This window comes from Camelus bactrianus, chromosome 11, assembly GCF_048773025.1.
Source record: "Camelus bactrianus isolate YW-2024 breed Bactrian camel chromosome 11, ASM4877302v1, whole genome shotgun sequence".
NCBI lineage: Eukaryota > Metazoa > Chordata > Mammalia > Artiodactyla > Camelidae > Camelus > Camelus bactrianus.
Window position 1 is genome coordinate 21,499,918 of NC_133549.1, and position 576,716 is coordinate 22,076,633.

The 576,716-nt window shown below is 45.8% G+C and overlaps 7 protein-coding genes and 1 long non-coding RNA gene across 23 annotated transcripts in view; 4 read left to right on the forward strand and 4 right to left on the reverse strand.

Annotated features, from left to right (window-relative positions):
* Positions 1-26,817: 26,817 nt before the first annotated feature.
* ADAM12 (ADAM metallopeptidase domain 12) lies at positions 26,818-352,277 on the forward strand. The gene is made up of 23 exons (XM_074373406.1): positions 26,818-27,467; positions 68,523-68,659; positions 114,377-114,450; positions 232,040-232,118; positions 245,803-245,879; positions 257,315-257,501; positions 264,823-264,888; positions 266,139-266,210; positions 272,572-272,741; positions 275,021-275,105; positions 278,835-278,983; positions 297,993-298,170; positions 302,575-302,664; positions 304,127-304,322; positions 320,932-321,040; positions 321,135-321,333; positions 323,439-323,516; positions 326,199-326,307; positions 328,921-329,056; positions 329,664-329,772; positions 331,550-331,729; positions 347,842-347,972; positions 350,115-352,277. The coding sequence occupies exons 1-23, from the start codon at positions 27,380-27,382 to the stop codon at positions 350,170-350,172; spliced, it is 2,757 nt and encodes a 918-aa protein (XP_074229507.1). The 5' UTR covers positions 26,818-27,379; the 3' UTR covers positions 350,173-352,277.
* A 5,582-nt stretch (positions 352,278-357,859) lies between these two features.
* On the reverse strand, positions 357,860-449,336 carry FANK1 (fibronectin type III and ankyrin repeat domains 1). Of its 3 annotated transcripts, XM_074373409.1 has the most exons (11): positions 449,184-449,336; positions 381,853-382,030; positions 374,553-374,677; positions 367,533-367,614; positions 366,395-366,469; positions 365,502-365,567; positions 363,558-363,723; positions 360,316-360,459; positions 358,322-358,399; positions 358,188-358,232; positions 357,860-358,080 (listed from the first exon to the last, which is right to left on the reverse strand). In XM_074373409.1, the coding sequence occupies exons 1-11, from the start codon at positions 449,194-449,196 to the stop codon at positions 358,015-358,017; spliced, it is 1,038 nt and encodes a 345-aa protein (XP_074229510.1). In that variant the 5' UTR covers positions 449,197-449,336; the 3' UTR covers positions 357,860-358,014. The 3 variants fall into 3 exon arrangements, with proteins under 3 accessions (XP_074229510.1, XP_074229511.1, XP_074229512.1); XM_074373410.1 differs by lacking the exon at positions 358,188-358,232; XM_074373411.1 differs by lacking the exons at positions 357,860-358,080; positions 358,188-358,232; positions 358,322-358,399; positions 360,316-360,459 and adding an exon at positions 360,468-361,771.
* LOC141579063 (uncharacterized) lies at positions 440,913-449,130 on the reverse strand. Its single transcript, XR_012510054.1, has 3 exons — positions 448,999-449,130; positions 441,936-442,040; positions 440,913-441,231 (listed from the first exon to the last, which is right to left on the reverse strand). It is a non-coding gene; the product is annotated as an uncharacterized LOC141579063 (long non-coding RNA).
* A 14,360-nt stretch (positions 449,337-463,696) lies between the features above and the next one.
* DHX32 (DEAH-box helicase 32 (putative)) lies at positions 463,697-499,479 on the forward strand. Of its 2 annotated transcripts, XM_074373407.1 has the most exons (11): positions 463,697-464,204; positions 472,574-472,767; positions 478,122-478,494; positions 484,038-484,283; positions 485,547-485,646; positions 485,736-485,894; positions 493,856-494,047; positions 494,648-494,797; positions 496,468-496,655; positions 497,736-497,917; positions 498,940-499,479. In XM_074373407.1, the coding sequence occupies exons 1-11, from the start codon at positions 463,926-463,928 to the stop codon at positions 499,109-499,111; spliced, it is 2,235 nt and encodes a 744-aa protein (XP_074229508.1). In that variant the 5' UTR covers positions 463,697-463,925; the 3' UTR covers positions 499,112-499,479. The 2 variants fall into 2 exon arrangements, with proteins under 2 accessions (XP_074229508.1, XP_074229509.1); XM_074373408.1 differs by lacking the exon at positions 472,574-472,767 and having other exon boundaries at positions 464,035-464,204.
* BCCIP (BRCA2 and CDKN1A interacting protein) lies at positions 499,263-509,851 on the reverse strand. Its single transcript, XM_010952706.3, has 7 exons — positions 509,667-509,851; positions 506,241-506,315; positions 505,453-505,533; positions 503,576-503,665; positions 502,629-502,816; positions 500,972-501,146; positions 499,263-499,711 (listed from the first exon to the last, which is right to left on the reverse strand). The coding sequence occupies exons 1-7, from the start codon at positions 509,811-509,813 to the stop codon at positions 499,541-499,543; spliced, it is 927 nt and encodes a 308-aa protein (XP_010951008.2). The 5' UTR covers positions 509,814-509,851; the 3' UTR covers positions 499,263-499,540.
* A 222-nt stretch (positions 509,852-510,073) lies between these two features.
* Positions 510,074-536,721, forward strand: UROS (uroporphyrinogen III synthase). 10 transcript variants are annotated; one of them, XM_045515047.2, is made up of 14 exons: positions 510,077-510,371; positions 513,384-513,556; positions 513,663-513,764; positions 519,065-519,153; positions 519,296-519,379; positions 520,992-521,088; positions 523,891-523,965; positions 526,873-526,947; positions 527,364-527,420; positions 529,318-529,447; positions 530,420-530,500; positions 532,403-532,488; positions 533,217-533,315; positions 536,215-536,351. In XM_045515047.2, the coding sequence occupies exons 4-13, from the start codon at positions 519,091-519,093 to the stop codon at positions 533,294-533,296; spliced, it is 828 nt and encodes a 275-aa protein (XP_045371003.2). In that variant the 5' UTR covers positions 510,077-510,371; positions 513,384-513,556; positions 513,663-513,764; positions 519,065-519,090; the 3' UTR covers positions 533,297-533,315; positions 536,215-536,351. The 10 variants fall into 10 exon arrangements, 9 of the variants coding, with proteins under 9 accessions (XP_045371017.2, XP_045371013.2, XP_045371003.2 ...); XR_006724126.2 differs by lacking the exon at positions 527,364-527,420 and having other exon boundaries at positions 510,076-510,371; positions 529,377-529,447; positions 536,215-536,251; XM_074373412.1 differs by lacking the exon at positions 513,384-513,556.
* A 9,363-nt stretch (positions 536,722-546,084) lies between these two features.
* MMP21 (matrix metallopeptidase 21) lies at positions 546,085-553,510 on the forward strand. The gene is given in 16 exon segments (XM_074374457.1): positions 546,085-546,097; positions 547,147-547,247; positions 547,340-547,583; positions 547,586-547,621; positions 548,818-548,837; positions 548,904-549,044; positions 549,729-549,768; positions 549,975-550,028; positions 550,031-550,112; positions 550,114-550,169; positions 552,476-552,529; positions 552,532-552,575; positions 552,577-552,652; positions 552,919-553,012; positions 553,014-553,037; positions 553,039-553,510. Coding segments are annotated over 16 exon segments (1,425 nt in total). The 3' UTR covers positions 553,385-553,510.
* A 1,564-nt stretch (positions 553,511-555,074) lies between these two features.
* The window catches only part of EDRF1 (erythroid differentiation regulatory factor 1), a 35,672-nt gene continuing 14,030 nt past the window's right edge, over positions 555,075-576,716 (reverse strand). For 2 of the 4 annotated variants that reach the window (XM_010952752.3, XM_010952735.3), the window contains 12 exons: positions 574,833-574,904; positions 574,378-574,528; positions 572,128-572,316; positions 571,601-571,801; positions 570,026-570,244; positions 568,165-568,388; positions 566,629-566,787; positions 566,300-566,449; positions 564,862-565,015; positions 563,388-563,503; positions 562,366-562,517; positions 555,075-555,906 (listed from right to left, as the gene is read on the reverse strand). In XM_010952752.3, the coding sequence (XP_010951054.2) occupies positions 555,744-555,906; positions 562,366-562,517; positions 563,388-563,503; positions 564,862-565,015; positions 566,300-566,449; positions 566,629-566,787; positions 568,165-568,388; positions 570,026-570,244; positions 571,601-571,801; positions 572,128-572,316; positions 574,378-574,528; positions 574,833-574,904 (1,950 nt within the window). In that variant the 3' untranslated portion in view covers positions 555,075-555,743. The remainder of the gene's footprint in view (positions 555,907-562,365; positions 562,518-563,387; positions 563,504-564,861; positions 565,016-566,299; positions 566,450-566,628; positions 566,788-568,164; positions 568,389-570,025; positions 570,245-571,600; positions 571,802-572,127; positions 572,317-574,377; positions 574,529-574,832; positions 574,905-576,716) is intronic. The other 2 variants (XM_010952744.3, XM_045515073.2) reach the window with 2 other exon arrangements.

Sequence of the window (576,716 nt, forward strand, 5' to 3'; positions counted from 1 at the left end):
CACAGGAAGAGTGTCCTGTGGTGCCTTTCAGAGCGGCCTTCCTCTGCTCACGCAGCTTCACTCTGCCGCCACGCCTGAGATGGGCAACAGCTGTAAGCGACATCAGGGACAAGGCGCTACAGCCGCTCCCTGCGTTCGCGGGGACGGCGCGCACTGCCCCTTCGTCCAAGCCTGCGGAGCGGCCCGCTTGGCTTGCCCACTGATGTCAGGGAGAGGGAAATTGTGAATCTTCTCACTGCTGCCGATGTATGAAAAACAAACCCACACGGTGTGTCATAGCCACCGTGGTGCCTCGTGACTGACGCTATTACGCGGAAACCGAAGGAATTAAAGTTGATGGTCTGCTTAGCGGTTACATGTTGCCAAATATGTGCTTAACGTTAAAACCTACTGAGCGCACGTGCAGAATTTTTGTGTTTGTTTTTGTTTAAAAATATACCTGGAGGCTGGTTAGGCCGGATTTAATTATTATATGCAGACATAATTCTAATTAATCTTGCTCTCTCAGCTGAAACGTTTTTTGAATCAAAATGACAAAATAATCCAGGATATTTTTCTGGGTTTTTGGTAGCCACGACATTTCATTAGCAAGGCTAAGCCTGCGTCTCTGCAATGGATAGCAAGTAGTTTCGCATGGATTAAACTCAGGTGTGTGGCCATCCGTACTTCTAGAGGGTTGGAATTGATTCTGATGGGCGATGCGTGTTTTTGCCGAAATGTTTGTTTCGGATTGGGGTGTTTTGACCCTAATTTCCAGTGAGCAGTTGAGTTAGATTCCTCCACCTCCCAGCCCTACTCCAAAAGAAGAGAGCCCTAAGCTAAAAAAAAACAAAAACAAAAACAAAAAAAACGAACCCAGGACCCTGTCAAGTGTTTCTAAAAATGATAGCTTAGAACATTTTTCTCTTGCGTGTTAACCACATGCCACACAGGGAGACGTTTTTCCTCTGCTCGTCTTAGGTTCCCAGATAGGGCTCTGTAACAAAAGACAGACTCACACGGCAAAGACAAGCAAGTTTATTAACATGAATCCTCATATGCACATGGGAGAAACTCAGGGATGAGTCAGACAGCTTCTGGGTCCTCTGACAGCAGTGGGCCTGACGTGGACTGAGCGTTTGTGCCCCCCACACTTCACCTCGTGAAGCCTGAGCTCCCTGTGTGACTGTATTTGGAGGCAGGGCATCTACAGAAATAATGAAGGCTAAATGAGGTCAGGCGGGTGGGGCCCTGATCCGGCAAGATTAGTGTCCTTGTAAGGAGAGACAGCAGAGAGCTGGGGCTCTCTTTCTCCCGGGGCACGCGGTCACGTGAGCACACAGAGGGCGGCCGCCTACCAGCCAAAAGAGACCTCAGGATGAAGTATACCTTGCTGGCTGGTACCTTGATCTTGAACTTCTTAGCCTCTAGAAGTTTGAGGAGTTTTTTTGTGTGAGACACCCAGTGTGTGGCATTTCGTACAGCAGCCCACGTAGACTAAGGCAGGACCTTTGCTGTCCTCTGTAGCCACACTGTTCTTTGCCTGTTCTGCTGGCATCTGCCACCCATGTCTACAGCAGGTGAGCTCTCTGAGCTTGAGCGGCTGGTCCCCCTTGCTGACTGGGCTCTGCTTTTACACTCTCAGGCACAGTGTATCCCCCTGAGGTCTGCCGTGACTCCCCTGGACCCCTGGTCCCTGTGCTCTGCAGCCCTTTGTTCTCGCCTGTATAAACTCCCTGAGGAGTTTCCCAACCAGTACCATTAGCTTCCCTGTCTACCCATGGGGCACACGGCTGTTGCAGGCAAATGGGGTGCTAGAGGATGGTCATGTCCCAGGTCTTGAGTGAGTTCCTGGGACATGCCCTGCCAAGTGAGGGTCCTTGGCTTCTTGCAGGAAAGACTTCAAGAGCGAGCCATAGTAAAGTGAAAGCAAGTTTATTCAGAGAGATGCACACTCCATGGACAGGGTGCTGTCTGTCTCAGAAGGGAGAGCAGCCCCCTGGTACGAGGGTGGTTAGTTTTTATGGGCTGGGTAATTTCACACGCTAACAAGTGGAAGGATTACTCCAGCTATTTGGGGGAAGAGGCGGGGATTTCCAGGAACTGGGCCACTGCCCACTTTTTGGCCTTTCATGGTCGGCCTGGGAACTGCCATGGCGCCTGTGGGACTGTCCTTTAGCAGCTAATGGATTACGATGAGTGTCTAACGAGGCTCAAGGTCTGCTGGGAGTTGAATCTTCCACCATCTTGGGCCTAGTTGGTTCTAACCAGTTTAAGTCATATCCACAATGGCTAGGTCATTCTTTTAAAGGTTTTGCCCTGCCCCCTTTCCGCCTGTCTCACGAGAATATGCTGACAGCTTCCTACATGCCCCTGGAAAGGCCTGGAAACACACTGGAAAAACAAATCCCTCCCTCTGTCCGGCCGCAAGGACATGGGTTTCTTGTCCAGGTCACTTCCTGGATCCTCGCTGCCTCTGGCATGTAGACAGAGAATCGCCATCATCTGGTCCCTCAGGTGGAGCCCGTAACATCCTAATGAAACTTGAGTTTTGAAAATGACTCCCCCTCCCCCACGAAGCTTGGCTTCCAAGACTGTTCTCGTGAAAGATGACGAGAGAGGGGGCTTTAGGGTGCAAAGCTGCTCAATGGTCTCTTCTTGTGTTCTGAGATCTCTCCATTCCTTTCTTTTCTGAGGCAAAAAAAACCCCATGGCTAGTGAGCAGGTGCTCCCCACACATTTACAACGCACGCCCAATTCACAGGCATTATTCTCGGAAGAGCCCTCGGAGGCGGCAGGTAACTAAGCTCTGTGTGGCCTGGGCCGGCTTCCTCTCAAGGAGAGCCCGGGGGCGGTGCGCACGTTGGGGTGGGGGGTTGCTTCTAGGTCAGGTAAGGACGGAATGGTACAACGCCTGAATCCCTCTTAAAAATCCCTAGGTGCTCTCTGGAAGGCAGGTTAACTTCTCTGAGTGCAGGCCTGCAACCCGTCAGTGTTTCCTCCAGCTCTGAAACAGATCGATTGAACATCAGATAAAGAAACTGGTATGTAGAGGGCTGTGATGCACACAGCTTCCTTTAAAATACTAGAATCCCACTCAGCATGGTGAGACGGTCAGACTTTGAGAAACAAGGGACCATAGATTCCCAGCTCCCACGTGGTCCTCCCTCGGGACAGGGGTCTGAGGTGGGAAGATGAGCATCATTCAGTGCTGGTTACGTTGTTCCCCCTCCCTCCCCTGAGCTGGTGTCTGAATTAAGAGAAGCATGTGAGTGTGCCGGGACCCACAGAACCATCTCCATTTTCCATGAGCAAACAGAGTAAACAAGAGGATGAGTGTCACTGGCCCAGGTAACGTTGCCGGGGTGGGACTGAGATCTGAAGCACGCCTGCCTCCCTGCAGGATGGTGAGCCCCTCCGCTGACACCGCGCTGCACGTGTGTGCATGTGCCTAAGAACTGGAGCCGCAGACATACTTTGGCATTTCACCAGCATTTTAAGTAGTTTTACTGACACCGAAGAGACTGAGACTGGAAAACGGTCAAGGAAGACCGTTTTCCAGTCCCTGGCTGGGGCTGAAAATTAAACTGACAAAGATTAGCAGGAGAAGGCAGACAAATTTATTTAATAAAGGCGACATGTGAGCCTTCATTAAGGAATGAACTCTCCAATGGTTAACCGTGAGTGGTTTTATACTAGCTTTGATGGAGAGTGGAACGTCGTGGGAGAACGTGGTGCAACAGAGGGTCTGAGCTAGGGGTGGTAAACTGTGGGAAACTTGGCAAGACCTGCTTGTTCGAATTTCTCTCTGTATCCCTCCATCTCCTGAGCCAATGATGCTCCTCCCTTCCTCTGGGTACAGGTAGGGCACCTCTCACAGGAGGGTCTTATGACGGCCTCAGGGAGGAGGAGGAGGAGGAGGAGGTCAGAGAGCCTTTCCTGCACCTGCCATTTCTCAAATTCCTATTATCTTATGTGCCGAGGCGCCATATTGTGGGGTTGCATGTTCTGAGCTCCATCAGATGTAAATTATGGAATAGGATCCCTCACAGCTTCAAGGGAAGAAAATGAGAAAATATTTGACTTGGAAATTGGCATCCGTAGCAGTGAGATGTCCGGTGTGACAGAAGAAGGAAGAATTCAGTGGGTTTCTCACAACATGGGAATAATGGCGTAATGTGAAGTTTCCAAGCAGACTGGGAGCACCCGGTGCAGGGGCGGGGGGTGCTGTCATGCTTCTCCTCCCCAGCACCGGGCACCCATGGGTGTTAGGATGTTCTCATTTCAGTGTCATCAGCCCTCAGTGCTTAGTTTTTTTTGCTACATCTGGACCTTGCCAGCTGTTCCTCACTTTTCTTCCTTCTGTGTCTCGCTCCATCTGGGAAAGTGAATGTGGCACCAAGTCTCTCTTCAAAGTCAAAGAGAATGGGACAGACAGACCTTTTTCAAATTCTGAGCAGAAACTGCCAAGTTGAAATCACATTTTGAGATCTGAGGAAGACTTCCTGTGTCTGCATGTAGATAAGTGACAGTCACCTGCCCCAGCTGGATTCTTCATAGCCACCGTTTTGCCTTTGACGATGCTCAGAGCTGTGCCTGATGTGGGGAGAAGGGACCATCAGAACAATCTCGGCCAGAGGTGGAAACTTCTGGGTTCTGAAACTTCCAGCTTCCATCAGTGAAGGGACTGAATTCTAGATAAAAAATAACAGTCAGGTTTCATCAAATACAGGTCATAACTGCACTGTGATACAAAGACGTGAGCTTCAAGGCTTATAACTTTCTCTTCCTTCTAGAGAAGTCGGCATTTCCCTAAACCCATGTATTATTAATAACCCATAAAATATTAACTTTATCTAAAAATGCATTATTAACAATGCAATCTGTGCGATCCACATGTTGGTTTTCTCCAGGTACTTTATTTAGAAAACCCAAGCTCCCTCTTCCTTGATGTTGGTGAAAGAGACAAGTCTACAAGTGTTGCTGTGTAAAGCCCAGGAGAAGTCACGATCTTGGAGACAAGCAGTCAAGACAGAATCAATAATTCTGTCAAAAAAAGCAAGATTTCAAACCAAAGATTGCTCCCGCGAGTTAAGAAAGCACAGAGGGGCTGAGGGAGGAGTAGGTCTTTAGAATGCACTACATGGTTTTTGCTTTTGTTTTTGTTTCCTGTGGGCACTTTCGGAAGTAGGATCTAAAGCCCGGGAACCATCACAAGGCCCACCACAGCGATGCCCCGCTGTCTCCAACGTACATGCTCACAGGCATCGTAGAAAGAGCAGCAGTAAGATCGCCTCATTGCCTCCTGCTTGTGGACCGTTTTCTGCTTGAAAACGATGCACGGGCTTTGCTCTTTGCCGACAGCCCCATGTGTTACCACTCGGTGTGAATTTCAGAAACAGTTACCGTTAGCAGGCACACATCATAATCGAAGTCTCTGAAGGGGAAGAAGGAAACTGTTGCCTTCAATCTTTATTTACTCCTGTTGTGGGACTCCCAGGATCCGGCCAAAGCTCGTCTCCGCTGCCTCTGAGCACGCTGTCCTGGGAAGGGCAGCTCCCACATATGGTTTGAATTCAATTAGCCAGATCCTCTGAGAGGCACTCAGGTACCGTTTAGGACATTGCTTCTTGAATTCTCATTTGCAGCCTCGCGAATAATGTTCCAAAGTCATTGGACCATAAAGAGTTTTCATCACCCTTCATTCGAGTCAACGGCCATCACTCACTGGTGGACTGCCTGCCTGGGGCGCTGTGCTGGGCACCGCGGGAGTGAGCCAGAGGGGATGCGGTGCGGGAAACCAAAGTGCCAGAAGAAAACAGGTAGATACATAATGTATAGCACGTGGAAGGCAAAACCCTTCCGATGAAAGCAGAGGAAGGAGCATTTCCATTAATGCTGAGCTGCCGTTCAAACGAAACAAAACTTAAATTGGGTTGTCCATAAATGAGAAGCTATTGAATGTCAAAAGATATTACGAGCAAAATAAAAGAGCTGAAGAGCAAGGGGGACACACCTGTGAACGACATGCTAGAGAACAGCAACTTTATAAAGGCCTCGTTCACATCGCCGCAGGAGAAACACTCCAGGGGGGCAAAGCGCGTGAACGGGCCCTTCACGGAAGGAAGGGAAGTACTCCACAACCTTGCACGAACGCCAAACGTCACGGGTATTTGAAGAAATGCAATTGAAACTGTTACCCCAAACCAGAGTTCGCTTGGTGGGTGTTGAACCCAAAGCCACAACCAAGCCAGAGGGCGGGAGCAGGAAGGGTTTATTACTGGTGCCAGGTAAGGGGACTACCTGGGGGATCTTTCCAAAGCAGCGTCTCCCCAAACAGCAAAATTGGGGGTTTTAAGCTCAGGGGGCATGAGTATTCATGAAGGGGCTGGAGCAGGCGAGTTCAGCATAGAAGTGGGGCCAAGGTCGACGGAGTCCAAGCTTTAGTTGACTGAAGTCGGGAGGGTCAGCATCATCCTTCCTCCTCCACCTGGGTGGGGGCCTTAGTTCCTGCAGAACCCAGACACTTACCAGATGTCACGTGCATCCCTCAGGGAGGAGCGAGGGCTGAGCTTAATCGCTGCGCTCTGGTTTCCTGACTGCTTTCCCCTTGTCCCTGCACGCCCTCGCTTCCCTTAGGATCATTAATGACTGAGACCCATGCACGGGCCAGGCTTAGACCACAGAATGGCTCAAGCCAAAAATGGCTCCATGTACGTGAAGAAAGCCATGCCTGGTTCCGCTTCTCAGGGAACCCCCTCTCCTCTCTGCTTATAAAATGACGAGACAGTTAAACCTATCAACATTTCCTTTTTTCCTTTTTTCTCAAGATTGCACAAAAGCTGTAGTGAGCCCACAGGGCACAATGTGACCCCGAGGGGTGGGTCTCCATCTATCTGTTCCTCCCCAGATCTAAGACATCCGTCCCCTGCCCCGCCCCCACCTGTGCTCACCTGGAGAGCAGCTCTGCTGCTAGGGATGCGGGAAGGAGAGGACACCCCGGGAACCAATGCCTCCTATGAGCGGAGGTGGAGGGACTCAGAACTCGGAGCTTTGCAGGGAAGCCGCCAGGCTGCCAAGAGGCAGATGGGGAGGGGAGATGGCTGCAGAGAGGACAGGCTCAGGTGGCAGGTCGGAAATGCCAGGCTGCACTCCTTGCAGCCGGAGCCCCTGACAACCCCAGGAGCCCACAAGGGCCCCCGCTTCCCACCTGAGCTGCTTGGAGTGGCTTCTGTTTCTGGCAGTTGACCAAGAAATTCTTCTGCGTGTCGAGTGGTGGAGTGATTTAGCAGGACCTGTCCAGGGGCATTTGACAGTTTGTCACCAGCCCTTCCCAGTAAGGGGATTTACCAAAGAGATTCTGTCCAGAGACAGTTGATGAAATATTTTTATTAGTGAAAAACTGGAAACGACTTAGAAGTTCCACAGGAAGGAAACTGCTTATCTGTAAGATGGTATGTAAATGTCAGGGCAACATAGTGATGGTAGATGTGGTGTTAGAAAGCTGCTACTAAAAAAGCTAAACCATGTGAACCCTAAATTGGCGTTTTTATGCATAGGGGAAAAAAAACCCAGAAACTATATTACCCCAAATCTATTAATGTTTTATTTTGAAATAGCATCACATTTATAGGTCAGTTGCAAGTTGTAAGTACAAAGATTTCTCAAAAACCGTCACCTAAGCTCATGAGCTATTCACATTTTGCCACATTTGCTTTCGTATTCTCTCTCCCTCTACACGTGCACACACACAAGTAACACTGTGACTCGCTCCATAAAATGTGTATCATGATATATGTGTGTATAGTAGGTGCATTATGTAATTTGCAGGTAACTTTATATGATATGCATGTAAAGATGTGTATTGTTTATATTTTACATGTATGACATGTGCATGTAACATGCATATTCTTATGTATGTAATATTACACGTTATTTAAAATGATATATATTCTTTCTTCTGAACTATTTGATAGTAAGTTACAGAAGTCGTGCCCTTCTCCCCCTGAATAGTGACTTATATGTTGTTTTTATTTTCTCCTTTTTTCTTCCATGTTTGCCAAATTTTCTACTTTTGTAATTAGATGAAAATAGTAACATTGTTATGTCTTAAGACATAAATTTCAAATGTTTCCCTCTCGAATTTTTAAAGTACTTTCAAAGTTACTGGCGAGGCAATGTTGATATAACGCTTTTTGAAAACTTAGAAATACATAGTTAAGCTTTAAAATGTGCATTTCTTTTGAACTAATAACCTTACTTCTGGGATCCTATTCTAAGAAACTCTCAAGTTTTAAAAGGGCATCATGTAAAAAATTTAATTACAGTTTTCTTTTTAAGAGAAAAAAAAAATGTGAATAAGCCAAACATTCAACAACAGGGAAGCGGTTGTGAAAACCGGTCTATCCATTTGAAGAAATCTTACGCGTGCATTAAAATGACGTGCGCTGAAGCGTGAAGAACTTGTCACCCCTGGGAAATAAATGGCGATGTTATGACTGATGGTTTGGCTGGGTGGGGTGTGTGTTTGGGGGGGTCACACTGAAAATGCTCTGGTGGAGCTGCCAAGAAAGATGCCCTGCTAACTGGGGAGGCCATCTGGTCTGCGGGCCAGGCTCACCTCTCCTTTCAGGAAGGGAGAGCCCTTGAGACCCAAACCACGCTCGCCTGGGGGCCCTCCACCAGGGACAGTGGGCACGAGGGACTCCCCAGCAGCACAGCAGAGAGGACTGACCTTTCTCCCCATTCCCTGCCCAAGGTCATTCCATGACCGCTGGCTGCCTTCCCTCCCACTAAGCCCACGTGCGGCTCAAAGTCTTTCTCCGTACAGCATTCGGGGCGCCCCCATGCCGACCGGAAGCGACCCTGTGAGGTCGACCTACCTGCCCGCCGAGCCAAGCCTTGGAGGTAACAGTGCCAGTGGGATTCACGGGCCATTCATCCTGGGAGGGGGATGCGGGTGGAGGGGCATCTCGGCCAAGACTGGCCTGGTGCTTGGCCAAGCACCCTGGTAGGGAAGACCCACCCCCCAAAAGTCAATTTGCAGAAACAGTGGTCACCAGCCTGGGGAAAATGTTTATTTTAAATTATGTGAATGGTGATGGTTTCCTTTCCATTTCGCCCGAGGCTACATAGCCTCATTGATTGCCCCCACTCGTCTTCTCAGGGCTACTTTAATGACCTGATTTGGTGCCCCGGGAAGGAGGAGGAGGGCGCTGTTTCCCAAAGTCCTGAGTACCGCCCTTCCGTTTGCTCAGTGGACATTCAGCGGTGTGTGAACATGGCCCGACGCAGCCCTGGCTTTGAAATCAGGATGCTGTTCTTTGCGACCTTCTTGCTGGGGTCCAGGATGAACACAGGGATGCAGGCTCTCCCTCCCGAGCAGACCACAGACGGCCGGTGGCCCCACTGAGCAGAAGGACTTGCTGACACCACGCCAGTGGCTGCCAGCCCAGGACGTGAAGGAATTGGTCACTCTTAATATGATTCATCCAATCTTACGGAAAACAATCATTTCTGAAATGAACACAAGCATGACTGTTGCTTGAAGAGAAAAGAAAATCATTGAACATAGCGATATTATCAACGTCAGACGCACGACTGCAGCGGCGGCTCGTCCGCAGCGATGCCTCTCCAAGTTCAGATAGGGAGGATTTAGAAACTGCACGAGTCTCAAGGATTTGCAAGAGAGCCCCATACAGGGAGCCAGCTGAAAGGCACCCAAACCCAAACCAAACCAAACCAAAAGCCTCCACAATCCCCAGGAATAAACTTCCAAGTGCAAGTTTTAACTTTAAAATCAGTTTCATTTATACCAAACGAGATCTGCAAGGAAGTGACATTTTAAAAGTTCGAGTCATTCGGGAGTAACAAAGACAACCATTATGTCGGCCAGAGCAGCTGTTCTTTGATGTTTTAAAGGGCAGCAGACAGAGCGCCCAGGTGGAATTGAGGCTGGATCAGGAGGCAGGATCATTGAGGGGAGAGGCTGGGAGGAAGCACTTTCAGACTTGGTCTGCGTGCAGTGTGACACGTGGACACAGAAAACACACCCGGGCCCCGGAGAAAGTGAGGACCACGGGCAGCCGTCTGCTGTCTCCCCTGCTGGGACGGTGCGGGACTGGGCGGGGAAACAGTGATGCTCAGCGTGACTCCCGCCCTCTGGTCTGGAGACCGGAGTGGGGATTGTTTCATTATTCCAGGATAGAAAATCTTTGAGGGGAGGAGAGACAGACTGGGAATTTGGGATGAACAGATACACACTATTATATATAAAGTAGACAAACAACAAGTTTCTACTCTACAGAACAGGGAACTCTATTCAATATCTTGCAATAACCTATAATGAAAAGAATCTGGAAAATATATATAATATATAAAGAAATATTTATATATTTTAAAGAAACATATATATACACATATATATACATACATACATATACATATATATATACACACACACACACACATATATATAGAAAGTCTTCAAATTATGGTGAGCAAAGACCCTGTTGTTTCCATTTTCTGCTGGGCAAAGAGCGAGAAAAAGTTGCCTCCATTTCTGGTCTCTTGGCAAAGATAAGCTAACCTGGCCAAGAAGGGAGCTCTGGCAGAGAGTCCCCGACGAGCCTCCTATGGCCCAGAGGAGGAAAATGAACTCCCCATCCAACCGTCTACTGCCCACGTAAGTGGCTGCCTGGAAGTCAAGTTATTACAAGAAAACACAGACCAGAAGACACTCTGGCTCACCGCTCCAGAACCTGGAAGGGTGGCACATCCTACCTGATGAAGGCTGTCTTTCTGCCAAGCCGGGACTGTAAGTGGGTAGTAATTAAATGTGCTTATTTGTGTCAGCGAATTTCAGTTCGGCAGCAGGTTGTTGTCAAAAGATTAGAATGATGTCCATTTTTCAAAAAAGGCTTCCGGGTAATGACTGTTTGGGGAACGATGTCCCTGGAAGGTGGTTCTTGGGTGTCAGAGAAAATCTGGTTGGTGCGGTTCTTTGCTGGAGTAGCGATCCGGGCTCCTTTTCAGGGGGAAGTCATCACTCAGTTTTCCTGAAGGAAGCCGTAATCAGACCCAGATAAGAGCATGGTCTTTCGGAGGTGCTTTCCCAGCCCTGAGGGCAGCAGTGTCTACTTGGCTAAATAGATAAAAATTCCCCTGGGCTGAGGGTATGGCTCAGTGGTAGAGTGTGTGCTTAGCATGCATGAGGTCCTGGGTTCAATCCCCAGTACCTCCGATTAAATGAATAGCCTGATCCCACCTCCCCCCCGGCCACGCAGCAGAAACAGCTCTGAACTAGAATGTGATTGTCTAGAGATAACAGGAGGAGAGGTGGTTTTGCTTTTTTCTTTGCACTTTTGTTTAGTTTAAGAGTTTTTATCATGAACATTGTATTTGTTTTCACTTGCTGCTGTAAGTGATTAGCACAAAGCTAAAACAACCCAAATGTGTGACTTTACAGTTCTGCAGGTCACACGTCCGGTAGGGGTCTCAACCGGGGAAAACCAAGGTGTCACAGGACTACACTCTTTTCTAGGGGCCTGGGGATGAATCCACTTTTGAGCTCATTCAGGTTGTTGGCAGAGTTCAGATCCTTGTGTTGGGGGTTCTCCTGGGACCCCCTGTTACCTTGCTGGCTCAGCTGAGGGCCATTCTCAGCTTCTAGAAGCCACTCACACTCCTTGGCTGCTGGCCCCCTTCCTTCATCTTCAAAGTCGCTTCAAAGCCCTCCTGCCCTTTTTTATCCCTCGCATCTCTCAGACCGACTCCTCTGCCCTCACAGACCCTGGGCCCGCCAGAAAATCCAGAATAATCTCCCTGTTTTAAGGTCTGTTGATTTGCAAACAATTCCACCTGCAAGCTTAATTCCCTTCTGCTTTGTAACAGTGTGTTCACAGGCAGCGAAGAACATAGGGGCCAAGTCCTGCCTCCTGCAAACATTTATTTTTAGTTAATAAAAGTCCTTGAAAAGGGAGCCAAGTTCAGCGAGGTGAAGGAAGGTTCACCATCTCAGACTTTTCAAGGCGGCAGCAGTCAGTCTTGGCTGCAAAGGGCTCACCACTTCTGTGAGCGTCTGATTTTCTCAGGGACCTCTGGCTCTTGAGCTCTCACCCAAAATTCCAGGTCTCTTGGCGAGACTTTCCTCTACCTTTTCCTGTAAGCGTGAACATCTCTTTCCTGATCTCAGGGTCATGTGTGTTTGCCTGAACAGCCACACTTGTCCTCCCTGCGTGCCAGTCCTTCAGGGAAGTCTCACCCCGCCATCCTGGTTTGGTGTGTGACATGCTTTGGCCAAAGAATAGAAGCAGGCGCGATGCAGGTAGAGACTCGAGAGGAGCGTGCAGGGTAGGAGGCCTCTCCTCCTGCTCTTTGGACCCCCGAGGCCCCCACGTGATGAGCCTGGGCGGGCACATGAGCGAATGAGGTGTCTCCGTGGGGAAGCCCAGCTCAGCTCAAGCCCTGAGACCAAGCGGTCTGCCACCTGCCGGAGATTCCCATTGGCCACTAGGGCACCCTCACCCACCCTAACTCTCAGCTGACCACAGAGACCCCCCAAGCCAGGCTGGACCCGGCAAACACCCTCCTGACCCACCAGAATCATGAGAAATAATATTTCCTGAGTCTTGTTTCAAGCAACTAAGCTTTGGAATACTTGTCACCAAGCAAAGGCTAATTGAATGCAGTTTAAGAAAAATTTGAAATTGTAAAAAAACAGTTTAATAAAGAAATAAAAAGTCACCTACAACTGCATTAACCAGAAATAACCAGTGTGCATATTTGGTGTATTTTCTATCAATTTTTTTTCTTTTTTAAAAAAAATTTCATACAATTTGTAAAGGGTACTTTCCATTTACAATTATTACAAAATACTGGCTTTATCCCCCTTGTTGTACAATGCATCTATCAGTTCTTATAGTTAGTTACATAGCTAGAAAGTGAGAGGCAGAATGATGAACAGAAGGATGACAGAAACACAGAATTTATATGATATGTTATGTAATTTAAATCTTGCTTTTCCCCCATCACTACTAATTAGCATTATTTCATGTCATTAACTGTCTCTGGAAAGTAGGAAGTTCACTGACTTGGAAACATCTTTCAAACAACCAAAAGTTCCCTCATAATCAGTAATATATACAGTTCCTTTCTCAATGTGTGCATCTCTGAACCCAAACAGCATAAATATTCAGTCTAATTAGCTTAAAATGGAACTAATAGAGCTTTACCGGCCATCTGATGTCATCCAAGCTTATTTGAATAATTGGCTATAGCTTGAGCCTTGATTGGTCAAAGTTGTCCTTGGAGGCAGGACACGGTTCTCACGATCTTGGCCTTCCCGCCGTGTGTGCACACCCCCTTGCTGCAGGACCCAGCCGGGTGGACAGAGCTGCCGGGAGGAAGCCCTTCTTGGAAGTTTACTCCGGCGTCAGCTTATCCCCTGGCCTCCCCTACTGCGGGGACACTGACCTGGGCAGGCGGACAGGTGGGCAGCCTCCTGCATGGGACCCCCTCTGGGGGCATGAGACAGCCCTTCTGCTCACAGGTCCACTCAGAGGCTGGGTCTGGGTTTTAGATTTGTTTACGTCTGAGTGCTAGGAGGAGGACCTTGAACGTGACCTACTCAGGCCACGCTGGGGTCTCTTTCAAGAAACTTGGTTCAAAAGCCACAAACAAACTCATAGGCAGTCCCGTCCTTTTTGGGGGCTCCATATCATACTGATGAGTTTTAGGGTGGCGTCTTAACCTCTTTCGCTGGCCTTTCTCCCGCCTGCCACTGCTCATCCTCTCCTCCTGAAACACAAAACCCAGGAGTCTGCTGGCGGAAGCAAGCTGTCCCCAGCAGGCTGGAGACACGTGGGCCATCCACACAGGATTTTCTCTCCATGGGATGCAGGGAGGGGAAGTATGAGAACACTCCCACGAGAGTAGGTTTTTTTTCAGTCTGAACTGGCAGGCACTCTCTTCATTGAAATTTCCGGGAGACATCTGGAGACCAGGCAGCCTGCTTGGGGTCATGCGCCACAGCACGTGCAGCTGGAGCCCAGCGCTGGTCACTGGGTCCTTCCGGTGCTTCTTCCCGCCGCAGAGCTTCAGGGCGATGGGGCTGCAGGCAGTGCCAGGGTGGGGGTGGGGGACAGTGGACGCCAAGGGCTTTGGCTCAAAAGCACACGTGGGACAGTCCCAGGGGCCACCTGGAAGTGAAGAGCAGGGTCTTGTGCCGTTGTGTGGGCATAGAAAATGCACCCGAGACCCAGACAAGTGCGGGGCAAGGCAGTAGAGAATGCCGCCTGTTTCTCACCCCCCGGGCTAGCGTGACGTGGAGAAACACCCGTGAGACTGCGGTTCCCTCAGTCTCTCCCCCAGCTCTGTCTTCTCGGCGTTCAAGCCCTGTGAGTGTGTTTTCATTCTGCAGCGTGCTCTGCACAGAGAGATGCTCGTGAAATGCTCACAACCGAAGTCGCAGCTGTCAGTCCACTGGGGTCATCATTTTGCTGAAGTTCAGTGAAAGCTAAATTTTTGCCTGAAAGATGGGCCTTTCAGTTTAATTGCTGGTGGTTACAAGGATCTCTATAGGCACCCAGGTGATTTTAACGCTGCAGTGAATTCTCACTCCCTCATTATGCACATGGCAGCCTTTATGCGGACGTGTCTGCCAGAGAGGACCACAGTCACATCTCCGTGATCATTCTCCTCTTGGCATGCGCTTTTGGACCATGAGGTCACTGCTGGGAATTCCTGAACTCAGAGAGCAGTCCGGGCAGGCAGAGTGTTCACATCCCAGCAAGCCTCTACACAGAGAAGATTGCTGGTCTTGGCCAGTGTTGGAAACATAAGAGGGTGTATGTGCTGCTTTCTGTGATCGTGGCAATATGGTGGCCAGACACATCTACGCGATCGAAGCTCTGCCAACCAGGGCAGCTTCCTCCTGGGACCTGGCTCTGCTCTTTTGTGCCTCCAGGCCTGGTGCAAATGCAGCCTTGGAGACGGAAAATGTTTCCCGATCCCTGAGAGCTCTGCGAATTTCAGGCCAAATCTTCCCATGTGTTCCAGCTATGGAAATAGGTTCACAAGGTCCAAAGAATTTAGTTGTTTGTATAAAATGTGTACTGGAGGGGAGGATTAATAGCTCAATGGTAGAGTGTGCTTAGCATGCATGAGGTCCTGGGTTCAATTCCTAGGGCCACCACTTAAAAAAAGAAATATTTTAAGAGAATAATAATAATAATAATAAATTCTCTTATCTTTAAAAAAAATGTGTATGAAATCCTACCAGATAAGTAGATTTTAGGCTCTTAAGGACATTGATTGATAGCATCATCTCATGCACAAATATTTAAGTACATTTTGCTAAAAGAAAGGACTATTTTAAAATAATCAAGACCACTATCACGCCTTAAAAACCCGCCAGTATCTTCTTAGTATTAAGTGCCAAGTCAGTGTTCAAATGTCTCCGTTTCTCTCACAAAAGATTTTTACAGGTTGTTCAAATCGGGAGCCAGTCAGAGTTCACCTACTGCATATTGTTGGTCTTTTAAAAAATTCTTCTTAAATCTGTAAGTTTCCCTTTTCCTTGCAGTTCATTTGTGGAAGCATCCAGGTTGCTTGTCCTGCATAAGTGTTTCTCACACTTCTCACATTAAAGAATCACCTGCAGGGCTTGTTAAAATACAGATTCCCGGGCCCCAGCCCAGGTTAAGTAGCTCTGGGGTAGGGCCTGGGAACTTGCATTTAACAAGCTCCGAAATGCTGCTGCTGCCGGTCTGTGAGGCCACGTTGACTAGCGCTTCTCTACTTTCCCCTAGTCCAGATTTAGCTAGCTGCATCCCCAGGGTGTCTTTGAATATATTTCTCTGCTCCTTATATTTTAAAAAGTTGTCTTGGCTAGATTCGGACATAGCATTTGAATACTTTCATCAGGAGGCACAATGTCTGGTCCTCTCTCCTTGAGACATTAGTAGCCACCAATGATTATTCTTAGATCTGTTATTTCCTTAGGGGTTGCAAAATGGTGACACCCTAATTCTGTTTCTTCTTCATTTATTACTTGGTCTACTTCTGGGAAGAAAGACTTTTCCTCATCAAATATTTGAATGCCTCAAGGTAGAGTTTATGCAGAAATCAGAAGTACTGCTTCAATATTTCTCTGCATTAACCCATTTTCAAAATAGTGCGTTAACTTCCCTAGCATTCTGAGCCACCAAAAGGATGTTTTTTGTTTTTATCTATCCTAGTGAATTCATAAACATGTTTTGGTTAGTTTCAATTCACTAATTTATCATTTTTGATGCTCAAATTGCCCCATGTTTGGCTGATGGGTGCCTAGTCAGATTAACTCCTGGGTCCTTGTGACATGACTCCAGTGATATTTGATAGCTTCCTTTCTTTCGACATGACAAGATTTCCCAGGCTCACCTTATACCTTTCCTGTCCCAGAGCTGGAATTGGCCATGTGTCCAAGGAGCCCTGATTGCATTTGATGTGAAATGGTACTTAGAGGCTACGATCTAGACACTTGAAACGTTCATTAGTGAGGGGTTGGTCATTGTTCCCAGACTTTTTCAGGGCATAAAACTAGAAAATATTTTTTTTTAAATAAAACATATAATGAGTTTATAAGAATACATTCAGTTAGAATTTAGGGAGTATTTTACTTGATCCCATCAATCTTAAATCTCAGAATAACAACCTTAATCTTACAGTCAGTAACATGATTGTTAAAAAGCCTTTAAGTTGTTTTTTATTTTGTGCATTCCTTTTCTTCTAGGGCATGTCTTACTAAGGATATGCAGTCAAATTAATGTTTTAAAGTCACATGAAATAATTTCTGCCTTTGAGGTCATGCCAAAAATCAATATATAGCTGGGTTATTTGTTTCATTTTGCATTTGACTTTTAGGGACTCCTTTTTTGAATATTTCAATTTGTTTTATAATTGTGTAAAAACATTTTTATAGTTTTAAAATAGAATCTACAAACCACAGTACATTCAGAGAAGTCTCACCTACACCTTCCTCTCTGCCATGGTCCATTCTTCCACTTATATGAAATAATTATTCAATACTTATGTCTTTTTTTGTTCATTTAAAAAACTGTAAGAGTATAATATTATACACACACACACATTCATATCACATCTTCTTGGATAAATGGTAGCACACTAAACCCACTTTCCTCGACTTAGCTCTTGAGATCACTTTATGATGTCAAAAATGCTTATATTGGATAGTAGTTCCACTTTTGGCATTCATCAACTAAGACAATAAACAAAGACAAAAAACTCCAATGGCTTCAGTGGCACTTTTAAATGAATGTATTAACCCGAACGCACTGATGTATAATTGGAGGGCGTTAGCCTACTCATGTCTGTTCTCAACAATCAGAAACCACAAGAGAACAACTGATTTTTAATTTTTTTTTTCTTTTTATTTGTTTAGATGTCCTCTTTTTTAAAAAATAAACTTTTAAATTTTGGAATAATTTTAGATTTATGGAAGATTTGCCAAGGTAGAGTTCTTGAATACCGTTCACCAGTTTCCCCTGTTGTCAACATCTGAAATAACATGGTAAATTTGTCAAGGCCAGGAAACCAACACTGGTACATTACTATTAACTAAACTCTAGACTTTATTCAAATTTCTAATATCCTTTTTCTGTTTCAGGATCGGACCCAGGATACCACATTGCATTTACTATCTTTCCATGTTTAATTGACCTAAAAACCAATCAAAGCTAAAGAGTGCTCCCATTTTATAGGTGGTAAGGGACAAGAACCAAATGTTTTACTGGCAGTGGGCTGATCACAGGATTTAAGTCCAAATCTTGGCAGAATCTGCTTTTATAAGAGGCAGTCTGGTTTAGATGAAGAAGGTGCAGACTGTGGGCTTCGGCAGACCTGGGTTTGAGGCCTTGTTTGGGTTTGCTGCTTCTTAGTTGTGAGGTCTTGAATGATTTGTTTAAAATTACTGAGTATTAGTTTTTCATCTGGAAAATGGAAAGCTGAAATAAACCTCATAGGGTAATGTGAAAGTTTAGAAATGTTATATGTGAGGTGTTTGGACCATAAGAAGTGCTTAATGAATGATAATTACCACCATAGCATCATTGTTGCGCAGACCTCTAATTAGCACTTGGGAACTGGACGTCTGCTCACCTGCTATTCAGGATGTAATTCTCTCTTACAGAAAGAAATATGTAATTTTTATCCCACCAGCTCACCACTTAGGAGATATACAGCTAAGCAGGGGCAATTTTAGGGGGGTATCTGCATCTCAGCCTCTCGGACTCGCCCATCAGTCACTGGCGTCTGTAAGATGAGGCTTTCCATCCATAGGCATTACGGTTACTGCGCAGGTATTTTTATCAGAAAATCAGCATCTAATAAATTAACTTGTATACCTTTACTGCCAAAAGGACTGTTGACGCTTTTTAAAAGTGCTTTCTGACAAGTTTTTTGGTGAGAGAAAACAAATGCTCTTCTGTGGAAAATTACCGCAGCCTTGATCTCAGTGGGGGGGTGCGGGGTGTATGTGGGCACTTGTGTGTGTGTTTCTTCCTCCTCTTTTTTTGCAGGGATCTGAGAGACTTTTGTGTCACTTTCCAAAATAGAACTCAAAAGTAGGTCAGTAAAAGGGTTGTAAAATAGGTCAATGGCCACAAATGTAAGCAGAAGAAGGAAGTGGGGCTGAGCTCCAGAAAGACTTCACGTTTAGACCTCTGGTGCCTGCTCTGTTGAGGCCGAAAGGACCATCTGGCCGTGGAGGAGCAACACCAGACACTCTGTTGTACGTTGCTGACCCCGTGACTTTTCTTTTCCAAGATGGCCGCCTCGAGGACGGAGATCACGGTCGCTGGTCACCAGCACCAAGATGGCAGATTTAAGGGTTGGGGACGACAGGCTGCCTGGGGATGACTAAGCCGGGTCCTTTTTTCTCCCTCTATGGATAGGTAGAGGAGTGGCTGGCTTTGAATAGCAAAACCACACTTCTGGTAATGCTTCTGGTATTCCAATGCAATGCAGTTGGACGTGGAATCCAATCCCACATCACCCCCACCCAGAGTGATGCTACAGTTAGTTCCCTCTGTGCTGCTGGAAAGCTGCCTAAAAGGATTAGGCTGCAGGAATGGCTTTTACCTTACTTTAACGGTCTCCTCTGTAATGATACGTTGCTTCCTCACCACGCTGGCTCATTTTTCCATATGGCACTCGAGACTGTCTACATCCTGCCCCAAGAGAGACAGCATTTTCCTGATGGTGCAGGATTTTGATTTCCCAAGACTAGCTTTTGTAAGGTTTTTTTGGCACTCTACCAGGTGCAAGGGGCTCTCTCATCTCGGAGATTATGATTTTTTAAAAAACCATCAGATTTGATGTTGTGACCAAGGATCTTCCATGTGACTTTCTGAGTTATTACCAACACACATTTCTGGTTTTAAATTATTCTGACTCATGCTCTTATTTGTGTTTTTCCAGTGTTGGCAATATCTCCAAGTAACCACAATCCTTATCCATTGTCTGATTACCAGAACAAAACACAGTTTGGCATTGTTTTAGAGTTTTAAAGGAGTTTTATTTTGTTTCTATTAAATTTAAAATAGGACCAGAAGTAACAGACTTAGGTAAAAACCGATGATTTTTAGGAAAAAAAAAAAAAAAAAAACACGTCCTGGTGCAGATTGCAAGCTCTGTGGAAGTCAGCTCTAACTTGATTTGCAATGGTAATGAGCCTTTAACTGGAATAATTATAGAGGTTATTGGGAGAACGGATTGGGAAAGAAATGAAATATTGCCTGCTTATCTTGTTGGACCTCAGCAATAAATACACTTACATGGAATCACTGTGTTTGAGCCTGGACGGGACAGCTGTATAGAGAGGAAAAGTCGTAAGGCCCCAAGTGGAACAGGGTCACACAATGGTTCATTTATCCACTCAACCAGAGATTGCTGTCCCTTCTCTTTGCCAGGCTCTGGGCTGGGCACAGGCGTAGCAGGTGGAATAGTGAGCAAGTGAAGGAAGTCTGCCTGCAAGGGGCTCCCTGTCTAGTAAGGCAGACCTGCTCCCACAACAATTATTCTAGTACAGAGTGGGAAGCCTGACGCTAGCAGGGGACACACAGAACTGTGCAAGCAAAGAAAACACAGAGGAAATGGCACCTCTCTGGGCCTTGAGCCATGGATCAGTTGATGGAAAGGGGGAGGACATTCTGACATGGAGAGAAGCTTATGGAAAACCATGCAGTGTCCAACACTTTTCAAATCTTGAGTGGTTCCACGTGGCTAAAGGCTGGGGCCGTGCACCTGGGCAGGGAGAAAGATGAGGCTGGACACACTGGTTGTGGGCAAATCCCAAATCGCCTTTGGTGTTCCGTCAGGGAGACTCAACACATTACTGAAGGCGAGGAGGCTCCAGTGACATTTGTCTGATTTTCACTTGAGAAGTGCTCTTGCAGTGGGTAGAATGACAGCACACCAGCTCCAGGAGCCTGTGACTGTCACTAAGGGGATGTCCTGTGGTTCCCTAGCCCTGGGGCTCCAGGGGGCAAGGGGCGGAGGGCTCAGACTCAGGAGGGAGTTCTGAGGTCTACCATACAGGACTTGATGACTGATTAGAAAGGCGTGGTTGAGGAAGAGAGAAAGGAAGGGGTCAGATGTGACTTGAGTTTGGGGCCAGAATCAGCAGGGAGGAAATGAAACAGAAGACCCCTGGAGTCAGAGAGACCCAGCGTGTCCCATCTAAGCTGTACCACCTTTGCATCTGTGGGCAAGTCCTTTTCCCAAGTCTCTGTTTCTTCAACAGAAGAGTAATTAGTAGGATTTGATGAAGGTTGATGAGCTCCTGGAGGCCTGGGGCAGAGTGGACACAGGACAGATGCTGTCTGTTGTGGTCATTTTAGGTCTCCTGTGCATCACAAGACTAGGAGGTCATGAGAATGGGGGCTGTTGTCTGTGTCCCTAACCTCCAGTGCAGGACACAGAAGGAGCTCTGGGGATGTTTGCTCAACTTCTTTTCTTTATTTTTCAGCCCAGCCTAGGACAAAGGGAGCTGAAGAGTTGCTTGTGAGGATTGTTTAAACATGCTGGAGTGAAAGGAATGCTGGCCATGTTTAAACCCCGGGAGGCAGCAGTGTGCTTTCCCCACTGAGGTGCCGTAGGCTTACAGTGATGGGGGAGCTGCTGAGTCAGGATGTGGTGCTGGTGAGAAACGTCCAATGCTTGGTAACTGCTCAAAAACGAAAGTGACATCAGGTCCTAGACCAGAGCGTGGGGTGGGAGGAAACCCATCCGACCCCCTGCCCTAGAGACTGGAGTTGGCTTTTCTGCCTGAGTCCATCAGGGCGTTAACGGGAGACAGGAGCCCTGCCTTAAAGTGTCCGTCACAGAGGCATGGGGAGCTGGGGTCCAGGAAGTGGACTTAAATAGCTGCAGTGAAGATGCAGGACCCTGCAGCAGACGGGTAGACGGGCTGGGGACAAATACACCCACATCAGAGTAGCCAGCCCACCCAGAGCCACCCAGAATTGCTCCTTCACCCAAAGTAGAAACCAGTCCAGGCCTCCGAAGAGGAGTTAAAAGTCTCAGCTACAGAGACATTTCCACCCCCTACCCCTCACTCCACCCTCACCAATAAATCAGATGCAGCAAACCCGCCCCCCTGCTTCCCTCGGCCACATGCAGACCCTTCTTGGAGCTTCGTGGCCACATTTGGCCTCCACAGTTTAAGAGAAATCAAGAAACTGGAGAGGATCCAAAAGAGAGCAAAAAGCATGATTAAAGAGAGTGAGAATAGGACCCAAGAGGCAAGTTAAAGAAATTGGGGTTGATTTGCCTAAAACAGTAAAGACAAAATGGGAACTGCACTCTATACATGAAGAGGGACCGCTGTCCAGTTATTTCTCAAGTTCAAGAGCACAGAATGAGAGGCAAACGGCCTAATTTGCCACAGGAGAGATCAGGTGAAGAAGAGTTTCATGCCCGTGTGTGCATGTCTCAGAACGGCCTCCCGTGGAGTTATTATAAAATAAGGCTGGCCCCTGGGGGGTGGGGGAAGAAGGGGAGGAGATGTGCTGGAGACCAGGAGTTGTGGAGGCCCTGGCCTGCCTCCAAAGCCTCCTCCAATCCCAGCTGTCCTGGCTTCTGGGGCCCATGCATCTTTTCAGTTGACAAGTGAGTGGCCAGCCTGGATGGGTGGGGACATCTTTGCTTTCTCTAGGGGCAGTCTCTTCATCCAAGAGCAAGCATGACCTTTATCACATGTTCTTGTTGATGTGCTCACAATACAGTCAACAGCACAAGCCTGCAGGTTCTTCGGCACCTGGTAAGAAGTGTGTCACAACTTCCGCAAGTGGCCGTTTAGATCAGGTCACTGCGTGACTGGCTAACCGTGTGGTGAAAATACTCAGAAAACCGTGTGAAATTCTAGTCTCCTGGAGAATTGGCTCTGGTTGTCACAGCTGTTGCCATGTTTACGGGTACTATGCGTCACCGTGAGTTCAGTCACTCATTCAATCATCATTCACAAAAGGAACAGAGGCAGGATGTAAAACCAAGCTTATGTGCCGGTCTCCCTCTTCTGCTACCAAAACACCATGCAAAAGACGTACTCATCTATAGATGGGCTAACAGGGTGATTTGTTAGTAAACCAGGACACTTGTGAAAGTGATTGGGCGGGGGGTACTGTTATAATTATGCTAGGACAAACCTGGGACCGATGGCCACCCTGTCTGTAACTCATATTCAAAGTTCAAAAACAAGAAAGGAGGTGCCCTTGATAATTGAAATGATTGGGGATCCTTGGAAGCTAGAAAAAATACAGAAATGGAATGCTTGCTTTATTAAATATGGATTAGTCATCTGTTGCTGTGTAACAAATTACCCCCCCCCCAAATGTGTGGCTCAAGTCAACAAAAATTCATTATTTCATGCAGTTTCTGTGGCTCAGGAGTTCAGGAGCAGTGCAGCTGGATGGGCCCACCTCAGAGACTGGAAGTTGCAGTCAGAAACTTCCCTGGGCTGCCATCGTCTGAAAACTTGTCTGGGGCTGGAAGATCCACTTCCAAGATGGTGCACTGATGTGGCTGATGGCATGAGACCTCAGGTTCTCACTTCGGTCCTTCCCCATTGGGCTGCCTGAGATTTCTCACCACGTGGCAGCCAGTGTCCCACAGAGTGAGTGACCTGGGTCACTCATGCTTTTCATGACTTGTCTCAGAACTTACACACCAGTCACTTTGGCCCTATTTGATTTATTAGAATGAGTCCCTAAGCCCAGCCCACATGAGAAGGGAAGATTAACCTTTACTTCTTAAATGAAGGAGGAGCTTTATATATTTGATCATTCTTGTTGTGAGTTCATGTTTGTTTTTGAGAGTCCCCATTTGCCTTTCTCTGAGGACTGTCATTTCATTCAGGCTTCTTGACTGGTGGTGGAAGAGAACGGACAGGTGCAGCCAGGGGTCTGTCTCAGCAGCTGGTGATTTGCCCGTGGTGGCTCTGCTCCTCCTGGGTGTTGTCAATCACTTGGGGTACTTACAATGGGCTCTCTTGGCGGGTAAGTTCCCCACCACCGTAGGCATATAATGGGGAGTTGGATGGTCCATTGACAGGGTGACACAGAGAAGTATAGATGGGGGTATGGAGCTAGTCTAAGTGACCTTCCATGTGCCTTCTGGCTTGAGCATCCATGAGTTCCCGATATCCCCAAGAGCATTCTTTCTTTGGTGTTTGGACGGGCTACTTAAGTACCAATTCTGTGCAACACTGGAAGTATCAGACCCAAAAGGGGTTAATCTGCCCAGAGGAGGCTCTTTGGGAGCAAGTTTCTAGAGGTGAAGGCATGGACTCTTGAAGTGAGAAGGTCTAAGAAAACAAAATGGATTTCATATTATTATAGGCTGAGAGGATCATGAGTTTCAATCTCCCCATGAGATGGAATTATAAAGATTTCCAAGAATCCTAATCATGGGGCGATTGTGTTTGTTTACTTTTGCAGCAAGCCTTGGGAACTGTGCTTGGATAGATCAAAGCTGTTTTGTGAGCCTGTGTCTGAAGCTCCATCAATAAGTCGAGTGGCAAGGACGCTGACCCTTTACTTATCGCAGAAATCAGGAGTGGCTGGCTGTAAAGTCCTGGCTTAAGAAAGTTTGCCTCCATTTTTCATCTGCTGGTACTCAAAGCAGATTCAACTAAATGTGAGCACGGGTTAAGAAATGAGTGCCCGGTTCATTGTGAATGCCAGACTGTGGAGCAAAAATAGGATACAGGAAACGGTATTGCAAAGGTCAATTCTTCTGGAAAGGAAGGGACAACAAGCCATCTATCTGAAATTTTAATGAGCAGATCCTGGCCTCTGACCCCATACCATTACCTAACAATCTAGTATTGAATGCCATGTCGGCTTCCATTTCCTGTGAACCAGGGGGCAGAGTTTCCATCCAGAGGCTGACCATCTGCCGGACGTACAAGTCACTCTCTGCCTAGCTGGCTGTCACCAAGGAGCATGAAGTCTTTATGGATAAGCGTCAGCCCAGGCTCCTTGCTTCACAAGAGGTGGTGAATCACAGGACTGAGAAACTAGGGCTAGTGGACAGGGTTTTCTTTTTTATCTTTCTTTTTGCCCCCTGCGTTGGCTGTGGGTTTTTTTTTTTTTCCCTCCCTTCAATCAGAAACAAACCAAGGACAGCCCTGGGGGCACATTTAGCCCTTTGGAGAGAGCTTTGCAACTTTCACGTTTAAAAAAAAAGGACATCTATAGTCAAGAGCTGAATATTAAAGGACAAAAAGAAATGGATCATTAGGAGACAAAGGCTAAAAAGACCCTCTGCCCAGCGCCCAGCCACAGTGAATAAACAATTTAACTAGTCATGAAGGTTCAAGAGGCCAGCAGCTGGGCTCGTTCTAAAACGAATCTTCCCCACTGACCTTAAAGGAAACAATTTTAAACTCTCTTGTGCAGTGTTTCTGAGGGCTCAGTGGAACACAAGCAGCAGGACCACCTGAGCACTTGCTAAAACTGTCCTTCCCAGACCCCCCTCATGAGAACCCCAGGGCAAACGTCAGGGACGTGGATTTTTAGCAAACACTAGGAATCCCGTGGGTTGGGGAGGCACTGGATTAGCTCACTGAATGCTCGCTCCCACGCAGGAGGTTTGTATTTTACTTTCACTTAACAGACGATGAACTGAAGGTTGGGAATTGGAAGTAAGGACAGAGGCCGCGTTTGCAAGGACCTGGTGTGAGCTCTGACCCACTTCTCAGTCCTGTGACCACGGGAAAACTACTTAACCTTTAGACTCTGCCATTTCCTCATCCGTATCTTCAGGATTTCAAAATGAAATAGTGCAGGTTTAGCACAATACTCCGATTATATGAAGTGTGTAATAAATAATGTAGTTCACAAGCAACCGAATGATTACAAAGGGGCTAAGTAACCAGCTCACGCCCGTCAATAGCTGTGATTTATCAGTTTGTCCTACGAGACAGAAAAGCCTTTGAAGGCAAGAGGCATTTCTCATTAGTTTGGTTTCCCAAGTCTCCAATGTAGTGTTGCTAATTGCTGATTGAGTGAATGAATGAACAAAGGACAGGCAGAGGGGTGCGTAGTAGGGCTGGATTCAAACTGGGACTTGGACCCAGGCCTGGCTCCCAGTGGAGCTCTGAGATGTCCTGGCGCTGAGAAGGGGGCCCTGGGGCCAGTGCCTCTGGCTTTTGGTTTTTTTAAAAAAGGCCTGCACTTTGTTGAGAAAGGTTGACCTGGTTCTCGGGAACACTGCAGAAACCTGGGAGTAAGGGGGAGAAAGGAGAAAAGCTACTTTCCAGTAAAAAGAGATGGCTTGAGAGGGAGTGTCCTCAGATGCTGGCTGAATGCCTCTTGGACGGGGGCTTGGGTCTCAAATTCGTGGGAGGTCACAGGACAGAGTTCTGCAGGGCACTCTCCCTCCCTGCGGCACAGTAGGGTCACCTGGGGCTTTGGAAACGATTCAGGCTCCATCCATGGGTGGAGATTCTGAGTTAATCTGGGTGGGGGTGTTATTTTCTGGTTAGCCCTTAGCGTTCTAATAGGTGGCCAAGGGTGGGGATCACAGTGGTTCCACAAGGTGGGGCGCAAAGCCATCCTTGATCTGTCCAGCTCCTGTAGTCTGTGTGACCCCTTCCTTGCTGCTACCGATGGTCTCGGAGAGGGCAAGTTCTGTTATAAGAACTGATACTGTGTCTCTGCGAGGCTGTGGGGCAGAAGAGGGAGAGACCACCAAGAACTCGGATTCGTAGGCGACGCCCTCCATCCACTTCACTGATACTTCCCAAACACTCGGTGCTCCCTGGGCTCCGCGGCCTGGAGAGGCTCATTTAAAGGCGTGGGAGGGAGCCTAGGAATCTGTATTTTTAACAGACACACCCAGATGTTTCTCATGATCAGAAAAGTTTGGGAAACATCGCCGTGCACCCCGTTTCGGGTCCATGCCATGGAAGAGAGAAACTCTTCTACTAACGTAAAACCTAAAGCCGATCTACTAACGTAAAATCTAAAGCAATGAGTCAAAAGCAGAATGCCCGGACGTCGCGTGCCAGCGAGTCCAAGCTCATTCTCTGGCACCGAGATACCCGTTCAGGGGCTTAGGGAAGCGCGTCCGGGTGGTGGACAGCCTTTCAAACCTGCTACCCGCGTTCCGCGGGTTCCCGGCGAGCCGGGAGCGAGCAGCCGAGTCATCGTTTCCAGCCTCAGACTGGAAAGCTGGACCGTGCAGCCGCGTGTGCTCTTGGCAGCCGGGCGCCCGGGGCCCCGCGGCCACATCATCCCGGGGCGGGGATGTGTGCGCTCCGGGCGCCCGCGCCGCCACCGCGCCACGTCTGTGCCGCCGGGGCGCGCGGCCCAGGAGGCGCCCGGCCCGAGCCGCCCCGGGGGTGGGCGAGCGCCGGCTCTGGGCGGGACCCTGGCGGGGGACCCTGAGCGGTCTCTAGGACCCGCGGGACGCCGCCGGCAGGCGGGGGTGCGGGGGAGACGATAATTTGTTCCGTGGTAATGAGACCGGTGACTGTTGGCCGTGGATCCATTTCACAGGCCTGCCTTCTCTCACTAACGATCTTCCTCGTCCCCGGGCCAACTCGGACAGTTTGCTCATTTATTGCAACGGTCAAGGCCGGCTCGTGCCAGAACGGCGCGCGCGCGCGCACGCACGCACACACACATACACACACACGCCGGGGAAAACTTTCTTTTAAAAAAATGAAAGCCTAAACTAGCTCTTCAGCGGCCGGGCACTGCGCGAGGGGCTCGCAGTTGACTCCCTGCAGCAGGAAATCCCTCGGGTCGCGCCGCCCGGCCCCCGCCCGGCGCCCGCGTGGGATGGTGCAGCGCTCGCCGCCCGGCCCCGAGAGCTGCTGCACTGAAGGCCGGCGACGATGGCAGCGCGCCCGCCGCCCGCGCCCCCCGCCCGCGCCCTCCTGCTCGCCCTGGCCGGGGCTCTGCTCGCGCCACGCACGGCCCGAGGTAAGTCTCCAGAGCCCAGGCGGCTCCTTTGCCGGTCCCTGGCTCTCCCCTCCCGCCTGCCGCTCAGGGGCATCCTCCGGCTGGGGACTCGCCCTCCGGGGGCACCTCGCGCCGCACCCGGGGGACACCGAGTGGCAGGATTGCCCCGCCAGGCGGCGCGCGGGGGCGCTGCCACCGAGCCCGGGGGCCTCGGGCTCCCAGCTCAAGAGAGGACCCCCCTCTCCCTCCGGCCCCCACCAGGTGCCAATTCCCTGGGGGAGGAGGGAACACTTGGCTCGGGGCCCGGAAGCCGCCTGCGCTTAGTCCGAGTTGCACAGACTTGGGGCTTCTCCCGCGTGTCCTCCCCTCTCGGGGATCATTTGCGACGGTGTCTCTCTGCCTTGACAGTTACACGTGTCGCCCGGGATGATGCGCGTCGGGTCATCTCACCCAGTCCCTTAGTGAATCCCCTCACCCCAGGCCCCGGGTCAACCCTCCACGAGGTTTCCTTTCCACCCCTGCCTCCCCCGCGGATACACTTGGGGGACGCACAGGAACCACGCAGGTGAGCCAGCCCCTTCTCCGCAGGTGTGTCTGCTGCGTCGCACAGCGCTCTCCATTTTTAAAATTGACTCTTTCGCCTACTTTTCTCGTTTTCTTTGGATCGCTCCCCAGTTGTCCGTGGAGGCCAAACCTGAGCAGCATTTTTCTGTCTCCCGCCACTCTGTCAGTCATTTTCTCGGCTAAATAATCTCGCTTGTGTAAAGTGACGGCTCATTCCGAAGTTAAACTGAAGTGTGGCTATTACAGCAGTTTTAGAGATCTAGATTTCCCCACGTTGCATCCTCTTAAAATCGGGCACCCGTGGCTCCTTCGTTTTTGCATAATGAGAACTCAAACAGCAGGTGCCTTTGTAAAAAATCCGGAGTTTCCTCCGGTCGCCGCAGCCGCCGCCGCCGCCGCCGCCGCCGCCGTCTTTCTGCCGCTAGAGGCGCTGTCGGCCTATCAATGAAAGTCTTGCCTTGGCTTCCAGTTCTAAATTTCTATGATTCTATTTAACAGGCATTTACTTTTCAACAACTGGCCTCAATCACGAACCATTACCACCTTATGGTATGTTTTATTTGCAATTGCCACTGCCCTCCTTCATCCCCACCGCATCTGCTGTAATGTGGCCACCCCCACCCACCCCGTGAAAATCCACGCGGCAATGAAGACCAACTTGGCAATGAATGATTAAATAAAAGGATTGCTCAAAGCAAGGAGGAAACAGTGAAAAAAAACAAGAAAGAATACTGCTGTTTAGCTAAGTAACTCTATGACCTGCAAGTGAAAATAATAGTAGTCAAAAGTATTTTGAAAGACTTTTGTACAAATTGGTCCTTTTGAATATTTATTGAGAAAGAACTTTTTAAAAACTGAAACAGAATCTCAAAGTGTGCCCGAGGTGATCTTTCGCTTGGCACATGGTCTGCACACATAAACAGAAGTCCACTGAGCATGGACAGTAATTTTTTAGAGGAAAATGTTTACAGAATCAAGCTAATAATGAGAAATTATTTCATAGAGGAAAGGCTTTTATTAGTTTATGACTGCAGCTTTGGTAGAGAGGGTTTTTCCTTAGGATAGATGTGACTCAAAATAGAAAACCGGTTAGGCCTATACATTTAGAGTGGGTTACATGCTGCCATATCCCAGGATTCACTGCTTGTTTATCCTTGGATTCTCAGTATCAAGTCTTAAATCCATCAGTGCACCAAATCATAGCACTGAGGTTGCTTAAAAATCCAAACATATAATGAAACATTTCTTTGTGTTGGCAAGAGAAAGGGAGGGATTACTACTTGTTGAAGGCAAAGCATATTTGGGGGTTTATCTCTGTGCGTTACAGTGAGTCCCAGAGCAGTTGCCTCCTTGGTACCCTCCCGTAGCTTCTCAGCCCTGGTGGATCCAGAACAGAACCTGACCTCCCAAACCCTCTGTTCCTGAATCCATTCTGTCCCCAGATGCCTCATTCAAACACTTAGAAAAATCATCCCTGAGTCTCCCCTTCCCCTCCCTAAGCCACCGACCTCCAAAATGTGTTCCCATCTCCCCACGTCCCCCCATTTTCAAAGTGTGCCTTCTTCAACCTAGGCCTCTTTTTCCTCCTTCTTTTTATCTCTTCTGCAGAAGCCTCTTATTCCCAGGGCAGTAGCCTCCTAACTCGTCCGCTGGCTTCCCCGCTTGTCCCTGCACAATGTACTCTTCCTAGCACCACAGCCAAGGTCATCAATTTCAATCATGAGTTGGATCATGCTGGTTTCCTGTTTAAAACTCTCCAGTGGCTTTCTATGGGTCTTAAGAAAAATCCAAACCTCTGGATAACCTAATGCCTGTTTTCCTCTGTTATCTCCCTTATTCTTCCCCCGCTCACTCTACTCCAGCCACATGAGCTTCTCTTCTTTCCTGCTTTCCAATGTAATATTGTCATAATTATTTTAAAAAACCCAATTTTTAGTGTTTGCACCTTGAAGCAACTATTATTTATGACTGAGCCATAGGATGTTCTATAATTCCATTTCATCCCTCTTTCAACTTTTTGTTTTTCCTAGAGTTAATATCTGCTTTGTTTTTGTTTTTTACTGTTTTGCTTTGTCTCCTGTGTACCAATCTCTACTTTACCTCCAAACTCTCTGGGACAGTTAGTAAACTCCTTTCGACATGATCAAACACATTGGGTAATCTATCCATTATTTTTCTTGCTTTCTCTCTTGGAACCCTTTTCTTTTTGTTCTAGTATAAACTGCTTACTTTTACGCAGGCATTTGAGCTGTTGTCTCAGGATTACCATATTACCAAGATGCTAGAAACATCCTTCCTGTGTTGGGCCACCTGTTTTCTGAACACCGTAACTTTCTGTTTTTCAGTTTATTTCTTATTTTTGTGGGGCACATGTTTTAGTAACTTCCTGAGAAGGGCATGTGGGAGATAAAACTTTGATAACTTGTAAGGAATGTTTAAATACTTTCCATAGCAGATAACAGAAAACCTGACTACAGCAGGTTTTTTTTAACCTCTTCCTAACAAGCATTTGTGAAGTAAGCAGTGTAGCAGCTGGTATATTGGGTCATTGATACTATCAGGGACCCCCAGCTCTTACTTTTGCTTGTTTCTGCCATAATTACATGTTGACTCTTACTTTTGCTTGTTTCTGCCATAATTACATGTTGACTTTTGCATTTATGCCTACTGACTCATGGTCTCATGATGGCTGCTGCACATCTTGGCATTATATCTGCATTCTAGGCAGTGATAAGGCAGAAGAGGCAAAAGGCAGAGTCAGCCCCATCTATTTCTTGGGAAATTAAGAATTTCCAGAAAATTCTGTAGCAGACTTTCTCCTGGCTAGACTGTGACACAGGGCCACTGCTCATTGCACGGGAAGATAGACAAGTGAATATTTTTCATTGTACACATTGGTGTTTCAAACAAAACAGAGTTCTATGAGTAAGAAAGAAGGTTGGAACATGTGTCTGCCATATCTTGCATGCATATATATATATATATGCAAACCAGCAATATAATATATGCCACCTTTGATATATATATATATTCAAAGTGGTAGTATATATCATCTTTGATTGCTAGGTTTTTTAGGAATAAAATTTCAAGGTGGAAATCATACTTCCTCAGCATTTAATGAGGCATTTCTTCATTGTCTCTATGCCCATTGCTGCTTGGGAAGTTGCTGGCATAGTGACTGTAAATCCTTTAAATGTAGCCTTGTTTTCTTTCTCAAAGCTTTATCATCGTCTCTTAATCCTCAGTATTTCCCCATTTTGTGATGACAAGCCTTAGCTAAATTCTTATCAGTAGTCCTGCTAGCAACTCCATGGACCCTTTCTGTTTGAAAACTCACACTGTAAAGTTCCAGTGTACTTTCTTTTATCATTTCTTCAATGATTTTTTCCTCACTGTTTTTCTCACACTTTTTCTGAAACTGCGATTAGCTGAATGTCCCCACTTTCTGAAAACATCCCCTAATTGTCTTCACTATTGTTCGTCTCTTTTATTTTGTTCTGCTTTCTGGGTGAGTTGGTTTAATTTCATTTTCCAACCCTGCCACTCAAGTTGTTTATTTCTGCTACTATATATTTAATTTCCAAGAAATGTTTCTTATTCTATGAATGTTCCTTTCCCCCATAAGATTCTATTCTTTTAAAATAATGGATACAAGATTTCTCTGAACTCTTGGCATGTATTAATTTTATTTTTTAAACATTGTTTCACTCACTTTATTCTCATTGTTAGTTCTCAGACCCTGCCCCCACCCCCATTTGTTGTAGTCTCTGACTTTCTTCAAATGTCTGTATTTTGGCTGTCTGTCTGTATTTAATCACAAGGCATTTGCTGGTTGAAACTTCTGTCTGCTTCAAGGATGGCTTTAGTACTTGGTTGGCCTTCACGTTGCTAGGGGGAACCTCCATACATCACTGAGTGTCTTTTTTCTTGGGTTGGTCAGTTTCCCCAAAGAAGAATCTCGCCACCTCCTGCTGAGGAGTTAAGCCTCACTATGGGGTTTGTGAATTGAGTAGGGAACAGGGTTAAGGTGGATGTCTCACCTATGAAAATGCTTTGTTTATTTTTCTTTTTAAAAATCCTTTTGCTGTCAGTTTGGCCCTTTGCTAGCACTTCCTCATTCTCAGCTCTGCATGGAGGGCCTGCATACAGAACTTCTCTGTTTCAGTGTCTCCAGAACATATAGCTCCTCTCTGATGAAGTGGAAGGGACGGTCACCCACCTGTGCTGGCTTTGCAACCTTCCTATAGCTCTAACTGTTCCTTGGATGGTCCTTCAGCCCAGGCTGTACTGACTGTCAGAGGTGCCTAGTGCCTCCCATTCCCGAGCCTTGCCAAGCTTCTCCTCTTGCATCTCACTTTTTGATGGATTCCCTCCTCTCTAGGCGACAGGGTTCCAGCTCTCTTTCCTCTGTTAAGAAGGTAACCACTCGTCTTTCATCTTCCAAAGCTTTGTTGCTTTCTCTTACCTGTTGTTATTTTTTTCTCCTATTTTTTTATTATTATTGTGATTATTATTTGTACTGTAGGGTTTCAGGAGGGAGTGCTGACCTACGGGTCTGCCATGTGCCTTTAAAAGTCGCCCCACGCTTTTATGACCACACTCCACATACAGACGTGTTTTCTTTCTTTCACTTGTCATTTGGCCATTTCTATTTCTTCCTTATGGAAACAAAAATTACATCCATTTTTAAATGTTTCAAAACTTTCTTTAAAAAATCTATAAATACTCAAAATCAGCTTATACCTAATGAGATAGATGTTGCAGCTGTGGAAACTGTAAAGGATTTTTTTTTTTTTAAGGAATCCAACTACATCATCTAGAGAAGCTAACATATTTTTTCCTGGTGTAGAAGATGCTGTAATGAACTCATTACAGTTGCAAAAAAAAAAAAAAAAAAAAGAATTTTTTGTTGTTGTTGTTTTTGTATCAGAGTATGTTCCAGAAGCCTTTCTAAGCTAAATGGTTCCTGCAGTATCTCTGATTTATAAAGACAGGTGTGAGAAACATCTTCAGATGTTGCTTCTGTTCGGAACAGCTAGCCCTATAGCTCCCTGGCCGTGTGCCCACGGAGAGCTGTTTGGAACAGCTCTGTAGTGTGTACTGTTCTTTAATTATCAGCTCTCCGGGTCTGAGAGCGTGAACTTGATATAATCTATACTGAGTGTTTTGGGAAATAGTTTATCTGCATTTGTAGTAGCTGCTTCTTTATATGTGTTTGTTTAGTATTTTATTAAACCTAAAGTTTTCATACCAGCACACAGTTACTTAAAACGGCATTTGTTGAGTGTGTTGGTGCCAGGAGCTGTGGCAGGATTTTTGCATGCGCTGTCTCACTCGGTCCTCGTGGGAGAAGCTTGCAGTTGGCCCTGGTATTGACCTCAGGCTACAGAGGAAGAAACCGCAGCTTCAGGCTGTTGAGTGTCTGCTAAGCAGCAGATGCCGGCCATCTCTAGGCTGTGTCGTGATGGAGACCAGGTCTTTGCCTAGCTGTGGTTCACATTTTGTGATCTATATACTCTATTTCTGAAGTAATTACAACATCTATAGCAATGAGATTGTAATTTAGTTTCTTTTAAACAATACGGTAATACAGTTCGAATAAACTTTATTTGCCTGTAGAAATGAGGGCCTGGAGTATCATGCAAACTGCAGGCTCCCACTGCAATCCTCCAGCTCACTCTGCATGCACCCTGCTTCCTGGTGCCTTACTTAATGTCCAGTGTACCTCGCCTGCATCTGATTTATGAGATGGAGAAGCAGATAATTCAGTATCATATTGATATTTTGTATCCTTTAAACTTTGATGTCATCCCAAGGTGACATTAAGAGCTCATTTGCTAGGCAGCTGCTTAAAAAATTGGGCAGCCTCCTTGGACTCACTCCGGACCTTCCATCTGTTGACCTGCTCCTGGAAGCGCTGGCCTCCCCAATCCCTTTGGATGATCCGTTCTTAGAACTGTTGATACACACTGACTCGTCTTCCCTTGGCAGGGCGTGGGGTACACTGGCCTTCAGTTTGATGGAAAGACTCCTTGTTTTGTGTTTTGCTATATTTGTGATTAAAGCCAGGATAGGATTGAAGCGTTTCTCATGAGTCTGAATGTCATCTGAGAACCTGGTTTTGCTTTCTTAAATCCTGGGGGTTTTCGGTACTTTTCTTGGGAGCCTGCCTCAGGACTTAGAGTCTGTGTTATATTTATCTTTTATTAAGTAGTTTTTATTTTTATTTTTTAAACCATTTTTAATTTAACCATTTTTACCATTACCAATGGTTTCCCAATATTTAAACCATTTTTATTGAAGTATAGTTAATTTACAATGTTGCGTTAATTTCAGATGTACAGCAAAGTGATTCAGTTTTATTCTTTTTCAGATTCTTTTCCATTATAGGTTATTACAAGATACTGAATATAGTTCCCTGTGCTGTACAGTAGGTCCTTGTTGTTTATCATTTTATATATAGTAGTGTGTATATGTTAAGCCCAGTCTCCTAATTTATCCCTCCCTCCCACCCCACTTACCCTTTGGTAACCATAGGTTTGTTTGCTGTGTCTGTGAATCTATTTCTGTTTTGTAAATAAATTCATTTGTATCATTGTATTTAGATTCCACATATAAGTGATATTTTATGACATTTGTCATTCTCTTTCTGGTTTACTTCACTTAGAATGACGATCTCCAGTTCTATCCACATTGTAGATGGCATTATTTATTCTTTTTTATGGCTGAGTTAATATTCCATTGTGTGTGTGTGTGCGTGTGTGTGTGTGTGCATGCATGCCACATCTTCTTTATCTAGTTATTTGTTGATGGACATTGAGTTTGCTTCCATGTCTTGGCTATTGTATACAGTGCTCCTATGAACATTGGGGTACACGTATCTTTTTGAATTAGAGTTTTCTCTGGATTTATGCTCAGAAGTGGGATTGCTGGATCATATGGTAACTCTATTCTTAGTATTTTAATGAGCTTCCACAGTGTTCTCCATAGTGGCTGCACACATTTACATTCCCACCAGCAGTGTAGGAGGGTTCCCTTTCTCTACACCCTCTCCAGCATTTATTATTATAGACTTTTTAATGATGGACATTCTGACTGGTGTGAGGTGATACCTCATTGTAGTTTTGATTTGCATTTCTCTAATAATTTGCAATATTGAGTGTCTTTTCATGTGCCTGTTGGCCATCTGGATGTCTTCTTTGGAGAAATGTCTATTTAGGTCTTCTGCCCAGTTTTTGATTGGGTTGGTTACCTTTTTTCGTATTAGGCTGCATGAACTGTTTGTGTATTTTGGGAGACTTGACATTCTCATGACATCAAAGCTTCCTGCCATAAATATGGTCATTTATGTATATATTTAGTATTATTCAATACGTTAAATATTTTTTCTCTCTGAAGTTCTTGCACATCTTATCAAGATACATTTCAAGTTGCTCTAAGTACCTACTAAATTTGTTGTTATTCTGAATGGAATGGCTTTTTTTTAATTAAAAAATATTAATGTCGCTAATTTTATACATATGCAAAAGTAGACAGACTCACATAATGAACACCCATGTGTCTATAACTCAGCTTCAACAAGTACCAGCTCATGAGTATCCTTGTTTTATCTGTGGAATTGTATCTTTTTAAAAAGTCCTAATCGATGTTTCCTTTTTCAGTATAAATGGATGATTTTTGTACTTTTATTTTGAATTCGGCAACCACGCTCGATTTTTATTAGTTCTAATCGTTTGTGAGCCAACTTCATAGAAATTCTGAGAATTATCACCTGAAAAATGATGGTAATTTTTGTTTTTTCCTTTATAGTTCTTATGCATTCTCTTTCATTTTCAATCGTCCTTCTGTTATATTCACAAAAGTTGAAGATTTTCCTCCAGTTACTGCTTTCATTGTTTCACACAAGGTTTGCTTTTAGTTTTGTGTTATCGTCATCCAGGCCAAAATAGTCTACTACATGCATTATGATTTTTTGAGTGCTTAGTTCTTTAGACACATGTTTTGATTGGTGTGTATGTGAGTGTGTTTGTTTTTCACTTTCCAAGTGCTTGAGTAAGGTTAGTAACTCTTGGTTCTTGATGCCTGATTTTGTTGCACTGGTGTCCGAGAAGGTGATCTGTGGCTTATTAACTCTCATACATTTGAACTTTTCTCTATGAGCTAATACATGGTTCATTGTTGTAAAAGTTACATTTGTGTTTAAAAATAATGTATATCTTCTAAGTATTGTGTATGTATGTTTCTAAATATGTCAATTAGATTATGCTTGTTAACTGATGTCATAGTTTATATTATGACTAATATTTCTTGTTCAGTATTTTTCTGAGAGGTTATAAGAATCTAATACAATCATGGATTTTTTATTTTTCCTTATAATTCTGTCAGTTTTTGCAGCATACATTTTGAGGGTAGTTTGTTGGGTCCATTCAACTGTGTACAACTTCAGGTGTGTCTAAGGCAAATATTACTATTGATATATTTTCTCTTGGTTAGTATTTTTCTTGTATATCTTTTCTTATCTCTTTACTTGCAAATTTTCCATGTCACTATATTTCACGTGTCTATTATAAACAAAGTATGCCGAAATTTAAAAACTTTGTAATTGCTTCCTATTAACTGACTCCACTCCTTCACATGCATCATAACCTTTGATGTTTTTGAACTCTTCTTCCATTTTGTTCTCTATGTTCTTCCCAGCTCTATAAATTTAGAGGTTCTATATTCGATTCCCACAATTTTAGCGGCACTGCTAAATTTTTAACATTGCACTTCCGGTTAATAAGGTGTACATGTAGCCAATGACTCTGGCCTCCTAAACGCCACCACCGGCTGAGAATGCTTCCATGCCTTTCATCACGCCTCCCATTTGTTGTTATTGTTGCCTCGCATTTTAGTTCTTCCATTCTGAAGCACATCTCTCATCAAAAAAAAAAAAAAAACATCGGGAGGTAGTGGTAGATTTTGCTTTTGTTTTTAGTAGAACAAGCTTATTTTGATTTATCCAATGTAATCAGTGCCCCCCCCCCTTTTTTTTTATCATCGCTTCTTGCAAACCTCTTCCACCTCCCGGATTCAATTTGCCTCTTATCCAAGTAGTGTTGCATTGAAGATCTTTAAATAGTGAATCCTCTGTATTCGTCTGCCTGAAAAATGCTTGTTTTCTCTTTTTCTTACCTGTTAGCTTAGCTGTACATAGAATTCTAGGCTGAGAGTTACTGTCCTTTAACAGGCGTGCTGGCCTCTGCTGTCATTGTTGAGAGTCCTTTAGTTTAATGATTGTTCCCGTGCACTAAACGTGCCCTTTTTCTCTGGTTGCTTTTAAGGTTGCTCTCTGTTTGTGGTTCTGTACTTTAATTGCCATGTTTGTTGACATGGATTCATTTTCAATTTACGTATGTCTGGCCTTGCCGTGCTCCTTGAGGCCAACCAGTTACAGAAAGTTCCCAGTCATTATTGCCTCAATTACTGTCTTGTCCTTATTTTCTCTGTGATCTCCTTTGGAACTTTTTAATCTGTGGTTGGACCTTATCATTCAGCCGTCCTGTTTCTAACTGCTCTTCATCCCTTTATCATCCTGCTTGACATTCCGGGCGATGCCTCCAAATCTAAATTCCATTTCGTAATTCTCTCCTGAACTGTGTCTAGTTCCGGATTCCTATTTAAATGGCCTGTGGACTTACTTTGCAATTTCCAATGCCTGTTTCATTTATAGAAGCTTTATTTCATTCTTTTTTAAACCTAATAGATCTTTAAGAATAATGTCCCTTTACCATCTTGCATCATGGTTTCTATGTATTCTTCTAGTCTTCAAAATGTTTGGATTCATATGTTATTACCCCTTTTAGATTATTCTATTAACTCTATCTCCTAGGGCACTGAACCTGTATTATCATAAATTAACTCTCCTAATGCCTTGCAGGTTTGAATAGTGAACTCATTTTCAGCTTTTTCCCTTCCACCACTATGCCCTCCATGAGAGTGCTGTGCACCCTGGATTGAGAAAGGTCCAGGATAACAGGGTTTTAGTTATGACAGGTGTTTCAAGGGTTTTACTCAGCAGAGTATGTTCATTTCTCATCTTAGGAATTTTACACCACATGGCTATTGTAAATTTGGTCTCCACACCCACGTGGCAAAGGCTTGAAGTTTTGATTTCTCTTGGGAGACTGCCTGTCACAGGCCGTCTGGATAAACATAGCCACTTTGCAGTTTCTCTGGGACATTTGGTATAGTATTTCTAGCCCCTTGAACTTGGGAAGGACAGTCCTGCAGAATCTTGGCTTTCTGAAAGGATCTCATCTCCATTCTTGCATCTCTTGTGCTCCAGGTCATACCTCCTGTCATTAAAATTACAGCTCCTAGACTGAAGGCCGGTATCTGCTGGGTCTACTGGATTTCCATGGCATTGGCAGTGTTTGAATGCACTGGCTATGAATTCCCTTTTTATTTATGGATCCTGGTAATTTCCTTTCCTTTCTTTCTAGTTTAGTTATGTATGTGCCATAAAAGTGTCACATTTTATTTAACATTTTTATGTGTTTGTAGTGGGAAGGTTTTCTATCTGCATCAGTTCAGTTCTGCACATTTTCAGGACTGGAAGTCTCCAGCGTGGATTCTTTGATTCTCTAAGTCAGTATATTTGCCTGTCAATGTATCTATCCGTTTAATCCTGGATTTGTGCCAGGGGCTAAGGATGTGATGGTGAGAAAAACAGACACAGACGCTCCCCTCCTGGCATGTAGAGGGAGTGGATCCCAAAGATGCACAGAAAGGCGTCGAACCCACCTGGTACCCTGATTCTCGGCTTCTATTACTACTCCACAAACTGGGTCAGAAAAGCGAGTCAGCTGCTTTCCCGCTGGCATGTTAGTCTTTGCCTTGGCAGCTGCAGGGGTGAGACGTGCTGGTGATGGGGCCAAGCTGGGCTTTGGGGGTGAAGCCATCAGCTGTTCCCATCTCCCTCTGGCTGAGGCAAAATGAGAACAGCTGGGAAACGAGACCGGCCCACACTCCCAGAAGCTGCTCCTCTGCCAGCAGAGGTGTCAACAGAATTCCATTCATATGAGCCTTCCAGGAGCGTATGTTGAATTTGTTCCATACTTTAAAATTCCAATATAGAGAGTGGAGTGTATAATGAGGAGAGCCGATGATTGAAACACTCATCTTTGTAACTCTTGGCAGGGATAATATGATCCCATAGAGATCAGTGACTCCACTGAATTATCTAGAAAAATCGAATGCCTGGTTTGCCGCTAAAATCTGGACATGTCCGATTTTGTCTACTCAGTTCGTTAAGTTTTGCTTCCAGTTGCTTCGTGGGGAAAGTGTGCTCCTTGGAGCATAAGTTATTCAGCTGTAATAGATGGTCCTCCTAAAACTTCCTCTCCAAGTTGACACATGTTTCCGTCTCTTTTTCTTGTCTCTGCTCACCCTTCAAGTGCTTTTCAACCCCCGTTCTGACTCAACACAGCTGAGGGCCAAGTCGTTGGTTACGGAGGCCCAGTAAGAAAGAGATCCCGGAAAGGGTGGCAGAAGGGACTGGCTCGGGTCTAGTCTGAACAGCCAAGTCGAGACAACTGCCTGAAGCATAAAAAAAAAAAAAAAAAAAAAAAAAAAAAAAAAAAAAATCCCTAAGAGCAGCTTCTGCGTCTCTTATGGGCAGAAATGACATCAAATAGCGAGATGTCTTTAACTTGTTCCCGCTGATGTGACTTTCACGCGGATTTAGTGGGCTACGAGTGCTGTGTGTTCTCATGCTGTAGTAATGACTTTGAGAGGAGGCTGGGACCATGGCCAGAGTTCCAGACCTGGATGAGAAGGCCTGACTCTGAGTTCTGGCTCGGCCTCTTTGTAGCTGTGTGACCTTGAGGAACCTACTAAATCGTTCTGAACCTCAGTTTCCTTGTTTGTCCAAGAAGAATCAGGTTATAGCCTGTCTCACTGGGTTGCAGAGGTCATCGAATGAGGGAAATGTTGGAAAATGCGTTTTATAATTTAAAGTCTTCCCTTTAGGGAAAGAGATGTGGGGGAGGGGTAAATTAGGAGTTTGGGATTAACATATAACACTGCTACATGTAAAACAGATAAACAACAAGGACCCACTGTACAGCACCGGGAACTATAGTCACTATCTTGTATAGCATATAATGGAAAAGAATCTGAAAGAGAAGATACATATGTATGTATAATTGAATCATTATTCTGTACACCTAAACTACCATTGTAAAGCACCATTGTAAATCAACTATAGTTCAATAAGACAAATAAAGTCTTCCCTGTAGATTGTGGGGCACGTGGGACCCCTGTTCCTTCGGTGACATCGATTTGCCCTCCTGTGTTGGGAGGCACAGATTTCTCAACATCCATGAGTCACCCTCCCGTCCTGCCCTGATGGGCGTACAAGTTAATCCCCAAGGTCAACAGAGGTTTGGGAGAGCTGGACATTTCTGCTCCTTTCTCCCTCCCACCTTAAGTCTCATTCTTTGCTCTTACTGATCTTGGACTGGGGCACCTCTGTTAACAAGGATCGTTTGAGATTGTCTTCGTAATGTCAGCTCTTGCAAATACCGTTTTGTTACAGCAAAACAAAACGCGTAATTGTTTCCTCCCTCTCCCTGGTATGGGACGTGTTGTGGGCACGGCATTAGGGCTGGAGAAGGAGGACAGGATGGCAGAGACCCAGGCCAGGGGCATTTTCCCAGCCCCTGGCTTCCGCTGGCTTCTTGAGAAAGGGGTTTGGGAGGATGACTAAGAGTAGGATTGCAAGGAAAATAACATTTAACATGTTTATCAGGGTTCTCTGTAGGTGTTAATAAGAATTACTGTGACGAATGGGAATCTTCCACGTTTTATGGGGGAAGCATAGATGTACACTCTTAACTTTGGTGTGAGGTACCACTTAGAGTGTGTGACTACAGCATGGTTACAGGCCCTGCATCCTTGTGGTCCCAATCAATGCAAGTGTAGAACATTCTGGAATCTGACAGAAATGTTCCACTAAGACTAAATGGTGTTATTTTCCCAATTTATAGAAAAAAATAATAAGTAAGTGGGAAGTTATTTTTTTCCCCACTGCCAAGATCGTTTATCTCCTGAATTTTTCTTAAACTATTGGTTCCGGCCACAATTGCCCCTGAGTGGCAAAGAAGCAAATGAATTTTCAGTAATGTCCACTCCACCTTAGTTCAGCACATCATCAGACAAAAGCCAAGGGCCCCAGTGTTACAGTTTTACCTGCGTCCCTGAGTAACAGTCACATTTCCCGATGGCAATTGCTCAGACTTTGAGGGCAGAATTGAGGAATTCCATAAAGGTGTTTTGGCTTTTGTGATTTCTGTGTGCCGGCACTGTTCCAAGAGCTTTACCTATGTTTTCTGTCCATCCTCACTACTCACCTGGGAGGTGGATACACGCGCACTCTCTTTTCCAGAGAGGAAAGCTGAGGTTAGAAAGTTAAACTTGCACAAGTTCATGCAGCTAGCAGGCGGCACCACTGGGGTTTTGCCCGTGAATTACTGTACAGACAGGAAATGCAGAAGCGGAATGTAGGCTGATCGCAGTGATAGTGATGACTCGGCAGGTGCCCTCTCTTTCAAGTCTCACTACAGCTCTGGGAGGTGTGTGCCAGTTTTATTTCCGTTTTACAGAAGCAGGGACAAGGCATGGAGAACTTGTGCCTTGCTTTAGCCCCTGCTTCTGATAAGAGGTTGAGCCAGGACCAAACTAGATGGAGGATTTCAGAGTCTACGTGATAAACCACTGGGCTCCCTTGGGAAGAACCAGGACTTCCAAGTGCCCGTCCAGGCTCAGAACCCCTCACAGCTGTCCCAGCTTGTGCTGATTTGGGGGTGTCGGGGTTTAAGGAGGAAGCAACTCATCTTTCTGGGAAGGCACTAAGTAGAGCAGTGCTTGAGATTTGCATTGCGTGGATCCAAGGAACTTCTCCTGCGGGTGGGTCCTGACCTCTAGGGAGTCACAGGAAAGATAGGACTAGTGACCCGTTTTCAAGGTCCAATATCTTTGACCCTTGTTTTTTCATTAAAGGACCATGTGGACTTGGCTAACATATGTTTTCTCTGCCGGGGAAACTTACTGTTTGATGATGAAGCATACTGTCCTCTGTTCCTTTTTTTTTTTTTTTTTTAATGTTACAGATATTTGTAATTCAGAGGAGCACAAATGTGACCAAGCATCTCAAAAGCATTTAGGACAAGGTAATTACCCTTTAGATACCTAATCCAGGCTAAGTCAGCGAATATCCTTGTTTACACAGTAAACATGTATGTTATTGGCTCACATGTAGAGGAATTCTATTTCACCTTTTACAAAAAGATATTTTTGAAAAGTTGTATATAAATTTTTTTGTAAATAATTTTTCCGTTACACTGTCCTCTATTCCATTCTCACAAATGAAACACAGGACTCACCCTAGTCACTTTCATCTGTGACAGCTATAGAGAATTTTAAAATTATAAACGCACATTCATGAATGTGTTGCTACCAATTGTTGTGTAACAAATTACACAGCTTAGTGATTTAAAATGATACGCATTTGTGATTTCACAGTCTTGTGGGTCAGGGACGTGGGCACAGCTTAGCAGGATCTTTGCTTTGGCTTTTGACACAGGCTGTAATCCAGGTGTCAGCCAGGTCTGGGCTCTCTTGTGGAGGCTGGACAGGGAAACGATCTGCTTCCACACTCACATGTTATTGGCAGAATTCAGTTCCCCAAGAGCTGCTGACCGAGGGTCTCAGCGCCCCACTGACCGTCATCTGGAGGCTTCTCGCAGGGCCCTTACGTGCCCTCTCCAGCTGTGCAGCTGGGAAGGCAACAGAGAGCGTCTGCCAGAAAGGAAAAGGTCACAAGTCTTTGTAACCTATTGCCCTATTCCGCTGGGCAGAAGCACGTCCCCGGGCCAGCCCCTCGCTACGGGAGGAGATCACACAAGGGTGTGAACACCAGGCGGCAGAGTCGTTGGGGACCGTCGTACCCGTCTGTCTACCGCAGTGAGTGTCGTTAATATCAGCTGTCAAAGCTAGGAGCTCTGGTTTGCCGAGTTACCCGCCGACTCTATAGAGGCACCAGAATTAATAGCTGTGTCCCTTAGTCAGGTGGTTCTGTGTTTCTGCCTTTTTCCCCTTATCTGTTCAACTGTTGCATGTCCTTTTGTGCTGCAGTGAATTCTTTGCCTCTGCCACACAGTTCTTGCCCCGCCTTAAGCTCCAGCATTTGGCCTGACTCCTACTTGGCCTGGACATCACCGCTTCAAGGTATCCCGTTCTTGGTCCTTGCCGGCCCACTCCAGGGGAGGATGGAGGAGAGGTCCCCTTGCCAAGCACGCTCAGAGCGCCATTTCTCTATCAGAGTCTCTGTCTTCCTGGTTAGAATTTAAGCTCCGTGGTGACGGAGAACATATCCATCTCTCTCTCTGCTGTCCCCAGTGCATAGCGCGTCCCGGCTGCTCGGTGAATATCGGCACAATGAGCGAACAGCCCCACTTCCTTGGCTTCTCTTTCTTTTCAGCAAATGTGGTTCACTAAAGCTCTATTCTTCACCGAAATGTTTTGTTTTTGTACAACTTCTCATGTAAACGAATGAGCATATTTGGGAAATCTTTTTCAAAAAGACCAGGCGTCCTAATATTTGGTAGAGAAATGGCAGTGAGTTTCTGAGTGACCCCCAAAGAAACATCTCTGGGGAATACTAGGGAACTCTTCTTCGAACGTTACTTTTATTGGGTAGAAAATAATTAATCATTTAATAAGAATTGAAAGAGTCTCTACCTTTTAGCTCGTTCCCGTGATCTCACTGAGGAACACACGGTGTGAGTAGCTCTGTGCTGGCTCGGGTTTGAGTTCCCTCTAACTAGTACCTAATGACCTGGTGAAGACAAACCTAACTGTGCTGTGCGTTCACTCTTTTCCTTTTCAGCTGCACTCCTCCCCCGTTTTAAACTTTTGAAATGATTTTGACCCAGATGAGTCAAAATTCAACTGGAGGATTAAATGTCTCTTTCTCAAACCAACTCAACTTCAGCAACTGGAAAAGCAACAAAAAAACAAACCACAAAACCTCTCATCAGGCTAATTTGCAAATCACAAATTTTACTTTGTTTTATATTGTTTCCTTACGTTGGCCTTGGTTATCCTTTCATTTATGTCCACGTTGGATGATTTCAGTGGTTTGGGGAGAAACATCTCTATATACAAATGTCTGAAAAACATCAGAATTCCTTGTTGGTGAACTCAACAGTAATTGTGGAAGTACAGTTCTGAAGGTTGTGCCCTATTTATTTTTATTTTTATAATACATTTTTCTCTTGGCGGTTTACCATCAGTCCTTTGCCTACGTAGCTTAAACACTAAGCTTGGCTCACAAAATACGGAAGTAGGTTATCAAAGGAAGAGTGAAATTCATGTTGCTGAGGAGTTTTAATACAAATAAGGCACAGTCCTGGGAGTGTGGACTATTTAGGTCCACAAATTAGCACACCTATTCATTTCCTCTGGGTGGGTGCATGTGTGTGGAGAGAGAGAAAGAGGAAGAGACAGAGAGCGAGCGAACGCTGCGCTTGATTTCCTAATATTTCATTAAAGATTTTTGTCTAAGAAAATAAGAGATACTGCTTTGTAATTTTTTTTGTTGCATTCTTTTCTGGTTTGGCATCAGGGTTATACTGGCCTCATAATGACAGTCAGGGAGGCGCTCCTTCCTCCTGTATTCTGTGAAAGAGTTAGCATAGAAATGTTATTATTTCTCTCTTAAGTGTCTGGTAGAATTCATCAGTGTAGTTGTCTGGGCCGGGAGAGGGGTGTGTCTGTGTGTGTGCGTCAGGGGAGAGAATTAGTCATCAATTCAGTTTCTTTAACAGATAGAAGGCCGTGAAGACAGTCCTCATTCTGTGCCAGTCTTGGTGATTTGTGTCTTTCAAACTACCTGTCCATGTCACCTGAGTAAACAATTTATGGCATAACAGTTTTCCTAGTTTTTTTTTTTTTAACCATTTTAAAGCCCATGTTACCTGTAATGATGTCCTCTTTTTAACTCCTGAAACTCATAAGTTGTGATTTCTCTCACTGTCTTTCATCTTGCCAGGAATCTAATAACCTTATCAGTGCTTTCCAACAACCCACTTACGGTTTCAAGGATTTTCTTTTTCGTTTGTTTTCTATTTCAGTGATTTCTGTGCTTTAGTATTTCTTTCCTTTTTCTTTGTCTGAGTTGCTTCTCTTATGGGGGGGGGCTTAGGTTATTGACATAAATAATCTTTCTGCTTTTCCTGTGTTAACACTTGAAAAGATAAACCATCCTGTAAAAGCACATCTTGAGTTACGCATCGCAGATTTTCACAGGCGGCATTTTCATTATCATCCAGCTCAAAGTATTTACACATTTCCCTTGCAACTGAATTCTTTGACCCATAGCTTATGTAAAAGTGCATTGCTTAATGTTTACTGTTTTGAAGATTTCAAAGTGTATCTTTCTGTTTTTAATTTTTCATTTCATTTTCTTGCAGTCAGAGAAGACATCTTTTATGATTTTGATCCTTACACCTGTTGAGGCTTGTTTTATGCTCCAGCTTGTGGTCTGTATTGCTGCCCATTCCTGAGCATTTGGACGGAACACGTGTCTGAAGCTGCTGGATGGGGCAGTGGTCTATAAATAACAAAGTGGCTGGATGGTGTTGTCAGATCTCAGTGCTTACTGATACATTTGTTTGCCGTTCCTGTCAATTACAGGGAACGTATATCACCTTTAACCAGAGTTGGCAATTTATTTTCAGTTCTGTCAGTTTGCTTCATGTATTTTGAAACCCTTATTAGGTTTATACACGTAATTGTTACGTCCGTTTGCTGCATTGACCCGTTCATCACTATGAAGTTTCCTCTTTATCTTGGTGGTAATTCTTACCTTTGTCTACTTTGACTGATACTAATATCGCCACCTCCACTCTCTTCCGCTCAGTGTATGTATATGCGTGCGTGGAGTGTCTTTTTCCATTTTTATGTATTTATTTCTTTGTACTTTCAACCTGTGTATTTATGCTTGAAGTGCATTTCCTACAGATAGTAAATAGTTGGCCTTACATTGTTATCCATTCTGAGGGTCTCTTCCTTTAAAATGGAATAGTTAATCCAATTACGTCTAATCTAATTATTCATATGAGGAGTTAGGTTCATTCTCTTGCTATTTCTTTCATATTTGCCCAATATGTTTCTCTTTTTCTTTGTTGCCTGTTTTCTTCTTGATGGTGTCGTTTTGGTGTGCCATTATTTTCAGCTGCATTTCCTAATTTGATTATGATTCTTTTTGACTGGCTGCTACAGGGATTAGAACGTATATGTTTAGCTCAGTGTCCTGCTGGACGGTAGCAGATCTTGCCCCCTGGGGTGGCTCCCCTGCGCTATCACAGGAGCCCCAGGAAGGAGCACGCATCCTGCTGTGGGACCCAGAAAGGCTCTGTGAAGTTAGTGTGGTCCCAGGGTTTTCATCCGGTAGTTTTCTTCTTCTTACAGTAAATCACCAGTCACCTAAGCATTTATTTTCCTACGAAGAGTGAGAATCAGAATCCATTTTCTCTTCAGATGTGACCACTATTTTACTTCAATTGATTGGAAATTCGATCATATACTGAATTTTCCTTTGTATTTGATTCAGTTTCCTCACGTTCATTCATTTCTATTGATCTGCCTAGCCATAGGCTAGGACTGAGCTTAAGTATTGCTGCTTAATAGTGCTCATATCTGGTCGATCTAAATCCCTTATACAATTCTCTTAGTATTTTTTCTGTTCCATCTCACCTATTGTCCATATAAACTTTAGAATCTAGAAAGAAATCACAATAAATGGGAACGAGGTTGCATTCAAACTGCAGATGGACCAGCGAGGAGTAAGCACCTTCTAAAATGTGTGCTGTGTGTTAAGGGTTTGCCTTCCAGAAGGCGATCTTTGCTTAAGGTCCTCCTGCCTGCTTTTCTGAAGCCTCTTCATCACCAGCTGTGGCATTATGGTTGTCAGTTATCATCACATTTTCTTTGCCAATTTTCTGGGTTAAAATATTTAAATTCACAGTTTAAATTTATTGCTGAGGGTTTGGAAGTCTAATAAGTAACACCACTGTTCCCCTCTTGTACCCAGAGTTCATTGATTACTCACGAGGCTAAACGGTACAGATCAAACTATCAGTTATTACTAGGAACCTGGTTGGAGAATTTGCTTTCAGTCTGTAGCTGAGTGGGTTTGCTGCTATTTCAATTCCAGATTTGAAAGTCATCAGTCCTGCTGGCCAGTACCAGATCTTGCCTCATGGGGTTTCTCCCCTTAATGTATGGCAGAGGGACGAGCAGGATAGATGTGCTGCAGACAGATCCAGAAAGGGAGGGAGAACCCAGAGGAAACCGAGCCATAAAGCCTAGATTCTCCTCCCAGTCACTTCTATCACACATTCACTTTTCTTTCCCCGGAGGAGCTGGGAGTTGGGGGAGGCCGGGAGTACTACTCAGATGGAAACTCATGTGCACAGAAATAAGGATGGGGTGGCTGGAGGATTTGGGGAAAGAGAGTCTCCTTAAATACTTAATAATGTGGTTGAACTTCCCCTTCATGTTTATCAGCTATTTATGATTTTCTTTTTTTGACTCATCAGTTCACATCCTTCTCTTATTGACTTGTCAAGAGCTATTTACATATTATGGCACTACTCTGTTGTGAGCCAAAATTTTGGATGAACAGCATTATCATCCATTTCTTACTAAGCATTTGTAGGTGTTTGGTTTTTTCCTTAGTTATTTTTCTTTTCTTGTCATTATAAATAGGATTCAATTTTCAATTTTATTTTAGTAATGGTATTTTCTTGTGTTGATTTTATATATAAATTTTGGGACTGATGTGTTTATTAAAATATCTTACTGGTTTTAGTAGATGTTCAGTTGATTTTTTTGGGTTTCCTAGGTAACTAGTCAAATCACCTATAAATAATTTCTCTTTTCTAACACTTGTTTCTCTGAATTCCTTCTTACTGCTTTATTAAGTCTCTCAAACATACAGAACAGTTTTAAAAATGTGTGCAAACAGGAAGAATCCCCCTTATGTTTTGGTCTTTAACGTGAAGACCCCTGTTGTTTCACCATTGAGTGTGACATTCACTGTAGATTTAAGATGTACATTCATTATTTTAAGGAAGAATCAATTTCTAGTTTTCAAATGGGAATTCTTTTTTAAATCAGCATCAGATATTGAGTTTATTAACTGCCTTTTAGACTCTTAATGAGCCACCACATCTTCCCCCCCAATTTTAATCTTTTGATCTAGTGATACAAATACTCATTGGCTTATTGCTATAATTAGTCATTGATGGATTTCCCAATAGCAAAATATCCATACATTTTGGGGACATAAATTCTTTCAAGGTGTATTATATTTTTAATGTGCTGCTGAATTTAACTTCCTAATGTTCTAAGTAAGATTTTTCACATCTCTAGTAAGTAGGCAAAACGGTTGTATATAAGTTGTGTATTGACATCCACTGCTTCATAAACTGGCCCAAACTCAGTGGCTTCAAACAATAAAACATTTCTTTGGCTCATGAGTCTGCAAGTCAGGGGTTGACGCTGAGCGGTTCTGGTCTCTGCAAGGTTTGCCGGTATGTTTGTGGGTCCACTGTCCAGGGAGTGACTGGGCTCCGCTCCGCATGTCTCTCCCTCCGCCCCCAGCAGGCCAGCCCAGGCCCCTTCTCATGGGAAGGTGGAGGAACACGATCAAATAAGCCCTAAAGTGAAAGCCGATGTCAAGCCTCTGCTTGGGTCGCACCTGCTAACGTTCCATCGCGTTAGGTAGTCAAACCCAGAGTCAGGGGATGGGGAAACAGACAAAGCTGTGAGCTCCCTGGGGTGCAGATGGAGGGGCAGTGAATTATCAGGGCCATTCTAGCAACCAGCCACAATCCTAAAGTTTCTTTTGACCTATCTGTGTGTGTGTGTATGTCTGTGTTTGAGGATAGTAAAAATAACTTGAGAATTACCTGTTTGGGGAGCTATAAAACCTCTCTCTTAATATTGCCTGGGCCCAGCATCTTGATGGAACCTAAATCTCCTACAGATTTTTCAAATTCTTACATGGTCGTTGGTTTTGCCATTTGTCATTGGGCCAATTTTGCTAACTTAAGTCTTTCCTAGAAAATATTTATTTTATCCATGTTTCCACATTTATTAGTATAAACAATGTGTAATACTTGATTATAATTTAAATTTTGTACCTATAATTATACCCATTTGCAATTCATTTTCCTCTTTGTTTGGACTTAGAGTTTGAGCTATGTATTTGGTCTGCCTGAAGAATTAAGTCTTGGATTTATTCATGGTCTATTGCTTTTATTTATGGCTTATAATTTAATAATTTCTGCTTTTATTTCATAACTCCTTCCTCTTAATTATCATTGTTTTGGTTTTGATTTTTTCTAGCTTCATGCATAGTTCATTTATATTCTTATCTCTTGATAATAAAAGCATTTAAAACTACACATTTTCCTGCTAGTAAATTTTTGGCTCTCTTCATATATTTTGATGTGTAGCATTCTTTAGACAGAATATAAGACATTTTCTACCTTTTTTCTTTACATTGTTTCTCTTTTTCCTTTGGAGAATTGCTGTTTGAAGATTGAGATCAATTTCTTGTGGGGCAGATTTTCTGTGAACTACTAAATTCCAAGACTGATGCAAGTTTTAACATAAATACGTGAAAAACCTCCATCTCCTTATTTTGCCACCACTCCAAAAAAAAAAGTTAGCATAGATTTTGAATTTCATCCGTCAAGTATCTCTTTTGGGTATTCCTTTTCCCAAAAAGATTAGCAGTGGTTATCTGAAATCACAGCGCGGCCAATTTCTGGCGTTCACTTTGCAAATGGATGCATTAGAAGATTTAGATGTTCATGAATACTCTTTTTCTCCAAAGACTCCTTCCACGGAGCTTTTGTTTTCAATAGCCAGTTTGTTCTCAGCATTCAAGATGATTTTCACGTTAAAATCCTACTCTTAAAAAATTAATGGTGAAAATTTTAATTGAATTTAAATGTCATTTGCAGGTATCACTGCCAGTAAGCCATAGGGAATATAAAAAATGTTGGGATTTTAGAGATACGTCAGAAAGTAGAAGAGGCTCCCCAGTCCTTCGGTCACCGTTCCCTCACCTGTGTCCTCCCGGACACCACCTGCGGTTACTTCCGAATCCCCCCTCGCCCTTCCTCCCAGAACATAGGGTCGTTAATGATTTGAAAGCCAAGGCAGTAGTTGCACTAGATAAGCCAGCATCAATGTGGGACACATTCTGGGGCTTTTACTTTAAGAAAAAATGACTCCCAGGACTCCAGTACTACATCCTTGAAGTCCAAGAAGCGGGGTGACGGCCCATCAGTCTGCTGTTTTTCAGATAAGGAAGGTAAAGCTGGGAAGGTCAGATGAGCGTGCAAGGACCAAAGCCAAACTAGTAAAGAGGAAAGATTTGGTGGAGGTGGAGGTGGCGTCTCCATGGGAAAGTTAGCAGTAAAACAAATGCAAATACCTTTCTTTCCCTTTGAAAAAAGTTTTGTTGTCAGTATAAAAGATATTTAAATATGTCATCCAATTTAAATGGCTACCTTCCTCTGCTATTAAATTTAGGCATGTGGAAGTCACTGTCAACATGACTCCCCTGGCCAAGGTTAAGGCATGATCTGGAAGATTTGGGAAGGGGCGTTATTGCTGGGGAATGAGTCTCCACAAGTAGGGGGCAACCGGAAGCCTGCGGTTGGCTGTTTGTGCCAGAGCAGTCAACTGGTTAAAGAAGGCAGTTTCCCCTTCTTTTTAGGGACGCTGGAGGGTTCGTGATGACATCTTCCAGAAGGTATATGGGCAGGTCCAGGCTAGACCTGGATTGCATTAGCTTTGTCTACTCACAAACAGTGGTCAGCTTTAGGACAGTCATAAACCTCTTCTTTATTTTGCTACTAGAGGCCCACGTATAACTCAGGTCTTTAATAAACAGGCTGAGTTCTCTGCACATCAAATGGAAAACGACGACAAACAAATGTAACCACGGTCTCTGCCGTGTTTTATCATCGTGTGCCTGCTTACGCGTGTTGCCTTCTCCCCCTGCGTGTTGGTCCTGCCCTCCGCCCCCTGCTGCCTGCTAACCTCTGTCCCTCGGAAGCCTCCCAACCACGTCCTCCCACCTCCTCCGCGGGCTCCTTTCTCCAGGCTGTGGTGCACAGTCTCTCTGGGTGATCCACTGTCTTGGTTTCACACCATTGTCTTTCCTGCTTAGACTGGAATCTTTCAAAGCTGGTCTTGTGACCTATGACTCTCGACCCCAAGACTCCAACAGAGCAGGTGCTCAGTTAAGGCCGGCAGGTTAAATAATGGCCTCATGATGTTGTGAGCTCCTTGACGCCAGTGTACATGTCTCACCTATCGCCTCTCATAAGGTGTTGCATCCGTTTGAGGATGCGGAGCATGTGGTAATTCCCTCTCAGTCTGTGGGCTGTTTTCGGTACGTAGGAGATGCTCAAGTGTCCCGTGGATGATGGTTGGGTATTCTGGAGTGGCAGAGAGAAGCCTGCTTGGTTGTGGTAGGAGTCACCAAACAGGGCAGTGCCCACAGCAAACGCAGCCTTTGTGACTCTGTTTTCAGGTGGAGGTCAGGGGCTGTTGGTTCAAAGGCCAGGGTCTCTGAGACCGTCGGTTTACCAGATGGCCTGCATTGGAATCCCTGTGGGAGCCTGTTAGGCCTGCAGATTCACACCCCACCTGGTACCCACCCTGAATCAGTCTCATCACTGCTGCGGCGCTGGGTGGGGGGTGCTTGTTCATCAAACTCTTCAAGTAACTCAACGCACAGCAGTGCCGACCAGTGCGTGCACGGCCACGTTTCCCAGCTTGGCGTTGCGTTCTCCGTGACTTTTTCAGGTATGTCTATCACCTGTGCAATTTTTTACTTACATAATTTTTTCTTAATTTATCCTAAATTTTCCTTTAAGTCAATATACATGTTTTACTTAAGTTTATTTAAGAAGGAAATTGTATTTCCCTGTTATAAACAGAAGGCCAGTGGCACTTGTTATAGATACTGTACAAATCGATCGAAAGAAAACAAAACAATGTTATTAAACTCCAGACACTGGTGCCTGTTGATGTCCCTGAGCCAGACACCTGCTCCCTTTACGAGAAGGGCATTTAGCCAGGGGCTGGGGGGCTGGAGGCACATTATACTCAACAGCCTTGGTCCTAATGTGAAGACTTGGAAGGAAAGTGAGGAGGGAGTAACCAGTCCCCCCACTGACCTAATGTCATGCCTGAGAGCGCCTTGGGCCCAGCCCGCCGGGCGGGTCTGGCCCTTCGAGGGGCGCTGATACGTGCTGGGTCATGAGAGACTGGAGGCCTGAGTTCCTTCAGTGACAGCCGCAGGAAGCTTTGGTAAAGTGGAGGGGAGAGGGCTTCCTACAGTGAGGGGAGGGGCGGTCCTCAGCTCTCCTGTGACCTGTGAGTGCCTTCAGTGGCCCACTCTGGGGCTGTGAGTCCCACGGCTGGGTGAAAGCTCACAGCTGGGATGAGGGGACACGGAGACGACACCTGAAGCCACCTGGAGCCCGGCTGCGCAAGCCGCGCGCAGATGGAGGTGCTGCCTCGTTAACGAGGAGGCTGGCGTTTTCTGGACCCAGACCAGCGGTCACGGAGCACTTTCATGCACATCACTTGACGCCGTCTGGAGTTCATCCCACTCGGTCACATCCCTGCAACACGCTTACGTAGCACGTGGTAGGACCCCAGTGCTGTGCCGGGGCTGCAGTCACAGAGGAGAATAAGACCCCGTCCCTCTCTCCAGGATCCAGCTCCCAGGTGGCCGGGTGGTGACCACCTGCCGTGGCACAGGCTCCGTGTCAGGAAGAGCAGACACAGAGCTCAGAGGGCCCCGAGCAGGCTGGAGTTGCTCCTTGCAGAAGGATGCAGGCAGCTCTGCGGGGTGGGGGCAGGGGTCTGCTGTACCTCGCGCATGCAGGGTGACTTCCAGCAAGGCAGAGAACCGGCCTGTCCATCCAGCTGGAGACCCCACTGATCTGGGTGGGGCCTGTGGGGGGCAGAGGTGGCAGGAGCACCAGTCACAACCAGGCCACATCGGTGAAGTCCAGGTGGCTGCCGGGAATCTGAGGTTGGAGGGAAAAGCCAGGGGACAGAAGTGACAAGCCAGGGGCTGAGGTTGCTGGTGCCAGCTTTCTGCTAGGGGGTGGACCCTGGCCCTCGAGGACCCGAGAGCCACCTTCTTTGGGCGTCTCTGCCACAGCCCAGCTTCCCTTGAAAGCCTGGCCCTCACCAAGCCCTGTTTCCTGTGACTTAAGAGCTGATTTGGACTCGCTGAGGGGGAGGTGGTGTCCCTGACAGGTGGGAGGCCAGCACAAAGGCACAGAAGGTGAAGGGGAGAGGGCGCTGGGGACTGACTGACAGACAGCTCAGACACAGAGACTCTGGGGCTCAGATGACCGTGGCGGGGTGAAGGCGCTGGCTTTGAGCTTCTCCCCAGACAGCTGCCAGGGGTGTGAGCTCCAGCAAGACATTCGGCTTCCCCACGGCTCTCCCACCCGCCCTCTCCCCGTCCTCACCGCTCGGTAGAATGGGGCATTTATGGCCTACTGTGGCATTTCTGAGTTGGGTGAGATAATGGCGAGGGAAGGCATGTTGTAAACTGTAAAGTGCCTGACAACTGGGAGATGCCACTTATGACCACACACGCTCGTCCCCAGAGCTTCCTGTACAAAGTCTTTCAAGAAATGAGCCAAGTCCGGCTCTGGGGCAGGAGCCTCCCTTCATGCTGCCAACGGTGTAGCACAGGGAGACCCCGCTGTGGTAGCAACACTGTGGGCAGCTGTCACCGTCCCTGACCTGAATCCCAACTCCCCCCCACCAAGTCTGCCCTCCAGAGCCCTAGAGGGTCTGCCGACTGCGTGTGTGCTGTGTGTGAGATTTCAGGAGCAGAGTTTCTCTCCATCTGGCTCTGATTTACGCTGATACTGTCAAGTTAAAAAAAATATATAAATTATATTATTTCCACAGAAAATCAATGTGACAATTTCTTTGCTCCCCACCCAGCCCTTCTCACGAAAAGCAATCTTGCGCGCACACTGGGAAAGTGAGTGGAACTGCCGTGTGTGCCAGCGCGTGGACCCTGCTGTCTTTGAGTTGTTGCAGTTTTTCCATTTTCTTCTTGGGAACAGGGAGGCTATTAAAATATTTACAAGAATGTCATAGGGCAGCCAGGGGTAAATACGTCTGTTCTCTAACAGACTGAGGCTGGGTCTACCTGCCATCAGATTGTTGGGGAGGTAACGAAAAAGATGGAGAAAAAAGGGAAGTTGGCAAATACATGGCTCTTTGACAGTGGAAACTAAATATCTATTTAAAAAAAAAATATTTTGGGGGCTTTATCTAGAAACTTGTCTAGTGGGGAAAATCACTTAGAAGAACAGGTCAGTATACCTGAGCATGCTTGCATATAAAACAAAAAACGGCACGAGGCTAGCTTTTTTTACTTGTAAGTAACAAGAAGTGAACATATGTGCGTTGCTATAGATTTGATGTTCAAGCGATTTTCCTAGATGAAGAGATATTTGGAACTTGTGACGTTTATTAAAATATGAGTTACCACCCTTGGTAATTTCATTCTAAAGTTGGTGCTTTAGAGAGGCGCATTCTCATTGTTTAAGGAATTATGCAAATATTTGACTTACTGTGGATCCATGTGGGCTCTTACCTCTTTTAACAATTGCTCGCTCAAGTAGGCATCTCTGGGCAGCGGCCCCCTCCTAAACTTAGATTTCTTTCACATACTTAAAAAGCAAATAATTTTGGTATTGTGGTCTGCTGCAGACGTCATTGTACCTTAGCCAGGATATTATTTGAGAACTGCAAATCTCTCTAGGTATTACATCCGTATATAAACCATGTGTTAGAGAGATATAAATTCAGTTTTGAAGTATTTGTTCGACTGCTTTTAGCTTTCAATCCGTGCCAAACATGTGCTTCAGTGACGGATGGAGTCATGTGGACCCTTGAATGAAACTTTTTATTGTGTATAGACTTCATCTTCCAGCAGTTGGGTTAGACAAGCTGTGAGATTAAGAGGATCCAGTTACGTAAGAGGTGTGTCCTCGAGTGAGCTTAAAAATCTCTTTTCCTCCTTCAAAATATGTCACTAGGTTATTCTGGTCTCAAATGCTGTACCACAGAATATTGTCATGCACCCTGGGTTGACTGAGAGTAATTACGTTTCAGGCATTCTCGTGTTAACTTCAAATTTTGAAACCAGAACATGTTCCTAAGAATCGATTGAAAATTTTTGACTTTGTGGGCCAGTGAACTATTCATGGAAGCCTGTACCTAGCATGGATGGATAAATCAGGGGACTCCTGGTTCAGTCTGAATTTCAGGTAAACCATGAATGAGTTTTTGGTATAAGTATGACCCATGAAGTATGAGGGACATACTCATACTGAAAAATTATTCCACGTTTATCTGAAATTCAGACTGAGCTGGGAGTCATATTTTTGTTTGCTCCATCTGGCAACCCCACATAAACCCCAATTTATTTTTCTGCATCGTAAACAGTGACTATCAAAGGAAATTCCTCCGTGATGAAGGTTTTGTGAGTTTGCAAGTCCACGTGGGATGGGATGGGGGAGATCTCAGTCTAGCCCTTCCATGTACTGAAAACGAATGTCCTATTTGAACAAAGTCTAAAAGTAGACCAGTAATAGCTCACATCTATTGCACTTCTGATTGGACTCAGGCCAGTACTATTTTTTCCCTCATTTCCTCACATTTCCCTTCCTTGCTGTTTGTTTCTGTGTCATGGAGTTGGACCTGGGGTATCAGTCTAAGGACCCTTTTCCCCCCCTCCCTTCTCCTCCTAGACCCCTTCCCCCCAACACGTGAACACCCAAATCCTGCCTCTTCAAAGCCTGACGCACTTGGCGCCCCTTCTGTGAAGACTTCCTGGACCATCTAAATTGCTTTCCATTTTCTATTTCAACTCTACTTGCTCTTAAAAGGCTCTTGTCCATTTCTTCACTAGACTTCATGTTCCTTGAGGGCAGAGTCACGTTTAATTTGAGGAAAGAACCACGCCGTGAAATCTGCTAGGAAATCGACACTCAGAAAAGGTTTCTTTCCTTCCTTTCTTCCCTCTGTCATGGCTGCTTCTAAGTGAGCACTGCCACATAGCAGGTCATTCCACAAGCCGCCACCTTGGGTTTCTCAGCTATTCCAAGGGTGACGCACTGTGTGTTCCGCTGTATAATTAGAAAGGTCCCACCTTTGGTGAAAAGCAGAGCTTGAACCTGCCCTTGACTCACACGGAACCCTGATGTGCTGTTAGCCGTTCTCTGACACCGTGTCCCCGCACGCCGCTCTGAACAGCAGAAGACAGTCCCCGCTGGCTGTATGACGGCTGGCTTCCGCTCCGCAGGGAGGATTCGGGTTGACTCAGCGGTGGTTTGTGTGCTTGTTTGTTCTAGAAATAAGCCTGTTTGATATTCTTAACCCATAAACTTTCACGTACGTAAACTAGAACAAATGAGACCAATTAAAGATGGGCGACAGATATGATCAAATAATCCTCAAATTAGGAAAAGAAAACAACTGATAAAAATATGAAAAAGTTCAGCCTCAGTGACAAATTCACATTGAAACAACTAATAATTTTTTTCCTCACCAATGTCATATATATATATATATATATATACATATATATATATATTTTTTTTATAGGGATTTTTCTTTATAATAATTGTCTACTGGGTTGTCAACCTGCCAGGGCCTGGTCATTGCTGAATGGATGGAAAACAGTCATACTTCAGATCCAGCAAAGGCAGGAGGGAACCCTGCCCACTCCCCACCCCCTCACCCGCCGCCATAAGTGCAGGGAGGCCATGGGGCGTAGTACCTTCTCTTGGTGACTTTACTGTGTGACTAGAAGCTGCAACAGGAGAAGACGGGTCGAGCTCCTGGTTCTGCCAGGAGCCTTCTCACGACGGTGGCCCTTGGATGACCTATCATTGCTAATTTCAGAGAGTTGAAAGTCCATTTTAGAAGAATGAATGCATCACTAGTGTGAGTTTTAAACCAGGGCAAGGATACTCCATCTACCGAGTGCACCTGCTCCGATGAGATACTTGTTGGCCCGGATGGGAGTGGCTAGTTCTCGTGTCTGTGGGAACAGATCAGAATAAAGCTGTGTATCACTGAGAAGAAATAGATTCAAAGTGCCTATTCTGAACAGCTTCCTTTCTTTTTTTGGCTTTATCTGTTTGAGGTGAAGCAAGACTTAAAGCCACTTAAGCACCTTGTTCAGTATCAAAAACTGAGAACAAAAGTATTTCTAATCATAATGACTAAACCGGATCCGAGCTCATTCTGTAAACCTAGTAAATAGTTGTCAAATCACATAGAACTAAAACTTCTCTGAACTCAGGACTCTAGCCCCGTGGCATAATCATCTGGGGTATCCTGTTGGACTGTTTAAATTAGAGTCCCCCAAATCCATGGACGAAGTCAACAACTAGTTGAAATGAAAGTTGCAAAAATCAGATCAGCACCTGCCTCCAGGTGGCCACAATTTCCCCTTGGTCCCTAGGACTTAGGCGGGTGTCCCCTAACTTAGAAGCCCCCATCCTCACTGTGCTTCAAGTCCAAAAGTCCCTGTCTTGCCTGTTTCCACTACCATCCTGCCCAAGCCACAGGCTCCCTACAATTGAGTTCCTAGCAAGCGGGGAAGTGAAAGTTCCCGCAGGAAGGGCATGAGCTGTAGGGCATGGCCCCGGTGTGGTGTTTTGGAATTCTGAATGTATTTTCTCATAAACACACGTGGGGTTTAGGTCTATAAACTATTACGTAAGTTAAAACTCAGGATTGTTTTTCTCACAAAGGAAATGAAATGTGTCTAAATGGCAGTATGAGAGGCAAACACATGATGCGTCCCTAGGCGTTGGAGAGCTAGCCTCCGAGAACCCGCCGAGTCTGTAGAAAACGCATTCAAGTTCGAATAAGCAGCTTGTGCTCGCTGACTCTTGGTGCACAGCTGGGATTTAGGGCGCCCTTGGTTAGCGTGCCAGGTACACAGTCTTGTAGAGAAGAAAAGGGGAGGCTTCCATGATGACAATTTCTGTTCTGGTCCCTTAGTTCTCTGTTCTGATCTTAATTGGGCTTCTCGAGGAAGGCTTCCTGCTGGGAAGATAATGAGCAAGATGCCTTAGATGAAGATTCTGCTTGGCTTGCTCGTTCTTTTGCATTAAAAATAAATAAATTGGAATTCTGGCTTACCTAAATAAGGCTCACGTGGGTTTGGTGCTGGGCACCTACCTGCAAGAAGCCAGACATTGCTGGGTGAGCTAAAAATCAATCACCTGTCAGAAGTCTCTGTGGCAAGGACCGAGCCGCGGGGACCTCCCCCGCCTCCCCACGTCATTATGATCTCAAGGTCATGGCAACTTTTTGTTTGTTTAATTCATGAAATAAATACTCATCTGCACACGAGTTTGACAAACGGTGCCCCTACTGCTTGCCATTTTAGATTTTGTGGGTCGGGTGGTGGAGCCCAAAGGATAAAGAAAGAAAACAACTTTAGATGCTGAAAAGTGCTTTGAAAGGAACCAAATAGGATGACGGGCTGGAGAGAAACTTGGAATGGAAGGAAGGGTATTAACTAGGGCAGCCCCTCTGAGGTGCTAACATTTGAGCTGAGCCATAAATACTGAGCTCTGAGGGCGTGCAGAGGTTTGCGAGCAGAATCTTCTCAGCAGAGGGAAGAGCAAACACAAAGGACATGAGGTAGGACGTAGCCGGACACATGGATGGTCCGAAGGGTGGTCAGTGCAGTCACAGGAGAGGGGGCAAGATGGAGCTGTCAAGGGATGAAGTTCCAGAACTCGCAGGACTCAGGAAGGAATTTGAATTTGATTCCAAGTGTTTCCTGGCCAGAGCGATTGTTTATCATGTGGTGTGGCTGGTGGACAGATCCTAGAATTTGGCTGTCTGGGTTGGCTTCCTGGCTTCCTGGTTCTCTGGACCGTGGGCAAGTTTCTAATGACTTCTCTGTGTCTCAGTTTCTTCATCTGCTCAATGGGGATGAACATCATAGGGTTGTTGTGAAATTTAAACAATTTAAATTTATAAAGGCAGGAGGGTACAGCTCAGTGGTAGAGAACCTGCCCAACGTGCATGATGTCCTGGGTTCAATCCCGAGTATCTCCATTAAAAATAGACACATAAACCTAATTACCTCCCCCTCCAAAAAAAAAACAACAACTAAGCAAGCAAACAAATAAAAGCTTATAAAAAGATTAGGATGGGGTTTGGTGCATAGCACTTGTTTAATTAGTGTTCCCCATTGTAATCTATATGTAATCTATGCTGAACTTTGCATTTTTGCCCTATAAATAGTTCTTGTTTATCCATTCTTCTATGGTCTTCACACACTGCATTCTCAAGCAGAGAATTTTTCCAAAATGAATCAAAGTTACTCTGCAAAAAGCCCTACAGTGCCTTCCCATTGCATTCACTCAGAATCCAAGCCCTGCCTTCGAAGACTGGTCTGCCTCCTGTGCTTCCGCTCCCACCTGTCCCAATCCCATTTCTCAGTCCACTTTGGCCACCCTGACTGCCTTTCTGTCTCTACGGAGCCCACCAAGCTCTCTACCCCATTAGGGCACTCGTGTTCACGTTCTCGTGATGGAAAACTCTGCCGTAGATTTTTGCTCTTACCACATGTCCCTCTCCTTCAAGAATGGAGGTGGGGGAGACTGCAGGTGATGAAACTGTCTAGAAGGATTCAGTTAGGAAGTAGGAGAGTTTGTAGAAAACAGAAGAAAACAAAAACAATGCACAAAATACCCGATCGTAGTTGTTGAATGTGGGCATTAGAAAGAGTGTGTCAAAGATGTCGCCCAGCCATGTGACTTACAGAGTGAGTGGTGGTGGTGATGGCAAGATGTTAATGGTGGAAAATGTTTTGTTTTCTGACTGCGGGGGGAGTGAGACCTCTGGTTGTTGAATGTGCTGAATCAGAGGTGATGACAGTGACAAGGTATTGAGATTAAAATGTCCAGTAGATATTGTAATACAGATTGTGCTTGGGTCAATGGTCAGATGGAAAAATACTGATTTGGGCAACATCAGTTAAAAACATTGAGTTTTCTAGGGGACGGTAAGATAGGGAGGGAAGATGGCCAAGAGCTGGGACTTGACGGATGTTCAAGTCCCCAGGGAGGAAAGGAGGCCAGAGGAAGGAGTCTAAGTGGAGAAGGCTAGATTTGGCTGGAGAAGTGGAGAAAACCAGAACCACCAGGTTCTGCCAGGCTGAGGGTGCATTTCAGCAGAAGGTGGTCGAAGATGACAGTGGTGCAGCGAGGATGTTAGACCTTAGGTGGCACGGGGACTTTAGTGGAGATGCTAAATGACTGCTCTGTCGTTGTTTAAGTCCATCTAATACATTTACAGTGGTGAATGGAATCAACTAGCTTCTCTTCTTGACCTTCTGCTGTTTACTTCCAAAAACTGCTGGTGTGGTAAGATTTTAGTAATTGGTTCCATTTTCCTCTTATATCATTTCTTGCAAAGTCAATTTTGGAAAATTCTGACTGCTATCCTCCACCATTGAAAGTATTGCAGATGAATTCCTGCAGCATGTCTTTGTCTCTGTTCTGAAGGACAAAGTGTGTGGACACATTTGAAATGCAAAGGGCTTGGGTTTTGCCATTAATTCTGCCATTTGTTATGGGAAACATTAGGAATAACCCGTGTAACTCTGGAGTGCCGTCTCACTGTTTATAAAATAGGACTCACACTAGCTTCCACTGACCAGCAGAGGAGTATAAAAATATAAGCCAATGTTGTAAATGATTTTGCTCCCTACAGATAGGAGACACTTTAGGCAAGAAAAGTCATCTTTATGTGTAGTAGAGACGACTTGCGCTTGGGGTGTGAATCCACCTGAAACATTTATGGGAAGCTATAAGTAGCTTTCTTTGAATTTTGAAATGACATACAAAACATCTTTTCAAAATTGTAATTGTTCCATAGGACTTGATCGCTTTTATTTCCAAATGGGCCATGTCCTCTGGCCTGCCCAAGGCTGAGTGTCTGTGATGCCAGGAAAGCCAGTAGGAAAGTGAAACATTATAAATCAGTTGGTTTGTTATCAAGAGTCCCAATGATTGAGGTTTAAAATTTTTCATCCATTGTAAAAGTGATATGGCTGATTACAGTACCATCAGGGATACACACAAACATGAAGAAACCAATAAATCCACAGCCCCGTTGGCCCTCCACAAAAGCCGTGCAAGAGCGTTTTCACGTGTTTCTTTCCGAAGACTGATTTAAAAAAAAAACAAAAACAAAAACAAAAAAACTAAGCTAAATGACATCCACATACACTTTGCATCCAAGATGTCACTCGGTTCCCTTGCCAGCCCTCTGCAGTGGACAACGGTCCATAGCCTTCCTGGACACGTAAAGGGTTTGTGTGTCAAGAGTGCGAGAGACCAGCCCGGGGGCGTCCACGCAGAGCCTGCGGCGGGCGCACGCCGTGTCTCCCGGCTCACAGCCCTGTAGCTGCCATCCCCACACCAGGCTGTGTCTTGGTAAGTCAGCCTTCTGCTGCGGAGAGCTCCGATCTGAGACTCGGTGCGAATCTGGTTCAGTGTCAGCACCGTTTTATCGGAGTATTCATGTGACTGTCACTTGGTGTCACCTTCCTAAGCCAACTTTTCACTTCTGTACTACTTCAGAGCTTTGTAGCCAATAACCAAAAATGTCAAGTTTTTATAGCGGCTTATTTCTGTGTTCTGTAGAGTTCCCTGGGGGTACTCAGAGGGGCCTTTCCGCTGCTTAAGGATCAACTACTTTTGCTTACCTCCGCCTTTTTATACTCTAGGAAACCTTGTCAGTTAATTAGTTTACGCACTTCACTTGGCTGTCGTTACCACTTCTTTCCTCCTTCTGAACGAGGAGCAGTTAGAGGAGAGATGAAGGGTAAAGACTCCAATTTGCTGGTCTTTGGAGCCATCACTGAGCCTTTTGACACTGAATTGCCCTAGAATGACATTCTTCTGGCAAGATACAGATTAAATTTTAAATGATGATTGACGGACTTCATTTTAAAGGACAGTTTTATATTTACAGGAAAACTGAGAAGGTAATATGCTTCCCCTATACCCCATAACCAGTTTCCCCCATTATTAACATATTACCTTAGTATTGTACAATTGTTACAATTAATGAACCAATATTGACATAATATTTTTAACTACAGTTCATTCATACTTTATCCCAATTGCCTTGCTTTTTACCTAATGTCCTTTTTCTCTTCCCCAGTCTGTGCAGGATTCCACAATGCATTTAGTCCTAGTGTCTCCTTGGGCTCCTCTTGGCTGTGACAGTTTCTCAGATTGTCCTTGTTTTTGATGACATGGACAGTTCTGAGGTGTGCTGGTCAGATATATTGTAGGAAGCGCCTCTACTGGCATTTGTGTCAGGACTGACTGAGGTGGTGGTTTTGAGGGAGTAAGATCACAGAGTAGAGCGTCGTTTTCATCATGTCCTACGAAAAGTACATGCCAACAGCAGGATGGTGGATGTTGCTGTTGACTTTGGTTATCTGGCTGGTGCAGCGTTTTTCAGGGTTTCTACTGCAGAGTGACTCTCTTAGGATTGACTTTTACCATGGTTCTTTGGAACATCCTTGAGCTATACCATTTTAAACATCACGTCCCTAATTGTCACCTACAGAGTGTGCAGATGAGATGAGAGAATGACACTGTTATTTGCTGAAGACTGTGGATACAGATCCGAACCAAGGAAACACATTTGTCCCTTATGGGAGCATTGCCACCGTGGTTCCCTGAACCAAGGCACTGCTCAGCCAATTCTATGAAATTTTCTTTAGCTCTCAGAGATTTGGGGCTAAGAAAAATGCCTTATGTGTTTCCAGGACCTTGGCTCCAGATTCTTTTGCAACTCATAACAGTTGTCTCAGTGTTTCCCACCAGCCAGACTTTCTAAAGGATATTTATCTTAATCCTACTTGTGACACATCAGATTGCTTCTCCTCGCTTAGATTTATATGGGTGTTGATAATGATTTCCCTTTAAAGCCAGAACTCCAGGTGTGATGTTTAAGTTTCATCTTGACCAGTAGCCTCATCAGAGGCTGCTTCCCCAGCGGCCCACTGGGCAGCTTGAATGGATGACCACCAGCAGCTAAAACCCTGGCACTGTCTAGTGATGGGTATCGGGTTGTTGTCTTCACACCAGTCGTGTGGTTTGGTTGGACAAACACCACCGAGGAGTCTGGAAATTTGCGTTTCAACATCCTAGACTGATTTTGTGCATTGAGCTTTTCAGAAGCCCTTTGACTGTACTGACATGTTTGAGTTTCCTTAACCCTATGGGTATTAGGAAGGGAGAGAATGTGGTTCCCATTTTGTAGAAGGCAGAACCTCAGATGAAGAGTTGGATGCAGGGCAATAAATTGAAGAAGGGTCAAGAACAGAACCAGGTCTTGTGGCTCCAAGATGTTTGTTGTCCACTATCTCAGAACTCCATGTCAATCTCCACCTCTAATGAGCTGAAGCCCTTAGGTGGGCATCAGGGTAGTCTGGACCTCCCTTAGTAAGCTGCAGTGGGAACGAGGCAGAACTTCCATGGGCAGCCATGCTCTGGGTGATTTACATGGAGGGGTGGAATCTGAAGTCACTTTTGGGGGTAACTTCATTGCTGGCTTTTCTAAAACCTTAAAAGCCATTGCTGCAAAGATTCTTGCCTGAGGAACTGGTCTGTCACTTCCCTCCTCACCAGCTGTAATCAGGTCTTAAGATGACAAACTCACACAAAGAGACAAGCAATTTAGGCACACTTACCTCGTGGGAAAGCAGAACTGACTGTACAGAAGATAACTGTATTAGAAGCCAAAATATCTAATATGCTTTTTTTTCCCCATTATGAGACTGAAGCGAATTGGCAATTTTATCAAGGTGGCAAGCTGTGCATCTGGTTCCTCAACACAAAAAAAAAAAACCTGGAAGTTCTTCCCCAATATAAGCTCTTCGCATTTTTTATGCAGTCGACCGAGTTTTGTTGATGCACAAATATTTGGAAAAACAAAATGTATGCAAACTGTCTATTTTCTTAGGTCATGTTCTTTTCCCCTGGGTTTCCAGGGCTTGAATGTGTGTCCTCCTTTTATGGTTTGTCAACAAGATCACTCCATAAAATACACTCTGATATCTCACAGCTGTGTATAATTTATTCTGTCTATCCATGCAGCACAAATAAAAATTTTATTTGCATCATCTGAAAGAAATAGCAGTGTATAAATACATAAGCAAAGCTCATAAGAAGCCATCCTCTGGCTACACATACTGCTGGGGGGACATTGTGCAACCAATTAAAAGGCTGAGGGATGGCTTCATTATCCATGTGTATAGATAAGAAATACTGTACTCAGCAAATAGTGCCGTTACTCAATTTCTTTAAAAGATTACACAACATTCTACAAGTGCTGGCAGAGTCTGCCTCTGAATTCTCCTTGGAATGTTTGGAAATAAAGCCTCTTAGCAGGAGGAAAAAAAAAAAAAACCAGCCCCACAGGACTTCTTTTGGATTAAGAGGTTGGAATATGTAGGTGAAAAGGGAAATGTTCAGGGCTTGTGATATTCTGCCTTCAGGAGAATAAATAACTTTTTCTCTGCTACTAAAAGTCTTGGAGGAAAAGGTCCAGGGAACTCTTTATATTTGGTTTGTGCAGTTGCAAATGGGAAGCCCTACAAAGGCCTCCCCAGCCTCCCCAAAGCCAAGGAGGTGGACTTGCTGCCTCTCCAATTTCCCTTGCTTGCAGAAACAAGCTAATGATTCAACCCAGAGATCTGGATCATAATGACACCTCCTTTCTTCTAAGACATACAGCACTGGATACAACAGCTAAGACACGGAAGCCACCTAAATGTCCATCCACAGATGACTGGATAAAGAAGCTGTGGTATATTTATACAATGGAATACTACTCAGTGATAAAAAAGAATAAAATAATGCCATTTGCAGCAACATGGATGGACCTGGAGATTGTGATTCTAAGTGAAGTAAGCCAGAAAGAGAAAGAAAAATACCACATGATACCGCTTATATGTGGAACCAAAAAAGAAAAAAAAAAGAACACTATGAATTCATCTACAAAACAGAAACAGACTCACAGACATAGTAAACAATCTTATGGTGACTGGGGAAAGGGGGTAAGAAAGGGATAAATTTGGGAGTTGAGATTTTCAAATGTTATTCAGTATCTATAAAAATAGATAAAAAAACAAGTTTCTTCTGTATAGCACAGGGAACTATATTCAATATCTTGTCATAACCTTTAATGAAAAAGAATATGAAAACCAATATATGCATGTATATGCAGGACTGGGACATTGTGCTGTGCACAAGAAATTGACACATTGTAGCTCGTATACATCAATTAAAAAAAAGAGAGAGAGAGAGACATAACAGCTTCTCAACAGGTTCTAGTAAATGGGAAAACTCTTTCCCTAAGTATCTGAGGCCTGGGGCGAAAGTATCGAGGCTGGAATATGTCTGGAAACCATCCCGTCTTCCCCACTGTGTCTTGGGTGGCAGGTGACAGAGGACTCCAGTGTTGGATTTAACAAGCCTTGGACAATTGAATTTGCGATTAACTCCTCAATTTAACAATTCACTTGTGTGGGAAACAGAACTGATAAAGCCGCCAGGAGGAGCCTGTCATCAAATTGCTTTGTTTATGTAGAGGAAGTTTAAAAATGCTCGCAGTCGCTTTTTTTAACAGTTTTACCTGACTTTTCAGAAGATTAACATATTGGCCGGGGTAACTCTTGGCACATGCTTGGTTTTCATTGGTGGAGGGGAGAGTTCAGACGGATCTCCAGCTTTCACTCCGTAACTGCTGGTATTTTTCAAAGCCTTTCTAATCCAATTCAAACAACACACCAGCACTCCTTCAAGATAAGTTCAGATCATTGCACTTTTAGTCCGGCTCTGCAGGAGCCGGGTAACTGGATTGAAACTCACTTTATCTCAGTAAATTCCAACCTGGGAATCCCACTGAGGTTCCAGAGCAAGAGGCCTGGGTCTTGGCAAAGCTTAGAGAATGATGCCAAAGCAGCCCGCTGGTGTTCTTCGTGCTCCATGTGCTTCATCTGCCTTGGGCCACCCCGCGCTCTGCCTCATTTTATGGGATAGGAAAGTATTTGCTGACCCTCTGCTGACACGGTTTTCCCTTGGCTCTGGGTGGGGCTCGAAGGTTCTCATCTTCACTCTCAGCTTCGGTGCTTCCCATCCTAGCAAATAAAGGTCCCTCCTGATGCTCCATCAAGAGGGGCCCTCCCCGCCACTTTGCCATCACCCTGTTTTTCTCATTAAATTTTATTTTGAAATCATCTTGGATTTACATAGGAGTTACAAGGACAGACCCGTGGCCCTGCTGTTTCATAGCCCTGGTTGCTCTCTGAAGTGGTCCAGTCATTTCTATCCCGACACGAAAACATGAGCCACGAGAGCAGCTTTATCTGTGACCCTCTTTTAGCTGTGTGGGATGGAGGGAGCCAAGTCTTCTGGGCTGAAGCTGTCTTTAAGAGATGAGGGTCCCAGCAGTGTCAGCAGAGGGGGCTGGCTCCAGGTGACACGAGAGCTTACTGGCCTGGAGCAGAAAGAATGGGCTTTTTGAATAGGAGACATCAGGTCTGGAGGGTCTGTCACAAGGCAGGGATTTAAGAAACAGTTGGTGAACGAGTGAGTGAGTGGATGAGTGAACGAACAAACAGGTAGGCCAACAGCTGGACGGGGACCCGCAGCTGAGGCGCGGTAGAGCTGGTGCTGACGCTGGCGTATGCCTGACTCCGTAGCCCTGCTGCTAGCGACTCGGCACTGCCTTGGAGCACGTTGAAGGGCATGAAATCAAGGCACTGGACAAGGTTCATTATTTAAGATTTCTATGCCTCCAGTGGCTGCCCCCTCTACAGCCAAGAGAAGGACTTCTGATGTCTTCCATGCAGCTAGCTCATTCTTCCCTCCATCCAGCCTTCCACCAGTGTCTGCCGCCACCACCCGGAGCCAGTCCCCTCTGCTCGCATGGCTGGAACCCTCAGCTCTAGAACGCAAGTCAAGTTCATCCCTGAAAATTCAGCTCATCCTAGCCCTGAGACCACATGCTCTCCCCCCCACCCCGCTGCCCTGGCCCATGGTCTTCTCTCTCCCACTGCCCTCCCCACTTGGCCGAGAAGCCCAGCTCACACCCCACCTCCCCACTCCAGCCACTGGCCATACTCCCAAATTTTGGTTCATCCTCGTTCCTTGGGCGCTCCACAACTGGGTGTTTTAAATACTTTGTGACCAGCTTGAGAATTTTCCAGCGGGGCTGTCAGACAGTTAATACTCAAGTAGTAATCCTTTTGTAACCTGACTATAACTGCAGACTTCCACATTGAGAATGATAAAATGGTGTGGATTTAAAAGTATTTGGAGAACTGTAAAATGTCTAGGATTAAAATTTCAATACCATTTGTGCCCAATAAATGTGAACTCTTTAGTAACTTAAAACTGTGCTATTATGACTCAGGTCTGAAAATTATGAGTCCTGGTTGAAGAAATGGGAATAACATGTGAAGGGAACCCATTCCCATCCTTACCTTGAGGGTACACTGTGGTCTCGCTGAATAGCAGAGGCGTGACCTCATAGGAGAGCAAGCCTGGAGAAATTACCGTATTTGTTAAGAAAGCGATACACTCTCCAGAAGAGAAAAATGTTATACTTTCCATGAGGATTGTTTATGGAAATGGTGCTAAATTGAACCGGGGTCAGTATATTAACTGGTTTCACAGACAGGACCCCAAGAAACAAGATCATATAATAGTTTATTGAATGACTTAATTTTTTTGTTTTTACATGAACCAGTCTAGTCAGTCTGAAATGACAAATTAATTTTGTCTATAGAATCGCTCCCTGAAGCACATAAAATTAGCCTCCGTAAGGACAGAAAGGAGAATTGGCATTGTGCTTAACTGATTCATGGGGACTTAAGTAAATGGATTTAGCCTTAATACAGCTAAATCCCTGAGACTTTTAATAGAGAGCTGATCTTCAGCAAAGCATTAATTCATCATTTAAAAAGTCACGGCTTGTGGGTTTTTGTGGCTCGTTGCAGGACAGCATTATATATACTTTGACCGTGATAATCACCCTGCACATGCCACAGGGCTTGGAGGAAAAAATTAGCTTGTGTTTTCTTTAAGTTACAAACCTTTTTGGTTCAATCGACAGAGAAGTAATCAGTTTGAACACTTACCATGATTTAATAGATGATGCTGTTTCCCTGGCTTTGTTCAACTTCCAAATGTTTTCGTTGAGTCCCTTATGTCCAACTCTTCCTGACCACAATAAGCAGGGGGGTTTTTCTTTTCGTTGCAGGGCTGAACCTGGGAAGCAGGTTCGGACCTTCGGTGCAACCGGCTGGAGCGGGCGACGGGGGAGGAGCTTATGAAGTGGTCGCTGCGTCTCTTCTGAGCGGAGACCCGTGGAACCCAACCAAGGACGTGGACTCGGAGGTCAGTGTTTTGGTCTGTTTTTCTTCTTGACTTTTTGATGGCTGACGTTTGAAGATCACATCAGCTGCGTTCAAATTCCTTTATTTAAGTTTTGTCTTTATTTTAATCCCAATTTGATCCTTCCTTGTAATGTGAAATCTTCATTATCAGGAAGATAAAATACAAACTGATGTTGACCCGACATTTCTGATGAGTGCCCCAGAACTCTTTGCATTTGTTGAAAGTTATTTTTTCAAATATGCACCAGGGATAGTATTTCCAGATTTACAAATTCCAGTTCATTTGACTTGAGTGCTGGGTATTTTCCTGTATTTATATCTGTTTCATCAACAGTTTGGTTTTATCGGTCGATTATTGATAGGAACATATTAATGCAACATTTTTTAAAGTTCATAATGAGTTTTAATGCAGTTTTATGCTTTGTTTACTCTGACAAATATTTGATTTAAAGTATTCTATGATGTAAAACAATAATATAAAATAATTGAAATATTAGTGATTAAATTTAATATTTCGATGAGTTTTATCTGACAAATCTACATAACTTTCTTAAATTTCAGAACTTGTTGGAACAGTTGGAAAGTGATAAAATCTATAGAAATATGAGCTCTCTGGAGAGATCATACAGATGGCTTTGTCATTGTGTTCTGTGGAGCTATTTTTAGATTATTTTTGATTATGGAAAACAGATTTTTTTTTATAAAAGAGCAGTTGAGATTGTGAAAATCCTCTGTAGTTTTCTGGAAGGGCTGCTTTGGGCCACCTTTATGTACATAATGATAATATGATTTACATCATTATTTTATTTTCTAAAAAAGCTTTAGAGGCAAAAGTGAGCCTTCAGAAAGGTTGGAAATTTGGTTAAAGGATCCAAATGTCAAATCTAAAGTTTTTCACTATTTCTACTTCATGGAGACTGTTGCAAACTGAATATATTAAGCACAAGTCAATTATGGTGACACTGATGATATTTCCTGGAAGAAAAACTTAAGACATTACAGAGAACTTCATCATGCTATTAATTTGCAAAATTAGAACCTACACAATAGATTCGGAAAAAGAGAAATATACTATTTTACAAAGAAGGTGTATCTTTGAAATATTTACAGGCACTAATTATAATACAAAAATGTGGAGCAATCTAAACTTTCTTGGATGGTAAAAGCCTTTATGAGAGCTTTCCCTGATGATAGGGTTGCAAGATTTAGCAAATAAAAGTAGAATGTCCCGCTACACTTGTACTTAGATAAACAATATACATTTTTTTGGTATAAGTATATCCCATGCAATATTTGGGATATTGTTGTTTATCAAAATCCACATGTAACCGATGTGGAGGGTATCAAAGAACAAGCTGATGAAGGCTCTCCATGTGCCACGGGAATGGACCAGAATGGCTCTCGTTTCTGACCTCCCACTGCGTCCTTCCTGCCAGCCAGCCATCTCCCAGATGTCAGGAGGCATGGCAGGGAAAAGCTGGCACACCTGCCCCTGGCCAGGCTTCCAACCTGATGACTAGGGGCCACCAGCACCATCTTTGTAGAGAATTAGGAAAACCCACTATTGTTTGATAGCTGTCCCGACTCCTCTAGGGTTCTCCCTCCAGGATTAGAACCATGAGGGGAGTAGGCACATACCTCTTGACTCAAATAACTCCAGGTTACTGCCATTGTTTGAGGGAACAGGGACTTCGGTGACTTGGGGAACAGCATTTAAGTTGTCATAATGCTGTGGGCCTCATCTCAACATGTGACGCGTGGGGTCAGCATCACGGCTCTGTAACCGCAGGGAGCACCCTTGTTTGGTGGGTGCGTGGAAATGTCCGTTCAGGTGCATTACATGCGTGTACATGTGTGCAGTAATTCTCCACGGGGTAGATGTGTGTATTTGCTGTAGGAACAGAGGTTCTGGCTGATGTTTTGGATGTGTATGTCATTCCTAGTTATCAAACATAACAGTCAACGTTGTCATTTTAAACTGCATTAACAGAGTGTATCTTCAAGTATGCAAAACACACTCAATGAATGTCTGGCGGCACAACGATGCCTGCTGTATGTTAGAATAATAGGCGTTTAGATTTGCCTTCTTTCCTGCTCCCCTAGTTTATTCCTTGACCCCCCTGTTTCTTTCAATTCAGCCAATCTTTGACAGTTTGATTTAATGGCTTTATGGGAAGGCCCAGGCATCTCCCTTTTTAGAATGTGACCCCAGGTGATTCTGATGAGCACATGGGTTTAGAAGCTCGGTACTCGGTACTCGGGGAAACCACTGAGTCCAGCGCTGGGGGGCTGGTCGACTTGATTCATCTGATTTCAAGTTGATTCTGCTTGATTCAGGCAAAAGTCCTCAGATCCTTCCTCCCTCCCTCCCTCCCTCCCTCCCTTCCTTCCTCCCTTCCTCCCTTCCTCCCTTCCTTCCTCTCTCTCTCTTATCTGTGATTGAGACATATCTGGATGAGATACTGTTATGTCCCTTACAGATCAAGATTCAGGCCACCATCGCCCCTAACCGTGTGGCTCAAAGAGCAGAGGAACGGGAAAGAATGTGCCCTTGTCCGCGTTAGACAGCGTCCATCATGCTGTTTGCTTGTTTGCTGTTGGTTTGCTCAATAACATGAGTATGAGCTGCTCTGCTTTTCCTCCCTCTCAGGGTCCTTGTAAGAATGTGATGAAATAATGGCTGTGAAAATACTTGGAAACGAAAAACTCCCGCCCCAATGTAAGGTGATACTGAAACTTTAAACTGTCCTTAGGGACCCATCTCCAATTTCATGTCTTGAAAAAAATTAACCCTGGATCCAGGGAAGACAGATCAAGATGTGGTTGATCGTGAAATGAACTCAGTTGAGCTCAGCCTTTGAGTGCTCCGGGAAATTTCCAATTTCCAGCTCTCTTGCATGAGAATGAAATTATGGAAATAATACATGAAATGGAAAATAAGGAGGCAAAAGCATTAGAACATGAAACCAAAGCTTCCCTTAGCATATTGAGGCTCTTAAATACCAAGTAGCAGCTAATTAAAATGGCAGAGGTAGAGTCTGCTCCAGACAGTCCCATTCGCTTTGTTTCACGGCTGAGAAAACGAGCTGTTTTCCCCTCAAATAACGATCCCTCTACCCCTTTGCAATCAGACGTCTTGGAGCGGAGGTCACATTCCCCTCCCTGCGTCCTCCCGCGGGCCCTCTGCGACCCTTGGTAGCAGCTTCCACTCCCGACACTTCATCGCCACTGCTCTTGCCAAGGTCACAGGTGGCCTTCCAACCCCTGAGGCCAGGGCACGCCTCCCGCTCTTTATCTCCCTTCTCTGGACACTGATTCACTCTCCTCTGAAACATCACTTCCTTTGGCTCCCGAGACCCTGTTGTCTCTTAATTCCTCTCATCTGTTTTTAACTTACTTTCTTACTTTTTATTACTCTTTTTGGCTTTGTCCCTTCACTGTTGGTTTCCCCTGAGTTTCCTCCTCCGTCCGTTTCTGACAAAGGGCTCCCACTGGCCGTGACCTTCCCTCCTGGGGCCTCACTGTCCCCCTGTCGCAGGGAGGGGTGGGGCTCCTGTGAGTGACCACACTTGAGCTCCTACTGTGTGTGAAGTGGGTGGATCTGATCACCTTCCCATCATCCTCTGACACACGGTGACTTACAATCCAAACTGCCCACCCTGCTCTGACCCCTGAGATCTGGGCATTGACTTCCAATGGATTTTAGGTGCTTCCAGCAGGAAGTTCCCATTTGCCTTCATGCGCTATGTCCAGAAGTGGACAGTGTCCCCCATCCGTGTTCCCCACTTTATGTTTAATAGCCTCTAGAAGATAAGGTTGTCATCCTCCAGTTCCCCTCAAATCGTGAGAGTGGAGACATCTGATCCTTCAGAAGCTTCTCATGACATCCAACTTCAAAGTCAGGTTCCTTAGCTTGGTAACCAAGAAGCTGTGCTGGCTGGACCGCCCTGATTTTGGAGGCTCTGCTCCCACACCTCAGCCATCCTGCGTGTCCTTGGCAGCCTCTTGCCTAAATATGCCATGTTCTTGACCGCCATGCTGAGCGATGCTGTGTCCCTGACACCTGTGTCCTGCTCGTTCCTGAAGCCCCAGCTTAACTAGCACCTCCTCTATGAAGCCCGTTCAGACCTCCCCAGCCTCATGTGTCCTTCCTGTACCTTGGTCCTCATCAGTCACATCATGACACACTTAACTCATGCACATTGAGCCTGAGGACATGGCAGAAACAGATGCTGCGGACACATGACTAAAATCACACGTACACCCTCTGATGTCCTCAAGGAGCGTGTGGCCGGGGTGGGCACGAGGGCAGAGCTGCGTCTGCTGGTTCCTCAGTTCGGCTGCCTGTCACAGGGCGGGTCCCCTTCTCTCTGAGAGCGAGTCTGCTTTTTTCAGTTGGATATCATTGTACAGCAGGGTCCCTAGAATAATACGGCTTGACTGTGCTCAACCCAACAACCCTGTCCTGGAGAGAAGAAATGGCCTCACTGAATTTGTATAAAAGCACAGAAACTGTAAGGTATTTGGTAGATTGACGTGGACTCTGCCTTCTGCACTGGCTGTGGACCCTGAGCCGAGCCACGTGGGACTCAGCTCTTCGGCACAATCATACTGCGCCGCATCACCAGCGTGTGTTTCTACCTCTCCCACCAGCCCACACCCTCCTGGGGCGGGGCCTCAGCCTTCTGCTGTCCTGGTCCCTTAGTGTGGTGTTTGGCATCTAGTGAGGATACAAAACGTTTTTTGACGGGCTCTGAGCCTTCCTCTGTGCCCCAGGCCGGGTCACTCGCTGGTGTGGCGGTGCCTTGGGTGCTCCAGGAGACAGAGGAGGCAAAAGTCAATGTTTGCATTTTATTCAAATTCCAGCGGGTGCCTGGGGAGCCTCCCCGTTTCTGCAGAGAGTTTGCAAACCACTCTGGGACCACCTGGACTTTTTAGACACTGCTGACCCCATTTTATCCTAGTGTAGGTGCCTTTAAGTCATCTGGAGGTCTTTTATTACTTGGGAGAACGCGGCATTTGTCACTGCTGTGGCTGCTGACGTCTCATCTGGAATAACTCTTCCCCTCTCCGTTCCAGGGCTTTCCGTGGCCTGCCCTGCAGAGAGCAGGTCTCCTCTTCTCTAAGGAGACGTGCTGGTAATTGCGGGAGTGGCCGCGGGCCGGCGGTGGGGAGGTGGCCGAGGAAGCTCACTGGGGAGCCTCTGGACCCGGGGAACATTGAGCTTTCATTTGTTTATAAGCCGGCCAGTAGTGCTTCCTCTTAGGAATATAATTTTATTAAAATACCTACTGGGAAGCTCCTCATAAGAAATGTGGAGGGGCTGTGAGGTTGGAACATGATTTCCGGACAGGGTGGTCTCCTAGGACAGTCTCTCCCCCTCGCTGGTCTCTCAACTCCCGTCCGAGTCTCCGACCCCGCCCCGCGCCTGACAGCCCCCACAGGCCTGCCTCTGACACTGCGGCAGGCGCTGCAGGCCTTGACTCCCTCAGCCTGCCCAGCCGTGGCTGTGCGCGCCCTCCCGGGAGGGGGGTATCGAGGTGAAAACTGGCATCCTCGCCTCTCTGGGAACTCAGGTGCTGTTAAGAATTGGTACTACGCCGAGGGGAAGGAGAAGAGGCTTTGGAACGTGCAGAAATGCATTCAGGACTCCTGCGCAGCCTCTGCCTTGCTGTGTGATATTGGGCCAGTGACTTACCCTTGCTGAGGCTCTGTTTCTTTATTTGTCAAGGAGCTGGGAATGGTTACCTTCCTGCCTGACACAGAGCCCTGGGCAGGCTCAGTAAAATGAATGCCCTTCATTCATTCTGGCCTTTCCACGTTCACTGCGCAGGGCTTCTCAGCCTCAACGCTACTGCTGCTGAGGCTGGAGAGTTCCCGGCTGTGTGCGCACCGGGAGGGGCCGTTCTGTGCGTTGTGGGATGTTTAGCAGCACCCTGGTCTTTATCCATTAGGTGCCAGTGGCATCCTCCTCCCCAGCCGAGTCAACTCAGGACACCCTGGACTGGGTGGGGGTGGGGTCTGCACGGTTGCCCCAGGTCGGGAACCCCTGCACTGGGAAAAGACTGGGGACTGTAGAAAGGCAGTTAGTGAGAACCCTCCCTTTGGATGGCGCTAGACCACAGGTTGGCAGACTGTTTTTATGAAGGGCTAGACAGTAAGTACACTCAGCTCTGTGGGTCCTACGCTCTCTGTCACAGCCCCTCAGCGTTGCCACCGCAGCATCCAAGGCAGAAGCAACCAGAGATGATACGTGAACCGGGGGGCGTGGCTGTGTTCCGATAAAACTTATTTGTGGACACTGTGATTTGAATTTTATAATCTTCATGTGTCATGAAGTATTTTCCTTTTATTTTTTTTAACCATTAAAAAATGTGAAACCATTCTTGGCTCACAGACAAGGGGCTGGACTTGGCCCTCAGACTGTGGTTTGCGACCCCCGGGCCGGACGCACTCTAGATGTTAGCGCTGACATCGTCACCCCGGTGCCCCCGCCGCCCGCACGGCGGGCCTTGCGAGTGCTTTGCAGGTGACGGTGCAGAGGCTCCCAGGGTTAGAGCAGGAAGTGACAGGGCTGACAGCTAGATTCTGACGTCTGGTCTTCCCACAGGGCCCGACTGCCTCCCGGAAAACCTTTCGCTTCCCTTCCCTCGTGCGTTGCATCAGGACTGGTTCATAAATCTGGACTCCCGGGGCGAGGTCTCGGCTCAGGGCTGGCATGGCGAGCCCTGGCCATCCTGCCCCCTGGCTGTCTCTGGCTTTCCTCAAGCACACGTGAGGGCTCCATCCCCGCTCCCCGCCCTGCCTGCCCCGTCCACTCCTCCTCCCGGTCGGTGGAGCACAAAGGGGAGAGCCCGCCAAGGCGCTGCGCTTGCTTCCACTGTGTCCCCCCACTGGGCGCGCGTCACTCTACTGAGGAGGGCTCTGGGCTTCGTTTCCACCAAGCTCTCCGCTAACGCATTCATTTCTTGTGACCTCTTAGCCGGGTCTTAATAGCACGTTCCAAAAAGTTGTCTCCTGAACCAGGTCTCCCTATGGTTTCTGCAACTATTTTCCTTCTTCAGAATTGTAGCGTCATCACAGAACTAGGTCTTTTTAAAAAATTGTATTTTAAAACAACACATTTGGATCATGCTAGCAGGGAGAGTGGTTTACATTGTTCAGAGGTTATAAAATATATATCTTTTTATAATCCTTGGGTAAGACTCTGTGTTGGACTGACATGCAGGGCGTATTTGACTGGGGGAGAAAAGGAGTTGGATGAATTCTGTTTTCAGGTTTTCATCCATTCATCCAAGGCTCTGTGAGTGCCTGCTGTGTCCTGGGTCAAGTTCCCATGACACAGGATGGCTCAGAGCTGAGTGAACTAACGGTTGTTATTAATTATAAAGTACTTAATAAAAGATATGTAAGTTTTTAAATAAGCGATTTTAGAATGGCTTTAGATTTGCTGAAAAATTGCAAAGATAGTACAGAACGTTCCCACATACCCCACACCCAGCTTTCCCTGTTACTCGCATTGACACTTGCGTGGCCCGTTTGTAACAGTTAATGACATGTGTTTTTTTATATTTTAACTTGAACCCTTTTACTACAAGGGAAAGTTTCTGAGGAGTGGGGACATTTGGAAGAACATATATTTCCTGGGAAGGATTATAATTTTAAAATCACAGTTTACATGAAAGAACATCGCTTCCCAAGAGAGATGTAACGTGTGTCAACGTTGCATTTAGCAGTTTCGTATTGGGGTCAGTTTCATTAACATGAAGAGCTGCTGGTTGCCTCATCTTTCCTCTAGAATTTCTCTAAAGTAAAAACGTAACCAACAGAGACCTGCTCCTTTACTGTTGCTCCGTGAACAGTCCTGATGGTGATGAAGATGTTTTGTTCAACAAAAATTTAAAGCTCAGATTAAAAAAAAAAAAGGAAATCCTCCTAGTCTTTTCTTAAAAAGTGTGGAATATTTTTAAACTTACCATGCGAGTGCCTACAACCAAGTAGGTACAATCTTATTAAAAATAACTGAATAGAGTGCTCTTACGTGGCTGTGACACAAGGTCTGGGTAGAGCGCTTGTGTGAAGATTCTCCTTTGGTGCCGATTTAAAGTGCTCCTGACCGCTCCCCACCCCCCGCCCCGGCCCCATTTCTTCCATGCATCCTTGGGAGGAACAGGTACATGCTTCTGAGCAGCATCCATCAGTATCTTACAGCCATGTTCTCATTATTGCCCACCTCAAGAGAAACATGACTTTAATTAAAATTAAAATTTAATTTCTCCCTAGTGGGGGAAATTAAGTGCTAAGGTATAAGATTTTGTTGGGTAGTTTTAAACTTTGGGGTGACATGAACTAAGGTAATAACCTAAGAATTTTCATCCCCTCCCCAAGTACCAATTTTTGCCCCTTTGAGGGCAAATATCCACCCACTGAGGATGCATGATGGTCACCACGTATGGAAATGCATGTCTCCCAGGACTCGATGTATTTACAGAAATCTGCCCATTGGAGATTTGGGGCAGGTAAGAATAAAGGTCGATTTCTCTCTCCCTCAAAGGCTGCTCTTACTAGCCTTTTAAAAATAAGTGTTTTCTATAAGGACAGTTTTAGATGTACAGGGAGGTTGTAAAGATAACACAGAGACCCCGTATATCTCACACCCAGTTCCCCCTAGTGTTACATTTTACATTATTATAAGTGCATTTGTCATAACCAGTATTAACACATTATTATTAACCAAAGTCCGTACCTTATTCAGATTTCCCTAGTTTTTACCTACTGTCCTTGTTGTGTTCTCAGATTTTCCGTCCGGGACCCCACATGACATTTAGTCATCTGCTTCCTCAGGCTCTGCTTGGTTGTGGCGATTTCCCACACTTTCTGGTTTTGATAATATTGAGGTTTTTAAGAAGCATGAGTCAAGGATTTTGTAGAATGTCCCACGACCGGAATTTGTCTGCTGTTTTTCCCATGACTGAACGGGGCTTGTCTGCTTTGAGGAGAAGACCACAGAGATAAAGGACTGCTCGTGTCACACCAGAGGGAAGGCACAGACCAAAAACGGGGTTGTCCCTGTTGCCATTAACCCTGATCAGCTGACGGAGGTCACGTGTGTCAGACATCTCCACTGTCAAGTTCCTCTGTCTTCCTTCCTTTCTAGACTGAGTTCTTTGGAAGGAAGTCATCGTGCACATCCCACACTTGAGGAATTATGCTCCACCTCTTTGGAGGTGAAGTGGCGACAAAAATTATTTTGAATTTTTCTGCGTGTGAGATTTGTCTACTCTGTTTATTTACGGACTCAATCGTTTATTCAGATCAGCATGGACTCAGCGATTTTTTATTTTATATTTCAGGTTGTACTCTAGCAATGTTGTTGTTTAATTGTTTCTGCTTTGGCCGCTGGAGATTCTTTCAATCAGCTCCTGTGTCCTTTTGATAAATACCCATTATTGTGTGTGTGTGTGTGTGTGAGCCCTTTTTTACTTTCAGTCACTACAAGACGCACCAGGTTCATCTGATACGCCTCCTGTCTCTGTTCTAAAGTCAGCCATTTCTCCATGGAGCCCTGGTTCATTGGGAAATGGTATTAGACACCAAGACCTGGGTGCTGGGTGTGCTCACTGCTACTGCAGGGTTATTGCTTCTTGGTTTTCCCAGCAGACAGAGCAAGGAAATATATGTATGTGCTCTTGCTAGGTTAAAAAAAAAAAATCTCAAATGCTGAATCATGGCACCATTCCTTTTCACACAATATATTTAATTTAAAAAAATTGCATAATTGGGAACATAGCAGGGATCTGGCTTTCTTATACCTGTGCCTGTACAGGTCAGAAAAGAAGGATGGTCATTCTCAGAAAACCACATTCATTCTTGAAATCAAACCCAATCATTAAGTTCTTGTCCCTAAAATGCTATTTTTAAAATTTAATTCCCAACTCTCTAGCATTTGACCTCACTCTGGCTTTTCACACTCCCTGAATTGGTCCCTGCCTCCAGGCTGCCTTTCTTCTGATTACTAAAGTTAATTTGACCTTTTCCTAAATGTGGCAACAGAAAGATTTTATTCAGCTGACATAACCATTCTCATATGCAATTTTTACTCAGCAAAGGTACTAAAGGTCTTCCTTTTGCATGGACCTATTAATTTTCCAAGCATATGATTTAAAGACATGGTCATAAATCCAGAAAAGAGTTGATGAGAGCACAGAATTAATGAGACCAGGACCAGGTTATGGGTTGTGTCTGCATTAGGATTCCCAGTTCCTTGGCCATCCCTGGCATGGCTTACCCCAGCAGCATCCCACAAAGGACTCCCCTGAAGAGTTGCATACTCCACTGCCCATCCTTGATGGGTTAATGAAGCTATATTTGTGTATGTAGGTGACATATTTTATATGCTTTTCCCAAGCTTTGGTCACCCATGGCCCACATGCAAGATTTTAGCCTAATTACAGAAGCAGCCACATTTCATAGTTTGTATATGCTTGCTCTATGTATTGTTTTTTTTCTCAAACACAGAAAAATGATTGAAAAGGTTGAAATGAAGTCTATCATTAGGGAAACACATTATGGTATTTGAAAACGGTGCCTTACATCTTTAACAAATTCGCTGTTTTTTTCCCATCCAGTAAATGCTTCCGGGTGCCATGTGCAGCTATGTAAATTAAGTCCTGTATAGCTTGGGGGGCGGAGCCCATTTGGTCCCTAGAGTTGAGGGTGGTGGCCCTGCCTGGGAACCAGGCACCATTCAATGGAATTCTATCTAAGAGTTTTAAGGGGGAAAAATGTGCTGAATAAAGAGTATCCCACTTTTCTATTGAGTTCTTCCTGGATATTCACTTAATCAGCACATAGTTATTACGACCTCAATATGTCCCAGGCCCTGTGCTAGGCACTGGACGGATGTTCGCCCTTTCAAAACATGCGCAAAAGCTGGCAGTTTCACTTCGGAACTACTCTGAAGCTTGCTCAAACAGAACTCGTTGAAATGTCAACTCCTCCTGCAGCACAAACATCAGGAAGAGTTAAAAGCCCACCAGGGGTAGAGAATTTTATCATAGCTCCTTTGAAATCTAGCCTCTTCTTTTATAGTTCAAAACAAGACCACTGGGGCATATAATCTTTGGTCGTGCCTATTCAGCTAATAGGAATGTGTTTGCATTGCCAAAAGTTATTGCTGGTTTTAGCATCTTAAGCAGAATACGTGGGAAAGCATCAGATCCCCAGGAGCTCAGGGCTGGCCCGCACTGGCCTCCCACGTGTGTGTCTCTCGCGTCAGGAGTGCTCAGCGCAGTGACCGCTGTCTTCCCGTCTGCATGTCTGGGTTGTCTGGGAAGAGTAAGAATTCCAGTTCCGGAGAACCCCTGGCTTCACGGCCTAAGAAAGGGGAGAAGGGAGCTTTTTAAGGTTCATCCCCAGAACAGTCTCGGTGGAGTCCCAGTGCTGAGTTTTTCCAGCCTGCTGTTTCATTGGCAGGTAGCGAGCCCCGTCTGGTTCAGTCTGGAAGCGTTTCTGGGGATGCAGCTGCCACGGGAGACGCCTGTAAAGGCATCACACGAGCGGGTCGGCCTCCGGGTTCTGAGGGCTGAACTGAGACTCTGATCTTCGCACCACATACCGCAGCTGCCCAGACAGGGTTAGAAGGAGCTGTCAGTGGAGAAGGACAGAAACAGTGATCTGAAGTCAAATACAGAACATCGAGCGCATTTTTGTTGGTTATAACAGACAGGCGCGTGGAGACATGCTTTTGGCACCAGCAGGCATTGCGAGGAAGGGCTGGCAGGCACAGCTGGCAGGTGGGGAAACGAGCTGGAGACGCTTTAAAGATCTTTTCCCATCAAATAAATGTCCAGAAGCCGTGGAAATGTACGTCTTTAGTTAAGTAAATACTCTCAAAGACAACACATACACATTTTTCAGTGAAACTTTACCAGTTGCAACTGCCCACGTTTTCAGATTCCAAGAATTTCAGCACACACAGGACTGGCCTTCTGCTCATTAACCTCAAAGGCAACTTCTTTCAAGAAATTCCTGCGGCCATGACGGCAAATTAATTTAACTATTTTATTTGAAGCAGCTGAGACTGGAACAGCCTCCCTTAGAATTTCCTTGCTTATATTTCTGGATCAAATGAGAGGAAACATTAGTTAAGTGACAAGTCCTAGCTTCTATACAAGCCAAGGCAGCTTTTTGTTTGTTTAAGTCCTGTGGCATGGACTTGTATTCATTCGTGCTGCATCACCTGCCATGGTATTTGTTGCATTTAAATGCTCACTGATGTAAATGGCTGAACAAATCCGTTTCAGTGGATACTCAGTCCATTAAAAAAACCCAAAAACTCAATATCCCACCTCATTAAGTCACTTCAACACAGCCTCATGACGACTCCCACACCGAAGTGGTACTTTATTTTGTAAATTTTGACCCATTATTACTCCCATGTTGTGGTCTTTTCAGCTGTCAAGTGTATAAGGTGAAGAAAATAATTTATTTAGATGGGGGTTGCACCTGCAAAATACATTTCTTAAACTGCAACCCTGCCTCCTCTCGTCATGGAAAAAAGGGTCAGAGTGGAGATTTGGAAGCAGGATCTGAATTCCCTGTGCTCTGAGTGGCAGTTTGCAGCTTTCTCTGTATATTTTCATAAATGACTCTTAAGCACCTGTTAGATAAGATACTCTCAGAGCTGGGGTTTGGGGTGAGGCGTTTTCAGACTAGGCAGGACCTTGACTGTCCTGCTGGGAGGTTAGAACTCCATTCTGAAGGCAGTGGAGAGGGACGGAAGGGTTTTGAGTAGTCATGTGGCATTGGCAGCGGTAGTTTTCAGAGGTTTGAAGTAGAGCATCTGTCTTGGGAGGGAGAGTGGTGGCCGGGGCTGGGGAGGGAGGCTGTGCTGGAGACAGAAAGCAGGGTCCAAGCCCGTGAGAAGGCCAGAGCCAGGACACAGTGGAGGGGCCCCTGTTCTCTCAGACCCCATGCAAACCCCAAGCATTGCCTCAGTGAAGATAAACCCAGGATGGAAGTGTGACCTGAGGGCTCGATTCCCCTGCTGGAGGAGGACGAGAGGCAAAGGCTTGCTGTCATTGATCTTTGGGCGTGGCCTTCCCCAGAGCCTCGGGCTCCTGGCCGAGACGTTTCCACTGCTGGATAAATACGCCGTGAGCAAAATGTCAGCGTCAGTGCTCCCTGCATCCATCTGGGGAGAGGAGGTGCCTTTTTAAACAAAATGTACTACGTCCATATCACTCCCCAAATCACTGCACCCCGACCATACATGAAAAGTCATAGCCCTGCAGTGGTTTGAGGAGTCAGGGGACAGCTCTCAAGAGGCCACTCCCTTGCAGTTTCTCTTTGGCTCGGGCTGGGGAGTTGTCACCAGCCTGCAGAGCGGCAGGCCCGTGGTGGCGTGGACCCCTCCTCCCCGGCCCACGCCGCCGCAGCACCGAGGCCGTCAAAGCTGACTGTTTGCAGAGTGGCGTGGTCGTGAGGAGCAGGTCCTCAGGTCACCCCCAACACTGCCACTTCCTTGCTCTGTGACCTTTGGTAAGTTACATGCCCTCCCTGAACCTCTACTTCCTCATTAAAGACAGGAATGCTGCAAAAAGTACCAATTTCAGAGGGCTGTTGCTGAGATTGGTAAGATGATGTTTAAGGGTCCGGCACAGGCCGGGATTCCCCCTGCTTTATCATTATTGTTCTTGTTGTGCTTACTTCCTGTGCCATGGAGCGTTCTTGGAGAATCTGGTTTTTAGTGACACAGCCTGGTTTTTAGTAGCATCTTAGAGGAATCTTCACTCTCTGGCAAGTCCATCCTTATTGTTTGCAATGAATCTTTCTTCAGCACAATTTTGACTGTGTCTTAGAACTGCTTAACATCCATCAGTGACTCCCTGCTTCTTTCAGAGTAAGACCCAAACCTTTAACGTGGGGCCTGCACCCCATCGGTGACCTGAGCCTGCTCTGTGCTTCACCGACAACAACTTACAGCCCCCAGAGGCTCATTCCTGCCTCTGTGCTCTGCACGAAGTTTTCTTCTATGCCCTAATGTCTTCTTCATTTTTTCTGGACTCATTTCAGAAGTTACCTTTTCTGGTTGGTGTTATGGACCAAATGTTCATGTCATCCCAGAATTTATATGTGGAAGCCCTTCCCCCGAAAGTGATGATATTTAGAGACTGGGGCCTTTGGGAGGTATTCAGATTTAGATAGGTCACGAGGGTGGGGCCCTCATGATGGGATTAGTGCCCTTATAAGAAGAGAATGTGACCAGAGCCTTCTCTCCACCACATGAGGATACAGTGATGAGGTGGCCATCTGCAAGCCAGGAAGAGGGCCCTCGCTGAGACCCCACCATGCTGGCACCCTGACCTTGTGTTTCCAGCCTCCAGAACTCAGAAACAGAGGTTTGCAGTAAAAGCCCCCCAGCTGATGGTACTTGATCATAGCGGCCCAAGCAGACTGGTTTGCCTGAACTCCTCACATCCACACCCTTTGTCAGCATCTGGTTGGCTGCCAGGAACCCAGTCAGTGCCTCCACCATGAATCAGGTTCCCCAGTCCCCCATCGGTCCCCCTACCATGGTGCACGCCATACACACATAACAGTTGGTTTTCTTATGGTTTCCCAGGGAAACTGTGAAACCTTTAAAGGCAGACACTGTGTCTTGCTCATTTCAGCATCCTCAGGGTCTATCAGTGCTGGACACGTAGTAGGTCCTCAAAGACATTTGTGTTAATATTTATGTTTACTTTGAGAGTCCCTTGTTTTTCACTTACTTTTGCCTTGATTTTTTTTTTTTTGATCTAGTGCTTTTCTATTTAGGTTTGATGAATGCTGCAAAAAAATTTTTTTAAAAATCACTTTCATAAGTAGTTTAGCAATCAAGCATTTCCCTTAGGCACTTGCATTTTCAAATTATTATAAATGCTACTATAAACAAGGGGCTCTGAGGCAAATCTTTTTTCCTAGAAATAGACATGTCTTATCTTCTGATTGATTCAGGTGCATCCCAATGTGTCAGTGGATGGTGCTTCCAAGGTTTGTCTAAAATGAGAAGCAGAACTCGTTAATGGGTGGCCCTGATGAGATGATGCTCTAAACAGCAGTCAGACTTCGGCCGGCAGCCCCAAAGCGCACCCCTGCTGCACTCTCTCTGTGTTAAAGCTGCCTTTAGAGCACCTACCTCTCGCCATCTCCCACCACCACACCACTTTCCACTGGTTTCTGCTTTGCCTCACCTGGGACATCCGGTCTCCCCTCTGGCAATCACACTGGCTTCTTTTCCCAGATTCTTGGGACCTCTGCTCACACTCTTCTCTCCAGGTTTGACTCCCTATCTGCCCACAGCTCCTCTGCTGCCCCATGGCTGTGCCATAAATGATAAGCCCCCCGTATTTGAAGCTGTTCAGGACAGAGTCAGGGGTCTCACCTTCCACACCTGGCTTCCCCTCCTGTCCCTGACGTGGCTTCTCCTCTGGGCTTCTATCCAGAAGAGGCCTAGAAACCCTCCTGTGAACTAACATCTCTTCTGACCTCAGCCCCGGAGTCCCTCCACCTCCCATCTCATCACACGATGGGTGAGCCTCTCCTCTCTTCTGCCTTAAATCCACCTTTTCGGGGGCGACTTCGGTCGTCTCACTTAAGCGGATGCCCGCTCTGATGGTTGCCGTCACTCCTCTCTGTGTCTTTCACCGTGTTCCTCACCATTTTGTTTGCTCATATCCTGGTTTAATGTCTGCCTCCCCCATTGGCCTGTCTGTTCCAAGAGGATGGCGATATCTCTCTCTGGCTCACCACTATTTGCCAGAGTCCACCACAGACGTTCTTGTGATAAGTACCAGTGATACCTGGGTGGGTGGGAGGCTGATGGATGGATGGGACCATCACCTTGAAGCAGATGGTGTGAATGAGGCCTTTCTGTTCTCTGCCTCCCCCTTTATATGGTTTCTTTGGGCCTCTGGCCATTCCTTATAAGATCTCAAAATGTCATTCATCTATATCCAGGGTGGGAGACTGCCCTCAAAGAGCATATTTTGAATTTTCTAAGTCAAATTTTCTGAACTGGCTTTGTGATAGCCAGCCTCTCAGATGATCCCCGCCCTTCTGATTGCCTCTTCCACGTTGAGTCAGGATTGGTCTCTGTCACCAGGAGACTAAGACAGAAGTGACACTGTGGGACCTTACACTTTCATCCTGGTCTCTTGGATTTCTCCCTTTGGGGGAAGCTGTCTGCCAAGCCACAAAGATACCTAAGTAGCCCTGTGGGAAGGCCCGGGTGGATTGCCAAGGCCTCCAGCCGACAGGCAGCACCATCACCAGGCATGTGAGTGCGCCATCTTGCCGCAAATCCTCCAGTCTCAGCCAAGCCCTCGGGTGACTGCAGCCACCACGGACACCTGGCCACACCCCATGAGAGACCCCAGGATAGAACCTCTCAGCAGCTAAGATATTCCAAGTTTCCACCCCCCAGAAACTGTAAGCAAAGTAGCAAGTTAAATGCTCTCCTGGTTTGAACCAAAGTAGTGGCCTCCCATGTAAGAAGGAGGCAAGAAAGTAAGAAGGGGTCAATTAAAACGGAAGGAAAGAGGGAAATACAAAGTCTGAAGACCTACCTGTAAATGCTGTCAGCCTGGCGGTGCTTCTCCATAAGGTGCATGTGTGTCTGTGCACATGGCCTGCAGCGAGAAGGCACAGGTCCCAGCTTGTAGAAACAAAGCTGTGCTGATCCTGGCAGGGACTGTTATCTGCCGGGAGAAGAGAAGAGAAAAGAATTGCTGATCTCTGAAGCAGGGAAAAAGCTAAAACAGTCAACACACTGAGTTTTGAGGAAGCCAGCCACAATGTTGATCTCATGTTTGGCCTGTTTTTTAGGTTTAATTACAAAGAACTCAGAGTTAGAACCCAAGAAGAGGTTTCTGCCTGTTTCTGTTTTCCTCCTCCTTGAAGGCCCTACCACCAACGCACCTCTTCCTTGAAGCCTTCCCTGACCACCCAGGCTCCACTGACCCCATGATGTCTGGATCCCTCCCCGGCGTGGTCAGGACCACCCAGCTGCACACAGCGTTCCTCCTCTTGTATCTGTGTGTTTAGGAAAGAGACCACCTCAGTTCAGCCACATTCATCCAGAGGTACAGCCAGATTCTGACCCCAGGAGCTGTGATCCTGGGGGTGAGAGGGGAGCAGGACCCAGCTGCTGGAGAGAGAGGGCTACCCCCTTCACTCATCTTGTGGATCCCTGACTGGTATTCCTCTTACAGACTTTTCTCAACTTTTCTGATCTCTTCTTCTTATGATCTTAACTGCACAGCCAGTGTATTACCTTTAGATTTGTGCTATTTTTACCAATTACTGTTCTTGGAGAATACATTCAGAAGGAGTAACTGTCCTCCCCCTCACCTCCCCTTCCCCACTCCACCCACGTACCCTTCTGCATTCGCTCAGCAGACGTGGATGGGATGAGGATTGCCAGAGAAAACACAGGATGCCCAGGGGAATTTGAGTTTCAGAGAAACAATAGCTTTTGTATAAAAGTATGTCCCTGTACAGTGTTTGAATTCCAAATTTAACTAGATGTCATTTATTTTTTTCCTAAATCTGGTAATCTTCATTGACTGTCTATTCTCTGAAATGAAGATTAATAAAATATAGTCCCTGCCTTCTTGGCATTTTCAGCCCAGTAAAAGTGACAGACACCTAAGAAGAGAAAACACCGCTCAAGAGCTTACGCTTGATCAAAACTACCGTGAGGTGTCACCTCACATCAGTCAGAATGGCCATCCCTCAAAAGTCCACAAACAATAAATGCTGGAGAGGCTGTGGAGATAAGGGAACCCTCCTACACTGTTGATGGGAATGGAAAACAGTATGGAGGTTCCTTTAAAAACTGAAAATAGACTGACCCTATGATCCAGCAGTCCCACTCCTGGGCATATATCCAGAGGGAACCTTACTTCAAAAAGACACATGCACCCCAATGTTCATAGCAGCACTATTTACAACAGCCAAGACATGGAAGCAACCTAAATGTCCATCAACAGATGACTGGGTAAAGAAGCTGTGGTATATTTATACAATAGAATATTACTGAGCCATAAAAAATAATAAAATAATGCCATTTGCAGCAACATGGATGGACCTGGAGAATGCCATTCTAAGTGAAGTAAGCCAGAAAGATGAAAGAAAGAAAGAAAGAAAGAAAGAAAGAAAGAAAGAAAGAAAGAAAGAAAGAAAGAAAGAAAGAAAGAAAGAAAGAAAGAAAGAAAGAAAGAAAGAAAGAGAGAGAGAGAGAGAGAGAGAGGGAGGGAGGGAGGGAGGGAGGGAGGGAGGAAGGAAGGAAGGAAGGAAGGAAGGAAGGAAGAAGACAAACGAACTTATTTACAAAACAGAAACAGACTCACAGACATAGAAAACAAACTTATGGTTACCAGGGCGGGAAGGGGGTAGGAAGGGATAAATTGGGAGTTGGAGATTTGCAGATACTAACTAATATACATAAAACAGATAAACAACAAGTTTATACTGTACAGCACAGGGAACCGTATGCAATATCTTGCAGTAGCCTGTGGTGGAGAATATGAGCATGAGTGTATGTATGTTCCTATGTGACTGAAGTATTGGGCTGTACACCAGGAACTGACACAACATTGTAACGTGAGTGTACTTCAATAAAAATAAATATATTTTAAAAAAAAGAGCTTGTGCTTGAACCAGGCCTGGCATCCAGGAGAACCAGGGGGGCCCAAGACCCAGTAACGGCACAGCTCGGACCTCCTGGTGGTTTTTTCTCACACTGAACCTCAGTGTAGACTGGCAGCCACCAAAGGCAGAACCCTCGTCTTCTGCCTTCTGGGATCCACGTGTCACCTACACAGTAGATGCTGGCCAAAACCTTACTCTTCCTTTCTTAGTACATAGTTTCATATTTTGGTCCTTTCTCACTGAACAGACATAATTCAGCTCTTGGTAATTTTCCTGAATGTGTTCTACTCTGCATTTTAGCCTCACACCTGTATTTACTAAGTTTTTTATCCCATCCCATTGAAAATGAAACTGGCATCCTAGACTGTGATTTGCAGTCAGAGACAATGTCATGGCATCTACCTATCTATTTATCTATCTATCTGTCTTTCTATCTGCCTGTCTGTCTTCGTGTCAACCTTCTGGTTTCTCTATGCCTGCCTTTCTGGCCATGCCTCAGCCCCCAGGAATCTCAGAGGCTGCTGACTGCTCGTGAGATCTGCTTTTTCACCACAGATTTGCGCTGTAGCTGTTGCAGCCTGGCTCTACCCTACCACTTGCCTGGAATACCTTTTGTAAAGGTCAGCAGTGACCTTGGTAGGTCCCGTGCCCTCCTCTCAGGCTCAGGGGTCTTCATCTTTTTGGTCTTTGTAGTTGGTGATCTCTTTCTCTTCCTTCCAGTTGCTGTCCCTGGATTTCTTGGTCCCAGGTTTTTTCTTATTCTCCTCCTCTCTCCCTGACGGCTCCATGGGCTTCTTCCCTTATCCCATCCTCTTCCCCCAGCTTTCTGAAACCATGCAACCCCAAAAGTACTGTCTTCTGTCTGCTTCCTTTTCACTGCATTCTTTCCATGGGTCCCTTCAACACTCTGCAAGATTTCCACTGTCACCTCTGTCATCATGACAAAATCCTCATCTCCAGCCCTGATCTTTTGCAAGGTTCAGGTCCATAATTCCAACTACGTTAGGTCATCCCAATCTAGATATCGTGCCATTCTCTCCAGCTGCTGGTCCCCAAAAGTGAGTTTCTCTGCTTCCCCTTAAAAGCTGAATGAGTTACTGACATCCACATTTGGGTTGTGAGCCAGCCAGTTCAGAGCACTTTGATTATACTTCCACCCTCTGGACCCAGCTCCCCATTCTAACCTTTGCTTTGGAATGGACTCTGGCTGAGAATGATGATTCATTGTTGAGAATTGCCTGATGAATAAATCAACTTTTGATTGTGAGTGACAGAGAAGTAACTAAAGCCTGCTTGTGTTAAACATGGATTTGTTTTTCTATTCACAAAACTGAAAAGTCCCACGGTGGTTCCTGGCTTCAGACATGACAGGCTCCAGTGACTCAACCAATGTTCTCAAAACTGGTCTTTTTTCTCTCATCCCTTAGTCATCCTCTTGACTAGCTCTGTTATCAGAGAGGCCCTGTCTTCATAGTGGCAAGATGGCTGCCAACAGCTACTGTCTCATGTCTCTTCCCCTTTAACCCCAGCTGCAAATACTCTCTTCCTCAATAATGTAAACAAGAGTCCTCAAATTGAGTCTCTGAGAACTAGTCGGGGTCAAATTTCAGTATCTGAAATGTCAGTGTGCTCAGGGGCATGGAATTAGTGATTGACCAAGTCTGAGCCATATGTCTACCTTTGGCAGTGCGTGACAGTCAACTATAATCACAAGAACTGAGTGAGATAGTGGTGATTCCCCCAAAGAACCCTGGGTTCTAGGACTGTATAAGACAAAAAGGAAGGCAAGAAGGCAAAAATGGCCAATGTCTACTCAACTGTGTGAATGCATCTTTCCAGTTATCCCAGAAGAGGCTTCATGACAGCTGACCTATGCATCATTCTTGGACTAGTAATTGATAAGATCTGACTGTCAGCGATGGATATAACATTAAAAGGACTGCAACATTTCACAGCTGTTTTTTGCAGTCGCTAACTATGAAATGATAATGCTTCTTATCTGAGATGAGATGTTCAGATGTCCTTCACTACAAAGCACACCAAGCATGAGCCAATTTGCAGTGAATATTTTTAACTTCTAGGATACACTTTGAGGGAATTTCCTCAAATAGAAAAGCAAGTTTTGAAAAAAAAATAGTTAAAACACCACTTACTTAAAACTTGAATTAATTTTAAACAGTGGCTAGATAGAAGTTCACTTTTATATTATCTATTATAAAGGCTGAGTAAACCATATTTTTAGGGGAATGTTTAAAGTAGTAAAGAACGGGTTTGTGTTGTTGAAAGTTTCCTTGGCTTCAGTGGTATAAATTTACATGTGAGCCCTGGTGTAGTTTAGGAGGCTGGGGTGCTGGGTGGTAAAGGCAACACGAAATCTTCTACAGTCTTGTGCTGGTTAAGGGGCAAGATCCAGCTAGAGAGACAGGGCTTGAAACCATCACATGACTGGTCTCCCCCTCATACCAGATTTTAAATTTTCTTGGGTAAGGAGCTAAAGAATAAGCTTCAAACCTCCAAAAGATAAAACTGAACCTCTTCTGTAGTTTTTCAGAGATGAGAAGACAGAGACCCTCCACATTCTCAGAAGCCTGACAGGGTCACCTTTAAGGCACAGGCACTAACCCAAAGCGGGCTGAGTCTTACTAAGAGTGCAACCCAGCCCTGACCCAGCCCAGATTCCTGACAGGTCTGCGACCTGTCACATTGGTTCCGTATGGCCACTGAGGAAAGGCTGCCTTCCCTCTGACAGGGAGTATCATCTGGAGCCTGTCTGGTACTTTCATGCACAGTGTCTTCCATGAAATAAAAAGTAACTAGACCTGCAAAAAAGGGCAGGAAATTGTGACTAACAATCAGGAGACAAAAACAAATAATAAAAGCAGAGTCAGAGACAATTCAGGTATTGGAATTAGTTGAGAAGGACTTAAAATTAATTAGGATTGGTATGGTTAAAAAAAAAAGTTAAAAGTAGAGAAAAATATGTAGACTTTCAACAGTAGCTTGGAATATACAACGTAAACCAAATGGACTTTTTATAACCAAAAAATATATCTAAAGTTAAGCACTCATTGGAAAGTTTAACAACAGAATATAAACAGAAGAAGTTAGAAATAGTGAACTTGAAGGCAGAGCAGTAGAAGAAAAATGAAACATACGTAGAAAAATAAATGGAAAGAGCACAACAGAGCATATAGAACAGTCAAAAACCTGACTTACATGCAATTGGAATCCCATAAGGAAAAGAAGAGAAAAATTGGGGCAGAAGCATTATCTAAAAAGGTAATGGCTGAAAATTGTTTTAAGTGATGAGAAGCAGTCAGCTCATATTTTCAAGAAGCTAAGTGAATCCCAATTAGGATAAATACAAAGAAAACCCCATCAAATCAAGTCAAGGTCCAAGAGAAAGTCTTTAAAACATCCAGGAGAAAAAAGACTTTGAAGGGAGGAAAATTAAAACTTACAGTTGACCTTTCAACAGAAATATGCTGACCAGAAGAAAAGATACCTTGAAAGGGCAGAAAGTAAGAAAAAATGCCAACCTCGAATTCAAACCCAGTAAAAATATTTTTCAAAAATGAATGATAAATAAAGATGTTTCAGGGTCAAAAAGAGGTGATAAAATTTATCCCCAACAGACTCAAAATATAAGAACTATATAAAAGGATGCTTTTCATGTTGAAGGAAAATTATACCAGTTGAAAACACAGATAATGCAGAAAGAGAAATTAAACTTGTTGGTAAATGTAAGAGAATCGACTGTTTAAAACAGCAATAACAAAGTGTTTAAGGATTTAGAACGTATGTAGAAGTGAAGTACGTGGCATTAGTATCACAAAGGGGGGGACAAATAGAGTTAAATGTTTGTAATATTTTTGCACTGTTCTAAAAGCAGTAAAGATAGTAATTTAAGATACACTGTAATAAGTAAGTCCAGGGTAAATATTTTAATCTCTAAAATAGTCACTAAAAGGATAATACAAAAAGATTTAAGAAGCTATTAGGGGAGAAAGATTAAATTAAAATGCAAGATTCATTTTTTTAAAGGGAAGGAAGAATAAAGGAGCAAAGTACTAATGAGACAAGAAAATAAATAGGATGGGAAGTTTAAACTCAGCTGTGTCAGTAATTATATTAAAATTAAATGGGTAAATTGAAAAACAAAGATTTTTCAGGGGGAATTAAGATACCATATGTGATTTATATTATTTATCAGAGATACACTTTAAATATCAACACATATAGAATATAGAAATAAAGACATTTCTATTGAAATAAAGGATGGGAAAATATATATGCCATGCAAATACAAATCAAAATAAAGCAGACCAGTGATAATATAAAATATAGTAGATTTAAGACAAGAGCATAATTAGAAATAAAGATAGATATGTCATACTGATATGGGATCAATTAACAGGCCATAATTCTATTCGGAATCATTTCCCTTCAGTCTGAAAAACTTATATTTTAGAGCTTATGCAAAATACATACTACAAAAATCAATAAACTAAAAGGAGAGACAGACAAAACATACTACAATGGAGATTTTTTAAAAGTAACCTTTGAAATAAAATAATAAAACACACCTATTTTCAGTGCACAGTTCAATTAATTTTGAAAAATATATGCACTCATGAAACCATCCCCAAAATTAAGATATTGAATATTTCCATCACCCTCAAAAATTTTTTTTACAGTCAGCCCCTCCCATTAACCCTGGTCCCAAGTGTTATCACTAAAGATTTCTCTTTTCTAGAAATTCATATACACAGAATCATACAATGTGTTCTTTTCTTGTCTCTCACTTCTTATTGGTATAGTCTTTGAGACTCATTCATACTGTTATTGGTATCAGTCCATTCCTTTCTACTGATGAATTGTAACTCGTTGTTAGATATACGATAGTTTGTTTTCATATATTTACCTGTTGATGGACATTTGAGCCACTGAATTTTGAGCTATTAAGAATAAAGCTGTTATTTTTATCCCTGTGTAAACTGATGTGTGGACATATGTATTTTATATCTTGGAAAATATTTAGGAGTGGGATTTCTATTACAAATGCCAAGTACGTTTTCCTGAGAAGCTGTCACATTGTCTTTCAAAGTGGTTATATCATTTTACTTTCCCACCAGCAAAGTATATGCATTCTAGGTGCTCCAACTCTCAGCACTTGTATTCTCAGTCTTTTTAATCTTGGTCATTCTAATAGATGAGTGTTGGTATCTCATTGTGGTTTTAGTTCCCATTTCCTTAGTATCTAATGAGATGGCTCACATTTACATGCACTTATTGGCCATTCAAATATCTTTTTTTGATATGAGGAAAAATATTTGTTCAAAAAATTTTGCCCACTTTTAAATGGGTTATTTAAACTCTTTTTAAATGGTAAAAGTTCTTTATATATTCTGGATACAAATCCTTTGTATTGCAAATATTTTTTCCCATGCAGTGGTTAAACTTCACATTTTCTTGATGATGTCTTTTAATAAAAGGAATTTTCAAAATGTGAAGTCCAATTTATCAAATAGTATTTAATTTTCCATAATTTATTATTTTTCATCCTTTTACTTTTAACCTATCTGCTTCTTTATATTTAAAGTTGGTTTCTTGTTGACAGCATATAATTAAAATCTTGCTTTTTCAGTCTGATCATCTCTGCCTTTTATTTTAGAGTGTTTAGAACATTTATATTTAATGTAATTATTAATAGGGTTAACTATACTGAAGTTGTTGCCCTTTATTTTCTACTTCTCCACCTGTTTTTATGTTCATTTTTCTTACCTTGTTTTGGATTAATGTAGAGTTGTTACTGGATTTTTAGTATTCTAGTTTTCTACACTGTTCTTTGTCTTCATCAATTGATTGACTAATTGATGGTATTTGTGTGAAGCATAGCCTTTCTCAGTCAGGGTTTCTCATCTGAAACACAGAAGACAAAAAAAATGATTTGTGTCTATTTTATCAGTTCTCCCAAGAATGATACATAATCAACAGCACTTGAATGCATAGGAAAGAAGTGAATTCATCATGTATAATACATGTCTTAAGGCATTACAGCTTAATCTCTGGAGGAAGTTGGGTGGAGAAAGGCGGTGGCATTTACAATATGCTTCTCTAACTTATTCATAGTCTATTGTCAAATAATACTATGCCATGGTGGGAGAATTTAAAAATAGCTTTGGCCTAGGATCTTCACTCTTCTATGAATCAGCCAATGTGAGGTATAATGTAATGGTGCTCTTGCAATTAGGAGAAGCAAGGTGAAGCACTGCCTTGCAGTGAATTAAGGAGCCCAGGTCATCATGGGTTAAAGAGAATCTGCTATGCGCCCTCGGTCTGTCTCAAAGCACGTGTGTACCGAGGCTAGGTTTCAAACACGTTGCTTGTTCCCCTGTCCTGCTGTGCAGAAGTAATATCCCTTTACCCTATTCCCTGGTTTTATTCAAAGCATAATACCTCACCTCCAGAAATTCTCAAGAGCTCGGACTAGGGTAAGACCTTCTTAATTGCCCTAAATGAGTATTTGAGGGAAAATTGCTATATGTGAATCTTCTCCTCTTAGGAAGTAATTTAGCGACCTGTCTTGGGAAATGGCCTGGGACCCCTGGAGAGGCTGTTACATTACTCTTTCTAATAGTATTTCTACAGCTATTTAGCTGTTCCCACTAATCATGGAAGACCAATTTAATAAAAGGGGAAACGACAGTTTTGCTTAGAAAAGCCGTACAAACATGTTTGTACTTTTCCAGCATCATGACAGCAGGAATAAAAACAGCTGTTGTTCTGTTAGTGACATGCATAGGTTAGTGAGAGCAACTGGAAATACCAAAAGGATGAAAAGCGCACTGTGATGAATGGGGGATTTTAACAACCAGCACGTGGAAAGAAATATCTGTTTTCTGAAACAGCAATGGGTTACATTGTCCTTAAGAGAAACATTAATTTCACACATATAAAAATGTTTAAGATGTCCCGGAGAAAAGTTATCAAAGCAGCCCTCTCTCCCCATTTCCTTATTTCGGTCCCGCCCTCAGTGTCCTCACAGACACCCGGATTTCCACTTTGTAGCTTCCGTGGCTGTTCTTCTTTTATCCTTAATGTCCAGCCAGTTCCAAAGCTGCGTCACCTCCCTCTCTCCTTTGCTCCCCGTTTGTGTGGGTCACTTCTTTTCTGAAGTCACAGTGATTGTGCTCAACGAATAGAAATCGGAAGGAATGAGGATTTTACCGTATTAAGACTGGAATATACCCTTGGTTCGGATGTTTACAGTTCTGGAAAGACGCATCCTTTGGTGATGGTATGGATAGCCTGTTTGAAAATCCCTTCTGCTTTCTTTCTAAAATATTAATTTTCAGTGGTGATTTCTAATTTAGCATCACAGGGTCCTCCCTATTAGAGATTTTCTTTTTTAAAAACTGGCTTTAGACAGGAGACAACTGTGCTTTTATTTTAAATTTATAGAGATTATTTCCAGCTCTTAAGACCCCTTCCCCCCTCCTGTACCTTGGGCCTCTATTCATTATCCAATGTCCTCATGCATGGGGTGAATTCTTCCAACTATCTGTGTTCTTTCTTATCATAATCATTTCTGGTTTTGCTAAAACTCATTTATCATGTTCAAAATATCGTAAAAGACCAATTACTTTCTTTAAAAAAATGCTGACTTTCCAGTCTCAGCCTTAACTCCATGAGATCGCACGCGAAAGGAGCACCGATCCAGAAGCACATCTGTGATCACAGTAACAAGGCAGTGAAGACGGAGTCTGAGCCCCCCTCTTGCAGAAGGACAGTGCGAGGCTGGAGGCTGAACTTGGCACAGAAACAAACACGGACAGAGTGGACGGTTGGGAAAGATGGAAGCATGGGGGCGGCGGTGGGAGGGAGGGCTTGAGGAACAATAAGAGAATTAAGCCAAATGATTATTTGATTTAAGCATCAGAATTGGATGACCCTGAGGATCCCTCCGGAGAACACACTAGAGATTGTTGCTTCTCCAGAGAATGTTGAAATTTTAGATAAAGCCAGGATGTTTTTGTTCATTATTTGGATTTGAAATTTTTCTTAAGTGGCTCAAGCTGTCCCATGGTTATGATACATGCTGCCCATATATGTTCCTTAAATTTGAAAAAGATTAAGTGATTAGTCCCCGGTCACAGAGCATAAACTAGGATTAAGGGGGCAGAGTATTAACTATGCCTTAAAATTAGGAAAGAGTGTTTGCAAAAGGCCGCGTCATCTACTTGGATGAGAGCAGAGTGGACTGGTGTGTTTTTATCTTTGATTTCTCAGTGGGCTTGTAATGGTCCCTGCCTTTCCATTGCTCAGGATTAAATGCAAACTTTTGTTGATTGTCCTCAAATCTTCCTGCCAAGTGGTCACACCCTATAAGCCTTGATCTCAAGTAAATATATGTCCCTCCCCAAACCCACTGTTCCAGCCGTATTGACCAGCACTCCCACCCCCATGTGCCTTTTGCCTGACTCCAAGTTTTTGCACATTTGACTCAGAAACATGAAAGTTCTCCTGTCCTCCCACCAGCATGTCCTGATCTTCCTTTAAACAAGAACCAAAGACCTATCTCTTCCAGAAGACCTCCCCAGTTTAAATACACATTAATCTATTTTCCAATGTTCCATCATTTCTGGGGCTGAGTGAAACTACCTTCACACTGACATGGGTTGAATGTAGTTATGTTTTGGCACATTTTCTCCCATTCAAAGGTGGTCTTAAAAATACATAATCCATCTGTTTGCATATATAAATAAAATAATGAGAAAGAGTGCTACATAAAGCAGGGAATGGTTAGTACTTATTAAGTTATAGACCATCTGGCTAAATACAGCTATTCATAAAGAAAGATGTTAAACCAAGGCTTCTTAACTGTGGTGCTGTTAACATTTGGGACCAGACACTTCTTTGCTGGAGGAGCTGGGGACAGCCTGGTCATCCTGTGCGCTGTGGCATGTTTAGCAGCATCTCTGGTCCCTACCAACTAGATGCCAGTAGCATCCTCGCACAGTCACAACAACCGGGAACATCTCCAAACATTGCCACGTGTGCCCTGGGGGCAAAATCACCCCCGGCTGATAACCACTAATGGCAACCTACCTATTGAAATGGTGGGTTGTTTTGCATATTTGCCTTTATTCAGCAGACAAACTAAAAAGACCTGTTGACAGAAACCTTGGGGGTCCCCTCAGAAGTTGGTCTTTTCCATCATAATGTGGTTGCGGGATCTCAGGGACTATGGGAGCCGTGTCTGTGGGCGAGACACTTCATCTGTGGACGTGTGAGAAGAAGTAAACACCCAGCCTGTACAAACGGTGTATCGCAGGCTTTTAAGGCTTACTTTTATTTTTCTGCTTGGAATTTTATTCTTCAGTCAGGTCAGTTTTTGTGTTTCTTATTCATAAAAAATGTGAGGCCCTGTGTTAATAAGCTCTCCAGCAAATAAAACCAGGGTCTTGTGTTAACAGCAGAAATGCTGAAGCAGTATTTCAGTGTTCTAAAAATGTGTCTTGACCGTGCATTAGATGGAGACACGTGATTGATCGTTGCTTTGTAGAAGTAATTCTTCCCTCTGCGTTGTTAAACTGTAATGCAGGAATATGCAGGAGTTATTGCCAGAGTTAAGGGGGCTGACTCTGGGCTTGGAGGCTGTGAATTCAGTAATGAGAAGCCGAAACGAGCCCCATTGGTAGCATGAGTACTGACTTCCCCCGCTCCGCTCAGCACCGGGGCCCCAAGCCCAGGTCTCAGCAGGTGGGATGGGGTCAGGCAGGTGGAGGGACATAGCAGCCTTCTTCCTTCTTTCCTGGGCCACCACGGAGCTTCCCCTTTGACCCTGACCCCAGCTCTTGACCAGGGTGAGTGGACAGCAGCTGTGCATGATTTGAGCAGTGACCTCAAAGGGTTGAAAATCCCAGTGAGATTCTTTCAAGTGCAGGATGCTGAAGCCTTGACATCTTAAGAAACAGAAGGTTGCACATTTCATAAACAAGTTCAAGATATTTTTTGCTACAGAGGCATCAAGAGTAGGAAAGAGAGTTAAAGGGAATAAGTTGAAGATTGTGAAGAGAGTGACATGATGTCAGGATGTGAGAGGAAAAAAACGCTGAATGTTAATGGCAACAAAACATCATAGAGAAAGAGAATAATATAGATAAATTCCAGCTGAGCGTTCATATACACATTGTTTTTTCTTGGGAGCAACAGTTGCTTAGTAAAAGATCTATGACAAGGAAATAGACCTGGAGTTCAGCTCTGCCAGTCATGAGCCTGGTGATCTTGAGCAAGTTGTTCAATCTCCCCGAGTTTTTCTTTGTCACCTTTAAAGTGGGCTTCTTCCTCTCTGTGGCCCCAGTGCCCTGCATAGTGTGCACATAATAGATGCTCAGCAGATTTGCTGAAGAAATGAGCGTGGCCAGAAGAAATATGGGCTGCATCTCTAGTGACAGAACTTCTAAGTAGGAATGGATTCTATTTACTTCCTCTTCCATAGTATGGTTGTATCCTGCCTTTAATATTCATTTCGAGGTTCCCACGTGTCAGTCGCACCTCTTCGTGCCTTCCTGCATCGCCGAGCAGCTGTCAAGGGTTCCGTTTCCTCTTGCCTGAAGACGAGCCCTTAGTGTTCCTTAATGCAGCCTGTTGCTTATGAGTTGTTTTGGTTTTTTTCTGCCTGAAAATATCTTCATTGCATCTTCAGTTTTGAAGGGTATTTCGTGGGATACAGAACTCCCAGGTGGAAATTACTTTCCCTCCGCGCTGTAATAGAGTCCATTGCTTTCTGTGATGTCATCTGCCAGTTACTGCTGCTGCTTTGAAGATTTGTATTTTTTTCCTCATCTCTATTTTTCAGGAATTTTACTGTGTCAAGTCTATGTGTGGTTTTTATTTTTATTTATAGTGCTTGGGGTTCATAGTGTTTTACTTTTATTTATTTATTTTTTAATTGAAGTGTAGTTGATTTACAATGTTAGTTTCAGGTGTACGGCAAAGTGATTCTGTTATATGTAGACATACATATATATTTTTTCTTTTCAGATTCTTTTCCATTATATGTTATCACAAGAAATCGAATATAGTTCCCTGTGCGGTACTGTAGGTCCCCGTTGTTTATTTTATATTTAATAATGTGTATTTGTTAATCCCAAACTCCTAATTTATCCCTCCCTCACCCCTTCCCCCTTTGGTAACCATAGTTTCTTTTCTATGTCTGTAAATCTATTTTAAGAGAATTCCTTTTTTTTTTTTTTTTTTTTTTGATGGCAGTACTGGGGACTGAACCTGGGACCTTGTGCATGTTCAGCATGCCATCTACCACTGAGCTATTACCCCGTCCTCAGAGTGTTTTAAAAATGTGGGCCTTGATGACTTTTGCCAATTTTGGAAAACTTCTAGCTATTTTCTCTTCAAATATGGTTTCTGCTGTGTTTTCTCTTGTGTCCTTTTCTGTATCTCTGATTGCACACGCGTAGACCTTTCGCCACATCCCTTATGTCTCTTGAGCTCTTTTCTAAATTTTCCATCCTTCTGTCTCTTTATGCCTTAGCCCTGCAAATTTCCGCAGACCTGTCTTCCACTCACTCTTCCTCTCTTCGGCTGCGTTTAAACTGCTGTTGAACCTATTCAGTCAGCTATGTTTTCCAGTTCTAGAACATCCATGTCATTCCAGTTCTCTGGTGAAACTTTTTGTTTTTTTTTAACTCCTTGAACATAGTAAGCCTAGTCATTTTTGAAGTCTGTTTCTCTTAGCTCCATTAACTAGATCTCCTGCAGATCAGTGTCTATGGTTTCTCCTGCATTTCAGCCTCTTCTTCTTGGCATCCACTTCTGCCTGGTTAAATTCTGAGTATCAGATATTGTGTATGTAAAGCTTAAAGATAGTTTGAGATACTGATGTTCTCTGGTTGGTGCCTCAGGTAGGAGCACTCGTGATCGGGTGCTGGGATGGCTGCAGTCTCCCTGAGGACTGCTCTATCTCTCATTCACCCTTTCTCCCAAGACTCAGCATTTAGGCATTCCAACCCAAAGCCCAGAGTTGGGGGTTATCAGTAACACCTCTTAACAGTCCCTTATATTCAGTTTTTGCCCCTTCAGCCCTGTGAGTCTGTTGAAAGTTATGCTGAAGTCTTCAGCCTCTAAACTGCCTCTTCAAACATCCTCAGATGCCTCGGGTGGGAACGTTAATCTCACACCTTGGGTTTCCTCCTCTCCCTGGGTCATGGCCCCATGAATCTTCATTACTTTGGAAACTCTACGTTATCTTCAAATAGAATTTTTGTATACTTTGCCCAGCTTTTATAGTTATTTTCTGTGGGAGAATGAATCCAAATTAATCAGACTGTCATCAGCAGAAGCAGAACTTCTCCATTCTTGGACCGTCAGCTTAACGACTGTGTAATATCGTATCACCTGGTTCCTGTGGCTTTTTTTCAGCCGTTCCCTTGGGGTGGATATACAGGCATTTTTAAACTTTTCAATATAAGCTGTGCTAAATATCTTTCTACTTATATCTGTACTTATTTTTCTGGTTATTCCCCTTAGATGAGTTCTTAAAAGTGGAATTGTTGAATCAAAGATGTGTAGATTTTAAGGAGTATTATAACTATTTCCAGATTTCTTTATGGAAGGCTGCACCGATTTATTCTTGTACCAGCTGTGCATGAACGTGCCCATTTCTTGGCATCTCACCAACACTGCAGTATTGTACTTCGTAAGCCTGGCACGGCACTGAGTAGCTACTAGGTTGGCCAAAAGAGTCATGGCTTTAAAAGTTCTCAATAAGTTGGAACTACAGGCCCAAACTCATAAAACAAATCAATAAACTAGATGATGATGCCTGTGGTTCAATTTAAAAAATAGCTAAGCTGCCCTAGGAGAGGGGGAATCTGAGACAATAGCATTTCATAGGATAAAGAGCTGGGATCATAGCAGATGACAAACTGATGCAGTCCTGGACCGAATCATAGACCTGGAAGGTACAGATCTTGGAGGATAAGGAGTGGCACTGAAATCTAAATTAGGTGATTCATATCTGAAATGCTACAACCGTGGCTGCACTGTAAGAACACTCTCTGAGCAAGAGGAAGTCAAAATTTATTTAACACCTAAGGCCTTCTTCTAGACTCTTTTCTATCTTAGATGGTGTGGGCTCACCACAGCGAATTTTTCATTGTTGAAACTTTTCTCTGTTTTCACATTTGAACAACTTTGTGGGTTTCGGGGATTTTCTTGTCGCTCTTATATGTCTGTTACATCTATATTGTGAGATTTTGACTGTCAGCTACCTGTTGGTAAGACACAAGCTAAGTCTTACTGTAAGTAATTTTTAAAGTTGATATATTTTTACATGCAGTTGGCTTTATATTTCAGAGTCCACACTTTGTAGATATTACATCGAATGTGGTCATGTGACTTGTTTCCATGGGGGTTCCATTATAAGCTGTGTATGTGTATGTTTGGAGAAGTGTAGCCATGCTTCGCTTTTTTCCCCCTTCATCTGGCATCATACTTTTCACAGCAGCCAGCGATGGATTGTAAAGGGTAGAGGCACCGGCCGAGATGCTCCTGCAGACTGCGGGCTACACCACATAATGTTATTTGGAGATAGAGGTACTTCCATACAGTTCATGTGCGCATTACGTACGTACTTTATACAGCACAATGAGTGTAAATGATAACGTTTTTAAAAAGATGTGGTTTCAGAGCAGAGTCCCCTGGTGGTGACTACATGATAACCATGCCTGATGGAAACCAGTGGGAGGACCAGGGCTGTGTGGCTCCTCCAGAGGATGTGTTTGAGGAGGGAACAATGCTTTTGCATGACTTTGAAAATGTAGTTCTTTTCAACGGTATATTTAAAAAGAAAGAATAGGTGGTTACCTACCAGGCATTTTAATGTAAACCGTGTCCTGGCACACACATCCTGGTGGCCCCCACGCACAGGGACGGCTATGAGCCTGCTGCTTCTCCAGCCACTGCCTTTCATGAAATCTACCTGCCAGCAGGTTGCACTGTTCACAGCGCACACCGTGTGCAGGTGCGTGGTTTGCCCGTGGAGCGCATGTGTTTCCCTGCTGCTCAGTGCTTCATCACAGTGGTTTATTTCTAGCTTTTCTTGTCAGATGAAGAGAGATTGGCTTTGCCTTTTGTCCACTCTGCATCCCATGGTTTTGTTTATTTTGTCTTTCTTTACAAACAGCACCTTCTAGAATAGGCAAAAAAAAAAAAAAAAAGTATACATGGAACAGGGGAAGGAATGTGTGTATATTGGCGGTGAGGGACAGAGTCCCCTGGAATTATTGAGAAGGGGTTTATTAACCTTTCTTTTCTTATTCAGAAAACCATGATTGACAGTTTGGATAAGGGTCTTATGATTAATTCTTTTTGTTTCCCCCAACAATTCCTGTAGAACAGAAATAAATGTGTGTATATGTATTTTTTGCTGTCAGATGTTATGGTTTACAACAAAGTGGAAACTAGATTGTAAGAATGGGAATATTTTGCTGGATGGGGAGGCAAAAATATATTCTTAGGAAAAGGAACGGAGGTGTGATCTGTACACCGACGCGAGCAGCCTTGTGCTGCGACCCCTCCTGCCAGTCACGTTAAGAGCCTCCCGCCTGCCAGCCCCGTCCAAGGCTTGGTACAAACCGTGTCATCTAATCCTCGCAGTCGGTATTATTATGATTTACAGGTGAAGAAACGGGCGCAGAGAGGCTAACAATGACTAAGTCGCAGAGGTGGTGATTCATGGCACTTGAATTTGACTGCAAGTCTGTCGTGATCCTGTTTATTTTAGGGGAGAGGAAGGTGTCTATAATGAAAAGAAAAAAAAAATTTGGTTTAGGGTAAAGCTACTGATGCGCTTTGCTGACCGCTTCCTTTGATCTTTGTGTCGCCCCTTACTTCGGTGCACCTTTAGGTAAGATCCTATCTTCTGTTTAAGAAAAATCCACAAACACACGCACAATTTTCTTTATACAAAATGTCACCTAGCTGGTAACTCATATCTTTACTGAACTACTCTCTTTGCAATTGTTACAAATAAAAGATTTTTTTTCAGCAGGACTTCAGGTATCCCTGTATGACATTTTCTTTAGAACATGATGGAATTTGGGGTTTCGGTGGTTAAACATCTTGTAGGTCAGCTATGAATTATTCATACCCACGTGCTGCAGCTCTTAGCCATCTTGACTCTTCTTTCTCTGTTTTGCCTTTTGTCAAGTCAACGTTACTTTGTTGCAAAGTCCAATTAAATTGATTATTTGTCCAGTTTTGCACAGATGTTTTTAAGGTCACTTATAGGAATGGAGCTGCTCTTTTTCCTTCCCAGCAGAACTTAAGGGAGCCCTGAGCCCTTGCGGCCATCCTTTTACAAAGTTAAAGCCATGGCCAGCCCTGTTTTGTCTGTGGCTGGTTTTGCCCTGCAAGGGCAAAGTTGAGTAATCCTGGAAAAGACCAAATGGCCCACAAAGCTTAAAATATTTTTTATCTGGCCCTTTACAGAAAATTTTGTCAACTCTGCCCTTGTACGTTAAGTGGGGGCGGAGGGAGGGGGGCAGGCTGAGGAGCATGAGATGCCAAGGAACGTCTGCTTCAGACCAAGTGGAAGGGGAGAAGTGTAATGTGAGCCCTGCGTTTGTGAAACAGCTCAGGGAACCACGTCGAGGGCTGGGAGGTGAGACAGTGGCCAGGAGAGCTGGAATGAGGACCATGCTGCAGAGACATTCCAGAAGTTGCATCCACAGAGCTTGCCCATAATTCACCATGGGATGGGGAGAAGCACAAGAGTCAGAAGATGGCACGAATGAGGCACAAAGGGATGATGATGATGAGAACAGGGAGCAGAAGGGGGTCTGGGCTTGGGGATGTTGTGTAGAGGATGTGAAACACGGGGAGTGAGCTTTAAACCCGGTGGCGTTTGAGTTGCTGGTGAGACATCTGTTGGACTTGTCTCGTGGGGCATTCGCATCACAAGATAGAGGCTGGAGCTGGAGATTTGGACTTGGAGGCCCTCTACATAGGGGACAAAGTTCTCCATAAGTGTTACTGGATTTTTGATTGGTTGACTTTACTAATATTTTAATAGAAAAAAAAGTTGAATTCGGGTTTGCATTCAGCGAGGTACATGGATTCAGGGCCTCTCTGTCTCAGAGCCAAGGTAGGGTGAAGGCGGGGAACTGTATCTTCAAGAGGCACAGAGTCCCCCGAACCCAGCGGAGTGAGGGTCCGCGCGTGGCTCTGAGGCACTTGAGCCCTCCTTTGCCCTTCTCGCGCCCCCCGTCTCAGGCCCGCATCCGTGCACGCCCGCAGCCCCGTCCTCTCCGGCTCCGGCTCCTCACTCGGAGTCCCCCTTCCAGCTCTTTCTGTCTCCTGATTTTGAAGCCCAAACATCCCAATAAACAGCGTGACAGGCAAGCAATGGGAAAAGCTGGTGACAGTCATACTGCACTTCCTGTCTGACGTTGTGAAATGTGGATTCTCTGAGATCTCTGCAAGGCTTTTAGCGTCAGTTTTTATGGAGCCATTAGGGTGTGTTTTATAAAAAGTTGGCAATTAGCTGTAATTCTGTTTGCAGTAGAAAAGCTTGTTTGCACTAAGCTTCGGTTAGGACACAAGGACTTGGCAGCGCCTCCGTGATCGATAGCAGGGTTACTCTTTAAAGAGTTTGTTATATTTGCTCATGTTTATTTGAAAGAGATTACCATGATGCTTTATAAATGGCCCTTAGTCAACATTTAAATGGGATATTCACTCTAGAAGACAGCTCGCATGCAAACAAACTAGCAACTTGAGCAATTAACTTTCTCTGACTGACAGTTTTGAAATAATGTTGTAGGGGGGAAAATGGTGCGTAAATGTTTCCAGACATCAAATTAGTTAGATAAATGAACTTTGAATAGGAAACCAAGCCTTCTAGTTAATAAACACAGAGCGTGTTGCTCTACGGCCGTGTCTTGAAACACAAGGCAATCATTCCGTAAGGCGATGCTCTGTGCTGTTTTCTCATAGTGTAATGCCCCTGATTATATCAGTAGGCAGACCTTAGAAAGTATTATCTTGAGAATATTTCACATCAAAATGAAATGCCTTCACGTATTTTGTACTGTGTCCACCTGGGTCTTTCAGGACCTTCTATCCTCTTTCGTAGCCCTGGTCATAGAGGTACAAGATCTTTCCATCTGAAACCAGTGTGACCAAACTCAGGTTCGACTGCTTGCTGCTTGAAAGCCAATACTTGAGAGAAAAGTGTTGGTTGGAAAAGGAAAATTTGCTTTATTCAGGAGGCTGGCAACCTGGCGAGAAGGCAGACTCATGTCCGAGAACCAACTCCAAAGATTCTATTTGACCATGAAAGTTTTTAAAGGGAAAAAGGGGAAGCTAGTTGCAGTTAATCATTTGGGAAGGGATAGGAGTCTCCATCATCTTTCACCGTGTGCAGACTTGCTGACGCCTTGTGATCCTTCTTTAGATACTGCCTGGTTCACGCAGTTTGCTCCTGGGATAACGGAAGGGGAAGCTGGGGGAAAGATCTAGCCATCCATGAATTACTTATTCATTTCTACTTCTTTAATCTAAGAAAAGAAGCAACAGGTTAGGCAAGGCATTGTATGATCAAAAGATTTGAAAGGTGTGCTTCGGCCAGAGGTGAATGAAGCATGGGTGTTAAGTTAAAGTTAAAATGTAGCTGCTAAAGTGGCAGGACAGAGGGTCTCCTGCAATGTGCTGCTTATCCAAGGGAAGAGAGAAGTTGCTTTCAGCCACCTCCCCAGGAACTGGCCTGGTGCTTGCCTTACAAACATGCCCCAGTTAATGAATATATAATATTTCTCTTTGAAAACTTGTTAGCTTTTTAAAAAATACTTAATTTATTCTGCCCTTTAGATCTAAATACAAAAAGCATGAAAAGGTTGCAATTTGGGTAAATAGCAATAAATGATAAGTGCAATGGTGTTTTGTCACCGTCGTGCTGTGAAGTAGCAGTTCCACGTGTGACTGGATTTCTGCAATCAACCTGCATTTCCATTTTCTCATGCTTGATGGTTTCCAAACAGACGTTTTACCGTTTGAACCTCACAGCAATCTCCCTGACTGTCTCAGCTTTCTGTTGCTGCTGTAACAAGCCACCGCAACTTACGTGGCATGAGCAGTACCCATTTTTGACCTCTCAGTTCTGAAGGTCACAGGACGGCCTGGTTGGGTCCTCTGCTTTGCATCTCATGAGGTTAAGGTCCAGGTACATGCAGAGCTGCCCCTTTTGATGCCCCTGCTCATCTGAGATGCTGGCAGGATTCAGCTCTTTGAGGTTGTGGGGCCCAGGGCCCTGGGTTCTCGCTGGCTGTAGACTGAGGGCCATTCCCAGCTTCTGGAGGCTGCTGCTTCCTTGGCTGATGGCTCCCTTGCTTCATCTTCAAAGGGAGCAAAGGGGTCAAATTCGCCTCGTGGTGACCCCCCGGCAATGAAGGGTTCTCTGCATTTAAGGACCCTCATGAGTACACTGGGCCCATCTGAATAAACCAGGAGATCGCCCTGCCCCTCCTTAATCACATATGCGAGGTAACTTTCTCCAAATAAGGTAACGTATTCACAGGTTCCTTGGGTTCTTACAAGAACATCTTTAGGGGCCCATTATTCTGCCGACCACACCGGTAGTCAGGCAGAGTGCTGTTAGCCCTGGTGTCCCGGGGAGGAAACTGAGGCCTTGCAGAGTTAAATGACTGACCAGCGGTCCCTGAGCCCAAGTGGCAGAATCCAGTCCATCTGTGGACACATCCCTGGCCTGAGCCCTCCTAGGTACAGCCTCCTAAATGGAGAAACACTGCATTTCCAAGATGAAATGGAAGAAGGTCTTTCTTAGGTAAGGTTCTTGCTCCTTTACAATCAGGGAATGAGGAATTGTTACATATTTGCTCCCTCAACTTCCCACTTAAGATGACCCTAGACGTCACTCAGAGGCTCAGTGGCCTTCTGCTCAGCTGCTGGAGAAAGTCTGAGGATGCTAATGTGAACCTGGGCCCCGGCACCCAGCCAAGCCTTCTTCATTCCTCAACCACATTCCTCATCACAAGCCCTGTCTTCGGTGGTGCAGCCTCACTGACACGGCAGGTCCAGGTTCCTTGTGTACATGGGGTGATGGGCATATGCGCTAGGCCTCCGGGTGGTCTTATGAGTGATTGGGTGTCTGGCTGATGGGAAAGTCCATCTTCGCCGTTGGCGTCCTGCCCTGGGCGTCCTGATGTTCCCAGCCATTGGCAGGCAGCCGGTGGAGGGCGACTTTGTCTCTCCTTCCTGCTAATCAAGGTGTCTGAGCCAGGCAGAAGGGTGCAGGAGGACCACAGAGGGCCAAGGACGAGTGCATACCTCCTGGTCTCTGGGATCAGAGGCTCATTTCAGCAACATGATCTTACCACAGGGTCCAGCTCCCCAGCCACCAGGTCACCACTCGACGGTCCAGGGTCCAGTCCCCAAGCCCTGGGCAGTTAAGAACCATTAAGCAGCAGACTAGGACATCCTCAGATCCCTCCTACTCTGATTTCCCTCTGCACCCTCCCGCCCCGCATGGCTCTGATTTCTAACTCTGTAGCCCCCACGCCCACCATCTTGTATTTTACATTGATTCATATCCATCTCATCCCCTCCTTTGGCAGCACGCTCTCCACCCCTCTGCTCTGGTTTGGATTCTTTATTGCTAAGGTCCCAAGAGCAGGAGTGTGCCAGGAGCCAGGCTGGGGACACACACTCCCTGGGCTTCTCATCCAGCCCCAAGTGTCAGTGTAAGAGCCTGCCCAGTTCAGCCACGTGTCGGGAGCTTAGTGAGCAGGTGGGGAAGAGCTCATGCCAGGCCAGGGGTGAGAGGCCAGACCCTTTGTGGTGTGAGGACCACAGTTTTTCTAGGAACAGAGGGTCACCACTGGAGGGTTTGAAAGACGAGCATTGTTACTAAGCTGGAGAGTTCCAGTGGAGAGCTGGTGTGGACTTTCCCCAAGTTCCCCTTTGCGTTGGATTGGGGAGGGTTGGTAAACTAAGGATTGGATTTTAGATGTGCTAAGTTTGAGGAAACTGCATTGTGATGCTTCCTAGATTGCTTTCTGTTAAGTCGTGCTATCAGTCGCCTCTTACAACCCAGCGGTAGGCTCCAGGAGGGAACAGGTGACCATTGTCTGCTCAGAATCAGCCGTTGTCCTCAGCTGGACACAGAGCAGGAGGAACTGTAATCCTATAGCACACATATGCATTGGGGGAGAACGGCAGTATTTCAGTGAATGAATGAAGCTTTAAGATGCTCTGGCTAAAGACACAGAAGCAACCTAAATGTCCATCCACAGACTGGATATCCACATGACTGGATAAAAATTGTGATATAGATAGATAGATAGATAGATAGATAGATAGATAGATAGATAGATAGATACAATGGAATACTATTCAGCCATAAAAAAGAATAAAATAATGCCATTTGCAGCAACATAGGTGGACCTGGAGATCGTCATTCTAAATGAAGTAAGCCAGAAAGAGAAAGGAAAATACCGTGTGTTATCACTTATATGTGGAATCCAAAAAAAAAAAAAGAAGAAAAAAGAGGACATTAATGAATTCATCTATAAAAGAAACAGACTCGCAGACGTAGTAAACAGTCTTATGGCTATCAGGGAAAGGGGATGGGAAGGGATAATTTGGGAGTTTGAGATTTGCAAATGTTAACCACTATATATAAAAAGAGATTAAAAAAAACAAATTTCTTCTGTACAGCAGAACTTCTGCACAGGGAACTAAATTCAATATCTTGTAATAACCTTAGTGCAAAAGAATATGAAAATGAATATATGTATATATATATGCATGATTGGGACATTATGCTGTACACCAGAAACTGTCACATTGTAACTGACTATACTTCAGTAAATAAACAATATATCTTAAAAAAAAGAGTAGCTAATTCTAGTTAAAATAAAAATTAAAAACTAAAAGATGCTCTGGCTATAGCTGAAGTACTCTAGAATGAAAATCTGAAATGTTTTCTGCTAATGCAAGCATTAGCAAGCCTACCAGTAGCAACAGCATAAAGAACTTGAACTAACAGCATCACACGTGCCCAAGGTGGTGGGAAGGGAGAAGTGGGCTGGAAATCTGTAAACTCGTCCTGCAAAGAAATACAGTAAGAAGAGTCCATACAAAAAAATAACCTAACATTTTAACACAAAAACAACTTAAAACTACATGCTGTGTCTTTCAAAAGCCGTTTTTACCTGAGGGTGATGTGTGCCACATTAACTAGTGCTTTGCTCATGTCAATTTCCCATCAAAAAAAAAGATCAATGACTCATGAATAAACATTACCATCATTTACATGATAACTGAAAGGCTCCAAGCCAGAGACACCCATTAGGGAGCTGCAGTGCCCTCTTCCCTTACTGTGCTGTTCTGCAGCTAATCCAGTTTTGTCCTCTCTCAGCTCCACGGTGCACGTATCTTCCCGGCTGTGGAACCAGTGCACTAATATTAAAGTGGTAATCAAGCCTCTAAATATTCATAGCAATAAATGACTCCCTCGTGCCCCACGAGCGCCAAGGCTGCAGCCTGAAGCATTTATTTAGTGCTGGAGAGGGATCGAGTTATAGCTGAGTCCCTTGAACGCAGTATTTTAATATTGTTCTGTTTGAAAAATCAGATCCCTCTGAGCTTGCAGTATCGACAGTTGAGATGAATGGCTGGCTCAGAACTGACCATCATCTTTGAAAGGGTAGCCTGGAAGTCGTTATGGAAGTGGGCTTGGCTATTGACCCCATATCTGATTTGTTAGTGCCTTTCCCTTCCTTCTGCCAGCTCAGTGCCACCTTATTTCAACTTCACGGTCAGGTTCAGCTTTTTCTATGTCATTGAAAATTGGCTATTCTTTAAGGGCATAAGGACACTAGGGAGATGACGCTGTGTATCATTCCATGCGTCAGAGGGGCAAAACGGTCATAAGCTTTCCTGCATCCATGAAAACCTGTATTTATTGACTTTTAGCGCCCATCATGGGTAAGGTAATTTAAATTCAAGTTTGAGTGAGCTCCCAATTACACAGATTAAAGAAAGGCAGCACAAGGGATAATGCTGAAAAGAAACAAACCGTAGCTAATCAATAAATCACGTTTTAAACATGTGTGTATACTACCAGTTAAGTGGGATGTGCTGGACAAGCGCATCGTGGGAGACCTCCGAAAGCGTACAGGGCAGCTGAGGGTCCAAGTGACAGGCAGTGGGGTCCGGCCAGAGCCTTACTTTGCAGACCTACCTGGGCAAACCATTGCCTGGGGGAACCTGGCCAAACTCATTTCCATGAAGAACTTACAAGGAGAGGGGCCGCGGAAGAAACTAAACCTGCTTTGACCGTGGACTTCTAGCTTCCAGAACTGTGCGAAAATAAATTTCTGTTAGTTAAGCTACCCAGTCTATGATATTTTGTTATGACAGCCTTAGCAAACTAATGCAGGGGGCTTTGAAGATTCTGGTAATATTTTGATTTTTCAGCTGAGTGGTAGGTACCCTGATGATCATTATACTGCTGTTTATACATTTTATATACTCTTTTGGATATGCTTTTCCCAATTTAAAAATAGAATTATAATGACTGTTAAAACATTTCTAGCATATTGATAAGCTTTGAATTGATTTCTTCAGCAAATGCAGTTCTTTAAGCATTCAATAAAAGACAGTTTCATTAGGGCAATCAGTATGTCATTTTTAAGAAAAGGAATGCTGTATTTAACCAGCACTAGTCCATCATCTCCAATGGCTGAAAATCAAAAGAAAATGGAGTGAATGCATGCTTTTAAACTAAGAAATCTAATGCAATTAGTGGTTTTGAGTTAAAATAGCTCTCTGTTCTCCATCTCCATTGATTTCTCCTGTACCATTCAGATCTCAACTAAAATATACAGATAAAGCTCTGCCTTCCTGGGGGAAAATCTATTCATTTGAAATATGTTGACATTACAACGTTATAACAGCTCCCGTAGGGACTTTATGTGGAATTAGTACAAATGTTAATGTTTAAACTAGCTGATTTTTTTCAGGGGGATAAAAAGGTGCTGCAAGTATTTTATTTTTACTCACAAGTATTAATTGTCAGGACTTATCTTTAAAACAGTGGTATGTATGTAAATATCTTAGGCAGACACAATTTGGAATTCAAGTAACTGTTATTCACACACACACATGCAAACAGACGTATTCACACATACACTGGATACATCTCGACAGAACGGAGATGTGTTTTTGTTCTAATATTTTATTGTAAGTGTAATTAATAGTGTTGTCTTACTAAGATATAAAGAGTGAGTAAAAAATGCAGACCATTCTATATGTGTTTGTAATTAAATCCAAGTGTCAGAAAGTTTGAGTAAATTTGGGTAAAAGTCCTTGTGACAGCCTCAAAAGCAAATCTAGGGCTGAGAAACACTTTTGTACGCTATAAATCTAAAGAAATGATGTGTGTTTAATGTTATATGGGAGAGGAATAGTGATATTGAATTTAAAAGTTCAGCAAATACTCAGAAATCCGTACAATTCTTATAAACACCAGGCAGGAGCAAAATACACCGAGGTAAGAAGCATGGTTTTCACTAGATCTCTAGATGTTTGTGTAGTCATTTGCTAGAATGAATCCATAATAAACAAAATCTATTTAAGCCCAGAAAGTATACTGAAGCATTTCATGTAAATGGAATTTACCGGTTTAACTCTCAAGCTTAAGTAACTACTTAAAAAATAAGACCACCCATTGATTAAAATTGAGAAGAGCTTTCTTAAAGCACATTAAAAAAAAATCAACTTCGGTTTGCACCTAATTTTATCTCCTGAAGGCACCAGTATTTAAAACAGTCTAATACGTGGGCAGCTGTTGGATGGTGCATATTTTAGGTCTTTATTGATGACTAAGGAATGTCCAATGAAGTTGGAAATGTCTGTGAACTTGCTGTGAAAATTGGAATGTTCCACATCTAGGTTGTCCAGTAGTGGTAGCCACCAATCACATGTTGCCTTTTTTTTTTTTGAAGTATAGTAGATTTACAATGTTGTGCTAATTCCTGGTATATAGCGTAGTGATTCAGTTATATATATATATATATATATACATATATATATATATATACATATATATATATATAAATATTCTTTTCATATTCTTTTTTGTCATCAGCTGTTACAAGCTATATAGTTCCCTGTGCTATACAGTAGGACCTTGCTGTTTATCTATTCTATATATACTAATTAGTACCTGCAAATCCCAAACTCCCAATTTATCCCTCATCCTTTTTCGCCCCTGGTAACCACAAGTTTGTTTTCTATGTCTGTGAGTCTGTTTCTGCTTTGATTTTTTTAAAATAAAGATTAAAAAATTTCAGTTCTCTTAGAAATGCCTGCTGGACATGTGAAACCTCCATCTGAAACATACTAGCCTGGGTGAGGGGAGCTGGACATGACTGCCAGTTCCGGAATCGTGAAGGATGCCCAGGAGGAGGGGAGGTATGGGAGGGGCTTCGTAGAATAGCTTTGGGGTGGCAAATCGATTTTGACTTGGGTAAGGATTCTGAATCACTGACTTGGGCTCAGCAAGAGAGAGAGAGTGGCGTGTTCGAACCACCCTGGTTTAGGTCAGGGAGAACCTGGGGTAGGGGTGAGGGTTAAGGGACCCTGCCACGTGAATATGTTCCCAGGCCAAGGCAAGAAACTGGGAATTTCTGGGCCAGAATAGAGAATATAGATGCCTACCCACCATTAACAGACAGGCACACCCAGACTAGGGTTTCCTGGGACATAGAGGAGGGGGAGGACGGTGTCTGTCTAGCCAGAGGGAGAAGAGGCCGGTAGAACAACTGGCCCTATTTATTGATTGATTCTTTCATTCACCAAATATTAACTGATCTTCTATTATTTGTCTGGCACTTTCATGAGCATAATAAACAAGTTGACCTACAAGTCAACGTACTGAATTGTAACGAGTAGGAAGGAAGTCTTCCCTACAAGGAGGGAAAGGACAGGGGACTGGGAGAAAGAATGCCTGGAGAGAGGTGGATGTCATTAGCCTGGGGAGAGAGGTAAGGCTTCTTTGAATTATTTGTATTTAAGCTGATACCGAGTACAAGAGTAGAGAAAATGCATTCCAGGTAGAGGGAACAGAACAGCCTGTGCAAAGACTCAGAGCTGCAAAGGGGCTTGGCGTGTGGCTAGAGCTGGGTGAGCAATGCATGTGGGTGTGGAGGGATATGAGGGTCAGGTCAGACGGGCACTAGAGGCCACGTTCAAGAGTTGACATTTTATCAGCAGTGCAGTGGGATGACACTCAGGCTTGACACAAGCAGGGGTTAAGTGGATGAGGTGTTTTTTTTTTAATTGAAATATATTGACTTACAATGTTGTGTTAGTTTCTGGTGTACAGCATAGTGATTCAGTTATACATATCTCTCTATATATATTCTTGTTCAATTTTTTTTCATTATTGGTTATTACAAGATATTGAATGTTCCCTGAACCACAAAGACCTTTTTGTTTATCTATTTTATATATAGCAGTGTGTATCTATTAATCCCAAACTCCTAATTTATCTCTCCTTTCCACCCCACTTTCTGTTCGGTAACCATAAGTTTATTTTCTGTGTCTGTGGGTCTGATTCTATTTTATAAATAGGTTCATTTGTATCATTTTTCTTTAGATTCCACATATAAGTGATATTACATGATATTTGTCTTTCTCTGTCTGACTTACTTCACTTAGTATGATCATCGCTAGTTGCTGCAAATGACATCATTTCATTCTTTTTTATGGCTGAGTAATATTTCATTATTTATATATAATGGATATTAAATATATATATATTTTTATATATACCACATTTTCTTTTTCCATTCATCTGTTCACGGACACTTAGGTTGCTTCCATATCTTGGCTACTGTAAATAGTGCTGCTATGAACATTGGGGTACATGTATCTTTTTAAATTAGAGTTTCCTCCAGGTATGTGCCCAGGAGTGGGATTGCTGGATTGTATGGTAACTAACTCTATTTTTAGTTTTTTAAGCAACCTCCATGCTGTTTTTCATAGTGGCTGCACCAATTTACATTCTCACCAACAGTGTAGGAGTGTTCCCTTTTCTCCATGCCCTCTCCAGTGTTTATTATTTGTAGACTTTTTGATGATAGCCATTCTGACTGGTGTGAGGTGGTCCCTCATTGTAGTTTTGATTTGCATTTCTCTAATAATTAGCAATGGTAAACATCTTTTCATGTGCCTGTTGGCCATCTGGATGTCTTCTTTGGAAAAATGTCTCTTTAGGTCTTCTGCCCATTTTTCAATTGGGTTGTTTGTTTTTTGGTTTTGGTTTTGGTTTTTTTATCTTAAGCTATGTGAGCTGTTTGTGGGCTGTGTTTTTTAAAATATCCTTCCGTAGCCATTGGAGAAGGAATGGGAGGAAAGCAGAGATGTGGAGGGACCCAGGTAGATGTGGAGGGACCCAGGTAGAAGGGTTTTGCAGCATCTAGGTGAGAGATGATTGTGGTTTGAACCAGAGCAGCGTGGAGAGATATCAGATCTGGACAATGGGAGATGTGCTGGGAGGGCAACTCAATAGGACCTTCCCATGGATCGGATGCAGTTGTTGAGGGAGAAGGACTTCACATTTCTGACATGAGCGGCTGGGGACTGAAGGTGCCCTTTCTAGAGACAAGGAATCTGAGGAAGAAGTTGATCATGGGAAACAGGGTTGAGTCAATAAGGATCCCAAGAGTGTGTGGCCAAAGGAAAGAAGTGCAAAGCCCAGAAGTGCGGGCATGTCACTTCCGTCTGGGAGGGTGATGTGTTTCCAGACCCTTGTCCTGGTTGTCCTGGCCTCACCTCAGGGTCTCAGAATGGTCCCAAGAAGAAAATGTTTTTTTCTCTCCCTCCATTGAATATGCCTACAGCGCATATTCGGATATTGGCAAGTCGGAGCAAAGTGGTTTTCAACTGACTTCCCTTATTTATCTTGCAGAATCATCCAGGAGTGTTGAATTTTCGAATACAACTGGAAAGCAAAGAACTGATCATAAATCTGGAAAGAAATGAGTAAGTCAAGTTAATTCCTGTTTATGGCATGATAGGAGAGAGTGAAGGCAGTGTGGACTGAAAAGTGCTGTGTAATTTACGTTGGCATTTAGAGACACAGAACTAAATGTGTGGATTCGTAATCCCAATTTGAATTTGAGGCTGGAATTAACTTCAAAAAAATGATCCAATGGATATATAAAGAATTTTATCACTCTAAAAAAGAACTTTCGGGCTCAGCAGGTTTTTCTCATAGTTCTGATGTTTCTTTTTTTCAGAGCCCAATTTTTTTCAAGGATAGAATTTAAGCATCCTCTGCTCTGTTCCAATAACAGTCTTTTATAATTAGTTGACTTTTGGCAATTCCTGGGTTATATAAGGAGAAACAGCTTCAAATGGGTAGAAACTCTTTTTTTCCTTGAGAAATAGCAAGAGTTTATTTTATCTTTCAGAGCTTGTCTCCAGTGGTATAAAGTATTTATTTTATCTTTTTATTGAAAAATTTGGCCCTGTTTTGCAAAATTATATAAATTTTCAGAAAATGGTATTATATTTTTTTCTGTGGCGCTTGGATGTTATTACATATTTTGTGTATGCTGTCCCAGGAGAAAAGTGTGCCTGCTTCAAGCCCTAAGTAAAACAACTCATATTCCTGTCATGTTTTTACCCTCTGTGGCTCTGCCCGTGGGTTCCTCAGATCGAAAGGACCACTTACTATTCCATTTGATTAGTCCCAGAAAAGAATCGAGCTTCCCTAAGAAGCAATCCGTATTTAAAGATATAAATCAAGCTCCCAAGTCATGCTTGATTCAAAATAGGAGTTTCTCTTTTCCACAATTATTGCGTCCTGTTCCTCACCCTTCAGTGAAATGCTGATTTTCTGCTGAGATGACAGTGTGGATAAGATAGCTTCCCTGGAATGAGTTCTGCAGAGATACCGAGTCATAAGCATCTGACTCAGCACCTCCGTGTAAATGAGTCAGATCTCTTACTTCCTTGTATCGGTGCTTGGATTTGAGGGTCCTGAGCAAATCGGGTGAACGAGATCGTGAATGGCCAATTCTCACATCCAGGGTCTGACGCCACGGCCAACAGCAATTATATATTTAAAAAAATAGATACAATTTTAAATGCATATGAATATGTATTAAAAAAATGAATGTGTTTTAAGTGAATATATGTAAAATAGCATGACCTGCGTCTTGGGCTCTGCATCTGCCTCTGCATTTCTTTCGTGTTTCCCCCCTTACCATTAGATGGGTTAACAGCCTTCGTGAGCAGTGAATAATGTGTTTTTAGCTTTTCTTGTGACTTGATGATCTTAAAATGGAGGTTCAGGCACAGATCGCGGATACCGAGGGCGCTGGGTGGAAGGTGTATATTGCTTTTGATGTGTCTCTTAGCAAAGTAAATATTTTCCTGCCCTTTTTTTTTTTTTCATGCAAAAGTACCATAGGACATCTTAATTTTTGCACGCTGCTGTCTGTACGTGGTTTTGAAAGTATCTCAGTGGATGAAACTAGGTATTCGCTGAAAGAACCAAAGAAGACAGGCTTCCGGTGGTGCTGTATTTCCTCGGTGGGGTTTTGGGACTGGCAGCTGGACTTGGGAAGTGTTTTTATCGTGACTGTTCCTGCTGTCAGCCTGTTGGAGGAATGTGGTGAATGTGTGAGTGAGACCGATCCTGGACCTTTAGATGCTGTGAGGGCTGCCGGTGGAGGGACGGAAGTGGACATAATAAAAACCTTATTTGTTTTCACTCTAAAAGGAATACATGTCCAGTGCAGAAAACTGAAAACCAAAGGGGTAAGAAAAACAGGAGCTGCCCCCGCTGCCCCCCCCCCCCCCCGCCAAAAAAGTACCCCTACCACCAAACACAGCTCTGGTTAATATTTTGGTGAACGTTCATATAGAGTTTTTTCTTATAAAAAAGGAGTTGCTTCTGTTGTCTTCCTAGTTTATATCGTGGTCTGTGTGTAATCTGATTTACTGCTTTTTTCATTTACCTTTTTAATGGACATACTTTTTCATTAAGAAATGCACTGCTTAGAGTCCATCTGGTTCTCTGAGTCGGTAAAGTGATTTACCAGCCTTATTCATGGCTCCCTTTGAAAATGATTTAGGCGGATGGCATGGTGCACGCTGACTACAAGACAGCAGCTAATTTGTATAAGAGATCATTTTAAAGGGTGCCTTCATTTGCTCACCTCCATTCCTGGGCCTTTCACAAAATAATCTCAGAACTAGAAAAGTGGAAAACATAAAACGACCTCTTTTTTATTTATTTCTCTCTTCCCAACTTTGCTGTCAACGTACATTTAGAAAAATACATGGAGATCATTTAATATGTTCCTGTGATATTTCATGGCTTTGTTTCAGTTCTGCTACTTACACTAACTGTGGCGATTTTGTTTTGTTAAAAATAAAACTTTCAAAACTAGAGCATGGCAATATTACTATTTTAATAATCCACCCCTCCAAATACTTCAGTATAACAAATTTTTTTAAAAGGTTACATGTGTTTTCCAGAAGAACTTCACTTTTGAGACAATGAATAACAAAAAAAAATGTACAATTTTATAGGTAGAATGAAATGTTTGCACCCTTCTGGCTCTTAAAGCTGTCAGGCACAGCAGGTAATCAACCATCCCAGTATAAAACAGAATTTTTAACTTGCCCAGTATATCCAATTAGAGAATTTCTCCAAATGAAGCTATAAGAACCCAAAGACGGATGTGCGAACAAGCAAGGTAAATGCAAATATTTAACAACCAGCAGAGCAGAGAGCCTGACCAATCAGATAGTGACCTGGTCAGTATCCGGCTTCAGGTGGGAATCAGCCCTGTGTTCAAGGATGCTCACTGCAGGATGTTTTACCTAAAAGGACGTCAATAGGAGACTGATTAACTAACGCACGACTCAGCTATTAAAGGACTGCACGGTAGTACATCTAAAGGCGATGATGGAGATCTTTGCAATGAGGAAAAGCACGGATGGTATAATCCGTGTAAACGGCATGTCAGATCATCGTTTACATGGCATTCAGTTTTTATCTCAAAATTACACTCATGTCCACATTTACTAGAAAAATTCGGAAGATATTTACCTTATTAATGTTTTACAACCGGAAAATATTATTATTAAAGTTAGGAAAACTTTTTATTCTGGGAAAAAGCTGCTGCGAAAACTTGAAGATGGTTGAAAAGAATGTTGAAGCATTTATTATTCATAGAAAGGGAAGGGTGGATGTTAGAAAGGCCTCCGGAAACTTCCACAGGGCGAAAGATCTCTACCCACTGACTATGTCCAGAAATCTATTTTCGTTAAAAACCTGCTTAATCATGACCAAAATGGAAGTGGCCTCAGTGCCTTAAATCCTAAAAGCCGTGATCTAAAGCTCATGGTGAAAGGCACGTAGGTCCCCTTAGTCAGAAACCCTCCGTATAAACCAACTCTTCATGAAGCAGGGCTGAATTCGTGTTGTGTGGTTGTTTCGGGGAACCTGTTTTATTTGCCTTTTAGCATCTTTAATTTGTGCAAAGATCTGGTGCTGTTCACTTAAGTCTGTGTTTGTGTAGCCATCATTGAATGTTTAAAGCAGTTCAAAGCTTCCCACGAGAAGCGTTTTTCACAGTGTTGCTGCCTGCCTGTGGACCTAACTGCAGGACCCGGCGTTACACCTTCCATAACTCTGCTGTGTCCCCACGGACTCCCAGGCCATTGCTCACACAGGTGCTCGGTGCAACTGCGTCTTTGATCAAAATGCTTTATTGGACAGGCTGGCCAGCTTAGACATCCATTTTTCCAGTTTAGGATAATGAAAACTGATGGCGGTAGATCTCACTCCCTGCAGTATCTCAAACCCACCGAGCTTTCGCCTTCCAAGCCCTGTCCGTCACTGATGGAGGCAGTTGCCGGGGGAAGTCCATGGCCCACTCGATTTCTATCTGGGGTGTCTCTGAGCTAGAAGAACTTTGGCACTGACTTTTCTCCCGTCTGGAATAATTCCAGACATCTCTTAAGGGGCCACTTGAATGAATATTCACTCTAACGCAGTTGCAGAAAGGAGTATTTTAAATTTGTCAAACATGGGCATCAATCTTTGAGCAGGCATTTATCAGACAATAGCTCAGAGTATCAGGATGCAGGATGGAGATTTTCAGCCAGGGCAGAGACAACACTGGGTGGATTAGCAGGTGGCTGAATAACTACGCAGAGGATATTCATCCATCGTTCAGGTTGAACCAAACGGTGCTGGACTGGTGGACCGAGATTGCTGGCAGTGGCGGTAGAGCTGTGCACACGGCCTCATCCTGGCCCACAATTTTGTCAGCTCGTCTCTATGAAGACATACAAGGTGCGTTGATCAGACTTCTTGGCAACACAAAGCTGGAGGGTGAAAACTGTTCGGCGTGGCAGAATCTGGATTATGGAGATTTTAGCAGTTTATATCAATGGGCCAAAACTAACAAGATGAGATTTAATGGGGATAAATGTAAAGTCCTATGCTTGGGTTAACAAAAAAATAAACCTTGTAAGTTCAGAAGGAAGTTGACTAGTAGTCCTTGTGATGAGACCTGCAAACTCAATGTGACCCCCTGAGGTGATGTGTTTGCTGAAAGATGGCTGCCACCCATGTGTGCTCAGGTGCCGGGGCTGGATCCCGACTGAAGAGGTGTCCTGCTGTGTGGTGACCCCGCTCAGGCCACACGCAGAGCCCTGACCTCTGCACTGTTTCAAGCACGATGTTTGAGAGCTGCCTACCACTGTTCTCATGGCACAGTTGGACTCTCATCACCTCTCCCACCAACCAGAAACGTCCTTTAGGTCAGGAGCAGGGTCCTGATGCCCCCCTCCACCCTCTTGCACATGGGCCGGCCTGTGGTGGGCACCTTCTGGCACTCAAAGATGTAAGTGATGGAACACGGACAGCCCGGACCCAGCCAGAAGTGACTCAGCAGGAGGTTAAAGGGCTGTCCTGGGTGGTGCGAGAAACTACCCAGTCAAGGGGAAAACTTATGGAAAAAACACAGGGTTTGGCATCGAGAAACCAGGTTCTGAAACCCAGCTTTGGTTCCAACTACAAGCTGCTTGTATCCTAATGTGCAAAATGGAATAAAAGCCTGTGTACGGTCAGTGCCGAGAGATTAGAGCTCGTTATTTTTAATGATCAGATTTGAATGATTCAGTGACATATTCTTGTGGATCCAGTGACATTAGTTATTTCACCCAATTATATCCTTGGCTTCATCATAACCATGTCCTGTTTCAAATGTCCTAAATTAACGGAGGTCAGGTTATGCCTAATCTTTGCCTATAAGTCTCGATGCTGGCCAAACATCTCGATTCTGACAAGAGCTGGAAAGGGTGAGTTTGCTAATCCTTTGGGTCCCTGTTGCTGTCATGGTCTTAATTTCACAATCTTGACAGCCTCAGGAATTAGAATTTTTAAATCTTTGTGCGGAGAGTACTGTTTCTTCCCATTTCTTCTCTTACAGAAGCCGCCTCACCTGCCTGTCAGAACCTCCAGCCTTACTTTGCTGGGGGGGGGGGGGTTCTCATTATTGACTAAACCAATGAGGGCAAAACCAAATCTCAGAAACTTTACTCTCTCATCTCATGTTTTACCTCTCAGCTTCCCTTCCGCCACTCACAAATCTTTGTCAGAGTCTTTATCCATTCAAATGATTCATCACAGTAATCAATAATAAATCAATGCAACCGTTTCTTTATTTATTGAGTCATTTATTCACAGACATTTATTTAATACCAGACACTATGGTTGGCACTGGCGAGAGAGTCGTCAGCAAGGTCAAGTCCTCGTCCTCTTGGAGGTCAGTCCAAGGAGCCCCACGCTAAACATCATCACAAAACAGTGCTGAGTGACAGCGGTGCTAAGGGCAGAGGAGGACAAGCAGGAGACCCAGCCTCATCTAGGGAAGGAGGTGTGTAACGAGGCCACATCTAAGCTATACGTGAACAGGGTGAGCCAGGCAAAGGGGGACAGAGTGCAGGGGGTTCTGCAGGGAAGGATGAGCGTGTGGAAAGTTCCTGAGGGCAGGGGAGGAAGCGTTGAAGTGTTTCAGAAATGAAGACCATCAGTGTGCTGGTGAGCAAGGGGGAGACAGGGAGAGAGAAATGGCAGCCAGTCCATGCGGGACTTGGGCTCCAAGGTAAGACCTCCTATGTTTCCCAAGGACCGTGGTGCCCGGTGGAAGCAGGGCCTGTGAGCAGGGCAGTGGGCCTCAGAGAAGGGGGCAGATGAGAAATGTTCTGGAGGGAGAATGGACAGCAGTTGAGCCAGAAGCCCCAGTCGTTATGGAAGTGGGCTTGGCTACTGACCCCATATTTGATTTGTTAGTGCCTTTCCCTTCCTTCTGCCAGCTCATTGCCACCTTATTTCAACTTCATGGTCAGGTTCAGCTTTTTTCTGAGTCATTGAAAATTGGCTCTTCTTTAAGGACATAGAGACAGCAGGGAGATGACGCTGTGTGTCGGTCCATGCATCAGAGGGGGAAAAAGTCATAAGCATTCCTGCATCCATGAAAACCATCCATTTATTGACTTTTAGCACCCATCGTGGGTAAGATAATTTAAATTCAAGTTTGTGTGGTGTGATGGGGAGGAAGGTGTCAAGGATCATTCTTAGACATGAAATGCTGGGAAAACAGTGATGATATCCAATCAGAACAGAGAACCCTAGGAAAGGACTGAGCACTTGCCCTCTGAGCAGTGGTCAGGGACACAAAGACATTGATTATAATAGACATGGTCCTCTGAGTCTTGGAGGAAGGTGGACATTTGGATCTAACAGAATCTGGTCTGGAGGTGACTTGTGGAGGATTATCATGTGGAACTGCACATGGCATTTCTTTAGGATCCATGAATACTTGAAGCTGACCAAAGAATATTAGTGGCGGAGGGCTGTGAACTGGAGTGCATGAGCCTGCGGTGGGTGGAACATCAGGAGACATTGGCCGTGGCCCTGAGAGCATCTGAATAGCTGTCACAGCCCCAGGCGGTGTCTATGCTTCATGTAATATCCAGGCAGGAGCCAGGTGGGGCGAGCCTGTGGCTCCAGCTCACTCCCAAGTCCTATTCCATGGCCTTCCTATCATCTGCCTCCATGCAGCAGGTGTGCCCCTCCACCGCGAGCACACGTGGACTCTCGCCCTCCTTCCAGTCTAGGGCATTTGGGGGGACCACCAGCATCAGGGCTACCTGGGGAGCTTATTCCAAAGGCCCCTCTTCTCTCTATTGGGCCAGAATCCCCAGTGATAGGACGTGGGGCTCTGTATTTTTAACATATTCCGCAAGGAGTTATATTCATACTTTAATTGGACAGCCATTGGCCACGTGAAGCCATTTAAATTAATTTTAGAAGATTGAAACTCTAGTTCCTCGGTCACACTTTCCACAGCTGAGGTGTTTGATAGTCACGTGTGGCTATAGGAACATTTCCATCGTGGCAGGAGGTTCCGACGGCCAGTGCTGGGACGGGCAGGGAAACACCAGCTGTCCAGCTCCTGCCGGTATGGGGTTTCTGTCTTGGCTGATGCATGGTCCCTGGTAATGTTCTTTCCTACAGCAAGTTAACGCACCTCTTCAGGTTGCCTAATTCCTGCTTAATAAGCTTCATCCCTTATTTTAGGGAACCAGGCAGCACCAGAGGGGTCACCTCTGCACTTTGATGAAGGGGAGAAAGTACGGTAGAAAATCAGACTCTAAGTATGACTATAGGCTCGTGGAATTGACGAGAGTTATATGGACTTCAGCAATCTTCTAACTAGACCAAGCTCCTTCTGATTTCTGTTAAAATCTCTTAGCATTAACATTTAAGATCTTTCTAACTGGGCGGTTTTCTTTCCCCCCTGAATAAGAACTAAATTCCCTTGCACTTCCCTCCTCTTGTCAGCCTTTGAAGTTATACAGACATTGGAAAAGGTCAGAACACCGTTTTTAGAGTGTTTGGTCTCCAACCTGACTTAACTTTAAAGTGCCTAAACCAGTTAAGATCAACCTTTTCAAAACGGCGCCCCGCTGGGTGCCAATTTGAGAGTGTGGCATCCTTGAAAGGACTTCTTTAAATTTAGAAGGATTTGAAAAGGCCATTTGACATGACAGTGTGTCTCCAGGTCTAACTGTGTCATGCGCCATCGTGTCCGTCTTGTGCTGTGGGCTTGGGACTTTCTGACGAAAGCTCTGCTGTGTCCTCGGGGTTCCTCTCCGGAACTACATTCCAGATGGAGAATGATGGTTGTCCCGGCCATTTCCAGATGGCCTCCGGGGGCCGAATGGAGAGCCAGTGCTGGCTTTGTGGTTGTCATTTCACCGTCCCCGTCCCTGCAGCATGGCCAGGGGTGGTTATGTGCAGATATGAGTGTATTTATGACAAGCCTCTTGCCTTTCCTAGTTGCCATGTCCTCGACAGAAAGGCCACGATGCCTCTGTTTGGGTGACATAATGACTCTTCATTAATCACATGGGACAATAAATAAAATTAACTATCCAGAGAGCTTGAAACACTTGTTGACAATTGGAGTGTTTGAATCAGGGTATACATACAGTCTCCAGGTTACGTTCGGTTGCTACATCGAAGTCTTTTTATATATATAGGTTCTGGTTCCCTCTTTTTAAGTCTTAATTTAATTTTTAATTTTGGGGAGGGTAGTTAGGTTGTTTTTTTTTTAAATTTACTTGTTTATTTTAATGGAGGGACTGGAACTCAGGACCTCATACATGCTAAGCATGTGCTCTACCACTTGCTACCCCCCGACCCTGCTCTTTTTAATTCTTAAATCCTGCAGTTCTTGTGAGTGACACCAGGTTGCTTGCCCGATAGAATTTTTCAGTCTCGATTTTGCTGATTTCATCCCCATGGTGCCGTCCAGCCCGTTCCTCTGTCCCCTGTGCTTTCTGTTAACCAGTAGCTAGATCTACAGCCTTGAGCAGATTTGGGTTCTGGTGTTTTAGCAGGACTACATCGTAGGTGGCACTGCGTCTTTCTCTTGTATCATGTCAGGCGTTCTCTGGCCTCTGCTTGTCTCATTTTTGTGATATTGGATGGATTGCTGCGTTCAGAGGTCATTCTGATGCTTTCATTATAAAGCCCCACACTAACCTTCACCTGCCAGAGTCAGTGGCCTTTACCAGTGAATGCCTAGATCAGTTCTCTCTTTAGCTCTAGCAAAGGGGTGATGTTCTAATTCTGTTGTTCTTCGTTTTGTTAGCTGGGATTCATTTAGAGAACCACTTTCCCTCGTCAACTACTGGTTTCCCCTGAGGCTTGAGGTAAAAGGCAGGATACACTCCTTAGGGAACTTCTCTCATCATTGCTCTGCCTTTGCTTATTGGTAACCACTGTATCCCCATATGTAGTATCTCACTCTTGGGGGTTCACTCCATGGCCCCTTGTTGGGCACCCCCATTTGTGACAGGCTCTTTGGGGGTGCAGAAGTGTGCCAGAGCTTGTCCTTGAGCAGCTGCTGCAGTGCGGGATATAAGTCTGACCCTGAAACCACTCCACAGAGCCCCTGATTTTCTTGTCCTTTTAAAATCAGATGCATCCCTGCATCCTGCTTGGAAGCACGTGCTCAGGGGTTAGAATAGAAAAGCAGGAACTGGTTCCAGCATTGCTGGCACGAAAACTGGTCTGAATTGGGGTCCAGACATCGCCTGTCCCTTCAAGGGCTGTTTCCATGCCAACAACAATGGCAAATTAAAGCAACTGTTTCATTGGCAAGCAGATTTAGTCACACTGAAGGAAAAGAGTGGTAGGTTCCTTAAAGACCTGTGACCTGGAAGGATGCAGAGGCTAGCCACACTTGTTCAGGTGCACCCAAGAAAAACAGAAAGAGCCTTTATCTAAAAATGTTATGAAATAGTCACTTTCCCCTCTCAGTGTGCTGGTGGATTTCACTGTGGGATGAAGTGGGTTTACTGTAAGGGGAAAATAAGAGTTTCTTTCTTTCTTTCTTTCTTTTTTTGTGGGTGATTTTCTTCCTTATGAAAAACATGTGGCAGATAGAAGGGGATATAAAGCCAAACCCCCACAGCAGGGAAATTATTTTGGGAGATGATTTATTTATGCATAGAGTTATTTTCACAGCCCTTCTGAGGCCATCTCTGCAGTCTTAACTGGCCTAGAGGATTTTGTTGGTCAGTTTCTTGGTTTTCTTTGAAAAGTCTGACAGGCTCCCAAGGAAGTTCCCTCTGTGTGGTGTTGGCAGCCAGGCAGCACCCATTTAACAAATCTCAATCCCACAAAAGTTCCCTTGGGAGTTCTGGGATGTGGTTTTTATGTGCAGTTTTTACAAAGTAAAGAAATTAATATTTTCAGTAAGTCCCAATGCTATTGTACATTCATACTGACAAAATATACAGAATGTTAGAAGGTTGGTTAAATGAAAAAAATATTTAGTGACATTAACTACTTACTTCAAGTACTGTGCTTACAATTTAATAAATACGTTTAAGATACATTTAAATTATGGATCAAATTTATTATCTTACCTAATAGAATGATGCTTATGACTTAATTCCATTACTCCTTTTAATCTAAAGATACTTCTTAATGCAAAAGCCTGTATTTTTTACATTGGACCATCAATTACTTATATAGACGTTACACAAATCTCTTTTTGTTTATAAAATTAATGCTTTTAAAAAAAAGAGCATTTTAACAAAAGGCAAAGGCTTAAAGTTGAATCATGTGTGGGAAAAAAAGAAAGGAATAAAGATTTCTGAGCAGGAAAAAAAAAAAAAGCTGATGCCTTTTCCCAGGTAATTTTTGCAAGTTAGAACCTAAGTATAATGACTGATGTAGATGGCAATGTGTTATTAATCAGTTAAATAATTAGTTGGTTTATGCCCTATCGTATCACAGAGAAAAACCAAGTTTGCTAAAAAGATACATAAACTAATTAATTGACCTTCTCCAGATGTATAGACTATCCCATCCCCCAGTACACTAATGCTTCTGTATTTCACTCCATTTTCAGAGAAACAATTGTAGTTCATACTGCTAGAAATGATGAAGATGACCATTTGGGGAAGAATAATGTTATGCCTGTCATTGCTTTACTTTTTATGTGTTCAAGTGCGAAGAAGATTTAGTGTGTTATAAAGGAGAAGCATTAGAACCGAGGAGACGGAAACATGAAATCTCTGGTGTATGTAAGCTTTGTGACTTTAGGCAAATTAATCAACCTCTCTGTACCTGGCTTCTTTCATCTGTAATCTGAGGATAATAATGCCTTATCAGTTTGGGGACCAGGTTGGACGGTTTTCAGGAGCACATTTCCACTCTAAGATCTATGGCCTCAGTAATTTCCCGAATTAGTTTATGTTCTTACTTCTCCCAGAGGAATTCTTGAACTAATCACACTGGAGAAAGCATACTTACGATATTTGATGTGGAGTCGTGTAGAGCAGATTGTATTTAAGCATCGAGACCGATTAAACAATTCCTACGAGAGCCAAGGTTTCTTCTTTAGTTGGACTTCAGTGAGCCAGGAAACCTTTATCAGTAACTCCTTCCACATGGCCCTGAGCTCCGCTCCCCTGAGACCTAAGAATTCCAGCGTGCATCTCTGTGCTCGGAGCAGCCTGTCGGGAGATTTAAACACGTGAGATTACATGTCAGAAGGAGATGTGTGCACTCGGGGAAGCGTGTGGCCAGCACCGTGAGACAAGCCTGGGATACCCACTCTCCAGGATAGAGACCCACTCTGGTGGGAGGTGCCCAGGGGAGGAGGCGACCCCACAGTCTGATGACCTTTGATGGAAGTCGGGGGCCTTCAAGATGTGCTGATATGTGATCGCGACCTTAATCTCCTTAAAGCCTTTGAAAGTTATTTTAAAAACAAATATGGTGATAGAAGAAAGGCAGCAAGGAGCCTCCAGATTCTAGTTATGCTGTTTCTCAAACCCAGTGATGGATATGTGAGTGTTCTCTTTAGAGCTCATTTTTTACATTCTTTTGTATGTGCTCCATAGCCACAAAATTAAGCACTTTTTTTTTTTTGTGGCAAAACCTACCCACTTCTCTTGTCCACACTCAAGAGTGACCAATACTGCTTTTTTGAACACATGTTTCTTCTTCCCTTCTGACCTCTTTGAATGGAAATCGTAATGGATTTGCAGAGGGCGCTGTCATTGGAATGAATTTAAGAAAAGTGATCATTTTCTGTTGCCAAGAACAAGAATGGGCTAAATATTTTGGTGAATTGACATCTTTTTTTTCTTTACTCATTGCCATGGGATTCCTATAAGTGGAGATAGTGAAAGCAAACACAAATATTATATGAAGAGTGGGGTTTCTCAGAATGTAGCTGTAATTAAATTTCTGTACTGACATAAATAAATACACTTATATATCCTCACACATTCTGTAACATATGATAATACATAAATATCGGTCATTATAGGATGCAGTGGTTCATTTTGGTAGGTTGAACCAGTAACCAATGTACTATGTTTAGAAAAATCTATTAGTTCATGCTGTACTTTCAGTGGCTTTTCAAAAAACTCTACAGCAGTGTAAATGTGACTCATGCCCTGGAAATAATCTGTATATTTTGTTTTAGAAACAGAAATTAGGGCTCCTTTGAAGGTAAGATTGAATGTTATTTCCTCCCAACCTTTATATGTAGAGTATTAAAAAGTATTATAATCCTTTTTTATTAATGGAGAAAAAGACTTCCAGTCTGGGATGTGTTCTGCCATTTTTACTTTTCACATTTTGGTATTGAGGTGCTTGATGCTCTCCGTAACGCACGGACTGTTTATTCTTGTGTGTTTGTGTATTGGTTCATCCATTCAACAAACAACACATCAGACGTTGCTCTGGGCACTGGGATACGGAAGATGGGCTTGTCTGAATTGATTTAAAACAGATACTCACCATGGGGCATTGGGAAATTACAGTTTCTGATTAATGTAACAGGGAAATTAGAGAAATAGTATATTTCTCTTCCTCTTCCAGTCTTTGTCCTGCCTTTTTCTCCAACTGATTGAGTAATGTTTGCCTCTTTCTAAGTATAATCTTAGTTGCTTTAAATTTACCAGTATCTGTAGCATGTGTGCATACATATTAGTAGACACGCATACACATATATTGTATATATGTGTACACAAATATATAACTATATATGACATACCACACAATTGTCTATTTCCTATGTGTGATCTGTGGATGGTCTGTTTCTGTCACAGTGCCTTTGGGGCGTCATGACAGGGGCAGATGTCATCGCTGTGGCTCTGCCAAAGCGAACCCCCCCTGTTTTAAGACCGATGATCTCGGGGTTTGAACACAACTCTCCTCTTTGGGACTGTGGCCGTAGTCCCCACCAGTTCATGTCAGGTTTTCATATTGCCTCCTTCACAGCCTGAAAGCCATCCGAACAACTAAATGGCCTGAAGGAAAGAGTCGAATTGCGAGTATAACCCTCTATGTGTTCAGAATGCGGGAATCTGCTCGCCTTTAAAGATTTTTTTTTTTTGCTTCCAATTTTTATTTTTACCCTTTTCCCCGGGAGTCCAGTTTCTCTAAACGAGAACCAGATGACAATCGGCGATTAGTCCCTCCAGTCTCCTGTCCTCACGTGAAGCTTTCTTGGTCCCCATAGAGAATTTTTAAGTGTTTGGGGCTGTCCCAACAGCTCTCCCTTTGGACTCTGCTGTGAGCACTCACCATTTTTGATTTATGAGAATTCCAGGCAGGAACGGAGATCAACTTTTCAAATGCAAAGTTGCATCCAGGTTTGCCTGTGAACACAGATAATTCAGCAGGCGGCTTTGAGAGGTGGCTCCAGGTAATCTGTTCTATTTTCCCAGAACAGACTGGACAGCAGAGAGGAGACCAGTTGGTGGTTCGGGAACATCTGTGGCAAAACGGCTGGTGTGCTTGTAGACGGTGACTCAGGTGTTACCTGGTCACCGGGGGTGGCTGCTAACCTCAAAGGCTGGATCGTGACCTCTGGAGTCATCCCAACTATGCACATCCAGAAATTATTCTTGACAGGACTTCTGAGGTCTGAGTCACTGCGATCAACCTCACATGTGGCAGACATCTAAACTGGAATTGTTCTCAGAAGCCCTGGGCAGTCGAGTCAATGATCAGGACTGGAAGAAGGGGCAAGGCTAAGCCATCCAGAGGAGCGTTGGGGAGACAGTCAGGTGGCAAAGCCACAGCCCTGGAGGGAGAGGTCAGACTCGGAGCTTCCACACTGTTTACTCTCTGTGGGACTCTGGTCAAATGCTTAACTTCTCTAAACCTCAGTTTCCTCATCTCTGAAATGGGAATAGTACGCCCTTGAGTTGAGGTGGATTCGGTCATGTGATCCTAGTATGGCATGTTGCCGAGTGCCCAGCCTATAATAATGCTTAATAAATTAGCTTTGTTTTATTTTTACTTAAAAAAATTTTTATACAATTTTGAAAGGTTAATTTCCATTTACAGGCATTACAAAATATTGGCTGTACTCCCTGTGTTGTGCATGCGCCCTGAGCCTGGCTCACACCCGGTGCTTTGCACCCCGCCCCTCCGGCCTCTGTGTCGCCCCTCCCCCCGTTGATAACCACTGATTTGTTCGCTGTGTCTGAGTCTGCTGCTTTTTTTGTTATATTCACTAGTTTGTTGTATTTCTGAGATTCCACATATAAGTGACATCATACAGTATTTGTCTTTCTGTGTCTGACTTGTTTCACTTAACATGATGCCCTCCCAGTCCATCCATGCTGCTGCCAACAGCAAAAGCCATTCTTTTCTATGGCTGAGTAATATTCCAATGTGTATATGTATGTGTACACGCCACATCTTCTTTATCCAGTCATCTTGTCTCCTTTGGACCCTTCAGTTGCTTCCAAATCTTGGCATTTGTAAATAATGCTAGTGAACACTGGGGTGCATGTATCTTTTCCAATTGTTAATTCAGGGCAGAGCAAGGCCCAGTGAGCCACTTCTGCTGACAACAGGCCCCTGTTCCAGGGACCAGAACCTCGGCGGCCCCCACGGTCAGCATCACTCCCTCCTCAACTGTGCTGGGTGAGCCCGCCTTGTTCCTGTCTCTGTGGCTGGACACCCCACTCTGGATTTCTCCAGAGCTGCCCTTTCTGTTCCCAAGACCCTCTTTTGGCCGTAGAGGTCGTACCTGTCGGACTGCTGCTGGCCCCCGAGGTCTCCAAACGCACCTTCCAGCCTCTGCCCTGGGAGGCCACTCGTTGCTCAAGGGGGACTTCCGTGGGTAAAGGGAGAACTCCCCCCTTTCCCCCAGTTTTGCTGAGATACAGCTGACATGCAGCACCGTGTAAGCGTCAGGTGTAGAGCGTGATGACCTGACTCACAGGCGTCACGAGCTGATCATCACAGCAAGTAGTGACTGTCCATCATGTCATAGAAAAAATAGAAAAAAATCTCCCTTGTGATGAGCACTCTTAGGATTTACTCTCCTAGCAGCTTGCACTTGTCATGTGCAGCAGTGTCAGTCATCTTTAGCACGTGGTACATGGCATCCCTAGAGCTTATCTGTCTTATACTGGACCTTTGTACCTTTTGACCATCTTCATCTAGTGCCCGCCCCTACACCCTGCCTCTAGTAACCACAGATCTGATGCCTTTTTCTATGAGTTTGTTTGTTTTTGAAGCGTCATGGTCGGAACTCCTCCCTTTCCTATTGATTTCCTGGTTTAACCCACAGAGAAAATGTTCATTCCCTTTATTTCTAAGTTCTTCAAGGAACCTGTCACCATTGCACCTCCCTGGCTTCCTCCTGCCACTAACGGGCCAACTCTATTTCCCTCAGTTTAGCTGAAAGACATTTTTTTTTTTTCAGTGTTAAGTTTTTGTCCCACCAAACCAGGCGATGAGGGTTTTGAAACTTTTTCAGGAAGAGATCCGCCAGCTAAGTCAGTTGTATCGCACCGGTTTAATCTTCAGAGGGTCCTTTATTCCTTCAGAGGTTGGCGGAGGGGTGCTCTCTCTAACCCATGTGTAGACAGTGACGAAGTGTCGTTCAAGGCCACGGAGGCGGAGGACGAGAGAACCCAGGGCGGCAAGCTCACATCTGCGCGTCAAGCACTGGAACTGCGTTTTCTCACGTGAAAGGTTTAGCTGTCTCAGACCCGATCGCAGGGCTGAGAACTTTGAAGTGAACAAACAAACAGACATGAGTGACGTCCTGTTTTCTGTTATTAAGGAAAACACGCCGTACCTCTTTGTAGTAAACAAACTTTGCAAACATCTTGAAAAGAGGGTTTTTGGAGCCACCAGGGCTCCTGCTCATTGTGTGAACTTATGATTCAACTGGACTGAGTCTTATTTGTCCTCTTAAATCTCCTTTTTTGAAAACATGTTTTTGTTCTGTGTCGCGTTCACTTGGATCTCCAAGAAATTTATTTATTTTATCAGAAAAATGGGAAGCAATCAGCTAGGAATCTGATCATCGTGATGAAACCCGGGCTGTGCTGTGTGAACATAGGAACTGACCTCTCTAAGCCTCAGTGTGGTGTCTGTAACACGGGGATCACCAAGATTATCCTTTTGTTGAAAGAATTAAATCAGAAGTCCATGAAAGGACTTAGCCTAGATCCCAAGGCATAATTAATGTCCCTTAAATGTTAGCTGGTATTAATTCAACCAATACTTTAGCTTCTCCACTATAGAGCAGGCATTGTGCAAACACAGGGGTACAGTGGGGAGCAAAGGAGGACCAGTCTTGTCCCCTGAGAGTTTGCAGATTATTGGGTCAAATGAGTAAGGCTGCAAAGAATGAATTAGGCTGCTATTGCTTCTGACAGTAGAAACGAGAGCAGGAAAGGTATCTTGGTCTTGGCAAACCAGGAAAGGCACCATCACCTGTGGGAGCAGCCAGGTGAGTTTCAGGCTGAGCACACAGAGGCGCGCAGGCCCAGGTGGGGAGGAGCTGGGGGCGTGGAGGTGCTGGCTGAGGGCCAGATGGCAGAAGCTCGGAGAATGACCTGGCAGCCAGCCAAGGGCTGACAAAAGACCAGACCCCACCAAGCTCCTCGACAGGGCTCTATCCTGTGTGCTGTGGGGGCCGCCGAAGGCTGTAAGTCGGGTAGCATTGCCATTTGCATTTTCAAAATGGTACCCTGACTGCTGTGCTGAGAGCGAAAGAGGGGTGCGTGCGTGGGCGTCAGAGGCCCATCAGCAAACGCCCTGAGGGCTGGTGAGACTGTCAAGCCCAGAGGCCGTGCAGCCTGAGTAACATGCAGGAGTTTAAGAAATGATCAGGGAAGATGACTGAATCCCAGACTCTTCAGATGCAGGTGAAGATGCTGCATCTAGAAGACTGTTAGATGGCTCGGAAAGACTCCAGTGATGACAAAGATTTCAAATAAAAGTGTTTAGTGAGATGTGAAAATGAGGGAAAGCAATGTGAATAATTAACTCACGCAATACATTTGAAATGTGTGACTGATTAGATTAGACATTGTAAGCAGAGTGTCAGCTCCATCGGTGATGGGTGCATTTCTCTATATAAATCGAATATAGAGACAAATGCCGTAGATGTATGATGGTCAACGATCCTTTTGGTGTCTTCTCAATGTGAAATCTGAGAAATCATCTTCGCTCTGGGGTTGCCCTTAACCTTGACCAACAGGCCAGGAACCGAGCTTCCTGGCTGTCCCCAGGCTCGGTGCTCACAAGAGCACCTCCCTTTGTCCAGAAATCCATGACCTCTGGTCAAAAGGTCACCTGCTTATAAATACCTGGCATCGTTTGTTCAGCTGAGTCTTTCCTGAATCCATGGGAGGGCTGATTCTTGCTTCATTCTAACCTATGCGTTTATATATTTTTATCTCTGTCTTGGTTGTTACCTCTGTAAAATGCGGACAGTTACATTGCCCTGCCATCTCCACGGCTGATGGATGAAAGTTATTTTATGAAGCAGCTGTAGTATTTTATGTGTGATGTAATTCTTACATGGTTGCCGTGACAGGTCATATTTCCCCATTTTTCTTTTATTATTGTGCATTGAATTTTATTTAAAGAGTCCATAAAATGTTTTTTTAAATACAGCATAGAAATAAAGTATCACACCTGTGCATTTGAGAAAGTTGGGGAAAATAATAGATTCTTATGTGCACAGAGAAGCCCTTCTTTGCTCTAAGTCTTATTTGGATCAGAAAGAGTTACTTTGCTAAAATCAGTGCAGCTCCTGCTCTCTCTAAGCAGCAAACAGTCCATTCCATACAAAGGGAGCATCTGACCCCAGAGCTGCAGACGACGCGGATGTTCCAAGGTTACTTATTTCAGCATTTTGTTGGTGAGAAGACTGGGGTGAGTACAGCTGACAGCCTGGCCTTGGGACGTCACTGTCTTACGTAATTCCTTCCTGGTCTGTCCTTGGAGTGCGCCGGTTGTTCGTCATTGTATTTTGCAGACATGTTAGGGTTAGGTGGTGGCTCTTAAATGAAAGACAGTCCAGCATGGCAACACCTAGGCAGAGGCGTAAATGTTCAGGGAATAAGGGACAGGAGTGGGAGCCGTGGGCTTTGGGCAGGGACGCAGCAGCGGATCGGGGAGCCTGGGGTTGGGGGGGGCAGTTGATGGGCAGCTGCTAAGAAGGGATGAGCGAGTGCCCAGCAAAACGTGGGAAGCTTAAAGCCACAGGCGTTCCTTGATCATCATCATCATTATTACTGTTACTCCCCCTTCAAAGCCAAAGGAACAGTACTTGTTAGGAATAAATATGATGAAATGGTAAAGAGCCAGCCTTTGCCATCTTGATATTAATATAAACGATTTCTGGATAAATCCACTATCGCCCCGTCCCCTTATGGCTCCTACTTAACCTCATCTCCACCCTGGTCGGGTCCTCCCATGACTCAGGGGAAATTTTCTTCCGGTTATTCTTGTTTTATTTGATCTAATCTGTGGGTCTCAGAGCTGGGCTACTGCCCAGATAAGTGAAGTAGACTCCTAGGCTCATCGACTAGGTTGTGCGTGCTCAGCACGTGCGAGGTCCTGGGTCCAGGGTGGAAGTAGATGGAAGTGAGAACGTCTGCTGGAAGGTAAGCTCCGGGAGGACAGGGGCTGGTCTGGTCCCCGGCTGAATCCCAGCACCCAGGACAGAGCCTTGCACACAGTGGGTGCTCATGGTGCCAGATGCTTGCGGGCACAGTGAATGCAGGGACCTCAAGGGTCATCTTGTCCATTCTACAGACGGAGACTCTAAGAGCAGGGAGGTTTGGGCACTTGCCCCAGTGCCCATGTTTCACGTATTGGTGAGGTTGGAAACTAAACCAAGAGTTCCAGGGGGTAGACTCAGGGCGGTGCATGTTTCCTCATACACTGGAGCTCCTCCTCTATGGTTATGGGGCTGTGGGGCTCTGGGCTTTTTGTGTATCCATTCATTCATTCAGAAAATATGGTTACTGTGGGTTAGACCAGTGGTTCTCCATCCTGCTTGCACAGTAGTCACTGGAGAGCTTAAAAAAAAAAAGCCCCCAGGAGGGGAGGCCAATTTGATTTGTTTTTACCCAGGCACTAGTGTTCTTCTTAAGTGTCCCAGGGTGAGCTGAGCAGGCAGCAGGCTGAGGGCCACTGCAGAGGGAGGGCCAGGCTGGTGTAAGTCCACAGCCCCCAGGGAGGACTGACACGAAGGGGCTACTCTGGGGCAGGTTAGTGCCCAACAGACCCTGCCCACCTCCTCCCCTGCACTGCTCCTGACTCGGGAAGCCCTTGGACAGTCCACACTGCCTGGATTTGGCTCCCGGTGGAGGTAGCGGAGGTAATGCCATCATTCTCCAGCCTGTGTGCCCCCCAGGCACCCGCCACCTCTGTGCAGACATCTCTAGCCTGGGCAGTTAGTCTCATCCCCTCTGCACCGTCACTCAGTGTCCCTGGACACAGCCCTCCTGGGGCTGGGCGCTTTGTTGGGGATCCAGAGGGCAGGAAAACGCAGCCTATGACCATGAGGGCTTCTCCCCGCACGAGGGAAGCGTGTTACGCAAAGCGGGGCACCACAGACAACTTTGTTTCATGCTGGGATTTCAAAAAGAGTTTTCCTGGAAACCTTTGCTGTTTGTTTTCTTAGACTTGAATAGCATGGCCATCAACACCTTATCAGTGTTCAGAGAGCCTTACTGGATGGCGTGGTGAGGACAGTGTGTGGGATCTGAGGGGCTGGAGCTGCGGGAGGCTGGGGCTGAAGTGCAGACGTGACCTTGACTCACTCAGGACGCAGTCTGAGGTTCTCAGTACCCAAGGTTACTTCCTGGGATAAAAAATGAGCACCCTCTGCTTTCCAAAGTCGGTCAGAGCCCGAGGACTGATTGTGTTGGGTTATCAAGCCTCACAGACCTCCGTGGAGTAATGAAGGGACACGCAGGAAGCCACACCAGGCACGTGACCTTGAAGGCGGGCAGTCGGTGGTGAGGTTGCTCTGAGCTGGGGCTCCTGATTGGGAGCCTCAAGGAGTGAAGCGTTGCAGGAGAAGCTGGCAGATAAGTTCAAAGAGGGGCACCCCCAGAACTGTCCACGATGACCCCCACTCCTGGCGCCCGGAGCGCAGCGCTTCTCCAAATGCCACGCTGACCAGGGCAGGTCGCGGCCAGAGTGCGTGTGCTCCATGCCTCAAGGGAGGGGGTGACGTCAGGGAGGGGAGGTGACGTCTAATTACAGTTTTGGGGGGCATAGTCAGTGGTAGAACACGTACTGAGCATGCATAAGGTCCTGGTTTCAATCCCCAGATCCTTCATAAAAAAATGAAATAAAAATTAATCAATGAATGAATGACAGTTTTACCCCACTGGGACATTTTTGAGGCCTCCTGTCTTGATATGATTTCGGCACATGTGAGAAAATGCCCACCAGGAAAGGGGGCTCCCCAGAGATGGCAACTTGCTGAGCAGCTCAGCTCAGGGGACCGGGGGGGACCTGGGAACGTGACCACAGAAGCACCAGTGGCCCTGTCCCCAGAAAGATGGAAGCTCCTGTGGGCCCCCCATTGAAATCCCAGGGCAGGGAGGACAGTCTGGGAGCACCAAGGAGGGGGCCTGGGTGAAGTCGACGCTGGGTAACAGGACCCTGTGAGCAAGGTGAGGAGGGCAGGGCAGGAGACAAGAAGAGTGTCCCCTGGGAAGGGACTGAGTCCCAAATTGAGAAGGAGCTTGTCTGCACTCTCAGGAGAGGGGGCCATCGCGGGGTCACACGGCTGCCAGGGCTACAGGTTGGCCCTGGAGCTGAATGGTTACTGAAACAGCTGAGGTGGCTGGATGGAGCACAAACCTGTGCTAAGCCTTTTTATCCACGTTACTGTGTTTATTCCTGACGTCACCCCTGGGAGCTGCCTGCTGTGACTGTCCCTGTTTCACAGATGTGGAAGGCGAGGCACCGCCCCGATCAGTGAGAGAGCTGGGACGCAGAGCCAGGCGGGTTCCTGCCCTCCCCTGGCTAACACCGCACGCAGCATCCTCCGGAGTCTCCGAGGGGAGGGGTGGGCCTGGGGTGGGGGGGGTTGTGGTGACTAGTGTTGCTGCCCAGGAGGGGTGTGGGGAGCCTTGGGGAAGCAACTGAACGGCTCCGCCCGAGAGAGCAGAGCCAGGTGAAGGGACATGATGTCCCTGCCCGGCGTGCTGGCCCTCAGTGTCTGGCTGCGCCTGGTAATTGCTTGACTCCAGAGGCAGGACTGGGGGCTGGTGGAGAAAAATGGGGACCCACCTCACTGGTGCCTGTGGCTCCTTTGACCAAATCTGTGCAAGCTCAGACCAGGCAGGAACTGCGGCTTGTTTGTGGCTGGCCCCAGCCCCACCCCCGCACTGTGCTCTGGGCCCCAGGAGTCCCCAGACAAGGATGAGCTGGGTGGTGCCTGAAGACCCCCTAATGGAAAGTGAGTCCAAGAGCTGTCAGAGGTCCCAGAGTTTCCTCCTGGGGGTGGGAGTCCCCACATCCTGTCCAGCCTCTGCCGTCCAACAGTAAGCAGATGTCTCCGGGTCTCCCAGCGGGCTCGTTTGCGGACAGCGCCCTTAGCTGGCTTCCTTAACAGGCAGAGCCGGCTGGCTAGTGGCGATGCCGACAGCTCCCCCCGACCCATCCTCCGGGAGAACGAGGAAATGATAAGCCAGCATAAATCACACTGAAAGGAACGGGTCCTCATCGGGGGTCATTAGGACAGATGACACATTGGCGAGCGGATGAAACCCTTTGATGAAGACCAGTTGTGAAAGCACAAGCTAATGCCCGAGAAATGCGTCGTGGTGACTCCAAACTGCAATGTGTGCGTCTCCCCGCTTCCCTCTCTTTTTCATTTAAAAAAAAAAAATGCAGTAAATGTCAAGAATGGTAAAACAACATTTCCTGTGTGGGACCCTGGGGGGAGAGGTTCAGGGAAGGGCAGGTTGGAAAGGATCCTTTTAATCAGTGAGTGCTAAATGTAGTTTGGGGCAGTAATTCTGGAATGGCAGCGGAACTATGAATCACAGTCCTAAACAGGCATGTCTGGCCAGGAGAAAGGAGCTGTAACAGAACGTCTGCTTTGAGGCTTAAGAGCACATATCAGAGCGTGGCTTAACCTACCACCCAGAGATGTCCCAGAGAAAGGAGCCCAGAGCAGCACATGCCCCCGTGTCCGGTGTCTGTTCCTAGGAGCGGCAGGAGGCAGCTGGCTCCTTGCCTTGAGCATCAGCTCTGCAGACAGGCAAGCTGCCCCTTCGCGGCCACATGACCTGGGGCAGCTCCCTGACTTCTGTAGTCCCGCTTCCTCATCCACAGAGAACCTCATAATCACAGCACCCACTCAATTGACAGGTTTCTTTGATTGCAGGCAACGGAAACTGGCTCTGTTGACTTCAGCAGAAAGGGGACCCCAAGGAAGGACGTGGAGTAGCTGGCAGAACCAGCAGAAAGTACAAAGAACCAGCTCTCAGACCGGACAGGGACCAGGGCCACTCAGATCTTGTTGGGAGGGCCAGTGAACAGGCTCGTCGGGTGCGATGAGTACGTGCTTGTGTACTTATTCCAGAAAGAGTGTCTGATGGGCTCACGAGGCCACCTCCCCACCTCTTGGCCGGGAGGAAACAAGTTTCTTTCTTTGGCCATTTGGGGAGGCAGAGTTTCTGCTACCAGAGGAAGCCAGAAGGTTATGGGGATTCGTTTACATGATGCACATGAAGTTCTTGGCACCATGACCACCCCATCGTTGTAAGAGCTGAAACCGCAGAGGTTGGGTCTGACCAATTATAAATCGGAAGGGCTGATAGCAGATCAATAATATAAGCTGTTCTCAATAAAAAGCTAAGGGCGCCCGTACTCTCACACACAACGGGCACAATTAAAATGGGAAATTTGAAGGTCGGAGGATTCTGTCAATGTCAACATCCTGACTGTGATGTTATTGGGCTAGAGTTTTGCAAAGATGTTACCACTGCGGGAAACTGGGCAAAATTTACGGACGGTCTCCCTGCATTATTGCTTGACAAGTGCGTGTGATTCTACAATGATAAAGATTTCAGTTAGGGAAAAAAAAAGCTAATGATGACTTCAAAATCCCAAGACTTTTTTTTTTCCCTGTTGGAGTTCATTGTTTTAATTCCCCATCACCCCCCTCCTTAAAAAAATCCCCCAAAAAGGTGTTTAAATAGAAGAATCTTGACGGTTTAAAAATTCTTTTTAAACATTTGAGGAAAACATAGGATACAATAACAGAGCAAGGCCGGGTCAGAATATTCCCTTTCTAAAAATCCTCGTTATTGGACATTTGCTGACTTGCCCACCACACACACACACACACGCACAGCCCTCCCAACAGAAGTGAACAGAATATCAGCCCACGTCGTCCCCAGTGGTCTGTCTTAGGAAGAGCTGCTTGTTCTGCAGCCGTATCTCCTAAATGCTGGTTCATTTAAGTAAAGGTGGCCCTTGGTGAGTAGCAGCTTGTGAAGGATGCTTTTAGGCTTCCTGGGTCCCCGGGGCCGTGTTTACATTTATGCTGGGATTATTTATGCTGGGAGAGGAAACCTCTTCGAGGGACTGTGAAGATCCTGTGGTCAGAGTGCCCGGCCCCTGCTTGCTGTGGCCATCCAGAATGGACTGGAGCCCCTGCCCTGATGGAAGGTGGGATCCGGCCTCACACCGGACTTTGCTCCTTCATTCTCCCCTTCCTAGTTCTTCCTGCCCGCGTTTATTGGTGGTGTACAGTGCATGAGTCCCTGTGCTAAACAGAGAAATTTACAGTTGGACGGAGAACCATGACACGTGCCCCAGTAACGACCAGTCAGAGCCGTGGGTTCGTATGTCCCGGGTGCTGCATCACAAAGCACTAAATGAATTCAAGAGGAAGACAGCGAATTCAGCCACGTAAGCATTTAGAGTTCCTGCAGTTTAATTATGTTGTAGGCAATGGCTCCATGCTGGCCTAGGCTTTCCAAAGCATTTCCACGAGCTCGTAAGTCCTCTGTTTCCCCCTACAGACTCAAACATGCCCCCACTCTACCACTCACCCCACCTCGACCACCCTCTCCAGGCTCGAGAGGCGTGGGGAGTAGAGTGTTTGATTTGACTCCATTATCAGGAGTGGCTAGGTTTTAAGAGGGGAAATTGATTACAGATTTAGAAAATCTCTTCCTGAGCCAACTGGAAAGAAAGAACGGGGACATTTCCCCCGGTAGGAGGCAAGACTCAGGAGAAACGCAAGCTGTGTGGTCTCAGGCAGGTTACTTAATTGCTCTGTTCCTCAGTTTCCTCAAACTGTAAACTTGGGATAATAATTGTACTCCATGAGTGGTTCCAGGAATGAAGTCAGTAAATCCCTGAGAAGCACTTAGAACAACGCCTAGCTCGTGGTACACAAGCGATAATTGTCAAAAATACTGAAATGGTCCGTAAGGATGCGCCTGTCAAGGGCATTGATGCCTTCCGATTGGCCCCCGAGGGCAGCAATGCACCAGTGAGTGGAAAGTACAGATTATAAGCAGAGAAATCAAGGGACACACATGCGACTACAGCTCTGAAAACCAAAGAGAGCTGCCCGGGGGCGGGGCCCAGGGATGACCTAGGAGCGTCTGTGCGTCTGGCTCAGAGGCAGAAGGAGAGACAGAAATGGTCGTTTATGATGCGCCAGCCTCTGTGCTGTAGGTGCCGTCACGTGGGAATTTTGCCGGTTTTGTTCATTTCAGAGTCCCAGTGCCTCGATGAAAACCTGGCACAGGGCGTAGAGCTTATTCTAAAAGGAATAGGTGAATGTTGGCCTTTGGTCCTTTCCATGGTGCAGTGACGTGCAGGAGCTATGGCTGCCACCCTCGTCTTGCCGATGAGGATACTGGAGCAGAGAACATGAAATACAAGGTAATTCAGAGGGGAGCGTCGTGTCGGGGACTTGAACCCGCATCTGACGCTCTCTCCTGCAGCCCTCCCCCAGGACCTGCTGCCTTCCCGGCCCTCAGAGACCCTTATGATTCTCAAGTCTTTGGTTTGAGGAAATTCCAGAGTTCAGAAAGCCTGTCCCTGAGTCACTGGTTCACAGCGGGGGCTCAGGAAGCAAGGCTTCGTTTTTATTTCTTGGAGTTTTACTGAATGACTGGACAGAAACGGAAGTGAAGTGATGGCCAGTGTGTGCTGACTGTATTATCTGTGTGTTGCCACCACGCTGATTTAAGATGTATTTTTAGAGTCGCATGCTCATTATTCATGGTTGACAGTTTTACTAGTACCCAAAACTAGATAAGAGCAAAGAATTCCTGGTTGGTGACTTATTCTCAAGATTGGCGCCCAGCCTTGTCTTAAATGATTCACTTTCTTCTTTGGCTGTGGAATGCCATCAGTCCCTTATGACTGGGGCCAGAGAGTACATGAGTTTCTTGGGGCTGGTCCGGATGTTGGAGTTGCCTGTGTGTCACTGATGGCAACCTCTTCCCTAAACAGCCAACAGTAATTGTCAAGTGGATGAGTTTTTCCAGTTTCTGCTGCTACTTGACACGTGAACAAAATTTGGAAGCATCTTGGTGGTTATGAAATGTTTGTTGCTGCTGATTTTGCTGACATTGCACTTGAGTGGAATCAAAGCTATTTTGTCTAGGAAAAAGGGTGAGAAGAGTTAATATTGTACACAAGTATTTTATACAGTGCTATTTTAAAACCATCTCCAAAGGCAGTAATGCATAAATGAAGCAGGCACCTGCTTCTCTTAAGCTTCCTGGCATTCTGACTCGGGGTACAGTAAAGTTGATGTGAGGTCGACGGTTTGAGGTTTGACACAGAAAGGGTTTTCTTAGGAACCACGTTCAGATCTTTTAAAGGACAATTGGTGTTATTTTCCAAAGACAAATGATTTTATACAATTTCAAAACTATTTTCATTTAAATATCAAGTGGCATTTCTTCTTTGCTTTAGAAAAATAAGAGCTTAAATATGTACCTGTGTGGATGGCTGTCTATCAGCAGAGTTCACCTTGGGTTGTCCGTGGGCATTTCCTTGAGGCTAGAACTATTAAATCTGAAATATCTTATGACAGATTCAAAATAAAGGGGAGAGTTAAGCAAGTACTCTTAACTTTACCTGGACAGATCACCATCCCTATAGACGGTTTTTCATCCTTTTCTCAGTTTCTGAGAAAGAGGGCTACCATTTTGTCCCTAGGACCATCTTGTTTTGCTTGTATATGAGGTCCTATTTATCTCTTTCTCCTCCAGAGCTCCAGGATTTTGTGTCCCTGTTTATTTTCTTTGTTCTAGGCCCTTCTCATTTCCTTTTTTCCTTTCTACTTCTACATATGCTATGATATTTCCTTTGTTAAAGAAAGATCCATATCCCCCTGTCTATCCATCCATCCATCCATCCATCCATTCATCCATCCATCCATCCCTCCCCAGTCAAATTTTTCTCCTTTATCTTGTAGCCAAACTCTGTATAACTGTGGGCTCTGCTCCCCTCCCTCTTCTGCATCCATTTCTATCTCAACGCCTCCCACACGACTCTCAGAGATCCCAAAGGAAGGACTACTTTCTTGTCAAATCCAATGCCTTTTTTCTCAGACCCCTCTCTCCTCCTGTCCCTGTTGTCATCCTTTCCGTGAGGGTACCCCCTACTCTGACTTCCACAATGGTCTGTCTCCTCGTGTCCTCAGCCTGTCCCACTGCTACTTCTCCTTACTGGCTTCTCTTTCTCCTTGGGCCTCGAAGGGTGGATGGATGCCAGGGCACCCAGTGCTCAGCCCTGGAGTCTTAATTCATAGGCTTTCTCTGAGACCCATCTCCTAATGCCATAGATTTCAAAATGAATGCCCCAGCCCTGAGCTGTCACCCACTGTCCAGTCATTCTGGGCTGTCCCATTATTTTCCCAAAGCCAACCCCTCCAAACATGATTTCCTAGACCCCCCCAGCCCTCCAAGTGGGCTTTCATTCCCAACTGCGATCCCTTCTTCTCTGGCTGGCAGGGACTTCTTCTTTCACTCTCTAGCTTTGGTCCAAGTGCTCATGTTTCTTCCTTCAGAGTCTCTCTTGGGTGTGTCCTTTCTCTTCCCTGCCCTGCTCCAGGTTTGCATCAAGTACACACCTGGATTTTCAACAGTCTCCTAGATGACCGTCTAGCAATTTCCTGCCACCACTTTATCTTATGAAGATGTCAGCCTAGAATCCCAGACTTGTCATGTCCCTCTGTCTGTCTTCTCCCTGCCAGCTGAGTGTCCTGCCCCAAGCACGGAGTGTCATTGCTGTGCTCACTCACCTTGATGGTCCCCCCGGTTCTGGGAAGGGGAAGTCCTGGTTCCTTAGGATGCTCGTAAGGGTCTTTGTGTCCTGACTCCGGTGCATATTCGTTGCTGCTGACCATCCACTTCCTCCTCAGTGCAGCCCCCTTTCGGATCACAAACCCTCGGTTTCACCTAATGGAAACCCTCATTATCCTTCATTTTCAAACATGCCCAGACAGTGACACCTCCGTGTCTCTGCTCACACAGCTCTCTTGTCTAGAATGTAGTCATCACTTTTGCCTAATGAATCAATGTCCACTAATTTTTTTTAATGTACAACTCCAATATAACCTTTGAAAGCTTTTCTTGTTCAGTCTGCAGTGACCCTAGTCCTACGCCAGCTCAGATAGAATTTTCCCTCCTCTTTTCCCCCATACATCGTCATCACAGCATGTGGATTTTATTAAATCTGTTAATAGGCCTGCTTATACTCATGGAGTGGGAGCTACATGGGACCTGACATAAAGTATCTTCTCCTTGATCCTTGGCACCAGGCCTGTAAATTAACAAATGCCAGTAAACACCAATGGAATTAAATGTTCAGTGACACTTTCCTACTGAAGGAACAGGGTTGGGTCCCTAAGAATTGGCTTATCCAGTCCCAGCTTTCCACCATGTTTATCAAGATTTGCCAGTACACAGTCAGCCCAAGTTTTCCAGAGAACTCTGCGTCCGCTCCCACGCATGTGTGTTCCTCATGTTCTCCCTGGTTCTGGAGCTTGCTCTCTCGTCACCCGTACCCTCTCTCTTCCATGCCGTCTGCAGTTACCGTCAGATGCAGCCGGTCCACTGCGAGGTGAAGCCCTTGAGCGTGCTCCGCAGCCGTCTTCCCCTGCTCGTCTCATCTCCCAGGATTTCGTGGGAGCTGAAGGAAGACGAAGGCCATGCTGGCCAGTTTTGAATTCCAACAATGCTGGGTTTGTGGTGTGCACACAGTTGTGTATCAGGTTCTTGACGGCTTGTTTAGGTTCCTCAGACTTCATTCCCAAGGACTCAAGACCAGCAAAGCCGCAGTTTTAAGACTGAACCCATGTGCTCTGATCACAGAGTTGCCAAAACATGACTAGGAGTCTGGAAATGACTAGAATTTGAGCAACAGAAACCTGCGGCCCCAGCCTGGTCCAGTTGGTACTGTGCCTTCCACCAGATTTTAATAAGGCTACAAATCTCTTCGCAACTAGTTTTCTCTAGATTTTAAAAGAACTCATTTGTAGAGGACAGTCACTGTGGTTGAGTCTTAAATTCCCCAGTGCCAATACGTGTGCCGTCTCGGAGCAGTCGGAAGCCCTCCTTAGCTCTGCTGAATAGCCCACAGTCTGATTCCGGGACCAAAGGTGTCAGAAGCCGCTTCCCTCTGTCTGCGTGTCTGAAACGTTTAGGTATTTGCATGTGTGCCCAGAAAGCTGGGCACAGTTTCTCATTAGTGTTCTGTTCATAAAGCAGGTATCTGTGAAAATGCCTCTTGTAGGCCCCCTAAAAGATGTCAGTAAGCTTCTTTACCCTGAAAGTGAAAAACGCATCCCATAAATGCTTTAATTTTGCCTAAACGACCTCCCTAAACACACACACAAACACACACACTGGCACACAGGAAAGGTACTCCCCGCTGGTCCACACCGAGGATATTAGTGCTGGCCTCACGGGGAGCCAAGAGAGTTACATAAGCTGGTGTGTGAAAAGAGCTTAGCACAGCGCTGGGTACGGAGGGGGAAGTCAGTAAAGTTCACTCTGGTTATAACTGCATGCTCGACACTGCGATCCATAATCACTGCCAGTTCTACTCTCATGTGGCTTAGTCATCTGAGCTGGGCACAAGGCCTCTGATAAGGATTTGATGGGTGGTGGCCTCAGCCCCCTGGGGTGGGGCCCTCCCATGGGGGTCGCCTGTGCAGGGGTGGCCTCGTACTACCGGCTCAGCAGCTGCTCCCGCGGCGACGTGGTCCTGCTGGCCTCCACCCCGCGACGCGTTGCGGCGGCCGCGGCCGCTCTGAGCTGGCAGACGAGATGAATGGGTCTAAGGGGAAAAACAAAAGGGTGAAGTCATTCCAGCCCCACGCGGGTGGACGGGGACCACCGGCTGGGCTTGCTTGTCCTTGCCTCCGTGTCGTGGCCTCGGCTAGGTCGTGTCCCTTTGCGGGGACGGCTTTGATGTGGGGAACAGAGGAATGCGCCCTTCCATGAAATCATTAAAGCCCACAGCACTTTGTGATGTCAAAACAAGGCACTCAAAGGAGCAGGCAAGTGCTGTTTCTCCCCATGACTAAGCCCGGGGGTGGGAGACCGACTGCAGCTAATTCTTTCTGTCCCAACGTCGGCCTCTTGGGGTCCTGGGGCGCCTGAGTCCCCAGCCAGGACTTTGTTTAGTGTTTGTATACAAAAAGGAGAGAGAGCACTTCTGTACCTATTTCCACTCAAACAAAGCTGAACTGGTCTTAACTGAGCGGGTTTGCTCAGCACACGTCTGAGGGTTTGTGGGGGACCGGCTGTGGACAGGAGAGGGGGAACCTCATGATTTAGACTCCCGTGTTCATGCAATCTCGTGGAGGGGAAGCCACCCTGGCCCCTCCCCTGTGCAATGCCAGAACTGCTTATGTTGTACTTAAATTTTGCATCATTTTGCCTCGATTTTGATAGTCTTTGGGGGATTTCAATGAAAAAATAAGCAAGCCTGTTCAGTGTCAACTGTTGAACCAGAAATACGACTCAATCCCCTGCTTGTAGCAAAAGCCTTTGAAGTAAAAGTTTGATTTTATAGAATAGGTGAGCAGCGGGGAGGAGGGGGGAGGTTCCTTAAAATGTCAAGGGTATTTTAAAGTATGTTTTTACAACTTGACAGAGTCTGGGGAGAAAAGAGGCTTAAAACTAAAGTGTTAGGAGCGGCTGCCAATTGAAAATGAATCACAAATGAAGATAAATCACCCCTGAGCCTATAATGTGGAACAATGGGAAAATATTATCAGAATTGTAAAAATTTGATCTGCATGCAACTTTTCAGAAACATCGCTCTGCAAGCATGAATTGAAGCGAGCAGACTGGCTCCCAAAATGGGGGGGGGGGGGAATCAGTCTAAGATTCCAAACATGTGTATCAGGAGATGATTATTGGATTTGAAAAAAATATGCTGTGTTCTACAGAGCATACCCCACCAGCTCTTTCCTCCATGGAGATTCCAAAGAACGTTTATAAAATGCACTGACTGCCAAGACCCTGTGGAGTGTATCGATAAGACTATTAATAACATGACTTACTGAGTGTCCGCTGCTTCTATTTTTTCCTCACATGTGTTCCCTCTAATCCATGTGGTAACCTGGCAAGCGTTCTGTCTCCATTTTATAGATGAGGACACTCTTCAGCATGTTTACACGGCTTGCCCCAGGCCGCACGGCCACTGCGGACAAGTCAGGCGCAGACTCGGTTTACCCTGGACGTAAATGGATCTGCGTCTCCTCAGACTTGCTGAGGCCTCTTGGGCAAGCAAGGGACAGGAAGGAGCCTCTTTTTGTCATGGCCTCTCTGCGTCTTATGAAGAGTAGACTGAAACCGCAGCCCAACACACACAAGCTCGTCGGGCGGAAGCGATGTCGCCCCAGATAGAGACTCTGCAGATCTGAGTAGCTGTGTTTCTAAGAGACCGGTGGACACAGTTTCCTGAATGACGTTTTTTTTTTAGAAGACAGTTTTACTTCCTCGTTATGATTTTTCTAATTGGGGTATAATTCACATAACATAAAATTCACCCTTTGGGGAGGGGGGTATAGCTCAGTGGTAGAGTGCCTGCATAGCATGCACGAGGTCCTTAGTTCAATCCCTGGGACCTCCATTCAAGATAAATAAGTAAATAAACAAATAAACAAGCCTAGTTAACCCCCCCAAATTTAAATAAACAAACAAACAAACATAAAATTCCCCCTTCGGAAGTGTACACTTTCACTAGTTTGGAGGATATTCACGTGGCTGCACAGCCATTACCATGATTTGATGCCAGTCCATTTCCGTCAGCCCCCAAAAGAAACCCCACACCTCTGAAAGTCACTTCCTGTCCTCCCAGCTTCCTGTCTCCGCCCCACCCCCGGCAAGCACTAATCTTTCCATCTCTGGATTTGCCTCTTCTGGACGTTTCCTCTAAATGGAATTATACGCTGTGTGGCCTTTTGCGTCTGCCTTTTCTCACTTAGCATGTTTTCAAGGTTCACCCATGTCGTAGCATGTGTCAGAATTTCATTCCTTTTAGTGGCTGAGTGATACTCCACTGCATGGACACGCCGCATATTGTTTATCCATGCATCCGTTCCTGAAGGACTCTTTGATGCCAGCCTAAATTTTATTCCGAAGAATCTGGCGTCCCTAGCCAGCCGCTACAGCCAAGTCTCCAGCTCTGAAGCGGAGGCCGAGCAGGAACACAGTGCGGCTGCAGCAGCGAGGAAGTCGGCGTGTGCCCGTGGCTGGTGAGATGACATCGCAGCTCCCGACGGTGACCTTCCAGGCTCATGGGGTCCAGCCGCTCTTCTCAGTTCTCAGATATGTGTCCTTTCCATCTCAGGCCCAGAAAGGTCTGCCTCCAACGTCTGCCTGCCTGGCTGCCTTCTCCTTGGCCTTCAAAGGGCTGCAGCCCAAATGTCGAGAGAAGACAGTTGACCGCGGTGTCTGGAGGCCAGTCTGCCCCACCCCTTCTCTCCTACCGCTCCCCTTTCCCTCCCGTTTCATAAGGTACGATGTGAGCTGCTTCATTTCACGTCCGTCCCCACTGCCACCTAGAACCACCATTGACAGCACGATTTCTGCTATTGCTGCTTTATCTCCAGGGCCTGGCTGGCTCGACAGGTAGACTCGGTCAAGCCCAGATGGGTCCTCGCATCCAGGACGGTGGTCCCCCAAGTGTGCTGCCCGGACCAGCAGTGTCAGCAGCACCTGGGAACCAGTGAGAAATGCCAGTTCTTGGGCCCCACCCACCACCACCTCTGAATCAGAAACTCAGGGGATAGGGGCCAGCAGTCTGAGCTTTTACAAGCCCTCCAGGTGATTCTGACACTCACTCGGGTTTGAAAAGCACTGGGATAGGAAATAGCCCCAAATCCGCCCTTGTTACCGCCCGTGGTGTTACAGCCTCCCTCCCCAGGTCCAGCCTTTCAGGCCCAGTAAGTGGCCGAGAGAGGCAGGGGAGACTCCCTAGATACATGGTGAAGATGGAAACAGGAATGGTGCTCAGGCCTCGCGCAGCCTGGAGCTTCCTTCGGAGCCTGCGCGGTGCCTGCGTCCTAGGACGTAAGCCCCTGTTTACACTTTTGTTACTGGGTGTCCTGGAGCTGGAGACTACAGCCCCTTTTCCTGAGACATGATCCTCAGGTCATTCGTAGGATACGGGCTGTTCTCTGGAAAGGCTCAGAGAGGGTGTGGAGAGGCAGGCAGTGGGGATGCAAACTGTGGTCCCTGAACTGCACACCTGCTGTTGAAAAGGAAAACAACTCCGGGTCCAGTAGAGGGAGAGAACCAAAGCTCAGGTAGCTCCGAGATGGCAGGTCCTTCCCAAAGTTCCCTCCAGGTGGGGGCTGATGTCTGGTCTGGGCCTGAGAGATGGAGCTCACGTGGCCTTGCTCTGATGTCTCAAGAAAGAACATGTGTCCCTCATACCAGCCATTGGCGGGGGAGGGGGTTTCCCCACCTCACAGCACTCAACAGACCCCTTGGGGCCTCTGACACCTAGAGATTTCCTGACATTAAAACTCTATTTAAATCACAAACATTTTAATGCGCTCACAAAAGCCCTTACCACACAGCACAGTTTCTGTCTCCTCTGAGGGACCAACGTCCTGCCGGCGCCCACTGCTGAAAAGGGTGCAGTTGAATGAATGTTTACCAACGGTGTGTGTGACTCGGTCGGGTACCTGTCTTCAGCCAGGAAAGAGTCCTAACCAGTGGGCACGCCAGGCTTTGGTCTGAGTGAGAGGCAAGGGAAAGGCTGAGCAGGAGTCCGGCCTCGGGCTGGTCACTGCAGAGCGGATGGGACACCTCCCTGCCAGCACCATGCGGGCACAGGGCTCTGAGCCCACTTAGGGCAGAAGCGGGGACCAGATTCTTATTCCCGTCCGAAAATCTCTGATACGTGATCAGCCAGTTCCAGATGAAGTGAACAGTGCTCGTCAACCTCACAAGGTTTTAGGAGCCCCACAGGGAGATCAAAAAGTTGCAACCACGCATTCCGTCCTTCCTTAGACCCACAGTGGAGAATTCTGTTGTACTTCTCTCAAGATGACTTTTGTTTCCTTATAGAAAATACAGAGCTCAGTAGATATTGTAGGCTTTAAATTAATTTCTGAAAAGCATATGTCACCCCCACTCCCACAGCCATTTATCTGAGAAAGCTGGGATTTGTTCCCTGTGACCAGAGCCCTGAGTTCCCCACTGGACTGGACATTCCAGTTGCTCCAGGTGGATGGTTGGAAATCCAAAGACAGATTGTGCACATGCGGTGAGGGATGGGCTGCTGACCCTGCTGATGAAACCTTCAACAGAGCTTCGTTGTTCTGAGACGTCTTACAGGAGAGGCTGTCGCTCCACATGCCTTCCCAGCAGGACGTCGGTTATTACGTCAGAGACTCATGGAAAATGGCGTTTTCCCCCAGGCAGCTTCTGTTTCTGCAGCCTGCCAGCCCCACCTCTAGCTAGAAAACATCGTTACATTGTGTGTCCAAGTAATGCTGTTTGAATCAGTTCAGCATCAAATGTTAGTCTTTAAACAGGCATTGTTGCTGGAAATGGTACTTTCTCCCCTGCTCCCACAAAAGTAAAAAAATAAATAAAAATAAAATTGTTGACACAGTTTTTATTTCTTAATTTTGGTTTATTTCAGTTCCCAAGGTGCCCACCTAGTCAGTGTGATCAAACTCATAGAACCTGAGGCCTAAATATTTTAGTCCCCGAAACCTTCTCTTTTATCTCTCTGTCTATGAATAATTCATTTGTCTGCATGGCCTTTGAAGCAAATCCTCTTTGTAAAAGAAAAGGGGAAAAAATACAGTGGAGCAGAATATGTGCCAGTGGAATTTCAGGTTTGCTCTCCGAAACCAAGTTCAGATTGTGAGGGAGAAAAGCAGTTTCTTGCGACTCTAAGCCAGGCAGATAATCGCAGATTTTTTTAGAGCTAGTGCCTGGAAGAAGTAATGACATAGGTATTGAAGCATAATGCTACACAGACTCCTATTCTAGAGAGTAAACTCCATGTTCTGGTGTTAATTTCTAGAATGTTCTACATAGTTTCGGACTTTTATCTTAAACTTTCGGATTATAACTAAAAATACTGTGGTAGCAATAGTTTCTCCACTGCTCCCGCAAAAAAAAAAAAAAAAAAAGAAAGAAAGAAAAAGAAAAAAAGTAAACAAAAGAATGTTGACACGGTTTTACTTCTTAATTTTGGTTTATTTCAGCTCCCAAGGTGCCTTGAGAATTTTAAAGGGTCTCGTTTTACATACTATATGAACTCCTGAAAAAGACTGAAAGTTGAATTCTTGCAAATATGACCATTTAATGACTTTTTAAAAGGAATGCTTTGGAGGGTTCTTTTCTGTAGCTGACAACTGTCCTTGCAGACCAGCAAACCGACAAAAAACTCCCATAGCGCTCTGACAGCCAAGGCTAAGAGTAAAGGATGGGGTGATGCATTTCTCATAGTCCAGAAAAGGAAGTGAAGCACTTTTAAAAAAACTCTCCAAATTAAATATACCAAGAGGATGTTGTTTAAAGAGTACTTAAAAAACAAAAATGTGTTCGTCAAAGCAGTGGTTAATGGGAGGATGGGGCGAGGGATGGTGGGAGAGGTTCGCTCGGGGGGTGGGGGTGTTCCATCATTGACGCTGCCTAGAATTGCTGACCTTGGTCGTAATAAGAAGCAGAGAGGCTCTGGTCACTTTGCATTGTTTTAGATTCTCTGCGGAAAACGCCTGCTGTTGCCTGTTCCAGGGCAATGCTCCCACTGCCGCCACCCCGGAAGGGCCACCGCCCAGGGTTCTCTCCCTCCTCCGCGACCTGATGTCTCCCTAGAGCCTCCCACAGCTCCTCTGGGCTCATGCTCCTCAGATGCCAACTCGGCTGCGCTCTCCTCCCTCCCCACCCTCTTCCACGTGCCACACACACCTGTGTCTCCTGCTCTGATTTCTCTGAAGTTGCAGATCAGCCCAGGAATTTCTAGAAACCTGATTGCCCATACCCAGCTGTCCTCCAGGCACTCAGACTCTGTAAATCCAAAACTGAGCTCACAGTTTTGCTCTCCTCACCCCACCTTTATCCTTGGGGCTCCCCGTCTCAGGCTCCGGCATGCCTGTCTACCCGTGGTCCCAGCCAGGCGCCCGCGAGTCCGCCGAGTGGGCCCACACCTTTCCTCAGTGCACCAGGTCCTGCTGATGCTGTCCTTGGCACATCTCTCTCTCTCTCTTTTTTTTTCATTAAAGTATAATCAGTTTACAATGTTGTGTCATTCCTGGTGTACAGCATAATGTTTCAGCCATAGATATACACACACTTACTCATTTTCATATTCCTTTTCATTATAGATTACTACAAGATATTGGATATAGTTCCCAGTGCTATACAGAAGAAATTTGTTGTTTATCTATTTTATATATAGTAGTTAATATTTGCAAATCTTGAACTCCCAATTTATCCCTTAACACCCCCTCCCCCCCAAAATCGTAAGTTTGTTAACTATGTCTGTGAGTCTGTTTCTGTTTTGTAGATAAGTTCATTAGTATCTTCTTTTCTCTTTTTTTAGATTCCACATATAAGTGATATCATATGGTATTTTTCTTTCTCTTTCTGGCTCCCTTCACTTAGAATGATGATCTCCATGTCCATTCATGTTGCTGCAAATGGCGTTATTTTAGTCTTTTTTATGGTTAAGTAGTATTCCATTGTATAAATATACCACAACTTCTTTATCCAGTCATCTGTCGATGGACATTTAGGTTGCTTCCACATCTTGGCTGTTGTAAATAGTGCTGCTATGAACACTGGGGTGCATGTATCTTTTTGAATTAGGGTTCCCTCCAGATATATGTCCAGGAGTGGGACTGCTGGATCATAGGGTCAGTCTATTTTCAGTTTTTTAAGGAATCTCCTTTACTGTCTTCCATAATGGCTGCACCAAACTACATTCTTACCAACAGTGTGGGAGGGTTCCCTTTTCTCCACAGCCTCTCCAGGTTTTATCGTTTGTGGACTTTTGAATGATGGCCATTCTGACTGGTGTGAGGTTATACCTCATTTAGTTTTGATTTGCATTTCTCTGATAATTAAAGATATTGAGCATTTTTTCATGTGATTATTGGCCATTTGTATGTCTTCACTGGAGAATTGCTTGTTTAGGTCTTCTGCCCATTTCTGGATTGGATTGTTTGTTTTATTTTGTTGTTGAGTTGTGTGAGCTGTTTATATATTCTGGAAACTAAGCCTTTGTCAGCGCATCATTTGTAAATATTTTCTCCCATTCCATGGGTTGTTGTTTTGTTTTGCTTATGGTTCCCTTTGCTGTGCAAAAGCTTTTAAGTTTGATTATGATCACATTTGTATATTTTTTGCTTTTGTTTCTCTTGCCTGAGTAGACCGCCCTAGGAGAACATTGCTGAGATTTATGTCAGAGAATGTTTCATCTTTGGCACATCTCTTGATTCCCTTTTATTTCTTGCCTCCACTGTCACTCACCTGGCCCAGCCCCATCCTCTCTCCCTGGGAGCAAGGCAATAGCCTGCAGGCATTTCTCTGCTCTTGAATCACAAATGCATTCCCCATCCTCCCTCAGTGATGTCTCACCTTCTCAGAACCCCAGCACTGCACTCAGAGCCTGCCTCAGGGCCCCTCGCTCCAGCCTCAGCCCGTGCCCCTCTACCTGCCTGACCCTGAACTGGGGATGTCCCCTGAGCTGCCCTGGCACACACCACACTCTCTGCTGCCCCTTGGTCTGTCCAGGTCCCTCCCACCTGCATCCCTGCCTCCTGCTCACCGAACAGGTTTCCACGTCCTGGAATCCGACCCTCAGGTTCCTGATGCCACCACCCTTGTTGAACATTTCCATGATTTTTCATGTAAACCAGTTGTTTTTAAACATTTAAAACAACAGTAGAGCCCTTTCCTTCAAATGAAGCCCGAGATGGAAAGTGGGAAGGGAGCAGTCATGGATGGTGAGGCTGGAGAGAGAGGTGGATGAATCGTTAACGTTTATTGAGCACAAACTGTGCTGAACGTTGCTCTGAGCCGCCCACAGGCCTCAGCGCTTCCATGCCCCACAGCCCTGAGGTCATTCAGTCCTGTCTCACAGACGAGCACACACTCAAGCAGGATGTTCAAGTAACCTGAAGAAGGTCCAGAAGCCGGTGTGGGCAGTGCCTGGGCTCACAGTCACCCCAGTCCCCGGGTTCGCCCACCCCCGTGCTCTGTCACCAAGCCCTTATCAGATGCTCATCGCTTCTTGAGCTTGTCCTGTTTCCCTCCAGGTGTTTTTTCTTGCCTTTGCATGACCACGTTTGTGCTGCAGAAGTGGCCCTCCCTGGAGGTGACGGCTTGCTCAGGCTCGCCCTGGCCTGTGACCCACCCACCAGCAGTGGCTGGGCCTGGACTCGTGGTCCTGCGAGGTCTCTGACCCTCCCCGCCCCTGCCTCCAGCTCCTCGTGGACTCTTGCCACCTCCCACGTCCATCTGGCCTTCGTCACAGGATGCCCTGCCTCAGTTTCCCACCCATAGCATGGTGCCTTCTTAACGTCATGTTATAATGAGTGGGCGGGCCCCCGTGCTTCTGTGCCTCTGAGCTCAGGGACTTCCTTTGGGCCCTGAAGCCCCCCTCCGGTAACCTGTGGATAGGCTATTCCTGGTTGGTTCCTGGTGTGAACACAGGCATCATCACCCCTCCCTCTTTGGGGAATTGTTCCAGTTTTCCAGAGCGAGCTGACTTGCCACCGTTCTTAGGTGTCTCTGCTCCTCACTTACATAGACGGAGGGAAATACAAACCCACGCTTTGGAGACTCAGCCTCCACCCGCGCCAACAGAAGCAGGGACCCCCATGCGCGGCCCTGTTCCCCCAGGCCAGGCTTGTCTTGAGTTTTGATAGTGTAGGTACCGTGTTTTAATTCAGATCCTTCACAGCACTCTAGCTGGTCAGTAGGTCATGAAAGGGTCACATGGCTGAACTGTAAACGGTACCTTTCTGTTTTCTCAGCCTCTGTTTGTATGTTGCACGGTGTGGTTTACCTGCTGTGAAGTCACAGACAATGTTCACACTGGTCCCCGCCCCTGGCTCCTGGCGCAGGGCTCCTAAGACCGTTGTAATTTCCGAAGTGATAAGAGGACTGGGAGCATCTTCTGTTCCGATATTTGGCCTGTGACTCCAGTTCCTGACACAGAATTCCTAACCCCCTGGGATTTCCCGGGTGACCGCGGTGTCTTTTGTTTTAAATGAGACAACTCTGGGTGCACTCCAGCCAGGATGGGGACTGGTCACTGGAGGGTCCAGGCCGTGATTAGAAGCTTGGAACTTTCTGTCCCACTCTGATTCCCTGGAGAAGGGAGAGGGCTACAAATGGAGTTAATGATCGATCATGCCTACACGATGAAACCTCCACAAAAGTCCTGATAGTGTGAGCTTCAGAGCTGCGGGCTGCTGAACCCACCCACTGACTGGGAGGGCACACCCCACCTCCACACGGATGGAAGCTCCCTGGTTCAGGACCCTGATGGACCTCACCCTATGTGTCTCTGCATCTGGCTGTTCATCTAAATCCTTTGTCATATCCTTTATTATAAAATAAACTAGTAAACATAAGTTTTTCCCCAAGTTCTGTGAGCTGTTCTAGTAAATAAATCCAAGGGTAGGAGTGTCACCTAGTCCAAGCTTGTTCTGCTCACTGCACAACAGGACGCTAAATCAGGAGACGAGGTGTTGCGGCAAGAAATAACGACTTTATTCAGAAAGTCAGCAGACTGAAAAGATGGCAGACTAAGGTCCTGGAGAACCATCTTCCCCGAGTCAGAATTCAGGCTCCTTTTATACTAAAAAGGGGACAGAGTGTGCTTGGTTGCTGCAAACTTCTTGGTGTGGGAATTCTTTGTTCTTGGAATCCTTTGTTCCTGCAGCTGTCGCGTGGGTCAGGTCATGATGTCCCTGTAAAACCTCCAACAAAACAAACATTCCTTCGGGCTCCAGGCAACATTCTTTTACAAAAGGTGCCGAACCAGCAAGACCAAGCCTAGAAAACACGGCACCGGCTCAAAGCCAAAGGAACAGACCTCATGTGGAGTCAGATTGGTTCCTTTCTATTACGGGAGGTCGTAGGAATCTCCGAGTTGTAGCCGAGTTGGATGGAAGTTCTGGTTAACGGGGGGACCTCCTACCTGTGATGGCATCTTGTTGTGGGGGTGGGGGGGCAGTCCTGTGAGACTGAGCCCTTCACTGGAGGGGTCCGCACTAACTCCGCTTGGTGTCAGAACTGAACTAAGCTGTAGGACACCCAGGCGGTGTCACAGAGAATCGCTTAGGGGGAAGACTTGGTGTCAGAAGTGCTGTGAGTGTCCAGTCACGTGACCTCCAAGAGAAACAGGGATGTGTTTTGCCCTTGTACCTGTGGGTGTTTCTAAAGGTGATTCCCCTGGCCCAGTGGCATCTGCCTTTGTGTGCTGGGGAACTGGCAACAGCAGTTAAACTAGCTTTCAAGCAAACGAAGATCTGACAACCACTTAATGTCTGATTAAGGAATAGTTTTGAGTTTCTGTTGACGTACATTTTACTGTAACTCTTATTTTTTCTACATACAAGTGCAACTCGTGATAATGATGTAAAATAGAGAAAACATGGAGAAGAGAAAAAAGAGGGAGAGAAATGGCACATAATCTCCTCACACTTCAGCGTGCTTCCTTCCAGTCTTTCTCCTGTGACACGTTGGCGCTTGTGGCTAGTGGTTTTCCTCGGGTGGCGACGGTGTAAGTGCTGATCAGCTTGGGCATTTCTGTATTCGGCCTGCTTTGTGTCACCAGCCCCTTCACTGCTTTCCTCAGGAGGGCTGACTACAGCCGCCTCATGCCTTCTTTACAGTAAAATAGGTGTGTTTATTTTCTCATCTTGCACCTGCAAAGATAACAGTGATATATTGCCCCTTGCTTAATCTCTTCTCGTTTCCTTCATAGAACCTTTGGGGATACAGAATTATGTATACGAAGGATCATAAAACACCAGGTGCCGTGTATCAATACAGTTACCACTTAACCTCTTTATCTGTGATCGTAAATCAAATATCGCTTTACTGCAGGATGAATGCAGCTCTCATACGGGACGGGCTCACCTTAAAATACGCCAGAGAGGGGTCCCTCCTTGTTGGAAACATTTGACTCACAAGTGTTCAGTAATCACAGAATGTTCTCCTTTCTGCTGGATCTTGGGGGCTCTTGGAAGGCCAGGCTTCGCTGTTACAGCATTTCCTGCAAAATGGGTCTATCTCCCATGTCTCCACCCTCTCCCTCCTTCTCAGCTCCTATGTAGCATGTGAAATATACCAGCCTTGAAAACACACCTCCTTTCTCCCCACCCACCCAGACCGGTGGGTCCTGCAGCTCCTCTGCACATGGTCTCCTCCATCTCTCTCCATCCCTTCTCCTCCGCATCTGCTGTCAGCCCCGATCTCTGCTACTTCTGTTCACACGACCCCCGTGACCTTTTCTGATGCTGACCCCCAGGAACTTCTGCATCTGACACAGTCCTAAGTTCTTCTTCAGCCCCTCTCCTCACCTCATTCCATGACCCTGGGCTCTCCTAGCGCCCTCGGGTCACCCTCGGGGCTTCTTTCCTGCCTCTTCCTCATCTGGTCCTCCCCCTCCCAGGTCCAAAATAAGGGAGCCCTGGGGTCTGCCCTTGACTGTGTCCTTCTCACCCCACACCCGGGCCCTGGGGGACCCATCATCTGGTGTGATTTGAACTCCCACTTCTTTTCTGGTGAAGCCCAAATCCACATCTCTCGCCCACATCTGTCCCGGAAGCTCAGGCCCAGGTGCCTTGAGATGGGATGTTGGCGGTCTCTTCCCGGACGATGTCCCCACACACCTCAGATGCAGTGGGAAGGTACCCGGACAGCCTTCCTCCCCCGTGTCTCTGTCTCCTCTGGGCGTCCCGACGCCCACTCACCTGCTCGGCACTCTGAGCCCATCATTTCCCAAAGTCCTGTGTATTTTACGTCATCCATATGTTTTACGTTCTTTGCCCTCCTACTACTATTTTCCTAGTTCCAACCTCTGCCATTTTTCACCAGGGCCACAGCGATCGCTGCCTGCCTATACAGTGGGCAGTTCTAACGTGACTGACCTGCTTTGCCTTCCGTGTGTCAGCTGATGACCTGTTGGATGTGCAACAGGAGAGGGGAAGAAGGGAATGACAGGCTTTCAGAATTGATGGAAGGCTGATGCTTAAGCTTCTGGACATGGAAGTGCTTGGGGAGGAGACAAGAAGAGTGCAGCGTTTGTTGGTTTGGTTTGGTTTTCATGGTGTGGATGTACTGGTTTCCTATTACAGCTTCCTATTACAAATTATCACAAACTCAGTGGCTTAACACAACACAAGTTTATTGTCTTAAAATTCTGGAAGCTGTAGGAGAAAATTCCAGCTTCTAGAGGTCGCCTGCGTTCCTTAGCCCCTTCCTCTGTCTTCAAAGCCAACAGAATGTCATTTTTTAGTCTCTCTCTGTGACTCTGACCCTTCTGCCTGTCTCTTAGAAGGACCTTTGTGATTATATGAGGCCATTCAGATCATCCAGGGTAATCTCTCGCCTCCATGTTCTTAATTCAGTCCCGTTAACAAAGTCCCTTTGTCAGGTAGAGTAGCATATAGGCTCCATGAACTAGGACATGGATGTCTGCAGGGGGAGCTTTATCCAGCCTGTGACAGTGGGCAACAGGGGGAGGGGACACTAATATCAAGAAGTTTTTTTACCTATATTCAGTCTGCAATGTCTGCTGGACATTCAAGTGGAGACATTGAAAAGTCTGGAATTCAGGCTAAAAAAAAAAGTAATCGGGGATCAAAAGAACCTAAAGTGAGGCTAGACTGAGTCACCGAAAGAGAGAAGACACGGAAGAAAAGCAGGTCAAGGATTAAGCCTTGGAAAATCTTAGTAGGGAGGAAATGAGGGGAACAGAAATAGGCTATTAGTAGGAAAAATCAACCCAAGCTAATGGGTCCTTCTCATCATCCAAATATGCTTCAGTAACATCCCTCTGCTGAGCAGAACCGTCCTTGCCTCCAGGTCTGGCTCTCACCCCACTCAGAACGTCTCTCCTCCAAGAGTTGTCTCAGTTTGCTGTGTCTTCTTCCTTGCCCTTCACTGTCTCTCACCTGCTTCGGTGGGTCTCCTGTCTCCCTTGCAAAGGTATCAAGGTGACCAATGACCACCCCAGCCAAATCTGAAGACAGCTCTCTTCCTCTTCTTGCAACAGGCACTTCCTAGGTCCAAATTTCCTTCCCACCTCACTGGCTGCTCCTTTTCCTTCTTCTTTGTGGGGTCCTCTTCATCCTCCCCACTTTAGCATGTGGGAGATATGGATTGTTAAGTTCCTGGAAAAGCGTCACTGTTATAAAAATGCTGGGAGAAGAAGGTCAAATGTTCCAACGCAGAGAAAACAACTCTCGAGCAAACTTTCAGTAACCTCAGCTTAGTGGAGTAGAATGTCTATTTTAAAAACCTCAGCCTCTAGTAGATTAAAGAAATACTTTAAAAAAAAAAAAACTAAAGTTACTAAGGTGCAAGAATATTCAGATGTATTGTACATGGTTGGCAAAATTCAGAGAAGGACTCACAGAGGATGCTTCCATTAACAAAATGACCCACCAAAGTATTCCTTTTAAAGTGATGTTTTATATTCTTAATACAATGTTTTTGGTTACTAAAACTCAACTAACAGCGTTCTAAAATGTGATCTTTTGCAACTTCTATATGACATGATCTTAGATTCTGTATGTGACCTTCCTCAGCATAAAGTTAAAGAAAAAAATATGATGAGTGCAATATTTAATTAAGTAATGATTTTTAAATTACAGATACTAAAATAAAAAAGTCAAGAGCAAAGAGCAAATGATATACTGGAACAGGTATTGTTCACGTAAGTATAGTCAATATATAAAGAACTTTACAAATCAAGAAGCAATTCACACTGAAATAAAAATTGGCTTAAGACAATCAGAAAGTACAAATGATTAATGAATATGTGGGAAAACATTCAAATTGATCTATGCTTGAATGCATATTCAAATGAGAGACCTGTTTCGATTATCAGATTGGCAAAGATTAAAAAAAAGATACTATTCAGTGTTGATGAAATTTCAGGAAAGTAGGTGGCCTCTGACATAAATTGGAAGAATGGAAGGTAGGCACCCTTTGGTAGAGCAGTTCCACCGTGAATATTAAGACTATTGAATGTATTGGTACCTATTGACTCAGCAGTTTCACATCAGGGATATATTTTAAGGAAAGTAGCTAATGTATTCCAAGGTGTATGCAAAAGAATATTCCTTGCAGTATGGTTATGGTTTTTATTGAATATCAACTAAGAGCCAGGAACTGTGTTGGGTACAGGGGAGGTAATGGGTGAAGGGTGGAAACATACTCACCCCTGCCCTCCCGTCCTCTGCTCGGTGCATATGAGGTACAGATACGGGAACAGGCCATGGCAGTTCAATGCTGGATGATCACCCAGGGGCCACAGACACCTGCCCTGGGCTTAGAGAGACAGGACCAGGCAGTGCCCAGATAAGGCTTCCTCAGCCAAGATGGAAAGGATGAGTAAGAGTTAGCCGCATGTAAAGCACAGGTAGGAATTGGCCAGACCCAGGGATGTGTGCTGGCACAGTGTGGGTGAATACGACCCTGGAGAAGCACGGTTCCTGGGGCATCGTGCACGTGAGGTGTGGGGGTGTGAGCCAGGAGCGGGTCACAGACGTCTTGGCGGCCCTGCTTTCGGTCTTCAGCAGAAAGAGCAAAAGGATGAAATCAACAAGAGAGAAAAGCCACATCTCAGAGCGCTTACCAGGACAGAAAGCAGAGGGCCACCTGCGCCACAGGGATGGGGGTGAGAAGGGGCGAGGATCCCAAAGGAAAATGTGCGTGTTGCCACTGGAGGAAAAGAGGGTGAGTGGAAAGTATGGGAGGAGAGAAAGACGGAGGGAGAGAGAGAACGCAGGCAGAGGGAAAGGAACAGAAGGGAAACATCATGAAAAGCTAATAAATAATTCTCCAGGGTGTATTATTGGGAACTTGAAATGTCTCTATAATTTTTTTTCTATTTAATATACATCAAATTTATAATTCCAGAAAATTGAAAACTAATATTTATGAAGTCATTAAAACGAATAAAAGTTTTAGTACACCCAACACAATTTAGCCTTCAGCCTGCCGTGCCGTTAAGAAGGGTCGCCGCCTACCAAATCCAAAACTGAGCTGAGCAGTTATCCAAACAAGACTTGCATTTGGTTTCTACAGACTTTTTCTCAAAAGGAAAGAGCCTACAGATCAGTTAAGAGTATTTGCCCCTCATCACCCTCTGTCCAGCCCCGCTCCCCCTGCCTGCGGGGCCGGGTGCTGTGCAGAAGGCATCCACGTGCGTGCTCGCTTGAATAAGGAAACCCCTGGCCTCTGTGTTTCATGTATGTGGTTATTCCAGGGTTTTGTTTTGTTTTGTTTTTCCTGGGCAAAGAGGAGGATCCCATAAAAGTACTGGATTTTCTTTCCTTCTGCAAGCATTGATTTTGAACGGCCTCTAACAGCCCTTGTATGTCCTGCCAATAAGATTTTTGATCTTAAAAAAAGTCTGTAAAATCACACTCTGCACCAGCACTGGACTTACAAATAAAATTTATTATGTACTCGCAAAGAAGACAGCCTTTTCCATTTAAAGAACAGAGGAGGCTTGGACACAGAGGAATAGCCAGGCATGGGTGGGCGGGCTAGCCTGTCCTGACCGTGATTTGTGGGCAGAAAAAATGAGTATGAAGCCCACCCTTCCTCCTGATAATCCCAACGGGAAAGCACCACGAGGAAAAACAAATATGTGCAACTAAGGATTTCATTTAGTACGAAATTGTGCCACATTTCCAGAGTATAAAAATACCCTACCAGAAGCATGGTTTCTAATTAATCTGGTTTCATTCTAGTATGAAATAGACTTACGAGTAGGATGTTTTCCATTTAAGTACTTCTAAAAGACATGTGTTTAAAAAATATGACTAAACCTTCTTAGGGTTTTATAAAAATTAAATCCTTCTCTCTGAGCCCAGCATCGTACATTTGAAGTTCCTTTTTGGAAATCTGTTTTGCTTCTGTTTCTTCAGCTGCTGGTTCTTGGGCTCGAATGAAATGATCTCTTGGAATCATGCATTTAATAGAAGTTGAAGGGAGGAAAAAAAATCTTCGGGTACACTTTAATCGCGCAAAAACACTCACATTCTAAGTGTCAGGCTTTAAGTAATGTTAATTGTTTGCTGGCAATAATATTGAGGCCTTTTTAAGACTTCGCAAACTTCCAACATTGATTTGCCTTTGCCGGTAGGACCTGGGCAGTGCTGGGGCAAGCAGGGGTCCCAGGTGGTCAGCTGGCAGGCTGCCCCATTAGGTAGCTTCCTTCTGCCTTTCGAGGGAGTGTGGGGCGGTCCTCAGCCCTCTCTTCCTCCCCTGGCTTGTGGAAGCGCCTCCCTTTCCAGACCGCAGGCCCTGACTCAGGAGTGTCATCACAGGAAGGCATCCGCCCACGCCTCCCCCAGGGACCTCAGGCCCCGGAGCCGTGTGAAGGGTGGGGTTCTGCAGGGCTGCCAGCCCACTGTCCAGGACTTTCTTCCTCCTCACCCTCCTCCCTGCTTCCAGCTCTCTTTCAGCCTCTCAAAAGTATTGTGAGTTTTGTTTCTCTGTCCCTCTGTTTTCTTAGCTTTGTGAGGTTGTCAGTAGCGTTGGTCAGTGGGGATCCTGGGAAGGAGACGTGAAAGGGGCTGGAGGGGTGGCGGGAGACTTTCTCCAAACCAGTCACTTTGCCGAGAGACAGCCGCCACTGTGAGCCAGTGCTTCTCAAACTTGAACTTGCCTACAGATCACTGGGGATCTCATTAAAATGCAGATTCTGAATCAGTAGTGCTAGGGTGAGACCTGAGGATTTGTTTCTGGCAAGCTCCCAGGTGACCACAGGCTGCTGGCCCATGCTTTGAGTGTTGAAGGGTGCTTTACTTGAAAGTCAAAGAGATAATTTATGCAAATGGCTAAGCCAAGGTCCTGGTAGGTAGCAAGTACTTAATAGCGTGCTTGAAAATGATGATAAAGAGAATGGTAATGGTGGTGATGGTGTTGGTGAAGATGATGGTGATGATGGTAGTGATAGTAATGGTGATGGTGACGGTGATGGTGATGATGGTGAAGATGATGGTGATGATGATGATGAAGATGGTGGTGGTGATAGTAATGGTGATGGTGGTGGTAATGACGGTGATGACGGTGATGATACTGATGATAGCAGGAAACATTTACTTTCAAGGAAATACCATTATTGAACCTACATAGAAGAAGGAGTTATTTCCAGAGGACAAGCATCAAGGAACAGGAATTTGCTCACCTCAGCCGGTAAAAGATGGGTTCATATTTCTACCCAAGAATTTAGTGCATTTTGCAAACCAACACTAGTTTTTCAGACCATAAGTTTTAGAGGCAGAAACTGAGTCAGTCTGTGTCATCCCGGTGTCCGGCATCTGGCAGAAGTACCAGGCACACAGTAGTCCTTCAATAAATGTTGGCTACTGTTTTCATTTACTGAGCACTTACTATATGCCAAGCACCTTATGTGATTTTTTTTTCTCATTTTACCTTCACAACAAACTTAGGGGGTGGTGATTATTAATCCCATTTTACAGATGCAGAAACTAAGTTTTGCCCAAAGCTACTCAGTGGGTGGAGGGAGAGCTGGAATTCAGTCCAATTCCACAGCCCAAACCCTTAACCTCCTGGTTCTGCCGTGATGACGCAGGGATTCTGGAGTAGAGCCATTAATATGTAGTGTGTGTCAGCCTGCTCGAGGGGCCCTCAAACTCTCCTCCCATGTGGTCAGCAGGCAGGAAGACTGCAAGGTAGCCTCATCCTCTCCACACGGAAGCTCCCCACCAGGTGAGTGGAGCATCAGCCACATCCACGTGCACCCTTGTCCTCCTCTTTCTCCTGCTCTTGTCCCTGAACTCATCCAGTCTTCCCACGTGGTTCTGATTCCATCCTGGAGAGCTGTGTTCAGGCAGACATCCAGAGGCTGAATAACAGTATTGGACCCACGAGAATCTCACGGAGCTCACTGTTCTGACATCCAGCCTTCATCTCTAACCCGTCTGTGATGCATGCACAGAGCATGATCCCAGCTTGCAGGGACCACCTGTACCAGGCGTGCACATCTGCAGCTGATGCCCAGTGAGACACTCATCCTTACTGCCCTTCGAGGGTGCTTGGACTGAACCCCCACTGTACATTTCAGGTTTCACGGGGAGCTCTGCTCCACTCCCGTTTCTATTAAAGTTAAGAAAAGCTTCAACTTCATTCCATTTGCGAGGTAGGCTAGAATTACTGTGCAGTGGGCTCTTACATCCAGTTGGAACGGTCGCTTCGGGACTTTGGGAATTCCCAGTTGCAATTCCAGACAGCTCAGAGAGGAGCAAGGTCCCCAGCCACATTTCTATGAATTGCAGTTCATAGGAAGTCTTTTGCTCATTTTGGTTGTAAAAGCTGAAAATGGTGTGTACAGAACTCCCAGGTGGCTATCGGACTGGCAGATAAGACCAGCCTGCTTTGTGACCTTTTGCACCCTGAATGCATGGGCTCCTTTCCCAGCCCCAGAGGTTAAATGTGCATGCCTCCACTCTCTTACTCAGAGAAGCCTGGCTCCCAGCTGAAAGGTGAAAACCAACTGATTTTCAGATATATAGCAAAGTGATTCTTTTTCAGATTCTTTTCCATTAGAGTTTATTACAAGATATTAAATACAGTCCCTGTGCTATATAGTAGGTCCTTGTTGTTTATGTACTTTATATATAGTCGTGTGTATCTGTTAATCCCAAACTCCTAATTTATCCCTCTCCGCCCCCTTTTCCCTTTGGTAACCATAAGTTTGTTTTCTATATTGTAAATCAACTGTAGTCGAATTTTTTAAAATTTTTAAGAAAATAAAAAACAGTTGATTTTCCAAATAATCTGGCAAGATGATGCAAAGAGCAAGCACGTTCCTGTCCTGACCTTATGCAGGTTTCTGTTGCTGTGTGACTTGGCACAGGTTTCTTCCTTTTTTTTTTTTTTTTTTTGCATTCTTTTTTACTTGACATATAGTCGGTTTACAGTGTTGTGTCAGTTTCAGCATAATGTTTCAGTCATACATGTACATACATATATTCATTTTCATATTCCTTTTCATTATCGGTCGCCACAAGATACTGAATACATTTCCCTGTGCTCTACAGTAGGACTTTGTTGTTTATCTATTTTATATATAGTAGCTAGTATCTGCAAATCCTAAACTCCCAATTTATCCCTTCCCACCCCTTTTCCCCCTGGTAATCATAAGTTTGTTCTCTATGTCTGTGAGTCTGCTTCTGTTTTGTAAATAAATTCACTTGTGTGTTTTTTTTAGATTCCACATATAAGCGATGTCATACGGTATTTCTTTTCTCTTTCTGGCTCAGTTCACTTAGTATGACGATCTCCAGATCCATCCATGTTGATGCAAATGGCATTATTTTATTCTTTTTTTATGCCTTAGTGATATTCCATAGTGTATATATACCACAACTTCTTTATCCAGCCATCTGTCGATGGACATGGCTGCTTCCATGTCTTGGCTGTTGTATACAGTGCTGCTATGAACATGGGGGTGCATGTGTCTTTTTGAATTAGAGTTCCCTCCAAGTATGTGGCACAGGTTTCTTCACCTCTCTGGGCATGTTTCCTCACCTGTGAAATGAAAGCAGTTAACTAGAAAACTGTGCAGAGATCGGTCAGCTTTGAAACCCTGTGACTGCCAGATCGTGATCCCTGAGTGTGTGACATATTTTTAAATAATTCCCTTCTCATTATTTCACCTCCACCTCCTGGCTTTGTGATCTCAGGATGTAACGTATGACTTGTAAACAGTGCTTTAACAAATGCAGCCGGCTCTCCCCCTCGCTTTGCAGGGGCTTGGGCCCGTGCGGGTGGGATCTGAATGGCCAGGAGCTTTCTTCCCCAGAGAAGTATTCACGCCTCAGCCACCATGACAGCCTCTCGTGAAAGTCTCTCCCCCTGACTCCTGTTCCTTCCTCCCCGCCTGGGCGGGTTCTCGGGCCCTGCCTCGAAGTGCTGTATATTATAGGGCTGGGGGGCCTGCAGGGACTCCCCTCTCCAGAAGGGCCCCAGGGAACAGAGCTGAGTCCAGAAACAGCAGGCGCCCAGATCCTGGCGAAAAGCAGTGCCTGAGGGTTGGGGGTGTGTTCCAGAACTTTTCTCCTTCCTGGGACTCTCCTCTCTGTCACAGCCCCAGCTGGGAGCTGCAAGGGGCTGGGACAGGACTGGCAGGGGAGGGGTTGAAGATCCTAACATGGGTGACCCCAGCCCCGGGGGATGGGCAGGAAGGAAAGGAGGAGGCCCAAGTCAGGCCCTGTGGTGGGGCTGCCTGCAGGTAGTGGCCTCACTGACTCTGTATCACGTCTCTGTGTGTGACAACAGCTGTGGACAGTGATGCTGCGGTCTCCCAGCGGCCCACCTGGAAGCTGCCTTCCCCCAAGCTGGCCCCTACCCCCAGGAGTCCGGATGTCCGGAGCCCATAGCCTCAGCTGGGGTGGGGCTGTGAGTTCCACTCTGAGGGCGCCGTGCTGCGGGGTTCTCATTCAGGCCCCCGACTCTCAGCCCGCCTCCCTGAGGTGCACCTGTAGAACTGAGCATCTCCCCATGGGAGAGGCACGGGAGGTACCACTGTCAGCTCTGCACCCGTATGGAGCAGGGCCAGGCACCCTGGGTGTTACCATCACACCCAAAGCAGCCACACTCACCCCACAGCTTTCCTCTCCCTCCAGCCGCTGGTGCTCACACCCCGACTTCCTCCTTTTGACCCAAGAAGGGGGAATTTCCTTTGAGCCCCGGGCCTGCATGTGTGCCTGCGTCTGACGTCACCTCTCTCCTATGACGTAAAGCAGGGAGGGAGGGAGCACGCAGGCCCCTAGTTTTGCAGTGTGGGGTGCACTCTTGTGGTGCTGCGGGGGCAATTCTATTCGCGTTCTCTGCCTACTGCTCTCTCTCAGATTTGAGTCTTGGCCTTTTAAGAATTGTATATACACCCCTGATGGGTTCTCGACTCAGACGTTCAAGGACACCTAAGATGGAAAGTTGTTCTTCGTCTCATTCCTTGCCTTATGTAGGACAGAGACAGACAACAGAATGATTTCCAAGGAGGAAAAACTCCTCTTCCCAGTTAGTGTCCGTCTTCTCCGCACTTCTCATCTCAGCCAATCTGTAGCAACAGGAGAAGGTGACGGGCAGAAGCTGAAATGTGAGATCTTCCTTGAAATCAAATCCGAGTCTATGTCAGAGCATTTGACTTTAGACGTATTAAGACGTAAGAATGACTAGATTAAACTGAATGAGTTTATTTGGAATGGTGCACATTATAGGTGAACTACCTCCCCCCAAATTGTATCCGATCTAAAAGGAAGGACTTGTGAAACCGTATAAGCCGTAAATTGATAGGAAGAACGGCAGAGCTGCGCTTTCTGAATCCCCAGGGAACGGGAGGGCGGGGGGACCAATTAGTATGATGAATCAGCTGACAGAGGCTTTTTTTCCTTGGCTCTGTGAAACGTTGGAAAATTTCTTATTGCAAGTCTAATTTCCCAAGAACTTGGAGTATGGATTGAGTAAAGGCTGAGGTCTCTAAGGAGAGTCACAAAGCAGCGTGCAGTGGGCGAGCGTGTGCGTGCAGGCGCGAAGACTCTGTGCTGTTTACCCACTGCCTCTGACACTACCGAAGTGTGAAACTGCAGGTGCTTAGCAGCCTCTGCTGTCACTGACCGTTCCTGAAAATGGAAGTCGCTAGCGTGACACCTGTCTTCTTTATGGTTAGAAAACAACCCAGAAATGCAGGATGGGAGCCCCAGAAAGGGAGCTCTAGGCGCATATTTGGATCAGCCTGCTGATCGGACCCACTGTTGGGGAGTGTCAGACGTGCGCTGTTCTCTGCTTGCTGGGACCTGGAACAGCTCTTTGCAGGAAGACATCCTAAGTCTGTGCGCTGAGCACTCACTGTGACTCTGGGCTGTGCTCAGCTCTTCCTCCAGCAGCCCAATGGAATAAGAACCTCATTTTCAGATGAGAAAACTGACTCAGAGCAGCTAGGAGTGGGGCCGCGCCTTAGAAACCTGTCAATTCAATTTCATGTAAGACCTCGGAGGCAAATCACCCTGAACACGACGGGTTTTTTTAGTAGGGAGAATGCTGTGCTGCAGAAATTTTCCTACCTGGCATCCTCTCTGCAAACAAAAGCTTTATGCAGAAGCCCAGAACATGCAATCAGTAATCGCAGAGGCTGGGGCCATGAGCTGCCCCTGTTACTGAGTGCCGCCCTCCTTGTTTACAGACTGACAGTGCCAATGACTTCATGTAAGACGTATGTTTGCATGTGCCAGGCAGCCAGCGTCACAGCTCAGAAGAGGCTGAAGTCAGGACCTCAGGAGACAGCCCTGTGGAGAGGGGATTTCTGATGGACAGTGGCTGCCCACGGGGTGGCCCAGGACAGAATGACCGCTTGAGGCCCGGGTCTTGATTTCCGGTTCTGAGGGTCTGTGTGTGTTCAGAGGTCAACACTGGCATCAAGAGGAGTAAAGATGCTGCTAGTTTTCCCTTTTGATTTGTGACAACCTGGGTGACCGGGCGTCTCTTTAACATGGTAGCTTCATAGCACCCAGCTCAGACGACTTGCTCTTTGGGGGGAGAATGAGGAGAAGCTAATCTCCTGGGCAAGAGGGAGGTTAGATTACCAGGCCTTTGCATCTCACACCTGCCTCCCACTCCCCCGTGACAGATGGCAGGACCCCTCTCCCCTCCGTGTTGCATGTGAAAGATGAGCCGCGACTCGCAGGCCAAATTCCTTTTCCTTAAGTGAGAGAGAAAAGACAGATGGCGAAGAGTTTATTTTAGGTATTTTAACCTTGTCCACATGTTTTAACATTATAAAAAGAGTGGAAACTCGCGCATATTAAAATCACCCATAATCCAATAACTTAAGCAGAATAATTGTTATTTTATATGTTCCCCTCAGAACTTTTATATGTGCATATATTACATGATAATGTCAACATGACTTGCATCCTTCTCTCTCTCTTTTTTTAATATACCATATGTTTGTTCCACGTCGCTGCGTAATCCTCCAAACCACAGTCTTTAATGCCTGAGAACTAGCCCACCGAGAGCATTCGCCATCTCTTTGAGCCATTCTTTGGTTACTGGGCATTTAGGCATGTCAGGTTTTTATAACAGAAACTATACCGGGATGAACCTGGTTGTCACGCATGCCCGGTAGGACAGCACACTGTTTCCTCGGGACAGAGTCGCAGGTAGTGCGGTGGGGCCAGGGCAAGAAAGGTTCTGGGTGTGTTTTGTCAAACTGCTTTGCCGGGGGCTGCGTGAGTCCATGCTCTGGAGCTGTAGATGGTCTTTGTTTCATCGCATAAAGGGGTGGGATTGGAATATGTTCCAGAAGCCCACGGGCCTCCGTGGTCTGCTGGAGAGGCGGGGTCAGAGCTGCTGCTCTCCCAGCCCCAAGGCACTGATCGTGGTCACCTAGGGACCAGCAGGTGCCCCGGGGCAAGAGGTGCAGGTGCTCACAGGGTGGATGCTGCCTGACGTGCCTCAGGGATGGAGCAGCTTCCTCCCGCTTGACCGTCAGTGCACCCTTTCTGACTGCTCAGGCTGGGTAAAGCTTTCAAAGCCAGTTGTTTTGTGAGTGAAGCATTCATACTTTTGGAACAGGTTACTAGCGTCATGGAAGAAGGGAAGATACTAAGGGTTACCAAGTTTAGCAAATACAAATATGGACACCCACTTAAACTTGAACTTCAGATAATGGAATAATCTCTTTTTTAATAATTTTTAATTTTTTTAATTGAAGCATAGTTGATTTACAATGTTGTGTTAGTTTCTTGTGTACAGCAAAGTCATTCAGTTATACATATATATTCTTTTTTATTGTAGGTTATTATAAGATATTGAATATAGTTCACTGCTCTATACAGTAGGACCTTGTTGTTTATCTATTTTATATATAATAGTTAGTATATGCTAACCCCAACCTCCTAATTTATCCCTCCCCTGCCCTACCTTTCCCCTCTGGTAACTGTAAGTTTGTTTTCTAATCTATAAATCTGTTTCTGTTTTATAAATAAGTTCATTTGTATCATTTTTTAGATTCCACATGTAAGTGATATCATATGATATTTGTCTCTGTCTGACTTACTTCACTTAGTATGACAATATCTAGGTCCATCCATGTTGCTACAAATGGCATTATCTCATTCTTTTTTATGGCTGAGTAGTATTCCATTCTATAAATATACCACATCTTCTTTATCCAGTCATCTGTCAATGGACATTTAGGTTGCTTCCATGTCTTGGCTATTGTAAATAGTGCTGCTATGGACATTGGGGTGCATGTATCTTCTTGAATTAGAGTTCCCTCCAGATATGTGCCCAGGAGTGGGATTGCTGGATCATATGATAACTCTTATTTTTAATTTTTTTAAAGAACCTCCATACTGTTTTCCATAGTGGCTGCACCAAATTACATTCCCACCAACAGTGTAGGAGTGTTTCCTTTTCTCCACACCTTCTCCAGCATTTATTGTTTGTGGACTTTCTTACTGATGGCCATTCTGACTGATGTAAGTTGATGCCTCATGGTAATTTTGATTTGCATTTCTCTAGTAATTAGCAGTATCGAGCATCTTTTCATGTACCTATTGGCCATCTGTCTTCTTTGGAGAAATGTCTATTTAAGTCTTCTGTCCATTTTTTGATTAGGTTGTTTGGGTTTTTTTGTTTGTTTATTTGTTTTTAGTTATTGCGTGTATGAGCCATTTGTATATTCTAGAAATTAAGCCCTTGTCAGTTGCGTCATTTGCAAATATTTTCTCCCAGTCTGTAGGCTGTCTTTTCATTTTGTTTATGGCTTCCTTTTCTGTGCAAAAGTGCGTTAAGTTTGATTATGATCCTGCATATTTATTTTTCTTTTATTTCTGTGGCCTGGGTAGACTGCCCTGGGAGAACATTGCTACAATTTATGTCAGAGAACGTTTTGCCTGTGTTCTCTCCCAGGGAATTTATGGTGTCCTGTCTTGTGTTTAAGTCTTGAAGCCACTCTGAGTTTACTTTTGTGTATGGTGTGAGGGAGTGTTCCGGCTTCACTGTTCAGCATGCCCCAACACCACCTGTTGAAGAGACTGTCTTTTCTCCATTGCAGGTTAAATAGTCTTTTGCGTGGGTCTCAAATGCTGCATGAGGCATACTTATGCTCAAAAAGTATTTATTGTTTATCTGAAATTCAAATTTAACTCAGCATCCTGTATTTTATCAGGCAACCCGTCCAGGCTTGATGAACGTGGCGCGAGCCATCATGTAGGGTGAGACTTGGGTGGGTTATGTACGCTCACAGCCACCGTTTCCTCAGCCGGACAAGGGCATTAGCAGCGCACTTACCTTCAGAGAGTGTTGTTAAGTGCTTGGTCCCAGCAAGTCCTCAATAAATATTGACGACTGCTGTTACTATCTCACAAAGGGGAGGCCAGTTCTTTAGAGTCCAGGAACGCCAGTTGTGTTTCAAGTAGCCTTGCAGAGACACAGTCTGTTTCCTCTGAAGGATGGCAGAGCCCTAGTAACTGACTGACTCTGCAGGCATCCCCAGAGGAGACCCATTAGCATCCTGAGCCCATCATGGTCTCTGCCAAGGTTTGGAGACATCCCACTCGGTATGATAACGTACTGTTCATTACCATGGCGAATTCTGATTTACCCAGCTTCTGTCTCTCCTTTGCTTCCTATGTCCAGTTCCCAGGGGCCTCATTTTGACAAACATGATCCAGGTCAACGTCCATTGAATATCCAATCCAATGCAAAACCCCTGTGTCCTAAATAGACTCACAGACAGAGAGTACAGACATGTGGTTACCAGGGGGGTGGAGGGTGGGAAGGGATAGACTGGGATTTCAAAATTGTAGAATAGATAAACAAGATTACACTGTATAGCACAGGGAAATATACACAAAATGTTATGATAACTCACAGAGAAAAAAATGTGACAATGAGTGTGTATATGTCCATGAATGACTGAAAAATTGTGCTGAACACTGGAATTTGACACAACATTGTAAAATGATTGTAAATCAATAAAAAATGTTAAAAAAAAAAAAAAAACCCTGTGTCCTATTTCCTCAACAAACTGACAAATGTTTTTCAATTACCCAGAGTTGTCTGGTAATAGCAAAAAAAAAAAAAAAAAAAGAAAAGTCTGTCAAAGAAATTTTTTACAGAGATGGAGTTAATTAATATTAATATAGAAAATCTGTCAACTTGATGGTTGGACCTACATCACCAAAATTGACTGATTGTCTTACAGAACCCAAGGCTACAAAAGGAAAGATGATTTCCAGACAACAGTGTGTTTCTTTCTAACATGAGTGACTACATCTGACTAAGGCCATTCAGCCGTGAGAATTTTCACCAGACTCCTCTGAGCTGTTAAAATATAATATAGTAAATATAAAATATAATGTAGTAACACAATTGGATTTATGGACATTCCTTTTCTCTGTAAAACGTGGACATTTTATAGCTCTGCCAATCTTAAAAAAAAGAAAGGAAAAGGAAAAGATCTTTGGTGTCCCTGCTCCACGGAGCTAAAGAGGTGTGCGTAGGTCCAGATTAGCCAAGGCACCCAGCCTGCCCAGGGGAGAAAGGGTGTGGGCGCCGCCGTGATGTGGCTGCAGTGGTGATGGTTCCATCTGAGCAGTTCCCCAAACTGCTCCCGCAGGGCACGGAGGACAAAGCACAGGCCCTGAGCTCAAAGGTGCAATGTCGTCACAGCATGGGATTTGAGTAGAAAATCCTTTAGGAGCTTAAGGCAATGGGCTGGCTTTTGTTTTTGTACTTTTTCATTCAAGGGCAACCCAAAATAGGCTGAGCCATGTGGAATGCACAATTGTGGAGGAAGGTGTGTGGGTTCTGGGATTTCCGTCCTGGCTACCGCATCCTGGCCCCATTACTGACTGCCTGCAACCTCTGCATCTCATTTTCCTCACCTGTAAATTTGGGGTAACCTCTCCCTGCAGGATTGGGAGGATTGGCTAAAAAGTCTGTTAGTATCAAGCACAAGGGCAGGCACAGAGCAGGTGTGCAATTGATGGCAGGTGTCAGTGTCAGTGTCAGTATTTATTGCAAATATCTAGATTACTCGCAGTCTTTCCTCACCCCCAGAATCTCTACAGATCCTAATCCGGCAGCTGCTCTTCCTAATGACGCATGAGAAACGGGACAGAGCAGGGCATTCTCCCTTTGGAGGTTTGTTCCTAGGACTGGGGTTCATGTTCAGTTGCGCGTCAGATAAAGGCGTTGTTTTAAAAGAGGAAAACGAAGCAGGTGCGGATCCAGCGCAGTGGGGTGAATGGGCGAGGGCTCCGGTAAGGCAGCCCGGACTGCCCAGGCAGCCTCGTGCCCTGCTGCCTGCAGAACCCATCCTGGGCTCTGTCACTAGAGCCTGAGGATTTTCTGTCTGTTCTGCCTTGGCTCTTCTCACAGACCCAGAGCACCAAGCAACCACAGCGTGTCTCTTACTGGCTGGGAATCTGCCCGGAAGCCCCAGTGCTCTGGGATCAGCTCTAAGCCCAGCTCTTCTATTTGCTAGCTGTGTGACCTCACAGGAGCCTCTTTTCCAGTGTGTAAGTTGGGGATAATAACACCTTCCTCGGTGGGTCGGTGTGGAGTTAGGTGGCTGACACTGTTAGGGGGACTCTGTGTCCAGGTTTGCCAGGTGCCACCTGGTCTATGTCTATTGTCAGGTCATCTTTATGAACAGTGTCCATTCTGACTGTCAAAGGTGTCCCAGTCTGCATGATGGCCACCCTAATATACAGACACCCAACAATTGTATTTGCTTTGGGTGTTGATCACGATTGACGATTGTGTCACAGTAGTGTCGCTGTTACTGCTAGCGGATAGTGGGACTGACCTGCATAAAACCAAAAAAATGTTTTCTTACTTCGTGTTTCCATGCAATTAAAAGCTTCTCATTTTTCTTATTGGAAAATATCATAATTTATATGGATCAAAAATGTGCCAAATACATAAGCTTTTCCTATTTCCCTATGATAATTTCACAGATTTGGGGTGTTTTCTTCCCATAGAAACCTATAGGGCTATAGTTTCTCAGTAACCTTTGCCCTCTCCTGGATAAACTTTCATTTATCTTTTCAAAGATCACATGTATCTAGGATGTTCATGAGGTCACTAAATTTTAGCCTTTTATAGTTACTATTATAAAAGTGCATTCATCTTATTCAGTCTTCCCTACTGTAAAAGACATTTTTTGCTTACTCTCCTTGTTTTATTAATTAAGCTTCTCTAACATACAAGGGTTGATTTGCTACCATCCCCGATTCTTGAGCTCACAGTCTGAAAGTTGAGCACCAAGAGAACAGGGGGAAACAACCACCTTCTCCATTGTCACGTGGGATCTCAGGTGAAACCACAGGATGTGGAAATTTCCAAGGAAAAGGCACCAAGGACTAGAGATTCAAGGTGTAGATGTGGATACCCACCTGGAACCCCTTTGGGAACATCTCAAGGCTCACCTTTCAGAATCTGGACTTCTCTCCTTGGTCCAAGGCAGTGTCCTCTGGCCTTCTGCCAGCGTTCCCCTGACAGCCTGGCTAGGTTTCAGGAAGGGAGGAGGCCGCCTCCCTGACCCACTGAGCCCTTTGGGGTTTTGATACATGTTCAACATTCCGCATGGTCAAAACCAAAAGCGTCGTTAATAAAGGATGCGTCTGAAGTAACATTTGAAGTGGCGTGATACATTTCACATTACAGTAGAAGGAGAAGATTTATAGTCTTGGAGGATAAGCCCTTTTCCTGGAGTTACTCAGGCCTAACAGTTTCTTGAGGCTGAGACAAAAGGTCTATCACAAGCCGCGATTTATGTAGGACCTCTGATGGAACACATCTTGTTAGAGGCGAAATTGAGGGCTTTCGAGTTTGGTAACAGTCAGGAAACAAATGGTTCAGCCTCAGTAAGCTGACTGGTGCTTGCCTGGAGTTGGTTTTTACTCTTTGGCGGAATTCTTTGAGCCCTGGAGTGAGCTTTACAGTCGTAGGAAAGTCCGTAGCTCACCCTTGTTGGGCAGAGCCAAGCTTTATCTCCCCAGTTCCATCCAGTACTCAGATACTGGGGGCGTGAGGACGGGAATCCTTGGCAGGACAGATGAACACCCGTCTGGACAGGACACATCAGTGTGTGATTTGGGGAGTTTCACCATTTTCTCTCTGATCATTCAAACCCTTTGAAGAGAAGCAAGCTGTGAGCAGACGTTCTTAACACCGCATGGCAAAGCAAGAATGCAAAAGGGAAAACAAAAGGCAGAAATCGAGTGACTTAGGGAACATAGTTATTGCTGCCTAAGAATTAGGGGATGACGTCTAAGGCAGTAATGCAGACATATCCTAAAGGAACGTCAGAAGGAGGACTTTAGCCAGAAAACACGGGTAGTTCGTGAGCGCTCACTAGTTAAAACAGTGACGTGTTCCTGGATGCGGAGACCCTTGGCCCAGAGACCTGGCTTTTTGTACAGTTTACACAAGCCTTAGAGTTGTGGTTGTGCCTGGGTGACCAGGAGACAATTTACTTTTGAGAAATGACCTGATTTTCATTGTGGGCCTGAGTTTCACGTTGGAGCTGAGTCCCTGTCCTCTTTCCATTGAGGGCTGTTCCGCCTCGGGCAGCTTGGTGCCTTTTGGATGAGCATCCGTCTCTCTTCTCCTGCACCTGTCCAGGTTACTTCTGTCCTCAGTTCACTGAACGTGTGTCCGCTGTGTTGTAAAGTATTCCCTAACGGCCCCAGGTTTTTATTCGGCCAACTCTCCCCAGTAACTCCTATGCAGTCCCCAGAACCTGAGCCCCACCATCAATTACTTCATTATGTGCTGTGATTTCAAGTGACCCTGAACTGAACTGCACGCCCCTCAGGGGAGAGCCCTGTCATGTGATCTCCCCACGTAGTTAACACAGATTTAAACTCGGAGTCCTCAGAAGAGGAAGGGGTGGAGCCACCAGAACCAGGGAGGGGCCAAGAGAAATGAGAAACACAAAGTGGGGTTGTCCCAGAGCCAGAGATGCAACAGCTCCCTTCACCCTCCTGCCAGCAGTGCCCATGGGGATGTCACCCCTGGTCTCCTGGGGAGGCCGAGGACCAGAGAGGGGAGGGTGCTTGCCCAAGTTGGACATCAAAATTGCCAGCAGCAAAGTGACATTTGGACACAGGTAGCCTGGAACCATAGCTGAGTGCCACACGGTAGGAGTGGGAGGCTCGGGGTACCCCTGAGGCTGGCCTGAGCTGCCCTGTTTCGAAAGGTCAGGACACATCAGGCTGGACAGATGAAGTGTGGTCAGAGAAGCTGGAGGACCTCCGAGGCCAGGCCCAGGAGTTTGGAGCAGGTGTGGTGTGATAGCGGGTGTAGGGAAGGGAAATGGCCCCGTGAGGATTCCAGGCCAGCTTGCACAAGCAGGTGAGAGTTGGTGAGGCAGGGAAAGGGTTAAGAAGTGGAGGCCTGGGAGGCCTGGTGACCAGGGTCCTCACCCCCGTGGCAGCCCTGGAAAGGGGTTAATGGCCCAAGCCTGCTATTCCAGGGCCAAAAATGGCCTAGGCATGGCCACCTGCCTTCAACTCCATTGAGTCATTATGAATGTCACAGATACTCATCTCGACAGCATTTGCTCCTGTCAGTGGCCTATTTCTTTATTTTTTAAAAAACGTACTGCTTTTTCTTTTTAAAGTAACAAATGTACACAGTAAAAAGCAAAGCAAACAAATCAACAACAACAAAAAACCCTCACTTACTACAAAAGGGAGTTGTGAGTAAGTGAATCTGCTTCTGACTCCCTCCTCCCAGACCCTCCAGAACCTTCTCTAGGAGGCAGGTTTCCTCATATCCATTCCAGAGACAATCCCTGCATAAATGAACGTGTCTATGAGCTGCTCCTGCTGGTGACAATGACGACAAGGACAAGACTAGGAGCAAGTATCTGCCCAAGTTCACGGTATGTCAGGCACCACTGTAAGTGCTGTGCAAACATTTTCTCATGGAGACAACTCACAGCAACCCTGCAAGGCAGGATCCTTACCGTCCTCCCCCGTTTTGGAGGGAGAAACAGGAGGGAGCGACTTTCCTACATCACGCGGCTAATGAAGGGCTCAGCTGGGACACGACTGCTCAGTGCGGGCCATTCCTGTGCTGAGCTCCTCGCGGGCCCTCCCTCCCGGCCACGGGCTCCTGGCCCACGGTTTTGATAGCTGCACAGAATACCATGTGTTGATGAACCCGGGTTTCCCTAACCAGCTTCTTGCTGATGGGCATTTCAGTTGTTTCCAGTCTTCTGAGTTCATCGCAGCTTTGAAGTGATTTATTGGGTCAAGTCAGAAAGTTGGGCTTTTGCTGTGTTATTTTCTTAAAAGTAGTAACGAGACGTTTGCTGGAGTTCACGTCGGTTCAGAAAGCTGGTTCAGAAAGAAGGGACATGTTTTAGCTTCCTTTCACAGCGTCACAGACAGGGCAGCAGACGGACTCCGCTTTGAAGGCGGAAGCCACCAACAGAGACTTCATTCTACTAACATTTGGCAGAGAAGCTTTTAAAAACATCGTGGAAACACCTTCCCGGTCCTTTGCTTCCATCTGAATGCTTTGTCACATGCTGGGAGCTCTTCACAATATGGATTATCCAACACAACAACAATTAGTTCCAGTCACATGGAAATTTAATATTAAGAAGAAAATACTCACTTCTATGTCAGTGGGTAATTTAGCTCGTGCCTATAGTTACCCTTAGCAGTTACTCTGCAACCCTCCTAGAGAAAATGTTTGAGCGTTTCCTGTGAGCGCCTTGTTTATTCTGCAGCGTTGGTAAAGTCTAGCTCACAAAGTCCTGTTGAAATAAATGTTTGATCCGTTATGGTTGATTTTTTCCCTGCCTGTCTGCCTGTCTGAGATTCTCACTTAATGTTCAACAAATTCCCTCTGGCCACTCACTCCGGACATCATCTCCAACTGTCCTAGACTGAAATTAGCTAAGGGAAGTGTGTTCTTTTTCAAGAACAAAGCATTTACTCATTATATCAGATACAACATAAGATTTTACTGTCAGGCAAAAAAGATAACCTATAGCATTTTTTTTATTTATAAAATTCTGGCTTCTAATACCTTTGCCAGAACACAGATGTTCCCATATTTAGTAGGGCTCTGAGCTTACCCTGCCTCTAAAATAATGGATACATTCCTTCTACAAGTATTTATTGAGCACCTGTCATCTGCTGAACACTTCAGGAGAAAGATGGTGAGCAAAACATGAAGCTTGTAGAGCTCTGAAGGGTGGGGATAAGATCTGATGTGTATTTTAAAAAGGCCCCTCCCACAACTCAGTGAATATACAAAAATACTGTTCAAAGGGGCAAATTTTATAGTATGTGAATTATATCTCAATAATGCTATTACTAAAAAAACAAATCCCTTTGCATGCATAAGGGAAAATTCACACAGGGCAGCTGGTGGGACTGAGCTCAGCGGTCCAAACCCATTCTTGGGTATTTGGTCACGACCAAAGAGGAGAGGTCTTTTGCCTACTATTGCAATAAAATTAAAAAGAATTGATCTCTCCCTAATAAGGCTCTTTTAATTAATTTCAGAAGAATCCAAATGCTTATGTTTAAGAGATGCTGTATCAGTCAGTGAGATGGCTGAGTCTAGACAAGCAAAATTAGACTGAGGTCTAGCAGTGCGTGTGAAACCAAGACACTTCTCTTCATATAAGCAAGTGAGAATGGATCAACCCAAATAACAAAAAAAAAAAAAAAAGGACAGAATAGCTGGTGCCGAGCTCCCCACCATTAATTTTGTTTGTTTGTGTATATTGCTAGCAAAAGATGAACTAATATTTCATCAAGAATAGTTTTTCATAAATCTTGGAGGTGGGATTCATGTGCGTTCAGAATATACCTTTTATTCCTCAGTTGAAGATAAAGTTGGTAGAATTTAGTCCCTTGGAAAACAGCAGCATCCTGATCATTATTAGAAAAAAAAAAAGCATTATTTTTTTCAAAATTCTACTTAATGAACCCAAGCTGTGTTGCTTCAGTCCTGACACCATCCTCTCAGAATGAATTCTCATATCTGTATGTGAAACATTTTTCCTAGTCTGTGAATGAGCAAGCCTAAGAGAGGAGAAAATCCTCATTTGGGAAACAGGAGTCTGTGCCTGAATCCTCAGCGGCAGCACAGCACCTGCCGCGGGGATGCACCGCCAGGCACCTGCCGCGGGGATGCACCGCCAGGCCGCCAAGCTGCAGAGCGGCCGGGCTAGGAGCTCCTCCGGCACCACGTAAGCCCCAGGTAACTCCTTATTACTTGCCTGGCACCTAAATTCTGCATTCCACCCTGGACTTCACAACTGCTTCAGCCCAAGAGTTTCACATGCGACAAAGCATGGTCTGATTTGTTTCAAGTAACAGAAAACCCAACTCAAAATAGCTTCTGCACAGGAGGGAATCCGTCAGCTCATGCAGCCGCCCCTCGGCCTGTGCTGCCCCCTTTGTGGTCTTCATTCTCCATCTGCATCTGTCCACGGGAAGCACAGACGGCTGTTGGCGGGTCCAGGGTCACGTGGTCTTAGGTTCCCTCTCCTTTGAGAATATGTGAACTCTCTTTCCCAGTCTCTGTGGCAATCACTGTGGAAGGAAGAAGAGCTTAACGAGGCACCCACCCCTTGAAGACCAATCACTGAGCCCAGCAGGGTGGGTACCTGCCTGGCCAGCCTGGGAAACGTGCCCTGAGTCAGGTCTACATGGAGCCCCACATGGCCCATCAACCCTTGGCCGGAAGGTAAGCTAGCCGCCCCATCTCACCCCGCAGACGGTGGTGCAGGGGAACAGAAGCGCAGCGGCGAGCCCTCCCAGCTGCGAAAGGAGGAGGGGAGGAAACACGTCAGGCAAGTTTGACTGCAGTTATATGATGTCAGAGGGATGGGTTCTCTGACAGTGTCCCTTCGTGCAGAATCGGCTCCATCTTCATTCTCTCCGTAGCATCCCCTCTGGCTGCCTCACATGCGCCCCCTGTGGTTACAAATGGTGGCAGCAGCTTGCCTGGCACTGCGGTTCCACAGCCCCAACATGGGAAAAGAGGAAGAGCCTTTGTCACACTGAGTAAGACCTAGACCCCCCACCACTGGCTCAGTCGACTCCACCAAACCACAAAGACTACGGATGGGAAAAGGGCGGGTACCCAAAGGAAAACAGAGACCAGAATGCCACCCAGCTGGAAGCCATCCATACGCCCAGTATAATGCTTCCATGATTTCCCCGACGGTCAGGTCTCTCAGGGTTTCCCTCCCTCCCTGTTGACCTACCCCTGATGCCTAGAAAAGCCCTGACTCCAGATCAGCCCAGCCCTCTGCTCTCTCCCTCCGCCTCCCTCCGCGCAGAGCAAGCTCTGCGCCCTGTACTGATGTCCACGTGGCATCCCTGGCTCACGGGGGCCCTTCCACCTCCTCCTCCTCATCCCCCGTACCAGTCATTTCAAACATTCGTCTCCTCCACCACCTTTGTTTGACGCACATATTCAACCTTTAGGAGAGACTCAGTGCGCATCCCATCAGCCGGATCATCTTCTGGGATGTCCTCCCTCCCCTCTCCCCTCTCTGTCACACTTTGCTCTTTCCTATCTGAAACCTGGCATGATGTGTGGTCCTTGCCTTGGTCCTCACTGGGACCTGCTGGGACAAAGTCCTAGGTGACTCAGTGGGGCTGGCACCCAGGGGAGGAGGAAGGATTCGCTGCAGGGGCTGGCTCTGTCTCTTGGGCTAAGGGCTGGGGAATAAAATGCAATGATGTTTGTAAAGCTCCCAGCACAGCCCCTGGTGCAGAGCAAAGAAAGCATCCATTAAGGGAGCTGCAGGTGTCCCCGCTTCATCATATGCTATTTCCAGAAAGATGAGATGAAGGCAGAGATGAAGGGATAGCGGGTCATGGGATTCTGACCATAGCGGGTCAGCTCAGGAGGTAGGGATGCACCTGGAGAGTAGGAGGGGGACAGGACGTTCTGCAACCAAGGTCTCTGTTGCACCCAGAAAAGGCTGAGAATCAAACCTGTGGATTAACTTCATGCCTGGAGAATCTCAAGATCTAGTTACGTGATTCTGCATTAGTAAAAGCATTAAGGAAAATAAGTTACACGTGCACTGTTTTTAGTAGAATATCCCCCAGTGAAGTTGAGTGCTCACTAGGAGAGTCAGCTGGATTTAGAACTTTTCTGGGTCCAGACCCCTAAATCTGTTGAATCATGTGTTCTGCTATTGAGCTCAAGGCTAACTGGACTGGGAGCTACAGTTAAAAAAAAAAAAAAAAAAAGAGTAAAACCTTCTTGTTTTATTAAAGCTCATTCTTGGATCCTCTATGGCTTCAAGCCTCTGTCCAGTGTAACAATATAGTCCCTGCTTTGTCATCCTCTTGCTGCAGACTTCTCAAATAGCTGTTGACAGAATACAGCTGAAATATCTGGATTATTCTGATAATCACAGGAGCACCGTCTCAAACTCTACAGTTTATAAAATCTGACTGTTGCATTTGTCACAATCAAAGGCATGACAGTGGCATCATGTCATGATGACAAATCCTAGTAAACTCTATGTGACAACAGGAGACCCCGGTCATTTATTTTATCCTCATCAATTACCCTGATGAATCCTAAAGAATAGTCACTGCTTAAGACAGTTCTGTCTTTTGTGCCCAGGCAGGAACAGCCCTGTCAATCAGGTAATTTTCCACTCATTTTTATCAGTTTGGGACAATTTACACGTCCAGCAGAATTTTATAGAGGTGTCTAAAGAAATGAATACCCTCAGAGGCTGCCAGAATGAAGGTTTCAGGAGCTGCGTTATCATTTCGCCCTCTTCATCAAGGTGTGAATGGTCTCCATTTTCTGGAAGTAGCCACAAGAAGCAATTAAAGAGTGAAAAATGTACCCCCTGTGTTGATAGGACTTGGGTTCCTCGCCAGAATTCCCAACTGTGAATGGATAGTTGTCTTGCTGTCAGAATTCCCACTTTCATTGCTCTCACTGGTCTCAATTTTGACAGTGGTATAATGAGGAATAGAAAAGTTTCATTAATTCTTGAAAAGAAACGTCTGTCATTTGACAATTCTCAGAGAATACTCTTAGGACAAAAAGTTGGCACATAATTGAGAAACAGCTCACTTGGTGCAGACTTGGGGACGTGATCACCAAAAAGCGAGAAAAAAAAAAAATCTCTTTGCTTTTCTTGCTCCTTTCTAAGCTGCGTTGCAAGAGTTTCTGATGGACACAATTCAGAGAAGTGCACTCCCCGCCGGCTTCCGAGCCTTTCCTGCTGCAGGCACCCGATGGTTTTAACCAGGATGCTTTGACTGTTCTTGATTTCCGCTCACTCTTCCCATATCATCAGCTGTTGTTTTCTTCCAACTGCATTTTGAGCTGTTGACTTTGTCCCGCAATACACATGCGATACACTTCCTGTTGGTTAATCACCTATCCTTGAAAAGCAAAGATAAATCCTATTTGATTTCTTTCTCTTTATTGTACCTCTGTTGGAGCTCTGTATGCTGTGCCTTTCCTGGGCCTCCCGCATGTGTTTCTTCTCAGACACAATCACATAGGAATCTTCAGGTGCTCGGAGAGCCATTCGGCCAACCAGGAACTAGAGGCTGATGAAGCTGGAACAGGTGTCTGAGCCTCGGCACGTTGGCTTTTGCAGAGAAGGGGAAATTCTTTGCTGGGGGTTGGGGGGGACTGTCCTGTGCTTTTAGGATGTTTAGCTGCCTCTACTCACTATCTGCCCCATAAGCTGTGACAACCAAAGATATCTCCAGATGCAGTTGCCCCTTGAACACGGGGGCTGGGGGCGCTGACCCCCTGCGGTTGGAAAATCTGAGGATAACTCAGATTTACAGTTGGTCCTCTGTATCCACAGTCACACATCTACAGATTCAGCCACCTGTGGGTAGTATAGTACTGCCGTCTGTATTTAGTGAAAAAAAACCACATTTGAGTGAACATGTGCAATTCAAACCCATCTTGTTCAAGCATCAACAGTATTGCCATTGCTGTCTGTGGGGCAAAATCACTCCCAGCTGAGAACCAGTGATTTGAAATAAGGACCTTTTATGGCAGTTTCTTCAAATTCCCCAAGGATTCCCTTCTCTTATCTCAGTCAGCTGATAGAAATATTTCATCATCAGAGCGGCATGAGTCCCACATCAAGAAACATAAAGTTGGCAGACCTACATGATCCCATATACGAGATGCAATTCTGTGAATAACAACTATCTTTATGTAAACCATACATTACCAGAAAAAAACACTGCAGAGAAATGGAAATGTTGGTTACCGTGGAAGGCTAGCGGTCCACTGTTTTCCCTTCTCGTGTTATTCATGTTAAAACACGTAAGGGGTTCTGTATATTTTTGTAATCTTATCTAACACTGTATTCTGAAATTTAATCTCTGATTCCTGAGGGATGATGATGAAATGAATAGAAAAGAATCTGGAAGAATATTGGTGTTTGTGTAACTGTTTTAAAAGCAGCAGTTATAATCTTCTTATCAGTAAATAATCAAGAGTTGTATAAACTTTGAAAGTTCTACAAAAATGTTAGCCATCAAAGAAATTATATTTTAGTAACCAGTTGCTATGTGAGTCAGTATTATCAGGGTAGAAGCAATCATATTTTATATTGAGTTTATTATTGGTGGACAAGGGCCTGGAAACCATCCCCAGTATCAATAGCATTTCAAATCTGAGAAAATAATGTCTCCAGTGCACAGATGTCTGTGGGTCTCTTCTTTGAAAATTGTCTCTTAAATGATCTTTTAATGTTGCTTCACACACAATATCGGACCTCAAACTGAATTACGATAATTTGCATAATCTGGGCTATGACACAGCTCAGATGGTAAGAAAAGACCCTAATGCATCATTATTTCTTACTTAGGAAGTCAAAAGTATGTCATCTCTGCTAATATCCTTGAAATCACGCAGCCTTGTCTTGTGCAGACAAAGAGGCTTAATGACCCTCTTTTCTGGGTCCTTTCCCCCGACTCCTCTTTTCCTCCAAGCTTGCTAATCCAAGATTACAAAGGGTCCTTCTGAAGTGACTTCCGGGTCACGTCCTTAATCCTGGTTTTCTTTCTCTTGGATCTGCAGAGAATGATAAAGCCTTCGGGAGAAAGAAAACCCACAATCTGCAACACGTAGACCTTACCACGATTCTTGCATGTGTTTTTTCTTTTCATGGTGGTATTGGCCAGATAATCTTACAATCATCTAGTATTTGGTCTTAGCAGTTACAGGCCAACATCCTGTAATAGCAAAAGGTGTATTTTTTAACAGTAGACAATTAGTGTCTTTGTCAACATGGGACATGCAAACACGTGTTGGAAGCAGGAGACTGTTTCTCTTTATTCATGTGATGTTATGATTAACTTAATGCCTTGGCTGACTGTTAAGAAGTCTACTCTTTTACTTTAATGCACGTGTTTGAAAATGTTTTCAAAGTGGGGTTAGTGCATCTCCTGTGACCAGCCAGGAGAGCATCCCAACTGAGTATAATTTAACGGACGTGGCTGTTTTTGTGGGGTTTTTGTCTTAAATTGTCTTTTTTTTTTAACACCTTTATTGTGGTCTGACTCCTGTACAGTAAACTGTACATATTTCAGATGTATAATTTGATGAATTTTGGTAGATGTATATACATCAATGAAAGAACCACCACAATCAAGACAGCTGACATTTCCATTACTCCCCAAGAGATGCAAACTTCAAACTCCCAATTTACCCCTTCCTACCCCCTTTTCCCTCTGGTAACCATAAGTTTGTTCTCTATGTCTGTGAGTCTGTTTCTGTTTTGAAGATAACTTCATTTGTGTCTTTTTTTAAGATTCCACATATAAGCAATTTCATATGGTATTTTTCTTTCTCTTTCTGACTTACTTCACTTAGAATGACAATCTCCAGGTCCATCCATGCTGCTGCAAATGGCGTTATTGCTGTTTTTAGTGTTAGGGTCTTGAAGCCTTTCAGGGTCAGCATTTCCGATGTGTATGGCAAACACTTTTTGAAAGGGTAAGAAAGAAACCAGTGTCCACGTGCTGGTTCAAGGAACTCGTGGTCTCAGCTTGCAGAATGACCTTGTTTTCTTGCGATCTGTTTTCCCCTATAAAGAAAGTTTTAACAACTGTACAGTGTCAGAGATTTCTGAGGTCTGGTTACTTGAGTTCAGCTTAGACTCAGCTTCGCTGTACTCAAGGTAACTTGTTTCGATGCTGCTGGGAAAAAAAAAAAAATAGGCATTTCTCCAGACACGTGAAGTCTTTCTGGGAAGGCTGGATCACAGCCTCCCCCAAAGATTTTTAGACTATGATGTGTTTTTTTTAAAATGTGGTGAGTGTGTGCATTAGTGAGCATTATTGGAATTTACCCAGGTCCCAGAGATGTTTTTGCTCATTAAACCAATCATCTGGTGACCAGACTATCTCAAATTTTTTCAAGTATCAACAACAATAAAAAAGAACATCACCACAATATACTGATCAGCATTTCCCAAGAAGTAACATGGGATGCACACTCCCAGACCGCCTCTCCAGAGAGCCATAAAGTGATGGGAAGGCAGAGACACCAGGAGCTCACAAAATCTGAGACAAGATGGCCCAGCTTGGGTTTTGTCTTCCCTTCTGGAAAACACAGTGTGTGTCTGCATTTCACCTGCCTGATGCCAGGTGTCCACCTGATCTGTGGAAGCCTATCTCTTGCAAAAGGGCTTTCTATAGAAAGGAGAGGTCATGTTTAACAAACGTACGCATCTGGAATTGGTATGGATTGAGCTGAGCGTCAAGAAATGGTAACAGGTCAGTGGATGTGGGTGGCCTCATTCATTTTAGGCTTTATAGCTTTTACTAACATTAAATTAAACCTTTAGCCATCCTACATAAAGTGAGTTCATATAATTAAACGAATTAAACTTAAGAGAAATAAAGTTGGCTCAAGGTACATAGTTTTTTTCTGTAAAATCAGAATACTTCTGGTTGTAAGTGACAGAAAACCAACTCAAGCTGCTTAATGAAAACATTAAGAAGTTTCTGCACCTATAGAACTGGGAAGCAAGGTACAACTTGCCTCAGGCATGGCTGGAGCCAAGGGCCCAGAATAGCACTAGGGCCCTGCTTCTCTGGCTGTGTCTTGGTCCCGCTCTCTGGCCACAATGGTCAAGAAGGCCACCGGCATCCCTTAGTCATGGTCATAAATGGTACCATCTTTCTCGGGAACCTGCAGCAAGGTGGTGTTCACGTGGCCTGGCTTTCATCCTATGCCTGTCCCTGAACCAGTCACCATGGCCAGGAGACTGGGATTACCCTTGCCAGATTTGGTTTTCATGCCAATCCCTGTGGCTATGAGTGGGGTTATCAGACCTATGTAATCCACTTAGAGCAGAGTGTCCACAGGAGTGCGGTTATGTTACCAGCAGAAGGGGGAACAATTATGGACAGAAAGGGGAAAAAAGGATGGCTAGACCAGCAGTGGTGGAAGTGTAAAGATAGAATCTGGGTAAGATACAGCTAAGAGATATTCAACAAACATTTATTTAAAATCTATAATATAGAAGACTCTCTCCTAAGAAGTCTAGATGATACCAGAAATGTAAGAAATAGTTCCTGTCCCTTGGGAACTTGCATCCTAGGGAGTTCATTCAGCAAACGTTCATGGAGACCTTGTAATTAATTTACATTTCTGAACATAGGTTCAACCATACGGAGCACTGTGCTGGGTGCTGGTTGTACAGCGGTGGTGAGCAAAACAGGTCGTCCAGCTCCTGCTCTCATTTGGACTTCATGGGGGAGCCTAGAGGGGCATCCCTGTGCGGGCCACTGATCACAGCGGTGTCGCACGGTCCCACCTGCCAGTCCAGGCCAGTGTTTCTCAGACCCCAGCATGCATCCCCAGAGTGCCGCCCCAGGGCCGGCAGCATCAGCACCGCATGGGAGCGCGTCAGTGCAGACCAGGCTACTCGAGCCCTCTCTGCCACTGAATCCACTTTCATAAGATGCTCAGGTGATCCACTCACACTGTAAAGCTTAGGAGGCCCTGCTGTAGCTCGATGGTCAGCCAACGACTCCCTAGGTCAAATCCACTTGTTATGAATAAAGTTTTATTGAAACACAGCCATGCCCATTTGCTTGTATATTGACTGTGGCTGCTTTGACACCACCAGGGCAGGTTGGGAGCTGTGACAAAGACTGTGTGGTCTGGAAGGCCTATCATATCTGCCATCTGCCCATTTACAGAAAAGACGTGCCGAGCTGTGTTCTAGTAGGTAAGGTAAAATCGTAAGCAGGGCCGACATCATGGGTATACGAAGCAAGGGGGTCACGGAGGCCTCACCCTGGTTTATGGCTCTGATGTTGCCGTCTAGAAATTGTTACTGATTTGTGAACAAGGACACCACTTTTCCCTTTGCTCTGGGAACCACACGTTTTATAGCTGGTCCTGCCGGTGAGCAAAATTCAGATTTGCATGGAGTCGAAGCACACGTGTGCGCAGGGTGCCGGGAGGGGGTGGCTAGCCCGGCCTCGGGGTCAGACGAGGCTCCCTCACGTTGGTCACTGACTCAGTCTTGATGGATCAGAGGAGTTTTCCAGAGGACCCTCGCCCATGAAATCAGGACACAAAGCCGTCATGTGAGTAAGGGTATCCACCCCACAGTGGCCTCAAGAGTGAGGTGTGTGTATTATCTCATAGAAATAGTCATCCAGCCTTCTCTGGATTCATTCAGCACCTGGACAGCCCCAGCGCCCGAGGGCCCTTGCCTCACAGGCACAGGTGAGGCTGCCGCTCTAAGCATCAGACCTTCACCCAGCAGTGTCTAATGGTTTAAAAAAAAAAAAAAAGCTCTTTCCTCTCTTGCATTGCTCTGCATTAGGGAAGAAAACCTTTCCAGAAAGTTCCCCAGCAGACCCACTGGCCAGAATTGGACCTCAGGGGCAGGAAGACTGGCCATCTCCAGCCTCAGTGACAGGAGGCAGCAGGAAGGGCTGGGACAGCTGGAGGCGGGGTGACCCAGATGTCCGTCACCCGCCGCGCTGCCATGGCTGCTTCTTTTGCAAAAACACTCATTGTAGAATTTCTTCAACTCCTGGGTAGAGCTCTGAGGGCACTGAAAAGATGACTTGGTTCATCCCCCCCAAAAATCTGATCTACTCGACTTTTCCAAGGATACATCTACTCCAGAAAAGGAGGTTCACCAGGAGCAGTAAGGCTCCCCAGACAGGGCCGGGGCCAGGGGTCAGAGCTGCCCGTCAGCCAAACTTACGAAACTGTGTTTTCTCAGTGCTACTGAGCAGTTTCTGAGGAATCTGTGGGGGTGGGACGAATAATTGTACCTTGAAAGATATTTGGTCAGATTCTGTCAGAGAAGTAAGGGATATTCAGCGTCTGTTTGTGAAACATGATTTCTTATCTAAACGTTGAATGGCTCTTCAGTAAAATGGTATTTGATGCTTTGACAGAGTTTATACCTAAATCGTTTCCCTCGCTGACTTCTGTGTTTCCGCCTGTTTATGTTTCTGTATTTGTGCAAAAAAGAACGTCTGAAATCTGTAAAACACAATTTTTCTTGGCTGAAGCATCTACATTCCATACCGGAATTCCACTATACTTGCTTTTTATAAAATAAAGTTAAAACGTCTGCTGCAGTATTTACCTTAAATGTGATGTTAGTTACAATTGAACCGAGGTATGTTTTTCTCTCTCAACCTGTAATTCTTTTGAGTAGAGGTTAATAGGGTGGCATACAACATTAATATACATATCAAAGAAAGAATGCTTTCTAGTTCCTTATAGAAAATCACTACTGTGGTTTCTACAGATTAAATAAAATTCACACTCTTGTTAGGTATTAAGGTAAGAAATATTCAGTTTAGAAATGAATGTTCTCCGTGGTTTTTACCATATTAACAACCCACTTGTAAAAATCTCCATACTTCTGTTCTTGCTAACACCCTCCCCGATTAAAATTACGTGCTGTCGAATACCTGAACTTCCACAGAAAATGTCTGTTCAGAGATGTCACAGTGAAACAGCAGTTCAACTAAGACATTTGGAAGTTGTGATTTTCTGTGGCACGTTTGAAAGGAACCAGTACAAAAGTTTATCCATCATTCCGCTATATTCTGCCATCGGCAGCCACGTGAAATAAAAGAAAAATGTCTTGAATGGAGACGTGTTTTTCTTTTCGGTGGTTTGAGGATTGAGTCTCAATTTGACCTTCGGAAAAATGTCAGAACAGCGTTTCAGAGACACCTAGGCACACGAACCTCCGGTAATTTGGGGACTTTATGCGACGTGAAGCCACTTGAAGTCCCTAGACACTCAGGCTTGATGAGAATTCTGTTGAAACAAAGTGCGTTTTGCCCCTTGGCCGCGGCCAAATTGCATGTTGTGAGCAGCTTGTATTTTTAGTTGAAGGGTTTGCTTTGGAGTTCAACTGCAATTTTACTTTCATTGTCATCTTAAATCTATAATTTTGTGAGAAAGTTTTTTAAAATACCTTCTCTCCTCTCCAGCAATTATTCTGACTGGAGAGTGACCTTTATTCTCTTCCGGTTACAAAAGAGAGGGAAAGAGAGAAGAAATAGCACACTCTGGGGTTTTTTCCGACCCCTGGATTATAGGGTGGGACACCTCAAAATGGAAAAGGAAGATTTTCAGACTTTGTAATGTCATCGGATAGTCATTAAATTCGTACCAAACTGCAGTTCAGTGACCTTAAGGTTGGACCCTAAGAGGTAAAATTGGCAGTAATCAAGCCCAAAGCTGGACTCAATTAACTGCAAGCAAATTAACCAACAATTATGGCATGCCTTGTTTATTTTTCTAAAGATCTTGAAATAAAGCAAAAGTTCTCCGCAGGTACAAAGGGCTGGGCACCCACGTGAATGCATTTTGGAGCCGAACTTCTCCACGTGAGGTGGAGCTCCAGTCACGGCGAAAAGTCTAGTTTAACAGACACGTTTGGAAGTTGTGATTGGCCCTGGCACGTTTCAAGAGGGGGCGAGGGGCGTGGGGAGTCCAGGAGGCCTGGCCTCCCGTGTTCACACCCGTATGGCTCAACCACTTTTACCCTGCGGAGGCCACCTGCTTCTCCGGGACAGCCTTCGTGTTAATCACATACTCGCTTACCCCGCACCCTGCGTCCGCACCTAACAGGTCCCCCCCCCTCCGGGGCCCTGGCCCGGATCATGAAACAGCGTCCTCTCTGCTGGTCTGTCTTCACATCAGCAGAAGCCCCCTGGCCCCCTGGATCTTTATCGTTCCCCTCTCCTGTTCCCCGCACGGCTGCTACGTCTCCAGGTCCTGTTGATCTGCCGTGAGAACGGTTTCTCAGCTCTGCCCACTGTCACCGCCACCATCAGATCTGGTTGTTACATCCAGTCCCAGCTTCTGCTCTACCGCGCACAGCCCCACAATTATTCCTTCCCAAGGGCTGGCATGACAAAGTACCGCAAATTGGTACTTTGCTAAAAATAACAGAAATGTATTCTCTTGTGATTCCGGAGGCCAGGAGTCTGAAATCAAGGACTCCTGACGTCCGGGAGGGCCGGGCCCCCTCTGAAGGCTGGCTGGAAGAGCCCGCGCCTGCCTGTGCCTGCTCGGGGCCCGCTCGTCACCCTTCGTGTCCCAGGGCTTGCAGCGACAGCCTGTACAGCCTTCTTCCCCGTGGCTCTTCTGTGTCTCTATTTTTTCACGTGTTTCTCCTCCGCGTCCAGATCTCTCTCTCCTTATGAGGACACCAGTCATTGGGTCGGAGCCGCCCTGCTCCAGTATGACCTCATCTTCGCTTGATCCCATCTGCAGAGACCCTGCTCCAAATAAGGTCACAGTCACAGGTACCAGGGCTTAGGACTTGAATATGCCTGTTTGGTTGGGGGCGCAATTCAACCCACAACACCCATCACGCTGTTCCTCCTCAAGTTCCCCCTTTCCTATCACTCCGTTGCTCAAAAACCTTCTTCGCTGTGGGAGAAGTTCTAACTACTTTAGCTGGGGGTTCATCCTCTTTCGCAGCCTGGCGGAGCCTCCCAGTCTACCTGGCAACCTACATTTAAGGCCCTGTGCCCTGCCCAGACCGGTCAACTTATTGTTTCCAGAACGTTCCATGCACATTTACAGTATCTGTGTTTTTGCTCACAGCATCCCCTGTGCCTTGATTTCTCTGCTACCACTGTCCTTCCTTGGTTGACGGATTGTACAGATCATGACGTGCGGGGAAGACCCCATCCACGCATCACACGTGGCCCCGTCGAATGCCTGCGTTCAGTGCTAGGACTGACGGGGGAAACTTTTGTGTTTATTAGCCAATTGTTTGACCAAAAAGTGTTCCTTTGATCAGATGGTCACTGCCTAGGTTTGTTAACAGAACAAACCTTAATTCTTGTTTCATCATCATGTACACTCTCAGTTAGCTTGAGTGAGAGGGCATAACTTATTTTAAAAGAATGTATTCTTACTGTTCTATGATCTGGGACTATTATGGACATGTAGAAAAACTCAATGTTAATTCTTTAAATTTCATTTATAATTTAAAATCCTTGTTTTTTTCCCTGATCTAATGAAAAATAACTCCTTGAAGCCTAAAAATGCATACTTGGTTTTGTTTAGCTGCCTTGGACATGTGGCCGTATGAAATATATGGGCTCTTGGACGTTTATGAAGCAGCGTCACATCAGCACAGGGTCTGCTGAGATTTAAGACACGTGGCTGAGAACAGCCTTGGACTGAGGATTCCTGTGGCGGGCAGTGGGAGTAGGGAATGGGCAGGACGCGAGTGGACCCTCCCTGACATCCGCTGGGCGCAGAGACACGTTGGCAGTGCACCACCTTGTTTGCTGGAAGCTAGAAAGTGTGTTAAGTCATGGATGGCCGTTGGGGATTGGCCGGCTGCCCTCGTACCTGTAACGACTCATGCACAAGCGACCTGGTGGTTGGTGCAACCCTGACCTGGGTGTTCCAGCCAGCAAGGTCATCTCTGCTTTCCTTGATGGCAGTGGGGAGCAGGTTGCCTTTTCCGGCATCACTGGAATGCCTCGCCTCACCTCCCTGGCATCATCTGGGTCCTTAAACTCACTTTTTCTTACACAAGTGAGTCATCCAGATAATTGCCCCAAACCAAACCTTCACGTGGTGAGTCTGAGTGTGTGCGGGCCCTCAACCCTGGAAGGAGGTAGTGTTACCAGTGAGGCTGAGGATTCGACTGCACGACACCCCGACTTCCTGGAGCAGAGGGGCAGGCCCCCCTGGAGGAAAGCTCTGGAATCTGTAGGCCTTGTCCTCAATGCTGCCTCCTCTGCTCTTTGATATCAGATATGTGGTCATAAAAAGGGACATCTTTTTGATATATTGGGCAAAGCCATTTCTTCCCGTCTTGAAAAATGTCCTCCCCTTTTCCCACCACAGCTGGGAGTTTCAGAGGTGAATAAATCGCCAGGAATTTGGCAGTAACAGTATATTCATAAATACACATGAAACTTGGTGGGGTTTAAAGAAGAATAGACTCGAAAGAGCATGTTGTCAGGTTTAAGCCCAGACGTACCTGGAGACAAAAAACGGGTTTGTTTCTCATGGGTTGTTCTTTCGCTTTGCAAGGACAGACGCCAGGCACTCGGTCCTAAGGCAGAGGCAGGGACACCCGGTACCCACCGCCTCGGGGGGCCGGCGGGGCGTGGGCGGGGGATCTCTCTGGTCTTCAGGCCCTGAAACGGAAGCCACAGAATGAACATTCAGCAAAGAGGCTGGGCTGGTCCTGACTGCACAGTTTTCGTCCGCAGACCAGATGGCAAATCGTTCATTGCGAGAACTGTGAGACCCGGAACGGGCCCCTCCCTCCTGATGGCTTCCTTTCAGGGAGCGGGACCAGGCCTGCCTGTGGGGGACAGAACTCACCAGGGCCTTTCTGATCCTTCTCCTGTTTGTGTAAGTTCTGTCACCTGACACCTCGTTAGACCTCTCTCCGGACAGTGTGACTTCTCCTCAGCTGCGGAGGAGTTGAGATCAAATCTTCGTGTCTGTTGACACTGGACGTCACGTGGCATCTGCCAGCAGTGATTCAACCCTCTCCCATTCCCCCGTTTGCGGATTCTCTGAGTGAGGGCTCCCCCAGGAGGGCTGCAGAGCCATCTGGGGGTTCTGTTCCTCATCATGGCCATCCGTCTGGATTCGCAGCTGGCCCTGTCCCGTGCAGGGCGCTTCATGTGCATCTTCGTGTTTCTTATGAATCAGCGATGTCAGATCTGAATGTGTGATGTGCTGTGAGTGTCACGAACTGCGCATTGAATCCCTCGGCCTTTCTCCAGCCCCTGCCGTCGCTAGCGGATGGGGATGTCGCCGCAGGCCTGGCGGAGCCCTTGGTGGCCTTCCAGGTGTGTATCCTCTTCCCGGCGCTCAGGCTCATGAAGAGTTTTCCACCATTTGTATCCTTCCTACCTCCTCAAAGACGTTCCCACGAACACAGCTTCTCCCTGAAACTTCTGCCACCTGAAGCGTCCCTCCCTCCCTTCTGCCTCCAGGTGTGCAGGTGTCACGCTTTCCCTTACCCCCTTCCCCACCCCCACCCTGGTCTGGCTCTTGCCTGTCCACCCTCTGGAAACTGCCCACTTTAAGGCTACTAATCGTTTGCACTGCTCTAACTGCCCGTTTCAGGTGAACCCCTAGGACCACCTGGCAATTCTGCTGTGTTTCCCAATTCCTTTCACTCTCCTCTTCCCTCAAACTTCCACACGCTCCATCCTCTTGTCTGCCCCTGCCTGCATCCATGTCCAGGAGCCCCGCCGTCTTAGTGCCCGGTCTGTGTCCCCACCCGGTCCTCTCTCACCTGCACAAGCACGTTCTCCTCGCTGTCCTGGCAGCATCAGGTTTTGGTTCTGTCCTGGACAATCCTGAGTCTGGAAGGCTATGAGGTCCCTCGTCGTAAGAGGTGAGACCTCCCTCCCCATCACATCCGCCTCAGCAGTTGCTCCCATTTAGAGCATCGCTCCTGGATCCGTCCCCCGTCCTTGACGCTGTCAGTTCCCCTCCACCTGTCCTCGTCTGTTCCCATCCTTCTACCAAAATGGCTCTTAGTCAACAGTCTGTGCTCAGTCCTCACTTTCTTACCCACGATTCAGAAACAATTTATCCACTTGGCATCTTGGTTCACGGCCTACCTCCTTGGCCACTCCTTCCAGAACCCTTGCTGCTTCTTCCTGTTTTCCCATACCCCCCTGCCGGCGCACCCCAGGGCCTGGTCCTCAGGCCTCTTATCCTCGGTTTATCCGCTCACTCCCTTGGTGCCCTCATTCAGTCTCATGGCTGATACCTCCAGCTATAAGCCAGTGGGTGACTCTTAGGCTCCCATGTACAGTGACCTACTGGGCATTTCCACTTGCACCGGTAAAAGGCATCTCTCACTTCGTATGTCCAAATGGAATTCCTCACTCCTCATTTCCTCTGCATCTCCATTAAAAAGCAGTTCTATTTATGTAGTCACCAAGACCAACATTTTGGAAACATCCTTGACTTTTGTTTGATCCTTTCATACCCCACAGACAATCCAACACTGAATCCTATCAGTCTGATCTTAAATATCTGTATCCAGGACCTGAGGCCATCGCCCCAGTGGCACCACACCCTCCCTGATCCAAGCCACCATACCATCCTCCGTCACCTGGGTCACTGAAGGTGCTCCTGCCCGGCCTCCCAGACTCTGCCCAGCACGGCAGCCAGCATGACGTGACCCTATGAAACGTAAAGCAGCTCCTCCCGGCCTCTGCTCGCGACCTTCTATGCCTCCTCACCTCGCTCAGCGCTAACTCCCAGTCTTGTCATAGAGATCCACACAGCTTGTTCCTCCGTCTCAGCCAAAGTCACTTTGTTGGAGAGGCTGTCCCTAAGCCCGCTGGATGAAATAGCAGCTCGGCCACCCCTGCCAGGGCTCCCCTTGCCCGTACACCTTTCTTTTTCTCTGTAGTTCTCATCACCTTCTGGTGTACTGCAGACTTACTTTGGTTGATTATCTGCCTCCCCAAGTGAGCTTGAATGTGTCAGCCAGAATGTGTCTCCTGAAAACAAGAGATTTCCCCTGTTTGTTCCCTGCTGTATTCCCAGGCCTAGAAACACGCTCAGGACACAGCAGATGATCAACACATATCTTTTAAATAAATGAACAAATGCCCAAGTTCATGGATGGAGCATTCATTGGGTGCCAATGATGTAAATGCCAGATACAGCCAAGGCAGGTTCCTTCACGCCAACCCAGACCCTTTCTCAGGCTCATCTCTGTGTGCTGGGATGTTCAGCAGACCAGCCTCCCTTCAGCCAGAGTCAGTTCCCACACGTGAGAGCCCTGACTCTCATCCAGTCTTTTGGAGCCCTAGTCACCAAGGCCATCCCGGTAGCCAAGCCTCAGGGATTCGAGGATGAACAGGGTGCTGCTGGCTTCCTGAGGACTCACCCCTGGAGTGGGTCAGCTATATTCCTAACAGGGTGTGTCCAGAGATGCCTTGTCCCCTTCCCTTCTCGGATAGGCGCTCTTCCCAGCCACCCGTCACCAGAGCATCCTCGGTCACCACTAGGTCTGTCTTTGGAAATAGTTCCTTAACTGTTTTTGTCGTTCCCACATCCCTCCCTCTGCCAAGAACTGTGCTGTTTACATCTCAGGTCTAGGCGGTGCCGCAGGTTCCCACCTGTCTCCCTTCCAGTCTTAAGGCCACAGCGGCCCCATCTTAACCAAAATGATGGGTAGACTTGTCAGCCTGCCTGCCAAGGCCTCTGCAGTCTAGCTCCCCGGCCCTCTCTAAACTGTTTCTCTGTCCCCTAATTTCCCACTGAAACCACATGGCCTCCCACAGTTTTCTCAGGGGAAAAAAGTCACCTCTTCCCCTTTGAAAATAAGGTAGCTCTTTGTGTTTTTGCCTACTACTTTCACTGTGTGTTTTTAACCTTGAACCAAAATTGTTGTAAAATTAAAATCCCATCCTCTGCAACACACACACCTTTAAAAATTTTGCAAGAGGCAACAGACACTCTTTACAGAGAATGGAGGAAGGAGAGGGGAAAACTTTAAACATCCATACTCTCACCCATCCATAAAGAATCATAACTTGTAGTCAGTATTATTAACATGACTTCACTATACACATTCTTTTCTGAGCACACGTGTCTAATGTCTGTAGTGTGGGGAGTTATTTTTCACACTGTTCCATCAACCCCAGTTCTTATTTGCCTGAATAGCCCACAGGGCACCTAAAATAACCCTTCTACATAGAAAGGGCTCAGTTGGTCATTGAGCCAATCAGAGTTGGTTGGAAAATGTACACTCTTGATCAGATGTAAACAAATAAAGTATGTTGAAGTTCACATTTTCAGAAAGTTAAAAACAGGACTCAAATCCAAGTAGGTGGTGAGCACCTGTCAAAGGTTTAGACGGCTCCTTAAGGAGGGAAACAGGAGGAAGACAGAGCTGGCTCAGAGACTAAAGAAGGAGGAGAGGAAGGCTGACTTAAGATATAAAACTGGTTAATGTCCCTCAGGGCACAAAAACCATAACTTGAAGGGTTATCTTTTCTACCCAGCATAAATCCCTTGCAATTTATCGGCCTTCTACAAGTTAACCTCTAACTTTGCAGAATCTGGTTCGTAATCAATAGCAAATAGCAAACCCACCCAAACAGCATCCCCCAGATTAAGGGTGGGCAAGCTGCTTCTGCCAGGGGCCAGTGCTAAGCGCCTTAGGCGTTGCAGGTCAGGTGGCCCCCAGTTACGCAGCAGCACCGTGGAAGCACGAAGCTGCCGCAGGCAACGTGTAAGTGACTGTGTTCCCAGCAAGCTGTGCCCGCAGAACCCGGGCAAGCAGTGGCGGTGTGTGTGCAGACCCTGCCCTTGCTGCCCCTGTGAGCCAGGTGAAGCCTGGGCAGGCTTGTTAGGTGGTGCTCTGGTTGGACTCAGAAAAAAACACATAGCAAGCTTTTTGCCTTTTTCCCAAGTTTTATGTCGGTTTCATAACAATTTCACGGATCCCCCATCTTTTAGATACCAATTCCCAAGGGTTTATCGTTTGTAAATAGAATAGTAAAAATAAAATGACAAATGTTTCCCAGGAGCCCAGTGGTATTTAAGATCGGTACCTAGTGAAGGCAGATTTTTCCTGCTCTGATCATTGCTGCCCTGGCTTCAAATAACAAGGTGATCAAAGTCTACCTCATTGACAGAGGCATACAAGGACTGCTTACGGGAAGAATTTCAGAGACATACGAAGTCTGATTCTCTGATTCAGACAAACGATGCTCTGAAGATTTGTGTACCATTCTGCTTCTATACATCTATAAACACCCATTACGTGCAAGAATGTTATTAAAATCAAATACAGAAACATTCAAGGTAGAACCAGAACCAGGGTCACATTTTTCTGAAACTCAATGGGAGCAATTTTGTTTCAACAGAACCACGTTATCTGCGAGGCTGGGTTAATATTGTTCCGTTGAGTGTTCCTGGGCTGGTCGTTCAGTTTGTATCTCACTCATACGTCTGGTTTTGGCTGGGTACGTGCTATAAGCAAACATTTATACCTAGCATTTTGCTTGTATACATTTAAATAATATGAACATAAAAATAATTTAGGTCAACACCAGGGGTCTCTTAAAATTAGAGAATCTTTTTCCACGTGTGAGCAGGGCTGCGTTCAACGACGTTTTATCTGCCACTGGCTTGGTAAGAATACCTGAGTCTGCTCCACGATAAACGGCGAGGTGTGTATTTCCTTTTTTCTCCTTTGCCTTTGATTTGTCTCCAAAAGCTTAAAGGATTCCTGTCTGGTCTTCACACAGATGGGCTGACAGCTTCCAGGAAGCATTTGTTTGAGCGTGTGAGCTTCTGATTAGGTGTCCGTGAGTGCTGGCAAACGACAGCTTCCTTGCCTGAAACTGGCTCCCTCCAGAGTCTGATTTAGCTTTTGCTCACAAAATGCTCTGTATCTGGAGCCTTCTTCTTGTATCTTCTCCTGATAAGCACCTAGAGCGTTTCTTGAGTAGCAGTCTTGTTTCACAAATGCAGATTCTCCAGGAAGGGAAGCACTGACTCTAGAAAGTATTTCAGGCTGCACGAAAGCAGTCCCCACCCCCCACAATTTCCAAGTCAGTTTCTCAGCACTGGTTTCCCATTTCTGGCCTCTCTCACCTAAGAGATGCTAATGCTATTGTCTTCGCTTTATCTTTGGAAAGAATCTGTTCTATTTCTGGGCTTCATGACAGTTTTATTGGGAGCTCCCAGTTTTATTTTGCACAGTAAGTGCATTTCTCTAACAGATTTAGCCTGTGGCAGGAATCAAATAGGTTTTCTCCTTTGTAGCCATCAGATTGTGATGACTTTGCAAATTAAGCAAAACCTTTCATCGTATTGGTTCCCTGAGTTCATGCTCATCACCTGTATTTGACCTTTTTTTTTCTTTAAATACAATAAACCATTACAATAAATCCTGGGGCAAAGTTTGCCTACTCTCTCCCTTTGGAAGGAGGTTGAATGTTTTTGCCTCTTGCAGAATTACATGGCGCAAACCCACAGCTCTAGAGCAAAGTTAGTGCCACCGGAGGAGGACCAGATAGTCACATGCTGAAATGAGTTTTCGACACATTATATAAAATGCCACTGGGCTTCTTGCTTAAATTTGATCTTTTGAAATATTTCATAACCACTTTAGAGGTCGCATGATCAACAGCTGGCCGGAGGGTATTTAAAAAATGCCTCCAAAGAAGATCAGATCGACTGAAGGTATAAAATGAAGGTCTCCAACAGTAAATTAATAAGAGGGGTGGGTAGATTGACAGCTGCGAAGAGTCCATTTTCTTGGCATGTTTTTCTTGGAATCCTGGTACTCTTCTTTGCCTGTAACAAGTGGCCACTGGCGATATAAAATGATAATTAGAGGTGTATCTTATGCTCAAATGCCTGAGTGGTGCCCCAATGGGATGTAAGCCCCTAGGAGGTGACGCTGATGTCTGCTCAGGCCAGGGCCTCATGCAGAGGGGCGCTCAACCTGTGTATTAATGTATAAAAAAGGAATGGATATCACTTGTTGGGTGGGCCAAACACCTGTGTTCTAAACATATCTATATGTATAAATATATAAAAAAATATATATATGTACACACACACACACACACACACACACATTTATGTAATCCTCATAAGGACCACATAAAGATCATTGCTATCTTTAAAATGAAAAAAAGTCAATCCCAGAGAAGTTATGCAACTTTCCCAAAGACACACAGCTAGTTACTAGCTGAGCCAAGATTTAAACACAGGCTTGCTGGCTCCAGAGACCCACCCACTCAACCCCTACACTGGGCTGCTGCCCACAGCATTGGACGTTGCTGGATTTTCTTTGCTGACCAGCCTTGGCACCCTCAAAGTTTGCCCAACCCTGACCTCAGTCTCTCTATCGCAGGAACATGTCATCTGCGATGTCGCTCACACCAGACTATCAGGAACCCCTTGTGCTTCCTCCCTCTCCTCACCCAGCCCCTCTAACCCACCTGCTTCCCATGCACGCCAATCTTGAATCCACCCGGCAGCCTCTGTCCATGCAGACCCCACTGACATCCCATCCAAACATCGTTGACTTTCACCTGGACTCACGCAGTGGCCTCCTGTCTTCCTCCAAGCTCCCACCCCTGCCACGCTCCCATCCACTTCCCACTGAACAGTTAGAGATTAAAGCACAAACCAAACCATGACACTCCCAACTTCAAGCCCTGCCAAGGCTCCCCCTTGCGCCTGAAACAAAATCCAAACTCCTGGCCCTGGTGCTTGCCCACCCTGCTGATCTCACCAGCATCCTCCGTGCCCTCTCTTGCCCACGGGCTCCGACTCCCCTCTCTTGTTCCACTTCTGGGCTGTGTGGTGCTCCTCTCTGCCTCTGCCCTCCGCTGGAATGGTTCTCTCCAAACTCATCCACGAGGCCAGCACCTTCCTGCTTTTGGCCTCAGCCTAAGTGAGCCTCTTTAAAGCTGTCTGCCTCCACCACCATCTCATTTTCAATTTCCAATTCATGTGTGTGTTTCTTTCATAGAGAAAAGAGCTGCAAGTTTTAATATGTGCACTTTGCATTTTGTTTGCTTCTGCAGCAGACTTTAAACTCCACCAGGGCAGGAACATGCTTGTTCCTGCTGTCAAATCTGCAGCATCCAGTACACACGGGGCAGTTGGGCGGTTTTTACTAAATGAATGAATGAGATGGATGCAGAAATGGATGTGCCACACGTCAGTCCCCCGACCCTGCCCCAGCCCAAGCAGGCTGGATGTTGGGCAGAGCATCTACACCAATCCCTGGGTTCTTAGGGCCTGCCTGGCGTCGCAGCTGAACTCATTAGGAAACGTGAGTTCGCAGCCCCACTTGAGATGCCGTGTCACTAATGACCGGCTGAGGAAGAGAAGGGAAGACCTACAGGACATTGAGAGCTAGTGGGGGGTGCGTCTGAAATACAGAGTGAAACGAGCCGCCACACCCTCTGGGTGGTCAGAGGCGTGGGAGTCGCCCCCGTGCCATCTTCAGGGAGGTTCGGCAGGTGTGTCCGCCCGACCCACGGGCTCTGCAGCAAGAGTGTAGATTCCAGTGCCACCACCGAGCACTAGCAGGGCGGCCTGGGCCAGGGAGTCCAATTTGTCCTCCCTTGGTCATCTACAGAGCTGGAATAATCAGAGTTTCTACGCCATAGGTTACTGAGAGGAACAAACAGGGATGCGTGTTCAGCACACGCCTGGCTCATAGTCAGACTTCGCAAAATAGTTGTGATGGTTGGTGGTGTCAGTAGAGGAGAGCGGACATGGTTACGGCTGCTGCCGTCCTGATGGTGAAATGAGGATCAAGGAAAGGATAAGGAAGACCGGGAGGAGGAGGCTGCCTCCGGCCCAACTTGCCCTGCCTCCCTGGGTTCCGCCGCCCTCTGTGTGCCCCGTGCTTCATCCCAGCTGAACTTCTCCCCATTCCTTGAACATCCCACAGTCTTCCCTGCTTCCTTTCCTTTCCACGTGCTGTTCCCACTGTCCAAACCTTCCACTCACTCTTCTGTCCTGTGAGCCCTTCTCCATTACATTCCTTCCCTGTGTCATGCGGTCTGGGAACAATCCCCAGTTCCTTGAGTAAGCCCAGCGCTCCCTCGTCAGTGCTCCTAAAGCACTCACCACACTTGCATGTGTGTCTCCCTGCTCTAGGCTGCGGGCCCCTTGAGAACAGGGACCTTCGAGCAACCAGGGCTCACACTGCACCTGGCATGCAGAACATGTTCGTGTGTGGATGGGTGGATGATGGATGGATGGATAGATGATAAATGAATGCATGAATGGATAAGTGAGTGGAAATGATGAATGAGTGATAGATGATGGATAATGTATGTGTGGATGGATGGATGGATAGATGGAAGATTGATGGTAATAGAAAATTTTAAATGTTTTTGCAAAGGTGGAAGGAGGGTTTAAAAGGCATATAATGAGATGTCATGGGATCAAATATGAGAGAAATGCTTCCATATATGGGAGATGCTGGTGTCTGATTAAAGTCCCTGGAATAAAAGGAAATACAAATGTTCTCGAGCCCTGACTGTAAGGTCACATGCAGGCTAGGCTCGTGTGCTTTTTCCTCCCCTCAGAAAGCCTGATGCATAGTAGGTTTAAAGTAACCCCACTGATGGACGGACGGACAGACTGATCTGCAGATGCTCCACTCGGTGAGTCTGTTTGAGAAGGAATGTCGATGTATGTGGTTGAGGACAGCACTGTGACCACGCTCAACCCTACACTTTTCCAACAGTGACGCAGCCAGGAAAACTCGGTCGTGCTCAGTGGTTCATATAACATCTAATAAAGGTCCACTGAAAGAGGCTTTGATTTGGGTTGTAAATTTAGAACAGAATTCCACTTTGGGTCCTCGGAATCTGCTCTCTACATATTTTCCCCTTATGACCTGGATTTGCCAGGAGAAAAGAGCTGAGTGGGAGTGATGTGGGGGCTCGAGTCGGGAGGAGGAAGAGGACGGCAGAGACAGGGAACACGTCCCAGGGTTCACGGTGTAGTTTTCTGCTGCATCTTGAGCCCTTCATAATCTGCCTTGTCGGATGGCACCTGTCTCAGAACCTTAAGCCTCCCCCGCAGGACCCTAAACCCCCTTCCCCACGTGTCTGGGTGGAGCTGAGCGGTCTCTGAGCTAAATCAGAAGCTGCTGCTCCTCACATGCTCACCCCACTCACCCCAATGGCGGGCTCAGGAGATGTCAGCTGGTACCTGGCGGAAGAGCAGGACTGCCGTGTGCACATCAGCCCTGGAGCTGGCAGAACACAAAGCAATGAGTCTTTGAAGCGCCTTCAACGTTAGCTCCAGCAGGAACTTGAAACCCAGGACGCTGGCAGGTGTGTGACGTCTGGCTCTTCGCACCTGGCGCCCTGGTCTGTGCCCGTTCCTCCTGTAGGTGGTCTCTTTGAAGTCTCTTTCACGTGGCTGAGGGCGACGTTGCTTCACCACCACCCTCGAGGGCGGGGACAGTGATGCCTCGGAGTAGAGTTTCCGACCAGGTCACCCGACACGAGCTCTTGCTTAACAGTGACTCCAGCCCCGAGCCTCCCGTCTACAGCTGTGGGAGACCACCATTTGCTGAGCCCCCCAGATGCCTGCATGCCAGCGTTTTTGTTTCTTTGGCTTTTCAAAGAAGCTAGAAGGAAGGTCGACGTCATTTACGGAAATGCCCCCAGCAGCCCAAAGGGACTTGACATTTCATTAGCAACATTACATTTGTTTTTTGTTTGTTTGTTTGTTTCATTTCCTTCACAACTGGGGAGAGCTTAAAAAAGAGAAGGAATGAGAATAATAAAAATCATGTGGAGACGATCTCACCAAAGAGGGTCACGTCTCAGGGGACAACTGTCCTTTATCGTCTGTCCTTTCAGACGAAATAGGAAAAGCTTAGCTATGTAGTAATTCCCACGAGGCAAAAGATTCTTGAATGTAAACAGCAAGCGCACGTTAGGATGAACAGAGTCATTCGTTATTGTAGCACTCACATAACTGAAACTAGGACAGGGAGAAGCCACGCTGCCCGGGAAAGGTGCAGGTACCGTGGGAAGACCACGCAGGTTGGGATCCAAAGGCGGGGATCCGGCTGTCCACACCTGGGCACCATGTGACCGCGGGAAAGCACATTTGCTCCCCGAGCTTCAGTGTCCCCACCTGCAAAGCGAAGATGCTAGTTCATGGGGGAGGACACAGCTCAAGTGGTAGAGCGCGTGCTTAGTGTGCACAAGGTCCCGGGTTCAATCCCCGGTACCTTCTCTAGAAATAAAGGAATAAATAAACCTAATTACCTCCCCCCTCAAAAAAAAAAAAAAAAAAAAAAACGCTAGCTCCTGTATCTCAGCGCCATTTATGATGTGGAAGGAAAGTAATGTCTGGATGGCAGTGTTTGTGTGCTGTCCGTCCTATCAAAACGTCACCTCGTCCAGCAAGACTCAGATGGGGCTCCCTCATTTAAAGAGCTGGCGGGATGGTTCCAAGTAAAGTAAACTCTTCTCCATGCAGATAACTTCCCAAGCCAGACATGTTATTTGAACTTTTCCATTGACAAAGCCCCGTGGTCCCCAGTCACAGACGCTCCTTTCTTCACTGTTGACTAAGTGACTCTCTCAAAGGTAATGGTTGCTAAGTACGTTAGTAGAATTACGGCACGAAGACCTGGCAGCTGTGCAGGGACACTGACCAGCTGGAAGACAGAAGTCAAAAAGGAGTTGTAGCGCAGAGCCTCCTGACGCAGCCCTGGCTGGCGTCTGCGGACAGAGCATCCCTGTTGCCGGAACCCGTGGGAACGGCGGGCGGAAGCAGCCGCCCTCCCTTGGCTCTCTCGCTCTGGTGGGGCCGGAGCAGCCCGCATTCCAGACGGAGGTCAGTGACGCACAGCTGCGATGCAACTCTAGACAGAACCTTTAAATGAAACGCCATGGACTTCAGAATTACAGGGGATGTTGACAGTCACCTGGTTCTCTCCCCTGTCTGATCGTGGATGTCGCTGAGAACACTCGTTCCCAGGGCCAGGGAACTCGCTCTCTTCCGAGCTGTCCTGTGTCACAAGACAGGAACAGTGCTGATAAAACGATCGCTCGAGATGGCTTGCCCGGGCTGGTGTGGTTCCCACCCGCTGTCACCGGTCTGCTCTGTGTCACTCACATCCTGTCCACTTCCCCCATTGCTCCCCCAAGGGATGGTGTGTTCGGTCCTTCTGCCAGGCTGCGTGCAGTCCCCTGAACGTGCTCCTGCTTCTCTGCCCTGTCTTTTGGGAAAGCTTTGCCATAATTTCCCTCTCCAGTGCTCATATTAAGCATATAATAGATCAGAGTTGGCTCCATTATATATTCTCTAAAAATTACTTTCCTTCTGTTCTGAGAAACAGATGTGAATAGAACCTGGATACTCCAGCAACCTTGACTCTTGCCAAGTTTGGGAGCACTGAGTTCGGGAAAGGGAGCTATAGTCTGCTCCTCTGAAACCATCAGAGGCAGTCCACTTAGACCGTAGGGCACAGCCCTGACTGGCAAACAGAAATTCCAGAAATGGAAGCCCGCGAGTAAGTTCAGACCCTTTCCATTTCGCACCGTGTTGAGAAATGAGAACGTGTTTGAAAAATGCAACGCGATCACAACATCTTTCTTTCCTCGTGGACGTCAGAGTAAAGAGTATTTTATGACTTAGGGGACAGATGGACCAACAACCCCAGAGCAATCCCACACCATTCATTACCCATGGGTGCGGGCTGGAGATCAGCTTTGTGTTGTAATATCCAAAGTGTTGTGAAAGGCAGTCCTGAGTCAGATGTAAGACTCAGAGAGAAAATTTGAGAATCCGGCTCATGCTTCATTAGATGAGAGGATTTAATCCAATAGGAGACTGTAGTCAGGCTGCCACGGTGGCTTTTTCTCCAGACCTCCTAGGAGGCTCCCCTCCTTGCCCTGCTGTGTAGGAAGGTGTTGGCCACTGACAGTTAGTTTTTGATCCTCACATGGCAGGATGCTGTCTTGTCACCCCTGTTGTGCAGGGGCAGGGAGAAGGGGACGTGTCTAGTTAGGATTGAACTCTCATCATCCAAGGTGGATGTTCTGCACTTTCTGCTGCCCCGTGCCACCCCAGGGGTTTTCCTGCAGCGTAGCCGTCAACAGACAAGGCACAAATACTTGAGAGACAACACTGATGGTGGCCAACAGAGAGGTCACTGAGTTTGGAGGTGCCCAAAGTCTACCCTTTTGACAAAATCACACATTACAAAATTGAAGTCTAGTGCTGAATGCCTTCCTTCTAGTCTAGAAGATGTCATTTGTAATTTGTGAAATATGATCCAGCATTTGCCGTTTCTTCATAAAAATTGGAGGAGTTGAGTTTAAATAAATCATATTTGGAAGACTAATGTAATAACAAATGTTTAAGCATGAAATCTGAGTAGGATTAATAAGCTTTGTGCCCTATTAAAAATTTGAGGCCACTTTATGCAACACTCAAGAGCTGGGGGCGTTCTGTAGGAAATTCCTTCGTTAGGAAAAATCATGAAACCTGTTGTAGATTAATTTGTCCATATCATCACAAAGTTGGTCATGTAACAAAACTCAGTTTAATGATACTAAAATATAGTTGAGTTGCTTCGCTTTTATCAAGTTCAATTCTGATTTTCTCTGTATTGAGATGGCTGTGGGGAGAAGGGAGGACAGGGTCCATCTCAGAAAGAGTGGAAATATGTCCCTTCCGTGGGACAAAGTTCTGGTCCTGGTACAGATTTGGTAGGACTAGATCCAGATTCCTTGGCTCGTGAGTTATTATGTTAAATGGAGATTTCTTGCTCTTTTTAGAGAAAGCAAGCATAATATAAGGAGAGTAATAATGTAAGGAAAGGCTATTAGATAATTCATTGTTATACAATCATTGCTTAAATGTGCATTTTGGAAACATTTTGTAATGCCAAGTTTTTGAGTGTTAGTCACTGGATTCAGTAAGAGAGTCTTCTACAGTTACATGTAAATTGCCATAACATCACTGGATTTCAACACATCCTCTCATTTACTCATTTTTCCACCCACCCACCCATCCATCCATCCATCCATTCACTGAACTTATGCTGGACGCCTGATGCGTGGGCTCCGGGAGAACCACTGTTGTTTCTGCCTTCAGGGTGCTTCGGTGAAGAATGAAACCACATCTGATTCTTTGTCTTCGTCATGCCCTCAGCACTTAGAATGATGTGTGGGGACAGAGGAGACATCCAAGAAACGTCGGAGTAAATTAATCAAAGTAGACATCTGAAAAGTATGGAACAAATGTGTAAATCCAGCATCCCATACTTGCCAGATACATCTTCAGAAAGCCTGTGCTTTTGTGTTTGCCCCCAAATGCTTTTTTTTTCCACCTATTTTGCTATGTTAGGAGGGTATGTAAATAAGCAAGGCTAGAAACCAAACTTACCTGGCTGGAGTCATTATCCAGGGAGTGGGGTGCAGAGGTTTCAAATGTAAGCCAGGTCACAACCACAGTGAGATGTCCCTTCACATCTGCTAGGATGGCTGCTATCAGGAGACAAGCGATAACAGTGCTAGTGAGGATGCGGAGAAAGGGGAGCCCTTGTGCACTATTGGTGGAAATGGAAACTGGTGCAACCACTGTGGAAAACAGCATGGCGCTTCCTCAAGAAATGAAGAGTAGAACTACCCTCTGATCCAGCAGTCCCACTTCTGGGTCTGTATCGAAAAGAATGGAAACAGAATGTGGAAGAGTTATCTGCCCCCGCATGCTCACTGCTGCGTTACTCACAATAGCCAAGGTACAGAAATAACCTAAGTGTCTGTCAGTGAATGGATGGATCAAGAAAATGTGGTGTGTGTGTGTACGAATATTATTCAACCTTAGAAAAGAAGGAATTCCTGTCATTCGTGACAAATGGATGATCCTGGAGGGAATTATTTTAAGTGAAATAAGCCAGACAGAGAGAGACAGAATCTGCCTGGTATCACTGAGCCTGTGGAATCTAAAAGCAAAACAAAGAAGCACAAGATTGAACTCACAGAAACAGAGAGTACAGGAGTGGTTGCCAGGGGCTGGGGCTGGGGCTGGAGGAATAGGGAGAGGCTGGTAAAAGGATACAAATTTTCAGTTACAAGATGGTAGGTTTTGAGGATCTAGTGTATAACGTGGTGACTATAGTTAATAGCACAGTCTTATTTGCAAAGAGAGGAGAACGTCAATGTTCTCACCCCCAGAAAAAGGGTAAAATACGTGAGGTGATGGATGTGCTAACTCAACGGGGGCAACTTCTTCACAGTGTATATGTGTATCAAATCACCACGTTGTACGCTTTAAATATCTTACAATTTTATCCGTCGGTTAGAACTCAGTAAAGCTGCAAATAAAATGTCAAGCACTGATTGCAGACGGGTAGTATCTTCACAGATACCACACTCATGTGGTGAGAGAGTCAGAAGCACTGGGTGGTGGATTGAATCTCCCCGAGATCATGTAAATCCACGATGACCGGAGAGATCAGACCAGGGAGGCACTAACCCAGACAAGGAGAGTCATGGGAGCAAGACTGCTCTGCTGCACTCTGCGGATCTCTGAGGGTGTTTATTTCTGCCCCACGTGGTCAGTATTTACTTGCATGAGTTTGGGTTCATATCCTTGCTCTGTCTCATGTGTGTGATGAGAATCTTACAATTCCATGGAAATTTCAGTCTTCCCAAAGACAAACTCTGTTACTCTTACCCTTTTCCCTCTTCTGTGTTCTCCCCACCCCCACGCAAATGATACTTTGAAAGATCAAGAATTCAGCCCATCTTCATTAAATAAGTGACTGCCTGCAGGAGAATAATTTGTAGTGAACACTGTTTTGTTTTGTTTTGCTGGACCATTCTAGGTCCCTTGTTAAAGATCTTCCTTCTCTACCAGAATTTATGAAATGTCTGTTCAGTGTCTGATTTTTTTATTAGATGTCTAATATGTTCTAGACACTGCAGATAAGTACTCTCTGCTATAATATAAATCTGAACCTAAATATCTGATTTCTGATGGTTCCACACGCTTTCCCTCCACATTTTTGTGGTTTCGAAATAGAAACGTTCCTGACAAGCCATGTCAAAGAAACTCACCAGCCACCAGGCAGATTAGTACATCCTGCCACGGCCTCCATTTCCCTTACATGCATCCAGCCAGCCATCACCTCCACGGGGTGAGTTGCATTGCCAGCACTGTGTGAGGTTGAATTTTGATCTTGATTTATTTCTCTAATTAAGTGCTTTAAATGCCTTCAGAAGGATTATGCTTTGCTGCTGCTCCCGGAGAAGTCATTCTGTGCACAACAGATTGATGGTCACTGACCAGGTGATGCAATTAAAGGCAGTAAAAATTGCCAAAGATCCCCGGTAGATCTCAGCTCCTTCCAAGCTAGAAGAGGTTCCTATAACAACTCATGAAACCAGAAGGCCTGCCGCTCAGGGACTTATCTTTTTGACTGTCAAAAGCTTCTGGCTAATTTCCAGGTGAATGAATGCAACACCAGTTAAGGCAAACACAAAGCTGCAGTTTTAACCAAATAAGCAGTGGAGATGAAATCCCACAATGTGTCTCTCCTAGCTCTCCTTCTGACTGTTTCTTCTTTGATTCATATGTCACATTTGTCTTTCAATCACCACCGTAGTGCTGATGCTCAGCAGGCACTTATGTAAGGTTTCTGGAATGCATAAATGAAGGAATGGATGGATGGATGGATGGGTATATACACAAATATCAAACTTACTGATAAAACAGCAGGCATGAGTGCCTCGTAATGTAAATCAGTATAACTCTATAACTCCTGGAATTATTTGGAAGAATGAATAAAACCATGACCAAAATCCCGATGTAGCACAATCTGCGTTTATATTCATTAGGTACTTTATCAGTTCTTGTTAATGAGCTGGTATAGTTTTTGTCCATGAAATAGTATCCACCTTTTACATTATCAGACTGAAAGTAGCATCTAAACTCCTTTCACTGGAGCTGTAGTTGTCCTTCTTCCTCTTCCAGAATGTTTTTGGCTGATTGTTCAATAATGTAAGTGCATTGAGCATAATTGCAATTACAGCAGCCCTCTCTCCAAGTACAGTACCACGTTGGGAAATGAAAGCTAATAAACATTACAAGCTTACTCTTTATTAACTTTCTTTCTCAGAAGTTTATTTGTATGTGATAAGGTTTTATAATTGAATAAGGAAAAAGATCACTAACTTCCAACGCAAAAGCAAATTAAAACGTCAGAAATATTTATACGATGAACTGAGGCACTTTGCGACTCGGTTTTAAAGCCTTCTGGACCACATGCTAGATAGACAGATACTGGGGCCGATCTTGTTTCGGAAAGAAAGCATGATACATGTTCCAGGGGTCTGAATGTCTGTGTCCGCCCGAAAGTCATGTGTTTAAATCCTAACCTCCAAAGTTGATGATAGTAGGTGGGGCCTTTGAGGGGTGATTAGGTCATGAGGGTGGGGCCCTTATAAATGTGATTAGTGCCCTTACCAAAGAGACCCCACCGAGCTCACCAACCCCTTTCGCCACGTGCGGCTATGAACTAGGAGGAGGGCCCTCACTCAACCATGCCGGCTCTCTGATCTCAGACTCGAAGCCTCCAGAACGATGAGCGATAAGTTTCTGCTGGGTATAAGCCCCTCAGTCTGTAGCATTTTATTGTAGCATCTCAAAAAGACCAAGACGTGCATTTGTAGATATTATCAAGCTTACCTTTTATATTCAGATTTCCTGTATTTTCTCTGTTTAGCATTTCAGTGCTTTATCATTACTTTTTCTCCGATTATGGTAATCATCCTTATGCATCATCCGTACACAGACATCCACACACACCTTCAAGTGCCAAACCAATGAAATGACACCTGTGGTTGGCTGATCCCTCCAGAATCACGGAGCTGGTTCTTGAGGACAGAACACGCAGAAAGAGTTTCCTTCCCACAAGGCTTGCTGTAGCTGCCACCTTGAGCCCTGGGGTTGGAAAGCTCAGCTCTAGTCTTAGTTCAGCCGCTCACTGGATGTATGACCTTTAGAACATCTTCATCTCCCCAAGCATCAGTCTTCATGCTAAACGAGGCAATAGTGCCAGGGATTATTATAGGGACTTAAAAATGCTTAAAGTAGCACCTAGGACATAGGCATCACCCCAAATAATTTATTTATGATAATATTGCCTGGATCACGTCTGTGTTATTTAGATGGATAGTGTATGGACCTTCCAGCCTAAAGAGCGTTCCTCTTTGAAGAACAGAGAGCTTTCATGCATGGATTTCAAAACACTGTAAGAGAGCTGCTCTGAAGGCCAACAATAAGACTTAGGAGAAGCAGCAGTGTCAGGTCATGACACCTAGGAGACCTTTCTTAAGCGCTCATCCCTGTCCCTTGACAGTTGACGACTCCCTCTTCCGAGCCTTGCTGTGCTGTCTGTAAATTGCTCGCCCAGCACCTAGAACACTTTATTTATACTTACTTACTTCTAGGTCGCCCTCACTAGACTGGAAACCTCCTAGAGTGTATGACCTTGTCTAATTCATCTTTATATCCTCAGCTCCAACCAAGCCTGGCATTTGTAGGCACCCAGTGTTTATGGCACGCATTAATACGTAACGCTGAGCACAGTCAAAATACAGAAAAAGCTGCTGTGACTCGGCGATAATTTTTTAGCATTCAAAAGCCATGATCTTTTTCTTTTTCCCCCTACAAGGTCAAAAATGTTTCTAAACTGCTTCAGCTTTCTCTCTAGGGTTGGTTTTGTTTGTTCTATCACAGTCAGTGCCACTCTTGATAGATTAATAGAATTAGAAACTTAATTTGATTTTGACAAATCCAACCAGCTCATTTTGAGTCCAATGGATAAAGAAAGCAGTGCTGATTAATGGTATCTTGTAGAATGGATTGATCACAGGAAAGAAACCAGAATAGAAACAATCTGGGCGATGACTTAGACCGAAGGCACAGTTACTTGCTGGGACCCTTGTAATAAATACAGTGGTGCCAAAGTAAGCAGCAAAGAAAAACCCACACATTTTTTAAATTGAGAATGCAATGGACATACAACATTGTGTAAGTCTCAGGTGTACAGTGGTGTCGATTTGATGCTTTTTTATGTTGTGATAAGGTTACCACTGTAGTGTTAGCTGATTCCTTACACTCATGTAATTATCCCTTCTTTTTCTGTGTTGAGAAGAATCAAGATCTAGTCTCTTAGCAACTTTGAAGTATTGTTGGCTATAATGACTATGTTGTGCTCTAGATCCCCAGGATTCATTTAGCTACTAGCTGCAAGTTTATACCAATGCCCCCACCGCCCAGCCCCAGGTAACCACCATTCTATTCTCTTTCTGTGAGTTCAGCTTTTTTAAGTTCCTCATATAAATGAGTTCATACAGTATATGTCTTTCTCTGACTTATTTTATGTAGCATAATGCCCTCAAGACATCCATGTTGTCGCAAATGACAGGATTTCCTTCTTTCTCGTGGCTGAGTAATACTCCATTGTACGTATACACCATATCTTCTTTTCCCATTTATTCATCGATGGACGCAGGTTGTTTCCATATCTTGGCTATTGTCCAATATATGGTTTGCAAATATTTTCAGCCATTCTGTAAGCTGCCTATTCATTTTGTTGATTGTTTCTTTTGCTGCGCAGAAACTTTTTAATTTGATGGGGTCTGAATTGTTTAGTTTTGCTTTTGTTACTTGTGCTTTTGGTGTCATATCAAAAATCTCTTTGCCAAGTCCACAATGTCAAGGAATTTTTCCCCTATGTTTTCTTCCAGGGGGGTTTTATAGCCTCATGCCTTATGTTTAAGTAGTTTGTCCGTTCCAGGTGAACTTTTGTGGGTGGTATAAGATAGGGGTTCAGTTTCATTTTTCTGCATGTGGTTATCTAGTTTCCCTACCACCACTTACTAAACAGCTCATTGACTGTTCTTGGCTCCTTTGTCAAATATTAGTTGACTGTGTATATGGGGGTTTATTTCTGGACTCTATTCTGTTCCATTGGTCTCTTGTGTCTATTTTTAGGCTACTACTGTACTGGTTTGATTACTATGGCTTTGTCATATAGTTTGAAATTAGAAAGTGTGATGTTTCTGGCTTTGTTCTTTCTCAGGACTGCTCTGACTCATTGGAGTCTTTTGTGGATATATACAGATTTTAGGACTTTTTTTTTTTTTTTACTATTTCTATGAAAAATGCCATTGGAATTTTGATAGAGATTGCACTGAATCTGTAGATGGTTTGGATAGTATGGCTATTTTAACAATATTATCTATGAACACAGGATATGATATCTTCCCATATGTTTGTGACTTCTTCAAAGTCTTAAAGTTTTCATTTTACAGATCTTTCACTTTCTTGGTTAAATTTATTTCTAAGTAATTTATTATTTTTAATGCTACTGTGAATGGGATAATTTTTTCAATTTCTTTTTCAGATGTTTTATTTTTAGAATATAGAAACATTACTGATTTCTAATGTTGATTTTATATCCTATAACTTTACTGAATTCATTGATTAGTTCCAATAGCTTTTTTGGGGTGGAGTCTTTAGGATTTTCTACATATAAGATCATATCATATACAAATAATGACAATTTTACTTCTATTTTCTGATTTGGATGCCTTTTATTTCTTTGTCTTCCTGATTGTTCTAGCCAAGACTCCCAGTACTATGCTGAATAAGAGTGGTGAGAATGGGCACCCTTGTCTTTTTCCTTATAATATAGGAAACGCTTTCAGTGTTTCCTGTTGATGTTAGTTGTGGGCTTGTCATGTGTAACCTTTATCGGGTTGACTTATATTCCTTCTATATCCAACTTGTTGAGGGTTTTTATCATGAAAAGATGTTGAATTTTGTCAAATGCTTTTTCTGTATCTATTGAGATGATCATATAATTTGTATCTTTCATTCTATTAATGCAGTGTATCCCATTTGTTTTTTTAAACATTTTTATTGATTTATAATCATTTCACAATGTCGTATCAAATTCCAGTGTAGAGCACAATTTTTCAGTCATACGTGAACATATATATATTCATTGTCTCATTGTTTTCTCTGTGAGCTGCTGTAAGATCTTGTGTATATTTCCCTGTGCTTTACAGTAGAATCTTGTTCGTCTATTCTGCATTTTGCATTTGTTGATTTGCGTGTGCTGAACCATCTTTACATCCCTGGGATAAATCTCACTTGGTGTATAATCCTTTTAACATATTGTTGAATTTGATTTGTTAATATTTAGTTGAGAATTTTTGCATCTATATTCATCAGGTCTATTGGTGTATAGTTGTCTTTTCCTGCAGTATCCTTATCTGGTATTTGGCTTACCAACGGGTATTTCTAGCTTTATAAAATAAATTTGGAAATGTTTCCTCCTCTTCAGTTTTTTGGAAGAGCTTGAGATGGATTGGCGTTAATTTTTCTTTAAATGTTTGGTAGAATCACCAGTAAAACCATCTGGTCCTGGGCTTTTCTGTGTTGGGAGGGTTTTGTTTTTTTTTTTAATGGAGTCAATCTCCATACTCATTATCAACCTGTTCAGTATTTATATTTTTTCCTGAATTAGTCTTATTAGATTGCATGTTTCTCTAGGGATTTATCCATTTCTTCTAGGTTATCCAGTTTGTTAGCATATAATTATAGTCGTAGTCACTTATGACCCTATGTATTTCTGTAGTATGAGCTGTAATGTCTCCTTTTTCATTTCTGATTTTATTTATTTGAGTCTTCTCTGTTTTTTTTTTCTTATTTGTCAGTTTTGTTTATCTTTTCAGAAACCAGCCCTTGGTTTTGTTGATCTTTCTGATTGTTTTTGTAGTTTCTACTTCATTTATTTCCAGTCTGATTCTTGCTTTTTTTTTTTTTCCTTCTGATAACTTTGGGCTTAGTTTGTTTTTCTTTTTTATATTCCTTGAGGTGTAAAATTAGGTGGTTTACTTTAGATGTTTCTATTTTCTTAATATATGCACTTATCACTCTAAAATTCCTTCTCAGAACTGCTACATTTTTTAATGGTTACTTATGACAACTTGCAGTAAGAATGGTAGGAGATTCCCATATATTCCACTTATATTCATAAAATAAATTACACAGTCATGTTGATTGAGGGCTGCTTGGGTGGATATTGTCAGTTGCATGCCATGTTTTTCAACTCACATGCAATGAAGACATTTTTCTCTTTTACTTTTCTACAAGGAACATTTTTTTATGAAGTATTCTGATTTCACCTCTATATCTCCTTTCATTTCATTTTTCTGTTTTCAGCCTATTTTTGTTGTGTTCTAGCATTTTTGATGGCATAAAATAAAGAGTAATAAATAAACAATTGTTTTTATAAGCATACAAACAAATATGTTGCTTTTCATATTTTGCTCGTTTACATAAAAGAGACTCTGACACTTGTGTAAGCTATTTTGATGTTTATAGGGGAAAAAATGGTATCTTCTAGTGAGGGCTGGTAAAAGCCAAAAGGGAAATAAAAGGAGTATTTCTAAATTTTTCTAACAAGTTTGATTTGAATTGAAGGTGTAAAATTCTCTTAATTCCATAATATGAATTGATAACAGTACTGTGTTATCAGAAACAAAAATCCTCTGATATGGAACTTTGTAACTGTAATTTTTTTTTCTGGATTGTTTGAGACTACATTTATTCTCTCCACAAGACAGTAGACCACATTTATATAGAAAAGACTTTTGAAATGGCTGTCATGTTTGACTTTGTCTAACAAAGATGCTGCGATACTGACAGTCATTTTTCATGTCAGTGACAGTCATAAGTTAAGACACAAGAGCTTACCTAATTATTGTTAGGGGGAAAAAGTTCCAAAATTAAATTATAGACTAAAATTTTATTCCAATTGAGGTTAACAAGCTAAATTGAATGAACTTATAGAGATTTTTATTTAATGAACTTAAATTAAGGTACCAAAGACTTGAATGGCATGTTGTTGTATCCAAATGCTTCCAACCAAGTCTTGTTGGCCAGAAACCTGACTGAAGAAGGGCTTCTGCAGCCACTGAGTTCCCATCCTCTGTATCAACACAATCAAGCAGGAGGTACTTCTTGACTCTGATACTTTATTTTATCTCATTCATTGTACCCTGCTTATTTTTCATTTGTTCTTTTGCAGATCTGAATCTAGGTTCTCCCCAGGCTTCCTTCCCACATTCTTAAACCAAAATGTTGTTCACTCTTGTCTTTTAAATAATCAGTTGGAAAAAAAATATTCCTATCAGAGTCTCAAATCTTTAGTAGGAAACTTTGAAACAGGTCTGGAGTCAGATTTATTTAGGTGCCAATCCTGCATCTGCATTTTACTACAAAATAAGTCATCTCTTTGTGCCTTAGTTGTCTCTTCTGTAAACATGGGCAGAATTATGGGACCTAGTGAGTCTTTTTAAATGTTAAATGAGAGTGTGCTTAGCACCCTTCATGACACACAGTCGGGACTCAATAAAAGGTAACCGTTATCATTACTCCATAATAATAATTATCAGCATTCCACGTCTCACCAACATCAAATCTTCTATCTTCTGATCTTTTACTTTTTTTTTTCCAAATTTACAGTCTGATGCTGTTTTCTGTATCCCTCTGAGGTAATGTAATTCTACATTTCTTAGTACTTCTTGACAACCTGGCCTCTCCTTTCATAAACGGCTCTCATAATAGTTCTCATAATGCCACCGCAGCAGCATCCAGCCGTAGTGAACACAAATGCATTCGACAAGGCTACCGGCTCTCGCTCACTCGCAGTCTCTTCTTGGCACATCCCTGCTTTAAAAAACGATGATCCAACAACAGGCTCACTGTAGTGCTATACACATGGGTTGCCTCTTATTTAAATGAAGGGACCCCTCTTCTGAAATCTCAATGACTTCAGATTTCTTCCCAAACTCCTAGAGGAAGAGTCTGTGGTCCACTGACATCACACTCAAGAATGGCCTTGTGTTTAACCACGTAAATCTCCATACTTTAGGAAACCATGAGAGATTTTGTTAAAAGCCCTTGTGAATTAGGTTTTTATTCCAATTTATTTTCGGTGAGTTCATTATTTGGGGGCTAAAAGAAGATTACCATATTTTAGTTACACTATTGCTTCCTATACAATTGAAACAAAAGAATCGTATTACTCTGAGATAAAATAATGCAGAATGTAGTTAATTCAGCTATTTACTTATTCTGAACACAAGATAGAGTCTGGCCCAGATCAGTGATTCAGAGAGCTCCTCGGAATTGCAATGTCTTGCCATTTCTGGTTTTATATTCTCTCTACCTTTCATGTGTCTTAAATTTCATCTAGCGTCTTTACTTAAAATGACAGTAAACTCTCTTTTACATCGTATATAAATGAATCCCCTAAGAGGCCTTGTGATAATTAATCCCATGCTGAAGGATAACAAAGCCAGAATTTTGAATCACGGCTTTGGGCAGAGAGCGCTGTTTACCCTTCTCACTTGTGTTGTGAATGTTTGAAGCAAAGGGTGGTGGGGTCTGAGAAGGTCTTAAATGCATAGTAATTCATGATGCTTTCTTTCAGATGGAGTCCCCAAGGATGTTCTTAACTTTACTTGGGAGGGTTCTGCCATTGTTACGTGTGCTCGGTGACATCACTGAGCTAACTCAGTGCACGGTCTGTTTTATTTTATTAGCCACCCCGCTCCCTGACCCCTAGGCCTGAGGACCGTGGTGAACTAACTCCCTTGGAGGAGCTCTGGGTGGTGTGCGGGGTGAGGGTGAGGACAGCTGTTTGTCGATGCTGCGCTCACACACAGGGAGCGTGGATTTCCAGCCCACGGCTTTGGGGAGAGATCTTCCAGGGCCCGTATGCCGAAACAAGGGAACGGAATATCCGGCCCACCTTTGGGGATGGAACGCCCCCTGGGCTCGCTTGCATGATGCCGTGGCCCCCGTGGGGTTCCAGAATGGTAACAGAGAGGCCTTTCCTCTCCCTCCACAACCAGCCTGCAGGGCAGCCGGCGGCCGGGCTGGTTTCCCGCAGCGCTGCACAGTGTGATGCCTCTTCCGTGCAGTCCGGAGGGACGAGCAAAGCCTTTTCCTGCCACCACCACCCCCACGACTCCACATTTGTGACACACGAACACCCCATTCCTGCGTTCTCACTCCACACGAATGAAATAACTAGGTTATGCTTCAGGACTCCTTGTACTGTTCCTCAATTGTTTCTGATGAGAGAAAAAAAAACTTAAAACTGCATTTATAGGCAGTTTCCAAAGCAAATCATGTACACAGAAAAAGAAAAATAGACTCGATGCTGTGTCTCTGGCACTCTTCAGCGACTGTCTTAGAAACATATGTTTAAAATAAAAACTTTTAGAAATCTCTTCTTGATGTTCCAATGGTTTGCCTGTTTTGGTTTTTATTTTCTGAGCAATTGTTTTTGTTACGATTAAATAATAAATAATATTTCTGAACACCACCCCGCGAGCGGGCCAGCCACGGCTGACGAGGGTTGGGAGTCTCGGCACCTGGCGGCAGCCTGGCGCCCTCTGCGTAAGCCGGTCCTCCGAAGGTCATGTTTGCGCCCCTCCGTGGCGTCCTCTCCTCTCTTTGTAAATGCCCCGTCTCCTTGTGTGTGGTGCTCTGTTTACTTGGTGTGGGTCCTTGTCAAGTGATGCCGTGGGCTGTCATTGTGTTTCTGACCATTCCTGCGGGATTCTGGCTCTGAAGGTGGTCTGCATGTCTCCCCATCACTCTGCCTCCCTCCGACTGGGCCGCCCCCCACTTCTTGAGCAGAAACGCCCTGCTTGCCCGGGGCAGGCCCCCGCTTCTGCGGCTCTCAACTGCATCAGCAGCAGAGAGCAGGGAGGACAGGGTTTGCTCCAGCCCAGAGAGCGAGCCAGTCCACACGAAGCATCTGTGGGACTTTGCCACAACCAGCTGCCCACCCACCTCAGTCCATCCGTGGCCGAGTCCGTTTCACTTCCCCGCTGCCGCCTTCTCCTCACCTTGCAAGACGAGAGGGGCGTTCTCCCAGCGTGGCTTCCCCGTTTTGCCGTGGACATTTGAGGGGAGTGGTGAAAGGCCTGAAACAGAGCAAACGGGAAGGGGAGCAGCTGGTGGGGGGAGGGCCAGGCTCATCCCAGGGGAGCTGAGCTTTCTGAGAAAACTGATTGTGGGGCCCCCTGAACTGGAGGGGGCAGGATTGCTGGATGGCTCGTTCCCATGCACGAGATGCCTTGCGTTGGGGGTTGAGGGGAAGGACCGCCCGCCTCCCTCCTTCCAGAAGTGCGCTCTCCTCCTCTGCCAGGTCGAAGCATCCACACGTGGGGCGAGGTCTGTTCCAGAAAGCTATGAATAGCCGGGCAGCCAGTGTGTGGGTTAATGTTGGGCAGAGTGGCTGCACAGACCGAAGCCAGCCTGCCCCCGCCACCTCCCGCCCCGACAGGCTCTGAAGGGGCGTCTGCATCTTCCAGGAGCTGTGCCCGAGCGCGGGGAAGCGGGCAGCTCCAAGATGACTGAGGGGTTTCTGTCCTTCCCAGGCACAGGCCGTCTGTGAGGGGCCCCTGAAGACCGTGCAGTGGTCTTGCTCCTTGTCCGGCTTTCCCCCTAGATTGGCGCCTGGGGATGCCGGGAGTCAGCGGGGAAGTCAGGCGGCTCCTGGACCAGGTGATCAGAGTTAACATCAGCAGGAGGGGCAGATGGACACCACGTGTCTCCACGTGAGGTCCCTGAGGAGGACACACCCCCGAGGAAGGATTTTGGTTAAGAATGTGTAACCTCATTGAGTCACAAGTGAAACTCAGACAAACCCCAGTAAGGAACATTTTTATTTTTCTGTTTAAAAAGGGAGGGAGACTCTAGTCTTCAGAAATGTCAACATCATCAAAAAAGAAATGCAGCCGAAAGGTTTCAAGTGTTTCAAGAAGGCCAGTGGTAACGGTGCAGCATCAAGGGCGGAGGGATGGCGGTGGTCTGCGACCAGATGGTGGCGATGGTTGCACAACTCCCTGAAGATACAAAAATCATTAGGTTGCACATTTTGAATGAGTGAATCACATGCTGTGTGAATTATTTCTCAAGGTTGTTACTATTTTAAAAAAAGAAGCAAGGGTACATGACCACCTAGTGCAATGCCTGACCCTAGACTGGATTCTGTCCTGGAGGGGGAGTGAGTGCTGCGGAGAGCATCCGTGAGCCAGCCGTCAGTGTCGGAATACGAAGGAAGGGCGAAGAAAAGCACTGCATCTCTGTCGTGTTTACTGACATTAACAGCTGCGCTGAGATCAGGAGAACAGCCCTGCTCATGGGAAATACACCATAAAGTATGTGGGGGCAAAGGGCCATGATGTGTGTAAGTGTGTAATCACCCTCAAATGGTTTAGGAAAAAACGTGTGTGTGTGCACGTGTGCGTGTGGGGTAGAAGGTGGTTGGGGAGAGACAGAGAGAGAGACAGAGCAAATGGAATAAAATGTAATGACAGACTAGTGCTCTTTTTTAAAAAAAATTGCACATTCCTGGGCCCAGGTCCCCCAGGATGCTGACCCCCTGGCCCAAGGCAGGTCCACGCCCCTCCTGTGATCGGAGGCAGAGGTCCAGGACGAGAGTCAGTGGTTCTCTGGTGTCCCGGCCCCAGGCGTCTGCTGACGCACTGCTCAGGAATATTCTCCAAACAGTCCAAGAGACTGAGTCAGCATCGCGATTTCTTTTTTTACACATTTTTTCCTCCATTAACTTTGAAACTTTTTGTGAAACCTTTTAAATATATTCAAGAACAGAGAAAACAGTATGTGACTCCTCCCACGTTCTCAGTGGTTCTCAACTGTGGACGATTTTGCCTCCCAGGGGAGGCTTGGCAGTGCCTGGTGACAGTTTGGGTTGTCACAAATGAGGATTTTTACTGGCTTGTAGAGGCCAGAGATGCCGCTAAACATCTTGCATCACCCAGGACAGCACATCTTTCCCAGCACGGGGTTATCTGGTGCCAAACGTCAACAGTGCCAAGGCTGAGAGACCTGCCCAGACACCCATCACCCGGATTCAGTAAGTTTTAAGACTGAGGTCATTTTAAACAGACACCAGACATCATGTCATTTCACCCCTCCACACGTCAATATGCATTTCTACAATACAATGGAATTTTCTTCTGTGACCACAGTGCCATTGTCACACCCAACAAAATTAATAATAATTCCCCAGAACTGGTGCAGATGATGACCACTGCAGATTCACACGTCCCAGGACGGAGCATCCTCAGACCCCCAGAGAGCTGGAATGTGATTGTTTAATTTTGGAAATGTCCACCCTTATGGGAAAAATAAAGAGCACTAATTTGACATTTTATCCATTTTCTAATTTGATCCCTTTCTCCTGTCTGCTAAGTACAGGATGCATAATTGTTTTCTGACCCCCCCAAGAAGTGTTGGTCAATTCAATCAGCTTGCAGGTGCTTATGGTCTTTTTTCCCCATGAAACTATTAGGAGAGATTACTGAGGCAGATCACTGTAAATTACATTTTCTAATGATTAAGTTGTGCCTTCCACCCCCTCCGCATACTTTGCTATTTTTCCCCCCAGACACATGGAAAGGTTTCAGCTTTTAATGAAGAACTCCTTTCTGGAGCATGTTTTTAGAATATGAGTTTAGTAGCACACATGATGTAACCCCAGTTCCCAACTTTGCGTGCAAGATCTTTGTATGAAAACGAAACCATAAATCCCATCTGAATTCTAGCTGCTGGGCTCTTTAGAGGAAGTGTTCCTGTTTTTCTTTTTTAAAGAAACCACAATACTATCATCTGAGCAACAGATCCCTGGCTGAGAAGCCAGAAGTACTGGAAGCATTTTCGCCTTCTCTCTGGCCACAATGTGTCCAGAGAAGTGAAGTGATGCTCCACACTGGGCGCACGGAGCAGGTTTCCATGTCTGCCCCATCCCCAGGACCCCGTGGGGACTCAGCAGTGGGAAGTTACACCGAGAAAAAAAGAGCTCTAAGCCTGAGCTGCGTGCCGTTAGATGTGTCCTTGCTCTAAAGCCAGCAGCTTTTGCAAACAAACGCGCTCCACGTAAGTAACACGTTAAAATGCCTGGACAGCCAGTGAGCTCTGACAGGTTCAAAAGCGTTAATAGCTCACTGCTTCAACCAAACAGGAGCTAATGCATCACCCAGGTTGTGGTTTTTAACCAATCTCACAATTTGAGATGATGATGTCTATTAAAGATCGCTATTTTTCACGACCTCAGGTAATACTTCTTCAGGAATTGCATTACTTAACTAAATCAGCAAGGTAGTTCATAGCGCCCTATCTTAAGAGCAATGAAAGCAACATAATATATCCCCAACCATCGTCCGGACTAAACTGCCTTAAGTACCTGTAGAAAATTAGCGGTCGGAATTAGCCACACTCCTTTTGTAACCTTAGGGAGCCGGACTCGAATAAAAAATGAAGGCGCTGTGAAACGTGTCCGTTTAGCCTTGCAGTCCCCACAGGGCGAGGTGAATCATTCACACCCCCGCTGGGGGAGTGCTGAGTGGCGCGGAGAGAAATCCGTCAACGGCCTGCTGTCACCAGTGTCTGCTCTTTGGTTCTTCTTCTCTGAGAGTTCCACAGTGTCAGAGCTAAATGCAAACCCTTCCAGGTACAAAAAGAAAGAAAGAGAGAGAGAGAGAAAGAGGAAGAGGAAGGAAAGAGAGAGAGAAAAAGAAAGAGGAAGGAAGGAGGGAGCCCGCTTGCTGATCAGCTAGTCAATCAACTGAGCACTGAGAGAATAGTTACTGGGAAACAGAAATAGTCACCTTGTTGTGGTTTCTTTCTTTCTTTCTTTCTTTCTTTTTAAGAAAAAAAAAGAAATCAGAAGAATACTTCTTGGGAAAAATGCAGCAACTAGAATTCAGATGGGATTTATGGTTTCATTTTACAGTTTTACATTTTACAGCCCTTCATTGTCCCAAAGACATGGATTTTTTAAGCAGCTGTCTCTCGGGCACGGGTGCCTGCTCAGAGCTGGCAGCAGTCTGTGGCTTCAGAGTGCGGGGGGGGGGGGGGTGTGCTCTCGGACTCCAGGCAGGAAAGAGGATGTTCTCGGTGACAGTGGCTCCACACACCCAGGTTCACACCCGGAGGCCCTTGTTAAAAAAGGAGAAAGACGCCCATTTCCAAACCCAGGCAGGTCACTTGCTAGCATCAGCAAGAGGGTCTGAGCGTTTCCGGGGCTGCTTTAAAGAGCTCCAAGGGCAAGGACCCGTTTTCCGGCCCCGGGTCACTCCTGGCATCTCTCTCAGCAGGGTTGGTGTGGAAATTTGCAGAGCAGAACTCCCTTTGAGCGAGCAGGAGAGAACAAATTTGATGGAGCACACGTTCTGCGAGTCTGGTTCAGTGTAGGTCAGTTTGTAAGGAGCCCAGCTGGCTGGGCTGCAGGTCGGCCTGGGAGCTGGCGGGCTGGCTTCCACCGAGGCCAAGAAAATCCTCCCTTTTGCCTCAGAGCAGCAATTAATAAGCTCCTCAGTGAGCGGCGTGGGTGAGGAAGACAGGCTGAATGGTGTCCAGCTCTCTGTGACACAGTCCCCCAGGTCCCCAGGCCTGCGGTCTCACTGGCCCCCCAGCTTCGCGCCACGTGGAAGATGCCCTCTCTCAAGACTCGGCTGCCGTGGGAAAGGTCTGTGCAGCCCAGACATTTTATTTTTCAGGTTTGAAGCTGTGTGTCCGAGGATTCAAAGGTGTTTTGATTGGGTGGTTCTGAATAGTCTGATAACTTTTTTCTAACGCTAGAAATTGAGAAAATTCTCTTTGAAGATTAAAATATATATATATATATATGTGTGTGTATATTATTTGTTCCACAGGATGAAGAAAAGGCCAGATCTATTCTAGGTAGTGGAACTTTTAAGGGTCAAAGTATGTTTCATCTCTGAGGTTGTGTGTGTGTGTGTGTGTGTGTGTGTGTGTGTGTGTGTGTGTGTGTGTGTGTTTGGTGGTGGTGGTGGTGGTGGTGGTGGTAGTCTTTGGTTTCTAGACTAGAAAGAAACCCTTTCTCAGACTGGAAAACCACAGCCCCTCAGTCACGACTCACTGTTGTCTCTGAGTGCCCCTGGTGTATGTCTCATTCTTGATATTTATGTCCTTCCAAACATGTTTTATTGAGCACCTACTAGGTTTCAGGCCCGAGTCGAAGGGCTGAGAATACAGAGGGGATGTGTAAATGTGATGAGCAGAAAAACAGAGCGGGGTCCCTCCTGCAAGTGGGGAGCAGAGGAGAAGCAAGATACAGAAAGAAGCAGGCAGGGAAGGAATGCTGCCCCAGAAAACGCCATTTAGGGTGAGGGCTACTGGTAGCTGGCCGTGCAGAGAAAGAGGAAAGAATGCTCCAGACCAAGCTCAGAAGGCCAGAATCCCGCAGAGCCTACGTGAGGAGAGCTGGACCCAGGGGGTGGGGTGTGTGGGGGTGGGGGGTGGCCAGTCCACACGGTGGAATTTACTGTGGGTTCTGGAGGAAGCTGTGTATGGTTTTAAATGAAAGAGTGACATGATCTGATTTTTGTGTTACAAACTCGACACTCTGGCTCTTGTGTGGGAAATGGGTGGTAATGGGGTAGCAGTGAAAGCAGGCGGCAGGGATAAAGGCGATCACAGAAGGGTGGGGAGGGAAGTGGCGCCTTGGACCAGGGAGGTGGGCGGTCAGACAGACGGAAGCTGACAGGTTTGTTAATACTAATTGCTTGCATTCGTTCAGCACATAATCTGCACTGGGCACGCTTATAAGTGCTTACTGTGTATTATCTTCACGAGAACTCTGTGGGGAGGTCCTGTTATCCCCATTTTAGATGAGGAAAATGCAGTACCACAAGGTCAAGTTTTCTGCCCAAGGTCACAGAAGCAGCAAAAGGTGGGACCAGATGAGCTCTCGACCACTGTTGTCATCCTGCCAAAGATGTATTTTGAAGGTAGGTTTGTCTGCCTTCAGATTTCTCTTACCGAGAAGTGGATCAGCCCAAGCATTCCGCAGATTCTGACCGAAAGCCTTTTGGGAGCCAGGAACTGGTCTCAAGGCTGGAGCCTCAAATGTGATTAAGGAAGACCTCACCCCAACCCTTGTGGGGCCGAGCCCAGCGGGAGAGACTCTTCTCTCAGCTTCAGTCCCTCTGTGCCCTCTACTCAGTTATTCGATGAGGTAGAAGCATTCCTGCAAATCATCAACCGAGAATTTTGTTGGAGGCGAGGGAAGCGTGCCTTCCCACGTACAGGCGAGGGCTGCGGGCTGGGTGGGAGGTAGGCTGGCCCCTCACAGCCTCGGTCTCTTGCCACTAGGCAGCTCTGTGAGCCTGGGCAGACTTCTTAACACCTTTGAGCCTCAGTTTCTACATCCGTAAAATGGCCATAATACCAGCCTCACATTGTTACTGTAAAGGTTTAAAGAACCCCTAGCTGTCTGCACATAGTAGATCATGTCTGGGCTCCTGAACCGCAGCTCATGGATACCACCTCCGTGCAGGGCAGGACAGGCAATTAGAAAATGAACAGGCTTCTGGTGTCAAACCTACTTGATTATTTCCCAGTGATGTTTAGCATCAGTGAGTGAATTCCAGTGGGCTTGATGCCTCGTGTACTTCACTACTGAGTTTTCCATACACCTCTCCGTGTGGAAGAGTGTCGACCTTTCCTACACCAATACAATAACAATAACCACACTTCGGTGCCCACTCCTCAGACTAGAGGTGAGCAGGACCCTGCCTCACGTCGTTCCTAACTGCTCCTTTCCATTCTGAAGCCATGGCAGCAAGTGGGAAATGACACAACCCAAGCTGCACTTCCTCTCTGAAAGGCAAGTACTGGCAGTCAATATAGTGTCCATTTAAGGGGAGTTGAGCAGAAAAGGCAAATAAATGTAAGGTGGACGTGTAGGTAGACGTTGTGTAAGTGTAGCTGTAAGAGCCTGGATGGTGAAGTCAGACTCGCTACACGGTACTGGCTGTGCCACCATCGGCGAGTCATTAACCTCTCTGAGCCGAGGCGCCTCATCGCAAAACAGGCACCTGCCAACCAGGGCTGTTGTGAGAGTTTAATAAAATATTGCTCGTAAAGTGCTTTTGCTTAGTAAGAGTTCAAACAAATGCTAGCTACTTCTGCTGCTCTGACAGCCCAACTGGTATTTTTCAAAAGGAAGAAGGGAAAGTTCTGAAGCCTCAGAAGAACAGCCGTCTACCTGCGCTGGCAGGAGTGTTCCTAGAGCACCCTGGAAGCTAACCTGTAAGCTATTCCTGCAGTCTCTTCTGAGCTAAGGGGGTGTGGGGCTTTATTGACCTTTGGAAATAATGGTTTACTGGGTTTTCAACTTTTCTTGTTTGCCAGCTCTGTTTTCCTAAAAATTATGTTAATTCAACTTGATAAATCTCATATGATGAAGACGGTCATAGCACACCAAGAACAGCCTAGAACAGCTGGAAGCCCACGTTCAAAAGGCCTTGGACCTATAGATGGTCTTTAAGAAGCAGAGAGAGTAGCCTGAAGCTTTAGGCTTGTGCTGAATGACAGCCGTGGAACTCCAAAGACAGAGGTCCACCGTTTGTCACCTGCTTTTACCTTTCAGCTGGAAAATGCAATTGGCAAGTCATGAGAGCCTGCTGTTCTTAAAGAGATTTCCCGAGTCTCCAATTGTCAGCAGTGGCACGTGTGGTCGGTTCATTTCAGGAGTGGACATGGTCATCTGAACAGTCAGAGATGACGGGAAGAACAACATATTTCAGTGTAAATGCCACAGGGTTGGATGCAAAATTCTGCATATTTGTGACTTAAAATGGAAGCAATATATTAAGAAATTATTTTGCAGGAAACTCAATTGTCCCCTCCAGTTTCGAAAATGCTGTGTTAACAGTTTTATTTATTAAAGTTTGTTAAACTAAATGAAAAAGAGCTGGAGAAACGGAACTTTTTTTTTTTTAATTCCAGGGGGAAAAAAAGTTGTTTTGATCATTTTGAGTATTTTAGCAAATGGAAAATAACAAAAGAAAACCCAACGTCAGTGCTTCATTGTTCGTACAGATGTACAGTTCTAAATGGTCAGGTTCCCCAAATGCTGAAGTCGTAACCAAAAATAATTTGAATTGGGGGTGGTTAAATTGAATTGAGTGCTAAGAGAAACAACATAAGCCCCATTTTGCATTGTGGAGAAAAATTATTTCAGAAGAGGGAATACAATTTGCAGCTGCTTAGTTTTCAGACCTTGGAAGCCATGTGCTGACATGTCTTCCTGGCAAGGCAGTGTTGACCAGTGGTTAGGACGAGGCTGGCTTTGGAGCCCAGTAGAGTCAAGGTGAATCTCTACTGGTACGGCTGTGTGGCTTTGGACAAGTCACTTAACCTCTCTGAGTGTTTTCCTCTTCCATGTCAGGCGGATGATAAGCGCTCCTACCGCACAGGGTCTCTGCCAAGAAGAAGTAAGAAAGTGCACTTGACAAGCAGGTGGCCCAGGGCCCCCCACACACTGTGAGCGAACAGTAGCAGAAGTAGGAGGGGGGTGGCCGTGCTGATGAAGACGAGGGGACATGGGTGTCAACAGTGTGCTTTGCTTTTACTCTCAAAATCAAGAACACAGAGCCTAAGTTATTTAACGGGTTATGATGACTTTTCCCATAAGGAAGACAAAAGGCATAAATACTTGCAAAGACCAGGTTCTGAAAGAACTTCAAGCCAAGCTGAGATGTAGAAAATACCAGATCTCTGATTCTTTCTTTCCACTTTCCTCCTATTATTTCATACCTCCATGCCGTCTTTATAGTGAATGATTCAGTTGTCTGAGCTCTCCATAAAATGGTCCAGAAGATCCCATGACATCAGCATTGAGTCCCATGGTTCCAGCCAGCCTTGAGTTTTCACTAAAAACCAGAGTGAATTCTTCCAGAGTGTGGAAGAATCCAGAATCCAGTCTGGGTACATACTGGCTTTTTTTCCCCTCAATCTTTTCTCTGTATTTTTAGCTCTGGTTGAGGAATAGGTAATTTTCAACAAAGGATATCTTTTTTAGTAACTAGGAAAATCCTGATCATGGGTTTTAATTATGATTTTTAATGCACACTGCATTTTGTTAACGCTTCAAGCAGTTTATCCCTCATAGGAAAGTATTTGTAGCTGTATTTCCAAATTCTCATAAAAGAAAACCATTACCCAAATTTATATATGAGTGATTTTGTAATTTGTGGAATAATAACTTGTGGTGGAGTAAATCTTCAGCAGGAAACTGGGTTGGATCCTTTGAATACCAAGTGGGTTTCACTAGGAAGATCACTGAAGCCTGCAGCGTTGGTACGATTTAATTGCGAAGAGTATCTGAAGTGCCTTCTGGTGTTAATTGACAAACAAGAGCTGTCTTACGTCACTTTTGCATGAATATGCTGCATAGAATTAAACCCGCAAACCATACGCATGGTCTTCAAAGAAAATAATAGGAAAAAGATGACAAGTCATCAATGAGATTTTCAAATTCTAAGTAATTGATGCCCATCACTCAGTTTTCCCTTCCTTGTGTCTCTTGTTTAAATGGTTCTAAAATTGATGTCAGCTTGTCAGGGTTGGTCTTGCTAACCTGACAGCATTTGGAACTCTGGAAATAACAAGGGAGTGAATGTAATACTCTCCACCCCACATCCCCCCTTCACGATCAGTAACAGTAATTTGGAACCGTGTTTCTTTTATTTTTTAATTGATCCAATTAGTTTGAACACATTGTATCCAAATTGGGTTGCTTTTCGGTAGTAATGATTCTGTTGGTGACATCCGTTTATTAAGTACTTACTGTGTGCTAGGCTTTGTACTAAGCTTTGGGAGGCAGTTTTTGCCCCTTAGTTTACCTAATGTGGGAGAAGACAAGTGAATCAAAAAATGAAATAGAACAGGGAAAATCCTGCAACGGAATCCAGGCAGAACACAAGAAAAGAGTTAACTCACTCCGAGGGTGGAGGGAGCTAGAGGATGGCTGGCTCCCAGGGGTCAAAGTGAGCAGATGTTTCTTCCTGCTTTCCTAATGCCTTGGGGAATAAAATACGTCATTTTGGTGAAATCCACCTCATTTAAACAATATAAATTACATGATGGTAAAATTAGGGCAGCGTCATTTCAATATTGATCTAGAAAAAGCAACTTGGGGGGTAACTTTTTTATTTGAGTACTGAAATCATTTCAGAAGGGCAGCAAATTTTATAAGGAAGACTGTTATCTACGTCATAATGTGTTCATGTAAATTCCGAATGATCATTTTCAGCCCCATCCACCCAAAGACTCTGAAGTCAGAAAATACAATACTCAACTGGAAAGGACGAGGTTTTACTTGCTCTCACATAAAGCAAGTGTGTGCTGTCTGAGTGTCTCCGTCTCTCTCTCCAAGCCCCTTCCTAAGCCTTGGATTCATAGAGTCAACTGCTTGCTGGACAGATCCAAGGGACCGTCCTCGGGCACCAGGCACTCAGCGCGGCCAAGGCTGAACCCATCCTCTCCTTCTCCTTCAGGAATTTCCTGTCTTAGTTGACAACTGAAGTTCTGAATTCTGCCCTCTGGGTTGGAAGCCTTTCCTTCAACTCCCCTGTTGCTCTGGATGTGTCTCTATCATGGGGCCCTAGACACTCTTTGGGTCTGTCCTCCACCGGATAGTGAGCTCTTGGGATCTTATTCCCAATGTCCAGCACAGTAAATGTTGGTTAAATGAGAAACTATTGAGGTGCCACTTGTAACAGCAAAACGAATGGGAAACAGCAAAATCCATCCCTGGCATTTTCTTTTCTGGTGCAGAGAGGAACAGAATGCCTCGTTAGACCAGCTAATCTAATAAGCAGAGAAAAAGGATGTTCTCATGAAATTATGCATTCACCTTCTGTCTCCATTTGCTGACATAGAGAATCCATCTAATTGGATTTTTCTCCTTGGGGAAATCTAAAGGGAATGGGTTTATTGCTGTCACAGTTCCAACGAAGCCACTGTCCACCCACCTGCCTCCGCTTCCTCAAGGGACCTTTGACTTCTGGCCCCTTTTAAATTTGACACACGTCTCAGAAAGCTTCCACTGAGTGTCTTCTCAGTTACATCCACGGCTCCTTGGCAGGTCACGGCACCTAAGGAGGATATGAAGTTACTGGGGTTGGGAGGGGATAGCCCTAGACAAGAAGGGAATGTGCCTGCCGCATTCTCCTCAAATCCAACCGTTCGCACTTCCACCCCTCATACATCCATCCGTGATTCCGCGCGATGGGTCCTCACCCAGCACTTGGCACAGTGCCCCCAGCAGGCACTCAGTAGTTGGCTCTTGACCAGCTTATAAAGACAGCGCCACATGGTGGTGAAAACTGGAAGCTCTGAAGCAAAAAACAGCTGGATGCTAGCAGATACAGCATGACCTTGAGCAGGTAGGTCCATTAGCCTCCCTGTCTCTCCTCCTTGTTTAAACTGGGATAAAAATAGTATCTAACCCACAGAACCAGAAACTAAAGATAAATATAAAGGGCTTAGCATGGTGCTTTGGCTGGAGGTAGGACCACATTGAGCAAAAAGCCTTCTTGTAGCTGAAGTTCTTGACGGGATACAGATAAGCAAATAAACTGATGAATAAACAAAACAGGAAACCAAAGGGGTCGTATGATGCAGGGAATGGTGGTGGGGGTGTTTAAACTAATATTTGAAGGATGGAAAGGAGCCAGCCCCGTGAAAAGCCTTGAGGAGAGTGTTCCAGGCCCAAGGCTGAACAAATGCAAAAACCCTAAGTGGGAGAGGGTGTGGAATGTTCTAGGAGGAGCCAGAAGGCATGGTGTGTTGGCTGCGGGAAAGTGAGACACAGGGGAAGTAGGTGTTGGGATGGTGAGGTTGAGAGCATCTGGGAGACCGCGGGATACATTGGGACTTCATTCCAAGGGGGATGGGAAGTCATTCAAGGGTTTTAAGTGGGGCAGTGGCAGGACCCCAGAGTGGGACCGGGACACTCGGTCTCTGTCCGAGGATCTTCACAACCTGAGGGAAATGTGGAGGGGACCATCTGGCACTGAGACGAAATGGGAGCAGAGAGGGGAGGGGTTCTGTTACGGAGTGTGCAGACCACAGGCCCCCATCTCCCAGCCCCTCGGGGTAGTGTTGGCCAGGGGCCGTGGGGGCCATGCCATCGGCTTCCATCCGTCTCTTACCCGAGCCCCTCGCGGGACACTGAGGCTCGAGAAGGCTCTGGATTTTCTGGGGTCTCATTGCTGAGCATCCATCCTCACCAAGCGCCCTCCCCCCGCACCGAGCGCACTCCCCCCGCTCCGTCTGAGAGGATGTGATACTCAGTGATATTAATGCCTCTGAGCTGTAAGTCAGGTTTCTTTTCTTTGAGAAAAACTCAAAAACGGGTGTGTCATTCAGTGTCTTAGCTTAGGGGGACACCCCGGGCGGGGCTCAGGAGCCCCCATGTCACCGTTTTCCGTGCAAGGGGACATGGGATTGTACTTCCGACCTCTAGAGTTCTAAGTATGACAGCGACCGTAGTTGTGGATGAGTGACATTGTCACATTGAAAAGCAGTGGGTTTTTTCAGCAGAAATATTCATGGGTCTTGCTACTACTGTACTAAGTCACGTTTTAAAACCTTATCATTCATTTTACGGCTGCTGACCACCCCCCTCCCCATTCCTCTTGTCTACGAGTTTGCCAACTGTCGTCCACTGAAAGCTCATTTTCTCCAATCCCTGGCTCCCCTGATGGATTTCCCCTGTTTCTCACCCGTGAAGGGAGTCATCTCCTTGGACATCCATCTAAACTAGTTTTCAGGTGGAAAGCCTTGAAATTCTCTCTCTTTGTTCTACAGATTCCTGGATGTGTTACTCCTTTTGGTGTTAGGTATTCATATACGTTATGTCCAAAATGAGGATCCAGCATTGTTAGGAATGGAATTCCTGAATTATTAATAAAATAGGAGATAAGTAGAACAAAATGACTATTGAACAGTAGACAATCTAAGCAATAAAAATAATATAACTTAAATTATATTAAGTTTTTTTTTCTCCTTTCTCCGCGATCTTGAAACTGACCAAGCCCCTTCCCTCACCAAGACCGCTAAGCCGTTATGGGTCCCGTCCCACGCAGGTGATGCTCCTGGTCCTTCTCCCTGTCATCTGTGCTCTGAGCATCTTCCACCTGCTGGTCTGCAGCTCTGCCCCCTGCCTCTCTCTGCGCCCATTTCTCCAGCCTGTCCCTTTATATGACCCCTCTTCACACCCCATCTCTTTGCTTCCCTTCAGTTTCGTTGAATTTCCCTGTCCTCGCCTCCTTGGTCCACCCCCGGAGCTGCCCCTGCCAAGGTCACCAGCCTCCCACCTGGAACTCTGTTGTGTGAAGGACGACCACCAACTCCTTCTCCAAACTCATCTCAGCCTCAGTGGCCTCTCCCACCTCCCCCGCCCACTGTCCTTCTGCTATTCCTGCCCCTCCAGGCGGGGCTGCTGGCAGGGAGCCTGCCCCGGGGGTCCTGTGACCACTCAGAGGACGGACGTTTAGAAGATGGGAATTTGAGACCAAAAGGCAGCAGGGTGTAAACCTCCCCCCGCAAGATTGATCTCCTTCTGAGAGGAGGGAAAGGGGCGCGGAAGAGTGTGCGCTTTGTCAGCGAGAGTGAGAGATTGTCTTTGTTCTATATTTTTGGCACCTTCTTCCTGAACACTCGTTGTTAAGTAGAGCACAGCTCAGACCTGCTGTATGGGTCTAACTGATTTAAACCAGGCATGTCCTAAATATATCAAAACCCATATGAAACAGGGAGAGGATTCTCAGTCCTGGACTTGGCTGGGAGGGGGTCTGGTAGGGAAATTGTTTCTCATCTGGTACATTTGTAGCATCCCCACTTCAATTTCTTCCTGTCCATTTTTATCAGGACTCTGGTTGCAAAGCCCAACTCAAACGAGCTGAAGCAACAGATAGGGGTTCCTTGAGGACAGGGAGAGGTGAAGTGGACTCCCGGGGCACCTGGAAGATCTTCCCTTTCTGTCCTTCATCACAACAAGTGATGGCTGTGATTGCCCCGGGCAGTGTCCTCCTGCAGCCAGGGACCAGGCTGAAGGCAGCCCTGTGTGCACATCCATGAGGCTTTGAGAACAAAGAGGAAAGGCCTCTTGTCCAGAAGCCCCAGCTCCTAGCATGCTGCAGGGAAGATGGGTGATTGGTTAGCCTGGGTCCCATGTTTATGTTGGGCCTGGGGGTAGAGTGACCCCTGCAGAACCCAGTGGTGTGAAATGCATTCCCTGGGCAGAGGGGCAGACAGCATTATCAATACACACTGCCCCTCCTGCAAAGTCTAGTATTTAAAATAACTCTCGACTCATTATTGCCCTAAAAGATAAAATCTAGAGATGTTTAGAGCCCTTCCCTGTCTCCCACCAGCCTGGCTCCCCACATTCCAGACTCCTAGGTCTCCGGGTTTTGCCACCCTCTGCCTGGAATTCCCTCCTCCCCCCAGCCCTCCATTGCCTGGCCGAGGCCTACTCCATCCTCCGTAAAGCCTTCCCTTTTGGCTGCACTCCACCCACTGTGCATCACTCACCCAGTAAGGCTCTCTTCCTGCGTCAGTGACAGCCACCCCCTCACTGTATTAGGTGTTGTCTGTCACCTCGCCAGGCAGTATCCTTAATTATCTTTATATGCCAGCAGCTAGTGTATCACCCAGCACATAGTAAGTACACAGGAACGACCTGTTGCCATGATGGTAAAAAGAATAAAATATGCATATTACAAAAGAAATCACAAAACAGCTTAAAACCTAAATGAACTCAGGCTTTGCTCCCATCAATGAAGACCTAGGAGATTGCGTGTAATTTTAGGTTGGATGAATAGAGGTTTTGCTCCACTATTAGTTCATCTTTGAAATTCAGTATTTTATTGTGTCCAAAATCATTTTCCTCCCCTCCTCCACCACTGCCGTTAACATTTAATCATTGTTCAAAACTCTTCTTTGACATTTTAATATTGACAGCTGGTTCCCTCACCTGCAGGAGAATAAGCAGAGACAAGATGGTGTCTCCAAAATTATTTTTCCTGTAATAGTAGCTTATTATTGGAAACAGGTAGCTTCGCTGCTAACTCTAGATGGCAGAGCCTGGTAACTTCCAGAAATATGGTTCTCCCAACTCAGAAATCTGCGTGTGCTACTCGGAGAAGGGTGCGTGTGCACGTGTGTACACACACCTGCGTGTGTTGGAGGAATGAGGTGGAAGGGAGTGGGGAAGGAGTGTACTGTGGGGGCCACTGTGCAAAGTGCATGCATCTGAATCTTGCCTGCCTGAGTCTCCTTCTGATCTCGCTGGATAACCTGAAGAGGTTAATGGCCCTACGGGAGCCTCACGGGATCACCTGTAAAATAAGGAGGGAGTCAGATCCCTGCAATGCTGCAGCCTAGACATTCACGAGCAACGTATCAGTGAGATTCTACGCTCATCTGTGTTGTTTCTCTTTTTCCGCAGAGGTCTCATTGCTAGCAGTTTCACGGAAACCCACTACCTGCAAGATGGCACTGACGTCTCCCTCATTCGCAATTACACAGTAAGCCCTGCATGCCTGGACCACCGTGATGCTGTGCTGTCAGATCTGTGCTTAACCTCGGTAGCCATTTTATCCTAACCAAAGTCACGTGCCCAGATCCTTCACTTAGACCCCAAAAGGATCTTGGGCATCACCTACTCTTTGGGCATATCTGTCATTGTAACACCGGAAAAACTTGGCCATGGCCAGGTATATGCCAGGACAGTCCTTAAAGTTGTGGCCTTATTGCAGGCTGGCTTTGAAACCACCTGCCAGTGACTCTGGGATACTAAGTTGGGCGATTCCCTCCTGGCAAACCACGCCAAAGTCAGAGATGGCTCAGCAAGTGGTCGTCCCTGGGCTGAACTCGGCTGCACTGAACTGGGAGGCTCCTTAAAGAAATTCAAAGGAAAATGGACACTGCTTAACTTTCCTATTTTAAATCTATCCACCATGTCAGTATCATTCTATATCATGGTTGTTACTCTGATGTGACATTGATCACCTCTTAGTCAGCTTCTGTAGTATCTGAATTTTATATGTAACTCAGACGAGATGCTAATTTTACTTGTTCCTTCAACAAACGCTTACTGTGCTCAGCTGTGCACATGTGCATATGGACACTCAGAGGGAGCTGCTGTCCTCTGAGGACTAGAGCGGTTACTTGTTTTAAAGAGCTCTGGGTATTTGCTTTAAAAAGAATGAACTTAAAGAAAGGCTGTAGTTTATAACTGAAGTGTTGTCAAGTAGCCATTTTGGTCTGCAGTAATTTCTCCCTTCTCTGCATTAGACCAACACTTTTCTTTATCACATGCTTGGCACATACAAATTGTTACCTTCAGACTGCCAGCAGTATGGTGGAGTGAATCGATGCAGCTCTCCCAGCCTGAAGAAAGCTTGAGGGTGAAAAATAAGCAGAGAAGAATTTTTGTTAATGCCTGACTAAGCTCAAGAAAGTCACAGAAATCCCCGGGAGGTAGAAACAAATTGGGGATATAAGCTCAGAACAATAGGCTGGTGCACTGAGGTCATGGGACCCCGGTGGGCTATTCCGGACCCAGAGAGAGGGCCCGGTGCTTGGGGATTGAGATAAGAGAAATGAACATCTGCAACTGGGGATCCCTAAAAAGCTGGGCCCCCAAAGAGGTGGTTCCTCTGTGAAAAACGGACAAGAAAAAACTCCAGTCCAGAGAAGGGGCAACAGAGAGAATTGCCTCCATGTGTCCTGAATTGAAGAAAGATTTCAGAAATAATGGAGCAAGTGAAACCCCAGCTAGACTCACAAAGTGTTTGTTTGGCATGAGGTGGACTGGTGTCCAGATTTCTAATACCAGCATGGAAGTGGAATTCCCAGTCAATATATTGACCTCAAAACTGGTCCCAGATCAACGACCTGGGGTCCCCTGGGCCCAAGCTGAAGCCAACCCCAAGTACTTCCACAGGGGTATTTCTACAGCCCAGCTTACATGAGTTTCCCATATCAAAAACAAAGAAGAAGAAGAAGATTATCAAAGATGAGCCCAAAATCAAAATTACAAAACACACAATTATAAAAAAAAAAAAAAGCCAGTGTAAGTGACAAGGGAAGCAAGAGAGTTAGCACCTCCAGGAATGCTAGGTAATAGAAAAAGCAGGGAAAATGTTAACTATTTTAAAGAGCACAGAAAAGGCCTAATAGAAATTCCAGAGTGAATACGGGTGAAAAACAAAAAAAAACTAAAGAGGCAGCAACAGTGCCCCTCTTCTGTTTAGGCCATCCAATGGGAAGTTGGTTTATATCATTAAGGAGCAGTTGTTGGTTTGAGAAGGCAGAGGGGACAACGATACAAGTTTGTCCCTGTTGAGTCTGTAGTGGGACAGCCAAGTAAAGGTGCTCAGGAGGCAGTCTGATATACGAGCCAGGGTACAGGAGGAGGATGGAGGTCTTCAAAAAAGGAAGACCCGAGGCTCCATCTCAGATGCAAGGAATCGGCGCCCTGACTTCACCTAACTCTCTACTCTTTTTTCTCTATCTCCTAGAAGGATCTCATTTAAAATGTGCTTTTAGACTTAGCAGTAAAGCTCTCCTCACAGTGTAAATTGTCATTCCAAATAGGAACAGAAAAAAAAGACTTCCTAGAAATGCTTGACCGTAGGCTCGAGTCCTGCACGTCTAGATGGTAGTGGATGGTCCTTGTCTCATACGGACGCTCTAGAGGATGGAAGATAAGCTTTCCAAGATACTTTAAACAGCTTCATGTTTTCTGGTTCAGTCTCTCTGACTAATTTCCTTTTCTTAGGCTTTTTTTTTTTTTTTTTGGTCCTTTTTTCTCAGTTGGGAAGAAAAATGCAATAAGAAAGAAGAAGAAATAGAGAGCTAGATGAGTGAGGGTCTAACAGCTGCTGGGTGTGTGTGGGGCTTGGATTGTGACGGCTGAAGGCTGTAAATCCGGGCATCTTAGACAGCTGCCCGGATGGAGGGGCGCTGGAAGGTTCATGGTAGTTGCCTCTGTCTGGTGGGAGACTCCGTTTTCTAGGATTACTGTGTGTGGGTGGGAGGAGGGGCGTTACAGTTCCTTTCCTCCTCCTCTGTCCACGAGGTGATGGTATAGACGGGCAAGCATCTGCTTCACCCTCTGCTCACTCCCTCATTCCTCCCCATGGAAGCGTCTTCTCAGGGAGATGAGGGCAGGAGGGGGCAGGCCCTGTAACCTCTGGTCCCAGCTAATTGGGGAGCAGGTAGAGTCCCTGCTTTGGAGAGGCCACCAGGCTAGCCTTGCTGTCTTCCCTCAGTCAGCGGTGGCTGAGCCTTGCCCGCCCCTCCGCGGAGTATTCCAGGGAACAGTCTTCTGCAGCCCCAGCCTCCCCAGGATGGGCCCCAAGGCGTGGCTCACAAGAGCAGGGCGGGGAGATGAGGGGAGATGAAGGTTGGAAATTGCAGGGAGGCTCCCTTCTGCCCTGACCTAAGTTGAATCCTCTAATGAGATATGCCAGGAACCCTTTCTCTGGAGGTGGTTAAACCGATAGTGTGTTTTGATCTTCATCGGACTCTTTGAGTCTCTCTTCAGGTGAAGCAGCTGGAGGCTAGGTTAATTGACACCCCTAAACCTTCGGAACCAACCACATACACTGCTTTTATAATTAGAAAAACAATGACTTTTTTTGTAATCTGGTGGCTACCTTCCCCCATTCCTTTGAGCGCCATTCTGAGCTGTCAGTCGTGTGACTGTAAAGATGAGGCGTGAACAGTCTTGTGCACTAAAGGCAACCCGCAGAGCTGGGCAGCCAGTCGTCCCAGCAGGAACCCGTTAAGGGGAACTGAAGGCCTGTGAAGGCCTCGTATTGTCTTTCGTGGTGAGGAGACACACACAGCTTTGGGGGTTTAGTTGCTATTGAATCGGGCTGGGAGACAAAAAGAAATGTGCTGACTCATCCCCTTTTCCCTGAAAGTCAGCACACAGTGAATTTCCCTAAATTTAAAATTATGCATAAAACAAGAACCACTTTTTGACTATCTTGTCTTTCTTTTTTCAATGTAGTCTCTCAACAGTCGGTGTGAGCTGGTTGACCAGCAGACTAGTGGCTGCTTCTAATTTTGGAACTGCTCCCTTTTATCTCTTGGTCGTCCTGACAGGATGACATATTTGTGGCTTTATCCTTTGCTGGCCACATCTAAGGGAAGATGTTGTTTTATACTGTCTCTTCTAATAAGGCCTGTGGGAGATAAAACACATGACATTTATGCTATTTACACCCCAAAAGACAACTCTGGGAATGGCCACAGTGGCCCTCCAGAAAGTCTCCTGAATATTGTCTGTGCTTTGATCCAAGAGCGTCCTTCTTTGGGGGGTGGGGAGGGGGATCAGGCGGGATTACGTTCATTCATTTATTTATTTATTTTAATGGAGGTACTGGGGATTGAACCCAGGGCCTTGTGCATGCTAAGCACACACTCGACCACTGAGCTATTCCCTCCCCTCCTCAAGAACATCCTTCTGTTGCATGCGTGTTAACTGAGCACCTCCACAGCGCCAGGCCCTGTGACTGCCACTGAGAATACAGCGGACATTACAAACAGACAGGGGGCCCACGTGGGGCCTGGAGGGAGGAGACTGGCGTCATTCCAGGAATTAAAGACTTAATTAAAATCTGTGCCAAGCACACCGAAGGGCCTAATCTGCTCTAAGGGACCAGGGAAGGCTTCGTGGGGGAAGGAATGTGTGAACCGAGATCTGAAGGTGGAGGCGGCATGAGCCGGGGATGGGGAGGGGAAGGACATTGCAGGCTGAGTCCAAGCTCTACTTGGAAGTGGGGAAGGGTTTATAATTTGACAGGGGCCAGGGTATGTAGGACTTGGAGGCCAAGGTGACAATTTGGTTGTCATGGAAGAGTATGGGGAAGCCATTAAAAGTTCTCAGCCAAGTGGGTGTCATGACTAGGGATAGGATTTGAAAGACCCCATTGGCTGCACCATGAAAGGGTGGAGACCCAGCAAGATGGAGCAGTTGGCTCTTGTGGAAGAGCCTCAAGCCCAGGTGAGAGGAGATGGCTGTGAGGCCAGTGGCACATGATGGGGAGAAGGAAACAGATCTGACGTTCTACACCTGAGCAATACCCAGGAGGGTGACATTTGTTGTATGTGTTTCTTGTTGGAAAAATTGATGAAAACATTTGGTATAATAGCCATCTAAAGGAGACCAGCAGTGTTAACTGAGGCCGAACCATCAGATAGGTGTGAAATTCTGTATTTTGATCAAAAGTATTGTTTGAGTGGCGTCCCGTTCATTTCCATGGCAAAGGTTTCCCATCAAAAAGAAGTAGAATCTTCTACAGCTGCCTTGGACTGAACACATCAGGGCAAATGGATGTTAGGGAGTCAGCCATGCCCCATCTCAACCAGAGAGCATCTGGAAAGTGTGAAAAGACGGAGGCAGGAGGGAAGTCAGAGGTCATTCACATCTCCTGAGTGTACCAGGTGTGGGCTAGGTCTGCCATCAAATTCTTCAAAAATGATTTAACATGGACTTAATTTCCCTGCCATTCCTGTCACTCTGCCCACGTCTAATTGCATCTCTCTCAAAGGCAGCTCCGATCTCTCACTGACTGAGGCACCCAGTCCCCCAGGTCCTCACCATGTCCCGTGTTGATTCCCCACTTCACAGCCATCTCGCAGCCCTTCCCCATCCACTCACAATTCTGCTGCTGCAGCTCAGCCCTCCCTTCTTCTCAACTGGAAGACATTGTAGCCACCTGACATTTTCTTCTGACTTCTCATCTCACCAATACGTTTTATCCAGCCACCACTCCTGCCTCCATGATCCTTCTAGAATATCTTTCTCTTTATGCCATCCCCTGTTGCATTTGTATTTTGATCCTCCCAAATCATCAATCGCTTCCTCGATGCCTCCTAAGCCGAGTCCAGAGTTCTAAGACCGTATTCCCATTCCACGGTGGTGACATACCCCACCTTTCCATGCCCACATTCGACAAATGTGTGTCGAGTGCCCCATCTATCATCAAGTCAGCACCAACAATATGCCAGGCATTGTGCAAAGGGCTTCACATACATTTTGTGGTTTGATCCTCACCATAAATCCATTTCTGCTATTTTAATACCCAGATGAGGAAACCGGAGACATAGCAGGGTTGGATAACTAGACAAGTCCCCCAGCTAATAAGGATTCAAACTCACATAGTCTGAATCTGGAATCTAAGCTCTTAACCACTATGATGCAAGCAAAACACCGGAGTGTGTGTGGAATGTCCCTGGCCCGGGTGCCTGTGTTATGGACTCAGGAGAGTCCATAACAGGAGAGCTGTAGTGAGGTGGATCTGAGAATGGACTGGCATTCGTTTGCAGAGAGAGACACCCAGCAGGTGCTGCTAGGGGAGGGCAGAGGATGCTCTGCTGAGCTGCAGTCCTCGGATACGGGGAGAAGGCAGGCCCAAAGGCCCTCTGGGAATTTGCTGAATGCATGTCTCTGGAGCCCCGTGGAACTGAGATCAGTAAGGCCCCGTGCCCCATGGCAGTGTGCAGAAGAGGGGAGGACATGGTCCCCATCCTCAAGGAACATACCCTCTGACCACAGATGACACAACATACCCATGACCAAGATGCTTTAGGAACCAAACAAGGGAGGACCCAAATCCACATGAAATCTGCAGTGAGTTCCCAGAGGAACCCCAGGCTTGGTGACTTTCCTGCTCTAAAGTTGTCCGGAAAGGGGAGGCTCCGAGACCGCCTCCTGTCCGGAAGCAGTGTGTGGAGGGTGGGACCACAACCCGGGGAGGCAGGCTGCCCAGGTGTAAATCCCAGCCCGAGCCCTGAACCAGCCGGGAACTCGGACACGAAACAGACGCCGCACCTGGCGCACAGTCAGGCCTCTAGAAAAGCGAGCCCACTGTAGCCGCTGCTCTGCTTTGACCATCGAGTCACTACGTTTCTTAACCACCCTGGACCATCCGTTCCTTCTGAAGCCCATCATGTATCGTGGTAATAGGACGAGAGAGGGAGCTGCTGACAGGAAGGGGGTGATGAGCTGGGCAGGGAACTGGGCTCTTAGGGCCGATGTGTCTTCACGAGGTGGGGACTGGTCCCAGCAGCTCTGACCCGGCTCCCGCCGCGCCCTCCTCCTTCCCTGCTCCGGTCCCAGGATCCACACCAGGTCCCACACGACAGCCAGGACGATTTGGATCTGGGAGTTAGGAACTCGTGTGGGAGTGTAAGAAAACCACGCTGCCTGGTCTCTGAGAGTTCAGCTTCTCTCACACGTGTTCGCTCATTCGTTCAGCAAAAGAAGCTGAGGCCAGCGCAGAGGGACGCGGCAGGCGGGACGCGGCAGGCGGACACCGCACTTACCGCGGGATGGGTTAAAGTGCACGTTTTCATATCCCAGGTCTGTGACAGCGCCTTACCTTTCACAGATCAACTTGGTCCCTGAAGCCCTGGACAGTCAGTGTCAATCCCATTTTATGAATTAAAAACAGAGACTGAGTCTTAAACCCCCAGACTCCCAGTTCCAGATGGGCCCACGCTCTCACAAGTGCAGGCTTGCTGTGTCCAGGCCCCGCGTGCAGGGAGGCCCCCCAAGGTCATGACCACAGTTTCGCAAGCTGTGTTCTCTCCTGCAGAATTCCTGCCCAGCCAAGTCACGCGAATGGCCCCTGAGGCCGGTCCTGTCCAGTTGTTTAAGCAGACACGGTTCTCGTTAGAGCTGGGAGCGTGGGTGTGGCGACTGACTTCTTGACAATCCGTCTTGCACCCTCTCAGGGGAAAGTGTAATGTCGCCCAGTCACAGAAGCACACCGGGTTGAAAAGTCACTTTTTACTTTGCTTGAATGCACTGACGCGTTGTTTCAGTCTCAAGCAAATATGTGGTGGGGGGGCCAGATGTTCCGTAGGAGGGAGCAAAGGCTGGGCCGCAGGCGTGCTGAAATGCCGGTCAGCAAACCTTGTGCGCGCGCACACACACACACACACGCATGTGCACACCCAGGTCCACATACCTCCACACAGACACACAGACACACGGACACACACACTCACCCTCACACCCTTCCCATCTGCAGATCCTTCTGAGTTTGGAAATGACTTGACTTTCCCAGGATTCCCCGAGTGATGTGATTTGATGAAGCGCATGTTCAAGGCAACAAGATACAGATGGAAACTGCCCGGCCCGGGGCTGAGGGGCTTGGATTTCAGTCCCTGTCCTGCCATGAGCCTACCCGGGGACCTCAGACAATTATTTAACGAGTCAAGGCCTCAGTTTTCACATCTGTTTAGGGAAGGTTGGCCTTGGATGGCCTGAAGCTTCCTTCCAGCTAGAACATGGTGTGACTCAAACGCTGCATCGAGACAATTTGTCACGTTGCACATGGCGGGGGAGGCCCTAGGAAGTTCCCAAGGAAAAGCGCATGGAAATTAATTTTCGCCCAACCTACTCCTTAACAGAATTTGTCTGCTAGAGATCCTTTTAAATCACAAGGTCAGACCATTCTTGTTAGCAATTTAGCATATAAAATTCCTTCCTTCCTAGTCCACCGAGAGTTGGGTAACAGAATTTTTATTTTACTTCCCGGATAGCGTAGCGTTGAGGGCTGTTATTTTCAAGCTCGAGAGTTCTTATTCCAGATTCCTCTTCCCCACCATTATGTTTGATTGATAGTATTAAACAGAAGGAGAATTTATTTTCCTGGAGGGAGAAATGCATTAGGTTAAGTAATAAGTATATAAAATACATGGTTAGAGGTTTTGTAGAGGAAAAGATGTAATTTTGTGGTCATGCATGTTTGGGACTATTTTCTATGTTATGTTTTGTTGGTAGAAATAGAATGTATCGGATCAGCAGAACTAGGCAAAGACCACTGTGCACATAGGATGATGTCTTGTTCAGCTGTGTCTTTAGAGACGTGAGTGTGATAGAAAGAGACCGTAACTTTGACTCTCTTGAGGGAACTGGGAGAGGATGCAGTTTGGGAAGGAAGGGTCATTGTTCTGATCGATCCAGTGGGCCCTGGGGCACAACACCTCCAGGGCATGACTGCATCTCTCACTGGTGCGACCGCACCCACATCCAACGGGACTCGTATTTGCAAATCTACAAGTCCTGGCAGGTTCCTGCCTCTTAGCGTCAGTCCATGGGAGGCAACCTGGCCCTTGGACATGGGGACACACGCTCACCTGGAGACTTTGCCGAGTGGGCACTGCTCCCCTAGCCTCACCGCCTCCACCGGAGGTCGAACCCCCCAGAGGGGCAGGAGCGTACATCTCCTCCACTCCCCTTGGTCAAATTCCCCAACCAAGTATGTGACACCTCGTGCGATGAGTGTGTCTCTCTGAGTTGTCACTTTATCTATATGATGACTTACTATGTTATAAAAACGAAGTCACGTTTATTTAAACATTTAGTTAATCGTGTTGAAACAAATGAAACTTCATGAAATTGTAAATGTCCTGGAGAATCTGGAATTTGGAGTTCTAGGAAAAGCTAAGAGTGACCAGGGGGAGGGTACAGCTCAGTGGCAGAGCGCCTGCTTAGCGTGCAGGAGGTCCTGGGTTCAGTCCCCAGTACTTCCATTAAAAAAATAAATAAATAAACCTAATTACCTCCCCCCTAAAAATAATAAAAAAGGAAAAATTTTTTTTTAATTTTTAAAAAGAGTGAGCAGTAGCTTGCTAGTCAACTGTCTGAAGATAAAAAGAAAGTCGTTTTAGAGCTAAGAAATAAGGTGTTAACTCTGGTAATGACGGAGACAAGTGGGATTACTTAAGGACCAGTTTATGAGAGTTAGACTCCACCCCCTCCTCTTTTGCAAGCAATCCTTCAGCCTAGCTGTTGAACTGGAAATTAATTTTATACTAATTTGTTCTCAGTTCAGGCTTTAATGAGCTTATATTTCTGGGTATTTAATTTGAACGTACATTTGATAAGTAATCTATTCAAAGTAAATTGAAACTGAGAATAAATGAGTTTGAAATTTCAGAGGTCAGTAATTAAGACTGCTGCCACCATTTGGTTTTTATTTTAATTTTTTAACCAATACTCGGCTTTCTATAGCGACATTTCACATTGCTCTAAAGTGGAGCAAATTATTTAATGTACAAGACCCCCAAAGGTGGGTAGGTTAAAAACCAGTGATTCTGGTCACCCCAGGCAGCCCAAACTGTAACATCAGCTGTGTCCCTTCACTTTCTGGGTCGCCTCTGCCCCCAACATCTGTGCTGGTACCCAAGGCTGAAATCCCCCAGCCCCGTGCAGAGGGTGCCAGGACCCTCCCAGTGCCGGGGGCAGTACAATCCAGTTACACGATCTCCACAGGTTTAGAGGGTTGTTATCGTGCCTCCTTTAAGTGCACAAGCTAGAGTCATCTAGAGAGAGGGGGCCCTGGAACTTTTCAAAAGTTGTTTCGTATGGAGGCTGCGGAGGCAGGCTGGCAGTGAGAGTGCCCCATGGCCTGGCGGGAGGCCTGGTGTGGCTGGCTGGGCAGGTGTTCCCGACCCCTCTGCCTCGTGCACCCCTTCCTGAACCTCGTGCTCACCGAAGAGGACACCTTTGCCAGGGAGAGGAGCAGGGCTGTGAGTCTGTGCTCCTGCCCCTGAATCTTCCAGCCAAGAAGAGGAAGCCCCATCCCTGAGCTGCCGCCCCTCCCCCACTGCCCACCATCCCTGGACAAGTTTTCTCCCTGTGGAAAAGTCCCACTCCCACCTTTGTCCCCAGACTCCAGGCCACCCTGCTCCCTGATGCTGCATGGAGGTCAGGAAGGAACCTACAAAACTTTCACTGTTTGTAGTTGGTATAATCAATAACACAAAAAGTCCAAGATAAGCTACAAACTATTAAGCTAATCAGATGTTCAAGCAAGAGGGTCCGATGTAAGATCTGTTTAAAAAATAAAAAAGTTTTCCTTTACATTAAAAATCACCATGAATAAGATACAACAGAAAAAAAGATCCTATTCATGCTGTCAGCAAGCCTCTACCATCCCCTAGACGTAAGCCTGATGAAAACTTCCCAAAGCCATCCGAAAAAAACCTGAAAGTTTTCTGAAGGTCAGAAAAATGGCCTTATTACGTGGAGAGAAATAGCCTGGACATGAACAGGGACACTCTTTATTTGAAAACTGTAAATCCTGACTAAGTTGACCTGGACACTCAAAGTAGTCAAGCTGAAATCTCAGTGGATCATTGTAGAGCTTCATATTGGATTCTAAAATTCCCCTGAAAGAGAAAGTAAACAATAATAGTGTGGAAACTTCTGGGGGGAAAAATAGGATCAAAAGAAAACTTGCTCTCAGCAAGGTTGCCAAGAAAAATTGGGCAAAGAATAGTCTTCCAGCAAATGGTTCTGGGCACCTGAATTTCCGCATGCAGAAGAATGAAATTGAACCCCTAATTCAAGCATGTATGAAAACTAATTCAAAGTGAATCAAAGTTCTAAATAGAAGAGCTAAACCTGTAAAACTCTTAAAACACAGGCGTAAATCTTCCTCACCTTAGGTTGGGTAATGGTCTCTCAGATACGTTACCTAAAGCATGAGCAATCAAATTAAAAAAGGGACAGCTTGGATCTCATCAAATGATCACTTCTGTGCTTCAGAAGACATCAAGAAAGTGAAAAGACAACATACAAAATGGAAGAGAATATTTGCAAATCAAATATCAGATAAGGGTCTAGTATCCAGAATATATAAAGAACTCTTCCAACTCAACAATGAAAAGACAAAAATCCATCTGAAAAATAAGCAAAGGCTTTGAACAGCTAGTTCTCCAAAGACGATATGCAAGCAGCCTGCAGGCATGTGTAAGGATGCTCAACATTCTAAGTCATGAGGAAAATGAAAATCAAAACTGCAGCGAGCTGCAGACACGCCAGGATGGGTCTAATCAGCAGCACAGACAGGCAAGCGTGGGTGAGGACCAGAGGCGCGGCGCCTTCCTCCCTCCCTCCCGCACGCTGCGTGTTCAGCGGCTTAGCTGCCCGGGAAGGCTTGGCAGTGCTTTCAAAACATAAACTGAGTTACCAGGTGATCCAGCCATTTGGCTTGTAGATTTAACCACGTACTTACCCACAGTACGTGCCTAAAGAAACCGGAAAAAGATGTCCACACAAAAACCTTGTCCACAAATGTTCCTGGCTGCATTATTCATAGTAGCCAAGTGGTGGGAAAAACCCAAATGCTCCTCAACTGATGAATGGGTGAATAAAATGTAGTATATTCATACAATGTAATTTTATTTAGCAATAAAAACGAATGAAGTACTAACCCTTGCTACCACATGAGTGCACCTTGAAAACATTATGCTCAGTGAAAGAAACTGGACACAAAGGCCACATTTTATAGGATTCCACTTCCATGAAATGAACGGAATATGCACGTCCACAGAGACAGGAAGCAGTTTGGGGATTGCCAGGGTTGGGGTGGGGGTGATGGGGAGTGACTGCTAATGGATGTGAGGTTTCTTTTGGGGCTGATGGAAATGTTTTGGAATTAAGTAGTGGTCATGGCTGCATAACCTTGTGAATATACTAACACCCACCGTGGTATGCTTTTAAAAGCTGAGTTTTATGGGATGCGAAGTTAATCAGAATCAAAAAAAGAGGACTTTCTCTATCTGATATCAGAATGCATTGCAGAATGATAGGAACCACAACAGCGTGGTGTTGGCACAGGAACGGACAGACAGAAGCATGCCTCGGTGGCCTAGCCCAGAGAGTCCCGAGGTGGGGCCGCGTGTTTATGGGGCTATTCCATATATGACCACGGAGCATTTCAAATCAGCGAGGAAAGGAAAATGGTGGTGGAGACCAGCTGGCTCTTCGCTTGTGGGAAAAGTCAGATTCCAAACTCATGCCTGCCCAAGAATTAATTCCAGGTTCAATTAAGGAGCTTATTCTAAGACTATAGAAATAGAAAGTAAGAGAAGGTAAGTGTATAACCTTGAAGAAAGCCACCCTAAACAAGACACCAGATGCATAAATTTGACTTTATAAGAATTGGATAAATAAAAGATGGCATAAGTCAGTTAAAAAGACATTTCTCATATACCATCAGACAAAATATTAATATATTTTCCTGAATATATAAAGAACTTCCAGAATCAATAAGAAAAAGTCAAAATAACAAATGTTCTGCAGGACTCCCATCTCCCCTCTCCAGCTGCCTTTCAGATGATCCTAAAATGTCTCTGCTCAGTGACGAGGAGATCATCTTGGCCCCTTTCTTATGGTGTTCTTGGTGTTACTGGATTTCCCCAGTTGCTCAATCCTATTCCATCCTCTTTCTTAGCAAAGTCAAGGTGCTGTTTGGAATTTTGTCCCTGTGGGGCAGAACAACTGGACACCAAGCCCTGCCCTGGAAAAAGTGATTAGCTGTGGTCCTGACTGGAGGAGGGGTGTGTTGAGGTTGAAACCCCAGCATTCACTTCTCTTGCCCCATAGAACACGTAGCTCTTTGCTGTGGGACCGCACGCAGCCGCTGTTCAGAGACCGTGAATGAGGAGCGCTGAGCATCCCTCGCGTTTCTTGCCAGCCAGCCACTTACCTGGGGCTGCGGCAAAACCTTCACTCAACAGTGAAATTAACCTTGATTCCGGACAGATATCTGTCATCAGTAATCAAGTGTCCGTGCTGTGGTTTCTTTCTGCAGGTGACATTATTAAAGAAGTGGAATGTCGTAGGCACGTCACACAGGGACTTCTGCCATAGAGGACTTTCCTATTTTTCTTTTCTGTTAAGAGAGACTTTCTGTTGGGCAATTCATCGAGGTCCCCTCTGTCTCTCCTCACCCGCCTTCCTTTCATTCTCTGTCTGTTTTCATAAGCCACAGATCCAGGCCTTACTTGATTGCCTGTGTGCTTAAATACCCCATCGGTTCCTCATCTCACGACAAAAGACAATTTACATGAGCGGAAAATGGCGATGCCACTGCAATTTGTTCAGCCACTGGGGTTTGTAAAACATTCTGCATCAGGGTTTTCCTGAAGGGTGTCAGAGAGCCAAGAGGGCTGCATTTAAAAACCCCGTTGATAGTTTTTACGTCAATCAGATATTCCAGCCATCCATCCTGGTGGGGTCACGTTGGGCTAGCGGTAGATACTAAGATTGTGGGTGCAATATTTTATGCAAAAGGGAATTGTGTAGCTGAATGCAGGATGGTGGGAGGCAGTCGGTTTATGGCGAGGGGACATGAAGACCCCAGGACTGAGCCTCGTTTCTCCTCCTTTTAGGGCCATTGTTACTACCACGGACGTGTGCAAGGATATCCTGGTTCGACGGTCAGTGTCAGCACCTGTTCTGGTCTCAGGTGAGTGACCTTGACAATGGCAGCTCTGGTCCTAAGCACAGCTGTCACGGACCACCTCCTTCTCCAGTCGCTCTAAAGCAGTAGAATGAGTGACAGGCCTCCCCTCCACCTGGCAGGACCAAGGTCCCCTCCAGTGACAACTCTGACAACTTTAGTGCCTCCCACCCCCATGTGTTCTCCTCCCCCCATCTCAGCTTCTCCTTCGCTGCTCCTCTCTCAAGGCCGTTCTCAGGCCTAGAAGGTTGGCTGGGTTTCAGCATCCAAGGATTTGGGGAATATCTTTTGTTTTTGCGGCTCGATGCTAAACAATTCCTGGTGTTAAAAAATAGGACATTAGCTATTAGCATTTAAGCTGCTTTCTTAATAAAAATAAAAAGGGCTTCTTCTCACGAGGAGACAGAGTGAGGGGACGGATGAGCACAGGTCCAGGTGAGCTGAGCCCGAGGACCAGCCCCCCTTCCCTCACATGCAGCCCCCCTTCCAGTTAGAGGAAGGAGCCACCGTGGGCTCGTGGGCTTTCCGGGAAAACCAGTTTGTCTGACATATTTCCAGTCGCCTCAGCCTTTTTACTGGATTTATTTATTGCATTTGTGAACTAGCGGCTTGTGTCCTCAGAGTCCTGCTGGGCACTGGCCTGTGGCACCAAAGCGCTGTGTTGTGGACAGAGGAGGGCCTGGGAGTCCCAGCCTGGGGGCCTCGCGGGGCTGTGAGTCTGAATGGGGCCACAGAGAGGAGGCCACTGTGCACACACCTCACACATCACACACACACACACACAAAATATACCACACTCACCACAGCACACACACCAGATTCTGCCGAGCATCTGACTCTCGGTGACCACCTCCCGTCTCCCACCTGGAGAACGTTCCCTCCTGGCTACCTGGCACAGACCACGCCTTGGCAGAGAGGAATAACGTGAAATCCTTGTGGCTGGGATTTCAGGAAAAGTCAGAAGAGTGAGTGCTGCGTCGTCTGGTGCCGACCACTGAGACAGGGTGGGGACGCTGACGGGGCACGCTGTCCGGGGGCGGCGCTCCTGAGAATTTAAACTTCCCAGCTTTTTGTGCTGTTGTTGCAAAAGCAGCAGACCGTGCATCAGCAGAGAAATTCCGGAGTGATGTAGTCAGCCTTGTGATCTTGCAAGGAGAGAGTCAGGCCAGAGGCAAAGCTGTGTTCGATCAACTGCTCCCTGGCAGAAGAATCAATTGAGAGTAGGAATAAAGGGGGAAAAATGCAGTGAGTGTAGCACCAGCCTAGCAGATTTTCAGAAAGAAAACAGGGTTAAAAATGATGTGAAAGATGGTGTGACTCCCCCACCCCAAATACATTCAGATCTAAGAATGTGGAGGAAAACTCAAGTGTCCTCGGGGACGCATTCATTAGAGCCCCGCAGATTAGAGTTTTGCAGAGAAAAGCAGAGAAGGAACATCCTGCTTTGCTTCAAAAAGGCTGATCAAAGGTGGACAGGCAAGCAGAGCTCTGTCCTGGAGGAGAGGAGAGAGGAGGGAAGCGGACAAGCCGTCCTTCTTCATCTGAAGCTTGAAGGGGGAAAGACAGGGAGAGAGAAGCGCACGGAGATCCCAGAAGAAAGGATGAAAGAGGAAGCAGCTCCTTCACGGAGGGAATAGAGTGCAGTGTGGAAAACAGGTCATAGAAACGAGTGCGGCCGAAAAGCTTACACTTTGAAAGGACTCCGAGTCAAATGGGAAGCTCAGGCCGTGAGTTAGCTTTGTGCCGTATCGCGTGGCTCCCCAAGATGCTCGGCCCTCGTTAGCACAGTTTCAGCGCAGTGTTGGTGGTTCTCCTGGTCTCTCCCGTCTGCCCTCGCTGCTTCCTGCCTCGCCCCCTGCCCCTGGGTTCCTGAGCCCGCGGGCATCCCTGAGAGCATCCGGGGCTCCTCGGCACTGTCTGCCCAGGGACAAACTTGCATTGATGGGGAGAGGATTCTTCCCCTCCGCCCCAAAGGAGCTCAGCTGCTGTTTTGTGCTGGGACAGACGTCCAGCCCTGGCTCGCTCCTCCTGGGGCATCCAAACAGCCATGTCCCTGTGTCCTGATCTGATTCATAAACACCACCTTCTCACTCTCTTCCAACTCCCCAGCCAGAGCATGAGCTCCTTGAGAGAAGAGACTGTCTCTCACCATCGCTCCTTATTCTCTTGCTCGACCTTCAGCTCCTGCTCGGAAATCTGACACAAGGAGTCTCGGGGGCTGACACTTTTGGAATAAGCCGAAGGTCCTCCCATCACCTGCGGGCATAGTGGTTAAAATCAGGCTGAATTTCTCAGGGAACCACCTGTGCTTTGACAGACGTAAGCCAAGCATTCACCTAATAGATGAGGAACCTGGGATCTAGATTTGTAAACTAGGTATTGGTTGTAATAATCACGTCACTTTTAAATGGGGTTTAGGGTACCTGAGCACAAGGTGTGCACACACTCACACTTAAACACTCTTACGTTCACGTATGCTGTGACACACAGGCACACACACAGACACACACGTGCACACGCCCATTTCCCGGGGTGGTGACGACAAGCAGGCGATGCCAGGCTTTGCTCTTTGTCGTCATCACAATTTCTGCTCTCAGGAGGACGGGGCAGGTGGTCCTGGCACTGCTGTGCAGAGCAGCTGCAGCTCGGTCACCAGGAGCCTGGTCCTGACGCCGCAGCTCGGAGCTGCAGCGTCTCCTGTCAGGTCATGCTGTCACCCCCTCCCTAGTCACAGCTGCCGTCTCAGGAGAGAGGCGTCTCGGCGTTTACACGGAGGCCTTGCATGTCCTCATGTGATGCGCACTAAGCCGTGGGCGGGTATCACACGCCTCAGACTGCGGACGGGGAAGTGAAGGCAGGGAAGGCGACTTCCCCAGAGTCCCTCAGCTGTGATGGGCCGGACTCCACCTCAAGCCCAAGTCTAGCTACCTCCTCGGTCCATACTTGTTCCACTAAACCTTTTGCACAGTTTGCATCCAACCTTCTTTTACTTTTATTAACCTTTTCTTTTAACTGAAGTACAGTCAGTTTACAATGTTGTGTCAGTTTCTGGTGTACAGCACAATGTTTCAGTTGAACAACCTTCTTTTTCTGCCCCATCATCCTGTACCCTGAGGAAGCCCCCCCTATTCCAGACACACTGTTTTCTAGCTATTGCCAGAACACGCCCCCCACACATCTCACTGCCTTTATCCCTGTTGTACCTGGGCCCAGGACACACTCCTCTCACCACCTCTCATCAGCTTTGGAAGGTCTTCTCTCCCATCAAGGCCCAAATCAAATGGTGCCTCCTCCGTGAAGCCCACCCTGGCTTCTCAGACACTCCTCACCACGCAGCTCAACCCTACCTGGCCTGCACTGCCACAGACAGTCCTTGCTTACACAGCACAGTTCCTGTAGCAGAGCGGCCAGTTCACGTGTGTTTACATCCCTGTGTTAAGGCACCCACTGACCATCAGTTACCGTATCTTGCGGTTTCACTACCCTGTTGTCAGGACCTTCAGGACGGGGACCATGTCTGATATGTTCCTTCCAGGCCTTGGAGCTCTTAGCACTGGCCTTCGATGTGGGAGGCAGCACAAGTTGCTTCTAAAAACTCAATTTAAATAAAAATATTCTGATGCGAGGTTATTTGGTTCCTGAATAAGCACACACAATACTGTGTTCCTTTAAGGTCTTGCCTTGATTCTGATTATGTGATATAAAGTTTACTGCACCAAATTTTATATAACAAAATCAGATATAACACAGAATGCAAGAGTACTTCTTGCCCCCATACTATTGAAAATTAGTCAATCAGCTTAGGTTTAAAGGGTAGAAATGGCCAGTGTTATGGTCCCTGGAATCAGAAATAACCATTCCAGTGAAAGGAGTGATTTGCAATTTAGGGAAACGAGTGAGAGGGGGCGAAGTGAGAGCTGGGAAATGAGCCGCAGCCTCCGGCAGGGCCAGCCACACCGAGGACGCGTGGGTTCCGGTCGTCCCCGCCCCTCGCAGCTCAGCTGGAGTGTTCGCTGATGTGGGTGCGGGTGGGTTTTCCACATCTCACAGCTCAGCCTGAATGGCCTGCGGCAAAGTGGTTTATGGGACCAAGAAGTCAGGCACATGGCGATGACCTCGCCCTTGCTGTCTCGTCTGCTAGGCCTGAGCTCCAGGAAGGCAGGGCCCTGGCCACCCTAGCACTGCCTGGATCCTGGCACCTTATAGGCGCTCAGTAAACACTGGTGGAATAAATTCGCTCTCCCCGAGCCGCCAAGTGGTCAACGAAACGTAACGCCAGCCAGTCCAAAATTTTAAAAAGTCTTTTAAGTTTAGTAGATCATGTTAAGAAAGAAATTAGCTTACAGTGGAGGTGAAGTTAATTTGACCTTGACCTCTGCTCTGTGACCTTCTGCTCCTTCAGCGCCCATCACGGCTACGCTGGCTCCCCGCACCCCACCAGCCACACCATCTCTGCCCAGGGCTCTCTTTCCCCTTTCCTCTTCCTCCTCCCTCGGAGATATTCATCCGTCATCCTGTGTGAACATCTGTGGGAGCCCATCTGCACCATCTCCAAGCTGCTCTGGTCCCCACCCTGAAGGACGCCCAAGGTCAAGTTTCAGCCCTCCCAGGCCCCACTCCACTCAAAACTCGGGCTGTCCAAATCCCTACTCCTCGGTCCCCAGACTGGCTCCTGCCCTGAATTCTTTTCCATTAAAGGTCCAGCCCATCTCAGGCTCCTAAGCTTAGTCCCCGGGGGTCTCTGACAACCTCCGGCAGGCACCCAGCCCCGGCCCGCTCCCTGCTTACAGCATCTCTTTCGTCCACTCCCTCTCCCCCCGTTTCCCCGTCACCACCCCGGAGCAGCCCTCCCTCCAGGATTTGTAAACTGCCTCCCACCCATACTGCCCACCTCCTCCCTTCCCTCCACAGCCATCATGCGCATTACAGAAGGTCGTGTTTCAAAAACACTGTGTGGTTGTAAGTCCCGCCACACTCGGCTCTCAGAGCCGCGTGGCTCAGACACTGTTTTAGCAGTGTTTCCATGGGCGTTTATCCTCCTCACATACCGATCACCTGCCGCCGCACATCGTTTTTGTATAACGAAGTAAGTGCCGTGAAGGAGGCACACAAAACCCCCTGAGAAGTTCAGCGGAAGGGCCTTAAAGGCCAGAGCATCCTGCAGGAAGGGATGGCCGACCCGGACCTCAAAAGTTATGCCTCAGCCTGGAAGGCTCTGCCCAAGGGCTGCCCGGGAACAGCAAAGGCCTTTGCGGGGAACACGGCCCTGGCCCTAGAGCAGCCTGCATCCCGCAAGGCCAGAGGGTTACAAGACTAGGAGCAGGAGGACTGGCTAGAGGCCCCAGGGGTGGGGGTGGGGAGTGGCCAGGGAAGAGGGGCCAGCAAGAGCCGAGTCCTGGAGGCTGAGAGTTGGAAGCGGGTAAAAGAGGCAGTACCGCAGCCTGCACGCGGCGAGCGCAGCACAGTGAGCCATGCGGCCGCAGGTGCAGCCCGAGGCTGAGAGCCAGGGTCAGCGCCGCGCCTTCCATCCACCGCCGCCAAGTCCACGCCCGCCTTCTGCGGTCCCCACTGTCCTTCCGCACGTGTTCTCCGTTTCAGCTACAGCGTTTCTTTCCAATCACACTCTGTTTCTCTCGCCTACTCTTGCTCCTTCAAGGCCACTCACATCCCACATCTCCAAGTCCTCCCCATCCTCCCGAACTCCCTGCAAGGCCCCTGTCCCCCACTGGCCATTTATCAATCATGCTTAGGTCAGCACTGGGCCGACCGCCCGGCCCGTGGTCAGCTCTGAGTTCCTCCGGCGTTTTGCATTTGGAATTCAGCTGCACCCACCCTAGAACAAGTCCTTGGCGACTCAGGAGAGGGCCTGACCATCCATTGAGGCCAAGGACAAGAGAGCAGGCTTGAGAGCCAGGTGCATCTGGGGACTCCTGGCTCTGCCACTGACCAGCTGTGTGCCTGTGTTAGTTTCCTAGGGCGACCATAACACGTGAGCACAAACTGGGTGGCTTCCAGCAACAGAAATGTGTTCTCTCTCAGTTCTGGAGGCCAGAAGTCTGAGATCAAGGTGTTGGCAGGGTTGGTTTCTTCTGGAGACACCGAGAAAGAGCCCGCTCCATGCCCGTCCCCTGGCTCCTGGCAGTCCTCGGCGCTCCTCAGTTGTAGATACATCGCACCAGCTTCTGCCTCTGTCCTCGTGGGCTTCGGCCCTGTGTCTCTGCGTCTTCTCCTTTTTCTGTCTCTTATAAGGACACATGTCACTGACTTTAGGGCCCACCCTAGATCCAGGATAATCTCATCTTGAGGTCCTGAACCTAGTCACATCTGCAAAACCCCCTTTTTTCCCCCAAGAGTTGTACTCACAGGTACCAGGAATTAGGACTTGGACATATCTTTTGGGGAGACACAATTCACCCCAGCGCAGAGACCTCAGGCTCTCATCATTGGCTTCCTATTAGTAAAAGAGGTTCATGATAACTACTTTGCAGGACGGCTATAAATATTAGAAAAAATAGAGAATTCAAGGGCCTGGCTCATGGGCGCTGGGGAGAGTGGGGAGTGACTGCTGACAGGTGCAGGGCTTGCTTTGGGGGGTGATGAAAGAGTTCTGGAATCAGGTGGTGGTGATGGTCACACAACTCAGTAAATATACTAAAAACCATTGAATTTTGTGCTTTGAAAGAGTGAGCTTAATGGTTTGTGAATTATTTCTCAATAAAGCTGTTATTTCTAAGAGGAGCCTGGCCCAGGGCAGGCATACATCAGAGCGGCCATTATTATTACCGATGTGCCAGTAACAGCGCTTCTGAGTCTCTTTCCCAACGGTTTGTTTTACCTCTTTTGTCATGCCTCCGCAACTGGTCATGAATTACATTTGGAACGGGAACCGGGGTGAGATGTCTTCATGTGTTCTGCAGGAGCTAGCCCGGCGCTTGGCATGTCGTGGGGGATAACGGATATTTGTTTTGACTGTATGTGAGTCATTCATGTGGAGATTGCGTGTTGAAAATCAGCTCGATGCTGCCTGTGTGATTGCTAACACTGCTGTTGTCACTGGATCAAACACAGAAGTGGCAGGATGTTACGTTTGACCCATGAGGTCCTCCCAAAAGGGACTGAAATTAAATTTCAGGCCAGCTGCATCTCTAACTTCTGATTGACAGCACAGTATTGAGCCCAAAAGTCTTTTTCCAAGAAAATGCAGTTAGCAGTGGGACATGGAGCTAGCCCCGTTAATTCATACTTTCGAATCAGCATCTTATTATGGGTCGTCAAAACCCGCATGCCGTCACCCTGCTGGCTTGGGAGTAGTGAGAAAAATCTTAACACGAGCAACGCTGTTAAGCTGTGTTATTGCCTGGTGCATCTTAGCTTTGGACATTAAAAACTGAATTTTAAGAAGGACAAAAACTTATCTTGAGGAAATATAGGTTCCCTGAGTTATCACTTGCAAAGCTAACAAAATCGATTTTAAAATTTTAATAGATTCCTCCCGGTTTCCATTGAAGGGAGAACAACATGATTTGGACGTTTAAACTAAGGCTGCGCATTTTCAGAGCAGCGACTCCATTTCTCTGGCCCCTTTCCTTTTGATTTCTGCCTCCATCATGGTCATCCCTGTTCTGGGCCCCACATTCCTCTCAAAACAGCGCTAGAAGGAGGCAGGAGAGTGTGGACATGGATCTCAAGCTCTGAATACACGGGTCCAGATTGGGTCCCACCTGTGCCTCAAGCTACCTGCATGCCCTTGACAGCGGGGAAAGTGACAAGGGCTGCGCTGTATGTGGACCCACTGAACCTGGATCCTAGGCCATACGGGGTGGTCCTCGTCACCCCCAACCACCCCTCTGTCTTCTCCTCTCTCGGTTCACCACCACTCACTGGGCTGGTGCAGTGTTCTCCTGACCCCCTAATCTCCCCATAGAGAAGATACCCACGGTCCTCATCTTTCCCAAACATTGAAAACTGTCTTCCAACCTTTCTCCCCCTCCTCTACCAATGGGAAAAGAACCCCACTTTCGAAGTCTGCTTGATTTAAATTCCGCACTCTATGAGATCCTTTCCACTCCAAGTTTACAACTAAATATCTGTGACATTCAACTTAAATTGCATTTGCTTATCTAGCTTGGGGCCAGTAAGGACTGTGAGAATGTCAAGTTTTTACATCTCAGAAACCCTGACTCCTTGAATTTTGTGTCCACTGTGGTTTCCAGCAATCTCTAGAGCTGAATGATTAATTATACCCAAGACAGTCCAAAGCAATTATTTAATTAAGATGCATTATTGGCTGCCAATTGTTTAGAGCAAAGGGAAAGGCTTCACCCCAGTTTCTCAACATCTGGCCTTTGGATGACTTGAAAGATAAAAGGAGATATGAGAACATTTTTATGACTGAGTAACAGTTTCTAGAAATTTTCCATTAAGCAGAAAAACATTTTCAGTAATTTGCTTCTTATGATTAGAGCTTGGTGACATGTTTTACTGTAAGTGTTCAGCTTATTTAAATCCAAAGCAAAACAGAAAATGTTGCAGTGCGGAATGAAATGTTGGTGTCATTTCTTTTTAGGGCAGGAACATCCATCTTCTAGCCAATCTATTTTCCTTTCAAATGTATGCATTTTCCACTTTCCCCTGGCCTATTTTTTTCCCCAAAGTTCTCCTTCTTAATTTAGGCCTTTTAAAAATCAACTTTAATTGACAGAAATCCCTCACCACCCTTCCTAAACTGAGAAATCTAAGTTTTATTTCATCAAGAACTTTTCAAAGCAAAAAATACAAGCCACCCCAGAGCTGATGACCAAAGTCATGTCTGTATGGCCTACCCGGAGAGACATGAAGACCTCCCTTTGGGCCTGGGGGATAGGGGTCAGGAACACAAGAGAACAGCCACATATAATGACTTCTAATCAATCTGTGGGATTAGAAAACAGCCAACGATTCTTCAGTTACTCCTAACCACATGGGCGCCCCCATCTGTGAACAGTCAAGTGTCACAAGTGTTGGTAGCGCACAGCTTAGCTTTCCGGTGGTTTCCAGCCCCGTGCGTCCCCGTGCTGTCTTCTCATTTAGGCTGCGGTCATCCTGGGCGTGACCTTGCTGTTTCTCCCACTGCTTATAACAAAACAGGACTAGCGGAGTAATCCTAGTTGAATGATACTGAATTGATTAGTGAGTATGTGTTCCTCTGTTGTGTTCACAATGAATATTTAAGTCAAACCTTGTTCTTCCATACCATTTGAGTATTGAAATACTGTCATTCCGTTAAAATCTAAGAATGGTTAAATCGTCCCCTCTAAGTGGACCATCAGTACGCCTCGGATGAGTGAATGAATGAACAAGTAACTCAGCCATAATGGGTGACACAGGCCCGCCTTTCATGCTCCATACTTTGGAAACAAGCTGAGATCGTCTGAAAAAAACTGACGGAGCACCCAGCTTACCCAGCTGTTTCTTGAGGAGTAAGGTGTACTCACATCCTTGGGTTGAGACAATATAAATCACGTGTTAGAACTAATACCCAAACCTGGAGCCCATGGCCCTCATCCCTGGTCCTGAATCTCCTGAAATTATCTGCAAAATATTGTGGATAAATATGTACATGGAAATCCTTCTGGGGAGAGTGTAAGGAGTTCATGTCTCAAAAGAGGTTATGAGTCAGTGTGTTAGAGGTGTCTATTTACAATCAGATGAATTTTTCCTGAAAATTTGTATGTAATTCTAGAATGGACAGACTGTGGTCAACTTGATAAATCACAGAAGCTGCTAGGTGTGTGGGAACTCAGCGCATCCAGCTTACTTTTACCCAAACTCCCATGAAGAAAAAAACTTATTTCAACATCAGGAGGAGCCTTTTAAATTAAAGGACTTACTGTTCCACATTGGGAAAAAGAGAAACGAAACCCAGCATGTAGGCTGATGTCTCCTCTTCACTGGAAGGGAGCTGGTGTGCCTCATTTCCAGGAAGCAGGACACACCATGAGCCCTGTCCTGCCCCGGGTCAGACATGCCTTGGGGTCCGTGTGGTCATGCCACCTTCTGTCTCTGCAAATTAGAATAGTTAGCAAATGTGTCCATTTTTCAAAAGAATTTAGACTTTTATTCCCAAACCTAAATGTCAGCACAAAGGGTTCTTTGTTAGTTCTTTTCATTCCCAGAAGTATATGTATCATGTCAATGCTGTAGTTCGTGTCAGTGAGCCACGAGTGGCCAGGATGCAGGCAGAGGTGTCACCAAAGCATAGGACCCTCCTGAAATTGTCAGTCTTTGGATGAACACATTAATAGAAGCCTGATCTGGGGGTCCGCCCTTGTAGGTATCAAAGAGCTACTACCATTCAGCACCAACCGTGACCTCTGCTGGGCGAGAAGTTGTAACCAGATGGCTTAGCAGCCCCACTGCCCAGGTGAAGAACCAAGCTCGGGCGGGACAGGGTCACACAGCTAGTAAGTGGCAGAGCTGGGACTTAACCCAGGCTGCTGGATTCAGAAGGCCTCCTTCTCAGTCTAGGGGCTGGGGCATTCTTCACGCCTCTAAAGAACGGTCCGCTGTTCACCAGAACTGACCCTGGCGGCAGACTTCAGCCTTCAGGGAGCAGTTCTGATGCTCGGTGCACTTCCATTTGTCCTTGATTCACACATCGCCCACAAAATGAAGAAGTAAAATATAAAAAAGCATACTTTAAAAAAATTTTATTGAAGTATAGTTGATTTACAATGTTGTGTAGTTTCAGGTGTGTGATTCAGTTTTATATATATATCTGTATCTGTTCTTTTTCAGATTCTTTTGTATTGTAGGTTATTACAAGATATTGAATATAGTTCCCTGTGCTATACAGTAGGTCCTTGTTTATCTGTTTTATATCCAGTAGCGTGTATCTATTAATCCTAAACTCCTAATTTATCCCTCCCCCCCTTTCCCCTTTGGTCACCGTAATCGTTTGAAAAAAGCTTAAGTTTAATACTCAAACTTACATCAGAATCACTTCAACTATTTAACAAATATAGTTGATCAGGATGAATAATTCAGCTGTAGGAATTTTCCTTTAAAAAAAAGATTTCCCTCCAGAATCATGTCTGCTAATTCAAGTACAGTTACTTTCTAAGCAGATGAAACATCTTTTCTCTTAACTCTTCTTCCCGGCAATATATCCTTGAGAAGGAAAAAACAAACAAATGGAAAACGTAAAGGCTAAACACAGTCTACCCTTTACCATCAAATATTTGAGACAAAAAAATTTCTCAGACTTGGTTTTTAAAAGACTTGCAAAAATAAATCAGTGCAAACATATGGCACAGAAATTTCCTTTCCAATTCAGAGCTGAGAATGTAAAGAAATTGGTGTTTCTCCTTTTATTCTCTCCCTCATTAAGAACTAGGTTTCAGCCATTAACAAGAAGCTGCCCAAAAAAGTCATGTATTTTTTTCTTATTTCTTTTTCAACAGGGGACTTATTACCTTTGAAAATAACACCTATATTTTGGAGCCAATGAAAAATGCAACCAACAGATACAAACTCTTCCCCGTGGAGAACCTGCAGGGCGCCTGGGGATCGTGCGGCTCCCACCCCAACGTGTCCGGCCTCGCCGCGCACAGCAGGCTCCTGTCGCCCTCCCGGACGCGAACAAGGAGGGTAAGAGGGAAACCCCGTGTTGTGTCTCTGGGGAGCTGGGGGCTCCGGCTGGGGGGCTCACTGCTAAGACGTCTGGAGAAGTTTTGCCGTCTGTGTCTGAGGGGTGGAGTCACCCACTTGATTAGGAGGTGGTTGGTGTTACGTGGGTGGAACGTAATCAAATCCCGAAACCTCCATCCTCGCACTGCAAACGTCAGCCTCGGGCTCACCGACCTATGCTGGGCGAAGCCAGGCGCAGAGGACAGTACACCACCGGTCCTTGTCTCCGGTGAGAACCTGCCGGGCCTGGCCCCAGGACTCTGCCCCGCTGTGGCGTCCCACCCTGGCACGGACCCTCCCCGAAAACAATGTGGAAGTTTCCCCATCGCAAGTCTGTTTGAGAATTAGGGTCTTCGTAGGATTTGTACAGCACTCCCCACCCTTGCCCACTCGCCTGTGCAGGTAAACGGAGTCCTGGTCCAGGCAATGTGGCTAAGGAGGGTTGTTCACCCCCAGTCGGTGCTGCGTGGGGCTGTCCCACGTCCCTCCCAGGCTCTCTGCCTTCTGGCCACCTGCCCGGTCTGCTCACCCCCAGGCCCTCCCTTCTGCTGTGTGACTGGAGACAGTCATCACCTAGTGGAGTTTGGGCCCCAGCTCTCCCTCCCGGAACCCTCCACCCCAAACGGCTGCCTGACCCTCTCATCAGTGTGATGTGGGCTCCCCCAGTCACTGCAGAACACTCTTAAAAAGGAGTCAGGGTAACCACATGCGGCTGGAGGCCCTGAATTCAGATGAGCACAACCCGATAGGAAGCTATCAACAACCTCCTGATTTTTCATCTCTTTCTCTCCTCTGTTGACAAGAAATCAAGAATTCCTAGATATGACGTCTCATGTGCCGCCACCTGATGGTCGGGGGACACGTTCTCAAGGGTCCATGGAGCACCCCGGTCCTTCCCAGCTTTGACTTGAGCGTTACCAGCGCTTAACACGCCACACGTTGTGGATATTGTGCCTCTTTGATTCCCGATCGTTTTTCCAAAGTCAAACAGTAAACATTATCCTAAACCACTGCTTCTCGTTCTTAAAATTTCCGTCCGGCCCGTGGAGAGGTGCGTGTTCCCCTCACCTGCCCTTACCTGCACCACTTCAGGGCCCTTCATTTTAATTGTACACCCCTTCTTCCCATCCTGATTCCTCCGCCTGTGTGGCCCTATCTTCCCCTGTTTGTTAATATACTCCTGAGATTTGCTACAGCAGGTGCTTACGAACTCTTTTGTCTAGTCCTTGCCCATCACGCCCGTCAGGCACCGTAACACTGCTGCCCTATGGCGGGGTGAATCTCATCCTAGGGAGCAGAGCTGGAGAAGTCCCCCCCCCCAGCAGCAGCCTCTGGAGAGCCTTTTCATCCCGCCCTCCTCCCCCTGCCCCCCTAGCGTGACAGAGTTAAGAGGTGGACTCACAGAAGCCAGCCTCTGTGGTCCCAGGGCCCGTTTTATGCTCCAAACGCTCTGGCCTTTGATTCCAGGCCTCGGATAAGATGTGATGAAGCTGTAGCTTTTGCCGTCATAAACAAGCAGAACATTTGCATTTTGTTTTCGAGGCTCCTGGCTTGGAATGCCTTGTTGAACACACGTTATCCACCTGCTGAGATTTATAACCTGACACTTTAAACGACACTCAAATACGTTTGCCGTTTAATTTATAAGTCCGCGCCTGGTCTGTCCTCGCGAGCCATATTTTAATTCTTTAAGCTTACAGCTCCATAGAACCATGATGGGCACAGTAATTTCCGGTCATTTTGACTTGGAGCAAAATGGGGAAAACCTTGAATACCAGTGCTGTTTTGTTAATCATGTATGTTGAAGTGTAAACGAGCCTTTAAGTTGGAAAGGGGCGGCACCTCCTGGAGTCCAACTCCGTTCTCGATATTTCTCTCTAGAAATAGTTGTGATTGTTTTTAGGAAAGAGAAAATGTCTTTGACGTAAGGTTCATCTGTACAATCAAAATGATACAAAAAATCATTTTCAAGTAAGTGGAATACATGGGACTCAGAATTATACCCAAGACAGTTTGGAGCAGCCCCTACGGTAAATACGAAGGGACACAGGTTCTCCGCCGCATACCTGCCTGCCTGACACCACCTTTATTTTATACTCAAAACTCAACATCGCTGCAGGGAAGTCTCCCTGTTTATGCACTGCAGCAACTGCATTTGCTTTTCCCCAGCATTTTTCTGCCTCTACTAAATGTTAACTATTGCAAAGATTGGCTTTGCAGACTGAGATTTTTCTGCAGATGCGTTCGTTTTTCTTCAAGGGGCCGCAGGAATAAATCTGCACTCGGGGTAGGCACTGGCTATAATCTAAGCTTGAGCTATTGTTTGCCATTTCTGCAAGGCTCTACGTTTGATTTTCACGAGAACCCAAGTTGCTTCTGGAAGGGCGCCTGCAGTCAGAAGGCTTCACCACCACTTCCCTCCTCTGCAGCCTTTTCAGTCCAGCCGGAAGAGGAGAGTCCTTGCCACTCAGCCCTCCCGTGAATACCCCCTCCCTCTCCATCAGCAATTCATTCAAAAATGCACACTAACTTTAGCCAAGCCTGTCCGAGCAGGCTATGCGCCAGGTGAAGGCGGTGAATCTGCTGGTGGAGAAAATCACACCATACATCTTGAAGGCAAATGTAAATTATTTTTGAATTAGCCTCTCTTTGGGGATTATCTGTGCTACTGTTCCCCTCCACTAGTATGGACAATTACAAGTCAGATGTAAAAGTCAATGCCTTCTCCAGAAGGCAGTGTTTGCTGGGGCTACTGGGTATAGACAGAACACCCGGTTAATCAAGGAGACCCTGTGGTGTACCCTCAAACGCAGCCATTCTGAAATGGACCAGGGCTGTGGCTGTTGGGTGTCCAGACACCCAGTCCTCTTGGCTTAATCAAGCAGTGGTGGTGGGAGCAGCAGTAACAGTACATTATCTGTAGGGACTGTAATAGGTGAGTACCAGGAACTGGCCAGAGCCATTAGAAAACTTGTTAATCACAGCAGGCATGTTTAATTTCTCTCTAACATAACCTCTGTACCTCCTCTAAGATGCCATCCCAAGTTCCCTCAGCCTGGGTGACTTTTGTTTTTTGATTGACATATAGTTGATTTACAATGTTGTGTTAGTTTCTGGTGTACAGCATAGCGATTTGGTTATACATATATATATATGTTTTTTTTCATATTCTTTGTCATAGGTTACTACAAGATACTGAACATAGTTCTCTGTGCTATATAGTGGGATGCTGTTTATCTGTTTTATGTATAGTAGTGCATCTGCAAATCCCAATCTCCTAATTTATCCCCCACCCTTTTCCCCTTTGGTAACCGTAAGTTTGTATTTTATATCTGTGAGTCTGTCTCTGTTTTGTAAATAGTTCATTTGTGTCATCTTTTTAGATTCCACATATAAGTGATACCATAGATTTGTGTTTCTCTGTCTGACTTACTTCACTTAGGATGATAATGTCTAGGTCCATCCATGGTGCTGCAAATGGCATTATTTTATTCCTTTTTTATGACTGAGTAGTATTTCATTTTGTGTGTGTGTGTGTGTGTGTGTGTGTGTGTGTGTGTGTACCACAACTTCTTTATCCAGTCATCTGTCAATGGGCATTTAGGTTGCTTCCATGTCTTGGCTACTGTAAATAGCGCTGCTATGAACATTGGGATGCATGTGTCTTTTCAAATTTAAATTTTGTCTGAATATATGCCCAGAAGTGGGATTGTTGGATCATATGGTAAGTCTGTTTTTAGTGTTTTAAGGAATCTCCATACTGTTTTGCATAGTGGCTGCACCAAACTACCTCCCCACCAACAGGGTAGGAGGGCTCCCTCTCCAGCATTTATTGTTTGTGGACTTTTTAATGATGGCTGTTCTGACCGGTGAGAGGCAATGCCTCACTGCAGTTTTGATTTGCATTTCTCTGATTGCCTTAGTTATTCTTAAAGCTGGGTGGTGGATAACAGAGCCAGCATTACCCTTCCTTCCTTGGTTCTGAGCTCTGAGCATCTATCAGAGTGAACCAAGGCTTCAAAGTCTCCAGGTGTGGGATCCTTCTGAGTCTTGAATCAATTAAAACTCTTGGATAAATCAATACCAGCCCTCACTGGGGCCACTGGCATTTTGGACTCTGTCTCAATACTTTGCGTTTGTCCCTGTAACATTCAGTTCATCGGATTCAGCGCATTCGTCCAGCATTTTGTCTCCTTTGCCCATCGGTTCAGCAGCCTATGTAATATCAGCCAGGCCTCAGAGGCTGTGTCCCACGCAGACGTCATTGGTGAGGATGGTAGAGATGACCTTTCACAGCAGAGACCAGGGCTCAGTTGATAAATATGCATTAGGTGGCCTTAGAGTCAAGGCATAGAGCCTCGCTTGAGCCCACAAGGTCTTTCTTTACTCAGAGGAAGATAAACCAAGGTTTCAATGAATGGAATTTGCTGATCTTGAATGGCTCTAGTTCCATTGTTATTGTTCTGTTGTTGTTGTTTGGTAAAACACCCAACTTGAATCTGTTTGCCTGTCTCCATCTTTCCTGCCTCAAATGGTCAGCAGCTCTCTGCTGCACCCTGCACTTCCACTCTCTTCTGCCTGCATCCATCCTCCTCCCAGCAGCCGGAGTGATATTTAAAAAGTGTCACATCCAAGGATTCCCCACTGCTCTTGGATAATTTGTTTGCCAGTCAGCCTCCTTGCCATGGCCCTGTCCCCTGTCCGCTGTCCCCATCTTCAGCCACATCTCATCCTCACTCTTCCCTTGCTCCCTGAATGGTAGCCATTCCGCCCACCGCTGCAACACATCAGTCTCAGGACCCGTGCTGCTGCCGTCCTGTCTCCGCCAGGCCATCAGGGGGCTGGCCCACAGGAAGAGAGAGATGTAATGAGAATCTATTGTCAGCCTAATCTCAGCTTGTTTTTCTGACTCGGGTTGGGTTGAATTCCCAACACCAGAGTTCCTGTAGCATGTGTGGGAGCAGTTCTCTCTGGGAACTTGGCCATGATGACTCCGAGAGGTCCAGGAACTGGTTCCTTCTTGAGCAGGACTCAAAAACCGCCTCGGTCTCCACCTTGGAGCAGAGACTGCTGGGCCATTCGCAGAGGCGTACGCCCCTATCTGTTTGGGGAGGGGCTTTTGTTTATAACCCCCGAAATGAAAATTCAGTCGAGCAACCAGTCTCAAATGTTGCTTTGCAGATCAAAACTTTTAAACATGATTTTTATTTTTTTTATAGCCAGATCGCCCAGATAGGTGGAAATCATGTGGAGGTAATTTAAGCCTCTCTGTGTGTGCAGCTGATGGAGGAATGAACCTTCGTGGCCATGAGCCGGCCACTCCCCCATGGCTTTTTATTATTATGTGGTTAGACTTCTCTCTGAGCTAGCAATTCTCTGAATTCATGAGAAAATGTGGACTTCTCTGAAAACTGCAGAGACAGGAAAATTGGGTTCATGTGTTTGTTTTCATTATCTGGAATTGTGTATTTTCTAAATGATGATCCAAGGCCACTTGGAAATAGACCCTGGTCATTTATTTCACCCCTTCACAGCCTGAAAGGTGTAAACGTCTAAACACCCAGGGCCCTTTATTTGAGTTTTTCAATGCGGGATTAATTTATTTTTTTCTTTAATAGAGTATTTTCTTCTGTATGATTAGCTGAATCGGTTCATGGTAAATCAGGGAATTAGGGAGAAAAAAAGAGATTTTTGCTTCTTTTTCACCTCAGTAAGGAAAAGGGGCACGATCTCTACACTTTGAGGTGTCTCATTTTGCATACACCAGTGAGTACCACTGGAGCTAATCTTTTTTCCTTTGTGAGTACATAGTTATCACCATAATGCATGCCTACAACATACAATTACAAAGCTTAACTTTTTTTTTTCCTTTGTAACGTTGTAAAAGTATGAGAAATTATACCTTTCATGGCGTTTTATTTTTCCTTCCTCCATAAGGTTTCCAGATTTCTTTAGGGATACCTATATTCATGAATCAGCACAGCTGGGCGGTAAGGAGGAACACCGCTATGAGACAAACATTTTTCTTGTAAAAATCTGTTTGGAAGATCCCGGACTGATGGGGATTTGTTTTATTAAAGATGTTTCCCTCAGGACTGTATGACTGTGAAGCTGATTCAAAGCATGCCTTGGTCATTTTTGCTTTTGTCTGAAAGCGTGGTTATAACATGCAAGTTTTAAACGTTAAGCGGCGTGTGTAGTTAATTCATAAACCAGCAATATCAGTCCGAAAGACCGAGACCAGTTCAACCCCCATTTCCTCCAACTGCATTTTATTGCAGAGACAGAAGGCTTTGTTTTTTGTTTTTAATGTTTGCTTTTTGAGACCACCCTCCATGAATTGCCCTTTTTCTCCTAAAAGTGCCTCTGGGATTCTCCCAGAAATTCATGGAAGAGTGCGAATGTTTTTTGAGGAAACTTGATTCAAATGTAACCCACTTCAGAGACTGCCTTTATGTGAGAAGGAGTTCGTTCTTGGGCTGCCCGCGTCTTTGTCAGCCCTGCCCCGATCCACAGTTTCCCAGCTATTTCAGTCTTACCAAATCCCTTTTCTCCAGTGGTGTACTTCAGGCTTTTTTTTTTTTTTTTCTTGAATCTCTTTCTTTCTATTCTCTTTCTTTTGTTCTTTTCTGGTTTTCCTCCTAACCCCTCCTTGTTGCCTGACTCTTCCCCGTTTATGGGCCTGGCTGTTCCCCATTCTTCCTTCGCTTCTAACTCGATTTTTAAATGATCCGCCACAAGAAATCAGCTCCCTGGAACGGACTACTCACTGTTTCCCCAGAAGGATTGTGCAGTTCCTGCTCAAACAGATTCTCCTCCACTTTTCTCAAATCACAGAACTGGACCACAGAGGCAAAGGGAACACCCATGAGACCCTGAATTCCATCATCTTCTGTAATGATCTGGAAATGTACTACATCCCGCCCAAAATGAACGACCATTGACTGGTTCCCGTTCCAGAGAGAGCTTTGGTCTTGCTTGTCTGTGTGTGTGTTTTGTGCAATAATGAGCTCAGCTTGTTCTATCCCATAATCAGTGATCCGGCAGAAAGGTTGGATTTCTTTTCATGGATTTCCGGGTAGAAATGGAAAACTGGTCACTCATGTTGAGAAGCTTTTACAGAGGTTGTTGGGATTGGGCGAACTTCCAGATGGAAGGGAGGCATGGGAACCAGGGTTTGCTGAGGATGGTGTCACCTTAGTCCAAGTGCTTATAGCGTGAGATATTGACGAAGCTCCAGAGGGGCATTGAGGGACATTAAATCCATGTTTACTTTTTGCAGCATAAAAGAGAGACCCTCAAGATGACCAAGTATGTGGAGCTGGTTATCGTAGCAGACAACCGAGAGGTAAGAACTTTCTGAAATTTCTAAGTACAGTTGGTTTAAAAAAAAAAAAAAAACAGGAAAAAGAAAATATTTAGCAAGTTATTTACTGGCTTTAATTAATCTCATTTTCTATGAGGCCTTAAAAGCATTGTAAACAACTCATTAAAAAAAATGCCTTTCTGATATTATAAAGTATAAAATATTAAAAATGTATCTGGGATTACAAAATATTAGCAAGGACTTCAGAGTTGCTATATAGCTGAGATCGCCAAACAGGGAGAATTATTTGAGGGAAATGCAGATGGTTTTAGAATGTATTCTAAAACGTTTTGGGGAAAAGTGTAGTTTTAAAAATGTCCGCTATGTTCTAAACTAACACGAATGAATGAAGGAAGGCTGTCAAGACACAACAGAAAAACCCTACCTTCCAAAGTAGGGTTTTATGCTGTGTTAATTTTTTCTTTTAATTTTTTTTTTTTGAGGGGAGAGGTAATTAAGTTAGTTAGTTTGTTTGTTTATTTACTTTAATTACTTAATTTACATTTATTTTTAATGGAGGTACTGGAGATTGAACCCAGACCTTGTGCATGCTAAGCATGCGCTGTACCACTCAGCTATACCCTACCCCCCACTTTTAATTAGTTTTTAATTAGTTTTTTTTTTAGATTAGCTTCTCTGTGTTCATTTCTCACCTCTGCTATATATGATGAGTGAGGTGGCATTTTCTCACAGACCAGCTCCAAGCATTTGAATGAAACAGGCTTGACAATTTCTCAGGCAACTGTTCCCACTCTAGAAGTTCTGATTAGAGGGGAGAAGGGGGAATTTTTTCATTTTTTATCCATTCTCTGTATTGTTTGACTTGTTGCCATGAGCTTCTATTACTTTTACTCTTTAATTTTTAAAAACAAATATAAAGGAAATTTCAGAGGAAGTTAAAATCAAGTTGCTGATATGAAGAATAGCTTTGGACTGCCTTCTGGCTGTCTGTCTGCTCTTTGCCAAAACATGTCACTGCCTCCATCATTTATGAGGCTGGAAAAAGCACAAAAGTTACTGTCTTAAGAGTATTTGGCTTGGGTGAATTTCAGGGAGTTTCAGAAAGACCCTGGACAGGGAATTACTCGGCAGAATGGGCGCTCACTTCACCATAAGCCAGGGAGGGGCTGCGGGATTTGCAAAGCCCAAGACTTCACATTTCCAGGAGCTGAGAGGATGAGATTTGATGGATACTCTTGCTGTTATTAATGCTGACATTTAAAATTATTAAGTTTCAGAGGCAAGGAAAAGATCTGGAAAAAGTTAAGCAGCGATTAATAGAGATCGCTAATCACGTTGACAAGGTAAGTTCTTTGGGGGTAATTAAATCACTCAAATCATGTAAATGTTTGGAAATGACGTGGAGGGAATGGAACACCTCATCCGACTTAGGGAGGCCGGGTTCTGCCTCTGGTCCTGGGCTGGAACCTGACTTCTTCACCTCAGCTCCAAATTCCTGGGGCCGGGAGCAGCTACAGAAGATGCCACCCCATGCTGTCCAGACAGTGGTGGCCTTGGCCTACAACTCCCTCCAGACTCTGTTCTGGCCAGGCAGAGTCCCAGTCTGAGAGCATCTTGTTCTCCCCAGTTAGATCCAGAGCCCTGAGAAGGTGCATCTGACCATCTTGAGAGCTCCAAGTGGACCTCTTCCCAGGGCTCCTGGGAGGGTCTCACAGGCCCCCTGAGGGTGGTCTGTCATTGATAAAGGACACAAGGACTCCTGGGACACAGAAATTGGCTATCGGCTCAATCAGCTGTTGGAAAGCTTTAGCAAAGATGACTTGAGAGCTGTTAGAGACCCTGGAACTCGGGTCTAACCCGGGGATATTTGCTCACCAGTGCTCCTTACACTCCCTGTTTGCAAGATGAAGCCATCTCAGCCACCTGCTTCAGCAACAGACCCTGCAGGGAGGGCGTCCGGCTGTTTGGTGCCAAGGGCTCTCAGCCCGAACCCTGTCAGAGCTGCCAGGACACTTCCAAAGGCCTTGCTGCCCACGTGTCTGGGTGGGGCCTGGACCTCAGAATTTTCAGGCGCTCCCCGGTGGTTCTCCTGTGCTACACGGCTGGCGGCCACCGTCCTGATGCAACCGCAGTTCTCAGCAACAGCCCGCCTCCTGCCCGGGAGGACACTGGAAGTGGGAAAAGGGATCCAGCTCATTGCTGAACCTCTCATGGCCAGGATTCTCTGAAATGGTCACATTTCACCCATCGCAGTTTGAGGATGCCTCACAGTAGCTATGTTTGCAAACAATCCTATTATGTTGAAATTGAGTTTTCCAAGTTTTCAGAAAAGCGAAAGTAAGAGCCCTTCCAGAAGTTCAGCTCCATCCTGTGAGGCCTTCGGGGCAGTACCAAGCGCTGAGCATCGAGGATTCAGGATGCACCGGGTGTGGTGCATCTGCGAGGAGGCCACAGCTTCATAGAGACGCAGGCCCCCAACCCGCTTAGCGTGGCTTAACGTGATAGGAACTAGGCTGACGCTATGAATCAGGTGCTGTGGGGAGGCAGAAGAGAAGCAATTCCTTCCTTCCTCCTGCGGGTCAGGGAGTCTTTGCAGGGAAGTGATTTTGAAAGGTGAGTACAGTTCCACGAGGAGCACAGCAAGGGAGGGCCTGGCTTGCTCCTCACAAGTAACTCCGTCTAACTAAGCAGGTGTGTGTGTGCACCGGTGCATACATACGTGTGTGCACGTGTGTGTATGTGTGTGCATAGCTAGGGCAGGAGGAGGTGAAGCTGCAGGAGATTTCGTGGCCAGGGCCCTAAGTGTCCTGCAAAGCTGTCTAGACCCCATCGTGATTTTATTCTGCTGTCCATGGGGAGCCAGGTGAGTGTTTCTAAGCAGAGACGACACACAGGGTCACACATAGCTGTGCCTGTAGTCAGTGTAGAGGATGGAGACACCAAAGACAAATAGGGCTGGTAGGAGTCTATCAAGACAGAAGTCATAAAGATTTGACCCATGGCTGGGGAAGTGGGGATGCAAGAAAGACGAAGATTTGAGGGCATTTAAAGAGTCGTGGTTCCTGATCAGTTTCTTAAGCAGTTGCTACATTCCAGACGCTAAGTGTGCTGTGCAGACCCTCCCAGGTGGACACCAGTATTCCCACTGTTACAGCAGATGAAGCTGAGGTTTGCAGAGGCTAGTCAAGCAGTCAGCACACGTTCAAGTAGCATTCGAAGGCAGGATCGGGCATGAGCCCTGGTCTCCTCTGCAGGAGCCCCTGGCCTCGACTCCACCCACTCACAGTGACTCCCAGCCCTCCCTGACCAAGCAGAAGCAGAGGCTGAGAAGAGCAGGGGCCCAAATGAGCACAGGTTTGGGAAGACAGGTAGACGGGGCTTCAGACCCAAGGAAGCAAGAGCAGGGGTCTCATGGGGCACCCTGAGCAGTCGGAGATCTGGGCTTGGTGTGCAGAGAGAGGCTGTGGCTGGATGGGACTTCTTTAGTTTGTAATGGAGGTGCTGGGATTGAACCCAGGACCTCACACATGCTAAGCATGTGCTCTACCACTGAGCTGTACCCACCCCCCATAGAACTTTCTGAAAGTGGGAAAATGCAAGTGGTTGCTGGCATCCTAGGACGCACCATCACGGTCCCCCCAGAACTTCTAGGCATGTCAGACTCCCAGGCAGCCCATCCTTGCTGCTGTGTTTGATAGCTACTTTTTGAAACTTAAACTTTATCCCCAAGTCAAAGAGATGCAGGAGAATGTTTGTAAACGGCGATGCTTCCGGCCCCGGGGTGGGTGGTGACGACGGCTCCCAGAGCGTATGCCAGAGACCGTGAGGAGTCAGACCTGGTTCTCAGGCTGGGTGAGCAGTGGAATCCCCTGGAAAGGTTCATTTATTTGTCTGTATGTTTGCCTTTAAAATACTGATTCCAAGTCTCAATCCACAGACTCTGGTTTGACTGGCCTGGGTGGAGCCTGGGGCAGATACGTTCCAGACACCTCCAGGGATGTGAGCATGAGGTGGGACCAAGAAGCAAAGGATTCAAGTGCTTGCTAGGGCTTGGAAGTAAAAGGAAACCATGAGCAGTGTTAAATTCAAGCTGGTAGTTGCTGAAATCCCGTTTTAAAGTGACGTCCTGGGTCCTCCCTGTTTGTATTTCTTTACACGTCACTCTCTACTATATCTTGCTTCAGTTTGCAAAACCAAAACTGAGCAACTGGGGGTTGGTAAATAACTTGCCCTGGTCCATAAAGAACCATCTAACTCAGAGAAGTCCTGACCGACTCAATGAAGTTCACCAGCCTGCCTGTCCCCGTGTCTCCGGCAGGGAGCGCTGAACTGCTGAGTGCACGTGTGCATCTGCCCCCAGCAGACCCTGAAGACCCAGGGAGGGCACCCAGGCTCCTTCGGATGCTCCGTGCACCCAAGTCCACTAACAGATGGGCCTGGGCTCTAGCGAGTGTTCCAAGGTTTAGTTCTGCAGCTACAAGTGCAAGCATCTCAGGTTAAAAAACGATGTTCCAGTGGCCACTTCCTCATCTGCAGAAATCTTGGCTCTTAATTAGTAACTGCTTGGCCGGCTGCATTGGTATGAAGGGAAGAGGGAGAGGACAGCCTGGACTGAGAGTCTGAGAAGTGATTTAGAGACAAGGGTGACGTTCAGAAACATTCAGGAAATTCCTCTGCGCGTGAAACACAGAAAGCAAGTCTGATGCTCGTACTTGTAGGCAAACCTCTACATGGGCGCTAACACGCTTTCCCCCGGGTCCCAATTACATGGCGGGGCTGGAGCAGCGGGCTGTGTGGCCGCCCAGTGAAGTGATCGCCTCTTGAGTCTCTCCCATCCAGTCAGTCCTCCTCCTTGCTCATTAGGAAGTTAACACCAGCTGTAGATTCGTTCAGGTGCAGCTCTGCACCTACTTCTAAAGGACTCCTCTTGTATGCATTTAACTTCTTTTGGTCTTTTCCCTGTTGTGTGAGTCCTCGCCCGTCCTCTCCCAGGCCAGTGGCCTGAGGGATACCACGTTTTGGACTCCAGCAGACTGCCCTATAATTCCACCCTTGTTCTTTCAGATGTCCTTTGAGCCCTCAAGCACAGCATCCCCTAAACTTCCTGTTTGCACCCCTTCTTGGCAGTTCACTCGATTGGCGTTTACTGTGATTGTGCCCCAGCGTCCCACGCCTTGAGCCTCTCGCTGACCTCTGAGCCTTGGGGAGTCAAGGGCAAGGGTATCTTAATCCTTGTTCTTTGTGCCAGTGCCAACCCTAGCACAGAGCCAAGCAAGAGCCTGTCGCTGTTGTGTTAATGGGTGAACCAATTCATCTGGTCTCGGACCGTGTCCACACGCCCTCTGGGACTCACAGGCCAAGCAGGCAACTGCCAAGCCCCGGTTTTGCTTGTCTCTGGACGTGGGGTCACAGTGGATTACCCTGGAAGGGAATCACCGCTCTCGCACTTGCCCGGCTGTGTTGCTTCGTGGTTTAAAACCTGGGCGCCAGCCGGCCTGTGTTGATACCCAGCTGTGCCACTCACACCTTGAGTGTTTACCTGGTCGCTCCACGTCTCAGTGTCCTTGACCATAACGTGGAAATCATAATAGATCTTAATCACACGGTGTTGCGGGCTAACTAAGAGAGCTAAGGCATGGAAAGTACTGAACCCTGTGCCTCGGACATAGTAAGTGCTCATTAAGTGTTAGCTGTGGTCATTGTTGTTAGGAAGAACCAGAAGGAAGCCAGCAGCAGCCTGCGAAGCGCATCCCCACAGGCAGCGGAGGGCCTGTGTGTGATGACTGGATGTGAGTTTAGCATCGAAGACAGTTAATCAGTAGCACCGGTTTTGGAGAGGAAGGGCTGTATTATGTCCTTCCACAAATGAAATCTGGATGTGTTCTAAGGATGTGACTTGAGAGGGCTGAAAGATGGAAATTACAATCCGTCCCTGAGGACGTCACTGAGCAGGCTGGTGTGGACGTCGGCGCTGGATCGCCAACGTTTCCGCCTTCTGATCACTGGTACCTTTGTGTCTAATACTGCCGAACGTGGAATCTCTCCATCAGAAGGCAGCAGCCAGACATGTGCGTTGAGTTCCAGAGGAGGCCAGGAACTTCATTCTGCCTGGGAAGCCTGGGCTGGGAGCTTGCAAGTGGAGAACACAGGCCAAGCAATTCTTGATTAAAAACAAGCTGTTGGGCAGCATTTCGGTCGTATAATTGTCTCATTAACGTATTAATATAATGCCCGTAATTGTTATCTGCCTCAAACCAAGTTGGGCTGCTGCAGTCAATTTATATTCTGTTATGGACTCTGTGTCCCAGTCGCATTCTTCTGCTCACCTAATGCTTACCAGATGGCAGTAGGGAGACTGGCCAGGGAGAGGATGATCTGCCTCATGTGGGTCAGAACCCGGGTCAGTGCTCAGCCCCGTGGAGTTCATTGCCCTTGCGCTCACCACATTGGAATGGCGTTGCACTAGCAAATGCAGAGCTTCTGTGATTTTTTTGTTACTTGTTGGTCCAAGATGCTTCCAACAACTAAGAATAGGACCTGGTCCCGTCTGGAGCTTGGCTTGGGCTGGATCACTCGCCACATCTTTCTCTTTGGCTCCCCGGAGTATGGGCAGATGAGGACTTTCTCACTGGGTACTGCCTCACAGTGCCTCACACGCTGCAGATATTGAGAGATTTTACAGCCAGCCCGGTGAGCCCGTGTTCTTACCCCCGGGCCCTGAGCCAAGAGCCACCTCCTGTCTGCATGATGCCCATGGGGGTAGCAAGGTAGTGGAGGCAATGAACAGTTCTCACCCCTACCCTGACCTCTCACCCTGTGCCAATAAGCTCGTCTGGGATCAAACTATTCCTTAGCCATCAGAAGAGTTGCTCTTCCTACCTCTGGCCCAGGATGATCTGCTTACGGAGGAAGGGCTATAGGGTGAAGCCAGGATGCACAAAGACGGGGGAGAGACAGGCAGGAAGACGGGATGTGAGCGGTGTATCTGAAGAAAAGAAGAACTCCCTTTACCAGATCTTTCCCACAACACCATTGATGAGCTAGCATCTGGCTGCAAGGAGAATGGTCCTCAACCTTCCTGAAGGTGGTCTCAGTGTATGCCTTTATTATCCTGAAAGATATTGCTCTCTCCATTTAGTTGAAACCTTCTAGGTCAATTATAGGTGACGGAATCTGATCATGCCAGCCAAGTGTTAGTCTTTGCTGAAAAATTAATATAGATTCATTTTCAGTAACTCATAGGTAGAATATTTTGCTTAAAAATGAACAAATTGCTGCCCTTGGCAGAGTGTCTGAAAGATCCTAATTCACTTTTTGTTTTTGTTGCAATAGACATTCACTGGCCATCTTTAGCTGTAGTGTAACTGCTTTAGCTGTGCTACGCATCTGTATGCCCACTTCACATCACCAATGAATCGGCTGAAATGTGTGCTTCCGTGCAGATAAGGACAGACGTCAAAAGGGCTGGTAACTCTAACATCTGATTGGTCAGCAGGACTTGACAACCCAGTTAACACATCACTTTGCATCAGACGTTGAAAATATGTCTTAAATTCTAATGCCAGGGAAAGAAGGGAGCACAGAGATATTTTTCATGTCATATCTATGAAGAGCAGAAGATGCAAATCAGAATCAGTTCTACTCGGCATTTTAAGTTCTCATTAACGTGATCCCCGAAGGATGCCTGTCTTCTGTCTTCCTCAGTTTTACAGACCACTGAACATTCGAATCGTGTTGGTCGGTGTGGAGGTGTGGAATGACATTGACAAATGCTCTGTAAGTCAGGACCCATTCGCGAGCCTCCACGAGTTTCTGGACTGGAGAAAGATGAAGCTTCTACCTCGCAAGTCCCATGACAACGCACAGCTTATCAGGTAAGGCGTCTATTGTCTCTCCTTTGCTTAAAAAAAAAAGTGACTTCAGCACATCTGCCTTCCCCTTAGCCTCCCCTGCACTGTCCCCGAATCTGCACCTGTCCTGCAGAACACTGGACGAGGGGCAAGGGGGCATCTCAGCCCACACCAGGTAGGGGAGGCCATTTCGATTGACATTTGGAATCTGCTGGATAAAACCTTCCTTTAGGGACCCTGGAAAACCTGTCCTTCTAGCTGGTGGCTAACTTCCTTCTTCCAATACCTAGACATTTTCCTCCATGCAGCTTTCCCTAGGTTTAGTCTTGATGCAGAGTTGTCCTGAGTAGTGTATTTTTTAAAAGCTCATTTTCTGTCATAATTAGCAAAAGATGTTTATCCAAGATCTGAAAACAGTACATGCGGGTGATCATTGACAGCTGCCTGGAGAAAGAAAACCATCATTCCTTCTGTTTTGCTGTTACTCTTGGTTTTCTAGATCAGAGGACACAGCAGTAGAGCAGATCAACCTTGTGTTCCATCGTTCAGTCGATGTGAATCGAGCACCTGTTAGGAACCAAACATGTTTTAAGGGCTTTGAACGTAATGGTGAGCAACACTGTAAACCTCCCTGCTCTGGGGAGTCTCCAGTCTGCTGGGAGGAGACAAAAATCAACAAGGACATTTCAGAGCATGATGAGTGTCATGAAGATAGTAAAGTGAATGAAAGCACACTTGTAATTTAGCATGATACACTGGTAACATATTACAGACACTTTTATATTTAAACAAACAAACAAACAAACAAACAAAGCCTGTCATAATCTAAGTTGGAATGGTGTAGATGTTTCCTGAAGTGACAAGCTTTTTATTAAAGTCCCTAACCAGTTGATGCCAGTGTCCTTGTGCTCCCTTGTATTTCATATCACTGAATTGGAAGCTTTGGGGTCGCAGACACTTCCTTAGACAAACTGAATCTGGGGAAGACAAACTGACCACTTTGGGGAAGTTAAAAAGCACTCCTTCCCCATCCTCACTTTAGAAAACGCCTGCCTCTGAACTGAAGTTGTTGGCATCCCCTGATGATTTACTTTGGCGATTTCACAGGGTTGTTTTTTTTTTTTCTCCCCACCCTGGATATTTGTGGTTGCCTCATATTTTATGCACTGATTAATCCTGAATTACCAAAAGTGGAGTCAGAGTGTTTTGTTTTGATTTTTTTCCCCAGAGGGAGTCTGTCCAACTTGAACATCTGGGAAAAAATTAGCCTCTTATATAACCTTATTGTTTATATATGTATAATTGTATCTGTTAAAATGGTCTATACAGATGTAAATATAAAAGTTACAATTCCTACTGCTGTACATGTGAGTGTAATAGGATGGATGGATGGTCGGATACATACGTATGTACATAGATGAGGTTATATTTTGTATACATTTACCCCATTTCGTCCCGCTGAGAACTGCCAAAATATATAACTTTTCAAATAATATGTGTAAAATCTAGATATGTAAATGGCCAAGATTACATGGGCAAGTCATTGGTGTCTCTTAAAGGAGATTCAGCAAATCCAAACAATGTTTAATTTTTATTCCTTGAGGTTGGAATTAACACCATTGCATTATAGACTCAATGTCATTAGCCTCATTGATTAAGATTCCATATACGGGAAAAACCTGCACCTAACTCCTGAGGTCCCCTTCCAGAAGCTTCCTCCTGGGGTGCCAAGGCTTTGTGCGTATTTACTTCTACACTGAGTCCAGAGGATCAATCTTTTGTTGTTGTTGTTGTTGCAGATTTCGCTTTTTCAGGCTACATTAGCAGGACATCTTGGAAGAGTTTGGGGTTCTGACCTAATTGTTATGTTACATAGGAAAGCAAAATTCAGCTGCAGTAGGAAATCCAGTACAGCATCTAATGCATTTCACGTGTTAACAGTGATTCATTGGGACTCTCTGCAGCCCTTCCTCCCACAGACGTTGTTTCAAAGGGCAGCTCCCCGCAGTTCATTAGGAAACAGACAAGATACAATATAAATACACGAGTCATGACAGGTTGTTGTCCGAGTCTTGAAAACAAAAATCTGAAAGGATTATGGGAGCATGATGCGACTGGAAAATAAATTTTAGCAGTAAAGACATAAATCACCTGTCAACATATTTTCATGCTGCTATTTTTGTCTTTGCATATGCTTTTTCAGTCGTTATTAGGCATGCAGGAATGTCCAATAGAATTTCAAAATATTAGAAAACGTCCTTATGCTCCATTAATTTAAGAAAGCCCTTTCTTTTATTTTCTAGTGGAGTCTATTTCCAGGGGACCACCATTGGCATGGCACCCATCATGAGCATGTGCACTGCGGAACAGTCAGGAGGAATCGTCATGGTAAGCCAGGAGCGCCGAGAAGCTGACGGCAACGTCCAGACCTAGCTCCTTCAACGATTTCTCAGGAAATCTCTCCTTTTATGAGACTTCGTAAAATTAGGTCCTCTTCTGTCATGCTTCTTAGATCTAATCCTACCCTGGTTCTAGCTCTGTTTGTGGTCTTCCGTATCCCACAGTATTCTAGGGACTGTTTATAAAACACACCAAGCTGCACACAGGAAAGGTGAGGGTGTACACACAGCTCAGTGGAAGCCAGCCTGCACCTTTTATGGAGAAAAATTTCAACTGGGATTTCAGTCAAAGCATTTCCATCCAGGAATTCCTCCCAGCAATGGGATGAGCCAGGGCCCTGGGGTTGCCCTCATCATTCAGGTTCTGGGATGGACTGTGTTCTCACCAAACATTACTATTAGAACGGCTTTCTGATGGTTTTGCCTCCAGGCCCAATCGCCAAAAGTCTGAGGTTTTTAACTATTTACCACTGCAAATGCTTGACATGCCTCCTAGCCAGTGCCCAATCTGTCTTTATAATAACCTTATTCTTGGAAGGCAGAGACCTAGGTTTATTGCTTTACAAGGATAATTTTGTCATATAAGGGCTATCTATGTGTGTAAAAGGAAGTAAAAGGGGGCGAGTATTTGGGACTTGTTTCTTATGAATTTAAGAGGAGGGTAGCTTTGATAGGCTCCCCTTCACCAGATAATTAAAGGGAAGGTTTTCACCCCATGCTGTTCCTGTCCCTACTAGGAAGATGCTGTGTCCTCTCTGCAGCAGCTCTCCGGCCGGGAGGACCCTCAAAGACCATTCCGCCATGTGCGTTAAACAAACAGAACCTCGCTCTTCCAAGAAACCCTGCATTCCTCCACATTTTTCAAATAGGACGTTTGTGAACATTCTGTTGTTGTCTTAGAGGGTCAAAGGAGTAATGTTCCACCAACTGTTGTTTTCTCTCCACATACCACCCAACCTCATCTTCTCAGTGAATTTCCACAAAGAACGGCTTCCTCTTCTCTGGGTGGCGTTGGTAATTAACAGAAATGTGCACTAAATGCACAGGCTGAGCGGGCGGTTTGGAGGGACCGCACCCACGCAGTGGACGTCTGGCTTAAATGGGCTACCCTCTGGTTTTCTTTGAACCTGGAAGCCCTGTGTGTGATCTCCACTATGGAAGTCATTGGAAAGTTTGGTTTTGGTTGGTGCCCGGTTAATTTCAAGTCAGATCCAAACCGTATTTTTATAGAACAGCCTGTGAAGTTTTAAGAGGGACTGATTTTCTGTTTCACGGGTCCATGGCCAGTTGTGACTTTGTGACTTCAAATTGACGTAAATATTTTTAGAGATGAAACTGAATTCCTTTTAAGCATGGCAAGTTCTGCTCGCTGGGGAGTGTTTAAATGTTCCGTAACCGGTGTGGTCACATTAAGTGGCTTTCTTAAGTTCATATCCTTTATTCTCTTTCTGTATTAGCATTTGATAAGATTCCTTCTTTAAAAGCAAACAGGGAATCTTAATTTTTTTAAATGGATGAAAATTAATGTGGGAAATATAAGCAGATATAGGTACTGTGGGAAGAATCAGGTCAGAACCAAAGTTGGTCAACAGGAAGTATGTTTGACGGACTTGGCAGCAGTGAAGGTCGTCCTCAGCCACCCTCCTTGTTGACTCCACATAAAAGAGAAGCATCGAGTAGGGGGAAAGCCCACGACTCCTTTAATTCCAATGAAATTCATGAAATAAGCAAGATCCATGTCTTGACCGGATCTAGACTCTCTCCCATTGTCTCTCAAGTTAATTCATGACCATGCCTCTTGCAAGACTCACAAATCCAAGAGGAAGGGGACTGTGTAGCAAGGAAGCAGGAATCCGACTCACATTGAAAATACAAGTGCTGGTACTGTTTCTCTATTTTTCCAAGATAGAGCACATCATTAATTTTAGTAACTGAAAGCCATGCCTATCTATCTAATGGGACTCAAATAGTCTTGGTTTGGAGATGATGCCAGAAAGAAAGAAATCAGGTTTTGCCTTATTAGACATGTAAACTGTTCATCAGGGTCTCTCAAGAGGCATTCTGTTTATAACCACCTATGCGTGAAAGACTGTGAAGCAATCTGGCAATTAAAAACAAAACCAAGGTATTCAGTGATACAAAAGAATCTGACAAAGAGTGATTTTTTTTAAAAGGATGAATTCCTTGAATTTTGTGCTAAAGCATGCTAAATTCAGCCCCCAACATTCTTAGATTGAAGAAAACTGATTTCCTGAAATATATTTGTGAAGCTTCCTACAACAGGAAACTGTAAAACCTAAACAAAGTAATTTATTAGGAATTTCGTCTATTCTAGGAATAACTTGGGTTTCTGGCATGCCACTCTCTTAGACCGAGGGCTGGTGAGAGAGGCAGCCACAGCCGGAGCCACCAACAAACCTATAAAATCTTATTCGAACTCACCTTTACCAAGAAGCTACAAACATGTCTGTATCAAGAATAACGCTTTCTCTAAAAAATTCCAAGGTGTATCACTGAAGTATTTTAGAATGTAGTGTTTCCAGAAATTTCTAAATAAAATGAATTGGGGAAAAATTAAAACAAACAAAATGCTTTCTCTAAAGCAGGGTAGCGCTATTTCTTGGAAGCTTTTTTTTTTAAGTATAGTTAATTTACAGCATTAGTTTCTAGTGCACAGCAGAGTGATTCAGTTTATATATATATTTTTTTTTCATAACCTTTTTCAGGGTAACCTATCTCTTTCCTGGGTAGCATAAAGCAGGGTTCAAATAAAGTACCTTCATTACTGCGTGGTGTCCAGGCCTTTTCAGACATACCGATCACGGGCACGATTTCAGCAAATCACATTCACTGATAAATTCATTTTAGTTTGTTAAAGTTAAGTAGTAATTTTTTTAAATTAATTTCTAGTATCTATTTAGCCAAGCCACACATGCCCTCCATGAAGTTCAGGGTGGCCAAGTAGTGCTTGCTGGATGGAGAACCCGCCTCCCAAAACCAAGCAAAAGGTTGAACAAATTCCCAGCATCAGAAGTCAGAGAATCAGGATCCCTCCAGCCATTTCCAAAGTCAACTTGACAAAATAAAGGGCTAGCAAGAGTGAGGCATAACCGCGTTATATCTTAATTCACTGAGTCTTCAAACAGATGACTCAGTGTGGTTAGCTTTTCTGGTGAATTATTGTGAATTTCCCAAGAATCCTTCTCTACCCAGTAGACAGGAAGAGGCATACTCAGCGACAGTTGCTCAGATCCTATTTAGACTGTACAAAGTGTCCGTCCCCTTCCAACTTTTCGTCAGCAGCTTCTCAAAGATAAGATGGTCCTTTTACTACATGGGAAGGAATGACCTGCTTTTTCCTATGATGCGGGATGACTTTTTGCTTCATTCAATAGAACAATGTCTTGTGAGAGATTGTAGGAAGCAGGAGGGAGATGACTGCCTTGATTATTTCATGTCAAGACACATGGAATCCTACATGTGTTCCTGAGGTGTGCATTCCTCAGCAGAGGGGACCCCAGGCTGGCTTAATAGGTCGAATCTATTTGTAAGTTTGAACTAGACAGTGGGGCTCTATGTTGGTTCCTTACAGGAGATTGGATTCCATTAAATGTTAATGAAAGATCAGTGTCTGGGGGGCAGCACTGGGGGCGGAAGGGACTGGGAAAGAGGCCAAAAAGATGTGAACTATACTTGGTGCTCTTGTGTTTTCTTTGAGGACCATTCAGACAGTCCCCTGGGCGCGGCCGTGACCCTGGCACACGAGCTGGGCCACAATTTCGGCATGAACCACGACACGCTGGAGAGGGGCTGTAGCTGCAAAACGGCTGCCGACAAAGGAGGCTGCATCATGAACCCTTCAACCGGGCAAGTACCAGCGCTCTTGGCTGCTCTGGGCGTTGGGCTGCAACGTGAGAGGCGTTTTAGGAAACAGCTGAGCAAAAAGCACCCTGGTTTTCTGGCCAGATCACCCACAGAAGCTCCCAGAAAGAAACTCCATCCCATGTCATGAGAGTGGGCTGTGCTCCTCTGAGAGAGTCACGAGGCACCCGGGCTGCTGTGCACGTGGCGGGGGCCTGAGCTCTTGGCTGAGAGGTGATGGGTGTGGATGCTGTCTTGGTTTAGAGATCGCAGACTAGCCCACAGCCCCAGCGTGGGGTTTTGATTTGCTCCATCTGGGCCCGGCAAAGCCACGGGTCAAAGGGGGAGAGGTCACATGGGTCACATGCTAGGAGGTGCATCTCCCCCTGGGGGTTGGCCCCAGGGCGTATCTGAAACGTGTTAGTAGCTTGGGGATTTGCAGCATCCGCCTCAGATACCACATCCCTGTATCAGATCTTAAAGGTTTAAATTAAGTGACTTTTTTCTATACTGGTAAATTATATCATTCTTCCTTATTAAATGCCTTTCTGAAACTCTAGGCGTGGAGGGACAAAAAGACAGTTTCATTATTGGAACCTTCCAGTGAGGTGGAAATAGGTGCCACTTGGAGGGATCACAGATTTTGATGTGTTCCTGTTCCTCCCAGGGTCCATCCCAAACTAGACTGTTGTGCTAATGTAGGAAGGTTTTCATTCTTGAAGGAAAACATGAGCCTGTTACGACATTTTTGTACCTTGAGACCTTCCCAGTGCTTATACTTAAGGCGCTTCCTAGACTAAGCCTGCTCCTGGGTTTGCTGAAAGGAACCACTTGGAGCAAGAAGCCAGAGCCGGTGTGCAGCCTGAAGGCTGGCCTCCGTGTAGCCGTGCCGGCAGGGCCGTCGTGGTGTGAGGGGGGCGCCTGCTGAAGGAGATTTGGAAGTCCCAGAAGAGGAGTGGGTTGTCACGGAACAGTGGCTGTGCTTTGGCAGGCAGTCGCCCCGTGGCCTCCTCCCAGACGGCTCGTGAGGCAGAGCTGTGCAGCGCGTGTCGCGGGCGTCCTCCCTTCCCGGGAGCTGTCCTGCCGGGAGGCACCTTCTCACAGCCAGGTACCACTTCCGTCCGTTGCCACCAGGTGCACTGAGCCTTCCGAGGTACATCGTTTTTGCTTGTGGTTCTGTCTTAAGCACAATTCAGGCGAGTCACCGAGACCTAGCAGAGGCACTTGCTTTCTGAGTCTGTGATGGCAGAGGCCAAGAAGCTGAGCCCGAAGGGAAGGCATCTTAGGGCAACACCAGCCGCAGCTGAAATGCTGCACTTACTGGATACTGGCGAGGAGAGTTCGCCCAAGGGCAGCAGGTCCCTCTGAGGAGCGGTGGGCTCCTTGTCACTCAGACTCCCGGGGCAGAAGCAGAGTCACTGTTCGTAGGGTATTTGGGGCAAGAATTCCTTCTTAGGAGGTGAGGTTGGGCCAGGGCCTGTGGACGTCTCCGGTTTCCCATGTTCCACCGGCCCAGGTAGAGGCCGGCAGCAGCGGCCAACGTGCTGCGTGAATCCCGGAGGACGCAATGGGCAGGAAGCTGACGTTGGTCAGTCTTTGTACTTTCTCATTCCTGATGAGCTCAAAGCGGCCACAGAAAAGCTGCTCTCTGCTTAATTTCCCTGATCATCAGATAGGCACCAACGCGCCAGCCTCTGTGCCTCCAAAAGTGGTTCCCAATGACTAAGAAGGTTATATTGTTGATCAGTATTGTTAATCTTTCAGAACTCTTGATAAAAGAGACAAATAAATGGAAGAGAGGAAAATCGAGGCTGGGAATGCTGGGCCGGGATTGAAGACCCCTGGTAGCCTCAATTCTGACACCAATTTTTTTTATAGTACTGGCGAATTAGTAACCCTTCTGGCCCTCATGTTTTTAATCAGTAGAATGAGTAAGTTAGTCTTTGTCTTTTCTTCCTTTCTTACTTCCTTCCATCAATCTATTCATTATTCGTTCCATCCATCCATCCGTCCACCCATCCATCCATCCATCCATCCGTCCACCCACCCATCCATCCATCCATCCATCCATCTGTCCACCCATCCATCCATCCATCCATCCCTCCCTCCCTCATTTCACCTGTTTGTTCACACATTAAACAAATACTTCTGGCCCCTGTGTTTATTACTATGGAGAATGCACAGATAAGGAAGACCCAACAGCCCTAAAAATTATACGATTCTCAAGGCACAACAGCAAGGCACTGCTTTCTGGTACACTCTGTGATTCTGTGTAAAGCACTTCAAATTGGACAGTCGTCATGGGACTTTTTAAGGATATGAGCTGAATTACCCTGGAGATATTTGAAGATCGTAGGTAGAAATGGTATTGTTAAGAGTTCAACAAATCGTTTAAAAGGCCTTTTTTTTTCTTACCAGGGGTTTGCTAGTAGCCTTTGCTTGATTTATACCTTATTAGCGATTTCTAAGTTTTCTCTTTTGCTGAGCTTGTGCTTTTGCGTAAATCTTTTCTATTTGGTTCTCATTTATGATCCCACATTCCTGTCCAGAGAGTGGTGTTTTTAATTTTCTCCAATGGAAAGAAACTTCCTAAGCAAGTGGGTGAATTAATCACAAAAGCCCACAGAAAGGGGGAGGTCAAGCCATCCAGGCGACCTCAGTCATCCATCACCCACTGTGGAACTTCCAGGCTGCTTTTAATCTCCAGTGTTATCTCAGTGTGGCCCTTCTCTTACCTCACAGGGTCCCCACGAGAGTGGGAGAGCAGATTAAATGAGATCATATGTCTTTATAAATTGTACATCACTCCACACACATACGCTCATATTATTATTACTGTTGTTTAGCTCACAGGGATGTTGAACCATTGAAAAGTTCACGGCTTTTTTCAGAATTCCTGCTCAGAGTTGCTGGAAAGCACTGCTGGTGCCACACAGGCAGCCACGGTTTCTGGGTGAGTGGCTCATTCTAAACTGGCCCACGTCCAAACGCCAGCCTTCATCCTGACTTCCTCCCCGCTGCTGACTCAGACAGGATTGGTAAACGGTGAAACTGTTACTTCGGTCTCAGCCCCAAAGGTGACTTGCAAAGAGGTGGATCAGTGACTGTTTTAATGCTAGGAAAGGCTCCCAGAATCAATGAGAACTGAGTATTTCAGGCAGTTTAGAGGGGAAAACCGCATCCCTTAATGCCCCTTGTTTATTTTTTATCAAACCATTCCGGAACCCTGACTCTGGTTTCACCAACTGCCACCATTGACAAATTGGACCCGAAGGCCTGCAAATCCCGGGTAGAGCGGAGATCCCTTAAACACGGGTGTCACGGCTTCAGTCGCCTGCTACAGGAAGAGCTGGGGGGGGCTCCTCACAGGCTATACCATCAGTGACTGCGCGTCTTTGCGTGTGTGTGACAGGGCGTGTTGTATGTCTTCGGATAGTTAACGTTCAGACCTGTCTTGGAAATTATGCTTTGGCAAAAGCAGCGTCTGGGGGTGGGGGGTCGCGTGGGAGTTTAAACTCGGTTGAGCTCATCCATTAATGAACTTCTTGGAGCATTTGGTCTTAAGGGGTTGGAGGAGTAAGTATTCCACGTTTACAGGAGTAAGACAATGTGAATAATTTGAGCATTTTTGGAAAAGAATATTTAGTATAATAGTAAATGTCCCTTCCTAGAGCAGGAAAAGCAGTATTAGCATTCAAAAATTACTCTCAGAAGAGGGGGAGGGTATAGCTCGGTGGTAGTGTGTGCTCAGCACGCACGAGGTCCTGAGTTCAATCCCCAGGACCCCCATATAAATAAATAAATCCTAATTACCTACCGCCTGAAAATTTTTTTTTAAATTTTTTAAAACTTACTCTCAGAGCCTCCTTTTATTTTTTGCGGAAAACTTTCCGTTAAAATGAGAACTGGAGAAGGAAAGCCATGTGATGGCTGCAGCTGACTGAAATACACAGTAACTCGGCGCCTGCAACGTACGATACGCTCTGACACATGCTGGGGTTATTGCAGCCATGAGCAGGGTGGACGCTTTCTGCCTTCATGGAGCTTGCGCTCTCGTGGGGAAGACAGTTTTGAAAACCAGTAAATAAAAGCTTTAGGTTGGAAGGAGAGCTACGAAGGAGACAGACGAAGAGAAAAGGAAGGAGACGCCCGGCGTTGAGTGGTTTGGGGAAGACCGATCTGCGGAGGTGACGTGTAAGCTAGGACCAAAGGGGAGAGAGGGATGAGAGCCTGCAAAGATAGCAGAAGGGAGGAAGGACATGCATTTGGGCAGAGGGGACGCCATGCACAGGGGCTCTGAAGGGGGAAAGCATTGTTGACAGGGAAGCCAGTGGCTTGTAGGGTGGGATCTGAACAGGGCAGGGCTGGGGGGAAGTGATGCTGGGGCCAGAGCCAGCAAAGCCCCGCTGGCCACAGCAGGAACATGGTTTTGTCTTCAGGGCAGGGAGAAGTCATTGTAAGGTTTTAGGCAGGGCAGTTATATGACCTGACCTATCTTTAAAAATTTTTTCACTTTTAAGAGGATCACAAAGCATCTGAATGATTGGAGTTTGCCAAATTAAGGGGTTTACTGTCTATTAAAAAAAAAAGACGAGGGAACAAAAAAAAAAAGCAATAGTATATAAACTCGCATTTTATTTTAGTGTGATTAACAGGCATTTGGAACCCATTGAGAAGGCTCCTGTTAACACACCGGGTGGCGCACCGCTCCGCACCCTCCCCCACCCACCTCTCCAGTCTCTTCTCCTTGATGTAAAAGATTCTTTTCTGTTTAGAATTTCATTTTGCTTTTCTATACTGTAAGCATTCTTTCAGGACTCTACTTTGAAGAGCCACAGAAGAGAACCTCCACACTCTACGTGTGTGTATCTGAAAGGAATGACTGCCCAAGTTTTCAGTCTGATGCTAAGATTCGAGGTTTGGGTCTGGGTAGGTTTTGTCTAATCCAGACTGGCAAATGGGTCTCAAGCAGAGAATGTGACCCCGACAGTGGCGGGCAGTGCGTTGATGGCCCGGGATGATGTGGGCTGAGAAAACAAGCCAATGAGGGCTCCTGACTGCTGGCCGGGGGTGTGGATAGTCTGCATGGAGCTGAGGCTGGGCGTTGAGGGATACCGTCTACAACTAGATGGAACAACCACGGTGAAGGGGAAAGCACCGCCGCTCCACCTCCTCAGAAGTGCGTGTGATCGACTCACTCAGTTCCATTTAATTCACCTCCAGAAACCCTCATTGCATACCTCCTTGCTACACAGCTGTCTGGACGTGGAGCCCGTCTGGATGGCCTCTGCCCAGCTTCCGCCTTCTCTCATGAAAACGGAGTGGACCCGGGCCCCGCCTCCCATCAGGACAAGCCGGCTGCAGGCGACAGGGCCAGGCGCCCAGTCATAGCAGAGCCACTCATGCGCACACGTGCGTGCTGATCCAGGACGCGAGTGGGGCCGCAGACCCAAAAGGCAGGAACCTTGACTTCGAGGCGCTCGTACTGTGGCAAGGATGACGAGCAAGTGAACTGGCGATTACAGACCGGAAGCTCGGGGCTTGACAGGGGACATTCTGGGGTGCCGTGGGGCTCACCGCAGGGGCACCTGATCTATTTACACAATCCTGAGTATCATAACATCTCATCTGTAAGTATTTCAGTTGTGCCTCTAAAAGATAAGGAGACATTTTTTGACGTTACCATAGTACCATTTCACACCTTTTACAAAATGACCAGTAATTCATTGTGAACAAGGAGAAAAGGTTGGAAGGGTTGGTGGCCAGGGAACATTCCGGAATAAAGTTCAGTGGGAACCAACCCCTGAAGAGGTGAATAAGGTTAGGGAGACCCTTGAGAATGCCTGGCTCATGTTAAAATTGGATTTCTTTTTGAGGAGGCCTGTATTTGAAATGTCCTTCAAGAAATTAAAATCAACTGTACTTTTCAGTGAAAAATTCCCAGGTTTCACATGTGGTTGGAATCAATGGAAATTTGATGTATCTGGAAAGTCTGCACCCTTTGAAGAACTTGCTTTCTTGAAAATCAGTGCAGAATATATGTAATTAAAACTCACCCCCTTTTGAAGTTTGAGGATCTATCTGAGGTCATGAAATACATTTATCATAAAGGGATTTCACGAGAACAGGCTTGGAGGAAATTACTGCCCCATATCAGCTCTTCATTTGATGAGATTTTTTTTTTCTCCTCAAATGAAAATTTTAGGAAAGTCTTCACTTCTTCAAAGGGCAGGGGGAAAAGATGGAGACCTTGATCCAAGGAGTTAAAAACAAAAAAGAAAAAGGAAAGAAACAGCAACAAAATGAGGAACTCTAGTAACGTTAAAAACACTACGGGTCAGAATCCGTTTAATTACCCAGCCAGAGCGACTGAGTCGGCTACTCCCGACGTGGCCCAGAGGGGGAAATGAACTGGCAGGAGATGCTCCTGCCAGCAGTTCAAGAGGGCTCGTCAGTTCAGAGCGCGTTCTTACCTCCTCTCCGTAGAGTCAGATATTGCTCACTGGAAAATAAAGGAATTTGCCTGCAGTTAATGCAGAGTGGGGATTGTAAAAGTCACTGCCATGGGCATGGTAGCATGTCTCTTCTCTAAAGCTGGGTGCAGACCAGGGGTCAAGTTAGGGAGACTGGTCCACATGGCCACTCCTCCTTGAGTATCCAGTTTCGAGGAAATGAATGGAGACAGACTTGATTTTGACCCAAAAGATTGCACTGGGGACATCGTCTTTTATCGGTAAACTGTGTGAGGTGGGTGTGGTTATACCCATTTTAAAGGTGAGGGAGCTGGAGCCCAGAAAGTTCAATGAATTGCTTATGTTTTCAAAACTGCCCAAATGGAAGCCCCAGGGCATAAGGCTGAGCCCCCGACTTTCCACCTTCCTCTTATCACAAATAAAAATTTGCAGCAGCTGTAAACCTCAGGAAGCAGAGAAAGGTGTCCACCCTGGAGAACCAGTCAGAGAAAGATGTGCTCACTTCCCACCGCGGGCTCCGAGGGAGCTCTGAGATTCAGCCTGAGCCTGAGACCTGGCCGGCGTGCAGTCCCACCTCCCAGGGTCCGTACCACGTGGAGGTTGCCTCGGCTGTGTGGGCCGTGTTCAGGCTTCCTGAGGGGCGGAAGCCCTCTCAGTACAGAGCCTTGTCCCCATGTGACTTCTGGGAAGCAGGAAGGCTGACCCATTTTTAAGCCATTTAGTTCTGCAAATCTCCTTCAACTTATGTTACAACAGCAGAGAATTATTTCCTGTCATTGCTTGTTAATCCAGCATTTTATTTGTGGTAGAACATGTGTGAAAACATTGCCGCTGAAATTCTGCCAATCCCTCCTCCACCTTTCACACACACACACACACACACACACAAACACACACACACACACACACACACACTCACACTCATGACCTCCTCCTCTCCCTACGATATGTGGCACAGAGGCTGCAGTGTGAGGTCAAGAGTAAATTCTGGGCCTCTCTGCAACCAATAATATCCAGAAGGACCCACTTGAAGCTCTACTGGGTCAGAAATTTTGTCTGTTTTGTTCACTGCTGAATCCCCAGCACATAGAACAGTTCCTGGTACATAGTAGATTTCAATAAATACTTCTAGACTAGAAAGATGGATGTATGGATGGATAGATGAATGGCATGGCTAGAAGGGTGGATGGGAGGATGGTTGAATGGATGAATTGATGGATGGAAGGGTGGATGGGAGGGTGGGTGGAAGAATGGATGAATGGATGGATCATAATGGATAGATGGTTGGATGATGGATGGAAGGGTGGATGGAAGAGTAGATGGAAGATGGATGTGTAGATGAGTGGATGGGTAGATGACTGAGTGGGTTGATAGCAGACGGATAAATGATGGTGGGCAGGTGGGTGGATGGACAGATGGATGGTGACTCCTGCACAATCAGATGTGTGCAGGGTGAAGTCACATTTCACCTTTTGTGTAATGGCCAAACTTCTGGGGAGAAGACTCTAAGGCCATTGCCTTTTATACTATAGCATGTGCTGCAGCCCTGCCATTTCCTTACTGTATATTCCACATCTTCTACAGTGGAGTTATGATAATTCACAAGAACAGATACAATACAATAAACAGAAAAACAAAAATAAGATAAAAAAGAGTAAGGACTGAGAAACCCCAAGTAAATAGGAAGCTGAGTCCATTGCTATTTTTTTTTTAACTCCATGGAAACCCGGGTGACAGGAGCAATTTGCTTTCAAAAAGTGAAGTTCTTCCAGAAGTAGCTTCTTCTGAAAGACTTTACTTAATTTAGCTGAAGGAGGAGGAGGAGGGTTAAAAATATAAAAACTAAAAGTAGTTGTAAGAATAAGACCCTGTAGACCTCACAAACCATTCCCCAGTTTACAAAGAACGCTCACATATCCTTTCTCATTTAATTGTCACAGCTCTAAGGAAACGGCAGGTACAATCACCCCCATTTTACAGATGGGAAAACTGAGGTTCGGGAAGGCCAGAAGCCCCCTAGTTGGTTGGGGTCAGACTCAAGATGTCAGCCCTCAGCTTCTGGCCCCTCACCAGGTGTTTGTAAGCAAAGGAAGCTCTGGGTCCCAACCCTGGGGGCAGGAGGGGGTCAGTCTTCACCGTTCTGAGTTCTGGTAGCCCTTATGGCAACCCCAGTATCAGGAGCTCAGTGAGGCAAGAACAGGGCCTATGCAGACCTCGGCCCTCATTGGATGGCTTGGAAATATCTCCCATGACCACTTTATCTACCATTTTTGATTAGAAGCATCTTCCCTGTTACAGACTTGCAGTCAGCGGAAGCCACTGGCGTGATCTGTACAGGTCCGTCTGCTGGGGTAGGAGGAAAGGGCGGAGTTACCTCGACGTGTGAACCGCTGTCTGTTAACCTCTGGATCTGTGCGTGTCTGCCCTGTCCCCGACCAGCCCCATGCAGAGACAGCAGCCTTTCCTTGTAATGAAGCTGAGAAGCCTAAGAGCCTGTCTCTGATGAGCTGGGTGCTTGTAATGTCCTGCTGGTCCCCTGCCCTGAGTCCCCTGCCTTCCAGGACTGGGTTCGGAAGGAACCAGCCAGCAGAGCCCAGAGGTGAGGTCTACTTTCTGCTAACGCCTCGAGGCCCCCGTGCACCCTCAACTGACCAGAGCTTAGTTGGTCTCCTTCTTTATTAAAAATCCTGGGAAATTACATTTACGCTTTAATTGGTTTCCGGGGAGGAGGAGCAGAGGTCAAAGTTCACGTGTTAAAAACGTGAATTATAAAGTGCCCCAGATGGCGCCATTCTGGGCCCCAGGTGTTTGCTATTAACAACGGGCCTGTCCTACTAAGGACATTTTTGATCCTTTGCTCCCAGTCCGGTGGTTTCCTTCACTGTCTGCGGCCCTTCTGTCGGGCCCACGGGCTCCAGCGTGTGGTCCCAAGGCAGTCGGTCCCTTTCCGCTCCTGGACTCGGTGTGAGGATGAAGCCTTCCTGTGGCTCTGCCAGGGTTCCCTTCTGTCCTGTGAGCCAGCATCTTCCGCGTCACGCCGGGGATCCTCAGCCGGGCAGAATGTGGACTCAGGACATGCCAGGAAAGTCCTCTGGCCACGTCACACTGCTTTCCGGTGGGGTGGGTGATGGTTTCCTCTGCCCACATCTTGTTGAGACTCGCACAGGGCTCACAACCTCCCTCCGGTGTGTGCTCGGCCTCAGGTGTGCTGCATCCATCCTGAGCCCCGCCCTCCACAAAAGGCATCCACAGAGGCGCTCGAAGGTGCTCTTGGAGAAGCTGCAGGGCCAAGGAGGGGGTCCCTTTTACCTACGGCTGACTCCGGGGAGCCCCGGGCGCCTGGGCGGCTGTCCATCTCCTGGGTGCTGACGCTGGCTCCTGGCCATTAGTGCCAGGTCAGGCCTGAGGCTGCCCTGGGGCCCCTGGCCTGGAGAGGCCTCCTGACGGCGCCGGAGGCAGTGTGTTTGCCAAGGAAGATCACGGGCCTTCAGGTCAGCAAGCTGTGTTTTCAGTCCTGACTCCAGACCCGCATGACTGTGGTGACCTGTCTAACCTCACTGAGCCTCAGTTTCCTCGTCTGTAAAGTGGGGATGATCCAGTCTGACTCACAGGGCGGTCAGTGAGCAAGAACGCCCACCCTCCTGGTTCAGCAGGGCTGAAGAATAGTGAGAGCTGGCAGTATTCGCACTCACCCTCCGGGCCGTGCGGGCGGGAGGAAGCCCGAGGCCCTGAAGTGGGACGGCCTTGAGCTGCCCCGCCAAGCTGCTGGTGACCGGGCCAGTCACTGCAGGTGTGGGCCCCGCCGCCCGCCCCAGCCGGGCGTGCTTCTCAGTCACTCCTAAATTCTGGGCCTGCTGATGGCAAGTTCTTATTCCTGAGTATAACTGTGAAAACCCTAAAGATTTTTCTGAAGACGGCCCTAGAACTTTGGGGTTGAAAGCTGGCCGAGCAAAGCCTACGCCAAGCAAGATCTCTCACACCTGCTTGATGCAAGCGGGCCTCCCGGGAAGAGGCCCTGGGAATGGCGTGGGACCTCTGCTCCTGGAGGGTCTAGAAATACGTGGTGCTGGCCCTGAACTCTGAGCTGTTGTCTGTTTTTGGAAAAGCTCCAGAGGCTGGTTGTGGAATGAGGGCTAAAGGTCGTTAGGCCCTGTTCTCAGAGAGCGGAGGGCAGGTCTGGTCTGCCTGCGGCCACATGCCACTCCCAGCTCCTGCCTGGCCTTGGCCGTGGAGGGAAAGGTTGGCAGAACGCATGGAGGGAGCTCACGCCACACGAGCTTCAGGAAAGACGTTTGGAAAAAGTTCCAGGAACTGGGAGCCACCCCAGCCGCGTGGCAGGTCACAGCCATCTAAACGGTGCCTTTGCTTTTGTGGGTTGGTTGTTCGGTGGGTTGTTTATGCTCCTAAGCCCGTGTTCTGGTTGAGCTGGAGGCAGCCCGGCCCTTCCAGAATGAGCAGAGCCTTCAGCACCATATATGTGTTAAACTGAGGGCTCACATTTAACTGCTTGATTGCTCCTTTGCCTGAGTCATTCTCCTCTCAAGTTTACTTGTACTTGTGGCTTTAAAGTTTGCTACATTGTGGCTTCAATTGTAGTCAATTCTGCACCATATTGGAAAAATATTTCTAAGCCCTAAGAACACACAAGGTGCTGGCGTCAGTAATTTGAATCAGCCAAAGCCACACCTCTAAGTGAGGAAAAGAAAGACCTCTTTTTCATGGACAAACTAGCAACTAGCATCTCCCAGTGCTACGAAGTTAACCAAAGCGTCCACATTTTTGTTTGAAGTTCATTTGTCCTCTCTCTCGGCACGGGAGGTAGTTATTATTCCCAGTCTGCAGATGGGAACACTGAGGCTCAGCTTTAAACAGAACTTTAGTTTATTAGATGGGGTGCACAGACTTGTTTCTTCCAGCTTCAATTCTTCTCCACCTCCTCTGTGCCCAGATAGAGAATCGCTTCCCAGGCCTCCTGCATCTGTCACTTCCACTGTAAGGAGAAAATAAAACTCCATTCCAGTCTGCAAGAAGAAATCCGTGGGAAGCAAATTGTCAGCACCACCTTTTCCAAAACCAGTTATCTCTATACCATCTAATCATTTATCAACTGTGGAAGATGTGAGGGGTTTTTTTTCCTTCTTCTTTTTTTTTCCCAGTCAATTTAAACGAGAAATCTGGATGGCTTCCATCCCCGGTTTCCTGCGATGCTGGCTTTTCCTGTCGCAGTTTTGTCAGCTCCAAGCTGTTCTCAGCAGCTGCTCCAGCTGTGCCATCCTTCTTCCTCCGACCACTTGCATGCGGTCCGCATGCGGACTGTGTCACCCCACGGCTTGGAGCTGGGGAACCCGGATTCCCTGGCACCCAACACACGTCTATTAATGAGGCAACAAATCAAAGGAAAGATGGAGAACAGAGACCTGCAGCCCTGGGGAATCCAGCCTGATTGCAGCCGCTTTCCCTGGCTGCCTAATTTCCACCAAGAAGGAAGCATTCCCAGAGAGCTTTTACAGGGCAGATAACTCCCAGCTTCTACTGTCAAGATTGATACATTGGCTTAGTAACGATTCACCCCCAAGAATCCAGCGGTGATACGCACAATGGGCTCCTACAAGAAAAGAATTTTCTGACTGCAGCTTTGTCAGAGTAAAGTAACCCCTGATCGTGTTTTACTTGGCAGCTTTGTGACGGCTGAATTGTTAAGCTGTGACTACGCCGATGGTAGGAAGCCGTAAGTGGCGCTCCTCTTTTGAAAAGTGGGTTTTGTGTGTGTGTGTGCGTGTTTTCCCAAAATCACCTAGCTGTCTGCTTCATCCCCTTTTTATTTCTAACCTTGCATTCAACATGGTAAAATTTCCCCCAAGTGTCCTTAGTAGTTAAATATTAGGGGGAAAAGGCAGGTGTGTCTCACTAAAGAGCAGGAGCCAGTCACCCTGGCGCGGTATCGGAGAGAAACTCTCTGCCTGTGAGCCGCAAGCACTTTTTGGGTCCTAGATATAATCATTTTAAAGCATTCTTGTGCCAAGGGAAAGTATCCTGCAAAAGGGCTCATTTTCTGAATAATTCTCCAATTTTACTGCTTTGCACCAGTCTACCACGGCTGTATGTCAGATTCAGTTAGACGCTGTCCTGACATGTTTGGTCTAATTTATGAAAAACATTAAAAAGCACATCGTGATGAGTTTGCCAAAAGCTATGGAAGAAACGGAGGCTTGTCCTTTTAAACCACTGACCACGGGCTGCATGAGATCTCAGTGTCACGAGGAACTCTACAGCCCAACTCAACGTTCTTCTCGCTCCCACTTCAGGGAATAAAGCTGCCATAAGAAAGCAGCACAGTGAGCCAAAGGAAGGCAGAGCCTCCGTACTTTGGAGTTTGAAGCGAGTGGAAGGAACTTGCTCAGAACAGACACCCCGTTATGTTCACAGTCAGACCCTTTCGTGGCTCCTAATTAGTGTAGCATCTGATGATTAATAGTCAGCCTGCTGTAATACTTAGAGATACTTGAATTTATTTGTGATCTGAATTTGGCCTTAAGAGACAGATGCTCATGGAATTTCGAGCACGTGCCTAAAATCACACGAGGTTTCAAAATGCTGTGCACTGAGCTTGTCTTAGAAAATGGAACCCCAGTGTGAAACAGGACTAGTTCTAACTGAAGTGCAAGAAAGGTGGCCTCTAATCTGCCCAGTTTGTGTTTCTTGTTTTTTTTATTCTAATAGGTGTGGATTTGCCCATGCATTATCAGCATTTGAATTTGAAACTTAGATCGGTTGCTCCAGACTTTAATTCTGATGCATCACGTGGACCATCAACTGATGACTAGCTAAGCAAATTGCGGTATAGTCTTACTTACAGTGGAATATTATTCAGTCATTTAACAAAATGAAGTACTCACAGTGCTACAGCAGGGAGGAACCTTAAACACAGGCTGAGTGAAAGAAGCCAGACGTAAATGGTCCCATGTTGGATGATTCCATTTATACAAAATGTCCAGAATAGGCAGATCCAGAGAGGCAGAAAGCAGATTCGTGGCTGGCAGGGACTGGTGGGGACGGGGGAAGGAGGAGTGACTGCTTAATGGGCTGGGATTTGTTTTGGGAATAAGGAAAATGTTCTGGAATTCTAGGGGATGGTTGCACAACATTGTGAACGTACTAAAAGCTACTGGGTTATAGACTTTTTAATGGTGAATTTTATATTTAAAGGAATTTTACCTAAATTTGAAATAAAATCACCTGGAGAGCTTGTTAAAGCACAGGCCCCCGCCCTGAGGTCCTCCGAGGCAGCAGGTCCGGGTGGGGTCTGAGTATCTGCCTTTCTGGCTGGTTGCCCAGTGATGCTGAGGTGAGGACCACACTTTGAGCAGCTCCGAGCCAGGCGTGTGCTGAGTCACGGGAGGATGTGTCCTTCGTATCTAACTCAGCACATCCAGGGTGCATGGATCACGGTCTTGTTTCAGCAGTTTGCTGCAGGTGATCCAGCGCTGAGCTGACATCAGCAATGGAGAAAAGGAGTCTCTTAAGGAACTGAACTTGAAATTGAATCGAGTCTCTGCCATCCCCTAACCATGACGTCTTAAACAAGCTCCTTCACTTCATTTGCAAAATGGGAATTCATAATACCCAGCTCGCTGGGTTGTTTTAAAATTTTACATTTAAAAGTAAAGTAGAAAGAAGAAGCAAATATGACTATGAGAAAGTACCCGCCGTATCATCTGGCTTCAAGCAGGTTCTCAATAGTTATTCCAAAACTACATGTATAATATGTAAGTATATATCAATTCAATATAATTCTGTACGTTATAATTATGCATGTTTATATGTTTTATATAATTTCCATATGGAGAAGTACACGTGATGTGTTGATATATATAAATGTATTTCTAACCTTTTATTTACGTGGATGGAGAAGCGGAGCGGGGAGCAGGCATGTCCAACAGTTCTCTTGGCAAAGGTCCGGCAAGGGGACAGTGGGAAGGGCTGGGGCCTTTTTTTTTTTTTTTTTTTTCAATCATCTTGGGAGCTTCCTCAGAGCTTTAAATATAATAACTACTTCTCCAGTGAGTGAGTGGATGAATGGCTAAATGAAGGAGTATTGAGCATACTATCCAAAAGGTTTGATTCTGCTGTCATCAAAAGTTCAGAAGCAGGGGTGAGGGTATAGGGTGTAGATATAGCTCAAGTGGTAGAGCGGACGCTCAGCATGCATGGGGTCCGGGGTTCAACCCCCAGTCCCTCCTCTAAAGAAATAAACATGATTACCTACCCCCTTACTTAAATGATATAATAATAAATAAACTATTTTAAAAGTTCAGGAGCAGAGTTGGCATCTGGGAAGCAGGGTGATGCTCTTGGCTGTGCCGTGCAATTGCCTGGACTCATTCACTTGTGTGGCCAAATTGGAGGAGTAGCAGTCTTAGTAATCACTGTGGGGCTAGATCCTGTCCGTGGATTCCGGACGCTGTGCTGGGGCGTGGATTCCGTGTCTTGTTCATGGTCCACTGGCACCTTTTTCATGCAAACCAACGCACTGTTCTTTGACTCCTTAAGCCAACGGTCAGTGACATCTCTTGTGTGCTAGCTACTATGCAACCAGTGACTCCTTGGATGTAAAAGATGCTCGAATATGTATAAATTAGGATCCTATTGTAATTCGAGGAGGAATCTGATATTTAGTAGCTTCAGATTCCCTTATCACTTGAAATTTGAAATCATTTTAGACAACTGAATTCTGTTTATCAAGGGGGGGCCACTGGTTTAGATACAATTTTTAGGTATTCTCTTATTTCTTCCTACACACCAGTCACCCGAGAGGATACCAGTAGGGGAAGAGAGATGATGAATAACCCTTGCTTGTTAATCAAAAATAGTTTGTAAAAAAAGGGGGGGGATAAGAGTTTGAAATTCTAATGAAAAATGCCTTCAGCTGTTATCAGTGCTTGGTCCACGCAGGGGAAATTCCCCTCCCCGGTTTAATGATTCTCTGTGGTCTTCATCCTGCCATTGAATGACCTCAAGGGGCTCAGGGGTCTTCTCTGGGGAAGGGTCGCCTCTCTGGGCTTGTGGTACTGTAGGAGGATCCTGCTGCTTTCTGTGGAACAAAGTCCACTAGGCCAGTTACTCCTGTCCGGGCGCCTGCGCACTGGCTCCTGCCTCTGCCTTGAACATTCTTCCTCCAGGTGTGCCCACAACTATTCCTTCATATCCTTCTAATGAGAACCTCCCCTGCCTTCCCCCTCAGTGAGGCTCTCCCTGACCACCCTCCTAAAAGTCCAGGACCTCCCACCTCTTCCCCCACCTTGCTGTCTTATTTTTTTCCTTAACGTTCATTCCTTTCTAACACATGTAATTTACTCCTTTATCTTCTGTGTGATCTGCCTGCCTCGCTGGAATGCAAGCTCCATAATGGCCAGGATTTTTGTATGTTTTGTTCATCCCTGGGTCCCCAACACCTAGAAGCATGCCTGGCACACAGTAGGTTTCGAATAAATGTTTGCAGAATAATTGAATGAGGAGTGACAGGTTCCTCTGCTTTCTCTCCTCTAAAGCCTGACTTTCTCTAAATGCCCAAATAGGGTTCAGAAATGTTCTGTCAGAGAGAAACAGTCACCTGTTCTCCATGGTGAGAAGTCGTGAAAGGGTAAGCCAGCAAAGACATTCTGCAGGTACCAAGTGCTCCCTGGCCACATTGCCACATCATCAAAAGAGAGTTCTCGGAGGTTGGCAGAGGCAGTTCTCCATCCTCACGTAAAGGCAGGCATGCTGCCTGGTCCAGTCCACGCAGAAGACAGGAAGGTGGAGGGAAGCGTCGCTGGCCTTCCCGAGGGGCCTCACTGGGCTCGGAGCAAGTTAGAAAGGCTCAGGTTGGAGAGAGAGAGGACCGGCTGGACATGTGCTTGGGGCAGGTGCTCTGAGCCCTAGGCAGCAGCTTCTGGAGGCTTTAACTGTACCACCTTGGAAGGCAGGTGGTGCACTGGGGAAATCAGGTGTATGGTGTGAGGCTGGGCTCTGTGCTGCCTGCACACGGCCGTGAAAGAGGGCCAGTTTCAGGGTCAGTGAGCTCAACACCTCGTTTGGCATCTGACGAGCACATGGCCACTTTGTTGTTAAAACAGAGGCACCCTGAGGAATTAATGCCTGGACGCAGTTCCTCGTAGCAAAGTTGGAAACCTGTGAATTGGGTGGATGTTACCTATCCATGATTCCAAACAAGAGAGATTTTAAAAGCATTTGGGGCTTATTCTTCAACAGAAGAGGAGAAAACTAAGAGAATTAGCAATGTTTTATTACGCAGATAACTCGACTTCTCTCTGACAGCATCCAGCTCAGACACAGGGAAGTCTTTTTTTTTTTTTTTTTTTTTTTGCCAACAATGATCTGCTCTGTTCTCCTCTCCCAAACACTGAATTTTAAATCCTGGACTTAAGCTGATCTCATCTTGTTTCTATCCCTTTTTTAAATATCAACCCCCCCCCCAAAAAATGTATTTGTTATTTTGAAAGACGATGAGATGTGAGGACTTGTGAGACCTGTGACTGGAGCTGGTCTCAGAGTGCCCTGGTCCCCAGATGTTGGCAGACAATCTTGGCTCACTTGGGGCGTGGAGTGATGGATACCACTCTTTCACTGGGTTTCCCTCAACTACTGTTAACCTTGCTATAAACCCTTCCTGAGACTCACCATTCACCCTCGTGTCTTTCCTAACTAACTGTTAACATTTTCTAGAAGTCAGTTCCCTTCCGGAACAAACCAGTGAGAGTTCATGAGAACACGTGGTTGCACGTCACTGGGCAAGAACGATGCTGAGTCTCCTGACTCGGGCCCTGGGAGAAGCTCACACAGACGTTTCAGTCTGTGCCTTTGCAAAGAGAATTACTGCTCTCCAGCTCCCTGTGTAATGTACTGTTGTCTTACAACACAAAACCCTTTCTAAATGGACAGAATTACAGTTTTTCTTGTGGCTCATGATTTGAAGCTCTTCAGCATCACTTTGATACCAGGAATAATCAATCTATCTGCCGAGGACAGTTATAAAGATCTCAAAAGGAACCTCATAAGAGCATTACAGATAAGTCTTGGTTTATTCCCTTTGTGTCCAAGAGCAAGACTTGCATGTACAAGTTTCTTTGTAGATAAGAATTATACTTCAGAGTTAATAACCTGAGATTGATAGAAAACACCTGGGGAGATGGCACAGTGTTACCAGTTTGGCCCTGGAAATCATCCTGATCTTGAAATATTGCCAAACTCAATCATTCAGTGGTGGCTGGTCTGCCATTTTCGGGGAAACACAGCAACACACATTGGTTTGGCCAGTTGGTTGGGGATCCAGTTATAATGTCATCCTGTTAACGTCTGCAGGGAAGAGGGTTCTAGGGCTTGCGGGTCAGCAGGCAGGCCTTCCTTCCTCTCTAAGTAATAAACCTTCTGGGTTTCCGGTCCGCTTGTCCGTCATGGTAATTGCTGCCTAAGACCCGGGAAAGCACATTTGTAATAGAGAGTCAGACACTCTGTGTATGTTAGGGGACCCTAGCCATAGGAAAACCCCCAATTTTCAGTGGCTTACCCTAATAGATAGAGATATTTCCCTTCCGTGTGACAGCATGGGGCTCTGTGCTGTGCCACCATGAGTCAGGACCATGTGCTGGGTCCTCCTCCTAGGACTCGAGCCCAGATGGCAGCAGGGGATAGAAAGGACGAGAGAAAGGAGCAGTCACTTAACTACCTTCAGCCCGAAGTGACCCTTATCCCTTCGTCCCTGCTAATTCCATCACCAAGAATGATCACACAGCCCACCGAGGTGCAAGAGGCTGGTACAGCCCCTCCGGGCCATGGAGAGGGGAGTGTGAACTTTGCAGGGAAGTTGGCCCACCCTGCCACATCCCTTTGCAGCCCTGGTTTTTCGAGGCAGGAGCAGGACCTGCCTTCTGACCGCCTCTGTTCCCGTAGAGCTGTGCTTGGGGAAGACAGTAATTTGCCCGTCACGGGCCCGAACAGCGGCGTCGGCCAGCCCCGACCGCTGGCGAGGATCGTGTCTGTGAAGCCCTGGAATTGACAGGCTCAGTCATTTGTACTTTTTTCTTCTCTGTACTTTGCAATACGACATCGGGGTGTGTTCACAGTGCAAGCTACAGACCCTAAGAATTCACATTCCACTGTATCATTTCACACAAAACTATTAATGACGTGTGTAATGAGACTCTGAACTTATTGATTAGAAAACTATCCAAAAGTCATTTCTTGTTTTTTTAATTTGTTAGTCTTCATCTGTTCTCTTTATTTAATTGTATATGTGTATTTGTATTGAAGCACAGCCAGTTTACCATGCTGTGTCGGTTTCTGGCGTACAGCACAACGCTTCATTTCTGTTTTGATCGAGCACTTCCGTGCCAACGGCGTGGGAACCGTGTAGGGACGGACCTCAGGGTGTAGCTCAAGTGCCTCACTTTCCACCATTCGAGCTTTGTTCACTGAGACGAGCAGGGGCCCCCCGGGCGGGGCTGAACGGGGCGGACGCCTGACTGTCCGGGTCTCGTCCGCAGGTACCCGTTCCCCGTGCTGTTCAGCAGCTGCAGCAGGAGGGACCTGGAGGCCAGCCTGGAGAAGGGCGTGGGCATGTGCCTCTTTAACCTGCCGGAAGTGAGGCAGGCTTTCGGGGGCCGGAAGTGCGGGAACGGATACGTGGAAGAAGGAGAGGAGTGTGACTGCGGGGAGCCGGAGGTAAGAGAGACGTTTCCAGAACGTTCACCTCGTGTGCACGGCTGGGCCGAGAGGCGAGAACAGGAAGGGACTGCGCAGCAGGACGCAAGTGCTAGAAATTCAGGCTGGAAAGGCCCTACGTGGCCGCCTAAGCCGGGGTGGCCTTCTGGAACCTTAAGCATTGCATAGAATAAGTTGTATCACTGGTCAGAGAGAGAATCTTCTCTGTCGAAGGACGGGGTAGTTCCGGCAAGATGAGGACAAAAACAGTGAAGAAGCGCTTAGCTCTGAGTTTGGCAGAGAAGAAAGCCTGGAACGGCAGCTTCAGGTGCTCATAAGCACCATGTCTTTCTCTCTGTGAAGTGAGCGCAGAGGGGAATTTGAACGAGCAGCAATCGGCTTTAACCAAGCGCTTTTTCCCAAGTTGAAATTCCGCTCTTGCTGCCCCGGCCTCCTCTGTATGCAGGACCCACACTTCTGCCTCTCTGCCTGTTAGTTTTCAGAAGCAACAAGTGAAAGCAGGGAATATTTTTATCCAACAAAGGGCTTATTTAAACCTGTTTTCCAGCCAATGTCAGGAAATTTTCTTGTTTCTGTAGGGACCAAGATAAAGTTAATCAGCATAAAAATTATAACAGTCATTTTTTAATCTCTGAGTAATCTTGGGGTGGAAAGAGAAGAGGAGGAGGATCCAGGGAGATCGCCCAGTAAAACAAGCCCCCCCCCCCACCTCAGAGTTTGGAGGAGGTTGTGCTTAGAATAAATCAAAGCAAGTCACCCATATAGCAGGCTGTCTACATGTGGGGCTCCGTCCCTGGGAGCTTATGCAAGCTACGGGGGTAGACAAGCTAAAGGAAGGCTCAGATAAATTCACAATGGGCTTCGTGAGGGCTTAGGAAGAGCATTGTCTAGGAGGGCTGCTCTGAAAGGGGGATTCGAGGATGGGAGGGACGTCCCTGGAATTCCTGTGTGCATGAAACAAATAGCTGGTTACAGAATCTTCATCACATCCCAGCCTCCAAGCCGTTGAGCTTTCCCCCATCAGCAGAAATGATCTGAGTCTCAGTCTGACCGTTTCTGTAAGAAAGTTGGGACTGAGTAAGTTCTAGGGGTTGGGGACTGAAGAGGTGGTCGGATCAAATGTTTCTGTGCGCCTGCCAAACTCTGGATCCATTGGTGGTAACGGCACTGCCTAGAGCGGTGCTTAATTTTGCTCACAAAGCATGGAGAATGGTTACTGTGCAAAAACAAGTCCTAATTATGGTGCTCCAGAAACCTTTTAAGATTAGTGGAGGAATACTTGAAACTGTCACGGGATGGGTGACGCAAAGGGGAAATTGCCTCGGCTTTTTCTAATTACTCAAAGAAAACAAAATTAGTTTAAATTACCCATATTTCTCAGGAATGGTCATTTGACTTAAAGTGGTTTATCTATTATTTAAACTCCTCGTAATTGTTTATTAATCTAAATAAATTTGACAGCTCTTCACGGAGCCGTGAACTCTCAGGTTTGGAACGACTCAGTTAGCAATGACTTATGCCGTATACCAACACCACCCCGGCATCGCCACTAGCCTCCCCATCGCCACTGTCAGCATTACCACTGTTACCACTTCCACCGTTGTCACCATTGTCGTTACCACCACCACCACCACCAGCACCACCACCACCACCATCATGTCAGCAAATGCTTGAGTCCCTGAGATTTGCCACCTCGATGTTGTGATCGTCTCTCATCTCCATCAAGGACTCATTTGGCTATGACGGGGGTGGGGTGGGGGCAGGGGGTTACTCTCTGCAGGCAGTGCATTGCACTGCAGGACAGCTTTGATTAAATCCAACTCCTTGCTTCTGTAGGGCCATATTCTCCCTGCGTGTAATTCCCAACTGCATACTTCTGTACTTAGGGTCCTTACTCAGTGGGGTAAGTTCTTGATATTTGAAGAGAACCCTCATTCTCCTCATCCCAAGTTCTTTCTTCCAAGAAACCTTTCAAAGTCACAGGCAGGCCTTGTGCTTTGATGTTTAGTTTTCTTTCTTTTTTTTTTTTTTTTTTTTTTTCTTTTCAAGGTTTCAGCTCAAACTGTGTCTGATATTCTGAAAGCCCACTTCCAGTTTTCAAACTGACCCCAAACTTTCAATCAGACCTGTGCACCTGGATTCTTTACCCCCATACTGAGTGCTCAGGCCCTGGAAATACTCATCACGCCTCTGCTCCATATTGGTCCCTGGCCACATGGGTCCCCTGGCCCATAAAGGACTTCATGTGTCACCACACCCATGAGTAAATGGAGTCAGAACAGTTCCCCAGCTCACAGCTGGAACCACCTTCTGCTCCTGCACTCCCAGAAATAATCCCCACTATTTTCAAGAAAATGCATTCCAGTCTCATCCCGGTTCATTGTGATTAAGAATCTATGTCTCCTCCCAACAGCACAAGAATGACAATTGGGGCATTTGCTGACGACTCTCTAATGGCTTCATTACTCTTTCTTCTTTGGAGACTTCGTGCTCATTGGCTCCGTTGGACTTCTCTGTTGAGTACTAAAATAGTAAACGCAGCAACAGATGAAGAATTTGCCTCTTCTGATAAATATAGCCTTGTAGAAGAAATAGATTCTGGGTAGTTAAAAGGCAAGTGATTGCTGAAGCCTTCCGTACAGGGCATTGGATTTACATCAACCATAAGGATACCCTGACAACTCACTCGTTCTTCCAAGCTAATAGGGTTGGGAAAGCAGCCTTATCTACTTGTTTAAAGTCAGTAGGATGCCAGTAGCTTGCAAATATCTTTTAAACTTAGTTATCTTTCTCACATTATCAATCGCCTTTGAAGTCAAAACCATTCTACTTGGCTGCGTTTCCATTTAAACTGCTGCTTATATTATTTAGTGATATGGTGGGGGGTGGCGTGGGAGGGAGTTCTTAAAGGCTCTTAGGACCCAGTTGTAGGATGGCTGAGCTAACTTGGAATCTCAAAGAAACCTATAATTTGGTTAATGTATTATTAGTAGAGCCAGTTAGACCATAATGTACAGGACAGCATTGCTGTGCACATGATGGCCCGCCCCCCGGATCAGGAATGGAATTGATGGACTCTGTTTAAAAAAAGCAAAACAGCCCTAAATGTTTTAGGATTATAAGTCCATGAGCTAGAAACCCTTACTGTCATGAAAGTTACAGCTATGCCTTCTGGTTGGCAGTTTTATCTTATTGTGTGCACTATGCACTCCGGATGTTTATAAAGTCCTTGAACAAATTAAAAATGTAATAACTTTGGATATATGTATAATAGGGGCAAAGAGTAAACACTAAATGAGAGCATAATTCATTGAGTGTTGCACAGGGTACAGGTCAGACATCTGGGTTAGCCATAAATCTTCTGGATTATCGACAAAATTTTATTAATAGCATTTGTGATACTAATGATAAATTCCTTCACAGGAGATGGTTTTCAGGAGTAAATTATTACAGTATTAAAACAGTATGTGATTGGCGTCACTCTAGCCAATGGTGTATGAATTCTTCAGCACACATCATATATTAAATAAGAGGACGTTGAAAAGTCAATACTGAAGACTCTACTGAACTCTTCTTTCTAAAGATAATTCAGTTTCTTCCAAGCTATTGGAATGTTCTAAAGCACAAGGATGTCAAAAATACACCGGATAGGTTTGTGTAGACTTTGTTGAGAGCCAAGTGAAAGGTGTCAACCTCCTGCTTTTTGTTAGAAAAAATTGGATACCTGCGAAGCAGAGCATAACAAAGACATTTACTTCCACTCTGACTTTAATTCAGAGGGGACAGTCCACCTGATATTTGATCTATCGGTTTAAATCCCTTTCAAATCAATGGGACAGCCCACTGACCTCCTTCCGGCCTCCTGCTCATCCTACGATGCATTTCCGGCCTGAAGGGAGCCTCGCCAGGTGAGCCAGGCCACCTGTGCTGAGCGAGAGTCCACCTACGGCTTTCGGTGGGATTTCAAGGAACTGTGGTTCAAACACGATTGATTTGACTTAATTTCCTGACAGCAGGCTCTCCCTGAATGTCTGGATCAGTCTTTGGAAAGTAAAGTGTGTACTCATCTCTTTATACTTAAGTTAAGTTGAGAGGACTCCAGCGATCCTGATACAGACGTCAGAGACCCCCGCTGCCAGCCTTCCCGTCCGGGTCCCTTACCCCGTATTGAAAGGCAGTCGAGAGCTGCTGACTCTTCGCAGGGACTCACACTCCGGGTCAGCTCATACACACGTACCAGGAGCTTGGCTTTCTTACAGGTCCTCCTCAGTCAGGCTGCTTTCCAGCTCAAGAACCAGGCTGTCTGGGTCTTTCTTCCCTTTTCAGTGACTTCAGGTACAACCTCTGCTTTCGGTGAGTAGTTGCCCCACATGACCCTGTCGCACCCTCCCGTCCCACCTCCAGGAGTGTCTGAATTCCTGCTGCAACGCCACCACCTGCACGCTGAAGCCAGACGCCGTCTGCGCGCACGGGCTGTGCTGCGACGCCTGCCGGGTGAGTGAGTCCTGCCGGCCCCGCGGCCGCCCGCACATGCCCTGGGCCCAGCGCGGGCGCGGGGCGAGCGGTGGGGCCGGACGGTTTCTGAGCGCTCACGGCCGGGGAGGTGAACGCTCTTCCCGCAAGCTGGTATCTACATCCGCCGCCTGTGTTTATGACCTTCCGATCTCCGTGTGAAATGCGCACCTTCACCTTGGACCATCTGCGATCAATTATTTATTAATGGGCCCAAAAGTATTTGATTAAAATACTCAAGCACCACATTAAATGTCCCGGGTTGTGCAATTGGAGGAACGTTTCGAAAACCAGTCCTGACTCGTGTCACCCAGCCTCACGCCGGGTCCCTCTGCTCGACCCCGAAAACTTCTGCCAGCTGGTGAGGAGCCGTGTGGGCTGTTCCGGGGACTTTGTGTCAGGGTCTTGATTGGGCTGTGCCCCCAACAGAAGGTGCCGATCGACCCAGCCCAGCCAAGGGGGGCAGTTTTATCCTTTGGCCGTTTCTGCCTCCTTGACTGCGTTTGTCCTGGCAATTCCGTTGTTTGTCTCATTCTTCAGAGCCGGGATCTGACAGGGTAAAAGCCTGAGCTTTTGATTCAAAGGTTCTGAGGGCAGAGTTTTTCAATTAAGCCATTGATCTTGGCACTCTGTCTGCAGGAAATTTCCCCTTAGCGACCCAACTGGAGCGCAGTGTTTCAGAACTGCGTTACTATGTCTTACATTCAACTTAAACTAGCCTTCCTCCCCTTCCTACCTGCAGTTAACTTATGGGGAACGTTAAGAGGAGCAGGCACCCCTGGCACCCCCGCCGCTCGCGGTGGAAGGTGCCTGTGTGACCTCAGGCCTGCCGTTCTGAGCTCAGTTCTAGAACCACAAAAAGATGAGGCTCTGTCGGATGGTTCCTGACATCCCATACGACTTGACTTCTTCTCTGCCTGCCCCTACGAGGACAGCTTTCCAGCTCTGTGATTTGATGAGAAAGTACAGTTGCTGTCGTGAGTGTGCCCTTGGCGTTACTTTTGTCAGCTTGCCCGCAGAGGTTAACACTGTGAGTGCAGACGTCATCCTAAGGAACGCGATGGTGTCGGTGACCAGAGACCTTGTTCTTAAGGATCAGTGACTCCATTGGGCAGCAAGCACTCCCCTCCCTACCTCCTCCGAGGTGACAGGTGCCAGCCACCAGCTTGAACACTCACCAGAAAACCCTAATGGTGCATGAAATTAAAAAGAAGCTGCTCTTGGTTGTCCCCCATAATGGAAAAGTGAACCCCAGAGCCCAGAGCGAGAATCCGTTTATCTAATGAGCTCTCTCTGCGGTAAAGGGAACTCCTTGGAAATCCTCGCCCTTCTCCGTGAGACTGTATGGGGACGGGCCTGCACCCCTCCACCCCCGGGGGCGTTGCTGAGCCCCTGCTTCCCCCCGCCCCGCAGTCACGTGCGATAAATGGCCCTCTCCTTTCAGCTGAAACCTGCGGGAACAGCCTGCAGGGAGCCCAGCAACTCCTGCGACCTCCCGGAGTTCTGCACGGGGGCCAGTCCTCACTGCCCAGCCAATGTGTATCTGCATGACGGGCACCCGTGTCAGGGGGTGGACGGCTACTGCTACAACGGCATCTGCCAGACCCACGAGCAGCAGTGCGTCACCCTCTGGGGACCAGGTACGTGGCCACCAGCACCTGGGTGGAGAGGGCTGGGACCGGGGAGCTCTCTGTCTCTGTGAGCATCTCCGTAAGCCTCCCTCCTGGCGCTTGCTGTCTGAAAACCTTCTTCTGTTCAGTTGGAGCGACGGGCTCCCTGATAGGGCTGGGGCTGTGCTGGGCAATGAGCACACAGAAGTGGGTGCTGCCTGGAGCCCACCCTGACTCATTCATTGTGGTCCAGTGAGAGAAGTGTGAGCACCTACTGTGTACACATGGGGTAACAGGGACCAATCAGCCAGGACCCCTACCCTCAGACAGCTTAGAAGGTAGTTAGGCAGACAGACAACAGAACTTCCCACCTGATTATGTACATACTTCTTAGCGCCCAAGTGAGGACCCCAACCAAGGGCCCAGAGAGAACACCACTGCAGCTGGAGGGCCAAATCGGGAAGGCCCAGAGCAGACATGATGCATGAGTTGTGGTGGGGAGGGCCAGCTAGCGTGGGAGGCCTGGGCACCAGAGCCCCGGGGAGGAACACGGAGACAGGTGTTTAAGGGCGTTGAGTGCCTTTTGGGTTCTGAAGGCAGAGTGACAGACATGTGTGTCCCAGAAAAAGCACACAGGCGGGAAGGTGGCCAGAAAGCGGCTGCTGCATGGCTGGGTCACTGAGAGGGTGCTCACCACTTCCTGCATGTGGGCTGCTGGGCCCAGGGCTCGGGACGATTTGGCCCTTCTAACCCTCCCACGACCCCTGAGGTAAAGACAACAACTTGAGCTTTGGGAAGTGAAGCTCAAACTCATAGGCCGGAAGTTATTTCCCAAGGTCATGAGTCTGGGAGTTGAGCCTAGGTGGTTGTGACCCAAAGCCCACGTGTAATTGCCACCCTGTGCCGGCACCCCATAGAGTCAGGTCTTAAACCAAAGTCCCACGGAAGCTCTGGAGTTAAATGGATACTCAGATGTGAAAGGGGAAAGAATCAGTCCCTGTGTGCCTCTGTCCTGCGTTGTCCAATCTCCTGGGGCCAGAGACCCGCGGCCTGGGGGGGTGGCCCAGGGCGTGGGCGCACCACCCCAGGACTCGCTGCTAGTCTCCTGCGTCGGGATTCAGGCAGTGACTTGCATGGAGGGTATTTTCCAAGACCGTGGCCCAAACTATCTTGTCGTTCTTCTCCCTCCTCCTGCCGGCTGCAGGGTGACCTCAGTTCTGGCCCAAGGCCCCAGCTGTGGCAAGGCCTCCGTGGCCAGCCAGGCCCAGGCAGAGGGCCAGGCAAGCGCAGGCTCTGTGGGGGAGAGAAATCCAATACGGGCCTTTGTCAGACTTTTATGGTGAGGTTTTGGTTTTAGGAGTGACGAGGGAAGGAAATGAGGGCAGAAAACAATGACTAACCGTCAGAGCTCCGGCTTTAAGTGTGATCAGCAGAGGCAGTGACCCAGGCATGGGGAACAAGGCAGATGTTTCTTGGGGCTGGGCCCCGTCGCCAAGCCCACTGCCCTTTCCGCAGCAAGCCAGAGGTGCCCCGTGTGCTTGGACCTTCTGAGGGAGAAGACCGATGGGCCAGGACGCAGCAACAAGGGGCTCACGTAGGCTCCGTTTATCTTGCTCTCCGAGGAGCTTTCTTCCGACACCGCAGGCTTCACTGATGGGCTTGGGCAGGTGGTAAGAGGGGGTCTTTGGTCCCTGAGCCTCAGTGCTTCCTCTTTGGACCCTGACCAGCCCCCAGCCCTGGCCTCTTCCCTCTGCGGGCAGGAGGGCCCCCAGGCCCGGTGGGGCTTGTGGCTTCAAGTCAGGCAGATGCCTTACGATGACAAACACGAAGTAGGCACTCACTATACACGTGTCACGTGAGTGTATGGGCTTGGAATGGTTTAGTGACTTCAGAGACCTTTTAGCCAAGTGGGGTCACTTTGGGACAGTGGCTATTGCTGAAAGCCAGATCTTCATGGCTGAACGCATCCCTAGTGACCATTGCTTCCCAGCCTTCCTCCGGACTCGGTAATCTCCCCTTCTTGAGTTACAAGAGACATTATAAGCCTCCCTTCCAAGGAGTGTTCTGTGGCCAGAGCGCACACAGCACTCAGAGCTTTTGGAGTGAAATGCTGTCCTCAGTGCCCTGCTGTATTATACCGCCTGGCCCCAGTTCCAAAGTGAGGTCAGATGGAGCCCCACAGCTCTCTCTGAGCCACCGCCATTGAGTGACTCAGCTGGCTGTGCGCCTTTGATTCATGGTGACCAAGGCTGGTATTTATTATTTCATCGGATTATTCCTTCTCGAGCTGCCTGACCAGAAAGAGGGCCAGACAGGCAGACAAACTTACAGCATGACTCACAGGCTGAGCGTTTCAAAAGGAAGAGCAGGAACAGTTACCTGCTTGGAACCCTCAACATCCTTGTGAGCAAGAGTGGGGGCCTGAGGCCTGACTTCTGGGGACCAGCACCACCTCCTGAGCAAGGCTGCCTCCCCAGGGCTCCTGGCCTTCTAGTCTCTCTCCTCCCACCCTCACCTGGTGACTGAGGGGGACTTTGTCCAGACAACAGTTGGCTTGGCCTGAGGGGGGCACTGCACAGAGATATCAGGGATGCTCAGGGCTCCTGGCAATGGCAAGCATGGGGACCAAGTTTAGGGAGCCCCCCGCAGGCTCATGACTTCCTGGGGTCAGTCTAACAAAGACATCCTCAGGAGAGCAGAGAGCCTGTGGGCCAGAACCAGCCGTGGCCCTCTGTACTGGGGCCCTCTTAGCAGGCCTTCGATCGCCCCCTTGGCAAATTCGGTGTGTCCCTTTCCTTCCAAATCCACGTGGCTGCCTCGCTGCCCGGTTCCAGGGCACTGCAGGAGTCTCCTGGGGCTGCTCTAGCAGCACCACAAACTCAGTGGCTTACACCACACATTTATCATCTTACAGTTCCTGGGGTCAGAAGTCCTAAAATCAAGATGCTAACAGGGAGCGTTACCTTCAGAGGCTCTGGGGAGAACCTGCTTCCTTGCCTCTCCCAGCTTGGAGAGGCTGCCTGCAGTTCCTTGGCTCGTGGCCCCTTCCTCCTCCCTGAAGGCCAGTGGCACTGCATCTTCCAGTTTCTGTCTCTCTCTGACTTCTGCTTCTGTAGTCAAATCTCCTTCTCTAGCCCTGACCCTCCTGCCTGCCTCTTATAAGTACCCTTGTGACTATATTGGACCTGCTTAGATCTTCCAGGACCATCTCCCCACCTCAAGGTCCTTAGTGGCATCTTCGAAGTCCCTTTTGCTGTGTAAGGTCACATATTCACAGGTTCCAAGGATTAGGACAGACTTTTTGGGGGGCCACTTTGTGCCTCCTGCAGGCAATGAACAGACCATTTACTAGCAGGATGACCTTCAGCAGATGACTCAACCTTGTGCCTCATCTGCAAAGTGGAGACAGTCCTGTGCCCACCACGTGGGTGTACGTTGTCCTCCAGCAGAGCCTATTAGCAGGTCCGTGTAATACATCACGTGCAGTAGCACGCTGCTTGTGCAGTGCCTGGGCTGTGTAAGGCCTGGGATGTGGTGGAGAATGTTGGGGAAGGTTCACCTGGGGTGGGGGTGGGGGAGCCAACCAGGAAGGCAACTGGGATGCGGCTGCCCTGGAGTGGTCCTTACCAGGGGTGGAAGAGGAAGGGCATTTCCTCCAGAACAGCAGAGGTCAAGGTGCATAGGAAGAGGAGGGGGCCATTCCAGGGAGCTGCCGGCAGTTCTGCTCGTCTAGAGCTCGGGCTGTGCCCTGGAGAGCGGAGGTCCTCGTCTGCCACCCAGTTCTCTCATCTGCAAAATATTCAACAATGTCCTGCTATTGTGAGGTGCTGACTCAAGAGCCCTGGTTCTGCCGGACTGACATACTTCCCACAGGCCCAGTGCACTCCTGCCTGGACCTGGCGCAGAGTCAGGATGGGAGCGTCCCCATCCCGGGAGGGCAGAGGTTACTTCCCCAGCCAGGCCCCGGCCAGCTAGATGCAGCCGGCTCAGAGCCTTTTATTGCTGCGTTGCAGTGGTTGGTTTGAATTAGTTTTTCATGATTCAGAAGAGGAAAACGTTTTGTCAAGGACACATTTGCAATATTTCATTTCCCATCCAGAGTAAAATGCTCTGGGATCTGGACCACATTTGCTGGGGTCATAGGCCCCTGTGAAGAAATCTGGGAGTCACTGAGCTCTTGCTCTGCTGGCCTCTGCCATCTGCACCCCAGTGACCTGGCCAGAGTCCTCCAGTTACGTTCAGGAAGTCAGCTACTCAGTCCCCAGATCGGGCTACCCAGACCACTGACCGGATGAAACCCTTTCCTCCCAGCTAACTGTTCCCTTTTGAAGTGGACTTTTCTCAATCCAGCATTATATTTCAATAGGATAATCCTGTTTCCAAATCTTTCTACAAATAAAATTGTAGAAAATTCAAAACATATGCCTGCAGCGCCTAACTGGCAAAGGAATATATTTTTCGAATACCTTTTGGGAGTTTTGTTCATTCATTTGCTCTCCTAATTATTACTGTGGCCGATACTCTTGTTGGCTTGGAGTTGAAATTTTTTCCTGATGTTTCTCCCACAAATCTTGCAGGACTTCATCTGTTGAAGTCAAACATATCAGTGTTATCTGCAGTTCAAACTGTAACTTGTACTTAGCTCTCTGTCCACTTGAGTCTTAATAGCCACAAAGATTTTCTGTCAGTGTGACATGACCTTTACTCCTGAAATGCAGCTGGGTTGGTTTCTTCAGGCAGCAAATTTACTTTTGCCCGCGTTGTTTAGCTGAACCACTAGTACGATTGCTGAAAATGTTACTCGGAAATTAATCTTACTGGTAACTGTGTCTAGAACCACACATGATTTGCATCAAGGAAGTCCAGAAGTATCTTAGGTTTTTTTTTCTATTTTATCACTCACCAGAAAATAGTGTCACCTGATTTATGCAGTGGGCTGGCCAGCCGGTTTTTATGGGCGGGTACATATATTTAGCGTTTATCTGCAAGGCTGGTTTAAATGCGTTTGCTTTATTGTGACACACCTGGGGCAGGGCACTTACTAACCGTCTACAACGTGGGTGGCTCCAGATGGGAAGAAAAGTTACTTTTGCCAAGAGTTGTATTGTTCAGGAGTCAGGAACATCTCCTTTTTGTCCCATTGTGTGAGAAGGAAGTGATACAATGTGTTTATTGGGCTTCATTTGCCAATGAATACGGAGGTCAATTTGGAGAAGAGCGACAAGGGGAGAAATTTGGGGAGAACAAGCAGGCTCCAGTGGTCTGTGAACACGCTTCTGTCTGTGGACGTTGGTGACAGGGGTCAGGGGAATTAGTGACAGGAGGAGGAGCCGATGTGACTGAATTAGAGAAGTGTATTTGCTTGATGGAGTCACTTTAGGGAAAAGATTAGATCCAGTAAATTGTGGGCTGAGTGCAAAATGTCATCATCTCTCTTTCAAGCGACATAATGACATTGGGAACTTCCAAATGACAATTCCAGATATGAGTTGTATAACTCTGAAGGTAAACCTGGTAATTAAATGCCATCACTTCTTCTGTAAGTATAAAATGCAGTATAATGTCAGAATTCCCTCTGAAAGGCTAAATTTCATCTTTTGATAAGGGCAGAACATCAAAATGCTCCATTATTAAGAATTCAAAGGCTGAAAATTGATATAATACAGTTGCAATAAGAAAAGTGGTGTCTTTTTTTTTTTTCATGAGACAGACAAGAAATATCTTGTCTTCATGAACACACGAAGGCAGACATTTTTAAGCACAGCAACTTTGAAGCCAAATCTGTGCCTTGATAACGTCTGACTAGTGGATAGAAGTCATTTACACCTTTTAAATGACCCCCCCATTCTGTCTCTGAGATAAACACCAAGTGGCTGTTTACACACAAAAGCCGCGGGAAACACTTTGCTGGAGCCTCACACTCTGTCCTGCCGGATGTGGACCAGTCCCCAAAGCCAGGGAGCTCAGGAAGCCGCTCTGAGTTTGGGTCTTCCAGTCTGTTTCCTTTAATGGTGTTTTCTTTTAGTGCAAGAGTGGCATCTGCTCCCGAGGTCGGCCCAGAGTCCTCTTTCTGGTTACCCTGCTTATAAGATTTCTTACTTCGTCTAAACTTTGAGAGAATGATAGTTTTTCTTTCCAGGAAGCAAAATGTCTGTCTTTTCATGACTTTATATCTTTTTTCCTCGTCATACTTCAAGGAAAAAGTGAAAACCCAGAGTCACAGGAAAGATAGACCAGGAGACAGTGTTCATCTACCCAAGGCGCTTTGCTCTGCGGAAATCACCCCTGACTTCCTCGGGGGAGGGCAGCTGAGACGTCATGGGCTTTCCCTGAATTGCTTTCCCTGTGGTTTCCACACACTCATTTTTGGAACGCACCTGCTCTGTGCAGCCTGAGGCACCGTCCTGGTCCACAGGGCTTTTTACAGTGAGACGGGAGCCTTGAGACATCCCAGGAGGTAAAAGCAAGTGTGATAAGGGCAAGGAGGGGATGGCCCAAGGGGACAAGGAAGAAGGAAGGGCCACAGCCTCAGAGGAAGGTGGTGATGGAGGGAGGTGCTGAAGGACACAGCAGCCCAGGACCCTCATCCAACCGGCTCCAGCTGTCGGGTTCCAGGGAGGACACTGAGGTACATGGCAGTGGGCGGTCACGTAGCCATCACTGACCCAAACTTACGAGTTGTGGCATGGAGCACACTGATTGGCCAGAACTGAGTCTCACACCTCTCCCTTTGGGGTTGGTTGGGGAAGTTAGCCCCACCTGAACCATAGAAAATAGGTTTCCCATAAGAAAAAGGGTTTTATTCCTAGAAAAGGGATATGGGAGAGGTGTTAGGCAGCAGAATTGAACAATCATAAGTCTCCTACTCTGCAATTCGTTTCCACAAATCACTATGGTTGCCCTAAAGCACCAGAGAAAAACTCCTCCCCCTGCAGGTCTCGTATACAGAGAGATTACCTTCCAGGAGGGCCATGGCCAGCGTGCCACTGGTAATGCAAGGTGGTGCTGAGCAGGGCCCCGCCTCTAGCTGGGACCTTGCTGGCCCCAGGGGTGGCCTGAAACCTCGCATGACTCTGTCCTACAGCCTGAAATTGGAGGGGAGGCAGCAGTAGGGCATTTTGTGATCCGGATCAAGTTTCAACTGTTCCTAGACGTCTAAAAATACATTTCATTCATTTTAAACATCTTAGCTTTGAAACATCCATGTTTCTCATGCAAGATTTCTCATCCCCACATGGAGACCTCAGGTAGGAAGTGTCAGTCAGCTGGATGAGAATGAGCATTGTAAGTGGAGTTCTGCCCCACCCTCCTCTCACCTCTGTCTCTCACCCCCCCATCCCCTCCCCACAATGGAAACAACAGCAGTTTCAGAGTAGTGATGAAGGTTGAAAGTTTTCAATCCCTAAGTGTTTGAGGATGGAAATGCAAAAGACCGTTCCATCAAGGCTGACCCTGGATCACCCATCATAGTGTACTTTCCTTTAATCCTCCAGATCAGAGAATGAAGAAAGTATGTGACAAGGGATCAGGTGTGCATTCTGGGCTTTGATTTCACAGAGAGAGATCTATCTGGCCTCTCCCCAAGTGTATGCAGCCGATGAAATCATGACCCTCTACTCATCCAAATGTGAGTTTCCCTTACCATTGTCATTGCTCTGCTCCACCGGTAACACAACCAGCCAATGCACCAACACTGAAGTGTGACGTGGCACCTCCTGCTCCCTCAAGCTTTGGATGAGAGTGGAAATGAATAAAACTCTTGGAAATAGACAGGCATTGGTTGCTTGCAAGAGACAGAAAGTTAACCTTTAGAACTCTGCATTGTTAAAGCCACTGGGCAAATTAATATCAGAGTGGAGTAAATTTTACCAGTCAAACCCCAACCAGCATTGTTTCTTTATGGACTGACTTCTGCTGCATGCCGTCCCCAGTGCAATACCTAATAGTGAGGGTGCCAACAGGGGGCGTGTCGGTGATCTAAAACCTACCCAGTAATTTTAATTGTGTCTGTTGGTTTAAGGGTGAGGAAAGAAATTACAGGGAAGACGCTCTTGGTTCCCAGGGAGTCAAACTCAAGTGTCTTTACTTGAAGTCTCCCTCAGCCTCTTTCAAAATGGCGCTCAGCACCTGTGCAGTGAGATGAGGCCAGCTGGGAGGGCGTCCAGGATGAGCACAGGACACGGGGCATTAAAATGAGTAAGGAGGAGATGGTGCAGGGAAGCAGAAATCCTTGAGTTATGACTGTACCTTTTTTTATTGAAGTATAGTCAGTTTACAATGTTGTGTTAATTTCTGGTGTACAGCACAGTGATTCAGTTTTACATATATATATATGTATATGTATATATATATATATATATATTCCTTTTTATATTCTTTATCATTAGGCAATTACAAAGTATTGAATATAGTTCCCTGTGCTATACAGTGGGAACTTGCTGTTTACCTATTTTATACTAATAGTATCTGCAAATCCTGAACTCCCAGTTTAGCCCTCCACCCCACCCGTCCCCCACTTTCCCCACTGATGACCACAAGTTTGTTTTCTATGTCTGTGAATCTGTTTCTGATTTGTAAATAAGTTCATTTGTCTCACTTTTTTAGATTCCACATATAAGTAATATCATATGATATTTTTCTTTCTCTTTCTGGCTTAGTTCACTTAGTATGACAATCTCCAGGTCCATCCATGTTGCTGCAGATGGCATTTATTCCATTCTTTTTTATGGCTGAATAGTATTCCTATATGTATATATAATATACAGAGAGACATACATCCCACAACCTCTTTATCCAGTCATCTGTCGATGGACACTTAGGTTCCTTCCATGTCTGGGCTATTGTAAATAGTGCTGCTATGAACATTGGGGTGCATGTATCTTTCCAAATTAGAGTTCCTCTGGATATACACCCAGGAGGGGGATTGCTGGATCATATGGTAAGTCTATTTTTAGTTTTTTAAGGAATCACCTTACTGTTTTCCACAGTGGCTGCACCAAACTACATTCCCACCAACAGTGTAGGACGGTCCCCTTTTCTCCACACCCTCTACAGCATTTATTGTTTGTGGACTTTTGAATGATGGCCATTCTGACTGGTGTGAGGTGATACCTCATTGTGGTTTTGATTTGCATTTCTCTGATAATTAGCAGTATTGACCCTTTTTTCATGTGCCTATTGGCCATTTGTATGTCTTCTTTGGAGAAATGTTTGTTTAGGTCTTCTGCCCATTTTTTGATTGGGTTGTTTATTTTTTGTTGTTGTTGTTATTGAGTTGTATGAGCTGTTTGTATTTTTTGGAAATTAAGCCCTTGTTGGTCGTGTGGTTTGCAAATATTTTCTCCATTCCGTAGGTTTTTGTTGTGTTTATAGTTTCCTTTGCTCTGCAAAAGCTTGTAAGTTTAATTGGTCCCACTTGTTTGTTTTTGCTTTTATTTCTATTGCCTGGGTAGACTGCCCTAGGAGAGCATTGCTGAGATTTATGTCAGGCGATGTTTTGCCTATGTTTTTTTCTAGGGGGTTTATAGTGTCTTGTCTTACGTTTAAGCCTTTAAGCCACTTTGAGTTTATTTTTGTGTATTGTGTGAGGGAGTGTTCTGACTTCACTGATTTACATGCAGCTGTCCAGCTTCCCCAGCACCACTTACTGAAGAGACTGTCTTTTCTCCATTGTATATTCTTGCCTCCTTTGTCAAAGATTGACTGTAAGTGTGTAGGTTTATTTCTGGGCTCTCTATTCTGTTCTGTTGGTCCACATGTCTGCTTTTGTGCCAGTACCACCTGTTCTGATGACTGCAGCTCTGCAGTGTGGTCTGAGGTCTTTGAGGAGGGTTAGTCCTCCAGCCTCATTCTTTTTCTTCAGTGTTGCTTTGTCAATTTGGGGTCTTTTGTGATTCCATATAAATTTTAGGATTATTTGTTCTAGTTCTATGAGGAATGTCCTGGGTAATTTGATAGGGATCGCATTAAATCTGTAGATTGCTTTGGGTGTAGTATGGCCATTTTAACAATATCAATTCTTCCAATCCATGGGATATCTTTCCATTTCTTTAAAGCGTCTTTAATTTCCTTAATCAAAATAAAATTCTTAGGAATAAAACTGGCCAAGGATATGAAAGACTTACACACAGGCGGCTGTACTTTTTATTTAATATGCAAAGTGTATACAAAACCTCCCAGGGTTTCCAACAAGGAGATTCTCTTTCTTCCCTCTCATTTCCCAAGGTGGGCCCAGGAATTAGTTATCCAGGCATTCAGCAGTCTGCATCGATTTCCTACTATGGGCTGGGCACTGGGGAGGATCCTTTGTGAAGGAAACAGTTGTAAAGCTCCTACCGGCACAGTTATGAATGCTTATAAACGGGGTAAGTGTTGCGAACGAGGTCAGCTACCAGGAGCTCTCCCCTCCCTCACACATTCTGCCATCCTTAATGTCCAGGGGCCAAACCATCCCCTTCCCCATAATCAATGGGGAGTCTTCAGTATAATTTAGGTCTCCTGAGAGCCTGGGGGACCCCCTGAGCCTCACAGCACCTTCAGGTCAGGTGATGTCATTGTCCCACAACTTGACCCGGACCTTGTGATATGTAGGGTTGGCACCAGATCAGCCCACGTTATTGTGAGTCCTTCTCTTCCAGCTCTGCAGCACAGCCACGGATCCTCGCGATCAAGCAGGAGGAGGCTTTCCAAAAGGAACTGAGATTGGATGAGCATCTGTTCTTGTTTTTCTTAGATCCCATACATGCACGGATAGAAAACACAGTTTTCCCAAGAAAAGAATGTTTTACTCCTGACCTCTTAGTTTCTCACGTGTCTCTTTTGAATATCACAGTCCAGTTTGGGAAGGCACACTGGACCTTGGGAGCCTCTACCAGTGCTGGTTTAGGAGGCCCATCAAAGTCAGTGACAAAACTGGGTTTGAGAAAAGACGAGGACATTTATCACATGTTAATTATTATTCCTAGGTTGTGACTTTATGCCTCCACTTGTTTTATTCTGGTAGAAGAGCTTTTAAAAAGTCACCTTGACAAGCAACAGAATGGGTGATTGGGTCATGGAGTTCGTGAATATACACACACTGAGCAAATAGGAAAAAAGCAAAATTAAAAGATACACTGTTGGGTGAGTGGGGACTTGTGCTTAAAAATAAGATTTCCAATGACAGCATCACAACAGAATAAAAAGGTCAGCATCCAAGCAAGCTAGAAATGGAGGGGATGTGCTGTGGGAGACCACTTTATTGAGGCATGGTTGACATATAAAAAGCGATGCATCTTTAATGTCTACAACTTGATGAGTTTGGTGATAAGGATACACCTGCGAAACCATCCACATGATCAAGCCAAAAACATAGCCATAACCTCCAAAATATTCCTCCCACCCTCTTTATTCACTGTTATTCATGTGTGTGATAAGAACAGGGAACATAAGATTTATCCTCTTAGCAAGTTTTTAAGTGTATATACAGTATTATGAGCTGTAGGTGCTGTGCTGCACAGTAGATCTGTAGAATTTATTCATTGTGCATAACTGAAACTTTGTCCCCTTTAACCAATACCTCCCCCCCCCTCCCCCAGCCCCAGGCAACCAGCATCCTACTTTCTGCTTCTTTGAGTTCAACTTTTTTAGATTCCATGATCAGGCTGTATTTGTCTTTCTGTATCTGACTTATTTCACTCAGCATAACCTCCTCCAGGTTCATCCACGTTGTCGCAAATGGCAGGAATTCCTTCTTTCTAAAGGCTGAATAATACTCAGTTGTATACGTGTACTGCATTTTCTTTATTCATTCATCCACCAGCACGCACTTAAGTGGCATCTATGGCTACTGTGAATAGTGCTGCAATGAACATGAGAGTTCAGATATCTCTTTGAGACCCTGATTTAAATTCCTTTGGATATTTACGCAGAAATGGGACTGCTGATCATATGATAGTTCTATTTTTAATTTTTGGAAAACCCTGCATACTGTCTTCTGCAGTGGCTGTGTCAGTTTATAGTCTCCCCAACAATCTATGAGGGTCCCGTTTCCTCCACATCCTCACACCTGTTATCTTTTGCTGTTTTGATAGTAGCAACCGTCATTGATGTGAGGCCATAGCTCATTGTGGTCTTGGATTTGTGTTTCCCTAATGTTCAGTGAGGTTGAGAACCTTTCCCAATACCTGTTGTCCATTTGAATGTCCTCTTTGGAGAAATGTCTTTTCAGTTCTTTGGCACATTTTTTAACCTGGTTATCTGTTGTTGAGTTGTAGGCATTCCCGCATTCCCTGTGTGTTTTGGATATGAGCCCTTTGTCCAGTATATGGTTTGCAAATATTTTCTCCGAGTTGCCTTTCATTTTGTTGATTTGTTTCCTTTGCTGTTTAGTTTGATGTAGTACCACTTGTCTGTTCTTGCCTTTGTTACCTGTGCTTTTGCTGTCTCCCATCAAAGAAATCATAGCAAAGACCAATGTCAAGGAGCTTTTTCCCTATGAATTCTTCTCATTAGTTTTACAGTTTCAGTTCTCACTCTTAAGGCATTACTCCATTTTAAGTCACTCTTGGTCTATGGTATTATAAGAGTTCAGTTTCATTATTTTGCAGGTGGATATACAGTTTTCCCAGAATCACTTTTTGAAGACTATCCTTTCCCCATTGTATATTCTTGGTCCCTTTGTCAAAGAGCAGTTGACTGAAGACTTTGAGACCAAAGAAACTGAGTAATTTTGTTTCATGATATTGGAGAGTTAAAAAAAAAAAAAACATTAACTAGTTAATTGACATGTGACTTTTCAGTATTTCTCATCATTAAGTTAGTTGACAGCCTAGTATAAGGCTCTTGACTGTGTCATCCACATTGCTAAAAATTCACGTATTCAAATTGGCAACCAGCCTTTCTGTGGGATTTTTCTCTTTAAGAAAACGGCAGCTCTTCTTAAACGTGGGGTGGCCTTCTACTTGGGCGTGCACAGTATTTCAGAGTTAGAAGACCCAGTGTGTTCTGGGTTGGGAATCCCAAGCAGTGATCCAGCATTTGTTTTCTCTTCCAAGATGCTTTTTTTTTTTTTTCATTGAAATATAGTCAGTTTACAAGGTGTTAATTTCTGGTGTACAGAATAGTAATTCAGTTATACATACATATATATATATATATATTCATTTTCATATTATTTTTCATGGTAGGTTATTGCAGGCTATTGAATATAGTCCCCTGTGCTCTACAGTAGGACCTTGCTGTTTATCTATTTTATATATAGTCATTTGTATCTGAAAATCCCTAACTCCCAATTTATCCCTCCACCCCCAACCTTTTCCCTCACTGGTAACCACAAGTTTGTTTTCTATGTCTGTGAATTGGTTTCTGTTTTATAAATAAGTTCATTTGTCTCATTTTTTTAAGATTCCACATATAAGTGATATCATATGGGTTTTTTTTTTTTTCTCTTTCTGGCTTAGTTCGCTTAGTATGACAATTTCCAGGTCCATCCATGTTGCTACAAATGGCATTATTTTATTCTTTTTTATGGCTAAGTAATATTCCATTGTAAAAATATACCACATCTTTATCCAGTCATCTGTGGATGGACATTTAGGTTGCTCCCACGTCTTGGCTGTTGTAAGTAGTTCTGCTGTGAACAGTGGGGTGTGCGTATTAAGATGCTTTATACTTGTCTAAATAGTATTTGTATTCCTTTGCTTGATTTCCTGTTGTGTTTCAGCCCCTTTGTTCAGTATTCCTGGATCAGGCTCCCCCCCTTATCGTAAATCCCCATGGAAGCCAGCTTCTTCCTCCCCTTCCTTCCCTACTGCTCGTCCTCTCCTGCGCAGCCCAGGCCAGCGCTCATCCAGTCCTGCCTTTGAGCTGCTTTTCATGGCCACATGTCTAAAACCTCTCAGAAATCTCTCTTTATCGTTCCCTATAAGGAAAAAAAATTCCCAGTTAACAATTTGAATTGCAGAGGATTTGTTTTTTTTAAGTGGTCACATTGCCCAGGAGAGAAATTCCTTGACCACGGTAAGAGTGACCATCTCTATTGCATCAGCGTAGCATCATGGTCACTGAGAGGGTGGTATCAGCACTGCCTGCCCAGTTCCAGGAGCTTAGCATCCACTGGAACCTGCTGGCGTTCCTTCACCCTGGTCATCTGAAGTGGGGAAAGGAGGAAAGAAGGGCTTATTTTACCAGCCCTTCTGTGTGTGACTGGAGCACTGCGTCCCATATTCCCCAGAAGCCGGTCTCCCTCGGGCTGTGTGCTGGCCAGCGTCGTGTCTCTTGCTCTGTTCCCTGTGTGCATCCTGTGGTGCAGGGCGGGCCACTCACCTGCCAGGCCCCCCACTCAGCAGCAGGGCAGGGCCAGCACGGGCTCTCCATCCCTGTGGCCCACACAGGGCCCAGCACATATGGGGCCTCGATAAATCTCAGAGTCCCAGAGGGAACAGGCTGGACTTGACCCTCAGATGGACCTGCCCTTCATAGCTGTGTGACTTTAAGTAACACTTTTAACCTCGTAAATCCTAGTTTTCTTGTTCATAAAATGGGACAGTAAGACCTCCCTTGACGGATTCATTACCCAGCGTTAAATACCATTCATAGTCCTTTGCTTAACTTGTCACAATCTTTGGTTTTTATTTGATATTCATATATCAGGCCTCCCTTTGCTTTGCCATTATATTTACATGGTAAACGCAGGATCACCACGTTCAGCTGCGAAGACTAAGGGTGATAAGTTTCAGCTTGTGGCCCCTCCTCTGAGAAGTCCTCCCTGACCTCTTCCGGCCTCCCTGAACCAGCCCCCACCAGGACCTCTTCCTCTGCTGTCCTTCATGGCACTCCCCGCCCCTGGGCTGCAGAGGAACATATTCTGTTTCTCCTTGCAATTTTCAAGCAAGCAGTAGTTTTGTCCAAATCGGTCACCATGATCCCCCCAGAGCCAGCAGATAGTAAGTGCTGGACAAGTCCATGTATATAATTGAACTGCCACATGATGGAAGGGCGGGTGGATGGATGGATGGATGGATGGATAGATGGGAGGGAGGGAGGAGAGACAAGCAAAGCCAGACAGGGTCTGTGCAAACACACAGCCAGCCATGGAGTTGGTATTCATTGCCGCTTTGATCAGTTGGATCCAGGTACTTTGATCAAAGTACCATCAAAGAGGATTAATTAAGTACAGAGTGCAGGCTCAGTGCTGGGACTCACCCCACCTGTCCCCCCTCCAGTGGGCAGATGAAGAAGAAGAGGCAGAGCTCACAAGAAATGGTCCATAAGAGCTAGAGGCCGGCCTATCCCCAGGGCAGAGCAGGCATGTGAATCTGGGTGAAATGAGGGGGTAATACTGAAGAGCCAGAGACCTCACCTTTTCCCAGGACAGAGAATTGTGTCCCGTTCTGGGCAGCGCCCTCAGGAAGGAGATTGGGAGATCTCTCTTAGATAATTTTTAAAAAGAGAGAACAGGAACGTGAGTGGTCCAGAACGGGGGTGGCTTAGGGCAGAGGTCAGTGGCTGAGCCCATTACTGGTCTCAACGGTCGCAACAGGGTGTTTGGTTTGATTTGTCTGCTTGTTTGTTTGTTTTAATGAGATGCTGGTCGTGTCTGACGAGGAGGGATCAGGCTGAAGAAAGATGGGCATTTTTAGTCGTAAAAGCATCTTCTCTTCCCTGGGAGGAAGGGCATGCTGCCCATCATTAGATTGTCACCTTGGAAGATGAACGGGCCTCCCCAGAGTGGGGCGCAGAGAAGGGCGGAGGGCAGAGCTGCGCTCTGGGGCGTTGGCATCCCGGCAGATGTGAGAGGAAGCGCCCAGACGGGCCAGCGGTGGGGGCAGAAAGGCAGGCCCGGATCAGAGCACAGGGCATGGCTTATTCTGAAGACTGTGGAACAGTTCCCTGAATCTCTCACACAGCCTTCAACAGATACCACTAAGCAGGATTTGAGAGCCCCCCAGAGCTTTGGCAGCGCCAGCCCCAGTTCTGGGTTCTCTCTTTCCTTGGCCGGAAGATGTGCTACAAAGGGCCATTTCCTGAGCTCTCTGGCTCCCACGTCCCCCTCTGCTGGGCACCGTCATGCTGTGGAAAGTGCCTTTGGGATTTTATGCCTACATGGCTGCTGAGAGCAGTCTCTGCCTTGCAAACACAGGCATTCACTGATAGTGAGCTTTGCGGAACTGGAAATGTCGTGTAAGTCCCCTGCGATGCTCATTTCTTCTCTGTCTCTCGTTGCTTCCTCGTATTAGTCATCATTATTCCTTGGCGCCTGCTTTAGCTTGCATTTTCTCACCGGAATTGTGTGGGAGTTGTGAACGACAGCCAGCCTCCCTCTCTTCCCCGCAGCCAGCCAGCCACCTCCTTTGGTGCTGGGTCGGGTCTGGCCCCAGAGCCAGGCCTCATCTCCCGAGAGGCTGCGCATGCCGTGGGGCCCGGAGAGCAGCCCTCACGGAGAGTGAGTGATGAAATGCATGCTCTGCTACGAGCTGAGCCCGGACAGGCTGCCGGGCTTCCCCTGGCCAGCTCGCATCAGGAGTCAGCCGAGACGCCAGGCGCGATTTATCTGGACACTTGAGTACACCTCCCCCTAACCTGAAAGCCCTGGGCTATTCAAACAAAAATATTAGAAACACTTGCAGAAGGTGAGAGTGCTGCTCTGCTTCCGTTTCAGGTGCTAAACCTGCCCCTGGGATCTGCTTTGAGAGAGTCAACTCTGCAGGTGACCCTTATGGCAACTGCGGCAAAAACTCCAAGAGTTCCTTTGCCAAGTGTGAGCTGAGGTATGGGCGCTGCGTCCTGACCGCGCCGCGGCTCTGAGCCTCCCGCACCGCCAAACTTTCCCTCTCTGAAGACTGTCTGTTCCTTCCCTTCCAGAGATGCTAAATGTGGAAAAATCCAGTGTCAAGGAGGTGCCAGCAGGCCAGTCATTGGTACCAATGCCGTTTCCATAGAGACGAATATCCCGCTGCAGGAAGGCGGTCGGATTCTGTGCCGTGGGACCCACGTGTACTTGGGCGATGACATGCCGGACCCTGGGCTCGTGCTTGCCGGCACAAAGTGTGCGGATGGAAAAGTAAGACTCAAATGCTCCCTCGCGTCACAAATGTTAGTCTGGAAGGGGGCCCACTGAGAAACGTCCTGTTCGAGAACTGAGTTGCAAGGTTGGTTTGTTTTCCTAAATCCACATCTCAGAACTGTGTCTCTGGAATCCAGTTCTCTGCACCTAGAAGAAAAAGTCAATAAATCCTGGATCCTGGTTTGACCCTTGAGATGCAGATTTGGGAAAATCAAGCTTGTTTTCTCAGCCCTTTAGTGTTATTAAGTCATTTCTACACTCTGGGTGTTATGAGGGTTTCCAGCCAGGAAATTACTTTGGAAGGAAACTCTGCAGCGTATTATATTGTTTTTGGAAATGTGGCCTTGGCTTTTGGCACAGTGGGGACTTGTTGTCACCTGGACAGAATGGGAAGTCATATGTAGTCTGAGCCCCCGTGGAGGGACTAGCAGAGGGGAAGGGAAAGGATAAGCTTAAAGCCAAAGGGGTTCTTGGAGACCAGGGGTGAAGGTAGACTGAGATATTTGGGGCTTAGAAATAAAGTCCAAAACAAAAAAAAAAAAAATAAGAAAAATGTCAGAGTTTCACATTCTGCCACGTTGATTTTTCCTACCAAACTTTCTCATCAGACTAAATAACAGCAAGTTAATAAAATGTTTTAGGAAGGAAGATGAATCAACCCCCACATGCTTTTTTTAGACCCCATTTTCAATGATGTGAATTATAAAAACATTATGAAAACCTTCACTGATGTGGAAGTCACGAGGGAGAAAGGAAAGTTACAGATTCCGCTCCAGTAGCAGAGTCCCAGGGGGTTGAGAGTCCCCCCCCACTTCGCGTCCCCACGTCCCCCATGCACCCTGAGCACCATGCTTTATCCTTAAGGAAAGAGGATGCTAACATGAGACATGTTATACGTTGCAGGTGTCTCCTTAACCACGCACATTAGCTTGTACTCAAGCCTAGACATTAGAACGGCACCCGTTTAAACTGCGGTCTGAACAGCCAGAGCCGGGTGCATCTGCACACTGAAATCCCAAGGACTCAAGTTATCAGTGAGCTTCTTCCCTCCTGTGTAAGATTAAATGTGCTCTGATCTCTTTGCTGCAGAACGCTGGTTCTTTGAAAGCCATCTTTAGCCTTGTCCGTGGGTTGGTGGGGAGCAGCACCCATACACTGTGCTTCTGACTGGGGTCCTGCTGTGTTCAGTGCAGTCCCAGACCTTGTCTTTTATCAGCCGGAATGTGACAGTCCCCTTGGCCAAGATTCCCACCAGCCCTGAGAGCTGCTGGGGCCAGCACTTTTTTCAAAGGGCGTTAGATAAACTGCTGGGGTCAGATGGTGACTGTCCCATAGGAAGGTCCTACTTGATTAAAAATGCTTCTGTAATCTAAAAATTAGACTTTTCTTCCTTTGACTCCATAAATTTGTAGTATCTTATGGGAGATAAAGGGCCTGATCCCTTGAGTCTGGAGTGTGTTTTGCACCCTTGAAATGAAACTGAACTCTTCCAACCAGCCTAGTATCATTTAGCAAATCACTGCCTCTGCAGAGGCTGGATAAACACAGAGAAGCATCTGTTTTCTTCTCCGGAGCATTTCTGTTGATGGTTCATGTCATCGATGATAGTCCTTGTCAGCCAGTGTTTTGGAAAGTTCCCATATTTTAATATCTCCCTTAAAACATTCTCGGACCCTGTATTCTTGAGTCTGAGTCTGCATCGGCTCAGGTTTTACTCTCTCCTATGTCTTTTAATGGAGGGAGGACAATGCTGTAATTTGTAGATTTCATCGCAAGCTCTAAACAAAAATCATGAAAAAATCAGTTACCATAATTTCCGGATTGACAGAAACCATATAAAATGCCGTGAAGTATAAAAGGCTTCCACAGTGTCCACATGGATCTGAGTCTTGAAGCGTGTAGTTTGGAGGCAAGACATCAGGGTGCACACCCGGGTCCGAGTTAAAATGCACCATCGTGCCACGTCCATATGAACTGAGGGAAGATGGTCTTCCTCCGGCGAACCTTTGCTGCTTCTTCCTGGAGCCACAGATCCGTGCGTGTGCGTGTGCGTGTGGTTGTAGAGGTGCTGAGATGTTCGCTGTGTTTCCCTCCTCCTCCAGATCTGCCTCAACCGCCGCTGTCAGAACGTCAGCGTCTTCGGGGTCCACGAGTGCGCGGTGCAGTGCCACAGCCGAGGGGTAAGCCTGCGTTCAGCGGGCCGGTGACAGGTCCGGCACTAAACCCTTCCTTTGCCAAGGATTTTGCAGCGCATGATGCTGTGAAACTACGGCCATCAGTGTCGCCCCAGTATTTTCTCCTAAAGGTGCTCACTTGCTTTGACCTTTACACAGCGTAAGAAATGTGATTTTTATTTAACAAAGAAAATCAAATTGAGTGGTAATTAGCTTTTAAATGAATAGTCTGGGTTTGTTTTGTTTTTTTTAAAGGACTTTGTCATCTTCAAAGTAGTTATAACACTAACTTCCTTCATGAAGAGTTTTTCATTAACGTTTCAAACAAAGCTGTCCCTCTCACAACCAAGATTCAGAATATGTGTCGGAACTGGAATATTTCCCACAGGAATTAAAACAAAGAAGGCAGGACACACTGACCACATCTTCTTGAAGTCACATACAACGGGTTTCAACTAAGGAAGGCTATTATTTTCGTTCAGAGGATTTTTTTTAGGGGCGAAGAGGATTCTAATTGTTTAAAACATAATTTATTTTTCCTCTGGGCTTAATTATTTCCAATGGAATCATATTAATCTTGATTAGCTATGCCAGTGGTTCATTTGTTTTTCTGAAACCTTTTCTACAGCAACTGTGCCCCAAATTCTATTTTTAAAACTTGCAGACTCTCGCCAATGATTCTAACATAGAATTATGGAGGTTTTCATGAAATTACTGTTGTGCTGTAACCATAAAGGATTTCAGTGCCACCTCAGATGGGTTTGTTGATGGTGAGTGTAGCTGACTGTCAATATTAGATGGAATCTTTTTATGTCCTTATTGGATCGTAGATTCCTTTCTGATGGCTGCAGAAATGATCTAGTGCAGCCTTATTATTTGACCAGTGACGAAGCCCGGACCCAAGTCGGGGTGGCGACACATCCAAGGTTGCAAGACCAGTTGGTAGCGATGCTGGGTCAGGGACCTGGGACTCCTCAGTGTCCAACATCCCTGGGGTCCCATCCACATGTTGGAGAGGAAAGGCCCACATCTTCTTGGTAGAGAGAGCAGTTGGTAACAAGTCACAGCTTGACCACGGTCCTCCCCTAGTGAGACCAGGCTTACCAGCAGCACCTCCAAGAGGGGGTTCGGGCTGTGCCCCGTGACTGTGATTGGCGGTGGGAGACCACGCAGAACTGTGTGGGCGGGACAGCGCCTGCATCCTCTGGAGGGCCCCGTCAGCAGCAGCATCTCTGAGGAGACAGGCAGGACTTCCAGACCCGGCACAGGCTCTGCTACCCAGTAATGAATTCTGCTTAGTTTTAGCTTCATAGAAACATACCTCCCCACTAGGCACAGGCCATCCTGACTGTCGGCCTTATTGTTCGAAGCCTTTGGGGCAGGTGGTTGATTCATTTAAAAAAAAAAAAAAAAAAAAAAGACCAGTGAAAGCAGAGAAACATCACAAATGAGACACATCCCTCAGTATTTATTTTGCCTTAAAATATAAAATTGTGTATTTGGCCCCATCCAGCAATATCTTGATGTGGGGCTGGAGCCTGTGGGACGGGTGTACTGACCGTGGCTCTGCCCCGACTTCTGTAAACCACCCAAAGTGCATCGTCTGCGACGTGTAGCTTGTTTCCTTAGGTGGAAGGGAAACCAAGGCTCATGAGCAGCCTGAGTGCAGAACCTTCCCGTCTTGTGCAGTTCTGCCCGAACATTTTGCTGTTGTCCCGCCCATTCCAAATTTGTCACAAATTCTTTTCAGTGCCTTGCGTTTATCCAACATTCCCAAAGCACTCGGCCTCATTGTCTTGGAAATAATCCCCTGGTTTTCGTGCTCGTGTTCCATTGGCTCCTGTCGTCGTTCAGTACGGCACGTGTGTGACGACAGGCTCTAAGAACAAGTGGAACCGGGCATCACGGGCTGGGGAGCAGACTCCATCCGTCACCCTTGGTGACCAGGGGAGCCCCGCCTGGCTCCTTAGTGCAGTGCTCAGGGCTCAGTAAGAGCAAAGCCAGCCCCCTCCTGCCTTCTTGGGCACCCCTTTCCCATCAGACCAGAGCCATCCTCTTATTCCATTAGGACACAATTCACAGACTCCGTTGGGAGGAAGCGGGCATCAGGCCCAAGGTGTCGCAGCCGGCTTAGAGGGAGCGGCACCTTGTGGACATCAGGAAACAGGAGGCCGGGCTGTGGTCCTGCTATGGGGACCCAGCCTCCCGAGCCTCCTGTCTGAAGGGGCCCAGGGTGGTCAGGTCCGTGACACTCGAGGGCTCGGCCGTGTCCCTGAAGCAGGGTCCCTCCTCACACTGAGAGGGCCTCTCATCACGGCCAGGTGGGAAGGGCTTCCTGGATTTAAGGCGAGGGATGTGGAGATCGACTGAGACGAGAAAGGGGTGCAAGGAGCTGGGTGAGCCCTAACGACCTCCGCACCGTCTCAGCAGCCGCGGCCAGGCGCGTCATGCTACCCCGCAGCCGCGGGCTCTGGGCTCGCCGGTGTGGGGCTGGGTGCGGGGTTTATCCTCCCGGCGGCACGTACGGAGTCTGGCTGCATCTGTATGGGTGTGACGGGGGCTCTGACCACAGGACCTTTGCTTTGCTCTGGGGCTCAACTAAGGCTCAGAGACGTAGCTCCGCGCCAGGCAGAGGCGTGTCCTGACACTGCTTCCTTCTTGGTGTCTTCCTTCCCGGCCGCCCGAAAGGTGTGTAACAACAGGAAGAACTGCCACTGCGAGGCCCACTGGGCACCTCCCTTCTGTGACAAGTTTGGCTTTGGAGGCAGCACAGACAGCGGCCCCATCCGGCAAGCAGGTGAGTGGGGGCCGCACGTCCTGGGAGTGGGCTGAGCAGGAGGGAACGGGACCCCAGGTGGGGTCCTGCCGAGCAAGACGGAGGCCTCACCAACCATCAGTGTGGGTGCACAGCCAGAAACGCAGTGGGGACCCCACTGGGACCTGACACAGCCTGAGACTCTCTCTCGTCCTCACGGTAGCTTTGCAGGCTCCTCCCCCTGCTTTCCTCTGAGGCCGAGTTCACCGCTTTTCAGCCCGTGACGCTCCCTTAGCTGAGGTCATCCTGCGGCAAACTGCCAAGTGGGTATGAACTTCATTGTCGGATCAAAGGACTCTGTGAAGGCCAGCCTCTGTGTACTGGCGCCAAGAGATGTGAAGTCAAATGCCTTTTTTGTTTTTTGTTTTTGCTTTTCATGGAGGTGCTGGGGATTGAACCCAGGACCTCGTGCACACTAAGCACGTGCTCTACCGCTGAGCCGTACCCTCCCCTGACAAGAGCTGCTGTGCTGGGGCCGTCGGTTCATTTCTCCTCAGAGACGTTGAGAAGCGGTGCCCTCATGTGGTACCATCTTCTCTGAGCTCTTGTCAGGCAGTGCCGGGGCGGGTCCGAGGGGTGCCCCCGCTAATGTGAAAGAAGCAAGGCTGATGGTGCAGAGAGCGGACAGCCAGCACCGCAGGGTAGGGGGGCTGGCAGTTTCCCCAGCACACTTGTGTGCCACCTCGGTGCCCACCTGAGCCCCAGCGACACTCAGATGGTGGCTGATGCCGCTGCAGGGGACGTCACGCAGCCCAAGTCCCACTGTGACTGGTGGCGGTTGATTCTGTGGCTTGGCCGCCGTTCCCATGACAACAGACACAACACTGCTCAGCAGGGCCAGGCGGGGGACGCAGGGCCAGGAGGGAGAGACCCTCGGAGGCAGGCACATCTGGAGAAACAGTGTCGTGAGGAAGGAAAGTGAGTTCCTGGTCATCCTTCTGCTTGAAGATGGACGTGTCTCAGCGTGGCTGCTGAGAGCGCCCCGGGCCCTGCTCTCCCGGGCCCAGCCCCGTGGCAAGAGGGAAAAGGGCCACAATGTCTTGCCTCTTCAGGGGTGTCCATCCCGGTGGGTAGGAAGCAAGGCCTGGACCGGTGTCCCCATTCCTTACTGTCATCTCTGCCTCGATGCATGGCCTCTTGCTCCAACTCAGTTAACTTTCCAACTGGCCATTGGGTTTAAGAGTTTATTGTACAGAACCAGCAGTTTTAGTTTTTAATGCATCGAGGACCCTGCCACCCACCCCGTCAATTTAAGACTTAGGGATCTGATTTTAAGGAACGAGAAACTATGGTTCAAGATGCTTCTGCTCGCTTTTTAATTGGCTTTGTTAAGAGACAGCAGAACTCTAGCCGGAGTCCCCTGTGACTGCCAGCTCACAGTCTTAAAAGAATGACACTTTGGCCGGGAAGCCAGAGCAATGCTTTTCCAGTGACACTTACAAGTCAGTCAAGACTGTCATACGCTGCTTGTCTTACTTAGACTAAGAGCTGTCCCTGTTAGGACTTGTCAGTTGGGGACAAAGTCCAGAAATATGGGGTGTGAAGGCACCCCCCGGAGTGGGAGCCACTGGTTCCCAGCCAGCAGGACGTCCAGGTCAGAGGCAGGGAGGGGCGAGCCCGGGTGACAGAAGCCACCTCCGCAGCCGGGAGCAGCCTGAAAGGGCCGCTGGGCGCCTACCACGTGAAGCATAAACTGATGGTTGCCGGCAGGAAGACAGAGACAAATGAATTGAGATCTGTGCTCTCAGAGAACCCATGGCCCAGGTGAAATTCCACATGCAGTGCCTCTGAATCCTGGCATTGAGGACCCTCCCCAGGCAGCCCTCGGCCACAGCTGCAGTCAGAAACCATGTGATGGTGTGATTTTCCACCCCTTTCCACGCCCCTGAGGAGCCTTAGGGTTCTCTGTACTAAACAAAATGGGATCAAATCCCAGAGAAGGGGAAGTTTCCTCAGAGGTAATAAGCAGCATTCTCCCCGAGAAAGGGCTTTGCCCCCACGGGCTGCACTTTAAGCCCCTGGCATGACAAAACAAAACCCGGGGGCCCTGCATTTAAGCTGAGTTTTCTTTTTCTTTTTCACCTAATTTGACGATATCCAGAAATAAAGTCTTAGTCTAAAAAAATACAAAAAAAAAAAAACGAAAATGAAACAAACCCCAATACAGAAAAAGGAGAGAAGGAAGAGCCTGCAGGAGGGTATTTGCCATGGGGCGGGGAAGATTTTAGCTGGGGGACCACTTTAAGTCTGATGGGACTGTAGTGATGGCTCCCTGTTAGCCTCCATGGCCACCATTCCCCGGCTGTCATCACCCCTGGGGGAGCCTGGGTGGCCAGGGCTGCAGTCCCACCTACCAGCCTGCATTCCTGCTTAGCAACTTCCAGAATTGTCCGAAGTGACAGGTGGCAAGCTAGCTTGCACCTCATACAGGACCTTTGAAGTAAGACTAATTTCTCAGTACGCCATTCAGGGATTTACACACTCTGTTTCTGTTCCTTCCTTCCAAGTTTGTTTTGCTGTAAATGTCACAGTTTAATGCTTCCCGTATTTCACTGTAACTGCCTTCTTCCCTGTGTCAAACATGCTTTGTTTCAGATAACCAAGGTTTAACTATAGGAATTCTGGTGACCATCCTCTGTCTTCTTGCTGCTGGATTTGTGGTTTATCTCAAAAGGAAGACGTTCATACAACTGCTGTTTACAGATAAAAAAACCACCATCGAAAAGCTAAGGTACCGTGTCTGGGAGGTCACCTTTCCAAGAAACGGCGTTTGAAAGACAGTGTAGCCACCTGCTTCTCGCTTTGTTTCCTCAGCAAAGAAGCCATCAGATTTTCTGTCGATTTGGTTTTTTTAAGTTTTTGCCAGACCTATCTGCCCCCTTTACTTTCCCTGCAAACTGTTTGCTGCTTATTACATAAATAAGCAGCATGTGGACAAACTCCACTGATGTATTTTTTCCCACCCTTACATTAGTAATTTTTGTAAGACATGCTGAATAGTGAGATATTCATATCAGAAGGGGTAGCTTTTGATCCAAATATATTCAAAGACATCATTGCTGAAATGCCAGCTTTATACAAAATGTGTCTCAGTGTCACAGAGCTGTGTTTCTATGGATTGCAAGAACAAATTTAACAGAATAGTGGCTTTGGGGAAAAGAAATCAATGTTTATCTTTTAATCTTGTAAGAAGAGTGTTAGATAATTTTGCTGTCGCATGTTTACACACTAAGTGAAAACAAGAAAATTGTGTTCGGAGCGTTACTGAGAACAAAATAGAAAAGGGCAAGCCAGAGGGGAGTGCGCCCTCGGTCAGCGTGCCTGGGGTTGCGTTGCAGGTGTGCGCGCCCTCCCCGGCCATCCAGCGGCCCCCAGCCCGGGCAGGCTCGCCTCGCCCACCTCAGCAAAGGCCTGCCGACAAAACCGCCACCTTCCAGCACATCGAAGGTGAGTTTTAAACCAGCGTGAGAAGCCAGTGAGTCCTCGAGCAGGAATCGCTCCCAGAGGCTCTTCCTGTGAAGTGCTGGGTCAGCACAAGGCGGTCCAGCAGGGTCTTCCTGAGGGGCCGGTTGGGGCGGGAAGAGGCTCACGGGGCCCCACAGAAGCGCTACTGGATTCCATTGAGGGAACGTCCCCTGCAGGACCCTGTGCGTGGTCCACGGCGAGCCGTGGCCCCTCCAGGCACCCAGATGGCCCAGTTCCCAGGGGGCCCGCTAGGTCCGCCACCCAAGCAGGCTCCCGATGCCGGACCCCTCCTGTGACTTGAAAATGCCACCAACTGGGTTTGGGAGAACGTCTACAGCCCACGGTTACCCCCAGGGTATTTCTAAGAGTGACACGGAACCCTTGCTTGGGTCCATTTTGCCCCCGCCCTGGGTTCTGGAAGCTCTGTCCAGCCTGTAGTTTCCAAGATCTGGATCCTTAAACCAGAGTACCTCCTGGCTCCCTGCTGTCTCCTAACTTTCCTGCTACCCTGGTGAATTATGATTAGAGTTCACTCTAGTATGTAGTTTCTCCCACCAAGTGTTTTCTGGTGTATCTACAAGAATTCCTGAATGTTGAAGTCACTCAACAAGAGTCCAGATTGTAGCAGTGAACAGTGTTGGTGTCAAGAAATGACAAATGATATTTAAAACCATTATCAGGTATTCAGGAGGCAAAAGAATAGATAGATAGATAGATAGATAGATTTTGTATATATATTTTATATCCCGTAATCCAAAAAGTGTAGATGGTTCTAAAGAGGAGACAGCCATTCCTGTTAAGCGTTACCACCTTTCACCCCCAACCGTGGGACTGTGGGCAAAACAGCTTCATTTGTGAGAGCCAAAAATGCAGCTCTATTTTGAAGAGCCAAAAACCGGAAATGACCCACATATCAGTCAACAGGTAAAGGGATAAACAAACTGTGGTATATTTACACAGTAGAATGCTATTTAGAGTAAAAAAAAAAATGAACTTACTGGTGTACACGACGTCGCAGATAAATCTCAAAATAATTATGCCAAGTGAAAGAAGCCAGGCTCCCCCCACCCAAAAAAAGATTCTATTTGTATGAAATTCTAGAAAATGCAAACCAATTTATAGTGACAGAAGTCGGATCAATAGTTGCTGGGATAAAGAGGAGGGAAGGATGAGACGGAAGGATGACCGGGGGATGGAGATGCTAATTATCTTGCTTATTGTGATGGTTTCAGGGGGATGAACTTATGTCAAAATGTATGAAATTAAACCTCAGTAGAGTTTATAGAGAGGAAGGAAGGAAAGAGGGAGGGAGGGACAGAGGGCACGAGGCCACTACGCAGGAGAGGGTCCTTCGGGCACAAGCCCTAAATCCTGATGCTGCTTCCCCGGGAATTTTCCTCATTTCTCATCGAGCCTCGTGCACATTGAGCTACATGTCATTTTCACAAGTCCTTAATTTCCTTAAGCTCTGGCCTGTGTCTTCACACAGGCTGGCACGTCCACAGGGGCCTTGCACCTACGTATGTTAGTGAATTAAACCAGTTTTTAAAATTTCAAATAGAATCAACCTCTCTGTTACAGGTTTGAGGGGGGGATTCTGTTAGAATTTTGAAGTTCACATGAAAAACAATAGACCCCCCCCTCCTGGAACGCCTTGATTTCTTTCCTTTCCTCCGGCCCACCTCTCCCTCCAGCCCTGCTTTTCCCTGCAGTAACGAGACGGTGATCACCACAGTGACTCTCGGCTCTGACCCCACAGGACAACACCAGGAGATCGCCGCAGTGTCCGAGCGTGGACATCAGCAGACCCCTCAAAGCCCTGGACGTTCCTCAGCCCAGTTCTCCTCAGCGGGTGCTCCCGCCCCTGCACCAGGCTCCTCCTGTGCCCTGCGTCCCCGCCAGACCCCTGCCGGCCAACCCTGCGCTCAGACAGGCCCAGGTATGCCTTCAGCGGTTACTCTGACGGAGGTAGTTCAAATCCAGACTCTGCTGCTTGCTGATGTCTGCACTTGGACAAGTTGCTTGGCTTCTCAGCACCTCTATAAAACGGAGATCATTCAGCTCCTCAGATGGTTCAAAGAGATACTCCAGGTAACGCAATAGTCCAGTGCTTGGTAGATAGTTATGGTGTAATATGTTTCACTTATTATTAGTAACACCTTTAAATTTGATATTTAGAAGAGTGAGGGCGCCCATTCAACGTGACATCGGCACCGTGACCCTTTGGAGAATGACAGGGAGTACTGTGAATAATTATTAAGTCCCGGGCAGTAAAACAGAGATGACTGCTTTAGGGAGAGCAATGGAATACTTTCTTACCATTTTTCACTCTCAGAATTATTTACAAAAACTTTACCACCAATTTAGTTTCTCCATACCCGATGCAAGAGTGCATAAGACACTTTGTGTTTTTGGAAGTCACACTTTCTGTTTGTTATGACCATGAATGTGACAGTATTTCATAATAGGCAACTTGAAGTGGGGAAAAAAGTAAAAACAACCAAATGAAAACACAAAGATACAATCACTGGTTATCTTTCATTCCTCTCATCACGATATTTTTTCTTCTATTAATTTTTGCATATTTAAAATTAAATGTATATTTCTAACATAACTTAGATTATTCTGTGTATACATTGCTTTACATACTACTTTTTTGCCTTAAAGTCATTCCCATTTATCATGGCATTAAAAATTCTTTACAATGTGATTTTATTGATAACACTATATATGTATATAGAATACTTTTTTAAGTACTTGCCAATCAGTGGGCATCTTCGGGTGTTTCCAATTTTTGCTGTTATGAATAGCTCTGTTATGAAGGTCCAGACAGGTAAATTTTGGACCACTTTAGTTATTTCTTTGGAGAGATTTCTAAAAGTGAAAATACTGGGTTGAAAATGATATAATCATTTTAAGTCTGTTAATACATAAATTAAACATTTTTTCAGGACTGACATGCACTTACACTCCCATGTTGTCACAAGGCACCTGTCCCACCATGACTTTGCTAGTACTAAGTATTAACATTTCAAAGCTTTGCCCATTTGATATGTAAAACAAAATATCTTTCTCTGTCTAGGGGTTCTATAAATCACAGAAAGGGATGATGAATTTCCAACTATAAATGTGTCACTTTTTGTCCATCAGTTTTTACCTCATGTGTTTTGAAGCTCTGTTGTTTGTGGCACAAAAGAATTAGGATTATTGTCTCCCCTTGGTGAATTGACCCTTTTATCATTGTGTAACGTCCCTCTTTACCGCCGGTGACTTTGTGGTCAAATCCACTTGATCTCACATCCACTTCAGTTTTCTCTTGCTTAGCATTTGCAAGGTATGTCTTTTTCCATCTTTTTACTTTTAACCTACCTACGTCATTTTACTTGAAATGAGTTTCTCAGAGACAGCATATAGTTGGGTTGTGCATTTCTTCATCCATTCAGTCAGTCACTGTCTTTAATATGTGTTTATAGACCATTTACTTTTAATGCAATTATTGCTGTTAGAATTTAAGTCTACCATCTTAATCTTGTGTTTGTTCCCTCTGATTTTTGTTTCATCATGCTCCTCTTCCCTGACTTCCTGTGAGGTTTGTTGAACATTTTTTGGTATTCTGTAACGATTCATCTACAGTATTTTTGAGATATGTCTGTGTGCACTTTTTTATATGGCTGCTCTAGGACAGGCTTCCTCAGCCTCAGCATTATTGACGTTTCAGGCTGGGTAACTCTTTGTTGTGTGTGACTTTCCAGTGTCTTGTCATGTTTAGCAGCATCTTGGTTTCTACCAACTGTAGATGGCAGTAGACGTGTAGTCGTAACTCCAAACATTGCCAGATGTCCCCTGGGAGACAAAACTGCCCTGACTGAAACTGCTGCTGTGAAGATTACAATATACGTATATAATTTATCACAGTCTATTAGTATCAATATTTTATCACTTTCAGCGGCATGTAAAACCTTTACAACCTTTTAGGTCCCTTTAAGATAGAGACGCCCTAAGTGTTCCCTTTATGTATAGTGACAACCACTTCAGATGTTGTCATTTCTGCTTTCAAACATAATTTTTTACACTTGAGAAGAATAGTCTCCTACATCTGCTCATGTATCCACCCTTCCCATTCTTTCTTCACTTCTGATGTCCCAGTTTTCTTTCTGTTACCGTTTTCTGTCTGAAAAAGTTCCTTCAGCTGTTTGGTTAAGGCACATCTGCTGGTGACAAATTCTGTTAGTTTTCCTTCGTCTGAAAATGTCTGTGTCACCTGTATTCCCGAAGTATATTTTCAATAGATATAGAACTCTGGATGGATTGTTTTCTTCTTTCAACATTTGAAAAACGTTCTGCTTCCTTCTGGTCTTTCTGGTGATGAGAAATCCACTGAAAATTTCCACCCACAGTCTCTGCTCCAGGGACGAGATGAGATCTGTTAGCACAGGGAGGGATGGAAAGCAGGGCCCTGCCGTCTCCAGGATGCGGTGCCCAGGAGGGAGAGCAGGGCATGGCTCTTTTCTGGTATTCACCTGGAGGCAGAGTAAGGTCAGACATGGTCAAGATGTTTACTGGGTCACTCTTTTCCTGTTCTTTTAGCTGAAGATAGCAGGCTTTTCTCGGGACTGTTCCTTGTCCAGTGCTATTGGTGTTTGCAGACTGGGGGCCTCTCCAGAGCCCAGGCCAACATATAAAGAAGACAAACACAAAAAAAACAAGGATTCACCGCCAGGTAGTCCCTTGAGTTCTGAGGTCCCTAGCCAGTTCACTGACTTTTCTCCAACTTTTAGAGCACCTGTTCGGTACAATATGCATTTTCTCCAGACTTTTTTGTTGTAATTTGCAGGAAGAATAGAGTCACAGGCACTTATTCCGTCTTGTTCAGACCTCATTTCTTTCTGTATTTCTTTGATTGCTGGCACACTTGAGCTCCTTTTTGTGTATCTATTAACCAAAGATACATTGGTAAATTGGCTGTCCAAAAAAAAAAAAAAAAAAAAAAAAAACCTTGATTTGTAGGTAATTTCTCTGCTGTAAAAACTCCACCATGGTCAATTTCAAGTTATTAACGTGGTGTCACTGAACGAGAAACAGAGGATGGGTTGACATGAGCAAGTACCAGCGGGCTGCAGCACAGAGCTGCTGTTGACACTTGTTCTGTGAGTTATCTGTTCTCATCTTCTGCCTATTTCCTTTTTCTTTTTGAAAGATAGAGCTCATTTTCTTTAATAGGTTAAGAATATTTACCCTTTTCCAGTAATTTATCACAAACATTTCCCCAATTTGTCCTTCAATTTTATTTATGCTACTTTTTGAAATGAAAGGAACTCTAGTTTTGTATATTAAATTTATTAATCTCTGGTGAATTCTCCCATACCTTTTGTGTTTACAATGTCCTCTCCCTTTTCGATCAGTTAAGACACATCTCTAATTTCTTCTGCTTGCTTTGTTGGCTATTGACAGTTCTGTCTTTCGCATTTGTTTTTCTAATCTGTCTTGGGTTTACATTGGTGGAAGGGGATGGGCATTTTCTAAACTTTTCTGGGCTTATGGACTTGAAATTCAAGAATCTGATGAAGGCGATGAACCCTCAGAAGATGCTCCAGTACTCAATATTTTGTATGCAAATGGAAAAGAAAATGAAAGTTCATTTCCTTGATCGGTGTTGAGGAGTTAGTTTGAGAAGCTTGGCTCATTCTACCAAGAAGGAAATGAAACCCCAGAAAGGCCCATCTATGGACAGTAGAAGGAATTGCACCAGTACTCAATGTTTTGTGTGCAAAGTTCAGATACTCCCAGAGCCCATAAACCTCTTCCCCCATGGGTTCCCTTGTCCTGAGCCTTTCCATGTCTCAAAAGCAACTCACCTGTGGACCCTGGGAAACGAGACTCTCTAATAGACCACGTGATCTGAGGAAAGCCATTTCTACTTGCTGTTGTCTTTTTTCCTACCAGAGGTGAATGCTTTCCAAAGCCATTCCTTCAAGATTTCCTGTAAAGCAGGCCCCCCAAAAGCCCTTCATTCTGTTTTATGAAACTACTGAAATGTTAGCCTTTAAACATTAGTAACTGAAAAACCCACATTCTCACTTCAGGCTCATGTCTGTCTGCAGCTTTCCTGAGACATATGATGCAGACTAAGCACGCCCTTCCTCTCCCATCCCACAGAGGGGACTGGGATTAATTCCATGCAGGTGTGGGGCGTATTTGGCAGTGGCTCTGGTTGGAGGCACGGACAGAATCCACTGACTTTTTGTGCCTTAGAGCTCTTGTGCCCTGTCCCCCATGACATGAAGTCACACGACTACACGGCCAGCCCCGCTCCATTCATTCAAACTCACCATCTACCCTTTCTGGAAAGAAAACCCTCATAAACACGGCAATAGTGGCCGACCTCACGTCTAAAGGGTAAGTTAGTTCTTTATAGAAAACGTCTGACCTTTCCATCAAGTGTTCTGTTTGATTTTCAAAAATCAAGGACAGTTGAATCAACTCCTTCTCTTGTCCACAGACTGGCCTTTCTGGGGTACCCTTTCCTTCTCGGTGGAATGAGCCTTGGAACTCAAGTTTCTCCAACTTACTCCTCAGCCTCAATCAAGGAAACGAACTATCATTTCCTTTTCATTCTGTCAGCTCTTTTAGAGGAAAATAATTCACTGTATTCGTCTAGCTTTTAGCTGACGGCTGCCAAGTTCTCCCGAACCACAACCTGAGCATGAAAGGCAAAGTGTGGGCTTGAGAAAAGGCTAGAAAAATGATGGAAAAAATACGAGGTCACGGGGGTGGGTGATCCCCTACAATTGTGTGCATAGGCAGGGAGGATGATGGAACATCTCTGCCATGCTTGGCATTGAATTGGCCCAGCCCTAAGTTAGATGTTATGTTTGCAAACAAGGAACAGGCACTTAAATGAGACCAGGCAACCAGCATCCATCCCCACCTCACTGCTGGGGAGAGAGTTCATCTCAGACCCTGGAAGGGAAAGGGGAGGAAAGCAAAACAGGACAAGTCACAGGAATGGGTACAGAAGGATCCCAGAGGGTTTTGAGAGACTTTCTGGTAACTGTTCACTTTAGGTTGTTTTTCTCTGATTACAAAAACATTAAAAAAATCATCCAGCTTTGCACCACCCCACCAAAAGTCAGTTTTACCATATGATCGTTTTTTTAAAGAGTAAGGTATATTAAGGAGAGAAAGCCCGCGTGCATACCGAGCACATGTCTTGAGCAGAATCCTGAAAGGGCTTCTCCAGGCAGCAGGCTTGCGTTCTGACACCAAGACAGGCGGGGAGGGAGACACGGGGCACAGGAGTTCAGGAGCTGTGCTGTGTAGAGGAAGAGGGCCACTTCCCCTGACCTCAGACATCGTTTGTTAAGTCATCAGACTTGACTTCCAGGAGGGAAGGGGGCCCGAGAAACACTGGGTGAGCTGGCGACTGTAGGAGGAGTAACATCCTTCCTTTTCTGCATGCTGGTTGCCTTATGGCATCCTCACACCTCAGTGCAGTGTGCTGACCGCTGCAGCCCAGGGTCGGGCATGAGCTGGTTGGCAAATGGAGGAGAGGCTGAAATCACACAAGGGGCTCGTGTGCAGGGGGAGCACAGCATCTTCCCAGGGTGGGAGGTGGCGGGCACAGCCCCAGCGCAGACCCCATCTAGGTATCTCCAGCAAGCTTTGGATGCAGATGGAGTGTCCTGCCATCACACAAGAGAGGGTCTCAAGTTACTATGAATTTAAAAATCAGCAAAACTTGAAAGACTAGGGACCACGAAGACACTCAGGTGCTATTCTTAACTGCCAAACACCAGTGTGACTGAGTTTATTCCCGGAAGAGAAAAGGAAAGGAACAGGGGCAAACTTGGGGAGGTTCGTGAGATTTCTAGGACATAGCCAACTGGAATCCTCTGTACAGCTTATGATGGTCCATAGGCTTCATTCATTTAAAGTTTGAATAAAAACACGTTCAGTGTCACATCTGAGAAATAAATTTCTCCACTCAGAAAGAATTGTGTCTAGAGAAGGCTGTGCTAAGAAGTAGGAGATAGAACCACAATTTTCTGCTGTCGGGCTGAAATGCACTGCGATTCTAATGGGTGTATAAGTGGCACCTCCAATGCATAGATGGGTCATTTTTCTCAAAGGTAAAAAACTCATGAAAATGTCACTCACTTAGCATTTCTCTGTATTGTTTTGAAAGTTTGCCCCATAAAATGGCATTGAACTGTATGTGCTGGTGTGTGGTCCTAGTTGGTCTGGATTGTTTTGGCTTTTTAAGCCCTTAGTTTCCAGGAAAATTTTAGGAAATGGTTCTTCACAGAATCTAATCAGTGAATTATAACTCTGAACTAACTGGAAAAGATCACTTTTCCAGTCAGATTAGCTTCTTTAGTAGAATAATAGGAAGCAAAAAAGGACACCTGAATCTGTCTGTTAGACTGATTTTTGCTGAATCAAAGTCCTTTCCTGAAACAGTGGATTGGCCCAGGAGAATGTTTATCAGCCCTGTTTCTGGCACTACTTGTCTGTGCTGTAGAAATTTCAGCAATGGAAGGATTAATTTTTGTTTTCACTCTGACAGCCAAATGGTCTACAAATGTGTGTGTGTGTGTGTGTATTTGAGTTATTTTATTATGTTTTGGGTATAAGGAGCTTCCAGTTGCGTTTTGAATTGCAAAAGAGCAGGCACTTACTGAGCACCAATGATGTGGCCAGTACCCCTGGGCTAGCACTTTGCAGGCATGTCTCACCCTCTCAAGGAGCCTAGGAGGCAGATACCGCCCATAGCTCCATTTTACAGAGGAGGAAACAAGTGAGGACAAATAGCTTCTAGAGTAAGACCCCCAAAGGTGGAGAGCCAGGGTTCAAAACCAAGGTCTCTACCTGCAGTCTTAAAATGGGTGCACGCACAGATGGATGGATAGATGGGAGGGAGGAGGACACTGCAGTGAAGATCATGATGGTGAGCATCTTCTAGATCGCTGACTGCCTCCACCATCTTTAGTTCACTTCCTCCAAGTTTGCCACAGAGATAAAAGCGGTGGGGGTTGGTACGGGGGAGGGAACCTTCTGACATCATGCAGAGCCTCAGTCTGTAACAAGAGAGTCTTGCCTTTCTCTTTTCTTTTGCTTGTAACACTATCATGCTCCTGTCATTCTTGTCATAATTGGTCTTCTTGGAACCAGCCCTTGTTCAGAACCACAGCAGCCATTTGTTGCATTTCACATATCTGTAGCATCTTCAATGAAGACTCCTCCGTGCATTTTTTTTTTTTTTGTAGATGTGGAGATTTTCAGTTCAGTGTTTCTGACAGACACGACATTTCTCCTAATCCACATCTTCTCTGTGTCTGTAGAACATACAACACACCGTATTTTGTCAAATAAGACTGGACAGCCTGGTACATCTCTTCATTAGTGGGGGAGAGGCATAAGGGCCCTCCCTCCCCTGACCCACAGGAAGACTGAGGAACGATTAACACGGGCTTATTAGTAAGCAGCAGCTACTCATTCATAAATGCTTTGTAAGGATGCAAATACGAGCAACACCAATTAATTCTAGACCACAGTTTTGGAATAGTCAGATGAAAGCTGGTCACTCTGAGGTTGAGCCCAAACTTTGAAAAGTCATCTTCAACAGAATGAATTCAGCATTTGGATGAGGACTTATACCCTTCTGACCTGAGTGGGCGTCTGATACTTAAACCAGTGCTCACAGAGTCTGGAAACCTGATGATGGAGGCCCTTGCTCATCAGAAACGCCAGTACGTAACAAGGAAAGGAAATCCGTTTGTCAAGATGTTCTCCCGAGGAAGTGGGGTGAAATACAAGAAAACTGAAATCGTTATAAAAGCCTTCATGACTGCAGGCAAACCAAAAGCTAGTAACCAAGAAAACGTGCTGGAAAGCACCCTCTGTGCCTGCTCTCTGCTTCCAGGATTTCACCCTTTTGCCCAGACATCCTCTAAGACCTCCCCACTCCTTGAGCTGTTATGTGGTCCTCCCGTGGGTCCCTCTGCTCACCTCCTCCCCTGGCCTGCCTTGCAGTTACCCGGACACCTGCTCTGCTCCGTTCCAGAAGGCATAGGACTGAGTCATTCATCTCCAGGCACACCTAAGTCCAGTCCTTTGAACTCAGTAGACACGTGGGAAGTATGCTGAATTGATGTGAATTTTCAGTAGTAAATAGTAAGCCTTGTCACAGTATCCGTGATTCCCCAGGGAGCCATCACATCGATGAGTCATGGGGTATATAAACATTTGTGTCACTTCCTCCTGTAAATCTAAAGTGTAGCTACCAAGGTCTTGGACTCCCACTAACCTCTCCCTGCTGCCTGCCCAGTACTTCCAGAAGCTTCAGCTAAAACTTTTTTTGGTTTCAGATCATACACTGATATTCAGGTGACAAATCCATCTGCTGCCTCTAAAGGTATTACAGCTGGAGGCATCCACATCTCCCTGGAGAGAAATAACTTCAAAGGGGAGGCATTCACCTGATCACGGCACCCAAAGGAGTGTTTGTTTTCCAGTCACTTCTGTTACTATAAATACCCAAACTGTGTGTGGAAAAAAAAAGGATGTTTGATATTTTACCTTTATATTTTGTAATAGGTAATGTGTGCCTATAAGTAAAAATTCCAACAGTGGAAAGGGTTATTTAGAAAACAGTCTCCCTCCTGCCTCTGTCACCAGACTCCCTTCCCAGAGGTAACCATTATTACTAGCCTTTGTAAAATACAGTGTAGGAGACGGTGAAAAGTCTTGGTTCCACCTGTCTCTCTCTGCAGTGTGAGGGACTATAGAAAACTGGGAATTTTCAAACAGTCAAAATTAGAGTGAGACAATGAAACCTGTCTGCCTGTCACCCATCTTCAGCCCCCGTCACCTCACTACCATTCTTATTTCACCTTAGATCCTTATTCTGGATTCAAATGGCAGCCCCCTGCCTGCTTCTTTCCATGCTGGTTATTCAGGATCCACCTCATCCTTTTCACTGGCTGCATAGTATTTCATTATAGAGCCACACCATTAATTCTTTAACCTGCCCCTTACCGGGGTGGCTTCCAAGCATTTGCTCCTTCAAATAGGCGTATTCTTGCCCGAGTACCTTGGGCCCATGCACGATGATGGATGTAGGATAAATTCCTGGGAGCACAATTGCTGATCAAAGGCCACATGCATTTAGAAATTTGGTAGATTAGGCAGAAATGCCTCAAAAGGAGTCGTCCCAATTTCTGTTCCCCAAATCTTCACCAATACACTGTGTTCAGAGATTTCTCTCATCTTTGCCGATAAGCTAGGTTTAAAAAGTTACCTCCATTTCTCTTCCTAAAAATGAGATGGAAGGTCTTTCCACAGATTTAAGATCCATGTTGGTTTTTTCCATTTTCATAAACTGCTTGTTCATCTTCTTTGCCCCTTTTTATTGTCATGTTTAGAAAGGTTTGTCTACCCAAAGATTACAGATGTGTTTTTCTGTTTCTTCTACCTTCATGACCTTCTTTTCACATTCACATATCTGATCCATCTGCTGTTATTTAAGTGTATAAAATGAAGTAGGAATCTAGCTTTGTTTTTCTAGATGACACGTAAGTCATCCTCAACACCATTCATTGCATTTCTGGACTTATTTGTCTTTAATTGGCTTTTATTTTCTTTGTTAGGCTTCTCTGGTGTCTCCTTAACTCCACCCACCCCCAAAGAACCAGCTCTAGGGTTTATATATGATTTTCCTTTTACTACCACTAGACCACAGAAGCGTTACTTTAATATCCCCTCTACAAATCTGAAATCATACCTGCCTCTTTGGACTTTGTGACAATTAAATGAAAATATCTAGAATGTCTGTAATGTCTTTGCTAAATGATAGAAATTAATTTTTATTTTCCTGGTTACTTTCGGCTTTTATCGTTATCCCTTCCATTTTTCTTTTGCGCTTAGGTCTGTTTTATTTCCTTAACTTCTTGGATCATTATTTCATTTTTTTCATACTTTTATTCCTGCTTGATTAACATAAGCATGTGAGTCTAGGGATTTCCCAAACACAGCATTATCTGTGCTTATTCTAATTTATGGCATTTTCAATATTTATCTTTTTAAAACAGTTCACGTTTTCTCTTTTGTTTTCTTCTTTGGCCCAAAGATTGAAATTAATGTTGTTGGTAAGTTTTTAAACACAGATTTCCACTACTATCTGAAAGCTGAGCTTTCATTCCTACGAAACCTTCCGTGTAACGCAAAGAAGCAGTTCCCTTAGGACATGTCTTGCTAAGGGATGCACAAAATAAGTCAGGATCAAGCACAGATGCTCACGGACACAGTTCCGCGCTCTGGCGGCGGGATGCGGAGATGTGAGTGTGGCTCCCGGGGAAGGAGCTTGGCAGGCGCCGCACCCCCTGCTCAGGGTGCACGCTGCCCCTCCGGCAGCCGCTGCGAAACAAACGCTGAAACCCCTTTTCCCTTTCTGCCTGTTTTTGTAAAAGCGTAGAACCTCTCCAGACTTCTTTTGGTTAGTACTGACGTAGATCTTTTGTAAAAGGGACGTAAGGTGAACTTGTGAAAATTGGGGAATGTCTATATTTAAATATAGAAAAGGAAGAATGATCTAAAATCACCCATATTTATACTACACAGAAATGACTATTATAATCTCTGTTTTTCTATGTACGCACCTATTTAAGTTTCAGATATGTAATATGCATACGTTTCTTTTTTTAAAAAAGGAAAAACTAAGTGATACAGACCACGTCAGCCCCGCTCCAGACACAGTTTGGTGCTGCTTTTCTGTAGCACTTTTCAAACATTTTTACATAAATAAGTATCCATGAATAACATACAGTATTTTATGCTTTTCAGTTTACAAAATGGTATCAAACTAAGCGTAACAAGATGTGTCCTTATGCTCAATTTTTTTTATTTTTATTTTTTTCTTTCTTGACATTCTCTTTGGTTCTTATTCAGATCTGTGTCTTGTCTTCTATTTCTTTAAACGCAGTAAGAAAATCTGTCCCAATAATTCCCAAATCCAGTGTCTTTGGGTTTGTTCCCGCTGAAATTTCTACTGCTCTCTGACTCACAATTCCCTGCTGCTTTGGGCGCTCGGTCATTTACTGTGAGCTGCTCCCTTTTCTGGAAGAGTCTCTGGGAGCCTTTGGTGTCCAGGACGCAGGTGGTTCCTCTGGAGAGGATGTTACTATGCCTCTGCCGGGTGCCCAGGGCAGCACCAGCTCGAGGCCCCTTGAAATGGCTCAGGGTTACTGAGCAACGCAGGTGATGTGATGTCAGCTTCAGGTCCTCTGGGGCAATTTGTGGTTGCAGGTCATTGTCTTGCGTTAGTCCGCCCAGCACCAAAGGGCTCCTTGCAGTCGGCTAGGGATGGGCAGTGGTGTGCATTTACTTCTGGAACATTCTTACCCAGAGGGATAGCCCTTCACAGAGCCCAGACTTACTGGGGAGAAGTCAGGAAGAAAATGGTCTCCTATTAAACTAGGGCTGGTGCTGACCTGTGACTCCTGCATCCCTCACCATAAAAGGGTATCAGAACCAAAACCCAGGTTTCCCTAATTTGGCAAATGCCTACAGCTTCCGCGCACGCCCTACCTCTCTGGGTTTCTCCTTTCACTTAGGTGTTGGCCTGATAACATCTTGCTATCTTGTAGCTCTTTGATGCTTTTAAGAAAAAAATTTAAATACATTTTATCCAATAATGTTAGTGGTTTTAGAGAGAAGGTAGGTCAGAATAACCCAGCCTGCCCTGTATCTGGAAGTGGAAGATCCACCCCCCAACTTCAGGCAGTTCTGTACTGTCTGTGTTATTATGGCTTGTAACAGTGTCTTTCTTTCTGTGGCCGTAATTCCCACAGTTTTGTCAGCCTTGGGTCTACACTGAAGGGATTCAGTGCTCAGTGTCTTTGTCACTGAGCTGTTCCTTTTGCAGCTGGCTGACGTCCATTCTGTTCGACTTCCAGAATTCCTTTCAGAAGAGCTCTTAGGAAGCCTACTCCCTGAATTTTGCACGTTCAAAGACATCTGGCAGTTGCTTTATTTTTTCAATGACAGTTTAGGCATAAAATTAACGGATCACACTTTCCTTCCCTGAAACTCACACGCATGCTCCCTCTGTCTGCTCTGAAGAGTTCAGAAGCTGACTTATTTTTCCCCTTGTAAGTGACATGACTCCGTAACCTTGAATTCCAGCAGCTTTGACAGGTTATGTCTTAATTCTGAGTCTGACTTGTTTTCCTCACAGAAACAGTGCACACTTTCGATCCATGGACTTGACTATTTCAGAAAAGCTTTTACAAATTAAGTCTGGGTATTTCTTCTCTCCTTACTGTTTGCTCAAACCCCTTAAGTGACACCATTTGTGAGTGTATCACCTTTGTGGTCTTCATCTGTCATTTACCCTTGAACTTTTCCCCATTTCCGTCAAGCTGGACCCTCACAGCCCTGACTGTGTTCAGTACAGGCTTACAACATTGTTAGTTTCAGGTGTATGGGTGTGTGTGTGTGTGTGTGTGTGTGTGTGTATATGTATGTATGTGTATGTATATGTATACATATGTTTTTTTTCTTTCTCAGCTGCTTTTCCATTATAGGTTATTACAGGATATTGAATGTGGGTCCTTGTGCTATGCAGTATGTCTGTGCTGGCTTCCTTTCAGTAGTTCTGTTTAGTGTGTCTAAACTCCTCTTCAAAGGGAAGGAGTCCTTCCCGGAAAGAAGGACCAGTTGCAGGACACTGGGGGAAAGGTCAGGTCAGCGCTCAGGGCCAGCTCCAAATTGCCCACCTCATGAGGGACCGTGGGACAGAGGGCTCTGAGGGATGATGGGTGGGTTGGCCTCCCCTGCTTTCATCTAGACCCTGCCAAGTCCACCCCCAACTTCCCCTTCCCAGGAGAAAGCTGGTGTATACGTGTTCTTTAAAAGACCCCTGCTGCTTCTGATTAGAGAAGAAGAAGAAATGGAGGCATCTTCCTGAGAACCAGCTGACCTTGGTGTTATCATAAAGGGTCTATTCCCACAGGGCCGGGATGGGCCAGACAGTGAGCGGCATTTGTGCTGCCCCGGCCCTGCGCGAGCAACCCAGGGACGGCTGCGCACCCCCGGCATCTTCCTGTGATAACATCCAGTCTTCCTGGGGAGATCTCTCCGGATAAGCAGGATGCATTTACTCTTGCTTATCATGCAGAAGTAGATAACAATTGAGAATTTATGATGGTCAAGGCCAAGGGCTATATTTGGATTTAAATATTTGTCTTTAACCCTCTAAAAAATTTGAAATATGTATCTATTGTGAGAACATAAGCAGAATAGGGAGAAATAGGACAGCTCTCTTTAGTATCAGATCTCCATTTTTCTCCAATACGTAGAGGTTGAAAAGGAAGAGAAATGGGGGTGGGGGGAGGTGTCCTGAACTCATCTCCTTGTTTAAAATTAAAGTCAAGCAAAAGGAGTGTGTGAGTGTGCGCCGTCCCTCGGCTCCGCTCCGATGCCTCCCTGCGGCCGGGCTGGATTGGACTTCTTTGGGGGAAGCCCGGGTTCAGGTTTTGCCCGGGCAGCATGAAGCTTGGTGCCTCAAAGGGAGGGCGGAGCTCCCACCCGCTTCTCCAAGGTCAGAGCGCGTGCAGCTGGCGCTTCTTCCCAAGTGGCTCCTGGGCTCCGCGTCGCCACGCCTGCTCTCTGAGAGGGGAGGACACATCATCTTTGGACTAACTCAGACTTGGTGCTGGTCTGTCCCAGCTGGGCCTGGTGGGAAGCTGGCATCTTACCGAGGCAAATACCTGTTTCATGTTTCCATCAAAATCACGTCCTGGGCATGGCAGGAAGAAAGCGGATTGGTGCCTCTGCTGCCCCAGGTTTGAATCAGAACTTTCCACCAACATCCCAGCTGTTTGGGCTTTTCTCACTATGGTGACCATATAACTTGCCCTCTACACCAGGACACATGAGAGAGACTGCGATTAATAATTAAACAAGGGCAGACACTGGGACTGTCACAGGCAAACCAGAATGAACGGCCAACCTAATTGTCTCCTAAGTTTCCATGATAAATTCAGCTCTATTGTGATACACTAACACGTATCTCACTTTGTCTCCGGACGTTGCAGTAAAAACCTGAGGTTATCTTTGCTGCCAAGACTAGATACTTAGTGGCAAAACTAGTATCATTAGGGAATGAAGTATTTAATCCTCAAAGTCTGAATTTTGTGGGTGCATTCATGCTTACATGACCCACTAATATCTTGCTCATATGGAACTTGCTTCAAATGGAGCTTGAACTATTGCGAGAGTTTATCATCCAAAGTTTGTCTGGACCTGGGAAATTCACAGTGGTTGTGAGGCGGTCACAGCGACCTCACTGGCCAGCTGAGTGCCAGGCCCTGTGCACTAACAGATTTACAGAGGATCTCTCCCTTAATCCTCACGTCATCCCGTCTCTGCGACCTGTGCGCCCGCGACTTGGTAAGCGCAGAAGCCGGCGGGCAGACAAGCAGCCTGGCTCCGTGCTGGTGCGCGCGGTGTGGCCTCTGTTCCTGGTTAGGGCTGTGTTCTGTTTTCTACTCCACGGCCAGCTAATGTTTCCTTTGAGGAGAACTGATGGAACAGTGTCACTTTTCAGTCTGTCCCTCCGTCAGGCGCTCTTTCCTATCCCAACCAGCCCGTTGTTTCAACTTGGCGCATTTTCTGCGCAGCTGTGGCTGACAGACTTCTGCGTTAGCTTCCCTGGCTTTTCAGAGATACCCTAAGTGGTGAGTATGTTGTCGCGTTCTTTGCACTGAGCGCCAGGGACTGAGGAGATGCAATTTTAGTGGGATGAGGACCGTGAGAAATTCAACTCAGACGTTTTTAAATCATCTTGAGTGTTCCTGGCTGTGTGGAATACTGAGTCCCATGAAAATGGGTTAGGTCACGTTTGTTAGGATGTCCTTGAGATTCCAGCACCATTTCCTACAGACTCTCTGTACATTTGTGAGGGCCTCTTGGCTCCAAGGACCAGAACAGGTGGTGTCTTGGTGCCTGTCTTCACCCCCGACCCAAAAGAGCGCTGTCAGTGCTGACTCCCCAGCCCAGCCCCAGAGAACCCCCTCTCCCGGTGGCCAAGAAAGGGACCCCGGGGAAACAAGGGACTTTGAATAATTGTTATCTATACTTTGGGGGCTTCCTGTGCATTATTTAAAACACTATGAAATAGGTCTGGTGTTCTCCCATTTTATAGATGGAGAAATTGAGGTGGAGGGAGGTCAAGTGAATGGCACAAGTCCCAGAGTATTGGTCTTTGCATAAAAGCCAGAGTGGAACACACAGGCCCACGCTCTGCCCCCTTCTATTGCCAGCTCCCTTACTGGCCTCTGGTCGGCAGGGCACCTCCCCATTCACTTCCTTACAGAATCGTATCCATCCCTCAAACCACTGTGTCTTCGGTTTTCCTTCTGGGTGTCACTTTTCTGGTGAGTTTATGATTCTTTGAATTAATTATTAGAAAGCATTTGGACAGAAGAACCGAGGTCCATGTCGTGGAGCCATCTGGATCGACCTTCCCGGCCCCACGCTGACGGAGGGCGGTGATCACCTTCGCCATCCGGTCCGTCCACAGCCGAGCGGGTTCTCTTACAGGACTCTGGCAAACTTCAAGAAATGAATGTGTTTGAAAAGATTTTCACCAACTTACCATTTTAGGCCTTTCGAAATTGAGAGGAAGCCTAAAAGCACAGGAAAGTGGACGTCCCCTGGGTCCACTGGCTCAGAGACACCAGCCTCAACCATACTCCCGAGGCCTGTGAACAGTGTACCATCTGAACACCCACATTTGGCTGCTTGTAACCAAATGCCGCTCTGGATCAATCTCTAACAGAGGCCCCCTCACACGCACACGCACACGCACCCCACCACACCCGCACGGTCAGAGGGTTTCACTCCATTCACAGGAAGTCAAGCCTGTGCCATGCAGCGACCTAGCTGCTCTCCACAGCCTGCCCTTCAGGGCACCCTGATGGCTTCTGGGGTCAATGTCTTGTCCAAGTTCGCAGGGATGGTGACCACACACGCTCTTCTGGTTTATTACAGGGAACTCGTAAGCCAAACCCTCCCCAGAAGCCTCTGCCTGCAGACCCTTTGAGCAAGACAACCCGGCTGAGTGGTGCCTCTGCCCGGCCCCTGGGCCAGCGGGAGTCCGGGCTCCGCCTGGCGCCCATCAGGTGGGTGCGGTGTGGCCACGCCCCCTCCTCCCCCTCCAGACCATGTGGGGCAGCTGCACCCAGCCCTGCTTCCCAAGGCACCTGAGGCCGTGGGGCGGGGGCGGGGGGTTATGCACTCCCTGCACCTGCGAACAATATAGGACAGATGCAAGGGTAGATCTGAAAATAAGCAGGAGGCAGCCGTGAGCTTACAAGCACAGGCACCCCAGGTGGCTTTAGCAATGATCCCACGGCACCTGTGAGGTCAAATCGAGATCGAGTAGGACAGATCCCTGGGAAAGCTGCGGCTGACGATACGGGCCGAGCCGCATCCCTCAAAGAGGCACAGAAGTAAAGGCACCAAAAGGGGGGATGTGATGACAGCTGGATACCCGCCTCCAAAAATCTCACTTAGGCCTTAATAGCCTAAGGAGACGAGGTGGGGCTGGAGGGTCATGGGTGAAACAAGGCATGAAAGAAGTCAGGCCCAGGCAGCTGCTGGGCAGGAGGGGGCCCGGGGGACTGGGAGCTTCCCCACCCAACGTGCAGGAGTCTCTCTGATGACTCGGCTGCAGCTGTGGTCCTCTGATGCCCTCCCCCAGGGGACTAGGCAGGCACAGCCCTGGATCCTGGCTTGTGCCAGGAGGTGACCCCAGCGGTGGGCTGGAGCCAGTCACACCGGTTTGCAAGGGCTATGACATTTCCGGGAATTTTGCAAGGTAGGTGTTAAGCCTAGCCGTTCTGAAGAATATGATTATATAAACTTGGAACGATAGCTCTTAGATTAAAAACAAAAGTAACAAATGCCCCAAACTCCTCACTTCTACTTTCTTTTTCGTTATCTTATTTGTAATCCACGTGCTTGAGGTTACCCACGTCTGTCATTTCCGTGTGATGGACGTACCGTGCCCCGGTGGCTCGCGAACGTCTCGTCCGTGCTCAGTCACGTGGCACGGGTAGCAGAGTGCTCGTGCAGGGAAGCCCGCAGCACTACGGATCAGGACGACGCCTCCCACCGCGGGGGGCAGTTAAACCTTCACCAGCACACAGACGGGTGAAATCCTCAGCCGAAACACGCTTCTGACACACGTGCCCCCCCTTGGCAGGCAGCTTGCTTTGTGAGCTCAAAAGAACCAAAGGTAGGGTGTCGGCCAGGCCCTGCGTTCAATAACTCAGTACCTAGGAGCGGGAAGGCCCACATTAGTGATTTCATTACAGCTCTTGGGAAAAATGTTTGGCCTGCGAAAGAGACAGCTGCCTAATACATCTCAGAGATAAAGCCGGTCAAGGGGTCAGGACGATGGTTTTACTCCCGGCTCCACAAAGAGAGGAAAGCTGCCGGGCAGCCTGGTTATTTCACTGTGGTTTGTAGGCTGATCTTGAAGTCCCTTCTCTTGTTACAAAGGGAAAGCACCGCTTTACATGGACGGGAAGCGGGCAGACCCTCTTTTTAAATGACCTCAGGCAGTGGCCTGTCTCACCACTGCCAGATGCTGACACCAGTGCAGCTGGTTTGGGTCTCGTCCTGGAAAGAGGATGCCCTGTATGCTCCTCTTTGAGGGGCCTCACAGGCCCAGCTTTGCTCTGTCCTCTGGAACCACAGTAATACCGCTGGGCACATCGCGGCTGGTAAAAAAAAAAAAAAAAAAAAGAGATTGCTGGCAGTGAGAATACACACTGGATGTTGAAGAGTCAGTCCCCCCGAAATGTCAGTCACCCCATTAATAATTTTCTATGTTGATTACATATTGAAATTCTACTACTCTGGACATACTGGGTTAAGTGAAATCTCTGACTGAAGTTAGCTTTATCTCTTTTTACTCTTCGTGAGCCTACTGGGAAATTTAAAGTTACAGAGGAGGCCCACCGTTGCGGCTTGCACCGCTTTTCTGCTGAGTGGCCCTCCCCTGGAGTCACCTTGCAGATGGATGGGAGGGTCATAAACCACTGAAGACCCGGCAGCCCCCCAGCGAGGTCCCTTTCGTGATCTGCAACCCCTGCCAAAAGCAAGAACAGTGTCCAGCCCCCAGCGTGGGGGTGGGGTCTGATCCTGGAAACACATCCTAGTGCAGGGAAAGTCATCGCCCACCCGGGCGTCTGTATCTGCAGAAGTGGCTCTCAGGGCCTCTCACTGCGGCTTTTTCTTCTCCCCTCTCGAGGCAGACCGGCTCCCAAGCAGCCGCCTCAAGTGCCCAGACCGCCCCCACATCGCCTATGCTGAGTGAGAAGCAAGCCGACACCTTTTCTCAACAGTGAAGACAGAAGTTTGCACTACCCTTCAGCTCCAGTTGGAGTTCTTTTTTGTACCAACTTTTAGAATGTTTTTTAATGTTTCAAACACCACGATCTGAAGAACTCTGAGCTACTGCCGTCGGTGCTGTGCTGTGCTAAGGTGCTCTGTACTTCCTCAGGTACTGTAAATTATTAATTTATGCAGAATGCTCGCTGCAGCGCGGTGCGCTGGACGGGGCGTTTTTACCATCACTGAGTTTTCCATGGAAGGAAGGCTTGTTGTGCTTTTAATAGTTTAGTGAACTTGAAATATCGTGCTTTATGAGATTCCGGACAGGATGTTTACTTTTTGATGGAGGCTTTACTGGAGACCAGATCCCCAGCAACCCATGGCTGTGGTGACGGTGCCCGACACAGCTCAAGAGACCCCAGGTAGAACCTTGAGTGATTTCCTGGAACCCCTGATCCCAGGTCAGAGCCTGGCTCCTGGTCCCAGCTGTGCCTGGCTTTCAGGGATAACCTGGGCCCTGTCACAGCAGACGGGCTGGCCCACCATGCCTACCCCTTGAAGCTCCAGGAGAGCCGGGAAGGAGGCTTCTGGCCAGGAAGCTTTGGAGAGAACCTGGGTTGCAGAAAGGAATTTTGAGGTGTGGCCACACCAGCATAGATAGAGACCAAATATGAGGCCAGGCAGAAACTTGACCTTGAGCTCACCAGCCGAGAGCACTTTGGGAGAGCAGGCAGCAAAGTCTGCTCTACAGAAACACCAAGAACGCCTTTTCCTGGCTGCCCTCTGCAGAGCGCTGGCATCAGCACCTCATTTCAGTCGGGAAAGGGGCTGTTTCTACGGGAAAGCTACTGCCTAGGCGCTGCAGACACCATCTCCCTGGACTGTTTGGAGCTAAACAAATTACCACCTTGTCTTCTTGACTCTAATACAATGATTCTGTGTTCAGACAGACAGATGAGGCTTTCCACGGGACCATAACTACTTTCAGATGTGAACTAGTAACCAGATCTAGTGAATCAAATCCATAGATAAAAATCTCCTTCTATTGCAAGGCTCAGCCTATTCAAAATTCGGCAGAATCCCTATGCTTGCAGAAACTACAACCAAAAGCAATGCTGTGTTCCTTGGGGTAGGTTATGCCTGCTCTCCTTGCCAGCACAGGTGGGATGAAGAACCATTAAGTTACTAGTGAGTTCTCTTTGGGCCATCCTATTTTCCCAGCTGGGCTGCAGGAACCTTTAAAAGATGTTTTTAGCAGAAAGTTTGAATCTATTTTTTAAGTACTGACAGCCTACCTGTTATTCGAATATCATAGATTGTGATGAGGAAATCCAATTCCTCATCCTACATATTCATGAAATGCAGCCCCTTCAGCTTTCCCTCTTCAAATGCCTGACTGGGGAGCCATTTTCACAAGGAGATCATGGCGATGCCTGGACCTAATGGTGTGAAATTTACAAAACTACTCAGACAAGGTAAAATGCCTTTATGCCTCTGTCTTCTAGTGGGGCCAGACATGACTAGTTTTCACATTAGAAGGCAACTGACAGCAGTTCCATAATTCACTCTGTTTTATGATAGAGCCTTCATCTGGGGTCATTTCAATGGCTTTTCTATGCCTTGAAGCAGAAAAACAAAACGTACCGAGAACCTTGGTTTGCCTTCCAGAAAGCAGGAGTGCATCTGACTCTCCCCGTGTTCCGTCTCTAGGTAACACAGTGTTCATGACCGTGGAGAAACTAAATAAAGCCATGTCACAAACACACAGGAAAGGGGACCCAGCTCTGAAACATTCCAGCTCTTACAGCACGCAGCTATTCATTACACAGTGATCAATCTCTTAAAACGACAAAGCCATGTTAGGAAATGTTACTGCTGATGAGCATGTACAGAGTTACTGTAACTGGGATAATTTTGGTAATGGTATTAAGGCCAAAACAGCTTGAAAAGTTTACAGAATTTTTATGGTGCATCATGTGGGTGTTACCTTTGTGGATACCCAAGCCCTTTGATCTGGCGTTTTAGTCCCTTCTCCCAGTGCAAGTAAGAGGATGTGAACTTTTTTTTTTTTTTGTCTGTCCTTAACTACAGTTCCTGTGTTTCCATTTCAGAGAACCAGGAACAGTTTGATATTAAAGGAGGTTAACACTGTGATCTTACACTATGTCATCAACCGGCCGCTGAGGGGCCACGGCGGATGACGCATTCTTCTCTCTAGAGTGCTAATTGCTTTTATAGAGCCATGCAATTTATTTCTGGACAAGAACATATTTCAAACTAATATCTCCTTGCAATACCCAGATAATATTATTAAAGGGGCAGTACTTCCAAGTGCAGTACTTAGCAAGTGAAGCGTATTTAGCCGTAACTTTCACTGTAAGATAACTTAGGAAAGGAACCAATAGCCATGTTGTTGGGGGAGGGGAGTAGTCCTCCCCCTTTTTATATCCTCAGAGATGATGGAAACAAAACTCAATAGTTGTATTTCAACGGCAGTCTATTTTTCATTTTTAAAAATTGTATAGGCTGAATAACAGAGTTGAGGTGAGGTTAGAAGGGCCTCCCTCGCTTAGAGTGGGCTCTGAGGGTAGTACCCCTTTTGTGCCTCTGTCTTATGGGAGTTGTAGGTTACATGACCCCACTTTATTGAGAAGTTTATCTCCCGAAGTTTTGTGTCAGTTTGTTTTCCCGACACGTGGGATCGGATGGGTAGCAACCAAGAGGAACAATGCATAACATTTTCCATTGTCAGAATGTGCACTCGGAGACTCCGCGTCCCAGTGTGAGTTTTTCCAGCCTACACATGTGGGATGACATCACAGAAACCACAACAGCAACGAATTAAACTACATGAGAATAAATACCCCTGACTAGTCTCAAAGGGGACATCTTTATGCCTTCTTAACTTTATTAGGAATTCTCAGGCTGAAACCAGAGGCCATTGTTCTCTGGCAAATCAATGCAACACATCAGGGTAGCCCCGCAAAGAAAAACAGGAAAAACTCTGCTCTGTGTCAGACTGTTCTCAGGAGCCTGTCATCCGCGGTGGTGCTAAAAAAGAGCCTGTGCCGGGCCAGCTCGAGCGTCTCCCCGCCATCTCGCCACTGCTGTTTACTAAGCATCTGAGCCACTGAGACCCCGAAAACCAACCAGGAGGGCCGGGCACCCGGGAGCCGCCTGCCCCCTTCGCCGGCTTTCCTCGTCCGGGAAGCTTACATCACTTACCACTTTCGCTCCTGAGGGCGCCCCTGGGTGTTTGGGGAGCGGGAAGCCTGGGGCAGGCTCGGCCTGGGGCCCCGTCCTCAAGGCTGTCAAAATGACCCCAGCCCCACACGAGTAACCGGGAGAAACATTCCACCCAGGAGTCTCCCAGGGCCGGGACTGACCCCCCAGGCGTGACCCCGGGGCTGGAGCCGGCCGGTGGGGCACGTGGCAGGGGCGTCTTTTCTCCCCCCCACTTGCACAGGGCCAGCCCGAGGCTGCACCGCGACTCCCCACGGCTCACAATGAGGCCGAAAACACATCTGGACCCAGGCAGCCTGGGCCACAGCACCCCTGTGCCTCTCCGGCGTCTCCTCATCACCCAGTGCTGCCGTCGGTTCAGCCCGAGTGGTGACGGCTGCAGGTGCAGCTGCCCCCCTCCCCATGCCCACCCCCGGGACGCCCAAAGCCCTTCTCCAGAGCTGCAGCGCCCAGCGACCCCACCCACTCCCCCACCAGCCTGGAGTCCAGAAAAATCCCTTCTGCAAGCACTTCCCATCTAAAGACTTAGTCTAATTATTAACTAATAATTAATAATTCTAATTATTCTAATTAGAAGGGGGTGGCCACAGAAAATCAGGTTACCTATGATTCGAAAAGTCTCTCGACGCACTCTCCAGTCCTACGGACAGCGGTTTCTTTTAAACCTATTTGGAAACCCGGGCAGTGATACCAGTAACAAACGCTCAGCCAGGTTCACACGCCCCAGGCTGAGGAGCATTTCTGTGCAGTGAGGCTTCCCGAAGCCGTTTACCTGCGCGTGAACGGACTTCCCCGGCCTTTCATAAAGAAAACCCCCTCTTTACTTTTGAGACATTCATGGCAGCTTGTAGTCCAGCCATTGAAAGCCTGCTTCATATGAGAAAAACAAGAAGAAACACCACATACAAAATTGTTAAAATCTTCAGTAATGGGTCCTGGTGGCCAGATTTCACACACAGCTAAAGGAATTCCCGGCGGGATTCGGCCCTTCCAGGTTCCAATCCTCTGTAACCAACCCTGATTTTCCACATCATCTTCAGAACACGTGTCTTGTGTTCGCCCTGTGATTCTCCTTCCATAAGATAACTTTTTAGTCCTCAACGTAGCACATTTTAAATCCAGACAAAAGAGTAAGTATCACGTGATGGTCTGAGTTTTACGAAGACAACAAATGATGTCTCTATTCATGGCCTATAAGCAAGTACTTAAGTAGGATAGTGATAGAAAAAAATACATCAAACTAGAAAGAGAAACTCCTCTGAGTGCAGGGAAGGACCAGTGTTAGTTGCAAAGCTCGTTTCCCTCCTGCCCCTCCGTCAGGTCGGACTGGGAGGTCGTAGGAGGGTCCGCTGTTGGAGTGTGTGGCACAGAAAGTATCACTCTTTAAAACTTGGCTGCAGCCTATCCAGCACAGTACAAAGTCATAGCTACTAAACCAGTACATTGATTTTATAGTGCTTCGTCCATGTATAACGCTTTGGTTTGCTAAGGTTTCCTCTCATACCTTCTTATGTTACAGTCTGTTACTTTTGTACACGTTTCTCCTGTTGGGAGTCCACAGGTAACACAACCTGCTATTGTCATAGGAAAAGTCATTGTTTCAGATATTATAGCCAATAAATGGTATCCAGGTAAATATCAAGAAATGTCTCATTCATTCCTGGGAATGTTACAAAAAGGGGGAGGGGGAACTCTCGTGTGGATAAACGTATCTGTAGTCTTGCTCATGTATAGATGCATAAGGAAATTTTGGAACAGCACATAAGAATCCAGGAAGAAGGGTGAGCTGGTGAGTCAGGAGATGCAGGCTGCGACCCCCGTGAGCCAGTCGGATGGTGGGGTGAGGAGGGGAGATGCCTTCTCACAAGCACACTGTTGGGGAGGGGACTTAATACATATTTCTTTTTAACAATGTGACACATAACCTATCAAAGTTTTAAAAACTCACCTTATTTATAGAAGAGATAGATTTAAAAAGCAAGCAGGAATAAAACCATTGACACCAGACATATCCAGAATAACAGTCTAAACGTAATGGAAATCTATGGCAAGAGTTTTTAATGGCATCCAATTTCCTAAAGAACAGAAAAGACAAAGAAAAATAAATTTACAGAATGGTAACCAAAGGATCTTTGTTCTTACCACCCTCTCCCCATGACAAAGCAAGTAAGCAAAAAATAAGTACATAGAAGAGCTGAGACATGGTTAATAATGATCAACTTTATATTTACACACACACACACACACACACACACACACACACACACACATCTCAAATGGAATACTTAAACGTACTGAATATACTTCTTTCAAAGTGCCTCCGGAAAAAAATTTATAATTGTGTATATTAATGCACAAAGTAAAACTCAAATCCTAACGGTACAAATTCCCATTATAATGCACTAAAAGTAGAAAAACAATCTGTGGCCTAGAAATGCAATGATTCTTGAGTCAAAGATCAATGGCAGATTATCTGGCAGACAGCAAATGGAACCATTGGGGACGGCACACTGTGGCCATGCTCCTGAGACTCTGCGTTATCAGAACTCACCTGGATGCTTGGTACAATCCACTGCGCATGCCCTTTCCCTGGAGTCTCCAATTCAAAGGGAATTCCAATTCAGAAATAAAAAGTATGAATTAATTGGCAGAAATGAAACTAAGAAAACCAAGGGTGGGTTCTTTGGGATAATTAAGGACACAAGATAAGCCACTACCTAATCTTATTAAGGAAAAAGATTAAAAAGCAAACACACAGAGTACATGAGGATAAAGAATCCAGCATCCCAGTATAACCCAGTAAGGGTACCTCAGGAGTAGAAGGTTGGCTCAATATTTTAAAAGCTAGTAATCCAAGTTAACAAATTGATAGCTTGTAGGGAAATATGCCATATGATGATTATCAGAGATGCTAAAAAGACATCTGAGATGCTTCAGTGGAAAATTAAATTCACAGATCTATGCTAAGACCTCACAAGCAGTCGTTTTGGGCTAAGTTACGCTGTGATGACAAGCCACTCATAAATTTCGGTGACTGACAACATGGCAGGACCCTCCCTCACTCACATGCCACGCCCACCCTGGGTGAGCTCTGGCTCTCGCCTCGGGGCCCTGGGCTGGCGGAGCATCTCCGTCCAAGAAACAGCTGGTCTTGTGGCAGAAGGAAGGGGGACATGGGGATTCGCAGAACTTCTGTGCAGGGGGACAAGAGCCATTTCCACTCCCATTTCATTGACCAAAGTCAGCCCCGTTACACGGCCCAGCTTGCTGTCCGCAAGAAGGGGTGTGCCCCCCTCCCACAGGGGGGGCTGGGGTATTACCTACAACTGGCCAAGACACGGAATCGAGGGGAGCGTCAACATTGACCATGGTGGGAAGGATGAGCCCTGCGAAGTTGTGACTGTGCTCTGGCTGTTAGAGAGATTTTTAAAAATCTATTCCAGCAAATTTAAAGGAATAAGTAATTGTATAAAAGGTAAAATGCTAGTGAAAGATCTAAGGAGAAGACTGCACGTGACCCACAGACCCAGTGCCTGATGTGGATCTTCTGTAGACTGGAATAAAGCTGAGACTTGCCAACATCAGTAAAATGGACGGTGTTTTTTTTCCCCTATGCTCTTCCCCCTGAGCCAGGGCTTTAGTTACCTTTTAATCACCTGCAGAGAAAATGCCAGTCCTGGGCCGACCACTGTAGCTGGTCTTCTCACGGGGCGGAGAGCGTGTCTCTGGAGACACAATGTGCACGTGGCCGGCTGGCTCACTGCCCCACGGGCCTTTAAGTGTGCCTGCGGAGTCACGGCTCCCACACGTGTGTGTCTGAGCTTCCGCCCGGCCGACCTGCTCCTTCCCGCTTGTCTCTGAACCGCGTGCTGGGCATCCAAACCCCTCCTGCTCTGAGGACTGAATGTGAGGCACTCCTCTCTGGCAAAGTCGTCGACAGGCCAGCAGGCCGCGTCTTTCATTGCCGAGGCCTAAGTGCACGCGCACACAGCCTCAGATACAGGTCCGTTCCACGATGACTGACCCTCCACCAGGCTCCTCCAACAGAGCAGAATCGGAGTCTTGAAATGCGTCTCTTGCGCTTTGATGTGAGGCCAACAGCGAGGAGAAAGCTCTTCACGTGGCCTCCTGGGCTTGCGGGAGGAGTGTCCCTCCAGGAGGGAATCACCCTGACAACATGGCCTGGAAGGCCTTGAGTCGGGAGGGAGGGATGTAATTGAAAACACATGGGGGAAGGAATTTCCACCGGGCCCTGGAGTGGCTCAGAGGATGGCTTGGAGGGCAGGAGTGGGAAGTGGGGGACCGTGTATGTTTGTGCAGCTCCAGGACATAAATATTTTGCTTCATGGCTCACTCCAAAAGGCCGAGCACAGGAAAACCTCCCTGTCCTGCGGACGCCCAGTGACGACACCACTGCACATGCTTAGGTAAAGAGATGTATTTCAAAGTGGGAACACGCGTATGTTACAAAAGTCACTGTGCATCTTCAGCTAAATAAATAATCAAATGTATCGCCCTCTAGTTCAAGTCCCATTCTGCTTTGCTTCACTTGGCTTTCAGAGATAAGAGGCCCCCAGGTCAGCGAACAGATGACTTCTTCGGCATTTGCTTTTTTTTCCTTTCTTCTAATAAGAAGATGACATTCTAGATAAACAAAAACAGGTGCATGTAATCCAAAGTTTTGGGGTTTCTTTAAATTTTTTTTAAAGCACTACAAGATCAGCCTTAAAGGGATAAAGAACATTCTCAACCTGTCTGTCAAAAACTCTGGCCATTTCTAGGACACCTTTGCCGAACTGGAAGAGAAAACAACAAAAATGCTTTTATACATACGGTCTTTCCTCCTCTCCAGGGAAAATCTTTAGATGAAGACTGAGTTCTATACCTCATTTTTAACACTTGCATCTGCCCCTTTGTCGAGAAGTAACTGGACTAGCTCTTCGTGATCGTTTAGCACGGCCACCTAGAAAATCAAACACCGGTGGGGTGTGAGTGGGCTCCACCCTCCCTGCATCGGGCATGGGCTGCAGGAATGGGGTGCCTGGTGCAGGCAGGTCCGGTGACTCCAGGCAGCATCCTCCGAAGGCAGAGAGCCAGCAGGGCTGCAGTGGCTCTGCACACAGGGATGTGTACCTCGCTCCCCAGCGGTGGCAAGGAAAAGGGAATGAAATCCACCTTTCTCCACTGTAAAATCGCTTGCTAGGGCTGGGCCAGATCAGCACAGAAGGCAGCATGTTCTTTGTTTTAACAGATCTGTTTTGATCCTAAAATGGCCCTGGGGACTGAGGTTGATAATCCTTAAAGAAATAGTTGTAAAAAGACAACAAAAATACTACAGGAATACTACAGAGCTACGGTAATCAAAACAGCATGGCATTGGCATAAAAACAGACATATAGATCAATTAGAATAGAATAGAGAGCCCAGAAATAAACCCACAGACCTACAGTCAATTAATCTTCAACAAAGGAGGCAAGAATATACAATGGAGAAAAGATAGTCTCTTCAGCAAGTGGTGTTGGGAAACCTGGACAGCAGCATGTAAATTAATGAAGTCAGAACACTCCCTCACACCATACACAAAAATAAACTCAAAATGGCTTACAGACTTAAATATAAGAAAAGACACAATAAACCTCCTAGAAGAAAACATAGGCAAAATATTCTCTGACATAAATCTTAGCAATGTTCTAGGGCAATCTACCCAGGCAAGAGAATTAAAAGCAAAAGTTAACAAATGGGACCTAATTAAACTTACAAGCTTTTGCACAGCAAAGGAAACTATAAGCAAAACAAAATGACAACCTATGGAATGGGAGAAAATATTTGCAAATGATGCAACTAACAAAGGTTTAATTTCCAGAATATATAAACAGCTCATACAACTTAATAACAACAACAACAAAAAAAAACCCCAATCCAAAAATGGGCAACCAGTTCTCCAATGAAGACATACAAATGGCCAATAAGCACATGAAAAAATGGTCAACATCACTAATTATCAGAGAAATGTAAGTCAAAACTATAATGAGGTATCAACTCACATGAGTCAGAATGGCCATCATTCAAAAGTCCACAAATAATAAATGCTGGAGAGGGTGTGGAGAAAAGGGAACCATCCTACACTGCTGGTGGGAATGCAGTTTGGTGCAGCCATTATGGAAAACAGTATGGAGATTCCTCAAAAAACTAAAAATAGACTTATCATATGACGCAGCAGTCCCACTCCTGGGTATGAATCTGGAGGAACTCAAATGCACCCCAACGTTCATAGCAGCACTATATACAATAGCCAAGACATGGAAGCAACCTAAACGTCCACCAACAGATAACTGGATAAAGAAGCTGTGGTATGACAATGGAATACTATGCAGCCATAAAAAAGAATAAAATAATGCCATTTGCAACAACATAGATGGACCTAGAGATCATCATTCTAAGTGAAGTAAGACAGAAAGAGAAAGAAAAATACTGTATGATACCACTTATATGCGGAATCTAAAAAAAGGGGGGAAACAGGACACTATGAACTCATCTACAAAACAGAAATAGACTTGCAGACATAGTAAACATTCTTACGGTTACCAGGGAAAAAGGGTGAGGGTGGGAAGGGATAAATTTGGGAGGCTGAGATTTGCAAATGTTAGCCACTATATATAAAAATAGATTTAAAAAAACAAGTTTCTTCTGTATAGCACAGGGAACTATATTCAATATCTTGTAATAATCTTTAATGAAAAATAACATGAAAATGCATATATGTATGTAGACGCATGACTGGGACATTGTGCTGTACACCTGTCAAGAACTGCCTAGTTGCAGAAGCTCTGACCTTAGTCCCACATGTGAAGCCAGGCTGTCTTGTGAAGAGAGACGTACCATTAGAGGTGTCTTTCCGTCTTTATCTTTCACGTTCACATCTGCTCCTGCATCGATCAGCAGAGAGGCGACCTTCTGGTTCCCCGAGACCGCAGAGACCCTCATGAGTGGGGTCCACCCTGAGCACGCGTCCACCACGTCCACCTGTCGTGCCACAGGGAGAGCAGCTCTTAGCCCAGTTCTTTTCCATAAAGTCACTCATCGGAAACCTACAGAGGAACGTCTGCTTGCCCAAATTCCCCCAATGTAGATCGTCTCTCTAGACCTGGTGACAGTTGGTTGGACTATGCTGATTTAATTCACGTTTATGCAGTGAGAAGCTGCTTTTTGGGTCACTTCAGAGGGTGCTGAGAGGCCCCAGGACCCCCCCTTCCCACCCACTGGCATCTTCATTTACATTTTGTTCAAATGGAAAAGAGATGGGATGGAAAAATGAAACATCATCACCTTCTTCTCGGCTCCGTATGAGCCCCTGCCCTATTTTCTCATGCCTAACTTTCCTCACTGCTTTTTAAAATAGAGTTTCTGCTGCTTACTTTTAGGCATCTCTGTAAGCAGCTTTAAATCCCTTCTGGAACAAGATGGTAATGTAAGCACCCACCCTTATATTTACCAACACGTACTCATTTTAAGCAGGAGAACTACAGGCAGGGTAAATACAAAGATCTCCTACACGAAATCTAATCTGAAAACTTAGCCAACCTAAGTCCTTCTCCAAAACATAGTTTGCCTGGTAATAAGATAGGCCATTTTCCAATCATCTGCCCTACATTAAAATCCTTCAATTTAGTGCTTTAAAAGACATATTTTAGAATAAGAGAGTGTAAGTGTTGCCTCCTCCAATTGCAACAAAGACCTCATCAATCCAGGAAGAGTGGTACTGAAGTCAACAGAGACACATGTGCACAGACGGACTTGTGCACGCACACATCTAATTCTCTTACAGAAGAATTACTCAAAGAAATCTACAGCTTTAGTAAAACATTGGACCAGAATAACAAGGAACTGCCAGTAGGTCCTTAGGACATTTCTGGTTATTTGTATGTATGAGATTATCCACTGCCACACTGTTAAGATTTGCAGCTCTTCCTCATGCAAATAACAAACAACCTTTGGGCAGCGAGCTTCATTATATTTAAATAATAATAAAATAATCCCCTCATATTACAGGGTGCTTTATGCGGTTTTTAATGCACTTTCACGCACGTTTCCTCTTTTGGTCCTAAAGGTTAAACACTGGTAGGTGTTTTTTATTCCTGGTTTACAGATGATGAAGCCAAATCTCAGAGGACGTGATGTCTCCCCGGAGGTCACACGGCTCATTAAATGTAGAAATGGCTCCCCATTCAAGCAAGTCAGTCTCAGTGTAGATCCTTAGATTCAAGAAGAGGGTGGCAGTGCCCCCACTTTGCTCCCAGATCCGTCTCACCATCTCCCAAAGCATCGGGTCAATCACCTGCCAAGAACAGAGAGGGACTCACGCTGACATCATCTACCCACCACCTGCCAGCCACGCAGAAATCCTTGGTGGACAGTCACGTATCTCCAGGGCTATAGAAAAGGATGGGATTTACCCCAAATGGATGCGTTTGTAACTGAAGCCCAGAGAGCCTACACTTCCAAAAATCTGGTACTTAAATGTTGATGGCAGAGACTTGCCCTTCTTTCAACAAAGTCAACCTTCATTTTCAACTCCAGATTTTCACTGGGTCCAATGCACGAGCAGAATTTGTCATAAAGCAAACAAGGGGGATGTGGCTGTGACAACCACACAAGGCGGGTGTGGCCAGCTCCGACCACCAGGGCGCACAGGCTAATCCCTCTGACCTTTTGTGCTTGTTTCTAAAACAAAGAAAACAAGAAATGTAACAAAAGGGAATTATCTTAACAACTGAGGTTTTTCCTTCAAGGGGCCCTCTTTTCAGCCCTCTAAAAGCAACATTAGGAACCAGTGAGATCCCACAACTTAAGTCTTGCTTTCCCTCAATCACACTTCAGAGACAAACCAGCACAAATCTACAAACATCTTCCAGGAGTCATAACTCTTCTCCATGTGAGTTTATTTTCCAGGTCATCAATTTAACTTCTCCACACTCTACACCATCTGGCAGTCACCATTAGGACACCATTTTGTTTGTCGCTCCTTATTTCCATGCCTTGAAATTTTTATTTAACTTCTTTGAAGTCTTGAACTTTTTTTTTCCAAGTTATCAGCAATTACCGTTATTGAGCTAATTCTATTTGCCTATCTTCAAGTATCTGTAGAAGTCCAAACAACACTACTTCTAAGTCGAATTTGTACTTTCCAATGACATGAAACCAAAACCAGACCAACACACCTGCTTCAAGCTAAAGACACTAGAGCTGAAATTCTCTATTCTTGATATAGTCCGTTTGCTCTTTGGAAGTTTGGTGTAATGACTAATCTTTAAAGCAAACCAAGAATAAAAAGAATCTAATTCCAAAAGCAATAAGCAGCACTGTGGCTATGAGTTAACATCCTTGTGTGTCCAGCACCTAAGACACTACCAAGAATATGAAAATGGTGGGGTGGGGGGTATAGCTCAGGTGGTAGAGCACATGCTTAGCACGCAAGAGGCTCTGGGTTCCATTCCCAGTACCTCCATCAAATAAATAAATAAAACCTAATTACCTCCAACCCCCTTCCAAAAAAAAAAAAAAACTAATAAGAAAAAGGAAAAAATAAATGCTTATTTTAAAAAAAGAATATGAAAACAAATATATGTATGTATATACATGACTGGGACATTGCATTGTACATCAGAAATTGACACATTGTAACTGACTGTACTTCAATTTTTTTAAAAAGCCAAAAAATAAAATTTAATTAAGAGGGAAAGAAAAAGACAGTATCAGGGCATGGTGGAAGCTCCATCAAGCCCTGCTGGCAGGTTGAAAGGAGAGATCACTGAGGGATGAGTGAAGGAACAAGCAAGGTGGAAGCAGCACCAGGTCCAGCTCTGGACGCAGCACTGCTCCCTTTTCCTACACAAGATGAACATCCTTGATCATCTGAAGCCTCTCTATCATAACAACTCCATAAGGGTCTTTTTTCCCAAGGCTTCAAGGACCATCTTGCTTGTAAGTCAGAGGACTTCCTCCAGCATTTCTAGGCTCAGCTAGTCCAAGGCATCCACAAAAGGCTCTGCTTCTCCTGAAACCCACGGATCAGCAGTTAGGTTCTTAACTAGGTGTGTGTGGTTAAGAAGGGAGACCCATACCTCACAGCCGTCCTGGATCATCCACTCAATCACACCGCAGTGGCCCCCGTCCACAGCCCAGTGCAGGGCTGTGCAGCCGCCGAGGTCTCTGGTGTCCCAGGAAGCGCCATGTCTTCGGAGATACTTCACCACATCGAGGTGCCCCGCATAGCACGCGAGCATGAGACTACAACACACAGAAGCAGCGGCGTCTGGCTGTGAGTGTGGTCCCCATGCTCATGTCCGCGTTTGCCCTCCCTGGCCCAAACCTGAGACAGAAATCCTAATGTGAGTGGAAAAGTCATGAAAATTATTTACATAAAATGTACATGGCCCATCAACTGATAGACAGACAGACAGATGTGGTATATCCATACAGTGGAACATTATTTGGCCATAAAAAGGACATGAAGTACCGGTATCTGCCACCATATGGATGAACCTATGCTAAGTAAAAGGGGCCACACGTAAAAGTCTACAGGGTATATGATTTCATTTATAGGAAATGTCCAGAAATGACAAATCTAGAGACACAGAACTAGCAGATTAGCAGGGCTGGGAGGGAGGAAATGGGGAGAGACTGCTAATGAACACAGAGCTTCTCTTTGGGCTGATAAACACCTGGAATTAGACAGTGGTGGTTGCACAACTTTGTTAATATATTTTAAAATCCTGAATTGTACATGTCATTTTTTTTTAATTTTTAAAAAAATTTTATTGAAGGTACTGGGGGTTGAACCCAGGACCCCATGCAAGCTAAGCACACACACGACCCCTTGAGCTGGCCCCTACCCCTGAACTGGACATTTTAAAGGAATGAATTTTGTGATATGTGAATCTCTCCCTCAGAAAAAAAAATGAATAATCACTGTCATTGAGTGAAATGTTGGATTTTAAAAACATATACCAGTCTCTGATGATACTCAAAAAAGAAAAAGAGAAGAAACACTCATTGGACATTATTACAGATAATTAAACCAATTCCTTACTCTAAATATTGGTATTTAAAGAAGATAAACATTTATGTTGCCTTTGTAGGATGAAAGGCAGTCCGTCCCCAGTTGATAAGGGAAAGTTCTTTTTGATGGAAGACTGCCAGCTAATAAATGTAGAAGGAATCATGGAAGGAGAAAACCACTCTCTGGCGAGTCCCAATTAAATACCTGGTTCAGGCCAGGATCATGGTGGATGCTACAGTTATTGGATGAAAGGCTAGTGGATGTCCACTCTGTGCTGAATCACTAACCCATAGATTATTTCCTAATTGCAGCGGGAAGCTATATATTTACCAAGGAGAGATCTAGCTCTTCCACCCCAGTGATCAAACCGGGAATCGCCAACTGTGGGGCAACCTGCATGACAGGCCTGGCGGACGCAAACTGAAGCCACAACACCAGCTCTCAAGTTTTCTTGCTAAAAATGTTAACCTGAATCCAGTCAAGCCTGTAAACCTAATTTTAACTTTACTGGGTATAAAGAGATGAATGAACAAGTTAAATGCCTCCCTCGCACCTAGGAGACAAGCAAATCGAGAGCATGAGGCATTCTGTAAGATAATTGGTCTGGACTCCTCAAAAAGTCATTGCTATAACAAAATTTTAATTAAAAAAAAAAATGGATAGAGGACCAGACTAGAATGAAAGAGACAAGAGACAGAAAAACCAGATGCAGTGTGTGAGCCTTGACTGGTTCATGGCCTTAGCCCACACCCCCGAGTAAAGCACGGGAGACCCTGTGAGGGACAAGTGGGGAGGCCCGCGTGGGTGGTCGGGCATCAGCAATATTAGGGGGTTAGTGGGCAAATGAATAAGCCAGCGTTTGTCATCACATTGCTCCTGTGAGACCTACTCACCTCTCAGTACTGTCAAAAGAAACAAGAAAATACTGGAATCAAATCAAAAATCGTCTGGGCACAAGCTTAGTATCACAAGTCTGGGAACGTTTTAGGGAACGTGCCACACCCACCTGTCCTTGCCACTTCCATTCCTCAGATTCACGTCTGTGCCGTTAGAAACGAGGATTTTCACAAGCCTAAATGAGACAAATTTCAGCGTTGCTGGATGCGCAGCTTTGATGAGCAGGGGCCCACGATAACCCAGTAAAAATGAACGACGCTGTATTTCAGACACATCTTGGTACCACCTCTCCATCTTCAGAGGTGGCTGGCTTTAAAGACAGGGCATTATTAAACCAGGAAACTGCCTCTCCACACCAAATAAATTGGTTTTCACTCTTTATGTGAACCATTCATTGAAAAACACAACTCCTTCCCATGAAGCAAGCTGGACGATCAAACTAACTCATTGTCACTTCCGTGACTATTTTAGATACGTTTTCAAACAGTAGCATTTAATGGAGATACCCTTCAATGTCTTTCAAATGGCATTTTAATAGTTAAAATATCACTATTATGGAAAAATAAGCTATTAGTATTTAAGCTTATCTCTGTGTGGAGGAGAGATTACAGAGTAGTTATCAGTGAAAATTGTATCTGAGCAAGCCATCAGGGAAGTTTGCTTTTCAGAATTAATATCCCTCCCCTTTATTTTTCTAAAGAAATTCAAATTCCAATAACCAGTTTTCCCAGGACGCATATACGACCTTGCAAGATATAATTAAAATGGCTACCTCTCTTCCTTACCATGCAATTATGTTTTTCTAGCCTCTTCTGCATGCTGTATGACTTTATGGTAAAAGCAGCTGAGTTTCTGTTCAGCCCCTACCTGGCACGGTTTGGGAAAGAGAACAGAAGCCAGGTTCCCCCACAGCCCTTCCCCTCCCACCCCATCCAGACCGGAGCCTTTGGGAGAACGAGGGGCTCAGCCCGTCACTGGGGGATGAGGAAGGAAGAGCCCTACCTGGTGTGCCCTCTCTGCGCAGCGACCATCAGAGCGGTAAAGCCAAGCTTATTGGGAACATCCACCTTCACGTTGCTTGGGGGAAACACAGAGAAAAGAGATTAACGTGCCGGCGCGGCTCCCTGTGGATTCGCAGCTGACATCTCTTGTGGGGAACAGGTGGCTAAAATGGTTCATTTTCCCAAGAACTCCAATTCCTTCTGGACCATTAAGTTTTTGTTGTCTTAGGCTGCTGCCCTGCCTCATATTTTAAAGGGTTCAAATTCACGAGAAAAGAAAATTACTGTAATTTCACTTAAAATGGGCATTTCCTTCCCCTGGAAACCATTACGAGATCTGATAAAACACACCATGAAGAGCACTGCTCCTTTAAACCAGCAGGGGACACGATGCCTCGGCTGCAGACTCTCAGCTCCACCGGACACAAGCCCAGAGTGATGGAGACCCTCATCTCTCCCCTGACTCCCATCCCACCTCCTGGGCAGGAAGCTCTGCTGCTCGAATAAGAAAGCCACGCTCTTAAATAGCCACTTAGAGGCTGTGGCTTTTTGCAGGAACCTTCTCTTCCCCAACTTACAGAGCCTTAATTCACAGGTGACTTGCCTTCTAAGGCGCTCAAAACTACTGATTCAAAAAATCTAGATTCCATTGCCCCTTTCTCATTTGGGAGCAGCTTCAAATCTCCCATCTGCAGCAACTGCATTCGCCATTTTTTCCTCTTGTGTTTTATCAGCCTTTGAATTAGAAACAGCTGATCTAGTGATGCCTTCATTTCATCAGGAATTAGACGTGGGCATTTGGGGGTGAAATCTGCCAAAATGCATATGAGCAAGAGTCATAAGTTATTTCTGGGATGAAAATGACACCCAAACTCGTCATTTCCGGTTTCAATTTTCATTAAGTACAAAACATAACATTGGCATGGGACTTTGTAGGCTCATCTTTATGAACTATGCGGAACTCACACCAGTCACCTGAGATCAATTTTGAGCCAATCTTGGAGCCAGTTTGAAAGCCATGGGAAATTTCAGGAAAACCAAATAAAGCTGCATGAAAGCATTTCTATGCACTTGCTTGGGCATTAAAAATAAAAAAAAAAAAATTTTTTTTAAGGTTTTAAAAGGCAGAGTCTTCTTACCCTCCTTGAAGTATTCGAACCAGCAAATCTTCATCATTCACATTGACAGCTCTATGAAAGTGCTCGCTACTTATAGGCTCCCCTGAAGAAATTAGACAGAAAGCAGTCATCCAAAGTATAACGAAAGAAGTCTCATTCCAGCTCTGTTCCTCCTGTGGCCTTGAGTGGATGCTCACGATCACGTCCAAGAAGGCACTTGGCTGTTCCAATGAGTATCTCTTACAGTACATACTTCATTCCTCCTTCTACTGAAAAAGACCTTGTTTTCACATATTAAGAGGAGAACACTGAGATTGTCCTAAAGGCTTGGGACATTGTCAAGTTTTAAAAGTACTGCTGTGTGGATGTTATTTTGATATTTGAAAATAATCCTTTCAGATTTCCTAAGACTTAATAAATGCCTCTTACAGGCAAGGAGAAGCTCCACAATTGTCATAATGTGCTGCTTTTGTTTGCCAAGGAGTCACTAAACTATTTGAACCACAAACAAAACAAAACAAAACAAAACGAAACAAAACAAAACAAAACAAAACAAAACAAAAAAACACAGACTGCTTTAACGTTGGAAATGCACAAGCCCAGTTCTTCCCAGGAACAGGACATCGACGCCAGCCTCGCCCCCTCTGAGCTTCTGGGGCCAGAAGGGCTCCTACCCAGAGAGGTGGGGCTTTGCGAGAAACCCCGATTATGGGAGAGAGCCTGCCAAGGGGAGGAGAGCCCGTGAAGGGGCCTGAGAAGCAGTAAAGGAACGGGAAGAGGGGTGGCCCCTAGGCAGGGGCGGGACCTTTAACTCCTCGCAGAAAAGAATGGAGCAGAAGTTTAAAAATGCGCAGGGTGAGAAGGAAGGGCCAAGTGAAAAAAGCCCGCTGGTCAAGACGTTTATTTCATGGCTTTATCTCACCTTCCATGACTTCCTGACTTTTAAAAAATAATTATGATTAAGTTGAAGTGGAATAACATGAGTGAGGCACTAAAACAGCAGCTGCCCCGCAGGGGTAAGTACCTGTTGTGATGGTAACAGCAACCGTAGGGGCAGCTGCCTCATCTGAGACAGCCCACCCCTCCCCTCTGCCCCGTGCCCAGCCCCTCCCACACTTAGCGCCCTGCCTGCCCCCATGGGCATTGAGTTGATAAGCCCTGGTTTTAGTCATCTCATTCATTCGACTAATGTTTATTAAGTAACTTACATGCCAAGTCTTGACACTAGGGGAAGTGGGGGGGGGGTCCCAGAGACAATGAGACCCACATGCGCTCCCCCTGCCCTTTACACGGCAGCATCAATTTCAGCTGAAATCTGAGTAGGGTTACTGTTACCAACCCTGAAAGAAGACGTCCACCCCCGCCCCTCCCCTCCCACACGCACTGCACCCCAGACCCCCCCGGGACCCCCCACCACTCAACCTCCCTGTTTACAGTCTGGCCTGCACAGAGCCCCCACCATCTCGGCCGGAGGGGAAGTAAAACTCTTATTCCTGCTCCTTAGGGTGGCAAACCTTTCTGTTACGCCAGCTCCCGGGCATGGAAACCTCTGTCCTCCCGGTTTCCTTGGAGGGTTTAGCTGGGAAAAGCACCAGCTGGGAAGCAGTGGGGCAGAAAAATGAAAGGTCCCTATCAGAGTGACCTTCTGCTGATACCCTTTCTTCTGTTCTGGTAAGAATAAATTTAAGCCAAGTTAAAGCTGTTTTGAAATCACAATTTTGTCTGCTGGAGCCTGCCAACCTCCTAAAGACGTCTTTAGCTACATTGTACTTCCTTTTCATCATTCCACACATAGTTTTAGACCAAAAGCCCCAAATAAAAGTATCATGATAAATGACCAGAGGGCAAGGCCCATGGCCGTCCCCAGCCTTCCAAGGGAGGTCACGTCTAGCCCTGTGTTTCCATGAGGGGCTGCAGGAGGGGGTGGTGTTTTGCCCCCCAACCCACTCACCCAGAGGGCATTTGGTAAAGTCTGGTGACATTTTTGGTTGTCACAACTTAAGAGTTGGTGCTACTGGCATCTGGAGGCCAGAGATGCCACTGAACATCCACGGACATGGGATGAGCCTCACATCCCTAATTATCCGGCCCCGGACGCCAGTAGCAGGGAGAATCCCTGCACTGGCGCCGTGCAGACTTAAAATGACCTACAAGGTGACCCGTCCGTACTTTACTGGACTAAACTAAAACCATACAAACTAAACCCATGGCAAGTTTCCCTCCCCCCACCACTTCTCAGAAAGGAGGGGGAGGATGGTGTGGTGGGAAAGGCTCTGTTATCCCACCAAACAGCCCCACTGCTGTGACTCTCAGACTTCAACTGCCACTAAAATTACCCACACAAGGAATTTGCATAGAATCACCTAGAACATATGCTAACTAAAAAGTGGCACTAGCCACGTGCCTCTACAAGGACTGGATCACGTTGGCACTGGCCGGCTCCCTCTGCTTGGATTAAATCACGAGCCGCTGCAGCCGCTGACCTCCAACACGCCCTGCAAGGAGTTCAGGGGGGAGGTCAGGAAGGAGGCGCTCTGTGCTCTGGGAAAACTGGCAGAACAGGTCTTCAGAGAGAGGTTTTCAGGAAATTTTATGACCCCAATTCTTGAATCTCCTCATCCAGAAAAGCACTAAAATCATTAACAGTGACATCCGCTCCTCGTGACTAGCAGCAGCCTCTGCCCAGGTGTGTGCTTGACTGCACGTCCCCCCTTCACTGAGATCGTATCTAATACTGAGTTCTCCCCCTGCCTCTTTGGAGCAGTTCCTCAGAGCTCTCTGGGATGCTGTCTCCCAGGCTATAGTCCTCACTTTGCCCCAAATAAACCTTAACCCACAACTCTCACGCTGTGTGGTTTTATTTCAGTCGACAATAGGAAGCTCCCCCTATTTCTACTGAATTTTAAAGTGTGGTACTCTAACCAGATCCTGTTCACTAAGCTGCACCCAGGACTTCACATGCTGCTTCCGGATTCTCCTTCGGTCCACAGAACGGGGCGGAAAGGCTGAGTGACGTGCCCAAGGTCACCCAGGTGGGAGGGGGCGACATGGGAGCTCAGAGCCAGGTCTTTCCTGAGGCCGCCCTCCTTCCCTCCTCTGGGCTGGTCACACATGTTGAGGCAGCGGAGCAGTTCCAACCTTATGAAATTTGGAATACAAGCAGACATCTGAAATAAACCAACACGGACCCCAAGCCCCGCCTCGTGTGAAGCGAAAGAGGCCGAAAGCCTAGGAAGCTTTGGGAAAGTGCTCGCTTCCTGGGGTTTAGAAGGGAAACTCTAGACGCACACCCAGCGCCCAGCATGTCGCCCTGACCACCTCCATCCTCCTCACCCTCTCACCTGCCCGCCACAGCCCTCCCTCCCCGTGGGGGCCCTTCCCAGGGCTTCCCACCCAGGAAGCTCGGCAGCGCACAAACATCGGAAAATGAAAATTCATTTTGTGCTTAGAAGCTTGAGGACCGTGCGTAGCAAAGACCGGGGTGTTTTGATATTGGAACATCACTTAAATAAATGTATCGCCTTTTCCAGCTTCTGTGAGAGGTCGTCAGCGCTCTCATGACTTATTCTGAGAACAAAGGGACTTCTCACAGAAGAGAAAGGAAAACAGCATAATTGTTCGTCCTCCCCAGCTTGCTGAGTTTTGGCAAAAGGAAGCAGTAACTGTCATGGCATTAACTCCTTAACCCTCTCAGACCCGTGCCAAGGCACGGAGGGTTAGCACCAGCCGAGACAGGGATCAACCAAGGCACAAAAGTCCCCCAGTTTACAGGCATTTGACAGGGAAGCAGAAGAGAGATGAAAAGGCTCTTGTTTGCAAGGCAGGGCAGTCCCGTCTACTCCCACCACAGGCAGGAGTCAGAAAACAGAGAGGAAATTCCAGGGTGAGCAGGATGTCCAGTCCTCCCGCCCCTGAATCTGTCAAGACGTTATGGGCCTGGCCCAAGAGGTTGCCATCAGTAAGTGCAAAGGGACATAAAAAAAGGACAGACTTTGCCTTTGTGGGTTTGTTTTTCTAGTGCTTATGCCGAACATCGCAATTACAGATGTTGAACTGATACTGCCCGCGGTGAGGATGTCTGTGAGCGCCCGCCCTGCGCAGCTGCGTGGCACTCATGGGGCTGGGCCACACAGGGGCTCGCCTGACCCAGGAGGAGGAGGGAGCAGGGCAGAGAGGTCTTTGGGAAGCCATCCCTCATGCTCTGTAAGGGGTCATTTAGCTGAAGATGTGCCGACAGATATTAAAATGCGGTGCTAACACCTTTCTTGGTGGAATTTAAGTCTCTATTAAAAGCAGTGAATAAATGATGAGCTCATTGGAGAAAATATTTGCCAATTAACAAGCAGCAGCTGTTTTTCTTTCTTTTTAAGGGCCCAACTGATTAAAACTGCATGCCTCATTTAAGCAAGAGTCTCGTGTACTTTACCTGGGGAGGAAAAAAAAAGGCTGAGCATCCTTTCTTTAAACAAAGTACATGCTTTTGTGATTCATTAAAACACTTTCAAACCGCATGCAAATGATCATCCCACAGAAGCATTTTCACTTGTCGTATATAACGTGCACATTTTTAATTCTTTGTTTAGCATGAACTGCCTCCTTAAGGGAGGCTGCTTTGGATATTAGAATAACAACAGCCTATGGGAGCTGCAGCCTGGCAGGCGGAAGGTGCCTGCTCCTTACCACCCAGCAGAGGGGCACCCGGCTGCCAGCACGTGTGGAGTGGCCTGACAGGGAAAAGTGCAGGAGGGTCAGCGCCAGGAGCCACGTTTCCACCACACCCTCATCCCTGCAGGAGGTCTTATCTAATTACCCTGGAAGCCATGGGCTGCAGTGACAAATGCCTTGGACCACTGGACCAGTTATCCACGGCTGCCTCTCAGAAGCCAGCTCCACAAGGAGAGGGCACAGCTGGCGGACAGGCACAACCCGTGTCAGCTGATAGAGCGCTATGAAGGCTTCTGCCTTCCTGCAAGAGCTCCAAATGGTGCACGGCCTCCCTGTAAACTCCGGCCAGGAGGCCCAGGAGCCCCTGCCCTGGCTGTGATGCGGTATTAAGAAGGATGCCAGTGGCCACTGGAGGGCCCCCGTGGTTGGTCCTGCACCCAGTGTGCCCTCGCCTGGCAGGTTCAGGTGGACTCTCCCAGCCAGTGGGAACTAGACCCGTTTCCCAAGAGACAAGAGAGCAAGCTGAGATCGGTGCTCCCCGCACCCCCAGTTCTGCCTCAGGACTTCTCTTTCACCATCCGTCCACCTGTTTATTAAGGCCCTTCTACAAACTAGACCTGACGGACCTGTCACCTGGGCCCTGCAGGGAGACAAAGAAGATAAACAAATACCTAAAACAAGAGGCAAGAAGTGGTACTGGAGGTGGTAAGACACTGCTGAGTGCCTGGCAGACAAGGGGACCCACACCAGGGACACCCCTGAGCAGAGCTCTGCCTGGGAGGGGAGCAGGCTGGGCAGGCCCGGGAGTGAAGGGGGCTCGGAGGGCACCCGAGTGCAGGGGCAGGCCACTAGGGGGGTCTGGGGGGGGGCCGGGGAGGGCGGGAGGGAGCTGAAAGGTGGCATGGGGGGCCTCCTGCCCCATGTTCCCCCCCGGGAGTCTCCTGTCACATGACGGGCCGCCTCTGCCAACTTTCTCTCCTCCCTGAGCCGCTCCTTCCCTCAGCACGCAAAGCGCTAAGGCCCAGTCTGCTGCTCCGTCTTCTTCCTTTTCCCCTAAAAACTCCAGGAGCTCAGCACCTTCCACAGAAAAGCAAACGCCTTTCCCCTGGCCAGAGTCAGGGCCAAGCCCTCTTTCCTGCCCAGCATCTCCCTAATGGACCGTCTCACTTCAGAAGTCCCCTCCGAAACTCCGCTTCCCCCCAGCTAGCTGAACACCATCCGGGGAAGCACACGGCTCGCCAGCCTTGGCTCTAACACCATTCTCAACCCCCTAGTGCCTTGTTTGCCACCAAAGATGTCATGAACCGACTCAAAATCTGAATATTCAGCCAAACAAAAACGTCCTTGAATAAATGCCTAAAGGACACAATTGAAAGTCGAAGAAAAAAAAAATATATATATACACACACATATATATACAAGCTAAATGGTACATTGAATAAAATGTTTGAATAACTTTTCACAAGATTTCCTTGGTGCAACCAAAAAAAAAAAAAAAAAAACAATCTGTGTTTTCAGCGGGTTGACCATGAGAAACACTACTGGCCATTTTAATCTTCACAACATTCCAGGTCAAAGGTGGCACTGCATTCACACACACCTTTAAAATGTTTTAAAATGCCAATCGCAGAGATCATGTGCACCCTTAACACGTGCCCTCGGCGAACGAAGTGGCCGCGCGCCCACCCTGCGTGGGGCTCTCTCCCGCTGTCCTGTGGCCAGAAGCAGCCCTGCTCATTCTTCCTCGCTCACAGCATCTCCAGTACTCAGATTGTTGTGTCAAGTCATGGCAGACACACTGAAGTTTCCCACAAAGGGACAAATCGCTGAGTGGACCCCTCACTGGAGGTCACCTGAGTGGGCAGCCTGTTTCTCCGCGTGGGAACACGGGCTCGGCCCACACCCCTCTGGCCTGTTTCTGAAGAAAGGTGACTCTAGGCTTTTTTCTGAATGTATGTCCCTGGGGCAGGGCTGGCCCAAAACCAGCTCTCTCGTTTGTTAAAGCGTAAACAGACTTCCCTTATGCTGCGGCCAGACCCGGCCAGTGAACAATGTTATCACCGTGTCAGAAATGGAACCGGTTCTGCTTCCTGTGAGGCCGAGCAAAGGGCAAACCACCTTTTCCCTTCCCACTGCTTGTCGTCTCTAGATCAGCGAGTCTGCCCCAGTACCTCCAAAGAAAAAAATAACAAAATAAAAATAAAAAAGAATTCTAAAAGGGGGAGGGTATAGGTCAGTGGCAGAGCGTGTGCTTAGTATGCACGAGGTCCTGGGCTCAATCCCCGGCCCCTCCATTAAAAAATAAAAATAAGCATAATTACTTCCTCCCCACCAAAAAAAAAAATTTTAATGGGTTCCGAGTGACTGTATACTCACTGGTCGTAGACACGGCGACCACTGGGCTGTACTCAAACTCTCCAGAGGGGCTGGTAACCTTCAGTCGAAACCGATACGGAGTCCGGGGCTCCAGACCTTCCACAACGTGCTTGGTCGCGTATCCCCTAGACGGAGGGGACACAGGTGCTGAGGGCGGCGGGGCAGTGAGTCAGGGCTGCCCGAGTCACTGGAAGAGCCGGTGAAGGCGATTTGGAATGCTGGCTACTTCCAGTTCAGATCTGGCCTTGGTGGTGGCCGGTCCCTCCCAGCAGGCTGAGCACAAAGGCCAAGTGAGGCCCCCACCCCGCCTGCTATTCCACAGCCCCCACCCCCCACCAGTGCTGACACCCAGCTGTCCCTCAATTGTGTACTTCTGGGAAAGGATCACGTTAACCCATGATATTTGTTCGTCCTCAAAGTTTCCCATCTGAAAGCTAAGCCAGGCAGGCCACAGCACACACATTGCTTTCTGAGCAGGGGTCTTTGCACCGGCGAGGCTGTCCAGTCGGCGACGGTGCAGCTACCGCAGGCAAAGCCCTCCTGCGGGGAGAGGTTGTGAAACAGAGGGGGCGGGTGCTCGGAGCCCCCGAGCAGCCCCGAGTGGCAGCGGGGGTGGGGGTCAGGCAGCGCGTGAGGGGCCACCCGCACATCACGCCGCACGGTCAGGTTCATCCAGGGGAACGCCTGGGGGAGGAGGTGCTGCGCGCACAGAACAGAGCTGATGGGAGGCTGCGAGGGAAATCCAGAGGCGAGGAGCGCACCGACCGTCTGGGGCCTGCGGTCAGCACCGGGAGCCGCGGGCACACGGTGAGCTCCTGGCCGCGGAGACGCCGGGACCCAGCGGAGGGGCCGAGGCCCCAGCCCTCTGCTCCTGAGGCAGGGCCCAGGGGCCTGGCTCTGACTGGCCCAATTTCCGGGACACTAGGTCTCTGCAAGTCCACGGAGTTGTATGTATCTCCCAGTATCGCCCAAAACCTCAGCTCGTCTTTGCCGCCAGGAGCTTTTATCGGCATCTGAGTAAATTCCATGTACTTCTTTTCAAAGCCTTTATCTAAACCTTTCTTTCCTCACACCCAGGCTGGGTCTGCGAGGGTGTGCGAGGACGTGCCAGTTCCAGCTCTTTCTCCTCTCCTGCTCTCACTCCCGGCCCGGGCGGCGCTCTCCTCCCTCCAGAGCACGCCACAGCTCCCTGGACTCCACACGCACCATTGTTTTCTCCGATTTCTGTCTCTAGTTTGTCTTTCCTTCTCAGAGGCCCGTACGGAGGTCCAGACCACACTTCAGGATTCACAATTAATTTTTCAAAACTGTTTAGGTGCTACCGAAATATTCATACATCAGTCCCATTCCATGCAACCCAGCAAACCTGTCTAGTGCCCATCACTTGTGAGACAGTGGGCTGGGCTGGGATGTGGCCCTGGACCAGCTCAAGGATGAGAATCTGTCAACTGCTGCTGACGGGTGCAAGAGGACACGTAGTCCAGGGCGGTGAGGAGTGGCGCTGGGGCAGGCTGGAGTGACAGTGCTGGAGCGGGCACGCGGCTGCCAAAGGCTCACGTGGAAGCCCGGCTTTCGGTCCGGGCCGGGGCGGGTGGTCTGACACCTCACCCATCAGTTAAACAGCCTCACCCCTCCCCGCCCACCGCCCCCCCCCCCACCGGGAGCAGCAGCCTCTCCTCACAGATGCAGGCACAGCGCCAAGGGCACAGCCAGAGCGCCATCCCAGCACTTGCTCCAGAGGGAGGGGACCCTCTGGAATAGTTTAAGGAGACCCAGGAAGCCGCCTAAGGTCTACCTCCCACACCCATCCATCAGGTGAGTCACTCCTCTGCCGTGGGGAAGGGGGGGGCTCCCGAAGCCTCTCCTCTAGTGAAGAGGCCTCTGATGCAGTGAGACATGGGCAGAGCGGCTTCCAGGACAGACAGGCAGACAGGCCGGGGAGGAAAGACCCAGGCAGCGTGAGAAAGGAACGTGGGTTAGCGGACATGGAATCCCAGGGGACTGAAGGGTGTGGGAGCTAAGGACAAGGGCCAGAAGGACCCAGCAGGGATCAGACTGGTCTGGATGTGCGCTCCCCGGGGGACCTCGGCTCAAAGACCTGGAGAACCAAGTTTGAAAACTAGAAAAGAATCACAAAGACCCTCTGCCCTTTCTGTTTCTCTCCCTTCATTGTTTATCCAAAATACAACATTTTAAGCTGAAATGAAATCCTGAATACTCAGAGTCCCTTTTTCCATCACAAGTTCAGGCACCAAAATCTAAGTGACCTCTGGGCCAGAGCTCCCCTAGAGGCGAGAAAGAGACAAGGGTGTTCAGGCCCTTCTGACCCTTGTCTGTGCCCCCCCGTCCTTGGCGAGGCGGTGCAGCCCTCCTAACTGATACAATCTTTACTTGAAGCACATTTGTCTTCACCAAAGAAGTCACGCCAGTCAAGGTGGCCTTCAACTATCCCTCCCGTCTGGCAGGTGCGTCCCTTAAACACCCCTCTCCCCTTAAATAGGATGGGACGAGGCAAAGGGATGCTGCGCAGTTCTGGGTCCCAGGACTTAAGACACTGGCAGCTTCTGCTCTTGCCCCCTTGGGCAAGCGTGTGATTATTTTACACTTTAAACAAAACCACTAAGTTTGGGGTGGCTTTTACACAGCAATAGAGAGCCGATACATCGTGTATCAACAAAGGAGAAACTATAATAAAGACAAGGAAGAAATCATACCAACACCATTAGGACAAACATCTGAATTAAGCAGCCAAAAAAACCAAACATTGAAAACTGATATAAATATATTTACCATAAAAGAAAAAGCTCTAAAACCAAGAATAAATATGAAAAACTGTATGGTCTAAAAAAATAACAACAACAAACTAAAATATATGAGCTTGGCACGAAGTACGCTTATGAGTAGGTGGGTTTTGCTGTTACGTGAGCACAGGTCTGTATCTGAAGATACCGGAATCACAGAAACTGAGCCCTCAGTTTGCAGCGTCTGAAAAGATCTTTAGGCGCTCACTGAGAATAGAATGCCCAACTGAGTGCTGAGTGTCAAAGGCTCAACACAGTTTTAGACCAAAATAAAACCAAAGGTGCCCCCATTAAAATACAATATTGCTAAATATCATAAGATCACCATGAGGCAAACAGCACGTTCCTAACCCCTGGAAAGAGAAAAGACAGAATTGTCTAGAAAACAGATGCCACTGGACACACTGATGGGAGGCTGGAGGCTCTCATGACATCAGTAGAGATGGCCCCACGGGGAAGACCAGAGACACAGCTGCCCATGGCGTCCTGCACGGTGACAACAGCACAGACACAGGGTGACACGGACTGCAGCACAGACGCGGGGGTGTCCGACAGAAGCAGTTCTTCCAGCCTCACATGGTCCAGGCACAATAGCTTAAAAGATGAAACAAGCTTAGAGCTTTTCCACAGCAGAGGAAACACGTCAGAGTATAAAGTGTACCCTTATTTCTGTTGTCAGTCAAAGTGAGTATCTGATGCAGGTGCTGAGCAGACAGTAAGTGCTGGGCTGCCCCTGACGCCGCCACCAGACTCTTCTCCTCTCGCTATGCCCCCACTCCCAGCGCTCCTATCCCATCCCCTGCTGGTGACTCTGAAATTCGCTTCTCCAGCCCAGACTCTCCCCTGGCCCAGTCTTTCCCAAGTGCCTCCTTGACGCCCCTACTTGGATGCCTGAGAGTCCCAAAACGAGCTTCTGCTCCACCGCTAGACTTGGTTGCTCGAGTTGGCCAAAACCCTCAGTGCCCCGTGGGAGACTGGCTGCCAGGGACCCGATACCCCAGCGCTGCTGAACTCAGACCTGGCTCTGTGACTTGCTTTGAGCAACGAAGTATAGACAGAAGTGAAGTGTATCATTCTGGGTAGAAGCTTCAAGAAACAGGGTGCCATGCTCTCTCCACCCACTGTCTTCCTCATCGTGAGGGAGGGATTTTTGTCTGTTCGTCCAGCACCATACCCCCGGCATCCACAACAGTGTCTGGCACATAGGAGACGCTGACTGAATGAATGACATGCGTCGCATGGGCACCGGTTATCACAGGAGTTTCGAGGGGTAGACAATAGAGTTGTGAAGGGAGCTTCTCTGTCAAGGTAGAATCTGACTTGGGTGAAAGAAAGGATGGAGAAGGGGGAGACTTAAACAGGGAAAACAGCTGGACCACACGTGCGGGAAAAGTCAGGGCTCAGTCCAAGGACGGTAAGCAGATCGCGCTGAAAGGTTCACGCTCAGAAATCAGAGACAGCAAGAAAGGCAGGTTGTGGGCACGCTGTGAAGAACATCCCAGGTCACTCTAAGGACTGTGGCCTTCACCTTTAAGCAGTGGACACTCATTGAAGGCAATCTGACAAAAAGGAAGATTACAAAGAAAATTAACCTAGCAAGATAGAAGAGAGGGTGGAGGGCAAGGCAAGAGGGACACGGCCAATCCGTTCAGTTGGCCAGTGAGCGGGACAGCTGGAGGACCTGGGGATGCAGCGGCGAACTGTCAGAACGTGGATCCTACTCGCATCCTCGCCGGGGAAACGCCACAGTCTAACGAGGGAAAGCAGAGAAGGGATTTGCGAAGGGAAAACTTGGAAAACTAGCTGCGGCGAGGAGAGCACAAGTCAGAGACGACACCGCTCATTCCAGACTGGCTGGTGGTGAAGGTGGACCGGCACTGACAAGCCAAAAAGAGGTTCTTAAATCCACAGCCCCAAGGTCAGATCGTCTACAGAATCGCTTTTTTAAAGAAAGGCATCTGCTCGTTTTAACCAAACCGAGGGAAAGTGGTGCAGCAGAGAAAGGAGGTCAGGACTAGCACAGTCCAATCCTGCCACCCAGTGGTCAGGGCTGGTGCTAGCTCTCCGAGCATCTCACAGCCGCACCGCCAGCCGGGGGTCTGGAGGCCTGGCTGCTGGGATGCCGGGCAGCCACCTGGTGAACTCCCGGGCCAGACAGCACCCAGGTCTCTGGAGGAAACACAGCACACGCACCAGTGGGTGTGGCTGTCCACCTGGTCGCCCAGCGAAGGGGAGATGCAGACAGAAGTAAAGGAGCGCCCGGGGCAGCCCCCTGACAAATACATGGCCCAGCACGGCTGGTAGTACGAAGGAAACGGGGAAAGAAGCTATATCTTTTTCTCACTTGGTAGAAATACTTCTTATATCATAATTCATGCTTTTTGATGGAAACTACCTACCAGAGAATAACACATGACAAGACATGATTAAAACACCATTTCAAGTAGGCAGGCCAGGAATTATTCTCATATGGCAATGACATTCCAGACAAATGCATATTTTCTCCAGGTACAAAGAACAGTTCATCAAATCTCAGGGATCTTGTCGCTTAGGTAACAGCTGACACCTTCGTAGGCACCCTCACGTCAGCACCCGTATCACAATGCCAGCTTGGGACAGGACCAGCGAAGCGCTGGCACGGCTCTGTACCCTGACCGCATCATCCCCGACGTGCCAGTGGTGATGCCACGCTGGTCTTCCACGATGTCACCACTGGGGACATGGCAAAAGGTACATGCGATCTCTCTGTATTATTTCTTACAGCCAGATATGAATTATCTCAAATTCAAAAGATAATAAATTATCTTAAGTTTAAAAGATAATTACAATTACCTCAAAATTAAAAGCTTAATTTAAAACCATATCTGCATCTCGTTTTTGGTATTCCTGAAACCCAAAGTAATTTTGCAAGCAGTTACAGCTGTCAAAGGCAGAAATAAGGGTTGAAATGATGACTAAGAAGAAAAATGGCTTCTTGACTATTCCTGTTGCATTCATGTATTCATCCACGCAGCAGATATTCTGAGGGCCGCCGACCGTGTCAACAGTGTCTAGGAGGGAGCTGGAGATCGAGCATGGAGCAGGCGGGAAGCTTATCTGCCTCTCGTGGACTTAAGGCAGTGGTGGGGAGACAGAAAATAAGCAGGCAAATGGTAAAATGACTCCAGCAGAGCTAACTGTCACGAGGCAAATGAAACAGGGTCATGACAGAGGGGACAGCTGGGTGGAAGGATGGCCACTTCAACTGGCCTTCAGAGAAGGGGCCAATATCTGATCTGGTATTTGTGTGGTGTGAAGGAACCAGCTTTATAAAGACAGAAGAAAACACATTCAAGGGAAAGGCAAAAAGAAAGGCCCTGATGGAGGCCAAGAGAGAGGTGGTCGGTTGGTTGGAAAGAGCTAACAAGGGAACAGTGGTGTGATGTGAGGCCGAGGAGTTGTCACATCTGTAGTTTGGTGCAGCCGTTATGGAAAACAGTATGGAGATTTCTCAAAAGACTGAAAATAGACTTACTATATGATCCAGCAATCCCACTCCTGGGGCATATATCCAGAGGGAACTCTAGGTCAAAAAGATCATGCACCCCAGTGTTCATAGCAGCACTATTTACAATAGTCAAGACATGGAAGCAACCTAAATGCCCATTGACAGATGACCGGATAAAGAAGTTCTGGTATATTTATATAATGGAATACTACTAGGACATAAAAAATAATAAAATAATGCCATTTGCAGCAACATAGATGGACCTGGAGAATGTCATTCTAAGTGAAGTAAGCCAGACATAGAAAGAAAAATAGCATATGCTATCACTTATATGTGGAATCTAAAAAAAAAAAAAGGACAAACAAATTTATTTATAAAACAGAAACAGACTCACAGACATAGAAAACAAACTTACAGTTACTAGAGGGGAAGGGGGGTTAGGGATAAACTGGGAGTTCGAGATTTGCAGATACTAACTACTATATATATAAAATAGATAAACAAGTTTATACTGTATAGCACAGGAAAGTATATTCAATATCTTATAGTAACTTGTGGTGAAAAAGAGTATGCAGACAAATATATGTATGTTCCTCCGTGACTGAAGTATTGTACACCAGAAATTGACACAACATTGTCAACTGACTAATACATCAATAAAAATATATATTAAAAAAGGAAGTTGTCACATCTGTGAACAGAACAGCCTGATGGAAACCCCAACTGATATCAGCCAAATCTCCTTTGCATCTGTATCTGCATCTTGCATTTTATTAAATATACCATTAGTATATTTCAGAAGCCTGAGAAGCTCTCAAATGTATAGGAGGTTTGATTTCAACGTTACTGCTAAAGCTTATTTTCCAAAAATCATTTTTCATAAAAAGTATGCATGCAAATGATGCTGACTCATTCTTTTCTTTAATTTCAAAATGAGTCCTCTCGGAGACAATAGAAACCATTCCAGCTAATCAAGAAATCAAAGTGTTAAGCAATGCAACATTGCACCTACGTATAAATGATACCGTAAGTGTGCATTTTGGGGTCCTCCTCTTCAATGGAAAACCTGAACCACTGCTCCTGAGGTCCTTGCCGCTTAGCTTTCTTCTCCAGATCCCAGTACAATTCAATGCTGTGATGAGTCACTTTGCCCACAACAGGTGGATGAGGTTTTGAGGATGGTGTGATTTCTATTAAAAAAAAAAAAAAAAGAAAAGAGAGAGAGAGACAGTATTTCAGTGTTCCATCTTCATAAGGCAAAGAGATCAGCTGAGGGCATGACAGCTACTCACAGATCAAACTGTGTTTTCCTCCACATCAGGCATCCACGTAAGGATTCCTCCCTGTTGCTGGAAGAACACTGAAAAAGCTTCAGTGATGGAAAACCCAGCTGATGCAGTGAGCTGCCACGTTCTTCAACGAGCAGACTGTACCTTTCCTGTCAACGTCACACTTCACTCATGGACCCTCCCAAAAGGCTGGTTAACTTATCAAACTCATTAGGTTATTCTCTGAGCTGATGAAACTCAGTTTTCTGCTATATTTTTCAGTGAACTGACTGGTAAACAAAGCCAACAAATGATAGAGTTTGTCTAAATATTTGTAACACAGATGACAAAGGATTGGTGTCTGTTCTACGTAAACAGCTCTTACAGATCAACCAAGGGAAAAACCCAGAGGCTAATAGTAACAAACCAGGCAGAAGGTGAGGAGTGCACCAAACAGCAAAAACAAACAGCCAGCGTGATGTCCAAAAAGACATTCGTATTCCCGAGTGGCCGCAGAAATTGATCACAGTGGACATAACATTGTAAAATGATTATAAATCAATAAAAAATGTTAAAAAAAAAAAAAAGAAATTGATCACAATGGGGTATAACTTTATATCCAGTCAGATACTTAAAAAAAAGGTATCATAACTGTTAAAAATAACAATGCAGGGAGAGGACGCGCATGCACTGGTGGTGGGGAAATACGAATTCCTGCCTTTTTAGACAGCAGTATGGCGGCATCTATTAAAATTAAAAATGCATACACCCCTCCTGTCCAGCCATCCCACTCTTGGCAGTCTGTCCCACAGAATCTAAGCACACAGGGACATACACGTGAGGATGGTGACTGCTACAGTTCTTAGCCATTTACAGCAAAAAGGAGATGACCGATTAATAAGAGAATGGTCAAATAAAAAACATGTCCATATCATGGAATATTATGCAACCTTTAAAAATGAATTAGTTCTATGCTAGATGCCTTGAAAGGATCTCAGGAAGGTATTGTTGAGGGAAAAACCAAGATGCAGAGAAAAAGGCCACTGCTGTGAAAGATGACAGGGGCTTGCACCGCATACACTGAGCTGGTCTGCATCCAGTGGTTCTGTTTCATCTTAGATTCATCTCCCCTGCTAGGACTTTAAGTTCTTTGAGGGCTCGGTCCAGGTCTTAGGCTTCTTTTAAACCTCTCCCTGCCCCTCGAGGTTCTTCAGGCCTCAAAAATGTCACTGATTTACCACATTCGTTATCCAGTGAGAAAGGGTCCTGTGCTTCCCTCGAGTGAACATCTCAGGTGGCAGACCCGCTGCTCCCGCAGACCCCGGGGCCCCCTGCAGGGCAGCCCTACCACGCCCCACCTCCCAGGAAGGCAGGGCTGCCCTCATCTTGCCTACTACAGGCCAGAAGGAATGGCCACCAATTCCCTTTACACTCAGATCCCAGAGGTACACTAGGAGGCAGCCTGCCAGCTCATTCTTCTCAAGTTTATTTTCCTTATATTTATTGAAAGCATGGCTTAATGGGATTGGAGAAACCTAGGTTTGAGTGCATGCTCTGAAACCGAGTGGAAAAAACTCACCTCACAGTGCTTCGTGATGAGTAAAAAAGGTATACGAGGTATCTAAGTTACAGTCCATTGCTCTCCTACACACCAGCTAAGAGGAAGTAGATCTAAATGCAACTCAAATCCCAAAGGAGTGAGTTGAAAGCATGCACTGTGTTACTATACTGCTTACATAAATTTCTAGCACACACAATGCTACATATTACCTGTGAACACTTAGATATATAGCCAAAGTTGAAAACACTGACGGGAAGAGCGCCCGCCAGTGGAACAGAGTTCTCCCGACTTGGGACAGAGTTCTCCCGAAGAAGTCGGGGAAGGGAGGAGATACGGCGGGGGCGGGGAGGGTGACTCACTGATGTATTTGCAGGGTTTCATTTCTTCAAGAATTTAAGACCCGTACAGCAAAATGTTAACCTTTGAAACCTATGTGGTACATTGGGCTGTATTATGATTTTCAATAATTTCGGTACGTTTGAAATACGATTTTAAGAAATAACTGTAAAAACAAATGCTATACATTGTTCTTACGGAGCTGTCGGCTTTCTTAGAGAAACCTAGTTCAGTGTTCTAAATACTAATTCACACACGTGGGGAAAGGAGCTAATGAGCACACACCATGTGTCAGGCACGGCTTTTCAACGTGTCACCTCATGTAATCCCAGCAGCTCTGGCTGGCGAATATCACGGTGACTCACATCCTTACATGATGACACTGTTGCTAAGCAACTCGTTTCTGTCTCCAGAGCCCCCTAAAACCACTCCAGGACAAGGCCTGGGAGATGGTGATGAATTACCTCCAATGTAAGTGGAAGCCGAGTAAAATCTCTCCCAAAGAAACCTAGCTTAGAATTCCACTGGCAGTCAAGACAGGCATGAAATTCCAAATGAATGCCAGGTCTCACGAGGGACACACGAAAAGGTTCATCACAAATTTATATGAGGACTAAGAAGAGAATATTCCTGGTCCTGCAGGAGTTTCTCATGCCCTGCTCCTTACTCACCATGGATGCAGGCAAGTGACGAGAGACTTCTGTCCGTTAGCTTGGCGCCAGCCACAGAGGGTCCACTCTGCCACCAGACCTGGCAACGTGCCCACCTGCACCTGCCGGCTGAGGGCGGAGTCGGAGCCCTCCCTGCTAGTCATCACCCCGTCCAGATCTGGTACACCAGAAAAGGGTGGTGTCTGGAAAGTTGATTTATTGTTACTTTTATTTTTTTTTTTTAAGTGATCCAAGTTTCACCGCCCCGCAGCCTCTCTGAGGTTCAGCGCTCATAACGAAGACTTATGGAAGGCATGGCCATGGTAGCAGCAGCCTGGCTGATACTGCGACAGCACTTGGCACCGCACTTCACTTCCCAGGACCCGAAGGTGAGTGCAGGGACCAGCAATGACGTTCTACGTCTTCCTTACTTTGAAACGCAACTCATCAAGGTGCAAATCTCCAGCGAGGCGAGAGCTGCTTTTGGCAGAAAACTAATAGAGCCAGATAGGACCCAGATGGTCAGCCCATGATTGGATGTCCTCAGCAGGTAAGAGTGATGGTTTTTCAGGTGTCCAAACGCTAAACAGCCGATGAGATCAAAGTTGTTTTGTTTCGATTCTCAGCTGACCTACAGCCATGTGACATGTGTGTTTTAATCCTTACAACATTGTACCCTGTACTGCAGTGTGTGTTTTCTCTTTGGTAATAATTCTGGTATTTTTGTCATGATCTGCTAATACACATATTTGAGGATGTTAATATTAGGATGGATCCTAAAATATGTATACAAACAGGTCACTAGCCAAAGAACAAACACTGCTGTGCCAAGGGATCAGAGACCAGGTCAGCTCTGAGTCTCCAGGAGAGCGGACAGAAATAAAAAGCCACAGTCCGGCTCCTGGGAGGAGGGCAGCAGGACTGCAGCACCAGTTACGAGCCGCTTAACTTTGTGCCAGTGCCGTCGTGGATGCTTTATTTATTCATTTCATTTTCACTGTAACTCTACAAAGTAGAAGGATTTTTATTATCTCTGTTATTAAAAAATCTCAGACACAGAGAGGTTAAGTAACATGCCTAAGGTCACACAGTACTGACTGGCAGGACCAGGATCAAAACACAAGGATCTGGCACAAGAGTCCTGACTTTAACCTTGGACATCGTAGGAATAGAGATGGAATGTGTAGATGTGGGGTGAAAAATCAGCTATTGGTTAGATCTCCAGATTTCTTCAAGCCACTCATTTTAAATCAGGTTTAAACTGTGAACCAGCTTGAACCCCAAGGAAATTTTTAAGTGAGCCAAAGAACTTAACAAGAAGAAGAGAGACAATGAAAGCCAAGTAGTTATTGGAATGATGAAGGGTGGGGATGTCACAGGCATGAGGAGGGAGCACTGGGGCCAGGGAGGCTGCTCATCTTCAGGACCTCAGTCCATAAAAAAGGAAGATGGTCTTGGAAGACAACAGGAGGCCAAGAGACTGAGAGGTTTGGGGACATTCGCCTCAACATTGTCAAGTGGGTAGGAAGACCGGCAGGTGCCTCTTACCGCTCCGCATGGAATGTAGAGGAGGAAAGGTTATTGAATGTGGGTCAAACAACGGTTGATAACGCAGAGATAAATCTGAGAAGACTGTTGGTACCAGGGCAGGGACCGTTCATCACGTCGGGAAAGTACGCTACTTTGCGTTTACTACCAATACATGAACAAGTTCCTCCGTTTTTAAATATCGTCATCCCCACGTTTCATGGTGAAGCTAGACCCGCAGGGGGAGGTAAGTGTATCTTACTCGTATGACGACAGCCCTGACTCCCTCTACCCTGGGCCTCACCTACCAGCTGAATGACGAGGAATAACACAGCTTTCCTAAAGTGACTGAAGTCAACATTTTGGAAAACTCAAAAGCTCACCTTTTTGTTATTTATTTGTTTAGCCAGGGTGTTTATGTCCACACTTGTATTTATCTTATATAAACAGAAACACTATTTTGGAGTTGTTTTCATAACTTTCATAAAGTATATATACAACACACCCACAAACACATATTCATAGACACATTTTATTTATTTACTTTTTTGGCTAAAACAGCAGACATTTATTTCTCACAGTTCTGAAGGTGGGAAGTCCAAGGTCAAAGTGCCAGCAAAGTAGGTTTCTTCTTCTTTTTTTTTTTTTTTTTTCATAAATACAATCTAGATGCTATTTCTTACACAGAAGTTTTCAAACTCTGTTTTTTCTTGATTATAAGTATCAGATCTTTTAAAAGGTGCTTTTGCTTATTTGCTTTAAGTCTAATAAACAGAATCCCAATTTAGCCAATCATATAACCTTATGTCACTAGCTCAGGCTTAAACTTTATTTTAACTTTTCTAAAGCTATTAACAAAAAGGAAAAAAAGGAGCCTTCCTTTCAATTTTGCATGTTTCCTTTAAACACTTGGTAGGCTCTTTCCATTGTAGCAAATTTTTCTTATCTTAAAAGTTTTCCGACAGAGAATAGATTGGTGGTTGCCAGAAGCAGGCGGTGGTGGGGAGAGGGCAGCGCAAAATAGGTGAAGGGGGTCAAAAGGTACAAACTTCCAATAAAATAAAGAAGTTGCAGGGATACAATGCACTGCATGGTGATTACAGTTAATACTGTATTGCATATCTGAAAGTCGCTCAGAGTGTAGATCTTAAAAGTCCTCATCACAAGAAAGTAGAAAAATACTTAACTATGTATGTTGATGGACATTAACTAGACTAATTGTGGTGATCATTCTACAAGGTACGCAAATGTCGAATCATTATGTGGTACACCAGAAACATAGGATTAGATGTCAATTATACCTCAATAAAATAAAATAAATAAATATAGATACGTACCAAAAAAAAAAAAAAAAGCTTTCCAAAAAGAAAAACAGCAACAAAACTACAAGGTTGATCTCAAAAGGATGATTATATGAGAATTTATGTATGTGCTGCGTACTATAAAAGCTTTTCTTAAGAAACTTCTTATGCAAATCTGACAAATAAAACAATGTTATGCCCCTCCTGCCATGTGTCAAGTAATAAATAATATGAACATGAAATACAGAGGGCTTTTCACAGTTACCAGTCAGTCCCTAGGGTTACAAAGGTGGCATAAAGTGTGGCTCTCAAGTACACCAGAAATCCATTTTAAAAAGCTATCATTTACAAATTGTAGGTTTAAACACAGAATGCTATAGAGTTTAAGCAAACCACTGTACAGTATGAGGCCTTAGCCCTCTAACATTTTAAATACACAGATTGTAACAATATAATGCAACATAAATGTGCCAGCCCCATTAGGGGAGACTCAGAAGATGAGTGTGCGAATACATTAGATTACTCAGCATTATTACCATAGGCAGCTGACCATACTTTAAAAGCTACAGAGAATTCGTGACCATGATCTGTATTGGAATTAGCAGTTGTGATCAGCATTGTGATCAGCGTCATGAAAAGCAGGAAATGGTGAAGGGAGAAAGCAAACACAGGTATGTTCATTACAAAGACGGAACACCGGAAAAGCACAATGGTAGTGTTCTATCCTTCCAAAGACACCTGCAAATTTACTGCGGTCAGATTTCATTGACAACAGACATCTGCAGCCTGGCCTCTGGTGGCAGATGGTCTGTAATGAAGATGACAGCACACTGAGGGGACACTACATAAAAAACAGTGGTGGCTGTCACCTCGGGGCAATCCATCACAGCTTGACCATATATTTACAGCAACCATAAATCAAAAGCATTTTCCAAATCAATAAGACATGGAGATCATAATCATTCCTACACCCTGCATTTTAAGTTTCAAGAAACACTTTTGCCATGAGTACATATTAAAGAGGGAATTTTTCAGTGAAATGTCACAGTAGCCACATAGTGATGACAGTTTCTCCTTTCACTTAAAAATGAAATAATGACAGTTAAACTGAGTCTAATTCCACCAAACTATTATATTGCTTTAATAAAATGAATCCTATAAAATCCTCCTAGATGAAAGAACCAAGGACAGAAGTAGATCATTTAAAAAATTTCAAATGATAACCACCAGTAGCCAAAACTAAGAAAATGCTCAAAGTTTCCACTAATTTTAAAAGGGGGGAGGGAACCACGAGGGACCCTTTTATTGATAGAAGTGTATAAAAAACATGAAATGATAATACCCTGTGCTTTAAAGATTGTGATAAAGCTGGCTTACTTAGCCTTTGTGGCTAGCACCATACATCAAACAATCCTTTGCTAAAGCAATTTGGCCATATTCAAAACAATGATTATGAAAGTCCCTCACCTGGTGACCCTACTCCTAGAAACATATCCAAAGAAAATAATGCCAAACTAAAAAATAAATTTAAAAGTTAAAAGGTTTTTATTGTATGTGCTTTCACTTTTATATAAAAAAAATTCAAACATATAGAAAAGTAAGAAGAGCATTACAGGGAATCCCCTTGTACCTGACACCCAGCTCCATCAAGCATCAGCAGGACCACGGCCAATCTTATTTCATCTATGCTTCTCCCTCCATCCCTCTCCCCAAACCTGGATTATTTAATAGCTCAATTTTGATGAGCCTTCACTTTGTATCAGACTGTGTTTAAGCAATTTACTCATGTTTTATCATTTAATCTTCACAGTAACCTTAGGAAGTACTAGAATGTCCCACATTTTAGAGATGAACTATAGACGCCACGGAGGTCACGTGACTTGCCAGGGAGGGCATCCAGGAAGCAGCGGAACAAGAATCCGAACCCAGGCAACATGACTGCAGAGCCACGCCCTTAAGTGCTCTAGACACTACAGACAACCTCTGAAGTTTAAACACATAGACACATAAATGGTAACATAAAATAAAAACCAAGAGAATCGCTTTGGCATCACTGATGGCAACAACAACTGCAAACAGTGTAAATGCCCGAGAACAGAATTTATTATGTACACTGTGGTGCATCATTTAAATGCAAGAACATTTAGCCACTAAAAAGCCACACAAGAAAGAACATGTACTAACGTAAGTATGCTTGATATGCTAAGGGAGGAATACAAATTTGCACAGACACTGATTATAACGATAAAGTACATTGATGTATGTGGACAGAAGAACTGAAAAAGAATTTTAAAAAATGAAAGGCAGTTGGAGTGGTAGAAGTGTGGCTGGTATTTTGGTCAATTTTAATGTGGTGATAGTGTTGAATAAGAAAAACTGTAATAGCACAATTTCACTGATTCCTAATGAAAAAAGAATGCAGCTAAGATAAACTACCAGTCTAGATTCTTCCTCCCTGAGCTTGTATGTGTGTAACAGACACAGGTGTGATAAAAATAAACCAAGAATAAGTCAGTGTGGATGCTTCATAGTATGAGACATTTCAGTTACTCTCCGGTTCAATTTATTGACCATTTTGGTGTCAAGCAGATATTCTGCATCACATTTATTTCCAAGGGATAAGTTTACTTCTAGTCACTCAGCACGTTGGTGGGACGCCAACTACACGTCCCAAGGGCACAAGCACAACAGGGAGGGAGGGGAAGGGCGCTAAGAGACCAGCAGGGAACCCTGGTCCCAAATACAAAGCAGAGGCATGCCAGCACACAAACACAAAGCACTTAAGTGAGGTGCCCGAAGGTGAGGTTTCAAGGATCAGGGGGATCAGTCTAATAGGGCCTGGGGCCAGAGAGGACATCATTTATGGAAAAAATTTTAATTTACTTGGAAAATTTTCCCATGTTTTTATTCCAAAGCATCCTTCTCTTTTAAGAGAAAACAATACAAAATGCAAACTGCTCAAAGCTGCTTCTCTCTACTTTGCTAGTAAGCTCTTCGTGGGCAAAAATCTGTTTGGACATCAAAAACCACACAAAAAACTAAACTCACAAACAGAAAGCAAAAGACAAAACCCTCCTAGCGTAAGCAACAGGAACCGCTGCCTCTTATCCTGGCTCCGCCACAGATTTTCCTCATCTGGAACATGGGGCTATTTAAAGATACCTTCCCTGCCTCCCTCTCAGATTTACTGCAAAGCTAAAAAAAAAAAAAAAAAAGTGATTTTTAAAATACTGAAAAGTGATTTGAAACATATAACAGCTTCACAAAATGTAAGGCAGTGGTAACACTTTTGAAAATGTTCACCTGTTTTATACTCTTGGCTTCACGGAAACCCTGCTTGGAATTCTATGTGGTTAGTAGGTCATAGACAAAGAAGTGTTTTTTGAAGCTGTTTCTTTTGCCGGAATAGAATAACTACGAGTTCCCGCAGGCTGGCTCTGAGTGGGCACCGTGCTGGACACTTGACAGTGCGTCTGAACCTCACGGTGAGGATGGGAGCGGAGTCGACCAAGCCTCAAAGGGGTAAAGCCGCCTGTTCACATCTTCATAACCGGCGGGTGTGGCGCAGGGCTTTTGGCCCAGGCTTCTCACTCCAGAGTCTGCACCGTGTGGAGCCTCAGAGCTCTTCGATGAAAATGAACAATGAGTCCCCGTGAAATGACAACGTCTTTCACAATCAGATACGAAAAGGCACATCACTATGTGTAGTCTCTTGACACAATGCATGTCATTGAAGTTTAAAATTTATTTATAGTGAGAAAGGGCAGGATGTGTTAACAGTGGCAACAGGGAAATGGTCATGACGCATCTGCTCAGCTCACCTACATTCTCAAGAAAACCGCACCACTTAAGTGTCCGCCCAAGCCACTTAGCAGAAGCAGAACGCCGGCAGCACGCACAACAGACGCCCAGAAGGACACAATGCACAGTATTGCACAATCATCCAATTTACAAAACTGAAATCTGCAGAAACGAGGGAACACTCCCTAACTGCAGGTGGGAGCACAAATTGGGAAATCTCTTTGGAGAGCAACCTGGCAGAATGAAGTAAAATTCCTAAGTGCACATTCTCCATGGTCCAGGGGGCCCGGGCCCAGCTGCAGTCCCTGGCGCACAGGAACATTCACGGCAACTTTGCCGCTGGGAAAAATTGAAAACCATCTAAACGGCCAGCATGAGACGACTGGGTGAATTACGGATAATCACCCATTGGAATGTTACACGGCAGTTAAGATTAAAGTTACAATTAAATATACCTAGATCAGTAAATCGGGTGGGGAGGGGTTGGATCACAAAAGCAGGTTGTAAAACAACATATACAGAATGATACAATTTACATAAACCTTGAGAAAACAAAACTGTATCAAAAGGGGGAGGGAGAGAAAGGAATGGAATGGCAGAAAAATCACTGTATAGGCAACATTTTGTTTCTTAAGCTGGTGGCAGCATATGTGTATTATTTTATATATTTTATGCCTGAACTATTTAATAAAAGAACAGAACAAGATACTGCATGCATGAACGTATTCATATCCTTATATTACTCATCTCCCAAGTAAATGGGTATCCAGGTAACCTGTACTTCAAAACTACCTTAAAATGTTATATAAAGGTGGTTCACTTTCAAATTCAGAAACCTTTGGGAGCTCGGTGTGTTTAATGTTTTCTACATTCCAATGACACGTTCAATCCAATGAGAGACTAAATTCTTTGAGGAGATGAGCTAGGGTCTGTTCACTTTCCACCCCCAACACCACATGATGTTTCATCCAAGCTGATCTGACATTATTTAGATATTCAAGGGATTCTGTTTCATAGCTCCTTAAAATATGATGCAAATAATTTAACCATGAAGGAGACGTAGTGTCTCAACACACAATATATAGCTTACCATATTTTACTCTACAGCGGTCAATGCTTATCAATACCTAGACTGCTTATTATTTACCAGTAGGTGTGAAAGAGAGAAACTCAAATAAGCAAAGAGAGGTCCCCACTACTTATGTTTTGTGAGTTCAAATCATTACTTTGCCCATCTTCTCGTCCATCTGTGTCATCCCATAGGGTGTGACACTTGGTCTCCTGATGCAGATGTTTGTCAGTTGCCTTCCATGCAGCTTTATAAAAACTAACTCAATCCAGATTGTAACAAATCAACCATATTGTTACGAATCTCTCTGGGTTTTTTCTTTTCTTTTCTTCTTTTTTTTAATCTCTCTGATTTAAACAAATACAATGGAATGGAAATTTCTGAAACCCTACAGCTTTTTAAGCACATTTTGCAGCATAAAGGGTGATTACATCAGGGTTATCATCTTAAATTTCTCTCAACTGCCATTTTCCTTCTCTGTTCCCTCTCCTGCCGGTATCTCTTTCTAGCCATTCTCTGTTCTTTGGTTCCCAGTGTCTTTTTTTTTTTTGAAAGTTACTGTGTGGCAGGCATCCTGTTCAGTACTGAGAGTACAGGAGGACAAGACAGGTGGGTCCGAGTCTCACCGAGTCTGGTCTTGTGGCAGAAGCAAACATTCAACAAGAGACGCCCCAAAATGATCGCAATCGTGGTCATTGCTCTCAAGAAAAAAGACCAAGGTGCAAGAGACATCTGAGCTCACACCTCAAGGCTGCAGCCCAGAAAGGCCAATGAAGACGTTACAGCAAGAAAAAGACGCATCGTTCCACTCACACTGACAGTAACATGCAGTGCAACCTTCCCTGATGCGAATCCAGACCTAAAAATGAATCAGATCATTTTCAAAGGAAGAGAGTAGTTCTGCTAATATTAAGACCTCTGGAGAAAAATTCAGCCCTCATCACCAACATATCGGATAAATAGGAATCTTTAAGAGTTGTAACTTATTAATGAAATCACTGCCATTTTCTGTCATAAATCAGCGCATAGTATTTGCCACATACTCTGCGCTTCCAGATGAGGTTCTTCTATGACCTATAACCATGTCCCTGGTTCTCCAACAGCAAGGGTTTACAATAAAATGATAAACAAAAGGGTTGGGTCAACTTCCATATAAAAACAAATTTTTCACCATAAATTTCTCCACTCACTCCAAATAGGTTACAAGGGTATACACAGAAAAATAAATTGTAGTTTTGCAGCCAGTAGAGAAAGAACCAGGATTATAAATTGGGTATTAATTATAAATAATGGTCACCGTTCTTTGCATTTGTCAGAATAATGTCCTGAATAAGAAATCCCCTGCTTCTACTATGGGACTGTTTTCATATTCATCTGTTTCCTGCCTCTAAGCATACCTGAAGGGCCAAGATTCATTGTCAGACCCTTCAGTGTAAGTAGTCACTAAACCTGTTCAGAGAACAAAACTCAGAGGCAGCTAGTATGTTACAGCTCTCCTTCCAAAAAGGCTCTCCTCCAACATGTGAGTTTGACAATAGATTTACTTCCCCTCGCTACACTAGTTACAAATGTACCGCTTTGATCTCAGCTTGAACACAAGTCTTTTTAATCTTCCCATCAGGTACTGCTTCCCGCTTCAATCTTTTCCAACTTTCTTCCTTAACCTCTTCCCACCTTTCTCATACCCACCCCTACCCTTCAACTCCTTCCTTAAGTTTCCTAAAAATGTCTAAGAGATTTCTATTTGAAATTATCTTTAACCCACAGCTTTTGTTTTCACCCACACTATTCTACCATAGTGTGTAAATGCGTATCCCTTTCAAAACCAAAATTACAAAATGATCCTACAAATGAAAATGAGCGCGTGTAAGGCACTGAAGCAGAGCCTCGGTTAACAGGGGATAAACACCATCCAGGAGGCTGCGCTCTGACGCGCATGCTGTGCTGTCGCAAAAAAGATACAAAGCCAGTTGTTCAGATGCTAGAAACTTGGAAAAACAGCTCTCTCAGTTAAACACATTTTTTTCCAAAATGGTGACAATAGTATTTATCCCGGTATAAAAGCAGTATCTACTCATTATTTTAAAAAAAAATCAAGCAATACAAAAATATTGAAACAGGAAACAAAAGTTCTCACTAAACTCCTCCCCAGTGATGATCACCAGCAACAGGCTGATGAAAATTCAGATTTCTTCAGCAAACACACATAAAGTTTTACAAAGACGGCGTTACACTCAAGGTGCTGTTTTGCAGTTTGCCTTGTAAGTTAACAGGCTATTAGCTGCTCTTCTTGCATGTTAATATGTATGACTTTAACTCAGTTTTTAAAAACGAACTGCTTTGTGTACAATCATTTATGACAGATGATACTTCAATAAAAATTTTTGTGCATTCAACTTCACATTGTGGTGCAAGTGTTTTTACAAGACAAAATCCTAGAAGTAAAACTGTTGAGTCTTTAGATACATCTGTGTTTCATTTTGGTACATCTTTAAAGGAAGCAGAAATCAACTGTATCTGAGAGATTGGTTTTCTCACAGAAGAACAAATAAATAAACTGAGATTCATTTACATCACAGAACACTATACGTTTTTGTCACTCTGCTAGAAAAAGAATGGGTTCTGCTATGTAGATGCTACCTGGAACCACTGTTCTTACTTCAACCCATATTTGCTAGATTACCTTATAAAATATGCAAAATACATACCTGTGTAAGAAAATTATAAACTCATACATCTATTCATCCAGTAAACACTTACTGAGAAACTGCTATGAACCATGCGCTGACACGATACTGGGGATTCAGCAATAAACAAATCCAACAAAAATCCCTGCCTCAAGGAGTCTGTTTTGATGGGTGGGGGGAAAAGACACTAAGCAAAACAAATAAGCAAAATACACTGGATGTGAGGAGAAGTCTTTAGCACCGCAGACCACACAAAGATTTCTTACACAGGACACCAGAAAGCATTAGCCATTAAAGTGAAAAAATTGTAAGTTGAGTTTCAACAAAATTAAAAGCCTCTGCTCTTTGAAAATCACCATTAATAAAATTAAAAGGTGATACACAGAATGGGAGAAAATATTCATGATACATATATCTAACAAAAGACTTGTGTCCAAAATATAATTATTCATATATTGCAAGGCAGTAACAGGGAGAGACACAAGTTAAAAAAACAAGCAGAAAAAGAGAAATGACACTTCACAAAAGAAGATTTACAAATGGCTGATAAGGACGGGAAAAGACGTTCAGTGTTACTAGTCATCAGGGAAATGCAAGTTAAAATGACAAGGAGATGCCCAGAATGCCTAAAAATAAGATGGACTGAGGACAGCCAGTGTTGGTGAGGAGGCAGAACAATTTTAACTCGAATGTCCCTGGCAGAGATCCAAAACTGAGCCATCACTTTAGATAACTGTTTGGCGGTTTCTAAAACACTTGAACACTGACTCGTGCAGCGAGCAGGCAACTCCACCTGCAGATACTCGCCCAAAGTAAGCGAAACATATGTCCACACAAAGACTTGTCCATGAATGTTCAGAGTGGCTTTATTTGTAATCAGTAAAACCTGAAGGTACCAGATGCCAATCACCATGTAAATGAATAAACTGTGGTATAGCCATACAATAAAATACCACTCAGCAATAAAAGTGATCAGTTAATTCACAGTAACTAATGACTAGTTACAGCACTGTTGCCATTACTAATGCCATTATGTAGATGAAGTTCAAAAGCATTATGCTGAAGAACAGAAGCCAGACATCAGAGTTCACGCAGGCTGACTCCATTCACACGACGTTCTACAGAAGACAAACATCGATACTGACAGTAAGCAGATCTGTGGTTGCCCAGAGCAGGGACCAAAGCTGGCTCAGGACCTGGGGGAGTTTGGGTGATAGAAATGCCCTCTCTCTTGACTGCTGTGGTGGTTACACCGGTGAACGCATTTGTCAAAACTCATCTAACTGTGCGCCTAAAATAGGTGCATCTTATTATATGTAAATTATGTCTCAATAAAGTTGATTTTTAAAGGAGAAAGTACATGGTAGGTAAGATGATATGAAGTGCTAAGGAAAGAAAATAGAGCAGGGAGTGGGAATAGGGAGGGCAGGGCTGGCTGCAGTTCTAGGTTGGGGTGGGAGAGGAAGGCTTCACTGAGGAGGTGAGTTTTGGGTCAACGGCTGACAGAGCTGAGAGGACAAGCCACACAGGTGTCTGGAGGAAGGGCACCACCAAGGCAGAAGCTCTGAGGCAGGAGCAAGCCCAGCACGGGCCCTGAACCACAAGGAGGCCAGGATAGCACAGGACCATGAGTGGGAGTAGTCAGGGGTGAGGGAGGAGGAGGGCAGGGGGACAGCGGGGCAGGGACAGTGCTATCGAGAGCCTTTGAGTCTCTCTAAAATATGTGACTTTTGCTCTGCATGAGATGGAAAGTTATTATAAGATTCTCAGTAGAGGGGTGACACGATCTGACCTAGGTTCTGGCTGCCATATTGAAAATGGACACAAGTGAGGTGAGAGCAGGAGCAGGAGACCAGCCAGGAAGCAAGCGAAGTGATTCAGGTGGAAACAGCATGGTGGTTAGTTAGGGCCAGGAGTCAGCAGAACAGGTCATGATGAGGCATCAGATTCAGGCACCAGAAACTGTCATACTCTCTGAAGGACCCTCCACTCCACAACAATTAAAGCCAGGGTGGGACGCATCCCTTGAGACATTATTGGTCTCACCAAAAGTAGAAGAACTATCCTGAGACCACCCACCTCTTCACTACCTCCTCCCATAAAAAAATTTTAAATATAAGCAGGGTTCAGGTCAATCAGGAACCAGAGGGAGCAGTAACCTGTGCCTTGACGTCCCAAAAGTCAGTACAGTTACCCCCTCCCTCCTTCCTATCACACTTGGCTTTATTGTACTTCACAGGTATTGTTTTGGTTTTTTGACTTTTTGTTTTTTAACAAACTGAAGGTTTGTGGCAACCCCTACATTGAGCAAATCTATCAGTGTCATTTTCTCAAACAACATTGGTTCACTTCTCATCTCTGTCACATTTTGATAATTCTTGTACTATTTTAAATGTTCACTATTATTACTATATTTGCTACAGCGATCTGTGATCAGTGATCTTTGACATTACGATGACTCTGAAGGCTCAGATGATGGTTGGCATTTTTTAGCAATAAAGTATTTTTTAATTAAGACATGTACATTGTTTTTTAGACATAATGCTATTGCACACTTCATATACTACAGTGTTGTCTACATATAACTTTTATACGCCTGGAGAAAACAAAAAAATTCATGTAACTCACTTTATCGTGATACCTGCTTTATTGCAGTAGTCTAGAACTGACCCCACAACATCTCTGAGGTCTGCCCATGCAGGAACACCCAGAAAACAGAAACCAAGCAATCTACAGAGACAGAGAACCAGGGTCAGAGAAGCCGGGAGTCAGAGCAGTGGAGAACCAGAGCTGACCTGACCTGTAGGCAGCAGGACATAAGGGAACCACAGGGCCAGCGTAACCCAATATCTGCTGGGACATTGACCTTGGGGAACAGCAGCAGCAGCTGAGCCAGAGACTCCCTCTCTGAGCGGGTGTCCAGGGGCTCCACCTACATGGCCGTGGTTCCAGCAAGCCCCTCGACTACCCCCAGGGCAGAGCAAATGCTCTCTGAAGGGAAGATTCCCCAACTCAGCCACAGAAGTTAGAATCAAAGATCACAAAACACAAAGGAAGGAAAGAAAGCTCATGGAGTCTGAGACACAGGCCCTTGTAGTAACCAGGGCCTTTCATTCTGATGTTTTGACATCTAGGGCCTTACTGACCCCAGGGAGACTGCCCCTCCCAGGGCTGGCCAATTCCTGGAGACACTCAATTCGCCCTCCAGTGCACCTTTCGTGTGAAAAAATAACCACTCCACAGCCCACACCCGCTCCCACCTCCTCCACTGACTCTAAAACTCCATGCCAACATCCCTGCCCTAACCACCCAGAGTCAATTACCCCACAGCGAGAAACAGCCCCGGTGCCCCAGGGCCTGAGGAAATTACTCAAACTAGCCAATCTTAAACCTGCTCACTCTGCCTGGTGTTGCCTTTCCCACAGAGACCACAACAAGGCTCCTGTCCACAGTTCCCCTGGTTCACTCTGCCTCCAAGCACCTCCCTGTGGCCCCCACATCCACACCCCACAGGGTGGGCCCCCTCCTCTCAGGAACTGTGACAGACTAGCTTTTCAACTGCTGTCGTCTCCTGGTCTGTCCACCTCATCACACCTGAGTAACCTAAATAATAATAAAGGCTACACTTAAAAACACTCTCCAAGAACTGAAGAGGTTCAAATTGTTGGATTCAGAATATCCAAGAATTATGTACAAAAGTTTTTTTAAAAAAATTCCCAAAAAACTAGGAAGAATGACCAAAGATACCTGAGGAAGAAAGCAAATAGAAACTTTAGAAATGAAAATTAAATTGTTGAAATAAAAAAACTAAGTAGGTGGGTTAAATGGCCAAGTAAGCAGAGATGAAGAGATATTATACACCTGAAGAACTTACCTGATTTATAAAGCAAAGGCTGAATATATGAAACAAAGGTTAACAGAATGAGACGATCTAATGTTTATTGAATCAGAGGGCCAGAAAGGAGGAATGAAGAGAATGGGGGAGAGGCGACACTGAAAGGAAAATCCCTGGAAACGTGCCACAGCTAATTGAAAAAATGAACTCACAACTTCAGGGAGCAGAACACACTCCCAGCAGGATGAATGAAAGGAGGAACAAGCCTAGACAGAAAAACGAAGCAACAGAACATCAAAGGCGAGGACAGACCCCAAGGTGACCAGAGAGAAGGCACTCGTCCCTCACGAAGGCACATCAGGATGACGGCAGAGTTCCTCAGCAACAGTGGGAGCCGGAAGCAACACAGTACTGTCTTCAAAGAGAAAAGCAAAAGTAGCTGTCGGCCTAGAACTGCGTGCTCAGGAAAACTTCCCTTCAGGAGCAAGAAGGAAACAAACATATTTACCAATAAAGCAAGCAAGCATTTTGCAAATATTTGTAAGACATACGCTGGATGAAGAACTTGTATCCAAAACACAGAAAGAATCCTTAAAACTCAACAATAGGGAAACAACCCAATTAAGAAATTGGCAGACGCGCTGAATGGCTAGCTCACCAAGGAGGATACCCAGACGGAAAATTAGCACGTGAAAAGACGCTCACCGTCATCCATCATCAGGGAATGGCAGATTAAAACAACAACGTGACACCCCTGCACCCGATACATCAGAATGGCCGAAATCCAGACGCCTGACAATACTAAATGCCGGCCAAGACGCAGAACAGCAGGAATCCGCACTCGTTCCTGGTGGAAATGCAAAGGGGCACATCCACTCTGGAAGACAGTTTGGCAGTTTTCTTCACAAAGTTGAACATAGTCTTTTCCTTTGATTCAGCAATCATGCACGGAGCTAATTACCCAGTTGATTTGAAAACGTATGTTTACCCAAAAACTTGCATGATAATGTTTACGACAGCTTTGTTCAAAACTGCCAAAAACTAGAAACAATAGGCCTTTCAGTGGAGAAAGAAACTGTGGTACACAGCCCTGCAATGGAATGTTATTCAGCAATGAAATGAGCTGTCAAGCTGTGAAAAGACATGGAAGAATCTTAAATGCATATTGCTAAGTGAAAGAAACCAGTCTGAAAAGGATACATCTGTATGATTCCAATTATATGATGTTCTAGAAAAAGCAGAACTATGGAGACAGTAAAAAGATAGTCGCCAGAGGTTCCAGGTGAGAGGAGGAGGGATGAATAGGTGAAACATTGGGCTTTTTTTAGGGCTGTGAAACTCTCATGACACTAAAAGGTAGACATATGACACTACATAGTGGTCAGAAACCGTAGAAATTTATGGCACAGAGAGTGAAGCTTAATGTATGCAAATTTTAAAAAATCATTAAGGTGGTGCAGAATCCCAAGGTGGAATACAGAACAATCCAACTCCATTAAAAATGTATGAAACCACCCCTTTGAGAGGCAGGGGGAGAAGGTTCTGCCCTAAGTAACCATGGGAATAAGCAGAGTCTCTAAAAGTAAAGGTCAAAGTAAAGGGTACCCAAGCGCTACACTCTAGTGGATGACGTCATTTCCCACGGGGGCACAGGTTAACATCCTGGTATGGATGCGCATGGATACCGGAGCTGACCAAGCGGTAAATGGGTGGCAGATGGTAGGAGCCAGATTTCTCACTGTTGGAGTGGGTGTTGACAGAGAGCAAGCAGGGAGAATAGGCTAGAAGGAGCCACGTGTTAATGACTCACAGGTAGGGACATCCATATAAATGCATGTTTAGCTTAAATGACACACACAAATATTTATTAGGTGTAAGTGTATACCCTCATATATTTCCTTGCCCTGTCAGCTGAGGGGGTCTAAAAGCAAAGACACGCCAACAGCAGCAAGCTTACCTAGCACTGAGATCTTGGTTTCTAAGACCACTCTTCAATTAAAAAGAAGAGGACTCCTTGGGGAAAGGGTTGATTCTAAAAGTGGGGCAGGAAACAGGTAAGAATGAGATGCCTGAGATACAGTGCCAGAAAACAAGTTAATGCTTCTAAAAAAACAAACAAACAAAAAGCCCACTGTCATGAGAATGTCAAAGGGACACAGGAGTCAAAAATCTGAAGGAAAAAAAAATTCCAATTATCAAAGCTGGCACATTCAAGCGATGAAGTAGATTTAGCACTGGACTATAACTCAAAGTATAACATATATCCATGAGTCCATACTAACATAAATAAAGAAGTAAATAAATAAGAAATGTGAGGTAAGAGGAAAATCTATGCAGGAGAATCACAAATAATTTACGGAGATACTCTGCCCTTGAGGAGGTAGAGCATAACTCCTCTCTCTATGTGGGCTGCACGCAGAACTCAGTCAGGAAAGGGGGGGAAAGAGTAACTTTATCACGGAGAAACCTGACAGCACGACCGCACCCAGGTGACTGAAATGTTTGCATCCATAGCGCTCAGTCGTGCTGACGGTATGTGTCCTGAATTCAGTGTAATGAGTACGGCATTTTCACCTCTGTGGCCTTCGGTCCAAATACCCATGAACTCAACCTAATCATGAGAAAAACATCAGACTAATCTCAACTGAAAGACATTCTACAAAACACCTGACCAGTGCTCCTCTAAACCGCCAAGGTCATCAAAAACAGGAGAAGTCTGAGAAACTGTCACAGCCAAGAGGAATTCGAGGAGGCGTGGAAACTAAGTGTGACGGGGTACTCTGGATGGGATCGTGGGACAGAACAAGGAAGGGCATTGGGCAAAAACTGAGGAAATCTGAATCAAGTATGGGCTTTCGTTGATAACATATCAACATTGGTTCATTACTTGTAACAAATGTACATATTCATGTAAGATGTTAACAACAGGGGAAACTGGTGTGAGTTATGTGGGAACATGTACTATTTTGTGATTTTTTTTTGAAATCTAAACTGTGATTAAAAAAGTAAATTTTATTTTAGGAAAGACATCACCAATATGCAAACAAACAAAAAATAAGGCCTATAATGGAAAAAAAATCAGCGAAAATGGACCCAGAAATGACAGAGGTGATGGAATTCATAAACCAGCACATTACCCACCATAGCTGTGCTCTGTGTGTCCGAGAAGATAAACAAAAACATGAGCATGATGAGGACGGAGCAGGAGACATCAACACAGCTAACTGGAACTGCCTGAAGTGAAAGATTCAGTCTAAAATGAAAACCTGCGTAGAATTAACAGCAGATTATACGTGGCAGAAAAATATATCAATAAACTAGAAGACACAGCAATAAAGAAAATCGATAAAATAAAGCATAGAGAGAGAAAAAAAAACTAGAATTAACGGTTGAAGAACAATAGTCTGACACACGTGTGATTGCAGTTTAAGAAGGAGAGGAGAAAAGGGAGACAGAAAATTATTTAAAGAAATAATAGCCATGCTTTTAAGACCTGCTCAGAGATGCGAGGGCCATTATTGGCTCGACGGTTTAATCTCACTTCTGCATCTTCATGGCCGGGCCGTGCTGACCAGCAGCAGCACACTTATTTGAACTGGTATGTTTAACATAATGTTCTAAAACGGAACGTATTCATCCAATCTTTCATTTCTTATTTTCCCAAATTGATATAATCACAACAATTTTGTGTAGGAAAACTCCTTATCACTCTTGTTTCCACTACTGGTGATGTTCATTATTGTAAATCCTTAGAAATGCAGCAGAAATCAGCACACACAGGCAGCGCATCACCACCACAGCAGCTGGTGAAGAAAAGGGCTCGTGGAAAGAGTTCCTAAATGTCAGGAAATCAGCTGGAAATACAAAGCACTGAACCTGACCGTCACACGCCACTTAATTCTGCTCATTGACTTTAGCGTTTCTATTTTTCTTATAGGAAACTAAACTCAGGACTCTCTTTGACCTACGTCTTCAATTCTCTCCATTGAGTCGCGTACCCTCATGGAAGGTACGTTGAAGTCCTAAGCCCCCAGGGCCTCAGAACGTGATCTTACTTGCTAATAGGGTAGTTGCAGATGTAATTAGTTAAGATGAGGTCATAATGGACTAGAGTGGGACCGAATTCCAATATGACTGATGTCCTATTAAGGAGAGACTCAGACAGACACAGGGACAACGCCACCTGGCAACCGAGGCAGAGATTCAAGTGCTGCATCTCCAAGCCAAGGGGCCCAAGGTGCCGGGAAAACGCCTGAGACTGGAAGGGGCAAGGAAGGACCCTCCCCTATGGCTGCAGGGGCAGCAAAGCCCCCAGGACTGTGAGGCAATAAATTTCCGTTGTTTTAGGCCAAAAAAAAAAAAAAAGCCAAAAGTTTCCTAAATTTGATGAAGAGTATAAACCCACAGATCTAGAACTGCAAGAACCCCAAACAGAATAAATTTAAGAAAACCCTGCCAAATAGCATTTTAATCTGATTGTTGAAATTCAGTGAAAAATCTTTAAAGCAGCCGTAGGACAAAAAAGAATTAAGGACAGAAGAACAAAGGCAAGACTGACAGCAGACCTCTCCTCAGAAGCGCGTGAGCCCATCACGGTGCCGAGACGCCCTTGAAGTATGGATTTCTTCACCCAGTGACAGTCTCTTTAAGAAATAAAAGCAAAACAAAGGCTTCTTTAGGTACACACAGGCTGAGAGAATTCATCACCAGCAAACCCGAATTATGAAAAATGTTCAAGGAAGTTTCTCAGGCAGGAGAGAAACGACACGAGATGAAGCCCTGGGTCTGCAAAAGGAATAAAGAACGCGAAAAATGGTAGATGTGTGGGGAAATACAAACGGGACTGTCTGCCTACAGTAAAAATTACAGAAGTGTAATAGGATATAAAGAAGAAAAATACACGAGAACAACAGTGCCAGGGGTATGGGAGATGGAAGAACACGAGTGCAAGGTTCTCGTGCGCAATGTAAAATGGTGCGGCTTTATTTAGAGAAAGACCGTGAGACGTTCTGTCCTGCCAGGACTCACCCTTATCCAAGTGTATAGTGAGCTCACATCTCTCCGTCTGAATTCTCTACTAAAATGATCTTCCCTCTAGCTTGTCAAATATTTTCTCAAGGAGCCTGAGTGAGTCCCTTCTTAGTCACTGAAATCACTAAATGAACATACCCACAGATTATCACACAGTTATTTAACTCTTATAATTACTAAACTATAACTTTAAATTTATTTAAAATTCTTAATTGTAACTTTTAAATTATTACTGGACATAGAAAACAAACTATGGTTACCAAAGGGGAAGGGGTGGGGAGGGACAAATTAGGGGCTGTCATTTATAAAACAGATAAACAACAAGGACCTGCTGGATAACACAGGGAACTTTATTTAATTTCTTGTAATAAGCTATAATGGAAAAGATTCTGAAAAGAAAAAATATATATGTATGTATATATATAAAACTGAATCACTTCGCTGTACACCTGAACTAAGTGTAAACCAGCTACACTTCAATAAAAATTTTTAAACTAAATCCATAATAAATAAATAAATTAGTACTTTGATTACTTTACACAATTACAAACATATACAATAAATATATCACTTTTCCTATACTCTGCTATATTTTCTGTAAACCCAACAAGAGCCTTTGGTCAAAAGTAAACAACTCTAACTTGATTTGAAGTGGGAAAGCAATAAAAATTAAAATTATTCATGCTCACGCGTAACAGTAAATCTGACTGCTCCTTTCCATTTTCTGTACTAGCGTAACTTGCATTCGATATGGAGGCTTCATATTAGGGCACGCAAGCAAGGGATATCTCCAATAAATCATATTTTCTATATAATTTTTAAGAAAGCCCATGATGTTTTTGCTTTTCTTAAAGTGCAGTCCTCAATAAACGTCACTTTGAATCCCCCTTCAAATATATTCAGTCCTCGTCTTAGCTGTTGCCTCCTTCCACCCTAAAAAAAATGTACCATAAAGATACTGCTTTAAGCTTCAAGGGCTATTAATATGTATTCTGTATTCAGTGTTTGCATTCTTGGTAAGAACAAACACCTTGTCACCAAACTGTTATTCAGCAAAGTTATTTATATCAGCCTCCATTTTCCTCCTGATTCTAACTGAAAAATGTGAGTAAATAAGAATGTGGCCTCAGATGGCATTTCGCCATATCCAGGGTGATTGGTTGTAGTTCATTTCAATAGAAAACTTTGAAAACCTTCAATTCTTTGAATTTTCGATATAGTCCCCCCACTTCACTTCTGCCTCCCAGGAACCCCACTGCTGCTGTATATTCTTCCTTCCTTCCTTCCTTCCTTTTTTTCTTTCTTTCTTAACATTTTTTATTGATTTATAATCATTTTACAATGTTGTGTCAAATTCCAGTGTAGAGCACAATTTTTCAGTTATACATGAACGTATATACATTCATTGTCACATTTTTTTCGCTGTGAGCTACCATAAGATCTTGTATATATTTCCCTGTGCTATACAGTATAATCTTGTTTATCTATTCTACATTTTGAAATCCCAGTCTGTCCCTTCCCACCCCCTGCCACCTTGGCAACCACAAGTTTGTATTCTATGTCTATGAGTCTGTTTCTGTTTTGTATTTATGTTTTGTTTTGTTTTATTTTGTTTTTAGATTCCACATATGAGTGATCTCATATGGTATTTTTCTTTCTCTTTCTGGCTTACTTCACTTAGAATGACATTTTCCAGGAACATCCATGTTGCTGCAAATGGTGTTATGTTGTCGGTTTTTATGGCTGAATAGTATTCCATTGTATAAATATACCACCCCTTCTTTATCCAGTCATCCGTTGATGGACATTTAGGCTGTCTTCATGTCTTGGCTATTGTAAATAGTGCTGCTATGAACATTGGGGTGCAGGTGTCATTTTGAAATAGGGTTCCTTCTGGATATATGCCCAGGAGTGGGATTCCTGGGTCATATGGTAAGTCTACTCCTAGTCTTTTGAGGAATTTCCATACTGTTTTCCACAGTGGCTGCACCAAACTGCATTCCCACCAGCAGTGTAGGAGGGTTCCCCTTTCTCCACAGCCTCTCCAGCATTTGTCATTTGTGGACTTTTGAATGACGGCCATTCTGACTAGTGTGAGGTGATACCTCATTGTGATTTTGATTTGCATTTCTCTGATAATTAGTGATATTGAGCATTTTTCGTGTGCCTATTGACCATTTGTACATCTTCCTTGGAGAACTGCTTGTTTAGGTCTGTCGTATATTTTTTCTTACTGCGAAGAAACTTGATTTTGTTTGGGAGCTAAATAATTACTTGATATGAAGCATATAACTGGATTTTTATTAAATCATCATGAAAAATAAAATAGTTGGGATTTGGGGGGTGGGTATAGCTCCGTGGTAGAGCCCATGCTTAGCATGCACGAGGTCCTGGGTTCAAAGCCCAGTACCTCTGTTAAAAAAGAAGATAGTTGCATCAAATATGAGTATTACAAGCTTTTCACAGAAATTCTTCATCAAGCAAAGCAACTGATGAAAATAATTCCAGTGATTTCGGCTAACGTTATTCCAGGCAATTGTTCTTTTCAAACTTTCACTCTTAGTTAAATAGATGCTCAACTAATTAGTTTTCCTTTCCCTATCTTTTTAAACTAAAAATCCATTTTTCCCAGCACAGGGGGACAAAAAATCCATTAAGTATTAAAATTCTTCTGGAATGTCAAATTATATCAATTTTATCTAAAAATTCTTGATTCCATAAGAGGAATTTTACTCTTCTCACCCCATAACAAAACCGTCGTGACAATACTGAAGTTTACGTGAGCATTTATGTGGGGCCAGACACTGTGCTAAGTGATTTGGGGCCACAATTTCATTTCAGGCTCACAGACACCAGAGGAGGAGGGCAGGACCCTTGCCTCGGAGAAGAGGCCTCCTAGAGCAGAGGGGAGGTCGCTTGCCCAGAGGTGGCTGAACCCAAGTTTGTCTGACTCCAGAGTTCTTAGCCATAGAGCTATGTCGGATCTTCGGGGTGTGACTCCCCATGAAATGACAAAACACAGATTAACACCAAGAGGCATTCTGGTTCTGCTGCTGCCTTGGGCTTGGATCTCAGAGCAAAGTTCAGAACTTTCAACAAGCTGCTCATTGTCCAGAACCCGGAATCCACATTGTCACCATGAGTTTCTCCCCTGCAGTGGAACTCACTCTGCAAACAAATTCACCTATAGGATCCCAATACACAAGACAGAAACAGAGCTGATCTGGTGAAAAAGCAGGTGGTAGGGGTCTGAAGATGCCCACACAATCTCCCAGATCCCCCAGATGGCCCCGAGGCAGCTCCCTTCTACTTAAAGGGTGTGGAGAGCAAAGTCTGAAAATCACCAAAGCCCTCAGGCCAGGCCAGTGTGGCCGCCTCTCCCCAGGAGACGCCCCTTCAGCCAGAGAGCCTGATGCAAACCAGGAGCCCGCCCCGCAGAGCAGGGGGCCCTGGCACCCCAGTCCGAGGGGCCCTCAAAGTGGGGTTCCTGGCTCATCACCAGGACTGGTCATTAAAGGGTCTTCTCCTGTCACAGAAAATAGTTCGGCTTTGCTCCCCGAACTCAAGGCTGGTCTAAGGCACCTCGTTTACACAAACGTTTAGGCAAACTGGGGCCAAGGCCTGCAGCAGGCAGAGGCAGCCTGACGGGGAGCGCTTCCCTGGCCCCGAGGTGGCGCACAGGAGGGATCCTGGATGTGGCGTCAGCCCAAGAGACGATGTTGTCCAGCCGAACCCGTATTTACTAAATATTTTGGTGGGGTGGGGGTCCCTAAGCCGTGAAATAATTAGACACAGAGAGACATTTACTATAAAGCGGATGAAGCCTAAATCCTTGGGGTCTCTCGCTTTAATTTAAAAAATAAATAGAAAACAAATGAAAAATTTTAAAAATCTTTGGGGTTGCTCTTTCATCTGCGTGGCGCCTTCCGAGGCTCAGCGAGGGGCCCCTGCAACGTGTGCACATGGTGAGACACTTTCTTGTCGCACCTTGTTTGGACTCCAGGCTGTCAGCAGAGCCCCTCTTCCCACTGCACCCTCCCCTCCGCCCACCGCCCCGGGGACAGTGTGCCGCAGGAACGGGTATTCCCAGCGCAGGACTAGAGGGATGCTGAGCCGGAAATGCACTTGGTTTGGTTTGCCGAGGTACAGCTGTGCACTTTGCAGTCATTCCCGTGTGTCACTGAGGTCCTGCTAGCCCTCCCTCTGTGGCAGTCACTCCCGGGGAGACCCCTACTGTCCACTGGGCTCACGCCCCATCACGTGGGTTCAGGGTGAGAGGTCCAACTGCCATATGAACAGAACAGGAGACTGAAGTGCATAGAGCCAGTAGCTAGTCTCTGGAAAATTCTTCCAAACATCACACATTTAAAATCTTAAGCAGAGGATTTGGATCTCACTGATATCTAGTTAAAACAGAAGTTTTCACCTGTCAGAAATACAGACAATAAGAGATGTGAACCATTATAAACACAGCATGCTTTCTTTTTTGCAGCATATCGCATGAAATAAAAATTTGTCAAAGTTCTTGGTTTGTAGGACACGAAGTGTTACTGCAGATCTCAAGTATACCTGAAGACAAGGCCGTCTGATTTATGCAGTCCTTATGCACACCTTATCTTAACTTCTGCATCTTGACCCCACAAAGTCTGACAGTTCCAGATAAAACAGCATGCGAAATTGCCACCAACACAGCAAAGCAGCCTGGAGGAGCAAACGTGCTAGTGAAAAACTCCTCCACATACCCATCAGTAATTCAGTGTTTGTAGTATGAGAATAATTTGATTACATAATTCTGGGGCTCAACTTAACACAGGGGCAATTTTTAACCGCATTTGAATTGCTCTCATGTTTGCCTTAATTTCAAATAAATTTTCCAATTTTTTCTACAATTATTGATCATTCCCAAATTCACATACAATGGAAAGTAAGGACTCTAGCAGAAGCTAACGGAAGAAATTAGAAAAAGTGAAAACTGGCAGGACCTTTGAAATGTTAAAAACTCAACTGTGTAACAATAAAATTTTAAAATCTAATGGTTGAAATGGTATGCAGGACTATTTCAAAGAGACTCTGACAGTCAAGAAGGTACAGATAATAAAAAATGACAACAGAAGTGATAAGATTATGAGAATCAGAGCATTGCTAAGCACAAAGCATAATTTCCAAACAGAAAACTATTTATACTTTTGCACAGCCCCATTTCAATGAATGGGACTTCTATAAGCACCCTGAACTTTCATACTGGTCTGTCACATATTGTGAATGAAAGTTTTTTTTCCTCCAAAATTGTGATGCTCCCAATTTACAGAGAATAAAAATGAACATATAAAGACATTGTTAAAATGCTTCTTAAACAGGTATTATAAAACAAATTTTAATAAGAACAGATTGTTATAAGATTTTGGCTAGTTGATTCCACAGCTGATGAATGTACATATTGTTTTTTTGATAAATGTATACATTGGGTCTTTTGTTGACCTTGTGAAATATTTTTACAAGACACACATTACTTACAAAACTTCAGTTTTCTGATGGAATTAAATATATTGAGAACTCTCAAAAATCAGATGTTACAGACCACAAGGAGGCTGTATTTACTTGGATTACACATAAATTAATATGTGCTTGACCATTGCCTTGAAGAACAGACAAGAAAGGACATTCAGCATTACTGTAAAGTACTAAAAAGAGCAGTCGAGGGTATTAAATGGTTAAATAAATAAGGTTTACCCATTAGATATCACAATGAAAATTGATGCTATTCAAATAATAGAAATTTCAGGGAACCAGACCAACGCTAGATTTGATCAATTTTTCCATGAGTGCTTGGAAAACTGTCAAAATGAAAGGACCGATGTGACTTATTTATCCAAAACAGCTCATAAAGAAGTAATCAAAATAGGGGAAAACTTGAACTAAATGAAGCGAGAAATCAAATAAACAAACCAGACATCAAATAACACTCGATGGCTTCAGATTCTGCAATAGCGAATTGCTTTGTGTACGCCATTACGTGTGCTACTCTAAGACAGGAAACCAATTTGCTGTGCAGAAAACCAATTTCTAGGTTTCTGGCAAAGCTCATCTGAAATTAAGGCACACACAAGAATAATTCAAATGCAGTTCTGGATTCTCCACGGAGTGGATGCAGTTCCGGACAGCGGTAACCTCCGCTCCACATCTGCAGTCAGTCACGGACAATATGACTGTCAGGAAAGGTGATAGTTGCAAACACTCTTTAAAAATATTAGTTGGGGGGAGGGTGTAGCTCAAGGGGTGGAGCGCGTGCTGAGCATGCATACGAGGTCCTGGGTTCAGGCCCCAGTACCTCCATTTAAAAAAAAAAACAATAATAAATTAAAAATACTAGTAAGTATTTAAAATATACTCTGGATGCTTTTTGTCTACCAGTACCTGAAGTTGTTGACTACTTCAGGATTTTACAACAGTTTTATGCTTTTTTCTTGGATTTCTCTCTTAGATTAGATGTAGTATTTAAAACATCCATGTTAAACTGGGGTTTTCTTTTAAAGAGTCTAAGGGTAGTGAGATAGTTTGCCCATTATGAATAAGCAGTGACATCTTGTCACACAACCACACCGCAAAGCACAATGACAGTTTAATGACTCTAGAACATTTTCTATGAGTGAGAAAGAAAACTTGAATGCAAACAAGGCAAAAAAAAAAAAGTTCATTCAAAACATTAATAACGGTGGCACAAAAGGCCACATATTGTGTAATTCTGCTTATATGAAGTTTCCCAAAGAGGCAAATCCACAGAGACAGAAAGTAAATTAATGGGTTCAAGGTGCCAGGAGGACAGGGGAGTGGGGAATCAGTGCTAATGGTATGAGATTTCCATTGGGGGTTATGAAGTGAAATTAGTGGTGATAGTTACACATCTTTATGAATATACCAAAAAACCCCACTAGATTGTATATGTTTTTTAAAGGGTATATTTTATGATATACAAATTATTTTAAAATATTTTAATATTATAGGCTAGGTCAATTAAAATATTTTAATATTTTAGACTAGTTCAATAAAAATATTTTAAATTTCAGGTTTACACATATATATTATTAAATACAGAAGAAGATGCAGAACATTATTAAAATATGAAACAAAAGTGATTAAAAATGAGCAACAGAAATTATTCTGACATCAAGAAGCAAATTGTAAGATAAAATTTTTTAGATCTCCATAAAAGCAGTAATTAAAGGGAAAGGATAAATTTCAAGAACACCCTGGATCTTTTCAGTAATCCAATTAATGGAGAGAAGTGAATCATACGAACACATTGAGAAAACACTGAAATTTCTGCAGCATTTTCCTTTAAGGAAACAAATTAAAGATAAAATGAAACTCATAATTGCCACTATCATGAAAACATTAGTGACAAGCTATTTAATAACAAGTGTCCTCGATTTAATGAGTATTTATGATGACCCCGGCCCAAGAAAATGCGAAGTGATCACACAGGAAAGAAACCTGAAAGAAGTTTCAGTAAATTTGACAGCAAAATCCTGTAAGTGTACATGGCATTACCAATAATGAGTTGCAAAGATGAAACTCTCCTAAACCACTAAAAAAATTCCATCAACCAAAGAGTAAATAAATCATCCTCCTGCTTTTTCTTCCAACATCTACAACGTATGCCATTACGTGAAGGCACCATATTTAACCTGTTCGCTTTTATAGGGCACTTACAACGTGTCCAGTCTTTTCTTACTATTAACAACGTGCACACACACTTTTTCATTCATGGAGGAGTATATCTGAACAATAAATTCTGAGAAGTACAATTGCTAAGCCAGAGAATATGTATGTTTAAATTGGATTGTGATGCCCCCTCCACGCCCCAGAAAAATCTACGCCTGCTTCCATAGCCTCAGAAATAGAGTGCTGTCAAGTTTTTAGCTCATTTTTAAATGGCATCTCCTAAACGTTATTTTAACATGCTTTTTTCAGTTGAACTTTTTTCTGTTTTTTTATATACACACATGAATTTTTATTGAGATATAGTTGATGTACAATATTATATAAGATACAGGAGTACAAGATAGAGATTCACATTTTTTAAAGGTTACACTCCATTTACAGTTATTATAAAATATTAGCTATATTCCCTGTATTGTACAACATATCCTTGCAGCTTATTTTTTTGCAGTATCACTTTTTAATTTTGTGATTTATTTTTATTTTTATTTTTTACTGAAGTGTAGTCAATTTACAATGTTAGTTTCAGGTGTACAGCAGAGCAATTCAGTTACACGTGCACGTATGTTTTTTCAGATTCTTTTCCATTACAGCTCATTACAAGGAACTGAATACAGTTTCCTGTGCTACATGGTAGATGCTCGTTGTTTATCTATTTTATGTATAGTAATGTGCCTCGCTGTAGTTTTGATTTTCATCTCTCTAATAATTAGCAATGTTGAGCATCTTTTCATGAGCTTGCTGGCCATCTCTTCTTTGGAAAGATGTCTATTTAGGACTTCTGCTCATTTTGTGATTGGATTGCTTGTTGTTTGTTTGTTTTTTGATATTAAGCTGTATGAGCTGTTTGTATATTTTGGAAATTAGTCCCTTGTCGGTCGCATCATTTGCCAGTATTTTCTCCCATTCTGTCGGCTTTCTTTTCATCTTCTTGATTGTATCCTTAGCTGTGTAAAAGCTTTTAAGTTTAATTAGGTCCCATTTGTTTACTTTTGTTTTTATTTCCATTACTCTAGGAGATGCTTTGAAAAAAATATTGCTGCAATTTATATCAGTGTTCTGCGTATGTTTTCCTCTAGGAGTTTTATAGTATCTGGTGTTACATTTAGGTCTTTAATCCATTTTGAGTTTATTTTTGTGTCTGGTGTTAGAGAAGATTCTAATTTCATTCTTTCACATATAGTTGTCTAGTTTTCCCAACACTAATACACTTTTTTAAGAGCAGTTTTAGGTTCAGTGCAAAAAGGAGAAGTACAGAGAATTTTCATATACCCTCACCTACCCCATGAGCAACAGCCCCCACCAGAGTGGTACATTTGTTTCAGCTGATGAACCTACACTGACACATCACTACCATTCAGAGTCCACAGCTCACCTTAGGGCTCAATCTTGGTGTTACACATCCTGTGGGTTCGGACAAATGTATAATGACACGTATCCACATGACAGTCTTATACAGAATATTTTCACTGCCCTAAAAACCCTCTGTGCTCTGCCCACGCATCCCTCTCACCCCCACTAACTTCCGGCAACCACTGTTCCTTTCACTGTCTCGATAATTTTGCCTTTTCAAATTGGCTTCTTTCCCTTAGTAATATGCATTTAATGTTCCTCCACGTCTTTTCATGGCTTGATAGCTCGTTTCTTCTTGGTGCTGAATGACATTCCATTGCCTGGATGGGCCACAGATTGTCGAGACTTACTGAAGGACACCTTAGCTGGTTCCAAGTTTGGCAATTATGGATAAAGCTGCTATAAACATCTGTGTACGAGTTTCTGTGTGGACATAAGTTTTCAACTCCTTTGGGTAAGCGTGGACCATAAGGTAAGAGGAGGTTTCGTTTTGTAAGAAACCACCAAGCTGTCTTCCAAAGTGGCCACACCATTTTGCATCCCCACCCGTCGTGAGCGAGCATTGCTGCTGCTCCACATCCCCGCCGGCATTTTGGGTTTTCACCATCCTGGCAGGTATATACTGCCATCTTGTCATTTCACTTTGCAATCCCTAACAGCATGTGATGTGGAACAGGTCTTCTTATGTCGTCAAAGAAAATATACAGATGGCAAACAAGCATGTCTGTTCAGATCTTTCACCCATTTTTAACTGGGTTGTCTGCTCTCGTATCTGAGTACTCCTTGTCGTTTCAATTTACATCCCCTTTACTGAGACTGAACTGTGTTTGATGTTTAAAAGCTATTTGCATTTCCTTTTAGAAAATGTATTAAATGCCTGTTTGAAAATTGCTCTTTTATTGGCTAGTTGGTCTTATTTGTTGTAGAAATCCTTTAAGTACTAAGGAAATGAACTAAAATTTTCCAATTTTGTCACATTTTTACTATTTCATACACTAACTTCGTATAGTTAAGTTTATCAATCTTCTGTGCACTTTGTCTCATGACTAGAAAGAACAATCCCACTCCAAGGTTATTTTGACTTCTTATTTCCTTCTTTTTGTAAAATTATTTACTTCATTTTTAGTATTTAAATATTTGATCATTCTGGAATTTAGAAATAAGGTATGGATTAAACTTTTTAAAAAATATGGGTATCTCATCCCCTCAAAATCATATACTGAACAATCTCAAATTTACCACTGATTTGAAATACTATCTTTATCACATATTAATTGTAAGATGGTTTTTTCTGTACTTTATGTCTCTTTTTATACCCATACCAGGCAGGTTTGCTAAAGCTTTATATTTGGTTCTATCTAGTCTCTCACTTTCGTTTCATAATTTCCTTGCATGTTCCTACACACTTATTTTCCATGTGAATTCTAGAATTAGCTTGTCTAGACTGAGAAAACTTCAGAATTTTTATAAGAAGTTAAATTTATAGATTGAGGAAATGACATCTTTATGAAATAGACTTTTCTGAGAACAAATTATGCCTTTCCATTTTCAAGTCTCCTTTTAATGGCTCTCGGTGGCCTTTCAAAATCATCTTCACATAGCTCTTGCACATTTCCTGTGAGATTTACTCCTATCATTTCAAGTTGGAAGTTCACTTACTAGATCTTCTAGTTGGTTGTTGTCTGTATATATGAAGGCTAATTATTTCTTAGTACATTTTCATCATGATATATGCTATCACAGGAGTATGTGGAACATTCATAAAATAAAACAACCAAGCAGATACTGGAAACCAACCCCCAGCACAACTCTGAAGACCTAGAACAGCACTAACACCAGTGGTTCCACTTATGTGCTGACCCATCATATTCCCTTAACCTGCCAAATACACCATCAATGTGCTTATTATTCCAATGACTTCTGAAAGTAGTCTAACGTTGTAAGCATGAATCTTAATTTATTGTTTAGTTTTGCTGTTACGTTAACTTTATAAGAATGATATTAAGCTGTATTACCTTCTGAAACTGCCTTTTTCATTAAATGTTACCAAGATTTATCAAGTTGTGAGTAGCTGTGGTTCACACTTTAACGTCACTGGATTATATTCCATTATGTGAGTATGCCATGATTTATTCAGCTGTTCTCCTGACAGTGGACATGGGGGTGTTGCCAGGATTTTGCTGCTGCAGACAGCCCAGCTATGAACACTCTTGGCCTGCTGGTATCCATACACAAGAGTTTCTCTGGAGTCTAGACCAGAGTGAAGTCTGCTTGTCTGTAAGTATACAGGCACTTGACCTTATATGATTAATACCAAATTGTTTCCCAAAGTGATTATACCAACTCACACTCTCACCAGAAGTATACGAATTGACCCATCAACTACCCAACACACCATTATCAGACTTAATTACTTCCAGCCCTTAAGATGCACAGTGGCATCTCATTGTGATCTTAATTTTTATTTCTGTTTACCATAGAGATTAAGGTCTGTCATTTAAGTGTTTTATTTGCCAAACATGTTCCCTCCTCTGCAAAGTGTCCATTTTCTATTCATCACTTATTTTTTCATTGGGTTGTTTATATTTAATTGATTTGTAGAAATTATTTGTCCTGGAACCTAATCCTTTGTCAGATATGTTGCAAATGTGGAATTTCCACAAGACTGATGTGTTTCTTTGCTCTATGGTCTACCTTTATGAGAAAAGCTATTGCCCATCCCAAGATTAGAAATTAAGGACTAACTATGAAAGGTATAATTTTAAATGTTTGGAAAGATGTATAGGAAAATATATTTCTAATTTGGGATGCGGATTCACTTTTTTCATAAAGGTAGACCATAGAGCAAAGAAACAAATCAGTCTGGTAACGTCACATTGCTCAGTCTACCTACCTGTGAACTTGATTCTTAACAGCTCTTGCACTATTTTTCAACGAAGTTGTGTAAGTGTCTGCATACAGCACTTAGATCTAACAAAATGTGAATTCTTAGGTTCCTTTTAATTTTGCATAATGATATTTTAAAATTATGCTTCCTAACAAATTGTTACTTGTATGTAGTAATGTATCAATTAATGATTGCATGTTGATCTTCTGCTGGCCACCTTGTGAGACTTTGATAATAATTTGTCTTTAGTTTACATCATTATTATAGAAACTCTTATCATTTTGGTAGATAATCGTAATATCTACAAAAAAAATTTAGTCTTTGTTCTCCTTGTCCAGCAATGCTCAAACAGTTTATTTATCTTGATCCTGATTTTAAAGGGAGTACTTTTAATATCATTTTTAAAAATGTGTACAACCCATTCATCAGGTTAAGAAAGTTCCTATCCTTGATTCCTAATTCGCAAAGCTTTTTTAATCATTTTTGAATGTTGACTTTCAAATGACTTTTCTGCTTTTATTGAAATGATCAAATGATGTTTCTCTTTTCATTTGTTAATGTAGTAAATGTGATTTATAGACTTTCTACTATTAAGCCTCTTTGTTTTTGAAATTAACACAATTTGTTTGTGACATTAACTTTAAACATTGTTATCTGAGAGCTTAAAGCTCATTGTTTCCACTTCTCACCTTCATGGTTTGGTACTACTTTTTCAGAAGGGGAGCAGGTCTTGGGAAATTTCCCTCGCTTCCTGTAAGTCCAGAATGCATCAACCATAGCCAGGATCTAGCTGTTTCATAAAGAGAGGCAAGGATCTTCCAAATACCTTGTTTTCCACAGTGCTGAAAGCAGAATTGTGTTATTTTTTTTAATCTGGACATCTTAATTATATGTAATGGTTTGTTTATTCTCTCAGGTGTTCTAGCTAAATATTCATATCAATTCGTATCAGTTCCAAACAATGAAAAATTTATCTTTCCTTTCCAAATTTTATTTTTTTTTCTTGTCTAACTGTATTAGCTACTACTATCCAATTATAAAAATGAATAGTGACAGTGGAAATTATTTTCTTGACCCAGTCTTTAATGAAACTATGTCTAGGGGTTCCTCCCTTAAGCAGGATGCTGGCATTTAAAATGAAATATAATTTTATCACAGAAAGGAATCATCAACGTAATCCTATTTTACTTAGAGGTGGTTAACTCTGAAAAGGATGTTTACTTTCATGAAATGCTTTCTCGCCATTCTTTTGATGTATTAATACTGTGACTTATATTAATAGACTTCCTGTTATAGAACCACCAACAACAAACTGGTAAATGAGTATTAACATAAAGATACATGGGGATTAGTCACTGCGCAAACACACTTGAAATGCCCCGTACTAATGTTTCCCCGACTTTTTACTTCAAAAACTTTCAAACCTCCAGAAAAACAGAAGAGTTTGATAAATTGTTAAAATATTGCCATATTTGGTTTATTTCAAGATATTATGTATATATTCTTCATTTTTTTGTTGAACCATTTTAAAGCAAGTTACAAAAATCATAACACTTCTCCACTAAATACTTCAGCATGTGTATCCTAAGGAGAGCAACATGCCCCTATACAAAAGTTTAACTTTGAACTAATGTTATCTAATACATGTTTCATATTCTGATTCCCCCAGTTGTCCCATTTATGCTACTTTTAGCCAGGCTTTCCTCTTCAACCCATTGAGAATTCTATGGATAATCATGAACTGCATTTAGCTGCTATTTCTCCTTAATCTCCTTTGTTCTTGAACAGATTTCCTTTTTTTGTCTTTCATTACATTCACATTTTTTAAAAGTCAAGGTCAGTTGTTTTGAGAAATGTGCCACAATATGACCTTGTCTGATTACATATTCATAATTATATTCACATTGAACATGGAACATTTTCAGCAAAAGGAAATGTGTAGGTGATGCTAAATGCTCCCCGCCTCCCATGCATCACGTGCACGTCAGGTAGACGTAACCCTGGGGTGTTTCACTGTTAGTGATGTTAAGCTGGATCATTTGGTTACAGCGGTGTGTGCCAGATCTCTCCATTGGAAAGTTACTACCATTATCCTTTTTGATGTTCAAATTGTCCCAAATTTGGCTAAGCAGAGACGCTTCACGCTGGTTCTTGTACCACTGTCACCTGTCCCCACAGATTTGTAAGCACATTCTTGCTCTCCTGGCACACTTGGATGTTTTAGGCTCAACTTGTTCTTTTCGTGCTACAATACCACTATCATTCGATGCCATAAGCCATTCCTCCTGCTTCCTTTTAACGGTGGAACATTTAGAAAACCAAGATCTCACACTTAAGCGTGCTCACTCCTCCTGGGAAGTCACTGCTTCTAGGACTTTTCAGTAGACAGGATTTTTTTTAACATGTTCATACTGATAAGTGGATCAACACGACAAGACTGCTCTGCTCCCTCCAGCTTTACGTATCCCTTCTTCCCCGGCAAGAACACCGACAGCATCAACATACTCTCACGTGCTCAGTCTCAGGAGTTACACGAAACAGCATCAGAATCGATAACCAGCTCAACAAGCCGTGTTCAACATTCCTTTAGCCTCTGTCTTTAAAATATATACCACTAAATTTGTAGGCTCTGAGAAGTGTGTTCAAATGGGAAATGAATTCTTCTTCTGTGTGGTGTGTTAATTTGATAATGTAAATGGAAACAAATGGACCTGTTTAAGTTTTACCCATCCATGTAAATTTAACGTTTTACATATTAAAGCATAAAATTAACACAGTTTAACAGCTAGCTGCTACCTTTATAGGAAGCTTTAAATCTCACTCACTAACCTACCCCTTCTCCACTATTCCCACTCACCTTGTGTTGTTGGTGTTTGATTTTGTGTCTGATTTATTCTTTTACATATTTTTATAAACATACGTGTGTGTGTGTGTGTGTGTGTGTGTGTGTATACACAGATATATACAAAAGGTAGCATACTATTGACACTCTTGTAGCTTGTTTTTTACCACTTACAGAAATCACTCTGTATCAATTCATGGAGATTGTACTCTCTTTTTTTTTAACAGTTTCATAGTACTCCAGTGTGTGTATGTCTCAGATTATTCATCCAGACATCTATGTATATAATAAAAGCTTGCTATTAAAGCTTGTGCATGAAATAAGACTGGTAGAGGTCTTTCCAAATCTGACAATTCTGAAAACGTACACACTATCAAAAACACGTTACGAAGCAGAATCTTTTCTAAACTGCCAAATTTTTAAAGTTGCAATGCAAATTAAAACCACAATGAGATAACACTACACAGGTTCTAGAAAGTCTAAAGTTAGAAAACACCAAATGTTGGTGGAGAGGGGGAATAATCAGAACTCTCACACACTGATGGTGAGAGTATAAATCACAGCTTTGAACAACTCTGAACAAGTGTTTGGCAATATCTAACCTGGTCATATGCAAACCCTATGACCCAACGATTCCACTCCTAGAAATGCGTATGTATGTTCACCAGGAGGCACGCAGCATAATATTCATAGTAGTCCTTTTCACAATAGCCAAAATGTAGAAACAGTACGCCCATCAACAGTAAAACAGACATATACATTGTGGTCTGTTCACACAAGGGACTAGCACTGAGAGTGAAGGATCTCCAACTACACACACAATATAAATGAATCGTAACCCACGTAATGTTGGGAAAAACAAGCCAGATCCAAACAAGTACAAATTGGACGGTTCTACTAATGTAATGTTCAACGTCAGGCAAAACTAAGCTCTGCTATTAGAATTCAGGACAGTACTTAGCTTGCCAGGAGTGGAGACAGTATGTGGAGGAGAAAGTGAGAGGGTCTCCTGGGGCAGGGGCAACGTTCTGTCTCTTAATCTGACTTCTGGAGGTATAGGTGTGTCTATGTCATGAAAATTCAGCAAGCCCCATGCTGATGATACAAGCCTTTCTCTGTGCATCCAGTGTACGTCAAGAAGAAGTATGTTTTTATGATATCACTTACATGTGGAATCTAAAAAATAACATAAATGAACTTATTTACAAAACAGAAACAGACTCGCAGACATAGAAAACAAACTTACGGTAACCAGGGGGAGAAAGGGGGAAGAAGGGATAAATTGGGAGTTTGAGATTTGCAGGTATAACTACTATATATAAAACAGATAAATTACAACTTTCTACTGTATAGCACAGGGAACTATATTCAATATCTTACAGTAACCTATAATGAAAAAGAATATGAAAAGGAATCTACGTATGACCGAAACATTATGCTGTACACCAAAAATTGACACAACATTGTAAACTGACTCCACTTCAAATTTTAAAAATAGACTAAATGAATGAATGAATAAATAAAATTTGAAAAAATAAGGAAACCTGAACTAAAAAATTCCGATCAGGAAAATAATAAAACCAAAATGTTCTAGAACTTAGGCAATGAAAGGTTACATTTCACCCAGGAGCTAACAAACAGATGTAGATTGGAACAGGGGTCTGCGACAGAGTTTGGCTGTGACTCACTGAGAATTTTGCCCCTTAGATGCACTGTTGAGAAACACAGACTTGAAAGATGGATCTAATCATAGGCAGAGTGGTTCCTCCACCTGGTGTTCTTCTACAAAAGGGCAAGGTTGCTGTTACTCACATTGTTAATATATCCCCAGGAGCAGGAAAATCAAACGGTTGAAATTAAAGGGACTTAAAAAAAAAAAAAGGAAAGTATGTTTTAAATTCCAGTTAAGTGATGAAGTAAGAGAATAAAACCACTAAATAATTAAATATCTATAAGTAAGTAGAAACACTGTAACAGAAACCAAGATGATTATCATAGAACCGAAAGGGTTAAGACAGTAGCTCAAAATTATAGGCTCATGAAGCCTGGTGTTTGAGCTTTAAAATTAGTTTTCATTCAATTCTAGGATATTTTTAATCTTAAGTAAAATTAAGCAAGTAAAATTGATGCTCCAGGAAAAGGGACCATGTTTTCCTGTAGCGTGAAAACCTACCATCAATTGTGCTAACTACCACCCACACACAGAATGATGCATTCAGAGAAGATAAAGGAAGAATGCAAACCTTTCTGCTGATGGCCCCCATTAGCTTTAAAATATTGCAGGGGGAGGGTATAGCTCAGTGGGAGAGTGCATGCCTAGCATGCAGGAGGTCCTGGGTTCAATCCCCAGTACCTCCAATAAAAAATAAAGAAATAAATCTAGTTACTCCCCCCAGAAAAAAACCAAATAAAATATTGCAGTTATTATACAATATAGCAAGAACATTATACAAGAAGTTTAATAATTTTAGACTAATTAGTTTAATAACTCTATTAATGTAAAGACCAAGTGATCTTTCTATTCTAGTCACAAAATTATAAAATCATCATTGTATAAAAGATGATACAATAACATGAAGCCAAAATACATAGGAAAAAATATAATACAAATGTATTGGGCAATTAGTTAAAGTATTTTTCTGGATTTTTACATTTGGCATATTTGTCACTGTTTCTATTTTTAACTAGTGGTACTTTTTGTCATTGTAAATGTATACCTTTATAACCAATCAAGCATTTATAATTTGCATTCTTTTTCTTTAAAGAAGGCTCCCCAAATTGCTTCAAAACTCACAAAAGCTTGATTTACCTCTGAATGGGATTTGAATTACTAGCAAGCCTTCAGTTTCTTCCCCTGCTGAATATAGTTTGGGAGACAGGGCTGTGACAATATACTACCTGGCAAATAAGAGACAATCAAAGCTAATTTAGGGCAGCCATTCATGTATTCATTCATCAAATAGTATTAAAGGCTTTCTTGGTGTCGGGCACTGTGCTCAGCTACAGGGACACCAAGGCCAGCAGACGGACGTGGGCTCTGACTTCATGTTGCTGACAGCTGCGTGGGGCAGAGGAAGTAGCACCAGACCATCCCCAGTTACAAGCCACTGAGCAACGCCGGGAAGGAAGACTACAGAGAAGATGATCAGAGTACAACTGGGTGACTTTCAGCAAAGGAATGATCAGGACGGGAAGGGAGGAGAGGGGCTGCCCCAGAAGAGGAAGATCCTCAGACAAGAAAGCAGAGACAGAAGAGTGGCTCCACCCACCCCCCAGGTTGAGGAGACCTGGATTCCCCAGCGAGGTCTCAACCCTGCTTGACTCCAGCACTGAGCGGACCTGGAGAGGGAGCGAGCTTTCTGCTGGGACCCACTGCTCAGCGCGGCCCACGGCAACATGCCCGCGGGGCTGGCACCACCTGCACCCAAGCTGCTACAGTGGACAGTTCCAGCAAGAGACGGTCATCACCTGGTGATGAACAGCACTAGTTACGAAAACAGTCAGACTGGAATGGAATCCTGGCTCTGCCACCTTTTGGCTACCTCTGATTTCTTGTCCTTGTTGGCTGGGGGGAGCCGAGGTATTGCATTGATAAGTTGTGAGGTGCTCTGCACAGAACTTAGCACACAGTGCTGAGTACACCGTGCTAAATAAATTGCAGCAGCCCTCATTGTGGCCCTGCCCCTCCTCTCCTCCTGTCTGTTTTGTTCCTTCCACTGGGTTCTGGGATGAGCCTTAATTCATTGAGGACTGGAATTCTGCCCACGACTCAGTCCCTGTGAATAGCCAGACATCCCTGAGGCCTTCGTCGGCTTGCCAACATTGCCACCTACCGCCCAGGCTACACTCCCTCAGAAGCAGGTGCATCTAGCCCTAAACCAGCGTCTGTCCAACGCTGCTGGCCGGCCTGGCTGGATCACACAGGTGACTTGCGTGTGCAAGACCCGCACCAGCGCTCACCCTGCCCCGCTGAGTCTGTTCACCACGTCACCTGTCCCAGCTCTACAAGAGCCCAGTTTCTTTTAGGAACACACAGTCTTCAGCACAATCTGCTTGGGCTTCCGGTCTCCTCCCTGCAGACCAGGCTGCCAGCCGTCACCTCCCTGCCACTGATTAGCCTAGAAACAGCTATTGCTGACTTCTAATTTACTGTGGAAAAGGGAAGTAGAGAGCCATGCTTGCTAAAAAGAATGTGTTAACTAAGCCACACAAGGTTCTGAGCAGGAGGCGGAGGAGTAAAGCTTTGCGCTCTCTTCCAGGTAAACTGACGGCCACAACAACTTGAAGGTCTTTTCCTTCTTCTTTTTTTTTTAAACACCTCCACATGTGAGTCTATCCCAAGGTTAAACTTGCCACAAGCTCCACTTCTAAAAGTTGAATTCTCGCCACATCTCGTAAATTTAACAGATATTTCAACAAATATCTGTGAAATGCTGTGTGCAGGAAGGCACGGTGTGTTAGACAGCTTCACTGGCTGTGGCCTTCGCTTTTCTCCTTGGCCACGTGCAGACTCTGTCTGTCCGTCTGTTTCTCTCCTCTGCTGCCCCAGCAGTTCTGGGTAACTGTCTCCAGCCCGGTGAGGCCCCCACCCCTGGCACCTTTGCTTAGTTTTTTGTTGATCATCTTAGCCTCGTGCACCGGCCCCAATGACCTCAAACTTGGTATTAAAAATTGAACTTAACTTTGCCTCCAAGTCAGCTCCCCTCCAGAGTAGCCCTTTGCAGCCTGGGATAGATCGTCACGCTCCCATCCTCCCTCACCTGAGCTCATTCCCTCTCCCGCACGACCTGCACTGCTCCCGCATCCACAGTCACGGGTCCTGTTGGTTCTTGCTTCTTTCCTGACCATGCAACTGGAGCAAATTATGCAATCTGTTCTATTTTAGCACCGTGAAATGCATCGTGGCCTCACACTGTCACTCTGTATGGCAAATATTCCTCAAGCTTGCTCTCCTCCACGACCCTCACCTCCTGCTCTTTGGCTCTCTGCCTTCCCTTTACTTCTGTCGTGTCCCTTGACACCCACCCTCCAAGCATCACTCTTCCTGGAACTGAGGGCCCCCTCAGGACACAGCTCACAGTATTCGCACATCCACTCCTCAATCCAGAATGCTAGCAAGCACCCCAGTACCCCCTTTACCTCCCCATCTGTCAGGGAAGGAGACCAGACACAGGTGGTATTTAATCTTATAACCAAGGAAATCTTAAATTTGTTGACATCCATCCAAATATGTACATCCTTAATAGGCACTCATGGCGGAAGAATGGCAAACCTAAGTTCCATTTCACCATTTTCACAACGCTGCCTAGCGTGCTGCTGCTACTCAGCCAATGGCAACTTCCCTACGGAGCAACGCTGCCTTGGCCCCGCCCAGAAGGAGACAATGATAAATCCCCCTTGCCCAGAAAGAGGCACTACTCTACAAGGCAGCGTTATCCAAGGGTGTCGTTCCCGTGCCACTGCAGCGTTCTGCCATGCGGCACGGATGTGGAAAGTATCTGATCACGTGTAAGACAACTGACTTCCATGTCCTTAAATTAGCTTGAAATTTTATCCCGTAAGCAATGGAAAAGCAGCATCATTTTTTATCAACTTCAGAAACCATAAAAATAACTGGAAAATGATCAGTGTTTTAAAATTTTAATGCCTCATGTCACATTATATACCGTATGTTAGGAACTACTGATTTAATGGAAGCAGTTGGAACAAAATTTTTCCCATGGCCTGAAATTCCATCACTAAAACATAATTGGTCTTAAAAACTTATTGAGCCACAACCAAAACAGCACAGAACACATGTGGCTTGATGCCATTTTACATGAATGCCAAACAGGCCAGGCTAAGCAATGTGTGTGCAGGGATACATTCGTGTATGGTAAACTATAAAGAAAATCTAAGACGTGAAATGCAAAATAGCTTTCAGTTATGAGAACAGTCTTACTGCTGAATATCATTTCTTTACTAAAGTGAATCTTAACAGTTTAATTCTAAACTTAAATGCAACCATGGTTTTAACATTTTTTCCTTCTAGATCCCATTACGTTGAAATTAGCTGTTTACTTCACTGATTCCTACATTAGACTGTAAGCACTTTAAGGAGCAGGGACTGTGTTTTATTATATTTCTTATTCTCAGAACCAAACAAAATACAAATAAACCAATGAAAGAGGTTAGAGATCAGAAAAGGGCCCATATCTAGCTATCTTATCTATCTGCGGTGCTTGATTTATAATAAAATATATACTGAAGGATGGTGAAGAAAAGATGGGCATGATGAATAGCGCTAAGTCAACAGGACAGCCATATTTTTAAAAAATCTACATCATACATAAAAACCAATTCCAGATAGATTATAGATATAAATGCAGAAGGGCTTCTAAAAGATAACATAGACTATCGTCATGACCTATGATTAGACAAAAACTCCCATAAAGAACACCAAGAATGTTATCTATAAAAGAAAAGATGGATAAATTAGACTATTACAATTATTTCTATTCATCAAGAGAAATCATGAAAAGAATGAAAAAGCAAGCCATCAAGTAGGAGAAAATATAATTGGAGGACTTTAGAATATATTTAAGAATTCCTGCAAATCAACAATAAAAATGACAAGCAACTAAATAGAAAGATAAGCAGGAAACCTGAGCAGGCTCTTCCCCAAAGCGAATATCCAAGTGGCCAAAACTACAGCATCTGAAAAGATGCTCAGCTGATTTAGGTATCAAGGAAAATCAAATCACAAACACAATGAAGTACTACCACTGACCCACCAGAATGGCTAAATTAAAGTGAAAACTTCTTCAAGCTGGCACCATGGTAAGTACTGGGAAGGTCGGGAGGACAACTGGGACATTCACACGCAGGCACTGGGAGTGTAACTTGGCACAAGCAGCGTGGAGACCTTTCGGCAGTGTCTCCTGAAGCTGAACGCACACGTGCTCTACGAAGCAACCCCCCTCTCCTGACACCCAGTAAAAGTGCACGCGTGTGCACCACACGACGGGCACAGAAAGGTCACAGCAACATTGCTGTAGTTGACCCAACTGAAAACAACCCTGAAGTGAGGAAGGCCGTGGGGATCATTAATTTTAAAAAATTAGAAATGGCCACAACCATGAACATGAACTCACCCCTCAGGTGCATCACCAGGATGCATCTCACAAGAGCAACGTTGAGGAAAAGAAGCCAGACACAAAAATCAGATTCTCTTTCCACACGGGCAAGAACAGGCAAAACTAACCTCTAGTGTAAAAAGTCAGAACGGGAGATCTCTTTGTGGAGGAAGTGAGGGTAGCAATTGGAAGGGAATGTAAGAGAGGCTTCTGGGGGAGCTGGTAACCTTCCATGTCCTACCTGCTAACTGTGCAAAATTCATGTAGGGGTGTGTGTGTAATCTTACTTGTATGTTCCTTATACCTGCATGTACTTACCTACAATTACCTTATACCTCAATACATTGTTTTTCTCTAAAGAAAAGTATGAGAGTGAAACAAAGGCAGTTTACAGTACACCAAAATTTGCCTCGGGAGACCATTCCTAAACAAAACACAAGAGGATGTATCTCAGGCAGGAGAAAAGTGGGCCCAAGAGGAAGGTCTGAGATATAAGAAGGAACGGATAACAACAACAGAACAGGTGAATTGGGGGTTAAAACTAAACTAACATTGACTATATAGAGCAACAGAAGTAATTTCCCATGAAATATAAAACGAAAAATGGTGAAATTAAAATATATCAAAACTTGAATGAATTTAAGAGAATCAGACTGAGCGAAAAAGTCAGTCTCTACAGATTACATACTGTATGGTTTCATGCATATAATGTTCTTGAAATGATAAAATTAAGAGATGGAGAATAGACTGGTCGTTTCTGGGGTGAGGGGAGAAAGCAGTGTCTGGGCTGTAAACCAGCAACACAAGGGACCCTTCTGACGGAACTGATCTGCATCTGGACAGTAGCGGTGGTCGCTTATGTGATAAATGCGCATGGAACTAAATACACACAAATAAGTAAACTGATCAAATCTGCGTGAGATTAACAGACGCATTAATGTCAACTTCCTGGTTGGGATACTATATTATAGTTTTGAAAGATATTAACATTGGGAGAAACTGAGTGAAGGGTATACGGGGATCTCTATTTCTTACAACCACATGTGAATCTACAATTATCTCAATTAAAAGATGAAAATAAATGTAAACATAATAATAAAACTCAAGGAGTTAAGGGAATTAAAGTATTCGAAAGCTCTGGTATCACCCAGAAGAAGGGTAAACCAACTTTAGACACTTACAACTTAAATATGAATGTTGAGGTTACTATGATTGCCACTGAAAAAAATACAAACAAAAATGTTAACTCCCAAATGACTAGAGAAGAAAAAATGCCACGCTAGTCCAACAGAAGGCAAGAAACACAGGGTGGGAGAACATAAAAGTAGGACAAATAGAAAGTATAAAAGAAAATGATACAAACACACACACACACACACACATACATATCAGACACTCAACCATGACGTATAAAAGCCCTGTTAGGATACACAGTAAATGCAAATTGACTAATCCAGCTAAAAATTGTTAAGTTGCTAAATCCAATTCCATGCTGTTTTACAAAATCGTAAAGTTACAAAGTGGTTAAAAGTTAAAAAATATATGTAAATATACATGTAATACACATACAGAGAACAGTTTAACCAAAGTTATTGTATTATTCAAAAAGCTGAGCATATGCAAATGAAAAACTATTTTGATAAAAGTTCAAATTACAAAGACACATATTTTTTGAATTGAAAGTACCCAAATATAGCCTCAAAAAAACAGCCCAAGTTGACAGAATATAAGGAGAAAGACAAATCCACAACCATGAGGGATATCTAACATACCTCTCATCAAGTAGAAAAAATAAAAATTAGAATGTTGAAGATTTTGACCAAATTATGAAAAAATATGCTCAATGGACATATTAGAACACAAGATCTAACGATTCCAGAAATGTATTTCCTTTCAAGTAAATGTGAAACAACTTCAGAAATATCAGCCATATACTTGAGTGGCAAAGCAAGTAACAAATCTCAAAGTAGAGTTAATACAAATCACAATGTCTGACAATAACATAATTAAATTAGCAACGGGAAACAAAAGGCTAACCAGAAAATCCACATTTTAGAAATTTAGACATACACTTCTAAGTAACCCATGGACAAAAAATAAAATTATAAGAAAAATTATCATCAGTTCTACACGTCAGAAACTATAGGATATAGCTGAACCCACTTTTAAAGGGAAATTCATAATCTTAAATATGAACATTAGAAAAGAAACTTTGAAAAACATCAATAAACTAAGTATTGGTAAATAAATTAGAACACGATAAACTCAAAGAAACAAGGAAGACATAATAGAAATGAATAAAATACAAACATATACACACATAAACTAGCATCAACCAAACTAAAACTTGGTTCTTCAAACCACATAATAAAATTCACAAACCTTTAGTAAGAGTTACTAAGAAAAAGCAATAGAAAAATAAATAATACACAGTATTTTAAAAGGCTTGCACTATAGATCTGAAGACTTTGGAAAGATAAGTTACAATTTTGAATAACTTTATGCCAACAGACTTTAAAGTATAGATGAAAAAAAAAATCCAGGAAAAAGCAACATCAAAACTGACTCAAAGTAGAATGAAAAGTCTTCTCATATTAAATATATTGAGAATCAGTAGTCAAAAAATCTTCCTTTAAAGAAATTTCCAGGTCCAGATGTCTTCACCAAAAATTTCCATGAAACATACAAGTTAAAAAAATCTAACTAACTCTTGCAGAGAATAGAAAAACAAACACTTCCCAACTTGTTTTATGAGGTTAAAATAAAAATAACCTTGGTACCAAAATCCAACAAGGCAAATGCAAGAAAAGATATTTACAAACCAATGTTATTCAATGTGGATCAAAAGTTATTTTCAGAATGTGTTGACAATTTGTGGTGCTACCCAAGCTAGTCATTCCCACTGATTAAAAGAACTCTCAACAAAATATAAACAGTGATCAGAGGATTTCGAAAGGTAAACAGCAGGCAGACTGGGAAAAGAAGTCAAAACTTGAAGAATGATCAGTATGGCACGGTGCCATAGACCATATTCTGGGTCATAAAACAAACTCTAACAAAACTAAAGAATTGAAATCAAATAAAGTGTGTTCTCTGACAAAAGAATTAAACTAGAAATCAATAGAAACATTTCCAGAATAATATATAAAAAGGACAATGTAAGCTTTGTTTATACCAAGAATGCTTGATTTTAACATGGAAAAACATTAATACGTTAGGGGATTAAAGGAGGAAAAAGGTCATCTCAGATGCATCAAAAGTACTTGATAAAATTCAAAACTGATTTCATGATTAAAAAAAAACACTAAGCAAAATCAGAATAGATGGGAACTTCTTTATTCTGATAAAGGAGACCTATCATAAATAAAAGACAACATTCTTGACATGAAAACACGGGAAGTATACTCCGAAACTGAAAAGACAAAGACGACCACTGTCAGCACTGCTGTTCAACATTTTACTGTAGGTCCTAGTCCATGGAAAATAAACAAAAAGCAAATAAAAAGGAAAATACCTAAAAATCAAAAGAACTGGTAATGGAGGAAAAAACTCATTTACAGATAATATGATTGTGTACATTGATCATCTAAAAACATCTATAATATAGCAAGTTAGCTAGTTATACACCCAACAATTCAAAATCAAAATTTAATTATGTAATTTACAAAGCACCAAATATGCAATGAGCCTAGCAATAAATCCACAAAATGTGTAGACCTTCATAGAGAAAATCATATAATTTTAGAATGCAAAAACGTAATAAGTGGGGTGATAAATTCATCGATTGGAAGATTTGATACTATAAAGTTCTCACCAAATCACCTATCATTTGAATCCCAATGGAAATCCCAACTGTCACAAAATAAAACCTGATGATTTTACAATTTATATGTAACTGCAAAAGGCCAAGAGCAACCAAGGTCAACAGAGAGAAAGCAGGGGTTAGACATAAATGTTTTCTGATTAATGAATGAAATAATTACATGGCCAGCAAAAATCCTCATGTAGCACCATAAAAGAACAATACTAGGCATTTGTAAGTATTCCCCCAAATTTGTTTTATAAATGGATATTAACCTATATTAAGCGTCTTTAAAAAATAAAAAAAAAAAAGAAACCCTAGAGATTCCTTAAAAAACTAAAAATAGAGTTACCTTATAATCCAACAATCTCACTCCTGGGCATATATCCAGAAAAGACAAAAACTGTAATTCAAAAAGATACATAGTTGGGGGAGGGTCACAGCTCAGTGGATGACTGTATGCTTAGCATGCATGAGGTGCTGGATTCAATCCTAAGCACCTCCATTAAAAATTTATATATATATATAAATATACATATATACACACACACACATACACACACACATAAACCTAATTAACTCCTCCCAAAAAACAAATAAAAAAAAACAAAAAAGAATTTAAAAAATAGTTAAATGCAAGTCAAAAAAAAATGCACCCCAATGTTCATAGTGGCACTATTCACAATGTCCAAGACATAGAAACAAACTAAATGTTCATCAACAGATGAATGGATAAAAAAATATGGTGTGTATATATATACATACATATATATATGTGTGTGTGTGTGTATATATACACAATGGAATATTACTCAGGTGTAAAAAGGAATGAAATATTGCCATTTGCAGCAACATGGATGGACCTAAAGATTATCATACTAAATAAATCAGAGAAAGACAAATATATGATATGACTTATATGTGGAATCTAAAAAAATACATATCAAAACAGAAACAGACTCACAGACATAGAAAATAAATTCATGGTTACCAAAGTGGGAGGGGGAGGGATAAATTCAGAATTTGGGATTAGCAGATACAAACTACTATATATAAAATAGATAAAGAAAAAGGTCCTCCTGTAGAGCACAGGGAACTATACTCAATTATCTTGATAATATATTCCACCTATGATGGGAAAGAATCTGAAGCTGTACACCTGAAACTAACACAGTATTGTAAATCAACTATAGTTACATTTTTTTTAGAAAAAGAAGAAACCCTTAACAAAATGCCTCACCTAATATCATAAAACACTGGTCTACTGGTAGATGAGTTCTGACAAGCAACCTGCAAAACCACTGCTGTAAATGTGTGCCCTCGCCGGCACACCGGTTTCCCATACTCTCTTCTGGGTCGATAGCAGCCACAGTGCTGAGTCCAAACTCTGACACATTCTCTATTTATGATCATTGTTTTAACAATGTTTGTCAACCCTTCCCATAAATCACATAGAGAAATAGAAACGTTTACATGGCCTTCCGCCGAAAAAACAACCATTCCAGAGTGTTTATCCTTATTACTAGGACTACTCCAAGAGACAGAAAATTCTCTTTATTAGAAAAAGTTTTATCAAGAAAAACACTTTCAGCCAGAAGAGAAAAGACTTCCACAAATTTCCTGCTTAATGAATCTGGTGAGTTGTGGTGAGCAGTAACAGTTCATCTGGACACCCTGTGAAAATGGCTGTAAAAGAAAACATTTACTCCAAGGTCACATCTAAAACTGAGCGCATGGACCATCACAATTCTGAAAGAATCAAAGGTCAGAAACTTCAAGACTTGGTCTCCATCTTGAATCCAGATAAATAAAAAGCAAAATGTACAGGCCAAAGGATGGTTAGTTCCTTCTTCTGTGCTCAGTGTCCTGTTTCTTCACTATAGTCTGAAACTCTGTTTTATGTTTGACAATGCTCTTCAGCAACGAGAAAAACAAATGAGGTCAAAAATAATAAAATTTTTAGAAGCCCACCACAGAGAATCCCAGAGGCAGAAGTTACCTCCTAAGCCCATGTTTGTCCCCTGTACTATTAGACATGGTCTCAGCGTTATTTCAACTGAAAGGAACTACTATTGATTGTAGCATTAGCAAAAATCTGTACTCTTCTCATTGTGAAAAGTCACAGTACTTTAAAAACAAGTTCTGGGGGGAGGGTACAGCTCAGTTGTAGAGCACATGTTTAGCATGCACAAGGTCCTGAGTTCAATCCCCAGCACCTCCATTAAAAAAAAAAAAAAAAGTTCCAGAAGCAGTAAAGGCAAAAACAAATAAAAATGTCATACGTTTCCTGGGTGGTGAAGCAAGGAATCAAGAATGAGCAGCCCCAAGAGAGTTCAGACAATTACAAAAGTAAAGTCACACAACTTTGGGGTTGGTTAAAAAGTCAGGTCAGAAAGAAGAAATCAGAAAGTCATCAAATCCAATGGAAAAACTCACGTGAAGGTTTATGGCCAACCTCAGAGCGCTTCATCACCCATGCAGTGTAAGGACCCTACAACAGCTGTGGGCAGAGAGTGACCCAGGCTCACAAGGGAGGAAGGAAGGTGACTGGTTATTTCATTAATAGTAAATTAAATATGCGATACATATTTGTATACCCAAATCAGGGTCCTAATTTAACAAATATAAGGAGCATCCGTGGACGAGTTTATTCTACGCTACTCAAAGTATGACCTGCGGAAGGGCAGCCTGGGCACCCCTGGGTGCTTTTGTTAGAAATGCAGAAAGTGGAGTCCCCTAGCGGAAGCACGGAATTTCTTCAGGGGCACATTGAAGTCAGAGCCACACCAGGTCAACACGCCTAACCTCATAGCCTAGGACCGGATCCACCAGCCTCACCCAATCTGGCCCAGGATTTTCCAACTGCTTCCTGCCTTCCTGGCCGCCTCTCAGCAAGCCTTCTTCTCGGAGTGGATTCAAGTTCATTGCCAGAGTTCATTGCCAGAAGATCTGTCTCATTTCACCTCCACACCTAACCCAACCCAGGAGCTGACAGACCACACATCTAATCACTGCAACACCGCCCCCTGCCCTCCTACAGGGAATCAAAGCTTCAGGAAGTGCAAGCGAGCTCACAAAGGCAGACCCAAGCCTCAGCTCGTGCACTTTCCACTGGGGCAGGACCCCCCAGACTTATTCCTGGTGGGGAAAGGTGGGAGTATCTTAGATCTTACAGTGGTTGTGGCCTGTCAAAGCTCAACCGTACCTGGGAAACATCTTGTTCCTTAGTATTTCATTCCTCTTGTTAGGGAGAATTTAATTTTTCTCCTTAGGGGGGAAATAGTGAAAATGGTTAAGGAACGCTGTCTTGAGTGTCAGCCTTTCTTAACCATCTCTCTGCGGGGTTCCTCTCACTTCAGGTTTTCAACACTGCCTACATCCTCAGGTCTTCCATTTTCTTAGTCAGCCAGTACTTGAGTGCCTACTAGGTACTGCCCTGCGAACATGCAGGGGCCCTGTGAACAGGCAGGGCTGGCTGCTGTTCTCGTGGGGCTTACAGGCTTACAGTCCAGCCGAGGGTGAGTGTGGCAGCCGCCATGTAGGAGCGCTACTAAGGAGGCACCCAGGCTTCACTGACTCCAGTGCCCATCGTGCCGCCTTGCCTTGCCTTACTGTGCTGTTGGCATTCTCACAATCTCGTAAATTAATTTGTTTTTATTTAAAGTTAACTTGGGGAAGGGGAGGGTATATAGCCCAGTGGTAGAGCACATGCTTAGCATGTGTGGAGGCCCAGGGTTCCATCCCCAGTACTTCTACTTAAAACAATAAATAAACCTAAAAATTACCTCAAAGTAAACAGATGCTGTTTGGAAGTCGTGGTGGCAATGACTATGAGAGGAGAAAGGTTTAGTGCAACAGCTGTGGCAAACCAGCCTGACTCACGCTAAGCTATCCGTAATCAAGTTTCCGTCTGACAACTGAGTAGTGAAGGAAGCGCCTGGAGTGCGGGACCTCAGGACAGGGTCTCCTTCACAAGTGTGCCCTCCTTCTGGCAGACACCAGTTCACGTGTCCGGTAGAATAAGTCCCGATCAAAATGTGGACGCACAACCAGGAAAGGATGGAGAACTACCCATCTCCCTTTGAAATCACTTGCTGGATATTTCTGTCAATAATCACCAATTCAGAATAGCAAAGAGATGGAAGCATGTGTTCCTCTTAAAAGGCTTCATTGTCTTATATCCTTTCCAGGAAACACAAATTTCTGATAAGTGGGCTCATTGTCAGCAGATTTTGTTTCATTTTGTACTTCTGTGGTTTATTACATTTGATTCATAAAGCTTTGTGGTTTCTTGGAAGTTTTGAAAATCTTAAACCTGTACTCTAACATTGGTTCACACTGAAGCTCAACACTACATATTAAAGGGATAAAAATTTTAGCTAACAGCTCAAGTTATTAACCAGGATATTTCCCAGATCAGAACTTTTACTGTAACAGTTTTTATTAAATTTCAAACCAACCAGGCTACATTGTAAACAAAAGCAACTAACTTAAGTCTCCAGTATTTTTAAGAGGGTGATAGCTTTTCCTTTCCCTGAAGTTTTAAGATCTCAAAAAAGTAAATTAAGATGTTGAAACTGGAAGAAAAAAAAATTTTTTTAAAACGCTGGCAATGCAAATAAAGAAGATAACATAAGGAATGGAGGTATAGCTCAGCTCCAAGCGAAGGAAAGAAGGAGAAGGTGGGAGAAGTTTCTGTCTGTTTCCTTCTTCACTGGAAAAGCACTTGAGTTAGTTTCTTGTGCGGCTGTTAGTCCTTGAACAGGGTACAACAAACAGGTTTTATCTCGTGTGCAAACAGTCACTAAGGATTGGCGAGGAGCCTGGATCGTGTTGACCTTAGACGGGAAGGTCTGAAGTCAGGGGCAGGGCGTGGCCACGCACACGCTGTGTTTGTTGACTACACCAGATGTCCATCAGTCGGCAGGTTGATCGCCAGGCAACCCTTTCTTAACTCTTCACTCATCAGTGACTGCAAGTAGGATATTTTAGTCCAAACATTTTGTTTCCTAAATGGAATTTGATGGATATAGAGATGGATAAAATGGATTCTACCTACTTCCCATTCTTATCCATGCCTCTGGATGGATACTGGTAACCTTTTCCCATTCTATGGGGAGAACCCACTTTGTGTAAGGTAGTGGGAGGGACACAGAGGCAAACGGTGTAAAATAAAACAGAAATAAAGACCTAATCCTAACTCTGAAGGACATTTGAAAACTGTTGTGCAGACGAGGAAAAGTTCGTAATTAGGTTGTTTTAGGAAACTCGGATTTCTCACTAGCAGAATGGTAAAAATCCAAACGTTCGGCAGCACAGGTGTTGGGGAGGCCGTGGAAAGAGAGCTGCATATTGCTGTCGGAAGTGTAAATTAGCATAAACCCTACGGGGGTGTTAGCAGTTATCACACTAACACTGCCTTTGACTGAGCGATTCCACACCTAGACGTTTATCCTCCAAGTACACGAGAACAAAGGCAAAGTGCCAGATACACAAGACCCTTTACTGCAACTTTGTTTACAACGGTTTGAAATAATAGCTGTACTGGTTTCCTATGGCAGCTGTCAACCAATTCCCACAAACACAGTAGCTTAAAACAACACAAATTTATTATTTTACAGTTTTGGAGGTTAGATGTCCAAAATGTGCTTTGCCCAACTGAAGTCCAAGGCTTGCTCTTTCTGGAGGCTCTCGGGGAGAGCCTTTTCCAGATTCCGGGGCTTCCCACGTTTCTGAGCTCCTGACTCTGTGTCGCTGCAACCCCCACTCCCATCCTCACATCACCTTCCTGACTCTGAAGCGCCTCCCTCCCTCCTGTAAGGACCCTTGTGGTTGGTTTCATTGGGCCCACCTAGACAACACAGGCTGCTCTCCTCACTTCACCATCCTTCACTTAACGCATCTGCAAAGGCCCTTTTGCTGTGGAAGGCAACATATTCACAGGTTCAAGGGATTCAGATCTAGACATCTTTTTTCAGCCTATCTCAATAGCCAAAGACTGGAAATAAACTGAATTTCCATCAGTAGTGGACTGGCTAAAGAAATGAGGCAAATTCATATAATAGAATACTATACAGTTATTTTAAAAATGAGAAAATGCATTACGGACTAAACAGAAAGCTCTCCAAAATATGTAATGTTTAAACTTGCTCTGGAATGATGGTGGCAGTTTACAGAATGAGGAGACTTTTTACTATGTACTCTTTCATAACTTTTGATATTTGAAACTTGTAACTATGTTACTTATCCCAAAAGTAAAATGAACTCTAAAAAGAATGAAGAGAAAGCAAAGTGCAGAAGGGGTCACGGATGGCAGATGAGTGCAGACTGGAGTTGGGGAGGCCAGGGGTTACGGTAATAGATGCAAGGTGGCAGCTGATGCCAAGGCTGCATAACAAATTACCCCAAAATTTAGTGGCTTAAAACAACAATGCCTATTATCTCACAGTTTTTGAGGGTCAGGAACCTGGGAATGGCTTAGCTGGGGAGATGTGGCTCACAGTCTCCCATGAGGCTGTGGTCAAGCGATCAGCCTGGGCCGCCCCCATGTGCAGGCTCAGCGGAGCCTGGAGAATCTGCCTGCAAGCTCACTCTCTGATTTGTTGGCAGGGGTCACTCCTTGCTGGTTCTTGGCCAGAGGCCTCTGTTCTTCACCATGTATGCCATTCACAGGATGCTGAGTGTATTCATGTCATGGCAATTGGCGGGCGGTCAGAAAAACAGAAAGAGCAAGAAAGAGAGACAGAGAAGGAGACAGACTGAAGACCAGCCAGAGGCAGAAGCCCCAGCCTTCTACAACCTAATCGAGGGAGTGACATCCCTTCTGCCATACGCCGTGGGCCACACAGACCTACCTTGGCACAATGAGGCAGGGGGCAAGGGTGAGGACACTGTGGGCAGGAGGGGCCGTGGGGGCCATGTTAGAGGCTGGCTACCACAGACAGTGGAGAGAAGAGCACTGGTGAGTCAACATGAGTGAAGGAATAGAAACGTGAATGACTAGTGAATGAGGAAGGAAGGAGACAGGCCTGATTAGAATCATAAGAGTGTACCCAGAAGCAGTGAAAAAAAGATACTAGTTTGGCCCAGTTGCAAGCCACTGATTCACAGCTCTTGCCATGATCACATCTGTGCCCTGGACCCAAGCTGAAAAATGCTGTCTTATCCCCCTGGAAAGTAATTCCACGCATGTCAGGTTCTCCTCTGCTAGGAGGGCATTCCTTAGAGCAGAGGGGATGCCCTTCATCTCCATACTTCCTGCCACCCCACACCTAGCCCACACCCCAAACGTGGGAAGCACTGAGTTGTGGCTGAAGCAATACGAATGGACCAGCTCCTGCAGCAGAGTTCTGACTGCCTTGAGAAACGAGTCTTCCTCTTCTGAACTGAGATTCCCCAACCTGTAATTACACTGCGTTCCAGAAAATTCATCTCTTCTTTTTCCATCATAGCAATGACACTGTATCAAAATATTGTACAGAACTGGTGTCATGTGCCTGCTGATGTGAGGCCCTGCAAAGGACACAGCATCACGGGTAACGTTACATTCCTTGTGCAGATATTTGACTTAAAACGTCTTGAGGCAACGATCAGACAAATCTAGCAGGGAACATTCTCTAAGACAATCGGCCGCTTCAAAAATGTCAGTGTCATGAAAGGGGAAAAAAAATATGGGAGACTGTTCTAGATTAAAGAATGAAAGAATATGACAATTAAATGCAAGGTGTAAACCTGGATTGGGTCCTGGTCTCTTTTTAAGAGAAAAAGGCAGCCATAAAGGACGTTATTAAGGCAACTGGGAAAATACGAATGGTGAGTACACATTAGATAAGATTATCATGTTAGTGTTAACTCCAGGGGAGGTGTTAATCGTATCATGATAATCGTATCATGACTACATAGGAGAATGTCCTAGTTCTCAGGAGAAACAACTATTCAAGACCGAAGTTTGGGTTTGTTTGGCCTCTGGGTGCTTTGGGCACACAAAGTTGCGTTCGGTGACAGTTACTGACCTAAACCAGGAAGTTTTGTCCTGAACCTTGTCACACTGGTCTTTACTGGTGAGAGAGACAAAGGTGGCTTTCAGGATACCTGTGACTGCTCACAGGCCACCGCGGTGTAAATGCACGTGTCCCATGCTGCAGGTTCTGATTCTTAGATCAGCTGCATTCTTAGAATTACACGGTGAACTGAACTGCAAGTTATTTTCACCTTATGGACCAAAAAGAAGAATACTGTGGCTACTTCATGTCTTTAGATTTCATCGTGCCTGACTAAATTCTTCCTATTAATCTGTATAAAAGATTTCTTCAAGTTCAATTTATGACCATCTTACGTTGGAGGACAAGTACATAGAGTTTCCTAAAGAGCACGTCATGAGAAGCGGGAAGAAAGGAGACTTGTTAATAAATTTGTTTCAGATATTGAGTGACTTTAGATTTAGATTGCTCTGAACAAAAGAGTAAGAGGTAATTTATTATTGATCAGCAAGACCTGGCTGTAATAATGCTTTGGTTCTTAGCAATACTCATCTTGGTCACCTTAAGCAAGATAAAGCGGCCGAGTCATCAAATAAAAAAAAAAAAAAGAGAGAGTAGTCCGTACATCTCTGAATGGATCTTCGAAGTAACTCAGTGAAAACTCAGTCCCCGCTCCTATTGTAACAGTTTTGGAGGAGATGGTCAATGAGGAACGGGCCTCCCTCCCACAGAGCACAGCAACGAGAAGACCCACAGGACACAATATAGAACCGCCGTGGTTTTGCGCAGCCGCCTTGGCTGACGGTGTGCTGACGTTCACCCAGGTCCTTACTGCTTTCCGTACGTATGAGCTGTCATGGACTTCCCTCCCCTGCATCCTTCCACAGCGGGGTGGGCATCCAACACAGCTGGCTTAATAAGACTCCTTCCCTTGGATTTTAGAATTAGTATTAAGAAAGAACATTCAGTCTCTCCTTGGGCAACTGGAACTGCTGATAGTTGGGAACCAGTGGTGTCCTTATCCCAAAATACGCACGGAGTGGAGAGGAAGCCAGGCAACAGAGAGAGAAAAGACTCCATCTGAGTGGATCCAAGGAGGCTGAAGTGACACCTTTCACCAGCTCGGGGAATATCCTGAACACATTCTAAGCCAAATTAACAAATAAAACGTTAAAGGACAGCAGAGACTGCTTTCCCCTGGAGCAATGATTCCCTTAGTCATCTTTGGCTTCACTTTATTTTTGATACATTTAATTTTTTAACCATCAAAAGTGCCTTCTATGCAATGTACATAAAATGGTTATGAGTTTCTTTTAATCTTCAAGGAATTAGCGCAGAAAAATCATCTACTGAAGTCTCAATTTATCTTTATTAACTAGGACCTATGCAATTTGATCACAAACTGGAGGACATAGATCTCATGTGTAAAATTTATTCACTTGCTAGCTACATATCGAATGATTAAAAGATAGGAAATGTGGTTGGATTAATAAATTAAATTTTTTACATATGTTTTCAGACCGTAAAAAAAAAAAAGGCTATGAAAAAATTATTGAAAGCCCCGATTAATTCGTTTGAGTTAAATATCTTTAAGAATCTTCTGTTGAAACTTTAATTACCAAGTTCGGCTTCCAGCAGGTATCACACTAATACTTCCACTAAGAACAAAAACTCGGTAATATATAAAAACAGCTGTATGAAGGCATCAGGGTCCAAAAGCATAGACAAGACTTGGTCCCAAGGTCCCAGAGAGAAGGAAAGAGCACTGAAGCTGGCCCCCATTCCCCCCACACTGGTCCTTGGGGCATCTGCTGATTCACACCTGGGGCAGGGAGGACAAATAGCAGTATCACAGAGCTTTGACAGTCACACTGACCTGGGAAGACAAAAACACTGAAACTGAAGACTGCCACAACAACCACGGCTTAAGATCCTAGAGATAAAGGAACACAGGGAAAAGAGCACAGCAATTCCTCCTTGAGGAATCTGCTGACCACACATAAGCAGAGATTTTGGCAATATCACGGTGCTGGGGATTTAAAAAAAAACCAAACACACAGAAGCATAAGGCTTCCTGAAAAGGAAGGGCACCTGTGAATATCCCAGGGTTCCAGCTAATATCCCTGAGATGGCTGGCTACATCCTAGGAATAAGGGCAAACTGAAAATAGACCACCCTCAAATAAACCAAGGGGATTTATTTGGACCCTAAATGCCAGCCAAAGGTTAATAAAAATCCTCTGTGGATAATATCTACCAAAACCTCTATGATTTTTCACAAAGAATGTCAGGCAATCCAAAATTACCAGGAATGCCAAGATACATGACCAAATGACTGAAAACTAACAGCAAAAACAAAAGAGACAAACAAACCTACAAGTGATTCAAGTGTTGAAACGATCACACATGAACTTTAAGGTAACTGGCAATATTACAAGAGTCAGACTTTGAAATAACAAGCGGTCGTCCATTTCTTGATCTAGCTGCTAGTAACAGAGTGTTTACTTTGTGATTATTCATCAACCTGTAGATTTAATACTGTGTACTTTCTTGTACAAATGTCACACTTCAATAGAACTTTTACCAAAAAAAAAAAAAAACAACCTTCAAGAACACAGCTAAATTTGGGCCTGGGGGAAATTCATAGTCTTAGATGCATTTATTTGAAAAAGAAGGCTGAAAGCAATGATGTAAGCACCTATCTCAAAAAAATTTTTTTAATGAACAGCAAATTTAAATGATGGAAATAAGGATAAAACCAGAAATCAATGAAATAGAAAATAAATGCATAATGGAAAAAATAAAAAAGGCCCAAAACTGGTTCTTTGAAAAGAATACTACAATTGATCATTTCTGTGATGTCCAGTCTCCAAGGTGGCCCCCAGCGATTCTCAGCCCTGCTGTCTGCACCCTCGCGTAGTCTCCTCTTACACTGAACAGGGCCGACCTGTGTTACTGAGACAATAATGCACCTGAGAGAGTATGATATCCTAGGCTAGACTCTAAAAGACACTGCAGCTTCCACCTTGTTCTCTCTTAGACCATACACTCTGCGTGAAATAAGCTCCCATATTGTAAAGACGCTCAAGCAACTCTACGGAGAAGTTAAGGCGCTTTGTTATTGAGGTCCCCTGCTAACAGTCAGCACCACCTTGTCAGCCGTGTTGAGGGACCCATCTTGAAGTCAGATCCTCCTGCCTCAGTCAGGCCTTCAGATGGCTGCATCCCTGGCCAGCATACTAACTACAACCCAAGATAGAACCCTTAGCTGAGGTATTCCTGAAACCTGGCCCACAGAAACTACATGAGACAATATATTAATTTTTTATTACTGCATAACAAATTACCACATGTGAACATTTTAAGAAAGCACACATTTATTATCTCACATTTTCTGTAAGTCAGGAATTTGGGCACAACTCAAGTGGGTTCTCTGCTCAGGGCCTCATAAGGCTGCAGTTAAGGTATCAACCAAGCTAAACTCTTATCTGGAGGCATTCTGGGGAATAATTCACCTCTAAGCTCATTCCGGTTGTTGACAGAATTCATTTCCTTGTGTTTGTACAATTGAGTACCCAGGTTTTTCACTGGCCATGGACTCGATGCCGACCTCAGGTCCTGGAGGCCACCTGCCACACACACAGGTAACAACCCATCACACACACAATACTTCATTGGTTAGAAGCAAGTCATAGATCCCACCCACACTAAAAGGGAGGAGACTGTACGGGGTGTGACACTGGGTGGGACATAGAGATCACGGGGACCATCTTAGAAGTCTGTCTGCTACACATCATAAATGTTGGCTGTTTGAAGACATTAAGTTTGCAGTAATTTGTTATGTGCTGGTAGATAACTAATATAAAACTCTACAAGGATGATTAAAACAAGATAAAGCACAAATTAATAATATAAGAAATGAAAAGGGTTATCACTACAAATCCTACAGATACTATAAAGACAAGAATTTATATAAGCAAACTCAAGGCAAGAAACTAGATAATTTAGATTAAAAGGGCTAAGTCTTTGAAAGACACAACATGCCAAAGCAAAGAAACAGAAGTGTATGTACCCCGATGTGTATTAAGTAACCAGCACTCACAACTAAAAACCTGCCCACAAAGAAAACCCCAGGTACAGATGGCTTCACTGGTATAATCTTCAACTTAAGGGAGAAATAGCATCAACATTTCAAAGATTTTTAAGAGAATAAAACAGAAAGAAAACAAAAATAGAAGGAACACAGCCGAGCTCATTTTTTGAGATGAAAGTAAACTTGGTACTGAAACCAGACTAAGAAATCACAAAATGCAGAGACAGGCCAGTCACTCACATGAACACAGGCTCTCTCCAGTTCCCCAAAGTGCTGTGCCGGGCGTGCGTACGGCTCCATGGGGCAGGGCACCAGTTTCTCTCGCAGACCATGCCCATCACTGACCTTGGAGGGGGTGACAGACAGATGTGGGCTCCACTGTGTCCTGGCAGGTGCCAGCTTTTCTTGCTAGGCTCCAGTTTAAGCTGCTTTCCCCACTTTCATAACCAGCTTTCCTTCCCAACCGCCAGCCTCGCCGACTTGGAGCCACAACAGCCCAGCATCAGTCGCAGAGGCAACAGTTTGCGCTGACTTCTCCACCAGCTCCCACGATCATACAAGCTCTAATCCCTGTTAGAGGCCCCTTATCCTGCGCCCCTCACGGTGGTTCCACTTTTCTGATTAAACCCTGGTTGATACAAACATTGATACGGAAGTGGGGTCCAGGGAAACAGAACTTCCAGGATTTTTCCGAATCAGTACTGGGTTAGCTGGAATTGTTTCTTCAATCTGATTTGATTTTAAAGACACTGACGACTCCCAACAGTAAAGGGACACTGGTAGTGCACTGCTCATCGTGGCGAAAAAGTCAGTTAAACTACAAAGCAGAAACCTGTTATCAAGTCCTGTAAAAGGCAAGGCTCAGGATAACCAAATAGTTGCTGCCTTAGGACCCTTTAGTAAAAGTAATTAGCACAATAGGGCTAGTTGGTTTCTTTCCTGTCTTCCAGAGAGCTTCAGGAAGGAAAAAGATGAGCTCACAGCTTTCCCCTCACCCCAGCTTTATTAGATATAATAGACACATCATCTTGTGTAAGTTTAAGACGTACAGCCTGAAGATTTGATACACCTATAAACTGTGAAATGACTACCAGCACAGGCTGAGCAACACCTCTATCACCCCCCATAATTACCTTTTGTCTTCATGCACTGAGAACATTTATGATCTATTCTCTCAGCAACTTTCAAAAACACAGTACGGAATTGTTAACCATAGTCACCAGATACGATGCCCAGAACTCATTCAGCTTCTCACTTGAAGTTTGTGTTCTTTGACTGATATCTGCCCAGTTCCTTCACCCCCTAGCCCTTGGTAACCACCATTCTACTCTGTTTATATGAGTTCAGCTTGTTTTGCTTCTACATATAGGTGATATCATACAGTATTTGTCTTTAACTTTTTTCACTTAGCATAATGCCCTTAAGGTCCATCCATGTTGTTGCAAATGGCAGGATTTCCATCTTTCTCATGGCTGAATAATATTCCATTGTGTATCTATATCACGACTTCCTTAACCACTCATCCATAGACAGACACTTTGTTTCCATATCTTGGCTATTGTGAATAATGTTGCAATGAACAGGACTGCAGGTATCGCTGTAAGATCCTGATTTAATTTCCTTTGGATACACATGCAGAAGTGGGACTGCTGAATCATATGGTAGTTCTCTTCTCTGATTTTCTAGGAAGACTCCACACTGTTCATTTTTTCTATAGTAGCTGTTCTAATTTACATACCCACCAACAGCCGACGAGGGCTCTCTTTTCTCCACATCCTTGCCAACACTTATCTCTATCTTTTTGATAATAGCCTTTCTAACAGGTGTGAGGTGGTATCTCATTGTGGTTTTGATTTGCATGTCCCTGATGATCAGTGACGTCAAGCACCTTTTCATGTATCTGTTGGTCATTTGTATGTCTTCTTTGGAAAAATGTCTATTTAGGTATCCTGTCCATTTTTTAAGTGGCTTATTTGTTTTTCTGCTTCTGAGTTGTCTGAGTTTCTCATATATTTTGGATATTAACCCCTACCAATAGATGGTTTGCAAACATTTTCTCCCATTCTGCAGGTTGCCTTTCCATTCTGTTGATTGTTCCTTTTGCTGTACAGAAGCTTACTAGTTTGACATAGTCCCACTTGTGGATATTTGCTTTCGTTGCTTGTGCTTTTAGTGTCGTCTCCAAGAAACCATTGCCAAGATCAATGTCAAGGAGCGTTTTCCCTATGTTTTCCCCCAGGAGATTTTCAGTTTCAGGTCTTACATTTAAGCCCTTAATCCATTTCAAGTTGACTTCTAATAGGAGCGTTGAACATATAAGTATGTATCAATTACAACATATTAAAATAATAAAAGTAGTAATACCTGTAGACACAGTACCGAAGAGGGAGAAATTACCTCTGATTTGGGTTTGAGCAGAGTAAACAGACAGGCAAAGTTTTTGAGAAATGGTCATGTCTGAGAGCTGTTTTAAAGGACAGATATGTGGATGGGTTCCAGGCAGAAACAAGGAGGCATGAGAGTGTATCTCCCAAGAAGGCGAGGCCAGGGAAGGGTCCCTGATCACCTGGAAGGGGGCGGAGTCACAGCTAAAGGAATCAGCACCTGGGGTCTAAGAGCAAGGAATGCCTCCTTTCTTTCTGCCTCTCAGGAGAGAAATGCTCCCAGAATTCCCGCAGGAGGGTCCTGCGGACAAGCATCTCCAGTTTTGCTCCTGGCTTACCCCGGTCCTGTGAGCATGGGAATGCACAGAGCAGTGGTGTGAGCTGTTTACTTGTTAACGCGTCTGCACCACCTTCTGTACTTAATGAGTCATTCAGGCCACTCTTGGATGAGGCTTAGGCACAAACCCCTCCTGTGAACTAGCTGCCTAGTTCAGTTCCTGGGCGTGTCTGGGCAAGTCCCCAGAGTAAGCATGTCCCAACAGTGCTTCCTTTTACAGCAGGAGGAGGTGAAACCCAAGTTATCAGGTATAGACTTGGTCTGGGGATAACGCAGAGCTCCCAGTGAGACACAACTGCACCCATCAAACCACACTCACTAGTATATGAATTATAACCCGAGAGAATTAACATGCTTTACAGGCTAAGACTACTTGATAAAAAAAATTGTTACACAGACTTTTAAAAATGTTCCTAGGCTTAAGCAATTTATTGCTCTTAAATTCTTACCAGCCTCTCAGATAATTAATGAACAAGTACTCCACTGCAGTGCAAAGATTTTGCTGGGTCTACGCTCTGGCAGTCCTTTGGTCCCCAAAATAAGATTACTTGCCTATTTCCTTAATTTTACTGGATAGAGTGATACTTAAAACACCTCTTTTAGGCTAGTGAAGAAAAAGGACTGCCATACTTGTAACTGACCTGACAGTCATAAGCACCTGATTTAAACGGACTTGACCCAAAGCATATTCCACAGCAGGCACTTCAAATTTCACTGGTGCACAGCCATTTCTATTGTAGAGTAATGGCTTTCTTTTTAAGCACCCTGCAACGCTTTTAAGGAAATAAAATTAAATAAGGCAGCCAGGTGTTAACAGCAGTGCTGTCTGTTCAATAAATGCTTGTTCAGGGCTGATTCCACGTTAGGCACTAGGGAGAGAATAGCAGGGACCTCTTCTGCTACCCTACAGTGCAGTAGAGAAGCCAGCTTTTAAAAATTAACAAAAGAATTACAAATTGTCACCATGGCAGAGATAGCATAACATCAGGGAGGGGGCAGGACCCTCTTCAGGGAGTCAGGGAAGCACTCAGTGAAGAGTGACATTTAAGCTAAGACCAGAGGACAGAGTCAGACCTGCCAGAGCAGGAAGAGAAGGTAGCCCTGGCAGAGGGAAGAGCTTGTGCAAAGACCCACAGTCCTGAAAGAAGCCTGATATGTTTAAAGGACTAAAGGACCAATGCGTCTGAAGCATGATGAATCCAAGATCATGTACATGGTGGTTTGAAGCAGTAGCTAAGTAAGAACTTTGGAGGGCTTTTGGCAGAGGAGAGATATGATCCGATGTGTACTTTGAAAAGCTCACTCTGGCTCCCAGGTGAGCACAGTTGGGGGAGGGGAAATACAGAAATCAGTAGAGCCTCCAATCATGGTTTAGGCAAGATGGTGGCCTGGAGTACCAGTGATGACAGCAGGGACGGAGAGAAGGACGCACATCTGGGGTGTACTTTGAAGGTGGAAGACACGGGCACGCTGGTGGGTGGGGTGAGTCGGAGGGGTGGTGAGTAACAGACAGGCGTTACGGATGACTCTCAGATTTCCAGCTGGTGTAAGTGGGAAGATGGTGAAATCCTATTCACATATGTGGAAAAACAGGTTTGGAGAAAGAAGTCTTCACTCCTTTAAGGATATGCCTCAGTCTCTTAGTCATTGGAATAACTTAGATCTCCATTAAACATTTGTTTTAAAAGAAAATGTATATATCAAGAAACTGTTACTCAGCCTAAACTAGACCCAGATTTTTTTATATTGGGAAAGTTTGGGGGGCAGGTGGCAATGTGGTGGTAAGTGGGGGCTGAGGGCTTCTCATGATGCTGCAATTGATAAATATACGTATTTTAAAATTCAGATTATGTGTTTGTTTAGGGTGATTTGGTAGGCTAGGGAAGATCACAAGAGGGAGGGTTAAAGACCCCGAAAGATACCTCTTGGCATTGTCACTTATTAAAAAATTAGGGAAGAAATAGTACTGTTGAACTTAAGCATTTTCTTAAAATAAAAAGAATCTGGTGTACATTGTCCATGTTATTTCATACATGGGTTATCTTTCCAACAGTGGGTAGTTAGTTTAGGAAGAAGATAATTAAAGCCAAGAGTCAGGACCATTCTGAACAGCCCAAGGTTGTGAACTTATTTAATTTGCCCTTTCCCTGAGGAGTCATTTCTTGGATCGTTGACTTGTTATTATTCTGTAAAACAATGGTAGCCTCTGTCATCCTCTGCCTATTGCCAGAGTACAATCCAGCTGTGGGATTTGAAGAGTTTATGTTTATTGGATTTTAATGACTCAGTTAATAAAGGTCATTCCTAAAAATAATAGAAACCTAAGTGTGTGCGGAAACAGAATGGATAAGACTGACTTGGGGGTTATTTCTAGTAGTTTCTCAGTGTTGTCCTTAGATATACGCTTAATTTTTGAAAGCAATTAAGAAAGAGCCTTCCTTTTAATCAATTTACTGATGATACATTCAACTACGCTTGTAAAATGCTATTTGAAATCCCTCAATACTAAAAGGCACCATGTACAGACCAGGCTTAACATATGTTAGACAACATTGGCATAGCAACATAACATAGTTAATATAATACTAGTTACAGTATAATTGTAATATTCATTAATATCTGAGCCATAGTATTCTCCAATGTCTGAGAGAATAAAATAGTAACCTGAGTCTCAGGTGAAATCTGATTGGGTATGAATCTTGAATTTAAAAGGGACCTGAATTTATATTTATATGTAATTGAATCACTTTGCTGTATACCTGAAACTAACATACCATTGCAAATCAACTGTACTTCAATAAAAAAGGATCTTAAAGATCATTTAATCTTGTCATTTTAAACAATTACTGTCAGAAAATAATTTAATAAATAATTACTCAAAATGGTGTTTCTTAGGCTGTGAAAGAATTCTCTAAGATACATCGTTATTTTTTGAATTATCTAAAATTAAATTGACAACAACATTTAAGAGTATGTGGGAAAGAATAAATGTATAGTTCTTCCTCAGGCATAGATTACTTAAATATTTTTCACCTCAAAAATCCAGTTAGATGAGACATAGATGTATAATTCAAGGATATAATAAATTTCTCACACAGTTTTACAAAGCCTTCATGTACTGGTTCCTACTGACTTTTCCAGCCTTGCCTCTTTTTTTCCTCTTCCCCTCCACCCCGCAGTCATCTGAGTTACAGCTTTACTGATATTTGGACTCTGAGACTCAAACCCACACTGCTCTCTCAGGTCTCAGGGCGAATGTCCAAGGGATTCCCTCTGCTTGGACTCCCTTTCCCTCATCCTTTGCTGGGTCATTCTGCAGGCTTACTGTTTCTTCCTACCGGAAGCCCCCCAAACTCAGACCCCAGGGAGGTTTCAGTAATTCTTGGACAAGTCTCTGCTCAGTTGTCCAGGGATAACCAAAGCTAACACTATCCTATTCATGGTTCAGTCCTTCACCCACTAGGACAGTGTTTGGAACAAAATGAATACCATGAATGAGTGTGGGCGGATAAAGCACCTGAGCACTGAAGGACTTGAAATTCATAGCTTACACATTTAGACGGTAACATAAATCTGAAGAAATAAAGTTGCTGTTTTTAAAAGACCTATTCACTTCAATTTATTTCTTCTCTAAAGAGAGAACACACCCTGGCATCAGTTTGACACGTGACAAAGTATTAGTTTTGTTGTCAGTTAAATTCCTTTCAATACGTTAGATAAAATGTCGAATCCAAGGAGTTGCAATGCAAGTGACAGGATACTATATAAAATCAACGCAAACAACTATAACTCTCAGCTTCTCAGCTTTCTCCACAGCAAGTGAGTTGAAGGAAATGAAAAAGTCTTTAAAAGCCTTCTTGGAAACTAATGGCCTCTAATAATGTCAGCACAGCCCCCAGAGAATGGATTTGGTCTGAGTACTTCCATTTCTGAAATTGTGCTAGAAAAGACGGCGTGGTTCCGAGAGGTAAACTGAATCTTCTATAAACGTTCAAGGTCTTTCTACTCTCCATATAAAACACTATTCTTATTTTAAGAACAAAAGCAGCAATAAAACATTAGCTTGGGAAAGAAGGACGGAGCACTATGTCCCTAGAGTGGTTTGAATAATAATAATAATAGTAATAATAATAATAATAACAACAACAACAATAATACAATATTTTTAAACATACAAGTTAAAGGTTGTATTAGATCTGTTAACTTCAGACTGCCCACTTTTTGCCAAACAATCTGGGAAACAGGAAATGATAACATTTTTTGCATGTCCAAGCCTACTTTGTAGAACTTCTAGCAATGATTAAATACTCTTAGACAAACCTTTTTTTTTTTTTTGCTCCTTCAAATCTCCGACTTCTGGGAGGAGGAAGGGGTCTCTAATAAATACAAGACCAGCCTCGCTGCACGTTCAATTGCTGAAACTTTAGAAGGAGCATGGCTATTTACAATCAACGACTCAAACTACCAAACTAAAAATAACAACAACGACAGTAATAGTAATAATAAACGGAATTGCTTGGGGTCATTTCAAGAAGGAACACCCTGGGGGCGCTGTATCCTTTTGCCCACACACCAAGCTCACCCGGGCCTCCGGCTCCCGGCGGACACAGTCGGCAGGGTTTAGCCCCCTTCTCTCTCCAAGGGAGAAGCGCGAGGGGGAGACCGTATTTCCAGCGTTGAAAGCCTGCGGAGCCGCGCGCCACACCCGTTCCGGGGAGGCCCGCCCGCCCCGGCCCCCGCCCCCAACCCCGGCCCGGGCCCCCTTACTCTGGGGCTCCATGGTCAGCTGCTCCCGGGCCCCCACGGGCCGAGCCCCGACGCCGCCGCCGCCCCGCCTAACGCCTCTCCTCCCGGCCGGCGTCGCTTCGGTTGCCCTGACAACCCGGAGGGCGGGGGAGGAGGGGCAGGAGGGACGGCGAGAGGGAGGGACCAAAAGCCGCGAGGAAACGCGGGCGAGCGCGAGGTCCCGCGCGTCGCCGGGGGCACCGAGCAAGGGTGGCGGCCTGGCGGGCGGCTGAGGACTCTGCCCCGGAGGCCTGGTCGGGCGGTCGCGCCCTCCTTGGCGGCCCTCGCGCCCCCGGTGCGGCCAGTGGCCGGGCCTTCGGGGAGGGGGCCTGCGAGCCCTCGGTCGGCATCCCGAGGCGTCCGTCGGTCCGTCGGTCCGTCGGTCCGTGCGTCCGGCGAGCTCGGCCTGCCCCGCGGGGAAGGGCGGCCGGGCCTGGGCCTCGGCCTCCCTCCCAGGACTCGGGAGCCGCCGCTGCAGGTAAGGGCCGGGCCCCGCGGCGGGAGGGGCGGGTGGGCGGCCCCGGCGCACCTGTTGCGGCCGCCGGGGCTCGGCACACCCCCGCCGCCTCGGGGCTCCCTGCCCGCTGGCCGGCCCCGGACGACCCCGCCCCGACCCCCGAAACGCTCCCGCAGAGGCGGCCTCCGCGCCCTGCCTGCCGGAGCCGCGCCTGAGCGGGAGGAGCGAACCTGTGCGCACCCGCCCGCCAAGGGGGCGCCTCGGCCGCCGGGGACGGCGGCCCGTGCCTGGGGAGGGTGGAATGCGGGCACTGGTGCCACACTCACGGGCGCCTCTCCTGGCGTCAGCAGCGGGCCCAGCGGGCCTCTTGAATCCTGGAACCCGGGAGGGTTCCTTTGCCCGCAGTGCACTGTCATCCCAAGTATCACATTTCAGGCAGTGGGCCCGGGTCGGATCGTTCTGGATGAATTAGGTTTTGCTTGTTTGTTTGTTTCAGTTCTCCTGGTTTTCGATTGAGTTGTGGAATCAGCCCACACATCTTGTACCAAAACTTTGTAGGGCTGTTACACAAGTGTAGCATTATCCCACACCCTAGTCTTTCATAATACTGGTCTGTAAAACACGGGTGCAGGTAGTGCTTTAAGGAAGCTTTGAGGATCACAAGGGATTTTACCTGGTGGGTTGTAAAAATTCAAACCACAAGGAGAGTGCTATACAGAGGTTAAGGAAAACAACCGTAAGGAGGAAAGAGAAACGAGAAGAGAGAAGAAAAAGATGACAGTGAAAATGCAGGTGGGAGGAAAACGCACTGATTTAGGACTCACGTCTGGAGATTGTAGCCCCTCCATCAGTTCCTCCCGCTGCCCTAGACAGTACTTGAGGGGAATGAAAAGAAGAGGCCTTTTTGGCCTCTTGTCATGTAAGTGATTACTCATTCTTTGCCGCTAGAGAGATTTCTACTCCGCAGATGACAAGGACATCAAGGAGAATTACTTTCCTCTTAGAAAGAGAATCATCCAGAGGTTAATTGAACCTGAGAAGCATATATTATGTGATGGAAATGGAGATTTATTATATTCCACCAAATTAGTCTTTTCCCTCTCAGACTCCATGGGGACTTCTTTAGATTAATTGTCAACGGAGGGAGGTTTATGTGTGGATATTGACAAGCAGTGTGATATATACAGAACTCATAATTAACAAGCCCAAAATTAAAGTAATAAATTAAGAATGGAAAGTAAACACTTCATGGTACCTTAACTACCTGTTCCTGAAACTTAGATTAAGCTTAACTCCAGGGGATGGATTTTTAGACAGAAAGCATATGAGATCAACAGGACTTCAGTAGTACAATGTTTTCAAATTCTAGTTTTCACATCATTAGCAAACTCATGAATTGGTCTTTTCATCCAGGGAACAAACATAGTGATATTCATAGGTATGTCATAATCAAAGTGAGAAGATAGTGATAAAAACCTGACCTTTATTAACAAAAAAAGAGGTAGAGTTAAATTTTGCCATAGAACAAAAAATCAGGCATTTGTATTTAGAAAGAAGAAACAACATTGTAGATCTTCATGCCAAAGTAACAGGGACCCAAGAATTTAATAGTTGCATGTAGATTTTAAGCTTGGAGATTGCTGTTGTTGAATACTTTATGGTAATATGGAAGAATGAGTTTATCATTCTTGGACTTGACATTGAGGAAGTCTTGCATGGAAATATTTTAGGTAATAGGTGACTTTGGCAACTGTGAAAATCAACATTTGGTTTTAGGGGGTAGCGTACCTGTGGAAGAAATGATGAGTTGGGGGATGGAAATGGCAGGAGGGAAAGGTATAAAAGTGTCTAAGGCAGGGACAATATTCAGTTTTTCTTTCTCCAGCACCTAGTACAATGTACTTCTAAATGCCCATTGAATGAGTGAGAAGAGCTTTAGAGAAATTGCTCTAGATAAAGGGATATGCTTTATTATTGGAGGAAATATGCTGAGATCAGAAGGTTGCTAGTGGGCTAAGGGTTGAGATGATCGGTAAAGGTATTGGTTGTCCCTTTTGGGGTTTTCCTACTACTGTGTTTTCTAGGTCTTTTCAGGGGCATGTTCAGGGTGTTATGTTGATGGTCAAGTTAAAACAATGTCCTGATTTTTTTTTTTAAGGTTTCCAAGCTCATCAGTGGATAGAATAGTTACATTATTATTTACTTTGCTGATGCTTAGCTAAATGTAGCAAACCAAAGCCCTATCATGGTGAATAACAAGGTAGCAATTAAGACACAGAGGTAGCCTTTCTTTTTCTTATTTAAATCTCTTGTCCACATCAGAATTCAAAATAAAAATAACTCCGGCAGGAATTTAACATTATTTAATCCAAGTAGGATGATTTTAAAAAGAAAAAGAAAGAAAATGAATGTGTTATTCTGTTTCCTACCTAGCTCAGCAATCCTAAGTCAGAGGAAGTTTCTGTTTTTGTTTTTGGATTTTTGTTTGCTGTTTTGCCAGAGTGAGGGTACTTTCTGAAACTCATCAGGAGTTCAGTCAAAGGCAGAAAACAATTGTATTTCCATTTTTGCTGTTTCCTTTCTGTCCTCCAGACCTGTCATGGTCTGCACTCAAATTTTTGGACTCAAGGAATGCTCATCTCTCAGCTCTTTTAATCATTCGTAGTATAATCAGACTACAGAACCGCGCTGCCTGCTCCCACCCCCATCTGGAAAGTCTTTCCAGGATAGGTGAATGCCCACTGAATGGGTTCTCTTTCCTCCTGGGGACACTATACAATTTGGCACTTAGCCCTATAGTCTACTTTCTTGTGCAGTTTTTTTCTCATTTTTTGTTTATGGGTCTTGTGCCTCTGATTAGATTAAACATTGCAGAGCTAAGTCCATAACCTAGGCTGCTTCTGTATTCCTTTTAGCTCATAGTGGGTTTTCATTGTGCACCTGATAATTTAAGTAGGATAACAATAAAAAGAGGACAAACCTTTGGTCAGGGATGATTACATTAATTCTAGCTCGGCCACCTTGGGGAAGTCAGGAGCTATTACTTCCTCATTGATGACTGGGGGTACTAAAACCTGCACTGGTTGTCTAACAGTCAAGTTGTAAGAATGAAAATAAAATAAATGTGATTATAGGTATGAATAATAATACCTTGTATATTGTAAAGAACTTCTTCAATGTAAAGGGTTGTTCCTGCTTTATCAATAGTGTGTTAGGTACTTCCTGGATTCTGGAGTTGCTATTCGTAAAGCGAACAGGAAATGACCAGATGGGTTGTATGTGAGGGTAGGCGGGCTTCCTAGGCAGAGAAGTAGCTTGGGCAGAGGCATGGAAGCTTGGGACACCAGCTCTGGGCTGAAGTTCATTGTGGCTGGAGCAAAGAACTTGTTAGAAAGGAGTGGCAGGAAGTAAGGCTGGAGCGGTAAATACAAGGTAAATCAGAACGAACCTATGGAGTGAGATTTTTATCTTGAAGGTAATAAAAAGGACCTGAATTGGTGACACAATCAGTTTTGCATTTGAAAGGGATCGCTGGCCACATGTGAATGACACATTGATGGAGAGCCAAAATTAGAGGCAAAAAAACCCCACAAAACTGGAAATTTTGCAGTAGTTCCATGAAGAAATAATAAGATAACTCAGGCAGTGTAGGTGGGACTCCAGAGGAGGGGGCTGCTGGGAGAGGTGGAGTTTGCAGCCTTGATGTTGTTCCGGGAGAAGCCAGGGGTGACTCCCAGCTCATGGAGGGGATTGTTCTGTTAGTTGTTGAAATCTGGAACACTAAAGAAGGAAAGAAGTCTTTCTTTTTCAGGAGTGTAAGAAATGTGGTAGATGATGAGTTCACTTTTGAATGTTAACAATGAAATTGCCTGTCCTCTAAGTTGGGATATCTTATTAGCGGTCAGACACGTGGGTCTGGAAGTAAAGAGGAAGTCTGAGGTGAAGATGGAAACTTGGATTAAGCATTCAGTAATTGAGGTTAAAATGTGAGTGATACTCTCCAGGGAGATTATGTGCAATGAGAAGAGGGTCGAGGATAGAACTCTGGGATACACAGGTACGTTCTTTTAGGAGCAGGGTGCAGTGCAAGAACCCAGGGAGACTAAAGAGTGACCAGAAAAGTAAGCTGAAAATCTGGAAAGGTTGATAAAACGGGATCCCTACTGTTTGGGGGTTCATGTGTTGGCATTCCTTGAAATAATTATATTTTCCTCTGCCTGACATAGAACACACAATCTATTATTGTCAATGTATTATTGTTTTATTAAAGTTAATGCAAAATGGCTACCCATTACTTTATTAACAAGAAAGAAAATTTCCTGTCATTTGTGGTTTTTCACAGTCTCCGTTTGGAGCGACAGTTCAAGTAAAATGTAAATTTAGGAGGTATGATGTCTCAAACAAATTCTGTCTCTAGGAAAAAAAGATGGATAAAAGTTCACTTTGTATATGTTGGAGGTCAAATAATTACATTGACTTTCTTGGGGAGACTAGCAATAGCCTGTTCTTTAGATTTCAGCTTTTATTAGTTCTCATCAGTTTGCTTAGGTATCTAACTAGACTGCACGAATAAGCCAAATTACTATTTTAGCATACTTTATTATAAACTCTGCTTCTACTCAAAATGATAGTTTTTAGAATATTATTCAGTAAGAAAGAAAAAAATCATTAAAATTATGTTGAAAAGCACTGAGTGACTCAGCCATCTGAAATTCTAACAAAATCATTGATTTACAAACTTATCTGTTGAGAGTGGTATGTTATTATGGTACATAAGCATTGCTTGAGCTTAGAAAGCCTTTCTGTATATACAGATTACCAGTAGAATGTAGGATTCTTAAAAAAAAATTGTGCAAGATTGGTTATTCAAGCTATATTTGATATGAACCAATATTGAGTTAAAAGTGAATCATTTTTTATTTGAGTGTTTTTAAATAAATGATTAATTTGTTTACTTAAAATCAAAATGAAGTCAACTTTAGGAGTCTAGACGTAAGATTTTTAAAATACATTCTGAATTTTTACCTTAACTTGTTAAAGAAAGGTGTATACTAGAAACCAATAGGCCATGCTTTTGGGGAGCTCTGAGCCAGTTAAAACAAGGACAGACAAAGGGGTAATCATCTAAAAATTCCAGTAATATTAAGTCCATTGTTTCCATTAAAATATAACATGCCTGGGAAATAAAAGTTTACACATTAAATATTAGACTGTAACTCCATGTGGGTGAGTACAACCATGTTTTTGTTTCCATAGAAGAACTGCACATTTTTGGTTGTGTGGTATTTTTTCCAGACCACCCTGCCTGACAGCTCCCACAGTACCGCGTTTCTCCAACCCCCAGTGCTGCAGCGGGAGCCCACGTTCTTTAACGTAGCCAGGAAGCAGGTGGTGCAGCAGGGCTACGCATACACCGTGCACTTACCTGCGGTTAAGCTGAGATCAGACTGCATGACTTCAAGCACCTGCTCTATCACAGATGAGCTGCTAGAAGCTGAATAAATTAACTGAACCTCTGAAGGCTTAAGGCTTAGATTTCCTCATTTGAAAAATGGAAATAATAAAGTAAACCCTCATGGGGTCCTTAAGAGTTTAAATGAAATAATCCACATAAAGTGCTTAATTTGAAGTACTTAGAGCATCTGGCACCCAGTAAGCACTCTGTGAAGGCTAATTGGTAGAATGATCATCATTATCATTATTGTTATCATTAGTACCAGTCCAGCTTTAGTAGTAGCAGAGAGCCATTCTTCTCAAAATGTGGTCAGCAGACCAGTGCCAGTCCACAGACTGCTACTGGTTTGCAATAAGATTAGGAGCGTGTGCCAGAATGTGAATAGACTATGGCACTAATCATACTGTTTAATTCAGTTTAATAGCAAGACTTCTTCAACGAAGGAAGCAGTGAGTTAATTTACATGCTGGTACAAGCCCCTTATCTTGCCATAGACAAGCACTTTGAACAGAATTGGCATGGAATATGGGACTAATGATCCTGTTCTCCAAAAAAATAATAGCCCTTTATCCTGAAGACAGTTATTATTCATTCGTAATGCCTCATTAACCTTCTTTCTTCTAAACATTGTAATCATGGTTTGTAAGTATACTGTTTATTAATTCAGCAAATATTTATTGATCATGTAATCTTCACAAAGCCCTATATCTTCTTTTGTAGACATTGCAAAGATGGCTCAGAAATAGACCTTGACCTTAGGAAGTCTATCATAAACCTAGAGCTAGAGACAAAAAGTGAGAACCTGAGTAAATGTGAGTATATGTAGTGGGGGCTCACATTAGTGTTCCAGCTTTGTTCCAAAGGTTCCACGTAGACAGATGTCTCCTTTTGCTAAGTTGCTCCCATAAAAGGACAGAATTAATACCTTTTATTTCTTCAGCATTTATACTATCATCCTGGAGATCAGAGTTTACTTTATTAAGGTTGTGTTTCTCCTGGGAGATTCAGAAATCTGCAACACTAGGGAATATCTTAGTTTTTAAACATAAATGACAAAAGTACAACTTTTTGAGATTAGTGTTACAGAAGATTCATCCTTAGGTTCTAGATTTTCTTTTTTAATTACTGATTCTATGTTTGATCCTGTTTGCAAACTTTTCAATAATAAATTATTTCCTGCTCTGCAGAATATGGAGAGATGTTAAAAAGACATTAAATTATTCGAAAACTTTCAATAAAAATTAGCACAGCTTCCTTAAGAAAAATGCATTGTCAAATAGAGTCAAAACAAATTTGGGAGTCATATTAAAAGAACAATTTTATAAAAGGCAAAGGGTGTGTGTGTGTGTGTGTGTGTGTGTGTGTATGTATGCGTGTGTGTGTGTTTTCCTCAGAACGCTTTTCTTAAACAATGGAGAAGAAAAGGGATTGATTATGAATTAGATCCCAGAACAGACCTGTTTTCACAGACCTATGTGAACATAATTTTAAATACTTAAGAAATGTTACTTGGTCTTTAATATTTCTTAAAAATATTCACACAAAAATGATTCCTTGGTTTCTCTTACTGCCCTGTTTGTAAGCTTGCTCATAATCCCACTGTCTGTTCCATTCTGCCACTTGCATTAAACTGTCACCAGGTCTCCTAGTACGTGATCTCAATAATAGCTTTAATAAAATTGAAGGTAGGTGTTAGAAAAATTACAGATAATAGTCAGAACCTTGAGTAACATCAGATTTAAGAGAATTGTAAAGAAAAGCAAAAAGAGTAAACAAAAAATTTTTTTTGATAAATGATTAAGTGAGTTAGACCCATGGCACATAAAATAAAACACAATCTCTGGGCCATAGCATATCAGGTCTTTTGTGATTTGGCCCCCTGTCTCATCTATAAATTTATCTGTCCCAGTCTTTTCCTTTGTCCTGCTACAGACCACCCGTATTTTCCTTCCTTTAGTTGCTTGGCTGTGAGATGAAGTCCTTGTTTCACACCCACGTTCATCCTCAGCTAGACTGGGAGCCCCACGAGGGCAGGAACCAGCCCTGCCTGTCCACAGGCGTCACCACCGTGTTCACAGGGTGGTCAGTTAGTAAGCGCTCAAATATTGGCTGAGAAGAAAATGGAAGACATGAAAATGTGGGCACTAAAGATGAGAAAACTTGACAATAGAGAAAACCTATTGGATTAAGAATAACACCTATAATAAAGCACAATCATGTCTTAGTCTTAAAAGCATAAAATCCCCAAAGAACAGAAAGTAACTCATTATCTCCTCAGCCTTAAGTTGCTACTTGAATACCCATTATATTTGGGTTCAGACTGAAAATTGCCGAGGAAGATACAGCTCAATAATGGTCTAAGTACAGGGGCTAAAAATATGAGGAAACGACAGTAAGTAGTACAGATGGTTCAGTGGTTCCCTAATATTTAGGGACGTTGCCTCCTCGTGTTGGTTATTTACAAGGGGCCCGAAAGGTCCGGGTCTGCTGGAGCAAGCACACTACTGTGTGAGTCTCAGTGCAGCTCTGTGATTTTCTGCACAGCAACTCTTCTCAAGTCATCAGGAAAAAGCAAGTTTAATAAATGTTGAAAAAGGAGCTGATTTGTGGTTTGGGTATATAGTTCAAGGGAAAACTTAAGAGCTTGTACAAATATTTCGGTTTGTGAATGTGGCGATTCACCAAAATTTCAGGCCATATCCTTTAAAACCAGCAAGGGTCTATTATAAATCATTAATAGAAGGGAACAAAAAGTTACAGAAATCCAGAAACATAGTGAGTTCCTGACAGACATGTTTCAGCTTTATTCATTCAGCAGCGGCAGGCTGACTTGAACTTTGAGGAGAGTGGAATAATGAAGGTGTAAATGTCTATGAGGTAGATTGCAGCGGGGAGACCAAGGAGAAGAGTGGGTGGTCACAGGCACCTCAGGATGGAAGACTAGGGAGATGGAAGGAACAGAATCCTGACAAGTTTTGCGGGACTTGGTCACTGACTTAACACAGGGCAGCCAGGAAAGGCGAACAGCAGTGTCTCTGGCGTGCTGATGACATCATTTGTTCGCTCACCAAATATTTATTGAATACTTCCTATGTGCCTGCTCTGCCGTAGGCATGGTGAGCAAAATATATACAGATCCCTGCCTCGTGGTGGGTGGAGGGCACCAACAGCAAACAAAGTAAGGAGGTAAAGTGTACGTTACGTGAGATTGACAGTAAGTGTTAAGGAGGAAAAACATGCAGATTAAGATACTAGAAAGTGGGTGGGGGGCATGGGTGAACGTTCAGACAGGGCAGCTGGGTGGCAGGGACGCCCTCACTCAGTTGACATTTAATGAAGATCTTTAGGAAGTAAGGGAGCTGGCCATTTGGATATCTGCGGAAAGGACATTCCAGATGGAGGGAAGAGCAGGAACGAGGCAGGTTGTGTGCATGTGTTTGAAGAGTAGTGAGGGGGTCTTGAGTGAGGCAGGAAGCTGCTGGGAATGAGGGCAGGGGTAGTGGGTCCCACGCCCACAGGACTGGTCGATCTGTTAAGGATTTCGGGTTTTCCTTGGAGTAAAATGAAGATTAGAAAATTTTGAGCCGAAGAGACATGAATTGACTTTACTAGGATCACTTTGGCTGAAAGGGATTGGAACCAAGACCAGCCAGGAGGCTGCTGCGATAATCCAGGTGAGAGGATGCTGGCTCAGACCAGCTGCTGGCAGTGGAAGTTATGGGGGTCTTGATATATTTTCAAGGTGGACCTGAGATGATCAGATGTATTAGTTTATTATCACTCTTGTAACAAACTACTACAAATTTAGTGATAATTTATTACCTTACAGTGCTGTGGGTTAGAATTCCATCATGGGGTCTCACTGGGTTAAAATCAAGGGGTTGGCAGGGCTGTTCTTCTTTCTAGACACTCTGGGAGAGAATCCATTTCCTTCTAGAGCTTCTGGAGGTCACCCACCTCATTCTTTGGCTCATGGCCCCCTCCCTCCATCTTCAAAGCCAACAACATTGCATCTTTCTGACCCTTCTTCCATTGTCATATCTCCTTTTGACTATGGCTGGGAAAGTTTCTTTGATTTTCAGACTCTTATGATTAGCTTTAACCCACCAAACTAATCTCACTTCCCAAGTGCCTTAATTTAATCACATCCACAGTCCTTTTTTCTCAAGCTAAGTACATATTCACAAATCCCCGGGATTAGGACACGCACATCTTTGGAGGCTGTTACTCTGCCTAGACACCCATTGAAGGATCAGATGTGGGATTTGAGATAAAGAAAAATCAATAACTTCAAAAATGTTGGTCTGAGTAGATGGAAGGAAGGGAGTAACTGAGATGAGAGGACCAGGTTAGTGGCTTTGGGGCAAATATCAGGAGCTCAGTCTCAGGCATGTAGAACTTGAAGTGCCTGTTAAATATCCAAGTTGGAGGTGATGAGTAGGTAGTTGAATACACGAGACTGACGTTCAGGGGAGCAGACTGACAGGGCTTATAAAGAGGGGTCCTCCACATAGGGATGGCATTAAAGCCATGAGATGGGACAAGACCACTCAGGCCCTACGGAGAGAAGAGGGAAGACCTCCAGAGACTAAGTTTTGGGAAATTTCCCGATCTCTGCAAACTGCTAAAATTGTGCATTTGAGAGTTTGGCAGTTGTGAAGAACACATTTTTTATTAAATTGAACATGGAGGAAAATGCGGAAGAGGAGTATTGAAGAGCAAAACCAACGAAGTTACTCAGGACAGATTTCGCCATCTTGTATCATTTAGTCCCTTGCAGTCTTCGTCCGTCCTTGTCTGGGAACTGCATTTGCATGTCTAGAAGTAGTGGACCACAGCCAAACGTGTGAGTGGCTAAGACACAGCTCATCTTACATCAAATTCTGATTCTTTCTTGCTGAGGTTGTTTCATGTTATATTAGATACGTATTATTTTCATAAATACTCATTCAAGAGTCGTAATAAAGTCCCTTCACGGGGCGGTCTTGGGCAGATTATGTAATGTACAGTCTCATGTAGGACAGAGTAAATGCCCATCTTTCAGATTTAAAATTCTGCAGTGCAGTGTAGTTTACACTGATGGCAGGACAGTTTCTATTAGATTTTATTTTGAGTGACATGTAACCTACTGTATTACTTGTCTTCCCTTATTTAGGTTGGTACTGCTAAATGTGCCAAAGGCCAGGACGTGGGTCTCTTGTATGTATTTAATTGCACTTGGGAGGAAGCGATTGCCATGGCTCATGCCAGCTGCAGGATAAGTGAGGAGAGGTGTATGTGTATCGTGGGAGGCGGTGGGCTCAGAACTCGGCCGCTCCCCACTCCGAGTCTGGAGCTCAGTCTGTACAGCAGTAAAAAGGTCCAGAGAGAAGTGAAAATGGGCATCACCAGCTTCATAGCTTCAGACACATTGGATTCAGGGTAGAGCTCTTTGTGGACTCAATCATTTCAAGTGTTTCTGTCACACAAGCCTAACTGGTTTCTAATGTAACAGGTAGGAGAGCAGGTTAGAAGAGCAGAGGATGGCCTCATCAAGTAAGCATGCTGACCATAGTGTGACGAGTGATGTGGGTACTAAATCCCTGGAGAAAAGAGGGCTTTGGGGTCACAGGCTGGCCTTTGACCCCTGACCCTTGAGGGAAATCTGAAGACATCATTCTGTTACAGGAACTGATGGTGACCCTGAATCATGGAGGAAAAATTACATTTTGAGTATCCTGTTGTAGCAGTTAGAAGCTTGGTTAACTGTTGCTGGAACTTGGCAGCTCACGGCTGTGACCATATAGTCTCTCCCGTGACTCTTTGGTTTGACTGAGCCCCTGTGGCTGCTCCTTCTGCTGGGGGTCCTGTTGGCTGGGTCTGTGATCATCTGGAAGCTTCAGTGGACTGGAGCGTCTTCCACGGCTCACCCGCATGGTTGGCGGTCTGTTCTTTCTGCCAGCCGACGCCAAGCTTTGGTCTCTAACCAGTGACCCCTCCCTGTGGCTTGGGCACCTCACAGAATGACAGCTGGTTCCCAGGGGAAGTGTTTCAAGCACATGAATGCCTTGGAAATAGTTCAGCATCACTTCACGGCGTTCTTGTGGTCGTAGAGAGTCACAGGGACAGCTCAGACTCAAGGGGAGAGGAAATAGACCCGACCTCTGCAGGGGAGCAGTGGCAAAGAATCTGTAATAATCGTTAGATCACCACGACCGAAAAGTGGGTGATGTGTCTTACACGTTGTGAAGGGGCTAGTTGAGCTTTAAATCTCCAGAAAGATGACTATTCAGAATACATGACTATTCCCCAATGGTTTAAAATGGTCAATACTTTATAAGTAAGACTTGATTATGAAGAAATTTAATTACTCTAATTATAAGGTTATTACACTTGTAGGGAGCATTGTAGAATTAAGAGAAGCATTTCAAGGACACATATTTGGTAAAAATAATAGCTATGCTTTTTTTTTTTAAAGACATTAAACAATTCAGAAATAGTACCAAAGGCAATCATTGGTCATAATAATAGCAATTTAATTTACATGCACAATGAGATCCCTTGGAAGGGATTCTAGGCAGAAGAAAAGAAAATTGAACATAAAACTAAATGTCAACTTCTCTTAAGCAGTAGGATTTTCTGATTCTTGGAGGCCTCCTCAAAGTCACATTGCCCTGCAATCTCAAGCTGTTGTGTTTCTTGGAGTTAGTCTGTGGATCTGGTCTCACCCAGAGAGGCGGTGAAGAACGGGGACGTTAATCTATGTTACACTTATGTTATCACACCGTTATAATTCCATTATAATTTTGAAACAATGAATTTTACAGAACTGTACCTGCACAGAGCTAAAACGTCCTTCCCCACACCTTCCCCCGCCCCGCCCCGGTTGTTAGTGTCTCCCTCTTTTGGCCTATTTGTGTGTGTTTTTAGAAGTCCTATTCCGCTCTTTGACTTACCCCCACAGTATCCTGATGTGTTTACACAGTGCCTAGTTTATGAATTTAAGCCCCAAAAAGGCCTCAGCAAGTGTTTCTTAGGGATTGACTGTTTCCATGGAGCCTGGCTTGGCCAATGGAGAAGATTTTTTATTACTCTTGACTAGGAGCTGGCCCTTCCAGCCCCCTCACTGTAAAGCAGTGGTCCCAGTAAATGGGGTGCTGTAGAAACAGTGATCTGAGCGACAAAATGTCACGAACTATATTTTATTATTTGTTCTTTTTCACTTGAGTTTTTGTCTTCTTAGTTTTCACTTGGTTACTGTGAAAAGGGGCCTCTTTCCAGCAATACTGATAGGATTTTTAAAAAACCATCAGTGATTGGAAGACACCTAGGGAATATTACTGGTGTAAATTTTACCCTTTGTTAGGCACTTTCTCTTCCTCATTTAAATTAAATGTTGTATTTTATTGCCTCTTGAAGCTGACATGTTAGGCTCAAGACCCAGGAATCTCAAGAAATATGCTTACAATTTCTGGTTTAATTAAACAAACGAAAGACCTCATTAACAAAAGCTAGCCATAGCCTCAGATGGAAAAAATAATAATAATAAATACACTCATTCGATTTTGCAAATTGGCACAAGCAAATATAAAATAAAAGGTTTTTTTTAATATTCTCCTTTAAACTGGAGAATTCCTTAATTAAAAAAAAAAGTAAATAATAGACTTTCTTATAGCCAGTGTCGGGGAACACTCACCAGACCCTCACAGTTTTCCCTTTTATAGGGTCTGGCGTCTCTTTTGTAGTGGGATTAGTGACCACGTGATTGAGCCTCACAATCACAACATCCCCTGTTGCTTTCTGTTCACTGTCAGTCACGATGCAGGACGTGTGACAGAGGTCAGGCAGAGAGCTCCAGGTCCAGTGGAATTGTTTTCCAAACGATTAAAGCAGCCAGCTAGGCTTTAAGAGCTAGCCTATACTCAGCCATAATGAAATAATGCCTTTTGCAGCAACTTGGATGGACCTGGAGAATGTCATTCTAAGTGAAGTGAGTCAGAAAGAGAAAGAAAAATACCATATGATACTGCTTATATGTAGAATCTAAAAAAAAAAAAAAACAAAACAGACAAACTTATTTACAAAGCAGAAACAGATTCACAGACATTGAAAACAACCGTGGGGAAAGGGGGTAGGAAGGGATAAATTGGGAGTTCAGGATTTTCAGATTCTAACTACTGTATATAAAATAGATAAACAACAAATTCATACTGTATAGCACAGGGAACTATATTCAATATCTTATAGTAACTTACAGTGAAAAAAATATGAAAACGAATATATGTATGTTCATGTATGACTGAAGCATTGTGCTGTGCACCAGAAATTGACACATTGAAAAGTGACTATACTTCAGTAAAAAAAAAAATATATATATATATATATATATATATATGCAAAAAAACAAAAACAAAAACAGAGCCAGCCTAAATTATTCTTGGCCTTTAAACAGACAGCAGAAATGACAGACAGTAACCAGTTAACAAAAAAATGATGTTTTTGTTTTTGAACGCTTATGCTTTTTCTTTTGAACATCCTGTATGTATGTACCTGATTGTCCTTCTTCGTTTGTGTGTTGTTTTTAGTGTGGTCTGTCGACAGTTATTTAACGTGCTGAAGAGCGCTGAAGTGAGCCAGCACAGTAGCTAATGCAGCAAAGAAGAACAGATGCAGATTTGAGAAACTCAACTAGCTAAACAACCTTGACCTGAATGAAGTCCTAGAGGCTGGGCCGTCCGAGTTTGTGCACATAGCCTCTCCCCTCGGCTTGCAGTGGGCAGTGGTAGGAGAACCCTGACTGTGGAATGCCAGCTGCTTAAGCTCATTGGACACGATGGAAGAAGAACTGGGATGTCCAAACTCCTCCCCCGAAAAACGCTACTTTCCCGAATCCCTCGATTCCAGCGATGGGGATGAGGAGAGGATTTTGGCCTGTGAGGACCTGGAACTTAACCCTTTTGATGGATTGCCGTATTCATCACGTTATTATAAACTTCTGAAAGAAAGAGAAGACCTTCCAATATGGAAGGAAAAATACTCCTTTATGGAGTATCTGCTTCAAAATCAAATTGTGATTATTTCAGGAGATGCTAAATGTGGCAAGAGCTCTCAGGTGAGTAGCCTCTAAAAAAAAAATATGCCTTATATATTGTATGTTTTTAACTTAAATAATTACCGTGTCACAGCACAGTGGTCTGTTTTAGTAGTGATATTATCTAAATCAGAAAACAACAAAATAGAGCCTTAGAAATTCAGGCACAACAGTTAAATTACTTGCCTAATTTTATTTATTAAAGCCAGCTGAATAAAAGTGAATAACATTTATGTGGCTATTAATTGTGTTTATTGTACTACTGAATTTTCCTTAGAAAAGCAGGAAAAAAACTATTCAGATTATTTTCTTGCGCAGATTATATTTTAAAGGATGTGATAGATGTTATCTGCCCACCATAAATTTTGGGATTAACTGCCATGTTTACACGCCCAGCAGTCTGATAGTCAAGATAAGTGGACGTGTTTATTGGTGAAGCTGGTTAAGTTACAGAAATTCAAAAGCACAAGGAAATTATTTTCCAGACTGTAAGAAATAACTGAGTGGCCAAATATGATCCAGGCCCAGAGCCACCCCCTCCAGGATCAAAAAAGGAAGAAAGAATTAATGTAAATAGTTAATACTTACTGTCCACTTGATTGTTGTTATATTTGTACTTCAAGTTTGATTTTAGTGAGATCTCTATTTTACTCTTAAATTTTAAGTGTTTCTCTTATTAAATTAATTTATAGATTCTTGTGATACAGGAATTAGAGCAGACCACAGAGATAACCTGATAGAACCCTTTCATTTTTCAGATGATGAAACTCTGGCCCAGAGGGATTTGATAATTTGTTTAACTAATGTCTCATAACCATCTGAGCTGAAATTCTAAGAGCTCTTTCCAGTATACATTGCTGCTTCAAGCTTTTATTATCTCTGATGCTTGCTTGTTCTAAATATAACTTGAAAAGAGATGGGATGGAAAATAGGTGTTTTTTCCTATAATTTATAGCTGCCAATATCAAGGGTTTATTATGATTTTCTGTTTGTTATGATGCGTTGTTGCTACAGTGAATGGTTTCAGTTTGTCTTAAGAAGCTAATGATGAAAATTGAAGCAGTGTAGTTTTCCTGGTTTCTTGGGACAAATGGCAAGTTAAAAATTATTTCAAGTTTTTATTTTGCAATAATTTCAGACAACAAAAAGTTGCAAAAATAGTACAAAGATTTTCTGTATATACTTCACCCAGATTCCCCAAATGTTAACATTTTACCAGTTTGCTTTATCATTCTCTCTGTTGGTGTACACACACACACACACACACACACACACACACACACACACACGGAGTGTTTTTATATTCTGAACCTTTTATGGTTAAGTTGATGATATGATACCCTTTGCCTCCAAATACTTCAGCAATATCTGCTCCAGGGCTAGCCACAACAGAATCAGGAGTAGATATTGACACCTCATTGTTATCTAATTTATAGACATTCAGTTTTCATCAGTTTTCCTGGTAAGGACCTTAGTAATAAAAAAAAATCTGGTTCAGAATCCAGTCCAAAATTACAGTGCGTTTCATCGTCAGTTCTCTTTAATCACCTTTAATCTGAAGCAGCTTCTTAGTCTTTCCTTGTCCTTCATGACCATGAGAGTTTCCAACAAGTTAATTATTTTGTACAACATCCCTCAGTTCAAATGTCTGATGCTTCCTTTGGGTTAGATTCCAAGTGTGCATTTCTGGCAGGAAGAGCATGGAAGTGCTGTGTGTCCACCTCAGGGCATCATGTCAGGAGACACAAGATTCTTCCCATGGCTGGTGATGTTAAATTTGATAACTGGGTAAGGTGGCGACTCTCTTGATCTTTATTGTAAGGTTGCTCTTCCCCCCTTGGGGGAGATACCATATTGAAATATATGGGGAAACTGTGTAAAGTGTGCTTCTCATCATGCACTCGCCTGCTAACGTGAGCATCCTTTGATGATTCTTACCTTTGACATTACTGCGTGGTGGTAACCAAATGGTAATTTTTCGGACATCCCTTCTACGTTTAATATTTGGAATTCTTCTGTAGAACTGAGCTTTTTCTTCTTCATTATTTATTTTTTCATTTATGTCAGTGTGGACTCAAATTCTCATTTTGTCCTGTGGATTATAATCCATTACTAAGCCCATTTGTTTTGTTGCTCAGAGTATCCCTAATGTGTCCTATAGGAGCCCCTTCACGATGAATTCTGTATTCTTCCGACATCCTTCTCTGAGCATTTCTTTGCCTTTTGGCACAGCAAGGTATCACAGGCTCATCTAGTCTGTTCCCTGTTTCAGTCTTGGAAGCAGCCATTTTGCTCAAGGAGCCCTGGTTCCTTTCAGTGGAGATTGTATTTAAAAACCAGGAGCTGGGTACTGAGTGCCCACTGCCATTGACTTACTGCTCTGTGGCGAGGAGACACACGCGTGTGGTGTGCACACCTCTCCCTCTCTAACTCTGTAGCTGTTTCTCCTCCTGTGTCTCTAGTTCTTTCAGTTTCTATCTTTCTCTATTTTCCGTCTCTATTTCTTTGCTTACATTTCTCTCTCCTTGCGTATTTCTGTTTATCTCTATTTCTCCGTATTCTTAAAAACCCCGGATTGATACTGATGCCTCTGCTTCCACTCAGCTGCACAGCATTCATACTAGCCCTCCCCGCTTCCATATTTGTAACTCCCTTCTCTACCTACGAGAAACTTAGCCCTCATTATTCATAATATCTTTACTTGTTCAATACTTAAAACTTAACTTCAGAATTGCTAACCCACACTGCTGTCAAAAAAATTTTTTAATACATACTTCTTGAGTTTTCTTTTAGAATTTGTGATCTTTATGGGCAAGAATTATTGTCATATATTATGTGATATGTTATATTAATACCTAGCAGTGGTTTCTCTTGTCATCTTTAGCTTCTTAATCTTTTAAATAATCATGCTTGTTTCTGTCAAGTATGAAGGCAGTATGTATCTTCAGGGTGAGAGGAATCAACACAGTACTCAAATGATGACCAAATGGTCCTTTTCTAAATTAATCCAAATAATGAGAATATCAGTTGTTTTCTTAATTCTTGAAATAGCTTGGTTATTTTTTAAAGAGCTTTTAAGACTTTTTTCTTTTCCCTCAGAGTTTTAAACCTTTCAAAGAAAAATGTGTCTTTAGACCTAAGCCTTCCAAAGAGGACCACAAGTTTTCTGCTAGATCCTAAAAATTCTCTCTCTTTGGTGCAGATGGCATGAAGGCCGTTTTGTGACTGCCCTCTGGAAAAGGGGACAACTTTTCATACGTTTACAGAGCATTTGCTTACTGCCTTTTTTGGGGCAGGGTTCTGAAAGAGCCTAAAAGAGCATGAAATATGTTTAGAACCATCTATTTTACTTACTTGTCCTTCTCCAGCTTTTGTCCTGAAATTTCCCGTGAAACGGATGGGTTAGTGAGGTGACTAAGCATGACCCACCTGAGAGCCTAAATTGAGAAGCTGTATAGAACATCTCCACCTTATTAGCTGAGTGCCGCACCCACCATTTTCTGCTGGTGGACCCTGCCTGTGTTCACCCAGGGTATGTACAAATACGGTATCTGGGATGTGTGACGCTGAACCCTCAGGAATGTATTCTGACGTCCTGGCTCCTGTCGGGCAGCCTTAGGGGCAGGCTCAGGCTTGGGTGCTTTACAGGAACATTGTTGTAGGGATTCGTGAATTGGTGGTCCTCAAGGTTCCTTTCAGCTTTTGGAGTCCATGATTCTGGAACTTAAGTAAAAGTGAGTGATTGAGACCTTGGCACAGCTGCACCCTCGGGTCCAGGAGAAGAATCAGGCCAGTGATGGAAATGATGGTTTGGGGGCCTTTGGGTCTAGAACGTGTTTAACTGGAGTTGCATTGTGTCTAGCAGATGGCTTTTCTTCTCACTTTCTGTATTCATACATCCATTAGAGGAGGGGGCAATCCAGCAGTGCATGGAGGGGCGGGAAGCTCTACCCCGGCGTGACTCACATGGATGTCCTCTTGCTGCAGCGGCAGTGGTGAGACTGTAGCTGCTGTCTTGGTCCTGACCTGAATCAGGCCCCCGAGGACCTGGGGCCCCAGCCTCCCAGAAACCAGCAGCCCCACCTCCGTGCCTGTTGCTTGGGGTTGGAGGTGGAGCATCTTGGCTTCACTTTTCAAATCTATACAGCTTGTCGAACTCCAGTTACTAACTTCAGTTGATGGAGCCTTGATACAGATTAGATTTTGGTTCCTCGCGGGGCTCATCTTCCCTCCTCCCATAGCGGCAGGTTGGCCAGGGCCTGGTGATCGGCTTTCCGGGAGGAGAGGAGCGCCAAGAGCCGAGGACGCCCTTTGTCCCTGGGCCCCCTGACACCGCCCGCGCCCCGAGCCAGGCCGGCTGGGCTTTGGAACCAAACGTAAGGTGGGCTTCACTGCTCAGGCTTTACCACGTGTGGCACAACATACAGTCCAAAAAATTGCCTTTAAGAAAATGGATTGAAGGAATATGAAAAAAAATTGTTAAGGTGACTTCAGAATGGAAATATTTGAAGTCGTGGTTTCTAGTAGGAAAAGTTTCTAGACCAAATATATAAATTTGGGTGTTGTCTGTTGCCGAAACTCCCAAGCAGATCTGTAAGTAGGTTTGTTTTTTTCATTTAAAAGAGCAGTTTTCTATTTTGTTCACCAAATTGCACAACTTTTCTAAATGCAGGGGCAGGAGGGAGAAATCGTTCAAAGAGAAGCCAGAGAGAGAGAGACGAAATCTCTAAAAGGCACGTGACTCATTGGTGAGAAGGGTAAGGTCCTGTTGGGACAAGGAAAAAGCCACTCCCAGAGGAGAATCAGAATCTAGGCATGGAATGGTACAGAACTTGTTCGAAGTGCAAAGGATGCAGGAGTGCCCTGTGAAGCTGTAATCTTAGTGTCCCTTGAAATTTGAAATATTCCCTTTTCAGCATTTGCTGAACCATAACTGTTCCACCCAATACTCTGAGTTTGTTAAGGCATCAGACAGCACAGTGTGTCTGAGCTTGCTTAGAGTGATTTGGAAGGTATGTTTTCATGTCTTTCTTTTTCGTTCAGAGACCACCTTTCAGTTTGCATTTGCACCACGGACTGTTGTTATCCGTGCGCATCTGCTCCCAAAAGGGCAGTGAGTGGTACACAGTCAGAGCTGCGTCTGGGTCACAGCCCTCTGCAGTGAGCTGTGACTTGTGCTCCACTTTTAACTTGGCTGTGTCAGCAGACATCCCCGCGTTAAGCACAATATGCATTTGTTCAGTCTTTCACTGTTTTTTTTAACTGATTCTAAGAAGAGCTGTCCCATTTCTGAATTATTTTCTTTGCCTCATAGGTGAAATAATTTGCTCGGTAGTAGATGAGGGCAAAAAAGGACAGTGAGGACTGATGGATTGTTAAACTTTTTGCACTGCCGGGCCTATCTGATGTTTATATCATTATAAACATACTGTAATAATCTAATCTTGCAGAACTTGTTTGTATGAAGAGATAGAAATAAATGAAATACACTCAAAAAACAAAATCAGAAGCTTGGGAATGTGGCCCATAATCATCTGATTCATGTAGAATTCTAGAGTTTGAAAGCAGCTATTCTGGGTCTTAGAATAGTAACCAAGCTGAGCATATTCATGTGTTTTAGTAAAACTGGCTGGTGTAATTTCAGCAGGATCTCTAGCTACGTACACAGCGCCCACTCATCGTGGTACTGTCCCCTGACACTGCTGTTAGGCTAGAAAGAGTAGTGAAAAATGTTGTCTGCTGAGAACCACCTTCCACCACCATCTTTCTATGAAGATGCTTGGAAGTAACTGGCAGAGCGGAAATTACGCTGATGAGAAGTTGGAAGGTTTGGATCAGTTCTGGCTTTGCTGTTTACTGGCAGTGTGACTTGCGTGAGTCGCCCTTCTAAGACTTACCTTGTGTGTAAAATGACGCCGTGGCTTACGTGCCTACTGGAGATTCCTTTCAGCTCTGAAATTCTGTGTCCATCTCTAGCTCTGGCCCCTCGCTCAGGCTCCCGGCCTGTTTTTCAGGGGATCTCAGGAGAGCTGCACCTGGGTGTCCTCCCATCCTCAACACTGTGTTAACCTTAACACTGACTGCTTTCCTGACTCCCGAAGGGCGTCTCCCTCCCCCCCGAACTCTTCACTCCCCACAAAGGCATTTTGTGCTACTGCACATAGCTTCTTCATTCATTCATTTTATTTTACTTTTAAATTTCTGGTGGTTGCTAATGAGACCATTGCCCTGGAATTTCAAGTTAGAAATGTTAGAATATTTGCTGCTTCTTATGCATAATTAGACTGGTAGTGAGCACTGCTCACTCTTCCTTAGCAAAAAGTGTCCCTCAGTTTTACTACTTCTCTCCCACGTTAAGTACTGAGTCCAAGCCTTTCTCTGTCTTCTTTTCAGTTATTCTGATGTCTTTATCCATCCATTCATCCACATACTTTTTATCCCTCTTATGTGTCAGGTCCTCTGTTAAGTATTGAGGAAAATGTGAGCCACAAATGGCCAGCTTAAGGATCTCAAAGTCTGGTGGGGAGACAAAGATTCAAATAACCGGTTTTATAATTTTTCACAAAATGATATTTGAGGTCTCAGTTAGGGACATAGATAGTAGACCCTGACATGAAGGGAATTAAGTGAAAAACATAAGGGGAATTAGGTTAAAAACTAAGGATTTGACAAGAATAAAAAATTACTTGCTAGGGAATGAGGGAGACAGAAACTGTTACATGCATTCCCAGTTTTGTGTGATGCTGAGGCAATTCAAGGTAGAACACAGAGAATCATAGAACTTGAAAATCTTTCTGGAAAGTATAAGAAATTAGTTTGTTCATTTAACAGATACTTACTGAGTAAACTGACTTGGGTTATTTGGTGACCACGGTAAGTCTCTGTCCTCCCAGAGCCCATGGTCTGGGGGGCGAGTGAGCAGACTGCCGCTGACTGGAACAGACCGGCAGCTGCGGGACGTGTGAGCCCTGCCATGGTCGTGGGGAAGTACACTGTGGGGTCTCCTGCCTGGTGGGGGGCAGAGGGGGTGTCACAGCCAGCCTGGAGGAGAAAATGGCACAGCTCAGACTTGACGGGTAGGTCTCACCCATTCAGCCCGTTTCACAGGGAAGGAAACTGAAGCTTAGAGAAGTTGTGATTCACAAGTAACAAACTAGTGGCATGCAGGTCCCGGGCTCCTGACTCTTGGTTCCCTGGGCACCTTGTCGTTTCTTGTGTTGTGCAGTGGTTCCAGATTTCCTGAGTGTCGTGTGTGAGTGTTAATCTTTCAAAGAACAAAGCGGGTTTTGAGTAAATAATTACTGATTAGTTCAACCTGTTCACAAGGCTGACACCTGTCTTAAATAGAGGAACTACACTTACACTTTTAATCATCAGGAATTTGCAGGTGTTCATTTTGGAGTTACTTGATTTCTGGTAAGTTATATTTATTTTTCAAATTATAGTGAGTATTAAAACCTAAGAATTCCGTGATGAGTCTAGTAAATAGTAAATCTCAAGATAATTCAAAATGTTAAAACTTTTAAATACGTTGGACCTATTAACACTCAGAACGATTTATTTTAAAAATACTTGTAACAAAGCATAATTTACTAACAGTGCCTTAAGACTGCAGCATACAAATGAATTCAGTACTTTCTACCATAACAATTCCTACACAAATGAGCCTGATAAAATCAATTGATCCATAATACATTTTCAATGAAAGCGTTTTAAAAATAAATGACTCAAGAGCAGCCTTGGAATTGACTCTTTCCACATCTGGATGGATTGGTTGATTATCTCACTGAGCTTGTATTTTTTACTGTGTTTAGATGGTGAATGCCACACGCTGTATTTTAGCTTTTATTACCAGGGAAATGTTAAGTAGGCTTATGTGGTTGTTTTGTTATGATCCTTTAGATTTAAATGTAAATGTTTTAATTTTGAATCACTATTTTTCATCTAAATGCTATTTAACATTTACACTGCCTAAAACATAATAGTTATGCCAGAAGCTATATCTTTGATGGTACTTCCTTGTAACCAGGAGGAAAATCGTAATCTTAAGTACATAGGTCTTTTCAGAACAGCTGAGGTTAAAAAACTTTTTTTTTACTCTGCTTTTTATTCTTACTTGCCTTTTTTCCATCTGGGAGTCAAGCTTTCACAGTCCCTGCTAACTCCTGTTTATTCTTAGCTTTATTTTCTAATAATAATGCTGCATAAACACAATTGTTCAGAGTGTCACTAACGTGTGATGCAGCTAGATGTAACGAGACGTGATGCAGCTCACTGGTGATTCATTGGCGGAAGACAACAGTCGCTTACAAGGTGAACCCTTGGGTTTTTGTGTTGCATTTGTTGTGTTCCTAGCGGGGCTGATCCTGTCTCATTTGTCCCCGTTAAAGGTTCCTCAGTGGTGTGCTGAATATTGCCTTTCCATCCACTACCAGCACGGGGGCGTGGTATGCACACAGGTCCACAAGCAGACCGCCGTCCAGCTCGCCCTCCGGGTGGCAGACGAGATGGATGTTAACATTGGTCATGAAGTTGGCTACGTGATCCCTTTTGAGAACTGCTGTACCACTGAAACGATCCTGAGGTTGGTTTTGGGGGTTCATCTGCTGTGCTCTTGGCTTGTGTTCTGCGGTGGAAGAGCGCATTCTTGCCTTCTGTGCTTTAAGCATCTGTAACGTGTAAGGATAAACGGGCTCTGTCACCAGATGTTTCCCCAACACGGGCACCATCAGGGATTCCTTGTCTTAACTTTTTCCATGGCCCTCCCTAATCATCAGGAAAAAGTCACAACTTGTTAGGTCGGGCCCAGAGGCCTCCCAGCTGTGCTTCTGGAGCTCCACTGCACGGTGGTTGACACGCGTGGTCCTCTGTGTGCCATGTGCCTGGACACACGCTGCTCCCTCCGCTGAGAACGTCTGCGCCTCTTCCAGGCCTGGCTGATTGCTCTGCGAGACGCTGTGTGGAGGTCACCTGCCCCAGGAGAGCGTCCCTGACCTTTCTGTGGTGTAAATTACAGAATACTCTGCTGGGCTTTTATAAAAACTTGTTATCTGCCTTCATCGTGGCAATTTAGGTCAGTGATTTTCAAACTCTACTTTTCAGATTCTCAGTAGCTTTCACAGTAGCTACCAAAAGTTATGAGAAAAAAATCCTTTTATCTGTTTTTAGCTTCATTGTGGAATTTCCTTTACACAGTGGGTTCCAAGAGCTTAACAGAAGGAAAAAGAAAAGAAGTAGGAAAAAAAAACACTGCTCTGGGCCAGTTTTTCAAGCAGCTTTCTAGCATCGCCCTCATGGAAAGCTGGAGTATCTTATGGCATCTCAAGGAACTGGTCAGAGCTGCTTGCAGCCAAAGATGACTACCCCAGGGGCTTCAGCTGCCCCAGGCGCAGCCTGAGCGTTCCCAGATCTGAGGAGACACGTGCTTCTGCCGCGGTGTGTCTGCAGGCCTCAGACCCCCTGGTGGGGCACAGCGGGCCACAGACACCACCGCAGACATTGATTAGAGTTGGTGTGACAGGGGTGCCGTGGCGTCGTGTGGTGTCATGTAGCATGTAGCATAGGGTGTTTTTTGCTCTCATATTCCCAGTGTCTGATATGCTTGTCCCTGGAGGATGTTCAGCAAATTTGATAATGAAGGAAAGACTGGTGCCCGGTCCCACGCAGCTGCCGCAGACGCCGGTGCACTTCTTTCCACTCAGAAAGCCCGTCTGACTCATTTGGCTTGTACTGAGCTGCTTTCCCTCAAATGTTGTTCTCCAGGAATAGAAGACTGAGGTCTTCAGGCTGGTGTTAAGCCGTAGGGATTATTTCTGTCAACCGCACTGTGACTTGAACTTCTTGAAGATGTGTAACCGTCTGCTGTTTCAGCCAGGATGTCCCCAAGTCACCGGATTAGTGTATATTTTTAAATTATTTATTATGCACATGGTCTGTGAGTGATACAAATAAACGTAAAAACCCTCCCTGCTTCTTGGGAACTCACAAACTAGTCAGAAGAGTTGGACAGGACCAGACGTGCAGCCCTGAAAGGGTGAAGGATCTCTCCACTTGGCAGATTCATTCTTTATCCTTTGAATGTTGAAGTCGCCTCTAACGTGGTCATGGTTTCAATTAAAGTGTGGGTCTGACTAGGTTCCAAAGATAATATATGTGTTTTTATATCTTTAATGCATCTAGACTTGGGAAGCCTTATGAAAAGAACACTTGGATATAGTCACTTTTAAAATGAAATCTTATGACATTTTTATCTTATTAAAATTGATCAAGCATGCATATACATATACTTTTTTTAGAAAGTCACAGAGATAAATAATTGTGGAGAAATCCAATAATGTTGTCAAAGTAGGTCAAAGACACGTCTCACCTTTTAAACACCTATTGTGTGTTGGGACTTGGCTTTTCATGTGATTGCTCTATGGTGAAAACTCCCTAAGCCCCCAGTCCTAACAGCTGAAGGAAGAACTACAGTCCTGCTGAATTTATTTAGCTCTGCTCTGCACGGAGCTTTCCTTCCTTCATGTAGAAAGCAGCCTTCAGGTGTGGAGACGGTGAGCCGGGCGAGGGCCTGCGTTGGCCGCTGCAGGTTCTGTCTCCTCCTGCCTCCGCGGGCTGCCCGGTCCTCTGGCTGGCCTCTGTCTGCACTTTACAGTTGCGTTGTTGCGGGGACGCTGCGCTCCCCACCCTGCCGTCCCCCAGCCAGTGCACAGTCAGCAGATACTCGGATTTGTTGCTCGCTGGGTTTGAGTAGCAGCACAGGGGTCAAAAACTAGTGAAGAGCCCTGCGTGACAAAAGAAAGTCATCCTGTGTTTTCTTCCTGGCGTTCTGTGCTCCGAAGAGGAGATGGCGTGGCTGTGAAATGAGTGTCTCTGCCACTCACCCGCCTGGAGCCTTGCACCAGTCACCTGGCCTCTCCAAGCTTCCCTCCTCGTCTGCAGGACAGGGCGGTTGACAGACCTGCTCGCAGGGTTGCTGCGGGGACTCAGTGAGCTGCTGTGTGTGACTGGTGCACGTAAACACCACGTCCGTGTTAGCAGCTTGGGTAACTGGAAAGGTACTCTTGAGCCAGATTCCTTTTCTTGGAGACACATGCTAGCCGTAATTTTTGACAAGGTTGGATTGAACAGCTGTTATTAAATAAGAGGATGTAAGGGTGACTCTTGATTATAGAAGACTGTTCTGTATTTGATGTAATCCTTTTCATTTTCTTTATAACTCCTTGGTATCTAGTCTATTGGGTGTATAATAGGGACTTAGTAAATATAATCTCTATGCCACTCTCATTTTTCTGGATGCTGTGTAGACCAACTTAGTTCTTCTTTAAGCTTTTTTCTGGCCTTTTAAAAAACAGTGGATACTTGAATATTATATACCTAAAGTAATCTTTCTGAGCTAGATATCACAATATCTTATAGAAGTGACACATAAATTTCAAATATGGATCCTCTAGAACACAAATTTTTTAATTACTCCAATTTTTATTTAAGGTCAAATTCAATCCATATAATTTTAGAAAATATTAATAAACTTTCCTATATTTTATCACATTCTTAGCATTCAGAAATTTGGTCTTAAGAATTTAAAATATAAATTACATTTCCTGAAACCTTGGCAACGTGTCTTTTTTTTTTAACATAGTCATCAGGAATAGCGTTTCTTAAGCACTGAACACATGGTCTTATTAATACAGACGTAAGAAATAGAGGTCTGTGTTATGTAGAAAAGTAATGGCTTGTATAGCAAGTTTTAGGATAGATCCTTAGCCATCCCTTAGTATCACATAACCGCCTGGAAGGCCAGGCCTTGCTTGCTGAGTCCCATAGAATTTAGGTGAGTCACATCTTCCCACTTTTTAATTAAGCCAAGGTCTACTTACATAACACACATACTTCCTCCACCTGGCAGGGAGGGAGCATGTCTTCCTCTCAGATCAGTGCTTAGATGAGTTTTGCTGAGAAGGGAATAGAAATTTAATTTCTAACATTAGGGAAGTAGCATAGATTAAAATGTTTTCAGATAAGAGTCAGTAGTAACTTACATCATTACATCATACTGATTAACCTCAGTAACAGGTGACCTGAAAGCTAGATTTTGGATGCATCTCTGTTTCTTGCATGGAGTGTAATACTGTAGTATTCGATATTTTTTCTCTTAAGTTTGAGGAAAGGAATAATTAGCAGTGTATCACTGCTCATTTGGCCGACACAGAATGAGAACAAGTATGAGGAGAAAGGCAGGGAGCAAATGTTTTGATCTTCTAAAGGTGCAGAGGGAGAACATGGACTTTATCACCAATCTGTGGTGGGGAAGGAAGCAGTCTTTATAGTTTGTCAATGACATGAGACGTAATAGATATTCAGGCTTAAATCTTGACTCTCTCCCTAGCTTTATGACCTTAAGCAGGGTACTTAACCTTTCTAAACCTCAGTTTCCTCATTTATAAATAATGGGATAGTAATGTCTACCTTGAAGATTATTCTAAAGTTAAATGAGAACTGTTGTACCAGCACAGTGCCTGGCACACACTAGGAGCTTAATAAATGTTTTCTCCTTTCCTTTTCTTTCTTCCTTGAAAGGGGTTAATTGAAGACTGTATCAGGGTCCCCAAGACCACCCCAGGCTTGATGATTTGCTAGGAATGCTCACAGGATTCAGTATATAGTTCATCCACAGATCAAATTTGCTGCAGTGAAAGGTTACAAAGCAAAATCAGCAAAGGGAAGTGGTGCCCGAGGTGAGGTCCGAAGGCAATCAGGCACTAGCTTCCGAGGCCCCTCCCAGTGGACTCACATAGGACATGCTTAAGTTCTTCCAGTGATGAGTTGTGACGAGTGTGAAATGTTGTCCTACCAGGAGAATCACTGGAGACAATGCCCAGGGTATTTACTGGGAGCTGGTCACATAGGCCCCCTCTGCCTACTACCGTGTTCTAGAATTCCAGCCTCCCATGCAGAAAGTAGGTTAGTCCGTATTGTTAGACCATATTGCAGACAGTAAGCATCGGTTCTGGGAATGGTGAGAACCCTCCCAAATCTAAGCTCCCAGATACCAGCCAAAGACCAAGGCCTTTCTATGAATAGCTGTTTCAGACCTACCATAGACAGGGACAAATAAAATGAATACCTTAAATGGGTAAAAAACTAGTACGATTGGTTTCCTCAAGGCATAATGTAAGTAAATATGTAAATAGTGTCAGAAGGAAGATGTTTGTATGGTGCTGGGTAACCAATAAGTATTTATTTTTACTATTGTCTGTAAAAACATCCCGAGAACTACTAGAAAATTTCATTGACATCACTAATGACCCCTTCCTCCTCCAGGGATGCTGGCCAGTTTGCATGCTGCACTCAGATAGGTGGTTGTTTGGGGGATGCTTTTGCGTGGTTATTACTTGGGTGACATTTCAAGCTTGTTGATGCTAACTCCTTGCTGTTATCGTCCCCCACGATGAGCCACTCACAGACCTCCCAGTGGACGCGTGGGCCGTGAGCCTGAGCCAGGGCAGCCATTCCTTTCCTTGAAGAGCGTGTGCTCTGATTCAGAATTCTTCCATTGGTAAAAGAGGGGGAAACACTTACCTGACAAAGGTATTTTGCCAAATTACTTTTTTGTTTAAGAAGCTCCAGGCAAGTGTTAAATGGAGCCCTTGTTAGTATCTGTAAGAAACATGTAAGGCAGAGGTCTGTAACCTCGGGTTCAGCGATGGTCCTTAGAGGGTCTGTGAACATATGAAAACCGTGCTTAAAATTTCTTGATGTGTATTTTTGTTTTGAAGGTCCGTAGAGTTTACCACTTTAAAGGAATCTTGGCCCCGATAAAGATTTAAACTCCTTATTTAGACGAAAGGACATAGGAAAGGCATCTTTGTTATTTATGTTAGGAGTGTGTTACACGGTTTTTCATGAGAGTGCTCTAACTTGGACGTTTCTTGTTTGCAGGTATTGTACTGATGATATGTTGCAGAGAGAAATGATGTCCAATCCTTTCTTGGGTAGCTATGGGGTCATCATCCTAGACGACATTCACGAAAGGAGCATTGCAACTGACGTGTTACTTGGACTTCTAAAAGATGTTTTACTGGCAAGACCAGAACTGAAGCTCATAATTAACTCCTCACCTCACCTGATCAGCAAGCTCAGCTCTTACTATGGAAACGTGCCTCTCATAGAAGTGAAGCATAAGCACCCTGTGGAGGTTGTGTACCTTAGCGGGGCTCAGAAGGAGTCTTTCGAGTCTATTTTACGCCTTATCTTTGAAATTCACAACTCGGGTGAGAAGGGGGACGTTGTAGTCTTTCTGGCTTGTGAACAAGTAAGTAATATTCTAACCTAAGAGAGTAATGAAATTACTTATTGGGAACCTTCTAACCTTGTTGGGACGCTTTTAATAACTAACACACAGGTTTCAGTTTGCTAATTAGCTGTTTAAATATTTGGTCCCATCACACCTCATTTTTCTCTACCTTAGAAGAAGCTTTGTTACAGAGTAAATAAAACCTGCGCTGAAGGGAGAATGAGGAAGTGTTTCTAAAAGCACGTGCTGTTCTGAAACAGAGGCCAGGGGAGACATCTGAGGAGTTTCTAGAAATGAGCCAGAGCTGACTTCCTTCCAGCGGACTCCGGCGGACTCCTGGGCTGCCCCAGGTCCTGCTGTGAACTGTCTCAGCAGAGGAGCTGCACCCTGACTCGTCTCACACTCAGGCTGCCTCCCTTATGGCTGGAGCGTGTTGCTGGAGATGAGGAACATAACCTCAGCACGTGGCGGGGAGTCAGGACATGAAAAGTGCCCACGATGTTCCTGCAATAGTCAGTGGAATATTAGGCAAGGAAATGTAATTTATAGCACACCCAGAAGGCCGTCTCCCTACCCTGGGCCTCCTTTTCTTTAAAAGATGACACAAATCTTAACTTGGATACTTGAAAGTGTCTTTTCAAAAGAACAACTGGAGATGGACAGCTGAGCGTCTGTTACTGCTTTTACACAGTCAAGGTGCCATTTGCAGTTGCTTTTTTTTTTTTTTTTTTAAATACAGTTACCCTGATCCTGCTGCTCTCTCCACTGTGCTGTTGTCCAAATCTAAAAGCCTCCAGAATCTTGAGAGTTAGACCTTTTAGAGACTAATTGCCTGGCCTCTTTTCCCTCTCCGTTATCTCACTCAGTAAAAGCACTAGTTTTTAGACCATGACCCAAATATGTAGGGATTCCAGCGATTAAACAGAAACCAAAAAGAAATTGTTTGATATTGGCTGAGCTACCAGCTGAACAAACACAAGCATCTCAGCTCTCTATCAGGCCTTTTCTTAAGTATTCACACGTCTTCAAAGAATACTTTCAGAAGCATTTATTCTGCTTTATATTCGAAGCATAAAGGGTGACTTATCCTTTAGCCTTGGGAACTTCAGACCATTTTCTCACAGCTTATATTTTATCTGTTTCCATTAAGAAAGTAATTTAGAATCTCAAATGCATGATAGCTACAGCATATTTATCAGTTTTTCATGTATAGATTATACACAGTTTCTTGAATAGTAAATCTTCTACCTACTACACTAACTTATTCTATTACTGTTTCCTAATCCTGAACGATTCAAGATATTCAAGAAAGTCCTGAGGGAAGTAATAAAGCGATTAAAGAGACAGGAGAAGGATTTATGAAAACAGTTAGAGGTTCTCAGTGTAACTGGGTGAAGCCTGAGGAAGGGACGGATGGCAGAATTAGAAGTGAAACATTTGAAAGTTAGAATTGCCAAGTGAGAGAGAAGGCAGACATTTCTGGGAGGGGAAAAAGTATAATTAAGACTGATAGGATGGGTAGTTATTTTTCAAGTCAGAGTGAACAAACATTCCAAAATAGTTTTTTGAAAAAATAAAGCTCATAACAGAATTGGAGGTAGCAGATGACCTTAAAGTATTTGATTTTCACAAGTTTAATACAAGCTATAATTAAAGGCATGGTGACTTTTTTTTTTAACATTTTTTATTGATTTTTTTAACATTTTTTATTGATTTATAATCATTTTACAATGTTGTGTCAAATTCCAGTGTAGAGCACAATTTTTCAGTTATACATGAACATATATATATTCATTGTCACATTTTTTCTCTGTGAGCTACCATAAGATCTTGTATATATTTCCCTGTGCTATACAGTATAATCTTGTTTATCTATTCTACAATTTTGAAATCCCAGTCTGTCTCTTCCCACCCCCCACCCCCTCGGCAAGATGAAGAAGCAGAGGAACCACTCCCAATTAAAAGAACAAGAGAAATCCCCTGAAAGAACGATCAATGAAATAGACGTCGATAGCCTACTAGATCAAGATTTCAAAAAAGGAGTGATCAAAGTACTGAAGGAACTAAAAGAGATAGTGTTTAGAGATATAAAATATGTCAAAAATGAAATTGAAGCTATAAAGAAGAGCCAAGTAGAATGGATAAACTCATTGGCTGAGATGAGGAATGATCTAAAAGTGCAAAGCAGACTAGATAATGCAGAGGAACTAGTTAGTGACCTAGAAGACAGGACAATAGAAAGCACCCAATCAGAACAGCTACAAGATAAACAAATGAAAATGGCATGGTGACTTTTGAATTGTCAGACTTTACAAGACGCATTTTTACCTAGGCAGTAGTAGAAACTATAAAATCCACAGGGCTCAGAAAGGTATACAATCTTCCTTAAGTCAGACCAGAAAGACATTTCCTATTAAGAAACCATCAGTCTTGCAGAGTCTTAGAGTCTTAACATGATAGTGCAATGAAAGCTACGGGGTGGTTTTGCAATTCTGAGCCTCTGGGAGTGCAGATTCATCATTTTGGCAGGCGCTGCTGATATGGCCCGGGTCCAGCCCTGGAGTCTCTGAGGGAGGGCTCCTTGTTGTCCAGGGGCTCCCAGCTCACTGGCCAGCGGGTCGGGCAGCAGCCCTGCTGGCTGGAGCGCACCTTCTCTGGGTGCTGGAGGTTTTCTCACAGTTGAGCCCCACGTCCCGTAGGTGTTACCTGGTTTTCTTTTCCACGTCTACCACCTAACTTGCTGAACGCAGTTCAATATCCTGATAGATTTTTCTTTTTCCTTTTTTACTACCTATGGCAGGATTAATATTAAGATGTGCTCCAAAGGCCTTGGAATTTGTCTTTTGGAAAATTTTGTCTTGCTCTGAAATCCATGTTAACAGATATTGATCATTTTTTTCCCATTGCTATTTGAAGTTTTCTTGATTTCTATATTAAACTTGAAAGTCTACCATAGCAATTAAGTCATATGAAAACAAACCTAAGATGTCTAACGAAAATGTACTGTCATTTTTTTCCCTTAAGAAATACATTTAGGGGGAGGGTATAGCTCAGTGGTAGCTTAGCATGCACGAGGTCCTTCAATCCCCAGTACCTCCATTAAATAAACAAACAAACAAACCTAATTACCCCCCCCCAAAAAAAAACAAGGCTAAAATACTGGGCTTTAAAAAGAAAAAATAGAGGAAGAAAAGAAAAAAAAAATTTTTTTAAATACATTTAAATTGAAGAAATCACTCATTTTGTTTGGTGAACAGGAGGCGCCTCATGTTTTCGCTTTGCTTGCTTAGCATCTCACCTGCTGTGAATTCATACCTGTGAGCTGCGTGCTGCCCTGTGTCTTGCACTTACTTTTGAGACTTGGAGACTTGCATGTTTACAGCGTGTTGTTACTTAACACTTAACCATCTTTTAACCCGAAAAAAAAAGTGTGATAAATAGAAAACAAATGAAGATTTACGGTATTATCTAGCAAGATCATTGTGCACCTTGAAGCCATCACAAGGCAGGTGCTCTTAGGCTGAAGGTTTTCCTGGAAACGTTCTGTCTAGTTGTGGGCTTTAATCTGGGGGCTAGACATCTGTGCGCTATCTTCCTTCAGTGCATAGCTCCGCAGGTAATTGTAGGACAGTCTCACATGTGTAAAGCTCTGCACATGCTGTCGAAGAAGGAAATGAGTAGATGATTGGAAGCACTGATGAATATTTTAAACATTTTTTAAATTCTGCGGATTATGGCCTCAAAGCCCTCTATCAGCTGAGCTTGAGATGTCCAAACTGTATACAATATCTGTTTCTATTGTGTTCTGCTTTTTTCCTTTTCAAGATCTTTAAAATTCTTTTTCCCCCCATTTGAAACAAAATTCAAAATGAACCACCTACAGCTAAAAGGTTTTAGCAACCAGCAACTAGAAGCAAATAAAAAATGAGTGGCCCAACTTCTAAGAGAATAAGAGAAATATTCAGTGCAGTTTGAAGGTTTGTTTTGATTGGAAGTTGGTGAGTGGGCTGCTGGAATTAAGCGGCCTTTTCCAGATGCAGGTTGGCCACTGAGGGTGCGGAGGCCGCGCCTGGGAGGGGGTGTGAGTGTCCCGGAGGCTGCACGCGAGCCGGTGCTCGGAGACGCAGCCCACATGCCTGTTCGCTTCCTTGGAAATTTCTAAGATGTCCTCACATCAAATGATGAATTGATTAGAATTATAAATATCGAAAGAAATAGTTTTGTTCTGATTATCCCAATTGGCAACTGTTCATTCATTATGGTCAATAGCCCTCGTCTTTGCTTAGTTAAAAAAAAAATCTGCCCCAAGTAAACCAACTGTGCAGGGAAGGGTGGCGTGAGCAGGAGAGGGCACCCGAGTAACTGTATGTGGGCCCCGACGAGCGGCCTCTGCCCGTGTCCCGGGCACCTCTCAGCAGCTCAGGGGTAACCTTCAGAGAGCTCCCCCCAGGTCTTGCTACTTCTCTAGGCAGATCTGTTCACCTGCAAAACCCTTGAGTTAGTTCAAGCCCACCCGACAAGTGGTGTGGACAGAAGGAGTGGGCCGGAGCACTGGGAAGTGGACTCAGTCTGAGAACAATAATGGTCATGGGAGATCATCTTTTTCATTCAGATTTTTAGTGAAATCTAATGTATCTAATGAAACGAAATGGGGCTTCTTCCATCTGGTAGTTTGTTAGACCTGAAGAAGGTAGAAATTTTGGAAACAAGTTAAAAGGTGTAAGAATAACATTGACATCTTTTTTATTTGAGGCACTAAAAATCTGGTTGTGATTCGAGATAGAAAATTATTGGCTAAAATGCCTTGCCTTTTGCTCAAATATACACCAATATACTTACTTGTTTGTAGTTTTTGGGAAAATAATTTTACTTTTTTAAAAAATATATTTGACCATGAAATGCTTTAAAAGGGTAGTTCTGAATTTCTGAATCTTGCAAAGAGAAATGGCAGTGACCATTTCCACCTACTTCATTGCATTTCTGCTATTTCAAAGTGCTAGCAGGTAACAGTCATTTTCAGAATGACCCAGATTAGAGAGCCCGATTGTGGAATGTGTGTGTATGTATGCTTTTATTGGAAATCTAGAGATTGGCTTACAGTTCTTAGTTCTGCCACCATTAAAGCACAGTGATGCATCATCACCGGTGTGAGAATAACTTTTGTTTACCTGTCATTGTTAACAGATATGAGAAATTGCATCAAGCTAGAAAAATAGCAGGGTAAATGCATAAAGGCAAAGATAGTGCATTTCACAAGAGGAAAACCATTTGGGACTAAAATCAGTGAAGTTGTTTATAAATTGTGTTTAACTTTGACTATAACTCAATTTAAAAAATGTAAAAAAAAATTGTGTTTAACTTCCGCAAAGAAATGTTCTTATGCGGTCACGTGTTTCTGTATTTAACAATACCCATAGGCAACAACACAGGCATTCCTTTCCTTGTTTACATTACGCGGCTTCGCCTATAGTTTTAGATAATTTGGACATCTCTCTTTAAAGTAGTGAAGTTGTTTGTAATGTACTTTATTCTCATGGGATGATGTTATTCTTTTACTTCAGGATATTGAAAAAGCCTATGAAATTGTTTGTCAAGAGGGGTCTGACTTAAACCCAGATCTCGGAGAGCTGGTGGTTGTTCCTTTGTATCCAAAAGAGAAATGTGCATTGTTCAAGCCAAGTGATGAAACAGAAAAAAGATGCCAAATTTATCAGAGAAGAGTGGTGTTAACTGCCAGCTCTGGAGAATCTTTGATCTGGAGCAACACGGTCAAATTTGTTATTGATGTGGGTATGGAGAGAAGAAAGGTAATTATCATCAAGTAGTTGAATAGACCGCTGATCATTGTCTTGGGTTCCTACTATTTTGTTGACCCAAAAGTGAGGTTGAACTATATGATCTTGGAATTTCTCTGTATTTGGTCTTGTTTGCAAAGAAGGACTGTCACCTCCAGTAACAGAAGTCTTGATCACACGTCACTGCCTTTCAGGCAGGTTGGTAGTCTGGAAACAAATTAATTTGACTGAGATACCAGGGGAAAAGTTTTTAAGGAAAGACAACTAGTAAAGCAAATTATTTGACTCTTAAACTAATCTCTTCCTCTGTACATCTCCCGGGTGTTTTTGGCAGCCCTTTTATCAACGTAATTAGCATCTTCTCCCAGGTAATTTACTAGAAATTAGTTTCAAGTACACTGACTTTAATTTTAGCAAATTTTGACTTTGTAGTAGACTTGATAAAACTCCATCCTAAATTTTTCAAAATATATAGATATTTTTATCACTTTCTTAAAATAAAAAATGAGGAAAAATGGAAGCAGGATATCTTAAACTCTTAAAGACACTGGGACCTGAGGTATCACAGCATTTAAATGGAAAAGAACCTAGTTAGATACTGACCCATCCGCCATCACTAGATGCTGTGTGGCTCTCATCCCTCCAGGAGACCATGCATCTCCTCAGTTCCCTGATGACTCTGACAGAGCAGTTCCAGCCGTTAGGGAGGCTCCCTTGGAACCAGTCTGGGTTGCTCTTATTGAATTAGCCCACCATTCAGAGAACCCAGGGCTGTTACTTACCTTTAAACTACACATAAGAAAGCTCACTGCGAGTGCCATCTGCAGTGTTTGTATTAGCTGAGATGACTGGACAAGCTCATCAGATGTTACAAAGGTGAGACCTCTGAGGCCACAGTCAGTCTGGCTAGAGCCTTGAGGAAACGCATCGCTGTCAGGTGGTCATCCTTTTCTCCACATGGCACATGAGTATCTGTCATCATTCAGCAGTGTAGTGCTTTGAGAAGTGGCATTTAGTATTTCAGCAGGTGATACAGAGGTCTCTTATTTATTGAAGCAACAATGGGAGCAAACAACCTTTAAATCCATTTATCAGAGCCCTCGCAGTTTCCATCTCAAGGCAAGTGAAACAATAATAAACATTGCACAAAGGAAACGAGTCTGTAGCAGAGCATTTCAGGAAGTAAAGTGCTGCGAACAGCTGTCACTTCAGGGCCAGCGAGGCTGCTAAATCTTGAGTGATCTGTTGCTAAAGATGCTGTCTTTCCATTTAAAGGTGTACAACCCTAGAATCAGAGCAAACTCACTCGTCACGCAGCCCATCAGCCAAAGCCAAGCAGAGATACGCAAGCAGATTCTTGGTTCATCTTCCTCAGGTAGCACCGTGGACAAAAAACTAGCTGGCGTACATTCTGGTCTGGAGGCAACACAGAAACATTAAAACCACTTTCCTGGTTTCTTCTAGGAAAACTCTTCTGTCTGTACTCTGAAGAATTTGCCTCCAAAGACATGCGGCCACTTAAGCCGGCAGAAATGCAGGAAGCCAACCTAACCAGCATGGTGCTTTTTATGAAGAGAATAGACATCGCGGGCTTAGGCCGCTGTGACTTCATGAACAGACCAGGTAGCTTTGTGCTCCGCGTCCACAGGCCGCCTGGCTGCGCCCTGCCTGCCCACCTGTCACCCTCCCCGTCCTAGGGGCAGGTGGCACTTGCAGTGCAGGCCAGCGTGGGGACTTGGTTTGCACCGAAGCACTGTCCCCATTAGAAGTAAACATTCTCTAAGGTAATTAAAAATTAGGACGCTGATGCTGGAAATTGTCTGCCATTGGACACTGGAACATAGAGAGCCTGGACCGGGCCAGTAGGAACAGGAGGGATGGTGGAGAACGGAAGTCTAAGGCCAAAGAGGCCAGAAGGTAGAGGTCGAATTCTTGGCAGCGTTAGTTTCATGGTGGGAACATTTGTAGGCAGATGACCCTTCCTCATGAATCATACGATCACCTGAAGAAAACCTACTAGAAGTTCACTGCTTTTAATTAAGGTCAGACTTTTACATGAAGTGGGTGCCGTTTTTAGGCTTGGGACTGAGGCTTTATGTTTACAGTCTGAACACCTTTCTCGTTGGGGGTCTCCTCACATCAGAGGTCACTGAGGAAGGCCCTCGTCACCGGAGAGATGCTGGCTTTCTCCTGTCTAATGTCAGACCTTGTCGGGAACTTTGCTGCCCCTGCAGCCGGCTGCTCGGGTGGAAACCACCAGAATGCTGAACAAGAGGCTGAGGAAGCTCTAGGGGAGCGGCTCCTGCGTGGGAGGGGGCCGCCAGAGCCGTGCCCCCTCCTGCTGCCCAGATCCAGCCCTGTTTGCCTCGGCACCTGCTGCTTTGTGCCCTGACCCGCAGCTTAACTTCGCTGAAACTGAGAGGGTATTTGGGGCCCCATAGAAAAGTTTCTGACTTGAAGTGCTGACTGCCCTTCAGTTGATACTCTAGTTTTCGCTTGTGCTTCAGTAAAAACAACTTCCTTCCTTTTTTCCATACTTTAAGGCCCATGGTTAAATTTTTCAGTATGTTTATCAAAGGAGGTGATTGGCAATGTATTAACCTTAGTGTTACGATATCCGTGGCCTTTATCGAATTTGCACAAGAGAGAGCAGTCAGCCAAAAGACCCTCTAAGCAGAGTGTACATAAAATGGAAACGGGACGCCTTCTGCTGTTTTGCAGTGCTATGTCTCAATTCCTGTATTTTTCAGCCATTTTTTCCAGTGGTACCAATAAGATTTATAAGCCCTTGAGAAATACAGGTTGTATTAGAGTTACTCTTTCTCAAATATTTCTTAAGATAACCCATGGGATTCGGAGTAGGTTAAGTAAGAAGAAGGCCCTAAGAATGCTAACCTTTGACATAAAACGGCAGACAAGGAACTAGGCTGTGGAGACGGTTTGTCGTTACACGAAGAGCACAGCCCGAGACGCGGCCCCGCCGGCCCCCAGGAGCCGCACAGGAGGCTCCGGGACCTCAGCATCGCCTGCCGGTTCCCCGTCTGGAGGTCCCGACAGGTAGCTTGTGCCCTTCAGCAGTGCTGAGTCCTTCCCTAGAACCTCAGGGAGTTTTATGTTGAAACTCTCCCAGTAAACACTTTGGAAAATCCATTACTTTTGGGAACCCTTTGGAATCTTACATTTTCAACAGACTTCCCTAAAGAAGCAGTAGAATCTCTAAAAGGAAAAGGACCCCGGTGAGCACTGTCTAAAATGGATCTTCCTCTGTAGCCGTCTGTTCCTGCAGGAAAAGGGTCACGGGCTACTGCTCTGCAGCAGAAGCTCAGAGCATGCAGGGAAAAGAAGCCTCGATCGAATGCACATGTGAAGACATTGGCGTTTGGGTTCCTGGGAGCACATCACCTGGGTAACGGCCAAGCAGTCCCCAGCCTAGTGTCTGCCTCTGCAGATGTCAGCCAACGTGGCCTGGCACAGCGTTTCCCCACCTGAGAAAAGGATCTTTAAGCCCCACCCCTTCCTAACTAGTGGAAGGAGTGAATCTTAGTGATAATTGTGTCTCAAGGTGGCTCTGAGGGAAAAGATGGTCATAGCCTGTGATCTGAGGTTGTAAAACATACTTGGCATACTCAGATTCAGTACATTTTTCTTCTGTAGCAGTTGCTGGAGTGACAGGGGTTGAGGCAAGTGAGAAAGGGGCCAAGCTGGGGACCTGGGGGCGTGGGTGGTCTGGCCGGGACAGGCTGGGAAATGCCGCGGCCGTGTTCCAGTAGCCACGGTCCCTTAACTTGCCAGCAGCGAAGCCACCCTGCTCTTGGCTTTCACTCTGGTTCCTAAGGAAAGGGCATCTAGAAGGCGAGCATCTGTCCCTTGCATCCATTCTCAACGTCTTTCTCCAGTGACCCTGGGGCTTCAGATGGTTTGGCTTCTGTCGTAGACCAGTCACAGCCATCACTCCAGAGGCCATCCCCTGAAGAAACATGTTTCATTTTTGAAAATTGCTCACCTCTGAAGCCCAAGAACCACCATGTCGATTCCCTGAGCATCTTCTTGTTCATGATAGTTATTTGGTGGACTGACTAGTCATGGAGAGAGAAAAAAGCAGGCCTTGTGATGTCAAAGACTTTAAAAAGCAAACAGCAGCCCGCAGCAGAGCAGAAGCCACTTGTCCCTCAGTGCTCGCCCTCGGCATCTCTGCTCACTCCATGAGCCTCAGCCCTAATAACAGGACAAAAGGGTGAGGGTGACAACTTATTTTTGTCTCCCGACAGTAGGCACATAACTGTTTTCTGCTGTGCTTGGGGAAAACATAACTGTGGATTAACTCTGACTCATCATTTTGGAAGGAAAAAAAAGATGATGCTTGCAGCTGCTGCATTGAACGCGGCGTGTAAATGAAATACGCAGATGCAGCAGACCTGCCGCCTCCTCAGGACCCACGAGCCGTGGGAAGTGGATTTGGTGTAACGAGGCTATTCATCGAATTCCCTTGATATAAATCTCTTTAAAAAAAAATCCATTATTTTTTTCTTCCCTGGTGCTGAGGACTAACCTCCATCCTGAGCAATGCAGTCACCGTTGATCTGGTCAGCAAGCTCAGGACCAGCTGACCACTTTGGGGGTCCCACACGCTTCCCCTCTGGGAGGGCAGTGGAGCCTGGACAGAAATTTGGGGACAAACTAGCCGAAATGTACAAGAGCAGATGTCATCTTAGTATCTGGACTCAGCTCATTTTGGTGGCAGCTGACGACTGGCTTTGGAATGATCGGTGAAAAATGAGGTCCAACACAGACTTGCCAGACGTGGCATTTGGGGTAAGACAGAGGCCTCGCAAAGATGGAGAAGGAGGCCAGGACAGAATGAAGTCGGAGCTGCGAAAGGAGGCGGTGAAGATTCTCCAGTGGCTTGATCTGTGGCGACGGGGCAGGCATTTCACAGGGTTCACCAGTCAGTGAGTCGGAACCTTGTGCGGGTCTGTTGACCACACCAGGAGCCAGAGGGGACGTGGGCTGCGGACTTGTCCCCACATCGTGGCCCCTCAGAAGCAGCCTGGCTGCTGAGCCTCGTCTCTCTGTCCGCCGCAGGGAGCCTGCTGCTGGCCACCCCACCAACAGCCCCGAGAGGCCTGGGCTGTTTCTCAGTTAATTAAGGTCACGTGGTTGTCTGTCAAAGGCCGCTCAGCTTTTTGTTACATTCAGACGGTGGAGGAGGGGTGTGAAAAAGAGGCACAAATACGCCAGAACCTCTCAAGAGCCAGTATGAGATCTTGGGAGCGATGGAGGAAGACAGTTTTCAGAATGCAAAGGAAACCTGGGAGAGATTTTTAAAGGCACAGAAAGGAAGCCCTGTCAGCCCGTGACACCCATCAGGCTCTTCCCAGGTCCGGTGACCACGCGATTTATCTGTCAGGCCTGGGTGCTGGAGGGTGAAAGGGGACACTGTTCTTCATTCCGCTGGTGAGGGACAGAAACGGGGCTGCCCTCGGCCTCATCGGAGGGGACTCCGCCAGCCAGCTCGGGCTCGGGGCGGACTGCCCACGCTGCAGCCCCGGCCCTCACAGTCCGTGAGGCGCGGGATCTTCCCTCTCAGTGCCTCGGTGTCTTCATCTGAGCATGAGATGCTCCACGTAATTCCTTCATAGACTTAAGATGAATTCGTAAGCACTCGCGGGCCCTGTGTGACTTGCACATAGTAAACACTAGCTGTCGTCCCCTGGTAGCTCCTGCCTGAGCGCTGGCTGAGACAGGAGGCTCGTCGGCCCCGAGCTGCAGGAGATCCTTCAAAGGGCAGTTTAATGGTGCGGGAAACAGCTACTGATCCCCGGGTCTTGGGAGGCAACACCGGATGACGTGACAGCCACAGCACGTGACAGCCGGGTGGCCGACCTGCAGCCGGGAGACGCGGGTCCAGCGGCGGCTGTGCCGACTGCACGCCAGTTAGAACAGAGACTGCAGGTGGAAAGGGTTCAGGTCCTCATTTTACAGCCGAGGAAACAGACTGCTCAGCACTGTGGCCTTGGCAGGTCACTTACCTCTTCCTCACCTGTAACCTGCCCTCTTGGGTGACGGGGTGACTAAGGTCCAAGTGAGGTTATTTACGCACGGGCGCCCACTGTACCGAGTAGGGCGGGAGCCGGGCACATGCCAGCGTGCCTGAGCGTGTCCTGGTGAAATTAAGTGAAACAGGAGCCTCTCCTCCTCTCCTCTCCAGAGCCAAGCTTACTCTGTAGCATCCACACCGTCACACCAGCACTCTCTGTGGATCCTTCATTTCTCCCCTCTGTGGGCTCCTTACTTCCGTGTGCACAGTGCCCAAGCCCCAGTGCTCAAACCAGTCAAGACCAGGAGCTTCATTTTCTGCCTCCGCCCTCTCAAGCGCTCACTCCGTTTCTCTGCATCCGCCTGCATGTGTGCGTGTGTCTGTTCCGCGTGTGTGTTCTTCTGGACGTGAGCACCACTAATGCGACTCACTGGCACAAGCAGAGGTGCGTTTTGATAAGGAATTGGGGTTTCTTACAAAATTCAGGACGAGAGTGTGGCAGTGCCTCAGGGACACCTAAGAACAGAGGCCTGAGCAGCACTGGGGCCATTTCTCGTCTCTGTGCGTCTCCGCTCGCTCTCCCCTGCTGAGTGCCCGAGTGGGTGTCCCTGTGAGGCAGAGGGGAGCAACCTGATTCCTACTACTTCACGTCTAAGATTTTGGCACCCATTTCAAGGCCTTAGGAATCATGCCATGTGAGGCGGTCATTCTGGAAATGACACAGCTCAGCCTTGGACTCATCTGACCAGTGCTCTTGCTTAGACTCAGCACCGGGTCAGTCCCTTCCTCTGGCTGGTGGACGTAGACCCTCGTTACAGATTGACGACCTCTTCGTCTGTGAGCAGCCTTTCTGCAGACGCCACGGAAGGAAAACGCAGATTCATTGTTGGCGCCTGACATTTGGGGTTCCATGGAAAAAGAGCAGACGGAACCAGAGAGAAGTACTGTGACAGTAGCCCCTCAAGTTACTTTGAGTGATGGCAGTGGGGGAGGCGTGTGACCTCGCAGCGAGCTACCCGACAGGGAGTGCGGCTGCCTTTGGCAGTAAAGCCTGAGAAAAATGTTCGTTCATACTGAAATTGCCTTCAGAATAAAGCAGTGTGATTCTGCGCTGCTGTAAAGGAGCGGCCTCGCACTAAAGCATTTACATTTCATTTGTTTGCATTATTTGCCGTGGATTACACTGAAACAGCACTGCCATAAAGAACCCTCATCTAAACCCTTCTGCTTTTATCTAAGACAATTTTATGGGCCACGCTGGGGAGATGTCTTAAAATGCAGAATGTGTTATTCATAAGTCCTATCCAGTTACTTATTGTTGTTCCTTCACCTGCATAATCTGCATTCGTCATCTTGTTCTTTCTAATATCGTAAGACCCCAAGAACTTCTTCTCTTAGCCTGGCATTAGGACCAAGAGCAGAATCATGAAGTTATTTCTGATAGTAATCCTGTGTGCGGCAGCTCGGCTCCAGGGCATAAAACTGCGGAGCAGGTGCCCTCTGGGGACAGAGGCGGTCTGTGAAGCCAGATGCTTACAGGGACAATTGCCAAGGATCCTATAACTTACAATGCAGCAGCTTCGCTGATTTATTGAAATTGGTTTCTAAGCAGCTTTCAGTAATTAAGTTTGTGCCCCCAGCCCGCTCTCACTCTGTTCAATCCGAGGTGCTTATTTCTCTTGCTGTTTCTTGCACCTTCTCCAGCGGGTCAGCTGTCACTTTTGATTTCATGGCTCACTGATGGAACTCTCGGACGTTTTTTCTAAATAGCCCATCTGTTTACCTCCCGGGACTGTGACTTCTCAAGGTCTCATCCTTGCCAGGGTCTCTGAGAATGAACGAGAAGTCCGCCCGCGCTCCTGCAAGTGCCCAGGAGGGACCAAGGGGTCAGACCCCAGGAACAGAATCCCCTGGAGGCCATGCTCTTCTCAGTTTTAAATCTTGATGAGAGAAATAAAAAACAACAGGGAAGTCAAGCCTCCTTCCTCCCAGGTGGGGGTGAAAGCTGTGTCCTCCAGCGGGTGCCTGGCCTCTGCAGCCTGCCTGCACCCCCAGCCCTGACCCTCGCTTTTCCCAGTAACTGGTCTCAGGCTTGCGGGTCACACGTCGGAGGCGAGATCATGCCTGTGACTTGCTCGGCTCTTCTCCAGCAAGAGGGCTGGAGATGCGGGGAACTGTCGCGCCCCACAGTGGTGGCTCCTCCCAGCATCTCCATGTCTCCTGATTGGAATTGGGGATTTTATCAAATCTGAATTTGTGACTGGCTTTTTAGTTACACAGTTTGCCTGAAATTTTGACAAACAGCTTAGTGGTCAAAGTTTGGTTGGCAAATAAGTAACTGTTTACTGTTTGTTACTTTGAGCTCCCAGATAAACTCAGTTAAACTGCTGCTGAGGTCCCCGCGGTCTTCGTCTCCCACCTGCCGTGCACACGTCGGAAGTGAGACGAATGAAAGCAGCTCAGTGGCTCATCAGTCCTTCAGTTTCGCGGGTAGAACGATACAGCAGCTTTACACTATGTGATTTGCTTCTTTGGGGGGCCTGGTGAAAACCCCAAGTATTCATTTTAATACAACTTTAATTTGCTAGGGCAAGGAGAATACCTCACTTTGAATAAATGGATTTGTCTTTTTAGGTGGATATTAAGCGTATATAATAAATACTACACCATTACTGATGTTATATAAACTTTAAAGGGATGGAGAAAATGAGCTTCTGGTCCTTATTTGCACTGGCAAATAACTCTCTTAGCATCCTTGTCTACTGCTCCTGTCATCTGTGCGTTCTGGGTCGGTTCTGATTGATTTGTTTTTCTCTTTATCATGGGCTTGTATTTTCCTGCTTTTCATGCCTCGTAAGTTTTATTGAATGGTAGACAGTGTAGATTTGTCTGCATTTGTTACTGGATGTCTTGTATTCCTACGAGTGTTCTTGAGCTTTGTCCTGGGATGCAGCATAACTCTTCCAGGTCTTGTTTTAGGGTTAGTTGGCTGGCCCTGGACAGTGCGTATTTGGGGTGTAGTTCTCGTCTGTTTGCCCTGCAGAGCTCCACGCATCCTGAGGTTTTGCAGGCTGGCTGGTGGAAACAGGCATAGCCTAGATCCTGTGTGAGCACCGGGCACTGACCCTCCGTTCCTCTGGATGGTTCTTTCTCTGGCCTGGGGTGGTGTCTCCCATGGGCTCTGCTGACTGGTGGAGGGGACGCTGGTAGGTCTGAGTCCTCTCTCTGTGCAGCTCTCTCCTCTCAGGCACTGCAGCTTGCACGCTCCGGCCGCCTTAGTCTCCCTCGACCCTCGGCACCATCTTCGTAATTCAGGCAGCCTGGCACTCTCCACCTGGGTCCCCCTCCCTCCGCCCAGCCTGGAAGCTCTTCCTAGGGCTCACCTCGTAGGGCCCCCTCTCAAGAATCACTGTCCTCTGTTGCCTGATACCGTCTTGCAAACTATTGCTTCATGTATTTTGTTCACAATTTTGTGTGGGAAAATCCAGTACCTGTTACTCATCTTGGTTGTGTGAGACTTTCTGATTATTAATTTTTTCTTTCCTAGCACCGGAAAGTTTGATGCAGGCTTTAGAAGACTTAGATTATCTGGCAGCGCTGGACAATGATGGAAATCTTTCTGAATTTGGAATCATCATGTCAGAGTTCCCCCTTGACCCACAACTCTCCAAGTCCATCTTAGCGTCCTGCGAGTTCGACTGTGTAGATGAAATGCTGACAATCGCTGCCATGGTAACAGGTATTCCTTCAGGGCTGCTCTTTTGTACCATGAATCTGCAGCAGGTACAGATTTAAATGAGATCCATGTGAAATGATAATGAAATGTTCTAATAGATGAAAAAGGTAGAAAATCAGCATCCAGTGACTTTCTTAATCAGACAGGCGGGAGCCTGCCACGCCTGCTTCTGCCGCAGCAGTCGGTGCACACCGAGACGCTGTCCCTGGAAGTGCTCTTCCCCGAGTGGCTGTGTTTCCTGCCCCCTCATTCATCTTGGTTTGTGTGTTTTCATCGATTCTTTTACTGGCAGAACAAACCACAGGCTGCGCTGCACGAGGACTTGAGTTATCCTGTCCCTGTGCCGGGGCCCCTGAGCACCTGGGGCCCCCTGTCCCGCTTAATACAAGCCCGGTGTCAGCTGCCCTGAGCAGACCTGAGAAAAGCAGACCAGCACGAGGAGGAGCGCAGAGCGACAGCTCACGCCGAGCCCCTCTGCTTTCTGAGGGAATGAGGGTGACGTAGTGTTTACAGAGTGAGACGGGAGGCCTGCGCGCAGTGAGCCGCCCTCTGCCTGCTGTTGTTATTATTATTGCTGACCTTGTGACCTTCTGCGTCTTGAAGCTCCTGACTGCTTTTCGCACTTGCCTCGTGGAGCGGAGGAGGCTGCCTTGACTTGCTGGAAGACGTTTTTACACCCTGAAGGAGATCACTTCACGCTCATCAACATTTACAAGGCCTACCAAGACACAGCTCTGAGTTCCACCAGTGACCGTAAGTTCATGCTTGTCATGCCCAGAAATGACCTCCTAATTCCACCCTTGCTTCCCCAAATAAGGCTGAGTGGTTATTCAGCAGACACCCTTTTCCCCAAGCCCCACTGGTCACTTGAACCCCGTGTGCCCACAGATTTCCCCCGAGCGGCAGAAACTCAGGCCTCCTGTCCCCGGAGCCGTGGCACCCACAGGGGCGGGCCTGCACCCACAGACGCCAGCCCCCGGCCCGGCCAGCCTTCAGGGCGAGCTTGCCTGGGACACGAAATGGTAGACAGACCAACCTGCACGGTCCAGCTCCGGCCCTCCCAGGTCCAAGGGACTCTGAGCGCCCCCCCAGGCAAGAGCTGTGCCGCATGCGGTAGTAACATGGCTTGCTCACTACTAGATGGGGAGAGGGTATGGAGCGTTCAGAACAAGACAAATAACCCAAAAAACCCAGCTCCAGGTAATGGTAAAGAATAGGCTGATGAGCTGAGGGCGGCTGGAAAGAATCTGGAATCTGACCGGCGCCTGGCAGAGGAGGGGACGTCCAGAAAAGTAGAAAGGCGTGTGGAACAGCTGAGGTGGGGTCGCGGGTGTGTCTCACTTCGGGGGGTCTACTCCTGTTCCCAAGATAAGGGAACTGAAAAAACTGTCAAACGCCTGTGCTGGACGCTGAAGACAGGAAGAGAGCCTGCCTGCAAGGAGGATTATTCTCACCTTGGTTCTTCTTTTTTACCTCCTTTGCTCAAGTAGATGGTGTGAAAAATATTTAAAGTGAAGTGAAAAATATGACAGCAGTTTGAATGGCAGTATTGTATAGACCAAGGAGTTAGTTTTTCAAGGCTGAAAAGAAAAAGTTCTCAGTTGAGCCAGAAAGTACACGAGGAGTTTGGTGGCATCTTTGGTGCACAGGCAGGACGGCCGACACCGTTTGACCAAGTGCCTGCTCTTGTGGCTCTAGGTGGGTCTGAGGGAGTAGACAGGGCAGGGTCAACGAAGGTCCTCAGCCCACGATGCTGAGGTCACGTGCGCTCCTGGGTCAAGGCAAAACTCTGGTTCCATCTTAAGTAATTTCAGATGGCAACAAAGAGTAAACTTCAAACTGATCCAGGGGACTGAATTTCAATATAAAATTTGCAGCTGTGGTAGGTAAGCTTAACTGTAACATGATGAACTCCCAAAGGACCCTAGTAGTAATCCTTTCTTATAATTAAATAGTATGTGAGATAATTTCATGGGTCAGAGGTGTTTGTACTGTAAGCTTCTCCCTCCTAGTTTGATGAAATGTTGTGGCCATGCACATCCTCACTTAGACACACTGGACAGAATGTTGCTCTGAAGACAGTCTCCTCTGCCTCTTACGAGCCAGATTAAGGGTGATATACTTTTGGTCAGTGCTGGGAACATGCACCTTCCACAGTTGTGGGACCATGGAACCCCCCCACAGCCCCTATGGGGTAGGTGCTGCCAGCCAGCATCCTCTGCCTTCCTGGCGGGGCCACGGACAGTTGGTCCCGCCACCACCGGAGGCCCTTGTCCTCGCTGCCTCCCCACCACTCACTCAGGTGACCCCTTTTTTAGGAGAGGAAAGCACAGGGGACGTAGAGATACAGTGTCCTCCTGACCTGGGTTCTTTCAGCTTATGACAGATCGTCTCTCAATGGCCTCTCGTTCTTTCCTGCCTAGACTGTGTTGAAAAGTGGTGTCACGATCACTTCCTCAACTGTTCTGCACTCAGGACGGCAGATGTCATCCGAGCTGAGCTCTTGGAAATTATCAAGCGAATAGAGCTTCCCTATGCAGAACCTGCTTTTGGCTCAAAGGAAAACACTCTGAACATAAGGAAAGCTCTTCTGTCTGGTTATTTTATGCAGGTAAGAATGGATAAGGCCACTTTGGTATGGTCTTGACAAAATTTCACATATTCAGGACATCCTGTCAGAAATACCTCACTTAGGATGATTATTTTATTGTTAACTTTAAAATAAAATTTAAAAAACCCTTACATGTTGTTAAAGATTTAATATTTAAGTATACTTCCCCTCAAGAGAGTGGAGAGCTAAGCCAGAATATGTGAACTTTGTCCAAAAGGAGAAAAGATCTTTAACTGGGGGGAAACTTATTAAAACTCTCTTTCTGGCTGAACGTCCGGCACAGTCCCTCGTGTCACCGGGCTGTGAACGAGCTCACGTTAAAGGCCGTGTCCCACTTGTTTCTTCCCCAGAGCGAAGGCTGACTAACGTAGCTCCTCTAAACCGAGCACGTTACAGAAACAGGTGTGCTCGTCACGTCTTGGTAAGAGAAATACTGTGGTATTTCCACATAAATTCTCAAGCAGTCTTACTGGGGAAAAGCAGTGTCTTGGCATGGATTTCCTCACCTGTAAGGGGAAAGTAAGGCCCTGCGTCACAGGGTTACCGTGAGGGCTAAGTGAGCTAATAAAACATCAGGAGTGAAGCATTTGGCAGTTGAGTGCACGGCCCACGGTGCGGCAGGGAGCACGCTGGCCTGACTTCTTGACCAGAACAGTAACCTGTGCTGAGGCTGCTAAACTTACATGCCGCGCCGTTGTGGCATCTGCCCCAGAACTGCTGAGGTTAGTCACCATCATCATCACTGTCCTGAGGGGCAGGCACGTTCAGTGGTTAGAGCACGTGCTTAGCACGCACCACGTCCTGGGTTCAACCCCAGCACCTCCCTCCATTAAAATAACTGAATAAACCTAGTTACCTTCCCCCCCCGAAACAAAAAAACAAAAACATCATCACTATCTCCAGGTTCTGGGCAAAACATGTTTACGTCTTATTTTCTTTATCTGAAAACAGGAATCATGAGTGGCAAATTTAGTTGTAACTATCCTGTATGACGTCCTTGGGAACTTTTTAAACAGAATGTACTTGTGTATTGATCTCCGTATTAATGCAAAATCTCCCTTCTTAAACCCCGCCTCGTAGATCGCGCGGGACGTCGACGGCTCAGGCAACTACCTGATGCTGACGCACAAGCAGGTCGCGCAGCTGCACCCCCGCTGCTGCTACGCTGTGGCCCGGAAGGTGCCCGAGTGGGTTCTCTTCCACAAGTTCAGCGTGTCTGACAACAACTACATCCGCATCGCCTCCGAGGTCTCTCCAGAGCTGTAAGCTGAATGGAGAAAAAGGGGGTTCCTTTTGAATTCATCTTTGAAGAGCAAGGGACACACTTTCAGTTATAAGCAGCGTATACCGCTACGCACCTGAATTAATGCTGAGGACCTGCTGAAGGCAGGGCTCTGTAGACGCTAAGAGATGCTCCTGCCTCCAAGGCTGCTGCCTCCAGGGAGCACAGTGTAGAAACAGGAAACACAGCTCAATGCACCTTAGGGGGATCAAAATGCCTCAGAGGAACAGGGCCAGCAGGCGCAGGCCTCGAGGAGGAATGAGCTTAGCCGTCTCAGAACACAGAGCCTCCGAGACTGCAGGGGGTGGGAAGGGGAGGTTGAAGGCAGGCAGGTACCAGGGGTGTAGGGCCCATAAAGGCCACATAAAGAGTTTGGAGTTGGTCCTAAGTGCAGTACAGAGCAACTGGAGCGTTTTAAGCAAGGGTAACCTCTTCTCCATACATTTTAAAGATCACTCTGGCTGCTAAGTGAGAGGGCCGTAGCGGCGGCAGAGAACGGACACCAGCCTCTCAGAGGCTGTTGCAGATGCCGGCCCCATCCTGAAGGTACCACTGCCACTGGGGCAGTGTGATGTTCTAGGCCGGAGCCAAGAGTAACTGTAGGTGTGCCAGCTTCAGCAGCTGGATGTGGTGTCGTATTAGTTAGTAAGAGAAAGACGCAAAGATACTCGCTCTCTTGCATACCCAAGGTTCTCCCAAGCATCTGATCTGATCCTTCGCAAACTGCGATGGGCCTTAGGGAGAAGTACCAGTTTCCCTGGTGGTCAGAGCGGTGGGTATCACTTCCGCTGTGTGGCTTAACACTAGAGAACCCGGCTTATCCTAGAAACGCAATTGGACTGGTTCCATGAAAACCACAGAGTATTTATTCTACAAAGGCAGTTAAGACACTGAGAAGTTCAAATTAATCACAAATTCTACCAGTAGGTTCTCCAGGGCTGGGATGTGCCCAGTCATGTTTGGTATCTCTCACCAAAAAAAAAAATTTCTTGTTTTAAACAGATTTATGCAACTGGCACCACAATACTATTTCAGTAATCTGCCTCCTAGTGAAAGTAAGGACATCCTACAGCAAGTAATGGATCATCTTTCACCCATTTCAACAATGAAAAAGGAACAGACAGTGTGTGAAAAGTGCCCTGAAACTACTGAGCAAAGATGCACTGTGCAGTGACTCTGCAGAAGCTTCTACACAAAACCTGATGTGCAATAAAACCCCCAGAGGGAGCCTGACGGCGGCCCACCGGCGTGACGCGCAGACACCCGACGGGATGGAGGGCGCCATACCCCACACGAGGTGGTCTTGAAAAATAACACTTTGTATATTATTTAAAAATTAAAAATAGAAATTTTTATTGAGTTCTTTAAATTACTACTCCATGTTTTTCTTCTTATTGGAAAAGTTTTTAATCAACCATTCTTAATTTGACCAAAATTTTAAAAAACAAAGATATTTTGTAAATGTGTCACGGACACGGTGACAGAACCCTGCTTTTTGTAGAGGACCTTAATCTGAATAAATCCATGAGTTTTTCAGTAAGTCTCCACTGAGTCTTCTGGTCATTTTACCAAAACAAGCCCACCACTGTCCATGGGAAATGGGTTAGACAGATAGATGTTCTTTCAGTTTATCCATGATTTCATTCATTTTGTCACCCGGAATTAGCATCACAGTTCTCAAGGGCTTCATCGGTACATCATCAAAAGACCATCTGCCTCCCAGACACGTGTCGCTCTCCTCCTGGACTGAGTAGTTGAACTTCAGGATTGCCTTCTAAACCAAAAAACCATAAATTTAAAATTCAGACAATCTAAAAGCAAAACTAATTTAATCAAGAACAAAAAATACCATGTTTGGCATGTATAGGAAGAGTGACAGCTAAAGGAAGTAAAACATAGAATCAAATAAGCTTTACATGGACAGGCAGGCAGAAGTTACAGAACACTCCCCAACACAACACTAAGGCAACTATACTTCAACTAGAAATAAATACAATAAAATAAATGTGTTGCCTACTTTAAAAAAAATAACCACTCACCAAATAGATTTTTAACCTACAAGAGGGGTATGGAATGAGTTGTCCCATTTCTAAGAGGTTTGCAAGCAGCTAAGTAACAGTAACACCACTGCCCACTTTTACACTGTTTATAATTCTAATTTCACTCATTCATAATCTCATCTGATTCTCAAAATAATCTTGTGATACACAAGTGAAGTTAAGACTCACAGCATCTGACAATAAGAAGAATCATCTTTAAATGCTGATCTTACCCACTGTCCCAGCTGCTTCCTTGGCATAAAGCTATTGACAGGTAAACGTGCATGACCAGGCCGTCTTAAAACACCCACAATACGTCCCTGAAATGATCTACCTGAAGTGCTGAGGCATACTTTTTTTTTAATTTCCAAATATTTACTTCCTGGAAATCAAGGTCAGAGCTGAAACTAGGATGCTTTAGTCTTTAGTGGAAGCCTTAAAAGTAATGAGTGAGATCATCCAATTCAGGAAAACATATCCTTCCTCAGAGATTTCTGTAACACGTTTGAGAGGAAGGCCGCATAAGAAAGTATATTCTCTGGCATTTGGGTGTCCATTCACGGCACAAGCTTTTATAGAAAGTGCTAGAAATCCCACCAGTGGGATGACATCCAGGACTCGGCACAGAGCAGCATGTGAGTCAGCACTGGGAGGGCAGGGTCCAGCCCATCTTCCACACCAACCAGACGATGGCCCTCATCTCCCTCAGACTCAGTGTCCCCATCTGCAAACCCAGGCTAGTGTCCACCTCCCAGTGTGGCCTGAAAGTTACACATCCTATGGTGAGCACGTGCTTGACGCCTGACTGCTGTCGGCGTGCTCGGCGATGACCTCCCCACCCTCAGTGTGACTAGCTCTTAGCTGCGGCAGACACAGGTTTAGAAACACAACGGCCACACCTGAAGGACTTTGACATGAAGTGGGAGAGTAATAAATCCTGATTATCATCAAGAAAATGACATCTACACAAGCAGATGAAAACAGGAGAGTCTTACCTCGTAGAAAAACTCCTCCTCCGCATTTGCAAACATTAACTCAGCTTTCTTTTGGTTGCTCCATTTCTTTTTGGAATTGCTTTTTCCTGCTTCCACAAACGTCTTGCTGATCAGAAGGTAGAAGCAACACCTCCCACATGGCTTGTTGGTTTTGTGCGCCTCTGCTAATTCTTTCCTACAAGGAGACACACGAGGTTTGCCTGCTGGGTCAGGAGAGATCCACCGACAATCCAGAGAACAGAGAAAACCAATGAGGCCTCTTCACTGGGCTCTGCTGTGACACAGGCTAACAGAGAGATGTTAGATGGAAAGCAGTGAGTTTTCTCTACGTGGCCAGCTGCACTTTGTAGATTATGGCAGTGCTTTTTAAAACTAACAGTCTGACGACGCTCTGCGATTATGCTCTGAGTTGTGGATACACAGCTCCCAACAGATGAATGTCAAGTTCACGCAACATCGCTGCTCTGCCTACGCTGAGGTTAAAAGTACATGAGAAGCTGGATTTTCTAAAACATTTACTGACCTGAAACACACAAAGGCACGTGGCCAGAACCAGTTCCATTAGAACATGTGACTACTGGGTCTCCAGTGAGCAGCGTCTGGGACTCCTTTCTGACCTACTGCACGAACGGCACAGCAAAACAGGCCCTCAACTTGACCACAGTCCGTAAGACAGCAAGGAAGCCTTAACTTTTTTCTTCCTTTAAATTAGACATAACCCTGTGCATCGAGCTAAATAAAAATGTAAAGAAGCTCAGAATAAACCACTTCAGCTTCCTTTAATGGAGCATCAGGAGAGAGCAGATCACCCTCCTCTGAAACCAAATGAGCACGAGCTCCAGCCGACCAGGAAGACGGCAAAGCAAAACACAACACACTTATGGCGCCAGATGGACAATCTGACCAGCAGCAGAGGGGTAGGTGGGGGAGACAGAGAAAGAACAAACCTAAAAAGCAATGAATCTATAAAGAAAAGATGGGAAACCTAAAGGTTTTCAGACCAGTTACATTCACACCAACTAGTTCAAGGAAAACCCCAGGCGCCGCGACCTCTGAGAGGCGCGACCCTGTGAAGCCCGGGGGCCTGCTGGCGACGTCGGCCTCCTCTACCTCAACCTCAAAGCACAGGCAATACCAATTCTTAGCTCTTCGTGCACTCCAGAGTATTTCTGTAGCTTGAAACTCCTGCATTAAAAAACCAAACAACAACAAACCCTGAGAAGCCAGAGACGCAGTGTCAGGACCATGGTTGCATCAGTCATAAATGTCCCAACAGAATGTAGGAGTGTTACTGTTTTTGTAATTATTGTTGTAGTTATTCAACATTTTATTCATGTTACAGAAATCTATCTGTGTAGAGGGTGAAAAACTTTGGTCATATGGGAATAAAAAGTCTAAATGAAACATCTATTTTTACACCATTTAAATCTTTAAGATTATTAAGACTACCATCATAGTGGTCCTAGTAATTAAAACACTTTAAAAGCCAATGACTGCTAATGCATGCCTCTCACAGGCTGTTCTTCCATTCTCACTACACTGTTCGTTAAACCAAGAGCAGAACCCTTTCTATACCAACAAACTCCATTTCAATCACGTTTCTGAATCCACCTGGGGAAAGAACTACTGTTCAAGGGCACTTTCCGAAGTCTCTTACTGAAGCTGCTGGTGCATGGGCAGGGCAACCTGCGGAGGGACGTTAATGAACCGCTCGCTTAGCAGGAAGCCCACAGGTTTGGTGGTGTCATTGAGAAGCTTGCCCAGCTGTTCAACCAAGCTCTTTTCACAGTTCTTCTCACAGAGGCGGAGAATCAACTCTTTAACTTGTTCAGCACATGGGGTACCCTAGAAACAAAGAGAAGGCTCGCTTTTTATTACAGGCTGTCACTTACAGGAGAAAACCCGAAGGTGAGAGCTATCACTGTTTATCTTAACAGGTAAGGGGAGTTTTTTGCCATGACCTTTAAAACCTATGTCTTCAGGGTTGACTGCTTAAGTATTTTTGCAAAAGTAACTCTGCCTGGTGTTTACCAGCCCATAATCAGTGGTACAAGGTTACTCTAACACTCAGACACACTGGATGGAAATTCTAGTTCATCTCATAAAGACAAAAATTACTGCAAAGTTCACTTAAAAATTAAGATAAAGTGTAGCCTGCATCTTATTCTAAGGAGGGTAAGCAACTGGTTCTTACTTTTTACGAGAACTGATCAATGATTCAATAAAAAGAAATGAATGAGCACACAAACAAATGTGCACCTCAACTTCAGGGAGCAATGAAGACTCAGAATCAAAGAAGAGAGCTGCAGAGGGGGCACAACAGCCCCCGGGTCAGCACCACATCAGACACAGCTCCTGGAAGGTCAACGGTGATTCTTTACACCACAGGCAGTAAATGACTTTAGCTGGGTGCAGATTAGTCAGAAAAAAAAAACCCTTCATACTGAAAAGAGGATCACAGTAAGATTTCACAAGAGCACATGTCCTTGTGGTTAATATCACTGTCTGATTTTTAAGGGCAGTTTCATCATGCATTTCATAAAATTAATTCTTTAGGTTTGAGCCTAAGGAATAACCATTCCAATGCCACCCAGTGAAACCAACCTTTCTTTCAGTTAAATTCAAAAGACTTATGAAGCCAAAAATCTCATCTTCATCCACATCATCATCGCTGTCTTCGGAAACATCCGTTTGCTATATTTTAAGAAGAAAAAAAAAGTTGTATTTGGTTGGGAAGAAGTGTAACACCAAGTCTTGGTATCTGGGCCTCATTTATCTTTTCACTTTTCCAACACAAACCTTAGAAAGGCATCGCAGACTAACACTGTGTGGTCATGCTCATGTCACTTTACCTCCTTTGATTCTGTCCTTTCTACACTCTGGATGATCTCTTTCTGCTGTAAACTTCTTTTTACTTAGATTCTTAAGACATTTTTCTCAAAGTACTATAAATCCAGAACAGGTAAAATCTCATGAAATAAAGCATTTGAGTCTATGTCCTAAGTGACTTGGCTGGAGCCAGCCATGCTTGTTTCTCTGTGGGCCCCCACCACCTAGAATCCACGCCTCCAGAGCCCTGGCCACGCAGGACCCCCAATGAGGGTGAACGGTGCTGGTGTGCCTCTCATCCTACCACATGGGCAGGAGAGAAGAAACAGGGGGCAAGAAAGGAAACGAGGAATTGCAGTGACTGCTTCTCATCGGTACCCACCCGGCCTCAAGACACTGATGAGCCAGGGCTCACATCTGTTACAGAGCACGTGCCACGTGCCAACACTGTTCAAAGCACTTTACACTCGGCAACTCATCTCGTTCACCTACTGCTCTACAAAGTAGGTATCAGGACCACCCTCAGCATCAGAGACGCACATGGAGGCACATTAAGGCCATGGTGGCAGACTGTATCTTCCGCAGATGGCCTCATCGATATATCTCCTATCCCACATTCTCTTCTAACAAAGTGACCTGGACACTCCTCCCACTGAGAGGGGTGGCGTCTATGCGCCCTCCCCATTAACCTGCATAGACCTTCGTGTCTGCTGATCAAGTGAATGGTGGGAATGACACTGTACCACAAGATGTCTTTCGGGTAGAGAGGCCCACGCCAGAGAGGGACTGAGGCCTGGGCCCACAGTCCCAGCCACCTCCCAATGGAGAGCCGGCACTAACCTGCCCTGCATGGGAGTGAGCCGTTTGGCCAGAAAATCCTCCAGGCCCGCAATGAGCCTCCCTGGCTAACGTGACCTGGAGCAAGTAAGAGCTGTCCTCACTGAGCTGTGACCACGCTGGAGAGTCACGAGCCAAACAGATGACCGCTGCTGTTCTAAGACCGAGACGCAGGCAGCCGCAAGGAACGGAAAAAGCCAGTGGAGGATAAGTGGCTGAGGCAGGATTCACCCCAGTCCTGCCCCCTCCTCCTCCAAAGGCCACCCCCCTGCTCTGGGTGACGCCACTCAAGGCTTTCTCTTCTCCCTCTCCTGTCACTCCTGAGTACCCCCGGCAGGCTCTGCTGCTTGCCTCACTCATCCAAGCAAGGCTGGTCCCCAGCGTCTGTCCCCGCCCTCCCTGGGAATCTCAACGCCCCAGTCTCCAGCTGCTGCTCAGTATCTCACCTGCACATGTCACAGGAAGATCAAATCCAAAATGTTCCCCTCCCAACCTCATCATCCTGCACGTTTGCTGTCTTGGTTCTCCAGCAGACACGTGAGAGTCACTGTGACTCCTTTTCCCCCAACTCTCAGACCCAATCGCCCATTAAGCCCCACCATGTCTCATCTCCCACACGTCCTGGGGACCAGCCCACTTCTCTCCCCACCTAGCACGACTACCCGGATGACTGCATTAATAACCCTGACCTGCTGCAATGGCCTCCTAACCAGCAATACTTTCCAAGTTGAATTTCTGGCCTGCTTGCTATAAATCAGGCAGAACTTAGGATAAAAAACTAATTTAATCAGAACAAACACAACTGTCCTGCTTACCTTAATCACACTCCCAATGTGGTTCTGCTGAATTAGGAGATCTGTTAGTTCTGCAGTGTTCACGGGAGCTTTCAGGAAAAGCTAAGAGGAGAAAAAAAATTATTTTAAATTAAAACTAAAGCATGATTTCTAATGAAAGTTCTAATTTCCATATTCAAATAATAATGAAATTTCAATGATTTGACCAGAAAGGTGACTCAGAAAAGCAATCCCAAGAGGAAAGAAAAAGCCCAGGAGAGTCAAAGAAGTAAAGGCACTGAAATTTGAGAAAAGGCAGTGGGAGGTCATACAGGAGGTGCTGGGGAGGAGGATGGACAAAAGGCCAAAGAATGTGGTGACCAGGAAACCGGAGGCTGGAAAGAAGGGCAGAGAACCAAAGCCCCCCTGTACAGCATAAAGGAACAAGCAGAAGCCGCAGGCACAGATTCTGGGCACCAGACGGTGCAGTCAGAGACAGGCTGTGATGTGACAGTCCCTCTACCCCACCAGGTCTGGGTATGAGTTAGAGAAAAACAGAAGAGTAGCTCTAGTAATTAAAAGATGAAAGGGAGGGTATGAGAGAACACAGAATACTTAAATGTCAGTCAGAGGAAGAGGTCTAGGAGCAGAGGCACAAACAGGGGAGTCTCCCAGGAAAAGGAGAGAACCCATTCCTCCTTCCAGGCAAGATGGAGAGGGTAGAAATGGGAGCTCTAAAACAGAAAAAATGAAATTTGACAGAACTTATGTCGAACAGCCTGGAAGTTCTCAGAAGAGCAAATTCATGTGTAATGAGTCAAAGACAATACCTGCTGCAGCAGTTTCTTAATCCCGTCGTAGTCATTATCTGAGATGGAATGAGCTTCAAACTCAATATTCACTTCCTGTAAATGACACACAAAACAGGTCATCAGATGTAACTCACCAAGATAGTCAGGCATTATCTTCCATTTGCAGATTTTTCCTTTCCCTCTACCTCCATTCTTTCTGGCTCTATAGCTACAGAACAGGCCAGAAAAAGGACAAGAAGAAGAAAGTGTTATCTAAAGAACTGTAACTGTCTAGGATTCAAAATAAGTTAACAAAGCCAAGACCGCCATCTGCACAGATAACAAAGCACCTTCACACCATCTCCTCTTTGACCCAAAAGCCTGAGAACAAAACACTCAGACTGACCTAGTTTTCATGTTGAGAAAGTCTGTTCTGGATAAAGCAAAGGAGAAATTGTTATTTACCTGACTGCAGTAAGAGTCAGCAAAGAACAAAATAACTTGAAAAGTCCCTGGCACGGCCGAGAGCTCGATTCAGCCCCTGGATATGAGGCTTCATTCACTGGGCCAGCACTCCCTCCGTACAAGCACTGTGCCAGGCACTCGAGGTGAAAAGGGGAGCAAAGCAGGCATTAATGATGATGCCCTTAGGTGGGAATACAGACATTAAGGAAATAAATATTCATGGAAATAAAGTTACAACTATACATGGTAACAAACACAGGTGAATGGTGCTGTAACAGCCTAAAAAAATAGGAGGTCGGAAATTCGGGAAATGCTTCCCTTAGAGAAGCAGCACTTGAGCTGGGAACTGAGGACTAGTAAAGAGAGTTCCTGGCACAGGGAGCAGCACGTACCAAGGCCCTGAGGCAGGAGGAAATGTGGTGAGTACAAGTAACTCAAAGGAGGTGCGTGCTGCAGGGCGCCCTGATCTATCTCTGTAAAGCAACAATAACAGACCCTAAGATGCAAGGCCACTGAAATACCCCGTAAGAAAATGAAAGGGTCACTTCATGCCAAAAACAAACCCCTAAATGCTTTTAAGTGTTAAATCAGCTCAGTCCTTGAGGATCCTAAATCACACCTTGATAAGCGACACCGAACTTGGTTGAGATACTGTATTTACACAGACTTCAAGTTCTGCAGGTTCTGGGACCTGCATCTTAGCTGAAGGAGGCCACAGAGGAAAACCAGACCTACTTGTGCCTTACCATCCTGGCAGTGCATATATTTAAGCCCTCTCTTGGCTATTAAACTTGCCAGGGCCTGGATATCAAAGACAGCTTACAGACTCAAATCCTGACTGTCTTAAGGAGGCTCAGCCAGATTGTGTGAGCAGCAAAACCTGGGGGGTAGAGAGTAGGGTGGGGTGTTCCAAACAAAACCAAATAACACTTTGTCACTATTCAGGTCTTGAAGTATTTCTTAAAAATAAAGAAATTCTGTAAATAAAGCTCTCCTAGTCTCTCTTTCTTGCCTAGATAGAAGCCTCAGACCTCTGTCCCAGGTCCCACAGCACCACCATTGCAGTAGACACCGAATGGAATATCTGCTCAGTACCCCCTTCCCTGGGGATGGGCTCCCCACCTATGTGGTTTCAGGGAGAAAGCCTTCTCTGTGGAACAGCTCTGCCACTCACCCCCAGGTGATTACAAATCAACACCAAGTACACTTAGCCCCTAGCCTGCTTGCTGGTGGCATTTTTTCAATTATCTGCTATGTGGAGGAGAAACAGAAAGAAAACCAGCTCTTTTAAATCTCAGCCCTAATCCTGCATCCACACTTCTCCAACTCCATGTTTACCACTGACTTGATTCCCCCATCACTGTCCCTTGCTTATTCTGATCCTGCCATATTAGCTGTCTTTCTATCCAATAACCATGAGGACTTTGGATTTTCTTATAAATGAAATGCAAAGCCACTGGAGTGCTCAGAGCAGGGAAGTAAGAACAGACCTACATTTTTAAATGATCTCTCTGCTGCAGGTGGAATAGAGATTGTAGGGGAACAAGAATGGAAAAAGGCATGCCAGATGAACGTTACTCCAGAAGTCCAGCCAAGAGATGGTAGAAGTGTGGACTAATGATTTTTGCAGAATCACTGATGTCACTGAAAAAAATGCACAACCTAAAAGTTGAGAATTATGTTTTATTCAGCGGACATTCTGAGGACTTCAAGCCTAGGAGGCAGCCTCTCAGATCACTCTGAGAGAATGCTCTGAAGAGGTAAAGGAGGAGCCAGGATATACAGGAGTTTTTGCAACAAAGATCAGGTAGCCAGAACATCAAAAGATTACTGTAAATGAAAGAAACCCAGACACCTCAAGGTAGGCAATTTAGCACTTTTCTATGTATGGAAAGATGCAAGAGTCTGGGCTCATTGAAATCATTCCTTTGATGTGCACCTTAATCATCTTAATCAGTGTCCTGTTCTTTTCCCATCCAGAGTCTCCTCAGCATGCACTGCTGGGGGTGGCTGCAGTGGCTGAGGGCTTTGCAGCCAGCAACACATTTGTCTCCATCCAGAGTTCCCGCAGGGCTCAACATCAGGGCGGCTGCATCGTGATGGTTTGATGGCCACAACATCTTTTGTTTACTAATACGGCAGGCAATATTCTTCATTCACACTGACGAGGAATGTCTGGATACTGAAGGTAAAGCTAACAGGATTTACTGACGTGGGATGAGGAAAGGGAAGGAATTAAATTAAACTTTCAGGTTTTGGATTTGAGCAGCTGGTGAATTGGGGGACCATATACAGAAATGACAAAGATTAGGAGCAGGGGAATTAGTGACAAATTCTGCTTTGGACGTGCTAAGTTTAGGATACCTGTGTCTTTGGTGTTAGAGAGCATTCAGTCCTAAATATTCATTCAACAAATATTAAGTACCCATAGTGCCAGGCTCTACGGTAGGAACTACTCTGAAGAAAAGAATCCAGTTCTATGAAAAAAATATTACCAGAACTTGGTTTGAGGGGCAGAAAGGACAGCTCCGTTGAGATCTGAACAAGGAAGGGGAAACACCGCAGGGAAGCAGCGCGGAGAAACAGGAGGCTTGCCTCGGAGAAAACGGACAGAAGGCCGCCGTCAGAGAAGGAGGCACCACGAACCAGGAGTGGCTGCCGAGGTGCGCGGCGGATGAACTCGGCAGGCCCTTACCGGCCTCGAAGGATTTGGGACTTTAGCCTGAGAACTAAAGGAAGCCACTGGGGAAGGTGGTGAGGAAGAGGACCGGGCCCACCAGGCCGGGGTAGGACTTTTGCAAATAACTTCTCTGGCTGCAGTGCGGAAAAGACCGAAATAGAACCTCAAGTGAGACCCTTTTCTCATCTCCGGTTTCCACTTCAGGACCCCCAGGCACGGGGAAGGCCGCACTCCAAGCAGCTCACACATTCACATGGCTCTGGGTGCCAGAAAGTTTTTTCCCAGCTACAAACCAAACCAGGGTCGCCTGTGCGTCTCACCTCGTTGACGATCTCGTCGTCTTCATCCTCTTCTTCGTCACTGTCTTCATCGTCTTCGTCCTCATCCTCGACTTCATCATCCTCTTCCTCGTCGTGCGTAGCCTGAACGCCCGCACCCACGGCGCGCCGCTTAGGCCTGGACGCCATGTTGCCGGCCTCAGTGCGCCTGCGCAACTTCCACGCTCCGCCCCTTCGGGCCCACCCACACAAGCCGAGGGGGTGGGAGATCACAACGAACCTCGGCCATCGGTCGGAGTCGACACTGCCCCTGGTGGATTCCATCCCCGTGATATCTCAGAGCCAAATGCAATTTGAAGTTCCACCTTGGCCTTTCATAACTCCTTCCATCTTCCCTCACTCCTTTCCAACGCTCCCTCTCCCCTTCGCGTTGTGGTTCGACCCATCTCTGATTGGTCTTTTGGGCCTGGGTGTCGGTGCGCATGCGCGAGCTCCAGCTGTCAGCAGCCGGGGCCGCGGGACCCCCGGCGGAGGTGCAAGTACTTGGATCCCTGCGCGGCCGTCGCCATGGCAGCGCAGGCCACGTGGTGATGGGGCCGCCCACCCGGCTCTCCGCTCCCGCTGCCTCGCTGTGTCCTGGTGGAACCCGCGAGATTCCGCCCCCGACTGGGCGCCTGGCGAGTCCCCGGTGCCGGGCTGGTTACGGCCCCACCTCCTAGCTCTTTCGGGCCTCACCAGCCCTGCGAGGTAGGTGTCGCCGCCCACGGTACCGACGAAGACACGGAGTTCCGCGGACGCGCAGGGGCCCGCCTGCGGCACTAGCCACTGCGTGACGAGTCAGGAGCTGAACCCCGAGGGCCCTGCCAGCCTGGGTGCTTGGCCGCGGCCCGGGCAGTGGTTGGCCCCGAAGGGAAAGTCCCTGGGTCGGTGCAAATGCCCCCACTCCAGGCTCAGGCCCGGCCCTGCGGGCATTCCCCCAGCCTAGTCGGTGGCACAGCCTTGTCAGTGATGGAATGATCCAAATGTCTGCCTCTAGCCCACCCTCCTTAAGTGCATTTCTTGACCTGAAAGTTTCTTCAAAATCAAGGATCAACCTTAAATGCCTCAGGGCAAGTGGGGATATTTGAAGTACAGACCTGAGCCTGTTTTGCGAGAACAGAGTGGAGGGGACTGTGGCAAACTAGAGAGCGTGTACCGCGCAGCCACTGCCAGTTGTGGCCAAGTGGAAATGCCCCCTAGTGTTGTCCGTTCTGACATTTCAAGAGAACCTGTAGACCTGCATTTTTACAAAAAGTATCTTGATTTGTAAAACCTGTGCAATAAAATTCATCTACCAGTCAGGTTTATCCCATGGACTGCCAGTTTGCAGCCTGTTGTAAAGAATGTTTTTAGAAAGCCATTAATTAGAGAAGACATCAGACCTGGATTAAATTTCACCTCTGCCACTTACTGTGCTGTGTGACCCTGGGCACTTTACTCAAACTCAGGGATTTGGTTTCCTCTTCTGTAAAAACAGAGAATAATAATACCTTCCTTCCTGGCTTAAATGAGAATTAAAATCTTGCATGCAAAATATTGTGCCCTATAAATTACAAAGTAAGTGCTGGATAGAAGGGTGGCTGTGGTTATTGCTGATGCTCAGAGCAGCAGGACACAGTTAACAAGTGTGGGTTTGAGGCGTGGCTCTTTATGACCAGCAAAGAGGCCTTAATACAGTTCCCTGTCTCTTTAAGGAAAAGTGATCATTTCCCCTGCTCCACAAGTTTCTGGGTAAATCTAAAGTGTTGTTTTTCCACAATGTGAACAAATGTTTACTGAGCATCTTCTACGGTGAAGAAAGTCCCTGAGAAAAGCCAGTGGTTCACAGGACTTAGTCCGTTTCACAGATGCAAGAACTGAGATCAAGAGAAGAACAGGTCAGACCAGAACCCAGGCCTTACCCCCTCCGGCACAAGCTTCTTTTACTCCACAGTGCCGCTTCCAAAGCCCTAAATGGCTCACAAACAACCGTCCTGGTCTAAAAGCCTCAGAGTACCTCTGCCTCTCTCCTTCTGTTGCTGTAACGCAAGTACCGGGTGTCAAGTGACAAAAAAGCACACAACGTGAGAGCTGTAGTTCCGTTTTACTTGGGGCTTACTGAGGACTATAGCCTGGGAGACAGCCTTTCAGCTGTGCAGCTGAGAGATGTACAGCTCTGAGGAACTGCTCTGAAGAGGTAGAGGGGGAGGTCAGTATATATAGAAGTTTGTGAAGGGGGTACATGCAGTCAAGCACACATCTTGGTAAGAGGTTGCTGCTAGTCAGGAGGAGCAGATGTCTCTGCTAATGATTTTAGTGCTTTTCTAGGTATGAGAAGAGGTAAGGATCTGGGATCATAAAATCTTCTGAAAATCTCTAACTATCCGAAGTCCTATTCTGCCAGATTTTCCCAGAGCACAGAGTGCCTCATCCCTGATCTCTGCCCTGAAATCCTTTCAGAATGTGTTAAAGGTCAGCGACTGCCGTGGCTCGTGACTTCATCCTTGTAGAGGCAGATGGCAAACGACATTCTTTAGTTTGCACAGGAGCTTCTTACAGCAGGAAGCTTTCAACTTGGTTGCAAAAGTGGAAGAAGAAAGGAATTCCCATGATCTGTTTCCTTTACAACTTGCATGAGGCCGTATTAGTTTCCCAGAGCTGCTGTATCCGAGTGCCACAAACTGGATGGAGGGTACAGCAGAAATGTGTTGTGTCACAGTTCTAGAGGCTAAAATTCTAAGATCAAGATGTCAGCAGGGTTGGTTCCTTGTGAGGTGGTGAGGGGTCCAGGCTTCTCCCCTGGCTGCTGGTGGTTCGCTGGCCATCATTGGCCTTCATCTGCTTGTAGAAGCATCACCCCGATCTCTGCCTTCATCTGCATGTGGTGCTCTCCCTGTGTATCTAAATTTCCCCTTTTTATAAGGACACCAGTGATAATGGGTTAGGACTCACCGGCTCACCCTAATGGCTTCATTTTAACTTGACTGCATCTGCCAAGACCCTGTTTTCAAGTGAAGTCACCTTCTGAGATCCTGGGGGTTAAAAGACCTCAACATTTAAATCTCAGATTCAGCCCATCACAGGGGACCTGCACAAGTTCAGGGACCTGCCAACTCACTGTGTGTTCGTCATAGCAAGTGACTGGACGATTGGTATTGGAAGTTCTTGATGGGAGCAAGTGAAGGAGTTCTATGTGAAGATGTACATTGGCCAGAGCGACACAGTGCTGAGAAGGCTTTGTTCACTTCCTCTGAACCCCTTCGCCTGCCCCCGTCCCTAGGATACTCCAGGCTCTGGTGGATGAAAAGCATCCTCACTGGCTCTGCCGGTCTTAAATCTACTCAGCTTGAATTTGACGCTGAACTTGTTAATTTGTTAATTCCACCAGGCCTTCTGTACAGAGTGGCTGGAATGTGCATGCTTCACCCTAAATCGTCCTCCACCCCAGCAGAATACGAACTCTGAATCAGAGGAGCCCCGACCTGGAGGCAAACTTTTTAAGCCTTTCTTTGGAATCCTGGGGGTTTGCAGTAGGAAGTGCTCTTCCTGTCTGCACAGCTAGCTGTCCTTACGTCTTTACGCTCACTGTACTTTGTGACTTACTCTGTTGTGAACTGAGTCGTGCCCCTAAATTCCTGTGTCACAGCCCTGATCCCCAGTGTGACTGTATTTGGATATTGGGCCTTTAAAGAGGTAATTAAGATTAAGTGAGGTCCTAAAGGTTTAACCCCTATCCTATAGGACTGGTGTCCTTGTAAGAAGAGGACAAGACAGCAGGAATCTCTGTCTGCACAAGGACAGAGGCAAGGCCGTGTGAGCAGACAGCAGGAGGCAGCCGTCTACAGGCCAGGAGAGGCCTCCCCAGAGACCGGTCCTCATGGCACCTTGAGCCTGGGCTTCCAGCCTCCAGAACTGTGAGAAAATTAACGCCTGTTGTTCAAGCCCCCCGGGCTGTGCTGCCCTGTTACAGCAGCCCAGGCTAAGACAATTCTAATCTGGTTTCCTTCTCTTTTGCCACAGTCCCCTCTGCCCTGTGCCCCCAACTTGACCTGACACTGTTCTTTGGGGCTCTGGCCTGGACTCGCTTCTTTGCTATCCACAATCTCACCCGATCCCAGGACTGTAAGTACCATCTGTACACTGATGACGCCGGGGACTTTGTCCTTTGACCTGACTCCTTTCCCCGGCCCAAACTGCCGACCTGATTTCTCCATCTGGATATCTAATACCAGTACTCTTCAACTTTTTTTTTTCAACACTATGGCACACCTAGTAAATGAATTATTCATCCAGCATATTTCCATAAATAGGTGAGGATTTACAGTTTACAGCCAGAGGCGGTCAGCCCTGGCTGGGGTGGGCGTGGAGGGAAGGGGAATGGGTTCTGGCTGCCCGGGGTCCTACCCAGCTGCCCCAAGAGCTGAGAGGACCAAGACCCCAGGCACGCCTGTGAGCCAGTCACGGCTCGAAGGGCTGGGGCACGTCGGTGGAGGATGGGCATTCTCAACTACAGAGTGTGCAAAACCAGCCTCGTCCTCACAGCCTGAATGGCCCCACATGGCAGCTCTGAGCCCATCTGCTTGCCCCGGGGGCTCCCTGCACTCCAGCCCCACTGGCTGGCCACCATACTCTGTCTCAGACTTGCCTTGGTGCACGCCACTGAGATTTCATGGGCAGGAGTGAGAGTCTCCCCATTTCTAGTCCTGCGTTTTTTTCCTTTCCATCAAGCTGTAGAAAACATTTGTGAGCACCCACAGCCATAGTGAGGAAGACGACTTTATAATTTACTGTCTAAAATGGGAGACTTGAGAGTGCAGTGGGCGCTGGCAATAATTACACCAGAACAGCAGGTGTAAACTGGGACTTAAACTGGGATATGTGGTCACCTGTATGATCAGGCCAGCCAGGTGGCTGTTCTCCTGCTCTCTGCACATCCCCTGCTCGATCAGTCCCTGCCTCACCTTCACCCTGCTCACCTGACCAACCTTCCCTCTTAATCATACAGCCTAGTCAATAACTAGGTATCTGCCCCCTGGCCCCAGCTAGTGATTTCTCTAAGATCAGAACTATCTCCACTGTGATAGTTTGTCAAAGGGGCGGCGAGGGGTGGCCCCTCTCATGGTTTCCCCAGCAACCGATGAGCCAACATGACGTCAGTTCCCCCTGTGACTGGTAATCTCCCATGCCGCTGCTATTGAAGACCGCCGCCATGTCCTGCCTGCTGTCTGCTGCACACGGCGGGGTGTCACTCTGGGACCTTGCTTCAGACGTGTGAGATCCCCCATCGATGTCTCTGTCACTGACTCTGGGCTCTTTCTTTGGTCTTGAAACTGGGCGGGTACAGGGCTTGCAGGCCCGTGGGGTGCAGCCTAACATCACCCGAACTATAAAGATAGAAATTCTGCCATCTCCCCTACTCTCTCCCTGCCCTAGAATAGAAGAGGGCTGGGGTCAAATCCCTCCCGGTGTTAAGTTGGAGGGACCCAGGGTGGAGGGAAGTAAATAAGAAAAAGTAATTAAGATTAAACCCCAAATGAAAAGCTTCCTAATTGAGTGAAAGATGTCATTGTAACTGAGTGCTAGTTCCCCTGGGGGCTTATCACCACCAGAAGAGGCCGTGTTGCTTCCTCCAGGCTGTAGATGGACTGAGGGGCCTGAGCTGGCGGGAGGGGACTGACTCGGACCCTGAAGGCCTGGGTGCAGTTCTGGCTTCGCCTGGACTCCGTGTGTGGGCTGGGCAGGCCCCCCGCCCCACCTCAGCCGCAGCTTTCTCAGCTGAGAAAGAAGGGTTGGCAGTAGAAAGCGCTCAGTGACTGGGTAGCTGTGGTGGGATCTCCTGCAAGTCACTCCGCAGCCTTACTCCCATCTAACAAGGGATGGCATCATGGCCAGTAAAGCTGGGACCAGAGCCCAGGTCCCTTGGTCCTTAGTCCTTGTTTGTTCTGTGAAACCACATGTCCTGACGTTATCCCTGGAGGGAAAGGGGACGAGGAAAGGGCAAGTGGAAATGAGGGGAGAGGAGAAATCAGTCCACCAACGGGAGGCTTCCCACTGCTGCTGGGTGCGTCCAAACTCCCTGACACGACCGGCCCGTGTCCCCATGTCCCCTGTCCACTCCAGACCTCTCTCCCTCCCTCAGGCATGTCACCTCAGAGCTTAATCCTGCTCAGGCTCCGGTCTGCATCTGAACGTCACATCCTCGAGGAAGCCTTCTGGCCTCCGTGTTAGTTGGGAGGTGGGTCCGCTGCTCTAACAGAGATCTGAGTGAACAGCGGCCGAAACAGGATAGAACTTTCCTCTGATGTAAAAGCCCCGGCTCACCCGAGGCCCTGCCACGCAGAGGGGTCCTGCTCCTTCTCCTTTTTCTTCCGTCTCCCCCAGGGCGTCGCCCTCCCCTGCAGTAGATGAGCTGGCACCCCCGAACATTCCAGAAGCAGGGAGGGCCGGAGGGGGCACAGCACTTCCTTCTAAGGCCGGACCCGGAAGTGTGCGCAGAACTTCGACTTCCATCCTGTGGGCCAGAACCTGGTCCCCGGGCCACATCCAGCTGCGCGTTTTTTGGGGGGCAACCATGTGCCCCATTAATAGGGATTCCGTTTCTATGAGGGAGAAGGAAGAGTGGATGTTTGGGGGCCAGTGGCAATCCCTGCCACACCTCCCAGTCCAGTAAGACCTGCCAGCTGGTTTCCACAGCATCTAGACTCTTCCTTCATCCTGCTCGTTACACTACGACCGTCACTGTTTTTACGTATTTGTAAGACACCTGTTTTACCCTCCCATAAATACGAGGGCAGGAACCATAAGTACACCCGGTGCCTAGGACGCAGGAACCATCTCCCAATGTTTGTCAACTCACTGAGAGGATTCCATGGAACAAATCAAACATTTAGGTGTGATTCAGAGAAGGAACACACATTTTCATCCTGGTCCCAACCATTTCAAACCAGGCTGCGGACAGATTTCTCACCTGGAATTACATCAGTATGTCCTGTTAGCTCTGTCTCCAATGTGAATCCCCAGTCCGGCTGCTTCCTGACTCCCCACCCAGAAGCCACTGCCTGGCGCCTCTGTAGGAACACTGTTGTGAGAGATTGGCTTGTTACTGACAGATCCTTTGGAAACTTGGGGACTTGTGTCCTGGAGCCTGAAACCATGGGGGACACAGTAGGGCTGAGCAGGGGTCAGGATGTCTGCCTCACAGCGTCATGCTCCCACTTTTGAACCCCCACCACAGTTGCTTGCTCTGTGTGCCCTGGAAAGATTTATGCTTTAGCAGAAAATGCCAAGTTTTACCTGCCACTCAGTGACGTACCAGATCCCCGGAGCCTCCAAATTGGAAGGCGTATCAGTCAGGGTTCGCCCAGAGAAACAGAACAGCAGGGGTTATGTATCAGGAGACTTACTGCCTGGAAATGACCTGGGCAGCTGGAGGGGCTGGCAGAGCAGGTCTGAAAGCTGCAGTGGTGCACGCCGACCGACCGGCAGGAAGGGCGGGCCAGGACTCAGCTGGGCTGCAGCTGTGGCCCCAGGTGGAACTTTGTCCTCCTCGGGGAAGCCTCCATTCTGCTCTTAAGGGCTTTCCACCGACAGAATCAGGCCCTCTCTGATGACCTAGGTTAACCTCTCTTGCTAAAAACCAGCTGATGATGGACTTTGCCACATCTCCAAATTACCTTCCCAGCAACACCTAGGTTAGCACTTAAGAATAAACGGGGAAAAGAGCCTCGCCAAGGTGGCACATAAGAGTGACCATCACCAGGAGGGAGATTCCTCACTTCCGCGTGACATTCTGAGTAACTAGGAAATGATAGAAGCGGTGTGACAGCCCATTTCCCCAGACCCTCAATCTCTCTGGCTAGCTGCTCAAAAACAGCAGTAATTGAACTTGATTTCACAATTATTATTTGTTCACCCAGGTTTGGTTGCTTAGATACAAAGCAGTTCATTTGCAGCCAAATCTTCCTAAGCTGTCCCATAGATACTATAATGTTCCAGAAATATGTTCAGTAATAATTTGTAAGTAATGGCTCCCAAAGTGAACACATTTCTGCTCCAAACAATATACCCTGTTTGACTGTTATCAACCCCTGTGTAATATTTATTAAGTAACTGCTATTCTAATGCTGCTTATGGGATATAATCTGCATTTCCAGCAGAGTTTATTCTGCAGGTCTTCAGCAACCTTTCTGAGGCCTTTGGGATGGCTGTAGCATACTTCCCCTCCTTGATACAAAAGGAATTTAATGTCTATTTAAAAAATTGGAGTATAAAATAGAAAGATGTAGAGAAGAAAGTAATCACCCTTACCTCCCTATCTACCACCGAAGAATATTCTTTCATATTTATATATATACAAAATCATACTATTTATGCAATTCTGAATCTTGCTTTTTAAACTTAACATTATTTTGTGATTAATCCATGTAATTAAGTTTATGAATACTTCAGTGAGTTCATATAACTGTACCATTTAACCATTCTTTCATTGTTGGACATCTACATTGTTTCCAGTTATTTACAATTACAAAGAATCCGCACACAAACTTGCAACCAGTAGATAGATAGGTTCTGGGGATCTCGTGCACGGCCTAATGATTACAGCCAACAATGCTGTGTTATAAACTTCAAAGCTGCTAAGAGACTAGATCTTAACTGTTCACACCCCAAAATGGAATGATAATCATGTGCAGTGATAGAGGTGTTAGCTGTTGCTCCAATGGTAATCATATTGCAACATGTAAGTGTATCATATCACATTATGCACTTGAAACTTACACAATGTCATATGTCAGTTATATCTCCTAAAAAAGAATGCCAGGAGGAAGATCTTTATGTTGATCTTTGCACACATTTATGAGTATCGCCTAGATGTTTATTCTTTGATGTGAAATTATGGGAAGAACAGGTATGAAATATATAAGCCTTTTGACATATACCAACAAACTGCTTTCCAGGTTATTAGAAAATTTTTGAAAGATTATCTCACATCATTTGAGAACTAGAAGAGTCAATATCTTTAGTTCCTAAACAGCTTATGAGCAACTTTGTATATTTATCTTGTAATGGAAACAATTATTTGTTTAATTCCTTAAAATATGAGATACTCTATTTGTTACTGATACAGCCTAGAACTTGGGTCACTTCTCTTCTGTGAGCCTTAAATGTTCGGCTAGGACACTGCCTTTCCCTGATGGCTTTCGTCTGCCTTTCCAAGTGGTATCACAAGCCAGCATGCTGTCCCTTGGCCTTATCGGTGACAAGGTCTTCAGAAGGCACAAGCCCCTCAACGCTGAGTCATCGTGTGTGAGGGAGAGGCCCGGCCAACCGCGGTGGTTACCTTCTCCCCTGCTCCGTCCCATCTGACACTGCTCAGGAAGAGCCTTTGAGGTCTAATTAAGGTCCGTTTCCCTGCTCTGTCACAGCGCCCTGTAAGGACTGCCAGGCGAGAATGAAGGTCCTTTTGCTCAAAGACCCTAAGGAGGATGACCGTGGCCAGGATCCCTACATCAGGGTAAGTGCCTGAGGCGATGGTCCCAGAAAGCACAGCCCTGCCTCGTTAATGAAATCGAGGGTCTGTGAAAGGTCCTGTGACAGGATGTTTTCCCAATTTTCCAAACCCTGGCCAACTCAGAACTATATTCTTTTGTTTGCAGGAATTAGGATTATACGGACTTGAAGCCACTTTGATTCCTGTCTTATCCTTTGAGTTTTTGTCTCTTCCCAGTTTTCTGGAGAAGGTGAGGTTCATCAGTCCGTGTCTGGGCACCCCCGTTTATGAGTGGCACGCACTTGGTTTCTGTGGAATCCTCGCCAGCCCTAGCGGGAGGGACTTGTTCACTACCCCGCATTTCACTATCAGACTTTAAAACTGGGATGGCACAAGCTCACCTGGCCCCAGGAGTCTGATGCTGCTGGGTTCTCAGCCTGAGCCCCTGCCAGCCCCTCCAGAGAGCCAGCTGACCCGGAGGTGAGGCCGGGATAGGGGCCCGGGAGAGCTGGCTGTGCTGAGGGCACCCAACCTGCACTGCTCTCGGCCTTTCAGAGCCTTTCCTCTTCCTCCTCTCACTTAATCGTGCCCCCTGAGCTCAGCAAAGCTGCCCAGCAGGTGTTTTTCCCCAGCTTGGGCAACTTGGCTGGTCCTCCAGCACATAGAGGGGAGAGCTGGGACCGCTGCCTGGTGGAGTGAGAGATACGGCCGGAGACAGTCCTGGGAAAGCCTTCCAAATGTTTCAGGTTAGAGATTCAGTGCCCCCAGCAGCCCCCAGCAACGTGGACCCGTCACCAGGCATCTCCCCTGGGGGTCCATTCTGGACACCCGGGCCAGAGCCAGGGTGGCTTCCTGGGCCTGGTGTGCGCAGCCCTGCCCACCGGGCTCCCCGGCCGCTGTTAGCACCAGGGAGCTCTGTGCCTGAAAACCCGCCCGTCACTCTGAGAAAAGCCGCCCTGCGTTCTCCCTTTGATTTGAGGGAGATTGAATTATTCATTCAACAATTTACTCAACAAACATTGGTCTGGCTTCTGTCGTGCTCCCATGCCCTGGGTTTGTGTGCTGTGAGGACGCTGTAAGAGGGCCCGAGTGGGCACGCTTTTCCGAAAACAGCTCTAGCCGGGAACCAGAGCTCAGCACGTGAGGTTGTTGCTAGGACCTCGTGGTCAGAAAAATACTGGAGTGTCCGCAGGAGCCTCTCCACCCCACTGGCCGGCTCTTCCCGCCGGGGCGTCCTGACCCCTCTGTGAAGCTCCGGGCTCGGGGGTCGCAGGGGCCTGGGCGCCAGTCCCGGCCCCGCCACTCACCTGGGGCTGGCTCCGCATTCTCTCCAAGGCTCTGTGTCTGAACCTGTGCGGTGCAAATAGGTGAGCACGTCTCGAAGGGTGCTGTCACAGGCTCAGTGCGGGATTATGGGTAAAACAGCCCAGTGCCCGGCTCAGAATACATGTTGCCTAGATTTTATCACCATTTCTATCCTTGAAGACCAGGGCTTCTGCGTGGATATCACTCTTTGCATATTCCAGTTTTATTACAGACACAGGTCGAGTCTACCAGCCTGCCTGCACCCCAGCCGAGCCCAGGCTGAGTCACATTGCCCCCTCGGCTCCATTACACCTGCCACCTGACATTGCTCTGGCCTGTCTCTCCCCAGGACCATGAGCTGCTTGAGGGAGAGGCTGTGAATTCACCTGTCTATCCTTAACGGCCGTAGTAAGCTCTCATGTCTTGAGTGGATGGATGGATGGATAAGTGGGTGGAAGGAATTAGTTTGCCCCCTACTCTTGTGAAACGTGTGGAATTCTGGGAAATGTGGAACTTGGCCATTATATAAAATGCCTTCATTGCTGTTCGGTGTGCAGCTGTCTCAGCCTGACAGTTACGGGGGACTCATTTTCACCAGCCCCAGAGCAGTAGAAGCAGTGGAGCTGTGTCTGGAGAAAGACAATAAAGCCGAAGGTAAGGGTGGGTCTGCTGTGAATTCCCCTGGACTTTTCTGTCCTCTGATTTCTCCTATTGGTGATACTAGATCCCAGAAATAGCTGGACTTCAAGTTTGAGAAAAATGCAGTGAGTTGGCTTAAAAAGTATTTAGGTACCTGGTTACTTCATGTTTCTGTAACCTTTGGAGGGAACAGAAGATGGCCTTTCTTCTTCTAAGCTGTTTCTTAATGTCCCACGCAGAATGACACATAACCTGCTAGCCTTCTGGCGGGAGTGAGCCACGTTTCCCGGGGAGACAGGAGGCAGCGCTGCCTCCTGAACACCCAGGCGGGTGTCACTGAGGGGGGGTCTAAGGTTCACCTGCCAGATGGTCAGAGTTTCCCTCACAATGTGTGGTCACCGGTCCTTTCCTCCAGGGGACGATGGGAAGATCCCACAGCACCTGAGAAAACAGTCCCTGCAGTGCCAGGCACCTGAGGACACGATCCCCTCCCAGTCCCTCCTCCTGCCTCCTTCCCTCATCATCAGAGCCCGGCTTAGTCTGTTCCATCAGGCAGCTTCGTAACTGACATTTTGGAGTGCCTGCCATGTACCGGGCTCCGAGTTAACTTTGCATGCATGATCTCGTTTAATCCTTGGTCCTACCGTGGTCCTCATTTTACAGATGAGAAAACTGAGCCTTGGGGAGAGTCAGCACTGGTCCGAGGCCATGGAACCAGTCAGTCAGGACAGACCAGCTCCAGTTATACCAACGAGTGGAGGCAGCAGGGTGGGTGGTTACCCAGAGCGTGTGGCAGCCAGCTAGGCCTGGGTTCAGGTGGCCGTTCTGACCCTGGCGAGCTCCTTGACCTCCTGAGCCTCAGTTTCCTTGTTTGTGAAGTGGGCACAAATATACCTGCATCCGAGGAGCATCACTTCTACTAGCGAGAGCTTCCCGAGGGTCTAAATGCTTTACCCCCGAGGTGGCGGTGATGAGCGTTTCCACTTGACAAACGAGGAGCCTGAGGAGCAGGGGGTGTGAAACTCTCCAAGCCCATACCGTCTGTAGGCTGCAGATGAATGATTGCAGCTACGGTGTCTGAGTCCCGCAGAGACGCATTCAGAGCATCTCCTGGCGCGTGGCAGGCGTTGTTAGTGGCCGTGCTCAGTGGCCATTCTGCTCCCTTTTTACAGTTAATTAGGCTTTCATCGTAGCCAGAACACCCCCTCTTGGTGTCTCGTACACACATTTACCTCCCGCTGAGGAGACAGTCTAAGGTTCTTCTTGCGGGGGAGGACTCATGCTGTCCGGTCAGCGAGGGGCTCGGAAGCGGAGCCCTGGGATCTCCAAAACGGAGAAGGGCAACTCGAGACGGAGAGGCCCCGTGTTCTCTGCCAGTGGTGCCTTGGGAAGCTGGCTCTTACAGTTGTGCTTTTCCTGTTGTGTGTGTTTCGAGGATGAAGATGACGAAAAAGAAGAAAAGCCCAAAATGGACACCGTAACTTTTTACAGCACTTTCTGGTTTAAAAAGGGTTTTCCCGTACATTTTCTTTTTTTTTAATTGAAGTGTAGTTGATGTGCAATATTATGTAGGTTACAGGTGTACACAGAGCCCATGCATTTTCTTACTTTGAGTCTCACAACAACTCTACGATACAGGCAGTAGAGGTGCAGTTAAGTCCAGTTATCTTGACCGGGAAACAGACGAGGTGGGTTAGCTGACTCGCCAGGAACAAACCCAAGTTAAAGGGCAGAGCCGGCTCTGAAGGGCAGGGCCTTCTGTCTTTTTTTCTTAGTGAGTCTAGCTAAGGGTTTGTCAATTTCATTTATCTTTCTTAAAAAATAGCTCTTATTTTCGTTGATCTTTTCTACTGTGTTTTGTCTGTATTTCATTGCAGCCACTGTGAGCTTTATTATTTCCTTCCTCCTCCTGACGTTTGGCTTTCTGATTCCAGCCAGGGCTGGCTCCAGCCGATGTCCACTGCGAGGCTTGGAGAATGGCTTGTTCACATGCTGTGGATAATTTTTTAATAAATATTATTTACATCAGTGGAGTAGGAAAGGAAAGAAGGTGAAACTCAATCTCTGTTGCTATTTAAAAGATGATTTCTCAAAGGAGCGTAAAGGGTGGAGTAACACTATTGAATTTAAGGGGAAGTTATGCTCATAATCAGATTTTAGGGAGAAGAACTCGTGTTTCCTTGTCTTCCAAAAGGGTGTCGAACGCCAAGTGGCCTCGTGGTACATTTATACAACCCATTTTATCTTGGTATTTCTTTAATCCATATTTTAAATTTTTTTTGTCATAAAATGGCAGTGTTTTCTATTAAATTGCATTTGTTTATGAACCTGGAATTTATTATCTCTGCGTTGACCTAATGGATAGTGAGCCCTCTCATCTGAGATGACAGTCTCTCGGCTGCTTTCAGATTTATGTAAATAAAACCAGTTGTGTTGCTTTATTGGCATGTAAGTTGCCTCTATTTCATGACCAGTAATTTTTCTTTAAAAGTCTAGATTTTTTAGTTTTAATATCACCATGCAAGTTAATTCTTCAGGTTGTGCTTGTTTTCTGATACACACTAAAAATGCTTGCGGTGTGAACTGTGGAAGTGATTTAATATTAAGCAAGGCATCCTGAAACATCTGCCTAAGTGATTTTTTAAAATTGTCCTGCAGAATATGAACAGTGTGAAAATGGGTTTTAGTTTGGGATACTGTTCTTTGTATTCAGTTAATAGTTTGCCTCGCTCACAAGGCATAAACCAGTAGCCTTGGGCAGCTGTCCAAATGACCACTTTGATATTTGAAACTCACATAGAATTTCATATTTTACAGTCTGGAAAAAGTCTCTGAAAGAAAAGTGGAATGCCAAGTCGGTGTATGTGGTGGGAAATGCTACTGCTTCTCTAGGTAAGCAATTAAGATACAAGTAAAACACCAAAGAATGACTGTGATGTTGTGATTATAATGAGAAATATATATCTCTGGTCTTCATCCCTATTCCTGACAACAGAGCTCCTAAAACCTTTGGAATTTCCTAAATGATAAGAAAGATAAAGACGTCTTTTGTTGTTCACAACACACCTCTTTCAACTCCACCTGAGTTGACTTTAATGAGGTGATTTTGGTCACCAGTGACCGATGATTTGATCAGCCAGGCCTATGTAACGGAGCTGCTGTAAAAACCCAAAAGGACAGTAGCATGGAGGGGTTCTGGTGGTAGTGTTTTCCACATTTTTACAGACAGTCTGGAATTTATGTATTCTTTTTAAAGCACAAAATGTAAACAATGAATGATTAAAAATTAACATTAACATTTTTGAATTACTTAACACTTAGCAATTGCAATTAAATGAACCTATAACTTTGGTTCAAAACAGTTCAGTTTGTCCAAGTGAATATTAAAATTTGGGGGGAGGGTGCAGTGTGAATGAAAAAAGTTTAAGGATTAAAAGCGCTTTTTCGGAAGAACAGAATGAGGTTGGGGAAGAGACCAGCCGGGAGCGGCTGGGCTAAGTAAGAGATGACCGGTGGTACGTGGCTTCTGTGGGCGGCGTGACCCCTCCACCGGGTCAGCACATCAGCCGGGAGCGGAATCAGCACCTTGGTTGCCAAGGGAGCCACCCCCACTGTCCTACATCCCCCCCAAAGATAAGCTAAGAATTGGCTTGTACTTTCTTTAATTATTTCTATTTTTCTGGCAGAAGAGGAAAGAAAATAATATAGGTAATTTCTGGCTTATACCAAAAATTCAACTGTCAAATTCAGTGCACTTGTGAATTTTCCTATTTTGACCTTGTACTCCAGATTCACACTTTCCCATGTTAGCTGATAAATAATTTCGAGCTGTCCCATGACCTTCAGTTTGATTCAGGAGTATATACTTCACATTTTGATCTCGCTGTTCTGTCAAATGAGAAGGAAACTAGAAAAAAGAAAATGGTGAGACACCGGTGAGAAATCTGTCTGAGACTTGGAGCAGTGGAGGCTGGGCCCTCACCAGCTACAGCCTGGGTGCCAGAGCTTTTGTCTCAGCTGGGCACTTCGTTGGCCTCAAGCAGCTCCCTGTTTATTGGGTCATGAAGGGAAAGGACATGTTCTAAATGTTGGAAACATAATTTCAAAGGAGGGATGAAATCAGAGATTTGGCAGTTGTAAAAAATCTCTTGGGAGAAACCATACCCTGTCTTCACATGAAGATCAATAACCCAACTTTTGAAAAGTTCTATTTTAGTTTACCTTTCCAGACATGGTGGACAAAAGGAGCTGCCTTTAGTGGTTTCTGTTCACCTGAATCTCAGCAAGAGCCTGGAGACCTAGAGGAGGTTGAGCACTGACAGCTAGAGGAGACCAGGCCCCATGTGTTTGTCATCTTGGCTGTGTAACAGATTACCCCAAAACTTAGCATCTAGAAACAATAAGCATTTAATATCTCACAGCTTCTGTGGGTCAGAGATGGCTTAGTTGGGTCCTTCTGGCCCAGGGTCTCTCACCAGGCTGCAGATACCCCAGCTTGGCGAGGGGAGGGTCTACTTCCAAGGTCACGCACAGGGACCCACCTCCCAGCTCCCACATGTGGGCATCTCTGAAGGGCTTCTCACGGCATTGCAGCTGGCTTCTCCTGTTGTGAGACAGTCCAAGAGCCAGCACCCAGGACAGAAGCCACAGTCTTGTACAACCTAATCATGGAAGTGATGTTGCATCTCCTTTTTGTTTGAATCGAGCTAGTAAGTCCAGTCCACACTCATGGGGAGGGCTTGACGCAGGGGTGTGGGTACCAGCGGTCACTGGGGCCAGTTCATGGCACACAGGAGCCCTCTGATCACACTGGGCGCACGAGCTTCTGGCTCTCCAGCGGCTGTGAACCAAATCAGGAAAGCTGACCATTTTAAGCAAAGAGAGGAAACAGTAGAAATGTTTCTCAAAGTGGAAATGAAAACAGGGTCCAGTGAGCAACACAGGGTCTCGTTGTGGAAGCCCAGCGAGAAGAGGTGCTCTTGCATCTTCGTAAACGTCGTGACTTGACCTGCAGTTTTGTACATGTTACTGATTGCTGATAGTGGAGAAAAGCACACACTGTATCTTTGCTCTTGGGCTGTGTGGAATCTCACGAGAACATTATTTTGACTAGATAATTTATGCTTATTTCAATAAGACTGAGCCAGCCCCAGGCCCTTCCTTCATCAACATCCCCTGCAGAGTGTTCCCCGTCTGGAAAAGTGCCCGGGAGCCTGGGGGTCGGCTCCTTGCTCAGTTCATGAACAGGAGTCTCACAGGAGTGGTGGGTGCAGCCCCTGTGGTCCTGGGGTCCCTCTTGGCAGGTCATTATGAAACCTCACCTCCCTTCCTTTCTATCTCAGCCCAGCCATGTCAGCACAGGACCCCTTTCTGGAGGAGGGCAGCCTCCGTCTCCCTAACAGAACGAGGCCACTGACGCCTTCTGATCGCCCCAGGCGCTCGCCGCCTCCTGCCTGGCTGCTGAGAATGCCGCCTTCCCGGCTCTCCTCCCTGGTGGCCAGCAGCTTGCTCTCGTCATCTCGTATAACCCTTAAAACAGTCCCGTCTGGTTGGTGTCTTCCCCTCCTGCACACGAGCTGGGTGGCTCTCAGAGGAATTGGAGGTCACCCCAAGCCTCCCCTCCTGGCTCCCCCACGGCGACAGGATGCTGCCATGTCCCCGCACCAGCTTTCAAGGGGAGGCTTTCTCCGTGCCATTTTTAAAGCACGTGCCTCTGTATTTGCACACTAAGAAAACAACACCAGCACAGAAGGACTTTAACAGCCATGGAAAGAAATGTATTTTGTTACTGTTTTCCAGTGAATAAAATGGGCCTGCACACAGAGGGAGAAAACTGTGGAAACGCGGAAAAGCTTGCAGAATACATTTGTTCCAGTAAGTAGAAACACGGCACCCCAAATGAAGCCCATTTATTTTTGTTCGCTGGTCTCACAATCCCCACCACCTCAGGAAAGGGCTGTTTCCTCAGTGCCTCCACCTGATCACTCTCCTTCCAAAGATGAGCTCCAGCCGCAGAGTCGTTCAGCCCTTTGGAAATCCTCAGGCTGTGCTCTCCTGAGCCCAGGGGACGTGCCTTCGTCAGCTTTGGGGTCCCAATCTCACTGACTGACCCCTCTCCTGCCCGCCCCCCCCAACGCCCTGCTAAAACAGTTCACTGGGGTCCAGCAAACGTGGCCCAGGAATGTCTGTGTGCCAGGCTGTCTCCAGGGCCGACGATTTGGCTGCACGCACAGCTGGTGCATTAGTTCTGCAAGGCGAGGAAAGGAACCCGAGTCATTCCTCATCCTCAGGTCCAGAGCCATCGAGCTGGTGCTCCTTGCTTTGCAAACACGAGGCAAAATCGATCAGTGAGTGTCACTTCTGAGACACCACGCCGGTGTTGTGGTTAAGTGACTGAAGGCTTGGAGGGTGGGTGGGAGCACCTTCTGCCCTCATCTCGGAGGGTCCTGGCCTGCGTTCTTTGCAAAACCTCTGTTCCTTGCTCTGAGTTACCACCAGCATGTCTGTGGTTCCTAATAAATCTTCAGTTCGCAATTAGAATATCCAAGTAAGACTCCGTCTTCACTACTAACGGGGACTTTCACCTTGGCTTCACCCAGGCGTTAATGATTTTCTTCCCCAGGAAACATTGAGGCTTGATTTTAAAAGCTAAGAGTCTACTTCCAGGGCTTGGAGTAGACAGACCAGTTCATAGTTAGGGCTTATTTATTTTACTGAAACACGTACCACTCTGTGCCAGGCACTATTGTAAGCACTTAAAGCTATTAATTCATTTAATCTGATAGCGCATCGTTTTTCCCTCCCAGGATGTCTCCCCTAATGGAAAAGAAAGAGCAAGTTAAGTGGCAAAAGGTGGAAGACAGTTCTCTCATCCTGAGAGAGGCAGGGAGGCGGGAGGGTGTCGGAGGCAGGCAGACCGCACTGCAGTTTACGTGGCTTGTCCTCCGGACTTGCAGCTGAGCTGACGAGGGACCTGCAGCCTTGCGCACCTGCCGGGCTCTTCCTCCGTCTCCCCAGCCGGCCTCGTCATCCCAGGCATCTCCAGTGAAGTGCCCGCTGCCTGCACCGCCTGCATTCCCACAGCAGGCCTGGGCGGGGGCAGTCACTGCGGACTTCTCACGTTGTCAGAGTTTTTCAGATACGCACATCTCCTCCAGTGAAAAAGCTCGGTCTCATTACTGTAGTCACCTATGGTGACTGTTTATGGAGACCCCACCCACCCCAGCTGCATAACATTCTCTTAGGATTTTCAACACGGCTCTGTCTCCAGCTCAGCCGGCCAGGCTCCCTTTGTGTTAAAGGAGCAGAGAGTGGGGTCTCCGAGCCCCACAGTTCATCATTTCGTATGGGTTGGGCTCCTGCCAGGTCCTGGTCTCTCCCTGTTGTCCCGAGGGGACCGCATCTCTCACCTCTGCAGAGTCAACCAGCTTTAACACTGGCCTATTTAGCTTTGGCCTGTTTGGGTTAAAAATCTGCAGACAGTACGTTTATACCGAAAAGGAATGGGTTATTCGCTTTTGACTTCTTGGAGGGGGTTAGTGCCCAGGGAATACAGTTGTGGCTGATCCCTCCTCTCCTGTGGCAGAAAGGAGTCCTCAACCAGGATATTTCAGGGTTTCCTCCCTTGTGCCGACAAGGCAGTGCCTTTCCATGAAGCCAGCCGGGCTGGCTGGGCCTGCCCGTCCTGGCTCTCTGCTGGGCACCGGAGGTGCAGTGCGAAAAGACAGGCGCCTGCTGTGCGCCAGGATGCATGTCTGAGCACCTCCTCCCTAGTAGTGACCAGCAGTCAGATAATACGAATGAGCAGCTCAGTACTCTGATAGACCCGCAGAGGAGCTGCTGCAAAGGGCAGATGCCGGAATCCTCCAGAAGGCCCTCGCACACCCCTGGGGCTGGGCTTGCAGGAAAAGCAGCCCCTGATTTTGCTGCTGGTCCCACAGCTGCCCTAGAGCAGGTGCTGGGAAGGGTCTGTGGGAGCAGCTTGGACCCTTAGACTCCTGCACACCCCACCACCCAACACACACATGGACACGTACACCAGAGGGACGCCTGGGCTCTGGTCATGGCTTTGCAAACGCATCTCTGTGGCTGGCATCTGTACTGCATGCAGACATTCCCTCACGCTGGAAGCGAAATCAGTGGGCATCTGTTTATCTACAGTATGTTTAGAAGTTTCCCAGTTCCCTGTGTTCTTTTATGTCAGTACTGATGTTTACAAAGCGGTTTACAGAAAACATTTGCCAGCTGGTAGTTTTTTAGTAACTGAAAACAAGGAAGCCTGCGTACTCCTGTTGTTTCGCCGGCCTTCGTGGAGATGGGGCCCGAGGAGGGAACGTGGCTTGTTGTTTCCTTCGATTGCAGTCACCAGAAGGAGGTGTGTTCAGAGAGGTCTCCCCGATGTAGAAAAATACATGTTAGTGCATGGCCAACACCCATCAGACCTTCTTACCTCTGGGGGAGGGTAAAGCTCGGTGGTAGAGCGCATGCTTACCTTGCACACGGTCCTGGCTTCAATCCCCAGTAGCTCTATTAAAAATAATAAACAAACAAACCTAATTGCCTTCCCCCGCCCCCCCCCCAAAAAAAACGTATTTCTGATTGAGAGATGGAGGGGGAAAGTGGTCAGTTTTACTAAAACGCTTTGTTTTCACATTTGGGGACGATGCTGGCATCTGACAGCCCGTCAGTTTTGTTGGGTGGTATCGCCCACTTGCCATCTTCACGATTCTGCAGAGAGCGAGCTTCCAATGACAGATGCCTTGAGGTCTCTGCGCAGAGTGGAGATGTGCGTGGGCAAGAGGCAGGGCCCCTCTCAGCAGGCGGGGCCCCCTCACGGCCGTCCGTCAGCCCCTTGGGCAACTGGCCTGGCCGCCACCGTTCCCCCATTACACAAGTGGCCACGCGGCTTGTCTTTGTCGAGGTGGCTGCATGTCCACTCGTGGCCACACCACCACTGGTCTCCTGTATTATGGGCAGGGCCCAGGCTCCAGCCACCTCTCATCCCATCAGGGCTCCTCCAGAGGTGGGTGGTGGTGGAAAGTGTTGCTCTCTTGCCGACACCAGGCCTGGCGTCTGACCTGACTCTGGTCACTGCGCTCTAACCAGCACCTGCTGCCTGGCGCCACCAGGACAAGAGTTTGGGAGTGGGTGACAGCAGCCCCCGGCTCATGCGGCTGTTTTTCCCACATGCCTTCGCCCCCATGACCCTGTGATTGTCCTCCCACCCGGTCCTGTAACAGAAACCTAAGATGGGGCGGGGCCCAGAGCTGCTCCTACCACGCCCCTGGGCACATGCACCTCCTGGAGTTTCTGCAAAGTTCTACAAAGTCTGCTGCTTTATTTGCAGGGGAGTCATCAGCACTGCCTCTTCTGTTTCCCTGTGGAACCCTCAAAGGAGAAATCCTGCCAAAAATGCTCAAGGACAAAGGTGACTAAAATGCTCTGACTCGTGGGCACCGCCTTCCAAGGGCTCTCTGGGGACCACAGAGAGCCTTCATGGTAACAGAAGTGTCCACCCTGGGAGACCTTGAGGGAGAGCAGATGTGGGTTGGACCAGCCAGGCTGGAAGGCGGGGCGCCCCTCATGTTGGGTCTAGGGTGCAGCCTGCCCTCCCTGCTTCAGATCTGCTCCCTCCACCTGCTCAGCCCAGCTGGGAGCACGCAGAGGGTTGCGGAGCCCCCACCAGGAGGATGTGGTGTGGCGGGGACCCCAGGGCGGGCACACGCAGAAGTCAGTCTAAGGAGGGAGCTGACCTCATCCTGCAGGCCACGTCCCCCAGCTCAGCCACTCAGGCCTCGCTTCACCTCTGTCCTGGATCCCGGGCTCTGTCTCAGAACCAGCCCCTGTGCCTGGGGCTCTCCAGCTCCGCTGACTCCAGTGTCTTGGGTGTCACCTGCAGGCCTTCTGTCAGAGAGCTGGGCTGGGAGCAGGGCGTCATTAGTGGTTTGGAGCACGAGCTTCAGAATGAGGCAAAAACAGGTTTGAATTCTCTGCTGTTCATTAGCTGTGTGAGTGCGCGCTGCCCACACCCTCCCTCTGAGCATCCTCTCGGGGAGGTGGGCGTCAGGAAGCACAGAGCCCGCCTCCTGGAGCTGCTGTGAGATCTCACAGCACGAGGCCTCCAAAAGCAAACGGTTCATGGACCAGCAACTTTTATGTCGCCTTGCTGTTTTGAACCTTTGACAGCCCACGTGAAGAATGTTCCCCAGAATGATCTTGGACCTTGTCACTGTCCCCTCCTGCAGTAAAACGGAGTGAGATTGTATCTTCTACACGTATTATTGTCTGTCTTCCAAACGCTACCAGGGAGGATGGCACAGGACATTGGGCAGTGAGATCGGCAAGGTCATTGTCCTTTCTGGACAAGGAAAGGCTGGGAGAGAACAAAAGAGCCTGATCCCAGGTGTCCTTAAAGAAATCATACATAAATCGGAGGTTTGGTACTTCAGCTTTCTATCTTTAGGTTTTTGGGATATGAAATGGTGATAGGTTGCTATTTTATGCTAAAATCATCTTTATATTTTCTGAGAGGTTTTCTCTCCACCCCATCCATCATTTTCATTAGCCCAAGCACCCACTCCCTCCCTGACACGTTTCGTCATGTCGCTGAGTGGCTGCCCTAGTCTGTGTCCACGGCCTTGAAATCTGTGCTTCTCCCTCGTCGCCAGCCCTGGCCACACTGGGGGCGTTCAGAGCCACCGAACAGAACAGGAGGGAGTGTGGGACAGTCCCCAGCCTAACCGGTGCATCTGCAGAGGGGGCCCTGGGCCCGTGGAGGGTGGTGGCCCATCCAGGAGAGGCAGAGCTGGGACGCAGCTGGGGCCCCTGCCTGACTCACGGCCTCCCCGTCCCCTGAGAGCTGCCCTTGGACCTCGCCTCCTGGCATCAAGTTGCTGGGGACCAAGGTGCCCAGGCCCCAGAAGGCTCCTGGCTGCCTGCTTCAGCCCCCAGGCTTGTAAAGCTCCCTCAGAGCTCTGCCCCCAGCCCTTGCCTCGTGCGGGATTCCACACAGGCGGCCTCCGCGGCGGAGGGCCGGGGCCAGTCCGGCGGACGGCCCACACAAACTGGAAAAAATGCGTCCACGGCACGAAGGATGGCTGAGGTTTCGGAACCCTTGTCCTTCCTCTCCCATGTGAGCCGCTCCGCAGTGTTAAGCAGGCTGCAGGGGGCCGGCCGAGTCTACCTGCACTCAGTCCACACCTCTCAGCTCCCGGCAGCTTGTTCCAGGAGGGCGTGCCCACTGGGGCGGGGTGGGGGGGGGGTCCTCCACTAACTGCCCCAGGGTGTGTTCCCAGTGCAGTAAAGTCCCTGTCCTGGTTTTGATGTCCAGGGATCCCCATGGAAAGCATACTCGTCTATCAGAAGATCCCACACCCGGGAATCCAGGTGAACCTGCACAGCTACTATTCCCAGCAGGTGCGCAGGGTCCCCAGGGGGAGCCAGGGCGGGCGCGCGGGATATCCAGGGGGAGCCTGGGCAGGGCGGGCACCCGGGGCAGGGGTGGGTGCGGGGGAGAGGCTGGAGAGGGGGCTGGGCCCACACTGGCAAGGCCTGCAGTGCCCACGGAGGAGTCTGGATGGAATTTGGGAGGCCACAGGGACCTTTGGAGGCTTCAGGCAGACGAGTGCATGGCACTTGTTTGAGTTAATCCAAGTTTCTCATGTCTGTATTCAGTAAGACGTCTCCCCTTCCCCTCCCAGGACAGGCTTCTGAGTGCCTGGCCAGTACTGGGAGCAGAAGGGCCACGTGGGCCAGTCTATCTGCTGTCTGCTCTATTTCCGGAATGGATGGAGAGGTGACAGGGAGCTGGGCTCCTACATGACCCGTATCACTCTGGCCACATAAGCTGGAGGCATCTTCCAGCTGGGCACTAGGTCCACGCTGCCTGTGTCCTCTGACCAGGCAGATGCAGACCTGGAGTCCAGCAGAGGATCGGCGCCCAGCCTCTCCCATCGCACCCCTCTAAACAGCTCCTGACCTGCACTCAGCCCGATGGAGCCAAGAGTGCCAGCGTCAGTGAGGACCCTCTTGCTGTGAATGCACGGGGGCCGCAGGGGGTTCCAGGGGCTGATGGTGACCGGCTAGGGGAGCACGGCTCTCCTTGGCCCCATGGCAAGAGGTGGCCTTGCTTTCTCTCCCTGCAGGGCATTCCAGCCAGCATTACGTTTTTCAGTCCCTCTGGCCTGATGTACAGCCTCAAGTATATTCAAGAGTTATCTGGTGACAACATGGAACAAATTAAGGTGAGGTATTCTGTGCACTTTGGATCTTTTTCAGATTCTTTTTTTAAAATTTTTACTAATTTTCCTAGAGTTTCCCTGTAGAGTCAAAGCACTCCTACCTGCAGATGCCCTGATGGCAGCTGAAGAGAAGGCAGGGCTTTGGGCATCCCAGGCCCCATGCTTAAAGCTCGGCAGCCCCACTTCCTGGCTGGTGCTCTTGGACAAGTTACTTAACCTCTCTGAGCCTGTTTCCTCATTTGTAATGTGAGGATAACTGTCCCTTTGTGGCCTTTATGACGTGTGTATGGTCTTCCCTGGTAGCTTAGCCTCAGGATGAGATGGGAGAGTTCAAGGAAAGCCCTCAGCTCCAGGCCTGGCACAGGTGTTAGCATTCTTCCCCCCTTTTTCCATCTGTCTTGAAATTATCTATCCGAAAAGCATTTCCCCTTTTCACATCTTTTAATTCAAAGGATTTCTGTTCCCATTTTTAGGGACTGTGTTTATTCCAAGTCTACAAGTAGTCCCAGCGCTGTAGTGCCTGTCGTGGGGATGCTCTGGGCCAGGCTGGAGGGGACTGAGGACAGGGTGCGGGTGTGACCGGGAGCCCTGCAGGCACTCATATGGCCAGGAGCGAAGGCCCTTACCTTTCGTCACAAGCGCGGCTCATGGTTGGGACTGTCCCCCAGTTTTACAGTGTTAGGCTCAGAGAAGTTGTGCATCCTGTGCTGGGTCACACAGGAGGAGGAGGAGCCATGATTTGGACCTCAGATGACTGAGTCCGTGTTATTGGCCCTGGTGGCCCGTGGATGGGGTATTTCTAGCCAGTATCCCGCGTTGTTCTCACACCAGTTCGGGGTAGGAATCCCAAGTAACAGGAACTACTGTCCTCACTACAGGTGAGGAGACGGAGGCTGAAAGGCCTGCCAAGTCCTGGGGGGCCACTAGACGGCCCAGGGCTTGCACCTGGGTCAGTGGGGAGGGAAAAGAACATCTAGCTCTTAGGTTCGGGGGGATTGAAGAGATATGACCCACAACATGGTCCCACAGTCGTGGGCACGTGGTGAGTGCTTCCTCTCGGGAGGCTGGCATGTGTGACGGTGCGGGACCACCCCAGTTCTGGCCCCTCTGCGCCTGCAGTAGGAGCCCCTCCAGTCCCAGAGGCTGTCGTGACTTGCCTGGGCAGTTACATCAACATAACATATCCCTCCTGCCCCCGCTTCTCAGTGTTTGTCCACTTTGAGGAAGAACGAACAGTGTATTTAATTACACTGTATCTTCTTTCAAAACATAGGTTTTTTAAAAGTACAGGTGAACACTAGAAATCTAAACTTAAGGCGTGACCCATTATGAATAGGCTACCGCCCGCCCTGCCCACAGACCACCGGGGCTGAGGGAGCTTCCCTGGCTTAAGTCTGTCGCGGGCTGTTTTCATCCCCTCCAGACACTCGGGGCTTCTCAGCAGCCCGGGCCGCCTCTCCCTGCAGCAGTTAAGGGCACCGCCCCTGGTGTTTTGAGTACCACCAGGCCTTGACTCTGCCGTTGCTGGAGGGTGGGGGGGTGGGCGACTGAGCCACCACTGTGAGCATTTAGTGCGGGCTGTCTGGGGCCACAGGGATGCCGTGCACCAGCAGAGTTAGCCTTCATGTCGGCAACTTCACTGGCTCAGGCAGGAATTTCCAGTTTTGACAAAGGATGCAGGCCTGCCCCATGGATTGGGCATCGTCCCTTTCCCGTCCAGCTCTGCCCCCCGTCTGCTGGGTGGCCGCCTCCCTCCCCAGGATTCTTGGCAGGACCCACTGTACAGCACTGCACAGCATGCAGGTGGGCCACAGAAGGTCGGGGTGGGGGGCTCCCGACAGCTGTCTCTAAAGGCCACAGAGGAGTCATTACAAAGCAGTAAGAAAGCAAATTCACATGGACCACCAGACTAACGGAGGCAACTGAGTGCCCTGTCCACCACCTGCCAGGTGTGTTCCCTGCTTCTTCTCACGGTCCACCCCCGCACGGGCCACTGAAGTGGCCGCCTTCACGCTTTGAGGTCACCATCCAGTGGTGGCAGAGCTGGGCTCCAGACCCAGCTGCCAGCCCCACGGCAGGGCTGGCCCGCTAACGGCCCAGGCGGTGCCCAGGGAGGGGGCAGGACATTAGCACTGGGCCTCAGGGCCAGGTCGAGGGGGACACCATATGGCTCTGGGGGCGGCGTCTGCAGCCGGGGCCAGCCCTTCAGGCTCTCTGTGGCCAACCAGGCCTGTGGTGCAGGGTCAGACGGCAGCGCTCTGTGACCAGAGGGTTCCAGAGGGAACAAAAAACTCAGGTGGAAAAGTCATGTTGTGACCAAACTGCTGCCGCTGAAATCCTGTTTGCTACTTGCTGGTTCCTAATCTCAGGGAGTTTCTTTCTTTCTTTTTCAACTGAAAAACAAAAACAAAAACAGCTTTATTGAGAAATAACTCACATACCACCATCCTGTGGAGCTGGTGTTTGAGCCCAGCCCTCTGGCTGCTGGCCCTGGTCTCGGTGGCTCTGCTCCCCTGGGGGGCCCAGACCCTGCGCCCGCCACACCCAGAGCCCCTCCAGGCTTTGTTCTGTGCTCCACCCGGCCCCACCCGGGCCCCCAGACACAAAGCAGAGCTGTCAGCAGCGGAAGCTTCTGAGAATGCAGCCAAGGTGGCAGGAGCTGAGTCCAGACCTCGGTCGTGCCCCACACGGAGCCGCAGGGATGGTGAGACCCACTCACGCTGATGGCGAGGCTGTCAGGAGGCACTTTGTAGGCAACAGAGCTAGGTTCACATTGGGAGGTATTATCACGTTTACAAGCTGTCGTGTGGGAGTCATGTCCTAACAGACAGGATGCCTGGTGGGCCTGGTGCCCGTCGCCCTCCGGCTGCTGCGCTCAGGCCCTTCTCTCTTCTCCCTGCAGTTCGTTGCCATCGGCCCCACCACAGCTCGCGCCCTGGCCGCCCAGGGCCTGCCTGTGAGCTGCACCGCAGAGAGCCCCACGCCGCGGGCCCTGGCCACCGGCATCAGGACGGCGCTTCAGCCCGGCGGGTGCTGAGTCCGCTGTCCCTCGCCCTTCCTGGGCTGCCGCTCCCCCGCGGCCCCGGCAAGGTGCTGCCGCCTCCGGTGCAGCTCCCGGGAAGCCGGCGCCCTCAAGCTCCTGTCCCGGCCCGCGTGGAACCCCCGGACGTCAGGCCCACGTGCCCCTGACCTTCCTCCGTGGAGACCACCTGGGACCCTCGCCCGGCGTGTGCCGGCTCCCCTGACAGCAGGAAGGAAATCAAATAACGCACCCTGGCCACTTGTGTGACTGGGTATTGTCACCTGCTGTCTGTTGTCAGTGCAGAGCAGTGTTTGGGGCAGAAACAGACGTGCCCACGTTCTGATAACTGACAGACCTGGTATGATAATAAAATTTGCTGTGTCTGAAGTTTTATTCATCCTATACAAGGACATCGAAGTTCCTGCTTTGGAGAAATTGTAATTCAAATATGGAGAGACTTCGTTTCCCTCAGAAATATAAATGCAGCCACCGTCAGCCAGTGGGGGCATCTGAGAGGGCGTGGCATCTAGAGGGGCGGGGCATCGGAGGGGAGGGGCATCCGAGAGGGCGGAGAGGTTGATTTACTTGGGGGGCTTTATGCACAGGTATAGGGTCCTGCAGGGCAGCTTCGGGAATCTGTCCCTGAACTTTATTTCCACGTTTTCAGTCTTGGCCTGGATTTTGAGCTGGGTAAAATGAAACCTAGGTCTGTCAGTAATGTGAGCGGTTGGTAGGAAAGATTCCTGTGTTCCCCACACAGTGTGGGCCCCTGGGAGGTCACACTGAAAGGCGTCTTCTGTTGAGCGACTCCAGCCCCACACACAGGGCCTCTCTGGGCTCCATTCCAATTAACCACCCTCGGGAGGGGACGTCACTGTTATTCCCATTTCTCTCAAGCGGTTAAGTGACTTGCTCAGTCCTTAGACCAAGACTCGTGACGTTCATAAACCACCTCCCGTCAGGTTGATGGTTAGTTCCCCAAATCTGGGTGTGCCCTGGACAGAAGCTGCAGGTTCTGTGCTGACCCCATGTTTCTGTCTACAGTCGTTTTTCTGAATACAAGGCAGAATCCGTCCCATAGCCTCTGCTTTGAAAGTCATATCTGGATTGTTGAGTTCAAAATCCTTCCCACGCTCAAGGAGCCCTTTTCTGCCAGCATTCTCTCGTCTGTTCTTGGGGCAGATTCCAGTCCCTCGGGGTCCAGCTGAGATTCTGGTGGTGCCTCCCAGGGCCCGGCAGCCAAGGAGGCTGAGCCAGCTATGGCCAGAGCCAGGCTGCTGTGCACCTCCCTAAGCCACTCTTCAGAGCCACTCGCAGGAGCCCGTGGCCGTGGAGAGCTGTGCCAGTCACACCACGGTTGCAGGAGGACTGTCTTGAGCCCAGCCTCCAGACTGAATGTCCCCTCCTGGGACTAGAGGCAGCTAGACTAACCCTAACTATCCCCGCTGCAACGTGGTTCTGCTCTGGGAGGTGAGCATGCAGCTGGTGCCACAAGAGACCACCCTGCAGGGTCGACAGTACCTGGCCCGGGCAGCTGGTCCCCCGACCACATGCTCGGGAGTCAGAGCAAGGTCAAAGTGCATAGAAGTTTCTCAGCTATTTCTGTACTTTTGGCTCAGGCCAAGCTGCTTTTGGATTATGAGCATAATTGAAAGTTATGAGATATAAAAATCCCTTTAGTATTGCTGACCCACAGGAGTCTGCCTTATTACCTTTCTAAGTGCAATGAACATAGTTTTCCTTTTTAATTTTTTCCCTTTCTTTCCATTATTCTCAAGGATTGAAGCCACTGCCACGGCCCTCAGAGTCATTCTGAGACCAGAGGTGCAGGCGGCACGGGGGCAGAACCCTGTACACGCCTCACTTTAGAACTGATTCTGTGCAGGACAGCCAGCTGCGAGGGGGACGGCACATCTCCAATGGAAAACAAGGGCAGAATTAAAATTGTTCAGGGCTCTGGAAATTGACTTGAGTCGGGCAACAAATTGAGACGCATTTATTCTTGAAAACGTGCCTTTGGGTCAGGCCAGCAGGAGAGGCCTCGTGGCCTGGAGGCGCTCTTTGTTCCTGGCTGGGGGAGGCGGGGTGCCACTGCTGGGACCAGCAGCTCTGCCACCAGAGGACTGACTACTTTGGGGTGGGAGGCAAAAATCCAGGGCTTTTTCCGCAGAAGGTGGTGAACCCCATAGGAAGTGAATGGAAAAACCTGCAGCTTTGCTGATCTGAGACTGTGGTCCCAGTTGGGGTGAGCAGCAAACCAGTCAGAAATGTCATGGGGACATCATGGGGACGACTCCGCCACAGCAGGATGGGTTTAGGCGGCTGGGGGAGTGCGCGTGGTCCCGACGGAGGCCGGCCAGAAGGAACTTGCACGGCGCTGGGCGTGTTCTAAAACTGGCCGGTGGAGCTGGTGTGTGGGGTTATCACTTGTCCCAGAGGATTGGATAAAATAATTTGGAAAGCACTGCCGTATACACACATTTTTCTCTATAATATCAGAGTGAAATACAGTAGACCATGAATCGGGAACTGTGGCTGCAAATCAGAACCACATGATGTGCTTCTGAAAATGGAGTTGCTCACCTTCTCCCCTCCCCCCGGCCCCACCTCCCCCGCAGGCTACTTAATTGCTTCCTAGGGTAAAGCTCAAGCCACAAGGGTTTTAGAAGCCATCCAGGTGCTTCCCTTGTGCAACCACCGGACTCCATGAACGGGCTCCCTCCTGGCCAAGGAGGGACCCCTGACGTACTCCAGAAGTACAAGACAGTTGTGGAGCAATGAAGGAGGCGAGAAACCCTGCTGGAGGCGGACGAGGAGACAGGGTGAGAAAGGGTGCGTGGGCTTCAGAAGAGGAGCGGCAGAGGAGGGGCAGCATCACCCCCCGGGGGGCCAGGGACAGGAGGAGGTTCCAGGAGGGCAGAGGTGGCGGGGCAGGGGACAGGGGACAAGGTTTTACTAAATGTCTTTCATCTCCACAGCAGCCTAAAGTCACCTTTTGGCGAGGAAGTGTTTAAACCCTCACCAGTGTTTAAGGTGAGGCAGGGCAGGTGTGGCTGAAGAGGGAGATCCCTCTGTGCTTAGGGAGGGTTGCTGCTGCCTTGGCAGAGGAGCTCGCCCATCAGAGGGCGGTGCGGGTTTCCTGGCCATCGCCATGAGTGGGGAAACCTGGGCCTCAGCAGCTGCGCTGGGGATTCCGGTTAGCAGTTTTGAACGTGGGTGCCGAGTAGGCAAAAATGAGTTTGGAAGTGAATGGAGAAGGACCCCCGGTTCTGAAGATACTGAGGATGGCAGAGGGCAGAATCTCAGTGCTAGTAAGCAGCCCAGCAAAGGTAAACCCAGAAGGTCACCCTTCCCCAGAGGCCGACAGTGTCCGTTAAGGCCTAGATTATGCTGCTTCATCGTCTGTGGTCTGGCGGCTGGAGCATAGTGAGTGAAGTCTCACGAGGAGGAGCTGGCCGGGCACAGGCCCAGTTCAGGGACGTGTGGCTTTGACTTGAGGTTGAGGATGCACGGGACACCTCCTAGGCCGAACGTGGTGGCCAGGAGCTGGCACGAGGCCGGAGTCCACACAACCCTGACAGAGCCCCCACCCCCAAGTTTCCCGCAGGGAGGTCGGTGACCAACCTCCTCGTGGCCTTCATGAGGACCGGAAGGGACAGAACGTGGGGTGGGAGAGGGCAGAGCAGGGGAGACTTTCAACAGGAGCGTTTGCCGTATTCTGCGCCCCCTGTTCACAGGCGCCCTTGTGCACCCCACCCCAACCCCCAGCCAGCTCCCGCGCTCCTGAGACTTGGTGAAGGAAGGGCTTTGTGAAGAGAGGGGATAGAGGGCGGGACTCTACCAGCTAGACGGGTGCTGGGCCTCGGGGATCTGGGGGTGGCCAGCAGTGAGTTTAGGAAGTTCCTTCCAGACCTTACAGCCTCCCGATTGTGGGACACGTCCTCAGGAACCGTTTTAAGTTTTAGGGGCTTTAACCCGTTAGTTACATGTAGTAACTCACTTACTGAGTTAGAATAATAGCTAACTATTATTAAGTTGATGCCATGCCAATTATTAAGTTGAATGTTGGTGCAGTTCTGTTAAATGTGAATGGAAGGTAGTGAAATAAAACCACTGTGACAGGTGTGGATTTTCAGAAAATAAAATAGCAGGAAATCATTTTACCAAGCATTCTGACGTGTAACATATCCAAGCCAATAAGCAAAGTACTGCTGTTGAGGATTGACTGCTGTGCGAGTCGAGAGTGTTACCAGATTAGCAAAGGTGACCTTCAGGTCATCACCCCTGACACCTAGTGAGTCTGGGCCCCGTGCTAGGAACCAGGGGATCAGAGACAGGCCGGCTCCTGCCCTCAGGGGGCTGCAAACACTGAAAGAACAAAGTCAGGAGGCAGCTGCTCTCAGCGGAGCTGGTCTGTACTTCCCGCAATAGGACTGTGGCCGGGAGACGCAGAGGAGTCCACCTGCCTGGGCGATGGTCACCGCAGCGTCACTGTCTGCGGCCTGACAGTGGAGCACGAGGAGATTGCAAGGTCCCCGCATTGCCTTCTTCCACACTGAGTCGCCTGCCTTTTGTGTCAGTGTCATTGATTGTCATGTCTTCCTTCAGAGAGTTTATTTGAAAAAAAAGTAAGTTAGATTTCTTTCTTTTTTTTTTAAATCCATTTCTTAAAATTGTCAGAGGTCCTCAGCTGAGCCATCATATCATGTGATCCCAGCCCTCGATTATAACTCTCTGCCCTTCTCCTTAACCCTTATCCAGTCCTCTCCTCCCCTGATGTTTTATAAATGCTGAGAGGGCTGTGGCACCAGGTCTGACCAGTCTGACCAGTCCGTGCCTGATGTGCATCTGGCTGTAGGTGGGGAAGTGCTAGCGATGGGTGGGCAGCAGCTCTGGGGCTCCCATCCCGCTCACACGTTTAACTGTCCCAAACTGGAAACGTTAATTCTACCTCTGGAAAATGGCCCCTTGGCTCCAGATAAAGTGGAAAACATTTTGAAAAGAGATCCATTTTAATTATGATGACTCAAACCCCATGGCCGGGCGTCCCCCAGGGTCCTCACACAGCTCAGTTTCCGCAGGGTCCTATAGGTCCATCTTACCGTCCCCGAGGCCATGGGCCATGAATCAGAGGACACCCCGAGAGATCCCCAGCTCAGGAAGGGGTCAATTCAGTCCGTCCTCTGAGTGCACAGACTCACAGAGGCAGAGAGCCACTCACACAGCCTCGCCCACAGTCTTCAGTTTGCCTGCAACAGAGTGGGGCCAGCCAGTGTGGAATCAACCAGCTGAGGGTAAACTCAGTGATGTCAAGTGACAGCAAAGATCCACCCAGCTGAGAACATTCCACTTGTGAGCTCACAGCCCCGGACCACAAGGGGAAGTAGCCAGGATTCTACCCTCACTGCCTTGAAGTCTTCTCAAGTCCCTCGCAGCTCCTGACCTCACCTAGAGCGTGGCCACCCGGCAGGGACTGACCCTGCTCTAGCCCAGAGCCCCAGGGTCCCAGCTGACGGGGTGCTAGTCCTCTGACCATCGTCACTCACTTCAGTGCCCTGGTCATTTTGTGGTCACTTTGCAGTAAAGACAGATGACACAGCACATCAGCAGGGAGGCGACGACCAGTAAGCCGCCAGCCACGGCGATCATGATCTCGAAGTCCAGCCTGTCAATCATGATCTGGAAGCCGAGTGCATCCCTGGACAGAGAAGCGCCGGCAGGCAGTGAATGTGGCCCCCACCGCCCCCCACAGCCGCTTAGCAACCTCCATGGGCTTCCTTCAGGGGAGGAGGAGTGGACCCAAGCACAGAGCCTCATGCGTGTAAAACAGGGACGGACCTTCCTAAGCTGGTCCGGGGTGGGTCAGGGGTTTCTCTGTGGTTGAAAAGGGACTGAAAGGCGGAGGCCAGAGAGAAGGAATCAGAGGACACAGAGTGGGAAGAACATTTTTCTCCCTTTCCCGGCCAGACGCGTGCGGCTGCAGGGAACAAACTGGCCTGCACGGAGCCAGGGGTTTCCCTCCCAAACACTGGGCCTCCTGAAACAGCTTCTCTTCCAGAGTCAGGCCGAAACTCTCCTGTGGGAGTGACCGAGGCGCTTTGCTCACAACGTCACATCGCGCCGTGCTGAGAACATGCAAGCCCATTCTACAAGCCATGCGTGTTTTAGGGGAAAAAATAACTTTCAGTTCTCCCACCGACTACTGGGTCATGCCATCTCAGTACTTAAGGAGATTCTGGAAGCTCCCAGCCAGACCCCTCCCAGGCTCAGAGGTGGGGAGTCTCCTGCACAGACCGGGAGCCAGCCCCTCCAGGAGCCCTTGTCCCTCGCTCTGTCTTTATTGTAGATCACACACCTTCCTTGGCTATTTTCCTTCTGAAATCCAACCGATTTCCTCAAAATTCAATTTGCCTGGAATAAGCAATTTGGTTAATCAGATGTGCTGAGCCTTGAGAAACAGGTCTCTTCAAAGCCTTAGTGGTAACTGCGCAGAAGAGAAATAGCTCCAAGAGAAAAGCAAATGATTCAAATGATAAGTAAGCACACCTCCCGGGTCCAGGCGTCCTGAGCTGCGTGAAGCCAAATAAAAATAAAAAATAAAAATAGAATTAATTGTAGGGAACAAGACCCTTCAGTGATAAATTCCCACACCTATGATCCCAGGAGAGATCTTAGCCCCGTCAAGAGGGAGAGCTGACATGCAAGTTTTAGGACCTGGCTTAGGAGCACAGTCTCCAGCCAGAGCTGCAGGGAGGGACAGGCGCATTCCAGGGCTTTTAGACCTGTCAGGACATGGGCTGTGTGACATCAGCCCTCAGAACACCAGACCCCGATCACAGAGTTCTCAGTTCTGTCCCCTGATGAGGCTGATTTTAGCCTCCCAGGAAATGCGGCACTTCTAAATAAAATTGTCAATCATTTTGTTCTAAGTCTTGCACCTTTGCAGGGTTTTTTTTGTTCCCCCTAGAAAACACATTTACTGTTTGTCTTCTAATCAAAACATCGTTTGAGATTTCAATAAAAAGAAGAAAAGTCCTTCTGTTACGAAGTCTGTTATCATGTTACCGAGTTCTGCTCACCGCACAATAGGACAATAAGTCGGGAGGCGAGGAGTTGGGGCAAGGAATGGCAACTTTTATTCAGGAAGCAGGCAGACCGAGAAGACGGCAGTCTAGTGTCCTGGAGAACCATCTTCCCCAAGTCAGCATTCAGGCTCCTTTTGTACTAAAAGGGGAGGGGGGTGTGGTTGGTTGCTGCAAACTTCTTGGTGTAAGAATTCTTTGTTCTTGGAATCCTTTGTTCTTGTAGCTGTCCAAGTGGGTCAGATCATGGTGTCCCTGTAAACCTCCAACAAACCAAACTGTTATTTTCTATTCCGCAACTGTTATCTTTTATGAATGGGAAAGTGTTCTACCCTTAAAGGTCGGAGCCTTGAGAATGGGCTGTCCTGTATATTTCAGGCTTTAGGCAACATTTCGTTTACAGAAAGTGCAGAACCAGCAAGACTAAGCCTAGGAGACAGAGCACAGGGTTAAAGCCAAAGGAGCAGATCTAACATGGAGTCAGATTGGTTCTTTTCTATGACACTGCCATGTGGGGAGGTGAACAGCGTCCTCAGACCCGAGAGTTCTAGGCGTAGCCACTTACCACAACTCAGATCTGTGTTCACTGACATACATTGATAGGGTTCAGGAAATTGGTAAATGTAACCGAACATCTATAACTATACACATAGTTTTATAACTAGCTGTATATATACAACGTATAACTGACACACAGGTGACCTATGTCATGGTTTTATGTATGGTTGTGCATGTTATACAGATAGCAGATAACAGGCAGTGTAACAGAGAACTGTGGACAGGTATCGATAATGTACCACATGGAGAGAAGACAGATTATGAGAATTGTCTGATCTCAAGGTACAGAGAGCCTGCCGAGCCAGTTCCCTGAGACGAGGGGGTTCATTTAGATACATGAGGCTTCTCCCGGAAGCCCAGGGACAGGACCGGAGCAGGGCATGCCTCTAGGGCACAGTATCCTGGGGGCAGGGGGGTGGTGTCTGGCCCTGTGTAAATGTTGTAGTCATGTGGGAAGTACAGGGTGCCGGCCTGACACTTTAAGTAATTTCATTCTGCCTTTCATCGTCTTAGTTTCTGTTTTACAGAAAGTTTTTAGCTTCTAATCAAAAGCTAATTTCAAATTTAATAAAGAACGAAGCTGCAGTTGAAAATGCGAATGCCGTCTGGGTAAATTTGATAACGTTAAAGGGTTATTGCTAAGGTTTAGGATACAATAATGGTAGGCAGTATACTTTTCTTTTTCTGCAAAGTCTTTCTTGTACAGATCCATGCTGAAATATGTATGCATAAAATTACGATGCCTGGGGTTTGTTCTGAATGTGAGAAGGACAACATGGGGCGAGGCTGGTGATGAGAAATTCCAAGCCCTGAACCACGCTTGTCACCGCCCCCCACAAGAGGAGTGACCACGAGGCCCTCTCACTTGGTGCTGGTGGTTCAGGAGCGGGAAGACCATGTCCATGGGAGAGAGGGAAGGATGCGGTGAGAAAGCCCCGGGGTCGGGGCAGGAGTGGGGAATCCATGGACACAGCCGAGCATGAGAGGCCCTTAGTAATCAGAAAGGTCCCCACTGCATACACATGTCCCCGTTCACTCTCACCCCAGGATGCCCAGTCCTCACCCAGCACACGGCCGGCTCCAGAAGTCTCCAGGCTGACAGGAACTGGGTGGAGCATCAGTGACTTGAGTCCCTAGTCGATTACAGCCCTGGGAAGGCCAGCAGTGATGTGGCCAAAGGGCAAAGACTCAAAGGAACAGGGCACTTAGCTGAGCGGGTAGGGACGTCTGGGGGTTTGGCAGGGAAGAGAGCCCACCGCGAAGCTGTGCCTCTGTGAGGGGCTAGTCTCCCAGGAGGAAGAACGTTCAGGGTTTCCCGGGCACAGACTGAGGGTTTAGGGGTTGGTATTAGTCAGGGTTGTCGACCTGCAGGTAGAGCCAACCCCCCATCTCCATCTCAACCCAGTAGAGGCTGTCTCCTGCTCACTATGGACCAGCCACATGTCTGAGGGGGATGCAGGGACCCAGACCCCTTCCCATGGATGCTCTGCCTCCCGCCAGGAGCCCAGGGAAGAGAGAGCAGAGGCAGGGAGGGTTCAGAGCTCAGGCCTGGCAGTGGCGTGCATCCCTCCGCCCACCTCTCTGTGGTCATCCCCGCAGACAAGCAGGAAGGAGACAGAACGTGGATGGGGAGCCTCTTGCAGGCTCTGCCCCATCGTTACACGGGGAATGAGGATTCAAGAGGGAAGAGTCAGGTTTGGGAAGAAGGGGAACAGGAGGCTGGGTGAGGACGGGCTGGGAGGCGACAGGGTAGAGACCTCGGATGGTGGCATGTGAGGTGCGGGAGACCGGGGCCCTCTGGTGCAGGGGTCAGCATAGTCCAGTGGCCTGCACTCTGGGGAGGAGGAGTCCCAGCCTCCCGGACCATCGGCTCTGATCTGCTCCAGTGAAAGCTCACTGGGGAGGCACTGTCTGCAGGGTCCCAGAGAGACTCAAGACTCCTTCTTGAGGGGAAACCCAGAGGGGCAGTGTGGCCCCGGGCACATTCTAGAACCTCAGGTCATTCTGGCTTATCCGCATATAAAAATCCCTGGCCCACACAGTGGGCACCAGGTAGCTGCAACCAGGATGATAAATACCCATGTTAATGAACACCGAAAGGTCCTGTGCCATGGCGTTGAGCTGTAAGTAATCAAATAGAATAGAGAATACATGATTTACATAAACTGAAGCACAAACACTTCTGTATGCATGTACAAGATACATGTGTCCGCAAGCATGCCTGCCACAAGGGTACCATCTGAATCATAGGATTTCTTCCTTTATTCTCAGCACTTTTGAAACTTACATATTCAGGAGTACTGAATGATAAGGGGAAAAAAAAAAAAAGAGAAACAAACTGAAAAATCTCCAAGCCCCAGCCCAGCAGGAAAAAAAAAATGGACCCAAACTGAGCAAAGGGTCCAGGGTGGTGAACTGCAGGTGCAGGTCTGAGATGCAGGTTGCCTGGGCGGGGTTTGCACCTCTGCTAACAGACAGATGAGCACCCGTGATCCTTCCGCAGCTCAGAAGGGGCACACACGTCACTATAGAAGCAGAATCCACAGGCGTTGGTAGGTTCAGGATGTGATGACCGCAGACGTGGGCTACGAGGGGAGGTGTTCTCACCCCAGCTAGAGGGGGAGAGGGGTGGTCCTCGGGTTTTCAAAGGGCAGTATGTCCAGGGCCTCCTGGTGGGCACACTTCAGGCCTGAGTGGGAAAGGCTCGGAAACTTGGCGACTCCTTTTAAAAGCATCTGGGCTTGCTCATCCAGGAGGGGAGGCGGGATGGAGCAGAGGTGGGAGGGCAGGGCTCGCCCAGGTCATGATCACTGCCTTTACCTTCCCTCCGACTGACCTGGAGCTGTTTCCCCCTGCGCCCCATCGCAGACCTCCTCACCGCGCAGGTAGAAGCCCAGAGAAGAGCATCACGCAGACACCCCACACGCACACGCACACACGCACACACACACACTCGGGTGGGGGTCCTCATGCAACCAATGAACAAGGACGACAAATGCTTCACAACATAAGTGAACACGCAATGTAAATACAGATACACAAATGTACACTATTTAATATATTGTATAAACAGACAGTATAGATGAACACACACCTAGGAGCAGTCAGTCTGTGACCCAGGCCCCATCGACCCGTGCATTTCCCCTGACCCCGCCCAGTGATTCCTGTCCAGGTACCAGTGGGCAGAGGCACCCTCTAGAGGCTTCAGTGTCCTGGGGTCGCAGACCCGAGGGGCCGCTGGGGGTCCCCGTGGGCACTGCCCTGGAGGAGGCTGTGAGCTGCTTCCAGACGGTCAATGTGCTGCTGGCGAGATGGGAGCTGGACATGGCAGGAACAGGCCCCACTGCAGCGTCCCGGACGGGTAGCACCCTGCAGCCCGCCAAGGCCGAGGGCACCGCACCCCAACCCACTTGGCCCATGCCTGGCGCTTCCTGCAGACGCTGCTCCCACCCTGTGGCTCGGCGAGGCCCGCAGCCCCAGGAGGAAGTCCCGCCCTGCACAGCACCCAGCTTTCCTCCGAAAGACCCAGGAGGCTGGTGGGGGGGCCTTCAGCTGCGAGCCTGGCCTTCAGGGTGTGGAGTGAGGTGGCGCCGCTGGGCCTTCAGAATGACCCCCCGCCCCCGGAGCCGCGATCCACTTCGGTCGAGGTAAGAAGGGCAGAGACTTTGAGCCCACCCAGTCCTCTCTCTTCAGCATAATGGGGTCTTAGGGTCAGACCTGTCACTGGGCAGAACCCCATGGGCCCTTCCTGGGACAGACCCCCTCCCCCATCTCCTCTGCTGCAGCTCCTCTCTGAAGGACCCAGATAATAGTATCTCATGCATATTTCTGAGTTTTCAGATGCTAAAAACCACCACCAAATGGAATAAATTAATTACTTGATGATCGTGAGCATGTGGCCCCCAGACCTTCTGGCACCTAAGGATTGATCACCGTCAAGCAATCAGAGAATTGTGCACAGCTGACCACAGACCCTGGGACTCCCCTCCCTCACCTGGCTTTAAAAAGGCTCAGCTGAAACCCTTCAGGAGTTCAGAGTTTTTTGGGCACGAGCCACTTATCTTTCTTGCTCGGCCCAGCAGTAAACCTTTCTCTGCTCCAAACTCAGATGTTTCTATGTTTTTTGGCCTCACTATGTATCAGGCACACAGACTTGTATTCGGTAACAGCCCGAGTGGGGTCACCCTAGCCTGGCCTCCTGCTCGCTGGCCCCTGTGCTGGGATGGACCTGCCAGGCTGTAAGCCCTCTGTAGGTGTTGCTTTGTTCAACTCACTGGGAAGGGGACGGGCGTGTCATCCTGCACAGACACCTGCACGTGTCACCTGGGGACACCAGTTCAGGTCCCTCTGGTTGTCCCAGAGCAGGCTAGCGCAGTGAGCACTGTCACGGAGAGCACCGTGTGCTCGCCGTCCCACCTCCCACATCCTCCTGGAGGAAAAGCGGGCCTAGGCCGGTGGTTTTCACCCAGGCCCCACCGCCTCCAAGCTCAGGGGTTTGGACAAAGTCACTTCTCTGCAGCTCTACCCAGGAACTGAGGCTGGATGAACTTCTAGTGGGAGAAGTAAAGGGCGTGCTTTATAGACAGACCCTGCACAGGGAAGGGACGGGACCACTGGGCAGCACCTCCTTTACTTCCTGAGCACTTAGCTCAGCTCCTGTCTCCCCCAGGAGCTTTCTGAAGCACCCCGAGCCCCTCACATGCACCCACCGCACCCGAAGACTGGAGCAGTCTCCCCTCATCCCCACAGTGCCTGGCATGCAGCTCTGTCAGGAAGACTTCAAACACATCCTTCTGAGAAAGTCCCCCAGTTCTCACCACCCTTCCCCCTTCTCCCTAACAAGCACTGCTCCTCAGTGATGCGGTCAGCCCTGGCAGCACTCAGGCGCCCGGGGCTGGTGCCGCATCGATGGTTTTTATTCCCTTCTAGGTGGCCATCCATGAAACTGGCCACGTCCTCGGTTTGCCTCCCATCCACAGGACAGGACCCAGAATACAGCTGAATTCTATTCCCCCGGTGCCTGCATGCGAGTGGGACTGGTCCGACAGAAAAGCAGTTTGAAAGCTGCAGGTAAGACTCTCCTGGGGGAGGTCATCCCCGGGCACACAGAGGACACTCAGTGTTTCAGAGCACCACTCACCCCCCGCGGGCAGGCCAGCCCCCAAGGAGCACAAAGCAGGGCAAGTCCAACAGCACTGAGAGGAGCTGCCCACTAGCTCTGTGATGCTGATCCTCTTGGTTAAAGGTGGCTGCGCCCAGACTGTAGCCACGGTGGAGAGCCAGGCACCCTCCCCTGGATACTCCCTCCTGTGCCCTCTTCCCGTGACACATCATATTCCCTGGACAGGAGGAGAGGACACAAATGGGCCACCCCAGCCTCTGCAGGAAATTGACTGCAATCCCAAGGCCAAGAGCAGAAGTTTCATCTCTATTTAGTTGTTCAGGGCAAAGTGCTAGTGGCTAATTAGTTAACTGAAATGATGAATGATTTAGCACAGAGGCTGAAGGGAAGGAAGGTGACCTTCCATTCTTCCACTTAAAACAGGGACCATCCGCGTGTCCGTTCTACTCAGACCATCCTGTTCGTGGCAGTCACCACCCTTGGAGAGTAACCGATGCCAGGACACATTTATTGCAGTGGAAATCTTACTTTGGTGTGTGCCCAAAACCCAACTTCTTCCCTCTAATGCGGTCAGATCAGCCATCAAAAGCGCCAGCAGCTAGGCTGAGGGTAATCAGATAACTCGCACCCAGGTGGAGATGTGGAGGGTGCCTGGGGGCGGCACTGCCGACGGTGAAGCCAGGCCTGTGGCTGGGCCCCTGAGCTCAGCCAGGGAGGCCCACTTCCAGTCTCACGTGGTGTCTTGGCTTCAAGATGTTTGAATAGAAAACCCAGCCTTGTAGTTGTCTCTGTTCAAGTCACACAGGGAAGTCAGCACAGTTGGTCTGTGCACCAGCTGTCAAGTAGCTGGACGGTTCTATTTTTTTCTTTTTTCTAAGGTTCATGCAAAGAATCATTTGATGCTACATTTGACTGGATTTGCAGACAGACCACTAAGGAGAAGTGATGGTGAGATTCAGCACGTGTTTTTTACGTTCCAGCTGGTGCTAGCTTTAAGAAAATCAAAACCACCAGAATCTACAGCGACCCTGTCCAGATCCTCACAGGTTGGCACGGAGTCCCCACCCGAAACATCGACGAACTTTGCCTGCATCTAGACGTAGAGAAGAGGTGAGCATTATCTTTCAAAGGTACAGTTCTTATGGGTGGCTCTGGTCCTCTTACCGAACGAATGCATTCAGACCCAGTGTTTTGCGCCCCTCCCGGCGACTCTGTTGCAAGGCTCTTGCAATCACTGACTTGATATCTGTCCTGTCGGACTCTAGGCTCTGGGACCACCGGGATTGTGTTGCATCCCCTAATCTTTTTAAGAAGGCACTGAATGCACTGAATGAGTGAGTGAATGAATGAGCGAGGGAGGGAAGGGCGCCAGGTGCTGAGGTGGTTGCCAAAGACTTGTAAGACACAGCCTCCCTACGAAAGTCTGTGACTCTGACTCCAGACAGAAAAAAGCCGTGGAAGCCGACCGACAGGAGAAGTGTGTTTGGAAGGGCTGAATAAGCAGACGAGGTGATCGCCGCTGCTGGAGTCAGAGGCTGAGCCACCCAGGACCTTGGGCTTGATCAGACTCAAAGGATGGGTAGCACTGGAGTACCCAGAACAGCACGTCCAGATGGTGTGTGCGTGGCGGGTCGGGGTGGTGCTCAGACTCAGGAAAAAGAGGGAAAACCTTCGAGCAGAAACAAGGATGTCCCGGGACAGCCAAGCCCAGGGAGGTGCGGCAGGGCCCTCACCCCGGAGGCGGGGGTGCCAGGTTGGAGAAACGGGGACCATCAGCCCTGAACACCAGGGTTGGGTGACTTCATGGGCACGTGGTGGGGAATCACTGGCGGTTTGTGAGGCGGGAGGAGCCGTGCTTGGCTGGGAGGCAGACGCGGAGATCAGGGCAGAAGGCAGCCTTCCGGTTGCTTCTTCCCGCCCCACCTCTGTGCCCGGGTTGGAGGCCGGCTGCCTGCCCCTGAGTCTAATCTCAAACATGATTTTGTGGTTACTGCCTTTTCTTCCCCTTGCCGCCCAGAAACAAGTGGTGGGCACTCCCTCTGCCTGAATCCCAGTGATATAACCACCTTGCTTTAAATGGCTCAAAAAGAGTTAAGAGGCAGGAGCCAAAGGAACTTTGCATGCAAATTTTGCCGTAAGAGACTTTTGCATAAATTTGGTCTTAATTTTAAATGCCACACAAAAGAAGAATTATTTTAGTACGTTATGTAAAGAAATGGCCTCGGGGTGGACTTGAATAGTTCAGATCTTTCAGTGTTGGAAGCACATCTTTCAGTGCCTTTAAGAAGTCCTGAACTCGAATCTCTATTGGCAACACTCAAAGAATATTAATTACAGAGTTAGGTCATCACGAGGGGATTACTGTAATACAGCTGTATTTTATTCCTGGAGCTTTAAAAACATCTTAAATTTAACGTGCTGTGAATACTTTAAATTCAGAAACCATTCCAGTGAGAGTGACCTGCACCTTTAGCTGGACGTGTCGCACTCTTCTCAAAGGTGAACCTTCCCAAATATATCGAGTATTTGGTTGCTGAGGAGAGTAACTGCTTGTGATGTTCTGTGAGTTGTGAGCACAAAAGTCTCGAACTCAGTAGATTTATTCTGTTGTATGCTCATGAAATATCACATATTTAGGATTAGGAACCAATAAGGAAAGCTTAGAATAATCCTGTGCTGTGTCAGAGCATGACATTAGCCATTTGGGTCTTGAAATGAAAACAGAGCAAAATTACAAAATACGATTTCATAGGCCAGTGGGTAAAGCCACTCGGGTGGAATTTGGGAGTTGCGGGCTGTATCCCTGGTTCGACCCAGACTGTCTGAACTTGGGACAATTGCTTCGACTCTCTTTAATCCCATCTCCTCGTTTGTAAAATGGGGCTGGTGGTAGAACTCGATGATTGTAAAACCCCGGAGAAACAGCAGAATCCAGTAATAAGCATCATGATTTTTTTCTGTCAAGAAAGCTTACATGGGTTAGGATAGGGAAATGACTGAGGACAACCCCGGGCCCCTAACGTGTCGTCTTTAGACTGTAAAGGAAGGAGAAGAGAAAGAAGGTGCTTATGCGACAAAGGCTGCGTGACTTTTGTTTTGTCTTTCGATGAGCAACACTGGGCTGGGAGCCACTGCGAAAGGCAAGCACACTAACTGCAGTGATGATGTTGGAGAGAAGCAGGTTCCTGGGCTTAAATCTAGCGGTGACTCGAGACCCGGGGAATCATTTGAGCAGAGGCGTCACTCGGATGCTGAAGTCCTGCCTTGTCCTGGAATCGTGGCGGAACATCACAGTTGGCTGGGGCCCATATTGACAGCTGTCTCTCATTTCCTGTGACTTATCAGTAATAAACCACATGAAAACCTGCTTGGCTCTCAGGAAATCGGTAGTGGGGACATGACAGTGACAAGCACCAGGCTCACACAGAAGACGAAGGGGCAGCTACCACAGCTTGATTTCAGAAGGATTTCCTGGCTCCCAAGCCTCATAAAATGGTCACGGCCTTTTATGACAAAAGAAAGCAGTTAATTGACTTCTTCAAAGGGTCCTTCGTAAGTAGAAGACTTTCCAGCCTGGTGCTGCTTCTCGTTTGAAACTGAAATTTGTCAGACAACCAAGTTCTTAGTTAAAAGCTGTTCTCAAGTACCACGGACCTGCATACGTGGCTGTGGTAGATCATCCCATCAGACAGGAAATTATTAAGAATTTCAAGCCCAGAGAATTTGGTGCAAAGCCACAGACTGCTTACCTCATTGCTATAAATGAACCCAAAAATCAAAGACTTCCAGAAAAGCAGTCTTGGTTTCTTATTTGCTGGGCAGGTAAGTTTGCATTTGATGTGAACAGAAATCGAGTCCTTGATCCTTGTCCGATGACAATTACTAAGGCTTTTCCAGGAGCAGAGCCACAAAACCGCCGCCAGAAACCTAGACTCACCCTACTCACCACTCCATCTTCTTCCTCAGAGGCGACGCGTCCGGGGAACGAGTCCACGACGCGGCCCAACAGCAGCATCCTTGGTTTCCTTCAGACGGCTTATTTCCAAAGCAGTCTGTCTCACAGAAGTGGCTCTCTTCCTCCACCCTGAACCTTCTTTCAGTGGTCCATCTCTCCACACCCCCTGCCTCAATTTCATGGGGTCCAGTCACAGGAGATGCCATACCTAAAAGCCTGGAAATGACTTCACTGCACTGCAAACTCGGGGCTTCAATGGAAGAGAGTGCAGAATTTGAATTCTCTACACTCCTAAGTCCCTGTCTTCACAGTTTCTCTCTTGCTAATACTTGACAGCGTACAGAGGGTTTTCACATGCATCTCTCTCTGGATCGTCAGACTCCGTCAGCGGGGCGGGGCAGATACCGCTGTGCACACCTCTCGTCAGAGAAACTCAAGTTCCCTTGTGTCTGGTCAACCCCACTGCGGTCGCTCCTGCCCCTCCTCTCCTCGCGTGGTCCCCAGCCCCCTCCCCATCCCTGCACCACTCCTGCTGGGACATGCACACGGCACCCCAGACGGCCCTGGATAGAACCGCTTTCTGGCTCGCTGTAATTCCTGCAACGTGCTCCTCCCCTCTCCAGGTGGGAAACACTTTACATGGCCGCTTATGTATGTTCTGGGGGTCAGACTACCAAAGTAAGGCTCTCGAAGCTAACTGGGTAATTTTATTTTCTTCCTGTATCAGCTATCTCTAGGATAGGGATCATGTCCCTTTAACTTTTACATAGTATATAACACGGCCATTATCTCTTCTTAACGCAAACAAAAACCCCAATAAGGGCACAATTTGGGCACTGATGTTAAACTCAACAAGCTTCAGTCCTCTCAATGATCAGGCCACAAATACCCCACGCTTCTAAAGACAAGATAAAACAGAGGCACTTTAAAAAGCTTGATTTTAAATTAAAATCAGCAAATGACAAAAACCTTTTAAAAAGGCCTTTTCTTCCCCTGTAAGAACTATCACGTTACTGCTCTGACAAGGGAAAAGAGCTGGAATTTGTATCTTCTTGCTTAAAAGCACGTTTTCCTCTTAACTGTAAAGCTGCTCGCTAAGGGAAGAGGCTAGGAGACAGGCAACTCTACTATCCTGAACTCCAGCTTATTTCTGCCTAAGCAGAGTATCACTAACCCAAAGTTAGATATAACATGTCCATAATTAACTAGCAGAGTTTCATTGTGTGTGCCTGCCACAGGGAGGCGGAATGACAGCTGTCCTGACGTAAGACTGTTGATTTTGCACAACTGCTTTACAATTGAGGCAAAACGTTCAAAGTTCCAAAGATTAATTTTTAAAAATTGATTCAAATCTGCCCTGAGGACAATGCAAACTAAACAATTACAAAGAAGTGGACAAATGGCAGACGGTCATTCTGCCAAGTTAAGTCAGAAGTCACTCATCAGTGAAAACACCTGAAAACCTCAGTGCATGAAAAAGCAGTCTGTAAAAATTCAGCTTCACACAAGTGTCTCCCAGGCAATTTTCCAGTCCAGTTCAGATGCCTGAGGCATGTGGCGGGTGAGTGGAGGGGCTGTCACTCAACTTGTAGGATCTGCACAGTGAAGGTTACCTGCGGGTGGCCCTGGAGGAGGGCGGCGGCAGCAGGCCTGGGGCCAGGCCAGTGGACGTGGCGGCAGGGAAGCCCCCGTCTGCAGAGGCATTGTGCACGTGAACCAAACCGCCAGCACAGCAGGAGGGCGCACCCCTGATTTACACACTACGTTATCTTTCTCAAAACCGAGACGAATTAACTATGACAAGTACCGCCTTGTATGACATAGGCACTGGAAAAGCAGGGTGTGCTTTCAGCAACGGGACAAGAGCCGCACAGCAGCCAGTGCTCAGTGTCATTTTCCAGCAAGAATTTAGGTGATGGCAGAATTTTATTTTTAATGTTTTAATCTTCAGTTTGTAAAATTTATTAATTGAACTAGTTCAAATTAAACCTCAAGTGAAGAATGTGAAATGGAAAACCACGAAGATGTTTAAAATAAATAATTTATTTATTCAAAATAGTTTTCTTACCTTATTCAGTTTCAAGTTTAAAATGGAAAAAAAAGGAGGGGGTAGTACCTATTCTTGATCAACTGTCACACAAAGTCAAAGCAGACCCCTTCAGAACATGCACTAACTACAGAGAATTGCACGATGGCTGGTCTTTGAAAAATCCTGTACCGAAGCTTAAAAAGGGCAGGCTTTTCTGTGCGATTTAGAAGGAAACATTGTAGACGTACAGGAAGCTTCTTTAACCAACTTGAACCACCAGAATCATCTGGATAAAAGTTCCCTTGACCAAAGTAACGTTTATCCAAGATAATTACACCTTAAACCCATGTAGCTTAACAGATTTCAAAAATACTTAAAAGTGTAACTGCATCACAGCAAGTCTATTAATATTGAGGTACCACATACTTTCGAACAAATAAATGTGAGAGCTCTAAGTCTGATTCGGACGTTGGCACCTCCAATGAAGAAGCCAAAGAACTCGACCACGACTGCCTGTCATGGGAAGTGAGAACTCTGTTTCCACTGTCTGTTTTAAGTGGATGTTCGCCTCATATTTAATGAAATGGAGCACCGAATGGACAAACCTGCCCCGAGCGCAGAAGGCACAGACAGCATCTCTGCGGACGCGGCCCCGGGCGTGAGTCACTGAACAGCACCGCCGCCGCCACGAGCCAGCTGGTCCAGCAGGTGGACGAGGATGTCGATTCTTTCCGAGAGACTTGCGGTTTTGTTAGCTGTAGCTCTCAGAAGCTGAGAGTAAATCTGTTTGTTGGTTTTGAGGACAACATCTTCTTCAAGGTTACTACTGGGTTAGAAAAAAAAAAAAGAAGGAATGAAGCAAGCTGTGGTGCCACCAACAGCTGTAAAAGAGATGCCAAGACTAGCAGCCCAGCCGCCACTTCATAGGGAAGCGGGTGCTCTCCTGATGTCGACTCCGTACCTCCCTTCTTGCATTGCTTGCTTATGGGCCTGCTTTTAAACATTTATTTCAAAACATCAATTAAAGCCAATGATTATTCTTGTTATAAATATCTGAGTGCCTACCATGTACCAGGAACTGCTCCTGGTTGTGAACAAAACAGACCTGGAGTCCCTTCCTTTGTTGAATCCACATTCTACGGAGGGAGGAGCTGGGGGAAGACGTACTAAGCAATGAAGAGAACAGACTGTCAGGTGACATGTGCTGTGAAGAAGAGCGAGTGGAGACGCGGGGGCACGAGGAAGCCACCCAGCACATCCCCTGCTCCTCGCCGGCCTCAGGGTTGCGGGCACACCCCAGTGCCGGCGCCTCCCGGAGGGACGTGCGGCACCCCGGTCTGTCTAAAAGGTCTGTGCCGCTTCTGCGTGAAGAACCCCCTCCGCTGGAGAGTTCTAGACAGAACTTCTGTTTCAAACTGTTTTAACAAAAACTTTTTAAGTTTGCACTTTATTTTGAAAACATTTCCCTGTAGGTCGATCAATGGATAATGTTTCATTTCTACCATCTTTTTTTTTTCTTGAGAGGAATGTAATAAATTCAGAGCCCCGGCCACACGCGACCAGGGAAGAGCAGGTGCGCACGTGAGCTGCCGGACGACCCTGCCTGTCGCCTCAGGAGGGCAAGGCCTAGTGTGCTTATTTTAGAGATGTAACAGCTACAGCCCAGAAAGATAAAATAATTTGGTTCAAGGTCCAAACGTTTTCTGAATTCAAATGTGTGCTCTTTCTACTCTCCGATACGCCAGCCTTCCACCTCGGCCCGAGTGCCCGTGGCTCAGGCGTCAGAGAGCGAACCAGCAGGCAGGACGCCCTCTGCCCTGCGTCAAGGCTCAGGCTGGAAGGACCCCTCTTCTCTCACGGCTCCACTCACTCCTCCTCCACAGGACCCACCCTTCCCACTGGGCGGCCGGCGGGGCCCAGGCTCAGGCCGGCCACCACGGGAGCCCCGCACACACCCTCTTTACAGACCGTTTCTCCTCTCCTCTTGTTCTTGCTCCTACCAGGCTGTCTCCTCTCTTCACCACCCCCGACCCCCGCCCAAGACCACCCACAGCACAGTGAGGTGACTGTTCCACTTACTACCTGCAGTTTGGGCCTAAGATGGGTATGTTTTACGTTTCTTGTTTTGGGGAGAGGGGTTAACGTTCGCAAAACCTCTGATAACCTTACAAGACATTTAAACTCCTGACAGTAATCAAGGCAACAGCACTGAGCAATCAGAAACACTGTTTGAAACATGACTTCTTCTCTATGGACAGTGACATCACTGTCATTGCAGCCAGATGCCTGAAGGTAACTGTGGCTTCTGAGATCATAAATGCAACATAAAACCCTTTGATTTGTTCAATGATCATAATTCTGAATCTTAAATCTTTATCTTCCAATTTCTACAAATTGTCCCCTTCCTTAAGCAACTCTCCACAGTTAATGAAACCACGAACTTGGTGCCAAAGGCTCTTGTCATTTCATAGGGTTATCTTTTTTCCAAAGGAAGGTACATTCTTTTATTTTCCTTTTACTAATCTCAACCAAGTAGTGAATGGACATACCTGGCCAGGCAAACCCATATATCTAAAGGATTTGTTCTCTGACTATGGCAGAGGGCATCCAAACCCTCAGAGATTACTTCTTTTTTTAAAATATTTTTTCATTATATTAAACCCCAAGGCCATCAAAAGGTCAAGAGACTCCAATCTGCTAAAGCAATGAATGTTAAAATGCAGTACAAAAGCAAATACACTCTTGATCCAAAAAAGAAAAAACACAATCCCACAGACAAAACTAGTGTTTCCAGCAGGACAAGTGCCTGCACAATCTCAAAAGGAAAACAAAAATTATTTTACTTTTCTTAGATTTCATTCCAATTCTTTAGGATTCATGAAAATTTAAGATTTTAAATTACCAAGCTCAGTTTCTTCTTCTTTTTTTTTTGGACTGGAGGGAGGGGGAGAAACAGTCAAAACAAAACATAAATGTATGACTATGTACTTCCTTTTAAAGGCTAATTTTGATTTCCCTTTACTCCAAAAAGGAGTGTTCATGAATTCCTGGTGAAACGATGGGGTTAGCAGCACATGCTGTTTCCCTCTTCCCAATAAAGTTACAGATGTTTTCATCTGCATATCAGTGAAACAGGAGAGAAACAGTCACTGACTTACCCAATGTGTAGTGAAACCTGTCAACACATCAACTGTATTAACACATGCAGCGTATTTCACAGTCTCTTATTCAATAAACCTTAAAAAACTAACACAAATTAGCTAAATAGGACTTTATGCATCATGTGTGAGTTTAGATTAAAATTTTTTAAACAGAAGAGACAGAATAAACAAGGTTAGAAGACCCTCCACTAAAATAAAAATCACTTAGGTCATACATGCGACCGTTATGAGTATAAAAGATTCTGTAAGACTGAGCTGTCACCTGTTAGCCAGCTACTCAAACCACTGATTCATGGAAATCAGCGAATCACTGTTTCTCACATCTCATGTAGTTCCGTTGCCACCTTGTGGAAACCAGTAACATTTTTTTCAAAATGTACCCGCTGCTGTTAAAAGGGAAAAACCATGAGTCTTTGCAACTGCGAGTCACTACAAGCACCGTCCCCTTTGCCTTTCGGTTCTCTGGGGGACAGATGTGTCCGCTAACATGTCCACGTGCACCCACACACCCTGCCGCGCACAGGCAGGAGACACGGGGCGGACGCCAAGGATTAGCAACAGGGCTGATGGCCGTGTACCTAACACCCAGCGCACCGCTCAAAACGAATGTTCTTCTTAGGTGTTGAGAGAATTACTCAAAAGCAGTTACTGGAGTTTCTGCTTAGGATGTGGAGAGCTGAAAAACGTATCACTCCGACCCTTACGACAAAAACAACAATAAAAGCGTGACAAACTTCAAGGTCGTGGCTACGCCTAACCCATCACAGAGCTGGCTGCACGGCAACTGACTAGCCTGAAAATTAAGGCCAGACAGGCAGATCCTGGGAGAGACAGGAAAGCACTTCCTCACCTGGGGCGGATGCTGCTGGGCATGGAAAGAGGAATTCAGTTAGAACAGTTAATGAGTTGGTAGAGGCCGAGAGAAGGCTGGTAAGGGAGTGTGGGGTCCCTGGGGGGTGCAGGTATAGGATGAGTCCATCTTGTAAGAACCCCAGCAGGAGCTCACAGAAAAACCTGGTCCTGAGTGTCCTGAGGAAGCGCCGTCATGGTGCAGGCCTGGCCAAGGGGGCAGCTGCTGCCTCGGGGTTGGGTAGGGGGTGGGGAGAGGCACCCAGACCCACCTGGACCTTCCTCCCCAGGCGACAAGAGCCTGAATCTACAGGGTGTAGGGGGAGGGGACAGGGGAGGGGGTGGTGAAATCAGCACAGATGGAGAAGGGAACAGAAAAACACTAGCCCTGGGGGAGGGGTGGGAGCAGGGGGAAGGCCACACCCCTGGGACTCAGGGACACAGGGTCCGCCCAAGACTGAGGCTCACCCTGAACAACTGAGAAGCCTGCCCCCGACTTCCACAGCTAAAAAGCACTGAAGGGCCAGCGAGAGTGGGACACAGCTGGGAGCTGTAAGAGCGAAAGACGAGCCCTCTGGAAGGAAGCCCAGTGCTGAAGGTGGAGAAGACCCTGGGAGACACCTCTACAGGGCGGCTCCACCCTCACACAGGCTCTGCTGTGGAAACAGAGAAGCAAGAAAATCTCAACCACAGCTCAACTCCAGCCCTGAAAAATGAAACTCAGCCCCCAACACCCAAGGCCCAGCATGAGACAGGTGGACAAACTTTCCAGGCAAAATAGTCATTTCCCTCAGTCTCCACTGGCCTACAGGAGATGTCCAGTTTCCCACAATTACAAGATGCAGAAAGGCAAGGAAGCCACTCACTGCCAGGAGTCACAGAATCAGCAGAACCAGACTCATGACACAGATGTTCGGACCACCTGACAGGAGATTTAAAGCGACAATGATTATAAGGCTCAAATGGAAGGTGTGGACAACATCCAAGATCATTTTGGTAACTTCAGCAAAGAGAGGGAAACTAAGAAAGAACTAATGGAAATACTAGAAATGAGGAACACAGTGACAGAATGTCTTCAATAGTTCAACTCTATATGAAACAAGACCAGGCCAACAATCAGTAAACTTGAGGACAGGTCAAGAGAGGTCACTCAAGCGGAAACACAAAAAGAAAAAGGTATAAAAAAAACAACAGAACATCTAAAAGCTGTGGAACAACATCAAACAGTCTAATATAGGTATAAATGAAGCCACAGAAAAAGAAGAGAAAATGGAGAAGAAATAAAAACACCAAGGAGGGAAAAACATGTCATGTGACCTAGGCATATCATGTCCAAACTGCTGGGGGAAAAGGAGGGAAAAATCTTGAGGGCAGCTAGAGCAAAAACGGCACAGGGTGTATGGAAAACAAAGATGCAGACAACAGCAAACTTCCTGTCTGAAAATGTGCAAGCCAGAGGCCACGCAGTGACACCTCTGAAGAGTGGAAAGAAAAAGTTTATTAACCTAGAATTCTATACCTAGCCGAAAGATCTTCCAGAAGCTGAAGGAGGAATAAAGACTTTCTCAAAGAAGGACGAATTCACTGCCAGCAGACCTATACTACAAAAAATGTTAAAGGACGCTTTTTGTGTAGAAAGAATACAATACCAGGCAGAAAACTGTATCTGCATAAAAAAGTGAAGAGCACCGGAAATGGAATAAAAGTAAAATACAGTCCTTTTCCTCTTAAAGCTACAGACAAAGGACACTATGTAAGCAAAAGGAGCAGTGTACTATCTGTTTGTAACGTGTAAAATGAGTGACAACAACGGGACAGCCGATGGGAGGGGAGAGCTGGGAGTGGATGAAGTCTTCACACACATGAAGCAGCCGCACAGTATTACTACGCAGGTGGCCTCTCTACAAAATGAAACCGAACTCACTGTTAAAACTTTTTAAGTCAACGCTATGCTAAGACGGCTTCACCGGTAAATTCTAATCTCTTTCAAAAAATAGGAGAGGGAATATTTGCTAATTGATTTTATGAGGCCAGCACTGCTCTAATACCAAAACCAGGTAAACCCATTACAACAGAACTACAGACCAATACTCCTCCTGAACAGACACAAAATCCTCAACACAATATTAGCAAATGGAATCCAACAATGCATAAAAAGAACAACACATCATAATAAAGGGGAGTTTACCCTGGGAATTCAAAGCTGGTTTAACATTAAAAAAAAAAAAACTAATATTCATTCGTGATAAAAACTCTCATCAAACTAGGAATAGAAGGGAACATCCTCAACTTGACGAAGGGCAGCTACAAAAACCCACAGCTGTCACAGTTCATGGTAAGAGACAGGACGCTGTCTCCCTGAGATACTAAGGAACGGAGGGCGGGAGGGGAGTCAATCACAGAGGCAGGAAGAGGGAAGGTGTGGAGCAGCGGGACCTTCTGTATCATGATCGTGGCAGCAGACATACACCTCTACACATCTGTCAAAGCTTGAAGAACTATGTATTACAAAGAATGACTTTTACTGTATATAAATTAAAACAAAAAATAGAGACAAAAATCCGTACCCTAAGATTATAAATTGATAAAATATGCATAGGCTAACTGACAACAATGAATATATTAGGAGAAATGATTTTTTCCCTTTTTCTATTTTTCAGATTTTTATAATATGGCCAGACTGTACTTATATATTTTTTAAAAAAGGCATATTGTTACTATTATTTTCCTGATCTAGTACTTACTACTGGAATTTCAAATTAATAATGCCAACATGTTACCTCTGGCAAAACAACACAACTGTGTAAGACGACACAGGTGTCCTAGTGGAGATGGCACTCTTCTCCTCTCTCACTTCTCGGGCTTTCGAGAGACTCCCATGTTCTGTCACCTGCTTTTTATGGTGCACTTCGCCCTGAGTATCCAAACTGCAGTTCTGACTTCCCATTAGAGACAGTGCTCAGAAGGGTTACAAGAAACAGTCAAGGTCATCATTCCAGGGTCATTCATCTTTCTCAGGGAAAGTATTACAACCAACAGGGGTATTTATCTGCAGGCAGCAAGGCTGTTTTGCTTCTGGAATCTCAGCATGAAGGTGGCCACATGGAGATGACTCTCGGCTGATTTAACAAATCACGAAGCAGCAGCACTTAAAGTCTGAACTATCTACGTAAAACATAAGGAAAAATACAGCCTATCCCTTCACAGTGTCAGTATTAAAAGCATACAGGAAGGTGCTTGGAAAGAAATTTCCACAAATAATTTAATTAATTTACCTTGTTTTCTTTTTAGTTGAAGAGAGCAGTTTGATGGACTGAAGGAGAAGGAGTGACAACCGAGATTCAAATATACTGAGGAGTTTTATCACTTCCTCCCGATTAAGACTAGGAGAGGAATCAGCAGCTGGAGTGGTCTCTTGACTCTTAGGCTAAAAACAACAAAGTTATTTCACCTAAGCGACCCGACAACTACAGTCTCATATGAAAGCGATGGAACTGCAGTTCCAATAATCCAGTCAACTTGTGAGCCAAAAACAAAACAAAAAGCAAACCTGAGATGATTTCCCTAGGGACAGCCCCGCTGCTGGTGGCTGAGGCTGCGATGAGGCCTCCTCGTCCTCCCTCCCCTGAGAACATTCTGACAGACTAAACCACATAATAAAATGCCTCATACCTAAAAGGCATTTACGTGGAAGGCGTTAATCCTGAACAAAACCTGACTTTCTAACATCAGACGCTCAAGGAGCACGATGGAAATGGGTACTACGTGGTTTGAGAACCAGAGCTTAGAAAGTATTAGGATGGAGTGCCTGGGGGCTCAGGAAGCCTTTAGCAACAGCAGAAGGCAGCCTGAAGGCGGGACAGCCCGGCACCCTGGGAACGCCTTCCCAAGCAGCCTGCTGAAGCCTACTCACCGTTCAACAGCAGACCGTTCTGTGGAAATTATAAAAGAAAGCATAGACCTTTTCTTTCTTAAAAAAACACACACAAAAAGCAAAACTTAATAGAGACTTTATACTCCCAGGGGCCTTACTAACCAAGGTCTATGTGGTTATTTAAAGAAACAATTTTAAAATATAAAAGATAAGCCTACAACTTAAAGTTAATAATTCCACCAAGAAATGTAATACAGCACTGTTAACTGTTCACATGCAGAGCACACACATTTATGTATACATCTGTATACACACAACACACATCCACACATACACACACACATCCCGTATGTCTACCATATACACTTGTCATTTATCACTTTAAGATAATAAAAAACAGTGACAAATCTTTTCTCCACTTACCTGGGCAAACTCCTCGACAAGCTCCTCTCGGATGAGCTGGAATGCGTGCTTCGTTCTCACCATTGTATCAAGAGCCCCAGATAATGTTTTTAATTTTCCAACATTGCTATTCTGACCTAGAATGTCAAACACAAAATGATCATTCCCCTAAATACAAACCTAGAAACCCATTCAATGTCAATGTACTAATGAAAATTCCAATGTTCAAAAACACTGTAAAGGTAGCTCATGAGAATCCTAAGAAATCTTCTAAATCCAACTTTTGTTTATAAGTGTCCCTAGAGAAAAATATTAGGGTTAGACAAAGCAAGAAATAGTCATTGTTTCCCTGCCTCACAATTTGGTTTCATATTTACATGGTATTAAACAGTTTTTAAAATAGGAATTAACCATACTTACTGTCTTCACAAATTTGTTTCCAGTTATCTTTTTTTTTTAAATAAAAACGATGCCTGCTCATTCTAAGGAATTCAAACATGTCAGAAAATTCAAAGATGATCGATCACCCCAGACCACCCTGAGAAAGAGCTCCTGTTAATCCTGGGTGACCACTCCATACAACCAGCTATGCAAAAAGTTTAAAAAGATGCTTACAGTAAAAAGTCTACAAACTACTTTGGACAGATGATACATTCTCAAAAATGTGTAAGGTCCATGTGGGCACAGATTGAAAGGCCCCCTCATGGCCTCCCCAGGCGACAGCGCCATCAGTTTCCTGGCCATCCTTCCAGAGATGCTGTGTAACACAGTTGCATGCATGTTAAGTATTAAATTTATTTTAACTTTATAGAAGGAAACAACTGAAATGAAATCAATGAATTGTTGTAATTCAATTAAATGTTTCTTGTTTCTTTACCGCACAAGAGACATTTCTCAAAAGATCCCTCTGCAGAGGGAGAGCAGGTGAAGCGGAGCGAGAAGTGAATTTAGGAAAACACACTCAGCAGTGGAGGGCTAACTAAAATTTCCCCTGCCGTGGGAAATGATGAAACAAAATGTCTTGCTTTCACCCCTCTTCCCTCCCAATTCCTCTTCGCCTTATTCAGGCTCTGCAGTTAAAGCCTGTCCCAGAAACACAATCCAAAGCTGCCAGCCTTAGTTCCTCGTTCAGAGGGATTCGGGGGGCCACCACTCCTTCACCGCTGCTTCTCTGCTCCGAACTCGTTCATGACGACTTGAATCTTCAATTGTCTGAACTAACTTGTCACTATTTTTTTTCAAATAAACTATGGGCTAAAGTTCATTATTTCTAGTCACTGAACATAATCTAATGCATTTCTTTAAATTTTAAAAAGCACTTCAAAAAATGTAGCGACTTCTCCTGGTCCCTACCTAAAGTCATTAACTACGGGCAAATTAAAAAGAAAATAGTATTACTTACATCCAAGAGAGATCCACAGGTCTGCCTCACTCTAAGATAATCCAACAATAAGCCAATGCATACAAATCCAAGAAATAAAAAAGTAAGACTTACTGGTCATCTGGAATTCTGCAAACGCCACTCTTTCTAACTGCACTCTAAGTAGTTCACATGGCGCGTCTTTGAGAAGCTGGAAGAGCTTTACGGCTTTGCTGTAATGAAGGTCTGCCAGCACCCGGTGCTGCTTCCGAAGATGCTCATCGCCAACCTAGAACCAAAAGTAAAATAAACGGATCCTAAGGCTCGAATTTCACAGCAACTACGTAAGTCTCTGGATCACTGAATGTTCTCAGTGTTGCTGGTGCCCTGTAAGTCTTAAGAGATTTAGCTCTCACATTTAGGTCTTTAATCCATTTTCAGTTAGTTACTGTATATTATGTGAGGGAGGAGCCCACCCTTTTTGCATGCGGATATCCAGTTGTCCCAGCACAATTTGCTGAAAACACAATTTCCCCTCCCAGTGAATTGCCCTGGAATTCTCTTAAGCTTGCTTTTGCCACGGGGACATTAGGCCACATGGATAAATGTGAGTTTAGGCTGGGGCCTCCTGCAGCAAGGGGAGCAGGGTCTAGGGCCAGCTCAAAGTGGAAAGAATCCCTCCCCAGATCCGGCTGGACCTCAAAGGACAATATTTTCAGGATGAAAACTTACAAGTAAACCCACACCCAAGGGACTGCAAAGTAAGTTGTCAAGGTGCTGAGCTAAGAAAGGGAAAAGAACAGAACAATAAAAAACACCCCTGGGAGACTACAAGCACAAGACTCCTGGCAGAAGGGAGGCAGCCTCTCTGAAGGAAGGTACCTTCGACTCAGGCCTCAAATTATTCTTAGAGATACATGCATCTGAGCACCAGGATTCATATTCAAGGCTGTTGATAGTATTATTTCTAATAGTCTCAAATGAAAACCCCAAAGTTTGGTAATCATAGAATGGATAGGTAAATGATAGGTTCATTTAATAGGTAGTACTGAGCTGAGAAGTAAAGAACCACATGCATCAACGTGGCAGAATCTCCCAAATATGATGTTAAGTGAAAACCAATAAGCACAGAAGAATATACACGGTATGATTCGTTCTATCAAGTTCACAACGAGGTAAAATGTAAACACACTGTTTAAGTGGTAAAACGCAGAAAAGGTACGGACACACAAGAAAATCCAGGACAGAGGTTCATCTGGGTGGGTTCTGAGAGACACTCAACAGGGAGGGGCACACAGGCATGGAAACACTGGCCTAGAACTATAAAGCCTAACTACATTAAAAAAAAATCTAAATAACACCCAGGCAAATACCTAGTTTTGCAAACTAAGACCCAATCAATTATAGTAGAAAAAACACACAGCAAAGGCAAGAAGGGACAAATACCTACGCTCCAAGTTTTTCTCAAGCAACTAAAAGAACAGATGACTTAAAATCTATACAGAAACGTAAGAAAAGCACCAGAACACTTTTAAATGGACTTGGCACCGAACTTGAACTGAAATGGCAGTACCTGATTCCTCAGACAACTGTGGTACATGGACGCCAGCCTGTGATGGATGGTTGCAGCTCGATACTGACAGAGAGGCTGTCGAGCAGACACCGAGTCCACGTCGCAGTGTTTCAAGGACTTCATCATAGCCTCGCTGACTTCTTTTTCAATCTGTTTATTTTTTTCAAGGGGGAGGGGGAAAAATGACAAGCCCATAATCTTACGTAAGAAATTTTAAAACATTTAAACACTGCTTATCAAGGAAAAGACTGTTACAGATGCCCGGTATCTGTTAAACGAAGGAATAAATAAGGGTAAGATTTCTTTCATAGTCCAACAAATACTATTACCTGCTCTTGAGCTTTTCTGGATAAGGGAGCATAGTCTTGCTGTAGCGTTGCCATAGTAAAGTAAGTCGTGGACAATTCCCAATTCACTGAATCCCAAACAGCTGGGTGTATGTCTCGTGTTCCCAATGACCTCAGTGCTTTCAAGTAGTAGTCAACAGCCTGCGAGAGGAAAGAGCACAGCTGCGACTCAGTTTAAATACACGTCAACACCACAGTCAGCACAAAACACTTCACAATCACTCAGACGTGAATTTAATTTTTGAGAGAATGTATAAAACGACAATATTTGGAAGAAAGGAAGAAAGCAAATCAATGAAACTATTTCAATGAAGAAAGTTATTTCACGTGGACTGCAGGCCACCCCACATTTCCATCTCGAGTCTATCAAAAGCCAATCTGACTGTTTTATGACTTGTGTGACACGAGGATGCATTTTCTTCCTTTGTTTTTTCCTTTCTAAATGAATATTAGTTTATATACCTAGCAAACTAGAAAAAAGAATTTGACAAGTCTGGATAGAAGATCTGCTGGGTTTGACTGTAGAAAGAAGCAACCCTCCCCACTTCTGCCACTGCTGTGCTGAAACACATGGTCGTTGCACTTAAGCAAACAAAATCACACTTAATTCCATCTCCCAGCAGTGACTCCTGCGTTTCTGGTGTGTACTTACCCACTTTTCTGTGTACAAACTTAAAGAAAAACAGAAACAATGTCACCTTTTTTTTTTTTAAAGTTCCCTAGGCAATGAACATTGTTCACTAACATAATTTAAACAGCTTCAAAGTTCTCCATTAAATGAGTGCTCTTGTGTTTTTTCACCCTCTCCAATACTGGATGTTACCATTTGCCAAAAAATATTTCCAGTTTGATAAAAGAAACTCAACTTTAAAATTTTATAAAAATTTAAAATTTTGCTTACGTATTAATCATTTACTTTTTTTTTTTTTTACATGTATGACTCTTTTGTTCAAGGTTATTTGTTTTTTTTTTTTTTCTACTGGGGAAGTTTATTTTCAGTGATTCCTGACTGTTCTCCATATGTGAAGGTTTCATTAACCTCTGATCTATCATGTGTGCTATAAAGTATTCTCCCTAGATGGTCAATTCTGATTTCTGATGTCATTTTAACTTTTTTATGCATTCAAATTTATCCATCCTTTACTTTTTGATTTTTGGTCACTGTGTTATTCTGGGAAAGTCCTTTCCTACCCCATCAGATAAACTCCTACCTGTATTTTCCTCTGGGACTTTTCACTTCTCTATGTCAATCTTTAATTCATTTGACACTTACTCTGGCTACACCAATGCAATTTACTGAACAGTCATCTTTTCCCTACCAATTCAACCTGTCAGCGTCAACACTGAATTCTTAGTATTCCTAGGCCAGTTTCTGAGTGTTTTGATGATCTGTCTAGCCCTGTGCCATCACTACATTTTTAATTATCTTGGTTTTATAGTATTTTAGTGGAGCAACAGCAAAGTGTAAATGATAATCAGGTGTGAACGGACGGTCCCACATGTAAGCCAGTGCATTACCTTATTATAATACAAGCCTTCTTCTGGTGAAAATTCCCGTTTAAATTCATCGCCTGCGCCACAGTGTGCCTGTGCACAGATTCGCATGAGTCGTCCCGTGTTACATAATAAAAGGGCGGCATTCGTAGCATCATCGATTGACTCAAAGTTGTGAATTCCCTTTTCAAAACAAGAAAAGCTTTTTTTCCACAACTGTTGCTCTGTAGTAGACACGCTTTTGCTCACTTCGTAAAAAAAAGAAAGAAAACAATTGTGTAAGCAGGTATCAGTGTAGACTGCGCCAGTGTCGCTGGTTGAGACGAAAGGAGACAGGCAGTGACGGGACGTCCAAAGGAGCGCCGGCCACTGGACTGCCTGCAGCACACTTTCCTGCCACCCCTGCTACGGGCCCAGGTCTGCACCCCCGCACCCCCGCGATTCGTGCTGCGGCCCTAACCAAAATGTGACTCATTTGAGGTTAAATGAGGTCAGAAAGTGGGGCCCTGATCCAAAATGACTGGTGTTCTTATAAGAGAGAGAGACACGTAAGGAGAGTTCACGGGGAGAAGGACAGCGAGGACACAGCGAGAAGGTGGCCATCTGTGTGCCAAGGAGGGAAGTCGCAGAGAAGCCCAACCTTGGACTTCCAGCTTCCAGACTGCGAGGGAAATTTCTGCTGTTTAAGCCACCGAGTCTGTGGCCTTTTGCTATGGCAGCTGGAGCTGACTAGGACAACATTCAGAGTCCTCTTCTCTACTGCCTGGTTGATATTACAGCAGGCCAATAAAAACATCTGAGCAAAGCGCTATTTTATAAAGATTCAAACACATGGTCCCATGAACTTTAAGATGTACAGTCCATGTCTTATCTAATTCTTGAGGTCTCTGACCACTGCTTTTCACATGCCTTCACTGACTTCCTCTTCCAGAGGCACCTTAAAAGCACAGGTCCTTATGTCTCATTTAAAAGAAAAAATATTATGTATAAACAACAACAAAAAGGCACAGGTTCACCCACCAGCAATGAACTCTGCGCCCCTTGTGCTGAGCACAGCACACAGAGCGACAGGCACAGTCACCTGCTCAACCTACCTGCCACCTCTAGTTCTGTCTCAGCCTTTCTGGTTTCTAGCGCTGTGTGTACAGCCGTTACATTTTCATCCATCCTCATGGCTTCAACTATCAGCCCTGTGTGATAGTTCCCAACCTATGTCTTGCTAACCCAAAGAGCTCTAAGCATGCATCTCTAACTGACTACTAAATTAGGCCATTCACTCACATGTCCTCTGGCATCGCAAACTCAGCGTGGGCGCAGATGACCCCACCACCCTCTGCCTGAAGACCACCTGCTGCTATGAACACCCACTGGACCCTGTATCTCTGGGTCGTTCCTAATGCTGCCTCCTCCAGTCGGGACAGCCCCCCTCCCCTCCATGTGCCTGCCCACGGCCTACATAAGATGCAGCAATCTGCCCGAACCACACCTTCTTCCCACAGGCCTTCCAAGAATGCCCCAACTTCAAGAAACGTCTCCTTTCCCCACTCCTCTACTGCACAGTGTTTGTACCTATAGCATTTTTCAGAGACTTGCATTCATATCTGGCTTCCTGACTCAAAGAACTGTTTTAGCCACTTACATATTCAACACAGAGCCTAGCACAAGGCTGACTGTCCAACTCACTTCTGAACTGACCAGACGGAGGATGGAGGACACCGAAATGATGAATCCCAAGAGGAGGTAATGAAATTTCCTAATTTTATTTCTTGAGAATTTAACAATAAAAGGCCCTTTAACAGAGCACCCCTTTATGACATGAACCACGTAAAATCAGCATGATTTTCTAATAGAAGCAAAAGAAAGAGGACACCAAAGAGATACTCACCTACTCTCTCACTCTGTAATGCAGCAGCCTGATTCATGTAAAAGACACCAATTTCATTCCTAATGTTACCCATTCTCTTCAATACTTGTACATAGTGTTCTGGATTTTGACTTTTTAAGTCACTAAACTGCAATATTTCATTAGCAGCCTCATAACATTTACAGCTAACTGAAAGTTGACTTTCTAAGTCTGTAGACAAATCAGTTGCCCATGCAAATCCTTAAAAGAAAAAAACAAAGGAAACACTGTAAGTCATATGAACCCTTCTTCCTCAGTAGTAATCTAAGTAATCATATTTTTAAGGTAAAATAACAAATAAATGCAATATAAACATACTAAGATTCAATTAATACAACTAAAATTTTTAAGTTTCAAATTAAAGATCTCTTAATTTATTTATAAAATTATATTTTCTTGGGACATTAATGTTTGATTAAAAGAAATATTCTTCTGTCTAAAAATACCGAACAATTCCCATGACCCAGATTGTACCAGGTCCATCGCTTACTGGTACAGACCGCGAGTTGTCCACGGATACAAGGTAGGCCATTTTTTCTTTTTAATTACTGTAAACAGTTCGTGAAATAAAGTGCTGAGTGCTACCAGAGGCTAGCTGTGTACATTACAGTTTGCCCACATGAGGTTAAGTCAGAAAAGAAGCTGACAGATGAGCTCTCAAAGACTCAAACATGCCATCTAGTGGGGACGAGTAAACTTAGGTGCAGGGCCCAAAGATTCAAGGAGAAAAAAGGCAGTACTCCTGCTGATAACACTCAAAGATCACGTCACTCTCACAAAGAAGTGTTTTCGATGAAATTAACATGATGGGGGGTAGTAAAAACAAACTAAGGATTTTCTCACCATGTCTATTAAAATAAAATGATCATTTGAGAAACTCAGAAAGGGAAAAGGGGCAGAAAGAGGGCAAAGAAATATTTCCTCCCCCACTGTACTTCTCTAGATGTTAACAGCCCAAAGCTTTCTGGGGCGTGGGTATCAAGTGATATAAACAATCTACGAGCATGAGAAAACAGTTCCAGGATACGTTACAAACAGCACCTGCAGAGGACTGACCTGTATCTCATTTACTACCCTAACTGCATGGCGCTTACATAACTGCACTGAGCTACAAGGGAGGGGTAATGCTGCTGTGGACTAAATTCCTCTTCCTAGTTTTAAAATCTGACAATGCCCAAAACACACAGCCAGCTATGAACTAAGTTTAAAAACTAATGATCTCTATATCTTAGGCCCCAGGAACCATTTAGAAGGTTAATTCATCCACTTTTACCAACTGCTATTCCCTTTCAAAAGAAAATCATGGCTTGGTTAGTTGACTAGAAGGGTCACTTAGGAAAACTTTCCACAAAGGTCAACACGATTGTCTTCAGAGATTATTTTTCAGTTACTTCCAGTTGTGTAACTAGTAATTATAAAATATATCGAAACCATTTTATACACAAATCCACAGGTTCACGCTCAATTTTAACATTAAGAAATGATGAAACAGAACCGCAATTCCAAACACTAACATCCTGACACTGACGAATCAGAGGAGGAGTCCCGCTGGCGCACCTTGACAACTGGACTCCCTGTGGAGGCTGTGTAGTATCTCCTGGTCTTCTTTGGTTTGGTAATTGAACTCTTCAAGGTGTGCTGCCCTGTTGTTTGCATTCTGGGCCAGCATTAGCTGGATATCACCACAGAGTGTCAAATACTGAGAAAGAAACAGCAGCACCTCAGAAAGCATATTGGTGCAGAGGCAGCAGTAGGTGTCTGTGTGGAAAGGGCAGGAAGGAGAGAAAACACAGCATGCGGGAAGTGAGTGGATATTAACAACACCTGCTAGCAGCTGAAGGCCCTGTACCACTGCTGCCCACTCTTAGTTTACGTCAGATTTCACCCAACTTCATACATTACAAAGTGCACAGATGTTCAACCACTCAAAGTGGAAACACCAGGAAGCATAGACGAGATTAGAAAAAGTTTTTTTTAATTAAATTTTACAATAGAAGTAGGAATAAGACTTCGCTGTGATTCAGACGCCTTCTCTGCTCCCTCCTCCCAAAGCCTGTTAGACCCACTCATTCACAGCGACTTACCATGGCTCTGCAAAGCTAATTTAATGTATCGTAACGCTCTTCCGTATTTCTGAAGACTCATGGCAGCATCAGACAAAACATAATAGGCCTTAGATGACTTGAGAATCAGCTGGAGTTTCATTTTATGTTGCCAAGAACCAGGGATCATTCCAGATTGACTGGAATAATTACCCTTCTGAAGGGAGCCCACTACGACATGAGGGAAAGAAAGGCAGCACATTTTATTTGAACGTAGGTCTCACTGTAAAAAAGAAGAGTAACTTCTGTTTCTTAATAAAAACACTCCAGACTTAGGTACTATTAATAGTTAACAACAAAACTGGTAAATATGATATTTTACTACTTAAATGCAACAAAGCAGAATCTCAGCAGTGGCCAGTACTCTGGGATTTCCGAAGGCCTGCTCCCCTGCAGCTGCCAACCCTGTCATTCTCTTCTGGGGTCACTGACATGATTAAACTCACGACTGATTATCTGCCTCCTCGCTCTAGTCTACGCATCAACCTGTCAAAAAGTTTACCTTCCCGAAGCACAGGTTTAATCACAGTGGAACCGCTGTTTGAAAACATTAAAATGGCTTCTCACCACTTATTAAATTCCACTTCTTGAGCTCTATCTTTTCAGTCTTACCTCCTCCCAGTTCTCCACCCCTGCTACCCTCCACCAGCCAAAGTCAAGTTGCTGCTTGCTGTCTACATTAGATGCCTGTTTTTCCTATATTCCATCTTAATTTGCTGTTTCTTCCAACAGGAATACCCTCTAAAGGCTAGCCCACTACTACTTCTTCAGCCAACAAATGACCACTTCTGTGCCAAGCACTGTGCTAGGCACCAGAAACAGTGACATGAAGTTCCATGGCCTCTGTCCCTGCAGACCTCACAGACTAGAGATGGAGATGGGCTGATAACATAAAGCACAACAAAGAACATCAGTGCAATCACAGAGGGAAGAACAAAGTGCTCCAGGAACCCAACCCCACCAGCTACAACACACGAGCCTTTCAGAGCAATGGCAAGTACTTGTTTCCCCTGTGGTTTTATTCCTGCATGTATTTCCTTTTCCTCTGCCACCACTGTTTGCGTTTTCTGTGTGTGTGAGGCATTGCGAGAAACCAAAGATGAATAAGATAAAGTTCTTGCTCACGAGTGTGTTCGTGTGCTTGTCTAAAACCATTAAACACAGCTGACTACGGCTAAAGCAGGCTTCAGTAAGTGACCACAGGACAAAGTGGTGAGGGAATCAGGTGATTCTGGCTGGGGACAGAGGTGAGCACGGAGATCTTGATCATGAGCAGGATTTTCAATAGCTGAGATGGGGAGGCAGGAGACAGAAAAGGCATTTCAGAAAAGAGAACACCATGAAAAATGTGGAGAGATGTCTGAAGTCCTCACTGCCTACAGGCTCAGGCCAGCGCACAGGAAGCTCTACATAAAAGCTGGGAAATGAATCCTCGCTCTTACGTTCATGAAGCAAAGAAAAGACCAGAAAGCACTCGCTACTATTTCAAATATACAAGCTTTCAAAACACTTTTAAAAATAACTGAAACTGATTTAAAAAAAAAAAAAAAGGAATGGGAGAGACAAGGTTGGAAAAAAAAGAAATACAACTTACATTAAAATAATCAAGAAACTCAGAACTTTTACTTCAAAGTCCACACGTTCTTCGTGAAGTGATGTTCTTGAGGAACAAATCAGATATTCTATAAGTGGCGCTTCCAGCTTTCTTCAAGCACCATGAGGCAACAGCTACCGCTTCTATGGTGCTTACCACGTGCACTGTCCTGAGTGCTATTAACTCACTTAATCCCATGACAAGCCTTTAATTATTGTCTCTACTTTGAGAGAGAAAATAAGGCTTAAAAAAGTCAAACAACCTGCCCTAGCGAGGCCGAGATCTGAAGCTGGGCGGTTTGGTTCCTAAGTCTGTGCTTTAACACTCGACTGTGTTTACGGAAGTGGTAATTTCTCAGGAGAACCCCACCAGGCTGCAGGCCTTAGCTCCTCACAGCAGGTATTGGGAAGAAGCAGGCTCCTTATGTTCTTGCTAGAAGCATCTACAAAGGATTGAAATTACCCTGTTTTACTTTATATTTTGAATGAAAGGATATCTTCTCCTACTTTCCATTCACATGATATCCTTTTTCTGAATTCCTTTCAATGAATGCCTTAATTGACATAAGCCTGCTGTTGAAGAAGGCCTAGTATATCACTCCACTGAAAAGGCCTTATTTGCACTTCAATTCAACTTACTTTTGTCCAAAAACAAGGCCATCTGCTTCTCCAGACCCTCAGGACCCCCCCCTGCGGACTCATCTTCATACTTCAAGGGGATTGGGGTGTTAGGGTCTGCTGCAGGGAGGTCGCTTTCTTTTTTAATGCTGCTGTCCACAGATTTCAAACCCTTTGAAAAAAAGGGAGAAACATTTACTATACATATAACTGAACGTCAACTGAAAACCAAACATAAGGCAATGTCTGGACTACTAAACACATTTAAGAGAATTTATATTTTGAAAGCAGACTATTAAAAACTACATTTGACCTGAAAGTGTTGGGAAAAACTAATTTTCAGTTTATGCTTAAAGAGAAAAAAAAAACTACAACAGAACATCACTCAGAATAGCATTCAGACACCAATAAACAAGTGCTACCTGCGTATCAAGTACAGACTTCACTGAAATAGTGAAGCCTAAACTAAGACTCACCTCCAGAACATAGCTGAGTACAAGCCTACAGCGTTCTTCTGTGTCATGGCAAACCGGAAACGCACAACTGGGCTTCAGAAACAAGCATTTAAAATTATTAATATGCTGCCAACGTGACAAATTCCATAGCTCTCATCTCCCAGGAATTACCAAAACTCTAAAAATCAATCATTTTGAAATTGTCTTGTGTATTCAGCTTAGTGAGGTATCTGACATTTTCAGCTTGAAGCATTGTTTTAACTGCAGAGTAAACTGATAAAAGCATCAACAAAAATGCTGCTTAAAAGATCTCTCATCATATATGTTGCCTTAAGTACTTAAAATTTAAAGAATAATTCTATTACAAAAAAAAAAGCAAGAATGCGAGTAATAATGTTTTAAATCGGTGTAGACCTAATTCAACAGGTCAGCTCAACTCCTAACCAGCACCAGTACTTGGTAACACACAATTAACAGTATCATCAATTCAGCAATAAGTTAACAAGTACTGCCCGTGTTCTCACTGTGTAACTTACATACTTAACTAAGAGCAAAGCCAGCTAATAAATCCATCTGCTAAGTGCTGTGATGTGTAAGGGCTTCTGCAAGGCATTCCATTTTGGTGACTCTTGTGAGGCTGGAAATCACCATTCTCATCTTACGGAAGAGACGTAAACACAGATGTTAACGTGTGCAAGCACACAGCGCGCGACTGGCGTGCGACACAGCTGAGGCCGGGCTCTGGAGCCACGCTGTCTGCACTTCAAAGAGTACAGTGATAAGGCAATGCTAACTACTAAAGATGTGTTTATATGAACACTGTGACTACATTTCTGAGTGCTCTCGATACTGACAGAAAGTGCTGTCTCTGGAAAAAAAAAAAATCTGTAAACATACCACTCTCCATCTTTAATTACTATCTAATTGTCCCATAAATCCAGAGTCTAGTGTACAGAATGCAGAATGTTACTGCATTATAGTACAATGCAGTTTCCCAAATACAGGTAACTTTTACAATCAATAATTTTATAATCAGAGACACTTTTTACTGTACTGCAGGGTTCAAGCTGGAAGTGCACTAAAATTCAGACATACAGTTAACGACTTTTTTCCTGCATTAGTGGTCAAATATTTACTGAGCATCCATCATGTGTTCTCACCACGGGAGCTACAGGAGAGTCCAGACCTCCGGGAAGCTTACATTCTAGTGACGGGAGACAAACACAAGAACTTCAGGAACAGATTATCCTCTCCTTGAAGTAGATAAAAATACAGCATGTCTTGGCTACAGTGGTCAGAGAAGGTCTCCTGGAGGAGGTGACATTTCAGTCAAGACTGAGAAAAAGGCAGCTACAGAAAGATCTAGGGAAAGGTAAGGTCTGAGCACAAGCAACAGCAGATGCAAAGACCCCGAGCTGGGCATGATCTTGACTATGAGACAGAAAAAAGGCCATGTGGCTAGAGGGTAAATGAAGAAAGAGAAGGTTGGGAAGACAGCCAATGTCTTAGGGGACAGAGTGGAGTCCTCTAAAAATCTATTTGGATATAAAGTTTCTGGATGAAAATTAAACTCAGACCTTAAATTAAGAGATTATCTGTAAATATGACTGGAAAGTAATTAACTTAGAAAAATGAAACATAATTACATTGTCTAGAAAAAGGCTGATGACAGTCAACATAACTGACACCAACAGAAGCCTGACGGGCAGGAAGCTGTTAGGATCTATCAGGCCTTAACCAGTGCTGATGTGTCTAACTGAGCTGACGTGGCCACGGTCCCTGAAAAGTGCTGTCCTGTGGCACAGGGATATGTGCCAGATCTCTCCACACGTGGATCAAAGAGCCATCCATCTGCTCGGATTGTATGTTCACCAAGCAACCTCTACATTCAGCCTCCCAGCAACC

What these genes read in the sequence shown, in the direction of transcription:
- UROS (XM_045515047.2), top strand. Translation starts at nt 519,091, where the DNA reads ATGAAGGTCCTTTTGCTCAAAGACCCTAAGGAGGATGACCGTGGCCAG. An exon ending in GAAAGACAATAAAGCCGAAG is followed by an intron (nt 521,089 to 523,890) that starts GTAAGGGTGGGT and finishes CATATTTTACAG; the next exon opens with TCTGGAAAAAGTCTCTGAAA. An exon ending in ATTGCAGTCACCAGAAGGAG is followed by an intron (nt 529,448 to 530,419) that starts GTGTGTTCAGAG and finishes CTTTATTTGCAG; the next exon opens with GGGAGTCATCAGCACTGCCT.
- ADAM12 (XM_074373406.1), top strand. Translation starts at nt 27,380, where the DNA reads ATGGCAGCGCGCCCGCCGCCCGCGCCCCCCGCCCGCGCCCTCCTGCTC. An exon ending in AGCACCTGTTCTGGTCTCAG is followed by an intron (nt 245,880 to 257,314) that starts GTGAGTGACCTT and finishes CTTTTTCAACAG; the next exon opens with GGGACTTATTACCTTTGAAA. An exon ending in TGCAGTGCCACAGCCGAGGG is followed by an intron (nt 323,517 to 326,198) that starts GTAAGCCTGCGT and finishes GCCGCCCGAAAG; the next exon opens with GTGTGTAACAACAGGAAGAA.
- BCCIP (XM_010952706.3), bottom strand. Translation starts at nt 509,813, where the DNA reads ATGGCGTCCAGGCCTAAGCGGCGCGCCGTGGGTGCGGGCGTTCAGGCT. An exon ending in TGAATTTAACTGAAAGAAAG is followed by an intron (nt 502,817 to 503,575) that starts GTTGGTTTCACT and finishes CTTTGTTTCTAG; the next exon opens with GGTACCCCATGTGCTGAACA. An exon ending in CCCATGCACCAGCAGCTTCA is followed by an intron (nt 501,147 to 502,628) that starts GTAAGAGACTTC and finishes GTCTCCTTGTAG; the next exon opens with GAAAGAATTAGCAGAGGCGC.
- FANK1 (XM_074373409.1), bottom strand. An exon ending in ACTTACGGTATCATTTATAC is followed by an intron (nt 374,678 to 381,852) that starts GTAGGTGCAATG and finishes CCCTCCGTCTAG; the next exon opens with GGGATACGCGACCAAGCACG. An exon ending in GGTCGCCGTGTCTACGACCA is followed by an intron (nt 367,615 to 374,552) that starts GTGAGTATACAG and finishes TAATTTCTTCAG; the next exon opens with GGGAGCCTATAAGTAGCGAG.
- DHX32 (XM_074373407.1), top strand. Translation starts at nt 463,926, where the DNA reads ATGGAAGAAGAACTGGGATGTCCAAACTCCTCCCCCGAAAAACGCTAC. An exon ending in TCTGAGTTCCACCAGTGACC is followed by an intron (nt 494,798 to 496,467) that starts GTAAGTTCATGC and finishes TTTCCTGCCTAG; the next exon opens with ACTGTGTTGAAAAGTGGTGT. An exon ending in TGTCTGGTTATTTTATGCAG is followed by an intron (nt 496,656 to 497,735) that starts GTAAGAATGGAT and finishes CCCGCCTCGTAG; the next exon opens with ATCGCGCGGGACGTCGACGG.